This window comes from Dama dama, chromosome 12, assembly GCF_033118175.1.
Source record: "Dama dama isolate Ldn47 chromosome 12, ASM3311817v1, whole genome shotgun sequence".
Lineage (NCBI taxonomy): Eukaryota > Metazoa > Chordata > Mammalia > Artiodactyla > Cervidae > Dama > Dama dama.
In genome coordinates, this window is record NC_083692.1 from 2276463 (window position 1) to 2813882 (window position 537420).

Genomic DNA, 537420 nt, shown 5'->3' on the forward strand with positions numbered 1-537420 from the left:
CAGCTCAGCTGGGTGACTCACAGCAGAGCCCCTCCTTCGGGCGGGAGGATGGTGTCTGGGCTGCCATCGTCTGATCGTTAATAAGCTGGGCTGGCTGGTCTTTCCCAGGATGGCCCGCTCAGGCTCTCATCAGGGCCCCTCGAGTGTCCCCACACTGTGCCCACCGGCTCCCCTAAGCCCAGTGCCGATGAGAAAGCAGGGAGGGAGTCGTCACTGCTTTGGGGTCTTGGTGTCGGATGTCAGACATCACATTCCCTAGAAGCCTGCGGCCAAGTGCAGCCGCTCTTAAGGGGAGGAGGATTAGACTCCCCTTTTGAAAGGAAGTACTAAAGAATTGGTGGACATACTTTTAAATCTCCCCTCTTTCACTAAGTGATGTTGGATGAGTTACATCCTCAATCCTTAGTTTCTTCATCTTTAAAATGAGAACAAAACCATTTCCTCAAAGGGTCGTCATACAGATTCAAACCACAGCTGAGGCCCTGCAGGAGGTCCATGAGTGGCAGTCACTGTTACCCAGGCTTGGGGAGACCAGGGCCAGTCTCCGCTGAGGGTCCAGGTCGGATGGGCCCCCACTGGGGTGGTAAGCGAGTGCTCGGGAAAGGCTCTCCCCAGAAGTCCCACGGAGCAAGGGGCTGCCCCCGCTGGTCAGCGCAGCAGCCACGCTGGGCCCAGGATGCCAGAGCAGCTTCTGAGCGGGGCCCGCTTCGTCCTCCTCCCGCTGCTCACCCTGCTATAGGACCTGCCACGGCCGGTCTCAGAATGGGGCTTCCCTGGGGGCTCAGATGGTAAAGAATCTGCCTGCAACGCTGGAGACCTGAGTTTGATCCCTGATTTTGGAAGATTCCCCTGGAGAAGGGAACAGTTACCCACCCAGTAATCTTGCCTGGAGAATCCCATGGACAGAGGAGCCTGGCGGGCTACAGTCCCTGAGGTCACAGAGAGTCAGACACGACTGAGCGACTTTCACTTTCAGAATATGGTGCCTTATGTGGCAAAAGGAAGCTTCCAGGTCTCAAAATGGAGAGCAACCTGGATGATCCAGGTGGGCCTGATGTCATCACAAGGGTCCCCATGGGAGAGGCAGGAGGTCAGAGAGCAGAGAAGAGGCTATGCTGCTGGCTCTGAAGTTGGGGAAAGGGCCCATGGGCCTAAGGACATGGGTGGTCCCCAGAAGGACAAGGAAATGGTTTCTCCCCAGAGTCTCTAAGAAGAGCCAGCTCTGATGACACTGACTTAGACCAACGAGACTGACTTTGGACTTCAGGACTCCCACTCAGCAGGGTGGAGGCCCCCTCCAGAGCGCAGCCGCCCGGAGCACAGGGCTCCTCTCTCCCAGCTCTGGAGGCTGTCTTCCCAGGAAAAGCAGGGAGGCAGCCTTTCTCCACCCGCGCCAGCTCCCCGTTGCCGAGGCGGCGTTCTGGGCCCGTACGGGGCCTGTTCCTCCTTCCGCCCCCTCCTTGGGGGTGGGTGCTCCGCCATGGTCCTGGGGCACTGAGAGCTTCAGGCCTGGTCTTGCCTGGTCTTGCCGGCCGCCTGGGCCGAGTTCCCTGCTGCAGAGGCTCGGAGGCCAGCGCCCCCGCCCACTGCACCCCACTGAGCCCCATAGTGGGGCCTCGCTCTGAAGGAGGCACGCCGTGTCCTCCACCCCAGACAGAAGCTAGGTTCGCGCTCGCCTTGGGCGAGCGGGTTTAGGGATGTAAGGGGCTGAGAGAAAAGGGCACAGGGCTTCTTTTTGAGGTGATGAAAATGTTCTGTAATTAGCTGTGGTGATGGTTGTCCATACCTGTGAATATACTGAAAGCCTGAGTTGTATGCCTTCAGTGGGTGAATTGTATGATCTGTGAACTGTATCTCAATAAATCTGTCTTTAAAAAGAACCAGCGAAAATTAAACGTGTGTTACCTTGAGCCACTGTGTCCGTGCGGCCGTCCCAGCAGCAGGAACGGCCCCTCCAGCTGCACGTGGCGCTCCTGCTCTCGGCCTGACCTCGCTGCTCCGTCTCCCCGCTGAGCGCGCGCTCTCCCAACATCTGCCTTCTGTCTCCTGGGTGATGCCCAGCATCTTGGAGGGGTGTCTTTGTCCTTAGCTTGGGTGAGACATGCTTTCCTTTACACCGAATGAACACGGCACACAGGAAGCTCCTTTAAAAGCCGTGGGCAAAGCAGGCAGCACGCTCTCCCTTCCCGCCAGCCTCCTGGGAGGGCTCGGCTCGGGACAAGGCCCTGGAGGCTTTTCTCAGGACCTTCCGCTCTGGAGCTCAACCAGCTAAAACCAAAATTTACAGGTGAAACAAAGGTGCCCTAGGCTTAGACGCTTGGTTCTTATTAGGCCCAAGAGTAAAGCTTCATTTGTTTACAGTTGACTTTTGGATTCCCTGAAGCTGGGCTGTGTCCAGTACAGTGTTTGTTTATAATTTGCATCAAGCTGAAAACTGCAGAAACCTTTTCCTAAGGTTTTGTTTTAAACTGGACACAGAAAAAATAATAAAGAGCCGTAGAGAAGGAAGGTTCTCATCAGTGTTCCCGACTTGGGGGCACGGCTCTTTCCGTAACTTAATCCTTTTCTATTTCTTGGAAATAAATCGCAGCCCGCCCTCCTGCTCTGAGCCCTGTTCTCCTTCCTATCTCCTTCTGCTCCCTTTATCTGGGCACTGAAACCCCCTTCACCAAATGGAAGCAGTTTCCTTTCATCACAAAGAATTCCTAGAGAGCAGAGAGTGGTGAAGGCTTCCACTGCGGGAGGGGTAATAAAAATAGCTTTATATGATATGGGATAATACAAACAGGATTCCGTGTGTCAGGAAGGCCTCCTGGACAAGGAAATGGCAACCCACTCCAGTAATCGTGCCGGGAAAATTTCATGGACAGAGGAGCCTGGCGGACTACAGTCCACGGGGTCGCAAAGAGCCAGACACAACTGAGCACACGCACACACGTGTGAACAGGATCACATGGTGAGGGTCAGTCTTAGCACACTTCCCGCTTTGATCTGTTCTCAAATCCAGCCACACTCTCACAACTAGACTGCGCTTCACATTCTGTGTGTGTGTGTCTGTGTGTGTCTGTCTGTGTCTGTCTGTTTCTGTGTGTGTGTGTCTGTGTCTGTGTGTATCTGTGTGTGTGTGTGTGTGTCTGTGTGTCTGTGTGTGTCTGTGTGTGTGTCTCTGTGTATCTGTGTGTGTCTGTGTGTTTCTGTGTGTGTGTCTATGTGTGTGTGTGTGTCTGTGTGTGTGTGTGTGTCTGTGTGTGTGTCTCTGTGTATCTGTGTGTGTCTGTGTGTTTCTGTGTGTGTCTGTGTGTGTCTGTGTGTGTGTATGCGCGCGTGTGTGTGTGAGGTCAGCTCTGCTTTATGTGCTCAATCTGAGGGAGACAAAGTTCTGAAATCTCAGAGCCAGTCCCGGGGTTAATAACTAATCTAGGCACGTGATTGGCTGTGTATAAGACAAGAAGTAATCCCCAGGTGGCTGATGCCAAATGCTGGGGACTAAGCCTCCAGGACTTGCTGTGGGGTGAAGGGGAGCCCTGAGGCCACCCGATGACCCAGACAGCGGCTCAGGCTGGCTGCGTCATCGTCTGTGCGATTACTTCCCAGGGGGTTTGACTGCAAATGATCCTGAGCCAAAGCAGGGACCGAGTCAAGTTTATTATTATCTCATGTTTATAAGATAATGATGTGTGTAAAGCATCCATGGGCTTCCCAGGTGGCTCAGTGGTAACGAATTTGCCTGCTGTTGCAGGAGATGCAAGAGACATGGGTTTGCTCCCTGGGGCGGGAAGATCTCTTGGAGGAGGGCATGGCAACCCACTCCAGTACTCTTGCCTGGAGAATCCCATGGACAGACGAGCCTGGTGGGCTACAGTCCATGGGGCCGCACAGAGTCGGACACAACTTAGCGACGGCGTGCACAGCACAAAAGCATTCACGGACGTCTCTAGCGAACGTGTTTACTCCATCACTTTCCTCTCACGGGCGACACAGCAGAGGCAGCAGCCGCCTCTCCCAGGCTGTACCTTGTGGTGCTTGGAGGCTGCAGCTCGCGCTCAACTCCCACACAATAGCACTCATCTCACACGCTAGTGAAGTGACGCTCAAAATTCTCCACGCCAGGCTTCAGCAAAACGTGAACCGTGAGCTTCCAGGTGTTCAAGCTGGTTTTAGAAAAGGCAGAGGAACCAGAGATCAAATTGCCAATATCCGCTGGATCATCGAAAAAGCAAGAGAGTTCCAGAAAAACATCTATTTCTGCTTTATTGACTAAGCCAAAGCCTTCGACTGTGTGGATCACAATAAACTGTGGAAAATTCTGAAGGAGACGGGCATACCAGACCAGCTGACCTGCCTCTTGAGAAACCTATATGCAGGTCAGGAAGCAACAGCTAGAACTGGACATGGAACAACAGACTGGTTCCAAATAGGAAAAGAAGTGTGTCAAGGCTGTATATTGTCACCCTGCTTATTTAACTTATCTGCAGAGTACATCATGAGAAACGCTGGGCTGGAGGAAGCACAAGCTGGAATCAAGATTGCCGGGAGAAATATCAATAACCTCAGATATGCAGATGACACCACCCTTATGGCAGAAAGTGAAGAGGAACTAAAGATCCTCTCGATGAAAGTGAAAGAGGAGAGTGAAAAAGTTAGCTTAAAGCTCAACATTCAGAAAACTAAGATCATGGCATCTGGTCCCATCACCTCATGGGAAATAAATGGGGAGACAGTGGAAACTGTGTCAGACTTCATTTTTTCGGGCTCCAAAATCACTTCAGATGGTGACTGCAGCCATGAAATTAAAAGACGCTTACTCCTTGGAAGGAAAGTCATGACCAACCTAGACAACATATTAAAAACCAGAGACATTACTTTGCCAACAAAGGTCCATCTAGTCAAGGCTATGGTTTTTCCAGTGGTCATGCATGGATGTGAGAGGTGGACTATGAAGAAAGCTGAGCGCCAAAAAATTGATGCTTTTGAACTGTGGTGTTGGAGAAGACTCTTGAGAGTCCCTTGGACTGCAAGGAGATCCAACCAGTCCATCCTAAAGGAGATCAGCCCTGGGTGTTCATTGGAAGGACTGATGCTGAAGCTGAAACTCCAGTACTTTGGCCACCTCATGTGAAGAGTTGACTCATTGGAAAGGACCCTGATGCTGGGAGGGATTGGGAGGCAGGAGGAGAAGGGGGTGACAGAGGATGAGATGGCTGAGTGGCATCACTGACTCGATGGGCATGAGTTTGAGTAAACTCCAGGAGTTTGTGATGGACAGGGAGGCCTGGCGTGCTGCGATTCATGGAGTTGCAAAGAGTCGGACTCGAGTGAGCGACTGAACTGAACTGTAGGTATATAGCAGTATATATAGGTATATGGTGGTATGCGTAGGTATATGGTGGTATATATAGGTATATGGTGGTATGCGTAGGTATATGGTGGTATATATAGGTATATGGTGGTATGCGTAGGTATATGGTGGTATGTATAGGTATATGGCGGTATATATAGGTATATGGCGGTATATATAGGTATATGGTGGTATGTATAGGTATATGGTGGTATGCGTAGGTATATAGCAGTATGCATATGTCAGTCCCAGTCTCCAAATTTATCCCTCCATGAGTCCAATCCGGATGTCATAACCAGGCATAGAGGGACAGAGCTGCTGTGAGAGGAGTGCCAGGACAGCAGACTGTCACGCCCGTACTTCCTTAGAACTAGATTCAAAACATTCCCTGAACAACCGGTAAGGCAGACAGTCTGCCCTGAGCATGACGAAGGTGAGCAGAGGCCCCCCAGGGATGATGCTGTTACCCCAGATCCCAAAGGGATGTGAGCAGCGGGCACCAAGTTCATTGAGGAGCTGTGTGTGCCCACTCATGTGGGCCAGCAGGCCTCTGGGGGTTGGGGGCCTGCAGCCCTGACCTGCGGCCTGACTCCATCCCCAGGCCCCTCTGAGCAGTAAGTCCCACCGTGGGGGTGGCCCTGCTAATGTGCGGGGAGTGGGGGAGAGCAGATCTTTGAGAAGCGCCTTCTTTGTACTGAAGGGAATGCGGCAAGGAGTAAGGCTATCAAGCTGGCTTTGTGCTTCTGAAGCTCCTTTTTACTCCCCCCACCTTCACCCCACCCCACCCCGGGTTGGGTGCCTGTCTATGGTGGTGCAGAAAGACCGTCAAGACGTTGCATCAAACAATGAGGGTTTTATTCTGAGAAGAGATAGAAAAAGGCTCCATAGACACCAGATATTAATTTCCATCCATGAGAAAGAAAGGAATGCAAACTACAGCAAAGTTCTGTTGATTCATCAGTCTATTGATGCTCAAACCCACGGCTCTTTGCCTTCCCAACTTGAAAGAACATGACTCATTGCCTCAAAGGTCTCATCCCTTCTCCCAACCATTCATGCACCTTACTTCTGGAGCACTGATTATGTAGCTGCTGTGATTAGGGGCACATACAGGCTGCCCGAGGAGTCCTCTTCCAGGTGGCCCAGCTTCACAGGAGCAAGCTGATCTGCTCAACGTAGGCCATGTATGAGCTAACAAGTTTTCCTAATTTTTCTGTGAAATCAAGGCCACTGCTTGAACTTATAAACACGATCTGCCTCTTATGTGCGAAATAGCTAAAGATCAAACTCAGACCACTGTCAGGAACATGAAAGAATAATTGGCAAACTCCTGAGTCATCGTGTAGTTTTATAGCTTTCTTTTCAAAGGCACTTAAAAAAAAACAAAACACTTCAAACAAATGAACAATACCCTATTCCCTGATGACTGTCCTTTGATAAATGAATGTTTCCTGAGGTTTTAGGCTGGGGTCTGAGCTTTTCCGTGATGTCATGGAGGCAGACAGCCCCTGCACGTGAAACCTACCAGTGAAACCCGCCAGATGACAGGGGCGGCTCTGAGTCTCAATGCAGCTCAGTTTCTGGACACTGCGCAGCTGGCTGCTGAGCAGAAAGGGGTGTCTGGACCCTCCTACTCTGAGGTACTTTGGGGTCAGGAAATACTTACAAGGAAACTGAGGCTCAGAAAGACTAACTGACTTACCATAGTCTGGTAGAAAGACGCTCAGAGACAGTGCTACCCTGGACATCATGTTGGTTTGTTGTTGATGTTCGTTCGTTTTTTTTTTTTTTTTTAGAAATTTTCCTAAGAGAGAGAAAAAGACAGACCTCGTTCCCAGCCTGTATACAGACATCCCCAATGCATATGCCACAGAAGGAGCGTGGGTGACTTAGAGCTCAGCTTCTGGACGAGGGGTGGCCCGGCGCTGATTCCGTCTGCTCACAGCTCCCCGTGGCCCATTCTTTTGCCCCATGCAGCCAGACCACGCTGACCGGAGCGCCCACCCTTGTCAGGAGGGGCTCTGCAGCTTTCCTGCTTTTGGACAGGTGGACAGAAGCCTGGACGAAAGTGGTACTTCTGCCTCCCGGCCGGCCCAGAAACAGCCCTGTGTGCCCTGGGGCCCTGGTTCTCCCGGCACAGAAGACCAGACAAGGGCGCGTCCAGGAGCCGAGGAAGCTCAGGCCTCACTCTTCCCTGCCCGGAAGGGAACGAGGGAGCCTGAGCTGCGTCTCTACGCAAGGAGCACCGATATGTCTGCGGAGAGGCAGCTGAGCCCACAGGTTCTCCGGGTGGTGTCGGCTCCTGGGTGAGGGCCTGGGCCCCAGCTGGGTTCACGGTCAGCTGCCTGTAATCAGTGAAATGAGAACATTCCCTCACACTGCATACGAAAATGAACACAGTGTGGTTTAAAGGCCTAAATTGAGACGACACCAAATAACTCCTAGAAGAGAGCATAGGTGAAAAAACATGATGTGACATAAATTCTGGCAATATTTTCTTAGATCAGTCTCCCAAAGCAAAAATAAAGCAAATGGGACTTAATCAAACTTATAAACTTTTGCACAGCAAAGGAAACCATTGGGAAAAAAAAGAAAACTGAAAAAAGGTAACCAACAGAATGTGAGAAAACAGCTCATACAATGCTACAAAAAAATAAAAATTAGAAAAAAATGGGTAGATTTTAATAGCCATTTCTTGAAAGAGGATATACAGATGACCAGTAAGCACAGGAGAAGATGCTCAACATGACTAATTACTAGAGAAATGCAAATCAAAAATACAATGAGGTACCACTTCACGCCAGTCAGAATGGCCATCATTAAAAGTCTACGAATAACAAGTGCTGGAGAAGGTGTGGAGAAAAGGGAGCCTCCTGCACTGCTGGTGGGAATGCAAGGTGGTGCAGCCACTACGTGAAACAGTGTGGAGGGTCCTCAGAAAACTAGAAACAGAATCACCGTATGATCTGGCTACCCCACTCCTGGGCATATATCTGGACAAAATTATAATTCAAAAAGATCCCTGCACCCCTTTGTTCTTCAGAGCACTATTCACAGTAGCTTAGACTACTGGAATAGTCTAATAGAAATAACCTAAATGTTTATTGACAGATGAATGGATAAAAAAGACATGGTACATATATAAAATGGAATACTGCTCAGCCATAAAAAGGAATAAAATAACGCCATTTGCAGCAGTATGGACGGAACTAGAGATGATCATCCTAAGACGTAAGTCAGAGAGACAACTGCTCTATGACATCACTTATATGTGGAATCTAAAATATGACACAGATGAACCTGTTTGTGAAACAGAAACAGAACCAGGGGCATCGTGAATAGACTGGTGGTTGCCGAGGGTAAGGGAGGTGGCAGAGGGTTGGACTGGCTGTTTGGGATGAGCAGATGCAAACTGGTGTATGTAGGATGGATGAACAACACGGTCCTCTGTACAGCACAGCAAACTATATTCAATATCCTGTGATAAACCATAATGGAAAAGAATATGAAAAAGAACATATTTATGTATAAGTGAATCACTTTTCTATACAGCAGTAATTAACACAACATTGTAATTCAACTGTATCAATCAAAAATAAACTTAGAAAGAATAATCACAATAAAAAAGATGTCCATCACAATAAAAAAGATGGCGTATATACATACAGTGGAATATTACTCAGCATGAAAAAAAAATAAAATGTCATTTACAACAACATGGATGACCCTATAGAATATTATGATGAACGAAATAAATCGGACAAAGAAAGAGAAATACTATATGATATCGCTTATATGTGGAATCTAAAAAATAATACAAACGAATCTATATACAAAACAGAAAAAGACTCGCAAAGACAGAAAACAAAATTATGGTTGCCGAATGGAAAGGGAGTGGGGAGAGACAAACTAGGAGCATGGGGTTAACAGACACAAGCCACCATGCCTGAAATAGATAAGCAGCCAGGATTCACCCTATACCACAGGGAAGTATATCTAGTGTCCTGTAATAACCCATAACGGAATACCATCTGCGAAAAAGAAAAAAAAACTTGAATCATTATGCTGTACCCCTGAAACGAATGTGATACAAAGAAAAGAAATGAAGGAAACCCATCCACAATTAAATGACACATCAGGTGAAGGGCTCCTGGGGCTGGAATCAGGGGCGCCCTGAGGCTCCTGAGAAGCTGCACATGCAGAGCTCTGAAAGCCTCACCTCCCCGCCTGACCCGCCCTCCGCTTCCACAAAGGAAAAGCCCAGCATTCTTGAGCGAAAAGCTCAGAAAGCGGCACAGGAAAGAAGCCAGACTCGCAGGAAACCCTCGAAGCCATTGCGGTGATCCTGGTAACCCTGTGCCGGGCTCTGACCTGCACATGACCCTCTCCTCCTGAAGCCCCCGTGCGCGGCCCCCGTCCTGCTCCAGGGCTTTCTTCCCCCGGGCCTAGCGCCGCCAGGACCGGCCCTCCTCTGGGAAGCTTCCTCCCTCAGCCCTGATCGTTGTTAGAAGCCACAGAGCCCAACCCTGGCTTATTTAGGCGGAAATGGAATTAACCTCAGGTGGCTCTTAATCTCTGGGGGGCGGTGGGGTGGGGGAGGGGATGCAGACTAGGCTGGGAAGTGGGGCTGCTAGCAGCAGAGGCTAGCAGTCCTCCCCAGGACCCGTTTGGGAAGGAGACGGTGTGGCCACGCTGCTGGGTGTGGGCGCCAGGTGCCCCGGGATCCCCCGCCCCCCGCCGCTGCCGGAGCAACCTCGCCGAGTCAGGACACCCCTGAGCTCCGCGGGGCGTCGGCGGGCAGCGCTGAGTTACCCCTTTCACTGCAGTCACAGGGGAGTCAGGACACCCCCGAGCTCCGCTGGGAGTCTTCCGGCAAAACTGATTTACCCTCTTCACTGCAGTCACAGGAGAGTCAGGACGCCCCCGGAGCTCCGCAGGGCATCTGCCGGCAGCGCTGAGTTCCCCCCTTCACTGCAGTCACTGGGGAGTCTGGCACCATGAGCGCCTGGCCCTCAGCCTCGCCAGTGGGGGAAGGTTCCACATCATGGGGGGGCGGGGGGGCGTTCCCCCAATACAGGGAAGCACAGAGACGTCCAGGTGGGTACTGCCTCCCAGGAGCAAGGGCAGCTAGTAATTCTATTTTTTTGCTCCCTGCCTTCTCTGACCAGCACCGTCTCTGACTTCGATAACAGTCACTCAGGCAAAGTACTGATGAGAACTTTCTTATGATGAGAACTTTTAAGGTTTACTCTGGGAGCCACTTGCAAATACACAAACAATATTAACCATACTCACCGCATCATATATTACATCCCATGACTTACTTATACCTGGAAATTATCTCAAACCCCTGTCCCATGTCACCCAACCCCCAGCCCTGCAACCACCCACCTGTTTATATCTGTGAGCTTTGTTTAGAGTCCATCATATGGTATTTATCTTTCTATGTCTGACATTTCATTTAGCATAACGCCCTCAAGGTACATATCCATGTTGTTGCAAATGGCAAAATTTCATTATTTTTTTTTTACAGCTGAGTAATATATATATTATAACACACACATATATCTTGCATTTTAAAATTTTATTTATCCATTTATCTGTGTGTGGACACTTAGGCTGTTTCCGTGTCTTGGTTATTATTGAAAATAAAGCTGCAGTGAACATAGGGTGCATATATCCTTTTTAACTAGTGTTTTCATTTTCTTCAGATAAATACCCAGGAGTGGAATTACTGGATCATATCATGGTGAAATGATATCATCTTTCTTACAAAAAAAATATCTGGGTGGGGTGAGGACCAGGATAACATCTGTCACACTCCTTCAGTGACAGAACCATTCAAACCATCCCTTCCCACTACAGTTCATCAGAAATAAAATAACTTCCTAGAATAGACAGTGCTGTCAGCATCTTTTTACTGATCACAGACTATTCTGGGCAGTAGTTTGAAAATGAAACTGATTTGTTAAATGCTTACAAGAGGAGGAAGTAAGGCCTGAGGTTGACTGCCTTGCTGCAGGGATAGCCCTGGGCTGTGACCCAAGGTCATGAGAGTGAGTCCCCTGCAGCAGTGACCCGCAAGCTCAGGGCTCACATAACCCTGGGCAGGTCACTGGGGCTGTTTCCCTGCCTGTGAAACAAAGTTGAACCCCTCAAAAGTCCTTGGTGGCAAATCTGAGGAATCCACATGGGTTAGCCAGGAGGATTTTATAGCAAAACAGAGCCAGTCTCTGTTTGCTATTAGAGAATTCAGGCTGGGGCCTCTCCTGCTCCCTGAGGGCTGGAAGGCAGCAGGGCATCAGGTGGGTTGTGCAAGAGATCCTCCCTTTAGCTAACGGAGCCCCGTGAGCCAGCACCAGAGGCCGAGTTAAGTCTGAGAGGGAGGCAGGGCGGGAAGGGCCTTGGGGATGGTTCCCTTCCCGCCTCCCATCCCGGGACCTGTGTCTGCCCCTCTCCTCCTCCTGCAGACCGGCTTCCTCTGCTCCCCAGGCCGTGGGGCAGGAAAGGCTGCCCTGGGTACCAAGTTCATCCTCAGTATGTGGTCACGCACAGAAACCATCTCAGCCAGTTCTAGGAAAGGACGGCCACCGGTGCAGCTCTGGTCCAGTTACCCAGAGCCAAAACCATTGGAGCTGCAAGGAGCCCTGGTGAGGAGCCCAGGAGTTTCAGGGTGAGAGCAGGGGAGGCGTTCCAGAATTACCTCCCCTAGAAGGACCGGACCATGGGCCCCACCTAGCCCTAATGTTCTGAGACCATGGGAGTGAATGGATTGTAGAGCAGGTCTCCAGATTGTTCTGAGACTGTATCCAGGGTCATGATGAACTGATTAAAGTCAGTTCTCAGGGAGGAGACATGTACACCTAATTCATGTTGATGCATGGCAGAAATCAAACCAATATTGTAAAGCAATTATACTTCAATTAAAAGTGTATAAATTTTAAAAAAATGTATAAATTTTTAAAAATTAGGCAAAGAGTTAAAAAAAGAAATCATAGTAGTAAATCAGTTCTCAAACTTGAGGGTGCATCATAACCATCGGGAGGACTTGTTAAAACACGTATGTTGTTAAGTCCCTCAGTTGTGTCTGACCTGTGCGACCCCATGGACTGTAGCCCACCAGGCTCCTCTGTCCATGGGATTCTCCAGGCAAGAACACTGGAGTGGGTTGCCATTTCCTTCTCCAATGTGTGAAAGTGAAAAGTAAAAGTGAAGTCACTCAGTCGCTGCACTCTTAACGACCCCATGGACTGCAGCTACAGCCTACCGGGCTCCTCCGTCCATGGGATTTTCTAGGCAAGAGTACTGGAGTGGGGTGCCATTGCCTTCTCTGGAAAACATGGATTACTGGATCCCAAGTCATAGATTCTGATTCAGTAGGTCTGGAGGGGCACAGTCTAAGAATCTGCACTTGTAACAAGCTCTGAAGATACTTTAAATGCCTGGTTCCCAAAATGGGGTCCACATTGCTGGCCCTGCCAGTTTCTTCAATCTGCAGGTTCCAGAGTCAGGACTGGAGACCAAGGGTGGAGCCCGTGTGTGCAACCAGCATTGAGTCCCTCTGTGCACCGCCGTTTGAGAATTGACAGTTTTAAAATGTTTTAAAACCTCAGAAATGTCTTTGGTCCCGGCCTTGAGTGTCACCACGGGGAAATAAAATGTGACCAGCCAAAAGATGTATGGAAATTGGATGAAACTGTTAGTCACTCAGTCGTGTCTGACTCTTTGTGACACCATAGACTGTAGCCCTCCAGGCTCCTCTGTCCATGGGATTCTCCAGGCAAGAATACTGGAGTGGGTTGGTCTTTCCTTCTCCCCGGGATCTTCCCCATCCGGGAATTGAACCCAGGTCTCCTGCATTGCAGGCAGATTTTTTTTTTAACTAACTGAGCCACAAGGGAAGTCCCAAGAATAATACTGGAGTGGGTTGTCATCCCCAGGGAAGCCCAAGGATGTATGTTGTGTCATTAAACGGTTAAAGTGGTTAATTAGTGTGTTTGGATTAAAGCAAAACAAACTTTGCACCTTCACTAAAGAAAAGGCAGTTAACCTCAGGATGGTAAATCCAGCCTTTGGGGTGGGTGAGAGCCCTTTTTTTCTGGGCATTTTCATTTCTCCCTTCTGGATGAGAGGGACTGAGCGCGAGGTTCGCTGGTAACTAAAGGCGGGACCAGGCTCGCGAGCCGGGGGTTAGACTGCCTCCGGCCGCCCCGCCCCGAGGTCGGCACAGCCTGGGGGCCGCCAATGAGCAGCCGAGGGGCTCCGTGACGTCATCGGGAGGCCCGCTCATTGGCTGCCACCGCGCGGCGCGGGCCCGCCCCTCATTAGCGCTCGGGAGCTGAGAGCGGCTTGACCCTTTATCCGTGCCCGCGGGCTCCTCTGCGATCAGCAGGTCTCTCCGAAGGAAAGCCCTGCTTTCTGACGAAGTGCTGCTTTTCTGCGCTGCCCTTTGACCGCTGTGCTGCTGCGGTTCAGCTGGTGTCTTCAGCCTTTCCTAGGCACCTGGCAGATCGCACTCATTTCCCGTTTACTTTAATCACGTCTTTAAACGAGTTTTGTCTTGCTTCGCGGTGGATGAATTTCTCAAGCCCGGATTTACTGTAGCATGCTCGTGACCATCTGTCCCACACTTAACCTGGGAATTAACAAGCTGGTGCCCAGAGAGGGGCTATGAGACGTTCACACAGCTGCTTAGCTGCAGAGATGCAAATCAGATTCAGGGCTCCTAACTCCAGCTGCAGGGTGGAGGGCCTGCACCACCCGGCCCCCACGCCCACAGAGCAGCATCGCAGTCCAGGAGCGTCACCTACAGGGGCTCCACATACCAATAAGGGACGATCCGGTTTCCTCGCCTTGCAGCAACTGCTTAACTCTCCCTTTGATAGGGCGGACTCGTGGAGGGCAGGGTAGTGCGCTCATGCTGCAAGTGAAGAAATTGATGGGATTTGATCACAAGCCAGTTGGTGGTGCGTAGAGGCAGGACCTGATGCAGGTCTTCTGCTGTCCTCCCAGGATGAACCCCAAAGGCTGCAAAGAATGACAAGCCTATGAGCCCCCAGGGAAAGTTCGGTGTAGTGAGCGTGCATTCAGTACTGTAAGCATCTGATGTGGGAGTAAGGAGACAATGCAAAGTGTGTGTCTGCTTCTCTGCTGGCCAGTGGTTCAGAGAGAGAGAGAGAGCTAGGTCATGCCTGAGTCTTTGTGACCCTATGGACTGTGGCCCACCAGGCTCCTCTGTCCATGGGATTCTCAGGCAAGAACACTGGAGTGGGTTGCCATTTCCTCCTCTAGGGGATCTTCACAACCCAGGGATTGAACCCTCATCTCCTGCCGGCATCTCCTGCAGTGGTGGGTGGATTCTTAACCACTTGGGCCACCGGGGAAGCTGGGAACTGTTCCCACCTGGGAACTGCCCAGCCAGCCGTTCAGATAAGCCCTCATCCCCAGCCTCTCTGACCAACAGGTGCTTTGCTACAGGGAAAGGAGACCAAGCTGTGGATTTTTTTTCCTCCGACATTGAGGGTGTTCCAGAGCTTGATGTGTCTGAATGCCATGGCCCTCTTTTGAGTCAAGGATCTTTGAAAACTCAGGACCACTATTTTAGTTGGGGAGACTCGGCCAGTGGGCTGGACTTGAAATCCTCTTTCAAGACTTGGCTCCCTCCATGACTTCGTGAAACCTTACCCCCCAATTCCCCACTCCCCCAAGGTGGGTCAAAGGCTCTCCCAGCCCCCAATGCTCATCTGACTCCAACTGCGGTGCTATTGTTCACTTCTTTGTCCCTTTTCTCAACTAGATTATGAGTTCCTGAGGGATGGCACCATACTTCATATTACAATTTTATGTAGACCTCAGGGTCTAACACTGTCCAATACATTGTAGATGCTCAATAAATGTTGAACTGAACTGTGGAAACCTTGCATGCTAGTGGCCTTGTGCAGGAGACGATTACTTGCAATTCCCAACAGAAGCAGATTTTGTGTCTGTGAGACTCATTCACACAGAATGAGAATTCTCATTCTTTTTTATTAGTAAAGTGTCAAATGAAAACCTCACAACTGTTTGCTAATACAACTCCATAAAAACAACCAAGATCCCTTGTGCTTATCTAATTTCTGATTGCCCTTTAAAACTCCAGAAGTGTGAACCAACTGCATGATTCAAATCAAACCACTCCATATGTTTCCTTCTGTTCCCGGTCGGCTAGGAAGCTCAAAAATCGTCCTAGTCACACTCTTAACAGTCTCCTCCCTGGTGATGGTACAGTGTTCTCCCCTGTATCTGTGAAGTTTCTGATTTTGCTTTGCTGTTCATTTAGACATATAGGTGGGTATTTTAACATAAGCCCTTTGCCTTTCTGGAAGAAGTTCAGACAGGTGATGCATAGGGTAACAGGAGAGTGTCCCCAGAACTCTAAGTGTGGAAAAAACACTCACGAAGATAAGGGATTTCCATCATACAGTCTAAACCGGAAACCAACTTGATCTTATATGGTGTCCAAAGCCTAGGCAAGGTCATCATGAATGTAAATGAGCAGGTCTGGCCTCATCCAGGGCAGGTGTACATGGCTCTGTGACACGTGGATGGTCTCAGCCCTGGAGGTGGCTCAGGAATGGGACAAGAAGACGCAAAGCTTTTCCAGGGTTTGGATAGTGACCTTCTTGAGGCTCTCCTCTCTCTCTCCCAAGTCCATTCTCACCAAGCAACCACTTCCACTTTACAAGCATCATGGCAGTGGGACTGGGTCCCTGGGTAAGGGATGCTGGGGGATGGCTTCCATTCTAAATGGAAGTTGGCATGAAATATAAGCAAGGGCCTCTGTGGGCTTAATGAGTGGGAGTAGGTGGAAGGCAGCCTGGAGCACCTGCACGTCTCCGGACTTGCAAAGCTGAAGGGCGCGCGGGCATGTGGTTTGCACCCTTGCCCTGCGCTGTGCTGGGTCCCTCCTCCAGCAGCCGGCCAGCCTGCTTTCTCCGGCTGCTCCTCCCAGACGGCGACACGGTTCACAGGGAACACCGGCTTCCATGCCTGCCGCGGAGGTGCTCCGCGAGGAGCCTGCTGGCTTATTCCTGCAGTAGAACCACAGACTACGGCTCCAGGCGGCAGCAGGCGGCCCTTGGGAAGAAAATCAGAGGATCCCAGGGTACTTTAAGGTGGTTGGAGAGAGGCACGGAACCATCTTGAGTTATCCTCAGAAACCCTGCTCAAAACAGCGGCAATTATGCAGTTTTTCTAAACAGCAGCCTCATTCGTAAAAGCAAACCTGAGCCCTGGAAGTATGACAAACCTGGTGGATAATACTCCATGCCACGGAGTGTCACACATACAGGAAAGGAAGGAACCGCGGCTGTGCTCAACAGGACAGATCCAGGAGAATAACGAGCAGCAAAGCAAGCTGTAGGACAGGACGCCGCTGCAGCAAGTGTGAACCTGCGCACTCACCTCCCAGGGGGTGGCAGGAAATGGGTCTGGTGATAAAACTGCTTAAAAGATAAAATAAGGGTGTAATAAACACTAAAGTCTGGAGGAGGAAATGGCAACCCACGCCAGTATTCTTGCCTGGAGAATCCCATGGACAGAGGAGTCTGGCGGCCTACAGTCCATGGGGTTGCAAGAGTCGGACACGACCTAGCGACTAAACCACCAAACTCAAAAGTCAGCCAAATGAGGGTGTAATAAACACAAAAACAAAATAAGGGTGTAATAAGCACAAAAAGCAACCAAAATAAGGCTGTAATAAATGCAAAAATCAAACTCGTGGTTAACTCTGAGATGGTCAGGTGGTTCCCTGGTGTTCACTTTATTATTTTATTATACAGGCGCCTCTTGATTACGTGTGTCTTTGTAGGGGTGAAAAACCTCACAATTAAAGGCGTTCAGAGGCTGAGGTTTCCCGTTGGTCACAAACATTGCAGAGTTCCCGCCCACAGGATCAGTGGGGCGTGGTTCCTACCCCCTGGGTTCAGGCAGGTCAAAGGTCAGCAGGGATTGTTCTGGAGGCCCCCTGAGCCCCTCTGCCATTTCCGGGTTTCCACTGCCCCCTAACCCTGCCCCACGCGCTTCAGCGAGCTGCCTGCCTCCAGCCCCACCACCCTCCTTCTCCGCACGCACCCATCCAACACGTTTGCTGAGCACCTACTATGTGCCGGGCGCCATTCTCAGTGCTGGGGCTGCGGCAGTGAACAAGACCTCACAAAGGTCCCCGCCCTCCTGGAGCTGACATTCTGGTGAGGGGGACTGAGTGACTGTGACCCCAGTCGTGACCCGCGGAAGCCGACCGCTGAATAAGGGGGCCGGAGTGGGCCTGGACGGGCGACTGGGAGCCTCTCCAAGGGGTGGCCTCGGGCCAGGGACTGAAACTCTCGCTCTCACTGGAGTCTGTCCCCGGAGGCCCCCACGCCCCCAGCCTGCCCTCTGTCTGCAGCCCTCTGCTCTCCACTCACTTCTACCCGATTCTGGTCGTGGGGGTGTGTGTGTGTGTTTAAGTGAAATGTAGTTTATTTGCCCTATTCTCATTCTCAAAGCTATTGCCAGGCCTTGAGGCTGGATTCAGCCTACAGGCTGTGGTTTTTTCCACTTCCTTGTCTAACCTGTAATATCAATGCCTGGTTAAAAAGATGTTGGCTTAATTACTATTATGAACACAAACGACTTCCTACTCCTAAGGTTCCCTGAGTCCTGCCTGCAGGTAAACTCACCTGGAAAACTGTTTTTGGATATTCTCCTCCTCTGACCACCTGTGTGTTTCTAGGTTGCTGTGGCAGCTGCCAGGTGAGCCCAGACAATGAAGGTGAAAGACGCTCAGTCGTGTCCGACTCTTTGTAACCCATGGACTGTATAGTCCTGGGATTTTCCAGGCCAGAATACTGGAGTGGGTAGCCTTTCCCTTCTCCAGGGGATCTTCCCCACCCAGGGATCGAACCCAGGTCTCCCGCATTGCAGGGGACTCTTTACCAGCTGAGCCACCAGGGAAACCCCCATTCATTGTTTATTTCATTCAAGAGCTCCCCCACTGTGCCAGAGCCTATGCTGGGTGCAAAGGGTACAAAGACATGGAATGATAGGTCACATTTACTGCACTCTCGCTGACTCGGACGTGAGTCTGAACAAGTTCCGGAGATGGTGATGGACAGGGGGCCTGGCGTGCTGCAGTCCATGGGTCTCAAAGAGTCGGACACGGCTTAGCGACTAAACTGAACTTACGTTCGAACAACACCCTTCTAAGTTCTTTACGTGTGTTTCCTCCTTTAATTCTCCACTGACTCTATGAAGCCGGTAACATAGCTGGGGAACTGCCAGCACGGAAGGCATGGAGTGAGCAAATGCTCCCCAGGCAGCATACGCTGAGTCAGGGTCAAGCTCCACGCTGCCTTCGTGAAGACACAGGCCTTGTCTCGGAACTTATCAGCTGCCAGGGAGGGTACAGAGGGATGGACGCGGATAATCGACTGACAACCGGGGCTACCCGGGCGGATCAGCACCGGTCAGGACGTGAGAGCTTGGTTATCAGAAGCCCCATCACAGCACCTGTCGGGGGTTGAGCAACCCTGACCCTGGGCCTGGGTCTCAGAGAACGTGCAGGAATTCCCCTCCTGGACCAGAGGAGGTGGAACACCCTGTGCAGGCCTCCGGGGAAGCAGGTGGGGGCGGGGAAGAGCACCGTGGGGGTGCCTGTGGCTTCTTCGTGGTGGGACTAAAGCCTCAGAGCCCCAGAGGGACCCCTGCTGAAACCCGGACATTCCAGCTCCCCTTCCCTCCCTCAGAGGTCCTTGGAGGTACCTGAGTTTCAGCTGGTCACATCAGAAGGCATTTCCAGATCTTCCTTCCTCATATCTTTTTAAAAAATACTTGCTTGTTTTTGGCGGCGGCGGGTCTCAGTCGTGGAATCCAGGATCTGCTGCTGCACACAGCTCTGCTAACTGCAGCCTGTGGGCCTCTTGGCCGAGCTGATGTGGGATCTTAGTGCCCTGAGCGGGGATTGAACCCGCAGCCCCTGCACTGAAAGGTGGTGGTCTAGACCACCACCCCGGGAGACCCCCGTCCTCGCCTCTTCATGTCTGAGTTTCAGCTTCACCACTGGTTACCTGGGCTCTGTATCTTTTTTCCACCAAGAACAGCCCCGTGGCTGCTGAGGGGACGAGAGGAACCTGTAGGCAAGCTAGAGTGAGGCTCCCTGAGGAGAGGTGAGGTCCGCCGCTGCTCCCATAGCTGGCATTCCAGATGTCAGCTCCACCCTCAGACCCAGCACCCAGAATGTAACCCGCTCGCCGCCCCGCTCACTACCCTGGTCCACCCGGCACCGTCTCCCCCCCGGGCTATTGTGTCCCCAGTCCTGCGGCCACAGTGATGCTCCTAAAATGCAGGTCATGTCATGACTGCTGCTAAGTCACTTCAGTCGTGTTCGACTCTGTGCGACTCTACAGACGGCGGCCCACCAGGTTCCTCCGTCCCTGGCATTCTCCAGGCAAGAACACTGGAGTGGGTTGCCATTTCCTTCTCCAATGCATGCATGCATGCCAAGTCGCTTTAGTCATGTCTGACTCTGTGGGACCCCATGGACAGCAGCCCACCAGGCTCTTCTGTCCACGGGATTCTCCAGGCAAGAATACTGGAGTGGGTTGCCACTCTTTCATTAAAAGTCCTGCATGGAGGCCCCATTTCACCAGAGGAAAAGCCAAAGTCTGCACAGCAGTTCGGAGGCCCAACGTGAGCTGCGACTCCAACTCCCATCTCTAAATTCTCCACCCCCCACCCCCCAACCCATTAAACACGCCCCAGGCCTCTGCTCAGGACACTTCTCACCGATACTCTTTCTCACCTGCTTCAGACCTCAGCCCAGTGCCACTTCATCGAAGCCACCGTCCCGTTTAAAATCACGCCACCCACCACCTGCTTACGTCTTTATTCTCACCAGACTGCTCTGTGTCTCCATTACTTTGCTGACAAAGGTCCGTCTGGTCAAGGCTGTGGTTTTCCCAGTGGTCGTGGGTGGATGTGAGAGTTGGACGGTAAAGAAAACTGAACACCGAACTGATGCTTTTGAACTGTGTGTTGGAGGAGACTCTTGAGAGTCCTTTGGATTACAAGGAGATCCAACCAGTCCATCCTAAAGGAAATCAGTCCTGGGTGTTCATTGGAAGGACTGATGTTGAAGCTTTGGCCACCTGATGAGAACTGACTCACTGAAAAAGACCCAGATTCTGGGAAAGATTGAAGGTGGGAGGAGAAGGGGACGACAGAGGATGAGATGGTTGGATGGCATCACCGACTCAATGGACATGTGTTTGGGTGGACTCTGGGAGTTGGTGATGGACAGGGAGGCCTGGCGTGCTGCGTTCCATGGGATCACAAAGAGTTGGACACAACTGAGCAACTGAACAACTGCTTCTTCAGCTCACCACTTATCGTCTAGTTCACTACTTTGTTTTGCTTATTTAGTTCCTGCCTGGAATGTAACCAAGGAAGTTATTCTGTTCGCTTTTGGCTGTACTGCCAGCACTTAGAACAGGGCCCAACCATGGTTAAGAGATCACTACACAGTCATCGGATAGCTGAAAGAAGGCACATTTGGACACCTGCCCTCCGCTCAACTGCGGGAGACGGTGGAGGACAGCGTGCTGCAGTCCATGGGGTCGCAAGGAGTCGGCATGATTGAGCGACTAAACAACCTCAGCTCAGCCTGAAGGGTCAGGACAAGGAAACCCTACTGGTGACCCTGCATCCTCCTCCGAGGACCAGGGACCGGGCGTCTGGGCTGGCGGTCCTTGCCTGGTTCAGTCTAGCTGGACAACAGACATTTATGGGGCTCCGGGCAGCTGCGGGGCCTGGACGCGTCTCCACCCGCTTGGGACCAGGTGCCGGGAGGCCGCCGGGGGCTGAAGGGGCCTGCTCGGGGCAGGAGCCCAGCCAGGCCCGGAGGGACGGCCCCCCAGACCTGAGAGCCAGGGCACGCTCGGGCAGGCTCCCCTTCGCGCCCGCGCCCCAGTCCCGCCCTCTCCGTGACCTTCGCCAGGGTCACCGCGCCCGAGGGTCTGCAGGACAGCCGCCCTCGTCACTGCCTCCGCAGGCCCTGCGCCGCCCTCCCGGGTCTCGGTCCCCGCCCGGCCCCGCCCAGCCCCGCGCCCGCGGTCGCCCCGAGCCGGGCCGCAGCCCCCCGGCCCGGCCTCCCGCAGCCCGGCCCGGCGGCGGCTCCGGCCCTGGCCGGCAGGGGCGCTCCTCGCGCCGGCCGCCGCCTCCGCCCCCCGAGCGGCGCGCCCGCCGCGCCGGAGCCGAGCCGAGCGGAGCCGGGCGGGGAGGGAGGCGGCGACCGCCGGCGGCCAGGCCGCGATGGCGACCAGGAAGGCGGGCTCGCGGCTGGAGACGGAGATCGAGCGCTGCCGCTCCGAGAGCCAGTGGGAGCGGATCCCCGAGCTGGCGAGGCAGCTGTCGGCCAAGCTCATCGCCCACGGTAGGCGCCGCGGCCTCCGTCCGGCGCCGGCCGGTCCCCCGCCGATCGCGGGGCGCGGCGCCCGGGGGCGCGCGCGGGGCCGGGGCCTCCGGGGCCGGGGTGGGGGCGCAAGACCGGCGGGGACCCGCGGCGGAAGGCTTGTGGGGGCGCCGGGGCCCCGGCGCAGGGCGGGCTCCCGGCCGAGTCGGGGTGAGGGTCTCACCGGGTCCCCGGGGTCGGGGGCCGGCCCGGGCTTCAGAGAAGTCGGGTGTGACGGGCAGGGGCGCGTCCCCAGGACTTGGCTGCGGATGTATGGGGGTCCAGGCTGCGCGGGTGGTGTGCCCAAAGTCACGACAGCTTTAGGGGAGTCCTGCGAGTGAGGGGGGCTGAACGGAGACCCCTGGGACTCACGCTTTGTAAACATATGGCATCGAAGGGACTCCAGGTGGAAGCGCAGAGTTGGGGTGTGTGTGGGGTGGCGGAAGGCAGGTTGAGACGTGTCCTGGGGTCCCCAGGGTGTAGAAGCTGAGGGTCTAGGGAGGTCAGGTTCATGAACTTGGGGAAAGAGAGTCAGAGGCGTCAAGAGGTAGAGTGTTGTGCAGAGAGGTGGGAATGTGGTCCAGGAATATTGGGAAACTGGGGTGGGTATGTGAGGGGCTCGGGGCCCAGAGGAAGAGGGGGTGGGAAGGAGCCCCGAAGTAGTAGCAGCCTGGGGCCGGGAGTTAGTCTAGGACCCCTGTTGACTCAACTGGTTCTTGTACCCAATGGAATGAAAATTGCACCCAGAATCCCACTTCCCAAGGCACAGCTCCACGTGGCCTTATTTGTTTTGGAAGCAAGTATCCTTAACATTTGCTTGTCTTTTCGTGCCCGTCAAGACCGCAGGCACCAATGGACTGGCAAGGGGGCAGAGGTTTTGTCCCATTTCGTCTCTGGCTTCCTGAGGCTGGGCAAGCACATGCTAGCCGGACAAATGAATGAGTGCCACTGCTCTCAGAAAGGGCATCCCCTGTTTTCAGCCGTCTCACCTCGAACTGCCCGAAAGTGGAGAGTGATGTCATGCGCCCTCCTCAAGGATGGTTTATATGTGGGCCTTTTATGGTATTGGTGCCTCAAAATAAGAACGGGGTTTTGCGCACTCTCAGCTATGGTACCGGCTTTGGGCAGGTGTTTCCTGGGCAGCTGCCGGTGCCGTGATCATGCCAGGGGCACGGTGGAAGCATGGAGCTACCTGGGCTCAGCGTGGAGGGAAACGTTGACTCTTCTCAATTAAATCAGCATTTGAAGAAAAGGTGTTCGGGGCCCCGGTGGCAGCCTGACCTTGCCGTCCCTTTAAGGGTCACCCCCCATGGACTGAGGCACGCCAGGCTTCCCTGTCCATCACCGTCTCCTGGAGTTTGCTCAAATTCATGTCCACTGAGTCAGTGATGCTATCTAACCGTCTCAGCCTCTGACCTCTGACCTTTAACCATCTCGCCCTCTTCTCCCTTTGCCTTCATCTTCCCAGCATCAGGGTCTGTTCCCTGCACCTGTAACATTTTCTTGTGTCTTCGGATTTAAACAGTCCTGGGTCTCCTTTGTCACTTCCCAGCTGGGTGGACACATAATACCATCAGGGCAGGTTGATCTTAGGATTAAACAGGTTCGTTTTGGAGGCCTCTGATATTTTCCTTCAGCATCCACCTGTTTCCTGCTTTATTTACTCATTCAGCCAATATTTGCATGCCCACCTGTGCCAAGCGTCGACAATGGCGAACAGCTCCTACCCTCATGTACGGCCTCCTCTGGGGAGACAGATGGTAAGCCAATACAGTAAACCAGGTAGCTTTAGACAGTGAGACGTGATTTGAGGAAAACAGTCATGTGAGAATGGTGGGTGGGGCCCGCGGGTGACTCCGACTAGGGTGGTCTTTGGAATGAGAGGGTGGATGGACTCTCCGGGGGCTTGGGACTCTCTCACGGCTCCTCCAGGCTTGGCTCCTTTTCCGAGGCCTGGTCCCCGTGGTCTCAGGCACAGTCAGTAGTGGGGCTTGGGGTCGGCGCTGGGGAGCCGGCTGGGTCTGTGTGCACGTTTGGTCTGGGGAAACTCAAGAGAGAGATTTCTGCCTCCAGAAACCGCACGGTAAACAGCAGTCGTTGATGGCAGAAGGTCTCACAGATGAGAAGAGGTCAAAGACATTGCTCAGGAAGATTAAAAAAAAAAAACCAAGATGAAAGATGAAACGAAACAGAGCTGTTGTGGCTCTCCTCCGGGCTCAGAGAAGCGTCCAAAGCAGGGTCTTCCCTGGCTGCAGGGGGGCCTCCTCCTGTCTTCGGGGGCCTCCTCCTGTCTTCGGGGGCCTCCTCCTGTCTTCGGGGACACCAGGCCCGCCGGGTACACTAGACCTCACATTTGGGACAGGTTTGGCAAAATCCCTAAACTAAAACATTTGTTATTTGGAATAAGGACAGTGAGTTAGTGTCACGTCTGTCGTACCAAGACAGCTACCTTGACGGCAACCACAGGCAGAAACGGGCACCGTCGTCAGGACCCGCCTGAGTCCCGGGCCTGCCACTTCCCAACTCTGTGACCTTGGCCAAACTACTAACCACTCTGAGCATCCATTTTTTCATCTTGGATTAAAGGACTTATTGTAGGCATTACTATGAGATTTGAAGGTGCCTAAAGGCTCCCAGGAGCCTTAGTAGGCAGGCCCTTCATTCATTTACTAAGTCATTCATTCCACACCGAGTGCTTGTTGTTTGAGGCACTGGGGACACACCAGTGACCAAATCAGGCAAAAATGGCAAACAGCCCTGCCCTTGTGTGACACCCACATGCTAAGGGGGGAGGGGTGCCATATATGATAAATAAATCACTAAGTGAAGTGTGCGGGCTGTCAGACAGCGTTAACTGGTATCAAAAGAAAGAGAGGGGAAGGGAACATGTGCTTTGCGATGTGGTGGGGGCCCGGGCCACTGGCTTCAGTGGGGCGGCTTGGGAAGGGCCCCGGGAGGCGGCCTGAGATAAGCGCTCGGCCGGCGGAGTGCGGTCCAGGGAGGGGACTTCAAGGGCCGAGGGTGGCGGGGCCGGATGGCGGGGCCTCAGAGGTCACGGCTCACGCTCCGGGCTTTCTCCGAGCGACGTGGGAACCACAGGAGGTTCTGAGCAGAAGCGTCGGGGTCCGCGGTGCCGCCCTGGCCGCAGGCCAGTCTGCTGCTCACGTCTGCGTGGGGCAGGGTTGCCCACCCGGGAGGACAGCCACGGCGGCCGCTCTCAGAGCCGCTTCGGCGTCTCCTTTGAGATAAACTGGTTTTGACAGTTTTGAGGAGAGGTGGACATGGAAGCAAAGGGCCAGGGCCAGGCTGGAGACAGAGCCCTGAAGTCCCTTTCCGCCTCACACCGCACCACCATCCTGATCACTCCATCGCAGGGAACCATCTCGGTGCCGGGCCGCGGGGTTCCTACAAGAGCGCGGGGACGGCTCACACGCCACCTAAGGGGGAGAGGCCACGCGAGCCGGGCTCCGGCTGCCGGCAGTGCGGTCCAGGCGCCAGCGCGGGGGCGCAGTCTGGGAGCGTGCTGGCACGCCGACCCCCGGGCCAGCGGGGCCTGGGGTATGGGTGGGCGGGCGCAGCGTGGGGGCCCGGAGCTGGGGTAGGGTCGGGCCGGGTGGACTCGAGGGGTGTGCATCGGCACTTCCCGGCCCACACGGCCGCAGCTGCCTGCTCCTGCCAGAGGGCCCCCCTAGCCTCCTGTGAGCCAGGGCCGATCCGGCCCCCCGCTTCATTCAGACTCTGCCTGTGGCTGGGTGACTGCGAGCCGCTTCCCTAACCTCTCTGAGCCTGCCTTTCCTCCTCAGTGAGACTGGGTTAATGATGCCCGCTCCCTCCGGTGGCTGTGAGGATGAAGTGGGTTGAGGTACATGCAGAACCGGGGTTCACCCTGCCCTGACCCTGGGCAAGGCTGGCCAGTCCTGGGTCTCCCCCGCTGGGGAAGAAGTGCGGAGACCCCGAGACACACGCCTGAGCCGTGCGGAGGCGGACCCCTGTGTGGCCACCAACACGGCAGTCACTCTGGAGCACCCCCACCCCACCCCAGACAGACGGCGTGGGCCCCCAGGACGCTCAGTCCCTCAGACAACTCGGTCACTGGGAACAGCTGGGCTGTAATGAGGGTGCCTTCTCCACCACCCGCCTGCTTAGGTGTGATCTTGAGACCCTTTAATTACGCCTTAGTGATGGACGGGTAAGGAACTGGTGCTGAAATAAACAGTATCTGGGCAGAGGGGGCAAGCCTGGTCCCCAAGTGCAGACCGTCGTGCGGCAGTGAGGATCTTGCCTGGGCTGGTGTTCTTGTGGCTCCCTGGGGCCCCGGGCGGCCCTGCGGCTTCCTATTCCCCAGGTGGGCTGCCTCGCTCAGGCCCCTGGAGTGTTCCCGGACAGGGGGAGGCATTTGTGGACCGGAACCGGGGCTCCCCGCCGGCCCAAGGGACTTTTTCGGAAACCAGGCCGAGGTGTAGCTGAGAGTCTGCGGCGGGGTGAGGAGGTAGCCTGGCCTTTAGGAAGCTCCCGGGGTGCACCCAACTCCCCGAAGTCAACCCCCAGACCCAGGGGCAGGGGACTGCGGAGTCCTTTCCTGGCCCTCCCCGGCTGGCGCGCATCTGTCCTGCGGTCCTCTGAAGCACACGCCTCTGTGGAGGCCCACCTGTCCTGATTCTGGGACCCGGAAGACGCAGCTGTTCGATGGTCGCGCGCTAGTGGCTCTCAGCCGGCCCAGGCTTGTGGTTGCTGTGGCCGGGCCAGGAGGCCTTGTGGCTCTGCCCCGGGGGCCGGGACTGCTGAGTTCCCCCCTCGACCCCTGCCCCCGACATGAGGGCGGGGGGCCTTGGACTGGGGCAGTCAGGAGGGCGGGCTCCCCCCATCGGCCGCCGTCCTGCCCGCTGGCCGTGGCGCCCCCTCCCTCGGCTGACTTGGCTCCTGGACCCCGTCCTCCCCGAGCTGAGCTGTTCCTCTCTCCCCGGAGTTCATGGCGTTCAGCTCCGTGGTCCCATCCGTCAAGATCCGCCTGCGTTTCGCCCAGCCGCCCTTCCCTCCCAGAAAGGGCTGTTTGCCTCTGAGAAGACAAGCGCAGAGTGAGACCCGCACGCCCAGTATTCACGCTGTGCTGTCGCGCAGGCACCCTCGGGCCTGCGGGCAGGCCACACTCGCTGGAGCAGTTACACTTTCCCTTAAAGTTTCCTTTGAAGGAAGGGCTAAGGTGCTTAAAACAAACAAAAAAACAAAACACACTTGAAACCCACTGATCTGGTCCGACCTCCCCATGTTGTAGATGGACGAACAGACCCAGGGAGAGAGGAGTCTTCCTTCAAGCCACCAGCCGGGCGTTGCAGGAGTGACAGGCTCAGAGGTCTGGACCCGGGTCAGAGTGCAACTCCAGCTCGGGAAAGCCCATGTAGACAGTGGGGACACACATCTAAGGTTCCTCTTCTGAAGCCCTTGGGGCCAGGTGCGTTTCAGGCTGCAGAAGTTTTCAGAATGTGTTATACATACTAGACCTTACATGACAGTCCTAATCGGGTCAGGGACAGTATTTCATGGGAAACAATCAGGATTTCTGCTTCAAAACGTATCAACAGTCATTGCCAAAGGGATAAAGTCACTCTAAAGAGCCTCGTGTGGGTTCAGTTTAACTGCCCAGTAAGTTAACAGTGAAAATCAGCTTTGGGTTTGTAGAGAGGTCTGGAGTTTGGAAATTATAGACAAGGGATTGTAACCTGTAATGATAGTGCTGGACTGGTAGGGTGGCTGGAAGGACCAAACGAGAACAAAACGACAACAAAACGAGAAAAAAACGAGAACAAAAGCCTGGCAGTGCTTCGCGGGGGCAGCCCGGGGCGGGCCCTCGGGGGACGTCGCGGCTCAGGGCCCTGGCCCTCCCCTCGCGTCTCCCCTCCCGGTGGCCCCTCCAGAGGGCAGCGCGCGGCCGCTGGGACGGCCGTCAGCCCGTGGCCCGCACTGCGCGTGCTCAGTTGAACAGACTTTCACTGGCGAGGCTCCTGCTTAATCGGAACTGGTCCTTCAGGACGAAGGCTGAGCGCTTCCAGAGGGCCCAAGGAACAAGTGGTGACCCTGTCTCCGGGAGAGCTGTCCCGTGCGGACTGGCCTCCGGGAGCGGGCCGGCCAGAGGGCCCCGGCTAACAGTCCAGTGTCTGCCACCTCCGCCGTTTTCCTCCTTCCTGATTGAGCCCTTCTTGGCGCCTCGTGTTTACCGGAGCTGGGCCTTGGCCCCTGGGGTGTCGGTCCGGCCGCTTGCTTGTCACTGTTCTTTGACAAGCAAGCTCCAGCCCGTGAGGTGTCAGAGGCCTTTGCCGTGGACGGGCCTCTGGGAGGGATGTCTTCACGCTCCAGGGTGACACACGTGCTCCAGCGGGAAGAAGAACTTTCCTGCGTCCCGTCCTGGACGTTGCTGCCCGAAAGCCGTGGCCGTCTTGCGCAGGGAGCAGCCCGCCCAGGAGGGAGGCCCGCGGGGGCGGGGGTGGGGTGTCCGCGGAGGCCGGGACGCAGAGGTGGGGACACGGGCCCGGGTTGCACTGCTGAGCCCCTGGCACTCACCCCGCGGCTGCCCTGCCCTGGACTTCCTGCCACGCAAGACGGCGAGCTTCCTGCCGAAGCCCTGTCGACGGGCATTTGGTCACCACTTGCTGCCCGAGTGCCGGCCGCCGGCTCTGCCCCGGGTGCAGCCCCCGGAAGGACCTTCGCTCGTGATTTGCGCCGTCGGGCAGGTGGGCTCCTGCCTCTGGGTGACATCTCGCTCCGCGGCTCCTGGAGGCTTCCAGATCTCTGACTTGTGTGAAAGCCGGTGCTTCCATCTGAGCATCCAGGAAAAGGGAAAGGCTCTTCTTTTTAATTTTGAATTTTTATACAATTTAAAAAGATTATTTTCCATTTATAGTTATAAGAAAATATTGGCTGCATTCTTTGTGTTGTAGAATGCACCCTTGAATCGATCTTTGAGCCCAGTCGTTTGCCCCCTTCCCCAACCTGGTGATCACTGGTTTGTTCTCTTCATCTGTAGTGTCTTAGCGGCTCAGCTGTGTCCAACTCTTTGCAATCCCATGGACTGTAGCTCATCAGCCTCCTCTGTCCATGGGATTTCCCAGGAAAGATACAGGAGTGGGTTGTCATTCCCTTATTTGTTTTTCTGTCTGACTTATTTCACCTGGAGGAGGAAATGGCAACCCACTGCAGTATCTTTCCTGGGAAATCCCATGGACAGGGGAGCCTAGTGGGCTGCAGCCCACGGGGTCGCAGAGTTGGACGTGGCTGAGTGACTGAACCTCACATGCCCTCCATCCGCGTTGCCACAGACAGGAAGGGGTCTCTTTCCAAACCACCCCCCGCAGCCACCAAGACGAGGATGAGCAGAGTCTGGCAGGCGGGTGAGCGTGTGTCCCGTAGGCTGCAGAGGGCAGCTGCGCCCCAGGAACCCTGACGGCGTGGCCGTCGCCCTAACCCCCACCAGGCCTGCCGCCATCCATTCGTGGGGCGCGGTGTGGGGTGGAGAGGCCAGAACCAGGCGGAACAGACACTGTGTGGCCCTTTCCCGGGCCTGCCTTGCGTGCAGTCGGAGTCCCCAGGCTTTTGCCCTCCGAGTGACCTTGTGCACATGACTGGAGCCACTGAAGCCTTAATTTTCCTGACTCCGTGAGTGTTGAAACAGTGCCGTAAGGAGGGAGAGTGAACAGGCATGTCTTGAGCTTCTGCTGTGTGCTGGATTCCGAGCGTGAACTTTTACACGGATCCCGGTATATCGTCTCAGCAGCCTTGAGGGGAGTGCAGCTGGGGTTGTGATTCCCATCCAGGGCACAAGTGGACCGAGGCGTGATGTTCACAGAAAGGATTCTCTCCTGCCTTTGACTTTCGTTCCATTATTCGACACTAGTGTTTTCCTAAACTTTTCAGATCAGAGGATCACCAAGCTGGTGTGTCAGAATGCAGATTGCAAGGCCCCTAGACACGCCTGGTGATTCTGATGCAGCCCGTCCGGGGGGAGGCGGGGACCAGGCTTCCCTCTTTACACACCTGTGGGTGATGTGCATTCTGCTGGTCTGTGGACACACTCGGGGGAGCCCTGAGTTAAGGGAGCCGGGACACTATGGATCCCAGACCCTCCTGTGGGGTGGGGATTCTCTTGGTCTGAGATGCGGACTGGAAACCTGCCTTTAACATGGAACCTCCGGTGATCTGCTTCATCAGGCCTGGGAGGCCCTGCCCTCAGCCACATTGTCAGCATTTACGAAGCGCTTCCCCTCGGGCGGGCTGCCCCAGAAGAGGCCGAACAAGCCGGTCACCGGCTCAGGGCGCTTCTAGCTTGGGGCAGCCACTCAGCCTCCGGGCGGCCAAGTCACTGGCTGATTCGCAGCTCAGCATCCCAGGCTGGGCCCCGGCTCCTGCTTTGGGCGGTCTTGGCAGGGCAGGGCTTGGGGAGCAAGGCTGTTAAGTAGCACCCAGGGGACTGTGGCTCTGGGCTTCCTGCGCCCACGGGATCGTCTGGGGTGGGGCCGGGTGTCACCTGGGCTGGGCGGAACCGGATGGCGTCACGGGGGCTCCTGGGAGCAGCTGGGGTTCCGAGGCTGAGCGGTGGCTGAGGCTGGCAGAGCGAGCCTGTTGGGCGAGACGCTCCCGGCTTTAGCAGCAGGGTTCCTGTGTTTGGGAGCCCTCAGTCCTGGGCAGTGGGCCGGTGGGTCCTCATGTGAGGCGGATGCAGGTATTTTAGCAAAGAGGAGAGGAACCTTGAGCAGGAGAAAGCACTGATTGGTTTTACCTTCTGAGACCCAGGTTCAATCCTGGGCTGACACTGCTCCTCTGGCCTCGGGTGAGTCACTGAGCTTCTCTCAGCCTCACTCTTTATCTCGACAGCCTCTTTCAGGAGCAGATAAGACAGTGAAGTTTCTCGCGTCAGCATCCTCTCGGGCCGCCTGACTGAATCACGAGGTTTGGGTTTGGGTTTGGGTGGAACGTTCCGGGTACTCAGGCCTTTTCAGGGTGTGGGGGGAGCGGGCAGGATAACAGTAACAGATGACAGCAAGGGGCTTGGCGGGCTGGGGGAGGGTTTTTGTTGCCCTGAATCGTGGCTGAGGCGCGAAGCTGACAGCCACGTGGACTTGCTGGGCCTCAGACTGGTGAGTGCCTCAGCCCAGCTCTGACGGGCGCCTCAGGCCTCCTCTTCCAGCCAAGCCTGGCTGCCCCCGGGGGCATGGCCTTTGGATCTTTGGTTCATTGCTGTGTCCCAAGCACCAGTCACATGGCTGACCCACAGCAGGTACTCCAGTAATTGTTTTTGGTTTTTAACTTTTTATTTTGTATTGGGACATAGCCACCAGGGCTTCCCTGGCGGCTCAGATGGTAAAGAATTTGCCTGCAATGCGGGAGACCTTGGTTCAGTCCCTGGGTTCTCTGGGTTGGGAGGGAAAGGCTACCCACTCCCTCTGGAGGAGGGAAAGGCTACCCACTCCAGTATTCTGGTCTGGAGAATCCCATGGACAGAGGGGCCTGGCGGGCTACAGTCCACGGGGTCGCAAAGACACAACTGAGCTACTGAGTGCACATGTATAATCAGTTCATTAACAATGTCGTGATAGTTTCAAGTCAACAGGGAAGGGACTCAGCCACACATGTACACGTATCCGTTTTCCCCCAAACTCCCCTCCCTCAACTGATTACTATGTGAACAACTTGGCCTCTGCTCTGGAGGAGTTAACTTGGATGTATTTACTCATCAAGCACCTACTGAGCAGCGCCTGGGTCCCAGACCCTGTCCTGAGGGCCCAGAACACAGTGATCGCGGAGTCCAGTACACAGAGGCTGGGCAGACGGGGCCAGGCCTGGGCAGGGAGCGTCCCCGCGCACGGCTGCCTCTCAGCCTCCCGGACCGCGCTGGAGCCAACGGGAGGCCACGGGGGCCGGGGCGGGGCCGGGGAGGGGGGCGCCCCTCCCTGTCTCTGGGGAAGCTGCAGGGCAGACGCGTGCTGGGAGGCCCGTCCCAGGGAGCATCTCCCGGTTCCCGCCTGCCCCTTGACCCCTCTCCTCATCACAGCCGGGCTGGCTCAGAGCCGGGCTGTGGGCTGGGCCCCCTCGAGGGGCTGCCATCCCTCATCCGTGAGGTCAGAGCGCTCTCTCCAGCTGGCAAGACAGCGCTACTGGGGGGAAGGGGTGCCAAGGGCAGGACCCGTGGGGAATGCCATACCCCCTTCCTGGCTGCCAGGTGTGGGCCCGGGGCTCGGCTCCCCGTGGAGCCCTGGGCTCTGGAGAAGCAGGCCTCCCGGCCCTTTGCAGATGGCCTGGCCACGCCGGCTGTGCCCCATCACCTTCTTCCAGGAATCTCACCCGGGGACTGCTCCTCCAGGCCCCTCAGGCCTTGCTCGCTTCTCATGCCTTCCTGGGAGTCCCCGGTGGTCTTTGCACACCCTGGACAGGCGCGTGGTGCCCCCTCCCTGTGCATGCTGCTCCTTGAAGGCGGGGACCGGATGGGGCCTTGGATCTGCAGGAGGAGCTTGTGGACTCCATGAGGGTGCATGGCCAATGCGTCATGTGGGGCTGGCTTCCTGCCAGCACGTCCAAGCCTCCTGGGCCGCTCTGATAACACCCGCTTCCTTGCTGGACTCACTTCCTGCCCGGCTGAGCTCTGGGGACAGGCCAGGCCAGGCCAGGTCCCGGCTCGTGGCTTTCCGCTGCCTTGTCTCTCCTTAGACGGGGTTTCTCTAGGGGAGGGTGTGCGTGTGTCTAGCACGCTTGTCTGTTCTGCCAGCGCCGTGGAGGGTGGTCTCTATGCCCAGCCTGATTCTCCCAGGGCCGTGGAGGGTGGTCTTTATGCCCAGCCTGTGCTCCGGCCTCGTGTTGTGCACGCAGGAGGCTCTGGCAAGAAGCCTGCACGTGGACGCCATTTCCGCCAACCTCCCCCGAGCCTCGTCTTTGCCTCATGCCATCTTGGACATCAGGAGGAGTTCCGCGGGCCGTGGTTTAAGCAGAGGTGCAGGAGCCAGGGCCTGGGGCGGCGGGTGGTCTGGTCTCCGCGAGCGTCACGGCCTGACTCACCAGGCACCCGGGGATGGAGGTCAGGGCGCAGGTGATGAGTTACGAGGATCTCGGTGTCTGTGGTTGATAAGTTATCAACACAAAGATCTTAGCCTTTGCTTTGGGTGAGGGGGGAGCCGGGGCAGGGCTTGAGGCGAGGGATGATCTGACTAAATATTAAAAAAACATCACAGCATCCGGCCCCATCACTGCAGGCAAATAGAAGGGGGAAAGGTGAAAGCAGTGACAGATTGCCTCTTGGGCTCCAACATCAGCGCAAACGGTGACTGCAGCCCTGAAATTAGAAGACGATTGCTTCTTGGCAGGAAAGTGATGACAAACCTAGACAGTGTGTTGAGAAGCAGAGACATTATTCTGCGAACAGAGGTCTGCATGGTCAAGGCTATGGTCTTCCCCGTGGTCACATATGATTGTGAGAGCTGGACCATAAAGAAGGAGAGCACCAAAGAATTGATGCCTTTGACCTGTGGTGCTGGAGAAGACTCCTGAAAGCCCCTTGGACAGCAAGGAGATCAAAGCAGTCAACCTTAAGGGAGATCAACCCTGAATATTCACTAGAAGGACTGATGCTGAAGCTGAAGCTCCAGTATTTTGGTCATCTGATGCGAACAGATGACTCACTGGAAAAGTCTCTGATGCTGGGAAAGATCGAGGGCAGAAGGAGAAGAGGGCGTCAGAGGATGAGATGGCTGGACGGCATCACCGATGCAATGAACATGAACTTGGGCAAACTCTGGGAGATGGTGATGGACAGGGAGGCCTGGCGTGCTGCAGTCCATGGAGTCGCAAAGAGTCGGACACGACTGGGCGACTGAACAGCAGCCACATGACATGATCCGACTTGGATCTGAAACAGGTCAGGGCATCCGATCCATGTTTTCTAGTTGAGGGGTGTGCCCTTCTCTTCCCCACCATGCTGGTTCGGCCCAGCCCCACCTTCCCGTGGGTCTGACCAAGAAACGCCCTGGCCTTGCTGACCACCTTGGTGGCCGGTGGCCTCAGAGACACTGCCCTCCTGCAGCAGCAGCTCTGCCTCCCCTCCGCACATGTCCCCCAGGCGCACTCTCCTCTGCTTGGACCCTGAGCGGCCTCGGAAGGCCACGCTCCCGCTCCTCGCTCCTGCTGTTCAGCTGCCGAGTCACGTCTGACTCCCGGCTACCCGGTGGCCTGCAGCCCGCCAGGCTGCTCTGTCCCTCGCTCCTGGCCTGGCCTCATCTTGTTGAGGAAACAGAAACGAGTGGGGGACCTGCTGGCCTCCTCCTGCAAGCTGACCCACTTCCCTCCTTCCTGGCGTCGCGGACCCTGTTCCTTCCAAGGCCTGCAGCCCCCTTGTCCCTGCCCCAAGCCCCTCCCACTCGTGCCCCCCAGACCGGCCTCTGCCCTGAGCCCCTGCCCCCAGGCCGGCCCCTACAGACCTCTCTCTGACCCTCCGGGCCTGTCTTCTCTCCGTCTGCTCCTCTGGACCGTGCCCTGTGGGATGCACCTGCCCCCGGACTCCCGGTCAGAGCCGCCCTCTCATCGCTGTCTGATCACGGCCCTTCCCCATCTGCTCTGCCCGCCCTGGCTCCCCGAGCCATCTCGTGTCAAGGTCGCCTCCCAGTGTTGCTTCCATATGGCTGAATATGGTGGTTATGTTGATGCTCTCGTCTTCCTGAATTCTGGCTGCGCTGACCCACCCAACCACGCCTCTTCCCAGTGACTTCTATCTTGGTCTCTTTCCTGGGTCTTCCTGCTCAGCCTCAGCCCCCTTCCTTCATCCGCTGACTTGATTTCTCTACTTGGATATCAAACGTCTTTGGCCTGGTTAACACAGAGCTTGTGGGAATGTTCTTCCTTACTCAGTAAACGCAAAGTGGTACCACGGTCCGCTTTACCATGCCATCTAAAATCTAGAAATGATCTCGAATCCTTTCCTTTCCTTCCCTCAACCCTCATGCATTAGTTTCCTGTTGCTCCTGTAACGAGCTGTCACAGATGTCCTGACATCAGTCCGTACACATCTGTTCTTTCGCGGTTCTGGAGGTCGGAAGCAGGGGATGAGTTCCCTCGGGCCAGAAGCCAGTGCCGCGTCCCTTCTGAGCCCCGGGAGGAGCCCTGTCCTGCCGTCCCCAGCCTCTGCAGCCTGCCACGCTCCTGGCTCGGGGCCCCACCTCCGCCTTGAAACCAGCGGTTCAGTGTCCTGCAGCCCCTCCGTCTCTGCACTGGTCAGCGCGTCTCCCTCTGACTCTGACCCGCCTGCCTCCCTCTCCCAAGGACGCCCCCCGGTGATACAGGATAGTCCTCCTATCTCAGGGTCCTTAACTTAATCACATCTGCAAAGTCCCCTCTGCCACGCACGCTGACATTTCACAGGCTCCAGAAGTTAGCACGCACTGGCTTCATTGCGGTGGGGGCTCCTGTCCTCTCTGCTGTACGTCCAGTCCTTTCCGTTAGTTAGTCTGGCTTACTTTACCTCCAAATCACACCTTGCGAGAGTATTTCTCCCTTTTCGTGGTGTTTCTCATCGCTTGTCCCTTGTCCCGGGGCGTGAACCCTCTCACCCGACGGCCACAGTTAACCGTCTAAGCCGTTCTGCCTTTGCCTCCACTGTGCTCCAACCCCACGCTCACCCTCCGCACAGCAGACAGAGGATCTTTTCAAACCTGCATCAGATCACTTTACCCGCCTGTTGACCACCCCCTGCCCCCGCCCCACACCCCAAAGCCTTCCAGCGACACCAGAGTGAAGGCCAGGCCCTCACCAGCCTCCGAGGACGTCCGTCTCTGCCTCTCACCACCCGATCCATGCCCTCTGCTGCAGCACACGGGCTTCTTGCTCTTTCTAGAACACACCAGCTGTGTCCTCACCCACGGCCCTTGCAGGCTCCGAGAGGATGCGGTCCCCTCAGCCATCTGCATGGTGGGCTTCCCGTCGTTCAGGCCAGGCGTCTGCTTCTCCGGGGCTCCTGCTCTGCCCTGGCTTCCAGTGGCCGTGTCTCTGCCCGCCTCTCACCGCCAGTCAGGCTTTCTCTGGTTTGTCTCGTCTCCTCTGTGCGGACACGGCCACTCGCCGGGGCGGAGGCGTCTCCTGTCTCGTGGCCTGCCCTATGCCCTGGCTGGTGTGAGCTCAGCGCACACCCGGGGTCCTGTGAGAAACGCCTTCAGCTCCGGGAGCTGGGGGGCTTCTCCCAGGGGACCCCGAACGGCGCTCAGACACTGCCTGGGGCTCTGGCGGAGAGGGAGGCAGGCCCAGCCGTCAGGCGCCCCCTGGGGAGTCAGGGCCCCGGAAGGATGCTGGAGTGAGTGTGTGAGGGGCTGGTGGCCCGGGAGAGCGGAGACCGCCTCTCACAGCTGCGGACTCGAGGCCTCTGCGCTGCTTCTCCGCTGGTGCACGAGGTCGGGGAGCCCCTCTGTGGGTGACCGGACCCGCCACTCTCGATTCAGAGCTCCGTGTAACACGGCCGTGAGTTTTTGTTTGAAATGACCGATGTGGATGACAAATGTGAGTGGTCCTTAAAGTCAAATAGTTCAGAGGGGACACAGTGCAAGCGGCTGCTTCCCCGCGTGTCTCCCCGTCCTCTCACTCGCTGCCCCCGACACGGCCGCGCCCAGGGGCCCTGGGGGTCCCCGTCAGAAGGGCCCCGTGGACCTGCGCGTTTATCGGAGCGTCTGCTGTCCGTCCCTGGCGCTCACACACAGTGGTTGTGTCTCTCTTTGAGCTGTTATCTGTTACCATGTGACAAACCAGTGGAACGCTTAGTGTCTTAAAACAACCCCTTTCGTTATTTTTCATGACCCTGGGCTTGCCAAAGCTTGCTCCTGCCTCAGCGGCCGGGGGCCAGTTCAGGGACGCTGTTGCCTGTGGCCTTGCAGCCTCCTGGGGCCAGACCAGCACATTCTGCCGGTGATTGTGTCGCCGCAAGAGGGAGGTGGAAGCGAGCAAGCCCCTTGCGAGCTTCTGTGCCTCGCGCTGGCTCCTGTCATTTCAGTTGGAGCCAGTCGCGTGGCCGTGCCCGGGTCCACGGGAAAGGCCAGGAAGCGTGTAGACTCAGGCATGAGGAAGGACCTGGGGCTGTTTGTGCAATCCTGCTACGGCAGAGTGGTGTTTGCATCTGTTCCCTTTGTTTACTGGACGGCTGTCCCACTGCCTGGGGCCAGCTCCATTCATTTAACAGGACCCCTGTCACTTCCGTCCTTTGCCATTAAGCCTGCCTGTAGTAAGCATTCTTTTACGGGCCTCTTTGTGCTCAAGTGCGTGCATCCAAGGGAGGGTTTCCAGAGCTGGAGTTTCTGGGCTGGGGGGTGCAGAGAGTTTCCAGAGCTGGAGTTTCTGGGCCGGGGGGTGCAGGGAGTTTCCAGAGCTGGAGTTTCTGGGCCGGGGGGTGCAGGAACACACGTTGTTTTCCAGGTGTTGTAGGTACTGCTGAATCGCTCTCTGTAGACACTCACATCAGTTTCTACTCCTCCCAGCACTGTCTGATGGCCTCTGTTTTCCCGTTAACAGATTTGGGAAGCAGGAGGGTCACAGATGCAGCGAGCACTAAGGTCCCTGTAGTTTACAGGAGGCCACTGAGAGGGGCTGGAGTTCATCAAGGTCACACGGAGGCTGAGAGGTGGGGAGCGTGGCCGTCTCTGCTGAGCAACAAAGGGGACAAACCAGTTCCTCCTTCAATAGGGGTTTGCTTTTCCTCTTGGATCTGAGTCACAGCAGGAGTTGTTTGAATAGATCTAATGCCTTTCTATTGACGTAGAAACCGAACGGCTGAGATTTTTTGCATTGATATAAAGTGCTCCCTGGAGCAGAGTGGAAAGCTGATGTCTTCTTCCCCGTCGGATCAAATCTCTGGGTGCAGCTGTTCACCCTGCAGGGGGACGCGGTGAGGGAGGAGCAGGGCTTCCCCGGCTCCCGGGGTTGGGGGCTGAGGCCGCCCAGGTCGTGGACTATTCAGAATCAGAACCCCCCAGGGCCAAGTCCCCAGGCTTTTTCCTGTGAGGGCCCTGGGGAATGGCCTCTGTTTGGCTTCAGGCTTCTGTTTATGTCACTGGGGAGCCGGCTTCCACCCCTAGGGAGCTGGTTTCCGCCTCCTCAAACCCCTCAAGCCGCCCGCGGGAAAGGTGACCCGGACTCCTGGCCCCTGAGCCCCCTCCCCTTGGTCATCTGAGACTCCCTGGGGAGCAGGAGAGGACCTGGAAACTCCTGTCCCCGCTCGGCCAGGGCTGGGGAGGAAGCCGGGCCCCTGTGCCCGCAGCAGACGTCCACTCGGTTTGTGCCGGGAGACCCGGCAGGCCCGGCCGGCTTCACACCCCGGCTCCAGGACAGATGGGCGGGCTCCGAGTCCGGCGGCGTCTGCAGGACCCGGGGCAACGCGGACGCCAGGGCACCACCCGGCGTTTGGCGCGCGCGCTGGGCGGCTGAGCCGGTGACGGACGCTGCTCAGCGCCCGCCACGCCGGCTGGACCGTGGGCCTCCGGAACGCAGAGACTGTGTCTCAGAGAGCTCTGCGGCCCCGGTGGATCCAACGTGACCGTTCTGGGAAATAGTAAGTCCTAAATAAATGGAAAAAAAATAGAGCTAGTAACAGACACTTGGTCAGCACCTGCTCGGCACTGTATGCATCACACACATTATCTCTAGTCCTCACAGTCGCCAAAGGTGAGGAAACTAGGGCTCAGAGAGGCTAGTAACCGGCCCAGTGCCGCAAAGCTGGGAGGAGAGGAGCAGGGCTTCAAGCCCGGGGCGCCCGAGGCGAGGCTGTTTCTCACGTTGCGCTCCTGGGCTCCCCGCCCGGGAGCACACCCTGGGGAGCACGCCCTGGGAGCACGCCCCGGGAGCACGCCCCAGCCCACTCTGCAGTCCCACTGCCCCGCCCCGCGCTTGCGGTGTGAGTGGCAGGTGGAGGAGGAGATGGAAGTCTTTCGGGATCAGGAATCTGAGCCGCTTCTGGGAGTTCTCCAGGCAGCCATGAGGAGCACCTTGCTTGCTGTCCAGTCCTCGGGGATCACTTTCCTCTTGTTGCCTGATGTCCAATGTCTCGAAAACTTTTTTTTTTTTTTTAATGTAAACTATCTTGATTTTGTGGTTTTTTCAGATGAAGGGTAAATTTTGTCCATCTTGTCTGGAAGGGAAAGTCTGTTTTTGACATTTTGATCCTCCTATATTCTGTATTTAGTTCTTCAATCCAGTGGGAATTAATTTTCTTGTGTGCCCGAGGTATCTTTCTCCCTTGTGCATCATCGCCCTGGCATGTAGCAGGACACACCGTTGGGCCATGACCATTGGGTCAGGGCTGTCTGTTTCCTTTGTCCATAGTGGATTCTGATCGGGAAGCCCTGGGTCTTTGGCCAGCAGGCGGGAGCCTCCTCCATCACTAGGACTGAGCCTTGCAGCCTCTGGCCTCGTAATTTCTGCATAATTTCTCCAGCACGAGCTGGTTGATACTTGTAAGATTTCTGCCTTCCTCATGGGGAGAGTGAGTGGCAGGGAACTCACCTTTTTGGAAGGGAAGCCAAGAAAGCTTAAATATTCTCAGGAGGTTAATTATAACCTGAAAATTTTAAAAATTTCAAAATGATTTTGTAGCCACCGTGCTACCTTTCAAATTGGGTTTTCCTCTTTCCCCAGAATGTGCAGCTCCTTCTAGAACTGAGGCACTGATCCTTGCCTACCTGACAGGAGACCCTCTCCCCTCCACCCGCCTCCCTCTCCCCTCCCTTCATGGTTCAGCTCTTGGAGTTTCCCCTAGCAGCTCATCCATGTTGCGCCTTTGCATATTCTGTTCCTTCTGCCCAGAATGCCTTTCCACACAGTTTCCTCCTGGCAAATAAATGCCCGTAATACGCTTGGTGAAGGCTTTGTCTCCTCCTCCACCCAGCCAGGGCTGCACACATCTTTGTTGGAACCCACTCCTTCAATGGTCTTGAAGGATCAGGACCTCCATGAGAAAAGGGACATGCATGCACGTTCAGTTACTTCATTGGTGTCTGACTCTCTGGGACCCCATGAACTGTAGCCCACCAGACTCCTCTGTCCATGGGATTCTCCAGGCAAGAACACTGGAGTGGGTTACCGGGACCTCCTCCAGGGGATCTTCCCAACCCAGGGATCGAACCCTCATCTCTTTTGTCTCCTGCATTGGCAGGCGGGTTCTTTACCACTAGCACAACCTGGGAAGCCTGAGATAAGGGACGCTGCCTTGGAATTCTAAGGAAAGAGACCACTTGCCAGGGATTGGCAGGTGGCTTCTGGGTGATGAAGTTCTTAATGCTCCAATACAAGAAACTGAAATTCTTCCAACAATCACTGAGCTTGGAAGAGAGTCCCACACCTCCAAGGAGAGACCCCCCCCAGCCCTGGTTGCTGACCCCCCAGCCTCTCCCCTCAGCTAAACCCCTGCCAGGGCCCCTCCTTGCTGCTCTGGAGCGTGGGGCTCTCTTCACATCTTGCATCGAGACTGCTGACTTGCCCTAGGGTCAGGAGATCAGTGAACGCGAATGACGCAGACCCCAGCCAGCAATGGGGACTAGTTTTACCCCCTCCTCAGCTGTGCAGCTCTTTGTTTACAGAAACATTTTTGCAAGCCTTGGAAGTAAAAGGGACTTCTCCAGTGGTTCAGTGGGTAAAGAATCTGCCTGCAACGGGATTCCATCCCTGGGTTGGGAAGATCCCCTGGAGGAGGAGAAGGCAACCCACTCCAGTATTCTTGCCTGAAAAATCCCATGGACAGATTACAGCCTGGTGGGCTAGAGTCCAGAGAGTTGCAGAGTCGGACGTGACTGAGCAACTAAGCAAGCACAAGCACAGGGAAGTCTAGACCCACGAAACAGGAGAGGTGAAGAGTCAAGGGTCCTCCCAGAGCCCTCGCTGGGTTCTGTGGAGTGCTGTTTAGAAAGCAGTCAACTTGGGGGTGGGTGTGGCCAAGTTTTCTCAGATGGTTCTCAACGGAAAGCCTGTTCTGTGTTTGGGAGATCTAGCTGGGATCTAAGTCTGGCCACTGTAACAAAGGTCAGAGTAACAGAGACGGAAGCAGAACAAGGCGAAAATTAATGTCTCTCTCTCTTGTGTCCCGGCTGGTCGTGGGCAGCGTCCAGGCCTCGGTGGCCGCCCGTGGGCGTCGGGGACCAAGGCTCCCTGTGCCTTGCCGACGCCACCCGCAGAAGCGGCTCTGCCTGCCTCTCTGGGCCAGGTGCCTGTCTCCCTTCGGCGCCGCTGGTGGGGGCGCCGCGGGCCTGGATGCAAGCTCATGCCCTCTCGGGCCCGGCCGTGATGCTTGAGCATCCTGGCAGCCGTCACTGCCCACGCGGCAGCTCCCTGCAGCCCAGGAAGCTGTGTGCACCGGTGAGCCCCGGGCACTCTGATCCTACAGGAAGGGGGGGAGGCCGAGTATTCGGGGGTGCCTGGCAGATGCTGCCAAAGGCAGGGACAGGCCGACTCCGAGGGGGCGGTCCACATGCCTCTGCCCTTACTGAGTTACTTCACCACTTACTGCGGGTTCTTCCTGCAAGCCTCTCCCAGTGGTCCAGGGGAGACCGGGCTGCCGGGGAGGCTTGGGCGGGGCCTCGGAGGAGGTCGGCAGGGATGAGCCAAGGTCAGCAGGGACGAGGCGCCACCAGCGCGTTCTCAGCACCCAGAGCCCCCGACAGCTTGAGGACCGAGCCCAGCTGGTTGTGGGGAGAACGTGCCAGGCCGTGTTTCAGGCTGAAGGGTTTGGACGTCGCCCGCGGTGGCGGGGTTGGGGAGTGGGCACCAGGAGGCTCTGAGTTCTGAGCCCAGCTGGTCTTCTCACTCACCACCCTGTTCCCTGGGCACTTTGCTCAAGGCAAAGTCAGCTGGCCTGCGCACCTTTCTTGGCCAGGCTGTCCCCTCGCCTGGCCTGTCCTCCCCCTCTTGTCCACCAGCCCGGGTCGCTCCTCCTCCAAGGCCCAGCTGAGCGTGGTGGTCCTGCAGGCCGCCGCCACCCTTCCTAAGCGCCCATCGACTCCGTCCTGCAGCCCTGCTGGGGTCGCAGTGTGGCCCCCGTTTCATCCGTGGGGGAAGCAGATGCTTCGAGAAGTGAGCTAACGTGCTCTGGCCCCACACCTGGAAAGAGGCGCAGGCAGCCAGGTTGCGATCTCTTGTCTGGTCTGCTCTCTGGCCCGGGGATTCCGTTCTGGGTACTGTTTCCAGAGGCCCGGCCAGAGGGCAGCAGCAGGGGGTGAGCCTGGTGACCGGAGCAGGGTGGGGCGGTGCAGAGAGGGTCCTCGACTTACGTGTCAGAGCCTTTCTTAGAATTACCTTCCCCCCACTGCTGAGATTAAATCCCAGGGCCAAAGTCACAGGGTGACACACAGATTTAAATCTAGGACTCTGAATCCCATTTTACTTTTTTATTTCTTAGAAACTTAAAGTATGCAGTAAAGAAATTCAATGTATACTGATAGTTTTACCTCTCAGAAATAACTACTATTAATATCATGACATATATTTTTCTATATTTTATAGAATTTTTTCTAAAAGTAATAGAAAATGATTCTGCTCAATAGAAAGATTTCAAACTGTAAAGATGAGAGCTTAAAAATTATCCCAAATGTTACCATTCAGAGATTCCTACCATTTACTCCAGTGATAATCATTCTAGACATCTCTCTAGGAGCATAGACCGATTTAAAGAGGAGCAGACATCCTTTTATAAATCGTGCTCATTACTCCTGTTCAGTACAGTAGCCACTAGCCACATGTAGCTCCTTGACTTCTTGAGTCATAGTAGGTGTGAATCAAGATGTTCTGTAAGTACAAAGAACAGACTGGATTTAGAAAAATTAATATGAAAAAGGATGTAAAAATATCTCAACTTTAAAATACTGATTACTTGTTTAATTGATAATATTTTAGATATACTGAGTTAAACAAAATATATTATTAAAATTAACTTCACTTGTTTCTTTTTTCTCTTAATATAGCTACTAAAAATTTTAAAGTAACATGCAGCTTGCATATGTTTCTGTTGGATAGCAGTGCTCTGTTTAGAAAATAAACTAGTAATAAACACTCATGGAAAGAACAAACTGAAGGAATTGTAGCGCTCCAAATAAATGCTTCACCTCGTGACATCAGTTCCTAAAAACCCAATAAAGCTTTAAAAAGTTTGATGTTGGGACTTCCCTGGCAGTCCAGCGGTTGAGACTACATGCTTCCACTGCAGGAGCTGCCAGTTCGAACTCTGGTCAGGGAATTAAGATCCTGCAAGCTGCGTGGTCTGGCCAAAAAAAGAAAAAAAAAGATTAAATAAAAGAGATCCTTGACACCTTATAAAAATATCGGAGTCATGTTTTTTTCTTTAACATGTATTAGAATTTTGAAAAATGAGGGCATGGCCCCCTGAAGTTCCTCCCAGTTTTTGACATGCAGTTTTTGTATTGTATTAGCTTATAATAGCCGCGTTCTGTCCTGTGATTCTCTCACGCCTTCAGTATTTCCGTAGGTGGAAGCTCTGATGCTCACCCTCAGGCCTCTGCCTGCCCGTCCTTCACCCCTGAGTCCGGGTTCTTTCTCAGGAGGCTCACACTTCTGGAGGAAGCGCTGCTGCTCCCTGTCTGGCGGCTGTTGGGCCGCTCTGCGCCCTGGGCCCGCTCTCTGCCCCCGGGCCCCGCTCTCAGCCCCGGGCCCCGCTCTCTGCGCCCCGGCCCTGCTCTCTGCGCCCTGGCCCCGCTCTCTGCCCCGGCCCTGCTCTCTGCCCCGGGCCCCGCTCTGCGCCCTGGCCCCGCTCTCTGCCCCGGGCTCCGCTCTCAGCCCCGGCCCTGCTCTCTGCGCCCCGGCCCCGCTCTGCGCCCTGGCCCCGCTCTCAGCCCCGGGCCCCGCTCTCTGCGCCCCGGCCCCGCTCTCTGCGCCCCGGCCCCGCTCTGCGCCCTGGCCCCGCTCTCTGCCCCGGGCCCCGCTCTCTGCGCCCCGGCCCTGCTCTCTGCGCCCCCGCCCCGCTCTGCACCCTGGCCCCGCTCTCTGCCCCGGGCCCCGCTCTGCGCCCTGGCCCCGCTCTCAGCCCTGGCCCCGCTCTCTGCCCCGGCCCTGCTCTCTGCGCCCCGGCCCCGCTCTGCGCCCTGGCCCCGCTCTCAGCCCCGGGCCCCGCTCTCTGCGCCCCGGCCCCGCTCTGCGCCCTGGCCCCGCTCTCTGCCCCGGGCCCCGCTCTCTGCGCCCCGGCCCTGCTCTCTGCGCCCCCGCCCCGCTCTGCACCCTGGCCCCGCTCTCTGCCCCGGGCCCCGCTCTGCGCCCTGGCCCCGCTCTCAGCCCTGGCCCCGCTCTCTGCCCCGGCCCTGCTCTCTGCGCCCCGGCCCCGCTCTGCGCCCTGGCCCCGCTCTCAGCCCCGGGCCCCGCTCTGCGCCCTGGCCCCGCTCTCTGCCCCGGGCCCCGCTCTGCGCCCTGGCCCCGCTCTGCGCCCCGGCCCCGCTCTGCGCCCTGGCCCCGCTCTCTGCCCCGGGCCCCGCTCTGCGCCCTGGCCCCGCTCTGCGCCCCGGCCCCGCTCTGCGCCCTGGCCCCGCTCTCTGCCCCGGGCCCCGCTCTGCGCCCTGGCCCCGCTCTCTGCGCCCTGGCCCCGCTCTCTGCCCCGGGCTCCGCTCTCAGCCCCGGCCCCGCTCTCTGCCCCGGACCCCGCTCTCTGCCCCGGACCCCGCTCTCTGCGCCCCGGCCCCGCTCTCTGCGCCCCGGCCCCGCTCTCTGCGCCCCGGCCCCGCTCTCTGCCCCGGACCCCGCTCTCTGCCCCGGACCCCGCTCTCTGCCCCGGCCCTGCTCTCTGCCCCGGCCCCGCTCTCTGCCCCGGGCCCCGCTCTCAGCCCCGGCCCCGCTCTCTGCGCCCCGGCCCCGCTCTCTGCCCCGGCCCTGCTCTGCACCCAGGCCCCGTGCTCACACGGCCTCACGGTCCTGGCGTTGTCGCAACCCCGGGGCCTGCCTGGTGTCAGGCAATCGCTTTCTCTTCTCAGACGCCTGGATAATATTGTGTTACTCAGCCCTGTTTGGTGTTGCTTGGCTCCTCCCAGGCCCTCAGTCTCCTCTCTAGAATCAGCTCCCCAGTGCAAGACAGAGGCTTTGCTGAGAACTAGCAATTCAGCAGCTTTGGGTCACTGACCAGAGGACTTGGAAAGGCTCTCATTACAGCTCGTAGACCTAATTCTCCAAATCTCAGTGGGTCCTCTGTGATATATATGTATCTATATTTTGGTTAATTTTTGTTGTTGTTCAGTTGCTGACTGGTGACAATCCTTTGCCACCCCATGGACTGTACCTACCAGGCTCCCTGGTCCTCCGCTGTCCCAGGGTGTGCTTAGATTCATGTCCATTGAGTCGGTGATGCCATCCAACCATCTCATCCTTTCCTGCCCTCTTCTTCTTTTACCTTCAGTCTTTCCCAGCATCAGGGTCTTTTCCAATGAGTCAACTCTTCGCATCAAGGGGCCAAAGTACTGGAGCTTCAGCTTCGGCATCAGTCTTTCCAATGAATATTCAGGACCGATTTCCTTTAGGATGGACTGGTTGGATCTCCTTGCAGTCCAAGGGACTCTCAAGAGTCTTCTCCAAAACCACAGTTCAAAAGCATCAATTCTTTGGTGCTCAGCTTTCTTTATAGTCCAACTCTCACATCCATACATGACTACTGGAAAAACCATGGCCTTGACTAGATGGACCTTTGTTGGCAAAGTAATGTCTCTGCTTTTTAATATACTGTCTAGATTTGTCATAGCTTTCCTTCTAAGGAGCAAGTATCTTTTAATTTCATGGCTGCAGTCACCATCTGCAGTGATTTTGGAGCCCAAAAAAGTAAAGTCTCTCACTGCTTCCACCTTTTCCCCATCTATTTGCCTTGAAGTGATGGGACTGGATGCCATGATCTTAGTTTTCTGAATGTTGAGCTTTAAGCCAACTTTTTCACTCTCCTCTTTCACTTTCATCAAGAGGCTCTTTAGTTCCTCCTTGCTTTCTGCGTAAGGGTGGTGTCATCTGCATAACTGAGGTTATTGATATTTCTCCCGGCAGTCTTGATTCCAGCCTGTGCTTCCTCCAGCCCAGCGTTCTCATGATGTACTCTGCATATAAGTTAAATAAGCAGGGTGACAATATACAGCCTTGACGGACTCCTTTCCAATGTGGAACTTGTTCCATGTCTGGTTCTAACTGATGTTTCTTGACCCACAATACAAGTTTCTCAGGAGACAGGTCATGTGGTCTGGTATTCCCATTTCTTTCAGAATTTTCCACAGTTTGTTCTGATCCACACAGTCAAAGGTTTTAGCATAGTCAATGAAGCAGAAATAAATGTTTTTCTGGAATTCCTTTGCTTTCTCTGTGATCCAGCAAATGTTGGCAATTTGATCTCTGATTCCTATGCCTTTTCTAAATCTAGCTTGTACGTTTGGAAGTTCTTGGTTCACATATTGCTAAAGCCTGATTTGAAGGATTTTGAGCATGACCTCGCTAGCGTGTGAGATGAGCAAAATTGTATAATAGTTTGAGAATTCTTTGGCATTACCTTTCTTTGGGATTGGAATGAAAACTGACCTTTTCCAGTTCTGTGGCCATTGCTGAGTTTTCCAAATTTGTTGACATATTGAGTTGCAGCACTTTAATAGCACCATCTTTTAGGACTTTAGATAACTAAACTGAAATTTCATCGCCTCCACTAACTTTATTAGTTGTAATGCTTCCTGAGGCCCACTTGACTTCACACTCCAGCATGTCTGGTTCTAGGTGAGGTACCACACCATTGTGGTTATCGGGGTCATTAAGACTGTTTTTGTATAGTTCTGTGTATTCTTGCCCTTTATTCTCTTCTTAATTTCTCCTGCTTGTATTGGGTCCTTACCATTTCTGTGCTTTATCGAGCCCATCCTTGAATGAAATGTTCCCTTGGTATTTCTAATTTTCTTGAAGAGGTCTCTAGTCTCTCACATTCTGCTGTTTTCCTCTATTTCATTGCATTGTTCACCTAAGAAGGCTTTCTTACCGTTCTTTGTTATTCTCTGCATTCGGTGGGTGTATCTTTCCTTTTTTCCTTTGCCTTTTGCTCTTCTTTTCTTAGCTATTTATAAGGCCTCCTCAGACAACCACTTTGCCTTCTTGCATTTCTTTTTCTTGAATGGTTTTGGTCTCTGCCTCTTGTACAAGGTTATGAACCTCTGTCCATAGTTCTTCAGGCTCTCTGTCTATCAGATCTAATTCCTTAAATCTATTCATCACCTCCACAAATCATAAGGGATTGGGTTTAGGTCATACCTGAATGACCTAATGGTTTTCCTACGTTCTTCAATTTAAGCCTGAATTTTGCAGTAAGGAGCTCATGATCTGAGCCACAGTCAGTTCCAGGTCTTGTTTTTGCTGACTGTACAGAGCTTCTCTATCTTCAGCTGCAAAGAATATAATCAATCTGATTTCAGTATTGACCATTTGGTGATGTCCATGTGTAGAGTCATCTTTTGTGTTGTTGGAAAAAGGTGTTTGCTATGACCAGTGCGTTCTCTTGACAAAACTCTGTTAGCCTTTGCCCTGCTTCATTCTGAAGGCCAAACTTGCCTGTTGCTCCAGGTATCTCTTGACTTCCTACTTTTGCAATCCGGTTCCCTATGATGTAAAGAACATTTTTTTTTGGTGTTAGTTCTAGAAGGTCTTGTAGGTCTTCATAGAACTGATCAACTTCAGCTTCTTTGGCATTAGTGGTTGGGCCTTAGACTTGAATTACTGTGATGTTGAATGATGTGCCTTGGAAACAAACCAAGATCATCCTATCGTTTTTGAGATTGCATCCAAGTACTGCATTTCAGAGTCTGTTGTTGACTAAAAGGGCTACTGCATTTCTTCCAAGGGACTCTTGCCCAAGGTAGTAGATATAATGGTGATCTGAATTAAATTCGCCCATTCCTGTCCATTTTAGTTCACTTATTCCTAAGATATCTACGTTCACTCTTGTCATCTCCTGCTTGACCACGTCCGATTTACCTTGATTCCTGGACCTAACATTCCAAGTTCCTACGCAATATTGCTCTTTACAACATTGGACTTTAGTTTCACCACCAGACACATCCAAAACTGTGCATCATTTCTGCTGTGGCCAAGCCATTTCATTCTTTCTGAGACTTCTTCTCCACTCTTCCCCAGGAGCATATTGGACACCTTCTGACCTGGGGGGCTCATCTTCCGGGTGTCATATCTTTTTGCTTTTTCATACTGTTCATGAGGTTCTCGAGGCAGGAATGCTGGAGTGGTTTGCCATTCCTTCCTCCATGGACCACATTTTGTCAGAACTCTCCACTATGACCTGTCCATGTTGGGTAGCCCTGTATGGCATGGTTCATAGTTTCATGAGTTACATAAGCCTTTTTGCCACAACTAGGCTGTGATCCGTGAAAGAGAACTCCTGTCATGGGTTTGAGCTTGAGGCATATTTTCCTAGGCCTTTAAAAACTGCATTTATATTTTAATACAATTATGTTCTGTTCCATCACAGAAAAAAATAGACCATGTTCAGGCTGGGGTATGAATTGTTCTGGGTGTTCTCAGAACAATCTGGATGTGTGGATTCCAAAGAGCTGCTCTCACAGTGAGGTTCTTATTCCAATTAACAAGCCAACAGCGACATTAACAAAGTTAGAAGTGTAAGTAATACACTCTTGGAGGAGAACCTTCATACAAACATTCCCAGATAGCATGTCCGTAGAGCTTTGACTTTTAGGCAGAAACAGACTGCATGTGTTCAGGTCATTTTCATAAAAACTTCTTTTAAGAATCTTGAGTACACAAGACATTCTGCAAACTCCTGTCCACGTATAAGGCCATAGACCACAAAAGAGCTACATTTCACTGCATTGTCTTTGGAAAATACAGAGCACTGGGTCTGTGTGTCTTGGAAGATCATACTGAATAAATCGTAAGAGAACTTTATGTTTCCTACTGATCTTGAGGTCTGTCCATGTTAACGTGTATCTGTCTTTTGGTTGGATGGCATCACCAACTCGATGGACATGAGTCTGAGCAACCTCCGGGAGGTGGTGAAGGACAGGGAAGCCTGGGGCGCTGCAGTCCATGGGGTCACAAAGAGTCAGACACGCCTGAGCGACTGAACAACAGCCAATCTTTCTAGCGCAGTAAATATGGGACGAAGAATGAGTGCTTGAGCTGCCATCTTCTGGCACCTTCTCTACTAATTAAGAGGACTCACTGTGAGATGGTCCCTGAGGCTCCCCCGCACGCAGACCACCCTCGTCCCATTCACCCTCTCCCTGTGTTCCTCGTAGATGACATGGCAGAGCTCCTCCTCGGGGAGGCCAAGCTGGAGCAGTACCTGAAGGAACACCCCCTGCGGCAGGGCGCCAGCCCCCGAGGCCCCCGGCCCCAGCTGACGGAGGTCCGCAAGCATCTGACCGCCGCCCTGGACCGAGGGAACCTCAAGGTACGGGGGCCTGGGGGTCGAGGAGTGGGGGAGACGCCAGCTCCACTGAGTCCGGGGGGCCTGTGGCCAGGGAGGGCGCCAGACACACGGCGTGGGAGCCGCCCCGCCCCGCTTCCCTTCTCAGGAGGGGACTCGGCGCGGGGCTTCTCTCCCAGGACAGCCTCTGAGGCCACGTTCTCCTGGAAGTGGCTCTGCTCTCCCCAGGGGTCTGGGATAAAGCTGTCAGGTATGGCCCGGAGCTCAGCCTGGCTTCGTCCCACTGAAAGCAGAGGAGCTAGTGCCGGGGTCCCTTAGCGCACAATCCCCGCCCGAAGTCTGCAGCCGAGCTGTGGGGGCCCTAGTGCTTGAGGGCTGCCCTGGGTTCATGGGCCCTGTTTCTGGGTCTCGTCTGCGTCCCCTCTCCCCGCCCTCTCATGAGGCTCTCCTGTTGGAAGCCTTTCATCTCGCCTCAGCCCAGCCCCCTTCCCCAGCCCAGCCTGCGGTGCGGTGAGCATTTACACCTCTGACTTCTTTCCTTCTTCCTCCTCTCTTCTTGCACTTTCCTTCAGACTTAGGGACACGTGTCTCCACGTCGGTGGTTCTTCCCGAAGGTGGTTCCAGTGGCTCTGGTGGGTCTAGTTAGAGGGAACCGGTGCGGGCACGCAGGGGTCCTTCCAGCAGTGGGGGTGCGCCTGCTGCTGCCGGAGGGGTGGGGGCCACTGCTCCAGGCCGGGCCCCTGACTAGGTTCTGTCCCACTTCGAATTCCCCTCATTTCGTCTGGAAAAATTAACTTTTTGTTTCACCGGGTCCTCTTCATCCCTCACAAGCCAGTGTGGTAGCAAGAATATTGAATTTCAACTTAGGTTTCTGAGTTTGCTTTCCAGTGTGAAGTCATAAGCTATGTGATTTTGGGAAGCTGTTTAACCTCTCTGAGCTTCACATTTCTCTCCTGTAAGCCCACTTAGCTCAAGGTGTTTTGAGTTTCAGGTGTACAAATTCTTTCACAATTGAATAGCTCTAGATACATGTCAGTTTTTGCTGTTTTCCTGATTCTGCCTATAGAATTCTTCTCCCATTGCCAAAAGCGGGGTTTCCCCAATGACTCAGCAGGTAAAGAATCTGCCTGCCGTGCCGGAGACACGAAAACGCAGGTTCCATCTCTGGGTCGGGAAGATTGCCCTGGAGCAGGAAACGGCAGCCCACTGCAGTCTGTTCGATGGGAAAATCCCAGCGACAGCGGAAACCATGCCGGGAAAATCCCACGGGCTATAGTCCAAGGGTCGCAAAGAGCCCGATGCGGCTGAGCGTGAGCAGGAAAGCCTTGTGCAGATGCTTGAGTTGTCTTGCTTCTGCGTGGGCAGACCGCCCCACTCCCGCTGGCCCATGTGAAACTTCCCCTCCGCTTGACCTCAAGGTCGGGGTCTCCTGCCTGGGAGCTGGGCAAAGCCGGGTGCAGACACGCTGCTCAGTTGCTCAGTCGTGTCCAACTCTGCGACCCCATGGACTGCAACACGCCAGGCCTCCCTGTCCTGCCCTAGCTTCCGGAGTTTGCCCACGTTCACATCCACTGAATCAGTGATGCCATCCAGCGACCTCATAGGTGCCCACGAAACACAAGTGCACCAAGAATGGAGAGACCACAGCAGGGGGCACTGTGGGGGCAAAGAGTCTGAACGGGCAGCCGGGGGCTGGCCTCTGGCTCAAGCTGAGGAAGTTGTGCTCGTCCTGGGCTGGGCGGTGGCCCCGAGGCCGGGGCCTGCGCTGAGCCGTCTCCTCCTCCGCACTCACCCAGCAAGCCTCTCCAGGCCGCACCTCCATACTGCGCTCGATCACTGGGAATTTTCTTCAAGCTCCTGCATATTTGCCATCTGGCCTTCAAGTTTGTTATTATTAATGGAAAATTTTTTTCAGGTTTAATTTTTTAAACTTTTTTTTCTTGCAGTAGAATATAAATAACATGAAATTTACCATTATAACCGTTTCTTAGCATATAGTTTGCTGGCTTCATTTTTCATTTTGCTAAAAGAATTTTTTTTTTTTTTTTGAGGTGGACCACTTTGAAAGTCTTTATTGAATTTGTTACAATACTGTTTCCGTTTCATGTTTTGGTTTTTGGCCCCCAGGCATGTGGGTTCTTAGCTCCCCAACCAGGGATCGAACCTGCGCCCCCTGCACTGGGGAGCAAAGTCTTAACCACTGGACCGCCAGGGATGTCCCAGTTCAGTGGTTTTAAGTGCGTTCATATTCTCATCACCACCACCCATCCTCGGAAGCTTTTCATCACCCGAAGCTGAAGCTCTGGACCCGGGAGACAGTAACTCCCCTTCCCTCCCCCTTCAGTTTGCTTTCCAGACTGCAGAGTTTGCTTTCCAGACTGCGATTCTCAGTTCCAGGAAGAGAGAGCGGGCACGGCAGAACCGCTGGGAAGCCTTTCCACCACACCCAGGGCTGCCCTGTCCCTCTCTCCTGCTGGAGAACCCCGCGGTGGATGAATTTTTTCATAGCTCTTTTTCTGTTTTCTCAAGTCTGCTTTGATTTCTTTCTGTTTCCAAATATAACTCTGACGCCGCGCGTTGGTGTCACTCGCTTGGGCCACTCTTAAAACCCCTTTGCTGCCTTCAGTCTCCCTGTCTGCCCTGTGTCCTTTCAAGGGCTGCCTGGAGGTCGACCACCTTGGCTTCGCCACGCTCTGGCCAGTGACCTGTGTGTCGCCCACCCCATCCCAGCCATAGATTACGGGATAGTGCCGCTTCGTGGTGTGCGTCCCTCAGCTGAAAACCTCAGCCTTGTGTGGCTGGGGTTCCAAGGAGGATGCTTAAGAGAGGGCGATAGATCTGTTTCCTTACATAGACGTCTGGGTCGCCTCTCCTCTCCCCAGGGATAAGTGAGGGTGGGGAAGGGCCCAGGATGAGGCTGGCACACGTGTGGGCGGGGAAGCCAGCCTCTCTGATGGGGAGGAGGATGAGACCATCAGAGGACAGCCTGAACGTGCACCCTCCGGGAGGGACCCACTCAGTCCCCATAACCAGCTGGAATGGCTCAGTGAGAAAAGCTTGTCCCTGGAAAGAAAGAAAGTCTGTTTCTTACACCAGTTTAGAAAGCCTCTCTCCTCGGGTTATTTGAGCTACAGTCGGTGGCACAGCCCCAGTGCTGTGGGCTCAACCCTCCAGGACGTCCACGGAACCGCCTTTGTTGAGACCGGTGCTTGCCTGTTTTGTTCATAACGCACGCCTTCCATCCTTGGCCCAGGCCTGAGGCCTGAGGGGAGCCTGTTTTATAGCAGCTTTTTTGAAACATAATTCACATGCCATAGAATCCTTGTTCAGATTTGACGGAGAAATCAGAAGCTTTAGAGACAAGTAAAAGTTAAGAGAATTGAGCACCACCAAACCAGCTTTACAACAAATGCTAAAGAAACCTCTAAGCAGGAGACACCAGAAAAGGAAAAGACCCACATAAACCTCTCCCCAAAATTAGGAAAATGGTAATAAGATCATACATATCAATAATTACCTTAAATGTAAATAGATTAAAGGCACGAACCAAAAGACAGAGACTGGCTGGGTAGATGAAAACATGTGCATGTAGGCACTTCCACTTAACCACATCACTCTACTTAACACTTCAAACTGTATGTAATTATTTTACATTGTTAGGTTAATCATGTTTGCATTATGGCTTGCAATTTTAATGATCCTTTTATTTTTTGGTCTGGGTATTGATTGTGAAAACTGATAAGCATCTTCTACTATTGCAAAAAAAAAAATAAGGTGTGCAATTTAATGGTTTTTAATAGAGTCACTAAAAAAAAAAAAAATCCACCTGCAATGCAGGAGACCCTGGTTTGCTTCCTGGTTGGGAAGATCCCCTGGAGAAGGGACAGGCTACCCACTCCAGTATTCTTGGGCTTCCCTTGTGGCTCAGTTGGTAAAAAATCTGCCCGCAATGCGGGAGACCTGGGTTTCATCCCTGGGTTGGGAAGATCCCCTGGAGAAGGGAAAGGCTACCCACTCCAGTATTCTGGCCTGGAGAATTCCATGGACTGTATAGTCCATGGGGTCACAAAGAGTGGGACACGACTGAGTGACTTTCACTTCACTTTTACAGTAGAGTCACAGAGCTGTGCAAATATTACCTCAATTCTAGAACATTTTCATCACCCCAGAAATGAGCCTGTAACCATCAGCAGTCACCGCCTATGCCCCCGCCCTCCCAGCCCTAGGCGGCACGTGTCTGCTTTCATCCTCGGGAGACCTGACCATCCTGGCCAGTATCTGCAGCCTGTGTGACTGGCGTTTTCACGTGGCGCCGCTTTTAAGGATTGGCTGTGCAGGGGCAGGGGTCATTACTCTGTCCCTGACGATGGCAGAGTGATATTCCCGGGGGTGGGGAGACCACCTGTTGCTGCCCCCATCAGTCGCTGGGCCAGGCGCGCCGTTACCGCCCGGGGCCCTGTGGACGGCGCGGCCCGGAAGGCTCGCCCGACGGTCCGGGCGTGGAGAGCCGCAGGCCCGACGGGAGTGTCAGGCGTGCATCTGAGGACAGTTTCTTTTCTCTCCTCTCCCCTCCAGTCAGAATTCCTTCAGGAGTCCAGTCTGGTCCTGGCCAAGCTGCACTACGTGGAAGGCGACTACGAAGGCGCGCTCAGCCTCTACGCCCGGGTGGGCCTGGAGGACTGGCCGCTGACGGGCGTGCCCCCCTACCGGCTGCGCATGGCCGCCGACGCCTACGCCACCCAAGGTGAGGCCGCGCCGCGCTCCGCGGGCGGAGCCCCGGCGCTCGCTGCCCGGGCCTCGGGGCCTTCCAGGCGCGCACGGCTGACCCGTGCCCTCGGCGGGCGTCATCCCCGCCCGCTCCTGGCGAGGCAGCCGGGGCTGCCACACCGCAGGCTCTGGGTCATTCTAAGCCCGGCGACGTGGTGTTTCCGCAGAACTGCAGCTCCTCAGCTGTCCTTGCAGGAGAAATAGTTCAGTCAAGTTTCCTGATAATTCATCTGCAACTTAAGCAGGGACCATTCTTGGTGGCTCAGCTGGTAAGGAATCCGCCTGCGATGCGGGAGACCTGGGTTCGATCCCTGGGTTGGGAAGATCCCTGGAGGAGGGAAAGGCTACCCTCTCCAGTGTTCTGGCCTGGAGAATTCCATGGACTAAATAGTCCATGGGGTCACAAAGAGTCGCAAAGAGCGACTTTACTTCACAGCGTATAAGCAGGGTTTCCCCACTAGCTCAACAGTAAAGAATCCACCTGCCAAGAGGGAGACCTAGATTCAGTCCCTCGTTGGAAAGATTCCCTGGAAGAGGGCACGGCAACCCACTCCAGTATTCTTGCCTGGAGAATCCCCATGGACAGAGGAGCCTGGTGGGCTACAGTCCATGGGGTCGCAAAGAGTCGGACAGGACTGAAGCGACAGCATGCACACACACGCACACACAGTGTATATACAGACATCCTTGTCGGATGGCCAGTTGACACATGGCTGATTTTGTTGGTTGACCACATTTTTATTTATGAAGACCACCTCGGCATCCCAGTGATGATAGTGGTAAAGAACCCACCTGCCAATGCAGGAGACGTAAAAGATGCAGGTTTGATCCCTGGGCCAGGAAGATCCCCTGGAGGAGGGCATGGCAACCTACTCCAGTGTGTTTGCCTGGAGAATCCCATGGACAGAGGAACCTGGGGGCTCCATAGGGTTGCAGAGTCGGACACGACTGAGTGACGCAGCATGCTGGGTTAATTAGGGCTCAGTGGTTGGTGTTTACCTGGGGGCTTAGAGGCTCAGGGCACAGAAGAGGGAAGTGCTGCCGTGTTTGCCACAGAGGACTCTATAATCTAGTCTGGGGGAGCTCAGTCCCATGGGGAAGAGAATGACAAGAAGGCAGGACATCACACTATGACCTTTACAAGTTGTCACTTACCCATCTGTGAAATGGGTGCAATCACAACCATTTCATAGAGTTCTGAGGACAAAGTCACATAATACATGTAAAGCACTTACTAAATGATATTCTGAAATGTTAGCCCCAAACAAAACAGCAAATGGGAAAAGCCAGGCCTGGGTAATAGCTTTTCAAAGGAGAGATGACTGTGGGCCAGTGGGGCCAGGAAGGCTTCCTGGAGGAAGAGGGGCACTTAGTGGACCTCTTAGGGCCTTGGTAAGGAGACCTTCTGGAGCTCTCCTCCCCTTCCTGCCACACCGTGGCCACACAGAGGCCCGGGTCACAGGCGGCCTCCCCCTCTGGAACAGCAGTGAGCTGGCCACTCATGTGCAGCTGCGGTCCGCCTCGGGTGCCCTATGCTGAACAAGACCCATGCCTGCTTGAGAGCTCTGTGCCCGGGCGGCACATTCACCTGGTTCCCCGGGAACCTTGCTCCAGGACGTCCAGGATGTTCAGGTCCTTCTGATTAATCTCCGAGTCCCCGTGGGCCGTCACTGCGACAGGGCGCTGGGGCTGACGGTCCTGCGAGGCCGTCTCAGCGGTTCCGAGGGTCTGCGCCACACGGCCACCCTCCTTTGCCTGGAGCTTACCCGGCACCTCACACGCCCTGGGCCATGGGATGGGGGGGTGTGTGTGTGTGAGATCTGGGGCCCGGCACCTCACATGCCCCGGGCTCTGGGATCTGTGTGTGTGTGATCTGGGGCCCGGCACCTCACATGCCCCGGGCTCTGGGATCTGTGTGTGTGTGTGTGTGTGTGTGTGTGTGTGTGTGTGTGTGTGTGAGATCTGGGCAGGGTCAGGACTCTGCAGCAAGAGCAAGGCGTCACCTGGCGGTTCCCAGTCACCTGGCGGTTCCCAGTCACCTGGCTGGGGCCTGGGGGCTTGCACCCAGGGGCTGGTTTGCCCGCTGGGGACGGCGGGGCTCTGAGGGGTGCTTTAGCACCCAAAGCTCGGGTCCGGAATTGGGCTCTGCCTCAGCCTGGTGGGGCAGACTGTGCTGCCAGCTTAGTCTCACGGCTGCCACCCAAGCGGGCAAGGAGGGCCCCAGCTCGAGACTGGCCCTGGGTGGTGTGTGATGGCGATGGCCCCAGGACAACTCCAGGGACATGCCCTGGGGCGCTGTCCCTCCTTCACCAGAGTAGGCCTGGGCGGGAGTCCCGGGCAGGGGCCCCTCGGGCGGGTGGGCACCGGCCCACAGCCCTCCCTCTGCTGCCTGCAGGCTGCCGTCCGCGTGGACTGAGCCGCAGGCTTTCACAGGTCACCTCCACTCTTCCAGGGGCCCCTGAGGTCTGACCCGACCCGGGGTCTCAGCCAGAGCTGGGAACATCCCTGAATGTCCACATCTGCTGGGGCAGCTTTGGCCGGGACAGTTTCCCTTGGCTGGGTAACGTTAGCCTCGGCTCGTGGGGAATCGGGAAACCAACACTGTGCAGTTACAAGCACCTCCTCTGGGAGGTGAGTTAATCCTCCAAACCCCTAATTTACAGACGAAGGAGACGCGGTGGGGTGAGGTCACTAGGGATGATGTTGGTGCCGGCTGTGTGCCAGGCGCCGTGGGCATTATTTGGGCGTCTCAGCCAAGCCTCACCACCACCCTGTGGGATGGACGCGACTCTTCTTTCATTTCACAGATGAGCACGCTGAGGCCCAGGGAGGTTGGATACGCTGCCTGGGGCCCTACAGCCGGACTCAGCCTCGGGCCCCTGCTCCCCTGCTGAGAGTCGGGAGGGGGTCAGACTGCAGGGTGCTCAGCTCCAGAGTCCGTGTTCTCAACCACCCTGTTCTGCTGGCGTGTGGGTGGGAGTGTGCCCGGGCCAGTGAGGTTTCCGTAGGCAGAAAGCGTGCAGGTCTCTGGAGAACCCCCTGATTTGCACCCACAGCCCTCCTCCTGGGCCCCCTTCTTGTGATCCCCCAGCAGCTGCTCATCCTGTCCCAGGCTTCTGCCTACAGGCCCCAGCCCGCCGGCTCACCCTTCCCGTCTTCTCTGAGGCCTCCCCCGGCACTCACCCATTCAGAGTCCACCACATTTGACAGTATCACAGCGCAGGAGGTTAGAATCACCTGAACGTCATATTGGAACCAGCTGTACTGTTACCAGACCCTCCCGCCAGTCTGTGACTTCCACTCGAGGAAGAAATGTTTTGCTTGAGTGCCGTCCTCAGAACCTAGGTGTCTGGCGCGTAGTGCTGTTGAGCGTGGAAGTGTTATTTGCGTTATTTGCTCAGTCATGTCCAGCTCTTTGTAACCCATGGACCACCCTGGTGGCACAGACCACCCGTCAGACTCCTCTGTCCATGGGATTCTCCAGGCAAGAGTGCTGGAGTGAATAGTCATTCCCTTCTCCAGGGAATCTTCCCCACTGGGGATTGAACCCACGTCTCCTGCACTGCAGGCAGATTCTTTACCATCTGAGCCACCAGGGAATACCCTGGTGCATAGCTGATGCTCAATTATTGATCGGAACTGATGGAAGTTCCCTTGCTTAGATTTCTACTGGGCAGGGTGCCCATCATGTAATTTAGGTGATTCTGGGCGCCTCTGCTTCTAGCTGTGATGGTCAGATGCGTTTTCTTTGCCCAGTGCTAACAGTGAGCACATCTCGCGCATTCAGACTCAGTCGCTGCCCGTCATGAGGAATGCCTGTAAGGGCATGCCGGCATCGCGTGTGACAGAGCCTGGCGTGGGTCCTTCCCCAAAGGTTATACGGTTCACTTCATTTCCATTATCAGGGAGCCTCCACGTGGATCTCAGCTCCCCTCCAGCCCCCCAGCTCCTTCCCCCTTTCTCTTAAACCTCAGAAGACGAACAGAGAATGAGAATAAGAGACATGCAGGAATGCTTCAGCTTCTGGGAGAAGTGGGTTAATCAAGTGAGTAGAGGTCCTTGCTCTGAGTACAGATTGAGGTACCACGTGAATTCTCCAGGACACCGAGTGGCCACAGACGCTCTTTTTCCAGGCGGGGAGGTTTGGGAACAGTGAACACGTGGCCACCATCTATTTTGGGACTTAGATCTGCTGGACACCGGCTAACTTTATGCAGCTAGGACAGCGGGGGCTGTAAGTGGCTTGTCCCCCGAGAGATGGCCTCTATCAATAGCCGAGGCCGGTGCCCTGCCGCAGTAGGGAGCACCGGTGCACGGCCCCGGGAGGGAAGGCCCGCAGCCCTGCGGGGAGCGCCTGCGCGAGGCTGGCGGCTGCTGTTCCGCCCCGCTCCGCTGGGGCGCATCCTCGTCTGTCCGACTGACACCCAGCGGGGCGGCGGCCCGTGGCAGCCCTGGAACGCGGAAAGGAGAGCCGTCTGGGTGAGCAGGTGACACACGTCAGCCCGCTGGCGAGAAATTTCCTGAGAGCCGCAGCCGCCAGGCGCCTGGGGGAAAGGAGAGACCGGGGACACGCAGGCCTCTCGTTGGGCGTGTCTGTCGGAGCTTGGTTTCTGACCCAGGCAGGACCTGCAGGGGGGTGCAGACAGGAGACTGTGCCGAGTGAACAAACGGGGCGCACAGGCCCGAGGCTGGGCACCGGCGCCGCGCGGAGGGAGACCGGAGCCTGGAAACTGCTGCGTGGGGTCAACTTCTTTTCAGATAGCCTGGTACCAAAGCAGAGGACTGACCCCCAGATACAAACGGGCCTTCACAGCCGTCTCATACACACGTCTCGCTTTCCACTGGGGGAGACCGTGCCAGAGAAGGCAAGGGACGCCGTCGCCTGATGGCTCACAGGCAGGGCCAAGAAGGGGAGATATTTCTTGGTAGGAAACTTGTCGGGCTGTGTGATGTCTGTGGCCAGGTGGTGGTGGTTTAGTCACTCAGTCATGTCCGACTCTTCGTGGGATTCTCCAGGCCGGAACGCTGGAGTGGCTTGCCATTTCCTTCTCCAGGGGATCTTCCCACTGGGATCGAACCTGGGTCTCCTGCGTTGGCAGGCGGATCCTTTACCCCTGAGCCACCGGTGCCAAGGTGGAGAATGCGGTTACAGTGCTGGGAGCCGTGTGGGGCCTCCGCTGCCTGCTTATGCCTCCTTTGTTCCTGGGTTTGGAATTGCTCCTCTGACACCGCGGGCTCAGAGTTTGGGGTTTTGGAGGCAGACTTTCCAGGTTTGGTCTCTAGCTTTGTCACGTACTAGCTTTAGGTTCTTGTGCAAATTCCTTTCACCTCACTGGGGCTCTTTTGTTTTTTTCATCATAAAATAGAGGTGATAACGGTTTCTACACTACAGGGTTGTTGTCGGGAATGAGTGAACACATGTAAAGCACTTAGCACCATGCCTGGCAGATCAACAAAGGTTAGCTATTTTTGTTCTTATGTAACCCCTTAGTTTAAACCCAAATGGACACATCTCCTCAGCAGCCTCTGGGAACATCCAGCTGTGGGAAGAGGGGAGAGGCGCTGTAGGGTATCTGCTTTGTGTGGCCGAGGGTTTGGCTGAGGATGTGGGAGAGCAAGCGAGGCTGGAGGCCTGGAGCGGTGCTCAGGGAGGCAAAGCTGCTGGTGGCGTCTGGGGGCGGCGGGTGCAAGGGGCCTGGGACGGGGGGAGCGGGCACCTAACAGGACTGCTTGCTGGTGGGGCCAAGACAGAGTTCATCCCGCCTGTCCCCAGTCTTACCCAGGGCTGACCCAGAAGGTTGGAGGTCTTTAGAGCTGCACCCACATTCGTGGTTTTATCACAAGAGGCCATTCACGTGGGGATGGAGTGTTTGATCCAAGCAGCCTTCCTTTAAGACCCAGGAACAATTCACTGCATTCCCAGATAGCGGTCTTCAGAAGGGACGTGCTGAACATGCTGGCTGAAAAGAGACAGCAGAGGAGGAGAAACTGTCTCCGCTGGGCCCCAGGGAGGAGGGCGTGTCCCTTACCGCCAGACCTCCCTTCTTGGGCAGAGGCCTCTGCAGACCTCGTGGGCCTCTCGCTTCGCGGAAGTGCAGGTGTAATGAGCACAGCTTTGTGGAGGTGGTAACAGAATTATAGACCAGCCTCCCCTTGGAAAAACCCTGATGCTGGGGAAGACTGAAGGCAAAAGGAGCAGGAGGCGGCAGAGGATGAGATGGTTCAATGGCACCACCGACTCAGCGGACGTGAATCTGAGCAAACCTCGGGAGATAATGAAGGACAGGGAAGCCTGGCATTCCCTAGTCCATGGGGTCACAAAGAGTCGGACACAACTTAGTGACTGAACAACAACACCCACCCCCCTTGGGAATGTTGCCCCTTCCTCACGTGAGACTGGCCCGCTGTGTGCTGAGCATGCCGTCCTGGGGCGCAGTGTCAAGACGGAAGAAGATGCTTGCCTGTTGGGGGCAGCGCCCAGGGCCGTCAACACAAACCTTTAAACGTGGAAAGTCACTCAGTCATGTCTGACTCCTTGTGACCCCCAGGGACTGTAGCCCACCAGGCTTTCCTGTCCACGTGGTTCTCCAGGCAGGAATACTGGAGGGGGCTGTCATTTCCTCCTCCAGGGGATCTTCCCCACCCAGGGACTGAATCCAGGTCTCCTGCATTGCAGGCGGATTGTTTACTGTCGGAGCCACCCGGAAAGAGAGATGGGACAGCTGCTGGGACAGGCGGTGCGGAGGGGCTGGCCACTCACTCTGTCCGCCCAGCCCGCCGCTCAGCAGGTGCAGTGAGCGAGCGCGCTGTGCTCACAGAGAGGATGGGGGCAGAAGTGCCGACCCGAGTCAGCAGCCACAACATCCCAGAAGGCCAGAGCCGCACCGCGGACGCGTGCAGGCGGTGAACCCAGGCCTCAGACTCCTGTGAAGTTCTGCCGGGAGCCGCAGGGCAGGGCCTTCCAGCTGCGGGTGAAAGGAGACCACCTCAGTCTGACTGTGGCGGCAGCTGGCCTCGGGGCTCGAAGCCAGGGCTGCCTTCTCTGCACTTCCCAGCACGTCTTCCCCCTGCGCTGTTTCCCTTCTCAGGCTCCAGGCTCTGCTTCTCTTGGGCGGAAGTCTCAGAAATCTCAGCCAGGTTCTCACCGGGTCCTGTAGGCCCTGCCTGGGTCGCCCTTGCACCCTCGATGCCATTCCGGTGGCCAGTGGGTGCCCTGCAGCCAGCTCAGGACCCTCAGGAAGGCCGTGATGAGGCGGGTGGGCCCTGCAGGGCACTCGGGGGGGAGGTGTCCCCCAGGCGGCACAGCAGTGGCCCCTCTGAGGATGAGCCTTTTTCTCATCAAAGAGCCCGGCTCCGTATGCTGTTCTCTCCTGGAGGCGACCCCTACAGGGGAAGAGGGGAAGCGACATCTGGGGAGGAGCCAGGTGTCACGGGCTCCCTGGGGGTTCGATGGCAGATAATCCGCCTACAATGTGGGAGACCTGGGTTGCGTCCCTGGGTCGGGAAGATCCCCTGGAGGAGGGCGTGGCAACCCCCTCCAGTACTGTTGCCTGGAGAATCCCACGGACAGAGGAGCCTGGCGGGCTACAGTCCACAGGGTCACAAAGAGACGCGATTCAGTGACTTAATACTTTGCAGGCGACTGCTCTGTGACAGTCATCGTGACTAGAGGTGGCCTTGGGACCAGACCACACAGGCAGCCTCCGGGGATGATGGGGGGCTCAGAGGGGAAGAAGGACGTGACTGTCCTGGGTTCAGGGTGAGAGCCAGAGCCCGGCAGCGGGAGCTGCACGAAGCCCTGTTACTCCCGTATCTCGAGACCTTTCTCACAGCCGCAGCCATCTCAGACTTCTGCCACCTTGAGAGGTGGGGGTTCCTGTTGGTTAGCGTTTACTGAGCCCTCCCAGAGCCTGCGGTGGTCTCACCTGAGAATCCCATGGACAGAGGAGCCTGGTGGGCTACAGTCCATGGGGTCGTGAAGAGTCGGACTCGACTGAGTGACTCACACCTTCACTTTCGCGAGAGCCAGGCGAGCCGTCGGCAGCTTCCCCGCTCGAGGGCGCTGCATCCTGAGACCAGCCCTGTGCTGCAGGGGTGGTGGTCTCTGCGGAGAGGGCTGAAAGCGCGCGTTTCAGAGGTGAGGTGGGATTCAAGCCCAGGCCCGGGACTCCGGAATCCAGACTGTTTCTGCTCGCTCGAGCCGCCCTGCAGTTGGATTAGGGATGTCACTGGGGGAACTGTGGTGTCAGACACCTGCTCACCCGTGATGCTGCTCTGCACTTCTTCAGCAATTTAATCAAAGTCCCACTTTTCTTATCTACACAATGGAAATAGCGGTACTCTGACACGAATCCTGAGAAGAACGAATGAGACACAGCAAGGAAAGGCTCTGACATATACAGACCTGAGTCAGCAGAAGGTCTGACCCCAGGTATCCTGGCGATGGGTTCGGCCCTCCCCTCGGCCCTGCCTGTCACAGCGGTGATGCTTCTGTCTTGAGGCTGACCTTCTGCCTCTTCCCCAGTATTTCACTTTATTATTCCTCTTAGTACAGACAAGACACATGTGCATTATATAAAAATAAATACAGACCAGTCAAAAGAACGTTAAAGTACCCATCACCCCGTCCCCCCAGAGCCAACCTTTGCAGACGTTTGAGTGTTTCCTTCCAGATCGTCTCCACAGACATCATGTGTGTAGCATTTTTTTTTTCTTTTATAAAATGAGATTTTATCACATATACCGCTCCGTGACCTGCTTTCGCTGTGACAACAGATGCATTTCTGCAGTGTCTTAGCGGCTGTACCGCAATGCGTTCTATGGATAAGCTATAATATGTTTAGCTGAGAAGGCCTCTATTTTTGGCCGTGTGGGCTGTTTTCAGCTTTTCTCGGCTACATGCAGGGCTGTGATGAAATGAACGCCCTTCCAGCTTGGTCGCCGTGCTGGCTCTTAACTGTGTCCCCGGGAGAGGTTTCTAGAAGTGGGGTTTCTGGGTCAGGAGAGGAGTGTTTCCAGACTGTCCTGCAGAACAGCTGTACCCGTGTGCTCTCTACCCGCGCTGTGTGGGGCCAGCTGCCTTTCATTCCAGCCTCTGGTCTGAAAACGAACATTTATTTTTCGGTTGTGTCGCGTATAGGCTATTTGGAAAATTAAGGGAAAATGTAAAGCAGGAAATAAAACCAGTCATCCTACTGCTGCTTGAGCTAGTTAATAACGATGTATTTTTAAGAGATATATAGACAGACATTTATATCCATCTTCAAATAAATACGATTTATGTGCTGCGTGGCGCTAAGTCGATTCAGTCGTGTCTGACTCTGCGACGCCATGGACTGACGCCAGGCTCCTCTGTCCACGGGATTCTGCAGGCAAGAACACTGGAGCGGGGCGCTATGTATGCCCTCTTCCAGGAAATCTTCCCAACCCAGGGATTGAAGCCACATCTCTTAGGTCTCCTGCATTGAGAGGCAGGCTCTTTACCACTAGTGCAACCTAGGAAGCCCATAAAATTTATAAATATATTTTGTGCACAATTAGGATTGTGCTATATACACTATTTTATATTCTACTTTTTTCACTGTATGTATATATGTGTGTACATGACAGTTATTTTTCCATGCCATTAAATATTTTTGAAAGTGGTTTTTAAAGGCTGCACAGTGGTATGTATGCCTTATGCATATTTTTGAACCAACTGCCTGTGGAACATCTGTGTTGTTTCAGTTTTTCATATTATAAATATGCTCCACAGCTTTCTAGAAAAATAACTTTATTGAGATAGAATTTACATCCCATGAGGTACAACCTTTTATAGTGTACAGTTCAGTGGTTCAGAGTTGTGTAACCATCACCACAGTCAATTTGAGAACATTTTCATCACTGCAGAAGAAATCAGCGCTCAGAAACAGTCACCTCCATCACCTGATTAATCACCGCCCCCCGGGCATGTGCTGTCCTTAGTCACTCAGTCGTGTCCGACTCTCTGTGACCCCATGGACTGCAGCCCGCCAGGCTCCTCTGTCCATGGGATTCTCCAGGCAAGAATACTGGAGTGGGTTGCCATGCCCTCCTCCGGGGGATCTTCCCAACCCATGGATCGAACTGTGGTCTCCCGCATTGCAGGCAGATTCTTAACTGCCTAGCCAGCAGGGAAGCTCAAGAATAGTGGAATAGGTAGCCTATCCCTTCTCCATGGGATCTTTCTGAGCTAGAAATCAAACCGGGGTCTCCAGCATTGCAGGTGGATTCTTTACCAGCTGAGCTACCAGGGAACGCCCCCACCCCCCAGGCGTAGTCAGTCACTAAGCTGCTTTTTCTCTGTTGATTTGCCTATTCTAGACATTTTAGATAAATGGAACGTCGTTACATGTGATGTTTTATGTCTGGCTTCTTTCACTTGGTGTGTTTCCAGGGTTCTCACATGTTACAGCATGTGTCATTCCTTTTTATGGCTGAATAACACTCCATTGTATAAATATGCCACATTTACATTTGTTAATCCATGCAGAGTTGATGGACGTGAGGTGGTTCCTACTTTCTAGCTGTTATCAGTAATGCTGCTGTGAACATTTGTGCACCAAATCTGGGGTAGATGCATGTGTTCCTTGCTCTTGGGTGTACACTTAGAGTGAAATCACTGGCTCGTATGATAACTCTGTGTTTAACTTTTCTGAGGAACTGCAAACTATTTTTCCAAAGAGAGCTGTATTACTCTGAGAGGTGCTAGTTTCTCCACGTCCTTGTCAACACTTTATCTGCTCTTTTGATTACAGTGGTCCTAGTGGGTAGGTGAAGTGGTATCTCATTGTAGTTTTTGTTTCCCTAACGAATAATGATGTTGAATAATTTTCTTGTTCCTTTCGGCCATTTCTGTATCTTTTTTGGAAAAATATCTTTTTAGATCCTGTGTCCATCTTAAAAGTGGGTAACTTTTTTAAAAATTATAATTATTGAGTTATAATAGGTCTTTATAAAGTCTAGATACAAGTCCCTGTATATCTATATGGTTTTAAGATGTTTTCTCCCATTCTATAGGTTATCTGTTTACCTTCTTGATGGGGTCCTTTGAAATGTAAAAGTTTAAGTTTTGATTCATTTTAGTTTCTCTATTTTTTTCTCTTTTGTGCTTTTGGTATTGTATCTGAGAAACTGTTGACTAATCAGTGTCACAACATTTTTTTAAAAAATTTAAAAAGAGTTTTATAGTTTTAACTCTTACATCTACGTCTGTGCTCTACTTTGAGTTAATTTTTGTATATAGTGTGAGGTAGGGGCCCTACTTCATTCTTTTCTCTGTGGTTATTCTAGCATCATATTGAGACTGTTTTTTCCCCATTTCATTGTTTTGATGTCTTTGTTGAATTCAATTGAATATAAATGTCAAGGTTTATTTCTGGATTCTCAATCCATTGCACTGGTCTGTATGTCTACATTTATGCCAGCACCGCCCTGTCTTTATGTGTAGCTCTGTAGTAAGTTTTAAGATTGGGAAGTATGAGTCCTCCAACTTTGTTATTCTTCCCGAGGTTGTTTTCGCTTTTCTGGGTCCCTTATATTTCCATATAAATTTTAGACTCAAATTGTCAGTTACTGTGGGGAAAAAAAGCTTGCTGGGAATTTGATAAAGATTATGTTGAATCTGTAGGTCTGGTCTACAGCCCGCCAGACTCCTCTGTCCATGGGATTTTTCAGGCAAGAATACTGGAGTGGGTTGCCATTTTCCTCCTCCAGGGAATCTTCCAGACCCAGAGATCGAATGTGTGTCTCCTGCATTGCAGGCGGATCTTTATTTGATGAACCATCAGGGAATCCCCACTCTTCTATTAGGCTGGATTATATTGATTGATTTTTGTATGTTAAAGCCAACCTTGCATTCCTGGAATAAGTCCCACTTGGTCATAGTATATAATCCTTTTTATATGTTGCTGGATTTGGTGCACTAACATTTTGTTGAGGATTTTTAATCTATATTCATAATGGTGTAGTTTTCTTGGGATGTCTTTGTCTGGTTTTGGTATGAAGATAATACTGGTACCATAGAGTGAGTTGTGAACTGTTACCTTCTCTTCTATTTTTTGGAAGAGTTTATAAAGGATTGGTGTTGATTCTACTTTAAACATTTGGTAGAATTCCCCAGTAAGCCATCTGAGCCCAGGCTTTTATTCGGAGGATGTTTTTTGATTATTGATTCAATCTCTTGATACTCTATTGTTTTAATACACTTAAATAGTCTTTCCTTGTTCTTCGCTTGCTTTTTCATGGCATCTTTTCATTGGAGCCCTGAGCTTCTGATCATGGCAAACAATCCTGGTCAGAAAGGAATGCTCTTCAGCCAGTTATCATTTTCAGGGTGGATGCCTGTGGAATAGTCTCTATTTTCTCCTCCACTAATATCTTGAGTAACCTGGATGGACTTAGATGTCATCATACTGAGTGAAGTAAGTCAGACAGAGAAGGAGAAATATTGTATGGCATCCCTTATATGCATAATATAAAAAGATATTATACAAGTGAACTTATTTACAAAAGAGAAACAGACTCACAGACTTAGAGAACAATCTTATGGCTGCAGGGGAAGACTGAGGGGATGGGCTAATTAGGGAGTTTGGGATGGACATGTACACACTGCTGTATTTAAATGGATAACCAACAAGGTCCTACTGTAGAGCCCAGGAACTCTGCTCAATGTTACATGGCGGCCTGGATGGGAGAGGAGTCTGGGGAGAATGGACATGTGGAGGTGTGGCCGAGTCCCTCTGCCCTCCACGTGAAACTACCACCCCAGTGTTAATCAGCTATACTCCGATATAAAATAAGTTATAAGAGAATAATCCTCACACCGTGAGTAGCAGCTCACCCCATGTTACAACGTAAACTCAGCACATGTGGTAGCCAAAGGAAGCAGGACTACCTGTGTTTGCAGTTGGTTAGCAAGTCGCCCTGGTGGATGGGTCCTAGTTTTTCCTGCTAGGAAAGTGTCAGCCACTGCCAGTTGTGAGCAGGAGGAGTGACTTAATAAGTTCATGAGCGAGAAAGATTTTTCTGGCACATAGTGGAAAACAGATTAGAAGGAATTAAAGATTATGAGGAAGGAGAATGGTTGGAGAGGTGAGCTGGCTTTGGGTTCTGCATTTCAGGGGGCTTGACTTCTGGAGGCTCTTTCCAGGTGTCTGGACTCCGCCAGCAGAAAACACTGGCAGGAACTTAGAAGGCAAGAGGAAGGAGGGGCTGCCTCAGGCAGCACCTTTGACAGCAACTGTATCTCTTCAGTTGTTCAGTTGTCTGTGCAGCCAGACAAACCTTTCCTCTGTGGTTTTGGCTCCCACCAGGGAGCTTCTGCTTCCTTCTGGGTCCCACCCAGCAGCCCCACTTCTCCACTCTTTAACTCCACCTCCTCCCTCGATTCTTTCCAGCCCTGGGATGTTCGTGCCTCTCTGTTGTTGCAGAGTTTTGGGATGCCATGCCATCGTGTTTGGCTTCTCATCCGTTTCATCCCTTAGGCAGGCAGTTCCACACATTAAATCTCCTTTATTTGAAAGAACTAGAGTTGACTCCTTTGTCCTAGCTGACAGACACTGCAAAAACCTGAATTGCAGTAGGCCATGGGCTGGAAGAAGCACAAGGTGGAATCAAGATTGCCAGGAGAAATGTCAATAACCTCAGATATGCAGATGACACCACCCTTATGGCAGAAAGTGAAGAGAAACTAAAAAGCCTCTTGATGAAAGTGAAAGAGGAGAGTGAAAAAGTTGGCTTAAAGCTCAACATTCACAAAACTAAGATCATGGCATCTGGTCCCATCACTTCATGGGAAATAGATGGGGAAACAGTGAAAACAGTGTCAGTGTTTATTTTTTGGGGCTCAAAAAAAATGCAGATGGTGACTGCAGATGGTGACTACAGCCATGAAATTAAAAGACGCTTACTCCTTGGAAGGACAGTTATGACCAACCTAGACAGCATATTAAAAAGCAGAGACATTACTTTGCCAACAAAGGTCCGTCTAGTCAAGGCTATGGTTTTTCCAGTGGTCATGTATGGATGTGAGAGTTGAACTGTGAAGAAAGCTGAGCGCTGAAGAATTGATGCTTTTGAACGGTGGTGTAGGAGAAGACTCTTGAGAGTCCCTTGGACTGCAAGGAGATCCAACCAGTCCATCCTGAAGGAGATCAGTCCTGGGTGTTCATTGGAAGGACTGATGCTGAAGCTGAAACTCCAATACTTTGGCCACCTAATGGGAAGAGCTGACTCATTTAAAAGACCCTGATGCTGGGAAAAATTGAGGGCAGGAGGAGAAGGGGACCACAGAGGATGAGATGGTTGGATGGCATCACCGACTCAATGAACATGAGTTTGGGTAAACTCCGGGAGTTGGTGATGGACAGGGAGGCCTGGTGTGCTGCGATTCATGGGGTCGCCGAGTCGGAAACGACTGAGCGACTGAACTGAACTGAACTGATGGAGACGGTATGTGTGCTGTGTGGTTGAGGAAGGAATGAAGGTGATGGTGAGATTTGTGGCTTAGCCCTCTGGGCAGGTAATGCTGCTGTTCAAGCAGGTGAGGATCACAGAGAAGCCGCCAGTCTTCCCAGGAGGGTGGGGTGAAGATGCTGGGGTGCAGGAGCGCCGTGTCCTCTGTGACCACAAGGGGGTGCTGTGCAGGGACCCATCCTCATTCTGCTGCTCTCAGCAGGAGCATCTCCAGGCTTTTGGTTTGTTGGTCAGGACTCGGGGATGGACAGTATGTACATTTGGTTACAACCCAGGAGTTCAGGGGACCACAGAGAGTGAGGCAGGCAGGCGGTCCAACATGTAACAGGGGGATGAACCTACAGGCAGATTGCCTGCCAGGGCTCGGCTCACAGAGGGAGAAGGGATGCAGGTGACAGACAGCTTTCCCCTGGGCTTGACCTAAAACACGTGAGCATTTGTACATCTGTGGCAGATTTAATCCTTAAGTAGGTTGAAGTTAAAATGTGATGAAGGCTGTTAGCAGTCCGAGGCTGAATGTACCACAGAAAAACCCACACTGCGGTCATCGGGAGTGGACAGCATTCCCTGCCCCACCCCCAGTTTTCCCTTTCTCCTTCCTGTTGAAGCTCGAGTTCTGGATGAGCTCTGCTGACCAGGATGAGTCTAGGCCGGGCGTGCATTTTCCCAGTCCTGGAGACTCTGGCCAGTCTGGCCCGACTGGGTCCAGGTCCCACCCACACTCTGCTCCCCTGCCTGCCGGCTGCATGCCTGCCTGCCTGCCTCACCTCTGCCAGCTCATTCCCACCTCCGCTTGGATTCCGCCTCCAGCCTGGAGTCTCCCTCGCTGACAGCCTCTCCAGCACCATCATCCACTCGAGCCCTCTCCTTCCTCCGATTCCACCTCTCTTTCTAGTGAACACCATCCAGCTTGGCATTCGTTTTTGTTTAATTATTTCACATCTGTCACGTGCCTCTCTCAGACTATGACTGCATGATTAATGAACTCACTCAGCCAGCAATTATGCGAGTGCCTGCTCTGGGGTGGGCCCTGGGCCGGGCCAGGTCTAGGCTGCTGGCTGCAGATGCCAGCATGTGCACCAGGGTCCCTGCTTGCCACACAGGCGTACGTGTGCTGGGCTGGTTCTCTATGCATTTTCCCCTGGCACCCAGGACCACACTATCTATCTTCTGTAGATAAAGGCCACCTAAGTAACAAAAATTTCTTAAGCAGAAGTGCAGTGTTTTTAGTGTGTTCTGAAATGCTCTCCATTTTAAAAGAAAACAGATTTTGGCCTGGGCCTGCTATAAGACAGATAATCTTGTCTCTAACTCCTCTTCTGGCCATGCTCACCTTCAGGTGGAATCATCTCAGTTTGTGACCTTTCAGTCTGTTGGGCTCTGAAGACCCCATCTCCCAGAGCTCGTTTTTGTGAAACCCAGGGACGCTTGGGCCTCCTCAATGCAGTCTTGTCCCCTGCAGTGCATGCCAGTTGCATATTTTTCATTCTTGGGATTTGGGTCCTTATTTCTAGGATCCCCTTGAGGCTAGCCAGGTTCTAAAAGATCACGTGGTCCCGGCTTCCATTTTATATTTTAAAACCAGGACTCCTGACTCCTAGCATAGTGCTCATGCCGCCACAGCCCATCCCTTGGCTTCCATCATTTCCAGACCGTGTCTGGTGTTCATTTTCTTCCCCCAAATGTTCCTGATGCTTTGGGAATGAAAAAAGCATCCATATTTGGAAAGCTCAGAGCTCTCTGGGGGCGGGAGCAGAGCACAGACTGTACTGCGGAGAGGAGGGTGTCAGAGCTGGCTTTGGTGGCTCCCTGCCCCGTCCCTGGGACCAGTGCAGCAGAAGAAGCTGTGCTGGACCCTGGCTGGGCCCCCCTGCCCAGTCCCTTGACCCATGAGCCAGAGACCTGTGTCTGCCCTGCAGGGCACGGTGCAACCTTGCAAGACAGGGAGAGGAGCTTGGGTTTGTTAAGCTCCTACTATGAGCCAGGTTCTGGAGTAACAGTAGTCCGTTATTAGTAATCACAGCATTTTTAGGGGCTTCCCAGGTGGCTTCGGTGGTAAAGAATACGCCTGCGAATGCAAGGGCGGTGGGTTCGATCCCTGGGTGGGGAAAATCCCTGGAGGAGGAAATGGCAACCCACTCCAGGGTTCTTGCCTGGAGACTCCCACGGACAGAGGAGCCTGGGGGTACAGTCCGTGGGGTCGCAGAGGGTCGGAGATGACTGAGCACGCAGGCACCTCCACGCACCTGCCCCCAAAGCCGGTACACCTTTTTACGCGGTGCCGCCCCAGTTAAGAGGAAGACTACGAGGTGGGTCTGCGCTTCCGCCCCGGTTCTTTCCCCGCTTGCCGTCAGGCGCTTGCCTTGTGGACCGGGCCGGTACATCGTTTGTGCGGGCCGCCCAGGAGCAGAGACGCCGCCCGAGCGAGGCCGCCTTCCCCGGGGCGCCGGGAGTGGCCCCCAGGCCTGGTCGGACGTTGCCGGGGCTCCTGGAGAACGGGACAGGGGCGACGCTCGGGCTGCTGACCGAACAGCAGCTTTCTCGGGTGCCGTGGCCACGCGAGGGCATCGGACGTCGACGTCAGGCTCGGGAGCGGGTGCCTGAGGCGCCGCCGCAGCGCGAGGCGGGCCCTCACCCCGGGGTGCCTGGCGGTCCCGCCGCCGCCGCCGCCGCCAGAGGGCGCGGAGCCGCGCGCCGGGACTTGCGCATGCGCGGGCCCCACACGCCCGGGCGCCGGGCTGTCCTCCCGCCGCCGCCAGGGGGCGCGGAGCCGCGCGCCGGGACTTGCGCATGCGCGGGCCCCACACGCCCGGGCGCCGGGCTGTCCTCCCGCCGCCGCCAGGGGGCGCGGAGCCGCCGCGGCGTTGCCGCTGAGCGAGGGGGTTCCGGGTTTTGCACGCGCTCGCCGGCCGCCTCTACTAACCTCGGGCCGGCGAGCCTTCCGCGGGCTCGGGGCCGCTCCTGCGGACCGTGCCTCGTGTGGGCGATCCCCCCAGGTCTCGGCCGTCCTCGCCGGGCCCGGGGCCCGTCCTCCGCCGCCCTCTGCGGTCCCGCGCCCGCAGCGAGCCCCGCAGGGGGCTCAGGACGTTAAACAGGGGGTGCAGGTACCCTTGGAAAAGAGCGCGGAGTTGCGGGGGTGCGTTCTGGGCGGGGAGGGTTAGCAGGAGTGGACAGACCTCAGCCCTTCAGGACTGGAAGCCCCTGGTGATAAGGACGCCCACGGAGGATTTTCTTAGTCTTTCCCCGTAGGTGAACCGCGTCTGGAGGTGGCAGAACCTGATCCCGATCTGTAGGGGTCGGGGGTGCACGGCTGACTGGGGCCTCCTAGGTGTCCTGCAGCCAGAGGCCGGCCCGTCACACTGGAGGGAGGCCCTTCCCGCCCGGCAGGAGGGTCCTGCACCTGTGGGGCCGGTCCCCGCGCCTCTGAACTCACCCTGGAGGCGAGCTCGCTCAGCCAGTGCTGTGACCTGGGGCGGATAATGCACCCTCTCTGAGCCCGGGCCTCCCAGGTGCCAGTGGTGAAAAGAAAAATCCACCTCCCAGTGCAGGAGACAGGAGACTCAGGTTAGATCCCTGGGTCAGGAAGATCCCCTGGAGGAGGGAATGGCTACCCACTCCAGTATTCTTGCCTGGAGAATCATGGACAGAGGAGCCTGGAGGGCTACAGTCCGTGGGGTCACAGAGTCAAGGTAACTGAATCACACACACTCTGAGCCTGAATGTCTTATCTGCAGAGTGAGGAGGGGAGAGAAGATAGGGATGCAGTTTTTCCCCTTCAGAAGCTGCTGCTTATTTTTTTTGAAATCTTTAGATCTCTTCAGGGGCAGTGAAATAACAGTTCAATAGAAAACTATCCATGAGTGGAGGGAAGGGGGCGGCAAAGTGGGGGTGGGGGGGTCCTTGCCAAATGCTTTTGTCCGTGTGCAAGCTCCAGAAAATGTGGGAGCACAGGTGTGAGAATGGGGGAGCCGTGAGGCCGTGTCCTGCTGCGGACCTGCAGTGTCAGCTGCCGGGAGCTGTTTATCCCGCCGAGGTGCTCCCTCAGGCCTCGTCCCACCTGGAGTGAATGATTCTGTGAGTCCTGGGAGGCGGGATGCCACACATCTCAGGTTGCAAGTCAAAGCTTCCTGTTTATATTTAGATGGTGTAAGAAGAGTAAGAGCTGTTTTATTGCTGCTGACCCATATTCATATTTCATGTTGGTTGTGTTGATTGACTCCTCATTGGTTCTTATTTGGGGAACAAACAGAGACTTAAGGAGCCCAAAGAAAGTTTGGGGCTTAGTTGAAGGTCCACTGGGGTGATTGGACTTGGTTCTTCTGATACCATGTCTGGCTCAGTCTCTGTACTTTTTGTCTTGTGTTGGAAACGTCTCCTCCATCCCAGTGGTGGGGCTTCTCAAGGGAGAGGACGGGGTCCGCTCTGTGAAGCCCAGCCGTGGCGCCTGGAGAGAACCGTGGGATGGAGAAAGGGAAGGCGCAGCAGCTCACTGACCACTCGGGTTCCTCGCTGTTGTCAGGGCTCCACTTTGTGCAATAGGGATCCCCTGAGGAGGACGAGTCCACTCTTCTTAGGAAAGAAACTGGAACCAAGACCAAAGTTTACATGGCATCATGTGTTAACAATGGAGGAGGAAATGGCAACCCACTCCAGTATTCTTGCCTGGAAAATTCCATGGGCAGAGGAGCCTGGCGGGCAAGAGTCCATGGGGTTGCAGAGGGTCGGACACGTCTGAGCAGCTGAGCACATACACACGTGTATTTGCAAGACCGAGGGTCTGTGCTAGCGTGTTAACCATGCTTGATTCCAAGTGGTGGGGATGCAGTTCATTGCTTTGTCTTCTCGTTGCCCTTCTATATTTTTCAGACACTCCTTAGAAAGTTGAGGAGTATTGCTGTTCTCCCCAGGAAAGGTGTTTAGTTGATAATAATAATTATTGTTTATCAATAGTAGCCCGGGCTGGACTAACCTCATAATAATCAATTAGAGCAAATGCTTTTATTTTCATCTGCTTGATGAGGAAACAGAGGCCCTAAGATACTGAGAAAGTTGCTCAAAGTCACAGAGTTAGAAAATGGAGATGCAAGGGTTTGAATCCAAGTCTGTCTAATTATGTATTTTCATGTGTTTATCATGTTTGTGTGTTTTCACTTATTATTTTACCCAGCATATTGGTTGTAGATCACAGTTTGTGATTTTTGGCACAAAGATTAGAAATGTTACAAGGAGACATAGGATTATCCCTTGACCTACCAATTCTATTTAAGGTATATTTTCAAGAGATGTGAAAACATATGTCCATACAACAGCCAATACGTGAATATCCATAGCAGCATAATTCATAATATCCAAAAAGTGTAAAGAACCCAAGTGTCGGTCAGCTGATGAATGGGTAAATAAAATGTGTTACCTCCATACAATGGAATATTAGTCAGCCATAAAGCCTGAAGCATTTGGAGCTAGATAGAAGTGGAAGTTGTACAGTATCATGAGTGTAATGAAACATGAAAGCGAAGTCGCTCAGTCATGTCCGACTCTTGTGACCCCATGGACTGTAGCCTACAAGGTTCCTCCATCCATGGGATTTTCCAGGCAAGATTACAGGAGTGGGTTGCCATTTCCTTCTCCAGGAGATCTTCCCGACCCAGGGATTGAACCTGTGTCTCCCGTGTTGTAGGCAGACGCTTTACTGTCTAAGCCACCAGGGAAATGTTGTTCATGAATGTAATAAATATCGCTAAATTGTTCACTTTAAAATGGTTCATTTCATGTCATGTGAATTTCCCCTCTGTTTGAAAGAAAGGAATGGAGTATTGATATATGCTACAGTGGTGGCCCTAGTGATAAGGAACCCATCTGCCTATGCAGGAGCCATCAGAGACGTGAGTTTTGTCCCTGGGTCGGGAAGATCCCGTGGAGGAGGGCACGGCAGTCCACTCCAGTGCTCTTGCCTGGGAAATCCCGTGGGCAGAGGAGCCTGGCGGCCACAGTCCACGGGGTGCAAAGAGCCGGACACGAGTGAAGGGACTGGGCGTGCGTGTGCTCGGTCGCTAACTCGTATCTGGCTCATTGTGACCCCGCGGACTGTATTATTGTGCAAACTGTGCAGAAACCCCCTACGCCTGGAGCTTGTCTCGAGTTGTGCTGAGCTGAACAACCTGTGGGAACCCAGTTGTTCTACAGGTGAGAATACACGACCAGCAACCTGGGGCCAGGACTTGCTTTGAGAACCTGGAATCTCTTTTCCTGAGTTACTTCTCGACCTTGGAAATTGAGATCCCTTCAAATTGTCCTGCTGCCTTTGAAGTCCTTGCCACAGAGATGAGGTATTGTAGTGAGGTTTTTCTGGTCCTTCCAGTTTTAAACTCCTCTGTGGATCATATTACAGCAAAGCCCCGGGGCGGGATGTACCTGGCCTCTGCCTGGCTTCAGAGATGTGATTAAGATAAATGAGGAAACAATGCCTAATGCTGTAGTAGTATGTAGTGCCCATAATTATATTTTATAGCCTTTTATTGTGTTGCTTCACTTCATAAGAAATTAATTCCCTGTCCGTGTTAATAGATTAAAAAAAAATGCTTGTTTTGGCTGTTAGTCCTGCAGAGTCATCGGCTCAAGATGGTGTTCTAGTAACTCCACCCTTGTGGCACAGATGAGGCCTGGGAGGCCCAGCCATCCAGGGACTCGCCTCGTTGTTGTTAAATTGCCAAGTCATGTCCGACTCTTTCTGACCCCATGGACTGCATCGCGCCAGGCTTCCCTGGCCCTCACTGTCTCTCGGAGTTTGCCCAAGTTCATTTCTGTGGCATTGGTGATGCTGCCCAGCCATCTCATCCTCTGCCGCCCTCTTCTCCTAGGTGAGAGGGACTCGTGTAGGGAGATGCAGCTCCCTGTGGGAGAGGAAGCCCTGCCCTGTGGTCCAGTTACTATGCCTGTACAATTTGAAACTCATTTTTACTGTCCCCGCTCTTGTCGGACATTGAATATGCTGTCAGCAGCGCAGTCAGGCAGGATGTGGTGAGCAGAGGTTTGCAGTCCGATGGGCCAGGGGCTGAGACTCGGCTTCATCGGTCACTCGGTGTGGCACTCTAAGTTCAGTCTTATCTATAAAATGTTATTAACACCTTCCTTGCAAGGGTGGCCTGGAGGATTTTAAGTGGTGTGTGTCAAACCCCAGGCATAGTGCTGGATGCTAAGTAAGGCCTTGATAAATGAACCTGTATTATTGTGGAAACTGTGCAGTCTTGCATGCCCAGATCAGGCTCGTAGCTAAGGGATCTCAAATTTAGAGAGTCCTGAAAGAACTGGGGAGGGTTAACCCCTCAGTGATCAGTGGGGTTTTTTTTGCCATGAGATGTGTAGCTGTCCGTTTCCTCAGCCAAACTTTGAGGGATGCACAGCACTCTAGGAGAAAAGTTGGAGCTCCTTTTCAGAGGCGATGAAACCTTGGTGTGGAAGGAAACAAAGGGCAGAGTCCGGTTTGCCAAATGATGCTGTTTAAGTGCTGCACTCAGTATGCCAGCAAATTTGGCAAACTCAGTAGTGGTCACAGGCCTGGAAAAGGTCAATTTTCATTCAAATCCCAAAGGAGTGCAATGCTAGAGAATGTTCAAACTACTGCACAATTGCACTCATTTCACATTGCTAGCAAGGTAACGCTCAAAATCATTCAAAGTAGTGTTCAAAAATACATGAACTGAAAACTTCCAGATATACTAGCTGGATTTAGGCAAGGTAGAGGAACCAGAGATCAAATTGCCAACATCCATTGGATCATAGAGAAAGCAAGAGAATTCCTGAAAAATATCTACTTCTACTCCATTGATTACGCTAAAGCCTTTGACTGTGTGGATCACAACAAAATGGAAAATTCTTAAAGAGGTGGGAATGCCAGACCATCTTACCTGCCTCCTGAGAAACCTGTGTGCAGGTGAAGAAGCAACAGTTAGAACTAGACATGGAACAACAGACTGGTTCTAAATTGGGAAAGGAGTACGTCAAGGCTGTATATTGTCACCCTGCTTATTTAATTTATATGCTGAGTACATCATGTGAAATGCCAGGTTGGATGAAGCTCGAGCTGGAATCACTATTGCTGGGAAAAATATCAATAAGCTCAGATATGCAGATGACACCACCCTTATGGCAGAAAGTGAAGTGGAACTAAAGAGCCTCTTGAAGAAGGTAGAAGAGAGTGAAAAAGCTGGCTGAAAGCTGAACATTCAGAAAACTAAGATCATGGCATCTAGTTCCATCACTTCATGGCAAATAGATGGGGAAACAATGGAAACAGTGACAGACTTTATTTTCTTGTGCTCTGGAAATCACTGCAGATGGCGACTGCAGGCATGAAATTAAAAGATGCTTTCTCCTTGGAAGAAAAGCCATGAGACACCTAGACAGTGTATTAAAAAGCAGAGACATCACTCTGCTGACAAAGGTCTATATAGTCAAAGCTCTGGGTTTTCCAGTAGTCATGTACAGATGTGAGAGTTGGACCACAGAGAAGGTTGAGTCCTCAGGAAGTGATGATTTTGAACTGTGGTGCTGTAGAAGACTCCTGAGAGTCCCTTGGACAGTCAATCCTAAAGGAAATCAGTCCTGAATATTCATTGGAAGGACCGATGCTGAAGCTCCAATACTTTGGCCACCGGATGTGAAGAGCTGACTCATTGGAAAAGACCCTGGTGCTGGGAAGGATGAAGGCAGGAGGAGAAGGGGACGACAGAGGATGAGATGGTTGGATGGCATCACCGACTCAATGGACATGAGTTTGAGTAAACTCTGGGAGTTGGTGATGGGCGGGGAAGCCTGGCCTGCTGCAGTCTATGGGTTGCAAAGAGTCGGACACAACTGAGTGAACAACAACAACAAAGATGCACGTAAATAGAGCAATTTGGAGGCTGAACACACTTGAGCTTTGAAGCGTCCAGGGTTTTCGGCTGCCCCTCACTACCTGGCACCCCCTCCCAACCGTGATGGCCCACTGTCCCTAACGTGCGCACAGCACCATTGCTTCCCGCAGCCCACCCTGCCTCAGATGCTTCGAAGGCCGCCTGGGGCAGGGCACACTTGCCCCAGGTCAGGGGCTGTGTGGTGATCTCAGTTCCGACCCCGTGCAGACTTTAGAAGGGCCAGGGCGCTCCTGTTCCTTTTCCCACAAGATTGGGAGGAGGGTGGTACCCACTGCACAGGCTAATGCATGTTCAAGAGCTTCAGAACAGTCAGGTGTGACCTCGATGAGTTTATTGTCACTGGTCTAATCAAAATGTATTACCCTTTAGGGAAAGGAGCTTTCAGAAGTGAGCCCCTCTGTGGAAGTTTCCCACGGGGAAGGGAGATAAATCTTGGGTCCAGTGGCTACTCAGTATTGTTTTCTTCCAAGCCTAAGGACTTATTTATTTATTTTTGTCTTTTAATTAGTTAATTAATCATTCGGCTGTGCGGAGTCTTCTTTGCTGCTCACAGGCTTTCTCTAGTTGCGGTGCAGGGGCTTCTCTTGCGGAGCACGGGCTCTGGGGTGCGTGGGTTTCAGGAGGTGCAGCTCTCAGGTTCTGGAGTGTAGGTTAATAGTCATGGCACACGGGCTTAGTTGCCCCGTGGCATGTAGGATCTCCCTGGACTAGCGATTGAACCCATGTGCCCCGCATTGGCAGTTGGATTCTTAACCACTGGACCACCAGGGAAATCCTACTTAGCACTCTTTAAATCACAGCACAGAGTCAGCCACTATTTTCACCCACTATTTTCACTGATGCTTGGTCATGGAGCACTTAACTTCTACCCTCTGGTACCCAGCTTTGATTTTGGAGATGCAGATCTTATTGAGCTGTTCATTAAGCACGGCTATCACACCAGCTGTTTTTCAAGTCTGTTTTTCACTTTTTTTGCCATGTGTTTCTCTGGAAAAAAGAAAGTAACTAAAAACATTATTGATGATAGCTTTCCAAACTGACAAGGCATCATCTGACATGTTAATGAGGGCCAATTTGGACCGTGACCTCAGAACTCTGCTTCTCAGACAGTGTTGATCTGATCCTAGACACTTGAAAAGTTACAGTCTAGTCCAGAGGTCCTGTAAGCAGCTTTCGACAGAAAACTGCTTATTCTGGAACTGAGCTGCATAGCCATGAATTCACTGTGGTAGATCAAGACTCCGCTGTTGCTCTGAGATGTGTGTGGTGGCATATGGAATGAATATCACAGCATTTGGGGGAAGGAACAGAGCAGTATTTACCATTAATGGCCTCCTACCTGAGAATGAACTTGCCAAAGACCCATGTGCCAGCCAAGGCCTTGGATGTTCATGGTGGTGGTGGTGGTGTGGTTTAGTCACTCAGTCGTGTCTGACTCTTGCGACCCCACGGACTGTAGCTAGCCAGGCTCCTCTGCCCATGGGATTCTCCAGGCAGGACCACTGGAGTGGGTTGCCAGGTGTTCATGTTGTTCCCTAGGAGGATGAAGGTGTCTGTCTGGTTGAATAGTCTTGCCGACTGTGCATGGCTGTGGGCCTGCAGCCCTGGGAGAGTGGACTTCGCATATCCCAGAGTGCCCAGTGCAGGTGAGAGTCACACTGTGTTCACCTGCATCTGTCTTTTCCTTGACTCACTGGGTTTGGCAGGTCCCCTAGGGCCTTGGTCATCTTCATGAACCGTAGTGGTCAGGGTCCCACCTGCAGTAGCGTAAAGTGCCAAAGACTAGACCCATTTTTTCCCCTGGTCCTTTGACATACTATAGGACTTCCCTGGTGGCCTCAGACAGTAAAGCGTCTACCTACAATGTGGGAGACCCAGGTTCGATCCCTGGGTCGGGAAGATCCCCTGAAGAAGAAAATGGCAACCTGCTCCAGTATTCTTGCCTGGAGAATCCCGTGGACAGAGGAGCCTGGTGGGCTACAGTCTTTGCTACAGTCGCAAAGAGTCAGACACAACTGAGCGACTTCACTCACTCACTTTGACATACTGTGGAGTTTGTTTCCTTGATAGTAAATCCCGGGTACCAACTTGCGTGATATTTGGTTGCTCCTCACAGAAGCAGAAGGCAGATTATGAAACAGCTTATCTCTTTGTGTTGTTTTCTGGAGGTTTTAATTTGGCACAGATGAGCACTTAGAGCACAGTTAGGAAGCTCTGATCAAGTGCTTGCTTTTGAGTAGTTTTGGAGCTGTTCTACCAGATAGTGAATTTGCTCAGCTTATCTTGTATTCTCCTTCAGAGAACACTTTAAGAGGTTGAAACAGTTCACAGTGGAGAGAGGATGCTTAGTGAATTTCTCTTATTTTGCAGTCACATAAACAGCTTTGGCTCTAAATGAAGAGAGAGTGAATATTGAGCACTTAGGACTGGAGAGACATTAAAACAGGTGTTATGTATATTCTTCATGTTCAAAAAGTTTAGTAGAGACATGCGCATTAAAAATAGAACTAAATCTCATTTCTAAAGATGAAACCTACAATGTCTAAGATGAAAAATACACTGGATGTGGTTAATGGCAGATTAGACATTGATAAAAAGATCAGTGAACTTGAAGACATTGCAGTAGACACCATCTAAAAAAGTGGAAACTTTTTTTAAAGTGGGAAGAACATCAGTGAGTTGTAGGATAATTTCGAGTGACCTGAATGTGTGTAATTGGAGACCCCTCAGAAAGGGGAGGTTTCCCTGGTGGCTCAGTGGTAAAGAGCCTGTCTGTGCAGGAGCCGCAGGAGACTCGGGCTTGACCCCTGGGTCGGGAAGATCCCCTAGAGGAGGGCGTGGCAACCCACTCCAGGATTCTCGCCTGGAGAATCCCCATGGACAGAGGTGTCTTGTGGGCTGCAGCCTGTGGGATTGCAAAGAGTCAGACACAGGTGACTTAGTATAGCAAGCAAGAAAGGGGAGGGGTCACAAAAAACTTTGAAGAAATAATGGCTGAATGTTTTTCACATTTGATGAGAACTATAAATCCTCATATCCAGAAAGTTCAGTGAGGCCCAAACACAATAAACATGGCCGGATTGCTCATGATCAGTGATAAAGGGAAAATCTTAAAAAATAGCCAGAAAAAAGACACATTACATGTAGGTGAATAAACGTAAGGGTGACAGCAGATTTATTCAAAATCCATGTGAGTGAGAATACTTAGAGAGCATCTTTAGTACTGGGGTTGGGCTGGGGGCAAACTCTCAAGTGAATGAAAATGAAAATATTCTCAAGCATGAAGGCTGAATAAAGCCTCTTCCAGACATACATGACTGAAAGCCTCATCATCAACGGAACTTCACTGTAAGAAATGGTAAAGGAATCGGTTTAGGGGAAGGAAAATCTGAATCTGCACAAAGGAACAAAGAGCAGTGGAAATCATAGCTTTATCAGTGACTATGTCAGTTTTTTCTACCTTATTAAAATGTCTTGAAAAGATAATTGACCTTTTCAATAAGAATAATAATCATGTGGAGTGGGATTTATAATCTGTGTAAAAACATAATGTATATAATAAGAAAATCAGGACAAAAAAGAGAGAAATGAAAGTATGCAGTAGTAAAGGTGTTGTCCTACGTGTGGAAGAGATATATATATAATATCATTTGGAATGGACTGGGACAAATTAAACCTTAAAGCAGCCACTGACAGTTATGCTTGGAGACTTTCATACCCTGTTCCAATAAGTGATAGAATAAGTTGACAGGTGATCAGCAAGGATACAGAAACCTTGTTGTTCAGCTGCTAAGTCACGTCGACTCTGTGACCCCGTGGACTGCAGCATGCCAGGCTTCCCTGTCCTTCACTTTCTCCCAGAGGTTTTTCAAACTCATGTCTTGGGACAACACAGTATACCAATTTTACCTAGTTTATGTTTATATGTCACCCCAGCCAACAGCAGGATACACATTCTTTCCAAGGTTCTTATCAAGATTGATCATATTCTGGGCAAGAAACAAGTTTCAACATAATTAGAAGAGTTCGAATATGTTCTCTGACCTCTGTCAGGGATCCCCAAGACCACCTTCAGGTCAGTGCTTCACTAGAGTCACAGAACTCAGAATAGCTGTCATACCATAAACATGTTGTTTATTACAACAAAAAGCTACAGATTAAAATTACTAAAGGCAAAAGGCACGTAGGGTAGAGTCCAGAAGAGACCAGGCTCGGGATTTAAGTCGTCTAATCACAGTGGGATGATATGGTTGGGTCTTAGTTTTCCCGGCAGTGACACGGGGCCGCACTGATGGTGTATTGCCAGTTGGGGAAGATTGCTCAGGCTACCATATCCAGGTTTCGTATTGGAGGTCAGTCGTGTAGGCCGAGAGTGCCCATGGAACTTAATTATTTGGTCTCTAATCTCTTCAGAGGTCAGAGTGGTATGGTGTGGCCTAAGATCCATGCTGTAAATCACATTATCTCCCAGTCAGTCAAAGGCCAGTCCCTTCTGTGGAATCTGCAGAACATCTCAAGCTTGTTTAGCTCTTCATTTCACAGACCATTTGTTGTTCAGTCACCAAGTCGTGTCTGACTCTTTGCAACCCATGGACTGCAGCATGCCAGGCTTCCCTGTCCTTCACCATCTCCCAAAGTTTGCTCAAACTCATGTCCATTGAGTCAGTGATGCCATCCAACCATCTCATCCTCTGTCACTCCCTTCTCCTCCTGCCCTCAGTCTTTCCCAGCATCAGGGTCTTTTCCAATGAGTCAACTCTTTGCACCAGGTGGCCAAAGTACTAGAGCTTCAGCTTCAGCATCAGTCCTTCCAGTGAATATTCAGGGTTGATTTCCTTTAGGATGGACTGGTTTGATGTCCTTGCTGTCCAAGGGACACAGACCATAATGGAATTAATTTAAAAATAAATAGCAGAAAGATCTTTGGACAATCCCTGAGTGTTTAGAAACTAAATAACACATTTTTAAAGAAGAAGTCAAAAGTTAAATTAGAAAGTATGGTGAACTGAAAGAAAATAAAACCACAATGTATCAAAGTGTGTAGGAAACTGCTAAAGTAGTACTTAGTTAGAAATTTATTACACAAAATGCCTATACTAGGAAAGGAAAAGGGTCTCCAATTTATACCTTTTTTTACACTTTAAAAAGCTGGAAGAGGAAGAGGGAAATTAAGTTCAAGGTAATGCAGAAGGAAGAAAATGATAAAGATCAGAGCAGAAGTCAATGAAGTAGAAGACAGAAAAACAATAGAGAAAAATGAGTGAAACCAAAATCAATGGAATTAAAAGATCTTTATTGAGAATTTCAACAAAACCATTCGAGGACTGTTCATGATAGAAATAGAGGACACAAATAGCCAATATCAGGAATGAGACAGAGATGTCACCACTGGAGATGCTACAGACACTGAAAGGATCAGGGAGCATCATAAACAACACGGATCCAATACATTCAACAACTCAGGAGAAGTGGACAGCCTGCTTAAAAGATAACTACAGAAGCTCACTTAAGAACAAGGAGATTATCTGAACAATCCTGTATCAAAGAAATGGAATTTATTGTTAAAAAGCTTCCTCCAAAGAAAACTCCAGGTTCAGATGGCTTTATTGGTAAGTTCTACCAAACATCTAAGAACAAAATAATTCCAAATGAACTCTTTCAGGAAATTGAAGAGCAGAGAATACGTCTCAAGTCATTTTATTAGGTAAGGACTTACCCTAATACCAAAAACAGGATAGACGTTACATGGAAACTATAGACAGATATTCCTCATGAACCTAGATGAAAAAATTTCCAAGCAAGAAATTTAGCAAATCAACTCTAACAATATAAAGAAAGAATAATATATCATCATCAGTGGGATTTATCTCAGGAATGGAAGTTTGGTTTCACATTTGAAAATCAGTAGATGTAATTCACCAGATTGAAAAACTAAAAGAGAAAAGGCTATATGATTGTCTCAGTAGACACAGAAGAAGGATTCAAGAAATTCCAACATCCATTTTGGATGTAAACTCTTAGCAAAATTGGCGTAGAAGGGATCTTCCTCAACTTGGTAAAGGGCATCTGTGAAAAACTTCAACATCAAACTTAGTGTGAAAAGACTAAATGCTTTCTCCTTAAGATCAGGAATAAGATGAGGATGTCTGCTCTCACCACTTCTTTTCAACATTGTAATGGAGGTCCTTGACAGTGCAATAAGGGGGTAAATAGAAATAGAAGGCATACAGATTGGAAAGAAGGAAGTAAAGCTGTATTTTCGAATCCCATGATTGATTGTGTAGAACTAATAAATGAATTTAGCAAGGTTATAGGACACAAGATCAATATTCAGAAGTCTATTATATTTCTAAATGTTAGCCATGAACAAAAGGAATTAAAACACTACCACTTATAACAGCATGATAAATATGAAATACTTAAGGGTGGATCTGAGAAAAGATTGGCAAGGCATGCACAGTGAAAGCGGCAAAGCCTTTCTGAGAGGTGTAAAGAAGACCTACATAGATGAAGAGACATGCTGCGTTCGCAGGTTGGAAAACTCAATACTGCTTAGATCTCTGCTGCTGCTGCTGCTAAGTCGCTTCAGTCGTGTCCGACTCTGTGTGATCCCATAGACGGCAGCCCACCGGGCTCCTCTGTCCCTGGGATTCTCCAGGCGAGAACACTGGAGAGGGTTGCCGTGTCCTTCTCAAATGCATGCCTGCTACATCACTTCAGTCGTGTCCGACTCTGTGTGACCCCATGGACAGCAGCCCACCAGGCTCCTCTCTCGGTTCTCCCCAAATACACCTACAAATTCAACATTAATCAACCAAGATCCCAGCCAAATTTTTTTGTTTTTGTTTTCAAAGAAATTGACCAGCAAATTTTATGTGGAAATGCAAAGGAATAAGAATAGCTAAAAAAGTAGAACAAAATTGGAACATTAACACTACTTCCAAAATTTATACAGATACGGTAATTTCAAGACAGGGTGATATTAGCATAAGCATAAACAAACAGATCATTGGAACAGAATAGAGGGTCCAGAAATAGACTCACATGTTTATGCCCATCTGATTTTTTTTTTAACAAAAGTGTAAAGGCAATTCAGTTGGAGAAAGGAGAAGCTTCAATAAATTGTACCACAACATCCAGATACCTATTGTCAGAAAAGTAAACTTTGATCCATACTTTGCAACATGTACAAAAAATATGTTAAAATGTAAATGTAAAACCTAGATGTAAAACCTAAAAATATAAAAATTCTAGAAGAACTTTTAGAAGAAAACTTTGTAACCTTTTAAAGATATGAAACCAAAAGTACAATCTATGAAAGAAAATACTGATAAATTTGACTCCATCAAAATTTAAAATTTCTAATCTTCAAAAGACGTGTTAATGGAGATTGGTACTGACACATATACACCACCATGTATGAAGCGGAGAGCTAGTGGGAACCTGCAGTATCACGCAGAGAGCTCAGCTCGGTGTTCTGTGGTGCCCTAAATGGGTGGGGTGGAGGGTGGGGGGCAGATGGAGACCCACGAGGGGAGGAGTGTGTGGATACGTACGGACTATCCGTACGGAATACAGCTGATTCATCGTGTGCAGCAGAAACTAACACAGCACTGTACAGAAACTACACCTGATTTTTTTTTTTTTAAAAGTAGCAGCACAAATGACAGACTGAGAGAAAATATTTGCAAATTGCATATCTGGTGGAGGATTTGTATTTGGAATACATAGAGAACTCTCAAAACTCAATAGGAAAACCAACAACCCAAGAAAAACAAGTAAAAGATTTTAACAGACATTTCACTAAAGAAGATGCACATGAAGAGTCAGTATCACTAGTCATTTTGGAAATGCAAATCAAAACCACACTGAGACACCACTTCACACCTACTGAGAGGGCCGTAATAAAACAGACAATAACAAGTGTTGACAAGAATGTGGAGAAACTGGAATCTTCATGAATTGCTGATGGGAATGTAAAATGGTATAGCTTTTTAACACTTTAGAAGATATGTTTCTTAAACAGTAAAATGTAAATTTTGTATCTGACCTAACACTTCTGCTTCTAGGTATCTATCCAAGAGAATTAAAAATACATGAGATTTCATGACAGCATTATTCATTATGGACAAAAAAGGAAACAAGCCAAATGCCCACTACTGGAAAGTGGACAGATGAAATGCAGTATGTCTATACAGCTGTGAAGAGATATGGATATTGTTGTAACTGGGATGAACGTTGAAAACACTACTAACTGAAAGAAGCTAAACACAAAGGATGACACATGATTTCATTTTTATGCTTTACTTAAAATGAGTGAATTTTATGCCATGTAATTTATCTCTCTGTAGAGCTATTCTTTAAAAATGATACACTGTATACTGGTAATCCAGACAGCATAAGATTGGTGAAATGATAGACAAAAAATCAATAGGGGACTTCCCTGGTGGTTCAGTGGTTAAGAATCTGCCTTGCAAGGTAAGGGATTCAGGTTCAATCCCTGGTTTTGGGGAATCAGGATCCCACAGGCTCATCCAGAGAGTCTGTGAGCCACAACCGGGGAGCCTGTGAGCCACAACAGGAGAGCCTGTGAGCCACAGTCAGAGAGTCTGTGAGCTACAACAGGAGAGCCTGTGAGCTACAACAGGAGAGCCTGTGAGTCACAACCGGAGAGGCTGTGAGCCACAGCAGGAGAGCCTGTGAGCCACAGCTGGGGAGCCTGTGAGCTGCAACGAAAGATCCCACACGATGCAACAAAGATCTCATATGCCTCACCTAAGATCAGATGCAGCTAAATAAATAAATAACCTAAAAACATTCGTGAAACAGCATAGAGAGCCCAGAAAAAGACCCACTCGACTATAATCAACTGATTTTTGGCAAAGGAACAAAGGCATTTCAATGAGGGAAAGGTAGTCTCTTCAGCAAATGGTACTGGAAAAAAATGGACATCCACATGCTAAATATATGTGCATATATGGACACAAACCTCGTAACTTTCATAAATATCAACTCACAGTGGATTGTAAACCTATATTTGAAATCCAAACTAAATAAAACTTCTGGAAGATAACACAGGAGAAAATCTAGGTGACCTTGGATTTAGTAGTGGCATTTTAGAGACCACACCAAGAGCACAATCCATTAAAGAAAAAATTGACAGGTTGGACTTTAAGGAAATTAACAACTTTTGTTCTATGAAAGACACTGTTAACAGAATGAAGTCACAGACTGAGAAAATATTTGCAAAATAGATATCTGATAAAGGACTTGTATCCAAAATATATAAAGAACTCAAAATTCAACAATAAGAAAACAAATGACTCAATCTTTTTGACAAAATGACAATAGATCTGACCAGACATTTTACCAAAGAAGGTATAGAGATGGCAAATAAGTGTTAAAAAATCGATATCACATGTTAGTAGGAAACTAAATTAAAACAGCAGTGAGACACCACTATACATATTAACTGACTAAAATTAAAAAAATTGATAACACCAAATGCTGGCACGGATGCTGAGCAATAGGAGCTCTCATTCATTGCTGGTAGGAATGCAAAATAGTACAGCCACTTTGGAAGACAACTAGTTTAGTAGTTTCTTACAAAGCTAAAAGTAATATTTATTCTTACAAAGCTACTTGTAAATAAAATATATTTACTTAGATATTTCTTAACAAACATACTCTTACCATACAATCCACCAGTTCCTCTTCCTGGTATTTACCCAACGGAGTTGCAAACTATGTGCACATGAAAACCTGCGTGTGAATGTTTATAGTAGCTTTATCCGTAATTCCCAAAACTTGTAAGCAACCATTATGCCTTTAAATAGATTAATGAATAAATGGAATATTACTTAGCAACAAAAGGAAATTAGCTATCTGCCTACAAAAAGACATGGGGGGATCTTAATAGCATATTTCCAAGTGAACAAAGCCAGTCTGAAAAGTCTACATACTGTATGATTGCAATTGTATGATATTCTGGACAAAGTCCAACTGTAGAGACAGTGAAAAGATGAGTGGTTGCCAGGGTTCAGGAAGAGGGCTAGCGGACTAGATCTCATTTTTGGGCCATGAGTCGGTTTGATGGTATCAGTACGATACTGTGACTGTGGAAACATGATGCTGCATTTGCTAAAACTCATAGACCTGCACAATGCAGAGAGTGAACCCTAATGTAAACGATGGACTTTAATAAAAAATAAAGTAAATAAAAACAAAAGAAATCATGGTGAAACATGGTGTAGTTCTTCATATCCCAATTTCACCTCAAGAAATCTTTGTTAACCTGTAGCAAAATCTTTCAGAGAAGGCAATGGCACCCCACTCCAGTACTCTTGCCTGGAAAATCCCATGGACGGAGGAGCCTGGTAGGCTGCAGTCCATGGGGTAGCTACGAGTCGGGCACGACTGAGCAACTTCACTTTCACTTTTCACTTTCCTGCATTGGAGAAGGAAATGGCAACCCACTCCAGTGTTCTTGCCTGGAGAATCCTAGGGACGGGGGAGCCTGGTGGGCTGCCGTCTGTGGGGTCGCACAGAGTCGGACGCGACTGAAGCGACTTAGCAGCAGCAGCAGCAGCAGCAAAATCTTTGGCTGGTCCGTGCCTTCTGTGACAAAGTTGTCACCTCTAGGCTCCCAGGCAGGCTGTCCTCAGTGTTGGCTCCCTGCGGATGGAAGTGGTTTTTCTCCTTCCCGTGGAGCACGTCTTCTGTCACCTACAGCTGGAGGGACTGCCGTCGTTTGTTACGAGCAGTTGGGAGGGGGCCGTTCTCACAGTGATGCACGGGGCTCTGGGTCACTTGCTGCCCTTGAGCTTGCCTGCTCCCCTCTCTGCAGTGGTACCTACTCTGAAAGTCAGCAGCTCCCTTAATAGGTAGGTGTTGCTTTGGGGGCTGAAGACACGGGTTCTGATCTCTGTTGTGCTATGAACTGCCTGTCAGGTTTGGGGCATATCTCTTACTTTCTCTCGATGGTTCTCAGCTTCTTCATCTATTAAAATGAGTGCGTTTGCCAGGAAACCTCTCAGGCCCTTTCCAGTTGCAGATCCTGACTCTCAGTGTGGACGCTTCTCTCACACTCTTCCATGGAGGGGCATGTGTGCACCTGTGTGTCTCCCCATATCTCAGGGCACTTGCAGCAGCGCAGACCCTCCCCACGGGGCTCCCTCTCTGCCTCCGGTTTTCGATGGAGACCCAGAGCCCGATGGGCCCCAGGCTGGTTGCCCAGGACAGGGGCTGAGTCTGGTGCTGGGTTCAGGCAACAGTTGCTCCTCTCGGCATTGGCATTTTTCAGCCTTTCATGCTTTCCTAACCCATCGTGGGCCTGAACTCTCTCTTGGCAAGGGATATCTCCTCTATCTCCAAAGAAGGGCCCAGACTGCAAGGTTCTGGGTGTTTTCTTGGCCTGGAACTGAGAGGTGGTCTGGAGTGTTGTTACTGCAGAAATCTAGGCCGAGTTGCAAGATTTTCCTGGTAACTGATGCTCCTGAGTGCATTTAGAAATGTTTTATATTCAATCAGTTAAGCGTACATTTTAGAAGATACTCGATATTCTTTACCTTGTTTTGTGCTGTGCTGGAGTGGGTTGCCGTGCTCCCCTCTAGGGGATCTTCCCAACCCAGGGATCGAACTCAGGTCTCCAGCTTGGCAGGTGGATTCTTTACTGCTGGGCCACCTCGGAAGCCCTAGCCTCACTGTACTTACTTATAAAATTCCTGAAGGATCTTGGGGCATGGTTGAATGACAAGCTCTGTTAGGTCTGAATGGGATCCTGGTGAAGTACCTGATCAAATTCTCAACCTGGATGTCAGAGTCAAATGGTGCTTTCTGTATATTGAGGGGCCTCTGTCATCCATAACCTCTGGATTTTCTTTCTGATGCTCTGTTTTGATGTTCCATTTTGTCCTTAGAGAGGGCAGAGAATCTGCTTCGCTCATAGTATCTGGCTCTCTAGAGTAATACTAAAAAATTAAGTCACATAAAAAACAACTCACCCAGTTTTTGTATGTTGGTTTTTTTTTTAGGACTTTGTTTAGAGAAGTTGCCTATTTCTTCTTCTACCAGCAGTCTCCGCGTGGACCGGGAGCAGGACATCATCACCTGCTATGAGAAGGCGGGGGATATTGCCCTCCTGTACCTTCAGGAGATAGAAAGGGTGAGTGAGGATCATGTGTGTGTTCAGTTGGTAATATTTTAAAATTTCAAACCACATCATACAGAACTGTGATAAACCTCTGGAAGCCTTCAACTTGTCTGTCTCTGGGTGCAAAGCTTTGCTTATATTCTTAAACACTAAGGAGAATACTCTGGTGAATGTGGCTCCTTGTGAAAATAGACAGGTCAGTGTTGGGGAAGCATTTTAACATCCTCTGAACAGAAATGACAATATGCATCCATTTATGCCTTCAGCGCCCTGAAGCTGACTAATCATTCCTGTTCTCATAGGCAAAACAAGTTGAGCTGTATTTGTACAGCTATTCATACATGGACTATGTACACGGACTGTGTACCAACACAGAGTACATCTGGGGTGTGGGAGGCTCAGTGGTCATGCCAGAGGTCTGTGGGGACTCTCCACCAACCTGCTGGGGGCAGGTGGTGGATCCCCAGGTCATCTGGGATGGTTTACTCCCAGCAGTCAGTGGTTCACTGATGAGGTGGAGATGAAACCAACAGCTGATCAGAGGGCCACGTGAGCAGAGAACGCATGAGCCAGGGACCCTGAGCAGAGAATGCGTGAGCAAGGGGCCATGTGAGCAGAGAACGCGTGAGCCAGGGGCCACGTGAGCAGAGAACACGTGAGCAAGGGGCCCTGAGCAGAAAATGTGTGAGCAAGGGGCCACATGAGCAGAGAAAGCGTGAGCAAGGGGCCCTGAGCAGAGAATGCGTGAGCAAGGGGCCACATGAGCAGAGAACGCGTGAGCAAGGGGCCCTGAGCTCGCACCCTCAGGCAGAGGAAGCTGAAGGCTGGCTGAGGCTGGGGAGGTGTGGGCAACTTCTATTTAGAAGGATCCCTGTCTTTTAGCTCTGCTCTTTGTAGTTACTTCCTTCACTTCTCAGTCTTGATTTTCCCATCTGTAAAAGGAGCAAAATAATGGGTGTCTACTTCATGGAGTTCCTGTGGGGATTGTAAAAGGTTGTGTCAATAAAGACACTCAACCCAGATGCAGGAACATATCGGATTCTTGGTGAATGACACATTTCACCAAGAGCAGCAGCTCCTGGCCATGTCTGGCCCTCCCAGTTTGCTGGTGGTCTCACCACGGCTCGATCCTGGTATTTCCCCCTTCAGCCTCAGAAGTGTTTCCTGCGAGATTGCTTGAAGTGGTTAGAAATTCTCTGAGACTTTGGGTTTGGTCAGAATCTTGTTTCCTATCAATTTATGGGTTCTCTCTCTGCTTAAGGATTAGAATGTTAGTCGCTCAGTCGTGTCCGACTCTGACCCCATGGACTGCAGCCCACCAGGCTCCTCTGTCCATGGGATTCTCCGGGCAAGAGTATTGGAGTGAGTTGCCATTTCCTCCTCCAGGGGATCTTCCCGACCCAGGGATCAAACCCAGGTCTCCTACACTGCAGGCAGATTCTTTACCGTCTGAGCCACCAGGGGTTGGAATAGAGAAGGGCTACCAAAGTCCTGGTAGTTTTCTTCTTTTGTAAATGTGCAGACTGGAAGTAATTTCCTTTCTGTAATGTCTTGATGGTGTGGCGAGGATCAGAATTACCTTTCAGGATCAGGGAGGGCAAGGTGAGAGCCTCAGAGAATCGGGGGAGAGGGCCAATGGAGAGGTGTCTGGCCTGGCTCACGCCAGGATGGATTATAAACTGTAGTTCATGATGTCCAGGAATTCAGGAAGATATGTGGCTGTCTTGCCAAGATGTTGTTCTGTCAGAAGTCTGCTGTGAGAAAGGAATTATTTCTTATTCAGAATTTATGATACAATCTTTAGAGAAATGCTCATGCAGTTTGCTTTCAATATCTACATGATTTTCACCGTCTGCTTCCCTGATAGCCAGTGCTTGGCAGCAGAGAAGTCTGCTTACCCCAGCCAAGCGGTTCTAGTGGACCCACACAGTCCTTGACACTCAGGGGACCTTATTTTGTATTTTACTCTCTGTTGTCAAGGGAGGGCCTCCTCCTCCAGGCTTGGAGAAAGGAGGTTCATCTGTGTGTCTTTAGTGACGTGGGGATTGGCAGATCTGGGTGTGCTACCTCCTGTATTCATTTAGAACCACCTATTCACCACTGGGTTCTTTAGCCAGACCATCAAGGAGATTTATATAATCATTGCTGTTGTTGTTTGGTCATTAAGTCGTGTCCAACTCTTCACAACCAATGACTGCAGCACGCCAGGCCTCCCTGTCCATCACCAACTCCTGGAGTTTGCTCAAACTCATGTCCATTGAGTCGGTGATGCCATCCAACCATCTTATCCTCTGTCGTCCCCTTCTCCTCCTGCCTTCAGTCTTGCTCAGAGTCAGGATCTTTTCTAGTAAGTCACTTCTTCGCATCAGGATACCAAAGTATTGGAGCTTCAGCTTCAGCAATAGTCCTTCCAAGGAATGTCCAGGACTGATTTCCTTTAAGATGGACTGGTTGGATCTCCTTGCAGTCCAAGAGACTCTCAAGAGTCTTCTCCAACACTACAGTTCAAAAGCATCAATTCTTCAGCACTCAGCTTTCTTCATGGTCCAACTCTCACATCTATACATGACTACTGGAAAAACCATAGCTTTGACTGGACAGACCTTTGTTGACAAAGTAATGTCTCTGCTTTTTAATATGCTGTGTAGGTTGGTCGTAGCTTTTCTTCCAAGGAGCAAGCGTCTTTTCATTGCATGGCTGCAGTCACCATCTGCAGTGATTTTGAAGTCCAAAAAATAAAGTCTGTTACTGTTTCCACTGTTTCCCCATCTATTTGCTATGAAGTGATGGGACCGGATGCCACAATCTTCATTTTTTGAATTTTGAGTTTTAAGCCAACTTTAAAACTCTCCTCTTTCACTTTCATCAAGAGGCTCTTTAGTTCCTCTTCCATATAACTGTAGGATTTAAAATAAATATTTTTCACGATTTTGAGAAAAGAGCGATCACAGGATGTTAGACTGTGAGAAGATGGAGGCCCAGAAACGGAGAGCCCATGGACACACAGGAAGTTGGGGCCAAAGCTTAGATTAGAACTCAGCCCTTCTGACGCCTAGTTCATCATCACTTACTTCATTATCCCAGCCTGCTGCCCATAAACTCGGATCCTATAGTTCTTACACCCTTATACATAGAAAGTGCTCAGTAAGTATTTGACCAAGCAAGCCATTGCTCTCAGGAGCGTGGGGGAGACAGCATCACTTGGCTCAGGCTTCAGTTTCAGGGTATGCAGGTGACATTGCCATTTCTGACTCTGATTTTCCAGGATGAGTTTTCTTTCATCAGGTACCACTTTGGGCCACCCCAGACCCAGGAAGCTGCAGTATTAGCAATGAGAGAGACTGAATGAATCAAACATCTGTTTTGACTGTAGTAGATGCTCAAAAAGTATCTGTGATTAATGAGAAATCTGGAGGAAAGATGACCTTCCTTAAGTGGCCACTGGGGCTTGGTGAATGTTCAAGAGCTTTTATGAGGCAAGACAATGGGTGCTCTGCAGAAGAAGCTACCCGTTTGACCTTTTTTTTTTTTTAAAAAACTTAAATAACTTTTAAGAATTAGGCTAAATTGAAAATAAATGTTAGGAAAATAAAATCTGGAAGAAGTAAAAGACTGGGGCCAGCTTAGGTAAATAGTGCTTTCCTTTTCTGGGTAGGTGACCGTCTCAAGTAGAAAACCCCACACATCCTGTTCCTGTGTTAGTTCTGCTGGGCAAAGGCAGTCTTGCAGTGGTTTCCCCCTCATTTCCCAGAACCTGTGTGCCAGAACCTTTGGGCATTTTATTTATTAGCATTGGCTCTTAATATCATTCACTAGCAAGGATAAGATTAGAGGAGAACGTTTGAGGAGAAATTGGAATGTTGTGGAAAATGGTTTTTCATAATCTAGAGCCACTGATTTGCGTTTTTGACACAGCCTCATTCCCTGAGTTTTTCTGAAAGCAGGTGTGTTCAGTGATGTTAAGAGTCGTGTGTTTCCTGAAGGGCAGAGGCTCTTGGCGAAGGGCTGGCTCCCCCTCCAGGTGGCTAACTTGTGCTGTGAGAAGCAGCAGGCCGCAGGGCACTGAGCGACCGGCTTGAATCCTGGCCTGGCCGCCCCGGAGCTGTGGGGCCCCGGGAATCCTCAGCTGTTAGGGTAGCAGTAGGAATCACTAAGGCTGTTGCGAGCGTCAGATGGGCTAGCTCCTGTGTTTCCCAGTGGTGTTTGCTGTTCTTCTTTAGTCACTAAGTCATGTCTTTGCGACCCTGTGGACTGTAGCCCACCATGCTCCTCTGACCATGGGATTTCCCAGACAAGAATACCGGAGGGGCTGCCATTTCGTCCTCTAGGGGATCTTCCTGACTCAGGGATAGAACCTGTGTCTCCTGCATTGGCAGGTGGATTCTTTACCACTGAGCCACCAGGGAAGCCCAGTAAATGTTTGTTTTGTTGGCATTATCTGTTCCTGTGTCCCCCTGGCAGTGGAATCTTTCCTAACCCTCGAAGATTTCCGATATAGAAATATAGAGTATTTTAAAAGTGCTGTTTTATTTAAAATGTTCAATAGTTTTAAAGAGCTACTTATCAAGTAATTTTTTTCAGGAGAAGTTGGTTTTGTGTTTTTTTGTCTGGAAGCTGATGGGCAGCATCTTGCCTGGAGTCCCCATCCTAGCTGGGTTCTGAGTCTGTTCACCCGGCCCTTTGACCTTAGCCCAGTCGTTTATATCTGTGAGCTTCAGCTTTACGTCCTGGCGGCAGGGTTAGTACCGCCTGCCTTGTCTCAGGGAGCGAGCCAGCGGGCCTCCAGCGCTTTCCACCCAGCATGACGGGAGCTCGCCGGGAGGAGTCTCGCTGCTTGTCCGGAACGTGGAGGCGGGGCGCAGGGGCCCGGCCTGGGGGAGCCGCGCCGCGGAATGTTCGTTCCACGCCGTCCTCGTCGCGTGACGGTCACAGAGACCCCTGCCAATAGTTTGCTCTGACAGTTTGTTCTCCAAAGGGGAATAAAAGGTACCTGCAGAATTATGCCTATGGAATAATTTAATCAAACGAATCAAATTAGCATAGCTGGAAATGACATGGAGTGGCCTTGATCAGTTTACCTTCAGATGGTGGCGTTAGGCCAACAGTAAATAAAGTTATCTGCTTCTCGAGGTGCCATGATACGAATAAAGATGACTTCACCCTCGCCTATCACAACACAGCCCCGCTTTTGGCCGGCGCAGTCACGCGTCTGTCCTCGGCGTGCATCGGCCGCCGGGGGTGGCCCTCTTGAGCAGGAGCTGTGCCCGGGTGGGACTTTAGCTTCTGCTGACAGTTCATTGCTTTACCCGCTGTTTTAGAAAAGAAGCTCAGGCCGAATTACGGACCCCGTAGATGCCCTCACGGGCTGTTCCGGCCCTGGCGTTCGGAGAGGCAGCAGCTGGGGCGCGGAGGTCGCGGGCCGGCCCGGGGCTCAGGCCTCCCCCAGGGGGCACAGGGACAGGGCCGGGGTGTCGGATTCACAGCGGGATTAGACGAAGGTCACTGTGTGTCTGGACCTGAGAGCAGAGGTCCTGGGAGACGCCCTCGGTGCAGCTGACGGGACGGCGGGCTGCGCCTCGGCCTTAAAACCCGAGACGGTGGAGACCGGGCGGCTTCTCCCTCTCCTGCCTTTTCGCTCCAGCCCAAGCAGACTTCATGGAGTACGTCCAAATAAATCACCTCCTTACGGAAATGTCAAGTCACCGGCCGGGATGCTGTTCTGACTCTGAGCCTGCCCTCTCACTGGCTGGAAAAGGAGGCTGAGGCACGCTTGAGGCGGGGTTAGAAAAGCCTGGAAACCAGGAGAGAGCGGGAGCTGGTTTTTTTTTTTTTTTATTTTTTTTTTTATTTTTTTTTTTAATTTTTTTTTATTATTATTATTATTTTTTTTTTCCAGTGGGTTTTGTCATACATTGATATGAATCAGCCATGGATTTACATGTATTCCCAATCCCGATCCCCCCTCCCACCTCCCTCTCCACCCGATTCCTCTGGGTCTTCCCAGTGCACCAGGCCGGAGCACTTGTCTCGTGCATCCCTCCTGGGCTGGTGATCTGTTTCACCATAGATAGTATACATGCTGTTCTTTTGAAATATCCCACCCTCACATTCCCCCACAAAGTTCAAAAGTCTGTTCTGTATTTCTGTGTCTCTTTTTCTGTTCTGCATATAGGGTTATCGTTATCACCTTTCTAAATTCCATATACATGTGTCAGTATGCTGTAATGTTCTTTATCTTTCTGGCTTACTTCACTCTGTATAATGGGCTCCAGCTTCATCCATCTCATTAGGACTGGTTCAAATGAATTCTTTTTAATGGCTGAGTAATATTCCATGGTGTATATGTACCACAGCTTCCTTATCCATTCATCTGCTGATGGGCATCTAGGTTGCTTCCATGTCCTGGCTATTATAAACAGTGCTGCGATGAACATTGGGGTGCACGTGTCTCTTTCAGATCTGGTTTCCTCAGTGTGTATGCCCAGAAGTGGGATTGCTGGGTCATATGGCAGTTCTATGTCCAGTTTTTTAAGAAATCTCCACACTGTTTTCCATAGCGGCTGTACTAGTTTGCATTCCCACCAACAGTGTAAGAGGGTTCCCTTTTCTCCACACCCTCTCCAGCATTTATTGCTTGTAGACTTTTGGATAGCAGAGAGCGGGAGCTGGTTTTAACTTTATGTGCCGTCATCATTTTACAGCGTTGAAGGGTTCTGTGTCTGTCTTTTTTCAGTCAACCTTACGTCCAGACTTCAAAGAGGGGTCTCCCTAGCCATCCAGTGGTGAAGACCCCGCCTCCCAAGGGTCGGGGAGCGAGAGTCCCCCCTGCCTGGGGCCCAAAAACCAACACAGGACACGGGTGCGACTTTGCAGCAAATCCCGTGAAGACTTTAAAACGGTCCGCATCAAAAAAATCTTTTCCAAAACCAAAAACAGAAAACTTTACTTTCATGACTATGTAATATGTTATTAAGTGGATGGCCTCTGTGACGTGATTCACTTACAGCTGGGGATAGCCTGTTTTATAAACTGTTTTTGTAATTATAACCTGTGATGTCACCTTCCTTGAGGCAGCGTTTCCTTTGCTTGGCATTGTTCCCTAAGGGCTGGTTCCCGGAAGCGGGGACAGTTCTACATTCTCGTTACTAGGTATGGTGCACAATTGTCTTCTGCAAGTCACACTGACCTCGTCTACCTGCGGCAGTGCAGAAGGGTAGTGGTTGCTTTGCAGTCTTGACAGGGTTGCGTTTGTTTCAGAGTTACTCTGCTGATGTGCTGGGTAAAAACTGTACCTTGCAGTTTTGGTCTGCATTTCCTGTTAGTCAGGTTGAAATTCTTTCCATCTATTTGCTTATAGCCCTAATTCTTTTCTTTTTTAATTTAAATCACAGCATTATTGAGATACGATTCACATACCTTAGAATGTATCCATTCAAAGTGTTCCATTCAGTACCTTTCAGTAGTTGCCAAGTTGTGTAATCATCGCCAATATTTAATTCCAGAACATTTCATCACCCCCAAACCCTGTACCCATTAGCTGTCAGTCCTCATCTGCTTCCCGTTTCCCCAGTTCTATAGACTTGCATATCCTGGACATTTCCTATAAATCAAATCTTATAGCACATGGTCTTTTATGACTGGCGTTTTTGGCTTAGCCTAGTATTTCCAGATTCATGCGTGTTGCGGCACGTATTGCTACTTCATTTCTTTTTAAGCCAAACACTATGCCACTGTAAGGATATGCTACATTGTGTTTATCCATTCATCATTTTATCTTTTATCATTTGGATGGTTTCTACTTTGGGCTGTTACAATAATGCTGTTATAACAATGTTATTTGCATATAACATTTTGTGTGGACAAATGTTTTCATATTTCTTGAGTATATTCCTGGGAGTAGAATTGCTAGGTCATGTGATAACTTTATGTTATATTTCTTTTTTGTCTCTTTATACTTTCTCTCTGATTTTTGGATGTAGTATTATTCTATAATTTGAATAAAGCTTTTACATCATAAGTATGTTAACCCTTTATCATGTTTGCTGTGAATAATTTCCCAATCAGTAATTTTCCATTTTTAAATTGTTCATAAATTTTAAATCTGTATATAATAGTTGAATCTGATTATCTTTTTATTACATTTATTTCATAGTTTTAAAGCTAAAATATTGGGATAAGCCTTCTCTAGGATTTAAAGAGTTTTCAGCCATTTTCCATATTTTTTAAAAAGAACTTTCAGTTTCCAAAATCTTCTTGGAGAGATTTATTTTTGTGTGTAATGTTAGATATGGCTCCAAATTAATATTTTCCTCAAATTTCAGTGCCACTTTAAGAAGATGTTATTTTTCCATTTTCATATTTTCTGTTATGTATTTTAAGTCATTAGTAAAATTTTAGACACAGTAGTCATTTCTGGCTTTCCTGTTTTGTTCTGCTAATTTTATACTGAGCCAGCATGACACTATTCAATAAGTACTTCTTTATGATATGTTTTAACATCTGAAAGGATTAGTAACTACTTATTTTTTAGGATATCCTTTGTCCTTTTCTGTTGATACTTCTAAATGTATTTCACAATAATTTGCTTCTAGAAAAATTCTCTTGGGACTTGGTTGAATTTTTATTAACTTTATACATTGGTTTGGAGAATTACTTTAAGTCTTCACTCATCTGTGACCATGGTACCGTCTTCCATTTTGCAAGACCTTTTGTTTTACAGATTTCAGTAGATTTATTATACTCCCAGGTTTTTCTATTTGTATTGCTTTGTGTATAGGATCTTTTTTTTCTTTTTATTTTCACATATAACAAGACTTTGATTTTTTTCAGTTCAATTACAAAAATATTTAATAAGTGCCTTCTTTGTTCTGCACACTGTTCTTGACCCAAGGGGCATGAGAATGAATTAGCCATAGAGCGTGTTCTTAGGAAACTTAGTGTTTTCTGAGGACACTGGTCCATAAGCAGTGTGCGGGCTGCTTTGGTGGGGAACACTTGGAGAATTCTGCAGGCCCAGAGCAGGGTCTTAGACCAGTGTGGAAGTTCAGAGGTGGCTCCTGGAAGAGATGACCCCTGAGCCGAACCTTGAAGACTGGCAAACATAGCAATACAGGATTATTAGCCACAATACTAAACTCTATAAAAACAGAGTTGATTCTTTTCATTTTTCTAAGAATATGAACATATGGCCGAGGAAAGATTTTTGTTCTTAGTCTTTCTTCCATTCTGGATTTTCCATCTTATCTCTTTCATGCGCTATCTCCAGACTTTCCTAAACCTGTGGTAACATGAAGGTGGTGGAAAGTATCCTTATTTTGTTCCTATTTGAAGGTGATACTTTATTAGATCTCCAGTAAGGATTTTAATGTTTATGTGCTCATTAAGTTTTCCATTTGCAGTTCACAACAATGTAAGTATGTATTATTATCCCCAATTATTCAGATGAAAACAGTGAACATCTGAGAGATCAAGGGATTTGTCCTAAGTCCACACGTGGTGAGGACTGTCAGAACCAGGCCTTGAAGCTGGGCCTTTTGACCTAAAATCGCTGGCCCCGGCCGCTTGCTCTCACGCTTCCTCGGGCGTGGGGTGTGTGCTTCCGCCAAAGCAGGCTGCGCTTGTTGGCAGTCCTCTCGCACGCAAGTCTTTATCCACAGGACCGGTGGTGGCTTCGATGCTGCCAGACAGCGCTGCTGCCCAGACCCCTGTGTCAGAGGCTCTTTGTGAGGAAGGGATTAGGTCCGAGATGCTTAGACGTCAGGGCAAACTCGGAGCTGAGTTATTCCCTCTGACTTCTCCCTGGCGTTCTTCTCGTCCTGCCTCATCCTGGCAGTTCTGACCTCCTGTCTTCTGGACTGTGCTCTGCAAACAAACACAGATTAATAGAACAGATGGGGAGGAGCTGGACAGCAGAGTCAGGAGGACCTGAGTTTCAGCACCAGCCCTAACACTTGTCAACGATGTGATTTGGGCAACTTGCTCAGTGGGGCAAAGTCTCAGTTTCCTCTTCAATAAAAAAGTAATAGTGTGCATTTCGGTGGGTCTTTGTGGGGGGAAATAATGACATAGCCTGTGTGCCTACAGAGTGCCTAATATCTAAGAGGTTATTTTCTTATGACATTTTCCCCTGCGTTTCTTATTGTCCCTGCAAATTTACTCATTCATTTATTTACTAAGTATTTTATTCATTTACTACATTTACTATGTGTAGTGTATGCTTACCCTGCATCAGACACTGAGGTACACTCTGAATGTGTTAGTAAATGGGGTAGACGTGGCCCCTGACTTTACAGAAGTTGCAGCACTGAGGAGGGAGAAGCCAATAATCGAGTAAAAAATACATTGATAAATGCAACAGAGGAATAGAACAGGATGCTGTGAGAGGGAGTAATAGAGATAGATCTACCTTATGGCAGCGGTCTGGGCAGGCCCTTTTGAGACGTGGCCATCGAGCTGAGGTGAGATGAGAAAGCACCCAAGAGTCACATGGTCCAGGTTGTTATAAAAATTATCCAGGTTGTCATAAAAATTATCCAACTGCTTGTGGAGGGTGGAGAGGACGTTAAGGAGCTAGAGAGGATGTGGAGACTCTGTTTTAGGAGGCTATTAGAAATCTAATGGGAAGTGATGAAGGTTGTAGTTGTAGAAACGGATGATACAATACTTGAGAAATAATTAGGAGGGAAATAGTAATATATCAGGTGTGAGGGTGTGCCAGGGTGTCAGGGCTCAGCCCCCGGTGTCTGCTTTGGACGGCCGACCGGGAGAGCACAGTCAGCCCCTCGGCATCTGCGGGCATTGCTCCCAGGGCCCCCTGTGGACTCCAGCAGCTGCTGATGGCCAAGCCCCTTATGTAAGATGGCGCAGTGCAGTCATCCGTCAGTGTCTGTAGCCGTGGAACCCGTGGGGAGAGCGGGGCAACTGTATTTATACGATCGGGGTGATGATAGAGGCCTCCGTTTGTGCAGAACCTGGGCTCTAGGAACATAATCACGCTGAGAGGGTGTCTGCTGGTGGAAGTTAGGTGGCTGCTTTCCCAGGGGGGCATGCTAGGGGCTAGGAGAGTGATGCTGGAAAGGGGACCTTGCGGAGAGCCCCATTCCTGAGGCTCAGGTATACAGACCCTTCCTAACCGGACCAGGAGAACCGAGCTCGCCCCCGCCCACCGCAGCCACACAGCAAGCCCAGCACCAAGCCGTGTGCGAGAGCGCAACACTGCCAGGGCAGGGGCGCGAATGTGGGAGACACGCCTCCGAGCACGGGCAGACAGACCGCTGAGCTCTGAGGAAGCCCCCGGCATCCCGGCCCACGGTGACACAGCTCAGCATCCCTGTGCTCGGGGGGTCCGAGGCCTGCGGTGCACTGGCAGTGACCCTAGAGACAACGAGACCCAGCGCCAGCTCACGTACTGGCGAGGTTGACTCCCCACACTTAGGGCCTGATAAGGGAAGTGCCCATTTTCAAGTGTAAATGTTATTTACCTCACCTTACTTCTCTGTACACAGTTATCAACATTAAATGAAAATTATAAAATACATATACGCATATATACCACCAGGAATAAAACAAACCACTGTGAAGACTAATAAATAGAACCCAAACCAGAGACGACCCCGGAACCATCAGACAGGAACTTTAAAGTGTCCTTGAGTTATAAGCTAAAGAGTGTTGTGGAAAAGATGTGTAACGTGCAGGAACAGATGGAAATTTCAGGAAGGAGAAGGAAACTATAAAAAAGTATAACTGAAATGCTAGAAATAACAAAACGTGACGTAAGAGACAGAGAACTTCTTGGTAGCTTATTAGAAGACTGAATACAGCCAGGAAAAAAACTTTCATTTGAAGATGGGTTAGTAGCGATTACTCAAGTGAAACACAGAAAGGAGGAAAGAGTGGGGAAAAACAGCACAGAGCGTCCAGGAGCTGTGCGAAAATATCACATACGTGTCTGCTGCCCCAAGAGGAGAAGAGAGAGAAACTGGGACAGAAAAAATATTTGGAGAGAAAATGGTTAAGAAGTTTTCAGAATTACTGAAGCATAGCAAAGAATCTCAGATCCAAGCGTCTCAGAGAACCCCAAGCAGCATAAATACAAACACATACTTAGACACATCATAGTCAAACTGTTGTAAATCAAAGACAAAAGCCTTGAAGGCAACCAGAGAAAGAGAAACTTTAAATTCAGAAGAATAAAGATAAGCGATATAAGATATACTCAGAAGATAGTATGCAAATTAGAAGCCACCGGAAAGGCAAGATATGTTTTTAGAACCAACAAAAATTGACAGGACGCTTTGCCAGCACACCTGTATGACAAGAAATGTTAAAGAAATCCTTCAAGCAAGAAAAAATACAGATCCGCACAGTGAAATGAAGAGCATCATAAATGGTTACACTGAGAGTAGATATAATTCCTTTAAAAGATAATTGCCTAAACTAAAAATCTTAATGACGGATTGTGGGATTTATAACATAGAAGTAAAATTTGTGGCCATAATAGCAAAAAGGATAGGGGAGGAAGTAGAAGCATATCCAGGCCAGAATACTGGAGTGGGTAGCCTTTCCCTTCTCCAGAAGATCTTCCCAACCCAGGAATCGAACCCAGGTCTCCCGCATTGCAGGTGGATTCTTTACCAGCTGAGCCACAAGGGAAGCCCAAAGTGTTTATACTATATATGAATTGGTGTAATATAATTTAGATAAAGGCTGTGAAAAGCCATATTGTAAAACCTAGGGCAGCCACTAAAAAATAAGGAAAAAAAGACATAATTAACCAGCTGATAGTGAAAATGAAATGGAATCACCAATCCAGAAAAAAAGAAAACAAAGAGAGAGAAAAAAGATAAAAAGAACATATGAGACAATAAAAAACAATTAGCAAGATGGTTCCAATCACATCAATGATTATATTAAATGTAAATTGTCTAAGCACCCCAATTAAAAGGCAGAGATTTTCAGACTGGACAAAAAAGTAAGAGCTACTATATGCTATCTGCAAGAAACTATTTAAATGTTAATACATAGGTAGACAAAAAGTAAAATTATACACTAGGCAAACAATAAAGCAAAACTAGAGTGGCTGTGTTATATCATAAGGTAGAATTAGGAACAAGGACTGTTACAGGAGATAAAGGAAGTATATAATAAAAGGAGTCAATTCATCAGCAACACATTATAATCCTAAAAGTATGTAAACCTAATAATAGAACTTCACGATATATATAAAACAAAATGTATAGAAGAATTTATAACATTAAATTCTTACAGTAGAAAGGAAAAAAAATTTCAAATCAATGATCTAGATTTCCAGCTCAAGAAACTAGAAAAATAAGAACAATTAAAACCAAAATAAGCAAAAGGAAGGGAATAGTAAAGATTAAAACAGAAATTAGTGAACTGGAAGGCAGATAAACAGTGGAGAAAACCAGTAAAACCACAAGTGGATTCTTAGTGAAGATCAATAAAATTTATGTAAACCATTAATAATATGAACAAAAAAGAGAGAATATATAAATTATCAATACCCAGATTAAAAAAGAGGTGCTATAGGTCTATAGATATTAAAAGGATGTAAGGGAAAATTATGACCAACTTTAACACCAATAAACTTGATCATTTATAGAAAATAGACAAATTCTCTGAGAGATACAAAGTACCAAAACTCACTCAAGAAGGAATAGATGGCCCACTCCCCTTAGGTTAGCTGGGTCCAGGCTGCAGAACTATGGAAAGTTCTAAGAGCCCTAGTGGACAAGAGCCAGCCTCCCCCTTGCTCTGCAAAACTGACCAGGGGCTTTGAGGGTGGAGCAGGGAGGCTGAATTATGAATGAAGGAAATGGAATTTATCATTAAAAACCTTCCCATAAAGAAAGCTACAGGTCAGGTTGGCTTCCATGGTGATTTCAATGAAGAGAGGTTCAATTTAAGGGAGACATGATGCTAGTATTATGAAAGCTTTCAGAAAATCAGGTAGGGGTAAAACACTCCCTGACTAAGTTTATGAGAGCACTCGTTGATTCCCAGGTGGCCCGGCGGTAAAGAATCCCCTGCAGTGTAGGACACGCAGGCTCGATCCCCGGGTGGGGAGGATCCCCTGGAGGAGGAAATAGCAACCCTCCAGTATTCTTGCCTGGGAGATCCCATGGACGGAGGAGCCTGGTGGGCCACAGTCTGTGTGGTCACAAAGAGTCAGACAAGACCGAGTGACTAAACAACAAGTCTCATGAATAGATGCAAATGTCCTCAGCAAAATACTAGCAAACTGAATCTAGCAGCATTGAGAAAAAATGACATACCACGAGAAAGATCCATTTCAGAAATGCAGGGTTGATTTAACATATGGAAATCAATTACGTAATACAACATATCGATAGAATAAAGGAAAAAGGTGCATGATAATGATAACCTCAGTGCAGTAGATTCAGGGAAAGCATTTTGCAAAATCCAACACATTGCGTGATCAAAAACTCAACAGACTAGGAATAGAAGTTATTATCTTCAACCTGATAGAAGGCATCCGTGAAACATCTAACCATGTATATAAAGGTGAAAGAGCGGATGCTTTCCTCCCAAGATCAGGAAGAACACAAGGATATCTACTCTTACTACTTCTGTTGACTAGAGGTTCTAGCCTCGAGTCAATTAGACAGGAAAAGGAAATAAAAGGCATCCAGATTGGAAAGGGAGAAGTAAAACTATCTTTATTTGCAGATAACATGTTCTTGTATATAGAAAATCCTAAAGAATTTACACACACAAAACTATAACTAACAAATGATTTCAACAAGTTTATAGGATACAAAGTCAGTATACAAAAATCACGTTTATTTGTATCCACTAACAATGAGCAATCTGAAAGTGAAATTAAAATTACAATTCCAGTTATAATAGCATCAAAAAAGATTAAAGTAATAAAAAGAAGTTCAAACATTATATTCTGAAAACTATAAATTACTGTTGAAAGAAATTTAAAAAAAATACCTAAATGGAAAGGCAGCCTATGTTCATGGAACAAAAGACTTAATTTGTCACAATAACAGTACTCCAAATTTATCTACAAATTTAATGGAATCCCCATCAAAATCTCAGTTGCCTTTTTTTTTTTTTGCAGGAATTGATAAGCTGATTCATAAATTAATATGGAAATGGAAAGGACCAGAAAAGCCAAAACACTCTTGAAAAAGAACAAAGTTGAGGGACTTATACTTCCTAGTCTCTAAACTTTCTACAAAGCCACAGTAGTTGAGACAGTGCATACAATTAGTATTCCTGAAAAATAAAATGGAAAAAAATTAGAAAAAAATACAATTATATGATCAAAGAGAAATTCTTGAATTCAAAAAAGTAAGACTTTATTGAGCACTTGCTATATACTGTGCCAAGTAGTCTATCCATTTAGTCCACAGGACCACACTGAGGGAGGAATTCTGTCGCCAGCTCCATTTTTCCAACGAGGAGACTGAAGTTTAGAGTCTGTGCCTCGTCCATGGTGGTGGAGCTGGGCTCTGAGCTCAGAATGGCAGCCCGACTCCAGTGCCCGGCTTGACACTGCAGATCTGAATTTGTAGATTGAGAGCTCATGCTGTGTTCCAAGAACAACGGTGGCTGGCAAGACAGCTTCTGGTAGACTTTCTAGGCTTCAGGGAGAAAAGGACTCTCTTTGCAGATTGTCTGCAGGGAGGACGGCAAGGCTGGCTTCCAAGTTGTCCACAGCAACTTTCCGCATTGGTGACTGGAGTATCGTCTAGCATGTTCTGAGGAAGAGAAAGTGTGAAATCCAAGAATGTTGTAGTCAGATTTAGAGAGACAGAGACAAGAGAGAGATATTCTTGAACATGGAAGAATTTAGGACTTGTAGCATCCACGAGCCCTTTTTGGCGGTATTCCACCAAGCAGGAATTGATTTAAAATAGAGGATTAAAGAAACGGTGAATGCATTTCATTGATTGACTGATTGAGGTATAGTTGATGTACAATACTATATAAATTTTAGGTGTACAGTATAGTGATTCACAATTCTTAAAGGTTATATCCCATTGTAGTTGTTATAATCTCATTTATAGTATTTATAATTATAGTATTATAAATATTATAAAACATTGGCTATATTCCCTGTGTTGTACTATATATCCTTGGAGCTTATTTACTTTATACATACTGTTTTGTACCTCTTAATCCATACCTGTATCTGACCCCTCAGATGCATTTTAATATAGAACTGATGAAAAACAATTATGGGGTTGGACATAGTTGTTAGGAATTTTGGCAATGTGAAATAGTACTATAACAAAGCAGGAGGCTGAGGAGAAGTCACTGGAGAAGGTAGTATGAATATGTCAGTTTCCTTATTGCTATCATGGGTCAACAGATCCTGCATGGAGCTGAAATATGTGATTAAAAGAATGAGCCATGCACCCGAGGCAGAGCTGACTTATTGGAAAAGACCCAAAGCCGGGAAAGATTGATGGCCACAGAAGGGGGCGGCGGAAGATGAGATGATTGGATACTTTCACTGACTCAGTGGACATGAACTTGAGCAAACTCCTGGAGACAGCGGAGGACAGCGGAGCCTGGCAGCTGCAGTCCATGGGTCACAAAGAGTGGGCCCTGACTTACTGACTGAACAGCAACAAAGCGGGACGTCCCCGGTGGGCCAGTGGCTGACTCTGTGCTCTGAATGCAGGGGGCCCGGGCGCGAACCCCAGGGGACCAGATTCCGCTCGTCACAACTGAATAGTCCACACGCCACAGTGAAGATCGAAGGTTCTCGGTGCCTCAACCAAGACCCAGCACAACCAAATAAATAAACATTTAAAAAAAGAAAGGACCCTAATCTCTGTCTCTCTTCTCTGTCTCTTTCTTGTCTCTCTCTCTTTCTGTCTGTATACACATGTAACACATGCATGCAGGTACATGTTACACGCATGCATACGTATGATAAATATCAGGTGTGTTTTTCATTTTAGAGAGACTGTGAACTTTGTGCTAAAAAACACATTTTTCTGAAATTGAGTGCTTACTTTGGTTACACTTTTGTTTCTCCTGTTAAATTTAATTAAAATTAAATGTAATGGTTTAAAATTAAAACCAGCACATATCACAGTCCCGGTGTTTGTAAAATGATTTTTAATCTTTCTCTCCTCTTGGTACATATGTAGGCAGAGGTATGGGTTATTGTTCAATCAGTGTTCACTGGTTATTTCTATGTGATAGAATTTGGTGATGCTTTTTCATATTTTTTTTTGTATGGTACTGCTTTGTTTTTGCTTTAAAATAATCTTGGAGCTTTTAAACATTGAAAGCTATTCTCAAAAACAAGTGAAAGATAATTTTTTCAACAGTTTCAGCACTGGACTTCCACGTGGAAATGTCAAGGAAGTAGTTAGACATGAGTCTGGGATATGTCTGGATTAGAGACGATCAAGTTGGGAGGTGGCAGCTTGGAGGTGATTTCTGAGGAACAGGTGAGGTCATCTTGGGAGACTTAAGAGGGAAGGACGGGGGCTCAGAGGGGCACTCTGCCTCTCCCACGCTTAGAGGGCGGCTGGGGGAGGAGCCGCAGGGGGCCAGAAATGACGGTGCCCAGAGCTAGGATGAGCACCTACCTCTTAGCACTTGCAGAGCCAAGCGCTAAGTCAGGAAGGAGCCAGGCACTTCTGATAAGATGCTGGGATGTGGTTCAAATGTGAGGGTTGCCCACTTGGATGTCATCCTACAACATGCTGGTCATTGTCTGTGTCCTCTGCCTCCCCCCGCCGCACCCCAGGGCTCACAGGTGGAGACCCAGCAGTTGCTTTAACTCCCCTGGAAGGACCATTTCAAGACCTCGAGAATATCGGGGGTTTGGCTAACAGCTGGGGTTTTGAAGAGCTGCTGACTTGCAGTGGATGTCGGCAGCATGTTTGGAGAGCATCTGTGTGGTTTCTAAATGGGCCACAAGTAGCTTCTGGTTGATAAATGCTTTATTTGACTCGTGAGTTTAAAGAGAGTAACCTCTAACAGTAGATATGTGTTTACACTTCATTATGTCCCACTCCACTTGCAAGTCTTTCCCCTGATTAGTTTGCAGTCTTTCTGGCAGGGCTAAAGACGCCAACCTTTAAAACCTCGTTATCTGTTGACAGGCGGTCAGGTTTGGGGAGAGAGGGAGCTGAGGTCGTTTTTCTTCAGCTCTCTGTCCTTGAAAGTAGCTGACTGCCGCCCAGACCACGGCCGCAGCCCTGGAGCCTGGCGGATTCGCTGTCCGGTTAGTTCTTGGGCCCTTCCGCTCTTTCTGAAGCGCCGCAGAGCCTGCAGGGCCGAAGCCGCGGGCTGCCGTGACCTCAGCCCTTGGTGGGGACGGCCGCTTCCGCCCGTTGCTGGGCCTGCCTCTTTGCCGTGGAGCCTCTCTGTCAGCATCTCGGCCTTGCAGAGCCGTCCGCGCCGAGGCTCCCGCTGGCACCGTGTGCCCGTCCACGCCCTCCAGTGCTCAGGCCTCGTGCCAGGCGGAGCACGCCTGCCAGGGAGCAAGCAGCTGCCCCCCGTCGCACGGAAGCTGCTCTGCGCCGTTCTCCTCCCCTCCCAGGGCCGCGCACTACCCGCGTGTTTCAGTGTTTCAAGCCCAGCTGTGCGTTTGCAGGTAGGGTGTGAAGGAAGTAGGCTTGCATGCGGATCTGATTAGTTTTCCAATTTTCTCCCCTTCCAGGTAATACTTTCTAATATTCAGAACAGAAGTCCCAAGCCTGGCCCTGCTCCCCACGATCAAGAACTAGGTTTTTTCCTAGAAACGGGACTGCAGAGAGCCCATGTCCTCTATTTCAAAAATGGGTAAGCTGTCTTCTCTTTTTAAATCAAGTTCCTAAAGAAGGAAAGCAGAAAGCCTTATCATGATGTGTTCAGTTTAGTTATTATCCTGAAGCAGTTTGAAATATACACCACAACTGGAATTTCTTGAAGACAGAGTGAGCTCTTTTGTCTCTTCTCCACCTGGCTCATCACTTGCCTGGGAGATTCGAAGGAGGGAGAAGGGCGTGTGAATATAAGTCTCAGTCCCGAGCCCCGGGGCCAGGGGACAGCTGGGGGCCCAGACCCGTGCCCTCCCGCCCCTGGGGGGACCGTGCTGCCCTCCTGCCCCCGTGGGGATCAGCCGCCCTCCCGCCCCTGTGGGGTGCTGCCCAGGCCTCCCTGCTTTGCTGCGGGACACGTTAGTGAATCGGCAACCCTGGCCCACAGGATCGTCTCCTTCTGAATGGCTGGTCCCTTTAGAGAACTGGATTGCCAGGTATCAGACAGTTTTTGTGAAAGTCCATGTGGCTGGAGTGCCATGCAAGTGGTTTCTCTGTGAGCTGCCTCTGAAAGGGGATTTTAGAAGGTTCAAGAGCCTGAATGTAATAACAGACGCTGGTGCATTTGCCGTTTGCCGTCCTTCCGTGTTGCTCTTATGAGGAATGCGACAGTGCTGTTCAGACCTCTCAGCTGTCCCTTGTTTTGGCCTTCTGCTTCAGGATGGGTGTCCGTGGAGACCACGCTAGGTGTCTGACTCCCCCGAGGCTCCTCTGAGGCCACGCAGGGGGCCCCTTCCTCTAGGAATGGTCCCGTGGAGCTCCGAGCTACCGACGGGGTATCGGAAATATGGAGCTGCCCACTCTTCATTTTCAAGAGCCTCAAACCTTGAGGCATAGCTCACGGAAGTGGGATTTCATTTCTGCTTGGGGGCCCAGAGCCACATGCTTCTGTTTCCCTTTCACTGGGGAGCTAAGTGCTTATTTTCCAAATCCTGTTAAACAGTTTGTGGAGCAGGCCTGCTTTGCTCCAAAGGTTCGGATTGGCAGGGCCCACAAAAGGCTGCAGTAAACGCCTCAAGGTTTGGAATGGCTTGGTGGCTTTGGCTTAGAGATGCTTTCGAGTTTGATCTCATCTGTCTCTGACAGATCGTCTGAGTGATGGTGCATGGCCCCCAGGCTGAGTTTTGAGTTCTAGTTTCCTTGCTGTTATAAATAGAGGGAGAAGGGACAGAACATGGGAATATTTTCCTGGTGATCTTTTTGCTCCCTTTTCACAAACAACCGTAGTCATCACAGAGGATGCTCCAGCCTGGCTTTCCCTCCCTCTAACTGTGAGTGTGTGTGATTGACGGACAAGCCCAGAGGCTGGAATGAACTTCCTTGGGGCTTTCAGAAACCCCCAATCAGCAGCTTCTGTTGGAAATGCTTTGTGTGAGATTGATGAGGGTGGGCCGGCCAGCTTAGTTTCCTATTTGAAGCCTGCGCATCGAGGAGGAAGAAGCAGGGCCGTTGGGCTCAGCTCTCTTTTCCTGGACCTCTGGATGCCCCCAGCACCGAACAGGAAAATAATGATGATAAGTTTGCCGAAGGTGACAGATTACGTGCTGTAACTGCTCACTGGCTCAAGCCTCATTTCATCTCACCCGAGTTCAAGGCGATTCCCATTGGCATAGTCAGAGTTGGGGCACTGCTCCATTTTGAAGCCCCCTTCCCTCTTTGCTTGTCCTTTTGCTCGTCTCCCTGGGCTTTAAGGAGCAGTAACGCCCTGAGCCAGCGGCTGGGAAAGCCTCACCAGATCCTCAAGGCAGGGGCTGGGAGCAGTGACGAGAGCTGACCGGGATGGGTGGAGGCGGAGGCCAGTTTTGAGACCACAAGATCCGGGGGAAGAAGAGACCAGTAGGAGGTTCTGGACATACCAAGTGCCATCGGCTGCATACCTGGTGGTCCCTCAGAGCCCGAGGGCCACACCTGGGGGGCATCTGACAGCGGCCGCCCACCCCCGGTTCCTGCAGGGCACGTGGGGACAGACGGACCGGCCGCCATCCCTGAGCTCTGGGGGCTTCCCGTCCTGAGATGTGTTTGCTGCTTCAAAGTCTCACTCCTTTTTGTGTTTCTACATTTGAAAAATATGTATCTGGGAGGATATAATGGAAAGAATTTGACTGATTTTCAAGCATAGGAAGATGCATCATAGATGAGTTTAGCAATAAGAGATACACAATTGATAAAGTGTATCTTTTTCTTTAGAAATATGCTTAAATATATTCAGCTTTTTCATTGCCAAGCGGGTGACCTCGGGGCTCTCTCAGAAAGACCCTGGCCCTGGGACCAGTTCCTGGGCCCCTCCTGATGCCGTGGGTCTCTTTCCTCTTTACCAAGTACCCCCACCTGGTCATGATCCTCATGGCGTCACCTCGGCCACGTCCACCCGCGCCCCGCAGTGTTGCCTGTGTTTCACACGCTTGGCTTCTGCGCTTCTGACCTCAGTCCTCTTGGCTCTGCCCCGCTGCAGGGGAGATGCTGTGTGCTGGGCTTCGGTCTGACCCTCAAACTGTGGCCTCATCCACTGTCCAGCCTGGCTTGTGAAGAAGCACTTGACCCCAGGATGAGGCATGGCTGGGGGTGGTTCCCAGCTTCCACTGTGGTGTTTTCTCATCCCACTTACATACATCATGTGAAATGCCGGGCTGGATGACAAGCTGAAATTAAGATTGCTTCGAGAAATATCAATAACCTCAGATACACAGATGATACCACCCTAAGGGCAGAAGGTGAAGAGGAACTAAAGAACCTCTTGATGAGGGTGAAAGGAGAGTGAAAAAGCTGGCTTAAAACTCAACATTCAAAAACTAAGATTCTGGTCCCATCACTTCATGGGAAATAGAAGGGGAAGAAGTGGAAACAGTGACAGGTTTTATTTTCTTGGGCTCCAAAATCACTGTGGACAGTGACTGCAGTCATGAAATTAAAAGACATTTGTTCATTAGAAGGAAAGCTATGACAAACCTAGACGGCATATTAAAAAACAGAGACATCACTTTGCCAAGAAAGGTCCCTATAGTCAAAGCTATGGTTTTTCCAGTGGTCATGTACGTATATGAGAGTTGGACCATGAAGAAGGCTGAGTGTCAAAGAATTGATGTTTTCGAACTGTGGTGTTGGAGATGACTCTTGAGAGTCCCTTGGACTGCGAGGAGATCAAACCAGTCCATCCTAAAGGAAATAAGTCCTGGGTGTTCATTGGAAGGACTGATGCTAAAGCTGAAACTCCAATACTCTGGCCACCTGATGCAAAGAACTGACTCATTAGAAGAGACCCTGATGCTGGGAGAGATTGAGGGCAGGAGGAGAAGGGGATGACAGAGGATGAGATGGTTGGATGGCATCATGAGCTCAATGGACATGAGTTTGAGCAGACTCTGGGAGAAGGTCAGGGCAGCCTGGTGAGCTGCAGAGAGGGGTTGCAAAGAGTCAGACTCGACTGAGCAACTGAACAACACCATCACACTTCTCGTCTGCCAGATCCTCTGCCCGCCCCCCCCTCCCCGCCCCTTCCTCTCCCCGCTCCTTCCCTTCTCTTTTCTTCCTCACCCCTCCCCTCCTCACTCCCCTTTCTCTCTGGCCCCCTTGGAGGGAGACAGCACCTGCTCTCACGCGGCCCATGTATCCTGGGCGTGGTCTGACTTGGCACACACCCATGTGGATCTCACCTCCGTTTTTCTCATCCCCCTGGGTGGCAGCTGCAGGCCTGTTAAGGCTGAAAAAACATCTTGCTGAGGCTTTGCTGCTGAAGTCAGGAGGAGAAGGGGACGACAGAGGATGAGATGGTTGGATGGCATCACCGACTCAATGGACATGAGTTTGAGTAAGCTCTGGGAGTTGGTGATGGACAGGGAGGCCTGGCGTGCTGCAGTCCATGGGGTCGCAAAGAGTTGGACACCACTGAGCGACTGAACTGAACTGGAACTGACGCTTTGCAGAGGTGAAGTCAGAGTGCGTTGGCCTCAGAGGGCCAGCGGCTGCTGCTCTGAACTCCTCAGATTGCCTTGCCCATGGCAGGCCCCCGGATGGGGGGCCGCGTGGGTGCTGGAGCCAGAGGACCTGATGAGGAGCCAGCGCTCTTCCCAGCTGGGTGTCGGTTTCTTTATCTGTGTGTGTGCTAAGTCTCTTCAGTCGTGTCTGACTCTTTGTGACCCCGTGCACTGTAGCCCACCAGGCTCCTCTGTTCGTGGGACTCTCCAGGCAAGAATACTGGAGTGGTTGCCATGCCCTTCTCCAGGGGATCTTCCCAACTCAGGGATCGAACCTGCGGCTCTTATGTCTCCTGCATTGGCAGGCGGGCTCTTTGCCGCTAGTGCCCCCGGGAAGCCCTTCTTTATCGGCCAAAACACCCGAGAGCTGCGGTGAGCTGCAACCGAGAGAACGCGCGTGGGAGCACTTGGTGCAGCGTCGGGCGGGCAGCCAGCGGTGAACTGTAATTTCCGCTGATGATGATGCCCGGCTGGCTGTCCAGCTGGAAGCGGGACCGCAGGCAGGTCAGACTCCAATTCCTGAAGCAGGCGTCGTTCACTTGATTGCAGAGCCTCACGCAGCAGCGTTCTCAAGGAAGGGCATTTGTTTATGACCGCTGGTGCGTGTGGTCTCCGCCTGAGAAGCATCGCGATTAGCCTGGATAACCCCCAATAACCGAGGGCCACGGCTATGTCTCAGAGAAAGGAGGAGGGGCTGACCATTCTGGGCAGCACAGCCAGCGGCAGAGGAGCGGCCTGGGGCTCCCCCAGCTTTCTAGGAGAGGAGTGTTACCCCTCCCCCACGGCTTGAGTCCCTGACGCCAGAATTGCCAGAGCAGCTTGAGCTGGGATGCTGTTTATTTGCTCCACGTTGATTTAGGAATATTCAACCATGTCCTGGCCTTCCCAGGTGGCTCAGCGGCAAGGAACTCACCTGCCAATGCAGGAGATGCAGGTTCGATCCCTGGGCCGGGAAGATCCCCTGGAGGAGGGCAGGGCAACCCACTCCAGTGTTCTTGCCTGGAGAGTCCCAGGATCAGAGGAGCCTGGCGGGCTAAAGTCCATGGGGTTGCAAAGAGTCAGACAGGACTTAGCAGCAACAACAAATTACGCCTTATAAACAGAGCAGCAAAGGAGAGTGCTAGCAGCTTTTCTTCCTGTCTGCCATGTCAGCTGTTCTGCGTAAGCCAAATGGATTGTATGTAGTGTGTGTTTTGCCTGGTTCTGAATTGGTTTTAATTCAGGGAAAGTGAAAGTGAAAGTTGCTCAGTCGTGTCTGCCTCTTTGTGACCCCGTGGACTGTAGCCCACCAGGCTCCTCTGTCCATGGGACTCTCCAGGCTAGAATACTGGAGTGGGTTGCCATGCCCTTCCCCAGGGGATCTTCCCAACCCGGGGATTGAACCCGGGCCTCCTGCATTGCAGGCAGATTCTTCACCATCTGAGCCACCGGGGCGGCACGGGGAGGGTGAGGGTGGGGATAAATTAACGCGAGAAGGCCCATGAGCATCCGAGCTGGGAGATGCGCCCGCTGGGCTGTACTCCTTCCTGGGTCGCATCGGGAGTTCTGCGTGGGAGGCCGTGACTTGGAGCACGTAGGAGGGCCGGCAGTGTGGTCAGACTCCTGGGGTCGGGCTTCCCTGAGGCTTGCAGCCGGGCCAGGCAATAGAGGGGGGAGTGCGCCATTGTAGTCAGTCACCAGGATGCTTTGTTGTTGTGTTCAGTTGCGAGGTCGTGTCCGGCGCTTTGCAACCCCATGGACCTCAGCACACCAGACTCCCCTCTCCTCCACTATCTCCCGGAGTTTGCTCAGATTCGTGTCCATTGAGTCAGTGATGGTATCTACTCATCTCGTCCTCTGTCGTCCCCTTCTCCTTTTGCCTTCAGTCTTTCCCACCGCGAGGTTCTTTTCCAGTGAGTCAGCTCCTCCCATCACGTGGCCAGAGTACTGGAGCTTCAGCTTCAGCATCAGTCCTTCCAGTGAATATTCAGGACTGATTTCCTCTAGGATTGACTGGTTCGATATCCTTGTAGTCCAAGGGATTCTGTGTGTTGGTTATGGCTCTGTGCATCACCACTTTGTGCCGGCTTTAATTAGACCACTAATTACCACTACACGTTGACTTGTAAAAGTTTTTAAACTTCCCCAGTCATCTTGTTGACCTTTGCAACCGTTCAGCCCTTCTCAGTGTAGCTTGGAGTCAGCAGGCAGGAAGAGGGCCGTGAGGCTGGCCATGTCCCCTGGGTGCTGAGCTTCCTGGGTTTGTGGCCTCAGGGAAGCAGGAGCTTCAGACGGGCTCCTGCAGCCGGGGAGGGGGCGTTTGCTGGATGCGCTGGTCTCTCCAGGCTCCGGAGCAGAGTGACTTGGTCCTGATCTTTGCCTTCTTGCCTTCAAAATGTCTTCCTTCTGGTGGGGATGGAAGTGGTGGCTTTTTCAACTGCGCACTCATTTTTGCATTAAGAAAAGAGAAAATTCAGACACTTTTCCATAAGCATTTATTTAGTATATATCAACTTTTTGTACATGACATTTCTCAGGAGATTCAGAGAGTAAAAGGAAATGAGCCTGCACCTGGGAGATGGTAGGAGAAAAGAAACAGGGGAAGACGCCCCATGTCACTTTAGAGGTGACGGCAGAGAGAATGGTAGGGGACTCCCCTGGGCTGGCAGCTAAGAAGCCTCCTTGTGAGGCGAGGGACGCAGGTTCCGTCCCCGGTCGGGGAACTAGGAGCCCACGTGCAGCAGAGCAGCTAAGCCCGTGCACCACCACGAGGGTCCACGCGCCGCAAGAAAAGGTCCTGTGTGCAGCCAAGACCCGACACATCTGAATAAATTTAATACTTTTTTTTAAAAAGGAGCCCACCGTGGAAGAACACCTAATCACTTTAACTGAGCTGAAGTTTGCAGGCCATTCATTCATTCAGTATTTATTCATTCGTTTCATGAGGATTGAGCGTAGCCCTACCGGGAACCAGGCCCGCTCTCAGCACTGGGGCTTTAACAGTGAAAAAGAGTGACAAAGTCCCTGGCCTCCCAGAACTCCGTTTCTGAGAATTAAATAAAACGAGCAGTTTCAGGAGAGTCGGTGCATGTTGAGACAGAGGAAGTCCAGCTTGTCACAGAGGCAAACAGGAAGCTGCATGTTGAGACAGCTGCAGGTTTGGGAAGGGGGAGACAGCTTTGGAGAAGTGGGCTTGAGGTGATGGAGGTGCAGACTGGGGGGAGTCGGGGTACATTCCGACTAGCTGATAGGAACATGGGGTTAGAACTGTGCTCAGTATTCTCCATGGGAAACCAGGGGGCTCTGTGGTAAAGAGCCTGCCTGTCAATGCAGGAGACACAGGATACTCAGGTCTGATCCCTGAGTCGGGAAGATCCCCCGGAGAAGGAAATGGCAACCCAGACCAGGATTCTTGTCTGGAGAATCCCATGGACAGAAGAGCCTGGTGGGCTATAGTCCATGGGGTCACAAAATGTCATATAGGACTGAAGTGACTTAGCACAGATACACACAGTATTGTATGCATTCTGCAGGGTACGAGGAAGCCACTCTGCTTGGAGCAGAGGCTTGTATAGAAACGTATAGGTTTTTCTGTAAACCTCCCAGCACAGGACCTGGCCTGCAGGAGGTGAAATCAGTCACCTAACAGCTCTGCTGTGTGCCGGGACTGTGCGTGGTCCTGAGTTGATTAACAGAAGATGCATAGTCCAGGTTCTCAGGGAGGATGCAGTCTAGTGAGGGAGATGATAAACAAGTAAAGCCGTGCTTAAAATCACAAATCATAGTAAGTGCTAGAAAACGCAAGAGTGCGGCAAATAACAGAGGGCACGTGTTTATGTAAGGTGGTCGGGAAGGCCTCCTGAGGAAGCGACAGGAGACCAAGCTGTGAAGGATGAAAAGGAGGCGGACATGCCAACAGCAGGAGAAGGAGTGTTGCGAGCAGAAGGCCCGCCACGTGCGAGGTCTTGCCCCAGGGAGGAGCTTGACGTGTTGAGGGGTCTGAAGAGTCCAGTGGGGCGGAAGCGGAGGTGGAAGGGGAGAGTCCCGGACTCCCCCGGTCTGGCTGACCCTGAAGAAGGCAGACCTACTACGGCGGCGTACGGTGGGAGAGGGGTGGTCGTCCAGGGGAGAATCCCCGAGTCACCGGAACGAAAGCGAGGGGACAATGGGGGGCAAGGCATAGAGGCTTCCCTCAGAGACGACAGCTGTAGCAGGGACAGAAGTGCACGCCTCGGAGGCGTACGGGGTGGTGGGTGTTCTGTCCGAGTGTGCGGGGCTCGCTTGGGTCACAAGTTGGGCGTTTCAGCGCATTGGTGATATTTAAAGCCCTGGACTGGATGGAGTCAGGGAGGGACAGAGTGTAAAGAGAGACGCCCAGACAGCCCAGGGCCCAGCAGGCAACCTCCAAGAGCCGGGCGCTGGGCTCGGGGGAGGGGCCCACCGGGGAGCCACGGTTGGGGGACCAGGAGGGGCGTCCCCGCGGAGACCTGGGGCGTCACCCGTGGCCAGTGATGCTGCGATGTTCGTGAGGGGAAGACGAGGCCCGGGGTGAGACGCCGTGCACGGCATTCCTGACCTCGACAGGACTTTCGCTGGACGGTCAGAGCCGCAGCTCGACTGGGGAGAGAGGGCAAACACAATGGTGGTGTCCGAGGCGGGTTGCTTTCAATAAATGTCATTTCCTTTCCTATTTCCTTTTCCAAGTTGGCTTCTTGCTGGAGGATGGATGGTGGAAAGATGGAGGAAGGCTAAAAGCTAGGCTAAGGGCAGGGAATTCATTCTCCAGGTGTGGAGGAGGTTGAGGTACCAGGAAGAGCCCAGACTAGGGTGGTTCATTTGGCCAGAATCTAGTGCCAGAACAGTCATGCCCCGATGCCAGTCAGACGTGGTTCATTTTACTTGGATTTTGGCCACAGGCTACATACACTGTGGTCTCAGCAAGAACCACGTGTGTGTGTGACTGAGAGGAAGATGGGGTTATGGAGGGAGTGGGGGTCCATGTAGGTGGCTGCTTCCTTTACTTACAGCAGCTTTGGGGGATGTTTTTGGACCAGTGTGAGTCCTGCAGCCTGGCCACCATGCCCACCCCGGTGATGCCTCTTGTCCTTCAGGCAGTCTTGAGTCTGGAAGATTTTGGGTCAACCCAGCCAGCTGTGCTAAGCACTTCACACAAGTCATTTCAGTAATAAGAAAACTTTTCATAACAGTTGAGCTGATGGTCACTTAGACAATCTGAAAATCCCAGAGTCCACGTGGGTGGCTGTTCTTCCTGCTGTTCAGTCTCCCAGTTGAGTCTTTGCGACTCCATGGACTGCAGCACGCCAGGCCTCCCTGTCCCTCACCATCTCCCGGAGTTTGCCCAAGTTCATGTTCATTGCATCAGTGATGCCATCCCCCATCTCGTCCTCTGACGCCCTCTTCTCCTACTGCCCTCGATCTTTTCCAGCATCAGGGACTTTTCCAATGAGTTGTCTGTTTGCATCAGGTGACCAAAATGCTGGAGCTTCAGCTTCAGCATCAGTCCTTCCAGTGAATATTCAGGGTTGATCTCCCTTAAGGTTGACTGGTTTGATCTCCTTGCTGTCCAAGGGGCTTTCAGGAGTCTTCTCAAGCACCACAATAAGAAGGCATCAATTCTTTGGTGCTCTGCCTTCGTTATGGTCCAGTTCTCACAATCACATGTGACCTCGGGGAAGACCATAGCCTTGACTATGCGGACCTCTGTTCGCAGAATAATGTCTCTGCTTTTCAACACACTCTCTAGGTTTGTCATCACTTTCCTGCCAAGAAGCAATCGTCTTCTAATTTCATGGCTGCAGTCACCATGTGCAGTCATTTTGGAGCCCAAGAAAAGAAAGTCTGTCACTGTTTCCATTGTTTCCCCACCTGCTTGCCACGAAGTGATGGGACCAGAATTAGTTTTCTGAATATTGAGTATAAGCCAACTTTTCCACTCTCCTCTTTCCCTTTCATCAAGAGGCTCTTTAGTTCTTTGCTTTCTGCCATAAGAGTGGTGTCATCTGCATACCTGAGATTGTTGATATTTCTCCCGGCAATCTTGATTCCAGCTTGTGCTTTATCCTGCCCGGCTTTTCAAATGATGTACTCTGCATATGCGTTAAACAAGCAGAGTGACAACATACAGCCTTGACGTACTCCTTTCTCAATTTGGAACCAGTCTGTTGGTCCATGTCCAGTTCTAACTGTTCCTTCCTGACCTGCATACAGATTTCTCAGAAGGCAGGTAAGGTGGTCTGGTGTTCCCATCTCTGGAAGAATTTTCCACAGTTTGCTGTGATCTACACAATCAAAGGCTTTGGCATAGTCAATAAAACAGAAGTATATGTTTTTCTGGAACTCTCTTGCTTTTTCAGTGATCCAGCGGATGTTGGCAATTTGATCTCTGGTTACTCTGCCTTTTCTAAATCCAGCTTGAACATCTGGACGTTCATGGTTCATGTACTGTTGAAGCCTGGCTTGGAGAATTTTGAGGATTACTTTGCTAGCATGTGAGATGAGTGCAGCTGTGCGGTAGTTTGAGCATTCTTTGGCATTGCCTTTCTTTGGGATTGGAATGAACACTGATCTTTTCCAGTTCTGTGGCCACTGCTGAGTTTTCCAAATTTGCTGGCATATTGAGTGCAGCACTTTCACAGCATCATCTTTTAGGATTTGAAATAGCTCAACTGGAATTCCATCACCTCCACCAGCTTTGTTCATAGTGATGCTTCCTAAGGCCCACTTGACTTCACATTCCAGGATGTCTGGCTCTAGGTGAGTGATCACACCATCGTGATTATCTGGGTCGTGAAGATCTTTTTTGTATAGTTCTTCTGTGTATTCTTGCCACCTCTTCTTAATATCTTCTGCTTCTGTTAGTCCATACCATTTCTGTCCTTTATTGAGCCCATCTTAGCACGAAATCTTCCCTTGCTATCTCCAATTTTCTTAAAGAGATCTCTAGTGTTTCCCATTCTATTGCTTTCCTCTATTTCTTTGCATTGATTGCTGAGGAAGGCTTTCTTATCTCTCCTTGCTATTCTTTGGAACTCTGCATTCAAATGGGTATATCTTTCCTTTTCTCCTTTGCTTTTTGCTTCCTTTCTTTTCTTTTTTTTCCAGAGAATAAACTGTTTATTAAACAAGGCAACGGCAACAAAGGTCTTCTCCCTTCAGAATCCCTTGTATTTAATACAGCTTTAATCAAGAAAAGAAAACATAATCAAGAAAAGAAATGCAAGAAATATGTACAGGTAGAAAAGGCGTACCAATAGAAATGCAACGTTAATTGAGGGGGAGACAAAAGTGATGCTTTGTAGTTGCCGGGATGTCTCTGGGGGACAGCAAGTCAACGCTTATCAGCCTTCCTCAGAAGAGACCGTTTTGATTAATATCAGACCCATCTGACTCAGTCTATTAAACCCTGAAGGAAGGATATTCTTCAGATATAAAAGATATGGCTTTGATTAATAATTCTACCCTATTGCCTTTCCAGGCATTAGCAACTGTGTGACCCCTCTAGAAAGGGAGCCTTTGAAATTGAGGAAGACAGGCTTCCTAAAACACTCAAGTTCCTCCACAAAACCACTTCTCGGCGCTCCCCCCTGGGAAGGGACCCGAGCTAAGAAGGTGTCACCACTGGAGAAGTGGGAACACGACTTACATAATTTATTTCACTGTCTACAGATTGAGGGTCAATTACTCGTGACATAATTCCTGGTTGAAGATAATGAGATCTTAGTAAAACTGACAAAAGCCTAGACAGGGAGTGAGTGGTACTACGGTCCGTGCTGCTGACCCCGAGGTCTGACACCGTTTACACCACAGCCCCGCGAGCGCATTTCCCTTTGCTGCCAGTGGGTTCCCAGGTGTGACGAGACCGATGGCTTAGTCTGTGGAAGAGGGGCGCTCTGCACTGCTGTTGGTCAGGGCGGGGATGGGGGTGCGGGTGGAAATGGGGGGTGGGGGGGTGGGGGATTCGCTTCAGCCCTCTATCCACAAGCTCCTGCCCCATCGGCAGGCCTCTCACATCGCTGCGTTCCTCCCGATGTTCATGACCAGCCTTCTGCCGTATTCTCTGTGGTCCACAGGCTTCACGTCCACCACTGTGGCCTTAATTTGAGACTCATCATTGTAGGTCTCTAGTTTGACCCTGATCCTGAACGTAAAAGATCGAAAGTTGGCATTCTGGAATACTTCCTCAAATGTTTGCTCGTTCTTCTAATTCCCTGAGATAAGCAGTGCTTTGTCCAAGGATGGCCTCTGCAGACTCCTGGAAACACGTGACCCACTGATTCTCTTGAAAATCGACAATATTGACTGACAGGATCATGCGGTACTTGAAATTGGGGAATTCACTGTCACACTTCTCATGGTGGTACAATCCATTCTGCTGGTCGATCACTTTCTTGTTGCAATCCTGAGTTGGGCAGGCCTGGTACATACAATTTCCTTTGCAAAGATACACCACGGTTGCCACAGAGCTAAAATAGTCAGGCTTGTCGCCTTGGCCCAGGTTCTCCGACTTCACCTCATATAAAGTTTTCCAGTTGGTGTTGCTCCCACCTGCTCCTCCACTCTTTAGATCGGAGATGGAAATGCCATCTAAGGCTTGTCCTTCTGAGTCAAACCATCCACGCAGCTTATAGGCCTCTGAGATGTCAGGGTTCACAATCATGGTGCTTGAAGACAGTACAGAGAGGCTCCGTCCACCAAAATCAGAAACTCTGGCTCCTTTGATGGCCATCACGGGTTGTCTAGAACCATCAAATTTATCAGCATCATCTCCCCACAGGGTAGCGTTCACCACTTGCCCTGACATATCCATCAGATAGATATTTCTCTTCAAGACTTCTCTGTTGTTAGACTTCACTATGATTTTTGTGACATCTTTGTAGTTCTTGCAGATCCCGATTATGTCTACAAGCGAGTCTTTAGATTTGCTCTCCCGGTCGCCAATCCCCGTGAAATCAAACTGAACTGTGGGTAAGTGATGACCGTCTTCACGGGGCATGACAGAAGTCTCACTGTTGAAGGTCATCTCGTAGTCGTTTTTGACGGCTGTGAATTGTTTGTTGGCGATCTTCAGGGTGCCTTTAGAGAAGTAATAGACCTTGTTCACATCAATAAGGGGGAAAAACTTGTCCGCTTGCTCACTGGAAGCAGTCGCTCTGACTTCACCACTCTCATCAACCAGCTCTATGGAGAAAAGCTTCCCTTCCCCTCGGGAGTTGCTCCAGGTACAGATCTGACTTTTGTTGGTGACACAAATCGTCACCTTGGACTCCACCAAGTGGAGCACAGATCGTCCACTTGGACTGGTATGGGGTGAGGCTGGCAATGGGTACCACTTTGGCCTGTGTTCCCCCAGAGCCGCTCACTTGGCTGGTACTGCCAGCTCTTCCAAACGTCTTTGAGGCACCAAAGCCTTAGATGAGTGGGAGCCACTCCTGGGCTCCCATTCTGTTGCTGGGGCCTGCTGGTTGGTGGACTGGCTGCTGAGACAGGAGGAGGAACTACTGGCTGCTGTCCGTGTCCTTCATTATAAGGCACTGGATTGCCAATCTTTGATCCAACTGCTTCAGCAGATTTCAAAACTTCTAACTCCATCAAAATAACCACTCTCCTTCCATCTTTCAGCGTGTTCACAATAAATCAGTTAATTTGGCAAATACAGTTGCTGGACAATCGTTCTTCCTCAACAAGAGGATTCAGCTGTGTTGCCAACATGAAAGAAAATAGAGTATTCAGTCCATCACTCATAAGCAGTCCATAACAGGGCGGACTATTCCCTGTAGTAATGGGACGGATGTTAATGACTTGGAGGATGGGTTTTATAGATGTATCTCCCTGTTGCATGATGGCCACAATGGCCCCTTCACTCAGGTGGCCCACCATGGTTCTGCCGCAACAACTCCTGCGCTCTGCTTCCCTTCTTTTCACAGCTATCTGTAAGGCCTCCTCAGACAGCCATTTTGCTTTTTTGCATTTCTTTTTCTTGGGCATGGTCTTGATCACTGCCTCCTGTACAATGTTACGATACTCCATCCATAGTTCTTCAGGCACTCTGCCTATCAGATCTAATCCCTTGAATCTATTTCTCACTTCTACTGTATAATCATAAGGGATTTGAATTAGGTCATACCTGAATGGTCTAGTGGTTTTCCCTACTTTCTTCAATTTAAGTATGAATTTGGCAATAAAGAGTTCATGATCTGAGCCACAGTCAGCTCCCGGTCTTGTTTTTGCTGGCTGTATAGAGCTTCTCCATCTTTGGCTGCAAGGAATATAATCAATCTGATTTCAGTGTTGACCATCTGGTGATGTCCATGTGTAGAGTTTTCTCTTGCGTTGTTGGAAGAGGGTGTTTGCTATGACCAGTGCATTCTCTTGGCAGAACTCTGTTAGCCATTTGCCTGCTTCATTTTGTACTCCCAAGACCAAATTTGCCTGTTACTCTGGGTGTTTCTTGACTTCCTACTTTTGCATTCCAGTCTCCTATAATGAAAAGGGTATCTTTTTTGGGTGTTAGTTCTAGAAGGTCTTGTAGGTCTTCAGAGAACCGTTCAACTTCAGTTTCTTCAGCATTACTTGTTGGAGCATAGGCTTGGATTACTGTGATATTGAATGGTTTGCCTTGGAAATGAACAGAGATCATTCTGTCGTTTTTGGGATTGCATCCAAGTACTGCATTTTGGATGAAAGAGTCTGAAATGTGTTCAGTTCAGTTCAGTCACCCAGTCGTGTCCGGCTCTTTGCAGACCCCTGAATTGCAGCACACCAGGCCTCCCTGTCCATCACCAACTCCCAGAGTTTACCCAAACCCATGTCCATTGAGTCGGTGGTGCCGTCCAACCATCTCATCCTCTGTCGTCCCATTCTCCTCCTGTCTTCAATCTTTCCCAGCATCAGGGTCTTTTCCAAGGAGTCAGCTCTTTGCATGAGGTGGCCAAAGTATTGGAGTTTCAGCTTCAACATCAGTCCTTCCAATGAACACTCAGGACTGATCTCCTTTAGGATGGACTGGTTGGATCTCCTTGCAGTCCAAGGGACTCTTTCAAGAGTCTTCTCCAACACCACAGTTCAAAAGCATCAATTCTTCAGTGCTCAGCTTTCTTCACAGTCCAACTCTCACATCCATACATGACCACTGGAAAAACCATAGCCTTGACTAGATGTACCTTTGTTGGCAAAGTAATGTCTCTGTTTTTTAATATGTTATCTAGGTTGGTCATAACTTTCATTCCAAGGAGTAAGCGTCTTTTAATTTCATGGCTGCAGTCACCATCTGAAGTGATTTTGGAGCCCGGAAAAATAAAGTCAGCCACTGTTTCCCCATATATTTGCCATGACGGGACCAGATGCCATGACATTGTACAGAAGACAGGAATCAAGACCATCCCCAAGAAAAAGAAATGCAAAAAAGCAAAATGGCTGTCTGAGGAGGCCTTACAAATAGCTGTGAAAAGAAGGAAAGTTAAAAGCAAAGGAGAAAAGGAAAGATATACCCATTTGAATGCAGAGTTCCGAAAATAGCAAGGAGAGATAAGAAAGCCTTCCTCAGCGATCAATGCAAAGAAATAGAGGAAAACAATAGAATGGGAAAGACTAGAGATCTCTTTAAGAAAATTGGAGATAGCAAGGGAACATTTCATGCTAAGATGGGCTCAATAAAGGACAGAAATGGTATGGACCTAACAGAAGCAGAAGATATTAAGAAAAGGTGGCAAGAAAACACAGAAGAACTATACAAAAAAGATCTTCACGACCCAGATAATCACGATGGTGTGATCACTTACCTAGAGCCAGACATCCTGGAATGTGAAGTCAAGTGGGCCTTAGGAAGCATCACCAAGAACAAAGCTATTGGAGGTGATGGAATTCCAGTTGAGCCATTTCAAATCCTAAAAGATGATGCTGTGAAAGTGCTGCACTCAATATGCCAGCAAATTTGGAAAACTCAGCAGTGGCCACAGGACAGGAAAAGGTCAGTGTTCATTCCAGTCCCAAAGAAAGGCAATGTCAAAGAATGCTCAACCTGAAATGGGTTAGAGCACATTAAAAATTCCTTTGTGGCTCAGCTGGTAAATGTGGGAGAGCTGGTAAATCTGCCTGCAATGTGGGAGACCTGGGTTTGATTCCTGGGTTGGGAAGATCCCCTGGAGAAGGGAAAGGCTACCCACTCCAGTATTCTGGCCTGGAGAATTTCATGGACTGTATAGTGCATGGGGTCGCAAAGAGTCAGACACAACTGAGCGACTTCCGCTTTCACGTTAAAAAAAAAAAAATCAGGGCCCTTTAGAGACGGGAACTCTGAGACCCACAGAAATCATGCTGAACGACCATTCAGTCAATATTTATCTAGAACCTCACTAGGTTGTTTACTAGCACCAAACACTGTTCTAAGTGAACAAGTCAGACCCAGTCACTGCCTTGATGGGGTTTACATTTTGGCTGGGAAACAGTCAGTAGACAAGGCAGTGTTGAGCTGTGCTCAGAGCGGTCGGCCTGCAGAAATGACTCATCTGTCTGCGACACACGCCGCAGGAATCTGGGTTCATCGAGACCTGTGGCCGCCCCTCGAACCCCTGCACGTGTCCCCTGTGCCTTGAGTGCCGCAGGGCGGGGCCGGGCTGCAGGGCTGCGTGTTGGAAGCAGAGCTGCAGTGTTTGGTGGGTAACTTGTCACCCAGAACTGTTCAGTCCCTGTGGGTGGGCCCTGAGTGGTTCTTACAGACGTAAAGGCTTTGAACCTCTCTTTTCAAAGGAAAAACAAGGATCCCAATTATATGCCATTCTTAAAGAGACCAAACTATGGAGAGAATAAAAAGATCAGCGGTTGCCAGGAGTCTGGGGGAGAGGGGCGATGGATGCACAGAATACGCGAGTTTTTTAGGGCAGTCAGAGGACTGTGTGTGCCACTGTGGTGAAGGATTGTTGTTGAGTCCCTAGGTCGTGTCTGACTCTTTTCAGCCATATGGACTGTGGCCTGGCAGGGGTTTCCCAGGCAGGAATACTGGAGTGGGTTGCCATTTCCTCTTCCTCCAGGGGATCTTCCCGACCCAGGGAGCAAACCCGCATCTCCTGCCGAGCCAGCAGGGAGCCCGCCGGTGAGGCTCGGTGTCGTTAGACTTTTGTCCAAACCCGCGGAGTGTGCAGCACTCTTCCCTTCCTGACCGAGAACCTTAAGGTGAACCGTGGACTTTGGTGATGAACATGCGTCCATGTAGGTTATCCTTGGTGTAAAAAAAAAGGCCACTCTGGTGAGCGATGTTGTTAGCGGCTGTGTATATGGGGTGAGGGGGTATATGGGAAATTTCTGTACTTGCCTGTCCATGTGGTTGTAAACCTAAAAGTGTTTTTTTAAAAAAAAAAAAGAGGGGGATCAGACAAGGCAGGGTGACTGACCCAGGGTCACAGAGCTAGTTGGTGGCTGTGCTGGGACCTGGCCTCCTCCCGGCCCCCAGCCCCGTTTCCTCGCCACTTGCACCAACTGCCCAGCTAGTGTTCTTGAAAATGGAGAGCTGAGCAGCAAAGAACACATTACACTCAGAAAATAAGGACTTTAACATCAGTCTAGGTGTCATTATTTATGTAATAAGCCTCAGCCAAGGCGTCTCTGTTTCGTTTCAGTGTAGACTGGGTCTGGCTCATCCCTTAGTGCCGTCAAAACTTTAATACGAAAACAAAGGAATCTTTGTGGGTTTTACTTCTGAAACTCCAGGGCTGCTTTCCGTGAATGAATATGGGGAGTGAATTATGGGGACGGGCCGTTGCTTGCTTTGCGGGCACTGCATGCGTGTTAGCGGGCACTGCGTGTGAGCGGCCTGTGTCATCGAAGCGTCGTCAGCGTCCAGCCAGGGGGGTGCATCGTGTTGGCCTGTCCTTGGCTTCAGGAGGAGAATAGGGTGGGCTGTCTTAGGCTCCCGAAGTCCCAGGTGGGGGAGGATGGGGAGGGGAGGGGAGAGGGGGCCGGTGAACTAACTGGCAGTTGATGGCAGCTCTCAAAGGCCCCTCCCCACATGGTTCTCCCAGCTGCAGGCTGCCCCCTCAGCCACCATTCAGAGTTAGAACTCCCTGCAGATGAGCGGGTGCAGGAAGTTACCCCAGTTCTTCACCTTGAACTTGTCTAAGATAGTGATTTTCTGTTTTACTGGGGGGAAGGGGGAGATTCTTTGTTTGTTTATTCATTCACTTATTTATTCATCCATCAAACATTTATGTGCCAGCAGCTAGGGTAGAGACAGCAAAAGATCCCAGTGGATTTTCTAGTCCAACAGGAAAATAAATAACCACTAAGTGGGCTTAAGCCTTAGCAAGAAGGCAATACTATCTTTTTAAATTTAGCCTTTCACTTTGCAAGTTCCCCCAAAAGAGATGGTTATATAACAGTGGTGTCTCAAAATCAAAATTAACTTTTTTAAAAAATATATTTCCCAATAACTCCTGATACGACCGGAGATTGACTCTGGAATCTTCTGATACAGATGACAGTGTTAGCTGGCCGACTCTCGGGTCATACCCTGGACGGGGTATCATCAATGAACAGACACAGCAGGAACATACAGTGGGGAGTGAGGAACGCGGCCCACTGCTGTTTAGTTTCAGATGGTTTGTTATTAAATTCACTTGTTCTGCCAGAGTTTATTCAGCTCCCACTCCTGCCAGACGTTCTCCAGGTGCTGGGGGTGACATGGTGAGCAGCCAGACATACTTCTTGCTCTCAGAAAGAAACTGGGTCCTTATATTCCTGGGAGTATGGCTGTACCCCAAGATGGTGCTAAGGAGGCAAGGTACCCCCTGCTGTGAGACTCCGTCTGTAAATGAAGCTGACCTGGGGAGGTTCCCCAGCTCGTGTCTGAGCAGAGCCTGAAGATGGATTGGTGCTCAGGAGCTAACTCGCAAAGGCAGAGTGGGGTGGGAAGTGTTGTTTAGACCTGAAAGGATCCTAAACTGTCATCAGTGGCATGTGGTTCAACCAGCCCACTCTTACGCTCTGCTTTATTATCCTCAGCATTGGGCTTCCCTGGTGGCTCAGATGGTGAAGAATCCACCTGCAGTGCAGGAGACCCAGGTTCAATCCCTGGGTCCAGAAGTCCCCTGGAGAAGGGAATGGCTTCCTACTCCAGTGCTCTTCCCTGGAGAACCCCATGGGCAGAGGAGCCTGGCAGGCTACAGTCCATGGGGTCGCAGAGAGTCGGATGCGACTGAGTGACTGAGCAAACAGCATTTAACCAGCATCAAGTATACTGTGAACAGAGCTTACGAGGATCTTCTTAGGTTGTTGAGCATTCCAACCCTCAAGACTCACCTGCCACAGTTGGCATCTGTCTGTTGAGATGGATCCAGAATAGAATCAAAGGTTGCCAGGAGGGCAGCATCGGGGGCTTCTCCCCTGTGTGAATGTTGGCTGGACTGTCCATCCGGCCACCTGCGAGCTTCGCCCCTCCCGTCATGGAGTGACAGCTCCTGAGCTAGAGAAGGAACCTCGCATGGGGTGGGGGTGGGCTCTGTCCTGACTTAATGTCTCCCTGGGGAGACACTCAGTCGTAAGTCATCACATTCAAGGAAGCCCAAAGCTGTGTTGTCCACATCAGATATTTATAGCTCCTTCCAGTCCAGATGCAAGTTATCAATCAGGGGTCATTTTTAACATAAACAATGTTGCCTCGTAACACAATTGACATTCTATGGGTAACTTTAATTAGGTTTCCAGAGAAGCAGAGCTAAAAAGTTAACCTCAGGTCAGATCCTCAAGCAGGAGAAGAAAGGGATTTGTTAACCCTTTCCTGCATTATATATTTTTTTCCTGATCTGTTTATTGTCTGTCTCCCTTCACTGGCATACAAGTTCCGGGAACTTTTGTCTGTTTGGTTTGGGGAGGGATCTGGGTCTGTCTACGGTTGTGTGTGGATGAGTGAGAGAGTGAGTGAGCTCCTCCTGTTCGGGGATGGCTGTGGCTCATAGACGCCTGACAGTTGTGTGACCTCTTTAGAATGAGTGGACGCAGCATGCGTGTACTGAGCGCTGAGTGCCGAGTGGGGTGCTAGTCCTGGGGAGTCGGGCGGCCGCGGCCGCCTGGACGGGGCTCGCGGGCTCCTGGTCCTGCCGCAGCTGCTTGGTGGGAGGGCCTTCCGCATCTTCCTGAGAGATGACGTCCTTCCGTTGAAAGAGGGTGGAGGGGGCCAGGTATCAAATCATTTCCTTGTCCTCAGTCAGAAACAATGTGTTTTCTGGGATGATCACCGGGGCTTCTGCCGTCTGCCTTATCTCTGCGACAAGGCTGTTTGCAGTGGTGGCGGCTGCGTTATAAGATGCTCCCCAAGCAGCGGGCTCCCCTGGTGACTCAGCGGTAAAGAATCCTCCTGCCAATGCAGGAGACACCAGTTCGATCCCCGGGTGGGGAAGATCCCCTGCAGAAGGGCATGGCTTCCTACTCCAGTATCCTTGCCTGGGAAGTCCCATGGTCAGAGGAGCCTGGCGGGCTACAGTCTGTGGGGTTGCCAAGAGTCGGACACGATTGAGTGCCTGAACAAAGACCCCCGGGCAGGTCTGACGGACTCTTTCATCTCTGGGTGGCAGCGTGGTGCTGGTCAGCCTCCTTCCTTAAGCCCAGACTCGTCTGGATTCAGGGTTCCCACCTCTTCCATGGCTTAGTGTTGAGAACCTTGCTCCCAGAGCCTCCCAGACCCGCATGTTTTTTTTTCTTTTTTTTAATCTGTAGCTCTTTGAGTTGACATCTCACGGAGTGAAGTTAGGCACAGAAGCCTACGAGCCTGTCTCAGTGCGGGCTTTGCAGGCAGCGCTCGAGGGCAGACCTCTGAAATGACACGTGTGTACTGGGAAAGAGGAATTCATGTCCCTTCTGGTCAAGGAGGAAGCCAGCTCTCACCCTCTGCGCCTGTCAGACTGCGGGGAGCTTTCTTGGTAATTCGGTGACGTCCGTGCCGTGGAGCGAGTCCAGATGTGCCTGCTGGGGAAGCGGCTGGGTGGCGGGGCCGTGGGCGAGCCGGCAGCTTTGCTGCTCTGGGTCCCAGCCGGGCCGCGCTCATCCTCCTGCCTCCCCGCTGCCCCGGCGTGGGTGCCAAACGCGGGAATGTGTTCTGTGAGGGCAGGGCGTGGGGTCGAGGCCCCAGCTCTTTTCAAGAGATATTTCCTACCTGTTTCTAAGTCATCATTTTTCTCTCTATTCTTTCTTTCTTTTTTTTCTTTTTTGCAGAGATATTTTTAGTAGCTCTTACAGAGAGTCAGAGAGAGATTGAGCTAACGCCCAGAAAATGACTGAGATATCTTTGGAGAAATTATGACTTTTCTTAGGAAATGCTAGAACCTTCTCTTGAAAAGGAGAGGGGCCATACATTTTCTTACAAAGACCTGCCTTTATGTTTGTGGAGCAATGTCTGCCACTGACCGCACATCGGTAAGGATATCTATGTTCTCACAGCACAGTCCTACATGAAACTGTAAGGCTCGTAATGGTTAACGAATTGTTTCTTTCAACTGACGTTGGTTTCTGCACCTTCCTCTGTTTTGGGGGTGCCTTTTTCTCTTCTCTCACAGATGGCTCTGGAGGTAACCCTCCCGGCCTGGTGCAGACACACCGTGCCTTCACTTCTGCCGGCTCTTCCCCGGTATCTTCTCTTTGCTGGCAGATGCGTAGTTGACGGGCGTGGGAGCTGCTTCTCCTTTGAATCTCCCTGGCAAATTAGCATCAGAAGCAGCAATCTCTGCATGTTGGAAACAAGCAGTTAAAATACCAGGAAGAATCTGATACTGTATTTCTTCTGAAGAAATGCCCAGAAAAACTCATTAGCCAGACTTGGTAAAACTTCTGAATTACAGATTTTTTTTTTAAAGATGCAATTATATTGCTTTCAAGTACATTTTGAGCTAGTTTTTTTTTTTTTTTTTTTGAGAAGCTATTGCCTGCTCAGTTCCATGTACATTTATTGAGAGCCTGCTGGATGCCAGTCTCTAGGATAAGCTCTGGGATTTGAGATGAATGAAAAATGCTCTGTGAGCTCATGGGGAAGACAGAGATGTCAACAAGGAGTTATAGGACCCGGTGACAGCGCTGCAGTGGGGAGACGGGCTGGGGGGTCCTGGAGCAGCCTGGAGTGTTCACCGCGTTGCTCAGAGCTGACCTCTGCACTCCGTCTTTGGGGGACAGCACCGTCTTCAGGAGGCCTGCCGGGGAGGCGGGCAGGGATGGTGGTCGTGACTGAATGCTAGAGCTCCCAGGCAGGACAACACGCTTGATGTGCTCTTGGCAGGCAGCACTGTCTAGGGGTTAGTGAGCACTGACTCTGGATGCAACAACCTGGGTGTGAATCCTCTCTCCTGAGAATGCCATGCCCTTGACCTCCCTGTGGTTCATTCCCCTCACTTGTAAACTGAGGGTGGCAACAGTGCCTGCTTCACGTGTCATGCCTTAGTAAGCAGAGTGTCTGGACAGTGCCTGGCACACGGTAAGCATGATAAATTAGGGTTTTTCAGCTCCCTGGCGGCTCAGACGGTAAAGAATCCGCCTGCGGTGTGGGAGATGAGGGTTCGATCCCTGGGTCGGGAGGATCCCCTGAAGAAGGGAAAGGCTACCCACTCCAGTATTCTTGCCTGGAGAACCCCAATGACAGGGGAGCCTGGGGGGCTACAGTCCATCGGTTCACAGAGTCAGGTAAGGCTCAGTGACCAAGCAACACGTTTTCACTTTAGAAGAGATGATCCGAATGAGCAGCTGAGAAATCTGGGAAGATAACAGCAGTGGGAGCAGAGTTTGGGGGTCTTCTCATATCTTGACATTAAAAAAACAGTAACCGGATAGCAAAACCAAAACCCCATGAACAACATTTAGAACAAAACTAGATGACAAAATGTACTCATGAACCTTAAAGTATATACAAGCTAACAGGGACAGACTTCCAGCAGCTTGAGACAAGCGTGTTATTTGCGTTTGTGTGGGAGAAAGCAGAAGGCAGCAATGGGGTATTCAGGGGCCTGCGAACAGGAGACCCAGAAATAGCCAGCAAGACTACTGGAAAGCTTGTCTGGCCAATTTGGGATTTGCAGCTGAAAATGAAAGAGTTTTGCCAAGTGAGAGCTGAGGGGCTGGAGTGGTCCGGCCCCTCCGGAGACTTGGAACCACCCCTCTAGGGCTCTTTGCTGGGACTGGGCCCCACGACGAGGACAATGCTGAGAGCAGAATGAAAACTGGCCAAGTGACACTAGACGAAAGGACAATACGTTTATGTTTAACTTTTAAGGAACTGCCAAGCTATTTTCCTAAGCGACTGCGCCATTTTAAGGTGCCTTTCCTAGCAGCAATATCAGAGTTCCAGCTTCTTTCCATTCTCTTCAACCCTTAGTGTTGTCAACTTTTAAATTAAAGCCAGTCCACTGGGTTTGGAGAAGGAAATGGTAACTCACTCCAATATTCTTGCCCAGAGAATCCCATGGACAGAAGAGCCTGGTAGGCTATAGTCCACTGGGTTGCAAGGAGCTGGGCACGACCGAACAACTAACACACACAGGCAGGGGGTTTGTAGTGGTGTCTCATCGTGATTTTAGTTTCCATTTCCCCAGCAGTTAATGACGTTGGGCAGTTTTGCATGTGGCTGTTAGCTATTCCTGTATCTTCTTTGGTGAAACATCTATTCAGATCTTTTGCCCTGTTTTCAGTTGGATTGTTGTCTTCTTATCATGTTGTAACAGTTCTTCATGTATTTCTAGATACAAAAACTTAGTCAGATACATATTTGCAAATATTTTCTGCCAGTCTCTGGCTGGTGTTCATTTTTTTCAGTTATGTCAGTTGAAGAGGAAATTTTGATGAAGTCCAACTTAACTAGTTTTTCTTTTTTGGATCATCCTTTGGTGTCATATCTAAGACATTTTGGCCCAATCCAAGACTATAGAGATTTTTCTCCTTGTGTTTTATTCCAGAAGTTTTATAGTTTTAGGTTTTACATGTAGGTCTCTAATCTATTTTGGGTTAATGTTTGAGTATGTTGTGAAGTAAGAATCTAAGTTAATTTCTTTTCTTTTTTTTGCATCTGGATATCCAGTTGTCTTAGCACCATTTGTTGAAAAATCAACTCTTTTCCCATTAAATTGTCTTGACACTTTAGTAAAGATTACTTTATTTCTGGAATCTGTATTTTGTGTCATTATGTATCTATTCTTTAAGTCAATAGCACATCATCTTGAGTATGCAGCTTTATTGCAAATTTTGAAATTAGATAGTATAAGTCCTCTAACTTTGTTCTTTTTCAAAATTATTTTGTCTATCTCAGTCTTTGATATTTCCAATATGAATTTTAGAATCATCTTGTCAATTTCTACCAAAAAAAAAAAAAAAAAAAGTGCCTCCCAGGATTTTGGTAAGGGTGGCAGTGAAGCTCTAGGTCAGTTTAAGGAGAATTATCACATTAACAGTGGGCTTCCGTGGTGGCTCAGCGTTAAAGGATCCACCAGCAATGCAGGAGTTTCATGTTTGATCCCTGCCTCGGGAAGATCCCCTGGAAGAGGAAATGGCAACCCACTCCAGTGTTCTTGCCTAGGAAAGCCATGGACAGAGGAGCCTGGTGGGCTACAGTCCGTGGGGCCGCAAAAGAGCAGGGCATGGCTTAGCAGCTAAACAAAAACACCACATTAACAATAGTGAATCTTCCAATCCACTGTCTCTTCTTTTAGTTAGATTCTCTTTAATTTCTCTCAAATATGTTTTGTAGTTTTTATTGCATAGGTTTTTAATCTCTTGTTAAATTTGTTCCTATTTTATTCATTTTATGCTATTGTGAATGAAATTGTTTTCTTAATTTCGTTTTCAGATTATTATTTGCTCTTCTATATATACTATTGATTTTTATAAGTAGATGCTCTATCTTGCAACCTCGCTAAACTTATTAACTAGTTCTTATAATTTTTAATAGATTAATTACTTAGGGTTTTTCCATATGGGATTGTGTTATCTATGAATAAAAACAGCTTTACTTCCTCCTTTTCAAGCTTATATACCTTTTATTTCTACAGTCGCCTACTGCACTGTCGAGAGTCTTCAGTACACGTCGGATGGCCGTGGTGCGATCAGACCTCTTTCTGCTGCTCCCGCCTGACCTTAGGGAGAGCCACAGAGCAAGGTGTTAGCGCAGGCTCTTTCACAGATGCCTCTGTGCCTCCAGTGACATTTCTTCACCACGCGTCTGTCTTATCTGATGTTCATATAGCCACTCCAGCCATCTGTGGTTACTCAACACGTAGTGTATCTTTTTCATCCTTTGCTTTCAATTCTGTGTCTTTGAGTTAAAACACATCTCTCGCATATCTCTTGTAGACAGCAGATAGTTGGAGTTTCCTTTTTTATCCAGTATTAGAAAATCTGCCTTTTGATTGGAATATTTAGCTCACTCACATGTAATAATTGAATTTACACCTGCCATTTTGCTCTTTTGTTTCTCTGTGTTTCATATAGTTTTGAATTCTTTATTCCTTCTTATTACCCTTTTTTGTATTAAACAGATACCTTTCAGTATTACATTTTAATTCTTCTGTTGATTTTTTAACCTATATTTTTTTGAAAGATTTTACGGTGATTTCTCCATGAATTATAAAACATATCTTAAATTATCAATTATTTCAGTAAAATATAAAGTTTGGCTCTACTATAGCTTCATCCTTTATTCTAATATAGCTTCTTTCTTTTGCTACCAGTGTGTGGATATATTATAAACACAACAGTGCAATATAATAATTCATTCCTCATACAATCCTATTTTTAATAGAAATTTAAAGAAGACGAGATTTGAAAGTATATTTGCACAGTATTTTATATTCACTCAAATATTCGCATTTCTAGGCTCTGACCAGGTTACTCCTGAGGTTTCACGTTGCCCTCCCTTGTCCTTCCCCGGGAGTCTGAAGGACTTCCTGTAAAATTTTGTGTTGTGCATGTCTGCTAGCTGTGAATTCTCCCGCTTTTTGTTTATCTGGGAATGTCTTTATTTTGCCATCATTTTTGAATGACAACTTTACACTCTATAGAATTCTTGGTGATAATTTTTTTTTCTTTCATCATTTTGGGTATAATGCAACATATACGCAAAGCTCAGTCACTCAGTCATGACTGGCTCTTTGCGGCCCCGTGGACTATAGCCCACCAGGCTCCTTTGCCCGTGGAATTTTCCAGGCGAGAACACTGGAGTGGGTTGCCGTTTCCAGCCCCAGGAGATCTTCCCAACCCAGGGGCTGAAGCCGGGTATCTTGCATTTCCTGCATTGCCAGGCAGATAGCTTCCACTATGTTTGATGAGAAGTCACTATTAATCTTAACTGTTGTTGCCCTCTATGTGATTAATTATTTTTCAGTTGTTACTTACAAGATTTTTGTCTTTGTTTTTCAGTAGCTTTATCATTATGTGTCTCTCTTTTTCTTCAGCCTTCTTTTCCCTCTTTCCTTTGGATTGGATGATTTTTATTAATTTATCTTAAGTTCAATGATTTCTCTGCTATCTCAAAGCTGCTGTTGAGTCCATTTGGGGAACTTTTCGTTTTAGTTATACTTTTTAACTCTAAAATCCCCCTTGGTTAATTTTTATAGTTTCCCTTTCTCTATTGAGATTCCCTATTCGCTGACTCATTACTTCCTTTTAATCTTTAAACATAGTTTCTATTCTTTGTTCATATTTATAACAGATACTTTGAAGTCTTTGTTGGCTAAATCCAACACAGAGGCTAATTCAGAGTGAGTTTATATTGACTTCAGTTCAGTTCAGTTCAGTCCCTCAGTCGTGTCCAACTCTTTGTGACCCCATGGACTGCAGCATGCCAGGCCTCCCTGTCCATCACCAACTCCTGGAGTTTACTCAAACTCATGTCCATTGAGTCAGTGATGCCATCCAACCATCTCATTCTCTGTCACCCACTTCTCCTGCCTTCAATCCCTCCCAGCATCAGGGTCTTTTCCAACCAGTCAGTTCTTCGCATCAGGTGGCCAAACTATTGGAGTTTCAGCTTCAGCATCAGTCCTTCCAATGAATATTCAGGACTGATTTTCTTCAGGATTGATGGGTTTGATCTCCTTGCAGTCCAGGGACTCTCAGGGGTCTTCTCCAACACCACAGTTCAAAAGCATCATTTCTTCGGCACTCAGCTTTCCTTATGGTCCAACTCTCACACCCATACATGACTACTGGAAAAACCATAGCTTTGACTAGATGGACCTTTGTTGGCAAAGTAATGTCTCTGCTTTTTAACATGCTGTCTAGGTTGGTCATAGCTCTTCTTCCAAGGAGCAAGCTTCTTTTAATTTCATGGCTGCAATCACCATCTGTAGTGATTTTGGAGCCCCCCAAAATAAAGTCTGTCACTGTTTCCATTGTTTCCCCATCTATTTGCCATGAAATGATGGGACCAGATGCCATGATCTTAGTTTTCTGAACGTTGAATTTTAAGCCAACTTTTTCACTCTCCTCTTTCACTTTCATCAAGAGGCTTTTTAGTTCTTTGCTTTCTGCCATAAGGGTGGTGTCATCTATGTATCTGAGGTTAGTGATATTTCTCCCAGCAATCTTGATTCCAGCTTGTGCTTCATCCAGCCTGTCATTTTGCATGATGTGCATATAAGTTAAATAAGCAGGGTGAAAATATACAGCCTTGACATACTCCTTTCCCAATTTGGAACCAGTCCATTGTTCCATGTCTGGTTCTAACTGTTGTTTCTTGACCTGCATACAGATTTCTCAGGAGGCTGGTAAGGTGGTCTGGTATTACCACCTCTGGAAGAATTTTCCACAGTTTGTTGTGATCCACATAGTCAAAGGCTTTAGCGTAGTCAATGAAGCAGAAGTAGATGTTTTTCTGGAATTCTCTTGCTTTTTTAATGACCCAGTGGATGTTGGTAATTTGATCTCTGGTTCCTCTGCCTTTTCTAAATCCAGTTTGAACATCTGGAAGTTCTCAGTTCACGTATTGCTGAAGCCTGGCTTGGAGAATTTTGAGCATTACTTTGCTAGCATGTGAGATGAGTGCAATTGTGCAATAGTTTGAACATTCTTTGGCATTGCCTTTCTTTGGGATTGGAATGAAAACGGACCTTTTCCAATCCTGTGGCCATTGCTGAGTTTTCCAAATCTGCTGGCATATTAAGTGCAGCACTTTGACAGCATCATCTTTCAGGATTTGAAATAGCTCAACTGGAATTCCATCACCTCCACTACCTTTGTTCATAGTGATACTTCCTAAGGCACATTTGACTTCACATTCCAGGATGTCTGGCTCTAGGTGAGTGATCACACCATCATGGTTATCTGGGTCATGAAGATATTTTTTGTATAGTTCTTCTGTGTATTCTTGCCACCTCTTTTTAATATTTTCTGCTTCTGTTAGGTCCATACAATTTCTGTCCTTTATTGTACCCATCTTTGCATGAAATGTTCCCTTGGTATCTCTAATTTTCTTGAAGAGCTCTTTAGTCTTTGCCAGTCTATTGTTTTCCTGCATTTCTTTGCAGTGATTGCTGAGGAAGGCTTTCTTTTCTCTCCTTGCTATTTTTTGGAACTCTGCATTCAGTATTTGACTCTTCTTTTTTTCTAGGCATATGTCCTGCTTCCCTATTTCTTTGTCTCATAATGGATATAGTATAACCATAAACTAGTAAGTGAAAGGAGAATACTAATAACATGTACAGAAAATAAGTTTTTTTAGCTTTTCTGTAATCATAATGATGGTGGTATTGATACCGTGAGACATTTTGTACAACATAAAATAGGGCAGATTAATATTTATGGAATATTCTATTTCTTTTTTCCCCTATGTCCTTTCGAATCAGGAGTCTTGGTATGAGAGAAAGACAGCATGCATTTAAGATAGAAGAAATCAAGGAAAAAACTCTAGTCCTGAATTTGCTGTAGAGCAAAGTGACTCACTGAACACATATAGACATTCTTTTTAAAACATCCTCTCCCATCGTGGTTTATCACGGGACATTGAGTATAGTTCCGTGCAGGACCCTGTGGTATATCCGTACGACACATAACGTGTCCCTGCAAATCCCCTACCTCCCGTCCTACCACCCTCCTCTCCCCTGGCAGCGGCACGTCTGTTCTGTCTGTGAGTGTTTTGTAGATGGGTTCATGTGTACCACATTTTAGATTCCACATATAAATGACATCATCCAGTATTTGTCTTTCTCTTTCTGACTTACTTCACCTAGTGCACTAACCTTTAGTTGCATCCATGTTGCCGCAATTGGCATTATTGCATTGTTTTTTATGGCTGAGTAGTATTCCGTTTTACATATGTACCACTTTTTTGGGGGGAGGATAATTGATTTACAATATTGTGTTGGATTCTGCCGTAAATCAGTGTGAATCAGCCACAGGTGCACCTGTGACCGTTCCCTCCTAAACCTCGCTCCCTTCTCTCTCCCATCCCACCGCTCGAGGCTGTCATGAGCATTGGGTTGAGCTCCCTGTGTTACCCGGCAATCCCCGCTGGCTCTGTGTTACACGTGGTGATGTATCTGTTTTTACACTGTTTTCTCAATGTGTCCCCCCTACCACGGTGTCCACAGGTTTGTTCTCTGCATCTCCACTGCTGCCCTGAAAACAGGCTCATCAGTACCATCTTTCTAGATTCCATATGCACGTGTTAATATACAGTATTTGTCTCTTTCTGACTGACTTCATTCTAACACTTCTTTCTTCATTCATGTCTAATAGGCTCTAGCTTCATCCACCTCATTAGGACTGACTTGGCTTAAATGCATTCTTTTTGATAGCTGAGTAATACTCCATTGTATATATGTACCACAATTTCTGTGTCCATCGTCTGCAGATGGACATCTGGGTCGCGTCCGTGTCCCGGCTGCTATAAACAGCGCTCCAGTGAACACTGGGGCACGTCCCTTCAGCTCTGGTTTTCTCGGGTGTCTGCCCAGCAGGCACCGCGGCATCTGTATCTGTCCATCTGGTAAGGGATCTTCGGGGTGTCTCGTGACTTGGCTGTTGTGAACGGCGCTGCTGTGAGCATAGGGATGCATGGATCTGTTTGAATTATGGTCTTGTCCGGGTATACGCCCAGGAACATGACTTCTGGATCGTATGATAATTCCAGTTTTAGTTTTCTGAGGAGCCTTCACAGTGGTCTCCATAGTGACCACACCACCTCACGTTCCCACCAACAGTGTAGGGGGGCTCCCTTCTCTCCACACCCTCTCCAGCGCGGGTTAACTGTAGTGTAATCCTGGGTTTCCCTGGTGGCTCAGCTGGTAAAGAATCTGTAGGATATACATGAAGTATATTAATATATAAATAAGGTATACATATAATAATAATGTATATAAAGTATATATAATATATAAAGTATAATCCTAAATGTGAATGACTGACTTGAATGACTGTGTGTGCATGTGTGTAAATACACACATATGCTTGTGTGTGAGACAGCGACCGGAAGAGGCTGAGAGAGAGAGGGACAGTCCTTAAAGTAAGTCCTTCAGAGGGAGAAAGAGAGGGGAGGAGGTCCAACTCAGTGCCTGGCCCAGTAGCAGTGACCATCCCTAGTGCCTTGAGTGTGAGCCTGAAGTATCATTTTCCAATGAAAGAAACCTCATTCATTTCTGGGTAGGAAATAAATAAGACAAGCTTGTAAAATCTCTGCATTTCAGTCAGCAAGAGAACGATGAAAGATTTCTCAGGCCATGTTTTCTAACATGGAGTTCCGGCTGTATATGGGGCAATTTGAATTTCAGAAAGGATAAGAATTGCAGCAGTCCCATCAGATGTGTTTAAATTTGTGAGTTCTAATTCAGTATCCAACAAAGTAGACAAAAAGAAAGAATCGGACATTTTTCCTACCTTTACTATGTGAAATGGAAAACCAAATGTTAGATGAAAGGAAATACCTCCCTATAAAATTACTCCAGCTAGTAAATGAAAATGTGGTGACAGAAGTACAATGTCACCATCTTGTAACTCCAGTGAATAAATATCTCTATCCATCAAATGTCAAGGGCTGCTAACATCAACAAAGAGCCACAGCCAGACCCCACATGCCTCCTGACAGAGAACACGCCACCAGCAAATTCTCGCAAAGGGATGGAACCTGAACGGGTTAAGGTTTGAAATCCAGCCCCGAGATGCAAGAAATACAGGGAAAGGAAGACTATGGTGATCTGCATGACTGTGGTTTTCCAGCCAATGGGAAACTCTCGAGTCAGACCGCTCAGATTCTTTTACCGGTAAATTGTAACGGAAGGAAAGAGATAGAAGGAGAACCTGTAGATTAAGAGAGATTTTAAAGACTCATCAGGAAAAACAAGCAGGCATGATTAAACTCTCGTGAAGGATATGTGCTTGCGTGATTAAGCTGTAACGAAGTGGAGTGAAGCGATGAGTGTGAGAGTCAAGGGCACATTTACCTTGGATGGAAAGTGAAAGTCGTCAGTCGTGTCCAGCTCTTTGCGACCCCATGGATTACACAGTCCCTAGAATTCTCCAGGCCAGAATACTGGAGTGGGTAGCCTTTCCCTTCTCCAGGGGCTCTTCCCAACCCAGGAACTGAACCCAGGTCTCCAGCATTGCGGTTGGATTCTTTACCAGCTGAGCCACAAGGGAAACCCAGTACCTCCCTTGGATGGAGGGAAGGGCTTGTTCATTGGGATGGATTGAATGCCAAGAGTCCTTTTTAAAAAAACTAAAAAATAAAACTTGGGTGATAGTTACAAGGATTTCTACCTTGTAATAATTCCGTAAGTGATATATTTGTTTTATCTGGCTTTCTGTATCTATATTTTATATGTGTGCATGCGTGCTAGTCAGGTCCAACTCTTTGTGACCCCCTCTGTCCGTGCCAGGCATGATTACTGGAGTGGGAGGCCCACTCCCCTGGAGTTTCCTATTCCAGGGGATCTTCCCCACCCAGTGATCGAACTCGCATCTCTTTTATCTCTTGCATTGGCAGGCGGATTCTTTACCACTGCACCCCCTGGGAGGCCCATATTTTATAGAACAGGAGTTAAATAGTTAGGGTGGGGGAGGGGGTCAATAAAAGATGGGAGAGAAGGAAGCCAACCGCGGTGGGGGAGCGGTCCCTGCGCCGGGGATCGGGTCCTGGCTCCGCTGCTGGCCCGGCGCTGTCGGGCGGGCCTCGCCCACTCCCTCTCTGGGACTCAGATTCTGCCTCTGTCAGTTGGGGATAAGAGGTCCTGGCTGCTCGCTAAGTTGGTGGGAGAACCATCCGGAGCAGTGGGCTGAGGGCCGCGTGGGACCTGCTCGCGTCACCTCGAAGAAGGCGGTGGCGGTGCATGCTGGCAGAAGCGCTCCGAGGCCCGCAGAAGCGCTCCGATGCCCGCAGGAGCGCTCCGAGGCCCGCAGAAGCGCTCCGAGGCCCGCAGAAGCGCCGCGATGCCCGCAGGAGCGCCCCGAGGCCCGCAGAAGCGCCCCGACGCCCGCAGAAGCGCTCCGAGGCCCGCAGAAGCGCTCCGATGCCCGCAGGAGCGCTCCGAGGCCCGCAGGAGCGCCCCGAGGCCCGCAGAAGCGCCCCGACGCCCGCAGAAGCGCCGCGACGCCCGCAGAAGCGCCCCGAGGCCCGCAGAAGCGCCCCGACGCCCGCAGAAGCGCTCCGAGGCCCGCAGAAGCGCTGCGATGCCCGCAGAAGCGCTCCGAGGCCCGCAGAAGCGCTCCGATGCCCGCAGAAGCGCTGCGATGCCCGCAGAAGCGCTCCGAGGCCCGCAGAAGCGCTCCGACGCCCGCAGAAGCGCTGCGATGCCCGCAGAAGCGCCCCGACGCCCGCAGAAGCGCCCCGACGCCCGCAGAAGCGTTCCGCGGGGCAGGCGGGCCGCGAGCCTTACCCCGGACCCGCTCTCTGTTCCGAGGCAGCGCAGAGTCTCAGGGCGGCTTTCCTGGTGAGCGGGAGGACTCGTCTGTAACGATCTTGTTGAGATCCACGAGTATATGTCTGCTCTTCTGAATGGCTTGGAGGGGCTTGTGGATAGCTTAGCCGACGGAGCGGATTCAGTGCTCTCCCCGCAGGCGCCGAGCGCCCCGCTGGCTGCTTTGCACAGCGCTTTCCCGTAGAGGCTGCAGGGTCCGCTGAGCGCCCGTCCGCCTGCTGGCTGGGCCGCTCCCCAGGAAGGGCCACATCCGCCAGGCCTGCGACGAGAGCAGAGCTGTGGAAGGGACGCTTGTGGGCGGACTGGGTTCTGTGTGACCGTCATTTAGAGAACCTTAGTCTCTGAGTCCACCCGGCCCGCCTCAGGGTTCTGAAGGCTGGCCCAGGCGGCAGAGACGCGCCCCGAGACGCCCGCACTCACGGCCGCCCTCCGAGCCGGGGTCCGGCCGCCGGCCTCCTCCCGTTTCTCTCCTGCCCCCGCGTGTCGCCTCTGTGACCCGGGAGTTAGGCCCAGTTTCCAGGCTGCGTGCAGGCTCCTGCCTGACAGGGCCCGTCAGCTTTTCTGGGCACCGGAGTCAGGCTGGGCCCGGGTTCAAATACCAGCTCTCCTGTATGTGGGCTGCATGATAACCGCGGGCACCTTACTTAACATCTCTGAGCCTTTGTTTCCTCCTGGGTAAAACTACAGAACATGCCAAATACTTGTCTGCTGAGAAAAAATGTTTGACCACAGTATGTCATGGGCTGGGTCCCAGGTGGCTCAGTGGTGAAGAACCTGCCTGCCAATGCAGGAGCCAAAGAGACTTGGGTTCGATCCCTGGGTGGGGAAGATCCCCGGAAGGAGGAATTGCAACCTACTCCAGTCTTCCTGCCTGGAGGACCCCATGGACAGAAGAGCCTGGCAGGCTGCAGCCCACGGGGTCACGGAGTTGGCCATCACTGAGCGACTTCACTTCATGTGCTGCCCCCGGCCCAGCTCCCCCTCCACTCCCAGGGGTTCTGCCGGGGTGTGAACGGGTCCCTCCCCTCCCAGGGGGTCTGCCAGATGTGAATGTGCCAACCCCCCCCCCCCACACAGGGCCGAGCGCCTCCCCCAGACCCGAGGCCCCCTCCCGGCTCAGCTCACCCCCTGCTGCTGCCTGCTTGGCTCCTAGAGGCATTTGGACCCGTGACTCCTGAAGATTTAAAGTCCTTCTCCTCACTTGTCATATCTTTTGCAGCTTTGTCCTGAGAGGCGGTTTTGGAAATGCGTTTCTCCTGTGTCCAGTGTTAGAACGGGAGTGGACGCTGCCCTCTGCCCCCCTCGCGGCCCAGGTGCGGTCCACCCGGGAGGACCCTCGCCTCGGTGTCCTGTCTGCCCCCTGTCCCCCAGCCCGGGGGACTGCATGGTCAGGATGGTCCAACTGGGTGACTGCGGCTTAGACGCCACGAATGTTTGAAGTCATTGTTAGCAGACCAGCCCTGCCTCCTGAACGGTCTTCCCTCTACTCTATTATTAACGTTTTTTAATGGATTTAGATGCTCCGGGTGTGTCTCAGGGTTTCGTAATGAAATGCGTCCCTTGGAGCCCGGCCTGCGTCTCTCCTCTTCTTGGGCTCCGTGTGCATGTCTTCCCGCCCGGGCTGGTCTGGAACAGACAGTGCCTCCACGGAAGCGAGTGAGGTTGGTGCCCAACTGTTCTCTTGTCAGCTTGGTATCAGCTTCTCCTAGCACGTTAGTGGCTCAACTGCCTAAACCACGAGTCTGCCACTGAACTGCCTCTAGTGGCTTAGCCACCCAGGCTCACAGCTCTGAGTTTCACCTGGCTCCTGTGATTCCGTTGTTGTTCTTGTTCTTTTAGTGGCTGAGTTGTGTCCGACTCCTTTGCAACCCCGTGGACTGTAGCCCGCCAGGTTCCTCTGTGCATGGGATTTCCCAGGCAAGAATACTGGAGTGGGTTGCTGTTTCCTTCCCCAAGAAATCTTCATGACCCAGGGATTGAGCTTGCCTCTCCTACACTGGCAGGCAAATTCCTTACCACTGAGAAAAGTCTCTCAGTGGAGACTGCTGCTCCCCCATGGACACCAGCACCCCTAGCCACCATTCTTTGCTGTTGGAGTGACCACAAGGCCCCAGGAGAGAGCTTTTTCCCACCTGACATCAGTTGTTGTCTCATCATTGTGAGCATCGTTCAGTTCAGTTCAGTTGCTCAGTTGCGTCCGACTCTTTGAGACCCCATGAACTGCAGCACGCCAGGCCTCCCTGTCCATCACTATCTCCCAGAGCTTGCTCAAACTCATGTCCATTGTGTCAGTGATGCCATCCAACCATCTCATCCTCTGTCGTCCCCTTCTCCTCCTGCCCCCAATCCCTCCCAGCATCAGGGTCTTTCCCAATGGTCAGTTCTTTGCATCAGGTGGCCAAAGAATTGGAGTTTCAGCTTCAGCATCAGTCCTTCCACCTAATATTCAGGACCGATTTCCTTTAGGATGGACTGGTTGGATCTCCTTGCAGTCCAAGGGACTCTCAAGAGTCTTCTCCAACATCACAGTTCAAAAGCATCAATTCTTTGGCGCTCAACTTTCTTTATAGTCCAACTCTCACACCCACACATGACTACTGGAAAAATCATAGCTTTGAATAGATGGACCTTTGTTGGCAAAATAATGTCTCTGCTTTTTAATATGCTATTTAGGTTGGTCACAGCTTTTCTTAGGCTTTCAGTAAATAGCACAGTGAATGAATCCATGAAATTGGGAATATCTTTTTTCTTCTTCAGTATTAAATGACTTCAAAGAAGTAAAACAGACTTGTGTGTCTATATATCAACTTGAAGGTAGATTCCAGAATTTCAAAACTGTTTTGAGCAATGGCACAGCTTTGAGGGTAATAGTAATAATAATTGTGAACACTTAAAAAGCTCTTACTCCATGTATTAACTCACTGAATTCCTACAGCCAGTCTATGAGGTGAGTGCATTTGTTCTCCCCATTTTACAGATGAGGAAACCAAGGCATAGCACTTGCCCACAGTCAATAACTAGTTAAGTGACTGAGCTCGTGTCTGAGCCCAGATGGTCTGGCTCCAGATTATGTGTTCTATGCTGTTTGAGAATGTAGATGAGACCTGATTTTCAGGTGAATACTTTGAAGAGCAAGCCTCAGATGTTAGGTGAGCTTTGGCTTGTTAAAAGTGCCATGAGATTGAGTCCAGCTCTGCATTAGGTACCAAGAGGCCTCTTAGGTCAAACTGAGCCTCATTAAGTTCCAAGTTCAGAGACTTCCCTGGTGGTCCAGTGGTTAAGAATCTGCCCACCAATGCAGAGACATGGGTTCGATCCCTGGTTTGAGAAGATCCCACCTGCCGCAGAGCAGCTAAGCCTGTGAGCCACAATACTGAGCCTGTGCCCTCGGGCCCGTGTTCTGCAAGAAGAGAAGCTACTGCAATTAGAAGGCTGCACGCCACAACTAGAGAGCAGCCAGCACTCGCCGCCACTAGAGAAGCCTGAGCAGGAATAGTGAAGACCGGTGCAGCCAAAAATAAGTAAATAAAAATTAAAAACAAAAAGGATCCGGGCTCAGAGGGAAGCACGCTCGTTGGCTGGCCCAGCGCCACATCCCCGCATCCTCCTCTGGTGCCCAGTGGATGCTCGCTGTTGTTTTCTGAATGAGGATGGACAGCCTTTGACTCATTTCCAAAGGTTAAAAGGAAGGAGGATGGGAGAAGGCAGGCCTTTCTATATCCCGTGTTTCCCCAGAGCCTGGGAGTCAGGATGAGGGGGGAGCCAGTAGGAGGGTATGTTGTCCTTCCATTCAAGCCCCTGTGGCAGTTTATCTGGCTGTCTAGACAGCATATTAAAAAGCAGAGACATCACTTTGCTGACAAAAGTCTGTCTAGTCAAGGCTATGGTTTTTCCAGTAGTCATGTATGGATGTGAGGCTGAGCACTGAGGAACTGATGCTTTTGAACTGTGGTGTTGCAGAAGACTCTTGAGAGTTCCTTGGACTGCAAGGAGATCCAACCAATCCATCCTGAAAGAGGTAAGTCCTGGGTGTTCATTGGAAGGACTGATGCTGAAGCTGAAACTCCAATACTTTGGCCACCTCATGCGAAGAGTTGACTCATTGGAAAAGACCCTGATGCTGGGAGGGATTGGGGGCAGGAGGAGAAGGGGACGACAGAGGATGAGATGGTTGGATGGCACCACCGACTCAATGGACATGAGTTTGAGTGAACTCTGGGAGCTGGTGATGGACAGGGAGGCCTGGCGTGCTGCGGTCCGTGGGGTTGCAGTCAGAGAAGCCTGGCGTCTGGATGACGGCACACACAGAGGCAGGGCGTCCAGTTATCACCCGCCGAGGGCGCGCGCGAGGCGGGCGGGCTCAGCAGGGCCCCCAGGCCTCGCGCGCCTGTCCTGCCTGACAGGCACCTGCTCCCCGCAGCGAGGCCGCCAGGCTGGCTGAGAGGGGCGCCTGGTTGGCTCCGCGTTTGTCACGAGGAAGCCCTCATTGCTAAGCCTCGTACAATCCTCGTTAGGTTTGCAGAGAGACTTTCGAGGCTTCACCCTGCCGCTGACGCCCGGCGCGCGGCTCTCACGCCCTCCGCCGTATCCAGGCGACAGCCGGCTCGCCCCAGGATCAGAGAGAGTCCTCTGCTAACGAGGCCAAGGTTGTGGGTTTGGTCCCTGGCCCCTGACTGCCGTGAGCCATCTGTCCTCACGGACGCCTGTTAGTGGATCTGAGGTGAAGGGCGTGCAGAGGGAGAAGCTGGAATCCGTTCTGGGAAAAACAGCTCCCTGACAGCAGGCCAGACATGGCCTTCTGGAGTGTGAAGGATGTCTTTTTCTTCTCCCACTTTCCAGGTCGGGAGATCTGGCTTCAATTCCAGACTTTTTCCATGTAGACAATACTAACGTCATATAAATGAAGGGGAAGCATTTCCAAACCTGAGAACAAAGAGAAACTGACCTGGAGACGCACTGTGTTTTGTGTTAGTCCCTCAGCCGTGTCTGACTCTCTGTGACCCCGTGGACTGTAGCCCTCCAGGCTCCTCTGTCCATGGGTGTATCCAAGCCAGAACACTGGAGTGGGTTGCCATTTCCTCCTCCAGGGCATCTTTCCTACCCAGGGATAGAGGCCAGGTCTCCCGCCTTGCAGGCAGACTCTTTACCATCTGAGCCGCCAGGGAAGCCCAGATGCATTTCTGTTTTTCTAGAGTTCTAAGTGATGACAGTGTCCAGACATGGTGAGGTGCGTCTCCTAGTGTGTAGTCACGAATGTGAAATCACGGTCGTCTGTTTCTTTCTCCGGGGGATGCACAGCTTACTAAGGGCCTCTGGGTAACTGGTCAGCTCTGTGAGGCCGTTGGGACAAGGAAAGGTGGGTACACAGTGGGCCTGTGCCCTTACGGTGGCCGCAGACACAGATACAAGTGAAAATCAGTGTGTTGAATGTTGTCCGTGCTCAAAACACGTGCGCCCTGCGGACAGCAGCGGGAGGCGGTGCTGTCTTCCCCGGAAGCGCAGGAAAGGGTCTCCAAGGCAGCCTCTGACCGGGTCTTGAAGGATGACTTAGGAGTCTTCGGTCAGAGAGCGGGGGTTCGTGGAAAGGCACCTGGGCAGCAAAGTTTCTCTGAAAGACTTTTTGTTTTAAAGCCTCAAACTCCTCTTTATGCACGCAGCCTTCTCGAGGCTGCCAGGCGGGGCACGCTGGGCGCGTTGCCCGCTGTGTCACTGCTCCTCCAACATCCACGCTGCAGACCCAGCAAGAGGCGGATTCCGTTTACTGTAACGCTTGCTGAGCTGCCTGCTGATCTGTGTGCAGTGAGAAAGGAGGGGGCAAGAAACGGAGAAAACGCGTGCCCTCGGGGCGTTGGTTCACTCAGCTCCTGGCAGCTCTGAATTTCACTCATTCAGTACATAGTTATTGAGCACTTTCTGGATGCTGGCTCTGTTGGAGGGACAAAGACCTGGGTCCTCAAGGCGCTTACGTTCTCGTCGGGGATGTGAAGACAGCCCTGGCTCCTGGTGCTTTCCCTAGCTCACCACGTACCCTCGGGGATGAGCCTGGAGCTGCCGTGTAAGGAGGTTTGGCTCTTCACAACCCCGTGGGCTGCAGCACGCCAGGCCTCCCTGTCCCTTACCATCTCCCAGAGTTTGCCCAAGTATGTTCTCTTCTTAGTCGCTCAATCGTGTCCGACTCTGCAACCCCATGTACTGTAGTCCATGGGATTCTCCAGACAAGAATACTGGAGTGGGTTGCCATGCCCTCCTCCAGGGTATCTTCCCGACCCAGGGGTCAAACCCAAGTCTTCTGTATTGCAGGCGGATTCTTTACCATCTGAGCCTCTGGGGAAGCCCTGCCCAAGTTTGGTGCTCAGTAATTATGAAATAACTTATCACTTAGGTTCAGAAACGCCAGTTGGTAAAAAAATAACGTGGAAAAAGTCAAACGATTTCTTAGCTTTAAGAGATCTACTGTGTTGACTTGTTCTAAAATTGATCTTTAAAGTTTTCAACCATAGACAAGGAGAAAAAATATTGAACCTACGCTAACAAGTAACTTTTCCCTTATGACCTAGAAATTTGACATCTTGTATGGAAAGTATTTTATTCACAGCAGAACTATGAGTTTGCATGACAATGACAGTTGATATTGAATTTAAGTGCACTGGTGACCTGGGCCAAACTCTGAGGCTAGAAGATAATTTGGAAGGACAAATTGGAAGAGGAGGGATTGTATTTTCCCACCTGGCTCCCAAGAAGTGTATGTGAAAATGTAAATGAATGTAATGTAAAATAATATATTGAGCTTGCTGTTGAGGTCGCTGTCCATCACGAGGTGAAATGATTCTCTAGTCTCCGAGCTGCTCTGAGACTTGGTTTTCCGTTTAGAGTTTGCTTCTGGAGCTCTGGCTTCCTTCCTGCATGTTTCCCCCTTCGTTTGATAGCATAGAGACAGGTGACGACAGTATTAAAGAACTGAATGTGCGGTTCGGAGTCACAGCAGAACGGGACATGAACAGACGCTGCTGTAAATTTGTACGTGAGAACGTAGATTTCAGAGACCAGCCGTCAGAAATGCTGATTTCAGGGCCCAGGAGGTCAAGAAGGGGCCGGTGCTGGCCAGTCAATGTCTAACCACCCTCACCCCCCTCCCCTGTCGTCCTCAGGGGGTCCTGCTCCTGCCCCAACCTCAGGGCACTGAGACCTGGGGCCGCGGGTGGGCCTTCCCCCGCCTGGGTTTGCCCCGGGCACGGCTGAGGACGGGGAGCTCTCCCCGCAGCTGGGGCCCCCGGCAAAGCAGGGCTGGGGCCCCGGCGACGTGGGCGGCTTTCGCCCTCCTGTCGGGCTGGTGCTCCAGGGACTCGCCGGCCCTTTCTCCTTGGTGACGGCTGAGCTGCTGGGAGCCGTCCCCTGCGGAGGCAAGCTCCCCCAGCGCAAGAAGCGAGATGCAGGAGGTGAGCCCTGAGTTCTGACTGCTCGCCAGTGCCCGCTGCTCGAATGCTGGCGAGAGTGTTTTTTTTGAGACTCGTTTTCCATAATGAATTCTGACATCATTGCACTCCCTCAGTCAGGGGTGTTGAAACGGAATAAATAACCTCATGTCAAGGGTCTATGGAAACCCTCAAACCTGGGAGAGTCCTTGGCTCTCTTTCTCTTCCTTCTGGAGTGGAGTTTCTAAGCAGTAGTTCATTCTAGCTGTTTCACGGGTGTCAACACTGTAAGAATAAACTAATAGTTTAGAGACATGAAAGCAACCCTGTAGTTTTTACTTATTTCCCTCAAATTGGGGGTATTTCATAGCCTCTAGAATGTAGTTCTTGCAAGTTAATCTTTTTCTGTTTCTTTCTATCATGATTATATTAAAAAAATTTTTTTTTCTGCTGTCATGGCAACCGTGGAAGTGACTGCTTGAATAAAATTATGTGACTATAGAAACCTGGGAGTGGTATAAGAGCTGCTGGTGGTTGGATGTCTCTGCATTTAGGACACTTTGTTCCTTTTCTGATGTTCAAGATATGTGATCTGCCCCCTCCAGCCCCTTCCTGCGGCTGCCAGCCCTGCGCTGGTCCCCGCGCTGCGGTCACTGCGGACCCTCTGTTGATGAGCACAGTTCTCTCCGGCTTCTGGAAGCGCTTGACTCTGCAGCCAAAGCTCTTCCCAGAAAAAAACGAGACAGTTTGAGAAGAGCGCGGATTTGCTCAGAGGCAGGGCGGTGCTCGGGGAGCCCCCGGCGGGGCGGCGGGGCTGCCGGTCTGCCGGTCTGGCCAGCCCGGGGGGCCGCTGTCCCCGGTGACGGGGACTTCCTGCCGCGGCCGCCGGGGGGCGCCGGCCCTGCGCGGGAGGACCGCCCGGTCTCCGCACGGCGGCTCTGCACCCCCGGCCCTCAGCCCGGGCGGCGAGCCTCGCCCCGGACACCAGGCTGCTTCTCCCGCGCCTGCGGGTTTTGCTTCGTTTTTAAACCAGTTTCTAGGAGTAGTTCATTCGCTGAGATCACTGGAACCATCAGATTTGTATTATGTACATTTGAATTTGCATATTAATCATGTAAAACAGACCTTCTTTTCTTTTTTTCCCCGAGTATTTTATTGTAAACTTTTTATTTTGTATTGGGGTGTAGCAGATTAACAACGTCGTGATGGTTTCAGGCGGACCGCGAAGGGACCCAGCCGCACGTATGCGGGTATCCATTCCCCCCAACGCCCCCTCCCGCCCAGGCTGCCGAGGAGCCTGGAGCACAGCTCCCCGTGCTCACAGCAGGCCTTGTTGGTGATCCATTTACATACAGCCGCGTGCACGTCCTTGCCCAGCTCCCCAGCCATCCCTTCCCCCGGCCTTCCTCCCGGCAACCAGAGGCTGGTTCTCTAAGAAAACAGGCCTTTCTAATGTCCCTGCTGATTTGCTTCTCCTGCAAGCGCCGTCCTGCGGTCTGAGCGCGCGTTTCCTTTGTCCGGAAGGTGAGAGCTTTGGCAGAAAGCGCCCAGCCGGCCCTCTGACTGCCTGTGACTCAGGGCGAGCCGCTTCTCTTTTGTGTCAAGGTGGACTAGGTCATGTCAGGGTCATTTCTAGCTAGAAAATTCTGTGTTTCTGTAACCTGACAAGTGTCTCCCTCTGCGAGCAGGGCCTGGGAGACGTTCCGAAGGGCCAGCTCCCACCTGGTGTCTTCCCCCTGAGTTAGAGCGTTTGGATTGAATACTGCCTACTCAACGCCTAGCTCCCCCCCTGCAAAAACAGCCGTGTAAACCTGGGTCTCCGGTGACATTGTCTCAGCGCCACCTTTACTCACAGTTTAAAACGCCATGGTTTGTTTCCGTGTGCATGTAAACACACGTGAGCTGTGTGCGCTCAGTCATGTCAGACTCTGGTAACCCCGTGGACTGTAGCCCGCCAGGCTCCTCTGTCCTGGGATTTCCCAGGCGAGAGTACTGAGGTGGGTTGATCTTTCCTTCTCCAGGGGCTCTTCCCCACCCAGGGATTGAACCTGCCTCTCCTGCACAGCAGGTGGACTCCTTCCTCCTGGGCCACTAGGGAAGCCTCTTTTTGTACACACTAGGAGTTTACTCTGGGATTCTGGACTAAAACGACACTGCTCTTCCCACCCATCCCTTTCTCAGCTGTAGCTGGTTCTTCTCCCCACCCCCCCGCCCGCCGTGTTACTTAAGAGAACGGAGCTTCAGTCCAAAGCGAATGTACTCTGTTGCCTGTGAACACAGATCCCATAAAAGCAAATGAAGGGGAAAGGAACATAGATTGCGTGTCCCAGGGCCTATTACCTAATTTTTATTCATGTCTCCTTTAGCGCTGCCTGGAGTCCTGAGCACAAGCTTTTCTTTTTATGCCACCGTAAAGCCTCTGATCTGATATCATCTGATATGTGTGGGTGAGAGGACTATGGGAGTGTTTATGTCCTGGCGCCAATAAACCATTATCTTCGAGTTCTGGGGCTGTTCTTGTGAATGAGAGCCCTGGGATGTCACGTTGATATAAGACGCGAATTAATGGCCCCGTGAGTTCTCAGAGCATACAGAACCCACGTGTAGTTTGCTTTCATCCCTTTGTGCGATTTAAAGTGTCATCTGAGGAGAGAGCCGAATACCTGGACTCTGCCGCGGCCGGCACCGGCTGACCTGCTTGGTGGCTTTTTGGAAAGACGAGATGTGTTCTAATGAGCAGGTTATAAATATCACCGGGTTATGTCATAGGAGGTGGCGGCGCTCAATGTGAAGGGACCTGCGGGGAAGTGATCCCAGCCGGCCGGGCGGGCACAGCCTCAGAGAGGGGACAGACACGTGGGGTCTGGGCGTGTGGATCAGGGGGAAGCCAGGCCTGATTTGCCCCTTCACGAAACATCCTACCCACACGGCGAGGTGCATGGCCGTATGTGAGATGCGCTGACCTTAGCCCAGGGGCTCCCACCCGCTCGGGAGGGGCTGTGACCCTCTGCCTGCCTGCTTAGGGTTGGGGTTAGGCTGGGGGCGGGCAGGGGGCTTTACTGGGCAGTGGTGTGTGTTCTCGAAGACACAGAGTGCTTGCCTGATGGAGCCCCTCATTTTCATACCTCTGTCCTTTGTCTTACCCACAAAGGAGGCAGGTCACAAGAAGCCTTTCCTGCATTACACACGTTCCTGTACCTTTATGCCACCCATTCTGGGATGAAAAGAGTTTAGCACCAGTTAACGAAGTAGGCTGAGCTACTGGGGGGTGGAAGATAGACTCGTGAAAGATATCTTGCCTTTTAAAATTTTTGCCTCAGATCTGGCTTTCTAGCATTTCTTTGCTTGAAAAACTTTGACTGTGGAAGCACCAAAGCCCATCAATCTTAAGTCAGATTTTTCAGACTTGAGCAAAGATGGACAGACACGTGCAGAGCGATGGTTCGCTTACCATCTCGCCGACAGCTTTTATGTAGACAAAATGCAGTGGAACGTGTGTATAAAATATTTAATATTAACAGACGCCAGATGGAAGCCCTGTCAAATTCTGTGTGCCCACAGGAATCTGACAAGAGGAGTCGGGAGGTTCAGAGAGCTCCTCAGAGCGGTTGAAACGAGAACAACCCAAAACCTGCGAATGGTAAGTGTGACTGCCGACTTGGTTCAGGCCTGAAGGCACTTCAAGGACCTTCTCTCTCTTTCATATTATAAATGATATATGATGTATCGTCACATATTAGGTAATATAGACGTTATACATTTTAAATTCTATCAGCGAAGCATGTCGATACACATTCATTCACCAGTTTAAAGTCATTGGAGATTAGTAGTCACAAAATTGTTCAGCCATCATTTATATTTCCATTCAGAACTTTTTCATCACCCCACAAAAACCTCCATGCCTGTTACTAGGCCGCCTCACTCTGCTCTTCCCCCAGTACGTGGTCTTTTTGTGACTGGCTCGCCCAGCGTGATGTTTTCACGGCCTACCCATCCTGTCCTCTCCGCGGTGGATGATGTTCCAGTACAGGATAGGGCACGTCTGTCTGTTCAGCCGCCAGTCCCTAGGACACTGGAGTGTGTCGGCTTGTCAGCTCTTATGAACAATGCTGCTGTGAACATCCTCATGCAGGTTCTTATGTGGATATTTGTGTTTGTTTTTCTGGGGTACATACCTAGGATTGATGTTGATAGATCCCATGGTAACTCTACGTTTGACCTCTGGAGGAATTGCCAAACTGTTTTCCAGATCGACTGCGCCATTTTACGTTCTCACCCCAAGTGACGAGTGTTCCAGTTTCTCCACGTCCTCGATAGCACTTGTTTATCATTTCTTTTCAGTGCTAGCCATCCTAAGTGGGCATGCGGTGCCATCTCACTGCGGTTCTGATTTACATTTCCCTGACGGCTGATGACGGACATCTTTTCACTCGCTTCTCGGTCACGCTCTGTTAAACCATAAGAGGTGCACCCCGTATGGCAGTTCGCACTAGGCCCTCCCGATGCCAGTGTGGTTGTGTGCTGAAGGTTCACACCGCACCCTAGACAGGGCAAAGCACATCAGATCCTAGGAGTACCTAGCTGTTCAACTATATTGACCACAAAACCCAGAAATAGAAAAGCTAGTTAAATACACTGGCTGATCAGCAGCTTGACTCACCTGTGGGCTTGAGTTCTCTCGCCTTCCTTTTAAACCTTTCACTTTCCTGTCTGGGAGGCTCATAATTACACCTCCACAGCATGCCCTTCAGAGCCAGAGTCACCGAGCGTTGGCGTTTTGTCGTCCGTGCTGCGGTCTGCCCGTTATCATGCATCCTTTACATGGCTTTTCATTTTTCTGTCCACACCACGTGGCATGTGGAATCTTAAATTCCCTGCCCAGAAACTGAACCCACGCCCTCTATAGTGTAAGCCTGGAGTCTTAACACCCTGGACCCGCAGGGAAGTCCCTCAGGAATCCTTTAAGTGCTGTGAGTGTTCAGTTGGGCGAGGCTAAGCCGCTCCCGTCATGGGAAGTGAGGCCCCGTCTTCATTTTGGCATCTCCAGAACATTAGGATGTGGACGCACGACTCACAGGTCCAGGGGGCTCAGCCATAGGCTTTCCTAGGATTACAGGGCCAAGTCTGCTCAGTCGTGTCTGACTCTTTGCGATCCCACGGACCGTGGCCCGGAGGATGGGTTGCCATTTCCTCTTCCAGGGGATCTTCCCGGCCCAGGGATTGAACCCGTGTCTCTTAAGTCTTCTGTGTCGGCAGGCAGGTTCTTTACCGCTAGTGACACCTGGGAGACCCGGAATTATTGGAGATAAGACAAGATGGGTGACTTCAGACACACACACACACACACATCACCAAAAACTCACTTGGTCTTTGATATTTATTTATGTGTTGTTATGATTTATCGGTGCCCTCAGAAGTTCAAAGAAAACATTTTTTGATCAACACAGCTCTTTAAGGGAAAAAAAATCCTGCAAAAATATGGATAAAAATTGTTGCCACATGTCTTTTCTTTCAAATTGACCTCCACCCCACATTCCATAAAACTTCCCAACTGGTCAGCATGAACAGCTTAAAAGATTTGAAAGCATAAAAGAGTACTGGCAAGTGTTCTTGTAATTGTTTTAAAAGCTCACTTAGCCAATCTTTCAAAATTCTTAAATATAGACTCTCAAAAAATACATATTTCATTAAGGAAATGAATGGCTCTTCCTCATTAAAAGATGTGTGTACATGGACTGCACTGTAGGAATCTGCCTGTTGCTTACACCAACATTATTTTTCAGAGTTAGAGAATATTTTCTATTATTGTGTAAGGTTTATGATTTTCAAATCAATGTGTTTTAACTTATAAAAATCCTTTGAGACTGGAAAAAAAAAATAAAAATAAAATTAAAAAAAAAAAAAATCCTTTGAGGTAGGATTCTGGCCAGAAATATGTTAGGAAGGAAGAGTGGTTTCTTCTTTTTTGTTCCTGAGAAACCCAGTGAAGAGACTTCTAAAGGAAGCCTGCGAGGACTGAAGCTGACCCTGGACACTTCCAGCTTTAACTCACTGGTCAGTGTTAACACGGGCTTCCCTGGGAGCTCACTCGGTGAAGTATCCATCTACAATGCAGGAGACCTGAGTTTGATCCCTAAATTGGAAAGACCCCCTGAAGAAGGAAATGGCACCCCGCTCCAGTGTCCTCGCCTGGAGAATCCCTTGGACAGAGGAGCCTGGCGGCTACAGTCCCTGGGGTCACACGGAGTTGGACACCACCGAGCGATGGACGCGTTCACATTCAACGTGAGGGGGCACTCCCCACTCAGTGTCACGCTTGAGCTGCAGGCACACCTTGGTCTTGGTTGATGGTCCGCGAGTGACCTAGATTAAACCGCTTCTAATTCCTTGAGTGCTCAACCAGAGGTGTGCATCTGATACATCGGAGGACTGAGCAAATACGCATCCCTGTGCCTGACCTCGGGAATGCCAGCCTGTGGCTGGACTCAAGAACCTGTATATTCTAGTTTCCATAAGTGACTCTTTGCCCAGCCCAACTGAAACACTTCCTGGGACATCTTCACTGGCGTCTTTTGGTTTCCACTGGACGTGAGAAAGCTTCTCTAGCTGTTGCCACTTATGAGACAAGGTTTCTTGTGTATGTGTGCGTGTGACTTTGTTTAACTTTTTATTTTATACTGGAGTATAGTCGATTAACAATGTTGTGATGGTTTCAGACAGTGAAGGACAGTGAAGGGACTCAGCCTTCCACAGACATGTATCCATTCTTCCCCAAACTCCCCTCCCATCCAGGCTGCCGCATGACACTGAGCTTATGGTAGGTCCTTGCTGGTGATCCATGTAAACACAGCAGGGTGTACATGTCCATCCCAAACTCCCTATCTCTTCCCCTCACTGGTACCCACTGGCAATCTTAAGTTCCTTCTTTAAGTTTGTGAGTTGGTTTCTGTCTTGTAAATAAGTTCATTTGTATGATTTCTTTTTAGGTTCTGCACATAAAGGATGTCATATGATTTTTCTTCTTCTCTAAGGCAGTGTTTCTTAATTGCTGTATGATTTCTTTTCGATTAGCTGATAGTTGCAAATTTATGATATCCTTATGAGATGGAAAAGTTGCTTTGTAAACTCTGGTGTGAAACTGTAGCAGAGAAGGATTTAAAAGTACATTTACAGCAACCCCATTCCTAGATATATACTCCAAATAATTGAAAGCAGGTTTTCAAACCAAAACTTGTATATGAATGTTCATAGCAGCACTCCTTACAGTAGCCAGAAGGTGGAAACAATTCAAGTGTCTACCGGCTGATGACTGAATAAACAGAATACAGTGGAATATCATTCAGCTGTAAAGAGGAATGAAGGACTGATTCATGCTGCTCCATGGATAAACCTTGAGAACATCATGCTGAGTGAGTGGAGTCAGACGCAGAAAGACCACATGTTGTACGGTTCCCTTTATATGAAATGCCCAAACTAGGCAAACTCACAGATACAGGAAGCAGACTCGTTGCTCCCAGGGTGTGGGAGGAGGGAGGATGGAGGGTGCCTTCTCAAAGGGTGTGGGCTTTCCTTGTAGGGTCAAGAGTGTTCTGGATCTAGACAGTCACCATGGTTGTACAACACTGTGAATGTGCTAAATGCCACTGGATTGTACACTTTAAAATGATGAATTTTATGTTATGTGAAGTTTATCACAGTTTAAAAACACATGCAAGGAAAAAATAGTGCATTTAATGACCAAATTTGTACAAAGAAGTTCAAATTCTTCTTCCAGACCAGCTTTCTTCCTTTCTTTCCTTTCATTTGAAATATATTTGATAGTTATCAACAATTTTAGGCATTTAAACTATAAACTATATATGTCCTGAGTATAAAACATAAAAGGTATCATAGACATTAGTGATCTTGCTGATAATTTCTCCTATTCAGTCTCCTCTGAACTTCATTTGTGCTTTCAGTGAATATAACCAACATCCTTCCTAATCGGAGGTGCATGATGAGCTGATGCCTTTAATATATGCAATCACATCAAAACCTCATTGAAAATCTCTCTCCGGAAGCTTAATATCTTGAGGGAAAATGAGGTCTGGTGTGAGCTGTCCAGCAGCGGACAAGCAGACTATCTTGAGGACAGAGACTTTTACCTTAGAATCCCTCTGTGGCAGATACATCCACAATGTGAAGTTCCTGTTCATTTTTCTCCTTTAACATTTTTTTCCCCTCAGCTAGAGCGAGTGGAGGTTATTCTTGCCAGTTGATGCTTCCAGCAAAAGTCATTAGTTTATATGACTGCAGTGAGATCAAAACGAGGCCATAATGGAAGGTTTAAGAAAATGGTCCAGGAACTGTTTAGGTGCTGAAAATCGTGTTCTTATGAGATCTTTACAGATGGCTCAGTCGGGGATGATCTGAATGCATCTAATTTCACATTTTTATAGACATTTAAAGCCAGTGGCTCTTACTTGGGAATAATGAAGAAAATTTGCCTTTACCCAGTGGCTATCAGGAACCACTAAGCTAGTGATTGGGTTGCATTTAGGTTTCCTTGTAGTGTTTTAAGAGATTTCTCACAGATGAAAGCCTCGCAAAGTTCTCTTCTGGAACATATTGATTTAAAAAGTCTTGTTCTCAGGGAAGATCGGTACCCTTTGCCTGCCTCTTCCAAAGAACACTAAAACCTTGCGGAAAACCTGCTGGCTGACGTGTTCTTTCCCTGCCTCTGGCTGAGTGTGAGGTTGCCTGGATCACCCTGCAATGCAGTCCTTCTATTTTCAGAGGGATTTTTTTTTTTTTTAATTTCTCCTCTTTGTCACTGGGAGATGATGAAGACATCAGTCAACACATTTTTCAGTAGCCGCCTTGTCTCCTGCCCCCGGTACATCGTCCACGGAGCTGCTCCGGCTTCCCGGGTGACTCTGGCAGTGAAGGGCCCACCAGTGCAGGAGACATGAGAGACGCGAGTTCGATCCCTGGGTGGGGAAGACTCCCTGGAGGAGGGCATGGCAACCCACTTCAGTCTTCTTGCCTGGAGAATCCCATGGACAGAGGAGCCTGGCGGGCCCAGTCCAGGGGGTCGCAAGGAGCCGGACAGGACGGAAGTGACGCAGGCCACACACACGCATGGTGCTGCCCTAGGCAGCAGAGAGACCGAGTTAGGGAAACACAGTGATCTGCGTCTAACCCGGGAGGACAAGACTCAGACACTTCTGAGTTTTCATAGTGGGAAAAGAGATATCTACCCAGCTCTGAGAAAATGTATTTCTGGGTCAGTACCCGTACTCCCACTGCACCCTCCTTGCCCTTGGGCCGGAAGACCCAGGATGCAGGAAGGACAGGGAGGGGCCTCAGGTGCTAAGGGCCAGGGCAGGGACACGGAGGACTTGTTCTGGCACGCCAAAGAAGGAAGACATTCTAAAAATCTGCACCGGACATCCTCTTATCATCAACAAAGAGATTTTTTTCAGGGATTACATCATCTAGGTTGAGTTCTGGCTTTCTGCCAACGTCGGGCTTTAGCAGGCACTGGTTGGACAGTGATGAAAATATTTGCAGTTCACCTATTATTTAGTTAATACAAGAGCTTTTGGAAAAGAGCTTAACTAAAAACTTCAGATCCAAAACATGTTTAGTGTTCCAGAATATAACAGAAGCAGGGCAGCATTTGAAGGGCATGAGGTTATCTGTTTTTTAAATGTTTCAAGTATCTTAGTGTATCATATTTTATTTTTTTTGTCATCAACTGGAGAATTTTCATCATAGGAGTAAAAATTTTTAACGAGTCTTCGAATAGTGATGACAAAGTGATGGCTGAAAAATATTTGCTCGATGAGCAAACGAATGAGTGAATGATCCGAAATAGATTCACGGCTGTCCCTTTGCTCCTTTGTGTCCCCAGACAATAGCCAGGCAGCTGGCGGAGATCTTGTTGCGGGGGATGTGTGAGCAGAGCTACTGGAACCCTCTGGAGGACCCGCCATGCCAGTCACCCCTGGACGATCCTCTCCGGAAAGGAGCAAACACGAAAACCTACACCCTCACCCGGAAAGCCCGCGTCTACTCAGGAGAGAAGTATGGGCACTGGCGTCCTCACGCGTAGGTTAGGGGGCGGGAGGGAGACTTCGGGCCCCCTGGGCGGCACCAGTGCAGGAGGCGCAGGACTCGCAGCGTCCACCCCTGGGTCGGGGAGACCCCCTGGAGGAGGGCCCGGCAACCCACTCCAGTGTTCTTGCTGGAGAATCCCGTGGACAGAGGAGCCTGGCCGGCTGCAGTCCACCGGGGTCACAAAGCGACGGATGTGACTGAGTGACTTAGCACACACACACACACAAGCATGCAGAGACGTTCATGGGTAGATTTTTTTCCTCCCCTGAAAGGGAACCAGACGAGCAAGTCTAATTTACGAGTTTAATAAAGATACCTCTTTACTTTTCATAACTTCAGTGAAATCCATGCACTAGTGGGGACCTTTTAAGTGGGAAAATGCTCTCATTCTTATCTAGAATAGCTTAGCTGCTATTCTCAGCCTTCACTGTTGGTCTTTGGGATTTTCATTCAGATTATTATAAGAACTTCAGCATCATACAAAGTTATTAGTAAGCCAGAGTTCACTTTTTTTTTTCCTTTTCCTCAGCAACTCCTCGATCTTTGTTTAAAATTTTGTTTTAAACCAAATTAGCTGTAAGAAGAAGGAGAATTAAGTCATTAACAAATGATTAATAATTTACAAGTGATTGAAAGGTGATGTCTCTGTAGAGTGTGTTCACTGTTTTCAGTGAAACAGTGGATCACCTCTGAGGATGATGGGGTAAGGGTGCTCCTGGCTCCATCTGGGCTTTCCCCATCGGGAAGGAGTAGGCGGGAGACAGAGTGAGACCCCGAGGCGACAGGAAGACAGGAACCTCCCCTCGGAGCCTTCCTTCCCGTCTTTGTTCCTACAAGACCGAGACACCGTGGCTTTTCAGAACCTCGCCATGAGGGAAAGAGGAACATGTACGAATAAATATGGAAACCTTCTTTAGTCACTGTGCAGTGGGAAATGGCTGACAGCCCGCAGGCTGCTGCCTCTGAGGCCCCGGGGAGCGCTAACAGAGAAGGGGACTGGAGGGTTATCGCGGGTGAGGCTTCTGAGCATCGCTCTGCAGCTTCGGGGGGCAGTGCTTCTCAGGGTAACTGCCTCTCAGTCAGTCAGTCAGTTCAGTTGCTCAGTCGTGTCTGACTCTTTGCGGCCTCATGGAGTGCAGCACGCCAGGCCTCCCTGTCCATCACCAACTCCCGGAGTTTACTCAAACTTCTGTCTGTCGAGTCGGTGATGCCATCCGACCATCTCATCCTCCATCGTCCCCTTCTCCTCCTGCCTTCAATCTTTCTCAGCATCACAGTCTTTTCCAAGGAGTCAGCTCTTCACATCAGGTGGCCAAAGTTTTGGAGTTTCAGCTTCAGCATCAGTCCTTCCAATGAACATTCAGGACTGATCTCCTTTAGGATGGACTGGTTACATCTCCTTGCAGTCCAAGGGACTCTCAGGAGTCTTCTCCAACACCACAGTTCAAAAGCATCAATTCTTTGGCACTCAGCTTTCTTCATAGTCCACCTCTCACATCCATGCATGACCACTGGAAAAACCATAGCCTTGACTAGATGGACCTTTGCTGGCAAAGTAATGTTTCTGCTTTTTAATATGCTGTCTAGGTTGGTCATAACTTTTCTTCCAAGGAGTAAGCGTCTTTTAATTTCATGACTGCAATCACCATCTGCAGTGATTCTGGAGCCCAAAAAATAAAGTCTGACACTGTTTCCACTGTTTCTCCATCTATTTGCCATGAAGTGATGGGATCAGATGCCATGATCTTAGTTTTCTGAATGTTGAGCTTTAAGCCAGCTTTTTCATTCTCCTCTTTCACTTTCATCAAGAGGCTCTTTAGTTCTTCTTCATTTTTTGCCATAAGGGTGGTATCATCTGCATATCTGAGGTTATTGATATTTCTCCCAGCAATCTTGATTCCAGCTTGTGCTTCCTCCAGCCCAGCATTTCTCATGATGTACTCTGCATAGAAGTTAAATAAGCAGGGTGACAATATACAGCCTTGATGTCCTCCTTTTCCTATCTGGAACCAGTCTGTTGTTCCATGTCCAGTTCTAACTGTTGCTTCCCGACCTGCATACAGATTTCTCAAGAGGCAGGTCAGGTGGTCTGGTATTCCCCTCTCTTTCAGAATTTTCCACAGTTTATTGTGATCCACACAGTCAAAGGCTTTGGCGTAGTCAATAAAGCAGAAATAGATGTTTTTCTGGAACTCTCTTGCTTTTTCGATGATCCAGCGGATATTGGCAATTTAATCTCTGGTTTCTCTGCCTTTTCTAAAACCAGCTTGAACATCTGGAAGTTCATGGTTCACATATTGTTGAAGCCTGGCTTGAAGAATTTTGAGCCTTACTTTGCTAGCATGTAAGATGAGTGCAATTGTGCAGTAGTTTGAGCATTCTTTGGCATTGCCTTTCTTAGGGACTGGAATGAAAACTGACCTTTTCCAGTCCAGTGGCCACTGGCCACTGCTTCTCAGTCTTCTTAAACTGACCCTGGCCTTTCTCTGTCTTGTCATCTTGTTCAATTTGCATTTTTTGTATGGATTCAGGCTAGTGAGCATTTTCTTAACTTTTTCCTGCATTCCTTACTCCTTATCTGGATTCATAGAACATCTGTTCTAGCAATTCTCAAACTCTCACTTTTAAAATGCTGACCCCTTATTATGAGCTATTTAGCAGCAGGACTGAGGTTCTTTTTTAGGTAATGTTTTTAAATCTTAAAAATAGACCCTAGATTTTTCCTCTGCTTTAGCTGCTTCATAAGTGCCCGTATATTGAGGACTCCAGCTCTTGCTTCCTCCCCCAGTCAAGTGTGACATGTGGATGAAGCTCTGTGTCTGGCTGGGTGCTATTCCAGCGTGGCCTCACCCCTTGAAGGTAGAAAAGCTCAGAGTGCCAGCCATGTCTCCCTCCTTTCTGGAACCACTCAGTCTTTGCTGTACATTAGCTTCCCCATCTGTACAAGAATTATGGAGGCAAAATATAGATCAAGTTAAATGTAGTTATTAGTTAAAGGGAAGATTCCCATACCGTGAATGGTTATTGAGACACAAGTTTCATTTCACACAAATACACACAGTCGTTTTTATTAATGTTTTGTTGAGATCTAATTCACATGCTATACAATTCACTCATTTAAAGTGTACAATGCACTTTAATATAGCTTTTAATATAGTCACATTGCTCATCACTATGGTCAAATTTAGAGTATTTTTATTACTCCCCCCCAAATAAACCTAGCACCCCTTAGCCTGCCTTCCCCCCAAACCCTTAATATGTTCACATGAATTTTAGGATCATTTTGTCTATTTCTGCAAAAAAAAAACAATAAAGGGCAACTAGGATTATGATAGGAAATGAATTTAATCTGTAGATTAATTTGAGGAGTGTTGCCATCTTGACAGGGCTTCCCAGGTGGTGGTAGTGGTAAAGAACCCGCCTGCCAATACAGGAGACCAAAAAGACATGGGTTCGATCCCTGGGTTGGGAAGATTCCCCCGGAAGAGGGCGTGGCAACCCACTCCAGTATTCTTGCCTGGAGAATCCCATGGATAGAAGAGCCTGGCAGGCTGCAGTCCATGGGGTCACAAAGAGTTGGACACGACTGAAGTGACTTAGCACACACACACACCATCCTAGCAATATTACGTCTTCATGACCATAAAATGTCTTTCCATTTATTTTTCTGTTTTTCGACAACAATTTGAAGTTTTCAAGGTATAATGTTTGCATTTCTTTTGTAAACTTATGCTAAGGGTGTTTTGGTGTGTGTCTGCTATTCTTTTCAATACTATCATAAATGGAATTGTTACTATTGCTTTCATTTTGGGGTTGTTTATTGCAAGTATATAGAAATAAAATCTATTGTCTATATTGATTGTGTATGCTGAAGTCTTGCTGAACTGATTTATTAGTTCTGATAGATTTTTAGATCCCTTGGGATTTTCTATACGCAAGATCACGTCAGCTGCACACATAGTTTTACTTCTTCCTGACATGGATGCCTTTTGTTTCATTTTCTTTCTTCCATTCTATTCTTCCTTGTAAGAAGCACTTGAGGTGGTTTGATAAGGAAATGCACATTAGATTAGATAATTAGCACAAAGTAAAGAAGGAGGCTAGAAACCACTGTTTTGTGCCAGGAAGTGGATGATGATTTTTTGAACACTAGGAGCGCCATGCATTGAGCTAAACTCCTCTGTAGGCCTCAGAGGAGAGAGTAATTATCCTGGCATCCTAAATACAGGCCTGAACCTCCTGGCAGCCAGTGCAGAGGTTTTTGGTAAGGACGAGGATGCTGTTTGAAAGATAGCGATGAGGGACATTGAAGGGTCCTGGTAACTACTTGGCAGAACCAAAGGTATGAATGAGCAGTTCTTCCATCACCTTCCTCCAGATCTAAGGCTGGAGTTTCCCAGCTTCACAGCCTGAGGCCTGGGGGCCCAGGACCTTCCCTTGACACTCTTGGGCCCTAAGAGGACAACATCACAAAAGGAGAGCCCAGCAGTTTCACTGTCCACCCTGAGCTCCACAGGGAAGAGGGACAGAACGGCCAGAAATAGGTCTAGAGAATTCATGATTGGAGGTGGGTGGCGGGGGGGGGGGGGGGGCGGGGCGGCGGGCGTTAAACTACAGTGTGCCGTTTTTCAGGTATGTCTCTTAAAACTATCCTTTCCCTCCCCTGGTCCCTGCTTCTTCCTGCTGGTCCTCAGAGCTTTGCAGCGCCCCCTGGGGACCCATCTTGCCTGCGTTGAAAAAGGTAGAGGGTAGAGGAAGTAGAATTAGGATCAGTTAATGTGCTACTTTTGGCAACCCACTCCAGTATTCTTGCCTGGAGAATCCTATGGACGGAGAAGCCTGGTGGGCTACATTCCACATGGGTCACAAAGAGTGAGTGAGTGACTTAAAAAAAAAAAAGTGCTACTTATTAGCAGCTCTGGTTAAAATAACACAACCTAGCATATAAGCAGCCTAGACGTCTCAGATGGAATTTGGGGGTTATTTTGGACTCGATTTGCTGGTGTTAAGTCACAATTAGCATGGGCTCTCTCTCTTTTCAATTAGTCTGGACAATGCAGAACTGGCTAGCTATGGGGGAAAAAAAAGCTTAATGTTACTGCTTTTTTGTGAGGTCCCAGTTGCATGTGAACATGAACTAGAATGTCAGGAACTGATGGCTGGGTGGACACACACACACACACACACACACACACACACACACACACACACACACATACACGAGCATTCTGAATTCAAAGCCTGTAGGCTCTATTTCTGAATTTAAGGGGAGAGAAGTGTTCTCTCTTTTAAAAACCCAAGTCACCTAAAGCTACCTCTTAAACGAGGTCACTGCAGATTCTAGAAGCTCGCTCCTTGCTCACAGGTGCCCCTCCCCTTTTCTAAATTTTTTAATTGAAGGATAATTGCTTTACAGAACTCTGTGGGGTTCTGCCAGACACCAACAAGAACCGGCCACAGGCACACCCGTGTCCCCTCCCTCCCGGACCCCCTCCCGCCTCCCTCCCACCCCGCCTGCAGCCCGTCACAGAGCCTGTCTGAGCTCCCTGAGTGGTACATCACGTTCACATTCTGTCTGTTTCACACGGTGCTGTACATTTCCATGTTACTCTCTCGTCACCTGCCCTTCTCCCATGTCCGAAAGTCTGTCCTGCATGTCTGTTTCTCCACTGCTGCCCTGAAGCTCACAGGCCCTTTTATAAACTCTTAATCCTGACAGAGCAATGGGAACCATCCCACAGGTGGTCTCCTTACCTCCAGGATGTTCGAGCTGTACTCTCAGTCACTGTACTTTTCGGTCTTATTCCTCATGGTCCTTTAACACAGTACAGAAGTTGCCGGCACTGCAAAAAGAAGTGCTTAGATCACAAGTATCACAAGAGCTTAGATCACAAGTGCCTAAATCACAAGAATTTAGAATCATTTGGAAAATGTTTTTTGACCATTTGGGGGCAGCAGGGGGCCTCATCCCTTCTCTTAAGTTAGATGTAATAGTATGCCTGGGAAGGTGTAAATTTAGTCTCTATTTAGTCCTCTCCAAAACATCCAGGGTTTTTTTTCTTTTCTAACTTTTTTTTAAAAGTTTTTCTTTTTTTTTTTTGGCCACGCTGTGCAGCATGCAGGGTCTTAGTTCCCCACCCGGGAACTGAACCTGTGCCCCTGCGGTAGGAGCGTGGCGTCTTAACCACCGAGCCAGCAGGGAAGTCCTTAACCCATGCATTCTTCCTGCACTCTTCTAGCATTCCACAGAAGGGCTGAGTTTGGCCCAACTTGTGCTGCAGCTCACAGTTCTACTCAAGGATTCTAGAGCTTTAGAATGGAGAAAAATGCGGAAGTCTTTTAGAATGCTCAAATCACAAAAAATAGGATATAGAGAATGGAGATCAGAGTTACATTTGGTTTATATTGTTCTCTAATCCTGAGCAACATTGAGCTTAAAAGCCTTTCCTTTTAATCCAAGATGTTGAGCCTAGCCAAATTCCATAAAATTGACTAATAAGACAGTTCTTGCATGCTACCCCAAAATTTGGCATGTGTGTTTCTGTAAGATAGCTCACTTAGCAGTATCCTAGTATCTTACAGTATCCTAGAAATTATTCAAACTCTAAAATTGCTTCCAATCTCCTATTTCATCGAAATGACAATATACAATATGCCAGCTAGCAAGTAAGACACGAGAAGAGTACCATGTAGTGAAATGTCTGCAGGTTATAGCTCATAATGGGTTTAGGAGAAAGTCTGTATTATTTAGACAATGTCAGTTTGTACTGATCAAAATTTCTGCCTCTATAATAGTCACAAATGTTATTTGGGCTTTTAACTTGGTTTCTACAGCTTTACCCTGCTACCTGCTATTAAAATGCCTAGTTAAAATGTATAAATTCCATAGATTACCATAGAAGTAAACAAATTAATTCAAGTGCCCAGATTATCCAGCATTTTTTATGGGTTCTATACTATGTAAAAATCTAGAAGCTATTAGCATTCAGTCCTGCTGTTAGTCATGTATTTTGTGTTACTTTGAAATTGCGATATATCAAAGTGAATTTTCTTTATACAGCATTTTTTGTCCTCAAGAAAATACTGAAGAAGCCCTGTTATTACTGCTGATTAGTGAATCAATGGTGAGTAGAATGTGTTTTTACATTTTTCTTTCCCCTATTCCTTTAGTCCCTGTTTTGATATGGTGACTCCATCAGGATAGTGACTCTTTTTCTTTGCAGAAACAAGAAGAGTACTTTCTGAAGGGGATACCTAGTGGGAAAAATAACTACAGTGGTTTAAAGAGAGATGTTTCTAATTCTTGGGCTGGCTAGAAATGCCCCTTGGGTTGGCCTGACGCGTGAAACTTCTCTTTCCCTTAGCAATTAGCAGGCATCTGAGTTCATTCATTTATCCACAAAGTATTGATTGAACAAGAACACAGCTGTATATGGGGAACTACAGCTAAAACGACCATCAGGGGAACCTTAAATGGGGGTGGGGGAGAAGTCCTCAAGGGTAAACCTTTATGAGCCTTCTTCATTTGCCTTGGTGGGAGGGAGAATTTGGGGGTGAAACACTGGCTGTACTGAACCTCTGGTTTCCATAGCAGCAGCCTGATGAACACGCCTTGTGTTCCACCCAGGTCCTCTCTTCAGCCCCTACCTGATCCCCAGGCATTGCACAGTCCCAGGCCAGGAGAGCCCACTCTGTTACCCAGCTCCACTGTTGGGAGGGAGTTTTTGCCAGACCATCACATTCCTTTGAAATGTTTTCTTAGTGTTTGGCCAGGAGATCGAATTTAGGTCTAGAATTTCATCGTTCATCATTTACTGGGTTTCTTCTCAGCACATCGCTAGGCGTGATGGCTCATCTTGAAGCATGCCAGAGTAATATGTGTCATAGTAGTTAATACCTTGGCACATAAATGATGTGTGCTGGGCACCTGAGCAGAACAGCAAGCCCCGGGGCTTGGAAGGTCCTTGTGTCCACCAACTCATTTAGACGAGGGACGGGAGGCCTCCTTCAGTGGTCTCCTGCTCCTTCTAGCAGATACCCTGTCTCCCTTCTGTAACTCCCAGCCTGCTGGGCAGGCAGTAGGAAAAACAAGGAGAAAAAGGAGGTGTAACTACAGCAAGAGAAGGTGGTCCCCTCCACTCTAAGCTTACAGTTTAAGTGGAGGCATGAGATATCCTCTGGGGAAGAAGACTTAGAAATGGGTGCTGAGTGAAGACGGGGCAGAAGAGGCTGGGGTTGGGCAGGGAGGGTAGCTTTCTTGCCTTAATTTAGAGCTTTGGGTTTTCTTTTTCTGTGAAATGGCCCTGAGATGTTTACAAGAGTGAGACTGCTTGAGTTACCGCATCTTTTTATTTGGAAGCCCTTTGACGTCATTGGCCCCACTTCCTCTGAAGGATACAGGTCGCCTCCATGGCTCATCTTTCCTTGACTGTCAGCTGGTGACTTCGGATGGTGTCATTTACATCCTCTCCTCTGCCTTGGCACAGTGGTGGAGGCACATATGTGCACAGGCCAGCACCCAGTGGCCTCCTGTAACTGGTATTCAGACGAGCAGATCTCACCGTGCCCCGTCGTCAGCTCTGTGGCAGGTGGGAGTGCTCACTGCCATTCCCTCCTCCTCTCTGGGCTCTTCACAACCTGGCATTTAGCTTCCTTTGGGCAAACTCAGTTAGTGACAATGTAACAGTTCTGAAAGCATGGTGACCATACACTTTCGATCTCTTGGACAATTCTGATTGAAAATATTGTGTTCTGTTGTCAGGCTGTGTGCATTCCAGTTTGGAATTTGGGAAAGCTGGCGACATCTCTAGAATGCATGCTCTCAGAGTAGATGTCTTGGGAGTGATGTCTAACCCTCCTGCTTCCTCACTGCAGTGACAGACCCTAATGATACTCAAATTTCGGATCCCTTTGAGGCAGTCAAATTCGACTCTGTCGTATTTAATTTCCAGAAAATCTCTTCAGAGGATGATGAAATCCAAATGATGACAGTAAATAAGAAGGATGAGGTTTGCCAACCAGGACGGTTATGTTCTCCCAGTAAATCATTCCATGGTTATGTAGGTAGAAATCTAAATTAAGTTGCCTTTGGAAGCCTTTTTTCATGTCCCTTGATTTTTTTTTTTTCAGTTTTTAGACAGAAAATAGATGTGCTCAATTTCAGAACCAAAATGAGAATTGCTGTGTTGTGTATGTGTGTGTGTGTGTGTGTGTCTGAGAAAATTGTATTCTCCTCTGGTCCTGGTTTTAACTTAGAAACATAAATTTGTCAATGGTCCCTCCGCCTACAAGAACTCATTTGGAGTTGAACTGTGTTCTTACCTCAAATCAAATTAGTTTTTCCAGGAGAAGGGAGTTATCAGAATTGTATTTTAGCATGATTACTACTGAGACAGCATTCTGGGCTATTTATTATTTGTAGACCTGCTTGAGATTCTGATTGTACCTTTTTAATCAAAAGGCACTGATAGGCTTTCTCTTTAAAAAGAAAAAAGGAATGTGTTTGGCATAACCTGAAATTCTTTCTTAAATGATGTTTTGTTGTGTTCCCTTCTCTCCCAGGTCGGTCACAATATGGAACATTTGGAGCAAATAAATCAAATGAGACCACTGATATCAGGCCCTGTTTCCCTCACAGCTTCTTTTGTTGGCTCCAAAGGCATTTCTAACCAGAAAAACTTACAATGAAATTTTCAAAAGCAGACTTGTTTCCATAAGCGATGACTCACTTTGTAGGAAGTGGCCTGTCTTATATATTTCTTATTTGTCTTTGACATTTAAGAGGAAGGAGTTTTAAAATGAGTAAGTACTGACAGGAGGCTACAAAAGAAAGCATCCATCTCATTAGTGAGTGAGAAGGTGTGTGCATGGCCTTTCCAAGTGTCAGGCTGGAAGGTAAATGTCGGGCTGCCTGGACCAGTGACTGGTCCCTCGAGAGCCAGTTTCGCAGGGAAAATGGAAGGGCCCTTTCTGTGTTCCTAGGGATGGATAGGTCTGGAGACTTCTGTTAATTAGAAGGGAAAAGAAGACAGGCAAAGTCTTACTTTATTGGTACTGAACTCCCTGTTAGGAAGAAAAGGAAAATGAGCTACATTTAGAGTCTCCAGTACATGTGATGTGTTTGGAGGAATTGGTGGAGTAATTGCAAAAGTAATGAAAACAAGTTGCCATGGAGAGCAGTTGATTTCTAGATAAACGAGATGAATAAGCTTGAATGCGCCTGTGGGGTTTCTGTGCTGAGCGGTGGGGGTGTGAAATAGACATGCCTCCTTGTTCTCCTGAGTCCTCTGTGCTGACATCTTTTAAAATAAAAGTTTGTTTCCTTCTTGCTTTCTCTTCTGCTTCTGTTCTGTGCTTCCCTGAACAAGGTTGAATGAGTCTTTGTCGTCTCTTCCAGTAACGCTGTCATACAGAGATTCGAACGTTGCTTGGGTGAGAGAGGAAAAGGACAACACATCTCTGTAGGACTGATGTGCCCTGATAACACCATTTGGCAATGGGAAGTGTGGGGCTGGGGATTTTCTCCTGCTCTTTCATGTAGAGGAGAAGCAGGATCCATAAGTGAGGCACAGCAGGGCTTCATCTGATGTATGATTCTGCTGCCCTCAAGCGCAGCTGTGTCCACTGCGTGACTGGCTATGAGCCTGAGCCCAGGAGAAACCACTGTGCTTTGCATCAGCTCCTAAAGCTTCCTCCAGACGCCTGCCAACATGGACAAGTGCCCTCTAGGCCTTCTGAGTCCTTCAGTGCTCTGAGGATTTTGAGTAAACGACCCCTTACTCACTCGTGCCCTTGTCCCCAGGCCCTCTGCAAGCTCTCGGGGCAGCAGGCCCTGAATGGCTTCCCTGTACAAAGTGATAACTGTGTGCACTGCCAGCTCACCATCTGCTTCTCCCTTCTGTGTTGTTTTTAGGCCAACCGGGACGCTGTGCTGAGCAGGATACCTGAGCACAAGAGCGACCGTCTCATCAGTTTACAGAGCGCATCTGTGGTCTATGATTTACTGACCATTGCTCTTGGAAGAAGAGGCCAGTATGAGATGCTGTCAGAGGTACAATCCTTGAGTCTGGGTGACTTCCAGGCAGTGGGTGGTGCTGGCGGTGTGAGTGCTGGGAGGAGCTGGGTGACCTGGTCTACACACACACACACACAGGCGGTGTGTGGGTGTGTGCACTGGGAGGAGCTGGTGGACCTGGTCTTGCCCCCACCCCCTCACTGGCAGCCATGTGCCCTCCGTCCCCTCATCTAACTTTGGTTTCCTTCTCTGCAAGATGGGAATCAGGCTGCACCATGCGGTGGTAGAATTCACTAGTGCTCACTTCCTACCGATGGTCCATAAACCCGCTGGGGGTGAGTTTGTGTGTAAGAGAAGGCAAGCGTTTCTCAGGCAGTTTCTTTTTCAGTGTGATTTCCACGCTGATCCCCATTCTCCCATCTGTGATATTAATTTCCTTGTAAAGCTGGTTTTAGTTTCTGTCAAGTATTGAGGCATAACTCCTGGCGCACTGGCGACTTCCGGCCCAGGGTGCGTCGAGTGAGCCGGGACTTCCGGCCCAGGGTGCGTCGAGTGAGCCGGGACTTCCGGCACCGGGTGCGTCGAGTGAGCCGGGACTTCCGGCACCGGGTGCGTCGAGTGAGCCGGGACTTCCGGCACAGCGTGCGTCGAGTGAGCCGGGACTTCCGGCACAGCGTGCGTCGAGTGAGCTGGTACAGGCTTCGTTCAGGGAGAGTAAACGCTGTCTTCACGTGGAGTCTTTCGCTCATTCTGAGGAGACCCCAGTTGCTTACAGATCTTGTTGCCGCCTTATTCCCTCAGCTGCTAAGAGACGTTCAGGCTGGAAGCTGGACTGTTTTACAGTTTTGGGAGAAGCTGGTTAGTCGGTGGCCATGCTTATGCGTTATTGAGGGTGCCCAGAACACCAAATCTGCCCCCCAAGAGGCTAACTCAGTCACAGGATCATTTTCTCTCTTCTTCAGTGGAGTGAAAAGAAAAGGAGGAAGGAAAAACAACTCATTTTGTTCAAATGAACCTTTCCACGGTATTTATCTTGCTTCTTCTAAATTTATACGCGTTGCAACAGCCTCTGGGCACGCGGACAGGGAATGAAATACTGTAACAGATTGGCTGACGTCGGACCGGCGCCTGGCTCACCCTGTAGCCTGCCGGTGCACCGCCACTTTAGGCAGGAGCCTCGGGGAACAGACGAGCCTGCGTGGCTCCCATCTTTTTTTAGCCTTTGGTTTGGTGACTATACAGGGCGACGGTTACTCAGGCTTCAAAAAAAAAAAAAAAAGCCCCTCGCAATCTGGCTCAGATGAAGCGATGAGTCCAGATGTTCCTGTCAAAAGGTGCACCCCCGGGGCACGTCCCAGGCTTGGGGTGGACCCAGGTTCTTCATCACCCCAGGGGCTTTGACTCCCAAGGACCCTCTCCTCCTGGCCGGCTGAGTTCTGTCCACCGCCTCCACCAAGGAGCCCATCTGCAGGGAGAGAGCCACGCAGCTCACAGCTGAGTTCTTTTAAGGTGAACTTCCCTCCTCTCCTAGACAACCAACCACTAAAAGTCTCTCGGCGTCCAAGGCTGCGTTGGGCTTGCACGACTGCTCCCCTCCTATCATGGGGCCACAGAACGGGTCCCCGGCTTGAAATTCGCTTGTGTCTGAAACAGGTGTGACGAGCCCGGGGTGGCCGGCGTGGCGGACGGGCTGGACGGCCCCTGCCCGCAGGCTTCTCCTCCTTCCACGAATGGCTCTGGGGGGACGGCTGTCACCTAGCGGCATTCCTCTGCCAGCCGACGGCTCCCTGGCATGTGCTTCCGCCTGTTGTGGAATCCTGGCACCGCGTTTTCACCCAGATAGCTTTCACCTTGACATCACGCCTTGCATCGTCTCGTGGTCATGCCCAGACACCCAAGTCACTGGGTAGTCTGGTTGGTTGGTGGAGCCTTGGCAATTCAGAATTTCACCGCACTGGTCACATGGACCCTGTGGAGACAGTGCGGGGTTGCCTTGAAGGGGGCTGGAGCAGAACAGTGGGAGCCTTTGGAGCCTTTTGAATTTTGTACTGTGTGTGTTTTACCCATTAAAACTGTAAGTCAGTGGATCAAATACTTAAAATGGAGGACATTCATTTTTTTAATCCCATATATATGCAGGCCCTGATTCTGTACCGGGGGCTATGATTAGGGCTGGATGTGCAGTATCGTGGTCTAGGCGGGGTCCCTGCCCGTGAGTGACCCCTAGTCCAGAAGAAGAGACAGCCAAAGCAGCAGGCACTCACCATCTGGGGTGTCTGATGTTGGGCGAGTCTCCATGCAGGTTCTGCATACAGTCATGAAGGATTTGAATCCTCGGCCTTAGTTTTTCTTGCTATTTCTACTCGGGCTTGCAGATGGAGCTTTCCCCAGCTAACATTTGGTATCCACGTCGTCTCAGATCTAAGTAGGGCTGTCGTGGGAGGAAGGCGAAAATGCAGAGCATCTCGCGGACCAGGCCTGTCTTTGGAGAGCTCTCCTCCTGGGGACAGGGGCTGGGCCCACCCTTGGTTGAGCACAGACAACCCCCCACTGCCCTTTGGTCTCAGGTCTTACTTAGACTGTCCTGCTTCCCTCATTTGCTGCTGCTTTCTTTCTTTCTTTCTTTTTTTCTTCTTCTCATTTGCCCTTCCATTTTCTGAGGACTTTAGGTTAAAAGGTAAGTGAATTTTTTTTTAATTGAGATAAATTTATAAAACATAAACTTAACCATTTTAGAAGGTTCAATACAGTAGCATTTAATACGTTCCTTCTGTTGGGCAGTTGTCACCTCTAATTTCAAAACACTTTGATCACCCTGAAAGGAAACCCCATCCCCATAAGTATTTGTTCATCATTTCTCCTTCCTGCCAGGCCCTGTTGGCTGCTAATCTGATTTTTGACTCTGTGAATTTAGCTATTTTGAATATAATAAGTCCCCAGCATACAAAGGAGTCCCATCCCGAGAGTGTGTTCGTAAGTCTAACACAGTCTAGATACCAACTAACACAGTTAGCTATATAGTACTGTACTGTAATAGGTTTATAATACCTTTCACACAAATAATACGTTAAAAAAAAACAAAGCAATTTAATTTTACAGTACAGTACCTTGAAAATACACTAGTATATACAACCACTGGTATACAGAGGCTGGCCATCGAGTGGACAGGCAAGAAGAGTTACTGACTGGAGGAGGGAGAGGAGGTGGGAGATGGTAGAGTTGAAGGGTCGTCAGCAATAGGAGGTGGAGGGCAGGCTGCAGTTTCACTCACACTTGGCATTGATGGAACACATACTTGCATCTTTGAAAGTTTGTAACTTGAAGGTTCATACAGAGGTGACTTAATGTATGTCATATAAATAGAGTCATCCAGTATATGATCTTTTGAGCTTATTATACTTCTTTCACTTACCTAATGTTTTAAGGTTCTTCTATCTTTCAACATGAATCCACCCTCTTGGCTGATAACATTCCATCGTATGGATAGACTGAGATTTGTTTCTCCATTTATCAGTTGACAGGCATTTGACTGTGACAAGTAGTCCTGCTCCGGGGTAGCTAGGCTTTAAACTTCCTACGTTGCTTCTTCAGGCCCTGTGAATGTCAGTGATCACCATTGTCTTCATTCATGCTGTGATAGTTTATATCCCATCTTTGTTTCATGCATCGTCACCACAGTGATCTTTCTCAAACACCCTCTGTTGAAAAACATTTCCTGGCTTTCCCCCTTGCCCCTTCTTTTTCTCCCTCTTTATATTTTGTTTTGCTTTCATTTTTCTTCTAGAATGAAATTGACTTCATGGTCTTCCTGCCGTAGGCAACAGCCCAGCAGACTCCTTGAAGAGTTGAACAATATATACAATATGGAAAAGAAAAAAGTCACAGAAAATCCCACTCTTTAGAGATAGTTGAGTACCCACTGACATTTTAGAGATCAATTTTTCATATTTCTCTTTTTTTCACACTTCATGAAACTTGTATTCAAAATAGATACAGGCCGTGACTGTACATAACTTCATCATTTTATATAGCTGTATAGTATTCCATTGTTTGAGTGTAAGTTTCAAGGAATGGAATAGTATTATAGATGTTTGTGAATATTCCCAATCATTCTTCTCCCCTCCATTGACACCCCCACCCGAGCCCAGCCACCCCAGCCTCCAAACCTAAGTCAGCAATCTCGTGTGCTCTGGACACAGGCTCTAAAATCGGAGACCTTGGGTTTGAGTTCCTGATTTGCCACTTACTAGTTGTATGATTCCAGCAAGTCATTAACCTCTCATGCCTCAGTCTTGCCTTCTGTAAAATAGGGATAATAATCACACCCATCTCATACCGTTCTGAGGTTTGTTTGCTAATCCATGCAAAGGGCTCAGAACCAAGCCCAGTGCGTAGAGCTTATTAAACAGCAGCCACATGCTGCTGCACTGTTCCTTCCAATCTGTGCACAGGACTTGCCCGGCACCAGGGAAGCAGCTGAGTACACGAGAGTGATCTGCTCTTTCCAGAAACTTCCAGTCATCAGAAACAAACACATGGAAAGGCAGCCAGTCAGAGAAGGCTGGATAGCGCCAGGCGTGTTGATTGCAGGTGAAGGCTCTGGACCAGGTGTGGCGGAGCTGGCCGGTTGGGTGACCAGGGAGGATCGTAGCAGCCAATGTGTGAATTAGCTCCTCGAGGCCTGAGAAGAGTTAAAAAGTCTAAGAGCAGAGGGACACCCTCACCATCAAGGTCAGGGAGGCAGGAGGGCGTGAGGCCTTGCTCTCGTGCAGGGCGGAGAGGAGGAGAGGACACCGGGTGGAAAGCGTGGAGCCAGGTTACCAGACGCCAATATGCAGGGGTCATCTTTGTGCCCGCTGGGACCTTCCGTGAGCAGAGGTCACCACCAGCAGGCTGCTCTGGGGGAGGTGGTCTTGCCTCCTGCTCACCCCCTCCTCTCGCCTTCCTCCCTTTTCTTGTCCCCAAGCACCAGCAACACTTCTGCGTCAGGACCCGGCTGCCCCAGGCACGCCTGCCAGCAGGAGGAGGCTGGGTGGCCCTGCCTCGGCGCCCAGCCCGTCTCCTCCTCGCCCCCCGTCACTGACAGCTGTGCGCGGGTTCTAAGTGCGGTGCAGACCCTGGCCTTTGAGAGCTGTGCTCGGGCGCTTCCCTGGAGGTCCAGTGGTTGAGACTCCGTGCTTCCAGTGCAGGGGGCGTGGGTTCAGTCCTTGGTTGGGCAAGTATAAGATCCCACATGCCTGCCGCACAGCACGGCCAAAGTAAATAGACAGCTAGAAAATTAAAAACAAAGAACTGTGCTTGCTTGGGGAGCAGAGCCACTTTCCCAAAAAACAACTCTCCTCTCTGTCTCTGTTATTTAAGACAGAAGTCTCTTCTCACATCTCAAGAAGGGCTGATTTTGTGTGTGCCCACACGATGCTGTTCTTTCTCTCGGGGTGCTATTCAGCCAGACCCTGGATGAGGAGCACCGTGTACAGAGGGAATTCAAACCAAAGGAGCATCCCACCTTCATCCTGACAGGATACAAAAGTGATGGTTGCTGTCCCTCCAGTGCTAGGAGTCTGTATGTTTTTAAAGACTCATGTGGGGACTTCCCTGGTGGTCCACAGTGGCTCCCAATGCAGGGGGCCCTGGTTCGATCCCTGGTCAGGGAACTAGATCCCACATGCTATAACTAAGACCCAGCGCAACCAAAAAAAAAAAAAAAAAAAAAAGACTCATGTGAGCCCTGCTGAAAGGCTTGTGTGGGAAGGAACACTTCTTTTCTCCCTGTTCAATTTAAACAGTAGCACTAGTTGGCATGACAACCTGCGCTATTAAAAGTAAAGCAACAAGCACCGCTTTCCTTGTTTTTGAGAATGAACCCAAGCTGCTAAGGAAGTTTGTTTCTTGACTATTAATGGCTCCATTTTAAAGGAATGTTATGGGGTCTTTTGTGAAGAGTATGTGTATCCCCTCTACATAGACATGGCAGCTTTAAAGACAGAAATGGTATTTTTATCTTTCCCATTGAACTCGTGTTCATTTGTTTATGGTAAATCTCAACAACTCTGTAGTTCTGTGGGTAGAAGTGTCTGTCTAGTGCTTGTACCAAAGGGACATTTACACATCCCTACCCCCCAAACACTTATTTAATCAGGGAGCCTCGTGAAAAACACTTGAAGGTCTAACTAAATCTGCTTAACCGGACTACCATTTGTTAGTTTACATTAGTGTTTAGTCTGTCATGCAGCCCCACTCTGCAGAAACCCAGCCTTGACCTACGTGCCAGGGTCTCTAGAAGGTATTAGGGTGGCCTGATGGTCTTGGAGACACAGACTTCTGAGACATGAAGGCAGATGGTTTGGTTTATGTGCTCAGTCACTTCAGTCGTCTCCGACTTTGTGACCCCATGGGCCGCAGCCTGCCAGGCTCCTCTGTCCGTGGGATTTTCCTGGCAAGAATACTGGAATGGGTTGCCATTTCCTTCTCTAGAGGATCTTCCCAACCCAGGGATCCAACCCTTGTCTCCTGTGTCTCCTGCATTACAGGCATGTTCTTTACTGCCGAGCCACTGGGGAAGCCTTGGTTTATTATAGGTACCCAATAACGACTTGCTAAATCACCCAGTCCTTCAAAACCAATGGACATTCTCATCCTGCTTTCCTTTGGTTTGGGGGTAAACTGTCCCTGGATGTGCAATGAGTGTAGCTTCCAGAGGTCGACCCAAAGGTTAAAGGTCATTTACTTGGGAACTGGGTCACAGAGGAAGAGGTGGGCCCCACTTGAGGCAGAGCACTGACTGGTACGGATCCCGACTCTGGTCCAGCTTTGGGGGTCAACCTCAAGAGGGATTGGCTACATCATTTTTATTGACAGTCCTGCCCCCAAAGAATCTCAGCCACTGCATGGCCACTGGTACCTACAACCCCACCAATATGAGTACATTTTCGAATTAAGTTTCATTGTTCTCTTCTAACGGCCCTCAAGGAAAAAATTTTTTGCCTTAATGCCATATTAACTTTTTAAAAATGTATAATTCAGCAGCATTAACTGGATTCACAGTGCTGTGTAACTATTATGTCTGTTTCCAAACTTGATCATCATCCCAAATAGAAACTCGTTATCTGCTAAGCAATACTCCCCATTCCCACAGCTTCCATAACCTCGTACTACCTCTAAGCTAATTTCTCTGTCTATGAATTTTGCCTATTTTGGGTACATTATATAAATGGAGTCATGCAATACTAATGTTTTGTTTCTGGCTGATTTCAGGTAGTCTAGTGTTTTCAAGGTCCAACTATGCCATAATGATACATCTGGTAGTGAATATCAAAGCTTCATTTCTTTTTATAGCTGGCCAGTATTCCGTTCTGTGTATATGCCACATTTTGTTCATTCTTCTACTGATGGTCACGTGGATTATTTTCACATTTTACCTATTGTGAATGATGCTGCTATGGACATTGGTAGACACGTATCTGAGTTCCTGTTTTCTTATATTCAAGAGTGAAATTGCAGGTCACGTGGTAATTCTTTTTTAACTTTCTGAAAAACTACTGAACTGTTTTTCACAGCAGCTGCACCATTTTGCATTCCAAACAGAAAGGCACAAGGATTCCAATTCCTCACCGACACTTGTTATTTTTTTTTGTTTTTTTTGTTCATTTTATTATAGCCATTCTAGAAACTGAAATGGTACCTCACTGTGTGTTTGCCTACTGACTGACGATGTCGAACATCTTTTCATGTGCATATTCGTCATTTGTGTATCTTGTCTGGACAAATGTCTATTCAGGACCTTTGCCTGTTTTTAAATTGGGTTGTTTGTCTTTTTGTTGTTGAGTTATAGGAGTTCTTTGTTTAGTATAGATAAAAGGCTTAGGAGACATATGATTTGCAAATATATTTTCCCATTTAGCAGGTTGTCTTTTTCTTTCTTGGTAATGTTCTTTGATGCATACAAGTTTTTAATTCCAATGAAGTCTAGTGCACTGATTTTTTTTTTTTTCTTTTGTTGCTCTTGCTTTGGTGTCATATCTAAGAATCCATTGCCAAATCCAAGATCATGAAGATTTTTACCTATATTTTCCTTTAAGAATTTTATGGGTTTTTAAAAAAATTTTGAGGAAATTGTATGGACTTTGCTCATATATTTAGGTTGTTGACCCATTTTGAGCTAATTTTTGTATATTGTGTCAGGTGGGGCTCCAACTTCATTCTTTTACATGTGGAAATTCAGTTTTCCTGGCAACATTGTCTTAGAGGCTGTTCTTTCCCCCGTTGATTGAATTTGGTACCCTTGTCAAAAGTTAATTAGCCAGTAGATATGTGGGTTTATTTCAAAGACTTCAGTTCTATCCTATCAGTCTGTATGTTTATTCTTATGACAATACCACACTGTTTTTATTGTAGCTTTATAGTAAGCTTTAAAACTGGGAAGTTATGTTTCCAACTTTGCTGTTTTTCAAGATTGTTTTACTCTTCATTGTTTCTGATATGGCATCAACTCTGGATTCTTTGTATTTCACTGCACTTCTCACAATGCCTCCTTATTTGTCTGTGCCAGCCCCCCACGCCAACCCCCCACACACCTCACAGGCCATCTGAAAGAATAGGTCCTGACACTGGATCTAAATTCAAGCCTTCATCGAGCACCTGTTTTGTGTAGGACACACCCCTGGGGAGAACCTGGGGCCCCCTTACTCCCCTCCCTAGGTCTTGCACGTGTTCAGGGGCACGCTGAAGTCCCCCGTGGCTGGAGCCAGGGGACAGGGAAAGACCAGAAGGTGACTGCAGTTGAGGAGGGAGGAGGCTGAGGAATGAAATGCCCATTTCTTGAACAAGTGATTCATTGATAAGAATAGCAAAGAGCTACAGTAGCGAAAGAATGGCTGGAGCAGTGTTTGCACAGAGCCCTGGGGACCCTCCACTCACTCTGCAAACTTTGATTTTTTTTTTCATTCAAGAAGTGTTTATTGAGAAGCTACCATCAGACATTACTCTGGATTTTTATGATATAGAGTAAACAAACAAACAAAAAAACCCCACAAAAATCACTGTTCTCATACAAATAACAAAAATAGAAAAAAAGCACTTGTGAGAGTATTTTTTAAGTTATGACAAGTTGACTGAGAACAAGTCAGCAGTTACAATGGAAAACAGAAAATATTGAGATGATACATTCCAACAATACATTCAGCAGTCAATCTAGAACTGTGTGTCCAACAAAGTCAGCATCCAATAACGAGGTCAAGCGTGTGAACTGTCAGATGAGACACAGGCGGCCTCTTCCTTTGCTGTTCTTCACTTGCTCAGTTGTGTCTGACTCTCCGCGACCCCAGGGACTGTGTCCTGCCAGGCTCCTCTGTCCAAGGAATTTTTCAGGCGTGAATACGGGAGTGGGTTGTCATTTCCTTCTCCAGGGGAGTCTTCCTAGATCAGGGATCGAACCCACGTCTCCTGCATTAGCAGGCAGCTTCCTTACCACAGAGCCACCTGGGAAGCCCTACTCTTCCATTAATAGATTCTAAATAAAAACACTTAAAATCCAGTGTTATCGCTGTGCAGACTTGATCCAGTTGCTTCACATAGTTGAAGGGAGAGTGTGCCGGAGGGTGGCGTCCAGTGTTCATGCTCTATAATAAAGCCTGTGACCTTTGAAAAACAACCCCCTCTCTACTCCTCCCACCGTGGCCAGTGGCAGCGGTGGCCTCCAGTTTAAGCATTTGCCAAAGCAACAGAGTGTAGAAACTCCTCTGCCGTTATCACTGTTATAGGGCAAAAAGAGAAACGGGAAGCGGGGGCATGGATGTGGGGTTTGCTCAATTTTATTTCCAATTTAAGGGGAGAAAACTTGAGCAAGTCTTGACGGATGTTGTCTATATTTTCTCAAAGCTGGGTGGGAGGACTTTTATTTGTAGCTGAGAGTCTCATCAGCCTGCCTTGTAGAAGCTTTTCCTGGCCCCAGACTCTTTGTAGAGTTGATCTCTCGAACTGCACTTTAATTTGTACTTTTATTAATATATTTAGTTAATTTAGAAATAAGGGCTCTGAGCTGAGCATCATGAGACTTGGATTCTAATTTCAGGCCTGCCACTGTGTGACCCTGGGCAGGTTCTGTCTCCTCTCTGAGTCTTAGTTTCCACATCCTTGGTAAAGTAAGAACAGGAAGAGATCATGTCAAAGGTCAGCACGTTCTCTGATTATATCAATCCATGGATTTAAGGTAATGGTCTAAAAAATCTAAATTGCTTAGTTTTTTATTGCTCATGTTAAAAAACATGAAATATCATAAACCATGTTCAGTTATTAAAAATTGTCACACAGCTGCCAGGAGTCGCGGTGATTACTTGACTCATTAAGTATCTATGATGAAGCAAAGAAAACCGTCCTATTTGGTTGGTTGAAGAATCTAGGTCACGAGAACTTCTAGGATCTGGCCGTCACGTCCACAAAGGTGAATAGGGAAGTTCGATGTGTTATTTGTTCTGTTTAATGGTGATGGGTTTCAGACCTCAGCTCCAGGCTAGATCTGAGGGGTGGCTGATTATTTCAGCCCTCCCGCCTCCCCCGTGGGTTGGTGGAGGCTGAAGCTCGCCCTCGAATTCCAGAAATAGATGCTGGCTTTTCCCTGCTCGTGGTGTCACACAGCTGTCACTGCCATGCACCCGGCTCGTGTCATGGGCTGGGAAGGTGATTGCTAAACCCTTTCCTTGTGCCAGAAGAGCTTCTCATTCCTGGAGCCCCCTCAGAGATGGCGGATTGAGGAAGAGCCAAAATAGGGCACAGGAAAGGACGAGCTCTTGCTACCGAAAGGAAATCACAATTTTGGAAGTGACATTTTGACTGCCACTCAAATGATTAGGATGCCAGCTAGAGTCTAATAGCTGTTCTCCCAAATATTCTTGGTATTAAATGAATGTTATCTGGGATTTAGAGGTGGCAGCGGTATGTTGACAGTGAATGGGCCTCTCTTTCCTGGTAGAAATAATACTGTCGCCAAATGCACCTTCTTTTCTCGTGAGGGAGACAGTTTGGAGGTGATGCTGCTGTTGCGTGTGGGTGACTCAGGGATATGTGGACCCTGGGCCTGCACCACCGTCTCTCCACTGGACACCGGAAGAGGAGAAAGGCCAGCGTCCAGCTCTCATCTCCCCTTTCCTGCTCGGGGGCTCCCTCCCACCCTCCTCTGCCCTCCAATGGCACCCCGTTCCCGGGGCTCCCCGCAACAGACCTCGTCCTGCAGCAGCATCTGCTTCTGTGATGAAAGCAACGCCAACAGTAACATGCTTATTGAATTTACTCTGTGCCAGCCACTCTTCTAAGCATTTTAAAAATTTCATTTATTTATTAATATTTATTTATGGGCAAGCTGTGTGGCATGTGGGGTCTTAGTTCCCTGACCAGGGTCAAACCTGAGCCCCCCGAATTGGAAGCACAGTCTTAACTGCTGGACCGACAGGGAAGTCCGTCTCCTAAGCGTTTTCGTGTGCTCCTTCCTTTAACCCCGCAGCGAGGCTCTGGCTGATGAGGGAGGAGTCGGGGTGGAGTCAGCACGTCCCGTGCCTCCTCTCCAGCTGCCAGCTCTGGCTGGGCCTCAGTGACCGAGGCTGCCTCTTACACGCACCCCACTCCCATCCGGCTCCACCCCCAAAAGCCTACATCTTCTTAAAAGTCTGTTTTCACCCGTACTTCTTTTAGACTGAGACCATTATTGAAATGTGAATTATTTTATTTTGTAGCACATATTCTGTTCCCAATCTCCCTAGTTTATTAAAACTGGAAATTTTAAATTTATGGACAAGATGTTATGCTATGATCTGCATCAAAATAATATGTTGGGGAGAAATGTGTTAGGGATATACATGAAACAAGGTTGAGAATTGAGGGACTTCCCTGGTGGTCTAGTGGCTAAGACTGCACTCCCAAGACAAGTGCAGTCAAATAAATAAATATTAAAAAAAAAAAAGGTTGAGAATTGACTTGATAGTTGAAATAAGGTGACGGGTACATGGGGATTTATTTTGCTATTTCCCCATCTTTGTCTTAGTTTGAAATTTTTAAGAAGAAAGAAACTGGAAATTTTTACTCTGTCACATACAGATATGATTAGGATGCTTAATAAAAGGTACAGTTACACAGACTTGCGGTGAGCAAACACCTGGTCAAAGGAGCAGAGGCTGTGGATGGCAAATGCCCTAGTGATACCCCAAGCCCCCCATTGCCCTAAGATGCGTTTTTCTGGAAGAGGGTTTCCTTTGTGATGCTGACCTGAGGGGCTTCCCTGGTGGCTCAGCGGTAAAGAATTCCACCTGCAATGCAGGAGACGCAGGTTCCATCCCTGGGTCAGGAAGATCCCCTGGAGAAGGGCATGGCAACCCACTCCAGGATTCTTGCCTGGAGAATCCCATGGACAGCGGAGCCTGGTGGGCTACAATCCATGGGGTCGGAAAGAGTTGGACATGACTGAAGTGACTGAGCACACTTGCACGCCTGTTGCCCTGAGCCGGTTAGAGATTTCTGTGATCTCAGCATTTACAGGCACGTCGGGGAGGACATGTTCCGTGGCTTAGCAGGATGCTTGGCATCAGGACCACAGGCACAGCTGGAGCTGTCTGGGCACTTTTTCCGAGCCAGCTCTCAGAAAGGCTGCCAGGAGCCCACAGGAGGACAGAGCCATCCGCTGTGAGGCCAGAGCTCGGATATTTCTGAGTCGGGGCAAAGGGTTAATTTGTAATTGTGGGCTTGCATTTCCCGTCTCTCTTTATAACACCCTACAGCTTATACTGGAATGTGTGCTGCTATAGTAATGAGGGAGAGGTCTGAGCTGGGAGGGGCCTGTGAAAGGTCTGCAGTGTGGAGGGAACCACAGCCTGTCTGTCCAGATGTGCTCCTTTGAGATGGCGCTGTGCTGCTAGCGGACGCCACGGGATCCGTCAAGTTTCTTGAAAATCCTGCAAGCTGGAAAGGCCCCAGTGCTCAGAGGATACAGAAACAAGGGCTCCATCAGCAGTAAAAAAAAAAAAAAAAAATATATATATATATATATATATATACATGTATGTATGTATGTATTGCTGAATCTCAGAAATAGTTCAGGGAACATGTGGCATTTTTAGGAGCCTTTTATTTAGCCAAACTTGGCTTTATGCGGGGAGAGGGGACCTAGCCGTTCGAGCGGCTTATCTGTAAGGAGCGTCTCAGGCGGAGGGGAGCTGTGGCCCCAGCTCTGCAGCAGACCGCTGGGCGTTGAGCCCGCTCCCCCTGCGCTCTGAGCCCCGGCGCAGTCCCTGTGGAGCTCCGCGCCGCCACCTCTGTAAGTGGAACAGTGCCTGTGTGGACGGCGTCACCGACTCGATGGACGTGAGTCCGAGCAAACTCCAGGAGACGGTGGAGGACAGGGAGGCCTGGCGTGCTGCGGTCTATGGGGTCGCAAGGAGTTGGACGTGACTGAGTGACTGAACAACCATCTGCTTGGACCAGTCGGGTCACCTGACCAGGATGAGGCCGTTCTCAGAAAGCAATCGGGACAGCTGCAGTGTTAGCCAAGACGGCCTCAGCCTTCTGGGCTGCTCTAACAGAATACCACAGGCTTGTACACAAAAAGCGTTTATTTCTCGTAGTTCTGGAGTCTGGGAAGTCCAAGATCATGACTGGCAGATTTGTTGTCTAGTAAAGGCTCACGTCCGGGTTGCAGACTGCCCGCCATGTCTGAAGGAGCAAGGGGTCTCTCCGTGGTTCCACCCTCCTGACCAGGGCCCCCTAACATCACATTGGGGGTTAGGTTCCAACATATGAATTTTAGGGGGGCATAAACATTCACTCCACACCACTTATTAAAAGTGTTAGTCACTCAGTTGTGTCTGACTCTTTGCAACCCCATGGACTATAGCCCACCAAGCTCCTCTGTCCTGGGAATTCTCCAGGCAAGAATACTGGAGTGGGTTGCCATTCCCTTCTCCAGGGGATCTTCCTGACCCAGCCAGGGATCAAACCCAGGTCTCCCACATCGCAGGCAGAGTCTTTACCCTCTGAGCCACTAGGGACGCCCCATATCACTTATTAAGGAAATAATAAAACATATATTCTAGCTTCCCAGGTGGAGTAGTGATAAAGAATTTGCCTGCCAATGCAGGAGATGTGGGCTCAATCCCTGGGTCAGGAAGATCCCCTGGAGAAGGGAATGGCAGCCCACTCCAGTATTCTTGCCTGGAGAATTCCATGGACAGAGGAGCCTGACGGTACAATCCATGGGGTCACAAAGAGTCAGACACGACTGACCGCGCACACGGCCCAAACATACATTCTAGTTTGGTTCTGTAAAGTTCTACATTATTTTCAAGGGTCTCAGTCTGAATTCTTTCCTCAAGGGAGGAAACATTTTATAAAGTAAATATTTCTGATACAATGTATTATAAGTTTGAATTTTCATATATTAAATTTGGATAAAGTGATAGGCCTCATGTTACATTTTCTTTCTTAATTTAAGAATATACATTTAAAAAAAAAGACAGTAGCTAATATACTAGCCTGGATCTGAAGTACTGTTGCTTATTATGTATTAACTAATCTGATCTTCCTGATACTTTTATATGTTGCTTACTGTGCATTTCCCATTTTATAATGAGGAATCCGGGTATAGGGGGGTTAACTGGCTTGCCCGAATTCACACACTTAATCTGTGGTGATGCCTGGATTCTTTGTTTCTGGCTGCTGTTCAGGTGAATCTCCTATTCTGGAAGGTTCTCAGGCAGAAGTGGTACAACTGCTTGTTGGGGGCTGGGAGGTAGGGCTTGTTATGAGGAGCCTGGGCCCACCTTCATGGCCTTCAGTTCAGTTCAGTCGCTCAGTCCTGTCCGACTCTTTTCAGCCCCATGGACTGCAGCACGCCAGGCCTCCCTGTCCATCACCAACTCTCGAAACTAGCTCAAACTCATGTCCATCAATGTGGTGATGCCATCCAGCCATCTCATCCTCTGTCATCCCCTTCTCCTACCTTCAATCTTTCCCAGCATCAGAGTCTTTTCCAATGAGTCAGCTCTTTGCATGAGGTGGCCAAAGTATTGGAGTTTCAGCTTCGGCATCAGTCCTTCCAATGAATATTCAGGACTGATCTCCTTTGGGATGGACTAATTGGGTCTCCTTGCAGTCCAAGGGACTCTCCAGAGTCTTCTCCAACACCACAGTTAAAAAGCATCAATTCTTTGGTGCTCAGCTTTCTTTATAGTCCAACTCTCACATCCATACATGACCAGTGGAAAAACCATAGCTTTGACTAGATGGACCTTTGTTGGCAAAGTAATGTCTCTGCTTTTTAATATGCTATCTAGGTTGGTCATAGCTTTCCTTCCAAGGAGCAAGCATCTTTTAATATCATGGCTACAGTCACCATTTCAGTGATCTTGGAGCCCACGACAAGGTTGTAGGTAATGGAGCCCAACTGGTTCTTTCAAGCAGAAAAGGCATCTGCTGGTGCAAACCATTTAGCACCCAGGATCCATAGAATGCTGAAGAACAGGAGTGAGAAGAAATTAAGGAGGCTCCTGCCCCAGTTTGGGAGGATACAGTTAACTCTGGAGGGCCTCCACCAATCCGGCTTCTACTGTGGCCCCAGGCCCAGCCACGGAAATCAGCTTCCAGCAGCCAGCTCCCCTGCTCTGACCCTTGAGTCAGCTCTCTGGCGGGAGCATCTGATTGGCCGTACTCAGGTCACATGATACACTCCTATCTCTTTCCTCCTTCATTCACCCTTAGGCTTGGCTGCCGGGAAGGGAGAGTCTGCTCCCCTTTTATCCAGGGTGTCCTTCCCCCACTCCCTGCCTGGAAACAAAAAGAAGAGTTTTGAGGTGATTGATTGGCAGCCAAAGTGAGAAACGTCCTCTCCTTTGAGGACCTCAGCCAGGTGCTTCCCGAGCTCCCTGGCGGCCCTGGGACTCTGCATCTAGGCTTTGTGAGGGCTGGTGTTTCCCTGGCACACCTGGAATGGAGCTCTGTACCAACTGAGCTTCCGTGAACATTTCTCGCTGAGGATAATGAGTGTGTTAGCCTTTGTTGCAGAAGAAAACAAGGATGCACACTTATTTATAGCATCTAGCTTTTTGGTTCAGAACAGACTGTTTCAGCTATGAGCTCCTTTTGTTTATCAGGGAAACAGTTGATATTTATCATTCCTCTTAGCAAAGGAGGAAGAAAAGCACTCAAACATTTGACTGTTTCTGTATATACATTTAAGTACTTGGTGGTTGTATTGCAGTGAACTAGTTGAGCGGAGCTGTTGGAACACACCCCCTCTCTGATCATCGGCCACCTCCTTCTCTGCACACACTGACTCCTTTGCCTCATTCCGTCAACGCGGTCATCATTCTCATCCCTCATCCCCCTTCCCTAAATCAGTTTCCAAATGCTGTCAACTTTTCACCCTTCTTCTCCGTAAGCCCTGTCCACCCCACGTTTCCCCGGCCGTACCACCCCACACCTGGGCTGAGTCTGCCCCCGGCACCCCATCCTGCCTGCTCGACCTTCTTAGCGAGCTGCCTTCCTCTTGTTTACTCCGCTGCACTTCCTAAAGGCACAGCGGTGCCTGCTTGTTGCTCGTCCATGTAGCGGAGCAGGTAAGAGGGCTCGGGGGCTCTGCCGCTCGGCGTCTGCATTACTGAGAGGTGTATCCAGAAGGCGCTAACAAGCTGGTAGCGCCTTAACCGAGTGCGGGTTTGTTTTCTCAGCATGGCAGGAGATCTGCAGCGTCCCACGGTGTCCAGGCCGGCCCGTCTCCCTGCTCAGGCATCCTGGACAGGCACGTCTGTCCTCACGGATCTCGCTTTCTGGCCACCCCACCTCCAGTGTGGAGTCTGCGTCCCAGGCAGAAGACAGGCCAGGGCCGAGGGCAAGTGTGTGCCAGCTGAGTGCTCCTCCCTTCAGCTCCTGCCGACACCCTGGTGCGGCGGGGCGGGGGGGGGGGGGGGGGGCGCGTGGCCAGCTCTGAGCTCTGGGTTAAGTGTATCTCCAGGGTGGTCGTGATGAGGGGGCAGTGTCCGTCTCACAGCCGCTGTCAGCATCCTCATTTGTCGCCGTGTTAGTTGCCCGGTCATGCCCGACTCGCTGCGGCCCCGTGGACTGTAGCCCGCCAGGCTCCTCTGTCCTCGGGATTCCCCAGACGAGAATACCAGGGTGGGTTGCCACTCCCTTCTCCAGGGGATTTTTCCGACCCAGGATCGAACCCAGGTCTCCGGCATTGCAGGTGGATTCTTTACTGACTGAGCCTCCGGGACGCCCTGAAGTACCAGTTCCAAATCACAGCTGTGTGTTTTCCCTTTTCATCCGTCAAAGCCCAGCTCCAGTACATTCCTCCAGGATGCCATTCCTGTTCCCCAAGACCTCCTTCCCATGCTCTCTGCTTCCCCTTCTCGGGACCCTTGTCAGTTGGGACCTTGCATTTGAGTAGTTCAGTTACCTGCCTCTTTGCCTGTACCGCATGAGAAGCTCCTTGGGGTCAAGGGTTGGGTTGTACAAATAGATGAATGTCGTATGCGTTATCCTAAATGGAAATAACCACAGTCAAAAAGCTACATACTGCGTGGTTTCATTTCTATGACATTTCTTGCAAAGGAAAAGTCATAAGGACAAATGTAGGTTCCAATCTTGAAGTGGGGGGTGGGGGGGAGGGTGGGCAGAGACAGTGCCAGGACAGTTTCTCTGCAAAAGAACACAGGAGAATTTGGGGGTGGGTGCAGATTGGACTGCACTTCATTTAGTCTGTCGTGGTGGTTACATTGTTATATACATGTGTGCAAACTCTCAGAACTATACGCTAAAATGTGTAAGATTGACTGTAAATAAAACATGAGGAAACTGAACCAGCAAAGGCTGTGTTAGCAGCTGCAGACCAACCGGCCTCCGGCGCAGGGTGTGGTGGCCGGGGCCCGAGGAGGGGCTCGCTGTGGGAGGGTGCGCTCAGCACTCCGGGAGGCAGATCTGGCAGAACCGGCCTCGTGTGCACAGACACACACTCACACCTGTCCAGCCGGGACACCGGCAGCTCTCACCCGTCTGTCTGCCTTCTTCTTTCTGAACCAGTGCTTGGAGAGAGCCATGAAGTTCGCCTTCGAGGAGTTCCACCTCTGGTACCAGTTCGCTCTGTCTCTCATGGCTGCCGGAAAAGTGAGTCTCCCCCCGCGCCGCGCAGCCCTCCGTGTCCGTGGTTAACTTGACTTGCATGGGATGCGGTGGTGCCTGGTAGACGTCTGCACCAGCTCTCTGAAACTCTCCTATGGTCATTCAGAAATGAATGGTCACGTTTCATTATGTGGGGGCCCACATGGAGACATCAGTGAGAAGGAAAATTTTGAAATTCTTGCATTTTTTTCTAGTCATTGTAACTTTATTAAGATGTGGCTTAAACTAAGGTTGGTTCTTCACACCGACCGCTTTCACTCATCTGAGTGTCAGCTGTTCCTGGAGGGCTACGTCTGTTATCTTTAGCAAGACATGGCACGAGGCTGCGTGTGGTTGAAAGCGAGGACTGTGGAGAGGGGCCTGGTGCTGCGCTCGCGGCCGTGTGACCCACAGCGGGTCCCCCGGCATCCTCCCCATAGACGCGTGGTGTCAGCCTCACAGAATTGTCGTCAGGCAGTGTGATGACACTCACAAGGCGCTGAGACTCTTCTCAGCGCGAACACACTCAATAAAGACAGTGGCCACTGCTTTTCTTCTTAATTTGGGCCCTTTAATAAACAGTCAAGTCTGAGACACAAGGTTTTTTTGGGGGGCAAGTGGAGGCAGAAATTTGTATGGTACGCTTTAAATTGGGCTTCCTTGGTGGCTCAGATGGCAAAGAATCTGCCTGCAGTGTGGGAGACCTGGGTTTGATCCCTGGGTCAGGAAGATCCCCTGGAGAAGGGCATGGCAACCCACTCCAGTATTCTTGCCTGGAGAATCCCCATGGACAGAGGAGCCTGGTGGGCTTCAGTCCATGGGGTCACAGAGAGTCAGACGTGACTGAGTGACTAACACACATACACACACACATTTTAAGTTGGGTAGTTTATTTTTTATAATACCATAAACCCCCGCTGTCTTTCCTCTCCGCCCCTTACTTTTACAAGTAGGGAATAAAGTGAGGGCAGCAATTCCAGGGAAGCATTTTCACTTGCTCTGACCACAGTTTATTCCCCAGTCCCCCAAAAGTTCCAAGCTCCAGTTACCACCATCCCCAGGCCTCTGCTCGGTTGGGCCCAGGCTGGAAAACCTTATTTAGAGGGTGTCCTCACCAGAAGCCCCTCTGGGAAGCCTTCAGTATTTGGTCCTGGGCAGAAACGCTGAGTCTCACATGGACGCTCTCCTCTCGCCAAGTCCGCGCGTGCCGTGAAGGTGCTGAAGGAGTGCATCCGCCTGAGGCCGGACGACGCCACCATCCCGCTGCTGGCCGCCAAGCTGTGCATGGGCTCCCTGCACTGGGTGAGTGCCCGCGAGCCCTTCTCCGTCATTCCTGGGCGGAGAGGAGGCTGCTTGAGCCCCGGGCTCCTGGCCTGGGCCCCTGGCCTTCTCAGGCCTCAGCTCCCACCCCAGGGACTTCAGGGAATCAGCAAAACTCCAGGCGCTTCTTTTTCATGGGAATGTGCTTCAAAGGTAGAAATGGTGAGAGAGAACTGGAACGCGTACTCGGATGCGTCCTGTACGCAAATCATACAGGACCGGAAAGCGCTGGTCCCTCAGCAGTTCCCTCTTGGCCGAGCTCTTCTGTGAGGCCAAGAGTCACTCTCCGCTTTAGCGCGTGTGTAAACCCAGCCTCCTTCATCCTTCTCCTTGCACAGAGGCTTTCCTCTCAAAGGTTCTTGTTCAGGTTAGGGTCTGGGAGGAGCCTGATCTGCAACAATTGTTGTTCTGTGCCTGAATCGTGTCCGGCTCTTTGTGACCCCACAAACTGCAGCACACCAGGCTTCCCTGTCCTTCACTGGCTCCTGGAGTTTGCTCATGGCCATTGAGTCGGTGTAGTTCCTCAAAAGTATACCATTGGCGCAGACGCTAGAAAACTCAGACTGTTGCTGAGACTATTGCTGGTACATAGATGACTGTCACATACAGTGGAGTCTTAATGTCTGTCTTTAACTTCATGTTGAGGTTAGTGATGGGAAGTTGCCCCAGAGACTGAGGCTCTCGGCTAAGGTTTTCTAGCATGGTCCTTGTTGCTTGTTCACGTTTATTCTCACCCAGCGGAGGGGGAATTGGAGGTGGGGGGAGGCAGGAAATGGGGAAGAAGACAGGCATTTTGAAAGAGCAGGGTCTCACCTGAAACACAGTTGTGAGGGTGCCGTGTGGTCCCTGCAGGTTTCGGCAGCTTGGCGTGGCAAGTGAGGGGGCAAGCAGGCAGAGTCTGAGGGGGGCCAGGGCCGGGGGCCAACCTCTGCACTTTGAACATGCCGGCTTCCAGCTGTGACTCTGCCACACACCTTCCAGCGATGGCATTGTTCATCTCCATGGCGCCTTAAATAAACCTCTTTTTTTCGAGATGAGAATAGCAAATCATTTCTGTATTTTTTTGTATTTTTATTATTAAAATTCCCAAATACCACAGAAGTAAAGAGTGTAATCAGCTATCACCCATGTACTGTCAGCCACCTTCAATAATATCAATACTTACCATACTCCAAAGGAACAAGTCTTGTTACTTTTGTCTCTAATGAGATGTATAAAAGGTTGCCTTATTGTGGGTGTAATTTGCAGGTGCACTTTTTCCCATTGGAATCTGCTGATATGAGATCCACGTGTTGTGTATTGTACTGGGTTGGCCAAAAAGTTCATTTGGGTTTCTGGCATGTGCGTGCAAAAGCCTGAACAAACTTTTTGGCCAATTCAATAAAATAAATAGGTGGAGTTTTGAAATTTTTAACAGCTTATAGGAAAGAAAATCCAAGCCTAAAGGATTCTTTATGTCATGCTAAAAAGGAAAGACTCAAGCACAAAACATTTCAAGAACTTTTTTCTTTACAAATAATACATACAGATGTGTGTACCTTCTGAGTGCCTAGCACAGCCTCGTCACAGAGCCAGCTGGTGCAGGGCAGAGACGGAAAAGAGCCCCCCAGAGTGTGAAAGGGGCCTTGGGAAAGAGGGCAGAAAAGCAATACGGGGAAGTTTAAAGGAAAAGGGCCAGGCGGGGGTCCTGAGGCCTGTTTGAGAGGCTCAGGTTAAGAGAACGCAGTCTCCAGGGTGGCGCTGAAGGCTGGGGACTTATTTGAACAGTGACTCATCAGAAATCGTCTTTGGCAGCAGATGCTTTTAGGAACTCGCATTAGAAACTCTGCAAGTTGTTGTTGTTTTTGACTGATCTGGTTTTTCAGTTGGAAGATGCTGAGAAGTTTGCCAAAACGGTGGTTGATGCAGGAGAGAAAACGTCAGAGTTCAAAGCCAAAGGCTACCTGGCCCTGGGGCTGACGTACAGTCTGCAGGCCACTGACGGTGAGTGGGGTCCCGCCTACGGGGCCGCGGGAGCGCAGGGCCCCCGAGTCTCCAGAGGGCGCGGGGCGGGTCCCTCTGTCCCTTGGGGCCCTGCCCCCAGCGTCCTCTTTGCTCAGACAGGCAGAGACTGGGACGGGGTGACAGTGGCCCTGGCCGCCCAGGCCCCTCTTCACGAGGGCGTGTGCTGGTGGAGCCCCGCTGGCAGATGCGGGGTCTGCCCAGAGCTGTGAGAGGCAACTCAACCCACCTGGCCTGCACGCAGCCGTGCCCCAGCCCCGGCCCGTGCCCGCCCTGTGTGAAGGGGTGTTGGTCTCAGGCACCAGAACGTAGGCGTGTTCAGGGCTCACCTTGGTTCTCAGTACCTGCCCCTCTCCATCTGCGCGTCCCAGTTCACGGGCATGTGCGTGTGTGGTCTAGGGGCGCACAGTACATGCAGTGACACAGTCCATTCTGGACGTACTCACTGTTTCGGTACGTGGTTTTGGCTAAAAAATCTTAAGTATATTTTCTGTGCTGAATGAGGTTTTCAATTCAATGTTTGCAGAAAGGGTCAACTGATAAATTGTTTTTATGAACTCTTTCTATTATTTCTTTAACGTTTTGCTGTGAAATGTAACACAGATACCAAAAAAAAAAAAAAAATCTCAAAAATGATTATCTACTCCATAAATTAGTATAAAGGAAAATATTCTTACAGTCCCCACCCTGCTCAGGAGATAGATCTTTGCCAGCCTCTTGGGAGCCCTTCATGTGTTCCAGCAATCACGAGCCGCCTTAAGAGAAAACACTACCCTAGCACTCATTTCCTTTTTCTTCCTTCATAATTTTGCTAGATTTTATTTTACACATTACCCCAAATCTTTCTTTCCTCTGCTCTAAAATATCAAAGATTCTGGAGAAATTTTGCATATCCATTGATTTTCAGTAATGGATTTTTGGCTAATTTTTCATATACACTTGATATACTGGCAACACCCAAAACATCTTTTAACTATAGCAGGCTTTCAGTGAAGTGAAATGTAATACCTTGTATTTATCCATGTAAGTTCTTGGTTTGGACTCTACCCCTGATTAACCCTGTAACTGGGTGAGTTGCATGGCCCTGTTGGGTTCATCTGTATTCGTGGTTCCCCTGGCTCACCCCTCTGCTTCCTTCTAGTTCACTTACTGTTGTTCTGAGTTAGCCATGGGTTTCAGCTACATCCAGTTCTGGCAGCCTTCTGTCATCCTCAGAGCAATGTCAGGATGGGCTCTGCCTTGTTGGATTCATTAGATAAGGGCCATCTCCAGAGAAAACCATAAGAGGCTCCTCTAGGAGTTTTTCTGCTGTTGAAGTAAAGAGTATCTTTTTAGTTTCTACCAGATTCTGAGGTGCCATTTCTCATGTATACGGGGGAAGGGTTGAGCTGATTTACAGTCTCACTGGTAAAGAGTTTGCCTGGTCTGTCTCTGGGGTTCACACCAAGATATCAGAGGTCCTGGCCATTGCCCATGCGAATTTAACTGGTCTTTCATGGTGTCCTTGGTTCTTGGTGCTGGAAGGATCTCTGAAGACTGTCTAATCCACCCACTGGTGCTTGAATCTCTTCTAGTCCATTTTGGCAGAGTCGTGCTTCACCTGGGGATGACACGCCTGCCTTTGAGAATGTTTTCCTCTCTGGAATTCCCAGCTGGTCTTTTGAAGATGGGCCCCTTTTCCTGGGGGTGCCAAGATTGACCAGCCACCTCCCATTCTCTCCTTGGCATGGTTGCAGAGTTATGCCCAAGCATGAGGACCTCAGGTTGACCTGGCCTTTGTCTGCCATCCTCCTCAGCACCTGGGATAGACTGGGCACGTAGGTACCCAGAATCTGTGGCTCTTAATCCAGTCAAATGTGTGGTTTTTGTGATGTTTTATATTTGTCAAAAACTCCCTGATCTCCACGCCACCGACTAACTGTACCCTTTCCTTAGCTTCTCTGCGAGGGATGCAGGAGGTCCTTCAGAGAAAGGCGCTTCTTGCGTTTCAGAGGTGAGTGGGAGTTCCTCTCTTCACTCGGCTGTACACAATGACACCAGAGTGCGGTGAGTATAAAAAGAAGAGATATTTATAAGGATTATGTAAACAGTGTTCCACCCCTGGGAGTCTTTCCTCTTGAGCACCGAACATACAGCATAGAACTTACTGCATCACTTGTTGCGATGTAGATCCGCAGGCTTCATCGGCTTATTCATCTGGGCACATCTTCATTCCTAATCAAGTTATTTCAGCTCCAAGAGAGATACTTTTTATGTCCACGGAGATGATTCCTTTTATTAAAGACATTTTTCATCATCTAGAAAAAGGATCATTCTTTGCTCGCTTTTTTTTTTTTTTAACATGTCAAGCTGCAGATTTTTATATTAGGAAATGAAAAAAGCCAGATATCAGGACAGTCTCTGAAAGACTATATAAGACAGTCAGGCCAGCAGGCCCCAGGCTGCTCTATCCCTGCCATGTTCCATAACACCTTACAGTCACCTCCATCACTGTGCCTTTCATGAAGTTGGAGAAGGCCTTCTATTAGAAGATGCTTGTGTGTCCCAGGGCCCTTTCACACCCTTTATCTGACCCTTGGCCCACATCAGTAAGTAGATAAGACAAGGTGTGTGTTCACTGCAGCTGAGGGTCTGAGACGCAGGGATGAAGAGCCAGAGGCCCGTGGCTGTGGGAGTCGGGAAGGTCAAGGTCTCTGATGCTGGCCAGCTTCTCTGGTACCCACTACACCACTGCTGCTGCTAAGTCGTGTCTGACTCTTTGCAACCCCTTGGACTGTAGCCAGCCAGGTTCCTCTGTGCATGGGATTCTCCAGGCAAGAATCCTGGAGTGGGTTGCCACGCCCTCCTCCAGGGGAGCTTCGTAACCCAGGAATTGAGGCCAGGTCTCTTACGTCTCCTGCGTCATATTGGTTCTTTACCACCAGTGCCACCTGGGAAGCCCCCCACACCACCATGCCCTGATCTGATTCTTGCTGGAGGGATAATGAATCACTGAAAGTGTAGCACCGTGGCGTCCAGTGTAGAATTGGTATTGATCCTGTCGCCTTAAATATCTGCGCTACCCTGACTTCTTGGGGTTACATTAGAAGCTCAGTTACCTACCCTGACGTTGGGGGAGGCTCCCTCAGTCCCTGATCATTGTTGTTAGATCTCTGTTCTTAGAACCAGGGCTGCCTGCAGATCCGTCACCGTGGACATGCTCCTTTTTTCATGAAATCATTACCGCTGGGTTTCAGTTAGTCTGAGATGCTTTCATCTCTTTCCTTCCCCTTTCCCAGCAGGCTCGCCATAGCCCCTTGACACTGCCAGTCCCAGGCTGGTTAATGACAGAGTACCAACTGCCAGCTGCAGGCAGACCTCCTGTCTCTGTGCGAAGTTTCTGTTGATGTTCTTCAGCACCGAGTGTGGAAAGCATTTCCATTTCAAATGATTTGGAGTTTTAAATTCTCCAGTCCTAGTTTGTAAAACCCACACATGGATGCCTAAGAAAGTGGTCATTACATCTGTTTCACTTTTCTTAAACCAGCTCATCTTACTGGCTCTCTAAAAACAGCCATGGTGGTGGTCTGCCTTGAGCCGCAGAATTCATAACTTCATGTTATGTAACAGCTGTTCCCTTGGCCTGAATTTCTTTTTGTTCCTCTTCTGCTTAGTTTATAATTCAGTGGGATTTTTAAAATATTAGTTCATATGGGAATAAAGAGGAATAAAATCCTACTAACCCATGTGATTATATTGGGGAAGGCTAACCTAAATTTGTATTTATGTGTATTTAAGTATATTTTTCAAAGGAATCAAAATATTTTGTTTCAAGTACACATTAACTAGGACTCTCCAAGTGTTACAGTACATGTCACAAAAATCTATAAGGAAAAGATTTTAAGTACTTAAGAAGGATTTGTATTACTTCTTATATGTAAATGGATATTTAAAAATCATTTGGGTGAGAATTTTTTTTACCATATATTCCCACAATTCTGTTAATACAACTGTTTGGTAATTTTTGGTTAAAAAGAAAATGATGTAACTCAAAAATTGGTGAGGTTGCAGAGCTAACAGGTGAAAATTAACTCAGTTATGACTGGAGTCAGAATTCAAAAAGGTCTGCTCCCTCTTGGATTCAGAAAGATGATTTTTGAAGACATCCCAGTTACGTGATTGCACCATAATATTGAGACCTTCAGCTGTTCATATGCTTACAAGTTCAGCCTAAGAGGTTGAATCAACTCATTTGTCCTGTACAAAAGTGTAGTGAAGAAAACCAGTGTTGTCTGCAGAGCTTTCTAAGAAGATGAGTTGATCTGAGTGGGGGCTTTCACTGGGGCTAGGGCCTGGCATCCCAGTAGGTCCTGCACATGGGGATAGATGGAGGCACGGCTGGGTGAACGGCTGGCTGGCTGGGTGGCTGGATGAGTGGATGAGTGAATGGATGGATGGATGGATGGAGGCACGGCTGGGTGAACGGCTGGCTGGCTGAGTGGCTGGATGAATGGATGAGTGGATAGATGGATGGATGGATGGATGGAGGCATGGCTGGGTGAACAGCTGGCTGGCTGAGTGGCTGGATGAATGGATGAGTGGATGGATGGATGGATGGATGGAGGCATGGCTGAGTGAACGGCTGACTGGCTGAGTGGCTGGATGAATGGATGAGTGAATGGATGGATGGGTGGATGGAGGCATGGCTGGGTGAACGGCTGGCTGGCTGAGTGGCTGGATGAATGGATGAGTGAATGGATGGATGGATGGATAGATGGATGGATGGATGGCTGAGTGAATTGCTGGCTGGCTAAATGACTGGCTGGCTGAGTAGATGGATGGATAGATGAATGAGTGGATGGATGGATGGATGGATGGATGGATGGATGGATGACTAGATGGTGGCCTCAGTGGGCCAGTAGTTTAACAATTGTTTCTTTTCCTGTGGAAGAAACATGGAATTAATGAATATGGAGGTGCTTTGACAAGGGAAGCACTTTGTGAGCTTCCCTGTGATGACACTTTTAGGAATTCGAATTTCTCTTAGCAGACTCACCAGGTACTCACCACGTGGGAATGGGGTTTAGAGGGCTGCTCTAAATTCATGTACAGAGTCCAGCAGGCTTGCAGTTTTCAAAATCACTAATATCCTTCCTTCACCTGCATTGCTTGATGATTTCTGTCGAGCAGGGTTTCTGTGGGCGCACAGATACAGTGTCGTCACAGGAAGCCTCGCGGCCGAAGTCACCCTGCACAACTGGAGAGAGGTCTTCAGAGTCTCCCTGAGATGAACACCATGAACTTTCCTAGTTTTCTTGGGCAGCTTCATGTCTCCTCTTTTCTTTCATAGGCTGAAGTGATCAGATCAACTCTTTAACCAAGTTATGGAAATGAGATCTTTTAAAATGTATATGTTTAAGTTTTAGCTCATTAGAAATCTGGCCACTGAATATTCATTATTAGCCGCATTGACAATTCTTCAGATGTTGTCCTAATGCATCCCAGTGATGCCAAGATTTCTAGCACATCTCTTTCTCGGTGCTGTGGATTCATAGTTGATAATCACTTGAAGATGCTAAGTAGGGCCCGTGGTCAGAACCGTTCTTATCCACACCTTGAGTTATCCAGACCACTGCCAGCTGTCTACTTGGTTGGTGTTGGGTATAGGCAACCATGATTTAATTTAACTTCATTTGTAAAAAATCTAAACCGTGCTGAGAAAATTACAGCTCTGTGGAATTCTTCTTGAGGGTTGTAGGAAGCTGGTTTTATTAATTGTGAAAGAAGATGAGATAAAATTAATAGTGCTAACTAATTCAAAGTCTCTTCATAATTCATTTTGTATTCATTTTCCCTGAATAATTGGGAGAGACAGAAACCATGACATTCCAATCTTACTTTTTATGAACACCAAAGAAAAAAATTCTTTGATGTACAAATTCATGGAAAACCAATGCCTGTCAAGTAATAAAAACTGGGGCATTCTGAGTAGGCCTCCACTAGAAATAAGACATCTCCAAGGGCAACACAGGCAAGTCTTCAGCCTCAGCTTCTTAGACTGAAGTGAGAGAAGTCCTCTGGCCGTGTCTTGAGGCAAGCGTATTTCCTAAGGATGGGAGTTTTGCTCTTAAGATTGTAAAAGGGACAGAAGTTCCCCCAAGTCCCACACACGAGCTACAGTTGTGTTCGACTCCCTGCAACCCCATGAACCGCAGCACGCCAGGCCTCCCTGTCCACCACCAACTCCCAGAGCTTGCTCAAACTCATGTCCATTGAGTCAGTGATGCCTCCAACCATCTCATCCTCTGTTGTCCCCTTCTCCTCCTGCCTTCAGTCTTTCCTAGCATCAGGGTCATTGCCCAAATAATGCCCTGGCTTGTTGAACTTCACATATTTTCTGGGTTGCAAACACTCAGAAGACTTCTTGCCTTTCTCCCCACAGCAGACAGACAGCCCCATTAAAAAGGCCTTATTACCGTAGAAATCCATCCTTGGTGTGTTTGCCACAGTTGACTCCATAGTGATTTGGTGTTCTTTTTCATCTTGAATTTGCTGGTAGAAGATCCTCCCTTAATCACAGAATGTTGACAGAAGAGCCCGAAGTTTTGCTCACTGTCTGGGCCTCCCCTTTTGTAATTAGTCTGCGCCACAGTGCCTTTTAAAGAAAGTAAAAGTTTGTTTTTCTCTTCTCACTGGACTGTTGAACACAGAATTATGTCTCATCTATAGCCACATTTTGCGTTGCTTATAAAATACAACTGACTTCCACGTAAAAGCAAGAATGACATGTTTGCCATCAAGCAAGAGGCCAGTATAGCCTCTTCCTATTGGCGCCAAAAGCCAGTTGATAGACTAAGTCTAGTGTCTAGCCACAGAGTCTTACATGTTGCCTGTCATTAGAAAACTATTTCGAACTTAGTAGAACCTTTAAAAGACTGAATGAGTATCCTCCATTTCTCCCTACGGTTCATCAAAAAACCAAAACCTCATTTTGCAAGCAAAGCCAGGCCTTTGATTTTCACATGGTTTCTCTGAAATCCAGAAATTTGGATGAAGTAGCATCAAGGCCAAGCCAAAACTTAACCACAGCAGCCGTCGCCCTGCCGGGAGTGCTCACAACTCCCAGGGTGACATGTGGCCTCTCCTGCCCAGTCTGAGGGAGGAGCCTGCCGGGGGGTCATACCGCGAGCCTGCAGATTCTCCACCCAAGGCTCCTTCTCAAAGCCAGGCTTATCGACTACCATTGCTGATGCGAGATGAAACCCAGAAATGTGTCACCTCACGTGCAGGTCCAAGAGGAAACTTGCATTCCATTAGCTAGTGGACAGAGAAGAGTTTAAATGAAACAAAAACTTTTAAGTTGTAGTTAGACTTTATTGTACTAAGGGTATTCATATTTAAAAATACTGTAAAACTTTTAGCAACATGTAGGACTGGTTTATAAGTTAAAGCTGATTGAAAAGTAATAATTCCAAAATAAGGAAAGAAAGCAGAAAGAAACGGGGATCAGGGAGGAAAAATAGAAAGCACCCAAAAAAGGAAATACTTAAAACCAAATATATGAATCAGTATAATAATTATAAGTGACTGTGTTATAGAGCTAGACAAAGACAGTAACACTGGATTTATAAGAAATTTAATCTGTTTGCAAGAGAGGTCACTGAATTATAAGAATATAGAAAATGTGAAAGTAAAGAGGTGACAAAAGATATGCCATGCAAATATGAACCAAAATGAATCTGCAATAGTTATGTCAACATCATACAAAATAGGATTTTAGTCAAAAGAACTTACTGGAGACAGACTAAGATGATACCATATAAAAAGAAGACGTTGAGTCCATAAGGGCTATCAAATACTTTCATTTGTATGCACCTAGCGATACAGACCGTTGTTAAATATGGGGCCTCGGTATAAGTAACAGCAGCAGTGGGAGCCCTTGTTGGGACGGGGCACCCGGGGGCCTCGCGCGCTAACCGCTGCCAACGCTCTTGCAGGGCCCACAGCCTGTCGCCCACAGACCACCAGGCCGCCTTCTACCTGGCCCTGCAGCTCGCCATCTCCAGACAGGTCAGTCCCGCCGGCCCCACGCCGGCGCCCGCTCCGCCTCAGCGCGGTCTGGGGCGGGACCTCTGCGTTCGGCGCCCCGAGGCTGCCCTGGAGCCGCTCCCCGGGGATGCTGGGTCCTCGGCAAAGGCCCCGGGGTTTGGGCCGCTGGAGCAGCAGATGCGCAGACACACGGCAGGCTGGGCCCTGCTTTTGGAGGTCACACCCGCGATCCGGAGGGCCCCCGGCTCGGGTGGGGACGGGGCAGCGCTTGGTGACCCCAGGGGTCGCCAGGGAGCCGCCGTCGCTCGCTCCCAGAGCCCGGGGCTGAGCTCCGCGGCGGGGACTCCGTCACCGGAGGGGCCCGGGCGTCCTACGGGGGTCTCTCGGCCATCGGCCGGAGGACGCCGGCGGTGCACGCAGAAGAGATCCGTCCCTTTCAAACATGGAGGGGGGGGGGCGTGAACAGCGACGCGCAGCGGCTCCCCGACCCCGGAGCCCCCGCGGTGCCCGCCTGGCCGCAGGACGCGCTCCGCCGGTCTCTGCCTTCCTGGCGGCAGCTTCCTGCCGCTGCCTTGGCCGCGCTCCCCCGCTGCGGCCCCCTCCCCGCGGTCCTGGGGCCTCTGGCCCTGTGCCCGCCGGCCGCCAGGTGCGAGACGCTGGTGGTGACCCCAGCACATTCCCGAGCGCCGGCCGGAGGGTGACTCAAGGGCCAGCTCCCCGGACACGCCCTTCCCCCCGGCAGGACGGGCCGTGGCCACGCATCTGACCTCCTGGAGCCTGGCGAAGGGCGCTAGGCGGCTCCCGCTGGGGACCGGGGACCACGGGGACCAAGAGACCCCGTCCGTGTCCAAGTCCTGCCGCCGGCCTCGCGCGGCTCACCTCTGGCCTGACCACGCGCTGCTGCAGCGAGAGCTGTGGGCTGGTGACCCACCGCCGCCTCCCTCGGCCGCCAGGACCTCCTCTCGCCGCCTCCGTGAAGCCCCTTCTCAGGGCTCCCTACTCCGCTCCTCCCTCCTGCTCCCTGCTCCTGTCTGCTGTCTTTCTCTCTAGACTTCAGGTTGCCCGAGGGCAGGAACCCCCTTCTGTCATCATCACCACTTTGCCCTGGCAGCTTGCACACTGCCTGGCACGTGGTAGGCGCTCACTAATACTGGGTGAATGAAGGAACCAACCTGCAATTCCTTCAGGTCAGCCCAGCCTCAGAGAGCACCACTTTGAACCCTGTATCCGTCTTTTCTTGGTTGGGTTGGACCTCCCTGAAAACGGACATCTTGAATGTACCTGCCTGCTTGACTCTCTCGGGATGCCAGGCTGAGTGCTGTCCCGCAGTAGGCTGTTCCCCGGGGAGGGGAGAAGTGGCTGGAGGCTGTGGGTGCTGCAGGGGCCTCCGGAGGGCCCCCCCCCCCCACCCCCGCAGGACACTGAGCTGTGTGCCTGCCCCCCAGGCAAGGTGGGCAACGGGGGAGGGGCCCTCATCCTTAGTGAAAGCAAAAGGCGCTCAGGCGTGTCTGACTCTTTGTGACCCCAGGGACTACACAGTCCATGGAATTCTCCAGGCCAGAATACTGGAGTGGATAGCCGTTCCCTTCTCCAGGGGATCTTCCCAACCCAAGGACCAAACCCAGGTCTCCTGCATTGCAGGCGGATTCTTTACCAGCTGAGCCACCAGGGAAACCCCAGAATACTGGAGTGGGTAGCCTGTCCCTTCTCCAGTGGATATTCCTGACCCAGGAATCGAACCGGGGTCTCCTGCATTGCAGGCAGATTCTGCCTTGTGGCTGAGCCACAAGGAAGCCCCCCTATCCACAGAGCTGTTGCCGTCTGGCCCGAAGGAGGGGTCAGGGAGGAACTGGATGTCGAGCAGCTCTGGTCTCAGCACGGGGCTGAAGGACCTGCCCAAGGCACGTCTCCTCTCTGGATTGCAGACCCTCCCCTCACTGCCCGTGATATGATAGGTCCCCACTGTGATAGCTGGGATTCTAGGGCTCAAAAGCAGAGAGCCACTCTAAACCAGCATTTTTAACTTATATTTATCAAAAATGGAACTTCAGAGAGGAAAATGGATAGACGTGGGGACAGATGGAAGTCATGGCTCCTTGTTAAGGAGTGAGATCCCGGGGGTTGGGAGGAAGCAGGAGAGCAGAGGGGTCCCGCCCAGGCCCGAGGTCGGAGGGGGCGGGCAGGCGGCGTCCTGGGCCGCGCTGTAAGGAGGCCTCTCTAGAGCCTGCTCTGAAATCCGGCTCCAGGCCCCGCGCTCCACTGCTGCTTCTGCCGTGCCCAGTCGTGTCCGACTCTGTGACCCCGTGGACTGTAGCCCACCAGGCTCCTCTGTCCATGGGATTCTCCAGGCAAGGACACTGGAGGGGCTTGCCATTTCCTCTTCCAGGGGATCTTCCCAACCCAGGGATTGAATCCAGGTCTCCTGCTTGGTGGGTGAATACTATTGAACCTATATGGAAACTCTGGTGTTCAAATATCCGTTATGTATGCATTTTATCAACCCTTGTGTTGGGTGATTTTGAAGAAAGTCTTGAACAGCTATCGGATCTTAAAGGTTAAAGTTGTATCTGGTCCTACTTACATTTGGATACACCTGCTTTGTGTGTGGCATCGCAATTTGTTTCTTGGATGGTGTTATTTTGGATTGTACTCTGGAAAGGTGTGGGGGTTTTTTGTTTGTTTGTTTGAGTATCTCCTTGATGTCTGATAGAGACAAAGGAACTTGAAAATAATCACAGGTGTCTGATCATTTGGAAAGCTCCGTTTAAAGTTTTGAAACTTACTAAGTACTTTCATTTCAGCGCTATCTGAAAAAAAAATGGAAACTGTTCAGCTAAGGCAGTTTAAAAACTTTTGGCAATTTGTTATGTCTGCATTTAGAGTGAAATTATCTTAGGCATAATCAAAAGTAACCCAGTTGTGTGGGGAAAGGGAGAAATTGTTTATGTAGGGAGATAGAAAAGATTTGGGATTGGCAGTTATACTGAGAAACAGTCTCTTGTATCACCTCATTAGTCATTCTGTCACTTGAAGGGGGCCTCTGTTTTCATATTTGTGGTTAATATCCTGGGGCAGCCGTAAATAAGGCTTAAAATCTGAATGTGACACGTGCTGAAACAACTGACATTTACAGAGAATCAGAGGCTTCCCTGGAAGCTCAGACGGTATAGAATCCGCCTACAGTGTGTGAGACCTGGGTTCGACCCCTGGGTGGGGAAGATCCCCTGGAGGAGGGCATGGCTGCCAGTTCCAGTCTTCCTGCCTGGAGAATCTCACGGACAGAGGAGCCTGGCGGGCTACAGTCCACGGGGTCGCAAAGAGTCGGACACAACTAAGCGACTGAAACTTTGACTTTCAAATACTGAAATGGTGGTTGGGTGTGTGCATGTGTCTGAGAATTCTTCTGGGTTTTATTTTAAACCAGATCCCAGAGGCCCTGGGGTACGTCCGCCAAGCTCTTCAACTTCAAGGCGATGATGCCAACTCCCTGCACCTCCTCGCCCTCCTGCTGTCCGCGCAGAAGCATTACCATGATGCTCTGAATATCATCGACATGGCCCTGAGTGAATATCCAGAAAATTTTATGTAAGTGATCCTGGACTTACTTGTTTTTTCCTTACACAGAAGGTGTGAAATTTATCTCTTCAATTTATCCAAGACCTTCATGGACGTCCTGGTGGTAAATAGTACAAAATCCTCTTTACTCTTGTTTTTTCATGATATTTAGAAACAGTTTCTCAAATCAACCTGAGTTGAAACACTTTATCCCTTTTTTTTTCCAGTGTGTACCCTTGAGGTATACAAGATGATTTGAAATGCATTATGGATGAACTGTTTCATTTTAACAGTTATGCATTTTTAAATGAACATTAGAAAAAATACAGCTGCATATCAAAGTGTGATTTCATAGAAACGATTGCTCAGAGGGAGACTAAAAAATTTTAAATGAGTTGCTTTAAAGTGAATTTAAAGGAAAATATTAATATAATATATGTGGATATGGCAAAAGCTACGTTGAAGAAACGCCAATGACTAAAATTTGGGAACTATTGCTTTATAGCTTGTTTGTCCTACGTCACCAAGGACTCACACGAATCCCAGGTGATCACTGTATTTTAGGGCTTTGATCAGGATACCCAACCCCTTTGTGCTTAGTTTTATTCTCCTGGAAACGGAATTCCTTAAATCAATCAACAATATTTGTATGTAAGCTAAGAAATGTCATTACAGAATGCCGTGTGCTGGAATTGTCTGCGTATCTTCACCTCTTCCCTCTGAATCCCTGGTGGTGATTAGGCTTTGTTGGGAAGGACATTGTCTTTGGGGTTGCTGGCTTCCCATCTTATCCTCGGTGGAGTAGCTTAGTAACCAGTACACAGTGGGCAGAAACAGTGAGCGGCCTTGCAGGCTGGCAGGTTCTAATTCTCTAATGCAGGGTCAGCAGCGGCGGGGGCGGCAGGGGCAGGGGAAGAAAGGTGGGCTGTCCCTCTCTGCTTTCAGAAATGTTGCAAATTTTAAGTGGCTCAGCCTTGGCTTTATTTCTCTGCCTCCTCCCCTCACTGTGGTTTTAATTAGTGCGTTTCAGCAACTCCCCTTGGAAAATTGGTTCACACATTTCCATTACAAACATTTCTTTGTCTTCAAATGAAAAGGGCATTTCTCTTCTCCCCATCGAGAAAATTCTCTCGTTATAATCCAAGAAACCTCTGACTGGAGATTTCTTCTGTAGGTTCAGCTATTTATGCGGAGTGAATTAAAGAGTTTTGCCTCCGTGTTTGACTTCTTGCAGGTCTCAAGTTTGCTCTTTTGCTCTCTGAGGACACATCTGGATTTTATCCAAGGCTGGTTAGCCCATGGAACCATAAAGTGGTTGAAGCACTTTAAAAAGCGCGCGGCCCATCAGTAAAGTTTAGCCTGATGCGATTGAATTCCGTTACTCTCATCAATATTTATAAAGTGGCCGCTCCTGCCTCCCACCCTCGGCACCTTTGTTAGAAATCGAGTCTCTAGACAAGTCTCGCGTAGACAGCCTGGGGTGTCATCTGAGAGAAGAGCAGGCTTATTAAACTAATAGCCGCGCCGCAGTGCGAGCAGTAAAGAGTGGTGGCTAATATGGTAATGCCTCCCAGTGACTGCAGCTGACAGCCTTTTCAAGTAGTGGAAGTAAGGAACAGCAGTAGAGATATTTGAGGAATGCGAGCCTGTTATTTTAATGTTAAGCTGTGAGCTCAAAAAAGCAGAGCATATGGCAGCAGGACTGAGAGCCCTGATGACTTGTTTGCTTTTTAAATATTTGTATTTCTTTCTCTGTGATGGGAAACTTCTTCCCAAGAATACTTTATTAAAAGTCGGGGGGCCAGATGTAGTCGGTGGGTCCCATGGTTTCTTCCCATCCTGGGTAAAACATTTCAACACCAGCCTCAACAGGGCTCCCTAGGCACCTGTCCCGACTGCCCTGGAGCGTCCTCTGTCTGTCTGGGACCAGCTCGTCTCCCGCAGAGCTGCAGGCTCTGGGAAGCCTGGGATGGCCTCGTGAGTCTCGTGTCCCCACAGTTGTGACCTACCCCAGCCTGGGGGTGGAGTGGATGTTTCCTCAGCCCCTGCTAGGGGGAGATGAGAGCGCTTCCTGCTGTTAGGGTCAGGCCTCTCCGGCAGTTGAACCAAGAATTGACTGACTAGTGTCAGCCTGATGCAGAGAATTACAGAGCTTTTTGGTTCCCACTGGGGAACCCCTGGTGGCTCAGATGGTGAAGGATCTGCCTGTGATGCAGGAGACCTGGGTTCGATCCCTGAGTTGGGGAGATCCCCTGGAGAAGGGAATGACTACCCACTGCAGTGTTCTTGCCTGGAGACTCCCACGGACAGAGGAACCTGGACAGTCGGATACGGCTGTGCAACTAACACTTTGACTTTCACACTTGGTCCCCGTTAAGCCAGGGAACTTGAGCTGCTTCTTCAAGACACGTAACCATACGTTCGTAACAGAATCGGTTTATTCTGTGCTATCGCTGCCTCTGCTAGGTCTTCCGCTGCTCACGGCTGTCCCCGGCTGCGCTATGCTGCGGAACGTGGGCCTCTCATCGCGGAGCACGGGCTCCAGGGCGCGGGGGCTTCAGTGCTGGCGGCGCGCCGGCTTGGCAGTCGCGGGCTCACAGCTCTGCAGCCCGGGCTTAGTTGCTCTGCGGCAAGTGGGATCTTCCCGGACCAGGGGTTGAACCCATGTCTCCTGCATTGGCAGGCGGATTGTTTACCTCCAAGCCACCAGGGAAGCCTGACCACCAACTTTTCTCATCTCGGTGCTGACAGTTAGGGTGGTTAGGCAACCCTGGAGAGACCAGCTGTTCCTCCAGGGGCAGTCAGCTGTCCCGGCCAGGGCGGCGAAGGCATTCGTACATGGTGATGTTTCAATAATTGAAAGGCATTCCTATAAATATTATTACAACTAACAGAGCATCTTCACATGTGATATTTTGGAATCCTTTAACATGATTAAATATTGAGTAGAAGCAAAGACTATTTATTAAATCTATTTAAAATAAAAATACAAGTAACCTATGTATAAATGCTTCCTTGTGTAACAAAAACCCTAAACATTGCCTGTGAATTTCCCATGCACTCTGCTTTCCTACCCCGGCCTCTGCCTGCCCAGGTTAACTGCTGCCCTGAATTCTATGTTGAGCAGCCTTTTGTGTTTCTATACCACAGATGTTGGTATTCCTAAATAATAAAAATTTCTGGTTTTGTGTATTTTAAAAAATTTTAATGGAACTGTACTCAATAATAATGCATTCATATTCTTTTTTGCATTGCTTCACTTTATGTTTCTGAGGTTATCCCTCTTGCATAGAGCAGCAGTGTGTTCATTTATCCAAATGGTACTGTATTGTGTAAATATTCCCAGATTTCTGTTTCTAGTCTACATAAGTGGGTACCTGGGCTGTTTTCAGTTTCTGACTGTTATGAAGCATGCTGCTACAGATATCCTTACTTGGTTCTCCTGATGCCTGTGTGCAAGCATTTTGTCAGGTAGACTCCTAGGAGTGGAATTGTTGGGCCATAGGAGGCGGGTATCTTCTGTTTTACCAAATAATTCCAAGCCATTTTCCAAAGTGGTTGTGTCCATTCTCTTCTCCACCAGCAGGGCCCAAGAGCCCGCGTGGCTCCCAACCCAACCCTCAGGCTTGGTGGGCGCTGGTTCGTGGTACCATATTGTGAGTTTAAGTGGCGTGTTGTTCATTCTTAATGAGGCTGAACACCTTTTTGTTCATTGGTCATTCAGCTTTTCTCTTTTATGAAGCACACGTAGAAGTCTTTTCTACTTGGGTTGTCTCTTTCATACTAACTTGTCAGATTTCTTCATGCATTATAGTTCAGAAGGCTTTTGTTGGCTACATGTGTGGTGAAAATCCCCCAATTTGTGTTCTGTCTTTGCTTTCTCTTAGTGGGATCCTTTGAGGAACAGAAGTTCTTAAGCTATAGTTGAATCAGTCCTATCCGAGGACAGTAGTTCTGTGTCTGGTTTAAGAAGCCTTTCTTGTTATCTTCTGAAGCTCTCTGGGGTTGTCTTTCACCCCTGAAGCTAGAGTCCATCTGGAACTGACCGCTTTGTGTATGGGCATATAAAGGACCCAGGGTCATTTTCCCATGTGGATACCCAGGTGTCCGGCATCACATATTGAAAAGGCTCCTTCCCCTGTTTCTCCCCAGGGCTGATCTGGTCTTAAAACAAACGTCTGGCCGTGGGAGGAGCTGACCGTGAGCTTCCCACCTGGTCCCACGGTTCTGTGTGACTGCTGCTCTAGCATCCTTCTCACCACGTTATTATCCATGAGGTCGGTCCACCCGTAACTCGCTGTTAGGGTGTCCTGGCTGTCCTCAGGCCTTTGAGCCTTCAGATAAATGTTCAAATTTGCTTTTCAAGTTCCACCAAAAAAAACCTGCTGAGATTTTGACTGGAATTATTGGATTGGCCAAAAAGTTTGTTCAGGTTTTTTTGTACCAGCTACGGAAAAACCCAAACAATTTTCTGGTCAACCCAATACATTTACTCTTATTAGAGTAATGCTTGGTTGGGGGAAAATTAGGTATCTCTAACTATTTAGACCTTTAAAAATACTTTTTAAATGAAGCATTATAATTTTCTTTATAAACATTTTGCCAGTGTTTACTAGATTTATTCCTAGTTGCCTGAAAAAAATTCCATGCTTTTCTCCTTGTACCTCTATTTAAGAGGATAAGAAAATTTCTTTCTTCCAAGAAGGCTTGGTAAGAGTTTGTTTCTTTAATCATAAATTGATATTAAATTTTATCAAATGCTTTTTCTGTATTTATTAATATGATTATTATATAATTTTACTCTTTTAATCTGTGAATGTTATATTAATTGATATTTTTAAATGTTAAATTAACCTTGCATTCTTGGAGTAAGCCCAACTTGATCGTAATCTATTAGCTTTTTAATGGATTCTGTTTATTCATTTTCTAAAGAACATTTATGTTCATGTATGAAATAGATTATGGTTTTTCTTTCTCATTATATCCTTGTCAGGTTTTGGCATCAAAATTAGGCCAGCCTCATAAAATGAGTTGCAGTAGTTCTTTTTTGTGTGTTTTGGAATCTTTGTGTAAGATTAAAATTATTTGTTCCTAGAATAATAAGTTTTGGTAAAATTTGCCTGTAAAACCATCTGGGACTGGTCTTTTGTCCATGGAAGAACTTCTGATATTTTTTTTAAATGATTAAAGGATATTGAGGTTTTCTACTTCTTATTTTATTAATCTATGTTTAATATACTATATGTATTTTAAGAATTTGTCCATTTACTCTAAATTCTAAATTTTATTGGCATAGAGTTATTTATTTGTTGTTGCTCAGTTTCTCTATCATGTCCAACTCTTTGCAACCCCACGGCCTGCAGCAGGCCAGGCTTCCCTGTTCTTCACCGTCTCCTGGAGCTTGCTCAAACTCATGTCCTACTGATGTCATCCAACCATCTCATCCTCTGTCGTCCCCTTCTCTTCCTGCCTTCAATTTTTCCCAGCATCAGGGTCTTTTCTAATGAGTCGGTTCTTCACATTAGATGACCAAAGTTTTGGCGCTTCAGCTTCAGTATCAGTCCTTCCAATGAATATTCAGGACTGATTTCCTTTAGGATTGACTGGTTGGATCTCCTTGCAGTCCAGGGACTCTCAAGAGTCTCCTCCAGCACCACAGTTCAAGGTCCAGCTCTCACATCCATACATGAATACTGGAAAAACCATAGCTTTGAGTATGCAGACCTTTCCCGACAAATTAATGTTTCTGCTTTTTAATATGGTGTCTAAGTTTGTCACAGCTTTTCTTCTGAGGAGTAAGTGTCTTTTAATTTCATGGCTGCAGTCATCACCCACAGTGATTTTGGAGCCCAAGAAAAGAAAGTCTGTCACTGTTTTCATTATTTCCCCATCTATCTGCCATGAAGTGATGGGACCGGATGCCATGACCTTAGTTTTTTGAATGTTCAATTTTAAGCCAGCTTTTTCACTCTTCTCTTTCACCTTCATATAGAGGCTGTTTAGTTCCTCTTCACTTTCTGCCATAAAGATGGTGTCATCTGCATATCTGAGGTTATTGATATTTCTCCCAGCTTGTGCTTCCTCCAACCCGGCATTTCGCTTGATGTAGTCTGCATATAAGGGTGACAGTATACAGCCTTGATGTACTTCTTGACCAGATTGGAACCAGTCCGTTGCTCTATGTCTGGTTCTAACTGTTGCTTCCTGACCTGCATACAGATTTCTCAGGAGACAGGTCAGGTGGTCTGGTATTCCCATCTCTTGAAGAATTTTCCACAGTTTGTTGTGATCCACACAGTCAAAGACTTTAGCATAGTCAATGAAGCAGCAGTAGATGTTTTTCTGAAATTCTCTTGCTTTTTCTATGATCCAGCGTATGCTGGCAATTTGATCTCTGGTTCCTCTGCCTTTTCTAAATCCGGCTTGAACATCTGGAAGTTAACAGTTTGTGTACTGTTGAAGCCTGGCTTGGAGAATTTTGAGCATTACTTTGCTAGCATGTGAGATGAGTGCAATTGTGCAGTAGTTTGAACATTCTTACATGACTGAAAGAATTATTTATAATGTTTTAAAACTATTTACTGTCATACAGCATTTGTGGTTAAGTCTTTTTAATACTGTTTGATATGCTTTTTTTTTTCTTGAACAATCTTGCCAGGAACCTGTTTGGAACATTGATCTTTTCAAAGAACCAGTGGTTTTTTGTTTTTGTTTTAATCATCTCAACTATATATTTGCTTTCTCTTTTATGACTTTCTATCCTTATTTCTGTTATTTCTTTTCTCCTGTTTTCTTACAATCTGTTCTGTTCTGTTTTAGCTGGTCTTCTTTCTTAACTCTTCAGTTGGATGTCTAGCTCACATAAGAAAGGTCTTTCCCTTTCGTATTTTCTGTTGACCTTTCTGGCCATGCTGCTGCAGGATCCCAGTTCCCTGGCCAGGGATTGAACCCAAGCCCTTGACAGTGAGAGTGCAGAATTCTACCCTCTGCAAGGAAATCCCCCTTTCTTATTTTCTGACATAAGCATTTAAGATAAAATATTTCACTAAGTACTAATTTAGCTACAAACTACAAGTTTTGATATGTGAAAGTTTTGTTACTGTTTAGTTCTAAATATTTTTAAATTTCCATTATTCTTTTTTGACATTATTTTAGAACTATGTTTTATGATTATCAAATACATGGGTTTTTTAACTTATCTTTTGTCAATGGTCTTTTAACTTCATTGAATTGTGTTCAGAGACTAATCTATATACATTTGAAATTTGTTAAGACTTATATTATGGCCCAGCATGTGGTCACTTCTGATAAATATTTCACGTGTGCTTGAAAAGACTGTTTCTTGCCTTTGGGGATAAATTTTACTTTTATATATAAGGTTGAGCTGTCAACTATGTTTTTCAGATCTTACTTATTCTTATTAATATTATTTTGTCTACTTCATCTATCAGTTATTGAGCAGAGGTATGTTAAAACTAACTCTGATGGTAGATTGTACTATTTCACCACATAGTTATAGCAATTTTTGTTTTATATATTTTAAAGCTGTTTTCTGAGGTACGCTTAAATTTTAAATTGCTACGTGTGTTAGTGGTTCAGTTCTGTCCAGCTCTTTGTGACCCCCTGGACTGTAGCCCACCAGCCTCCTCTGTCTGTGGAATTCTCCAGGCAAGAATACTGGAGGGGGTAGCCATTCTCTTCTCCTGGGGATCTTCCCGACCCAAGGATTGAACCCAGGTCCCCTGCATTGCAGGCAGATTCTTTACCACCTGAACCACCGGGGAAGCCACAGAAATTGCTATGTGTTCCTTGTAAATTCTACCTTCTATCAATATGTAAGAAATTGCATAATTATTTTCACCATACATCCACTTAGAAATATCCATATATATATATATATACACACACACGCACATATGCACACACATACAATTTGTGTGTGTGTACTTGGAATATCTTTTTCCATTCTAACTTTGAACTTCTTATATTCTTATATTGTAGAGGCACTCAGAACTCATTACATATAGCTATTTCTTTTAAACTCAGGCTGACAGTGTATCTGGACCATCTAGTTCAATTCCATTTACTGTAAATAGTGACATATTTGTATTAATTGTGTTTTCTATTTGTCCTGATCTTTTTTCATATCTAATCCTCTCCCACCCTCTTGTAGATCGGTTATGTTTTTATTACATATTTTTCCTTACTAATTTGGAAACGAAATATTCTGTTTTGATTGTTGTGGTTCAGTGATGACCCTGGAGGTTTTACTGAGGGTCTGTGGCTGGCAAGCTCTCAGCCTGTGTGCAAAACTGTGTCTGGCCTTTCTCTCAAAGGAGATTTTCAAACCAGACCTATGATTCCAGGCTCGTGTTTCCTCACAACTGAGTGATCCTGCTGCTTTTGTCAGCGTTGAGAAGTTCAGCCTTGGTGCGTTCTAATGTAGACCTCAGCGCACCCGAGATGTTTCAGTCTGCTGTCATGACCGTCGTTGCTGACGCACGGCGCTTTCACCGTGATGCAGCTAGGAGGGAGTCCTGCTCGGGACTTCTCAGCTGTGAACTGGTCTCCTCTGTGTCGTTTATTGTTCGTAGAAAATTCTCAGGCATCATTTCTTCCAGTATTTCTTCTTCTATAGCTGGGGTTTTGTTTAGTTTTCTTAGGTTTTTTTAGTTTAGGATTTTGCTTTTCTATTTAGTCAGGTAAGTTCTGCCTTTTGTCTTAAGTATTTGTCCCTTTCACATTTAATATAATCAAAGATGGTTGGATGTATGTCTGCCGTTTCTGTATGTGTCTTGTCTTCTTTGTTTGTTTCTCTAATACTGCCTTTTTCTTCTGTTGAAAACTTGTTTTCTCAAAGCCTTTAACTATTAAATGCCTAAAGAAAAGGATGGAAAATTAGCATTTGCTGATTATATATTAAAAGTCTCTAACACACTGTACGTTTTTCCTGAAAAAAAAATTTAACCAAATACACATTTTTATATTGTGTTCATTGATTCTGATAGATTCACTGTCTTTTGTACTTGGTACAAGAGCCCCTGTTGTTCTTTTAAAATACAGCTTGGCAAAGATTTCCTAACTGATTAATATATTTTGCTTAGTAATTTTCCTTATTGGTCCAAGAATGTAGAAGTCGATGCCAGCTGATGTTGGAAACACTTCTCTCTTCTGAAGACAGCCTGACCAGGGTGTGGTCAGGCCCTCGCAGACTTTGTGCTTCTGCCTGGGATTATTCATTTTTAGATAAAATGTCGCAGTGAGAGCTGACAGTCTGTTACTTTTGTCTTTGGAAAATATACCAGAGAGTATTGTGCCAATGGCGGATTTGAGAACTTTAATGTAACTGAGTTTTATTCTAATTCAGCCCAGCCTTCTGATGGCTTCTAACTGTACCCAGCCACTCCCAGGTATAGTTTCTTGTCCTGACACAAGTTGTGATTATACAGCTTTCCTAATTACAGATTTTCAGTCAATCTGAACTTACAGAGCACACGAAGGCCCTTATTCCCAGGCTCTCAGAGCCGTCATCAAATCAGCAGCACACATAAGAAGCCATCACATGTTACCCAAAGCACAGAAAGCAGCCCTTGAAACCAGTCAAAGGTAAAAGTACAGTAGGGGCCCTTATGGTGTTTTCTGATCCATGGCTTTGATACGTCAGATGTTAAGATAATCCTCAAGTGCCCAGCTTGAAAGACAAGCTCTTCTTCTGCACGTGGTCTACTCTCATACATATGGAAGCGGATTTTGTCAGATAATCATGTTTCTTTTTACACCAGTAGGAACTAGCTGTATGGAAACGTATATAACTTCCACTCACTCACCCCTTTGTGCACTGATTCAGCAGTGATGATCTCCGGCCATCACTGCTCTGTACACGGGCGTGCGTGCTCAGTTGCTCAGTTGTATGTCTCCACCAGGCTCCTCTGTCCGTGGGATCCTCCAGGCAGGAATACTGGAGTGGGTTGCCTTTTCCCCCTCCAGGGGATCTTCCCAGGCATCAAACCTGTGTCACTTATGTCTCCTACATTGGCCAGCAGGTTCTAGCACCACCTGGGAAGCCCATTTGGTATACAGGCAACGCCTATGAGTACTTCACACACTTGAAACTACTTCAATCATCACAAGAATACCAGAGGTTGGTAGTATTATCATCCTCATTTTGCAGATAAGGCACAGAGGGGTTAAGTGGTTTGTCCGAGATAATGCATCTTCTCGGTGTCAGAGTCGAGCTTTGAGCGCAGGCAGCCTGGCCTCAGCCTCTGTGCTTGTGCCTGGGAGACTCTGCACTCCCCGCACATTCCAGTTGCCGTGGGAGGTGCAGGAGAGGCTGCCACGGACAACAAAGACGGCTCATGTTCCCTCCAAGCCAGCAATCCCTGTGAGCAGGACTTCACCCTCTCTCTTCTGTTAATCTCTTCAACAAACCAAAAAACATGATGAAGACCATCCTTTTCTTGAGTGGAGTATATATCTGGTTTAAAACAAGTCATTACTTGGCAAGTAAGACTACGCCTTCTCACTCTGTCTCACTTCACACACACTCTCAGAGAAACTCAGTTTTAAGTTGAAATATCATATTGAGTAATGTTTTGAGGTAGTGATTACTGAGAGGCCAGGTGTTATGGGCTATTTTTATGTCTGAGCTGAGTGATGGGGTAATGAACATGTCCATTAAATCTGTATTTGATGGAAAGTTGGAACACAAGGAAAGAGGCTGTTGATCCTGTTAAACTGGAGAAATGACCCATGGAAGGACGTCTGGGAGGGATGAGTGCACGGTAACTCACTGTTACCCTTCAGTAACTGATGATGCCCCTTCTTCAGATACAAGCTGGGGGACCTTTGCACAAAGGGTAGTGGGTGGCTGCCTAAAAGATACCACAGATCAAAGTGGAGCAGAATCAGTGCTGCAGTAGCCTGCTTAAAATCAGACTTCCATAACGACAACAAAAACTCAAAAAAAAAAAAAAAAAAAAAGAACAAAGGACTTGAATAGACCTTTCTCCAAAGCAGATATTCAAGTGGCCAATGAGCCCATGGAAATATTCTTAGCATCACTAATCATTAGGGAAAGCAAATCAAAACCACAATGAGATGCCATTAGGATGGCTATTATTTAAAAAAACAACAACAACAGCAGATAGAAACAAGTGTTGGAGAGGGTGTGGAGAAGCCAGAACTCTTGTGCTCTGCTGGTGGGAATGTAAAATGTGCAGCTGCTGTGGAAAATAGTATGGCAGTTCCTCAAAATAATAAAAATAGATTATTGTATGATCCAGCAATTCTACTTCTGGGTAAATACTCAAAAGAATTGAAAGAAGGAACAGAGGTTTTACACTCATGTTCATAATAGCACTATTCATAAGACCCAAAAGGTAGAAATCACCCAAGTGTCCATGGATGAATGGATAGATAAGCAAAATGTGCTCCATATACAATGGAATATGATTCAGTTTTCAAAAAGGAAGGAAATTCTAAAAAAAAAAAAAAAAAAAGGAGGAAATCTGAAATATGCTATGAAATATGCCACAACATGGATGAAACTTGAGGATGTTATGCTATTAAAATAAATCAGTCACAAAAGGACAAGTACTGTATGATTAGTGTTATATGTGAGACTTGGACTGTAAAGAAGGCTGAACGCCAAAGAACTGATGCCTTTGAACTGTGGTGCTGAAGAAGACTCTTGAGAGTCCCTTGGACTGCAAGGAGATCAAACCAGTCCATCTTAAAGGAGACCAACCCTGAATATTCACTGGAAAAAAAAAAGAAAAAAAAAATTCACTGGAAGGACTGATGCTGAAACTGAAGCTCCTGATACTTTGGCCACCTGATGCGAACAACTGACTCATTGGAAAAGACCTGATGCTGGGAAAGACGGAAGGCAGGAGGAGAAGGGGAGGACAGAGGATGAGATGGTTAGAGGGCATCACTGACTCAATGGACATTGCCGGGGTCCAGCACCAGCAGGATCCAGGGGAACCCTCAGGATGAACGGCGTCGGCGAATGAGAGAGAGAGTGAGACAAAGCTCGGGGCTAAGTCTGAAGTTTACATTTGCACGGCCCCTTTATACCCTTAACAACATCTTTGGGGGAAGTGCATATTGTTTACACACAGGTCATCTCAAAACGTTACAGCAACTTGACCTTCAACAGAAACTGGATGTCACCCACATACTTTTTTGTTCACAAGAGTCTTTCTTATCATTTGGCCTTCAAGCCTGCTAACATTTTATGGCTTGCACCTGGTATGACTTAAGCAACTTCAATAGCCGACCCTGTTTTTCTTATAATTAATCTATTTTCTTTCTAATAAGCATCATCTCTATGGGAACTAGATAGGATTACATTTTTTACAGAACAGAAATGCGAAGGACTGCAAAAACAGCAGATATGGCACAAAACAGGCTCTTAGTCTAAAAGTTAACCACCTGCAAGAAGTCGCCAGCTAATCTCTATCTAAAGTATTTTTTATTAGGCACATTTGTGGCTATCATATTTGTGGAGCTTTTCTCACCCTGTGAAGGGGCCTATGCTTAATAGTTTCTTTTGTTAGCGTACTGTGCTTAAGATGTTTAGAACAATCAAGAGCATTTTGTGCAATGAGATCACACATTTATCAAACAAGCCAGAATGCCAGCAAAATGTTTGAACTGAAGCATTTCCTTCATCTCTGGCCCCTTCATAGGGTACCAGCGTCCAGGAGATTAATTAGTTAGGGTTTTAAGTTGGTCCTCATTTAGTGAAAGAGGAGCAGGACAGCTCTCGGCAGGCAACACAAGAATCCGCAGCAGGGCAAACAAGAACAACAGCAGAAAAGGTGGGGAGGATACAGGGTGGGGTAGAGGCCGAGGCCAACCTGGAGGGTCCCTTATCCTAGACGGCCTTGCCTGTCAGGTTCTTTCCTCGTGACCTCGTCACGGATGGGGTCCCGGACGGCCTTGCCTGCCGGGTATTTTCTTCATGACCTTGTCACGGGCGGGACCCCCCCATAACGGCTCCCGGCAGGACATGAGCTTGGGTAAACTCTAAGAGTTGGTGATGGACAGGGAGGCCTGGCGTGCTGCAGTCCATGGGGTCGCAAAGAGTTGGACACGATTTGGCAACTGAACAGCAGCGGCAGTGAAGGATGGTGTTGGGGGGGCTGCTTTCTGCCGATCTGTGCCCGCAGAGCCAAGGCCGAGGGGGCCGTCCCCACACACAGCTCACAGCGTGAGGCCCGGGGGCCACTGTGGCGCGCTGAGCGCCTCGGAACACGGACCACCACCTGTACTGCTCGGGAGCCGCAGCCCCAGGCCTCCCTGGGCACCTGGGGGATGAGCAGAGCCGAACCATACCTCCCGATGTGCTGAGAGAGGGTGAGGGCAAAGCGCCCCGGAGTCACGGGAGCAGCGCTGTGCGAGGACCCTGCCCCGCGCGGCCTCTGAGCGCCGGCTCCACCGCTCCCGCAGCGCCAGCCCGCGTCGGGCACCGCGCGCCTCCCCCGCTTGGCTCCCGTCCTGACTCTGGGTGGAGCCGCTGCGCGTCCGGCACAGAGCTTCAGGGCTTCCTGTGAGTCCGTGTCTCGGCGGGCCGAGCCCCCTTCCCTCTGGGTCTGGGTGATCGCAGGGTCCCCGTCCTTTCAGTGTCTGCCTTTATCCCTGCAGGGGCCCCCATCCTCAGATGTGGGGCCACGGGGAGACCTCTGCCGTGGCAGCTGAGTCACAAGTAAAGATGAAGGGACCCCTCTGGTGGCCCCGGGGCTCCGACTCCGTGCTCCACCGCCGGCGATGGGCGGATCGGCTCTAGGTTCGCCCGCCCGGTGTTAGAGGCAATCAGTGGTGGTTGTGGTTCAGAGAGAATGAAGTCTTTAATTTTAGAGCTGGGGTAGTTACATGGGAAAGGGTGCTTTCCAGTTTTTCCTGTGCGCGTCTTTCCGTAGCAGACGGCTCTCCGGGCCCCAGACCGTTGCTCACCGACTCGCTCCCCAGCCCCAGGGCGGCTTCTGGGCCTCCTGCGTCTCTGCACCCCCTCCGCCGCGGTTCCACCCGGGCAGACGGTGCCCGGGAGGCCGTCCTGACCGCTGCTCTGAGGATGGCACTGAAGGACACCGCTCCCGTCGCGAGCACGTCACTCGCAGGAGCGGCTCTCCCAGTTCTGGGTGGCGTGATGCGCACGTGTTCTCGCTCAGCCTGCCCCCAGCATTTCCAGCTGAGGTTCCAGGACCCTCATCGGAGTTGAGATTAGTAGCTAAAATGGGAGCAAAAAATGAGCCAAACCGGGGTTTCTCAGGGTGATTTATTGCCGCTAAATATGTCAGTTGTTTGTTTGTTCTAAAAATATCTCTAGGAGGATGGGGGAGTATCCAGATTGTTGACACTTCGACTGAAAGGCACAGCAGAGTGTAACTGATACGGGGCCCAGCGGGAGGCCCTGCCCGTCCGGCGCGGGCCCTTAAAGCCAGGCGTCCGCGCGCGGGGCTTTGGCCAAACAGACGTGGCGGCCGTGCTCCCGGAGCCAGCAGGTGGGGGAGCCTGGGCGGGGGAGCCCCCACACCTGCCAGCACCCTGTGCGGGGTCTGCTTCCCCGGCCCGCCGCGGGCCTGAGCGTGGTCGCATTTCCAGAACTTCCTCAGCAGTAGAGGCTCCCAGCGAAGTTGGGCAATGAGCCCCCTGGGCCAGCCACTCTTCGTTCCTAGGAACACTGCTCTCGTGATTAGAGCCACGATCTTCAAACCTCCCTTTGTGGTTCTGTTAGCCAGCCGAGCTGGCGTCCACCAGGGGCTCAGCCTCTGAGGAGCTCGCAGACCAGGGGCGTCCGCCTGGTAGCCATGGGCAGACTTCTGTTAGCAGAGTTCCTGTAAGTCAATGCACATCTCAGAAATGTCTGGATTTGATTAGCTTTGGGGTGGGCAGGCATGACTCCAAAGAGGCCTTGAAGCCAGCTCCTGTTTACTTGCCTGGTTCAGGAAGACGTTTGAGTTTTCCAGCCCTGAGGCAGACGCCCTGGGCGGTGGCGACGACCCAGTGCTCGGCAGACTCCGGTGCCCTCTCTGTGGGTGACGGGGTGAGTGGTGCTCACTGGACATGCTCAGCAAGGACCTTGCTGTGGTTTAGCTGCTCAGTCGTGTCTGACTCTCTGTGACCCCATGGACTGTAGCCCACCAGGCTCCTCTGTCCATGGGATTTTCCAAGCAAGAATACTGGAATGAGTTGCCATTTCCTATAGCACAGCCACCAGAAAGTCACCCAGAGAATCTCTCTAAAAGGAAAGGAAGGCTCAAGACGACAGGTGGGGGTTGCCCTTCATTTATGAGCTTAATGTAAGTGGTTGATCAGAATGGCCACTGAAGTTAAGAATAAAATACCTTCAAAATTCTTACTGGAATGAAATAAACACAGAATTGCCTAAGTGTAGGGACTATGGGGAGTGTTTTCCTGGAGGTCTTTAAAAAAAAAAAATCAGACCATTGAAAGTAAAAATGGAGAGTTATGAAGTAGAGTGGTGCTTTTTGAACTTAAATTTGCACACACATCACCTAGGAATCTTGTTACATAAAGATTCTAATTCATCGGGTCTAGTGCCTGCTCTGTCACTTCAGTCATGTCTGAATTTTTGACCCCATGGACTGTAGCCCAACAGATTCTTCAGTCTGTGGGATTCTCCAGGCACAAACACTGGAGTGGATTGCCATTCCTTCTCCACAGGATCTTCCCAATCCAGGGATCGAACCCAGGTCTTCTGGATTGCAGGCAGATTCTTTACTGTCTGAGCCACCAGGGAAACCCCCATTGGGTCTACAGTGGGTGGATTTTCTGCATTTCTCACAGGTTCCCAGGGAATGCAGAAGGTGCCTGCCCTGACCACATTCTTGAGTAGCAAAGCATTCACTGCAGGACTGTCAAGGTCTTTCCCAGGTTTGGGTTAATTGGAAAAAGCTATATATATATATATATATATATATATATATATATATATATTTTTTTTTTTTTCCCTTTTTCTAATAGTCAATGAACAGATGTCAGACAGCAATTAGATGAGTCAGGTGATGAAGGAAACTGTGTGTTTCCTGTGATAGCTGAGCAGACAGATTATTCATTCAGATGATGTTTGTTGGACGATCTCCGTGAATGATTTGTTTCCCAAGCAGTGTCTGATGGCTCATGGAAGCCATCACGTGACTGGTGCCATACCCGCCTCCTTCCACCTGTCCTCAGAGGGTCCTCGGGGTCCGGGAGCGTCAGCCCTGGGCCTGCGCAGCTGTGCCCACCGTCCTGGTGCGCCTGGGGGTGGCTGAGCCCGTGGAGACGCGCCAGGCCAGGTGGCCCGGGGACCAGTCCCAGCCCCGCTCCCTCCGGCGGCGGTGAGTCAGCCTGGGTCAGAGGTCTTGCAGAGAACACCCCCTCCCGGGATCGGCCTGCTGCGGAAATCCAGCGGCAGAGCCAGGGCTCCGAGACCAGCAGGCCGTCAGAAATGCGGGCGAGGAGGAGTTGAGATGGATTTCCTTCACCAAAGCCAGCCTGGAACCTGAGGGCAGCCGCTGGCCCCGGTGTTGGAGGGCTGGTCGCTGGTGTCAGATGACGGCCCGTCCGTGACCAGCGAGGGGCCCGCTCAGCGCTCGGACTCCGTCCCGCTGATGACTCACCGGCGTCGGGTTTCCGCCCTCCTCCGCCTCACCGCGTGCTCCCGGCGCCTCGCTCGGCTTCTCTCCCGCCTGCTCCGTGGCTGTCCAACCCCATTCCCAACGTCAAACTGCGTCTCAGCGCACCTGCCTCCTCCCACCCCTGCCGGCTCTGCTTCTCTTCCGCCCGGTGGCGCTGCCAGCAGGTGTTTGGCAGCCGGTCCACGCCAGCCCTCAGCTCAGCCCCCGGGAGAGAGAGATGGGGGCGGCGTTCGAGGTCCCCTGGCCACTGCCCCGCTTGGGTGAACACCACAGGCATTTTCTGCACAGCTGTTTTGCATCCCGGCCGACATTCAGCAGATAAACAAAGACAGGTCCCTGGCAGGCCTAGCCGAGAGCAGCAAACAGATCAGCGTGAAATACCAGACGTTCGGGCTTCCAGGGATGCTCTTTCTGAATCAGCTGCGCTGAGCGCAGCGTTGACTGATCTGCTGATTAATGAGCGTTTTGTTTATTAATATGTGCGCTTTTTATGCTGTCAAATAAGATTGGAGGGAATTTATTACTGTAGTATTTCTCTAAACTTTCCTAATTTATTGTCATTGACAGTTCTTCATTAGAAAGCTTAGTGAGGCAGACTAGATTTCAGATTTATCGATATCTCCTCTTTTGTCTTTTGCTCAGGTCCCAGCCTTATATCCCAGACGCCAGACCCCATTCTTTGAGCACACGGGGACACTCCTGCCTTGGCTTGAGATGGCCCATCTGCCTGCCTGGAAGGCCTCTCCCCAGAGCCCATCTCACTCTAACTAGAAAAGTCCCTCTTGGTTGTCCTCCATGGCCCCCCAGGAAGACCCTGTCTCCTTCCTTTTGCGCTGCCAGATAACCTTGTCCATATGTCTATCTGTGTTTATCACATATTCTGTGTATAGAACACTAGACTGTGAGCTTTTGGTGAGGGGAGAAATACCACGTCTGACTCCTCTTTGTGGCCTCAAGGGCATATTAGGCACTTTTTAAAATGACTGACAAAAAGATGAACAAATTCGTTATCAGACACATTGACCACTGCATAGATCTGTTGTTCAGTTGCTCAGTTATGTCCAACTCTTTGTGACTCCATGGACTACAGCATGCCAGGCTTCCCTGTCTTTCACTGTCTTCTGGAGTTTACTCTAATTCATGTCCACTGAGTCGATGATGCCATCCAACCATCTCATACTCTGTCGCCCCCCTTTACTCTTGCCTTCAATGTTTCCCAGTATCAGAGTCTTTTCCAATGAGTCAGCTCTTCACATCAGGTGGCCAAAGTATTGGAGCTTCAGCTTCAGTATCAGTCTTTCCAGTGAACACCCAGGACTGATTTCCTTTAGGATGGACTGGTTGGATCTCCTTGCAGTCCAAGAGACTCTCAAGAGTGTTCTCCAACACCATAGTTCAAAAGCATCAATTCTTTGGCACTCAGCTTTCTTTATAGTCCAACTGTCACATCCATACATGACTACTGGAGAAGCCATAGCCTTGACTAGATGGACCTTTGTCAGCGAAGTGATGTCTTTTTAATATACTGTCTATGTTTATGAGTAAACAGATGAAAAGAAATATGCAAATGAGATGAGGAAGGAGCTAGCTGCTGCCTGGGGAGCAGATCAGGAATGTCAGACAGAGGGACCTGCATTGGCGTTGGGGAGGAGACCCGCAGGCAGGCAGAGGACACAGGCAGGGAGGTAGGAGGGCCTGGGAGAGGTCATGTCTGGGACTCATGAGCGTGGGGCCCCGGGTAAAGCTAAACCAGAAGGGCGTGCTAGAGGTACGGTGTCCAGGAGTGAGGAAATCTTCCTGGGGGTGAGATTAGAGATTAAACATGGCCCTGGTACATTGCCCAAGGTACCCGATGAGAAGTCACTCTGCCACAGACCCCAGAGCTCCTCCAGGGGCCCACATCTTCTCTCTGAGCTCTACACTAAGCCAGACAGTTATTTCAAGAGTTACTCTGGGATTCTCAAAAAATTCCAAAAATAGGGTAAAATATTATTTCTAGTAGTTTTAATGAAAAGTAAAAACCTTGATTAACTGTGTCCTTCAAATGTCTAGAGTTTTATATGCACCTAACTTTTGAGGGAAGAAGCAAGTCACAAAAAGCACAAGCAAATGTAATCATTTCTTTCCGAATCACATATGATGCATACTAGGAACAACACTTCAGCAGCCCCAACTCCTCTTTTCCTGCAGCCCTGCGCAAATCTCAGGGCTTCCTGGGTCGGGAAGATCCCCTGGAGAAGGAAATGGCAACCCACTCCAGTGTTCTTGTCTAGAGAGTTCCATGGACAGAGGAGCCTCGAGAGCTACAGTCCACGGGGTCACAGAGAGTTGGACACAACTGAGCAACTAACACATGCACATACAATCTGTGCCTAAGCCAGAGTCTCACCTAATGTTTGTGGCAAGCGTTTTTTACTGATTGGACTATGTATTCTCTGAGGGCAAGGAACTATATTTTATGCCTCTTTCTCTTCCACACAGTATCTAACAGAGATCTTTGCACATTTTGTCTCCAGATGCGTGCTCAGTTGTGTCCAATTCTTTGTGACTCCATGGACTGTAGCCCGCCAGGCTCCTCTGTCTAGGAGATTCTCCAGGCAAGAATACAGGAGTAAGGTGCCATTTCCTCCTCCAGGGGAGCTTCCTGACCCAGAGATCAAACCCATGCCTCCTGTGTCTCCTGCATTGTAGGTGGAGTTTTTACTACTTGCACATTTTAGGGTTTTAAATATTTAACAGGGGATTAGAAAATGCTACATATCTTCATTAGTGTCAGTAGTATGTTTAGAATATTTTAAGTCATTCTCTGTGTTTCTTGTTCTGTGCTTTGGAGTCAAGTGGGTTTGGGTTTACATTTCTGGTCTGCCAGGAACCAGCTGTGTGAACTCGGGCGGAAGACTTAGCTTTCGGCCTGACTTGCAGAGATGTTGTAAGAATTGCTGATTACATGTTTACAGTGTCTGGCAGCCACTGTGGTTATTGTTATTATTTCACTTGTCTTGAAAGCAGAAGCTTCCTGGCTTATAGCTCATTATTCCACAGTGGAGAGCTCTTATATTTTCTGGAATTGCATTTCCATTTGGGAGTCTAAGCCTCTGTTTACTTATGGCTGGCTTCAGTGGTTGGGGGGCAAGGAGGTCTGACCTGAACCTTGAAAGATAAGTAGAGGAGGCTTAAAAAGCAGAAACGGATGGAAAAGCAGTTGCAGACAGAAGGAGCAGCACGCGCACAGACTCAGTGGCGCGAGGAGGGTGACCTCGGAGAAGTCGCTCGTGACTGGGATGGGGGTGCCCCTGGTGGGGGGCGCACATGGGCAGGAGCCCGGCCCTCAGAGGCATGGCCCGAGATGCTAGATTTGGGCTCCAGGAACATCGTCAGATGGGTATTGTAGGGAAGTTCTAGTCTTCATTAATTTACTGTAAGGATTCGAGGAGTCTCTGAACAAAAAGTTTTAAAATTAGATTAATGGACTTTGAGCCAGGTGTAGGGGACAGGAAGAGACCATTTTCCCAGCATGTGATGTCTGACTCTACTTGGAGAAACAACCCACTGGGCCGTGGTTGGACTGGGGTGTGTGTAGCCCGTCCACCCCGTGCCTCCATTGCATCCACAGCTCAGCGCGCTGAGATAGCCGGGGCTGGTCGGTCCCGGGACTTCTGCCTCAGGGTCTCCTCCATAGGTGGGATCCACGGCCTCTTGGGACATCGACTGCGGCCCATGAATGCCATCCGCTGCGTGTCTCTCTTCCGTCTGTCCTAGTGGAACGTGCCCCCAGCCACGTGTTTTCAACAGCCCTAAGATGTGCGAGTGCTCAGCGAAAAGGGCGCCAGGAGTCCCAGGGTGTTCTGGCTTTGTTCTCCGCCGCACCAGCCAGGCCCAGGGCCCGGTCTCTGGGGCCTGGCCTCTGCCCCTGCCTCTGCCTGCCTTCAAGGGCAGGCCAGACTCAGGGTTCCCGGATGTCTGCCATCGTGCTGGACGCCCCTGACGGTGGCCGAGCGGCTCTGCCGCCCCCAGCCCCCCTGTCCCCCAGGCCCCCCGTCCCCCAGGCCCCCCTGTCCCCCAGCCCCCCTGTCCCCCAGGCCCCCCGTCCCCCAGGCCCCCCTGTCCCCAGGCCCCCCTGTCCCCAGGCCCCCGTGCCCCCAGGCCCCCCGTCCCCAGGCCCCCCGTCCCCAGGCCCCCCGTGTCCCGGCCCCCCTGTCCCCCAGGCCCCCCCGTCCCAGGCCCCCCCGTCCCAGGCCCCCCGGCGCCCCTGTCCCCCAGGCGCCCCTGTCCCCCAGGCCCCCCGTCCCCAGGCCCCTGTGTCCCCCAGGCCCCCGTGTCCCCAGGCCCCCCGTCCCAGGCCCCCGTGTCCCGGCCCCCGTGTCCCCCAGGCCCCCCTGTCCCCAGGACCCCCCGTCCCAGGCCCCCCTGTCCCCCAGGCCCCCCTGTCCCCAGGCCCCCCCGTCCCAGGGCCCCCCGTCCCCAGGCCCCCGTCCCCCAGGCCCCCCCGTCCCCAGGCCCCCCCGTCCCAGGCCCCCGTGTCCCGGCCCCCGTGTCCCCCAGGCCCCCCCGTCCCCAGGCCCCCCCGTCCCAGGCCCCCCTGTCCCCCAGGCCCCCCCGTCCCAGGGCCCCCCGTCCCCAGGCCCCCGTGTCCCGGCCCCCCTGTCCCCCAGGCCCCCCCGTCCCCAGGCCCCCCCGTCCCCAGGCCCCCCGTCCCCAGGCCCCCCCGTCCCAGGCCCCCGTGTCCCCCAGGCCCCCCTGTCCCCCAGGCCCCCCCGTCCCAGGCCCCCCCGTCCCAGGCCCCCCCGTCCCCAGGCCCCCCGTCCCAGGCCCCCGTGTCCCGGCCCCCCCTGTCCCCCAGGCCCCCCGTCCCCAGGCCCCCCCGTCCCAGGCCCCCGTGTCCCCCAGGCCCCCCCGTCCCCAGGCCCCCCCGTCCCAGGCCCCCGTGTCCCGGCCCCCCTGTCCCCCAGGCCCCCCTGTCCCCAGGCCCCCCGGTCCCCCGGCCCCGCTGTCGCCCCAGCTTCTCCTTCACGCTCCTCTCCTTTCCTCCACGTCCAGGTGCCTTTCCCATCACTTGGGCTCAGCAGTTGTACTGTTGTTCTTCCTGTTGGGTTCTCTGAAATCCAGCCCACACCTTTTCAACTCCACATCCTGAATCAAGTGTTTGAAAGCTGTTATTTCATGTTAATTAGAAGTTCTTTTTCCGCCAAGAAGCCTTGCACAGAACTGCTCTCCCAAGCTGTGGCCTGGAGTCAGCTCTGGCATCCTGTACAGATACAGGGGTGGTGATAACTGCTCTCAGAGCCCCGGCTGCTTTCTGGGTGGGGGAACCTTCCCCCCAATCCTGTCCCCCGTGGGCAGGCCCGCTTTGAGCCTGGCTCACTCAGAGGACCCGGGGGCCTCAGGGAACCCACTGTGGTCCTGGCGGGGTGGCCCACTGGCCCAAACGGCTTGGTGCCCAACCATCACCCATGAGGTCTGGCGTCCAAGCAGGTCTCCCCCACATGCTGACAGGTGACCACTCAGCAGCCCTGCTTCCTCTGTTACGCGTCTCCCAGGTGATCTGTGTTTGCTGGAAGACTCTGCTGGAAACACGGGCTTCCCAGGTGGCTCAGCGGTAAAGAATCCGCCTGCCATGCAGGAGACCAGGGTTCCATCCCTGGGTCCGGAAGATCCCCTGGAGGAGGGCACGGCAACCCCCTCCAGTACTCTCGCCTGGAGAATCCCGTGGGCAGAGGAGCCTGGCGGGCTACAGTCCATGGGGTTGCAAAGAGTCAGACACGACCGAGTGACTCACATTTTCACCTTCACTTTTAACACTTTCTGGTGAAAAAGTACTCCCACTACCTTCTAGACTCATGAAGACACGCGTGAAGTCAACTTCTGCCTCCTTAAAAACCCCTCAAGACAGCCTTGAGTGGCCACCGTTCCCTGCAGGCAGTCCTGGAAAGGCCTCCGGGAGCGTCGCTTCTTGAGGTGTTTTTGAGCCGAAGCCAAGCCCTGTTCCGCGTCTGGCCTCGCTCTCTCTGCCTGTCCGCTGGTGGGCCAGGCCCCGCCGCCAGCGTTCCTGGCCTGCTGTTCCTCCCCACCAGCTTCTGCAGCCCCAGGCTTGAGGCGCCGCAGCCCGGACCCCCGGGGGCCGCCAGCGGCTGCTCGGGCATCCAGGGTCCGTTCAGAGGGAGGAGATGGTGCCTCTCAGGACCAGCCTTATTCCGCCTCTCATAGGGAAAAGAGACTGTCCCCCTCAGAAGTGCCTGCCTTCAAATGCGTAGTCTGTAGTGAGGAATTCTCCTATAGGTCTAACTTTATAATCACTAGAAGCGTTTTTCTTTATCTTCTGTGATTTAGAGAGAAAATGCTGATTTGAAGTCTGTTGACCTCACGGTGCTACGCACTGTGGAAGGGAGGCCAGAGAGAGACACTAGGATTTTCTTGTTGAAGGGAGATAAAGCCCACCGACCAAGAAGGTCCTTACAACAGTGACACTGAGATGCTCCGTGAAGGGCCAAGCGAGGACACACAGAAGACTTTACAAGCGGGGGCTCCTCCCTGTCTCTGTCGTCTTTTCATTAACAACAAACACCATCTCACAAGGACTGGTGGTGCTAATGGTAAAGAACCCGCCTGCCAATGCAGGAGATGCAGGAGACGCAGGTGTGATCCCTGGATCGGGAAGATCCCCTGGAGGAGAAAATGGCAATGCACTCCAGGATTCTTGCCTAGAACACCCCATGGACCTAGGAGCCTGTGGGCTACAGTCCACGGGGTTGCAGTGAGTCGGACAGGACTGAAGTGACTCAGCACGCCTATGGTGCACACGGAGTAAAGATAAAGGTGTGATTAAGTGGTGTCCGTGGGAGACTTGTTTGATGAGATGGGGTTTTAGATGAATTTACGAGGAATCAACGAGAGACGTGGATTAGTAGAGACTAAGATTGAGAACGCGGCATGTACTCTTAGAGTTATGATAAAAACACAGACTTTGGTGAATTACCTGGGGCTTCCCAGGTGGCTCAGTGGTAAAAGAATCCGCCTACAACGCAGGAGACAGGAGTTCAATCCCTGGGTTGGAAAGATCTCTTGGAGAAGGAAATGGCAATCCATTCAAGTATTCATGCCTGAAAAATCCCATGGAGAGAGGAGCCTGGCAGGCTACAGTCCATTAGCAGACACGACTGAGCGCACACGTGTGCTCTCCACAGTGAATTGCGCTGGTAGGAGTAAAGAGCCCAGCGGAAAACTCAGCACCAAATGGGATGGTGACAGTGTGGCCAGTGGGCAGAGTCTTAAAGGACTCGATAAGGAATTTTGACTTGTCATTACAGTCGGTAAGGAATCATTGTAGTTTCTTGAGCTGGGAATGAGAATGATTTTTAGATATGATTTCTTTATATATGATTTCTCAGAGCCGGGAAAGTGAGAGGACAGACGACCATCAGGACAGAATCTGGGTTCAGGCTTCACAAGGGCAGTGGTGATGAGCCCAGGCACCCAGGGAACTGATGTCAGAGGAATCAGCAGACTGTGCACGCAGAGAAACTCTGAGAGGCCAGGAAAGGGAGAAGGGGCTACACTGAGGGCCCTGGACGGAGCCCTGGGCAGCGCCAAAAACGGGGAGAGAGAGGCAGCGATTGTGGCTGACTTGGTGAAGTCCTCGCCCCTTCAGAGCAGGGCTGGAGCGACCACAGAGGGGAAGGCCTTAGCCCAAGCCCCGCTTTCCATGAGACCTCGGTCCAAGCTGTCAGCTCCTTCATGTAATGACGATCACTGTGTAAGGTTACTGATATTTACATCAACTGAGTCACATCGCGTGTAGTTTTGTAAATAAATCAAAATTCACTTTGGATGGATTTTTGAGGTTTTGCAGATAAGTTGGTTGTGCTCTAAAAAGCGCTCTCTTAGTAAAATCTCGTGTCCTGAATGAAATTAGCCCCTCCGATGCTTTTCACCTGACCACCCGTGGCGGCGCTGTGCCGGCATCGCCGTGGTGGTGAGACTCCGGCAAGGCCGGATCCTGCCCCATGAGCTCCGGAGTCCTTGGCCGCCGCCGCTTCCCTCGGGTCCAGCCTTTGGACGCCCCCTTCTGTAGGGTGGCCAAAAAGCCTGCTCCGGTTTCTTACGGAAAAACCCGAACGGACATTTGGACATTGGACATTGTGGCCAGCCCAGCAGGGTTCCGCAGAGCTCCCGGCCACTGCCGTCCTGCCGGGGGCTCTGGTCTGAGCTGTGTCCTCCCCCTCTGTCTCCCCACGCAGACTGCTGTTTTCCAAAGTGAAGCTGGAGTCCCTCTCCCGGGGCCCGGACGAGGCGCTCCTCACGTGTAAGCACATGCTACAGATCTGGAAATCCTGCTACAACCTGACCAACCCCAGGTAAGAGGCCTCCGTTGTGCGGGCATCGCGTGGCGCCCGCCGCTCCGGCCGTCCCGCCCGGCATCTAGCGGGACGGACTCTCTGGCCCCGTGCACCCCCGGGCCCGCGGCGGAGCCTCACGCTCCATCTCTAAGGGGACTTTCTCCTAGTGTCTGATGAATCCGCCAAGTCATGGGCTTCTTATGCTTTTGCCGCCACGGTGGCCGGCTAGGCTCAATCCTGATCATCTCCTTCTGCTTTCACTCAACCAGTCATTTACATAATTCCTTTGGCGCGTCTTACGGTCTTGCTAGTGATTTGTGGATAGACTAGTCAATTATATATTCCAGATGGTGTTCTAACGGTATTATTTAAAAGACCTGAGTGGATAACAGGCCACATCCTACCAGCGAGAGTAGAAATTGCTATTGGGGTGATAAAGTGGAATTTTCAAGAAGCTAAAATCATGACTCAAGCAAATATACAGGAAGCGTGTATCAAAGGTTTTATTTATCTCATTAACTAATGAAGGAAGCAGTAAACTGTTAATACCCATTCAAAGAAGAATTTGAAAACTAGATATGCTGAAATGAATTTGCAAATAAATATTAAAACAGTAATATCATATAGAACAATGAAATGTATTGTTTGGGGTTGTCTTCTCTAAAGACACTGATTGTATCTCAACCAGACAAAATTGGTAGGTTTTCCGCCGGGCAACTCTGCCCCCCAGAGCTGTGAAATGGCCTGATCAGTCCCAGTCAGTCAAAGCTCCACACCGCATGGGCAGATTCTGTGGGGGATGTCCGCTAGGCAGTCCACTAGTCCTCTCCCAGTACGTCCCCGAAAAGCATCATCTTCAAGTCTTGGGTGGTTGTTCCCAGCAAATGTCCAGCTCACAAAGTGTGCCCAGACCTGTGAAGGAAGTGATTTAAGGAAAAGGGGGCCTGGTGATTCAGGTGAATTCAGACAACCACTCACATACTCGGAATATGTTCAGGTTCGCAGCAGGATGTATGGATAGCCTGCTTTCTACTCTTAAGAATCAGGAGTCTGAAATGTGTAAGTCGTGGATGTGTTCAGGGTCTGGCCCAGCCCTGGGGAGGCTGGTGGCAGGAGGGTGTGTGGGCTCAGGCGGGGCTTCCACAAGGACAGTGGTGATGGGACTGGGGGCCAAGAGACATCAGGAGAGTCTGGGGCGACTCCAGGGAGAGAGAAAGGGAGATGGGGCCAAGCTTCGTGCTTCGAAGGGCTGGTGGAGCACAGCCGCTGGTGTGAGAGAAACAGGGAAGAGGTGGTCAGAACTGGGCAGTTAGTGAAGCCTTAGACCCTCAGAGCAGGGCTGAGGAGGTGAAGGAGGAGTGGGCTTAGCGTATGGGCCCTGTCTCATGAGCTCCGGGTGCAGGCAGGGAGGCCCCCATGCCCATCTCCCCTCGGGGAAAAGACACCGATGAGACGGGCCTCCTCCCTTCTGTGGGTATGTTCTAGTGATAAAGATCACTCTAGTTTTTAGAGAATTCTACCTTCTCAGTCTGTAGGCAGCAATAGGAAACGTCCACACTTATGTCCCCAAAGCCCTGACTCCCGGTCTCCCAGCAGCAGCAGGATTCGGGGCGTGGGGAGGGTCTTTGCCATGAGCCGGGCCACAGGCGACACTGCGGAGCTGACTGCTTCCCACTGGAACTCATGCCTTTGTCTGTGCTCCCCTAGAAATGAGAAGAGAAATCCACCAGCTCTCGCGTTGCCAATTTTCCCCCTTTCTCCACACCTCTCCCACCTCCCCACATTTCCTCCCACGTAGCAACCAAGAATATTGAATGTGAGGAGAAAAAAAAAAGATAGCAGAATCGGAAAGCTCTTTAAAAATACTTCACCAAATGCCTGGGCTGTGGGCACGCTTTCTCCGTGTGCCGGAGGGTCTTCGGGGCCGGCGCAGGATGGAGCCTGGCTCCGGGCAGAGAGGACAGGGCGGGAGGGTGGGGGTGCCCAGGACCCTCGGCTTCTCCGGCGGCCTCGGGGAGGGGCGGCGGCCACCAGCGCCTGCCTAAGGCGCTTCCTGCCGGCTCTTGGAACTGCGTTTTCTCTGGGGTACAAATAAAGCGTTTCTCAGATGTAGACGCCCTCCCCGCGCCGTCGGGGGCCGCGGTCCTGGCCCAGAGCAGGGTGGGGGACGGGGGGACTCAGCTGGGACAGCGCCCCGCGGTCCCCAGATCAGGGCAGCTCTGGGCCCGACAGCCCCCGCCGGGTCACATGGGGTTCTAGAAAAGGCCAGAGGCACATGAGCAGGTTGCTGAGAAGTGGCCCTGCCTGGGAAGCAGAAAGCCCCCCGGCAGGAGGAGGCTGGCTTCCGGCTGCAGAAGGCCCTTGCCGACAGGGCTCAGGCGCCCCTGTGTCTCAGGTGTTGCGTGGCGGGGTGGGGGGGAGGTCTCCGCTCACCCTTGGGGTCTCCCCCCCTGCTCCCACCCCCACACCCCCCCCCCCCGGGGCTGGCACAGGCTCCAGAGCAGGGAACACGGGGGCGCAGAGGAGGACCCCGGGGCGTCGCAGGGCCAGCATGAGGCCGGACCTCACTGCGTGTTCTCTGCAACCCGCCCCTCCTTTTGACTCTGGCTTGAGGAAGAGCCATCCCGGGGCCAAGACCACATCCCTGCTGTGAGCGCAGGCTGGGGGCGTTCTCCTGGCCGTGTGTGTAGCTGACTGCCGCTCGCTGCAGAAACCTGGGGGGCCTCCCGAGGCCTGCAGTTGCGCTTGCCTCTGGGACAGAAATCCACCCCACGGTCCGCCCCCTCTCCCGGGCCGCGCACAGCTCCAGCTGTTCTTGCGCGGGTCACTGGCCACTCAAGACTGTGTGACTTCAGCCAGAGCCTCGCTAGAGGGTCCAGCAGCCTCCCCGCATGGAAGCACTTCCCCTTCTCTATGCCGCCAGGCCAGGCTGTTGATAGGTTCTTCTCCAACCCTGTCTCAGCCTTGCAGGAGAGCTACTGTTTGTTCCACTTTATAGAGAATAAAAGTGCAGCTACGTGAGGTTACAGATCTCGCCCTAGTTTTCTCAGCTAAACAACTATTCCATCTTTGATTCAATCCCAGGTCTGCTGAACATCAAGGCTCTCTCCACCGCCTGTGCGCCTCTCTGAGTTGACAGCCAGCGTCTTTGCCTTTAGTTTTTATTATTAACCACTCTTCTCCCTCTTGTCACCACCACTTGGACCATCCATCATGTAGGCACATGATTGGAAGAAAATTTTTTCTTCCTAAGTCCCATTTCAATCACATTAATGCATAGCATATAAATATTGAAAGGAAAAAAAGACAAGTTATTTGCCGTAACCTCAGCTGGGAATGGGAAATCCCATTTCATGCTAATCATTTCAGTTGCTCAGTTGCGTCTGACTCTTTGCGACCCCATGGACTGCAGCACACCAGGCCTCCCTGTCCATCACCAACCTGAAGTTTGCTCAAACTCATGTCCATCAAGTTGGTGATGCCATCCAAATGTCTCATCCTCTGTCGTCCCCTTCTCCTCCCACCTTCAATCTTTCCCAGCATCAGGGTCTTTTCAAATTTGTCAGTTCTTCACATCAGGTGGCCAAAGTATTGGAGTTTCAGCTTCAGCATCAGTCCTTCCAACGAACACCCAGGACTGATCTCCTTTAGGATGGACTGGTTGGATCTCCTTACAGTCCAAGGGACTCTCAAGAGTCTTCTCCAAAACCACAGTTCAAAAGCATCAATTTTTTAGTGCTCAGCTTTCTTTATAGTCCAATTCTCACATCCATACATGACCACTGGAAAAACTATTGCTTTGACTAGATGGACCTTTGTTAGAAAAATAATGTCTCTGCTTTTTAATATGCTGTCTAGGTTTCTCATAGCTTTTCTTCCAAGGAGCAAGCTTCTTTTAATTTCATAGCTGCAGTCACCATCTGCAGTGATTTTGGAGCCCCCAAAATAAAATCTCTCACTGTTTCCATTGTTTCACCATCTATTTGCCATGAAGTGACAGGACCAGATGATCTTAGTTTTCTGAATGCTGAGTTTTAAGCCAAATTTTTCACTCTCCTCCTTCACTTTCATCAAGAGGCTCTTTAGTTCTTCACTTTCTGCCATAAGGGTGGTGTCATCTGCATATCTGAGGTTATTGATATTTCTCCCGGTAATCTTGATTCTGCTTGTGCTTCCAGTCTGGCATTTCGCATGATGTACTCTATATATAAGTTAAATAAGCACGGTGACAATATACAGCCTTGACGTACTTCTTTCCTGATTTGGAACCAGTCTGTTGTTCCATGTCTGGTTGTAACTGATTTCTTAAGAGGCAGGTAAGATGGTCTGGTATTCCCATCTCTTTCAGAATTTTCCACTGTTTATTGTGATCCACACAGTCAAAGGCTTTGGCATAGTCAATAAAGCAGAAATAGATGTTTTTCTGGAACTCTTTTGCTTTTTCAATGATCCATTGGATGTTGGCAATTTGATCTCTGGTTCCTCTGCCTTTTCTAAATCCAGCTTGAACATCTGGAAGTTCACACTTCACTTATTGTTGAAGCCTGGCTTGGAGAATTTTGAGTATTACTTTGCTAGCATGTGAGATGAGTGCGCAACAACTACCGCAGTTATGCGGTAGTTAGAACATTCTTTGGCATTTCCTTTCTTTGGGATTGGAATGAAAACTGACCTTTTCCAGTCCTGTGGCCACTGCTGAGTTTTCCAAGCATATTGAGTGCAGCACTTTCACAGCACCATCTTTTAGGATTTGAAATAGCTCAGCTGGAATTCCATCACGTCCACTAGCTTTGTTCACAGTGGTGCTTCCTAAGGCACACTTGACTTCACATTCCAGGATGTCTGGCTCTAGGTGAGTGATCACACCAGCGTGGTTACCTGGGTCGTAAAGATCTTTTTTGTGTAGCTCTTCTGTGTATTCATGCCACCTCTTCTTCATGCTGACAGTCACCAGGATTTTGGAGGAACTCTTCTTTTAGCAAAGTGTGCTCTCACTCATCTTCAGAGCAGTCCCATGAAACGGGCAAATGTTGTGTTCTGTCAGACCCTTTTTACTGATGAGAAAGTTGAGTTCAGGAGTGAAGGGAGCTTCTCTTGTTCGTGTGATCCTGCCTTAAGACGCCTGGGAAATGCTACAGTTTCCTCTCCAGAGCACCCCCCCCCCCACCACCGTTACATCCAGTGTTTATCGTGTACCCGGCACTCTCTCAGAGCCAGGAAGGGACACAGCTGTGATGAACTCTAGGATTCCGGCTCCCAGTCCCCCACCAGCTTTCCTCTTGCTGTTGGAGAATTTCCAAGAGAAGTTCCTGGTTTCCAGAACAGCTTAACCATCAGTAGAGTGTACTCTGGATTTTCAGCCCTGATTTAGGGGAACAGGAATTACCCGGATGTGTACATCTCCATGTGTGGATTTCTGCAGCTTATGTGCAGTGGATTTGAGGCTCCTTCCAGTTTCCTTTCCCTAAACCTCTACTGACACCACTGCTGGGAATGGTTTTCCCTTCCTTTCTGCCAGCCTCCTTGGGAGGGGGTCTTGGCACCTAAGGGCAAGACAGAGAGGAAGGGAGGTGACAGGTCTATCGGGAAGGTGGTCCATAGAGGCTGCCAAGCAGATGTATCCCAGAGGGAGAGGGGGGCTCGCAGGGGGACAGGAAACTCAAGGGCTGCCCAGGCCTCCCCGGCCCCTTCTCCCTCCTCCTGTGGCTCATGGTGAAGGCAGGGTCTGCAGCACATAAGCGAAGAACTGAAGCCTGCTTGAAGCATCCAGCGGGATTCTCAGTCACTAAGTCAGGGTGGAAACAAAAGCGTCTCCATTCAGAGTAGTTATTGTTGCTTATATACCGCGGAGATAAAGGAAGGAATATAACCATACGGAGTTTCTCAGCTGGTGGCAGAGAAACAGGTCAACAGGTCCTGTGTCCTCACTGGGTGATCTGCATAAGCCGAGACTTTGTCTTAGCTGGAGTTTCTGACACCTGGAGTCGGGGGTCCTTGATTCGGCTTCCCCACGCCTGCCATCACGTGAGCCCAGAGGCATGCTTGCAGGCACAGTACTTGTGTGCCCAGAAGTTGGAACTCTTCTGAATGCTCCATCTGCATGACCTCAGTTCAGCCTGACTCGTGCGATTGTAGGAAGACAATCTTCATCCTCATCTCACAGGGAAGTCACTGAAGCATGCAGGAAGTGGCCTTGCTCAAAGTGACCTACCATCAGGGACAGATGTAGGAAAGAACCCGGCCTCCTGCCCGGCTGGGTTCCAGGACGCAGCAGCCAGCCCTGTGCTCTGAAACTTGGTGCAGTGGGAAGCCTGGAGCAGACAGTTCCCATCCTCTTACCAGGGTCCAGGTCACTGAAAACCTAGGCACGTCCTTCCCTCGCGGTTCCAGCACCTCACTGTGTGTCCTGGAATCAATCCCCAAGGTGATGAAAAATGTCACTATATTTTGAGATCACATCTTCCCAAAACTCCTAGGTGGGGACCTATTGCAACATTCAGATAATTAACTCTTTGTCAAATTTTTATAGTATTTTTGTAATTATATTAAAAATACATACCTGAACAGAACAATGCTAGAAACATTCAGTTGGTAATGTGATTAATGCAAATTTGCACAGACTTTTATGCTGTCTTCTGCTCAGAGACATTTATTGTTTCTCAGACATGGAAATAATTAATAGAATAGTTTCCAAAAAACATGTATCCAGTGATGTCATAAGTATAGGCTGACAAACAGTCTGTACTGAAGCAAGTTTCCTTCTGTTTCCTGTGGATTTCTCTAACTACATCACCGGACGTGGAAATTACAGCCTGCAAACCATATTAAGTTTCATAGCAAATCTTGTTTGTACCACTTTTAGCAGCAGCTGCAGAGAGGAAGGAAATCGTGTCCCTTTATTGTAGAAGTTGAATTTCTTGACAATAACAACTAAAAAAAAATCATCCGTAGAGCCCCCAGATTAAAAAAAAAAAAAGAATGGATTGGAAGAAAAGCGTTAGACTCAAACCTCAAGAGACAGATGTGCATCTTTGCTAGAGTATCGTGATGGAGGAAAAAAGCAGGCAGTTGTTTTCATTGTGTTTGCTCACAGGCTTCTGAGAATTAGAGGCGGGATAGTGTGAGCGAAGGTCCGTGAATGAACGGTGTTTCACTCCCGATAGGCCTGTGTGGTCTCCCTGTGACTCACCTGAGGAGTGGCCAGTGCCGTTTTGCAGGAACAGCCTGCGGGGGGTCGGTGCAGGACGCTGGCTGGGAGCGCCAGCCGGGAGGCTGCTGGCAGAACCCTCGGGGCCTCCCTGAGGCTGTCCTCTCCTGCTCAGGAGCGCTGGCCGGGGGCTCTCTGCCAGCCCCCCAGCCCGCGTGCAGCCTCACACCACCTCGCCCTCGTTCATTAGATAGAGGTCTCCACCGCATCATTGATCGTAAAGGCTTGTTCTCGGGACCCAAACGAGGCTGTGACTGTGATCAGCCTTTGAAAAGTAAGGCCCAGTGGTTCTTGAATTCGGGTCCACATTGGAACCAACGGGGGAGCTTTGAACACCAGCACTTCTGATCTATTGGGTTGGGCAGGACCCGGGCCTCAGCGGTTTATCGAGATGCCCCAGGTGGTCTTTCTGGGACGCCACCGCCTGGAAGCATGTGTGCCGAGCGCAGGTTCCAGGAGGCAACGGGAGGATGGCGCGCTCACGGGCCGGGCTGGCGAGCCTGGCGCCCAGCTGTGTGTCTCCGCGGCGGGGAGACGCTGGCTCCACGTTTCCATCTCCCGCACTAGCTCGGGCCTGCGGGTGCAGTTTAAGCCGCACTGGGGATACAGATGCTGAAAGGAAGCCGGCCCAGGGAAAGCTGGATGCGTGGTGACAGGTGACCAGGTGCCAAAGAACGTCAGAAACGCGTTTCAGGGGTGGCGATCGGGTGCTTCTGTTTCCTTCCCCCGCCCACCCTCCCAGTGACTGACCTTTGCAGCTGTGTTTTGCAGTGATTCTGGACGTGGGAGCAGCCTCTTAGATAGAACCATTGCTGACAGACGACAGCTTAATACAATTACTTTGCCAGACTTCAGCGATCCCGAGACAGGTGAGACTGAAAGGCCAGCGGGGCAGACGTGGTGTCAACCAGAATTGGGCGGGGTCCGGCCCCAGCCCCGCGGGGCCCAGGGTGGGAAGGCGTCCTCAGGGAAACGGGCTCACCTCCCCACCTGTCGGGCCTTTCCCCGTGTCTTTTTCAAGCCTGTGTTCGTGGTGGGGGCCGTCCTATTCCTTGCCAACACAACTCTTTGAAATCTTTCTATTTTTCCCGTTGCTCTTGGAGCCAAAATTCGAAACTAAAATTAGACTCTTCCCGTCCCCTCCGAGCGTCCCTCGGCTTCTGTGTTTCTTTGTCTCTCTTTAGATTTCAGACTTGCTGAAATCAAGGTTTCGGTGTCTCATCCGTGGCACCCATGAACACACATCCACCCCGCAAAGAACCCCTGCGAGGGGCAGCTGGGTTCTGAGCCTCCGAGTCTACTGACCCCAAGAGGAGGCCCGCTGCATTTCCTGCCTCTCTGCAGATATTAGCACGTCAGTTTGCATCTGTGTTTCTACAGTTGCCTAAGTACAGGGGGGTAGAGATACCTCTGTCATCTCCAGAAGTGCAGACAGGTAGTTTTGGATAGGAATACCGACATCTCAGGGCCGTTTGGAGGACTCAATGGACCCACGGAGTATTAAGACGTGCCCAGCTGTGAGCCTCAGAGGCAGTCCCAGAGTGTCGTTGGGAGCGGGTTCTGCAGCCTCCCCGCCACCCGCACGGGGCTCTGTGTCAGACTTCGTCCACCTCCGGGCACCCCCAGCCTCCTGGGGGTTGCCCTTACGAGAGGAGCCTCCCGGCCTCAGGTCCTGACCCGGCCCCTCCAAAGAGCCAGAGCTCAGCCGAGGCCTCCGCGGGGAGTCAGCCCAGAGAGTCTCTCCCCGGGGACGGGAGCCGGGCGCAGTCCTCACCCGAGCTGTTCTCGCAGCTGCCCGCCTTGCCCGACTAGGCCCCCTTCCCAGACCTCAAGTCGGCTCAGGAAGCCTGACCGCAGGGCCCTGGGGCTCCGCGGTCAGGAGAGCCCTGGGAGCAGCAGGAATTTAAGTCCGTGTCCTTTACCAGCCGCTGCTCCAAGTGCAGGCTAGGAAGGCCGCGGGGAGACTCATCCCTGGAGTGCCTGGGCCCCGGGCTTAGGGCCAGTCACTGGAGGGCTTAGGTGTGAACCATGCCGACCCTGAGCTGGGCTCTGCTCACGGTCCAATCCCACTGGAGGGATGTACGTGACCCCTCGCTGCAGAAAAGGGAAGGTCATGCTCTTAGGCTCCGCGAGGCGAGGCTCGGACCTCCAGGGAGAGAAGACAGGGAGGTGATTCTCGCCAGCTCCTAGCAGCTGCCGCCCGGGGCCTCCTCCCCAGCCAGGACCCTGCGAGGAGCCTGGTACTGAAGTCAGACCCCCTGTCCTTCCAGCTGCTCAGGGTCTTCATTTGCCCAGAGGTCCCCAAAATTTCATCTACATCACGATACAAACAGGCAGGAGAAAATGAGTGAGGCCCCTGGGGTTCGTTCTCCCCGTTGCCCCAGGAACATTCCCCGCTCAGGCCCTCAGGAGGCTCCTCCTCAGAGGAAACCTCAGGTGCCATAGCATCCAGGCGAGGTGTGGCTCGTGCCCAGCGGGCGTGGCTGGCCTTGTCCGCCGTGGGCACCGCTGTCCCTGAATCCCAAGCCAGGTGGGCTCCACACTGCCCGGGCACAGGCTCCCAGGTGCTGGCCAGCGGCCGTGTCATTGTGGTGTTGTGGTTTGCTACACGAGCCCCTCCAGGACCCTTCTCACCCGCCCTGCCCGGGAGCCCCACATCGCTGGTTTTACCACCACCAGCACTTACCCAGGAGGCTAGGGAGCCGGAAAAATGGAAGGCCACATTAGCAGACCTTGTCAGTGGCAGACTGGTCATAAATGATGGCAGAACATTCTGAGATGATCCTTTAAATCCAAGAGACTTAAAAAACCTTAAATTAGACAGACTCTACTATAAATGGAAAAGATGCCTCCGTCTTGATGAATAAAGGGCAGTTTGGTACAGCTGGGCCCGTGGGCAGTTCCAGGAGGGCAGCGGTGCCTACTGGTGCCTCTGTGTGGACCCCTGTCTCCAGAACGACCCACAGATTTAGCTTAAGCTCTGATTCCGAAGGTTCGGTAGAGATGCTCTGCTTCCTCCCTGCCCTCCTCCCTCGCTTTTCCTAAAGATAACCATTTTTATTAGCTTTTGGTTTTCCCTTCCATGCAAATAAGCTTAGATCTTATTTCCCCCGTCCCTTGACTTGAAAATAGCAGACTGTGTCTGGACTGCTCGGCCCCCATGGGGGTCCCTTCACGCGTCCCCCGCTCCCCCTGCCTCCGTCAACGGAGAGTGGGGCTTTTTTACAGCCCCACAGTCAGTGGCTTTTCTAAGTGCCCTGAAGGACCCAAGCCTCTACCAGGGGCACAGTGGGTGAAGACGCGTGCCCGGCTCAGAGGCTACCTCCCGCGGTCACGACACCGCCCACCCCGTGACAGCAGTGCAGGAGAGCCCTTCTCAAAGCCACAGGCCCCGTTTTGTTTTCCAGAGCTAAAGTTTATTTCCCTTTTATTTTTTTAAATTTTCTATTGTGGAAAAACTTCAAATATGCCCACATAGAGATACTAATGCCATGAGTTCGCATGTACCTACCACCAGCCTCCAACAATTCCTATTCTTTTTTCCTTTATCTCTGCTGTCCAACACTTAGTTTTTGTAAGGTATTTTGAGGCAGATCTCAGATATCATATTTTGCCTGTTAAAATTTCAATATATGTGTCAAACAGATAAGAGTTCTTTAAAAGTCTAGCCAAGGTTCCCTCATCATACATCTGGGTCATGAGGAGGTACAGGCTCAGTTCCCACCCCTGCAGTTGTCCAGATGCAGATCTGAACCGTAACAGGAGGGGAGCCCAAATCCAGAAGCCTCAGACTGGCCGGGTCCACTGTGGCCAGAGAGTGGACGTTGGTTTTCTTAAATGGGTGTGGCAGAGTGAAAGAGAACTGTGAAGAATCTGCTTTCCCTTCTAACATCCCCTCTCAGCCCCCTCCTCTCCCCACCCCCGCCTCTCTCGTCCAGTAGGTCCTAGCCATCAAAAGAGACTCAATGGAATGACAGTCTTTTAACTCTGAAGCTATGAGTCATTGTCTTTTCTTTGGAATAAGTTAGTTCCTTAAATAGAGGATGAAAAGAAAATTTTTTTTCTTCCTTTTGCCTTCAAAACAGGATGTGGAGTAAGGGGATTTATTTATTTAATCATTGGTGGATATTGCCAGACACCTATCCAAAGTAAAATGATTCTTTCACCTTGAAAGTTTGCCCCATTTTGTCCGGGAAAGTTTTTAATTGTCTTGGTGGTGGTTCTTCCTCCTGTGGTGTGTCTCTCCAGCTGAAGACTGGAGGCCACCGCACCCAACCGTGGCCCAGTCTAGCGAGCTTACACTCCATTGCCGAGATGCTGGGAGCTGGCCCATGGTTGCCCCTCAATAGCTGCACCTAGCAAAACCTTAGTTTTCAAGTAAATTTTATATAAGTGCTTCTCATAAAAAACAAATCAGGAAAAGTCAAGTTCTAATCCTTTCCAATTGAAAAGCAAATAGTTTCTTTCCCTCTAGAATGTTGCGGATATTATAGGTTAAAGACGTATTATTTTCAATGGATCATACTGCTGAATCTGTACCCAGGTAAATCTGAGTTATTTTTATTCCATGGTGTTGTTGCAGAACAAATAATAACCAGTGGAAAAACAGCAAATTTGTTTTCTTCGAAAAGCACTTGTATTCTATTGTCAAGTAGAGGAATGATTGTGTATTACATGACCTCATTTTCTTTGCAGCTTATGTGAGTATATTAAAAGCTAGTTTATTTTTTTTGTGTTTCTAAAGTTTTTTTGCCTTTATCCTTTTTTTTCTCTTTCACTTTTTTTAGTGTCAGATTCCTCCTCCTCCTCCTCTCTTTCAAGAACCGAGTCTCCTCTCCACCTGTTTGTGTCTTCTCATCTCCACTCTCACCCCAAACCCGATACCTTTGTGTGGCCCCCAGCTGCACGCTCAGTCAGTGACCCGGGCCCCTGCCAGGAAGCCTCTCTGTGTAAACGTGGTTTATGTTTCTTTTTGTTCCTTTCTTGTTAGACCTGCTTCATTTGCCTGATGTTTTATTTTCTGATAATCTTCCTAACTGATAAGCTGGCTAGCAAACTCCATCAAATTCAACTGACAGAAAATCTTGCTAGTTTGAAAACCCAAACGCTGCCTGGGGCAGAAGATGATGTTGCTGAGTTCTGCCCTCCCCTCCGAAAAGCAGAGGAAACCTGTTTTGAGCAGAATCAACAGAAGTTTTTCTAGAACACTGCTTCTGGCTCTTGGGCACTCCTGTGATTTCCTGGAGTTGATATCAATGCATAAAGATCCTATTTTCTTAAAAAAGACAAACTAGAACATTCCTAATTATTTCCAGTTTTCAATTTAGAAATGAATTCAACAAGTATGTCATAATCAAGGTCGTATTCTAGAGATGTCGGTCATCTGCCTTTTAAATATGTGGTTCTCAGAGCTTATGGTGTGCTACAGTCACCCAGAGAGCTTTGAAAACTGCAGATTCCATGGGTCCGACCCCCAGAGTTTACGATTTAGGAGGCCTGAGCTGGGGCTCAAGAATATGCATTTATGAAATACCTCCTCATGATTCCACTGCCAGGGGGTTGTGTCCTGCATTTTGGAAAACAAGGCTATAAATTGTTTTCCATTTGCAGGGAAAGAGAATGCAGGGCTTGTGTCATGAATCTAGGCAGGGAAATTGAACAGTGTTTTAATCTAATCTTGCTTTTAAATAATAGGGACATTTGAAAGTCTGTTTTGGGTCCTGTCAATTAAAAAAAAAAGATCCCTGTATTAAAACGAGACACTGGTTGATAAAGTCCTTAAATGGCACCTAAATGTGGGTCTCACCAGGAGATCCACCCTTGTTCTTCCACTCATTTATTTAATGCTCACTTTACCTGCAACACGACCAGAAAATTTAATCTCTATATCCATGATTTATAAGGGCTCATCTTTGGTCCAAACACTCAGTTATATACTGAACAAAAGCTCAGCATATAAAGAACTACTCTCACTAATGTGCTCATATTTCTGATGGTGACCTGCTGTGTTAGACTCACTCATGCGTGCACACACACACACACACACACACACACACACACACAGAAAGGAGACTATCATCTAAAATAAATCATTTAAACCAAGAAACACTCTGACCTTACTTATCTGCATAGTAATTGTTCTGAACTCAGCCTCAATGGCAATCCCATTTTTACGAAATGGAAGATGAAGATAATGTTTATAAACTGCTTACGTAGTTTTTAATCCGCTTCTTAAAATAGACATTTTCCCTTAATACAATGACTAGGAGCAGTTGCCAACTTTGGTTTTTTTTCTATTTTGGTTTTTTCAGAAAAGTTGTTTTTTACATTGACTTTTGCCCAGCTTGAGGGTGGGGTTCTTAAAATGGAATCTTACTGTTCCAGATATCCCCAGGTGGCTTAGTTGTAAAGAATTCACCTGCCAATGCAAGAGATGCAGGTTTGATCCCTGGGTGGTGAAGATCCCCTGGAGGAGGAAATAGCAACCCGTTCCAGTGTTCTTGCCAGGAAAATCCCATGGACAGAGGAGCCTAGCAGGCTACAGTCCATGGGGTCCCAAAGAGTCAGACACGACTTAGCGACTGAACGACAGCAAGAAAAACAGTTCTAGAATGACACTAGATATTCCCACTACCCCTTCCCTTCTTGTTTGCGCAACAAACCCACCTACCTCCACACCCGCCAGTATTTACCTCGTTGCATCCCAAGAAGTCCTGTGTCCCTTTAAACCTCTGAGGACTGGGGTCCAGCCTCTTCTGGTGGGACCCCTGATATCAGATGAATTAGCAGATGGGAAGGGCAGCGCGCACCCCTGGGCTTTCTGGTGAACATATCAGGAACCAAAAGCGCTCAGTGGTTTGTCTCCACAAAGCTCGGAGTCACCTTCCGTCCTCAGGGAGCCCCTCGATGGTCACCAGGTGTTCTAAGACGGAAGCACCAAGGATCTTGCCTCCCAGCCACAAACACAGCATTCAGCTAGAGAAGGGAAAACATGCCACATGTGCCTAGTAAAGGTAGAATTTCTTGATTAAAATTATAATAAATTTGAATGCCAGCTCTTTCCCCTAGAACAGATAGCCTAGACCTAAAGCTTCATGAATCCCACCCCGCGCCCCCCCCCCCAATCCTTTGGCTTCACAGGATCGAACACTAGCCCAACCCTACAACTGTTGGAATCATGAAGAGGCTTAATGTGTGGAAATATCTGAAAATTGCTGTTTGATTATTTTTCCCTTCCCCTTGGAATTTCCTGCCCTGGAAACAAAACAGTCCATGAATTGGTCAGCTTTCACGTGCTGAGTGAACATTTAAACACGGAGGGGAATGCCCAGTTGGCCTTCCTTTGCTTTAAAAAAAAAAAAATCATTGTTAGTGGAAAAACATATGTCACCCTTGAACTGAAATCTGATTCCAGAGAACCAGACTTACAGTTGGAAGGTTATGGGAACTCCATTTGCTTTTTTAGCCTTAATTTTGATTTTTCAAATGTTTGTTTCTTGGTTTTAATTTTTGGTTTGATTTGTTGTTCCAAGGCAACTCTCCAGAAGTGTACTTTCATGGTTTTCCCTCCCTTTTTTCAGTTAGTAAGTAGTTTACCAATCTATTAACTTTTCCGAGGGTCTCCAGAGTCACGCTACCCTCCACCGTGCAGTGTGTTGTGGCTGTTGATTCCTGGGAATGTTCAGATGGCCTGGACCCTAAGCTGCCACCCGCTTGCTCACTCCTCGTGGGGCCCAGCTCTCGCGAGATTCTAACGCTTCCTCCTGCAGCTTGGGTTTAAATACGGAGGAGGCAGCACTTGGAAGGACTACAGAAGGAGGCATTGCAGGAAAAATGCCTACGTGAAGGCATGCTCTGGGTTGGTCAGCAGCCCCGTAGTGACTGATCAAAAGTGTGAGACAACTAGGCTTCCCAGTGAGGGTCATCTGTAGATTTGGGGTGGAGGGAACTAGTTGAATCTCAAAATCCTTTCTGGTTCAACCCCTATTGCTACATAGAAAAAGCGATTCCCTTTCAATAGGGTAAAATGAGGCTTGACATATTTATACAGTGGTCTTAACCCTTTCGATAAAAACAGCCTGAAGTCTCAGGAAGGCCAGGGGAACCTGGGTTCAGCAGGCAGTTCTGCAGAGGAACCCATGCAACTCATTTAACCTTCCTGGCCTTTGGTTCCTCACCTGTGAGGATCTAAGTTTGCTTGTTATTATGTTCACACACCTGGCTTCCCAGGTGGCACTAGTGGTAAAGAACCCGCCTGCCAATGCAGGAGACGCATGAGACACCAATTCGATCGCTGGGTCAGGAAGATCCCCTGGAGAAGGAAATGGCAGACCACTCCAGTATTCCTGCCTGGACAGAGGAGCCTGGCGGGCTACGGTCCGTGAGGTCACACAGAGTCGGACACAACTGAAGCGACTTTAGCACGCTGTTCACACTCGCCTTTGTGGTTTACCAGGAGCTGATCCTGATTTTAAGCCTCTACCAGCCCCTGTGGCTCCCAGAGGGCAGTGACCGGCCAGGCGGGGAGAGCTGCCTGGAATGTAGCCGCTAGGCCACCCCCCTCACCCCTGAGCTGTGGGCGCCCACCCCGCGGTCATCATTCTGGAGGGAGACCTGGGTTGATGTTCTGTTCTCCTCTCCAAGAATGTGCCAGCTGATGTTCCTGGCTTCATTTTATATCACCAATTCTGGTGAAACTGCTGATCTCTTTAGGAACCCAAAGAAGAGAATAATATTAAGGAAAAACACACACCGCTCAAATGAAGCAAGGTGAGAGAGAAAGCCGAGGTGGTGAGCGTTTTTATTATTGACTTTGTGTCTTCTGACATTTAAAAACGTCGGTCAGGATCAGGAAGTGACCAGCCGGTGAGGTGGTGAACTTCACCTTCTGCCTCTGCCTAACAGGAAAAAGTCACTTTTTAATCTGTATATGAAAAGGTCACTCTAGTGATGGCCCCACTGCTTTTGAGGGGTGGCAGTTTTAAAAACAGCCTTCATGATGGAAGTGTGAATGTTTTCTTGCTCTTTTTATTAAAATTAATTCTCTTAAATAGTTCGGGCTTCCCTGGGGGCTCAGATGGTAAAGAATCTACTTGCAACGTGGGGGGTCTCAGGTTCCATCCCTGGGTGGGAAAGATCCCCTGGAGGAGGGCACGTCCACCCACCGCAGTGTTGCTGCCTGGAGCGTCCCACGGACAGAGGCTGCAGTCCGCGGGGTCACAGAGGGTCGGACACGACTGAGCGAGAAACACTGGCCACTTCGGCACGTCCACTTAGGTAGTTCTAGGGTGTCTTTCTCTAAGCGAGGTGAGTGGCAGTTCAGGAGGGGGACACGTCAGTACTGCGGCCCTCGGGCTGACGCTCGGGCTGCGTGTCCGGTAGTGAGCCTGCGGCCCAAAGCCGGGGGCCTTCTCCGCGGGCCGCGTGCAGAGGAGCAGCTCTGCCCAGGGGCGGGCACTTCGCTGCAGAGTGGCGGGCTCAGGACTGTGCAGCCGGGGAGGGGGTCGGGCAGGTGGGGAGCCTCCCCGTGTAGTCCTCCCGAAGGTACTGCCTCCCGCCCGCAGCCGGCTCTCGGGCTCCCTCCGACGGCCGGCCCCCCGCATGCCTGCTGAGCGCCCCGCCAACACCCCCGGAGCACGCTGGCCGCTGCGCATGCCCCCTGCCGCCGGGGTACTTCCCGACGCTTTCCCTGGAAAGGACCCCCCTCCCCTTTCAGGAGGAAAGCACGTCCCATCAGGTCTGAACTGTGCTTGATACTCTGTGAAAGTCACTGGGAGTCGTGACCTCGTCTTGGGACTGGGGGGTTGGCTTGTGCAGATGTACATGGCTATCTTAGTCTCCTTTTCACGCAGGGAAGAAGGAAGGTAGCTATGAGAATAGCCCCCAAAGGTACTGATCAGCATAGCCCACAAGCAGGGGGCCTCACGGAGGGCAGAAGGCAGATGGAACCCGCAATGGCCCCTAGGGCCGCACTGCCGGGGTGCACCCCAGCCCCCCACTTGAGGGGGGCAGCCCTCCAGGGGCCAGAATACGGAAGGGAGACCCTTGACAGCCCCATGTGAGGAGCCCACCCCCCAAAGCAGAGGCAGGACCACCTCCAGCGGAGATGGGGATTGTCCTAACCCAGAGTTGAGGGGTGGGCGAGGAGGGAAAACGGTCCGTGTTTTCAAAGGATTCCGAGAAGAGCGGGGGCCCGGTGCCTCCTGCCCTTCCTCGCTGGCTGCTCGGGCCCGGGCCGCTGAGGCTCCCGGAGCGCAGGGACCCGGCGTGAGGAGGTCGCTGGACCACCTCTCATCAGGTCCGAAGCCTCGACTTGAGAAACAGGCATCCTTCTCCTGTTAAAGAGGGAAGATTTGGAGCACAGCTGTCTGGCCGAGTGCTCACGCGTTCAGATCACCGTTCCGTGCGCGGGGCCTTTGAGAAGTGACGCGGCTTTTTTCCTCTATTTCATTGTTGGGGGGAGGGACACAGCTTCGAAGAACCGGAGGCCGAGTGAACTCTGCCGACAGGTAGCACCGAGTCATTTCAGGACCGAGGGAAAACAAATGCAGAGAGCTCTGGGCGGTGGGCAACTCGTGCACACCCGGGCTCTTCTCGGAGCAGCGCCGGGGGGCCGGGTGCCTGCAAGGCTGCCCCGGGCGGAGGGGACGTGGGCGACGAGCGGAGAGGCAGGACTCGGTGCAGCCCCGCGCCGCGTTCACGCGCAGAGGCTTCCGAGCTGACCCTCCAGGGGGGAGCAGAGGGCAGCCCGAACCCAGCGCGGACACTGAGACGTGGGTCCGCTCTAGCTCTTTGGTAGAGGGGTGGTTGTTCTTTTTCGCGCGTCAGTAGCGCAGCTGTCAGTTGTTCCTGGGCTGTGATGCTCACCAAGTCAGCAGGGCTGTATCTGAGACCTGTTCCTCTTCTACACTCTGTGAGGATGGGAGGGGAGAGGGAAGGTGGACCTCGTCCAAACCACAGCAGCTTACCTAAGGCCACCAGAAGAGTCGAGAGGGCCGCCGGAGTACAAAAACACGCCAGGCAGTCGGTGACCCTGCTTGTGAAAACGGAGGTGACCGAACGCAACCCGGCCGTGAAGTTTACTGTGCCTCTTGTGTAAGAGCTTACGGGCTCTGAGGTTCCTCTGCCTGATGAGCCTCAAGTACTGAAACTGGGTCCACGTCGGAGTCGGTGTGAAACTGACCGCAGGTGTGGTGAGCTGTGGAGAGGATTTGGGAAAGCTGTCAGCTGCAGAGGCAGTGTGAGCTGGCTGGACCCGGTGTCCTGCTTCTGGCAGGGTTTCTCTGCGGGCGTCAGATGATAGGAATGGGGGGTAGGAATCCTCCAGGGGTGCGGAGCTGGGATTCCACTTCCTGAGGTCAGGGGCCCGGCATCTGTATCAGCAGCCCCCCTTCCACACCCCACCCAGATGGTGGTCCTAAGCGAGGACTGATAAAGACCATGGAGCTGGGGATCAGAACAGTTCTTCAAGCGGCTCTTTGCCGATGTATCAAATGTCCAAAGCAGCATTTTCTCCTGGGCATCTAGGTGGGAGGAAATTCAGCTCTCCTCAGCTCCAGGACATCGTGTACCCCTTGGACACAGAACCTAGGCCAGGTTTCAGGGCCCATGCGCCCCTGCCCACGTCACTGTCGGTTCAGTTGGTTTCACGGTGGCTTTTCAGAGCCCCTGCACCCTGTGACTGAGGGACTTGGTGGCTGCTCGGCCCTGAGGGTTCTGACAGGGATAAGCACTTCTCAAATTAATGTGATAAATAGGAGATGCTCAGTGGCCAGACACGTCCCCTGGATCACCTGTCAAACCTGATTATCTGGAAGCTTATTCCTCCAGAGTCTTGGATTTCAAATTAGAAATATGCCTTCTGTTCCTCCCTCTAATTCCTTTCTCAAGCCTCAGTTTGTCCACTTCCCTTGGAGGGATAATCCTCTTCACCCCCATGCACGCTGTAAGAATACATTTGCTTTCATAAGAAAGAAAGGGTTGCTTTAAAACTAGGTTGGTCAGGACTAGTGTTTCTAGATGCTTGCCTACGTAAATCAAAATCTATCTTGGCACTTACCATTTCAGTCCTATGCAACGGGAAGATGCAGGTTGTTTTGATTATTTTTTGTAATCAGATTTATCCATTCTAATTCATAGTGATGCTTATCCCTTTCTTCCTCCAAATTCTAACCCAGTGGAAGAGTTTGATATATTGCACTATTGCCAGGAAGAATGAAAGTGAAATTTCAAGTCACTCTCGGTCGTGTCCAACTCTTTGCGACCCCATGGACTATAGAGTCCATGAACTTCTCCAGGCTAGAATACTGGAGTGGGTTGCCGTTCCCTTCTCCAGGGGATCCTCTCAACCCTGGGATTGAACCCAGGTCTCCCGCGTTGCCGGCGGATTCTTTACCCACTGAGCCACAAGGGAGGCCCTGTAGACATTAGCTATGAAGTATTTTTATCATTACTGTAAATCACCTGCTCCTGTTAATAAATGTTGGATGCTCAGATACCTACCCCTCGCTCAGAGCCTGAAGGGTGCCTGCCCCCTGAGGTGTGTGTGAAAAGGGATCATCCGGGAAGGAGACAGTTGTTTCTGACGGACCTCCGTCGCCCTCCCTGTGTAAGGGGTTGGTCACACTGGCGCTGGGAAGCCCCTGGTACAGTGTGGATTCAGGTGTGCATGTTGGCAGCCTTAGTGCCAGCGGCTGGGAGGAGCCCTTTGAGACGGGAAGGTCCTGGCACTGGGCCTTTAGGGAAGGAGGGTAGGGCACCCAGCCATGGTTCCTTGAAAAGGAGCCACTATCTTCCAGATTTCATACAGTGACAAGTCTGTTGGCAGTGCTCATTCACCCAGCATTCATTCGTTCGTCCCACGAGCATTTACCAAGCACATTTCAGGGGCCTGGCATTGTTAGCCCCTAAAATACCTAGTGGGCTTCCCTGGTGGTTCAGCTGGTGAAGAATCCTGCCATGCGGGAGACCTGGGTCCGATCCCCAGGTTGGGAAGATCTCCTGGAGAAGGGAATGGCTACCCACTCCAGTATTCTGGCCTGGAGAATTCCATGGACTGAACAGTCCATGGGGTCACAGAGTCAGACACGACTGAGCGACTTTCACTTTCAAAATACCTAAATGGAGGACATGACTCCTGTCTTCCAGAACCACTCAGTCTCACAAGAGAGACAGTTGCGTTAACTTTAACGTCAAACAGTGTGGTCTGTACAGGGATCACTGTGACCATAGGAGGATATGTGGCACTGAGGTCCCGAGGTCTAACATTTTACCCAAGAACGGTGGGGAGGAGGAACCAAAGGCTCGTGGCAGCCTTCCTGGAGGAGGTGGTATCCGAGCTGGATTTAGAGGCGAGATTTGCAGTTAGACTAGTGTCTGAGTCACCTGCTGGCTGTATGCATTTGGGTAACTTACTCACTAAATCTTAATTTTGTCATCTAAACAATGCAGATAACAGTGTTACCTGCCTCAGAGAATTGTTTAAAGAGTAAATGAAGCAATATACATAAAATGCAAACCAGAGTGCCTGGAACAGGCCATGTCCACTAAAACTGATTATCACCACTCCTGGCATCATCATTTGCCAGACCTTCTTCACAGTGAAAAATTATTATGTGAAGAATTAATGAATTTAGTTGTGTATGTGAGTGAATGAAGTCGCTCAGTTGTGTCCGACTGTTTGCAACCCCATGGACTGTAGCCTGCCAGGCTCCATCCATGGGATTCTCCAGGCAAGAATACTGGAGTCAGTTGCCATTTCCTTCTCCAGAGGATCTTCCTGACTCAGGGATCAAACCTGAGTCATGCAGGCAGACACTTCACCGTCTGAGCCACCAGGGAGGCCCCAGCTGGGTATAGATATCACAGAGAGAAGGAACTTTGACATTATTTCTGAGTAGTTCATTTGTGAATCAAACAGATCATCTGAAAAGCAAAATTAGCCCCTTGTCTAAAAGTCACAAATCCTTGTAGCCAAGGAGTCTGAGAATCTAGTAGAAAATGTGTAGAATTTTTCTAGAGTGGTGGTGTATTATTTTTCTTTTTTAAAAATGAAACACTTTAAGCATTTCTGTTTTGATTTCATTTTTTATTTCAGTATCAATAGATATAACCCATGTAAACAAGATCTCTTGAGGGGTCTTGCAATAACTTTGCAGAGGGACTTCCCTAGTGGTCCAGTGGCTAAGACTCCATGCTCCCAGTACAGAGGCCCAGGTTTGATCCCTGGTCAGGGAATTAGATCCCATATGCTGAAGCTAAGACCTGGTGCAGCCAAATTAATTAATTAATTTTTAAAAATGACTTTGCAGAGTCCAAAGGGATTCTGAGATAAGAGGACTCTGAGAACCCCCATCCTAAAAAACAAGAGCTTCCGGGTTCCCTTTCCCCAGATCGCTGGGCTGCAGGGAGGCAGGACCGCTCAAGCTGGCAACACCCACAGACGTTTCTTGACCTACCGTCGTCTAATAACACCCTCTTCCATCTCTCCAGGTCGGGGCCTCAGTCTTAGCTGTACGATGGCGTTATCTGAGCTATTAACAAATAGATGGCTGGCTCCACCCCTAGCATCAGTGATGCTGTAGCTATGGCATCATGATTGTTTTTTTAAACCTTAAGTGATTCTAATGTGAAGCCAAGGTTGAGAACCCCTGTTGGAGGTAGTCAGTGAGAAGGTAAGCCAGCTTGGGAACAGTGTCAGGATGTAGCAACAATAGTTTCATTGATTTAACTAATCATTGCTATTAAAAATCTCAGAGAAGCTACATCCATCCTTGTTATCAAAGTTAAAATACTGATTTTCCATAAAGAGATTGAAAACAGAACAAGACCCCCCAAATCAACAGCAGTTTCATCATCTTGTTGCTTAGGGTTTTTTTTAAGTATTCTGACACACTTTGTCTCCACACGGTCAGTTCTTAGCTGAACTCCATCAGCTCTCCTGCATCACCTTTGAACTTGGCCTCGTGGTCCTCCTCACATGGCAGCACTGACTCTGGAGGCCTCCCTGGTCCTTCTCCAGAACCACCCTCTTACGTGTGCCCGCGGGTGCTGTCTGTGTGGGGATTGTCCACAGAAGCTGGATTCTCAGGCTGGTGCCCAGCCCCCTCCTGCGTTTCACTTCCACCAACCCCCTCCCACCAAAGATTTGAGCGTATTGAGAAAAATCCACATTTCCTTCATGTTGGGACCGTCAAAACACAATATGGATGGCCAGTTTATCACTGCAAATACTCTTAAAAATGAATAGATTATAGTACATTTGAAAGCCCCAGCAGAAATTATTTTTATGCTCACAGAGTGGACCCAACTTAGTCAGCATGTATCTGTCTATATTATCACCATTTACAACCTCATGATAAGTTGATAGTTACCACTGACAGGGTTGGAATGTTTATCTCCGTATTACACTTGAGGATGAGTTATAAATTAAGAATGTTGCCAGTGAATATAAATATCACCAGTTTTCAATCTGAAGTAACTGAGACTCCTGTTCCTGGTTCTGAAATCATTTCTCCAAGAGGGGATGTGGGAAAGAGGTGGGGAGAGATCCCTGTTTTGGAAGGTGGCCTCTGTCTGGTAGGAGCTCCCCAGGTCAGCGTGGAGGAACGTGTTGTTTGACTCATTTGACGTCTGAGTAGCAGCCCTTTGGCCAAATCCCTCTGGCTAGTGAACCTGTCAGGAGGGCTGCCGGCCCCAGCCCCTCAGAAGAGCAGCTTTTACAGAAGAGTAAGGTGGGCGTAGCTTCTTTGCTGTGACCTGACCTCCAGTAGGCTGGTGTTAGCCTCTGCGATAGACATCTGCTTATAGAGCGGGCAAAGTGCGCTGTTTCTGTAGTTTTTAAGTTACGTCCTGGACTATGGCTACCAGATCCTTCAAAGACCAGGGAACGAAGTGGGCGGTTGCTGGGTTTGAGAACAAAATCCTCCCCAGCAGACTAGGGTGGTTCCTCCCCTGCCCCCCAGGGAGTCTCCAGGTCCAGGCCCCGGGAGGGGTGCTCTGTCGCCTGCCTTGGTCGCCCTCCAGGCGTGCCGGGTTTCAGCAGCGCGTCTCTGCTGCGTCCCCCTTCTCAGCCCACTCGAGGCTCCTGGAGAGTCGCTCTGCAGTGTAAGCTCTGCTGTGACTCAGAGGGCAGCTGACGCCAAGGACAGGAACTAAGACCAAGGACAGAAACTAGGATGCCAGGCCCCAGCGATCGCATGGGGTGGGACCCTCGAAACACAGACACCCCCGGGGGAGGGACGTGCGTGCGTCTTGGTCTCGTGTCTGTGTGGGGGCTGCGGGGCGTGCGGGGTTGGCTGGTTCGGTGTCCTTTCGCCTCTGACGCCATCTTCTCGAACCCCTACCCCAACCCCGCAGGCTCCATCCACGCCACGTCAGTCGCGGCCTCCAGAGTGGAGCAGGCGCTGTCGGAAGTGGCCTCGTCCCTGCAGAGCAGCGCCCCCAAGCAGGGCCCCCTGCACCCCTGGATGACGCTGGCGCAGATCTGGCTGCACGCAGGTACCGCTCTGCCCCCAGCCCCACCCCGCCTACCGCCACGCCCGAGCGGGGCATGTGCCCGGGGCGGCAGCGTTCACACAGGAGCAGGGCCACTGCCCCCCAGACCGCCTCTGCCCGGGACCGCGGAGCGCGCTGTCCCTGACCCAGAGCTCCGGCGGGCCTGCTTCAGCTCTGAGCCTCAGTTTCCTCCTCCGCGCCGGGGGGTTCACCGCACCCTCTCCTAGGGTGATGAGCCTCCATTTCCTCCTCCGCGCCGGGGGGTTCACCGCACCCTTTCCTAGGGTGATGAGCTCAGCACCCCACACACTCCAGCAGTGACAGTCCCAGAGACCCTGGGTCAGGGTCCGGGTGACAGACGTCTTCATCTAGGCCGGGGAAGGACAACACTTGTGTCCAAACTCCCCTCTCTGACGGCACTCCTGGCGATCCTCAGAGAGCAAGGCACGTACCCATGGCTGCCTGAGGGACGCTAGCCCAGAAAGCAGGTGTGACCCCCACCACAAGCCCAGTTTCACACGGCTGCTTCTGCATAGCTAGGAAGTCTCCCCAAGTAAATCCAGCACACAGGCATTTTAGCCGTGAGAATCCCCCCGTAGGGCGCAGTGATGGCGGCTGACTTGCTTGCTTGTGTGTAGTTCCGTGTGAAAGGTCACTTCCGCTTCTCAAGTTTCAGCCCTTGATCTGCAAGACCTCCCAGGCTTGGCTCCAGGGTGCCCGGTGAAAGCCCAGATCTGGCTGGGGAGAGTGCTTCTTACCCACCACCACCCATCTGTTTAGTCTGCTTGTGCCAAGGCTAATTGCACGATGCTCAACCTTGTTTGCAACCTTTGTGTAAGAAGACACATTTGGGTTTATTTACCTAGCTTGGGCATCTCCCAGAGCCAAGCTCAGCCAGCACCTTCTGTGTTGGCACCTTTAAATGAGCCGTAACAATGCCCATAAATTAATAAATTATATTCTTCTGAGCAGAAGCACAGGCAAGGGGTGACTCACGGCCGCTCATTGTTCTCCCTGCTCAGACGCTTGTCAGCGTTCGGCCTCTCGGGGGCTCTAGACGGGCTGATGCTGAGGACCCAGGAGCAGCAGCGAAGCCGCCCTTGCGGCTTGCTTGCAGAAGAGCCGGGTCCCCAGTCTAGGACATAATGACTGTCCTCTCCCGTCACCCTCATGAGCACTGATGGCAAAAACCAGAAAGAGAAGCGGTTCTTTTTAGTGTCTAGCTCAGGTGAGACTGCCTGAACTTGCAGGGGGAGTAGTGGGGCAGCGTTGTCCTTCAAAATGGGCGTGAAGTCGAGTCACTGTTGTTGTTTTTAATGGGCATTTACTTGGCTGCACCGGGCATCAGTTGCGGTAGGCAGGACCTTTAGTTGCTTTGTGCAGACTCTCAGCTGCGGTATGTGGCGTCTAGTTCCCTGACCGGGGATCCAACCTGAGCCCCCTGTGCTGGGAGCGTGGAGTCTTAACCACTGGACTGCCTGGGAAGTCCCTCAAGTTGAGTTTTTGAAAGGCCAAAGTCTGCAAAGCCAGAGGGCTGATGGTGACCCTTCCAGGCTGGACCCAGCTCCCCTGACCCCTCAGGCCCTGCTCTTCTTGCTTGTGTCTCAGAAATGCTCATGACCTGGATGAGGGGCAGTGAGTCCAGGACAGCTTCAGCGGTGGATGCTGGCCCTGTGCTCAGAAACCGACACTTTGCTCCTCTTGGCGGGGTCTACCATGACTCTTGGGAAGAAGCTATGTATCTGCTTCTGAGAGCATTGATGAACTTGGCAGCTAAGATTCTATTTGGAGTTGTCCTAGAAGTTTTATTAATCACGTGGCATCCATTTCTCGTTGCCACAGCCTGTAAGAGAGAATAAGGCTCTCATTGCTATTAATAGGTGTGGTTTTTAACATTCTAGGAGTTGGTGGAATTGAATTCTGGAAAGCAAATGTCGTACCTGCCGTATAAACTCCGAGCAGAATATAAATCACGCTTATGTAGCATGAATAGTGGCATAAATTAGAATCTTAGAGGATTAGTGCCATATTGACTCTTTCAAAGCACTGACTTTGTTTGAGTCAAGATTAGAAATGTGTCATATATTCAACCTAGTCTTTGAAGAGGTAAATTCAGAAAGAATTCATAAAACAAGCTTCCACTGAAATGTAAGGTTTTACCATATGTGGTTTGAGCTTGACTGCTCTGGGCGGCAAAATAAAAGTGACCCATATTTTTTGAGAACGTATGGAAACCAGGGAACATCTGTGCCCATCATCAGCTCCAGCAATACCGCCAGCTTCTGTAAATGTTGCAGGTTTCAGAGGAAGAAGCTAGATCAAGGCCTGATGCCCCGGGCCATGGGTTTCTGTGGCCTCCGTGGGTCTCTTGTCTCCTGGTCGTTTTTTGGTGGTCTGAGCACAGCAGGAGCTGGTGCAGCGGGGCCCGATGGAGGCGGCTCTGGGTTTGAGAGTGGCAGGTGAGGCCACTCCAAGGTGACCCAGACGTCCAGCCTGTTATATAAGCAGGTCCTGGGCCGCTGGGTGTGTGTCTGAAAGGCAGAGAGGTCGTGACTGGGACCCCCGACCCTCTGCTGCTCGAGGGAACAGCCACCAGCCCTGCAGGGAGCCCAGGAGAGCAGGGACGCTCGGCCCCTCAGGGCCCCCCGAGCAGGGAGACCGTGCTGGGGCGAACCCCCCGGGCACTTCTGACCCAGAGCCCCCGGCTCCTCCTGGGACACCTGGCGGGTGGGGACACCGTGCCCGGGGCGACCCCTCCTCTGGGCACTTCTGACTCAGAGCCCCCGGCTCCTCCTGGGATACCCAGTGGCCAAACCACGTGGGTTATATGTGTTCGGTCACTTGGTTTGTCTGAACCTATGTGAGAATTTCATTTAAATTATGTTTGAAAAAATCATCCAAGCTCACGGCACACCGTTTAAAGGACACAAAAGACACGGAATGCAGGTGTCCCCCATCCTGAGCACCGGTCACCTCCCCCCCCACGGCCGCCACGTGAGCGGCTGCACCCCCACCAGAGGGGTGATGCTCCCCGAGGCCGCTACCTGTCACATCAGAGGGTGAATCCACTGTGGGAATTCACCATCATTTAACCAATGATCCGCTGATTCACGTTTAGATTATTTCTAGTATTTTCCTGTTACAGACAGTGCATCAGTAAATAACCTTCTGTACATTGTTCTGTGTAAGTTCAGTTCAGTTCAGTTGCTCAGTCGTGCCCAACTCTTTGTGACCCCATGAACCGCAGCACGCCAGTCCTCCCTGTCCATCACCAGCTCTCGGAGTCTACCCAAACCCATGTCCATTGAGTTGGTGATGCCATCCAACCACCTCATCCTCTGTCGTCCCCTTCTCCTGCCCTCAATCTTTCCCAGCATCAGGGTCTTTTCCGGTGAGTCAGTTTTTCGCATCAGGTGGCTAAAGTATTGAAGTTTCAGCTTCAGCATCAGTCCTTCTGTGTAAGAGTAATTCCTAGAAGTGGAATTGATAGATCAAAAGTTACTCTTTATTTTTGGTAAATTTTGTCACATTGCCTTCCACAACTGTGCCAGTTTGCATTCCAGTCAATAAGGTATGAGGTCTTCCCTGGTGGCTCAGTGGTAAAGAACCCGCCTGCAGTGCAGGAGACCTGGGTTCAGTCCGTGGGTCAGAGAGATCCTCTGGAGAAGGAAATGGCAACCCACTCCGGTGGGCCTAGAAAATTCCATGGACAGAGGAGCCTGGCGGGCTACAGTCCCTGGGGTTGGATATGACTTAGTGACTAAACAACAAGATGCGCAAGACCATTTCCTCAGATCTTTATAGCACAACGAGCTGTCAGACTCCCAGATCTTTGCCAGTCTGACAGGTGGAAGTGGGGTTTCAGTTGTCTGCTCGTGGGTCCTGCCGTTCGTCTTAGAGCCTTTCTTTTCGATTTGTAAGCACTGGTTACGTTTCGTGCCAAAGAAATTTGCCTCGTGTCACATGTGCTGTCTTTTCTCTCATTTAGTTTGTGTTTCAGGGTTTTGTTGTTGTGATTTTTTGACAATTTTTTTTTTTACATTTATCAATCTTTTCTTTATAGCATCTGGGCGTCACATGATGTTTCAAAAGCAACCATCCATTTTTATGGTCTCTTTTCCTAAAAGTTCCAAGTATCTTCCAGTGCTATTTGTAATATATACACCATCTTATAAAGAAGGTCAGAAGGGTTATTTTCCTCTGTTGTACAGAAGGGAAACCCAGGCCATGTAGAGAAGCGAGCTCCTCTATGGTCTCACTGAGACAGGAGTCAGGAGGGCGGAATAAAAGCATGTGATGTTGGTTGCTCCTCATAGACATATCTCTCTGGGAGTCATAGACCTGTTTCTTTAGAAGCACACGCACGTGGTCACTGGTGTTGGAAATTTATAGATTCACAGTCCTGGGCTCAACCAGGGTCTTTCTCAAACCAAGCAGCTTCTTGATGCCCAGCCTTCAGTCTCCCCTTTGGGGATGGCAGCTAAAAATGACTTTGCGGTAGGTGGATAATTTCTGCTTGTTACTTACTAATAATTATAGCTTTGTCTTTGGCACCTCTCACCATCAAAACCAGCGGCTATTCTTAGACATGCAAGATCCAATTTTCGGATTTCTGCTGGGAATGTGAAGCTGTGACCCTCTCACAAACCCCTTGGCCCTGCTGGCCTGTCCCTTCCGCCCTGCCCCCTGCCTGCTTCCTCCTGGCCGCCCGGAGGTGCTTCGGCAGGGTCTCGGGGTGATCCTGCGGCCTGGGCACCAGGCCAAGATGGAGACAGCTCGCAGGCAGTGGCGTGAGGGTCCCTGCACAGGGCGTGCCTGCGGGAGGCAGCCGCAGTGCCCAGGGTCAGGCTGCCCCCCTGCCAGTCTCCGCGGGTCAGCCTCGCAGACCTGCCCCTCCCCTAACCGGGGTTGGATTCATGGCCTGCCCCCTGCAGGTGGCTGACGTTTGCTAAGCACCATGTGTGTGCCTGATCTTATCTCAGGACTTTATGTCTCAGCTTGTTTGGCGCTTGTAGTAGCCATATAAAATGTGTGTGTGTGAGTGCGTGTTGAGTTGCTCAGCCGTCTCCAGCTCTTTGCAACCCCATGGACTGTAGCCTGCCAGTCCCCTCTGTCCATGGGATTCTCCAGGCAAGAATACTGGAGCGGGTGGCCATTTCCTCCTCCAGGGGACCTTCCCAACCCAGGAACTGAACCCACATCTCCCGCGTCTCCTGCATTGCAGGCGGCTTCTTTACCGATCAGCCCCTGGGAAGCCCAGCCGTATGAGGTATACATACCTTCAGTCACTCCATTTTACACATGAAACACCAGCACGCAGGTCTCCTATTGCCCCGCTAGGGTTACATGGCCAACAAGGGGAGAAACCAGAATCCAGACCCACCAGTGTGGTCCCAGAGCCCCGGCCCCGCCCAGGGCGGCCCCCAGCCCGCACCCGCATCCGGAGGCCTCTGAGTTCCAGGCTCTGGAGGGGGCGGACGGGCGTGTCTCCCTTCGTGGAGTTCAGGCTTCAGCCGCGCTGGCTTCCCCGTGCTGAGAGCCCTGGCGCGGCGGGGCAGGCTCGGGGAGAACGAGAAGGGAGGTCTCCGGGCCAGGAGGAGCCCCGGGCACGCGGGGCTCGGAGGGCGCGCGTGGGCAGGCCGCGGGCGCGAGAGCGCGGAGGCGAGACGGCGAGACCGCGGGCGAGGCCAGGGTCTCCTCCCGAAGGGCCGCAGGCGGAGTGAGGGGACCAGAGGGGGCGTTATCAGACCCGGCCTGCGAGGGCGGGCGGGGGCCACGCGGGAGCGGGCCGTGAGCGCTGTTCCTGGGACCGCGGGGGCTCTGGGCGGAGGGAAGGGGACGCCGAGGCGTCTTCCGGGTGAAGCTGGTAAGTGTATCCGTGGAGGAGCTTCTGCTGACCGAGACGCGGGTGCAGGAGTCGGTGGTGGTGATGATTCTGCTCCCCACCACGGGCGGCCTGGGTCTGGGGAACAGGTTTGCTTTAGGTTTGGGCTGGAAACAGAAAGTCGTGCGTGGTGTATTAAAGGCAAGGAAGGTGAGGAGAAGGCCTGGGAGGGAACGCTGATGGAGAAAGGGACAGCAGGGCCCAGGCCTGAAGGGACGTCCCTGGGGGTCCAGTGGCTAAGACTCCACACTCCCGATGCAGGGGCTCTGGTTTGATCCCTGGTCAGGGAGCTGGACCCCACAGGCTGCACCTGAGAGCTTGTGGGCTGCCAGGAGAGCCCTCACCCCACAACTGGGATCCAGTGTAGCAACCCCAAAAAATGGAGGAGGAGAGGAAAGCCAAATCAGTGGCAAGCCAGTGGTCACCAAGGTGGGCGGAAGCTGGGGTCGGGGGAGGCAGTGCTGTCTGTGCAGCCAGGGGGCTGCAGAGGGGCCTGTGCGGAACCCAGGGGCTTGGGTCCCAGGCCAGACTCACCGAGACCCCGGCCCTGCCGCGGGCTGCCGGGACCTGCTTCCCCAGCCCTGCTGCTCTCCCTGCACAGTGACACCATCATGACAACCACACATGGTAACGCACGAGCCTGCAGCAGGCAGCGATCACTCAGGAGCTTCTAAGATAACGATTTCTAAATCAGCCTGTACTTTTTATGTGTTTTTAAAGGTTATACTCCATGTGTAAAATAAAGTATGATAAATAATGTATGCTGTATACTATACTGGGCTTCCCAGGTAGTGCTGGTAAAGGCCCGCCTGCAACGCAAGAGTGATAATGAGACGCGGGTTCGATCCCTGGGTCGGGAAGATCCCCTGGAGGAGGGCAGGGCAACCCACGCCGTATTCTTGCCTGGAGAATCCCGTGGACAGAGGAGCCTGGCGGGCTACAGTCCATGGGTCTCAAAGAGTCAGACACGACTGAGTGTGCACGCACTGTACATGTGTATATATTATGCATATAGTATATACATGCGCTCACTATACCTGTATATATTATAAGAGTATATGCTATATTTTATAGTATGTATATATATTAATTGTATGTCATATTATAATATGCTCAGTAATATCAAATGTTCCCCATAGCCCCGTGTTGTACAATATATCCTCGTAGGTTCTTTCATCCCTAATAGTCCGTACGTCTCAGTCGCCTGCCCCTTCCCCTGCCCTCTCCCCTCTGTGAAACAGTGAGTTTTCAGTGGACATAGGAGCTAGGAGGTGCTGAGAGGGTGGATAAGGAGGAGACAGGAGGCTGTGTTGGGTTTGGCATCTGGGCACTGGTGACAGGGATACATGTGTGAGCGGAGTGTTGGGGACAGAGCCGCCCTGGTGGGGGCGGGGGGCACAGTCCTCGAAGGGAGACCCCTGAGGGGCCGAGAGGAGGAGGTTAGGGGCTTCCCTGCCGGCCACCACCAGCTCCTCAGGTGGCAAGTCAGGGTCAGCCCGAGGGTCAGAGGTTCAGGAAGCAGCAGGGACTTAGGAAACCAACGGGGCCAGGGACGAGGTGTGTCACAAATGCAGTGAAACACGGCCCCTAGTCTCACCATCGCCGATGTGAAGGGGTCGCCCTTGACAGTGGACGCAGCCGTTTGCAAGCTCGGAAACAAATGTCAAATGCACAGCAGGACCCCGACGGGGCTTCCTCGAGGGCAGGACGTGGGCTGCACTCCTCAGGAGGATGGCAGGTCCAGTGGGGGTCCCAGAAGAGCTCAGGGCCGGGACCCACCCATGAAAGCAGAGCCCCTGCCTCCTTCCCCTTCCCGAGTCCCCCAGAGCAGAAGCAACAAAGGGCCTTCCGTGGGAGCTGATAAGGGTGGCGGGCTCCCCAGGTCTGGTGACTCTGCCAGGGGGCAGGAAGTGCGTCGGTTCGCAGGACCTCTGTCCTTCTGACCCTCATGCGATTTCCACATGAAAGAGCTGATTCACTAAGGCAGCAGAGCCCGAGCACTGCCCAGGAAGCCAGCACCAGCTTGCCCAGCTTGTTTCCCAGGCTCGAAGCGCCTCTCCCTGGGGAAGCAGGGTTTGGGGTGAAGAAGTGGTTTGGAGGGGTTGGGGAGCCCGCAGGACCCAGGGGAAGCTGGTGCCCACGTGCCTTTCCCTTCCCCCATCCCTGCCAGGGACGGCAGAAGGGGGTCTGACGGCATCCGCACCAGGAGTGGCCCTCCTGGGGTCTCAGAGAAGCGCCATGGGCAGCCAGAGCCCTGGGGAGCAGGCACCTCGGTGAGGGGAGCGTCTCCGTCTCCAGGGGACACGCAGCCCTGCGCCAGGCGCACGGCTGGCCGGCGGGGTCTGGGCTGGTCAGCGACCACCCCCTCGCCCGGCACCTTCACGCGGTCCCGAGCCCGAGGCAGAGCGTGGGGCCAGTTCTCAGCCTCGCAGCTGACACTGAACGGGAGCCTGACTAGTGTCCAAAGCTCGATGCAGGAACGGGGACACTGGGCACCCGGAGGCCTGCGGGTGCATCCCGGGCCAGGCCCGCCGGTCAGGAGACCCCCTCACCACTCAGGGGGCGAGACTCCCCAGGCTTGCATCTGCTAACAAGTTCAGAAGGCCATTGTTCCTCTCTTTCACCTGAATTTAGCCCGGTGAAGGGGTCAGGGAAGGCTGCAGGCTGAGGGGTGCCCAGAGCGGGAGACCCCGAGGAAGGGGTGACCCACCAGGGCTTTGCCGGGGAAGCTGGTCTGCAGCGACCGCGTGGGCTGCACGGAGGGGCTGAGGGGAGACAGGAGCGGGGAAGAGGCCTCGCCTCAGGGAGACGACGCCCAAGGTGCGGCAGGAAACGTAGACGTCTTCTAGTTCTTTTCCATTGCGTACTTCCATCATTCCTAGTCTTGTGTGCATCCGGTTCTACACAGCATATTAGTATGTGTGGAGCTTGGAGATATGGGCACAGAAACAGCTTTCTCTGCCAGGGCAGAGGGCAGTGGTCAGGGCAGGGGCGGGTGAGGAAGGGATGGGGCTGCCCTGAGCTGGGAGGAGGCGTCGGTGGGCTCAGGGCACAGCAGGCCCCCGAGCGGGGACAGACCGACGAGCGTCTGCATGGCTGAGACGGGCGGGGAGCCTGGCGTCCTTGACGACGCGGGCCTGCGGCTGGAGAGACGGGGGGCTGTGCCCATGGGGCCCTCGAGAGTTGACAGGCCTGGGTGGACTTGGGGGTCAAGGAAGGTCTTCTTCAGAGAGGCCGGGGCTGCGGAGGCTCGGGCCCACTGTGCAGACGAGGGAGCCCTGAGGCTGCTGGCGGAGCGCTCCTGACGCTGCTTTTTGGAAAGTGGCAGCCTGGGGTCTCAAAGCGTGGGGTCTCGGCTTATAGTCCCCACGTGCGGTGGCTTTCCCGTTCGGCCCAGGGCGGGCTTGGGTGGAGCAGCCGTCTGACTTTGTACCCACAGGCATGTCAGCCTCCACCCTTGTCACGCCTGCGGGCTTCAGAAGAACCCGCCGAGAGGCAGCGTCATTGCCCGCCGAGGGGCTGTGCACCTTGCTTGGCCCATCCTTGGGCTCAGCCAGCCCCGCTTCTGTAGACGTCAGACCTGAGGGCCGGTGTCCCGGGTGGGCCTGGGGGCCGGAGTCCTCTGGGGGAGGAGTCCTCTGGGGGAGGTGTCCTCTGGGGGCAGGTGGGCCTGGGGGAGGTGTCCTCCGGGGGGGAGTCCTCTGGGGGAGGAGTCCTCTGGGGGCGGGAGTCCTCTGGGGGCTGGAGTCTTTTGGGGGAGGAGTCTTCTGGGGGCGGGAGTCCTCTGGGGGGGAGTCCTCTGGGGGCGGGAGTCCTCTGCGGGGGGGAGTCCTCTGGGGGCGGGAGTCCTCTGGAGTGGGGAGTTCACCGGGGGCGGGAGTCCTCTGGGGGAGGAGTCCTCCGGGGGCGGGAGTCCTCTGGGGGGGGAGTCCTCTGGGGGCGGGAGTCCTCTGGGGGAGGAGTCCTCCAGGGGCAGGTGTCCTCCAGGGTCAGTGGGCCCGGCAAGCCTCAGGCCCCTCTTGGCGGTGACGGGCGTCTCCTTGAAGGCCCTGCAGGTGTGACTCGCGTGCCCACATCGGGGGCAGGAAGGACGGCCACCCGGCTGCACCCACTTGGGCTGGGGCTGGCTCAGGCCCTGGGCTTCCCGGACGGGCCCTGTCCTGCCCCCGGGGGAGGCCCGCGTCGTGGCCGGAGCCCCGGGCATCTGCAGGCCATCTGGGGGCGGCGACCCGGGTGCATCTGCCTGTGCTCTCGTTCTCACAGCGGAAGTCTACATTGGCATCGGGAAGCCCGCGGAGGCCACGGCCTGCACGCAGGAGGCTGCCAACCTCTTCCCCATGTCCCACAACGTCCTCTACATGCGCGGCCAGGTGGCGGAGCTCCGCGGGAACGTGGACGAGGCCCGGCGGTGGTACGAGGAGGCCTTGTCCATCAGCCCCACCCACGTGAAGAGCATGCAGCGTCTGGTGAGTCTGCGGGCGCCCCTCAGAGGCAGCGGCAGCTCTGGACCCTCAGCCCGTGTGCTGGTTCCAGATGCACTTGGCCGGCCGGGGGGTCCAGGTGGGCTGTCCCCGCGGTGGTCTGCACAGGTGGAGCTCCTAGGAGTGGGCAGTGCACGGCCCGCCTGGGCGCCTGGGCCGTGTGAGGGTCTGGGTCAGAGGCCTCGGGCCAGCCGGCCAAGCCACCCTGTGGCCCTGGGCTTAATGAACGCGTTCTTGCAGCCCTGGGCACCATCATGGTCATCTTGATCTCCACGCTGTTGGTAGCAGTCCCCTTGGGGGTGCCCACAGCCCGGGGAGCCTTCAGGACAAAAGTCAGAGCACTTTACATTTTTGGGGGCCCCTTACCTAGAGGGAGCCAAGACCCCAGCCTGTCCCCGAGGCCACTGGGTGGCAGGGACATCCGGTCAGAGGAGGGGGCACAGCCTCCCTGCACTGCGAGGACCCAGGTAAGTCACCCCAGCCTCCTGTCAAATGAAAACATTCAGCTTGCACCCAGAGAGGCCGTGAGTTTCTGTCCAGGGCTGAGGGGAGATGGTTTTGCAACCAATAAGTAAAATGTTCTGCAGAGGGTCCCAAAGGCTCCATTCTCCCGCCATTGCTCGCAGTAACATTGCAAAATGTAGACAGAACTGAGCAGCATCTACTGGTTTTCAACGGAAGGCCGGGGCACCCGGTGTTAGGGACCATGGGACATGTACGCTTCTGAGTCAGCTCTGGGCTCCACTTCAGCCCCATCTGTGGTCCTGGGGCACGTGAGCTGGTCACATAACCTCCAGGAGCCTCGGCGATTCTGTGCCTTGAGCCGCTCCTTACCCAGCTCCCTCCTGAGAACTCCGTGAACTGATCCACATGATGAGCCCAGCAGAGCCCTGGCACCCAGGAGGTGCTCATTCAACAGAAAACCAAAGACAGTCATTTTCAGTTTTAAAAATAAATTGGACCTTACAATAATTACAGCTGTTCAGTTTTTTCAGCTTCCCTGTATGAACTTTTCATAGCTCAATACAGCTTTATAAATAATCTTATGTATTATCCAAACATTCGTTTGTTTGATTAAAAACATTACATGGCTTTTTATCTTTGTCTCACTATTTTAAAAGGAATTTGTAAAGAGCTTTTGAGATATCCCAACCTTTGCTGAAGTATCACAGAAGAGGTATAATCAAGGCCATGTTACCCAGCTTTTTTATTAAAAAGAGGCAGTGTGTTTCTACCCCAGGGCCTATAAATTATTCAGAGAAGTATTTCTTGTTCATCCCCAAGGGGAACACATGAGACAAAAGATCAAATAGGAAAATCGCACCAGGAAGGTTTTCAGTTTCACCTATGGAGCTTGTCAGGACACCTGAGCTCCCTGACAAATGCCGGGCGCGTTCCCTTTTGAAAGGGGCAGCCGCGGGCCCAGGCCGGGAGCGCGGCTGAGCAAGGGCCAGGTGATGGAGGAGGCTTGCCTGTTGGATCCAGAGCCGTGGCTGAGCCTTCTCTGGCCTGGAGGCATTAGCTGCCTGAGGGGTCTCACCAGTAGAAACTGTAATAATAATAATAAACCCTGCAGACGTCTCAGTGGCAGAGAATCCAGCTGACAATGCAGGGGACATGGGTTCCATCCCTGGGTCAGGAAGATGCCCTGGAGAAGGAAATGGCAACCCACTCCAGTGTTCTTGCCTGGAGAATCCCATGGACAGAGGAGCCTGGCGGCTACAGTCCATGGGATCACAAAGAGCTGGACATGACTGAGCAGCTTAACAACAAGAAGATTGCTCGGTGCATCCTGATATGTTAAAAAACCAGCCAGGCTGGAGGCAGGCTAGTCCCACACGCCTGCAGATTTTAGGAGTTTAGACTCTTGTGGTCCGAAATTGCCCTGTGACTGTGGTCTTTCTGGCTCTCAGAGGGTGGCTGGGCCAGCTCCTTCTTGGTGACCTAGTAGGTGATGCACGCTGGCCTGGGTCCGCTCAGACCAGCCCTAGCTAGTGGGAGCCCCGCCGCAGCTAAGGGCAGGCTCCTCTCCTGCTGCCGGGCCTCCTGGTGCCCGTGGAGGGGCAGCCCCTGGAACCCGGGCCCCCCAACCCTGAAACCTCACAACCCTGTCCTTCCCGCCTCCCTCCCCAGCTGCACAGGAAAGTGTTCCTCTGGCTTTGGGCGCAGGAAGGGAGGAAGCTGGCCTCTGCACACACTTCAGAGGCCTGGGCAGGAGCCCCGGGTCTGTCACGCACTAGCTCTGGGACCCTGGGCAAGTCCTTCACGCTGTCTGTGCCTCAGCTTCCTCTGCTGCAGAGAGAAGCATGGTCTTAGACCCAGACGCAAGTGAAAACACAGGCGCCGACATCACATGTCGAGTCGTAAGAGGTCCTGCTTCTGTCTTCATGGAAACTAGACTGGGGTACATCCCCTAAGTGAAGACAGGCTTCCCTGGTGGCTCAGATGTAAAGACTCCGCCTGCAATGCAGGAGACCCAGGTTCATTTCCTGGGTCGGGAAGATCCCCTGGAGGAGGGCATGGCGACCCACTCCAGTGCTCTTGCCTGGGAAATCCATAGACAGTGGAGCCTGGCGGCTGCGGTCCATGGGGTCGCAGAGTCAGACCTGCCCGGGCGACTAAGCACGGGCCGTCTGGGCCTGAGAAGATTAGGAAGAAGTAAGACGAAGGGGCAGCAGGGAGACGAGGCCGTCTTCACCAGGTCACACCCCAAGGGAGAGTCAGGGCTCTAGACTTGGGTGGCAGAGGAGGCAGAAACAGACCTGAGTGTTGGCAGCCCCTGACTCTCGGGGAGCAGGCCGTGCAGTGATGGGGGCCACGGAGGTCTGCCTGGCCGGCCAGGCCAGGGGTCAGCGGTCAGCACTAGAAGGAGTTTGAAGAACCTGAGTGGCAAAGGGGACCGCCCCCCCGAAGATCCAGCCAAGGGGTTCCAAAGGAAGCAATTGCCTGCAGGCAGACTGCAGTCTGCCCGTGGCAAAACCCGGAGGGCAGGAAGAGTGTCTGTGTCAGCCCTGATGCTCAGAGAAAGAGGAGAGGAGCAGGGGGACAGGCGGAGGGAGCCGTCCTGGGAGAAGGGAGCCGCGTTCTGTGTCACAGGTGGAGACCAGAGGCTGATGATGAACATGGAGAATGGTTCCCAGTCAGGGGCGTGAGCTTGTTCCCTGGGGAGGGTTATTTGTTCCCTGTGAGAGCAGGTTCGTGGTAATGTGTGCCAGCCCCCTCCACCAGCCCAGCTAATAGGAGAGGCATGACTGCAGAGAAATGCAAGCACAGTAATATTGTTAAAAAAGCATTAACGACTTGGAGGCAGATGGTTTTCATTGAAGTTAACATAAGGTCAGACTTGACAACAGAAATGTACATGAAACGCCAACAAAAATTGACAGTTTTCTAATAGTTTCAGCCTTCAGAGATGCGTTTAAATTCACATACAGTGAGAAGAAAGAAAAGAAATAATGTGTTTAATGTTAATAATGAGTTAGCACAAGATAAGAGAGTTGAGTGTGGGCAGATAGTAAGGGAGCAGTGAGCTGACGGGATGAGGAATCACAAAGTCATGCTGTTGACAAGGGAGGGATTCATAGAGTGATCAGACGTTTTATCCAGAAAATCTAAAGGCATATTTTCATGTAATTTTTGCATAAGTGTATAAATTTACATACATTTGCATGCTATGGTTAAAAAGACTTTCACTCTGAGACCCAAGATGAATTAATTAATCATGAAGCAACTGTTTCCACACCAGTAACACTGTGATCGCGAGTCGGGGGCAGAGAGGGGAACTCAGGGCAAAGGAATGGCCTCTGGGTGATGCCACCCAGGCCAAGGTCGGGCCGGACTCAGAACCAGGGCTGCGATGACCAGAGCAGGGACAGACTCTGGAAGCAGGGCCATCTGCTTGCCCTCTGACCATGTCGGCCTGGACTCTCAAGGGCAGAACGTGAGATGAGGGGGACAGAGAGGAACAGAGCCTTTAAGGGAGAGGTGAGTGTGGAAGGAGGCCAGGAGGGTGTGCAGGAGCTGATGCTGGTGAAACCAGAGGGGAAATGTTGCTGAGAAATAGACTTATCCTGAGCACCACCACTGTGCTCAGCTGGTCCAAAAAGGTGTGAAATCAGATGCAGATGGTGGGGCTCGCCCAGGGCGTGCTGAGGGGGCAGGGCGGCGTGTGGGCAGACGTGCCCGGGCAGCTTTATGGAGGACATGGGCTGGAGAGGGACTGGACCCAGGGGCCCCTGCCCACCCCCGCCGCAGGAAGGAAGGGGACGGATGTGTGCCCCGAGGACGGGGCCTCCAACTGAGGCGGACAAAGATCTCAGAGCCCAGGCTGAGCGGGAGAACATAGCATGAAAGTTCTCAGGGCCATGCCCTTGAGTGTCGAAGGTCTCACAACAAGGCTGGACGCCTGTCCAGGGGCAAAGGCCAGCTGTCCTTCACAGGAGAGTAGTTGGGAGACCAGGGAGCTGGTAAATTTCTCCCGCTCTGCCGTGGGAAGCAGTGAGAAAGGCCCCGTGGTGCAGCTCCCAGAGAAAGGCGAGGACAGTGGGGAAAAGAGGCCGTTGGGGGCCAGGGGTCGGGCGACCCACCGTGGGCAAGGGGTGCAGGCCCGCCTGCCTGCCTGGGCTGGACGCCCGCGGGCGGCAGGGCAGAAAGGACCCACCGGTGAGGCGGGAAGGGATTCCTGCTCAGGGAGAGACAGTTAGGGTATCACCACAATGAAGGGCCAGGCGAGTAACAGAACAAGCTTTTTGTTTGGGCACCAAGAGTCCAGAAGTGCTGGTCGACCTCTGTGGCTGGACTGTGGCGTGAGCTCCAGGCTAAGGTTCCAGGACGAGCTATCACTGAGGATTTTCTCCATGAGCTTACATTTTCTTTTTCTTTCTTCTTTTAAAAGTCTTTATTGAATTTGTTACAGTATTGCTTCTGCTTTATGTTCTTTGGGGGTTTTAACCCCGAGGCATGTGGGTGGGATCTTAGTCCCCCAAGCTGGAATCAAACCCACATCCCCCACACTGGAAGGCCAAGTCCAGCCACTGGACGTCCAGGGAAGTCCCCTGTCTTAGGCTTTCTGAAACATCGGAAATCTGCAGTGATATCGAGCATGAGAACTTTAGATGTGGGTCGAAGTTCCGTTTCAGGAGCACATGAGTCGCAGAGGCTGGCAGAGAACGGCCATGCCGTTGGAAAAGTGCATTTTATTACGAAATACCTGGGGCACGCCCCGCTGGTGGTGGGTCTGGAAGGAGGACCTGAAATGCGAGGTTCTGTATGGTTACTGCAGCTTCAGTTGTTTTCACGGCTCTAAAGTTTGAGCCGGAAGCATCAAAACAAGGCTCACAACATCGCTCTGAAGTTGGAGCTTTCTTTTAACTGTCTAGAAGCTTACAGGCTTGATTACTGAGAGAAAACATTTCATCCCATTATGCATGACGAGACAGAAGGATGGCAGGGAGGGTTTGAATCCAGGGAAGGAGGTGAGCTACTTGCTTGAGGCAGGCAGCCTGCGCCGCTAAATTACGAAACACTGGTGTTTTTCTTCCTCTCGCTCTTTTAAAGTGTCCATCTGTTTCATGAGATTTGGGGGAAATTGCTCGTGTCTCATATTTCATTATGTAGAAGCATGTTTTCCAATGGATACCCCTTTTGGAGGAGAGAGGCAGCAGGAAGCTGGTGAACTTTTCAGGGTGATTCCAGCGATGGCCCTGGTGGCTCAGATGGTAAAGAATCTGCCTGCAATGCCGGAGACCCAGGTTGGATCCCTGGGTTGGGAAGATCCCCTGGAGAAGGGAATGACAACCCACTCCAGTATTCTTGCCTGGAGAATCCCATGGACAGAGGAGGCTGGCGGGCTATAGTCCGAGGGGTCACAAAGAGTCGGACACGACTGAGCAATTAACACTTTCACTTTCACCAGAGATGGCAGCTGAGTCTGTGGATCTAATTTATCCATCAGTTTAGAAAGGGGGACCCAGGGCCCAGGACGCAGACAGGGCAGGGCCACGCACCTTTGCCTTGGAGAAACCAGTCTCAGAGAAGGGGACTCTGACCCTGTTACTCTAGACGAGACCCGGGGACGATCAAGGTAATGCAGCAGAGTGGAGATGTCCTTTCCCTTGCAAGCGCTCGTCCTTAGAAACCAATCGCTTTCATCCCAAGTATCAGTTTCTCTCCTCGCACGGGTGGCATGACTGGGAGGGAACAAAACTCTACCGCAGTCTAGTGAGAAGGCCGTCTCATCCCTTCATCGTATTTCATTTACTTTCAGGATTTTAAAACTGCTTTTAAACATAAGGAGGACCATTGTTTGCTTTAAAGAAAGACTAATCAAATATTTAGAGGGCCACCCTTTCTGCGCGCCTGCATGCTGTTGACAGCACTCTGAAAGGCGTACAGGCCTTCGTTTCTCTGCTGTCGTTCTTGGCTGTTTATCTGGGGCTCAGACTAACAGAGGAGGGAGCAGGGCTTCCTTCAGCTGCTGGTTCTCCAGCCCGTTCATGGCGCACACTTGCCTCTTAGCAACTCTGACAGCTTCAGGCCCTTCCGAGAACTGGGAATCCCTGGCATGAACATAACCTTCTTTTCACCTCTGAAAAGAAATTTAAAACCTCATCCTCCATGTCTGATGTTTATTCTTGCAAGATGCGGTGAAAGAGAAAATTTCATTTTTACTGATGGGAAAGACTGCGCTTGGTGACCTGCCCCAGGTCACATTTCAAGTTAGGAGCGGAGCCAGGACTGGAAGTCAAGTCTGTTATGCGTCTAGAGTTTAAACGATAGGACAGTGCAGAGGTCAAGAGCATGTCGCCGGGGCCGGCCGCCTGGGTCCCGGCCTTATCGCTTCCCGATTGTGTGGTCTAAGTCCCTCAGTCTTTCTGTGCCTCCATTTCCTCAGCTGTAGGATGGGGATAATCACAGTGACCGCCCGGTGGTGTGGTCTTGCAGGTTGAGTCCCGCAGGCTCTCTAAGCATTAGCTCAGGTCCACCTGCCCGTGGTGGAGGCCCCTATGCATCTACTTGAGGGGAGTTCTTTTCCAGAGGAGCTAACATTGGGAGTGGCTTTCCCCCTGAACCGAATTTCAGCAACTAGAGGAGCCGAAGTAAGAACATATGCACATGCTTGGCCAGAAGCGTGGTACTTTTTTCAAGTATTACTTTCTGACTGTGGCTTTCGAGCCTGCTGCCCTGGTCATCACAGCTAAAAGGGGTCCAGAAACAGTGGAGGCCTCCTGGCCTGACCTGTCTCAGGTATAGACAAGGCGTCACCTCTGCCCGGGCTCAGGGGCTGCCAGACTGGCTGCCGTGGACGTTGGCCCGTGGCCAGGCTGCGCTGGGCCCTCGGCCCGGGGCAGAGGCTGCGCAGGCACCAGACTTCTGCCGGCAGGCAGGAGGGACGGAGCCTCACGGAGCAGACTCGGGGATCACTGCCGCAGGGGGGCCTTTCTTGGCCCCTGGCTCCCCGCCCGCCCACCCACCCTGGCGGGAGGTATCGGCCCCTCGACCTCCCTTGCAGTCCCTGCAAGCACTGGTTGAAGCGACATGAGCTGTCTGTCTGCTCCCTGGGGGAGGCGTCTGGCCTGGCAGCGCAGTGGTCGCGTAGACTGGGGGGTGCCCACCGGCTCGGGGGTTGGGAAGGAGTTGGGGGGACAGGTGACCGTGCCCTTCACAGTTCCTGCTCCCCTCTCGTGAGGGAAGCCCTGGCCCAAAGCCTGGGGGCCCACCGCTAGACTCAGCAGAGCCCGTGGGAACAGGCTAGTTCTCGTCCGTAAGGTTCACTGGCTCTGTTGCCTCCGCCTTGGCACAAGGTACCATCGGCCACAAGGATGGGAAATGGCATGGAGGGGGACCATCGAGGGGGCCGTGGGGGCGCCGTGGAGGGGAGGCCGTGGGGGGGGGGGCGTGGAGGGGAGACTGTGGATGGGGGCCCATGGAGGGGAGGCCGTGGAGGGGGGCTGTGGGTGGGGGCCGTGGGGGGGCCGTGGTGGGGGGCCGTGGATGGGGGTGCTGTGGAGGCCTAGGCGGGGCTGAGTAATGGGACTTCCGGGCGGCGGGTCCCAGAACGGTCTCAGGAGGATGTGCCGGGCTCCCGGGCGGGGCTCCGGGTGTGCGGGCCTGGCGGGGACCCTCAGACCTGCTCTGGGGGCTGAATGCGAGAGAAGGCTGCAGGGCAGCCCTCCGCCCAAGGCTTGGGATGGGGCAGCGGCAGCCCCTCTCACGCTCAGACTCTGTCCTGTTGTCTCCAAACACTCCTCCGTGCCAGACCTCGAACCCGTCTGGGGGGCGTGGGGACTGGGACCACAGCCAGCCACAGTCAGGACTGGAGTCGCTGTGGCCTCGATCCCCAGGAGCAGCATCGCGGTGAGAGGCCCGGCCAAGGGCAAGCGTCTGCCGGGGCTTCGGGGTCTCTCGGCCCCATGGGAGACACGGACCCCCGACCAAGTCCACCTTCCCAACCCAAGATCGAAAGGGCAGCTCACAAAGAGTCCACCCATCCTTGTCGAAGCCCTTGCCAGGCCTTGCCTTGTCGAGGCCAAGCTCCGTGCCAGGCCCCAAGGCCGGCCCCGACACGGGTGTCGGGGCCTCAGGTGGTCCCCGGTGCAGCGAAGCGGGGCGGGGGGCGTGGTGTTGCCAAGGGGCTGTGCTGATTCAGGCGGCGCCCCTCCCACCACGGAGCTTCTTCAGGGGCCGCCGCTCACCCACCTTCTTCCCTCGAGACCAGGGCCTCCCGGGTAACGCCCCCTGGAGACAGCCCAGCCCAGCAAGGGACAGCCGCCCGTGCACCCCGCGAGTGTCACTAAGCCTCGTTTCCTGTCTGAAAACAGCGGACACCCAGACCCCTCCACCCCAGCCAGGTGAACTCTTGTGGGGTTTCTGTGGGCCACCCCCCCACGCACGTCCTCTCTCCCCAGGGATGCTCACTGGTCCCCTGATGGTGACTCAGCCCTTCCTTCTGGCTCCCCCCCCATAGACTGTGGGCTGGTGTCCCATTCAAGGCGAGACCACCTCTGCTCTTGGTCCCAGACTGACGGGGATTCTTCTTTGACCCCTGACCCGCACCCCAAACCCAGTTGGAAGCAGCTTCCTTATTTCCGCAGCACCACGGTATCTTCTTTGCTCTCACGCTAGCTTAGAGGGCGGCTCCTCTGGGGAGGGGAAGGGGAGACCACGTGGCCCTAACTGGGTTTGCAGAGTGCCTGCTTTGCGGCTTCCCAGGTGGTGCTAGAGGTAAAGAACCTGCCTGCCAATGCAGCTGTAAGACGTGGCTTTGATCCCTGGGTTGGGAAGATCCCCTGGAGGAGGAAATGGCCACCCACGCCAGTATTCTTGCCTGGAGAATCCCATGGACAGAGGCGCCTGGCGGGCTGCAGTCCATCGGGTCGCAGAGTTGGACCCGGCTGAAGCGCCCTAGCACGAACCTGTCTCTGGGTGGGAGGCGACAGCGTGGCAGAAACAGAGAGCGGGTATGCTGAAGTGGGTGGGGGTGGACCCAAGGGAGAGCACGCCTGAGTCGGGGGGGAGGGTACTGGAAACGACCTAGGGGAAGAAGCAGGTAACTTCTTCCCCTAGGTTTTTACGGTGCTAGCTACGTCTTCCCTTCCTTTTGGAGCTGTGTCCTCTAACTGAGGGCATTTTCAGCTTGCTGGGCATGTGTGTCCTCACTGGAGCGAAAGGCCTGTTGCCCGGGACTCTGGAACTTGGGCTGTGCATCGTAGGAGCCCTGTGTGGCTTGTGGTCTTGTTCTCGCCGCCCGCCCCCCCCCACCCCAGCCCTAGGCATCCTCTCAGCCCCAACAGCCTCATTCGTGCGGGCATCGTCTCTGCAGACATTTTCTGCTTCATTATTGGGTCTCCCCTCCCACTGCAGCATTTTCTGGGTGCTGGCCAGGCCTCCGTGGCTTCGGGCCACCCCTGACTTCACTGAGGGCTGAAGTCACAGACCCAGAAGCAACGCAGACGCGGCGCAGGCTCTGAAATGCAAGCCATGTCACCGGCTATTCCTTTGTAGCCACTTAAGGGAACAAAAAGAAAGAATTCTGTGTTTAGTTCTATTTTCCGTGCTGTACTCTTGTTCAGTCGCTCAGTCGTGTCCAACTCTCTGCGACCCCATGAATCGCAGCACGCCAGGCCTCCCTGTCCATCACCAACTCCCGGAGTTTACTCAAACTCATGTCCATCGAGTCGGTGATGCCATCCAGCCATCTCATCCTCTGTCGTCCCCTTCTCCTCCTGCCTTCACTGTTTTCCAGCATCAGGGTCTTTTGTTTATTTCTATTTTCTGTTTTGTACTCTTAGATGACTAATTACAGGCAGTGTGGTTCAGTGTCTCATTAGTAATGATGATCTAAAATTATTTAAAATCTGACATACCCTACCCAAACCTCTTATTCTTAGAAATTCTGCTCCATTCTTCCACGACGCTTTGACATTCCGCTTCCACCACCTTCCTGCCACAGTTCTTGCTCCGTAGCTTGGATCAGGGATTTGGTCCGGATTTGTTTCATTTACCAGGGTCGTCCTGTGCTCTAGATCTGGTTCCTAATTCCCTCCATATTTCAGGCCTCCCTGGACTTCCCCGCTGTTTTCTTGGCTTCCTGAGCATCTTCCCCCCACTGCCCGCCTTTGAACTCAGCCGGAGGGCGTGGCGAGTGGCCCTGTTTCCTCCCAGGCGTTTGGGGCCGCCTGAGCTGGCCGCCTCGGCCTGTCTGACGGTGCTGCTTTCAGAGATGCCGCCTCACTGGTGTTTCTGGACTTTCCCGCTGGGCCGTGTCTTCCCTCGTGTGGTCCGGACTTTCTGACAGTCTGAACTTAAACTCTTTAGCCCAAAGGCCTAGGGAGGGCCTCCCCTAGAAGTTCCCCCAGGGTCTGCTTCTGGTTTTTCCTCGCTGATACCAAAGATGAGGGGCCAGAGTGGACAGGTGGCAGACGAAAGCCTTTGGACTTGGAGCTCCCCAGAGAGTGGAGGGCACTCCGGGGTTTAGAGTGCCCGTGGGATTCCCTAATCTGAGCAACTCCTTTTACAGATAGGGATGCTGAGGCCATGGGGGAGGGAGAGACAGCCCTGAGTGGCAGCCGCCCCTGCCCCCCCCCCCCCCCCCCCCAGGAATCCTAACTCCATCACTTTTGAAGATTTCATGCCCATGGCACTACTGGTAACGGACCCACCTGCCAATGCAGGAGACACAAGAGATGCGGGTTCGCTCCCTGGGTCGGGAAGATCCCCTGGAGGAGGGCAGGGTAGCCCACTCCAGTATCCTTGCCTGGAGAATCCCATGGACAGAGGAGCCTGGCAGGCTTATAGTCCATGGGGTCACAGGGTCTGAGCACTTCTGTCATCTGTTAAACAGGTTACTAGCTCTTGCCGTCCTGGGCTGGGGTGAGGGTGAAATGGATCAGCTTCCTAACCTCCTGCACGGTGACCCTGGCCCCAGAGAACTCAGCCCCTTGTCCTGGAGGAGAGGATTTCTCACCATCTTTTAGGGGCTGAAGGGAGTGACCCTGTCTGCACGTCAAGCAGCATCTGCGGTACCTGTCTCCTTCCTCTTTGGCTCCCACCTGGGGTGAAGCCTCTGTCTCTTCTCCGGCCTCTCACCTCTCCGGGGATGTCTCCCTGCTCACAGCTGCCCGAGCCCTGGAAATGCCTAGATCCACGCACTTCAGTGCTGGTTTGGGAGTCTGGGTGTGTGCAGGAATGTCTCTAGGTCCATCTTTGGCATCCCTTCTGTTGCCAAGGGGGTCGGGTGGGGGTGAGGGAATTTTAATCCAGGCTTTCACTGCCACCCGTCCACTCTGGTGGACACTGATATCCTTGATATCGGTGAAGATAAACCAAAAGCAGAACCTGGGGGAAACTTGTAGCAGGATGTCCTCCCTAGGTCTTTGGGCCCATTGCTTAGAAGGAATGCCACATGCACCTGTGATGAAATGCCAAGGATCGCCAGGTTTCCAACCCTCGGGCTCTGGGAAGGTGGAGACTGGGAGCCTGCTCGGGGCTGGGCATCGCAGACCCCTGCCCTTAGAGACCGGCTGACCGGGAGTGGTGCAGGCCCACAGCGGCTCCAGGCTGAGTGCTGGGTGAGGAGGCTGCCCCGGGGCCTCCCGAGGCTCCAGCGGCCTCCTGGGGAGAGGCTGGAACCCGAGTCTGAAAGCGCCACCCCACCCAGCTAGCCGGCAGACGTAGGCCTCGGGCTTCAGAAAGCTCCGGGAGCTCGGGGACGCCCTCTGGGAGCTCTGCTAGCTCCATGGCCCCCTGCCATGGTTCCCAGGGCCCCAGCCCCGCCGCCTGCTCCCTGGGTCCTCTGCCCCAGTCACTGCTGCCGGCTGCTGGCAGTCACGAGGTCCCCTCTCCTCCCATCTGCACCCCCCTCCCCTTCCTCAGCTGCTTGGTGTTTACAGAACAGCTGTCTCTAAGGTACACCTCTGCGGGTCCTGTTTGCTTCCAAGCCTCTCGGAACATCCCCGAGTCATCCGAAAGGCCTGTGCGCAGGAGAGGACGGGGCCTGTGAGCCCCGCCCCGTGTCAGCGCTGCCTCTAACGCCACCTCAGCCCCTGCTGTCTGACAGTGAGCGTGGCCTTGGCTCTCGGGAGAAACGTGCGCCGTCCCTTCTCCATGTCTCCTGGAGACCTGAGTCTCTTGCCAGGTGTCCGCCTCCCCGGGGAGGGCGGGTGACCCAGGCTGATGATCAGAGGGTCTGTTTCTGCAAGGAAGCTTCGACGCACAGGCACCGAGCCTGGGGCCCGGCCTTGCCAGGACATCTGTCTTGAAGAGAACTGTGATTGCAATGCCAGCTGACATCCTTGCAGATGAAGCAGAAACTGCCTGCCCAGCCCCTCGGGGGAGCCCGTGGGTACCAGGCTGTGTCTTTCTCCATAAACAGAAGCACGAAGCAGGCCTGTGGCGGAAAGCAGCCCCCCTTACGGACCAGAGTCCCCGCAGGTTCCCTCTGATCCCCTGTGTTGGGGCCGCGGGCACCCGGACAGGTGCAGGAGGCTGGAACCAAAGTGCCAGCAAGCTGTCCCCGTGGGATCTCTCAGAACAAACCAGAAGCCACACCTGCTTCTTTCTGAGGACAGACGTGTTTTCCCAGGCCTGTCAAAGCCAGGCAGGTCAGTGGCGTTGTAACTGGCTCTCTAGTTAGAGCTCCCACACGCTGTTAGACCTCGCTGCCTGCCGCCAGTGTCTCATGCAGAGGGGACGGACCAGTCTCTGCCTCTGGGATGGTTGACGCTGCAACCCCATTCCTCCTGCCCCCCTGGCGCCCACCGCGGCTACAGCAGGAGGCCGCCCGGCTCGCAGGGACTCCGGCTTTAGGGGCCAGGCTCAGAAGGCCGCGTGCCCAGGGAGCCTTTGGTGGCTGAAGGGGAGGAGACAGAGGCACGGGGCGTTCCAAGGGCATTTCACCGACGCCCTCAGCTTGCCCAGGGCTTCCCTGGGGGCTCGGCAGTGAAGAACCTGCCTGCAGCAGGAGGCACAGGTTTGATCCCCAGGTCGGGAAGATGCCCTGGAGGAGTGCGTGGCAACCCTCTCCGGTGTTCTTGCCTGGAGAATCCCGTGGACAGAGGGGCCGGGCGGGTTGCAGTCCACGGGGTCACAGAGAATGACGCAGCTGAAGTGACTTAGCGCAAGTAGTGAGGTCAGATCGCCTGACGAGGGGAGAAGACGGCTGCTTCTTCCCTTCCGCCCTCAGCCCTGGAGACAGCAGCGTCCTGGGGCTGACCCGCCCCGGCCCGCAGGACAGCGAGCTCCGGCCGCTGTGGCGGGCGTGTCCCCGGCCCCAGCGCAGCTCTGTCCTGGGGCCTCGGGGCTCCTGCCGTCAGAGGATGTGGAGGTGGCCACGGGGCTGGGGACCACGCCGCTCCCCGCTTCACAGGCTCGCCTGCAGAGACGTCCCAGGAGCTCGGCCCCGGAGTGGGTGTTCACACCACGGAAGGTGGCGAACACTGTAAACAGGGCGTCTTCCTTCTGGAGGCCGGTCTGCTGCACACCACTGGCCTGGGGTCAGACGGCTGAGGAGGGAGGGAGGCAGAGGACAGGGGAGCAGGGGCCATCTGCGAGGCAGAGCCCCCGGGGACGGGCGGCCGTGCTCGGGGAGCAGCGCGGCGGGGTCACCTGGCCCCTCTGCGTGGAGACGGCCGGGAGGGGAGGCTCGGGAGACACGCAGTGCCGTCCGGGGTGGGCGGGAGCCGGGGTGGTTGGCAGCGCTCACCCTTTAGACCCAAGAAGACCCACGTTTGAGCTGTAGCTCTGCCATCCACTGGCCGCTCCTGCGATCCTGGACGTCCGTGTGGCCTCTGTCCTGCAGACATGAGACTCCCATTCTCACGAGGCAGTGGGGGGAGCTCCCGCCTGGCGGCTGTTAGGATTTGGCCTCTTCCTTTGGCTCCAGGAAGCGGCTACGAGAACCGCGTGACGTGCCCAGGCCCCCGGGGCCCGGCAGGTGGATGTTGGGTGTCCCGGGGCCCCTGCCCTCTGGGAGATGGGGAGGGCTCCCTTCTCAGCAAAGCCCCCCAGACAGAGAGGGGTCTCCGAGTGGGCTACGGGGGCTGAGAGCAGACCCCCGCTCCTTGGGCGGTGGAGCCGAGGGCAGGTCCCCCTGCCTGCGAGTGGCCGCCTTCGGGGACCAGTGAGTCTTGCCTTCCCTGAGTCCACGTGTGTGTCACGTGGCCTGACCACAGGCACGGTTTGCAGCGGCTGCCCCTGACCCCTCTGACCCCCTCCCTCCATCCAGGTGACCCATCCACTCTCGGGGTCCACCGGGGCTCGTGCCCTGCAGACTTCAAGTCGCTGGCATCAAACTCTGTGGAAGGGCAGGTGGCCAGCACCTCAACTCAGCCCTGAGGGCCTCTCTGCAGGGGATGGCCATGTCCCTGCCCTTCCCACAGGAAAGGGGAGTGCTGAGGAAATGACGCTGCTGGCTCTGTCTCTGGGGCGGTCAGCGTGAGCGCTCGGCCGTGTGGGGAGGAGGCCAGGCCGTCTGTCCCACGGGCTCTGCAGCCCAAGGGTCGCGGGGGCAGCTGCTCCACGTCCACTGCCGAGCCCCCCAAGGGCAGGCCGGGGCCCGGGAGGGCGGACGTAACAGGGGCCCCACGTCCCAGTAAACGGGTGGTGGGACTTTCCCCCGGACCCCCACCCGCCTTCCTGCCTGGACTCTGTGTGCTGAGTCCTCCTATTATTTGTGGTAAAAGAGTTTTCCAGGGTTTATCAATTCCTGTCCTCCCTTCGTCACAAAGTGTCTTATCATTCCTGTTTGTTCCTGTGTAAAAGTGGAAAAATAGTTCATGCCCAGCGCTCGGCGGGGATGGGCAGCCACTGGCCAGGATGACCGCATCCCCCGACAGGTAGGGGATCAGCGCCCTCTGGGGGGGCCGTGGCCGGCAGCCCCGCAGGACTGCCCGGAAATCCCTGGGCCTTGGGCATCGAGGCCGGTCACACTGCTGGTCCATCGTGAGACTCTGACTGAACCTGCAGGGCCGGGACCTGGAGGCCCCACACGCCCCGGCGCGTGCTCCCTGCCCCGCCGCTCCCAGACGTGCGTTGAGGGTGCTTGCCCTCCTCGGGGAGCGGGGGGCGGGGCCGGGGGGGGCGCCCAGGCCCAGCGCCCACCGAGCGCTGACGTGTCCTGGGCACCAGGGCCCGGGGCCGCCTTTTGGACGAGCAGTGTTTACCAAGCGCCTGCTGGGCTCCAGGGCACACAGGTCCCTGGGGACTGAGACGGGCGTCCCCAGGGTCTCCCAGACTCAGGGACCCCTTCTCTCTCCCACCCACGCTGGGCCTCGCGGTGGAAGGGACCACACCTCCAGGGCCGCTCTCCTGCTTGTGTCCATCTTACTGCCAGAGGGCCCCCCACCCAAGAGGGCCTCCCCCGCAGGATGGCTCCCCCAGGCAGCCCTCCACGGCCCCGCAGGCTGCTGCCCCCATCCCCTTCCTGGCCTGCGTGGGCACTGGCCCTGCCGACGGCGGAGAGAGGCCGCCCTGCCGTGTTTTCTTTTGTTCCCGCAGTTAAGGTTTAAGCCCTGAAAGAACAGATACGCACCAGGCATGCAGCTCAGCTCAGAGCAGTTCAGTCGCTCAGTCGTGTCTGACTCTTTGGGACCCCAGGGACTGCAGCACACCAGGCCTCGCTGCCCATCACCAACTCCCGGAGTTCACCAAAACTCATGTCCATCGAGTCAGTGATGCCATCCAACCATCTCATCCTCTGTCATCCCCTCTCCTCCCACCTTCAATCTTTCCCAGCATCAGGGTCTTTTCCAATGTGTCAGTTCTTCACATCAGGTGGCCAAAGTATTGCAGTTTCAGCTTCAGCATCAGTCCTTCCAATGAACACCCAGGACTGATCTCCTTTAGGATGGACTGGTTGGATCAACAGTCTTCTCCAACACCACAGTTCAAAAGCATCAATTCTTCAGCACTCAGCTTTCTTTATAGTCCAACTCTCACATCCATACATGACCACTGGAAAAACCATAGCCTTGACTAGACAGACCTTTGTTGGCAAAGTAATGTCTCTTCTTTTTTATACGCTGTCTAGGTTGGTCATAACTTTTCTTCCAAGGAGCAAGCATCTTTTAATTTCATGGCTGCAGTCACCATCTGCAATGATTTTGGAGCCCAAGAAAAGAAAGGTTGTCACTGTTTCCACTGTTTCCCCATCTATTTCCCATGAAGTGATGGGACCGGATACCATGATCTCTGTTTTCTGAATATTGAGTTTTAAGCCAACTTTTTCAGTCTCCTCTTTCACTTTCATCAAGAGGCTCATTAGTTCTTCTTCGCTGGTATGTAGCTGATGTTCCAGAAAATACTTGTTGTTTGGAAAATTTGACCAAACCCTCGAATTTTCATCTGGAGATCACCTCCTCCACCCCTTCGTTTTCGAGGTCAGGAAAGAGGCTAGAGAGAAGGTTCTGCCTAAGTTGGACATCTGGTGGTGGACGGCAGAGCTGGCCTGAGAGGACTTGCCCTGCACCACTGTGACGCTTCCTGGCCCAGGGAAGGCCAGGACTCCTTGCTGGAAATAACAGGACAGGGTTTTGTTTTCATTGTGTTGGTGATAAATGTTCAGACCCAAGTGTAGTGATGCTTCAAAGGTGTGATCCCCCACCCCGTCTGAGGACAGATTGAGACAGGGGCCTGACAGGGGTGTCAGGGTTGTTGGGAAGGGGTCCTGGCCTGGACTGCAGGATGGGGCTGGGTCTCTAGGGCCCCCCGCCCTTGGCTTCTCCCAGGAAGCCTGTCAGCTTAGCAGTGCAGTGTGTGTGTGTTAGTCACTGTGTCTGACTCTGCCACCCCGTGGACTGTAGCCCGCCGGGCTCCTCTGTCCATGGGATTCTCCAGGCCAGAACACTGGAGCAGCTTGCCATTTCCTCCTCCAGGGAATCATCCTGACGCAGGGATGGAACCCAGGCCTGCCGCATTGCAGGCAGACTCTTTACCGGCTGAGCCACCAGGGCAGCCCGAGCAATGCGGTGGTCCCGTGTGAGCTGTTCCTGACCACAGAGAACCTCCACTCCGCTGGCTGGGACTCGGGTCATGTCTCCCCCACCATCCCCACCCCACCCGCTGCTGGGTGGAGCCAGGTGGCTTCCTGGGCCGCTGTGCTCCCCGGGCGTCCTGGGGCCTCGGGGTGAGGGTCGGGGGAGGCCGGGCCTGGAGCAGCACTCTCTGGCCGTCTTCCCAAACACACGCAGGGTGGCACCTCCCTGGGGGTGGGGGGGGAGCGAGGCCGGGACTCAGCCTCCAGGGGGTGATTAGCGCCGAACTTTCCGCTGCGGGCACCTCGTGGGGAAGCGCTGACTTCCCTGCCGCCCCGTGCTGCTGCTCCTGTTTGCCTTGTTGTTGGGGAAGGTGGATACAAATAAAGAAATAAGTCAACCTGGGAGACGTTTAAATAAGTCAGTGGGAGTCTCTTGGCCATTAGAGTGGAAAAGTGCGAGCGTGGGGAGCTGGGTGAGCGCCTGGAAGGTGCTGCCTGGGGCGGCGGTCCCGCAGAGCCGGGGCTCTCCTGAGGGCTGGCGGAGACTCTGAGGTCATTCCGGGCGCCGTGGTGCCCTCCTGAGGGCTGGCGCAGGCGCTGAGGTCCTTCTCGGTGGCAACAGGGCACGCGATTGCAATGGCAAATCGAGGGAGGCGAGGCTGGAGATGGGCTGGAAGGTTACTGAGAGCTTTCTTGGGCCTCAGAGTGAGAAGAACATCCAGCAACCCCACGTCTTCTGGGGACCCCAGGACTCCCCCTGCCCGCCTTCGCCCCCGTCAGCCCCCCACCCCAGCCTGAGCTGCACAGGCTGCCCTGAGCTGCCTTCTTGTGGATGTCCCTTGAAGGCGCACGGGGCCGGCTTGATCTGACATTTCTTCAGTTAGGTCAGTGCGTCACGCTGAGCTTTGGCGATGTTGATGCTGGTGTTTCTGAGCGTGAGGTCCCTGAATTTGTGAGTCCTTGTCTCAGGCTGCAGCCAATGGTCAGATCACCTGCCTGGACCCAGGATTTCCCATCACCTGGCCAGCCCGGCCTCTGAGGGTCCCCCCACCCTCTGAGGGTCCCGCTACCCTCTGAGGGTCTTGCCTGGGCTCTGAGGGTCCCAACCAGCCTCTGGGGGTCCCCCCACCCTCTGAGGGTCCCACCATCCTCTGGGGGTCCCGCCACCCTCTGAGGATCCTGGCATCCTTGGAGTGTCCCGCCATCCTCTGGGGGTCCCAGCATCCTCTGAGGGTCTTGCCTGGGCTCTGAGGGTCCCGCCGGCTGCAGTGTGGGACACCCAGACCTCAGGACATAGATATCAAGTCCTGGGGCCGGGGGTGGGGGCAGCGCTGGGGGTAAAGAGACACAGCAGCCCCCTGCCGCCTTTACGCTGGTTTTCAGGGAGGAAGCCGACGCCTCCTGCATCTTTCTAGCGGGAAGTCAGAGAGGCGCTCAGACTCCTGATGGAGAGGGGACCTCTCGTTTCCATCACTGTGGAAACTCCACACCATGAAAGGCGAGTCACAGGGCTCGAGACAGCCAGGCTGCAGCGGGGGCTGGGGAGACTGGCGAGGGCTGGGGGCACCCCGTGTCTGATTCGCAGAGCGATCATCTCTTCCAGCAAAGCTTACGGGTGGGAGGGTTGTTGAGAGGTTGGCCTGGTGGTGCCAGGGTTACATTGCAGGGAAGGGAGCTGGCCCCCACCCCCTGCCCCTCCTCCGTCCTCCCCTCACACAGCATCCACGCCGTCCCCGATCCGTCTCTCCATCCATTCAGCAGACGCTCACTGAGGCCCTTGGGGTGCTGGGCCGCCCCGGGTGCCGCACAGGCAGAGGCGAATTGGAGGCTCCCTGATCTGACAGGGCGCCAGCCGAGAGGGCGGCAGGGGCGGCAGGGACGGGCCATCAGCTACGGGCCTCCGGGAGCCCCTGCCCCGCGGTCGTTAACGGGAGCGCCGATGCTCAGAATCGCAGCATTGACCGTGGGGACGGGTCAGCGAAGGCTTATGTCACTGAGCCTCCCACGCCTCACGCAGGCCTCGCTGCCCTCTCGTGTCTCAGTCCTTGTCCCCATGATGCAGGCAGAGCCCCTGGGGCCCGAGCAAGGTGCCCGAGTCCGTGGTGGAGCTGGACTCTCGGGAGTACCAGGGGGCCGGGGGCCCGTGCTGTGACCTGCCTCTGCCCTCTCGGGCTCCACATGCTCCACCGCCACCACTGGGTCCCCCCAGCTCAGGAGCCCCCAGCAGCAGTCCCGCAGGGCCAGTGTCCGGACACCCAGTGCACCCCCAAGCGAAGCGCTGGCTTGGCACTTGGGCAGAGCCCCGCGGTGACATCTAAAATCTCCAAGAGGCAGGACTTCTTCCCTGGGGGCCTGGCAGTTAAGACTCTGTGCTTCCAACGCAGGGGGCACCATTGCGATCCCTGGTCGGGTGACGAAGATCCCACAGGCCGCATGGGGCAGCCAAAAAAAGGAAAAATAAATACATTTTTTAAATTTAAAAAAGAAGACCTCCAAGGGGCTTTTGTCCTGGGCGTGGACTGAGGTGCCCCCCAGAGCCAGGGTCCCCGCATGGCACCCCCACAAGCAGCAAGGGGCTCTGTCCCTGGGCAGCAGTCTCAACATGCACATAAAAGCTGTGAGTGAGGAAGACGCTGATCGTCCTCAAACCCGCCAAGTCCGTTTTGTCTCCTTTGAAAGAACAGGTTTAATTTAATCCCTCACTTCCAGTGTGGTGCCTCACCAAAGTCTTCTTTGTACAAAACACCTGATTATAATAATTGCAAGTTTAGCAAGCTGTGTTCACTTGTGCCTGGAGAGAGAGACTGCGAGTCACCTCCTTGGGGGCGCCTATCTGCTCGGGAGGCCGGCCCCAGCAGGCCCCCATCTCCGGTGGCCCCGGAATCGGCAGGGCTGGCAGAGGCACAGGCCGTTTGCATGTCTTCCCTCAGAGGAGGAGTGGGGACCCAGCGTCGGGGGCACGGCCGCGGCAACCGTGTCTCAGCTCCGCCACTTACTCCAGCAGAGGCGTCTCAGGCAGGAGCCGGCCTGTCCGCCATGGCCCCGACGTGCAGACAGTGGGGTGAAGTGGGGTCTTCCGGCGGCTGAGGCAGAGCCCAGTGCCGGGCACACAGTTCGGTCACCCTGGGGCTGCCACCAGATCCCCAGCTTTGAGAGCAGGACGGCTTCTTGCCCACATCTGTGTCCCAGTGCACGGCTGGGGTTTGGGCAGTCACTCAGTGAGTCTTTGTGATTGTGATGGGGGTAAGGTTGCTTGTTAAGGTAATGAAATACGTCAGTCATCGAATTCTCTGTCTCCTGCTCGGCTGAGACAGAGCTAAATGCCACTGGGTCAGTCAGTCATTTCAGTTGCTCAGTCGTGTCCGACTCTTTGCGACCCCATGGACTGCAGCACGCTGGGCCTCCCTGTCCATCATTATCCCCCAGAGTTTGCACAAGTTCATGTCCATTGAGTTGGTGATGCCATCCAACCATCTCATCCTCTGTTGTCCCCTTCTCCTCCCGCCTTCAATATTTCCCAGCATCAGGGTCTTTTCAAATTTGTCAGTTCTTCTCATCAGGTGGTCAAAGTATTGGGAGCTTCAGCTTCAGCATCAGTCCTTCCAATGAACACCCAGGACTGATCTCCTTTAGGATGGACTGGTTGGATCTCCTTGCAGTCCAAGGGACTCTCAAGAGTCTTCTCCAACACCACAGCTCAAAAGCATCAATTCTTCGGTGCTCAGCTTTCTTTATGGTCCAGCTCTCACATCCGTACATGACTACTGGAGAAACCACAGCTTTGACTAGATGGACCTTTGTTGGTAAAGTAATGTCTCTGCTTTTCAATAGGCTGCTGGCTAGAGCTGCCTAACGGCTTCCCAGGCGGCACCACTGGTAAAGAACCCGCCTGCCAGTGCAGAAGACATGAGAGACGTGGGTTTGATCCCTCAAGTCAGAAAGATTCCCTGGAGGAGGGCCTGGCAATCCACTGTAGTATCCTTGCCTGGAGAATCCCATGGAGAGAGGAGCCTGGCGGGCTACAGTTCATAGGGTCGCAAAGAGTCAGACACGACTGAAGTGACTTAGCATATACACACACACGCACGCATGCACGCACACACAGTGCTGCCTAAGGGGTGGTGTGGCCTGGACTTTGTGGTTGTTAAGGCTTCAAGCAGATGGACTAGAGCTCCAGCAAGAGGGGCCAGATGGGACTGACCAAAGTTGGGGAGGTGGAAAGGGGGTGGACGCTGTGTCCTTCAGAAATACCTGGGCTGACGGATCAGCCTGGATGAGCCAAGAGGCTCATCCTGGAGAAAGCGGGGTGCGGCTGGGGCTGAGCACAGTGGAGTGCCAGCCTCAGGGTGAAGCCTTGATCTTTGGAGAAGAGAGGAAGCGGGACCTGAAGAATGAAGGGGGCGTCAGGGCACAGGGGCACATGGAAGCCCCTCACGGCGCAGAGAGGCTCCTGAGGCGCGTTGGTCCAGACGGCCAGGTGTGTCCAGGTGCCAGCCCACCTCTGGCCAACCTGCTGGCAACACTGGCCCCTAGCACTGACTCACCGCGGCCGGGGCGTGCTCTGGTTGCCCTCACCATGTGCCTGATCTCTGAGCCGCCCTTGGCTCACTGGGGGACCAGGGAGAGGCCGATTTTTCATTCCCTTGCCAAGCGTGAGCTGGCAGCCCCTGGCAAGTCTGTGATGCCTCCCCAAGCTGCCCCGGCTTTAGGAATTAATTCCACTAAACAGACTGCTCAGGAAGCTTCAAGGTCATCTGGAAATGGGAGCTCGTTCCTACGTTTGAAATATAAGTCCAGGAATGGGCTGGAAATTCCCAAGCCGTTAGGAACCCTAGAGAATCACAACATCCTTAGCTGGCAAGCCCTGAAGACAGTGGGTCGGATTAGCCCACGGCTGGCTCCTGCAGGCACTTTTGGAGGGGTGCCCTTGCCTCTGCCATGTGCCCCTGGAGCCCCCAGGGTCCAGCAGCCTCTGCTTTCGAAACAAGATTCCCGGCTAGTGGTCTGGTGTCCTTGTCCCCACTCCAGCAGGGTGGGGTCAGAGCGTCGCTGCTGGGAGCAGTCACCTCCAGACCCCGTGGACCAAGGTCCCGGTGCTCCTGAGTCTTATCTCACGGGTCTGCTTTCTGACTAACAGGACCCCCAGTCCTTCGGTGTCTGCAGCCACCCCGAGCCTCAAGGTCACTGCCGGCCTGTGGCCCCCAGAGAGACAAGGAGGCCCCCGGTCCTTGAGCGATACGCAGGGTGCTCCCGAACAGCAGAGAAACGGGAGAAAGGCTGTGCCCTGGAGGGGAGCCACCCCCTCACAGCTGCGGGAAGGAGGGGCTGGGAGGGACGCTCAGCACAGCGGGCGCCCCTCTGCTCAGATGGAGCTGGGCTGGTGCCCGGGGGCCGGTGTCTCAAAGAGCCAGCGGTGGCAGCGAGCGGGAGAAGCTGAGGGGGGAGGACTGCACTGGGGCCTCAGTCCACACTCCTGGGCCCTGGGGCCTTGGGCGAGACGCGGGCCTTTCTGAGCCTGTCTGCCTGCCGTGCTGTGCTTAGCCACTCCATCGTGTCCAACTCTCTGTGACCCCATGGACTGTAGCCCGCCAGGCTCCTCAGTCCATGGGCCAGTCCACTGGCCATTGTACTGGCCATTCTCCAGGCCAGAATACTGGAGTGGGCTGCCATTTCCTCCTCCAGGGGGTCTTCCCAACCCAGGGCTCAAACCCATTTCTCCTGCATTGCAGACGGACTCTTTACTGTCCGAGACCCCAGCGAGGCCCCTGTGACGTCATTAGATACGATGATGTTACTAAGAAAGGGAACACATGGTGTTTTCCCCGCAGTTTTCCCCTCTGATAGGGGGACCTAACCCTGGGCTTACTGTCCTCTGCCCCGGGGAGGACAGCCTCCCTCCTCCCGAGCCCTCCTCCTCCTCCTCACTCAGGAACCTGCCCACCCAGGACCAAGGCGCCACCCTCTGAGCACAGGCTCCTGGGTCAGCCTCACAGCCCTGCGTCGGGTACTCAGAGGTGCCGACGGCTCTGGGCGGTCAGGGTGCTTTCTGAGAACGACCCAGCCCACAGCCCTGGGGGCCTGGACACTGCCTGCCGAGGACACCCGTACCCGCTCCAGGAGCTCATCTAGGAGGCCGAAGCCCCTGCAGTGTTAGCTCAGGGCACTGGTGGCTGTGGCTCGGGCCGCAGCCAACCCCCTGGCAGCACAGCCCGGCTCTGCCCGTGGCCCCTGGTGAGGTGCAGCCTTGAGCAAACCGGGACGGCTGCAGCCCCGCTGCACAGCCAGAGGGACTCACAAAGTGACGCTGCAGTTCATCTCAAGCAGGGCAGTCCAAGATGGCCCGTAACACCCTGAAAACGGAGAGCGGAGAGGAGGGCTCCTCCCCGGAGGGTTCAGCCCGGAAGTGCAATGAGGCAACCCCCAGGGCCTGCTGCCCCTGTGAAGTGGGGCGGGGTTGTTCAGTCGCTTGACACTGGGAAGCCTGGGTGTCTTGCCGCGAGGGAGTCCTTGAGTAATGAGAGTGTCTGTTGGATGAAAGAGTGCGAACACGTCAGTTGTGGAGACCCACAACCTGGAAACATGATTAGGATGGAATATTTGGGGACCAACATGTGTGCTCTGATTAAAACTGAAGCGTCAGCTGTGCAGGGCGCCGAGGCTGGAGGGGACAGTAAGATCAGGGTGCGGCCAGGGTGGGGACTGTGAGCAACTGACATTTCTGTTCTGTTTGTTGTGACTTTTCTTGAGGTTAAAAAAAAAAGATGGCAAGCACCCCTCTGTGCGGGCGGGTGTCAGCCGTGACCCATGAGTCAGCACAGACAGACCATGGCCATTCCACATGGTGCATTCCTGGGTGAACCTTTTGAAATAACCATTTTTTGTTGTTGTTCACAAATGGCTGAATGTCTGTGACTTCGTACAGTTCATGATTTGAGTGATCCTTCTGACTCCCGCCCTGAGCCCAGGAAGAACTTGAACTTCCATTGTGCCCGGCCAGGTGGGGACACCTGCCTGCCTCTGAGAAGCGAGAAGTGTGCCGAAGCTCAGGGACAGCTCAGAGTCCAGAGCGTCGTCTCTCTGACTGTCTGTCTGTCTATCTGCCTCTGCAGGCCCTGATCCTCCACCAGCTGGGCCGCTACAGTCTGGCCGAGAAGATCCTGCGGGACGCGGTGCAGGTGAACTCCACAGCCCACGAGGTCTGGAACGGCCTGGGCGAGGTCCTGCAGGCTCAGGGCAACGACGCGGCGGCCACCGAGTGCTTCCTGACGGCCCTGGAGCTGGAGGCCAGCAGCCCCGCCGTGCCCTTCACGGTCATCCCCCGCGCGCTCTGAGCGGCCCAGCCGTGCCCTTCTCGTCATCCCGCGCGCGCCGCGCCCTCCCCGTCATCCCCCGCGCGCTCAGAGCGGCCCCGCCGCGCCCTTCCCCGTCATCCCCCGCGCCCTGCCCTTCCCCGTCATCCCCCGCGCCCTGCCCTTCCCCGTCATCCCCCGCGCCCTGCCCTTCCCCGTCATCCCCCGCGCCCTGCCCTTCCCCGTCATCCCCCGCGCGCTCAGAGCAGCCCCGGCCTCCCCGCCGCGCGAGGCCCCGGACGAGTGTGTGACCAGTCACCGCCCTCCATGTGCATTTCTGTTGCCGTTCCCGCCAGCCCGATGATAGTTCTCGAATCTACTGACGTGGTTCAAAATGGATTACGTGCCATATTTTGTTAGTTGACATCCGAGTTTTAAGTAACATGATTATGGAATTAATCTGCAAATGTAGAAGAATATATTCAAAGTTAAAATTCAGTGGCAGAGCAGATTATTTTTATCAGAGCTGTAAAGAAAACTATTCTCTCCCCCCCATCTCCACTCCCGCTCTATCCTTGGCCAAGAAACCAAATGTGAATTTTCTGTTTCCCACCTCAGTAACTAGTCCAAGCCAGGACACCAGCTGACAATTTCTTGGTTTTGTTGTCAATAATTGTACCATGTGATAAATTACTGTCCTCACTTAGAACAAAGCCTGAGTCCAAGAATATTTATATTTTGCCAATATATGCCTGTTACAAGAGAAGGAAATATGAGTTATTTAAGTTTAACTTTTTTATGTGAATTCAGAGTTTATTTATCGATGGAAATATGTACAAAGAAGCTTCAAATGGAATATTTACCGACATTCCTTATACATTACAGACACTTGGCTAAATGGAAAGATGATGTTAATAATAAAATGATTTTTAAATGGACCCACGGCTTGTGTTTTTCATGAAAACCCACAGACCAGAGAGAGCCTAAGACTCAGTTCATAGAACAGGGAGCTTTCGGTGCCTGGGGGCCGCCCTGGATGGGTCAGCCCTTCGAACGAGGAGGTCCTGCCCTGATGTTACTGGGGGAATTCTCCTTTCTGGTGTTGCCTGGAATTGGAACACGTGACTCAGGCCTGGCCAGTCAACATCTAGTTTTTCCCTCTAACAGAGGATCAAGACTGAGCATGTGACCTGAAGTGCTCCAGTTAGGATGGGAGCTGCAAGGTTCAAGTCTCCCACTGGACTTGAACCTGAGTTGTGAGGTTAGGACAGTGGCAGCCCTCTTGCCACCATGAGGAGAGGGCATATGAGGGGGTTGGAGCCAAATGTGAAGCTGAAGGCTCCACCCAACAGATTGGACAGTAAAGAGTAGAGACCAAGAACCAGACAGAAGTTGAGCAGGCCTCCCTAATCCCCCAGAGCTGGTTGGCTGAGCATCTGTGTGGTGGTCCCGCATTGCTGGGGACACCCTGAAGTCTTGAGACCCCCTGCCTAAGCTGGGCATGACCTCCCTGACTCAGTGAGCAGGCTGGCGAGGGTGCAGCTGATGTCTGGGGAGAGACTGCAGGCAAAAGCTCCCTGTAGGCAGGGCAGGTAGGCATCCCAACGTCAGCAGTGTCACTGCAGGCAGCCTCCCATGGGTGGTCATAGTCATGGAACTGGCAGTGGGAGGCACTGGCAAGAAAGGGCGGTGCCCAGTGGGGCAGTGGGTGGCCCTGGCTGGAGGGTGAGTGCCCAGCCTGAGATCCTGTGCCGGACTGTGGCGGGAGACCCACCCAGATCAGGACTGAGAAGGCAAGAAGCCAGGGCCCTCCTGAGGATAATGGTCCAGGTTCCATACCAGCCACTCTCTCCCAGGCCAGCTCCGTGCCAGGACTTTACCTTGGAAAGTCCTGTGAGCACCAGCCCATGCTGATGGCTCCTGTCTGTCTGTCCAGCATCTTACTCTCCAGAACATCCCACCTCTCAGGAGAGCTCAGTCTCCATCCACATGGCTCAGGATGAACTCAGAGGTCCGGTCTTTTCATCCAGAACCGTAGAGCCTCCTAATTTAGTGATGGTAAGATGGGCTCAATAAAGGACAGAAATGGTATGGACCTGAGAGAAGCAGAGGGTATTAAGAAGAGGTGGCAAGAATACACAGAAGAACTGTACAAAAAAGATCTTCACGACCCAGATAATCATGATGATGTGATCACTGACCTAGAGCCAGACATCCTGGAATGCCAAGTCAAGTGGGCCTTAGGAAGCATCACTACAAACAAAGCTAGTGGAGGTGATGGAATTCCAGTTGAGCTATTTCAAATCCTGAAAGATGATGCTGTCAAAGTGCTGCACTCAATATGTCAGCGAATTTGGAAAACTCAGCGGTGGCCACAGGACTGGAAAAGGTCCATTTTCATTTCAGTCCCAAAGAAAGGAAATGTCAAAGAATGCTCAAACTACCTCACAATTGCACTCATCTCACACACTAGTAAAGTAATGCTCAAAATTCTCCAAGCCAGGCTTCAGCAATATGTGAACTGTTCAAGCTGGTTTTAGAAAAGGCAGAGGAACCAGAGATCAAATTGCCAACATCCGGTGGATCATCAAAAAAGCAAGAGAGTTCCAGAAAAACATCTACTTCTGCTTTATTGACTAGGCCAAAGCCTTTGACTGCATGGATCACAACAAACTGTGAAAAATTCTTAAAGAGAGGGGAATACCAGACCACCTAACTCGCCTCCTGAGAAATCTATGCAGGTTAAGAAGCAACAGTTAGAAATGGACATGGAACAACAGATTAGTTCCAAATAGAAAAAGGAGTATGTCAAGGCTGTATATTGTCATCCTGCTTATTTAACTTACATGCAGAGTACATCATGAGAAACACTGGGCTGGAAGAAGCACAAGTTGGAATCAAGACTGCTGGGAGAAATATCAATAACTTCAGATATGCAGATGACACCACCCTTACAGCAGAAAGTGAAGAAGAACTAAAGAGCCTCTTGATGAAAGTGAAAGAGGAGAGTGAAAAAGTTGGCTTAAAGCTCAACATTCAGAAAACTAAGATCATGGCATCTGGTCCCATCACTTCAAGGCAAATAGATGGGGAAACAGTGGAAACAGTGAGAGACTTTATTTTTGGGGGCTCCAAAATCACTGCAGATGGTGACTGCAGCCATGAAATTAAAAGTTACGACCAACCTAGACAACATATTAAAAAGCAGAGACATTACGTTACCAACAAAGGTCCGTCTAGTCAAGGCTATGGTTTTTCCAGTAGTCATGTATGCATGTGAGAGTTGGACTATAAGGAAAGCTGAGCACTGAAGAATTGGTGCTTTTGAACTGTGGTGTTGGAGAAGACTCTTGAGAGTCCCTCGGACTGCAAGGAGATCCAACCAATCCATCCTAAAGGAAATCAGTCCTGAGTATTGGAAGGACTGATGTTGAAGCTGAAACTCCAAGACTTTGGCCACTTGATGCAAAGAGCTGACTCATTTGAAAAGACCCTGATGCTGGGAAAGATTGAGGGCAGGAGGAGAAGAGGACGACAGAGGATGAGATGGTTGGATGGCATCACCGACTCAATGGACATGAGTTTCGGTAGGCTCCGGGAGATGGTGATGGACAGGGAGGCCTGGCGTGCTGCGGTTCCTGGGGTCGAAAAGAGTCGGACACGACTGAGCAACTGAACTGAACTGAACTCAACTGGGTTTGGGATGGTTGGTCCAAGCTTTGCCAATGGAAGGCCCCTCTAGGACTTGTGTTACAGAAACGTTAGGAAAAAGCCTCTTTTTCTGTTGGGTTTGACATTCTGTACAGATGCCAGCTTGGGCCAGCTGGTGGCCGCTTGGCGGCATGGGAGTGGCCTGCCAGCTCAGAGCCAACAGTGGGGTGGTAGAGAGACTGGGTCCTGGGTCATCACTGAGAACTAAAGCCCCAGACCTTTCCATCCTGGGGACCAGTACGTTCTCTGTTTCGCTTAGAGCCAGCAGTGTCAATTTCCGCCACTTGTGCCTGAACGGGGCCTGAGAAGCACAGGGCATTATCACCAGACTCGTCACTCCCCACGCGGGAGCTCCTCCTAAACACCTCTCCTAGTCCTTAACCCCACCCGCGCACTCTGCCTCCTACTGTTCAGGAAATCCTGTCATTTCTACTCAAATCCCATCTCAGGTCTCTCCACCTCTCCCAGCGCCATGACCCCCATGCGCTGCGCATTTCCCTGCTTCTACCTCGAGCCCTGCAATCCACTCGCTCACAGCCCTGAAAGCAAAAGGCGCTCAGCCGTGCCGACTCTTTGTGACCCCATGGACTACACAGTCCATGGAATTCTCCAGACCAGAACACTGGAGTGGGCAGTCTTTCCCTTCTCCAGGGGATCCTCCCAGCCCAGGGATCGAACCAAGGTCTCCCACATTGCAGGCGTGTTGTTTACCAGCTGAGCCACCAAGGAAGCCCTCTGACAGCCTTACGTGTCCTCTACTCTCTTTTTTTTTTTATTTTGTTTGCAGCAGGTCTGAGTTGCAGCATGTGGGGTCTTTTTAGTTGCGGCATGCAGGCTTTTAATGCGGCATACGGGATCTAGTTCCCTGACCAAGTGAATGAAGGATGAGTCGAGCCAGGGCCAAGTCACACGCCCCAATCCCAAACAACATGGGGAGAGTTGGGAAAGGAGGACCCCACACTAAAGCCAGGGCGGGACCTCCTAGCGCCAGAGGAGACTGGAGACTCAGAGGCCAAGTGAAGACCCCGTTTTAAGGAGGAAAGGGTGGTTGGTTGGCTGTGCTCAATGCCCCATAGTTCCACTAGGGCACATCGAGGAATTGACCCTTGGGTTTGCCCCCACAGACATCAGCAATGATCTGGACAAGAGTTATGCTGTGGATTGATGTGTGTGTGTGTGTGTGTGTGTGTGTGTGTGTGTGTGTGTTTGCGCGCTCCCAGCTATGGATTGACTTGTGTGTGTGTGTGTTCCCAGCTGTACCTGACTCTTTGCGACCCCATGGACTGTAACCCACCAGGCTCCTCTGTCCACGGGATTCTCCAGGCAAGAACACTGGTGTGGGTTGCCATTTCCTCCTGCAGGGATTTCCCTGACCCAGGGATGGAACCCACATCTCTGGCATCTCCTGCATTGGCAGGCGGGTCCTTTGCCACTGACCCCCTGGGAAGCCCCGGATTGAATTGTGCCTCCTCCCAAATACGTTGAAGCCCTAACCCCCAGTGTGTGTATTTGGAGATGGCTCCTCCAAGGAAGTAATTAAGGTTAAATCAGGTCAGAAGGGAGGGCCCCTGACCCAGTAGGGTTAGTGGCTCCGTAAGAAGAGATGCAGAGAGCTCACATAGGCTGAGGCCGCCGTCAGGGGCCAGCAGGAGACCTCTCACCAGAGGCCGAAACTGCCCATCTCCCGATGGTTGACATCCAGCCTCCAGAGCTGTGAGAAGGAGCAATTCTGCTGTTGAAGCCAACCATGCTGTGGTTAGGTTTGTCGTGGCTACCCCGGCTGAGGTGAGCTGTTTGGGCAGAGAGGGGCGGAAGGCCAGGCTGGCGGGGGTTCAAGAGCGGAGGGAAGGCCTGCAGCTCGCTGCAGAGCGAGGGGGAGCGGGCTGCGGGATGTGGCTGCTTCTGAGAAGGTGCCCACTGTGCGTCGGCGGAGAGGCCCACTGGCCAGGCTGGAGCCAGGACTATCGGGGCCGCAGTTCCTAAATCCCAGCACTGGGCCCTGAGGCCAGGGACTCAGCATCCCCCTCGAGCTGGAGGGGACGGGGCAGGGGGTCGGGGAGTGGGGCGGGAGGCCGTCTTCAAAGGGGAGGACCTTGGGGCCGGCTCACTCTCCGGACGCGCAGGGTGTGGGCTCGGGGTGCCCAGTGGGAGGGGAGACCTCCACCCCAGCCCTTCCCTGCCTGCAGGGGAGACTCGGGGCCCGGGTGAGCCCCTGGCTGTGACTGCAGGGCAGCCCCGACTCCTCCAGACGGTCCCCGAGCTCCTCGGGGGTCACGTGGTCGTCCTGGGGTGGCCCTGCCCTGCTGTCTGGAGGTCAGCCCTCAAGCTGACGGGTCCGGGCACCTCGGGCAGACTCTCACCCCTCCGCAGCCTGGCCCTGCCCACGGACCCCCCAGCTCCCCCGGCCAAGCAGGTACCAGCTGATGGGGCGGGAGAAGGGGGTCGTGGCAGGACGGTCCCCCATCCCCGCCTCCCCCCCAACTCCATCACCGCCGGCCGTGGGGAGGGGACACACAGCTTGTGGGGTGCCGGGCACCTGTCTGCCGGCAGCAGGAGCCCCAGCCGGCCTCCCCTGCCTCCTCTGTCTCCGGCCGGTCGCCCTCTGGCCAACCCCTGGGCGGGGGCCTCAGAGGTCTGGCTGGAGTTCCAGCCCCACCCGTCACGGGCCCCCTGGGGAAGGGCCCGCAGGGCCTGTCTCGCATAGGGGTGACACCCTCCTCCAGGCCTGAGCTGTACTGGAACCTCCAGGAAGCATGCCGCCTGGGCGAGGTGGGCCAGGCTGAGGAACAGGGGCTCCGTCTCCGCCTCCCCACAAGACTGTCTGCAGCCAGAGGAAGCCTCACGGCCTCCCCTCCACGCCTGAGGAGGGTGGCAGCTCGGGCTGGGCCCCCTGCCCCCAGGGCTGCCCCCAGAGCTGCTGCTGACGCCCCGGCCTTTGCCTCCTCGGCCGAGCCGTGGAATCCATGCCTGCAGCTGCCTGAGGCAGGCCCGTGTCCACGGCCTCGGGCAGGGGCTGGAATCTGGGCCTGGACGCCCACTCTCTGAAGAACCTTGGGGGGAGGGGTCCCTACTTCTGAGCCTGTTTTCTCATCCGTCAAATGGGCAGGACAAGGTCACTGCAAAGATCTCAGGTGTGTGCCAAAGCAGCCCAGCCCTCGGCAGGCGCATGTGCCCCATCGGCGGTGCTGTTTAACACGCCTGTCGCCCCCAGTGGGTTTCTCATCCTCTCCAGCCAGAGCCAAGCTTGCCCCCCCAAGCCCCCACCCCAAGACCGCGGCCGGAAGGAGGGCATTCCAGACGGAGCTTCACCCCAGCTCTGCTGACCCAGCGGCCCCAGGAGGGTGCAGCTGCCGGGCAGGCAGGCCCCCACCCAGATTCCCCAGGTCCCTGGGTGCCCTGCCTGCTGTGGAGCTGAGTCCCCGGGGTGACTTCCTTTATTAGCACTTCCTGTGGACTTGGGATTTCACAGTCTAGGTGGGAATTAGGGACACAGACAGCAAACGGAGGGTAAATAAATGAAATAAAGACTGGGTAGATGGTGCTGCTGGGAGCAAGCTCTAAGCAATGGGTGGGTCATTATTTTATCGGGTGCAGGGGACCTCTCTGTGAAGCGGGACACCGAGTGACAAGAAGTGTCCCGTCAGCGGGAAGGCCAAAGCAGGCTCCCTGTAGGGCCGGGCCTGCCCCGTTCTCTGGCGTCTCCCGTGAGAGTCCACTAGAGCGGATGCAGCGGGATTCTGACAGCAGAATTCAGCTTCCCACCACCCCACCCCGCCCTGGTCTGACCAGGGAACAAAAACCTCAGTGGCGTCTGGACGCAGAACTAGATGGAGGTTTAGTCCTAGGTGTGCAGGACTAGGGGCTACTGGGCACATGAGAGGCACCTGTACCATTTTGCTAACCAATCCATCCTGATTGTGGACTGATCCAGACTTCAACACCACCCATTTCACCAAAAAAAGCATTTCTCAAATCCACCCTCATTTTATAAATCAGAAAACTAAGACTCAGGCTAGCAAAGGGACTCTTGAAAGAGCATAACCTGTATTCCATCCAGGATCCAACTCCACGATCCATCCATGGCCTCCCTGAAGGACCCAGAGCAAAACTGGTAACATGTGTGCTGCCCTTGATAAGTGTGAATAAACCGCCCCCCCGGTTTACACTCACACCGTAGGCTGTGACTGTGTCTGCTCCCTGTGCGGTTGGAGCCAGCCTCTCTGCTGTGTGGCCAGTCGGGGGCATGCAGAGCCCCCGCAGGGTGGATTGGAGGTTTGATGGGCAGGCACCTGGGCAGCATGCCTGTCCTGATGACTCTTCACTGCTCACAGACAAACCGCATCACAAGCAGTTCTGTATCCTTCAGTCCTCACACGCCCAACTCATCCACCAACAGATGCCTACTCTGGACCAGGGAGGGCACCTGTCTAGACCTCTGCCCTGGCCCAGGGCCCCGAGACCACCTCTGTGATAAGTGAGTCACCTCTCTCTACGGGCCTCACTTTCCTCACCTGTTAAAAGCGTGAGAAGGGGTTTGAATGAACCATCTTTTGTAACTAACCGTCGCTGAGTTTAGGGGTAACTGGAGCCTCTCCCGGAGGGACTGTGGTGGAGCTGAGGGCTAGAGGACTGTTGGCATGAAGGGCCTGGCACCAAAGATGCTCGAATCTCAGTGAGGCTCAAGGAGCTTATCGCTCACGTGCTGGCTGGACCCAGCAGCTCCTTTCCAAAGAGCAGAGTCTGGAAAGAGGAAAATAACAACAGTGGGGAGAAACCTGGGAGGCGGTGCCTTGACCTAGTGATCAGGTCATCACTCGTGGTTAGTTACGTGGACAGCATGCACCCCAACAGGAGGGGAAGAGGAGGCTCTTGGTCCCGAAACCCACCACCCCAGTCATGAGAAAACATCAGAGAAGCCCAAGCTGAAGCACTTTCTACAAAATACCTGGCAATACTCTTCAAACTGTCAAAAGCATGGAAAACAAGGAAAGTCACAGAACCTGACCCAAACCAGAGTAGCCTGTGGAAACAGGAGAATATAACACGGTGTCGGTCCCAAGACAGGAGCCTGGTACAGGAAAGGAGCGTCGGTGTAACGGATCGGTGACCTCTGAATAAAATTAGAGACTGATTAATGGCAATATGGCAACGCTGGTTCCTTAGTTGTGATAAATATCCCAGGTGATATAAGGGGTTACTATTAGGGGAAACTGGGTGAGGTGTATACAAGCATGTTATCTTTGCAACTTTTTAGTAAATCTAAAACTATCCCCAAATTAAATGCTTATTTAAGGAAGAAGTGAGATCTGGGCCAACAAGCACATGGAAAGATGTTCCACATGCTTAGTCATGAGGGAAATGCAAATCAAAGTCACCGCGAGATACCACTTCACACCCACTAGGGCGTCTATAATCCAGAAGACAGACAAGAGCAAGTGTTGGCTCCAAAGTGGGGAAATTGGAGCCCTTGGGTATTGCTGGTGGGAATGTAAAACAGTGCCGCCACCTTGGAAAACAGTTTGGCAGCTTCTCTAAAAGTTAAACATAGAAATTCCTCTCTTGTGTATTTACCATAAAGGAAATATCTGTCCACACGAAGACTTGTCCATGAACGTCCAGGGCTGCTTTATTCATAATAGCCCCAAACTGGAGACAGCTCAAGTATCCATCAACAGATGAACGGAGGAAAAAATCGCAGTCCATTCCTGTAATGAGATCGTCGGGTAATAAAAAGGAATGGGCTATTGATACACACAATAACATGGGTGTATTTCAACGGAATGAGGATGAAGCCAGTCATAAAAAGAGAGCAGACTATGGGATTCCATGTACAGAAAATGCTGCAAAATGCAAGCAAGTCAGTTATAGAAAGCGGAGGCAGGGTTTCGGGAGCAGGAGGGAACCGAGAATGGGGGGGTGGGGGGAGGTGGGCTTGCAGGGAGGGTCGGGGGTCTAAAGGCTGATGGCTGTGCTCACTGTCTGAACTGTGGTGCTGGCCTCGTTGGTTTAAATGTAGATCGTATCAAACTGAAGTATTTAATTATGTGCGGCTTACTGTGCATCAGTTATACTCCCAATAAAGCTGTGGTTTTTTAATGTATGTGGGAGTATAGCTGGTCAACAATGCTGTGATAGTTTCAGGTGAGTAGGGGAGGGACTCAGCCGCACACATACATGCATCCTTCCTCCCCCAAGCTCCCCGCCCATCCAGGCTGTCGCATAACCTCCAGCAGAATTCCGTATGGTATACACCAGGTCCTTGCTGGTCGTCCGTTTTAAATACAGCGGTGTGTCCATGTCCCTCCCAAACTTCCATCCTTCCCCTCTGGCCACATAAATTTATTCTCTAAGTCTGTGAGTCTGTTTTTGCTTTGTAAATAAGTTCATTTGTATCATTCTAAGAGTTTTTTTTAATTAAAAAAAAAATGACTCACAGATGTGAAAAACAAAATCGCAGCTACCAGTGGGGAAAGCGGGGTGGGGGCAGGGGAAGGGGTAAATCGGGAGTAGGGGCAGGAGGAGGGGTAAATCGGGAGACTGGAAATGACGTGAACACACTATTCTCTTTAGTCACTAGATCAGTCCAGCTCTATTGCGACCCCGTGGACTGTACCCGCCAGGCTCCTCTGTCCATGGGATTCTCCAGGCAAGGATGCTGGAGTGGGTTGCCATTTCTCCTCCAGGGGATCTTCCCAACCCAGGGATCACACCCACGTCTCCTGCATTGCAGGCGGGTTCTTTTACGGCTGAGCCACCAGGGAAGCCCCATATGCACATCGTGACACATAAAATAGGTAACTAATAAGGACCTACTGTGTAGCACAGGGAAGCCAGTCAATACTCTGTAACGGCCTCTATGGAGAAAAATCTGAAGAATAGAGACGCATGTGTGTGTATGACGGAGTCACTGTGCTGTACCTGGAACTAACATAGCATTGTAAATCACCTATATTCCGATAAACTATTGTTTTAAAGGAACAGAAAAAAATTCTAAGCTTTTTTTTTTTTAAAGTAAAGACTGAGGATGAGGACAAGGGCCAATGGCCTCAGGCTCCTCACCTGTAACTTGGGGTGATCGTGGCCCCCGGCCCCCTGAAAACCCAGGAGGAGGAGGGATGGAGGGGACCCCCGCCCTGCCCGGAGGCCCTGGGCTCCGCACTGCGGGGACCCTCCCAGTGGAGGGGGCCATCCACTTGCTCCCTCTCTGCTCTCTTCCTGAAGAAGAAAATGCATGATGCTGCATGTACTCCGGGAATTTTTCAACACAATTGTCTAAAAATAGCCTGGGCCTCCGCAGCCCGATTCCTTTTTAGGAATGGTTTCGGGAGCCCAGCCCGGCGGGCTGCGGGCTCAGGAGGCTGCAGCTCGGGGACGGGTCCGGGGGCGGGGCTGCAGGCGGGGCCCGGGGATCCTTCCCTTGCCCAGGCCGGGCCCATCTCCTCTCCCGCCCCGGGGCCGGGCGGCCAGGAGCTCGGGACACACAGGTGGGGCCCGCAGCCCCGGTGCACCCCAGCCCCTGCTGCAGTGACGGCTTCCCCGTGACTCAGTTTCCCCGTCCAGGAAGTGCAGGGCTTTGCTGCGTACCCCACTCGCGCTAAGGCCGGGCTGTGCCCGCTGGTCCAAGGGTGTGGAAACTGCCCTTGGAAACGGTGCACACCTGCCCTCTCCTGCAGTGGAGTGGACAGGGCGGGTTCGAGAAAGCTGCACCCCAGCCAAGGACCCACCCAGCCCACGCTCCAAGCCCTGGGACCACCCCCATTCCCCGGGGGCGGGGCCTGTGCTCCCCCGGGCTGTGAGGGTCACGGATACAACGTGTGAGGACCCCAGACCAGCCCACGCTCCGCGATGGTAAATCCTCACAGCAAACCTCTGAGGTTGCTGCTCGTATCACGCCTGTCAGGGACTGAGTCGTAGCCCCCCAAGGTGGGATGGCATCAGTGAGCGAATGGGCGTGAACTCGAGCAAACCCCGGAGAGAGTGGAGGACAGGGAGGACTGCTGGGCTGCGGTCCACGGAGCCGCAAGGAGTCCGACGCCTTAGCGACCGAACAATAACAACCCCCAAATTCCTGTGCTGAAGCCCGCCCCAGAACCTGAGGGTGTGATTGCGTTTAGAGACAGGGCCTTAAAGACCGGAACCGCCATATGTGGGCGGGTGGACACGCCCAACCCGACGGGAAGGTAAGAGAGGGGATGAGGACAGCAGCCAACAGGGGGAGGACCCTGGGGACCCGGGGAGGACCCTGGGGACCCGGGGAGGACCACTGGGGACCCGGGGAGGACCCTGGGGACCTGGGGAGGACCACTGGGGACCTGGGGAGGACCCTGGGGACCCGCGGAGGACCCCTGAGGGCCCCGGGAGGACCCATGAGGGCCCGGGGAGGACCCTGGGGACCCGCGGAGGACCCTGGGGACCCGGGGAGGACCACTGGGGACCCGGGGAGGACCCTGGGGACCCGGGGAGGACCACTGGGGACCCGGGGAGGACCCTGGGGACCCGCGGAGGACCCTGGGGACCCGGGGAGGACCCTGGGGACCCGGTGAGGACCACTGGGGACCTGGGGAGGACCCCTGGGGACCCGGGGAGGACCCTGGGGACCCGCGGAGGACCCTGGGGACCCGGGGAGGACCCTGGGGACCTGGGGAGGACCCCTGGGGACCCGGTGAGGACCACTGGGGACCTGGGGAGGACCCCTGGGGACCCGGGGAGGACCCTGGGGACCCGCGGAGGACCCTGGGGACCCGGGGAGGACCCTGGGGACCCGGGGAGGACCACTGAGGACCTGGGGAGGACCCCTGGGGACCCGGGGAGGACCCTGGGGACCTAGGGAGGACCCCTGGGGACCCGGTGAGGACCACTGGGGACCTGGGGAGGACCCCTGGGGACCCGGGGAGGACCCTGGGGACCCGCGGAGGACCCTGGGGACCCGGGGAGGACCCTGGGGACCCGGGGAGGACCACTGAGGACCTGGGGAGGACCCCTGGGGACCCGGTGAGGACCACTGGGGACCTGGGGAGGACCCCTGGGGACCCGGGGAGGACCCTGGGGACCCGGGGAGGACCACTGAGGACCTGGGGAGGACCCCTGGGGACCCGGTGAGGACCACTGGGGACCTGGGGAGGACCCCTGGGGACCCGGTGAGGACCACTGGGGACCCGGGGAGGACCCTGGTGACCTGGGGAGGACCCTGGGGACCCGGGGAGGACCCTGGGGACCCGGTGAGGACCACTGGGGACCCGGGGAGGACCCCTGGGGACCCGGTGAGGACCCTGGGGACCCGGGGAGGACCACTGGGGACCTGGGGAGGACCCTGGGGACCCGGTGAGGACCACTGGGGACCTGGGGAGGACCCTGGGGACCCGGGGAGGACCACTGGGGACCTGGGGAGGACCCCTGGGGACCCGGGGAGGACCCTGGGGACCCGGTGAGGACCCTGGGGACCCGGTGAGGACCACTGAGGACCTGGGGAGGACCCCTGGGGACCCGGTGAGGACCACTGAGGACCTGGGGAGGACCCCTGGGGACCCGGTGAGGACCACTGGGGACCTGGGGAGGACCCCTGGGGACCCGCGGAGGACCCCTGAGGGCCCGGGGAGGACCCCTGGGGACCCGCGGAGGACCACTGGGGACCTGGGGAGGACCCCTGGGGACCCGCGGAGGACCCCTGAGGGCCCGGGGAGGACCCCTGGGGACCCGCGGAGGACCACTGGGGACCTGGGGAGGACCCCTGGGGACCCGCGGAGGACCACTGGGGACCTGGGGAGGACCCCTGGGGACCCGGTGAGGACCACTGGGGACCTGGGGAGGACCCCTGGGGACCCGGTGAGGACCACTGAGGACCTGGGGAGGACCCCTGGGGACCCGCGGAGGACCCCTGGGGACCTGGGGAGGACCCCTGGGGACCCGGTGAGGACCACTGGGGACCTGGGGAGGACCCCTGGGGACCCGCGGAGGACCCCTGAGGGCCCGGGGAGGACCCATGAGGACGCGCAGAGGACCCCGAAGACCTGGGGAGGACCCCTGGGGACCCGCGGAGGACCCCTGGGGACCTGGGGAGGACCCCTGGGGACCCGGTGAGGACCACTGGGGACCTGGGGAGGACCCCTGGGGACCCGCGGAGGACCCCTGAGGGCCCGGGGAGGACCCATGAGGACGCGCAGAGGACCCCGAAGACCTGGGGAGGACCCCTGGGGACCCGCGGAGGACCCCTGAGGGCCCCGGGAGGACCCATGAGGACGCGCGGAGAACCCTGAGGACCCGCGGAGGAGGCAGCCATCTGCGAGTCCCGGGACCAGCCCTGCGACACCCTGCTCTTGGACGTCCAGCCTCTGGACCTTTGAGAAAATGGAGATCTGCTGTCTAAGTCCCCGTCTGGGGTAGTCTGGTGGGTGCCCTGTTACAGGTGAAAAGACCAAGGCTTCGGAGGCGATAAGAAATGCACCCAGGCTCACGAGGCTGGTGAGCGGCTGGGGCGGGGAGCCTGACCCACACTCTGTCCCCCGGCTCTTCCCACCGAGTTCTTGGGAAGAAGGGGCATTGCCCTCTCTCCCTGCCCCCGCGAGCCCCGTGAGAAGGGGCCTGGCCTCCCATGCAGCTGCAGTCTGCCCAGGCCCCGCCCCCGTGGTGGGCGAGCTGCAGGCGGAACGCAGGGGACTGGGAGCCGCCACCTGCCTCTGGTGCTCAGCTGACTAGTGGGGTCCAGCCCAGCACCCAGTCCCCTTTCCCCGACCACCTCCCCCGACCTTCAGCCCTGCGGGCCCAGGCTCTGCCTGCACAGGCGCTCCATCCACCTGGGGCCTCCACACAGCTGCCCCGAGCCCGCCCCAGGAGCAGGGACGGCCGGTGAGCCTGGAGCTCCGCTCAAGAGGGCCAGGCTCGCGGTCTATGGGGACAGAGAGAAATGTGTGATTCGGAGCAGAGGGCTCAGCGGGAGAGCCTGGGCTCCGAGCCGGGAGGCCAGGGGAAGCGCCTTCTCCCTGCGATGCTGCGGGCAGAGCTCGCTGTGAACGGAGCTTCCTCATCTACACAGTGAGCTGCATCCCCGGCAACTAGAAGGGCTAGCGAAGGCATCCTTCCTTCCCTCCCCTCCCCTTCCCTCCCTCCCCTTCCCCCACAGCATCGAGGCTCCGGGGCCCACAGAGACACACACCAAGGCACGCACACCCCATTACACACTCCTGCTTGCACACCCAGGCATGCCCCAGGCACACACATCAGCTAAGAGCACTTAAGCACGAAGGAGGCTGGGCTGTGAGTCCCCAGCACCCAGCTCCCCGCCTCCGCTCAGCCATCAGGCCTGCTCCCTGGGGGCTGCTGTTGCCCTGGCAACCCACCCAGGCTCAGGTCCCCCATCCCCGGTGGAGGGGTGGATCTCTCTCTGAGAGGCCTGGTCCCGTCTGGTGTCACACGGAGGTCGGGAGGGCAGGGGGCTGTGTGGGGCCCGGAGGTGGCTGCAAGAAGGGGCAGTGTCAGGCTGAGGGTCCAGCCTTGACTCCCCTCCAGGAGCGTGATGCTCCCTTGGGGCACAGGTGATGGGGGCAGACTCTCAGCAGAAGCTCCAGAGGCCAAGGAGGGACGTGGCTGGGGACAGTGGAAGCCACAAGAGCTGGGTGTCTCTCGGTCACTCCCAGCAGGGACACTGCACCTGGAGGAAGCTATCCACCTGCCTCCTTCAGCCCATGGGGTTTCCTGCCGCCACCTGGCTGGGTCTCCCTGACAGACCCCTGCACTCTGCTGTCTACTCCCCTAAGGGTCCTGACCTCATCCTCACGGACCCTGGCCTGTCCCTCCTCCTGAGCAGACAAACTCCAGGTTCTGGGATTGCTCCTCCCATAACCACAGCAGACCCTTAAACTGCACTTGGATTCATAGGATTAGCATTAGTCACTCAGTCTCTTGTGACCCCACGGACTGCAGCTCCCCAGGCTCCTCGGTCCATGGGATTCTCCAGGCAAGAATACTGGAGTGGGTAATTCCCTTCTCCAGGGGATCTTCTCGACCCAGGGGTTGGACCCAGGTCTCCTGCATTGCAGGCGGGTTCTGTACCGTCTGAGCCGCCAGGCACGCCCTGACCAGGGACGACCTGCTTTAGCCTCCGCCTCTTCTGTCTTCTCCGTGGCGTCTCCACCAGCACCCTGCTGCTATGCCTGCCCGGGTCTCAATTCCGTGCCATGGCCACTGGGCGCCCACGACACGCCAGGCGCCCTGCAGAGAGAGCTCGCACCTTCCCACTGGCCCGGGGCTGGGGGAGCAGCGAAGGGAGGACTGCGTCAGCTTGTCCAGCCCCCGTCAAAGGCCGCAGACACTGGGGTCAGACGCCCCAGGTCTGAGTCCCACCGTGTACCAGACCGTCCCTTGCCATCCCAACTCACTCATCTGTAACTGGGAGGGTAATAGAGGTGCCTAAGCGGTCAGTTTGTTATAAAAACCAACTGGGATCATGTACAGAAAACTCAGGGCCTGTCAGCTACGAGGGGGCACCTGCCAAGAGCATTGCCAGCAACCGGACAAGGCGTTTGCCACCTGCCTCTGTGGAGACTGCAAACTTCAACACCCACTGAGGGGTCCAGGCTGCAGGGAGGCGCTCTGCACCCGGGGAGTGTGGTGGAGCAGGTGTTTAGACAGCTGGATGTTTGCAGGAACAGATTTCGTGATCCTTATCCTCGCATCTCCTCGTTCCTAGAGAAGCACTAAATCCCTCCATGGTGACATCAGCTCCTCATGACTGGAGGAGGAGTCCATTTACAACAACTTCTGTAAAATGAGTACTTGATTGCACTGAGCTCCCCTTTCACCTGAACCTCACATCCTGACCTTCCCCCCCGCCTCTGTGGAGCAGTCTCCCAGAGCTCTCTCAGGTGCGGCCCCCCGGCTGCAGTCCTCATTTTACCCCAAATAAAACTCAACTCTCAACTCTAACGGTGCGCATCTCTTTCAGTCAACAGCCCCATGTGCAGCTGTTTAGTTTTGGGGACTTCCTCTGAAGGGAGGGCCAGTGATGAAGACTGTGCTTCCGCCCCCGAGGGCACTGGTTCGATCCCTGCACAAGGAACTAAGATGTCAAATGCAGCCAAAATGAAAAAAAAAAGGCACCAACTACTTAGTTTGGGCAGGATGCAAGGAGGAACAGGAGCCGAGTGTTTCAGCCCCTGGGCTGCCAGAGAGCCCGCTCCAGGCCTCAGCTTCTCCAGCAAGGGGCTGACCCGGCAAGATGGAAGCACCGCCTCTGAGAGCCGGTCTCTACTCTATGCTGTCTCCCGTAGACCAGGGACGGCCTCGGGGGCTGCAGGGGACGTGGGAACAGCCAAGGCTGCCCCAGCTACTCCGCGGCGTCAGGCGGGTCACCGCTCCCAGGCCTCAGGGGGTTGTCTGGGCCATGAGGGGCACAGGCCGGTGTCCCCCCAGACACACCCGTGAGCTGCGGGAGCCACAGGGCCCTCGGAGGCCTCCTCGCTGGAGCCTCTCCACGCCAGGGGCTGGCCCCCGCTCAGCTCAGCCAGGACTGGGCTCCCACCCTTCCCTGCCACCCCCGTCCACCCCCACCCACCCCCCAAGAAGCTCCCCCAAGCTCCTGGGGAGGCCAGAGCCTCAGTGTGTGGCGGTGTTTAGCTTTGTCTGGTCAGAAGAGCAATTTCCCCTCTCCTTGGCTGTGCCTTCTTTTAATGACTGTTTGGCTTGGGGCCCAAGTTGGATCAAAGACTCCCTGGGGAGAAGACAGCAAGACAGCGCTCTTGTTGTGAGAAAACTGTGCAAGCAAGGCCTGCAGCTGCGGGGGCCAAAGGGGCCGGGTGGGCCCAGAAAGCGGGACTGCCCTGAGCTCCAGGTGTGGGGATTCTCCCACCAGAGACGCAGAAATAGGTGAGGACCAGGAGTGCAGGGAGGAGGTGGTCCCGTCAGCTGAGAGTGGGAGGGCTTCCCAGCACGTTTGCAGTGACTGCGCGACCTCTGGGCCAGAGCCTGAGGTCCTAGTGGACCCCTGACTTCAGGACAGACTGAAAGACCTGCTCCGATAAGCGGAGAGGTGCGGGCGGGGTGAGGAGCCCGGACCGTCTCTCTGAGCTGCTGCCGCCCTTCACCTGGCTCGCTGTCACACGGGGTCCCCACTCAACCCCTGGGCCGGCCCGGCTGGAAGAGGCTGGGGAGCTCCCCTCGTCTGGGGGTTTGGGCATCAAAGGAGAGGGAAGCAGGTATACCAAAGCCAGCCCGCAAAGGTGCAGGAGAGGAGGGGGGGACCGGAAACCCGCCTGCTGGTGGCAGCCTGGACCAGCCCAGGCAGCGCGGCAGCAGGTGGTAAACAGGAGCGAGGTGGCTCGTCCCCTGGGCTGTGACCGCGGCTGCCGTGGATGCTGCTTTGGAGAAGAGAGAGGCAGGCCCTGGCGCCCTGGGAGCTGGGGGCAGTCAGCGCCCAGGAGTCTGGGGGAGCCTGTGCGACTGGCCTGCGTGCACACACTCCTCCACACACATCGCTGCACATGCGCCCCTGCACAGACACCCTGCACACACACACCCTGCACACACGCCCCTGCACACACACACTCTGTACACACACCCTGCACACACACACCCTGCACACACATGCCCTGCACACACACCCTGCACACACACACCCTGCACACACATCCCTGCACACACACACTCTGTACACACACCCCTGAACACACACCCCTGTACACACACCCTTGCACACACACTGCACATACATTCTGCACACACACCCCTACAACACACCCTGCACATGCGCCCCTGTACAGATGCCCCTGCACACACCCCCTGTACACACACGCTATACACACACTGTACACACACACCACATGTGTGTGTGCAGAGTATAGCCTTCCAATGGCCTCAGGGCTGTGTGAGACCATGTAGAAAAGCAGAAAATTTGGTTCAAGTCCCAGCCTCCCCACTTCTCAGCTTGTGACTTGGCCACATCGCTTGGTCTCTGGGAGCGTCGGTCTCCCCACCTGCCAGGCGGAGCCAGAACTCTGGCCCTACCGCCGGGTCATGTTGACACCTGACACGTGAACTTCCGGTTCAGTCGGCTGTCACCATCCTCTGAGTTTAGTTACGGAAGCCAAGTCTCTTGAGGTTAGGACTGTGCCCCAGGGCTGTGCCGAGCCACAAGACCTGGACTTGAACCACATTTCAACTCTGGAGGCCACGTGTGCACATACACTTCACACATCCATCACGCATCCACACATACCCGTGTGAGTACGCCGCAGGCACACACATGCAAGTGATGACGACCACCATGCTGGGCGGTTCACACCTGCTCCCACTGAGCCAGACACACCCCACCACCTCCCTGACGTGTTTGGCTGCAAGTATCAGAACCCAGCTAAGCCACAAGCACAGTCATTCCTTAATTAACAAGAATCCTGGGCGTAGGGACTTCAGGGTGACTTGGCAGTTTGCTGAGCTCATCAAGGACCCAGGTTCTTTCCATATCTTTGCCCATCGTCCTCGGTGTTCACCTGATGCCACGTGGCTGCAGGATGGCTGCTGCACCTCTGGACACCATGCCTACACTCCAGCATGAAAAAGGAGGAAAGAGGGCCCAGGAGAGCTCTCCTTTCATGTATGGCCCTTTTATGAAGAAGCAAACGGTCTCCCAAACGTCTCCCTAACTTCCTCCCCGAAGACTTCCCCTTGTATTTCATTGCCTGGGACTGAATCAAAGGCCACCCAGAGCTTGCAAGGGAGCTCAGGAAAGGCAGAATCTGGAGAAAGGGCACCTGACCACCAGGGAGGCGGGATTCATCCCGCAGGCCTGGGTATGCTGCTGATGCGAACAAAGCCAGGATTCGGACGCGTAGGAAGCGAGGGGGAGGGTCAGTGAAAGTGTCTGGCGCTTGTACCTGCACGGCCACACGCGCCATCCGCCAGGGCCATGTGAAGACAGAGGCACAGGGGTTTGCACTCCCTGCGGAGGAGAGGAAGGGACCCCAGATCCCGAGCAGCTGTGCCCCAAAGACAGGGAGCCCGGTGAGAAGCACTTCTGCTGCAGACAGCCAGCCTGCGAGGAGCAGGAGGGGCCTCTCCCCTGGCTGTGCCCATCCCAGACCCCAGAGTCTTGGTCACAATATTCTGTGTCCCCCGAACCCAGACACCCAGATCTGCCGTGCTCAGCCTTTGTCTCTTCCTGCCATGACGTTGTTGTCCAGTCGCTCAGTTGTGTCTGATTCTTCGCGACCCCATGGGCTGCAGCACGCCAGGCCTCCCTGTCCTTCACCAACTCCCAGAGTCTACTCAAACCCATGTCCTTCGAGTCGGTGATGCCATCCAACCATCTGTCGTCCCCTTTTCCTCCTGCCTTCAATCTTTCCCAGCATCAGGGTCTTTTCCAATGAAAAATGATGCTCTTTGCATCAGGTGGCCAAAGCATTGGAGCTTCAGCATCAGTCCTTCCACTGAACACGCAGGACTGATCTCCTTTAGGATGGACTGACCATGACATACCTGATGACATTCCCACGAGGCCCCACTCACCCCCAGCCCTCACCAGGGCATCTGCCTGCCTGTGGGTGGTGGTGTCACAGGGCTGCCTGGGACCCCTTCACTCTGAAAAGCTAGGAAGCCATTTAGAAGCTCAGATACTTTCGTGTGGTCTGCTCCATGGGCCCCAGGGACCAGGCAAGACCGGGAAGCCCTGAGGCGGCAGCAAATGAAGGTCCTTACTGTGGCTGGCTGGCTGGCAGGCACCTTCTGAAAGGGAAGTCCACGGTGTGCCCTGCAGCTAACAGCCCGAGGACACGGAATCCGGCCATAGGGCTTGGTCCTCGGGGTCCAGGCTCTCCTCTCTGGGGACTGGTGACCATCCTTCCCCTGGAGTCGTGCCTTTGCTCTGATTTTATCTGAAAGCCTCCCCCTCGGGGTTTTGCCGACACCTGTGAGCCCTGTGAGCTCTTGTCCAGGTCCTGGGGTCTGCGAAGGGGTCCCTCCTAAGGGACGATTTGTGTTGCCAAGTGCACACGATTTGGGGTCCCTGAACCTGCAAATGCTCCGGCAGCTCCAGCCAGGCAGCCGTCACGAGTTTCCTTCCTTTGATGCCCTGTGTGCCCTGCTGGCCACCCGCCTGCCTAGAACGGCTTCTCGCCTCGTGTTTGGCCCTGCTGCAGCAGCTGTGCTTGTCCTAAGCACGGGCAGAGGGAGGTGATCTTCCCTTCCAGATCGTAGTCTGAGAAGGTCGAACCTCTCACCTGTGCTTCTCGCTGCCCCAGGATGCTGGCCTCATGACCCCCACCCCCACCCCACCTGGGGTCCTGCACCCCGCGGTGCCCCACCCAGTCCCCTCCTGGCCATCCCCGCCTGCAGGTCTAGAGGCACAGCACCGACAGCACCCTTCCTGGCGAGCCGTCCTGAGAATTTAACTCGTCGTAAATACTTTGGATGTTAAGGATACGCATGGCATCCGGTGGTCCCGCCTTCTGAGAGAGCAGGTGCCGGGAAGATGCGAGTGAAGGATGCGAGCAGGATGCGGCTGGAGGATGGGCGCGAAGGACGAGGGTGAAGGATGAGGGAGAAGGATGCGAGTGGAGGATGTGAGTGGAGGATGGGCGCGAAGGATGCGTGTGCAGACCCAAGGAGAGGGAGTCACTCCCACGCGGGCTGTGTCCCCGGAGGTCAGCTTCCCGGTGTGCGGGTGGGGGGTGGGGGAGCAGTGTCTGAAATGGTTATTGAAGCTTGTTTCTCTCCAAGGATTTGTTTCTTTTCATCATGGTGACATGGAGACCAGAGCTGGGGGAGGTGGGAGGACGCAGTGGGCTTTCAGCATCCTGGGCTGGGCAGGCATGGGCACTGCCCGGGGGGCGGGGGTCCGGGGCGGGCGGGGTTCCAGGGGGGCGGGGCCTGCCTGCCCATCTCTCTGTTGCTCCTGCTCCCCCACCCGGCTCCCCGCCCCGCAGTGGGGAGGGGAGAGGTCTGCGGAGGCAGGGCTGGGGTCAAGCTCTGCTGAGTCCCTTCTGAGTACCCAGCCTGAGCTGGGGCTCTGAGACCCTGCCTGGGAGGAGCACTCAGTCCTGGAGAGGGCAGATGGACACAGAGGTCACTGTGGGTCCCAGTTCCCATTTAGGGGTGATTGTGCCACCCAGGGGCCATGGGGTGGTGTCTGGAGACATTTGGGGCTGTGGCTCAGATGGTGAAGAGTCTGCCTGCAATGCAGGAGACCCGGGTTCAGTGCCTGGGTTGGGAAGATCCCCTGGAGAAGGAAATGGCAGCACACTCCAGTATTCCTGCCTGGAGAATCCCATGGACAGAGGAGCCTAGAGGGCTACAGTCCATGAGATCGCAGAGTCAGACACGTCTGAGCAACAGACACTTCGCTTTGCATTGATAACCCGCAGGGGTGCATCTGGCATCTGGTGGGTAGAAGTCAGGGATGCTGCTAAACACCCTACAGGGGGCGGGACAGGTCTCCACCCAGAATTACTGAGTGCCCAGGAGGGCGAGCGCCTCTCTGCACAGCCAGGGGCGTGGCCGGAGCTCAGAGAAGAAGCGCGAGTCTCCTGTGAGTGTGCGCCTTCTGGCCTGAGCCCTGTGGTTACCAGTCAGGCTGTGTGGCGGCCTTCATCGACTCTGGGGTGGGAGAGCCATCTGACCACAGCGGACTCAGACCCTTCCGAGCTCTCAGCGCAGGTCACCAGCGGCCTGGGCCCTGCTGGGGCTGCAAGGGACTCGGTCAGGGCCGCAGCCCCGGCCCGGAGCAGGGACGACCTGCTCGCGTGTGAGCCCCAGCCTCTTCAGGCCGGTCCCCGCCTTTCCCAGATGACCCCTGCCCGGAGCGGTGAGGCCTGCTTGTGGGCGGCCTTCACTGGCTCTGGGTGGCCCACCCCAGCCTTCCAAGTGAGGGCCGCCTCCCGCACCGGGCCTGCTCCCGGCGATCCGACCTCAGCCTCCCATCCCGGCTGCCCCCTCCACATTGCACTTCGCAGCCCCAGACCCCTGCAGGCCCTGACCATGCAGGGTCCCTCCTGCCCCCACCCCGGGCCTCCCTGCGTTCCCGACACCCCACCACCCAGACAGACCGCGTCTCTCCCCGACTTGAGTCTCCATGCCCTGCTCCATTTACAAACGCTGAGAGCAATGCCTTCATGACTCCAGTCAACTCTTGTTGCATTTGAACTTTAAACAACAGAAAAGGTTTGAGTAAGCTTTAAGAAAAAACAACTTTATACATGGTTGTGTGTCTGCACATGCTCAGTCGTGTCCGGCTCTTGCAGCCCCCTGGACTGCAGCCCGCCAGGCGCCTATGCCCGCAGGATTCTCCAGGCAAGAAGACTGGAGTGGTTTGCCATTTCTTCTTCTAGGGGATCTTCCCAACCTAAGGATCAAACCCACGTCTCCTGCGTCTCCTGCGTGGACAGGTGGATTCTTTACCACTGCACCGCCTGGGAAGCTCATGTCTGCTTGCATTTTAGTTCAAATAATACAGAAAAAGATAAAGAAGAAAATGAAAGCTACCTGAAGAGAAAGCCACCGCTGGCATTCTAGTGAATATCCTCACACACAGTACAAAACCTATACATCTGTGTTTCCAATCTATTTCACATAAATGGGATCTCTTTAGATTTGCTGTCACATGACCTCCCTTTTCATCCTTTGGCGTGACAGGTATAACTTTCCATGTCAATACAAACATTTCTGTCCTTTGTGATCTAATGGCTGGGCTGTATTCCATTGCATAGATGGGTTACAGTCTAACTATTCTGTTTCCTATTAGGCCATTCAGGTTCTTTCCAGTTTTTTGTTCTTTCAAACAATGCTGTGATGCATATCCTTTTATATAGCTCTTTGCCCACTTACCTGATTGTTTCCTTAGATATGGAAAGTAAAGTGAAAGCGTTAGTCACTCAGTCTTGTCTGACTCTTTGCGACCCCATGAACTATATAGCCTGCCAGGCTCCTCTGTCCATGGAATTCTCCAGGCAAGTATACTGGAGTGGGTCACCATTCCTTTCTCCAGATCTTTCCCACCCAGGGATCGAATCTGGTCTCTTGCATTGCAGGCAGATTCTTTGCCATCTGAGCCACCAGGGAAGGTCAGGAACTGGTGGGCAATTTAAAACTGGGAGTTCATGTTTCCAAATTGGCCTTTACAAAGACTGTACCAATTTATTTTTTAAATAATAAGTAGCTGCCATGGGCATCTGGTTCCATCACTTCATGGCAAATACAGGGGGAAACAATGAAAACAGTGACAGATTTTATTTTCTTGGGCTCCAAAATCACTGCAGATGGTGACTGCAGCCATAAAATTCAAAGATGCTTGCTCCTTGGAAGAAAAGCTATGACCAACCTAGACAGCATATTAAAAAGCAGAGACATTACTTTGCCGACAAAAGGCTGTCTCATCAAAGCTTTGACTTTTCCAGTAGTCATGTATGGATGTGAGAGTTGGACAATAAAGAAGGCTGAGCACTGAAGAATTGATGGTTTTGAACTGTGGTGTTGGAGAAGACTCTTGAGAGTCCCTTGGACTGCAAGGAGATCCAACCAGTCCATCCTAAAGGAGATCAGTCCTGGGTGTTCGTTGGAAGGACTGATGCTGAAGCTGAAACTCCAATACTTTGGCCACCTCGTGTGAAGAACTGACTCATTGGAAAAGACCCTGATGCTGGGAAAGATTAAAGGTGGGAGGAGAAGGGGACGACAGAGGATGGGATGGTTGGATGGCATCACTGACTCAATGGACATGAGTTTGAGTAAACTCCGGGAGTTGGTGATGGACAGGGAGGCCTGGCATGCTGCAGTCCATGGGGTCGCAAAGAGTCAGAAACGACTGAGCGACTGAACAACACACCATGAATTAAGCACTTCTTCTTTGTCTGGCGCTGCTCTAAGCATTTCATACCTGATAATTCATTTACTCCTCCCCCCAAACCTGTGAGGTGGGTACTTTGGTGCCCACTTTACAGATGAGGAAAGTGAGGAACAGATGAGTTTGTGTTGGTGGCCAAGAGTTAGAAGGCGACAGAGTGTTACCTTGCAGGGCCTCCCATGTGCCCACTTTCTGGCAACACTAGGAGAAATATTTCTTATCTTTTGATAATCTACTGGGAGGAAAAGAAGAAAAGGTCGCTGTTGCTTTATTTTCATTTTTCTTACAGTGAGTGTGCCCCCCCCAAGTGCTGATCAGCCACCCTTTTATGAAGTGTTTTATGAATTACTTTCTCACGCCGTCTCCTCATTTTTCAGCCGAGGCATTCCTCTGTGTCCTGGTTGGCAGGAGCGCCTACGCCCTGCATGAACCCACCCCTTGTCATCATCTGCCTTGCTACCTATTTAGACAGTGCGGGCCAGCGAGGAGAGGGGCTTACCCAGAGCCTGTATAGAGCAGGTTTCTGGGCGAGGGGCTCCCCGTGTCAAAAAGGGGGCCTGGGAGCCCCCAGCACTCGACGGGAGCACGACTCCTTCACCGTCGCCTCTGAGCACCCAAGGCCCTCTGTGGCGGGGCGGGTGCGTATGGAAGGAGTGTCCTCAGACATTCGTCTCGTTTGAGGCCCGGTGGTCTCGAGGCCGATGGCGCGCAGCCCCTTTTCACACCAGGACCTGGAGGCCAGAGTCACTGCACCCCGCCCAGCCCGGCCCCCAGCCCACCCCGGTCCCAGCCCCAGCCCCCGGCCCCCACCCCCGGTCCCCTGGTCCCGGCTCGCTGTGCTCCACCTCTGACCGGCAAGCCTGCAGGAAGATTCAGGAAGAGTTTCCTGCCTAGGGAGGACGGGCCCGGGCGCAGCAGCAGGTCCCCTCCCGGCGGCCCTCCCTCTGCTCGCAGCGGGGGCTGAGCCGGGAGGCGCGGGGCCGCGGGCAGACAGAGGCCCTTTGTGCCCGCTGCCAGGCTGTGTTTGCTCAGCCTCGGTAAACAGGAGGTGCCCGGAGGCCCGTTCTGTTGTGACACCTCCAGGAGCGCGCTCTTTCCTTCCTGAGGCGGCTCGGGGGTTCCCCACCTCGAGGGGCTTCCCCGGGGCTGGCCTGGGGCCTTGCCACACGCAGGCGGGGCTGCAGGACGGCAGAGCGGGCGCCCGGCTGCTCCCTCGAGGGTCTGACGGGGACGCGGAGGCCGGGGCGTGGTGGGGGGGTCCCTGGCCCAGGGACACAAGGGAGGGGCAGGCAGGAGCGGCCGGCGCGGGTCCTATCCTCCGCAGGGTCCTGCCCCCGCAGGCGCGGGCGCGGGCCGTCCACCTGCCCCCACGCGCTGGTCGCCGACTTGCCGCAGCCGCAAAGCCGCGCCCCATCCCCCAGGGGCGGGCGCGGGGAGGGCTGACCCCGCCTCTGCCGTGTCTAAGGTTCCCCATGTCTGACCAAACCGAGACGCGTCAGGATGGGGCGGGAAGACTCACACCGTGAGTTTTCATGCTTGCAAAGTATGAACTGTCACGGTTAACACCCCACCCCACCTCACCCCCCGGGCGGTCCTTACAGGCCGGTCAGAGGACGGATTCTGCACAGGCCACACGGAGGGACCGCGGGAGCTGCGGCCAGGGAGGGCCCCATAAGAAGAGCTCTCTGTTGCTCCGCAGACGGCTCGGCGGTGCCCAAGGCCGTCTCCTCCTTTGGGGAGAAAGTCAGAGGGCGACCTGGGAGGCCTCCCGGGACAGGCCCCCGCGGTGGCCGGCGGCCAGCGCCCCGTGTGACCTTCAGCCCCGGCGACCTCCAGCTCCTTCCTGCAGGGGTGCGGGCGGAGTGCTGGGCTCCCCTCTCCCCGGCCGAGGCCCCTGGTGGTCCTCCCCTCACGGGGGGCCGGCACGGCTAGGGTGGGCACTCTGAGGCTGGAGGCTGGCTTGGAGGATGACCACGCCTTCTGGGTCGGGGCTTGACGGGGTTCTCCGGCTGGGCCTCCTCCCGCCCGGATCCCGGCCTCACACACGAGGGCTTGCGCACGAAGCCCTTCAGGAACAGAGTGGATTTCCTCACGGTGCGGGCGGGCCGTGCCGGGGAGGCCGTCTGCCCCCTGGCGAACCGCCCAGGCCCGGGCTGCAGGGCTCCTGCGTGCCTGGCCCCGTGCGGTTCAGAGCGCACCCCGGGCCCCCCGAGCAGCCAGCCCCGGGGTTGAGGCTCCTTCCCGCCCCGCTCTGACCTCCTGCTGCCCTAGTGGCTTATTCCAGCAGGGTCCTGTTGGCACGCGCTTCCAAGCCAACCTTGGCGGGTGGTGGACGGGAAGGAGAGAAGATGGTGACCAGGCCCCCAGCCCTGCACTCCCACAGAGCAGGCCTTTATTCCGCATTTACAGGTGGAAACTGAGGCCCACGCGGCACCTGGAGGAGCTGATGGGACAAGACCGTGTCTGGAGGCCGAGCCGGGCTGTGCCCTGCTCTCAGCTGCCGCCTCTCAGAGGAAGCAGAGAACCCCGGTCTGACATGCATCAGCCACATGACGTCCAGAAAGCTACTCAACCTCTCTGAGTTTCTGTTAATGAATGGTACCCATCTTCTTGGAAGAAAAGCTATGACCAACCTACACGGCATATTAAAACGCAGAGACATCGCTTTGCCAACAAAGGTCCGTCTAGTCAAAGCTGTGGATTTTCCAGTGGTCACATATGGATGTGACAGTTGGACCATGAAGAAGGCTGAGTGCAGAAGAATTGATGCTTTTGAACTGTGGTGTTGGAGAAGACTCTCGAGAATCCCTTGGACTGCAAGGAGATCCAACCAGTCCATCCTAAAGGAGATCAGTCCTGGGGGTTCATTGGAAGGACTGATGATGAAGCTGAAGCTCCAATACTTTGGCCACCTCATGCGAAGAGCTGACTCATTGGAAAAGACCCTGATGCTGGGAGGGATTGAGGGCAGGAGGAGAAGGGGACGACAGAGGATGGGATGGCTGGATGGCATCACCGACTTGATGGACATGAGTTTGAGTGGACTCCGGGAGTTGGTGATGGACAGGGAGGCCCAGCGTGCTGCAGTCCATGGGGTCGCAAAGAGTCAGACATGACTGAGCGACTGAGCGACAGCATCTTCTAGCGTTGATGTAGTTCAGTCAATTCATATTTTTTAAACACCAAGAATAGTACCTGGTACATCATAATTATTGCCTAAACTAAATGCAACATTCATCAAACACTAAGTTTATCAAATAAAACAATACATTGTAATGGGATCATGACAGTGAGAAAGATTACAGGATAAAACTGACTTGGGGAGAGCAGAGCAGCTCAGGCCTGTGGATTCTAGAGATTTCTTCAACTGAGGTGCCTCCAGGGCCCCCGGATTCTGGGAAAGGAGATCCATCACGCTCCAAGTCAGCACTGCCTACAGTGGGCTGGGTTGAGCTGGTCCTTGGCCCCTGTCTAGGAATTCTCCGAAGGTCAGGTGGGCGGAGACCATGCTCCTTGCCCTCACCTGTCTTTGCCTGCTGACTCACCCCAAGGTGTTCCTTGGGAGCTTCTTCCCTGGGTTCTCAGTCCCAGCTAGAAATCACGTATCTGTACGTTCATTCCTCTGACTCAGGGTGGTTCTCTGCGTGTGGCCCAGTGCTGGGCACGGGGTCCCTAACAGAGGACGCGGTGGAGAGGCCAGCTCTCCAGGCGCCCACGTGCAAACGGTGAGCCAGTCTGTGCACACGTCATCATCACGGACTGTAGGGCAGGGGCTGAAGACGCCAGTGAGCCCGGAAAGGAGGGGACCAGCTTCGTGGGGTCATGACCCACTCAGTGCGGGGTCTTGGCTCAGCCCAAGTGAGGCAGGCAAGCCCCGATGCCTCAAGACTGGAACTTCTGTGCCCATTTCAGAAATGACAAAATTGAGGCTCAAAGAGGGAAAGGAGCTTGCCCAAGCTCAGGCGGCTGGTGGGGACAGAGGTGTGTCCCCAGGCGCTCTGCAGGTCACATTTCCAGCAGCGTACACTTGAGCTGTTTGTCCCTGATGCCAAGGCCAGTTCCCAACCCCTTCCTTTCTGGGGCCTTTTCCTCTCTGTTTGGGGTGAAGAAGAGAGAGGGGTCTGCCAGGACAGGGAGAAGGGTCTGTTCTGACTCACGCGCCCGAGAAGGGAGTGGGCTTGTGGCTCCCTGGACCGTGAGGATTGTGGGGAGGGGATACACTCCGATAGTGTAAGCGATAGTGTCCAACAGTGAAGGGAAGTCGTCATTTCATGAGGAGGACGGGCTCGGGGCCAGGAGTGTGAGGTCTGATGGAAGCGGGGCAGTCAGATTCAGGAGACGCAGGAGCCAGGCCCGGGGCCGCCTGTGCCGTGCTGGGCTGCGTGCCCGCAGCGGGCCGCGTGGCGGGCACGACGGCTGCGACTGCTTACAGCGGGCCCTCCACACAGCAGGCATGGCTGAGCGCACATCACACGCGTCGTCTCCCCGAGCCGCCCCGCTGCCCCCGAAGGGCCGCTGTCTCCACGCCTCCAGAAACCAGAGACGGTCAGGGACCCGGCCAAGGTCACAGGGCCAGGGCAGGTCTGGTTTCCTCTGAGGCCGTGTTTCAGCCCCCGCCCCGCCCGGCTCTCGGAACCTTCGTCCCTCTCTTGCAGAAGCCACGTGCAGGGAGCTGCCCCGACCTGGGTCACGGGCGCCGCAGGGAAAAGAAGCGGAACCCCGTGCACTTGCGGGACCGCCCGGACTTTCAGGAGACCAGCGAGGGGCTCCTTGGGGGTCGCCATGGCGGGACCGTGGTGCTGACCGCATCTGGGGTGGGTGAGGTTCAGGGGACGTCTGCATGGGGTGGAGCCGTCAGTCATCTTGGGAAGAACAGCCATGAAAGGGGGGCCTGGGGGTGGTGTGGAGAGAGAAGAAGGGAAGTGTTTCTCATCTTCCTGGGCTCACATGTGGCCCCAGGGCCTGACAGGGTCCCGGTGGTGGGTGAACCTTCCGGGCTCAGGTGAAGGCCCCTGGGAGTTAAAGATGAGCCGGGCTTCACCCTCCTGCTGCCGCTGGTAGAGGCGCTCACCGGAGCCCAGGGCGGTGGATGGTCCTGGGACCACCCGCACTGAGGATGCAGCCCAGGGCCCCGTGGCCGGCAGGCAGGAGCGTCCGTTCCATTCCGTGTCCCCACGCCCCCAGGCCTGGAGCGAACCCCCTGGTAGGGGGAGGCCCTGTAGACTCCGCAGGAGGGGGCTGTCCCCACCCCAGGGGGACTCAGAGACCGAGGAGGGGCGCAGGAGCGGAGGGCCCGCTCCGGGGAGCTGCTCTCCAGGAAGGGGTCCATGTCAGCGGGTTTCCAGACGGTGAGGCAGGGAACACTGGGGTTACAGCAACACGCTGACTTGCTGCTGTTCATTTTTGAAAATATTTCTTTATTTCATTTTGTCTGTGCGGGGTCTTCGCTGCTGCACAGGCTTTTCCCTGGTTGCGCTGATCGAGGGCTGCTCTGGAGCTGGGGTGCGGGCTCCTCACCGCGGGGCCCTGTCTCGGGGAGCATGTGCTCCAAGGCAGGGCTGCAGTAGCTGAGACACCCGGGCCCAGTTGCCCCACGCACGGCATGTGAGACCTCCCCAGACCACTGCACGGCGGACCCTTAACCCCTGGGCCACCAGGGAAGCCCTTGTTCAATGTTTTTAAATAGCAAATTGCCCCCACCACTGAGTGGCTTAAAACCACAAACCACAACATTTTACACGGAAGCAACATAAATGTCCATCAGCAGATGAACAGATAAAGAGGTTGTATATAGATATCTATGTATCTATTTATAGGTAGGTATCTATTCCATTACATATATATCTATATATATAGTAAAATATTATTCAGCCATAAAAAATGAAATGCTGCCATTTGCAGCAACATGAATGGACCTAGAGACTATCATATTAAGTGTAGTATGCCAGACAAATACCATATGATATCACTTATATGCAGAATACAGTTCAAAAAAATGATACAGAGATTTCCTGGGCAGTCCATGGTTAAGACTCTGATTCCAATGCAGGAGACATAGGTTCGCTTCCTGGTCAGGGAACTAGGGTCCCACCTACCGCACAGCCTTCACAGTCTGGAAAAAAGAAAGAAGATACAAAATAAGGAAAAAAAATACAAATTAACTTACTTACAAAACAGACTCACAGGTATAGAAAACAAATTTATGATTACCTTGCGGGGGGGGGGGGGGGGGGGGAGGAGGGATACATTAGGAAATCAGGATTAGCAGACACGCTACTGTGTATAAAACAGACAAATAGGACCTACTGTACAGCACAGGGGACTATAGTCAATGTCTTATCATGACCTATAATGGAAAAGAGTCTGAAAAAGAGTATATCTATACACATACGTGCATATATACATACGTATTTATAACTGAATCATTTTAGTGTGCACCCAAAACCAGCACAGCATGGTAGGTAAATCGACTACAGTTCAGTGTTGTGAAAACCACATTTTGCTCCTGTGTCCTGCATTTCTGGGGGTCGGCTGGCTCTCGCTGAGCCTGCGAGGCGGCTCCAGTGTCTGGACTGGCGTCGTTCTGAAGACTCCCGCACACCCGTGTCTGGAGGCCGAGGCCGGCTCTCAGCCGGGGCCTCAGCGGGGCAGTCAGCCGAAGCAGCTGGAGGACTTTACGTGGCCGGGCTTCCTGAGAGCATGGCATCTGGGTTCCAGGGGCGAACATCCCAGCAGAAACGGACAGAGCTTGTCACCTGTTGTGACCCAGCCTCAGAAGTCACGTAGCATCATCCTCACATTGTCACAGGCCTGCCAGACTTCAAGGGGATTGAGCACAGACCCCGCTACTCAAAGAGACCAATGATGGGGAACTCACCCCTTCACTGTTTGTGGGCATCTTTGGTTACTTATGTCTTGAATGAAAATATACCTCCTGTGACTCCACCCCCCAGGGGGCGCTAGTGGTAAAGAACCCGCCTAACCAATGCAGGTAGACCTAACAGACAGGTGTTTCAATCCCTGGGATTGAAAAATCGGGAAGATCTCCTGGAGGAGGAAATGACAACCCACTCCAGTATTCTTGCCTGGAGAATCCCATGGACAGAGGAGTACGGCAGGCTACACTCCATGACATAGCAAAGAGTCAGACACGACTGAAGTGACTTAGCGTCAAGTTCAGTTCAGTCATTCAGTCGTGTCTGACTCTTTGTGACCCCATGGACCACAGCAAACCAGGCCTCCCTGTCCGTCACCAACTCCTGGAGTCCACCCAAACCCTCGTCCATTGAGTCGGGGATGCCATCCAGCCATCTCATCCTCTGTCGTCCCCTTCTCCTCCTGCCCTCAATCCTTCCCAGCATCAGGGTCTTTTCAAATGAGTCAGCTCTTCGCATCAGGTGGCCAAAGTATTGGAGTTTCAGCTTCAACATCAGTCCTTCCAATGAACACCCAGGACTGATTTCCTTTAGGACGGACTGGTTGGATCTCCTTGCTGTCCAATGGACTCTCAAGAGTCTTCTCCAACACCATAGTTCAAAAGCATCAATTCTTCAGCGCTCAGCTTTCTTTATAGTCCAACTCTCACATCCATACATGACCACTGGAAAAACCATAGCCTTGACCAGACGGGCCTTTAGCATACATGTAACTCCCCCCACCCAGTACAGCCTGCCTCTGGGACCACTGAGTCCTTCCCCCTTCTCGTGATGCTTTAAAGAGGTGAATGTCTAACGCTCCAAGTCTTCTCCACACAGAAATCCAACCAGTTCTTTCCCTTATCCTCCTGAATGTTTGCCATTCTGGCCATTTATATATCTGTTCTTTTTCTACAGGGAGACTGGCAAAATATAACCTAAGGGCCAAGTCAGGCCCTCAGCCTATATTTGTAAATAAAGTTTTATTGGAACACAGCCGTTACTATACTATTGTCTATGGCTGCTTTGTGCAGAGTTGCATGACTGACACGGAGACCATGAGACCTACAGAGTTGAAAATATTTGCTCCCTGGTCTTTTATAGAGAAAGTTTTCTGACCCCGATCCTGAATGTGTGTGCCTTAAGTTTCTCTCTGGACGAGATGCTGGAAATGACTACAAGGGGTGAGAGGGGAGGCAAGGAGACTGAACCCTTCAAGACGTGAAGTATTAAAGTCTCCAACGACAGCACTGTGACAATTTGGCTATGTATTTCTACAACTGAAGTATTACTTCACACAAGCATATTTTAACATGAGACCTTGTACAGCTAGTTCTCTGCAGACGTTCCTAGCACTCGTCTCTGGCTGAGTAAGCACAGAGCTCTGTGTGTTTTGGGGAGCGGTCGGAGTGACAACGTCTCCCACCTTACCTGGAGTCTCTCGCTCTGCCTCTAGGGAGTGCAGTGGTCGGGAACAGAGCAGGGCGGTATGTGTCCTGGGGTGCAATTAAAAACCACAGATTCTTAATTCTGAAAAATAACAACATTGAAAACCACAGCAGGCTCGAGGCCCGCGAAGAGGCAAGTCAGGGGCTGGCTGCAGGGGTGGGGTAACCACACCAGCCCCAGGGAGCATGGGCTGGCCCACCCCGAGGCCATCGGCCTCCCTAGGAAACTTGGACTCTCCCCCAGCTTTCCAGAGCAGACTTTTCTCAGTCACTATGGTCACAAAGCATGAAAAGAAGGCCCTGAATTGTTTTCCAGGAAGAAAAGGAGAAAAAGAAAATAAAATGCTGCCATTTCAAAAATGCATGCTTTGTCCTCAGGCCACCTAAAAGAAAGCTAACAGGCAGGGGGACTTAACTTCAGAGGCTGAGACAATGAAGGCTCTCCCCTCGCCTTAAGGGTGCCTTCCAGAACCCAGCCCCGGCGACTGCACTGTGTGACCGCTCTGGGTCCCCTTGCCGTGGGTCTGGGTTGAGCGTTATGTAGTTGAAGCCCCAAGGCTGCCCCTTTAGGGGCTGGTAGCAGTCTCCATGAGCAGGTAAAGAGGAGCTCCAGAGGCGGCCTCCAGGGCTCCCGAGGGGGCTGTGCGGGAGGAGACAGAGAGAGGGGCCAGCGGCCCCCCAAGCGTGGCTCTGCTGGGTCACTGCAGCCTCACTGGATGCCGGCGGGCAGGGCAGTGAGTGGGCACCACAGGAATCCGGGCGCCTTCGGGAGGCCTCATTAAAAAGTCCGCGATGAAGAGCTGAGAAGGAGAGGGACGGGCACCGTGGCGGGGAGGAGTCTGGGAGCACAGGTGGGGAGCACAGGTGGGGCCTTGGCCCTGCCCACCCGGCTGGGCCCTTCCACAGCAGGCCTGTCTAGGGGTCCCGGGGGCACCCTGCCCTCCCGCTCACCTCCCCCGAGGGCTCCCAGGCTCTGAGCCTGCTCTCCAGCACCGCCCAGACCTTCTCTGCGCTGCAGCCCCGGCAGGGCGCCTGGAAGCGGGCCCTGGATCGATCTCCTCTGCTCCGCTCAGGATCGCTCGGGGTGCAGAAAGGCAGCTGGCCCACCTCGGCCTCCCCAGCCTCAGCCCTGGGTGAGGTCATTTCCTTTTCACAACTGCTCCGTGAAAAGACCTCTCTCCAGGTTGGTGACCGGCGAGGACCTGCTCAGAGCAAGACTCCCGGGAGAGGAGGTGAGCAACTCGGGGAGCAGCGTGCCATCCACAGGGGGTCAGAGGGGCCAAGTTCAGGGCTGAGGTCTCAGGGTCCCGGGGGAGGAGGTGAGCAGCTCGGGGAGAAGCGTGCTCCCCGAGTCTCAGCTCCTCTGAGTCCACAGGGGCTCAGGCTGAGGTCTCAGGGTCCCGGCTGTGGCCCAGGCAGGCTGCTGCACCCTCAGAGTTCTGTTTGCTCTGACACGTCCTTAATCTATGGAACTAACTGATCTATAGAATTGTAGCTCTTCCTAATAAGCACAAATGGTTGATGCGTTTATTGTCTAAGGTCAAAGTGTGCAGTATAAATACACCAGATCAGGCAGCTGAGACCAGCTACAGGGACGACGCGGGAGCCCCAGCCTGTCTTGCAGGAAAGTCAACCAGCTTCAGTGGCATAAAACCTTACATCATCCATGAATCACATCTGATTATTCACGCACTCACTCAGCCTTTCCATTCGTCCCTCCATCTTCTCAGCCCTTCATTCATCCCACCATCCACTCACTCCTTCCATCCAACGATTCTCTGAGTCATTCTTCTTTCCTTTCTTCCAACTCTCCTTCTTTTCATCCAAACTTCAGTCTTTCTAGCCGCCTACTGTCCAGCCTTTATCCTCACCTCCTTTCAGTCAGTGCCCATCCTCCCTTCCATCCTCACTCCTCAACGCACCCATCCATCCATCTTTGCTCTCCCCTTCCTTCCATCCGTACATCCATCCAATCATTCTTTCTGTCATCCTTCCCTTTCTTTTCCCATCCTTGCTGTCAGCACAGTCATTATTTACATATTTATGAACGCCTACTTGAGAAACCTGTATGCAGGTCAGGAAGCAACAGAACTGGACATGGACCAACAGACTGGTTCCAAATAGGAAAAGGAGTACGTCAAGGCTGTATATTGTCACCCTGCTTATTTAACTTATATGCAGAGTCCATCATGAGAAACGCTGGGCTGGAGGAAGCACAAGCTGGAATCAAGATTATCAGGAAAAATACCAATAACCTCAGATATGCAGATGACACCACCCTTATAGCAGAAAGTGAAGAGGAACTAAAGAGCCTCTTGATGAAAGTGAAGGAGGAGGGTGAAAAAGTTGGCTTAAAGTTCAACATTCAGAAAACTAAGATCATGGCATCTGGCCCTATCACTTCATGGCAAATAGACGGGGAAATAGTGGAAACAGTGTCAGACTTTATTTTTTCGGCCTCCACAATCACTGCAGATGGTGACTGCAGCCATGAAATCAAAAGACGCTTACTCCTTGGAAGGAAAGTTATGACCAACCTAGAAAGCATATTAAAAAGCAGAGACATTACTTTGCCAACAAAGGTCCATCTAGTCAAGGCTATGGTTTTTCCAGTAGTCATGTATAGATGTGAGAGTTGGATTATAAAGAAAGCTGAGCACAGAAAAATTGATGCTTTTGAACTGTGGTGTTGGAGAAGACTCTTGAGAGTCCCTTGGACTGCAAGGAGATCCAACCAGTCCATCCTAAAGGAGATCAGTCCTGGGTGTTCATTGGAAGGACTGATGCTGAAGCTGAGACTCCAATACTTTGGCCACCTCATGCAAAGAGCTGACTCATTTGAAAAGACCCTGATGCTGGGAAGGATTGAGGGCAGGAGGAGAAGGGGATGACAGAGGATGAGATGGCTGGATGGCATCACCGACTCGATGGGCATGAGTCTGAGTAGACTCCAGGAGTTGGTGATGGACAGGGAGGCCTGGCGTGCTGAGGTTCATGGGGTCATGAGCAATTGAACTGAACTGGTTCACAGTAAGTTGTGCAAGTTTGAGGAGGAATTGTACAACTCTGGGTGGTCAGGACAGGTTTCCCTGTACACACTTGATGAATGTCAGGGATAGGTGTTTCTCCCGCAGACAAGGGAGCCCTAACACATCCCAGGCTGAAAGAACAGAATGTGCATAGGCACAGAGGAGCGTGGTGGTTCCTGAAACAAGCCGAGTGACCTCCAGGCAAAGCAGAGGGCCACGGACAGGCAGGAGGCTGCAGAGGGGAGCAGAAGTCCAGCTTCTGGGAGCTCCCTGGTGGTCCAGAGGCTCGGGCTCTGTCCGCCTCCCCTCCCCCCCCAGTGAAGGGGGCCCAGGTTCGATCCCTGGTCAGGAAGCTAGCTCCTACATGCTGCAGCTGAGACCTGGCACAGAAAAATAGATAAACATTTACAAAGAAGAAGAGGTCCAGCTTCCCAGGGCCGTGCAGGGCCTGTGGTGGGATTTGGACTCTGTACTGAGGACATCGACGAGCCCTGGAGGAGAAGGACCCACTTGGCTTCGGCAGGAAGGATGGAATTGTGTGTGTGATGAGGAGGGGAGGGGCCGCTGGGGGGTCACTGTGGGGTCAGGAGGGGACAGGAAGTGGTCCAGCCAAGTGATGGCGTCCAGACGGAGAGAGCAGCTGGAGCTGGGCGTGATTAAGGGCATGGAGGGAGCAGGTGAGGACGGGAGAGGAGGGAGGGGGTCCTGGAGGGGCTCTCCCTGGTGGGCAGGGACGAGGATGCTGGGCAGACGCAGAGGGGTGGGCAGGCAGTGAACCGGCTCAGGGACATGGAGCCTGAGGCCTGGAAGTGGCCTGACTGCACGGTGGGCCCCAGGACGCACAGCCAACAGTGCATCAGGGCCCCCGGCTCCGGGGCCGCGTCCCGGGGTCTGAGGGCCCCCGGCTCCAGGGCCGTGTTCTGGGGTCTGAGAGCTGAGGGAGCCTGCCCAGGCGGACAGCCTGCTGGGCGCCGGGGGAGCAGAGCCCAGGCTCCGGTGCAGGCAGAAGGGCGGGACGGAGCTGAGACAGGGGGCTCGTGGGGCCGGGGAGCAGGGTCCCCGAAGCCCATGATTTGGCACACAGCTCTTCTGTGGGAGCTTGGGACTCAGGGCCGAGGCAGGCAAGGTTTGTGGGCCTAACGGGGCAGCCAGATGTCCATGGCAGACTTTCCTCTGCCCCTTAGGGGGCTCCAGGTTTCCATTCCCTCTTCCTGCTGGAAACGCACCCCTGCCCCGCAACGCTGCGTATCTCCTCTGCTTCTCGCTCCAGCCTCAAGTTCCCACTGCACCTTCACTTAGGTCAGTAACTGCCTCTCTCCTGAGCTGGACCAGGGCTGAGTTTTCCCTGACCAGCTGTAGTGTTGCTATGGTTTTTCCAGTGGTCATGTATGGATGTGAGAGTTAGACCGTAAAGAAGGCTGAGCACCAAAGAATTAATGCTTTTGAACTGTGGTGTTGGAGAAGACTCTTGAGAGTCCCTTGGACTGCAAGGAGTTCCAACCAGTCCATCCTAAAGGAGATCAGTCCTGGGTGTTCATTGGAAGGACTGATGTTGAAGCTGAAACTCCAATACTTTGGCCACCTGATGTGAAGAGCTGACTCCTTGGAAAAGACCCTGATGCTGGGCAAGACTGAGGGCAGGAGGAGAAGGGGACGACAGAGGAAGAGGTGGTTGGATGGCATCATCGACCCAATGGACATGAACTTGTGCAGACTCTGGGGGATGGTGAAGGACAGGGAGGCCTGGCGCGCTGCAGCCCATGGGGTCGCAAAGAGTCGGACACGACTGGGCGACTGACCAGCAACAGCAAGCTGTAGGGCCTGAGAAATGTCAGCCTCTCAGAGTTACCCTCCTTCCCGCGTCTGTGAAATGGGCGTCTGAGCACGTGGGCTGGAGCAGGCCGTGTGAACCGGGGCAGCCCAGGGCTGGCTGGGCAGAGCACAGGCTGAGGTCGGTTCAGAGTCAAGCTCCACCCAGGACGATGGGTGCGCGCGTTTCCTGCGCGCTCACCATGTCTAGACTCTCCAGGCGTTATCCCCCTTCATCGTCAGAGTCTGCAGAGTCTGCAGAGTAAGGCCTGTTAGTACCCGCTTGTCTTCAGAAGACCTTGAAGCACAGAGGGCTTGAGGAGGCGGTTTCGGGTCCCACGGTAAGAATGGGGCCTGGCTGGAATTTCTGGCCGTGCCCTGGGGGCATTCTCCTACACTCTGCTGTGTTCTCTCCGGAGGCTCTGTGCCGGGCACGCCCCCCAAGGGGCAGGACCACTCACCAGGGGGAGGGCGTGTGGCGGAGCTGGGCGTGCTCAGGGTGGAGAAGAGCCGGCCGAGGACGGGGACCCGCTCCCGCTCTTCATCCCGCTGACTCCCGCCCGCCTCCCTGACCCCTCCCTTTCTGGGCGCCAATGGAGCAAGGTGACTCTCCTGTCTCCGCTGATCGTCTCATCACATCCAGCACCTTCTCTGCCCCAGGCGCAGGGGCGAGAAGGGACACGTCCTCTCGCTGAGTCCTGACAGCCCCTCTTCCGTCCTGGGCTGGCCTGGGCAGGGGTCCAGGGCAGGGCAGAGCCCCCTGGAGCCAGCTGAAGAGAAGGGGGCGCTGTGGGGAGCTCCAGGTATCCCGGGGAGACCCGGCCTCATGAGGGTCAAGCCAGGCCCGGGGGCGGCGTCAGGACCCCACGGGCCGCCTCCACTCTCAGAGTCTCTTACCCTGAGCTCACCCCGTGTCTCTCATCCGCTTCTCCCTCGGCAGTCCCGAGACACGGGGACAGAAGTCTGCTCAGGGCGGCAAGAACTGTCTCGCTCAGGGCTGTCCTGACACACGGGGCGGTCTCAGCAGACAGTGAACCCACCCCGGGGGCCTGCAAGCCGCGGTGGGAGCTGCGTGAGGAGACGGGCCGGCTCCGAGGAGACCTGGGCCCAGGCAGCCCCTGCGGCCACGCGGGCTGTGGAGTCCGGCTCAAGTTTCAAACGCCTCCTCCACGTCTCCACTGCGATGCCCGATGATCGTCTCAAAAAACACGGCTGGGGGGCTCCCCGGTGGCCCGGCGGGCGGTTCAGGATCTGTCTTCTCGTGCAGGGGATGCGCGTTCAGTGGCCGGCTGGGGGACTAAGACCCCACCTTGCCTTACGACAAGGAAGCCCGCACGCAGCAAGGACCCGGGCAGACAAACTCTAACAAACACCAGTCAGTCATTTTAAACGGCACACACAGCTGGACGTGAGACCTTCCGTCCCCCAACCGCGCCTCCCGCAGCGTCTTCCTCATCTCGGCGGAGGGGCGCTCCACCCTCCCGGGGGCTCAGCTCAAAGAGTCATTCTTGAGTCGTCTCTCTTCATCCCGTATTTGATCCTTCAGCAAATCCTGCTGGTCCTACCTTCAGAATCTGTTCAGAACCTGACCTGTTTTCTCGTTGCCCTGGCTACCGGCCTGGCGGAGGTGCCGCGTTGCCCCCTCACTTCCCTCCGCCTGGCCCTTGCCCTCCCCGCCAGGCGCCAGGCACAGCCCCCTTCTCACTCTGTCTGCGCTGGCTGCTTCCTGGGTTTGCAGCTCGTCCCTCACCCTCTTCCCGTCTTCGCTCAGAGGTCACTTTCTCGGTGAGGGTCCCTCTTTCCTGTTTAAAATTGCAACTGACCCTCACCCACCCAGCCCATCCTGAGTGTTCCCAATCTCTCTTTCTTTTTTTAATCTCCAATTCTTTATTGCAAAAAAATTAAGAAAACATAAAAAGTATAATGGTCAACCACGTTATTCCCACCTAGACCAAAAGTTCTTTTTTAAATGTTTATTGGAGCAGAGTTGGTTTGCAATGTTGTGTTCGCTTCAGGTGCACAACAAGGTGATTCAGTGATATGTATACACGTATCCACCTTTTTAGATTCTTTTCCCATCTAGCTCATTATAGAGTAGTGAGTGGATTCCCTGTGCTATACAGTAGGTCTTTGTTGGTTATCTACTTTTTAAGTTTTTTACTGGCGTATTGACAGGGAGGTGCTAGTAGTAAAGAATCCACCTGCCAATGCAGGAGATGTGAGAGACACAGTTTCAGTCCCTGGGTCGGGAAGATCCCCTGGAGGAGGAAATGGCAACCCACCATTCTTGCCTGGAGAATCCCATGGACAGAGGAGCCTGGCGGGCTGCAGTCCATGGGGTCACACAGAGTCGGACGCGACTGAAGTGACTTAGCACGCACACACTGGAGTATAGTTGCTTTACAACATTGTGCTAATTTCTACCGTACAACAAGTGAATCGGTCGTACATGTACATGCGTCCCCTCTTTTTTGGCTTTCCTTCCTGTTTAGGTCACCAGTCCCTCTTAAGCTGCCAGGCCTCTTCCTTTTTTTCCCAGCATGTACTGCTTTGAATGAACTGTGTAATTTTGTTATTCAATTATTCACTCTCTGTATCCATCCACTAGCATATAGGCTCCGGGAGTCAGGGAGGGCATTGGCTTTACTTTTTCTGCTCACTGGTGCCTCCTTAATGTCTAGAACAGGGACTGAGCCAGCATAGACGCTCAGTCAATATGATGCCGGAGAGATGGGGCTGCAGGTAAGTCAGGAGCCGGGGGCCCGGGGTGCCCCTAGCAGCTGGTCAGGGAGCATGGGCCCCCCAATACCTGTCTTGGGGTCCCAGCAGACGTGGCCAGCTGCTCTCTCCACCTTTGTCCCTCCCCCCCCACACCCCCACTCTCATGCGGGGTGGGTTATACTCTGGAGGGGGACTGGTTCTTAAACGTGTCCACGGAGGGTTCAGGCATGCTAAGAATCACAGACACAGAGAATAAACTGGTGGTTACTGGTGGAGAGGGAAAAGGAGGAAGGGGTAAGATGGGGTAGAGGATTGAGAGTTGCAAACTACAATGCATAAAAGAAATAAGCTACAAGGATATATTGAACAGCACAGGGAATACAACCAATGCTTTATGATAAGTTTAAATGGAATATAACCTACAGAAATATTGAATCACTTGTATTGTTTACCTGAAACTAATATAAGATTGTAAATCAGCTAAACTTCAATTAAAAATAATAAATAAACAAATAATGGAGAGATGATCTTAGAATGCCAGAAGGAAAAAAAAAAGAGCTGCCTAAATTATACCAAAAAATTCGGTTCACTTGGGTGTGCTTTTTTTTCCCCACTGAGGAGGGAGGGTCCTTTTCCCCGTAACATTTATGACCTTCTGACATACTATTTAATCTACTTCTTTACTGTGTTGTGTTTCTAAGTTTATTCTTCATTATTTGGGAGGTTCTCAAAGGGATTTCTGATTCTGTAACAGTTTGAGACTCACTTGTCTCAATCACCCTGCCATTTTCCTTGTGGCCGGCAGGGTCCCCGGACTCTCAGGCCTGGGAATTGCCCACCAGGCTTGGGTCTGGTGACCGCGGCCGTCATGCAGTAGGAGAGGTGACAGCTGGACTTTGGTCAGCCCCCAGATCCCCCTTCCTCTGCTTCTAACCTGGTGGTCCCCAGGCCCCACCGGCCTGCCTGTCTCAGGCCTTGGCCTGAGCTGTGCCCCTGCAAACCAGCAAGTTCAAAACGGCGCCAAGTCCCCGAGGTGCTGCTCTCCATGGTCCTGAACCACCGGACTGGTCTCTGCTCAGAATGAGGTCGTTTCTCTGGGAAGGGGAATCGTGTGGCCCCCGGAGAACCCCTCCCCCTCCAGGTTACACTTATCTTTCCTAGAGCTCCAACGCTACTTGCCTTGCTTATGTTAAGCCTTCTTATCTTTGAGATCTTGGCTGAGTTGTCACCTCCTCTGGGAAGTCTTCCTGGGTTCTGCAGAACTGAAGGTGCCTCCTCTGTATCCTGTACCTCCCACGTTCCACTGTGTGAGGACCACCTTTGACCTCATGAGTTAGGAATAAGCTTCTCGTCTGTCTCCCACACCACCCGACGTGTATGTGATAACAATAAATTTTGGTTGAACAAATGAGCAAATTGGTTAATGAAACGAATGAGTGGTGGATGGTCTGGGGAAGGAATGTCCTTGTGGTTGGCTCCTATCCTCTGATTTCTTCAGGACTGCTTAATGCCAGGCTCTCTGTAGTAGGAATGTGGAAGAGAAGCAAGAGGTTAATATGGTCCTTCTCCTGTGGAACACGTGACCTGGTGAAGGAATGAACAGGGGCCACATTTTATAGATGGAAAGACTGAGGCTTAGAGAAGTGATGTCATTCTTCTGTAATCGCTCAGCTCAGGAATGAGAGGTGGGACTTGAGCCTTTATCCCGTGGTCTGGACCTTGTACCCACCCCCTGCCTGTGCCATCACTTCCTCCCCTAGATTGCAGTTCACAGCCCTGGGCAATGAGGACATTGTGCAAAATCTACCTCTGAGGGAATTTTGCAACTCCGAGTTTCCACTGAAAATTAGAACTCATGGGTTTCATCTCTAGTTTGGGGGTAATAGCTTCCAGGGCCACTAAGATGGCTCAAGGAAAGCCCTTTGCTTTCAGTAAGTGGTTTTGTCATCCACGTCATAATATCAGAAACAGGATAGGAGACCCCTTCTTTCCAAGGGCTAGATTCTCAGCAGACCACAAGAGTCTTTTACTTTCCGCAAATGCTTGGACCCTGAAGGCTCCCAGGAGGTGGGGTGGGCCTGACATGGTGCATCCTGGCCTCAGTCTGGACAGTAGCCACAGTTTCCAAGAGAGTTCATGTCCTTCTCACTGGTGGATTTGTGGGACTTGGGAGAAATCCCATAGTCATCAACCTGGGGACCTTCACCTGCACGAGCCCTGAGCTAGTGTCAACTTTCATTTCTTGAAATGTACCCACCATTCAACCACACAAGTGCCACGCCTCTGCCTCTGGGGCAGGCAAACCTGGGATACCCAGGGCTGGGAAGATTTGCTTTTTAATAGGCTATGTGAACAAGTTGCTCAATAAAGGCTTTTTGCTCAAGGGACAAGATTTTTATATTCTTGACCGTGCTGGGTCTTCATTGCTGTGCACAGCTTCAGTTGCGGGGAGCGGGGCTACTCTCCAGCCGGGGTGCACTGGTTCCACACGTTTCGTTTGTGGCTCCTCTTGTGGAGTCCGCCGAGGGCTCGCAGGCTGCAGCAGACACATGCATGGGGCTCCGGAGGCAGGCTCCGTGGTTGCAGGGGCGGGGCTTCGCTGCCCCGAGACACGCGGAATCTCCGCGGACCAGGGGTCTAACCCACATCCTCTGCACTGGCAGGCGGATTCTTCATCACTGGACCACCAGAGAAGTCCAGAGACCACGTTTTGAAAACATGGATCCACAGAAGAAAATCACACAGGAGGAACGAAATAGATGAGAAGTGAGAGAAGCCAGGACCTCGTGACCCCTGAAGGAGACAGTGACTCTGTCTGGGAACCAAGGCTCGGTCTGGGGGAGGCAAGGGCTGAAGGCCGGGCTGAGCTGGGGCGTGGGCCCTGCCAGGGAAGGCCGGGGTGGGGTGGGGGTGGGGGTGGGGCGCTTGCTGAAGGCCCGTGTTGCAAGCTTCTCACTTTGGCTGAAAGCTGGGGCTGTTGGGAGGAGAACAAAAATTGCCCCCAGCAAACCCCACTGAGAGCTGTGCTGGGGCGGGGATCAGTCGCGCCCTCCCCAGGGTCCCCGTGATTTCCGGTGTCCCCCCACCCCCGATCTCAGCAGCCACGCAGTTCCCCAGAGCTGCCCACCCTGCCATGGATGCCATCCTGCCCGTGACGTCCCCAGTACCCCGCCAGCAGGACTCACAGCTGAACCCAAGGGAGAGGGTCCAGGGGGGTCAGGAGGCCTGCGACCTGCACATCGCCGCTCTGGCTCAGCGTCCCACCGGCAAAGGGACAGACCGGACGCTCCCTGAGGGCCGCCGGTGCCGGTCGTGCAGGGGCTCCCGGCCTGGATTCCCGGGGGGCGGTGTCCCCGTGGGGACAGGAGCCCTGCGGCAGCCGGAGCCGGCCGCCCACGCAGAGGCAGGCAGCAGGCTGGGCGCTGCCGTCTGGTTGCCAAGCGCAGAGAACTTTCCACTGGGTCCAGGGTTCTGTCACCATGGCAACTGCTGGGGGTGGAAGCAGAACTCCTCAGAATTCTGAAGAACATATGGGGGAGGGAAGAACAAGAGAGGGAGCCCCAAGCAGGCCCGGGGGGTGGCACCCAGTGGCTCCCCCTTCCTCGGCCCCCTTCTTTCCTGTTTTCTTCTTCTGAGGTTTCTCTCCGTGTCTTTTCTCCTTTCTCTAGGTCCTCCACGCCCTTCCCTGAACCCTGGCTCTTAGGAGCAGTAGGTGATGTTTACTGAGCACCTACTGTGGACCGGCGCCGTCCCAAGTGCTTTATACACCTGAACTCATTTCACACTCTCACCGCTGTGTGATAGGTACTGTCATCATCCCCATTTCACAGATGGTCAAGTAGAGGCCCAGGGAGGTTGGGTGACTTGCCCGGTAACCTAGGTCTGCCCGGCAGACCCAGGAGTTTGGTTGGATCCCGTGACTGCACCCTCAGCCTCTGCGGTATCTGGACGGTCTCCATTGTCTGGGAAACTCCAGGAGCTGCTAACAAAATGAGGGTGCGTGGAGGTGTGGAGACCCAGTCCCCACTTCCCCTCCCCACTGCCTGGACCCCACGCTGGCTTTCCGGGGTGAGGCCAGAGTGGAGGGCAATGCCAGCTGCCCGTGTGTGCGAGGCACCTCTGTCGGCTGAGTTTCCCGGCCTTGGCTGCCCAGTGTTCACCCCCTCGGGCCTCGGGCTGGAGTCAGGACGTCCAGGAGGTCAGAGAGCTGGGTGCCCCTCCCAGCGCCCTCTGCCATCTCCTGCGGGCCCTGAGAACCTGACCCAGGGAGTCTGCTATCCCATCCTGATCCTGCAAGAGACCGACTCAGAATTCCAGGGGGTCCACCGCTCTCCTTTCACCCTGTCCGGCGATACTGGGGGGCTGGTGGGAGGTCACGTACAAAGACACCGTGAGAGCAGCAAAGACGGCAACTTCGGCAGGCCCGTCAGTGGGCATGACATCCCTGGCAAACTCCCTGGAGCGACGCATAACGGCCAGCACCGACCGGAGGCCAGCGAACACCTGCTTCAGCTCTGGCTCTCAAGACGGGCGGCTCCTCTCCAGGTCGGCTCCTTGCTTTCTCCTGGCTTCTGTGTCCGTGTGCTCAGCCTCCTCCACGCACTACCTTGCTCGGAACTCTTGTCTCCAGATCCCTCTAAGGGTCTCAGGTCTTACTCCAACTCTCAGGACCAAGTTTCCAAGAAGGAGCTCCAACCAGGACATCTTTATTGCCGGTGCCTTGACTGGACGGACTCCCCCTCTACACATCCCACCACTGGCTGTCGGCCGGGCCTCTGATTGGCTGCTCTGAGTCCAGAGCTTTCCCCTGATCCAATCAGCTGTAGCCAGGGAGGCGGGGTCCCATGTTGCCAGAGGATCGCTGCTAAAATAATGGATGCATTTCTTCACTGTTGGAGCCATTTGGAATTGGGGAGAATCTTACCTGAGCAGGCATCTTACTAACTTGGATTTGGGTCTCATGCCTTTGGTGATGAGTCACTTGCTTCTCTGCTTCCGGGCGGTCGGGTGAGTTGGAGTTTCTCTTACTAGTAACCAGAACCTTGTGGCTGGCACCTCTGGTTTATCACAAGATTGAATGAGTAAGACCTGGTCAAGCTCAGTCGCGACCTTACAGAAATGAGGTGACGGGATCCAGAATGCTGCCTCAAGAAACCCAGAGGCCCTACTTCTGATAGCAAGCCTGCTTCTGGCGTCAGTCAAAACCGACAAAGGAGGCTTGTATTTCCATCTGCGGGCGCCAAGGTGCCTATACTGTGAAAGACCAGCGGAATGAGCGCATCCATTCTGGTTATGGTGGGAGCTCTGGATGCTCAGTCCTGGGCCAGTTTTCCCATTTGAGGAATCAGCTTTCTCTCACCCAGAGGGGGCAGGGGAGTGCGTCTGCAGCCAGAGGCGCCCCCTGCGCCCACCGGGCTCACCACAAGTCTCCCATCAAGCCAGTCCTGCAAACATCCCCGGTCTCCCAAACTCCTGATGCCGATGATCAAAGGGACCGTGATGCCTCTCCAGTGTTTCGTTCGTGCCTCACTCTGTGGGCAGGGTGTACCAGCTCCACGCTGAGTGCTGGGAAGGAAGGGAACACAGGGACGTCGTGGGAGGCAGAAAACCTTTTTACTCCAGAGTAAGACTGGGCGTTAAGGAGCACCCAGCCCAGCTCCCCATCCCCCAGCTTCTGCGTGCACACCTCTGATGATACAGAATCATCTCTTTGCTGATATAAATCAGCAAAGGGGTCTTCCTTGACATGAAGGCAAATAAGCCTCTTTCTGACTTCCCCCCATTGTGGTTTTCTTTCAAGGACCCCTGGGTGGGCACGCCTAACTCTCCACGCCGAATCCCAAACCTGTTTCTTTCACCACTTCACCTATGCCCCAGCCTCCAGGACCCTGACAACTCCAGGCATTTATGTCGCCCCTTTCTAAGCAGGGATTGCAAACAACAGCCCAAAGACCAAATCTGGCCCACTCCTTGTTTTGTAAATAAAGTTTTATTAAGACATAGCCACACTTAATTATTGTCTGTGGCTGCTTTTGATTTACAAAGGCCAAGTTGAATAGTTAACACCGACACTGTATGACCTACCAAGCTTAAAACGTTTACTCTCTGACCCTTTACAGAAAGACTGTTCTGATTCCTATTCTAAAGCATCAGTGGTCCCTTAAATGGAACAAGAAATCCCGGTATGGCCTGACCTTCAGGTCGGACACTTCCCATGGTGTCTCCTCCTGGGACCCTGTGCATGCTTGCTGCAGTCTCAGCATCTGCGTGTCTCAGCAGCCATGACCTGACTCTGGTCAGCAGGAAGGTCCAGGGCACTCTCGCACAGCCTGTTGCTAAGGCCTGTTGCCAAAACAAGGGCCCTGACCTTTGAGTTTTGTAGGACCTGCGTTCGTCTGGGTTCATTTTTCTTTGTTGCCTTTGTCCAAACTTCCTGCCTAACAGAGACTATTTTGAAGCGTAAGCCCCTCCTCCATCTATGAACCAGCCCTCCCAGCCTGTGCTTTCCTTATATTCACCGTCCCTGACTTACAACAATGTTTTGACTTCATGATGCTGCAAAAGCTGTACGCATTCAATGGGAATCATGCTTTGGATTTTGAATTTTGACCTTTTCCTGTCTGTGAGATGTGGTACAGCCCTCTCTCGTGATGCTGGGCAATGAGCTGCGGCTCCTAGTCAGTCAGCAATCTAGAGAGTACACAACCCACACACTTACAACCGTTCTGCACCCAGACCACCGTTCTGCTTTTGACTTTCAGTATGGTCTTCAATATATGACATGAGCTATTCAACACTTTATTATAAAACAGCCTTTGTTCAGATGATTTTGCCCAGCTGTAGGCTGTAGGTCTCTAGATAAACCCATGAATATAGCAGGATGTAGCCCCATTGTAAGTTGAGGAAGATCTGTATTTATTCAGCTTCCTTTCTGTGCCTCCATCCAAACCGCTGATTTTAAACGGGCCCTGGAGCATGGTGCTAGAGACCTCCTTTCCCAGTTGTTACTGACCTACTTATCAGTGGTCCTTAGACATCATTAATCAACCCATCTCCACCCACACACTGCAAGGTTCCACTTTACCGTATTGTTAGTAAGGATGTTTGGGTCATTTTGTCAAATATTTGACTGGGTTTCTATTCTCAAATACTACCACCCACCTTTTAGGAAACAGACTTGTGGCATTGTAGAAAAGACTTCGGAAATCAGTTAACTGACCCTCTTTCCCTGCAGATGGTGAGACCAAGGCCCAGGGCAGTGAGTAGTCCCAGATGACAGGGAGAGTTGGTGGTAGAACCAGGAGTAGGGTGCTCTCTGCATGACACCCTGGTGATCCAGACTGTGTGAGTGAATAGCTAACTGCTGTAACAAACGGGCCCAAAGATGTGACAGACCCCCGCATCAGAAGTCACCTCTGTCCACACTCACCCTGGTGAGCATGCAGGGTGGCGGGTTGGCTGTCGTCCTGACCGTCCACCAGAGGCCAGGGCGCCTTCCATCTGTGGCTCAGCCACCCCGTGGGCCCTGCCGTAGTTCCCCGCCGGCCGACGGGAGACGGCTCCAGCCTGGTCAGGAGAACCCTGCTTTGCTGAATCCCAGTGACCTTCTTCTCTGACTTTCACTGCTCCCCTCAGCCCACCCTGAAGCCGTCCCTCCTGACACAGGCTTGAATCACACGCTCAGCCCCTCATCCCATCCAGAAAGGGCTGGTCCCGGGGTCAGGGCTGGCCGGGTGGGCTGGGCTGCCGTCCATTTCAGCGAGCAGAGAGGCTGGACTATTGAGCAGCTGGGATGAGTCCAACAATCACCCACTAGTGGGGGGCAGGGGCTTTCCCCCCGTCCTGCGGCAGGAGAGAACAGAAAGCGGCAGCTGGCAGCTCACAGTTGGAGTCAGCTCACAGAATCACACCTCTTCTCCCCGCGGGCATGTGCCTGGCGGACCCCACCCTGAGGAGGCGCCATCAGGCTGAGAGGTCGGCCAGCCTGGTGCTCTGGGAGGTCACCTTCTTTGTCATCAGTGCTGTGGCAGCTGGGTAATTGGGAGCTTGGAATCCGCTGGCCCAAATCCTTCCTATTTCATGTCCACCAAGCCCTTTTCCTTGAAGTAGTTTTCTGGGTATCTGCGTTTGTGAAGCCTGGGATCCTACTCCTAGTAAGAATGGGGGATCTTACTCCCACCTGCAGAAAGGGGGACCCCTTCCAGGGCCCGAGAGTGGGCTCTAGTCTCACACTCAGAAGTGACCTGTCCAGGGGGAGACGCGTGCAGACTTATTGGGAGGGGCACCCGGGCGGAGGGCAGTAGGTGAGGGGCCCAGGAGGACCGCTCTGCCACGGGGCTCCCCGTCTCGGCTTTGATGCTGTTGAGATGAGTTTCCAGGTGGTCTCTGGCCCGTCGTCCTGACTCAGGACCCTTCCTGGCAGTGCGCGCATTGCTCAGTCAAGACGGACCCCTGGGGAAGGACTCTGGGAAGTGGACAGGACGTGTGGCCGGCCTCTCCTCCCTCCTTTGACCTTTCCCGATTTCCTCTTGCTGGTGGTGGCTTGTGAACTCTGTGTTCCTTCCCAGGACCTCCCGCTGCATGGTAACTCATGTGAGTGGTTACCACCATCCCCAGTCAGGGCCGCGGTCAGTGCTCCCCTGACGCTGGCATTCAAGGCGGGCCCCTTCAGGCCCACCCCCTCATCTCTCCCCGCCGTCTCTTTGAGCCGTGCCCTTTCCTGAGGCATGTGGCATCGAAGGTCTTTACAGCCACGCAGTTCTTACTTCTGCCCCCACCAGCAGTGCAGGCAATCTCTCCATGACCCAGTTTCCTTATCTGCAAAGTAGAACTAACAGTGAGTAGTTAGCAGGGATGTATTGTATGGGTTAAGTGAGATGAAGGATGTAAAAGAGCCTGGTACAGAGCTTCATAAATATCCGTCTTCTCTGCTTTTCCACTTTGTTACCTTGCTGTCACTGTTCAGTCGCTCAGTCGTGTTCAACTCTGTGCAACCCCGTGGATCGCAGCACGCCAGGCTTCCCTGTCCATCACCAACTCCCGGAGTTTGCTCAAACTCATGTCCATTGAGCTGGTGATGCCATCCAACCATCTCATCCTCTGTCGTCCCCTTCTCCTCCCGTCTTCAATCTTTCCAGCATCAGGATCTTTTTCAAAGAATCAGCTCCTCGAATCAGATGGCCAAAGTTTTGGAGCTTCAGCATCAATCCTTCTAATGAATATTCAGGATTCATTTCCTTTAGGATTTACTGGTTTGACCTCCTTGCAATCCAAGGGCCTCTCAAGAGTATTACAGCTTGAAAGCATCAATTCTTCAGCACTCAGCCTTCTTTATGGTCCAACTCTCACATCCATACATGACTACTGGAAAAACCATAGCTTTGACTAGACAGACCTTTGTTGGCAAAGTAATGTCTCTGCTTTTTAATATACTGTCTAGGTTTGTCATAACTTTTCTTCCAAGGAGCAAGCATCTTTTAATTTTATGGCTTTAGCCACCATCCACAGTGATTTTGGAGCCCAAGAAAATAAAGTTTCCATTGTTTCCCCATCTATTTGCCATGAAGTAACGTGAGCAGATGCCATTTTCTGAATGTCGAGTTTTAAGCCAGCTTTTTCACTCTCCTCTTTCACTTTCATCAAGAGGCTATTTAGTTCTTCTTCACTTTCTTCCATAAGGGTAGTGTCATCTGCATATCTGAGGTTATTGATATTTCTCCCAGCAATCATGATTCCGGCTTGCGCTTCATCCAGCGCTGCATTTCTCATGATGTACTCTGCTTATAAGTTAAATAAGCAGGTGACACTCTGTCACCTGGATTCCCATGATTTCCTCTTCCTCTCTGCCTAACCTGCGCTCATTTACATCTCAAGCCTGTATGTATCCTCTCTGACCAGCCTATTTCCCGGTCACTCTTGCTGCAGTCCTTGCTGATGAGGACCAGTCATACATCTGTAACCGGGATAAGACACAGGGCTCCATGTGAGTCAGTCTTTGCAAAAAGTTGCACTCAAAGACAGTCAAGCAACCAACAGTACTTTTTAAAGACATTTCAGTCCTTCTTGATTCTTGAAAAAGAATCAAATTCATAATCCACGGCAGATTTTCAGAAGCTCCTTTGCAGCTCCCGAGTTCTCATCCACCCTGAAGCTGCGGCTCTCACAAGCCCATGCTAGACCCATCTCCTACCATTTTTCTTTCATTCTCTGCCCTCTCGCTCTTTATTACAGACACTGCGGAGTGGGGAAGGGAACATGAACACTCACAGATTAATACACAGTTTGTCTTCCTCCTATTTGTGTTTCCAGTGAGTATCTCCTTCATCTAAATTATAAGCTCCATGACAACAGAACTATTGATTTGGGAGAATGATGTTTAATTTCATATCATTTCAAACAAACAAAAAATTTGCAACAATAGTAAAGTCTCCCCCATATATTCTTTTTCCTTTTCTTGGGGTTTCCTTACTTTAGGATTTTACTGTGGCTGGAAGGCTCCCCCATTTAATCTTGACCCAAATCCATCAATTGCTTACTTTTTGCCCCATTTGCTTCCTCTCTCTTCCTCCTTGTATATATTACCATATATAGCATATTTATATATTACACATTATTATATATTTACATATATGATAAAAATAATATTTTTTCTGAAATTATTTCAAGTAAGTCAGAGATTTCAAGTCCCTTTATCCCTAAATACTTCAGTGTGAATTTCCTAAGAAAAAGGACATTCTCTTACACAACCATAGTACAGTTACAAAAATCAGGAAATTAAACATATCAACAATATACTATTGTCTATTCTACAATCCATATTAGGACTTCATCAATTGTCTTAATTACGTTCTTTATACTTCTTTTATTTTCCCAGCCTAAGACCCAACCCAAGGTCTAAAATTGCTTTCAGTTGTCATATTTCTTTAGGAGGAAATATTTAGTTTTGGGGCTTTTTTCCTGAATCCCTACCCCTACCTAGCAGTGCTTAGCACAATGCTGTGAACTTGGTAGAAGTTCGGTAATCACGGAATTGACTTTGGAACAGAGGTTAATAGTAACAACTGTAGCTTCTCACACCCTGTGGCAGACACTGCTGGTCATGTACCCGAGTCGTTGCCCTCTTCCTCCAGGCTGATGGGTGTCACGGTGGTTGGATGGAAAGACGGGTAGACAGGTGGGTAGATGGACGGATGGTGGCTAGGGTGGGGGTAGAGGGTGGATACAGACTAGTTGGATAGGCTGACAAGTGGAAGGATGGGTGACAGATGAGTCGCAGATGGAATGAGGCATCAGGGCGGTTAAATGGAGCAATGTGTGCGTCTGTGGATGGATGGTCGGAGGGATGCGTGTTAAATGGGGGGAACTGGTGGCCGAACGCTGTTTGCACCGTCTTCACAACGCTGTGCTGGGTAAAGTACTTGGGTGGAGTCAGAAGTCAAGGCTCAGGCTCCTGCTTGCCTTCTACCAACCCATTCTTGAAGAGCACCTTGTCCGCACAAGGCCTCAGCAGCCTCCTCTGTAAATCGAGGTTGCTGACTAGTTGGCCTTTATGATCCCTTCCCGTTTGGACCAAGTCTTGTCTCAGAAAACAGGAAGTGATGTTCCCAAGGCCATGATGGGGCCCAGGTTTGGGTCTGGTCAACCTGGCTCTGAAGGGGGTGCGTTTCGCTCGTCGCTCTCCTCTGCTGCCGCAGGAGTCCCAGAGGAACCGCTGGAAGGCCTGGGGGCCCTGGTCCCCGCCGCAGCCCCCGCCCCCTGCCCCCCGCCCGGCCTCAGAGGCAGGTAGCCCCCGCCCCTCGCTGCCTGCAGCCCCGCAGGGCGGGCGAGCTGCGGCCTCTCCGGGCCCCTGCCTGCTCGCCTGCTCCCGGCTCAGCTCCCACTGCCCTGCACCTGCGGGCCTTCCCGCCCCTTCCGAGCCCGCAGGAGCTGGGTGCCTGGCTCCTCTCCCGCACTGGTGAGGGCGGCGTTAGCACTGCCCGCGGGCACAGGGCGGGCTCCGCACACGGGCACAGGGCCCCACGGTCCCCAGGCGCTTTCAGACGAGCCCCGCCTGCCTCCTGGGTCCCAAGGCGGGAGGCCCAGCTGGAGTGAAGAGGGCAGCAAACAGAGGCAGCAGCAAGAAAGGAGGAAGAAAAAGCATTTTAGAAACATGTCCATGTGGAATGTTGTAAAAGCCCTGTCAGAACAATAAACATGAACAAAAAATCAGAACTCATTTGGACTGCCGTATTTCTAGTACTATTTTAATTTTGTATGACTTCTGGGGTGGCGGGCTTCCCTGGTGGATCAGCTGGTGAAGAATCCGCCTGCAATGCGGGAGACCTGGGTGTGATCCCTGGGTGGGGAAGCTCCCCTGGAGAAGGGAAAGGCTCCTCACTCCAGTATCCAGCCCTGGAGAACCCCAGGGACTGTATAGTCCCTGGGGTCATGAAGAGCCGGACACGACTGAGCGACCTTCTCCTTCACTTTGGGGTGGCGGCAGCTCCCAGAATTTTTTCGTAAGGTGATGGCCTCCCTATGGGGAGTGTGGAGCCCTGAGACGCTGGAGCTGAGCTGCCCGAGGCGGGGGAACCGAGGCTGGGACCCGTGATTCTGGACTTGCTGACGTGGACACCGCATGGGATCCAAAGAAGCTGTAGGTCTGCCCCCAGCCTCAGGCCCTGTCGCTTCCCAGGCCCACCTTCCTCAGACCGTCTCCCGCCTCCCAGACACACTGTCCGAGCCAGAGGGGCGAGGGGCTGAGTCTGGGGCCGGGGCAGGCAGGGCATGTCCACAGCCAGCTCCACACAGAGCCGGGCTTGGCGCTCACCTGGTGGGGGACGCGGGCCCTGCCGTCCACACCGTCGGCACCAGCGCAAAAACGAGAGCTTCGCTGAGAGCCGTCCAGTCCCAGCAGCGACCCAGGGCTGTGACCGGGCCATCAGACTGCTTTGAGACTCAAAGCCGGACGAGACGCTGAGTGTGCTACTTCCACAGCCTTTTGCAGACATCAGCCAGCCTTCCGATGTCTTCAGAACATGGATCTGTGCATCTTCACACTGCACACGCACTCCTTGCTCAGCCCACTGACCTTGCTGAGCCCCAGCTGTGGGCCCGGTGACCGGAGAAGGCGTGGGAACAAAGAGCTCACCGTCGGGGGTGTGACTGGGGCAGGGACCCGGCAGCACGGAGCCCAAGGACGCACCCACGGCCTGAGGGGGGTGAGGACGGCTCCGCGGGGTCCCAGGGTGGGGAGAGGGGAAGGGAGAGGAGTGAGGCCTGCCCCCCCGAGTGCGGCGAGGGGTGGAGACGCCGGCCGCTGAGGCCAGCGAAGCCTGGGAACGGCAGTGGACCAGACGAGGCAGAAGCTCCCTGTGCGTTCACTGGAGTCTGATCCACGTCCCTGATTAGCGAGTGACTCTATTCCAGAGTCTGACCCACGTCCCTGATTAACGAGTGACTCTATTCCAGGGCTCCCCTGGTTGCTCAGAGGGTAACGAATCGGCCTGCAGTGCAGGAGGCCCGGGTTCCATCCCTGGGTCGGAAAGATCCGGGAGAAGGGAATGGCAGCCCACTGCAGTGTTCTGGCCTGGATAGCTCCATGGAGAAGAGCCTGGCTGGCTACAGTCCGTGGGGTCTTGAAGAGTCAGAAATGACTGAGCGACCCAGCAAGCAAGCAAGCTCTTCCATGAGGCAATGGAGGGGCCCAGCCTCCTTCTGCACGGCGGCCTCACTATCTTTGCCTTGCGTGTCTACAGCAAACTAGCAGGAGAGGAAAAGCATGGATAGGGACCTGTGGGAAGTTTTTACCAGGCCTCACCTGGACGTGTCACACATAATTTTGATGACATTCCATTGGCTAGCACAGGCGCATGGCCACCTCTAACTACAAGGAAGAATGGAAATGTTTTTAAAGATATGCTCAGGAAGAAAGAGTGGGTTTGGTAAACAGCTATAGCAGACACATGCTAATTGTACTGTCTCACACGAGCAATACTGTGAAGTAAGGCATTAACACTACTTGCACTTTACAGATGAGAAAGTTGAGGCTTCAAAAGATTCCACAGTTGGCCCAAAGTCACAGGACTGGCAAGTGGCTGAGCTGTGACTCAATCAATACCAGGTTGGTCTGTGTGAATCTGAGGTCTATTCACTTAGCCAATACAATCAGGCTTCACAGATCCCCAGGACTAACCCAGTACCATCAGGCCTCTTAGATCCCTAGGACTAACCCAGCACCATCAGTTCAGTTCAGTTCAGTCGCTCAGTCGTGTCCAACTCTTTGCAACCCCATGAACCGCAGCACGCCAGGCCTTCCTGTCCATCACAAACTCCCGGAGTTTATTCAAACTCATGTGCATCAAGTCGGTGATGCCATCCAGCCATCTCATCCTCTGTCATCCCCTTCTCCTCCTGCCCCCAATCCATCCCAGCATCAGGGTCTTTTCCAATGAGTCAACTCTTTGCATCAGGTGGCCAAAGTATTGGAGCTTCAGCTTCAGCATCAGTCCTTCCAATGAACACCCAGGCCTGATCTCCTTTAGGATGAACTGGTTGGATCTCCTTGCCAGTCCAAGCAGAACCATCAGGCCTCATCAATTCCCAGGACTTACCCAGCATCATCAGGCCTCATTGAGTTCCAGGAAACAGAAAGCAAACATGAGGGTGACTCAAGAAAAATGTAAAAACCAGAGGAAAATGACAAAAAGGAAGCAAAGAGGAGGGATATTTTGAAGGTGATGACACGAGCCCGTGTGGAGGAAGCTGAGTGAAGTTCATGAGAATCTTAGTAGTTCATTCTATTACTCATGCTTAGGCCGTGGTTACCATAGAAGTCTTTAAAAACAGGCCCCATAAATCTCATCTAGGAATGCAGATAGAGAAGTCTTAAATAAAATATTAGCAAACAAACAAAAATAATAACAAACAAAAACTAATAGCACATTTAAAAATAGCACATTGTAACTAACATGCACCGGAGGTTCTCCCCAACAAAGTTAGATCAGAGAAAGGAAGGAGAGGCGTTGGGATAAGAAAGGAGAAGTAAAAACTCTCTCAGTTTGCAGATGATGCAACCATATGTATTTGGAAAAGCCTAAAGAATATGGAAAAACTGCTCTGAATATTGAGAATTTAGTAAAAGAGTAAGACAAAATTAACATGCAGAAACCAAAAGTCTTCATAAATATAAAAAATAAGTTAAAAGAAAATAACAGCATAGCAGACCACATTTATAATACCAAAACTTAAAAAAATATTTAGACATAAATTTAACAAAGAATGTGCAAAACCTATGGGAAGAGAAAAAAAGTTCCTGAAATGCAAATATGTGTACTTGTGCAAACTGATGTGTGTATATATATATATATATATATATACACCATGTTCTTGAGTAGAAAAATGTAAGGTTGTAAAAATGTCAATTCTGTATAAGTTAATTTGTAAATTTAATGAGACCTTCCACTCCCAAAACACCATCATTTTCCCCCCTGGAGCATTAGAGGTTGATTATAAAATTTATAAGAAAAAAAGCTAGTAAGAGTAGCCAGGAAAAAAGCTTAAAAAATAAGAGCAGTAAGGGATCCTAGCATTATAAGATGTCAAACACATTTTAAAGCTTCTGTAATTACAACAGTATAGTACTGGTGCACAAATTGGTGAAAATCCAAAAATAGATCCAAGTGCATATGGAAATTTGATATACAATAAAGGTAGTATTTCAAGTCAGTGGAGGCAAAGAACATTTTAATAAGTTGTGTTGAGACAGCTGGATAGAAACATAGAAAAAGGTAAAATCAGATTTGATCTTCACATTGCATGCCAGGATAAATTCCATATGAACTAGGAATCTGATTGCAAAAGCTAAAACAATAAAATACTGTAAAGAAAGCATATGTGAATTCCTTCATAACCTGGGGTTGGAAAAACATTTTCTTAACTATGACTAAAAATGCAGAAGCAGTGAGGGGGAAAAATAGTAAAATTACTATATAAAAAAGTTAAAATTTTTCCATATAGAAAAATAAACACAGTGAAAAAATGTTAAACTGGAAAAATATTTTTAAACTTAACCTCACAAAGAGTACCCCTAACAACTCAGTAGAAAATGGATAAAAGATTTGAATGGACAGTTTCCAGAAGGGAAAAAAACATATAGCCCCTAAATTTATGAAAATAGAAAATGAAAATTAACACTAAGTCAAGATACCACTACTTCTTACCTATCATATCGGCAAACTCCAAAAACTTAACAACATATACTGTTGGAGACGCCATAGGGAAATAGTCACTCTCAGACAATACTGGTAGGAAGACAAAGAATATGCAATCCTGTCAAGAATTTGGCAATATGTAGCAAAATTATACAGGCATTTACCTTACCTTCTGTATATAGGCATTTACCTTTTGACCTGGTAATCTCATTTCTAGAAATCTACCCCAAAGCACACCAAAAGAAAAGCAAAATGATATCAGCAAATGGTCATTTATTGAAGCATAGAAACACAAATATTTATCAATAAAGAATTGGTTGAATAGCCTATGTACAATGTAATCCATACAATGAATTACTATCAGTTCAGTTCAGTTCAGTCGCTCAGTCCTCTCCGACTCTTTGTGATCCCATGGACTGCAGCACGCAAGGCCTCCCTGTCCGTCACCAACTCCTGAAGCTTGCTCAGATTCATGTCCACTGAGTCGGTGATGCCATCCAACCATATCATCCTCTGTCATCTCCTCCTCCCTCCTTCAATCTTTCCCAGCATCAGGGTCTTTTCCAATGACTCATTTCTTTGCATCAGGTGACCAAAGTATTGGAGTTTCACCTTCGGCATCAGTCCTTCCAATGAACACCCAGGACTGATCTCCTTTAGGATGGACTGGTTGGATCTCCCTGCAGTCCGAGGGACTCTCAAGAGTCTTCTCCAACACCACAGTTCAAAAGCATCAATTCTTCAGCGCTCAGCTTTCTTTATGGTCCACCTCTCACATCCATACATGACCACTGGAAAAACCATTACTTTGACTAGACGGACTTTTGTTGGCAAAGTAACGTCTCTGCTTTTTAATATGCTATCTAGGTTGGTCATAACTTTCCTTCAAAGGAGTAAGTGTCTTTTAATTTCATGGCTGTAGTCACCATCTGCAGTGATTTTGGAGCCCCCAAAAATAAAGTCTGACACTGTTTCCACTCTTTCCCCATCTATTTCCCATGAAGTGATGGGACCAGATACCATGATCTTAGTTTTCTGAATGTTGAGCTTTAAGCTAACTTTTTCACTCTCCTCTTTTACTTTCATCAAGAGGCTTTTTAGTTCCTCTTCATTTTCTGCCATAAGGGTGGTATCATCTGCATATCTGAGGTTATTGATATTTCTCCCAGCTATCTTGAGTCCAGCTTGTGACAGATGGCTTTAAAAGACTCCCAAGAAACCACAGGCTGGAGCTCCTTGGTGGTCCAGGGGTTAAGAATCCATCTGCCAATCCAAGGGACACAGAGTTTGATCCCTGGCTGGGAAGATTCCACAAACCTCAAGGCAAGTAAGCCCGGGTGCCTCAGCTTCCGAGCCTGCTGTCAGCCACTACTGATGCCCGTGTGCCCTGGAGCCCACGCTCTGCAACAGGAGAACGTGAAAGTGAAAAAGTGAAAGTGAAAGTCGCTCAGTCGTGTCCAACTCTTTGTGACCCCATGAACCGCAGCACACCGGGCCTCCCTGTCCATCACCAACTCCTGGAGTTTACTCAAACTCATGTCCATCGAGTCGGTGATGCCATCCAACCATCTCATCCTCCATCGTCCCCTTCTCCTTCTGCCCTCAATCTTTCCCAGCATCAGGGTCTTTTCCGATGAGTCAGCTCTTTGCATCAGGTGGCCAAAGTACTGGAGCTTCAGCATCAGCACTTCTCAGAGGAATGATAATCCTTGGGCTGACTCCCCCATGGGATACACATGATGTCATCCACGCAGGCTCCAGGGGTGACAGAGATGAAAAACACCAGATGCTCCGAGCCTGATGGTGGAGGCAATGATAGCAACACGAGGCCCAGCGAGACAGACGCTTGGACCAAGGAAAGTCTGGCTGGGGTCAGCTTTCCCTTCTGCCTGATGCTCTGGTTTGGATTGTCCTCCTCCTGACCCCGCGCCCCCACCTGGAGCTCAGGGTCTTATCTCCCACAGCAATCAGGTTCCGGGAAGGAGACCTGTGACCTCGGCCACTGAGCTCACCCATCTGAGGGGAGGTGGGGGCTGTCAGTGCCCAGGAGCCAGGGACCCAGGGGGCAGGGGCACCCAGCCCACCCAGCCGGCCTCCCCGCCTTGCGGCCTGAGGCTCTGCTGTTACAGAGCAGAGCAGGTAGGCTGGAAGACAGCGTGTTTTCCAGGCACCCCGAGGGCTGGGTGCCCTATTCCATCCGTCAAGATAATAACTAAGCAATTAGTAAATAATAGAATGGAACTGATTTTGTAAAGCGTGAGCAGTTGGGTGGCTCGGGGGCTGGGGCGAGGACACTCAGGGCTGGCGGGGGCAGAGGTCTGGGGCGGGCAGGGAGGGCGGGTATGCAGGAAAGGCAGGGCCCGGGCCCCTCAGCCTGCGTCCGCCCAGAGCCCTGCGCACCGTCCAGGACCCTCCTCCCAGCCCGGCGAGGGCTCCAGCTGGGACCAGGTGTCTGGGCTGCTCACAAGCGCAGATCTGCCCACAGGGTGTGGGCTCTGTGGGGGCAGCTGGGGCAGTGGCATCCCCGCGTTCCCAGCACCCGCGCCCGACCGCGATCAGAGCCAGGGCCCATTGAAGACTTGGCGAGATGAACAAAAATGCATTGGCTCAGAAACCAGAGAGGTGATACACGAAGGGGTGAGTCACTCAGACCGGAGCCGGAGAGCCGGTCCTCTGTCATTCCCTACTGCAGGACCTTGGGTGTGTCATTGAATCTTTCCTGCCTCTGTTGCCTCATTTGTAAAAAGGTCGAGGGGATCACATGAATTACCAGCCTAGGGCAGTGCCGGGCACCTGGTAAGCACTAGCTGTTGTGATTCGCAGGACACAGACCCTGGGGACGTGGCGTGCAGGCCAGCACTTTCACCACCACGCATGTGCCAAGGGACCCCACGTCCCCCGTGCATCCTCCCTGACAGCTCCCAGGGACCTCGTCTCCCCAGCCTCATCGTCTTCCCTCCTCCTCACCTCTCTGCTCTGACCTGCAGGCCTCCAGGCCTCTTCCCCCTTCTCAAGGGCAACTGATGCCACATCAGTGATGGGAGAGTCATCTAAGTCCTTTCCTCCTCAAACTGTGGTCTGTGGACCTGCAGCATCAGCATCACTGGGGAGTTTGTGAGAAATGCAAACCCTCCAACCCCACCCTGACCCACTGGATCCGAACTGGCACTTCAGCGTGATCCCAGGGGATCTGTGTGCTCGTGAGAGGCCTGGAGTGGTCCTAACCCCGGGAATCACCGGGGACCATCGACTGAGAGTTGCTGGGGATGATGCTTGTGTGTGTGTGTGCTCAGTTGTGTCCCCCTTTCTGCAGCCCCGTGGACTATAGCCCATCAGGCTCCTCTGTCCATGGGATTCTCCAGGCAAGAATACTGGAGTGAGTTGCCACTTCCTACTCCAGGGCATCTTCCTAACCCAGGGACTGAACCCAAGTCTCTTGCCTCTCCTGCGCTGGCAGACTGATTCTTTACCACTAAGGCCACCTGGAAAGCCGGGGGTGGTGCTTGGCCGTTAGTAATTTTCACAAGGCTCCCAGAGCCAGGAACCGGTGATCAGACAAGTGCCCTCCCTCCCTCCAACCAGGGTCCGACCTGGCCGGGGAAGAGTGGGTCATGGAGCACAGGCTCCCTTCCTCCTACAACACGACAGAGGAAGAGCTCGGCCCTGTTCTGGGCCCCGTGGAAAGGGTCATGGATGAGACGCTGTCCTGACCCTGAGTTGCTCCTGGTCTGGGGAGGGAGACACTCAAGGAAAGAACAGACAGCAAGGCAAGGTGGGAAGGGCTGGGGCCTTGATGCAAACTCGGGAAGCACAGAGAGAGAATGAAGGACCCAGTTCGGGGAGCCTGGAGGGGAGGTATGGGGTGGGTGGTCTCTGAGCCTTGTCCTGAAGATCTGGGAATTTGGCAAATGCAAGAAGGAAGAATATTCCAGAAAGAAGGAACAGCATTGGAAGGCATGAATTCACAGTCGGGCTTCGTGGTGAATGGGGCGGGTGAGAAGCTCAGGGGTTGGTGCCTAGGGTTTGAAGCACATCACCTCGGGGGAGGCGAGGATGGAGGTGCTGTCAAACCAGGTGGGCGCAGACTGCGGCGAGGGGGGTCTGGACTTCATCCCGAGCGCGACAGGCCAGCGCTGGAGGGAGGGACAGAGACAGAACCACGCCTGGCTTTCAGGATCACTGGCAGCAGAGTGGAGAGCGGACTGGGGGGACACGCTGGCGGAAGGGGACACATGAGACCTGGAGAGAGCGGCCGGGGTCGGGAGGAGGGGCCGGAGGCAGGCGATGGAGCAGAGGGGGAGTCAGGAGGGCCGCGTGGGGTCGGCCATGCTCGGGGGTCTAGAGCAGGGAGCTCAGTGTGTGTCCGGATCCCTACCCCGCTTCGTACCTGAGATTTTGTTGTTGTTGTTGTTGAGTTGCTAAGTCATGTTCAACTCTTTGCGACCCCATGGACTATAGCCCTCCAGGCTCTTCTGCCCATGGGACTTCTCAGGCAAGGATGTTGAGGTGGGTTGCCATTCCCTTCTCCAAGGGATCATCCCGACCCAGGGATCAGATCCAGGTCTCCTGAGTTGCAGGCAGACTCTTTGTGGCTGAGCCACAGGGGAAGCCCTGGGCCTTAGGCTCCTTATCATAGATGGGACCGGCAGCAGCACCTCCCCTGGTTCTGATGTGAGGATTGAATGCTCAGTACAGACAGAGGTCACAGAAAGCTGCCTGGTGGGCTGGAAGCGCTCAGCCAGTGTTGGCTTGTGTCACTGATGGTCCACGGAACACCGAACAGTCACGCTCCTCTTTCTTGGTCTAAGCGGTGCTAGGAAGCACTGGGATACTTGGGACTGTATTTCCCTGCTCCCTGGATCTTGAGATGAGCCCAGCTGACTGAGTTCTGGCCAGCAGACTGTGGGGCACATGGTGTTTGCCGCATCCCAACCTAGCTCAGAAAGCCTCCCAGGATGCCGCCCTCCCTCCCCCTCCTGTGGTGGGATGTCCAGGCTCAGAGTGGCCTGGTGTGGGGCTGCTGCTGCTGCTAAGTCGCTTCAGTTGTGTCCGACTCTGTGTGACCCCATAGACGGCAGCCCACCAGGCTCCCCCGTCCCTGGGATTCTCCAGGCAAGAACACTGGAGTGGGTTGGCATTTCCTTCTCCAATGCATGAAAGTGAAAAGTGAAAGTGAAGTCGCTCAGTCGTGTCCAACTCTTAGCGACCCCATGGACTGCAGCCTACCAGGCTCCTCCATCCATGGGATTTTCCAGGCAAGAGTACTGGAGTGGGGTGCCATTGCCTTCTCCACGGTGTGGGGCGGGGTGGTCTAAATGATAAAGACCAAAGACCATTGCTGCCTTCCTCCCTGATGCTAACTTGGATCCATTCCTCTGTCACCTGGCTGGCATCATGGAAGAATCAGTCATCCCACAGAAATTCATCACCCAATCCAAAAAGTAAAGCACATCAGAAGAACTAGGTTGGAGGCCCCTCTCTGATTGTAACTGAGTGGCCTTGAGCGAGCCCCTTGACCCTTCGGAGCTGTGACCAAGAAAATGGGGATAAACTCATGTACAGGGCTGCCAAGAAAAGTAGACCAAAGGGTATGTGTAAACGTTCTGTGTAAATTTATTTAAGAATGACTGATTTTCTTTAAGATGTGATCATCTGGTATGCCTCATTTAAACAGTGCATCTAAGAAAGAAGAAAAAGCTTGGATGGCTAGGATGATGATTCTGGACGTTGGTCATTCCCCTCAATAGGCACGGACAGTTCCCTCTGGGCTTGTAGAGATGGGGGTGGGGAAGCTGCCCGCTTCTTCCTTGGGCAGCCCCGTACCGCTGTCTAGGACTTGCTATTGCTCATGTTAAGGCTACAGTGAAGGATGAAAATCATACATTAATATATATGAATATAGAAAAACATATATATATATGTATACTTTTTTTAAACTTTGGGTCTGTGAGAGCAGCACTCAGCCACGGCTGAGAAGACCCTAACTTAGAAGCTTGCAGGGTCACCCGGGAATCCCCAGCCCTGCTCTGCCCCTGGGATCCTGGTACTCATGTGTGTGTGTGTGTGTGTGTGTGTGTGTGCGTGCGCGCGTGTGTGTGCGTGCGTGCGCGTGTGTTGTGTGTGTGCACGTGTGTGTGCGCGCGCGCGTGTGCACGCGTGTGTGTGTGTGCGCGCGCGTGTGCACGCGCGTGTGTATGTGCGTGTGTGTGCGCGCGTGTTGTGTGTGCGTGTGTGTGTGTGTGTGTATGTGTGCATGTCTGTGTGAGTTACTCAGTCGTGTCTGACTCTTTGTGACCCCATGGACTGTAGTCCACCAGGCTCCTCTGTCCATGGAACCCTCCAGGTAAGAATACTGGAGTGGGTAACTCCTCCCTTCTCCAGGGCATCTTCCCAACCCTGGAATGGAACCCGAGTCTCCCGCACTGCAGGCAGACTCTTTACCGTCTGCACCACCAGGGAAGCCCTCCTGGTGCTCTTACCCCCCTTCGAATCCCAGCGCCAGGTGGACCCTTGAGCCCCACCGCCCGCGTGCCCCAGGGTTCCTTCCGCATTCTCCCAGCAGGCGCTCAGCACATCATAGAGCACATTGCTTCATCTCCAAGTGCTTGCAGGGAGGAGCTGGATCACCGGCCGGCTTCACCCTGGACCTCGCACAGTGCTGGGAACCTAGTAGGCACTCAGGAAATTTTGCTAAGTGAATGACTCATAAATCCAGTCATTTTGAATAATGATGAGAACTATATCACCTCCCACTGAAAAATCATTTCTCTTTATTTTTGAGTCATACTTAGAGTCTGAACTATTCCCTTTGTTTCAATTACATTAGCTAATTAGTGCCATGCTTAAGCTTTTTCTTGGTTATTTTCCACTAAAGATATCATCAGTTTCCATAAATAATCCAGGTGCACACTGTATCCCGTTTAGCAGACAGCAAGCACCTCCAGATACTGCTGAAGAGGTTGGAGCTGGAAAGAGAAAGCAACCACCCTGAGGCCTTCTTAACAAGACGGGTGCCGGACAGCAAGGACGGCTCAGCGCCAGGCTGCCCTTTCCAAAGACAGACGCGATGGAACCAACATCTCGTGTGTGTTTCTGCAACGTGACCCTGACTCTCCCCCCAGCAAGAGGGGCACACGTCTGCTCCCCGCCGAATCCGGAGGGACTCTGACTTCTCTGACTGATAGGGAAAGCAGCACTGCAGAGCCAAGATGCCTCACTTCCTGGGCTCATCTGCTCCGTCACTCACCCCCAAGCCCACAAATGCTCCTCTGGCCTCAAATTCAAGAATATTTCCAAATCTGCCTCTCGAAGGCTTCTGTAATCTGACTCATCTGGCCTCTTTGATGTGATTTCAAATGGCATCTTCCAGTCCCTCTTATAACCTACACTCACACATTAAGAAGAACATTCTTTCTTAAAGGAGGCATATAGATGGCCAATAAACATATAAAAAGATGCTCAACACCACTGATTAGGGAAATGCAAATCAAAACTGTGATGGGATGGCACTTCACACACACAGAATACTACTCAGCCATAAGAAAGAATGAAATCTTGCCATTTGAGACACATGCATGGATCAAGAGGGTATCATGCTAAGTGAAATAAGTCAGAGAAAGACAAACACTGGATTATTTGATTATATGTGGACTCTAGAAAGCAAAACAAACAGACAAACATAGAACAGAAATAGTCACAGACACAGACACACAGAATAAACAGGGGAGGAGGCCGGGATAATGAGAGAAACAGGTAGAGGAGATCAGAGGCGCAACCTTCCAGTTACAAAATAAATGAGTCACAGGCAGGAAATGTACAGTGTGAGGGGTATAAGCAACAGCTATATAATAGCTTCATATGGTGACAAATAGTAACTAGGCTTATGATTGTGACTATTTTGAAATGTACAGAAATATGAAATCACCACATGGTACACTAGGAGCTAACATAGTATTGTAGGTCAACTACACGTCAACAAAAATGAACAAACTCATAGGAAAAGCAATCAGACTTGACTTTACCAGAGGTGGCAGGGGGCAGGGTGGGTTGGGAAAGGGGAAATTGGATGAAGGTAGTCAAAGGTACAAACTTCCAGTTGTAAGATAAATAAGTACTAGGGATGTAATGTATATGATAGACTTAACACTGCTGTGTGTTATAAATGAAAGCAGTTAAGAAAGTAAATCTTCAGAGCTTGCATCACGAGGAATTAATTTTTCCAATTATTTCTGCTGTGAGATGATGAATATTCACTAAACATGACAATAATTTCACGATGTATGTCAGTGAGATCAATATGCTGTACACATTAAACATATACAGTACTGAGTGTCTGTAACACGTCAACATACAGTACTGTCTGTAATACCTCAACACACAGTACTGAGTGTCTGTTACACCTCAACACACAGCACCGACTGTCTGTTACTCCTCAACACACAGCACCGACTGTCTGTTACTCCTCAACATACAGCACCGACTGTCTGTTACACCTCAACATACAGTTCTGAGTGTCTGTTACACCTCAACACACAGTGCCAAGTGTTTGTTACACCTCAACATACAGCGCCGACTGTTACACCTCAACATACAGCACCGAGTGTCTGTTACACCTCAACATACAGTGCCGAGTGTCTGTTACACCTCAACACACAGTGCCGACTGTCTGTTACACCTCAACATACAGCGCCGAGTGTCTGTTACACCTCAACACACAGCGCCGAGTGTCTGTTACACCTAAACATACAGCGCCGACTGTCTGTTACACCTCAACACACAGCGCCGACTGTCTGTTACACCTCAACACACAGCGCCGACTGTCTGTTACACCTCAACACACAGCGCCGACTGTCTGTTACACCTCAACACACAGCGCCGACTGTCTGTTACACCTCAACACACAGCGCCGACTGTCTGTTACACCTCAACACACCGCGCCGACTGTCTGTTACACCTCAACACACAGCGCCGACTGTCTGTTACACCTCAACACACAGCACCGACTGTCTGTTACACCTTAATATACAGTACTGACTGTCTGTTACACCTCAACATACAGCGCCGACTGTCTGTTACACCTCAACACACAGCGCCGAGTGTCTGTTACACCTCAACACACAGCGCCGAGTGTCTGTTACACCTCAACTTACACAGCGCCGACTGTCTGTTACACCTCAACACACAGCGCCGACTGTCTGTTACACCTCAACACACAGCGCCGACTGTCTGTTACACCTCAACATACAGCGCCGACTGTCTGTTACACCTCAACACACAGCACCGACTGTCTGTTACACCTCAACATACAGCACTGAGTGTCTGTAATACCTCAACATACAGCACTGAGTGTCTGTAATACCTCAACATACAGTTCTGAGAGTCTGTTATACCTCAATAAATCTGGGGGAAAAAAACAGAAAAATAGTTTTGGGAGGATGTGGAGAGACTGGACCATTGTGCACTGTTGCTGGGGAGGATAACAGTATGGAGGTTCCTCAAGAAATGAAAAATAGAATTACCACATAACATAAGAATTCCACTTCAGGATATATACTCCCAAAATTTAAAAACAGAATCTTAAAGAGACATTTGTACATCCATGTTCATGACAACATTACTCACAATGGCTGAAATGTGGGAGAAACCTAAGTGTCCATTGATTGATGAATAGATAAATAAAATGTGGCGTATACTTACAATGGAATATTATTCAGCCATACAAAGGAAAGAAACTCTGATATATGGTAAACATAGATGAAACTAGAGGACATTATGCTAAGTGAAATAAGCTTGTCAAAAAAAGGCAAATATTATATGGTTCCACTTATATGAAGCACTTAGGGTAGTCAACATCACCAAGACAGAAGGTAAGAATATGCTTGCCAGGGACTGGGGGAGGGGAACCAGGAGTTACTGCTTCCTGGGAACAGAGTTTCAGTTTTACAAGATGAAAAGAGTTATGGAGATGGATGGCAATGCTTGCATAACTTTATAAATAAATTCAATACAACCGAACTGTACACTGAAAAATGGCTAAGATGGTACATGTTATGTTACATGTATGTTACCACAATTTTTTTAAATGAAAAACAAAACAAAAAAAGAAAGAGCATTCTCATTAAGTCACACTGTTCTGCAGTTCTCACTGTCCACAGGTGTCACCCTCTTCTCAAGCAGTGCCCAGGGCCTGAAGGCCTTCTCCATCGTTTCTGCTGTTCGCAAGCATTATTCATTCTCTCTGTTAGGTTGAGGCAGGGCTTCTACTCATCTGATTTTCAGCTGTGGATCTATTGATGTGAGCTTCCCTGGTGGCTCAGGGTAAAGAATACGCCTGCCAATGCAGGAGACACAAGAGACGTGGGTTCGACCCCTAGGTGGGGAAGATTCCCTGGAGGAGGGTACGGCCACCTACTCCAGTATTCTTGCCTGGAGAATCCCCTGGACAGAGGAGCCTGGGGGCTACAGTCCACGGGGTCACAGAGGGTGAGACTGCTGAAGTGACTGAGCAGCATCCATTGATAGGGGGTCAAAGTATTAAACCATTTCCATGCTGCTTGGTAAATATCTGCTGCCCCAGGCTCCACCACCCCAAATTCCCCAATCCTCCCCTCTGCTGCTCTATCCCGAGGGCCACGGTCTGCTCTGTTCTAACTGGTCACTGCCTGCACCATTCTGGTTGTTATATATCTTGAATATCACCTTTGGAATTAGGTTCAGCTGCATACAACAGAAAAAAAGGTAGGGGACGGGGGAGACTTAAACAAGATAGTTTACTTCTCTACACAGAAAACTAAAGAGATAGGCAGTCCAGGGACTTTCTGGTGACTCCACAGTCATCAGATATCCAGACTCCTGTCATGTTCTATTATCCTCAGTACACATTATCTATCTGCAAGACTGGTTCACACTCCAAAGAGGATGCTAGAGATCCAACCATCACATCAACACTCCATACCAACAGAAGCAAAAAAAAAAAAATCTCATCCCAGATAAGAGATAAGATGGCCATGTCTGGCAGCAAGGAAGGCTGGGAAATGTAGTCTTAGCTTTTTTATTAACGTAAAAGAGGAGACTAAATGGTGAGGGGCACTCAGTAATTTCTTAGAACAAGACTTCCTTGCGAAACCAGTCCCCTAGGATATATCACACATCACCAAAACCACCCAGTTTATCTTCACTGTTAAACATTCAAGGTTTTATGTAAAAATAATAATAGCGGTAGTTATCATTTACTGAGCCTTACAATGTGCCAGACACTAGGTCACCGACCTGCCTTATTTTATTTAATCCTCATAAGATCCCTATATGCAGGTATTAACTATCATTACCCCCAATTTGCAGGTAAGGAAACGGAGGCTCAAATGGAGGTTAAATATTACTTGCCTAGGGCCACAAAGCTAGTAACGGTGGACTTAGGATTTGATCCATTAGCTTGCTGTGACAAGAAACCATGTCACCTTAAAGCACCCAGCACAGTGGTCCATAAAAAGAAGACATTATTAAAAAAAAAATAAATAAAACCTTGTTGATTGCTTGAGTGATTAATTCAGCATAAAGATAAAAACAGGAACTAGACAAAGGACTTAGAGGAGTGACCTGGGCCTTCTCCAGATACAGGAAACCACAAGTCTGAGAAACAGGCAGAGACGAAGGCTGTGGCTTCAAAAGCCGGGAGATTTGCAGAGACCACGGGACGAAGCAGGGGTTGATGCTGCCCCCTCTTTAGGGTCTTCAGGCCAACGTTCCTCAGGGACAGGTTATGCTCCAGGAACGACCCAGCGTGGCTTCTTTCAAAAGCAGGAAGAACTTTCATTTTATCCTCCATCTACAGCTTGTTTGGATTCCTTTAATTTTTTATTGTTACTTACTAAGCAGTTAAAACATCCATGATGTCATCTTCTGCAGCGCCAACATACCCAGTGAAGTCACTAAGCATCTGCCGTCAGTTGTCTGTAAGTTATAATGTTGTTACCATTATTATTAGTTCAACAGAAGTAATTCATGCAGGCAACAGAGGCCGCTGAGAGTTGTTTCAGCTTTTTTTCATAACAGTCCCACAGATTTTAGCACAAGCCTGGGATACCTCTTTCCTCTTGGAAAAGCAGGACTGGACTTTTCTTTTGGCTCTAAAAAAGTGTTTATTATGAAAAATTTCAAATATATACCAAAGGATTAGTTTTCATCATATGAAATTGCCATTGTGAAGGTCCAAAATGGTTAAATAAATAGCAACAATATCATATGACTTAAATTAACATTGTTTCCCAGGTGGCTCAGTAGTAAAGAATCCACCTGCCAGTGCAGGAGATGCAAGAGTCTCAGGTTCGATCCCTGGGTCAGGAAGATCCCTTGGAGGAGGAAATGGCAACCCACTCCAGTATTGTTACCTAGCAAACCCCATGGACAGAGGAACCTGGTGGGCTCCAGTCCATGGGACTACAAAAAGTGGGACATGACTGAGCGTGCATGAATAAATTAATATTATAATATAATGATCCCCTAGACTCATCACCAATCAATCAGCTTGAGGCAAATCTTGTTTTATCTAAGCCTCCACACAACCCCCCCCCACCATGGATTATTTTAAAGCACATTCCAGACCTATCATTATTTTACCCACAAATATTTCAGTATGTAGTTCTGAACAATCAAGACTCTTTTTAAGTATAATCCCTAAACCATTTTAACATTCCCTAAAATTAAAATCATTCACTGACATCAGTAGACATCCAGTTCAGATTTCCTCAGTTGTCTCATGAGTGTCTTTTTGTTGGGTGGGAGGTTGTTTACTTTGTTTGTTGTTGTTGTTGTTTTGGGCCACACCACCCAGCATGTGGGATGCTAGCTTTCCCAGCTAGGGATGGAACCCACACCCCCGGTGTTGGGAGCGCAGAGAATTAATCACTGGACCACGAGTGTCTTGGCTTTTACTGTCATTGTTGTTTCTTAGTTTATTAGTAAGAATCAGAATCCAAATAAAGCTCATATGTTATCATGGGTTGATATTTCTCTTGAGCTTCTGTTAAGTTCAGCTATAAGTTCCCCTTCTGTTTCACTTGAGGTTATTTTTATTTTCCTTTGTTCTTTTTCTTTACAATCTCTTGTTGATGAAATCTACAGTGTTCTTCCTTTAGACAGGATCTGGCTGCAGTCCCTGTAACTCGGAGTTACCTCTAGAGGCTTGATCAGATTCAGGCTTGATTTTTTTTTTAAGTTTTTTGGCAGGAGTATTTCATAGATGGTGCTGTGGTCTTCCATCAGAAGGAAAATAAAAATAATTTCCAGTTGTCATCATTTTATGATGTTAGCTGTCATTGACAATCACTGCCTAGATTCATTGTGTTCTAAATGGCTGTAAATTGACCTTGGTGACAGACAGATGGCAATATTCAGCTAAAGCACTTCTCTTGTTCTCCTCCCTGCCCCCACCCCACCCCCCATCCTGGCCATGTTGCTTGAGAAGCCTCATCCAGGCTAGGATGGGGCTGGACGCTACACTTCCCGTCCACCTCTCTCCTCTTCCCCCCAACCTGCCCCTCAAGCCCATGGGGGACACACATTAGTGGAAGGCTGGAGGAAGAGAACAACCTTGAGTTGGGCCTCGCCCTGAGGATGCCAGCCTCGGAGGTTGCTAGGATACGAGGCTTCCAGAGCCTCCTCGCAGTGGCGTCCTTCTGGAGCGGCTCACAGACACTGATGGGCTGGCCGTGTGGTGGCGGGGGGCGGGGGCGGGTGCTGTGAAGGGCAGCACCCAACGGGCAGGCCTGCCAAGGAAGAGAAGGCCGAGCTCCCTCCTGGCCCTCCATGATGCTGGGACCGGTTCCCCCAGAAGCGTCTCTACGTGGAGATGAATTCTGACACCTATGGTGAAGACAACTCTGAACTTCAAAAGTCCCCAGTCCTCCCTTCTCCTGACACTGGCATTCCTTCTGCAACATGCCCTTCTATATATAATCCAGAAGATATAACCTGAATAAACGAATGAATGTAAGAATGATTGTCAGCCCTCTCCCCAGCTCCCGTCTGGCTGGCAAGCTTCTGATCTACTTTAAGATCCAGCCAAGGGCTGCATCCTTATCCTCAAAGCACCCTTCCCTTCAGGCTCCCAGGCGGATTCAGACACCCCCTCCCTGTGCTCACACTTACCTACAGCATCAAAATTATCTGTTGAACCGCATGTGCCCCCCCTGGGCCTCATTCTCCTCTGAACCCCCAGTACTTGGTCAGAGTTGAATCGCTCTTCGTTGCTCTCGGCAGCACCTACCAAGGAGCAGCGGGAAAACGGGTCAGACGTTCACGTCCGAAGTCACCAGGCTTGACTCCACAGAAGCTTCCCTAAGGTCAGAGCTGTTGGCCCCACTAAGCATCCAGACACTCGTACCCTCTCCCTGGTCTTGCACCCCAAAACTGCATCTTGACTCAAAACCACCGGGCACAGGCCCAGATGCCAGAGAGCGCAGACAGAGGGCACCGGGGGGCCCTGCAGGCTTCCTGGGTGTGAGGGCACCCATCCCGGCCCTCTCCTGGTACAGGTGAGCAGATGTCAGGCCCAGATAGTAGACACAGTGTTCTCAGGATCACACAAGAGAAACTGGAGGGTTCAAACAAGAGCCAAGACAGGTGGGGAGAAAGCAGAGGGAGGCAGGCAGAGAGGGGGCAGCGACACGCCGCCATCGAACGCCACAGCTGATCTGCCATGAGCCAGCCTGCTGGGGTTTATGCACCCCCATCCCTGGGGTGGCAGAAGAGCTGAAATGCTTCCTGACATCTCAGGACCGAACTCCTCAAATCCCAGCAACAGCTTTTCCGGGTCTACCCCGGGGCTCACTGACAGTTCAGAGAATAGCCCTGCTCTGACACGCCAGCAGGGGAAGGCTCCTGCTGAAGACTGCCAGGGAGCTTAACCCAGGCACAGCGGGGAGAGCTGGCCCTTCATTCCCACGGCTTTGAGATTAAGGGCTCTGGAGCCAGGGCTTCCCAGATGGTGCAGGGGTAAAGAATGCGTCTGCCAGTGCAGGAGACACAAGAGAGGTCCATCCCTGGGCCGGTAGGACCCCCCAGAGGAGGAAATGGCAGTGCACTCCAGTATTCCTGCCCGGAGAATCCCACGGGCAGAGGAGCCTGGAGGGTACACACAGTCCACGGGGTTGCAAGAGCCGGGCACCGCCGAGCCAGGCGCGCAGGCACGCTTTGGAGCCAGCCTGCCTGGGTGAGAAGCCTGGCTTTCCCCCTCACCAGTCTCATGACCTTGGGCGATCATTGTCCTCACCCAGCCTCCATGTCCGTGGGGAGTTAACGTTTATAAAATGAATAAAGTGATACATAAGGCTCAGGACAACGTCTGCCAGTTAGAAAAACGGTCAGTTAGCGCTGACCATTATTAAACATGTCCACGTCCTGCCAGGCTCTGGGGATGAAAGGGGGACCGGCCTGGACAAGACCCTTGTCTCCGCAGGGCTCCTGGCCGGGCGGGGGCACGGTCAGGAGGGTGTTGGTGAGGAACCCGGGCAGACCCCGGTCCTGGGGGTCCTCTAGGAGGCGGGCAGTTGGGAGGACGGGAGAAACTCGTCCCTCTTCCGCAGGAGGAAGCTGACGCCTGGCGACAGCCTGGACCCCCGGCGGCCCCGTCCGCAAGCCCAGCGCCAGCGCTCTGCGCGCCTGGGGCGCAACGAGGCCAGCCGTCCAGGCCGCGAGGGAGGGCCCAGACGGTCGCGCTTCCGACCAATGGGGGCCCACGGCGATGATGTAATGCATGGTGGCCCGCGTGCTCATTGGCTGCCCTCCCTGCCACTCCAGAACCGGGCTGGGGCTTGCTTTCCGCCGCAGGGGAAGGGGTCCAGGGTCCGGGGTCCGCGGAGGGCTGGGCGCGCGCTGGGGGAGCCGAGGCCCGAGCCCCGAGCCCCGAGCCCCGAGCCCTCCCTGGACGGACCCAGGGGCGCGCGGCTGCCGGCTGCGGACGGACTCTACCAGGCTCAGGGCTCCTGGGGGTCCGGGGGGCGGGCTCCCAGCACCTGAGGGGTTAGAGGGACCGGCACCCTGCCGCCGCCTGCGGGACAGCCTGACCCGGGGAGGGGGCTGAGCTGAGAGCGCGGGGCGGAATTCTGCAGGAGGCTCTGACACCTGCTCCAGATGCGCGATGAATTGCGGGTCTGAGTCAGAAAAGTGAGGCCGGCCGCCAGGAGCTTCCCAGGATCTGGCTTTGCCTGAGACATAATCACTGTGCTTCTTAAAAAGTCGCTCAAGTGACCTGAGGGAGAGGGACCGGAGAGGCTGGGGATGGAAACCCGAGCAGAGGAGAGGGTGAGACGCTCGTGCCAGGAGAACCCGGGGCCCCTGCTTGCTGCCCTCTGCGCGGGGAAGCCAAGCAGGTACCCTGCTCCCCGGGGCCTCGTCCTGCCCCAGCCCTGTGAGGGCATCCCTGTCGAGCTGCCCCTTTTACAGGTGGGGAAGGCCAGGGCCTGACTCAGGACAGCCTGGAGCCAGTGCCCCTGCTCCCTGGTCCCCACCAGAGCCCCCCGTGGGTCCCGCGAGCCCCGGGAGAGCGGGCAGCCTGGCTGAGGGGGAGGCTGGGGAGGGAGAGGCCGTGTTGCAAAAAGCCACTTCCAGCTGAAGCCACAGTCAGGACACAGGGTGGTTGCCTCGCCCTCCTCACAAACAGGGACCTCAGACTACCCATCCCCCCCCCCCCCAGCTGCACTTTCTGGGGCACAGGCAGTTGTTTTACAGTTGTTCAGTCCTGTCCCACTCTTTGCAACCCCCTGACAGCAGGGGGTCCCTGTCCATCACCAACTCCCGGAGTTCACCCAAACTCATGCCCATTGAGTCGGTGATGCCATCCAACCTTCTCATCCTCTGCCGCCCCCTTCTCCTCCTGCCTCCAGTCTTTCCCAGCATGAGGGTCTTTTCCAGTGAGTCAGCTCTTCGCATCAGGGGGTCAGGGTATTGGAGCTCCAGCTTCAGCGTCAGTCCTTCCAGTGAATGTGCGTGCTGTCCCTCGAGTCGTATCCCACTGTGTGCGACCCCAGGGCTGCAGCCCGCCAGGCTCCTCTGTCCGTGGGGCTCTGCAGGCAGGCACACTGGAGTGGGTTGCCGCGCCGTCCTCCAAGGGGCCTTCCCGACCCGGGGATCGAACACGCAGGTCCTGCCCCTCCTGCGCTGCCGTGGATTCTTCTCCGCCAGCCATCTGGGAGCTCCTCCCAATGAGTATTCAGGGTGATCTCCTTTAGGAATCCCCTTCTAGTCCCTCCCAGAACGCTGGCCTTGGCCCTCTGGCCTAGGTGTTTTCCCACCTACTTCCTACCAGCACTTTTGCCAGAGGTTCACTGTTGTGCGGGTGGCCCCGGGCTGTGTCTCTTGCAGAGAGCGCGTCAGAGGGCCCGAGACAGGGACTCCAGGCCCGGTCTGGCCTCGGCCTCTTCTCAGCTGTGGACTCAGCCATGGTCTTGGATCCTCTCTGGGCCTCACTCAGGGTCCTGGGGGGTCTTATCCACTCGGCAGGGGCAGAGAACTGGCGTGCAGTATCACTGCCCCTGCCACAGGGGGCCTCCTTCCCTTCTCAGACGCAGATCTTCAGGGGGCGACACCCAGAAACTTCAGGCCAGGGGTCTGGACCAGATCTCAGAGCCCCCCTGGACGCTTCAGCCCCACCTCCTCTGGGTAAGTGGAGACACTGAGCCCTCTTGAGGCCGAGCCAGGACTGGGGCTGGGTGACTCCACACTCGGGGTCTTTCCAGGCCCCAGGGCTCCTTCCCCACTCCCCAGCCTCCCCCAGACCCCTGCATCACTGTACCCCGGTGGTGAACTTAGCTGACTCCTCAGTAAAAAGTCAGGCCAGGGGCAGGACAGGCTGGCAGAGGAGAAGGATGGAGTGCAGGGTGGGGAAGGGGAAGGAGGGGCCTCTCCCTCCAGAATGGCCTTGTCCTCTGCGAAGCAGGCTGGGCTCCCACCCCAGACCTCCTGGGTGGCCCTGAGACAGAAGCGCGGGTGGTGGGAGACCAGGCCCAGAAGGAGGAGGAGGAGGGTGACTGATGACAAAGTCTCAGGGAGGGTGTGCAGGGCCTGGAGGGGACACAGGTGCTCGACGGCCGTCCGCCCGGCCAGGAAGCCAAGGTGCCCTGCGTGGCTCCCCTCCTCCCTGCATTCGGGTTAGACCAGATGACTTCAGGGATGCATTTCAGCTCCAGCTCCAGCAAAGGAGAGGGCCATGGAAGACCCCTGACCATGCTTGTCCTGGTGCTGCCCCACCATCCCTCAGGCTCCCGTGATCCCCCCTCCCATGTAGCAGCTACAGCAGCAGGCATGACCAGCCCCATGTGGCCTTCAGAGCACTGGACACCAGAAGGCATCTTCGTCCACTCAGTGGTAAGAGAATACCACAGACTGGGTGACTGAGCAGACAGACAACGTTTATTTTTCATAGCTCTAGAGGCTGGGATTCTGAGATCAGGGGCCACCGTGGTTGGGTTCTAGCAAGGGCCCTCCTCTGGGTTGCAGACAGCCGTTTTCTCATGTATTTCTGTGTGGCAGGGAGGCAGAGAAAGCTCTGAGGGCCTCTTTATAAGGGCACTAATCCTATTCACGAGGACTCCACCTTCGTGACCTAATCACCTCCCAGAGGCTCCCACCTCCTAACACCATCACTTTGGAGGTTAGGATTCCAATGCATGAATTTGAGGGAGACACAACCTTTCAATCCATAACAGAGGACACGAGTGAGGTGCTGAAGTCACCAGTGGGCAGGATCCACCCAGAAGGTGGAAGCAGCCTTTTGATAGGTGTTTCAAAGGCCTGGCCACGGGCAAATTGGACAAAAATGGGCTGACATCAAATAGGCTGGCCTGTTTGTCTGCAAACCTGGCAGGCATTCAACTGGTCAGCTCATGAGATAGTGGTCCAGCTGGTGGCCAGTGAGCCGGATGATCAGATACTCACTTGCTCCATCAGTCAGCAGTTGGCCAGGTCAGCTGCTCTGGAGGTTCCAAGGCCCCTGGCTGGAGGATACTTTGGGGATGCTTTTGGTCTTCCCTTTGAACCAGAGAGTCTGAGCTGCTCACCATACCCAGATGCCCCGAACGCTCCACCTCCAAGCCGTGTCTTCCCGGTCCCCATCCTGAATGTGTGTAGATTTCTCTTTGGCAGTCATGCCGTGTAACAAACCACACCACTCCTGCTTAGGCGTGTGTGTTTCCTCAGCCTCTGAGTCTGGGAGCCAGGTGCGGGTGAGGCAGCTCTTTTCTTTGGCTCACTCGAGACTCAGCTGCCAGGGCTTCAGCTGGGGCAGTTGGGTGACCAGCCTCTGCTCCAGGTGGCGTCCCCTCCTCCAGGAGGCTAGCCCAGGCCACTCGCGCAGAGGAGGCTGGCGTCCACTGGGGCGGGAGGCCGCGTGCAAGTCCTCTTGTGGTTTGGACTAGGGGCTGGCACCCTGCTGCTGCGGCCCTCAGTCAAAGCAAGTGTCAAGGGCGTCTGGCATCGGAGGCTGGGAGGAGCTGCAAGTCTCCTGGCAAGGCGAGTGGGTGCAGGGAGGCCAGGCCCTGGGCCATCAGAGCATCCGCAGCGAGCGCCGTCCCTCCCGCTCCCCTCTGCCTGTTAGCCTGCTGCCTGTCCCTCAAGACCCTTCTCAGCCTCGTTCGTTGAAGCTTTCCCCGAATGTTCCCCTGCACAGCCGCTGTGGACGACGCGAAGCACTGGCTCCTTTTTGCCCTCCTGCTGTATCTTGGGTTCCTATCCTAAAGCCCCCAAGGCCATCCCCAAGGCTGCAGGCTGATTTCCCCACTGCCAGGCGTGAGCCCCCAAGGCCCTGAGCCACATCAGGGCCCCTCCCACCCTCAGAGCGGAGGGTGACAGCCAGTGGGGCCACGGGCAGGAGGCTGGCCTGGGGAAGCCCCCCGTTCCCCAGCCCTGAGCAGCCCCCCAGCCCTGAGCAGTACACTGTTGGCACACCCCGCCCTTCCGATTGGCAGCTGTCTGTGCTTGGGCAAAGCAGCTCACTTCTGAGCCGCTGTAACCGCCGCCCTGGGGCAGCTGGCAGAGAGGGGGGTGGGCAGAGGAGGGTGCCCCAGGGCCCTCGGCCGACGTGACAAACGGCAGCTCCCAGTCTTCTTGCCTCGGTCGCCACAGACCCAGGCTCCAGGTTTTTCCCAGCACGATGCAGACCCACGCGATGATTTCCAGGCAGGCCGCCTCCTCTCCACGCTGTTCTCCTGCGGGCTCCCCCCGGCTCGATGCCCGCTGGCAAGCGTTTGTCCACATGTGCGCACACAGCCTAGCCCGCAGGAACCACATGCGCCTGCGTCTGCTGTCCGTCTGCCCTGCTGCCTGCTGCCCTGGCCATGCGTTCTGTGTCCTCTCTGCTCTGCTCCCCACCCCCTTGCTCGTCCCCCGCTGATGCTTCTGCAGAAAGGCCCAGCCAGGCCATCAGGGCCACCCCTGGAGGATGCTTCCAGACCTCGGAGGCGGCGGGGGCTCCCAAAGGCGACCTCGGGTGGCACCCCCTGTGTGCCCGCCTCGGAGTCCGTCCCTGGAGCCTCGCCAGCACCAGGCGCCTGGCCGGGGCTGCCAGGTGGCATCGTGACTGGGAAAGGAGGGTCCCAGGCTGACCCAAATGATGCGCTGCGGCCTGCCCTCCCCATGGGCTCCTATTTTTACTCCTGTTTCTCCTATTTCTGAGGCAGCACTGTGTCCATCCTTCCCCCCAGTATATGTGAGTTGAGTTTATGCGCTCAGTCATGTCTGACTCTTTGCAACCCCATGGACTGTAGCCCGCCAGGCTTCTCTGTCCATGGGATTCTCCAGGCAAGATTACTGGAATGGGTTGTCATTTCCTCCTCCAGGGGATCTTCCTGATCCAGGGATCAAACCCATGTCTCCTGTGTCTCCTGCATCACAGGTGGATTCTTTACCCTCTGAGCCATTCTCAGGCTGAGCTGTGAAATTCCTACAAAATTCACCATCGTGAGGCAGGGGGCTCAGGCTGAAGAGTGCAAATGTTGGATATGGATGGTCTGGGTTCAAAACCTGCCTCAGTCACTTTCCAGCTGGGCACCTCAAGCAATTAAAGCAAAAAGCGTTTATTAACTAATTGAGGTTTGTGACATGCTTCGAGCCAGGCCTGGGGACCTGGAGTTGCAGCTGTTATGGCAGGACTGATACTCAGAGATGCAGCTGCAGTGAGAAGAGGAACTAATGGTTCGGGTTTCAGATGCGCACAGGCCTGTATCCTGGCTTCCTTACTTCCTAGTTGTGTGACTTTTGGCCAGTTACTCAAACGCTCTGAGCCTCAGTTTCCTTATCTGTAAAATGGGGATGAAAACAATCACCCTGTTAGTTGTTGGGAGGATTCAGAGATGATACATGCATGTGTCTAGCCCAGAGCCAGGAACAGCCAGCAGGCCTTTGATGGGGACTTGTTAGATGACAGCAGGATAAGTGCAATCCCTCACCCAACCCATTCAAGTCACTATTCGAGCCCAGGCCTGCCTGATTCAAAGTCAGTCCCCAGCCATCATCCCATCCCCTGGGTGGCTCACAGGGGCAGGGAGGCGCCCTTTGGGCCTCAGTGATGGTATCTAGGGTTGGCTGTCACCCACCTAACTGCCGGGGGTTACAAAGGAACCTGAGTCCTAGATGAGTGGTGAGGCTCTGTCTGGTGCTCCCAACTCTGCTCCCAGAAGGCATGGAAAGGTGTCACCGATCTCAAGTGTCACAGCCGTGACCCCTGCGTATCAGCAGTTCCCCAGGCCGGGCACCATCTGAGCGCTGTACGTTAGTGATCCATCGCTTAACCCTCCCAGGAGGACGAGGGGAGAGGGGCCACCGTTACCAGCGCCCATTTCACAGATGAGGAAACTGAGATAAAGAGAGGGGGAGCGCGGGGTCCCTGGTGGTCCAGTTTAACTCCTGCTGTGGCCCTGCGCTCAATTCTGGTCAGGAAACTACGGACCCACGAGTCACACAATGCAGTAAAAATAGAGAAAGGAGTCTAAATGCTATGCGGTACCCTGGATTAGACAGCAAAACAGAAAAGGGACCTTGGTGGAAAAGCTGGAGATGCCTGAATTAAATCAGGAGTTCCGCTGACAGTAACTACCGGCAGTGTCTCCTTCCTTGGGGTGTATCACGGTAATGAAAGATGTTACCAGCAGGGCAGCTGCGTGAAGGGTATATGGGAACTCTCTTTGCAAGTCTTTTGTAAATCTAAAATTCTCTTGAAATAAAAACCTTGAAAATAACCTATTGGCAGGGCAGCAGTAGAGACGCAGACATGAAGAACAGCTCTGTGGACAGGGGGGTGGGGAGCGGCAGGGGAGGGTGAGCAGACGGAGCGAGGAGCGGAGCGAGGAGCGGGGAATCGTGCGCACTGGCGCGCGTGGAGCAGACGGCCGGTGGGGTTTGCTGTGTGATCCGGGGCTCTGTGACACCTTGAGGGGCTGGGATGGGGCGGGAGGTGGGAGGGAGGGTCAAGAGAGAGGGGCCGTGTGTATACCTGTGGCTGACTTCTGTTGATGCGCGGCAGTAACCAACATGGCATTGTAAAGCAATTATTCTTCCATTAAAAATAAATAAAAAAACTTTTCAGTTCAGTTCAGTTGCTCAGTCGTATCCGACTCTTTGCGACCCCATGAACTGCAGCACACCAGGCCTCCCTGTCCGTCACCAACTTCCGGAGTTTACCCAAACCCATGTCCATTGAGTTGGTGATGCCATCCAACCATCTCATCCTCTGTCATCCCCTTCTCCTCCTGCCCTCAATCTTTCCCAGCATCAGGGTCTTTTCAAATGAGTCAGCTCTTCACATCAGGTGGCCAAAATATTGGAGTTTCAGCTTCAACATCAGTCCTTCCAATGAACACCCAGGACTGATTTCCTGTAGGATGGACTGGTCAACTCTACTTCAACAGGAAAAAAAAAAAGTGGAACAGGAAAAATTTTAAGGGATTGACCTATATTCAGGAAAAAATGAAAGAGAAGACACATGTTGTTGCTGGCTGTCCAGCATTGGCCCTTCCTAGGGGCACCCCACTTCCCTAGGAGCACCCCCATTTCCCTAGGAGCACCCCACTTCCCTAGGAGTACCCCATTTCCCTGGAAGCACCCCCACTTCCCTGGGAGCACCCCATTTCCCTAGGAGCATCCCCATTTCCTTAGGAGCACCCCCACTTCCCTAGGAGCACCCCACTTCCCTGGGAGCACCCCACTTCCTTTGGAGGAACCCCCCTCTCCCTCCCTGTTTATGCTCCCAATAGGAGAATGGCCCCAGTGTGGGATCCCACCGCAGGAGCTCGGGGGACAGACGGCTCCTCCTCTAGCCTTGGCTCAGCAGCAGGGCTGCGTCTCCTATCCCAGGTCACTCCTCTGCCTGTTGTTAGAAAGGGGCGTTAGCAACCGCAGCAGACTGATCTGCTGGCAGTAACCAGGCAGTGTGGACTCATGCCCAGCTTTGCCAGGACTAGTTATGTGACCTTTAATGTGTCCTTTCACTTCTCTGAGGCTCCATTTTTTCATCTGGAAGAATGGGTAAATGTTACAATCATGACTTTCAGTAAAAGAAGCTGACACAACTAACATGCACTGTATGAGTTCATTGTACAGGATTCAGAAACAAGCAAGGCTAAGCTTGATTATTGAAAGATGCATACACAGTGGCAAAACTAAGATAAAAAGAAATGATCTTCATAAATGTAAAGCTGTGCGTGCCCATAGGCCACGGAAAGGGACGTGAGTGGGAGAGATCACCCAGGGTTGCTGGCATCACTGTGTCTTGATATCAACTGGATTGTTCATTGCATGGATATTTGCTTTAGAATTTACTATGATTAGAATTTCCCATGGGCTTCCCTGGTGGCCCAACGGTAAAGAATCTGCCTGCCAATGCAGGAGACGGGGGTTTGATCCCCGGTCTGGGACGATCCCACTGCCAGGGAGCGACTAAGTCTGAGTGCTCTGGAGCCCGGGAGCCGCAACTCCTGAGCCCCTGTGCCCGAGAGCCCGCGCTCCCCAGCAAGAGGAGCCCCCGCAGTGAGGAGCTGCCCCAGTGAGAGCCCCCCAGTGAGAGGCCCTTCAGTGAGAGCCCTGCAGTGAGGAGCCCCTGCAAAGCAACTAGTGAGCAGCCCCTGCTCACCGCAGCTCGAGAAGAGCTCACGAGGAATGCTCGCCCAGCAACAAAGACCCAGCACAGCCAAAACAAATAAACAAAATTACACACACATATATAAGAATTGCTCATGGCACTTTCCAGTTGCTTATGTCCTCTTTGGTATGTCTGCTGGATGACCATGAAAAAGAAGCTGACTCTGTCTTTAAAGAGGCTCGTTAGCTGCACTCTGCACACGTTAGGCCGGGGAATGGTCCTCCTCCTCCTGCCCCCTCTCTGGTCCATAACCCACAGTGCCCAAGCTCCATCCTGCCCTGCCTCCTGGGTCCCGTTTCACAGCGGGATCTCCTCCCCCCTCCCCGGCCCCGCCTTTTCCCTCAAGGGCCTCCAGCCTGAGACCTACTCTCCTCTACAACCTGAGGCTCCCTTTCTGCCTTGAGCTGCTGGAGTGTCGTGTGTGAATCCAGCCGCCTCAGAATTAAGAGTGAGCAGAGCATTTCCTCTCCTTCAGAGTCTGTTCCAACACCCTCCCTCTCAGGCTGGAAAAAACAAAAAACAAAAACAGTTGCAATTTCCTTCCTCCCACGACTCCCCCATCACATGCACTCAGCCTTGGGAGTAGTAGAGGACTTTATTATTTTTTAAAGAACCCGTGTGCACACCGTCCTGAGCTCACATAAGCCCTTCTGAGCATCCTTCTGCAAACCACTCCGGGAGAATAAAAGCTGGGCTGGGGAGAGCACCAGGCCTGCTGCAGGTGCACCTAGGATTCCAGCTCAGGCATCATGAGCTCGCAGGAGGCCCGACTCCCCATCACCTCAGCAGATGTGGCCCTCATTTCCGTTTGAATAAATCGCCTCCAGCTTGGAGCAGTGAGAACTTTACAAGCAGTCCTGCTCCCAAGGCCGGTAATTTGCCAGAAATTAGCAGTGACTAAGACACACCAGCCTCCCTTTGTTCTAGGCGGTGGGGACCAGCTTGTCCCACAGTTTTCATTTTCAGCGTTGGTTGGAGATCTGTGGACGCAGCCGTCCAGAGGCCCCAGGCCTGGGGTGGGGGGCTTTCCTTTTCCGTGTCCCCCTCCCCTCGAACAGGCTAAAAAGGGAGATGCTGCTGGCCCCTCCATGAGATTTGTTCATCTTCCTTGTTTCTCCCCCATTTCCTATTCACTCATCTTCCAGAACAAGAAACAGAGTGGGCGGACTGAAGGCCGTTTTTACTGCTTTGTCAAAAACTGGAAGTTTTTCCAAGGACTGGTGAGATCCTCCAACACCCTGACCTTTAAGAGCTGGAGGGAAAGGCCCCCCACTTTGTGGACTTGTGACCTGTCCTGGCCAGGCCCAGCACAGGCGTGAGCCCGCAGTAGCAGGGCCGCCCTCGCAGTGAAATGAACTGCACTTGAAGGAAGTCCACACCAAGGCCCTGCTCTGCGCTTTACAGGCTGGGAAACCATGCATGTCATTTCACCGCCCTATGCCTCAGCTTATGCATCTGTAGAATGGGTATGACAAGGCGGACTAGAATGTCCCACGGGGCTTACGGACAGGCAGTGTGAGCGACCTCATTTGCAGGACCCAGAGCAAAATCAAAGTGCAGGGTCCTGTTTCCTGTGTGGGGCCAGGGACCCTGCCTTGGTGGCCTGTCCTAGGACCTTGCCCAAGACCTGGGACATGAACGTTCTCTCGCTCCCCATTTTCCCACAGCCGCTTTGCAAAGAGTATTAATAAATCTACTCCCTACCTTTGGAAAAAAAAAAAAAAGCAGAGACTTCCGAGGTGGTCTGGTGGTTAAGAACCCACCTGCCAACGCAGGGGACAGGTTCAATCCCTGGTCTGGGAGGACCCCACCTGCCACGGAGCATCTAAGCCCATGTGCTGCAGTGACCCAAGCCCTCACGCCCTAGAGGCCGTGCTTCTAAGAGAAGCCGCCAAAACGAGAAGCCCGCACGCCCCAGCTAGACAGTGACCCCACTCATCGCAACTGGAGGAAGCCTGTGCAGAGCGACGAGGCTCAGCACAGCTATTCATTAAATTCATTTATTAAAATTATTTTTCCAAGAAAGCAGGTCTCTTCTTCAAAAATTATGAAACATTTCAAGATGGCAACAGCAGAGCGTTGAACAAAGCCTGGGGCCCAGGGGGCCTGCCCAAGAAGCTGGCCCTGTGCGGAGGTGTTCATTCATTCATTCAGCAGACAGTGGGGATTCTGGGCCAGGTACAAGTCACATGAGCTAACAAACGCCAAGGCTCAACAGATCTGGTACCCAGGGGGTACTCAAGAACAGCACCTTCAATTTCATGTACGCCTCATGATACAATGCAGCCGGTATCATCATCTCCATTCACACATAAGAAAACTGAGGCTGGCCCTTCCTAACCCGGCTGAGAGCCAGATGCCCAGGGACGCTTTGAGTACCTACCTGATGACTGTAGGTCTTAAGTGTGAAAAGAGACATCCACGGGGCCCCAGAAAATTCTTGGGTACCAACTCGAATGTCGCTATCTTTAAAGGATACAAAGGCAACCTACATTGCAAGCCAGACTTGACTACAAAGCTGACTTTTGCATTTGGAAAGTGAAACACCTGCATTGAAAATGTAAATGTGGTCATTTCATCAATAAAGCAACAACATTTCCCCCAACTCAAAATGTAGTAGAGAGACGTCCCTGGAGGTCCAGCGGCTAAGACTTGGCTGCTCTCAGTGCAGAGAGCCTGGGTTCAACCCCTGGTCAGGGAACCAGATCACACGTGCTGCAGCTAAGTGTTCTCACGCCGTAATTAAAGCTCCCATGTGCCGCCAGGAAGACTGAAGATCCTGCCTGCTGCAACTAAGACCCAGCGCAGCAAAATAAAGAAATGTTTGGAAAATGTAGTAGAGTGTACATTGGGAGACACAGAGGTCTGACTGAGAGAAGTCATCTATTATGAGCTGGCGCATAATAAGCACTCTGATGCTCAGATACTCAGTCGTGTCCAGCTCTTTGCGACCCCATGGACTACAGCACACAGGGCTTCCCTGTCCTTCACCATCTCCCAGTTTGTTCAAACTCATGTCCACTGAGTTGGCATGAGTTGGATGGCCTTGAGTTGGATGGTGATACCATCTCATCCTCTGTCGTCCCCTTCTCCTCCCGCCTTCAATCTTTCCCAGCATCAGGGTCTTTTCAAATGAGTCAGTTCTTCACATCAGATGGCCAAAGTATTGGAGCTTCAGCTTCAGCATCAGTCCTTCCAATGAATATTCAGGGTTGATCTCCTTTAGGATGGACTGGTTGGATCTCCTTGCAGTCCAGGGGACTCTCCAGACTCTTCTCCAGCACCAGTTTGAAAGCATCAGTTCTTCGGTGCTCAGCCTTTTTAGTGTCCAGCTCTCACATCCATACATGTCTACTGGAAAAACCACAGCTTTGACTAGACGGACCTTTGTAGGCAAAGTAATGTCTCTGTCCATGGGATTCTCCCGGCAAGAACACTGGAGTGTGTTGCCATTCCCATCTCCAGGGGATCGTCACCACCCCTGGGTCGAACCTGGGTCTCCTTCATTGCAGGCAGATTCTTTACCACTGAGCCTCCATGAAAGCCCAATGGGAGCTCAGTGTGTGTTAGTTCTGCCTGGAATTGAGCTGGTCGCTAAAGTGGAACAGGACCGGTCTCTTGGGTCTCAGAGCCAGGATCTGTCAGGTGTTGGGCTGTTTTCCCTTCAGTCAGGCACCTCTCCTTCCCAGACTGGGCTGCCATGTACGGGAGTGTAGGTCGTGCACTGCACAAAAGAACCAGTGCTCCCCAGAGCTGTGCAGCGCACATCCCGCATGGAGGCCAGATTAGGCGAACCTGCTTCCCTCAACCCAGGTGCCCAGGATGGATAGCAGTGGACTAGAGCCTCCGCCCTCCCCCATGACACCAGCTCCCACCCAGCAGCTTCAGCTCCCTCAGTAAATCTTCCCTTGGCCCTTCCAGCTGACAGCAGGGGGAGAGTCTCCTTGTGGGGAGAGCGCCCGCTCCCTGTCGTTCGGTGGTGGAGGGCCGCTACCGTGTAAACCCTGCTGGTGGTCTTTATTTCTTGTTTCGTGTAGTGCAGCTGACTGGCGTAGGCCTGATTGCCGAGGCGACCACTTCAGCGACGGCGCTCCCGGGTAAACACGGTGCCAGCCCCCAGACCTGACCAGGAGCCTCCCTCCTCCTCCCAGTGAGGCTCCTTTGTGTCAGAGATCTTGCCGATTCCCATTCCTGACCATCTGGGCCGCTTGTTTTTTCTCTCCCATGCTTGGAGTTCTCAGTCTTATGTTTTAAATTCACCAATAAAGAGTGAGCCCACGAAAGCCTCGACCTCAACAAAAGCAAAAGCCCGGGTTCTCTCTCTCTCTCCCCGCCACAAGGCCCCACTGTGTTGTGTGATTTCTAGGTCCTGCAAGTAATAAACCTTCATCTTTTCCAAGGTTTCCTGATGGGTACTGCTGAAGGCTGTCTTACAAACACAACAAGAAGCACAAGGCCCAAGCCAACCCCAGCATTGCTTACTGATAGGCTGAGCTGGGGACAAGCAGCCTCCTGGCCCTCCTAAGGGTGTTCTCACTAATATACTGCCGCCAGATGGGGCTTCCCTGGTGGCTCAGCAGTAAAGAATCTGCCTGCCAATGCACGAGATGGAGTCATGGGTTCCATCCCTGGGTCAGGAAGACCCCCTGGAGAAGGAAATGGCAACCCTCTCCAGTGTTCTTGCCTGGAGAACCCCATGGACAGAGGAGCCTGGTGGGCTACAGTCCACGGGGCTGCAAAGAGTCGGACACGACTTAGCGACGAAACGGCAGCAGCCACCCAGCAGCTCTGGGGTGGGGTGCTGCCCGGAACGGCCGCCCCTTATCGGTCCCCGTAACCACCTCTGCCCACCGAAGATCAGCTGGAAGCCCTGAATCGTGACTCCTGCAGAAGCGCTGGGAGGATGCGCAGGATGGGCAGCTTCCCGCATCCGGGCCGCCTGCCTGGCCTCTGGCCTCAGCGCTCCGCCTTGGGAGGGATCCGCCACCAACTGCTCCCGTCCACTGCCGCGGAGCCTTCTCACCCAGGAACGACGCGTCCAGCAGCAAGGCAAATCTTGCGCATGTCGGAGTTCCCTCACTTGGACCCTGGGACCCAGAGGAGGAACACAGTCCCAATTCTAAGCAGCTTGCACCCTGCGTCCTAACTCTATGACCCCACGGGCTGCAGCCCACCAGGCTCCTCTGTCCATGGGATTCTCCAGGCAAGGACACTGGAGTGGGCTGCCATGCCCTCCTCCAGGGGACCTTCCTGATCCAGGGATCAAACCCAGGTCTCTTACGTCTCCTGCACTGGCAGCGGGTTCTTTACCACGAGCGCCACCTGGGAAGCTCCAGGCAGCCTGCATCCTACCCCCTTACTCTCCCCGCCAGCATTTTCTGGAAGCTTCTGTCTCCACAGGCCTCACGCGCAGAGCACCGAGGTTTAGGGTGAAGAGACCTGGATTCAAGTCTTGGCTCTGCTCTGAACTACCTGTGTGACTTCTGGAAGTCACTTCACTCACATGTCTGGCCCTCAGTCTCCCCATCCATTCAACGGGGACAATATTGGCTTCCCGCCCAGAGATGCAGAAGGGGCCTGTGAATGCTGAGGGGAAATTGCTTTCTGTATTTCTAATAATACCTGTCCAGAGTGGGTATTTTACTTCTCTGTAGAACTGGATGGTGTCCCAGAACAGGCCGTCAAGGCTCGGAAGGCCACCGTTGATTGGCAACACCTTGTGAAAGCTTCCAGTGGAGAAAGCAGCCACGGATGGCTCCCCTGCTGCTCCTGCGGAGAAGGGAGATGCAAATCACGGGCCCTGCCCCAAGGGCTTCCTCCCACGCGGTCACTGGGCTGTGGGGCCCTGGGTGCGGTTAGCAAGGGTGCAGCCGTTGTGACTTCAGGACAGCCAGCTCTGCCCCTGGTAATGCAAAAGGAGGGGCGGGCTTCCCCACTGGTTCTGGGGTAAAGAACCCGCCTGCCAGTGCAGGAGACGCGGGTTCGATCCCTGAGCTGGGAGGATCCCGCACACTATGGAGCGGCTCAGCCCACGAGCTGAATTACTGTCTGTGCTCGAGAGCCCAGGAGCAGCGGTCACTGAAGCCCCCACGCCCCAGAGCCCGCGCCCTGTGATGAGACGCCCAAGCCCCTCGGCCAGAGCAGACCCTGCCTGCTGCAACTGGAGAAAAGGCCTCATAGCAAGGCAGACCCAGCGAAACCAAAAATAAATAAGTTAAGTTATTTTTAAAAAAGAAAAGGAGGGAAGAACAGCAGAGATGGAAAATGGAGAAAATGACCCAGAGAGGGAGACAGAGAACTGTCCGCGGAGAGCAACTGGGGCGTCCAGAGACAGAGACACAGACCCGGGAACACAGCAGCTGGGGATGCAGGGAGGACGGAGGAGCAGGAGGGCTGTGTCTAGGAAACGAACGCGACTAAGAAAAGCAGAAATCAGGGCTGGCCTGACTGCAGGCCTAGTGCCTCCCATCTCTGTCCCAGGCAAGGTCGCGTGGGAGGCATCTGACCAGTAGTTTGCAAGGGGCAGAGGTGCTCATTCACATCAACGCAGCTTCACGGTCTCGAGGTTGCCCCTCAGACGGGGCTGCCGTCGCACGCCCACCCTCCTTGTGGCTTCCAGAGTGGCGCCCAGGCCACCGAGTGCAGCAGGAAGTTCACTCCAGCTCCAGCCTGGGATCCAGCCCTTCTGACCAGCGGAAGCCGGCGAGGGCTGCGTCCCCCTGGAACCCCTCTTCCTCTGAGCTCATGGGGCCGGGCCCTTCCAGCCATCATAAAGCCTGGGGTCCCCTCCTCCCCCGTCTGACTCCTCCATCCATATCATAAAGCCCGGGGTCCCCTCCTCCTCCATCTGACCCCACTGTCCACATCATAAAGCCCGGAGTCCCCACCCCCCTGTCTGACCCCACTGTCCACATCATAAAGCCTGGGGTGCCCCCCTCCCCCGTCTGACCCCTCCATCCACATCATAAAGCCCGGGGTCCCCCCCTCCTCCATCTGACCCCACCATCCACATCATAAAGCCCGGGGTCCCCCCTCCTCCATCTGACCCCACCATCCACATCATAAAGCCTGGGGTCCCCCCTCCTCCGTCTGGCCCCTCCGTCCAGTCTGGGCTCCGGATGACCCTCTGTACCCAGGCAGCAGGGCTGCGGGCGACACGCAGGCTTGGAGGCCCCAGGCCGGGCTGAATCAAGCTCTGCCTTCTCGTGTACCCTCACTTCATGTTTACTTGCTGGTTTGTTTGCCAAGCAGCACAGGGGAGAGCTTAGTTCCCCAACCAGGGGTCAAACCTGCACCCGCGACGAAGCCTAACCACTGGGCTGCCAGGGAAGCCCCTGCAGCCTTCTTTCTTTCCCAATCTGAGCCTCAGTCTCCTGTCTCTCAGAGGACACGCCGTGAGTGCTCAGAAACCACTCCCCAGACCAGCGCCAGCAGCCAGGAGCCCCGGCCCTGTGTTCTGGGTCCACCCCTTCCTCGCAGGTCATGAAGTGAAAGGATTGGGGTGATTGACTTTGCCATGTTTTTGATGGCAAGTTGCAGTGAGAAGTAAATTTTTACATCTCAGTCCAACAAACACTAGATGCTTATGTAACTGAAACAAAACTGGCACGGACCAGACTGTGCGCCACGGGCTTGCAGGCTGACTTCACGGAGTTTGAAGAGCACTGGGCAAGGATCCTCAGCGGCGCCCAGACGTCCCGACTAGGGCAAGAGGGGTGCCCCGCTGGGCAGGACCTCATCCCTTGCATCACCCAGCCCCCACCTCCAGCAGGACAATTCAGCCCTTCTGGGTTTCACTCACTGGGCTTCTCTGTAAGGTTTAGTTAGGAAAAGGGGCTCTTTGCTTAGATTTGTGAAAAGATAAGTCTAAAACTGACTGAACTGGCAGAGATTGGGTGATTTTTGAGCTTTAATGGTCTATGATTCTGTGGTTTGAATTGAACTGAGCAAAGTAGAAAGACTGTGAAAACCAAAGAAAAGTTTCTGGGAAGAGATAGAATTAGTGCCTCTGAAGAGAAGGATTTGATTTTAATCCATGATTATTTGCACATTAAGTAAAATGATTACTTGTATCAAGCGCCTTCTATGTTCCAGTAGCATTTATGTTACTCAATGTGGTCCTCACCAGAAACTTGTGAGGAAGGCCTTCATATGCCCATTTTATAGATAAGGAAACTGAGGTTCAGAGACGTTCAGAGCTCGCCCGGGTTGACAGAGCCACGAAGAGCATCTCTCCTATGAGGAGAGACTCCCAAACAAGAGAAGGCGGCATGGGAGGCCTCGAAAGGCTCAGCCTCCTCCTTGTCGAATGGAGGGCTGGTAGAGAGAAGCACGTGTGTGGCTCATCGTAGTCGCTCAGTAAATGGGAGCTGTTGTCGGGCTCATGATCCTTCCATTTGAAAAGCTAAACCCCACCACACACACCTCACATGCTGGTGCTAAAATCCCACTCTAGAGCCAGTTTCCAGTAGAAAGAGCCGCAGTCTCTCATCAAACAAACGTGAAACTGCCTGGACTACTTTTAACACAATTTCCAAAAGGATATCGTCACTCCTCCTCTATACTCCCCTCCACCCTTGCAGATGACAAGGAAGACATGTTCCTTCCAAAGCAGGGATCCAAAGCTCCCTGCATCGCTGACGTGGAAACCACCACAGAGATCACACAACCACATGCACCAGCCCATTTTACAGGTGAGAACACTGAGGCCCGAAGTGGACAAAGGTTAGACTGAAGGCCAGCCCACACGCCTGTGGAAGAGCTGGACCCAGAGTCCCGGAAGCTCGCTTCTGAGCCTTTATGACTCCAAAAGCAGGGCTTTCCTGAGCGCCCGTGGGGTTCGCGTTCGCCTTCATGCCATTTGGCGCCAGGTTGTAACCTCACCATCCCCTAGCTTCCTAACAGCCTTCAGCTCAACTCTGCCAGCAGAAGGGAGGAAAGAAGGATTTCCTGCCAAAACTCCCAGTCTGCCGTTTGCTGCCTCACCACAGAATCCAAGCTCAGACAATAGCAGTGACCAGTCGCACGGGTAGGCATGCCTGAGTGTTTGCCGGCAGCATCCTTCTTTGCCAGACTCTGAGCTCCACAGCACAGGAGCTGGGTCTTTCTGGTCATGATTTGGGGCAGGTCCCTTACACTCTCAAGGGCTTAATCTCCGCATTTTCTCCATAGAAAGGTGGGAAATTTCAATAAGTTAATACACAGAGCTGAGCGTGGTACCTGGAACCACCTAGCAACTCTTTAATAAATGTTCATTATTGGACTTCCGTGGGGGTCCAGTGGTTAGGAACCCACCAACCAATGCCAGGGACATGGGTTCGATCCCCGGTCGGGGAAGACTCCACATACGGGGGCAGCTAAGCCCGTGGGCCGGAACCACCGAGCCTGACCTTGAGCGCGCGAGCCACCACCGCTGAGCTGGCACACCACGACCGCCGAAGCCGCGCGCCCGGGGCCGAGCTCCCCGAGAGAAGCCAGCACCGCCAGAGAGCGGCCCCCACACAGCAACCAAGACCATCGCAGCCAACAGTAAGCAAGGAAATCATTTTTTAACGTTAGTTATTGTTATGATGTTACTAATGCTTGTTTTCTGTACCCCCATCACCTAACACATCACAGTGCCTGGCAAAAGCATAGATGCTCAGTAAACTTGCAGGACATAAGCATTCCAGGAAGGGTATCATTTATTAATCACCTGCTATCTTCAGAATTTCTGCTAAATGCTCACATCAGTCAGCAGTGGCCATGAAGTTCTGTGTCTAAGAAAGCACCTCAAAACTCTGAGCATTTCAGCTGCCGTCATTTATTCTCTGAGGGTCCACAGGTCAACGGGGGCAGCTCTGATCCCCCTCCCAGGATTAAAGGGCGACCATGATCAGGAGACACTTCTCTTGTGACGATGGCAGACATGCACCAGGACGGGGGGAAATACGTGCAGCCTCGACTGCCCAGGCTGCGAACTGGCGCACGGCCACCTCCAGCCGCTTGCCGTCGGTCAAAGCCAGTCCCGTGCTCAGCCGTGGAGGTAGCAGACGAGGGTGTTAGGAGTCTGCGGCCAGGGTGGGGGGTGTGATGCCAGCAGAGAGGAGTGAAGAATTGCGACCAACAATGCCGCCTGCCATGGTGCTGACCTTCACATGGACCTTGAACTTGCAGCTGCCCGAGGGCAGGTCTCTCTACCGCTGTCTTCCTCCGCTCCATCCCCAGGAATCACTGGAAGGATGCACCCCCACCAGAATCTTGGGGAGAAGAAAAAACCCAAGACGAAAGTGAAATGGATGCTGTAGCATTTTGCAAATAGAAAATGTAAAGTGTAAATAAACAGACAGTAATTCCTTACAATTTGCCCTCTCCAGTTAGGGGTGTTCGTACAAACCCTTCCTAGCAGAGTGTTTAATTTCGAGAAGCTGAAAATCAAGATGACAATGCATTGTTTACGAGCAAATTCCAGGGTCTGGAAGTAAGAAGGAAGTATGGCTCAAGCCCACAGATTATTTTTCCCTTCAGGATGGAGCCTCTGTTTTAATGTAACAGCACCCCTCGTTTCAGGAGGGCCCCCCTTTTTCTCCTCCAGGCCACCGGGCCTGGTCTGATGAGAGTGGGGAGAGTTCAGAGGGCGGGGACCCAAGCGTGCTGACTGACACTCTTAAACAAGGCCCTGTCTCTCGAGCTCCGGGTGTTCCTATGACCTGTTTCTGGGGGACACCCTGCACCCTTGGAGCTGCGTCCTCAGGCCTCCCTGGGGACACTGGGTGGTGCCGGAAGGAGGGGCAGAGGAAGCAGAACAGTCTGAGCTGGGGATGGGCAGGGAAGTCTGTGTTTGCTCCCTCGCAGCGGCCAAGACTGTTTACCTTCAAGTCTGTGTTTTTCACGGAAGCGGAGACCAGCAGAGGAAAAACGCCCTTGTGAAAACATTTCCATGAATTTATTTTGTTCATCTGGAGGGACACGACCCCTCAGCAAGGCCTCTGGGATTTGACGTGGTCAGGATGAGGCTGGCCAGACTCTGACTGCTGAGACTCCACCGCCACCTGGTACCCGGTCTGCTGGGTCCATGAGAGGAGAGCAAGGGCCCCCCAGGCTTTGCAGGGCACTCATAGCCCACGGGCCCCTCAGCAAAATTCAGGTCGTCTTTCATCTCAGGAATGAACAAGGGAAGCAGAAGTCCTGGGTTTGTGGTGCCAAGTCTGTGAATGCAGGAACCTGTGACCTTGGACAAGTCACTGAACTGCTCCGGATCTCATGGCTCTGTTCTTAAAGGGGGTCAAAAGTTCCTGCCTCACAGGGCTACTGTGGGACCAAATGTGGAAATGAGTATGATATGATGCATCTTCTTGACTGCCTGAACAGGGCAGGGCTAGGGTCTGGGGACAGGTGTCCGTGTGTGGACACAGTCCCCTTGCTGGAACAGGAACGGGTTCCAGGAAGCTACTGAATCAAGCCAGGGGATGATGCTTGGAGCTCATGGACCACCTGGGAAGCCAGGTGTATTGCATCCAGGCCAGATGAGAGACCCGGGCAATCAGGGGAACACACAGAGGAGGCTTCCAAGGATGTCCTCCTGAAAGAGGGAGAAGAGCCTTGGGAGATAAGGAGTACTTAGCACTTAGTACTAACCTAATATACCCTACTTATCTAAGTACTACTGAGTGTACTAAGTACTGAGTACTTTGTGTGCTAAGTACTGAGTAGTACTAAGTACTACTAAGTGCTGAGTACTTAGCTCTTAGACAGAACGGGCTCTCCTGGTAGGGACAGTGCTGTAAGTGACACCCTGGAGGGTGGGTTGCCCACAGCGTGTTTGGAAAAGGCCAGCTGGGTGAGTGTGCCAAGTGAAGGAATTGTGCAGAGTGGTTAGTGGGGCTGCAGATAAAAGGGGAAAGGTGCAGATGGCAACGAGCCTTGAATGCCAGGCCCAGGGGCTGAGATCTATACCGAGCAAAAAACTTTCTCAGGAGCAAATGATGGGAAACCAAGCCAACTAGCTTGAGCACAGTAGAGAATGCCTCAGCTCAAACGACTGCAACTTTGGGGGCTGGGAGACGGGCTTCAGGCAGAACTTTATCCAGGACCATGCTCTCTCAGCACAGCCTCCTGAGCATCGATGCCCTTTTTCTAGGGGGATGTGCCCCCTCGTGGACTCGACGTAGCCCCCAGCATATTTACCCAGGTTCACGTCCAGAGAGGAAGGAGGGCATCTCCTCAGAACTACAAGCCAGCATCCAAGGATGTGTCACTTGCCTATAACATGTCCCTGTGGCTGGGCCAGCCTCCCCCTGGAACTGAGTCACTTGCATATGTGCTAAGTCACTTCACTCACGTCTGACTCTGTGCAACAGGACTGCAGCCTGTGAGGCTCCTCTGTCCACGGGACTCTCCAGGCAAGAATACTGGAATGGGTTGTCATGCCCTCCTCCAGGGATCTTCCCGACCCAGGGATCCAACCCGCGTCTCTTACATCTCCTACATTGGCAGGCGGGTTCTTTACCGCTAGCGCCATGTGGGAAGCCCGAACTCAGGGTGAGATTAGTCCTACTCAGACCACATGCCTGAGCCTCCAGGATGGGCTGGTCCTGTGAACAGCCAAGGAAGTGTTCCCAGGAGGAGGGGGCTCAGCCTGTCCTGAAGACTCATCCTGCCTGCAGGGAAGAGCTGCACCGAGGGGCCCACCAGGGCGTGGCCCTGGGACAAGGCTGACTCTCTGGGAGGCCTGTCCCCACAGGAGTCGACCTGGCATTTCAGCAGTGGCCTCCACATAACAAAAAACTGGTTCAGTCCCCACGCACCCACACCAGCCCCACGGAATGCTGGAGATGCGTTTCACTGGTTCCTCAGCTCTCTGGCCTGCAGAAAGCAGGGGAATGGGACAGGCTGAGGCTGGAGCGGTGGCTGAGTCCCAGAGACAGGCTCTGGACCAAGCAGCGGCCCCGGGCCTTCCCCGGGCACCAGCGCCCAGCTGGCTCATTGGCCCCCTCTCCCGCCTGCGTGTCTTCTCTCCCTTTTAATCCAGCAAAAAGCTTTTATCTTGTTTTCCTCTGCAGTAGAACCCGAGGATTTAGGTCTTTTGCATTTCAAATGTTTATTCGTGCTTTAATTTAAACCCCCAGAACTAATTCTGGGAGCCCCGTCTCCACATGGGCCCCTGGGGTTCTGAATCCTTTTTCTCACCCCCTCCCCACTTCTGCCCATCTCATCAGATTAATGTGGTCCAGTGGGGTTTGAGAGTGTGTGTTTTTAAGAGTGGGGGAAAAAGAGGGTTTTTGATATTGAACTGTGGTTTTAGTCTTTTAAATTTGGGGTGGTTTCCATGGTAACTGGTAAGTTAGCTTCTTTGTTTTCTCCAGTTTTTTAGAGAAGCTGAGACAGCTCTGGGTAGCTTCTCAAGCAGGTTTCGATTGAAGCCCCGAGTTCCTTGGGGGCGGCGGGGAGCGGGCTGCACCCCAGTGGTTGGGAGCAGCACCCACTGGGACCCCATCACCGCTTAGGAGGAAAGCTAGTCAGGACGAGCCCCACGTGGACCCACCTGCCCTTCCCACGTCTCCCCTAGGCGCCAGCTGTCCTATCAAGGCCCAGGGGATCCATGCACCTGCTGGCAGCCCAGGCCAGCTCCCCGTGGGCTGAGGGACCGGGGTGGCGTGGGGAAGGGAGAGGAGCCCTCCTGGCACCCGTCCGCAGGCTCAGCATCCGCACCGCCTGCACCCGGGACAAGCCACCTGGCCCATCCTCCTAGAGCTGCCAGCGTCACCCTGACTGTCTGTGGGCTCAGGACCTCCTCTCTCAGCCCCGTCCTCCGCAGAGCAGGCAGTGGCTTCGCCCAGAAATCCTGCTCTGCCCTGGAGTCTGCTCTGGGGTGAGCCCAGTGCCCCAGTGACTGTCAGACCCGTTTTAGCCTCCCCTCAGCGTCTAGCACCATACTCATTGACTGTTCCTGACCTACAGGATCCACATGCAGTTCCTGGCAGGAGGCAGAGGGAACCAGCCAACAGGGGACCTGCCAATAGGAGGCCGGGGCTGTTTACAGGGTGTAGATGGGGAGGAGGGGACCAGCGTAGGGGATGGGCGCATCCCAGGCTGGACACGGCCCCCTCAGAGGGACCCAGGACTGCAGGGGAGGGCTGCCCATCTGGGCTGGGACCCTCACACATTCACACACACACATGTGCACACAGTCACTCACACACACACTCACACACACAGTCACTCACACACATGTGCACACACTAAGTAACACACACACTCACACACACATGCACACTCACACACACACACACACACACTCAGTCACACACATGGGCACACAGTCACACATACCCATACATGTGCACACACACTCACACACACAGTCACGCACACACTCTCACACACACTTGCGCACACACTGTCACTCTCAGATACACACACTCACAAGTGCACACTCACACACACACACCCACTCACACAGCCGCTGGGGCACAGCCCTGCTGACTCATGGCCCAGCAATGACTGGGTCCCCTGCCCTTCAGCCTGCCTAAGTGCCTCCCCCAGGCCGATGCCAAGCAGAAGGCAGCGGGTGAGGGGCCCGCCGAGGCTGTGGAGACAGGCCAGCCCCTCTCGCGGGCACTGAGCAGCAGAGAAGGGTGGAGATGAGTCTGGGGGTACGCAGAGAGCGAGCAGCCCGACCGGCCCTGGCTCCCCGCGGCCCCCTGAGTCAGGCAGCCCCTCCCTGCCCCGTGTCCTGGGCTCCCAGCCAGTCCTCACACTGTGCCCCGCACCCCGTCTGCTCACAGTCAGGGCCCTCTCGAAGGGTCCTTGGGCCTTGCTGCCCACCTGGCCCATCCTTTTTTCCTACAGTTTGTGTGCTGGCTGGGTTTCAGGTGCGGCCTGTAGGATCCAGTTCCCGGACCAGGGGCTGAACTGGGCCCTCTGCACTGGGAGCCCTGAGCCTTCGCCTCCTGACTGCCCGGGGAGTCCCCACCCCGCTTGTCTCGAGCAAGTGCTCACGGGCACCCCTCAGCCCTGCAGCTAGACGTGAGACCGCATGCCCAGAGGGTGCAGGTGAGTGGGACTGGGTTAAGACCACACACTCCCCAGAGCGGCAGTCATCACTGCGCCGCAGGGCTGGTCAGCGGCCAGTCCGGCGGGGCCGCCCGCCCCTGCGCCGAGAGACCAGGACTCGGGAGGGCACGTCCTGATGGGAGCTGGGAGAAGCCCCATGGTCACGGGCGGGGCTCGAAGCAAAACCCTGGGCCAGCTGGCACCTTCCATCCGCGGGGTCCTAACGCAGGAGGGAGTCGGGACACCAATGGGGGGTGGTGACTTCCGGGGGCAGAAGGCGCCCTCTGGGCCTGGGGAGGGCTCACCACCCTGTGTGGAGGGCTTCCCAGGTGGCTCAGTTGGTAAATAATCTGCCTTCAATGCAGGAGACCTGGGTTCGGTTCCTGGGTCAGGAAGATCCCCTGGAGAAGGAAATGGCAACCTGCTCCAGCATTCTTGCCTGGAGAATCCCACGGACAGAGGAGGCTGGCGGGCTACAGTCCATGGGGTCACAGAGTCAGAGATGACGGAGTGACTACACCACCACCACCACCTCCAATACGGGGGACCTATTTCTTTACCTGGTGAGTGGAGCACTCGGCCCAGTTATCTCAGAGTGCCTTCCCAGCTCCTAAGGCCAGGAAAGCCAGCCTCGGTCCTTCCTATAGGCCTCTTTCCAAGGAGGACTCTGGAGAACCCCCACGTGGGATGGGATTTTCTCTCTCCGATCGTGTCTGGCAGGAGAGGAGGGCAGGCAGGAAGCGTGGCCGGCGGCCTGGACCCCTGGGCCAGAGGGCCGGCAGGCCTGCCCAGGGCAGGTCAGAGTTCAGGACGCGAGCGGTTCTCTCCCTGCAGCTTCTCGGGCCAGAGCCGAGGGCAAGGTCAGCAGGCTGGCCGTGAGCCACCTGAGTCAGCCCGGCCCTGGCCTCGTTCGAGGAAAACTGACCGCAGGAGGCCAGGAAGTCTGGGGGCGGGCAGGGTGCGTGTGCGTGGGGTGTGCCCTCGGACGTGCTGACGGGTGAGCAAGGGCCCCCAGGTGGGCGGCGTGGACATTCATCCGACGTGTGTCTGGTAAACACCACCGTGGCCTTCGGTCTCACAGTATTCTACAGCATCCTTGTCGTTGTCTGGTCGCTCAGTCATGTCCGACTCTGCAGCCCCGTGGACTGTAGCCCTCCAGGCTCCTCTGTCCATGGGATTCTCCAGGCAGGAAGACTGGAGTGGGCTGCCATTCCCTTCTCCAAGGGATCTTCCCAACCCAGAGATCAAACCCACCTCTCCTGCGTCTCCTGCATTGGCAGGCGGGCTCTTTACTGAGCCCCTTGGGCTTCCCTGGCGCCTCAGACAGTAAAGAACCCGCTTGCAATGCAGGAGGCCTGGGTTCGATCCCTGGGTTGGGAAGCTCCCCTGGAGAAGGGAATGACTACCCACGCCACTGTTCCACTGCCCCAAACACCCAAGCGTCCTCTTCTGCCCTGGCCTGGCCCTGGAGCCCTGGCACAGGTGAGCCTCCAATGGAAGGGTTACCCCCGGCCCGGCCCACTGAACGGAAGAGAGTGCCCTAGTTGGCAGAGGTAACGAGCGTCCTCTCCGTTGTTCTGGGTGTTGACGGCCGCCCTGCCCGTGTGTACACAGCTGTGCGCGGGTTGTATCTGGATGCTCACATGGGTCAGTTTCACAAAGAGCCTGTCCCTCACCTTTCCACAGCAATTTGACAGAAGGTGTATCCCCTCACATCATTTCAGAGGAAGGAATCTGAAGTTTGGAAGCAGGAGAATCGAGTTCCCAGCCCAGCTCGACCCAGGAGCCCAGGTGGGGAAAGTGGTTCAGAGCCGCTGGCAACCTGCCTCGACCAGCAGACTGGAAAGCAGGGAGGTGGGAGGCAGACCCGAGCAGGCTGGTCCTCAAGGCCCAGAGACTCACTCTCCACGTGAGTCTGGGAACCAGCCTCAGCAGCTGCCCACCTGCTGAGCTTCTCGCTTGCCGAGGGAGGCTCGCATCCACAGGAGCCACATCAGCGCACGCACAGCCGGCTCCACTTGGCAGGGGCCGTCCCGGGAGCCCAGGCGGCAGAGTCAGGACTCAGAGCCGGGTGTCCCGAGGCCAACATCTGGGCTCTTAGCACTGCCTCCCAAAACAGCGGGCAGGGCACAGGGCCCCCGGGGCACATCTGTGCATTCTTCTCACTTGTGATGTCAGCATCACACACTACGGTACCGTTTTCTTTGGTCACCCACTAAGATCCACGCATCACCGGTCAGATCAAGGGGAAGGCAAAAGATGGGAACCCATCAGTGGATGAATGAACGAACTGGGGCCTCTCCAAACAGTGGACTATTACTTAGCCATAAAAAGGAACAGATTTCCCCCATGACCTCTCTGTTGTTAATGGTTTCTGTCTCCACTGAAGTTGAAAAACGTGTTGCAAAGGTTACCTGAGTGACTCTGTGTCAAGGGCTTAAACCAATGCTTGGCACAGACTAAGTGCTATTTAAGTGTTGGTTAAAATAATATAGTTGATATTGCATGAGGGGCAAGGAAGGGATTACGAGAGCCTTCACGTTTCTAGTTCGGATGATACCTGGACAGCCATGCCACTGGAGGGGAAGCTTTCACCCCCCACGAGCAGTGTTCCCGTCCTTCTGAGCCCTCCCCTCACACCCGAGGCTTCTGTGGAGACTGCCCTGACTTTACAGCAGCCCAGCTTCCTAGTGGTGGTGAACTGGTCCAGAGGGGGAGAACCTGATCCAAGCCACACCAATCACGGTCGAGGGCAGATAGGATAATAGCCCACAATGAGGTCCACATCCAATTCCTGGAGCTTATGAATATGTTCCGCTACGTGGAAAGAGAGACTTTGCAAATGTGATCAAGGATCTTGAGGTGGAAAGAACATCCTGGATTGTCCAGATGGACCAAAACTAATCACAAAGGCCTTTGTAAGAGGAAGGTAGGGGAGTCACCATCAGAGGAGATGTGATCAACAGAAGCAGGGTCATAGAGAGAGATTTGAAGATGCTACTGTCGGAGAGGAAGGGGCCATGAGCCAAGGAATACAAGCAGCCTCTAGAAGCTGGGAGAGGCAAGGAAACGGACTCCCTCCGAAGGCTTCCAGGAGAAACCAGTCCTGCTGACACCTTGATTTTAGCCTCCTGCAAGCAACTTCAAACCAGGACATGGAAGCAACCTAAAGGTCCGTTAACAGAGGACTGGATAAAGAAGATGTGGTACATATACACAATGGAATATTACTCAGCCATAAAAAGGAACAAACTGGGTCATTTGTAGAGATGCAGACGAACCTAGAGGGTGTCATACAAAGTGAAGTAAGTCAGAAAGACAAGAGCAAATATCATGTATTAAAGCATATATGTGGCATCTGGGGAAATGGTGTAGATGATCTAATTTGCAAAGGAGAAACAGAGACCCAGACACAGAGAATGAATGTATGGATACCGAGGGGGAAGGATGGGGTGGGAGGAGCTGGGAGACTTGGATTGACACCTCCATACGATTGATGCTATGTGTAAAACAGACAACTAATGAGAATATTCTGTATAGCACAGGGATCTCTACTTAATGCTCTGTGGTGACCTAAATGGGGAGGAAATTAAAAAAAAAGAGGAGCTACATTTGTAGGTAGAAATCATTCATTTTGCCAAAGAGTAAAAACTAACATAATATTGTAAAGCAACTGTACCCCAATAAATATTACTTTTTAAAAAAAGTGAGTTCAGACTTCTGACCTCTAGGACTGTGGGAGAGTTAATGTGCTGTTTTAAGCCCCTGAGTCTATGATACTTGTTACGGTAGCAACAAGAAACTAATACATAGTCCTTTCCCCAGAGTCTCCCACCAGGCGCAGCTGAAGAGTCCAGGAGGAGGCAGAATTCTTCGCCCAAAACGTTGGAACGTGGGCTGACGCAGATTGTCTCTACCTGGCGGCAAGTGTAAGGTGTAGACTCAGGAGAGGCGCCAGCCACAATTCCTAAGGTAGAGAAAGCCAGTCTGTGAGGAAGATTGGGAGGAAGGGCCATGCGCAAGCTGAGAGAGCCAGACGCTTGACACAGAAGCGGGTCCCGGCTCTGGAAGAGCCTGAATCTCCGGGCACTTGCCTTCCTCCAGCTTGGCTGCTCAGCCTTTACTTCCCCTGGCACGGCTCTGTCTCCTTCCATGTGAAATAATCACTGGATTATTGGATTACAGCCAATATGTTCACGGATGCAGTTTATTTAATACATTGTAGGACTGAGTTGAATATTTCTATTTGTATATTTTTGTATCTAGGTGTATAGACCAGCCTGTCATTTTCCTTCCTTGTATTCTTATCTGGTGTGGATAATCCGTTTTAACATAATCTCTCTTTTTTTATTTTCTAAAAGAATTTCAAGGATGGGTAAAGAGTTGTGGTGTAATCTTTTTGTTCTGTTTTTTTATTCCTTGGAAGGATTTGTTTTATTTTTGGCAGTGGCTTTGTTATCTGTTACTTCAAAGCAAATGAAGCCAAATATTAGTGACTTAAAACAAACTACCATTTTATCTCCTGATTTTGTGGGTGAGGAATTCAGGCAGGGTTCAGATGGGTGACTCTTCTGCTACATCTGAGGTCAACTGAGGTTGCTAAGTTGCTTCAGCCGTGTCCGACTCTTTGCAAGCCTATGGACTGCAGCCTGCCAGGCTCCTCTGCCCACGGGATTCTCCGGGCAAGAAGACTGGAGTGAGTTGCCATGCCCTCCTCCAGGGAGTCTTCCCAACAGAGGTTACTCCGTATTCAGCTGGCAAATGGCCTGGCCTGGAGGATCCAGGCCTCAACCTATTGGACACTTTGTTGACGATAGCAGATGAGAAGGCTGGGCCCAGCAGACCATCTGCTGAATTGTCTACACGTGGCCTCTCCAGCATGGAGATCTCAGGGCTTCCAGAATGTTCCAAGGACGGAACTGGAAACAGTCATGGGCCCAGAAACGAGCATATCCGCCCCAGTGTATTCATTCCACTGCTCAAAGTGGTCAGTGTCACAGGGACTCTGCCGGTGCCCCAGTGGCTAAGACTCCATGCTCCCAACACAGGGGCCCGGGTTCCATCCCTGCTCAGGGAACTAAACCCCACGTGCCCTAACCACGACCCAACACAGCCAAACAAATATTAATTAAAAAGGAAAATAGTCACCGTGTTCTCCTAGATTCAAGGGGATGAGACCAAGGCCTCATTACTCATTGGAGGAGGGGGCACAGTTTAACAGTATCCAGCACCGGTAGATATGTTTTTAATTTCTGATTATATCCCTTTAATGGTCAGTCTGTTTTACATTTTTCTACTGCTTGAGGCAGTTTTCTAGGAAATTATCCCTTTTATCTATAAGTTTTCATATTTATTGGCATCCAAGTAATATGAAACCTCTAACTGCTGGATGCAATATTTTACATAAATACATAAAACCAAACTTGTTCCTTATGTGGTTCAAACACACTATCGTCTGCTTGATTTCTTAGTAACTGCGAGAACTATATCAAAACCTCTCTGATGATGGCTTTGTTCTCCTTGCTGTCTGCACTGGTTCTCATGCACTCGAGTTGGCGTATGTTGTTCATTAGCACATTGCACGGTGGTCGTATCTAATAATGTTTCTAGGGACAGCCTGCAGAAGAGTCTCGAAAGGTGGAGACTGAAAAGTGAAGTGAAAGTCGTCAGTTATGTCTGACTCTTTGTGACCCCCTTGGCCTATACAGTCCATGGAATTCTCCAGGCCAGAATACTGGAGTGGGTAGCCTTTCCCTTCTCCAGGGGATCTTCCCAACCCAGGGATCGAACCCAGGTCTCCTGCATTGCAGGCGGACTCTTTACCAGCTGAGCCACCAGGGAAACCCAAGAATACTGGGGTGGGTAGTAGCCTATCCCTTTTCCAGCGGATCGTCCCGAACCTTCCACTATTTCGAAGTTCTCTAACTCTGCGCTCTAGACACTGTGGACGCTGACCCTGAGAACAAACAACCAGATTACAGCACTCTCACTCTGGCCTCTGGTGAGCAGGCTCTCCCACTAGGAAACAGCAGAAGAAGTAGGTTCTGAATTCCTTCCTGGTCATAGGTGGCAGCCTGAATGGGAAGACCAGGCGGTAATTTGCAAGCCTGAGTTAAAGAATTTGCCCTGTTTGAACAGCTGCACCCACACCCTGAGTTCCCCCTCCAGGACACTTCAGAAAGGATGAGCTCACCAGCTTTGAGCCAACCATTGGATCATCTCCCACTTCTGGGGTCTGGGGAAGCATCTCTGACCCTGAGTTGGAATCAGGCCGTGGGAGCCCAGGGATGCTGCGTGACACCGCCAGCTGAAGATGAAGATGGGGGCGGAGAAGAGAGGAGGGGAGGCGTGACTGGGTGGCTTCACTGCCCGTGGTGCTGGACCAGTTTGGGCCGGGCCCAGCAGCACTAGGGAGGAGGGCTCCTGGCTGGCGGCAGTGAGCATTTCTCAAGGACTAGCCAGAGCTCAGGACGGCCCCAGGGGCCCCAGAAGAGAGGGAGCGGCACGAGAGGGTAGAGGGGATGGGAGGCTAACAGCAGAGAGTGCCCAACCACGGACCTCTCCTGTCATGGTCAAGGGCCTTTAACAAGAACGGGGTCTCAGGGAACCCAAACCGGGGCTCTGTAAGAACCTGGAGGGGAGGGAGGGGGGTTCAAGAGGGAAGGGACATGTGTGTACCTGCGGCTGATTCACGTTGGTATTTGGCAGAAACCAACACAATCCTATAAAGCAACTATCCTTCAATTAAAAAATAAATTTAGCATTTAAAAACTAACTCTCTGAAAAAAAAAGAATGGGATCTCCATCATTGTCCAGAGATGACCAAGCCAACCAGTCCTCAAGGATGCCACAGCTCTTCCCGTGGGGATGCCCTCGGGCCTGGCCTGGCTGAGGGGCCAGCGGAGCCACCCGAGTCGGGAAAAGGCACCCAGAGACGAGACGCTGGCGACGACCATCAGGGCATCCAAAGGGGTGAAGAGGAGAGGGTTAGGTCTGTGTGCTTTTGACAAAGGAAGGAAGTGACAGTTCCCAAGAACCAACATGAGCCGGATCAACCAGAGGAAGCAGAAAGACTGCCCTCATTTGCCTCTGTGGCATCAGAATTCACCCTGTGTAGAAGGAGAACAGTGCGTTTTTAAACACCTTCCATTGGAGAAGGAAATGGCAACCCTCTCCAGTGTTCCTGCCTGGAGAATCCCATGGACAGAGGAGCCTGGTGAGCCGCAGTTCACGGGGTCAAAAACAGTCGGACACGACTGAGCCATTGAGCGCACACACGTGCTGGCCTTGATGCTAGTGGATTTGCAGTGTCTCACTCACTTTGACAACCACCTTGAAGACACTGAGGCAGACTTGGCACTTCGCAAAATTCATGCCACATGGGGAGACAGGATGTGAATGCAGAGATCTGTTTAAATGTGGAGCCTGGGTGAATTACACAACATCCTGTTCGCTCCTCTCAGACTGGTTTAAAAAAAAAAAAAAGGCAACTATTAAGACTGAAGACTTCAGGAGGGTGTGTGAAAATGTGAACGACAGGGCCTGCCTTGTGGAGTAGGGTTACAGGTCCGGGGCCAGCTCCATCAGGCTTAAGTAGGTCAATGGGTAGAGGCTACAAGGATGCAAGTTTCAACCTTCCAACAATGTTCTCATACTTACAACTGCTCAAAACATAATGTGCCAAATGGCCTTTATTGAGAGATGAAGTAAATGATGCTATCTTGATAGAGCCAGCTCCTAAAAAATTATATCCAAGAATTTAAGTATATGGAGAAATGTTCAGGATAAAATGTGAAAGAGGATTTTAAAAATATGAATATATTATTCTATTTATATAATATCCAGAATAGGCAGATCCATCGACACAGAAAGTAGATTAGTGATTACCAGGATTGGGAAGAGGGGTGGGGAGGGACCGCTAACAGGCTCAGGGCTTCTTTCAGGCGATGAAAACGTTCTAAAATCAGCATTGACGGTTATACAATGCTGTGAGTATATTAAAAACTACTGAACTCTATGCTTTACAAGGATGAATGTTATGTGACATGAATTGTACCTCAAAAAAAAGTATAAGGAATGAAAAAGACTATAATACATATATTGTATATATGTAATATGTAATTACATGTAAGAAAGAATATCATCCTTAATTTAAAAAAATACACATATAAATCTTAGTTTTGTCAACTATGTCTCTGTATGCATAAGATAGAAAAAAATCTGGAAGGAAATACAAAGTGTTAACTATCTTTTACAGGGTAGTGGGGTCAGTTGATATCACAAATCTTATACAATAAACAGCATTTTTATTAGAATCAGAAAAACGGTGTTTTGGTGGCTTAGTCGCTCAGTGATGTCTGACTCTTGCGACCCCATGGATTATGGCCCACCAGGCTCTTCTGTCCATGGGATTTTCCAGGCAAGAATGCTGGAGTGGGTTGCCATGCCTTCCTCCAGAGTATCTTCCTGACCCAAGGATCAAACTAGCGTCTCCTGCATTATAGGCAGATTCTTTACCTGCTGAGCTACCAGTGAAATATCACAAACCTTATACAATAAACAGCATTTTTATTAGAATCAGAAAAATACTTTTGTGAAAATGGGCCTGCCTTTTGAGGTTAACAAGTTTCTTGTCATGGAAAAGTCTGAGAATCACCAGATATGGATACTTGCAATGGGAATGCAATGTATGTGCTGGTCCTTTTAAGATATTTTCATTTTATAATTTGTCTTCACTTATTTTCTATTTGTTTATAATGACTACACTACACGAACTAGTCCTTTAACTAAAATACTATCATTTCATAATTATTTTCTCATTTGTTTTCTGCTTTTAAAAAATAATCCATTATCTTAAATATTGACTCTGCTATCAGTCTGCGTGGGGAAAAAAATTATCTTTAACTACCAAACGCAATAACAAAAAAACAAAATCCCAACTTGAAGGGTATATTAAGACTCAGAAAGGGGAAGAAAAAGTTTAAAAGCAAACTATACATGCTTGTATGCAGCCAGGATAAAAAGAGTATTATGTTGTAACAAAATGTTTATGAAATTATCTTACTAGAGGAGGAGAGTCTGGGATTTTCACTTGTATCTTTGTAAAGGTGAAAACAGAACTTAAAAATGTGACCTTTGCTGGGACTCCCCTGGCGGTCCAGGGGTTAAGACTCTGCACTTCAAATGCAGCGACGAGGGCTCACCCCTGTGTTGGGGAACTAAGATCCCACAGGCCTCAGGCACAGTCCAAAAAAAAAAAAAAAAAGTCACATTTGAAATGCTATGGGAATGTGTAAATACACCCTCACTTCCGAGGCTGCTGACACACAGGCAGAACATCAGTGATTCTTATGCCGGAGACTGCCAGCGTTTTTTTAACGCAGACTCAGGGATGGTCAGCGGGGACGCAGCTCCGCCCCAGCCCTCCCGACGGCTCCGGCAAGCGGCTCCTCCCGCCCTGGCACAGGGCTGAGGGCGGTGGGAGAGAAGCGGCAGCAAGCTATAAAAAAACTTGCAGTTTGATTTCCTTCTAAGGCAGCCTGAGTCACTGGACGCAGCAGCCACAGGGCCCAGGGAAGTTCAGCTCAGATTGGAAGTGTGTGTGTGTGTGTGTGTGCTGTTCCTCCCGGACCAAAACTGCTGAAAATCCAGATGACGTCGTCACTTGGACTGAATCTCGCGCCGGCAGTGAACGGCAGCTTCCTACTTTTGTCCTGCCAGGAGGATGGAAGTCGCTTCGTGATCAGTTCCCTTGACCCACGTTCCAATATTACATCCCACAGTCTTAACAAAACTTACCCTCTGCTCCATGGGGTTGCAGAGTCGGACACGACTGACTGAACTGAACTGAACCCTCTGCTCCACCCCCACCATGAGACTTTTAAAATCCCACTTATCATCTCCAAGTATACAACACGCCTATACTCCTTTGCCTCCCACCCTTTAGAGCTGCTATTTCTATTTCAATACCAAGTGATGCCAAGCTGGGTTGGTCAGACTCCTAGAGCCACGGGCAGAAGGTACCTGGGCTTCCCTGGTGGCCCAGGGGTGAAGAACCCGCCTGCAGCGCAGAAGACGCGGGTTTGTGCACTGCGTCAGGAAGATCCCTGGAGGAGCAAACGGCAACCCGCTGTCTCCTAGCCTGGAGAATCCCATGGACAGAGGAGCCTGGTGGGCTACAGTCCTGGGGTCACAGTCAGACATGACTGAGCGACTGAACAATGTAGCTAGTCCAGTAATCTTTTTGAACGCAGGGCAGAGAGGGAAAGAACCTGTCCACGGCTACAGGCCAGGCCTGAGGTCTCAGCAGAGGGCTCGGTCCCTGCGGGGGTACCTCCACCCTGCAGACAGGGGCTGGCGGTGCAGAGGCGGAGGCACCCAGCGCGCCTCTAACCAGAGCAGGGCCTTAACCTGCGGCCGTTCCGCCTTCTCAGCTCTCGGGCTTTGTTAAGGGGGCGAGGCAGTCAGCGGTAGGCCCTTCTGCAAACACAGGGGGCAGCCGGCCGCCGCTCCTGCTTGAGGACGCGGTCTCCAGACCGGCGTGGGGGCCACAGTGGCGAGGGCCAGGCCTCCACCCCCAGGTTCCGATGGGGAGCACCACCGCCCCGCCCCTCTCCCGGCCGCCACCCGGACCCCGCCGCTCCTCAGCTGTCCTGCCCAGGACTTGGGCAGAAGCAGCTGCTTATGGAACTGTAAATTCCCAGCTAATATGTAAACCCCCATCTAATGTCTAAGTGTACTTCTTCACACAATTTCCAGAGAGACTTGAATTAACCTTGAGGTTAAAGAGCAATCAGTCTTTTCATGGTGTGAATTTTCCACACAACGCCAACAGGGATACATTGAAATGCCAGGATACTGTGTTAAAATATCAGCTATTAACACCTGAACTGTATTTTTTTAATATTTGGCCACTCCGGGCTTCATTTCATTGCAGCATATGGGGTCTAGTTCTCCGACCAGGGTTTGAACCCAGCTCCATGCCCTGAAGGGAGAGCCTTAGCCACTGCACCACCAGGCTAAGCCCCCAGACCTGAACTTTCCAAAACAGGGTAAGGCCAGAGTGGGACGTCTCTGTGGTGGCTCTGGGCCCTCCGCTACCGTACTAGGGCCCAGGCAGAATCACACCTGTGGGCAGGTACAGCCTGTTCACTGAGCAAACGGAATGGACAGCAGCGCGGGCTAAAAACCTCCAGAGTTCACAGTTAGAGATGAAAGGCTGCAGAAATGTTTATTGAATACAGTGCCAGGTTTATAAATAAAACTTATTTACAATTTCCATAGAGTTGGTCCCCCATCAGAGAGGTGGTTAAATCCCCAAACAGTTTATCTCGAAAGATTTACAGAAACATTCAAGTACATGTCCTTCGCAAATCGCCACAGTGAAGGGTGACTTCCGTAACGAGGGAACTACCACCATCTTGGCTACAGACGTGTTTAACAAACATTATAATAAATTTGGAGAAAGAACACACACTCCACCGCCACTACCTTCTTCCTCCGAGGGATACAGACAGCAGAGAACTTCTGTCTCCTGCAGAACAACTTCAGGGGATCAGTAAGAGCTAAGAGTAACCGCCAGCTGAAGGATAGAGTAAGACACATTCGTGGAAATCTAGTCACTGCCAAAAGGATAGGTGTATTCAGGATATACAGTAATTACTTCAAATGTTGAAAATGACTGAATGAACCAGGAGCAGACTTGACCAAATTTACATTCTTTGCTCAGGAGGAAGTTCCCGGGACTGCTGAGCGGCCACTAGTCACACTGCTTTCTCCAACGGCCCAAGGCGTGCCAGGCCGACTGGACAGCCCCGCGTGACGACGTGGTCACGAGTACAGTCAGACATGCGTTTATAAAGAGGATATAAAAATATGTACAGTAGCTAGTTTTCAGTGTGTTTGAAAGTTGCTGAAAGTCACCAATTTAAAGTGTGCAAAAAATTCGTTTGTCAAAAAACCAGAAAAAAAAAAAAAGCCTTCCTTGGCAACAGTGCATCAGAAGCCCATCTGAAACATCCAGACACGGCTGCTCGACACCTACCCCGAACAGATGGAGAACGCAACCATGAGTGTGCGCGCCAAGGGCTCAGCCGTTTTCTATGGCAAGTCTTAGGCTCAAGCGGATGCCAGTTAAACTAGTCACTCTATATGTATATAAATATATGTATATGTATTTATAGAGCAGTTAGAAGTGGGGCCAGAGTTTACAGGAAGTCTGGCCAAGTTTCAGAGTCGTGCCCCCCTCGCCCAGCTCATCTCCTCACAAACCCCCGTGGACTGCAGACACCTAACCCTTGGGGGCTGGTCGTCCCCTCCAAGGCCAGAAAGGCTCCAGTGGACTAAGCTTCCCCTCGAGGCCAAACTGGAACTCAGCACCCCCTGGGGTTACGTTTCTGGTTCCTAAACAGGATCCTGGCCACTTAAGAATCTGGCTACAAGGGTGGTCTTTTAGGAAAGGCTATGGGACCAACATGGAGTCCACTCAGCTTCTAGAAAAAAAGACACGGTGAAAGGGTTAAGATAGAAGGCAAAGTTCCTGAAAAACAAGCCACGTTGTCCTTAACCCTTTTTAAAGCTACCAAGAAGTCACTGGCCACAGGCCTGACAATGGGTGAACAGTCTGGCTACTTGACCTCCCAGCAAGAAATATCCAGGTTATCCACTTCCTCGAACCAGAAACCCCAGTCCTATCTCACCAGGAGAAAACCTCCACGGTACTGAGATGCTCCTTCCAGACTCAGGGGGTTCAGGAAGCCAAGCCTCGCCCATGATGCCAAACTCTTCTACCGACCACCCAGCCTAGAGACCAGCAGCCAGGCAGAGGGGCAGGCTCCTCCCCATGGCTCTGACCCACCCCTCTGGCGGAGAAAACGAAGGAGCTGCAAAATGCCAGAGAGACGGGGAGCAGGAGACGGAGAAGCGCAGGGTCTCCATAAACCAACCCTGAAGGCACCCGATGGGCTGCAGAGAGCATCTCACTGCCTCGCTAGCAGCCTGCTGCTGTTCCGGGACCAAGGAAGACCTCCCACACAGGAACACTCAAAACCCAATCTCCTAATAAGATGCAACCAGTTAACACCCTGAAAAATGCACATTCAGCCTTCAAAAAGTTCTGCACTAAATCCAATATGTTTTTTAGGGGACTTTTAGGCAGACCAATCCCACCGCCAAGATCAGTACCAGCATCTCTTTAGTTTTAGTTACAGTTTCGTAAAGAAATACAAAATTCCCTCTAGGCTGGAGTTTTACTTCCAAGCTGGGGGTTAGAATTGGTTCTACTGGGGGCAGGGAGGGGGTGGGGAAGAGCAAAGTCAAGTTAAAAAGTAGAAGTCTAAAGTTAAGTACAATCATAAATTAAAAATTGTGCCTCAAAAGGTGACCGGTAGTGTCCGTCAGGCATGAAGAAACTGGCTTAGAAAAGTGACCACTGCTTCCACTACACACAGCAAGGATTCAATACAGACGCACTAAGTCATCTCTTGCACAGACGGTCTCAAAGAGTCACATAAAACAGGAAATCAGCAGCACAATTTATAAGAACCCCTAAATACATGCTTGAGAGAAAGTGGTTTTTGTTTTTTCCTTCAAGAGCTCTACTGCCTGAATAATCATTGTTACCATGATTCACTCCCCCCTCCCCCCAGTGAAAAATACAAGTAGACCCACATGTCCGTAAACAAGATGAAGCCATCAGTATCTGCTTGGTTTTGGGCAAGGTCTTGGGCTCAGTGGTTGGTGCTGGGATGCATGTCTGTGTGGGTGGGGGGTACCCAATGCTGGGCTGTGGGCATTTTTAAAGGTACACTGGCCTCCCCTCCAACTGGCTCATCCCTGTTTAGGTCTGAGCTTTACAAAGCATTTAACACCACTTTAAGTTAATGGTCTTTTTATTGGAAAAAAAAAAAAAAAAAAACTAGCATTTACAACTTGGAATGGACGTAAATTGTAAATTTCTTGAACAGCAATGTTGATGGTTGTGCTGAAGTCCACAGCCACAGCCTACTCTGCCGGCTCCAAGTCATGGTTCAGAAGGTTTTAAAAACAGAGAGTCCAAAGATGCTCCCTTGGTAAAAGTTTCTTTTTAAAAATTTGTATGAATGGTGATAGCCTGACACCCATTCCGCTCTAGCACAAGACACACGCGGGCGTGCCGCCAGGGTGTGTCGCGGTCACCAGGGGACGACGAGGCCCATCCTGCAGCAGTGGGGCTACGCGCGGACAGCTCTCCTACACAGCATCCTGAGGCGAGCCAACCTTAAACGCCTCTTCTCAGTAAACCAGCTACGACAATTTACACTAACAATTTTAACTAGAACCCCTTGGAGTAGGTTTTGAATTTGTTTTTTTCACTTTTTCATTTTTAATACAAACGCCTGACTGTGTTCAATTGTCAAGCTGCATGCATGAAAAACTGGCCAGCCCAGACAGTGTTATTAATCATGAGCAGATGGACCTGCCAGGAGTCCACTAAGCGCGTCCTTATTGTTAAGGTAGGACAAGTATTTATATCGGAAAACTGATGTGGAGCTTGATCTTTAGGGGACAGGACCACCAACCAATACATGCAGATTTTTTGTGTGTGTGGACAGAAGGTACTTTTGACATTCAGTTTTGCTATATAGAAACAGAATGAGTAAATGAACTTTTTTTTTTTTTTTTTGCAAGAGGTAAGTAAAAGATTCAATTTGATTCTTCTAGAGGGGGGGAAAAAGGAGTTGAAAGTAGGTCTTCATTTTGCAGTCATCATCTGTACGAATTCTGAAAAGACAAATAATCATAACTTTCAGTTACCTTCAAAAGCAGCTTTAATGAACGTAACATCTCTAGTCTGCTAAGGGAAAAGCCCTCGCTGCAGCAGTTAACTTGCTCACAGACCCTAGAGGGAGGACCGTTACAGAGCAAGCTGAGGAGAGGCGGTGTCTTACCTTCGTAGTTGACTTGCCCGTCTCCATCGATGTCCGCTTCTCTGATCATCTCGTCTACTTCCTCGTCTGTCAGCTTCTCTCCCAGGTTTGTCATGACGTGGCGCAGTTCTGCGGCGCTGATGTATCCATTGCCATCCTGCGAACACGCCGCACTGTCAGGGGCAGGGACTCGGTGCCGCGTGGCAAGCAGGGCTCTGACCGAGGCGCTGCCCCTGTGTGCACGTGCCGGCTCTCGAGCTCCCCCTCCACCACTAAACACATGCGGGCAGGAGAAGCCGCAGGGGCTTTTACAAAGCAAAGGAGTGGCAAGTCACAGCCAAGAAATCTGGTTCAAAATTTCTCTGCTCTTTATTATGCTTACTCTCTTACGATAAGGTTACTGCAATAAGTCAAGATATTTGAAAGTGAGATTACAGACGGTGAGGCAGGTAGGTCAAGTGTTCTAACTAGAAAAGCACGTGAAAGCTTCTACAAATGATGGGAAAGTCGTATTTCACTACCGTCAGCAATGCAGACACAGGGTTACCTTGTCAAAGACTCGGAACGCCTCGCGGATTTCTTCTTCACTGTCGGTGTCTTTCATTTTTCTAGCCATCATAGTCAAAAATTCTGGGAAGTCAATGGTGCCATTACCTCAAATTAAAAAACAAAACCTTGTGTAAAATAAGTGCTCCAGTTAACGCCACTTGAGAGGTAATTTTAGAATCACTTTATAGAACAGTAAACATTTGTAAGACAAACTGATGAACTGCTTTATCAGGTTGAATTACCTTAGATCTAAACTATTCAAAAACTTCCCAGGGCAATTTCACATGATTCATGTAAATCAAACTAGTGATCAATGGCCAGGACAGCATTTAATGATGCAAAGGAAGCTGCACACACAGCTTCTCGGCCACTGAAAGGTTTGTACAGTTCAACGGCGGGGGGGGCGGGGGAAGGCCACAGCAGTGCTGGCTGAAATCTTTCCACTCCCAAGGAAGGGAGGCACCTGAGACCGCCTTCCCCCAAGTCAGGGAGATCCCTCGGATCCAAGTCTGCCTACACTAGTGATGCTGGTGAAGACCCATCACTGAGCCACCGAGGTTTTTAAGGAAACACGCAAGTGGGAAAGACATGAGTGGGGAAAAGGTGACTCTCATGCGAGGGGCCATGAATGCAGGAGTCTTCTCCAGGAGGCGCTTCTCAGACACTTTATGGGAAGTCACCTAACTGTTTTCTCCCAACTCGGTATCTTTATTTCCTAAGGGCATGGGCTCGGAAGCGTTTCCTCAGCTCAGATCATTAACAATCAGGGAACTGTCAGCAGAATCTGTTCTGTGGCCAGTATTCCAAACTCCTCCTTTAAAACCAACAGACGAATACGCCAGAGACGAGCCACCAGATCAACAGTGTGACTTGAACAGAAATAAAAATTAAGTTAAAAGGAAGAAAAGCCTTACGTGAAGTTCCTCTTTTTCACCAGTACCTTTAAAACAAAGTAATAATTCACAGATTCCTTCAAAGCGTTTTGGCCTCCAAATATTTAAAGCATTATTGACGTTCATGGTAAAAATCAGTTGTCTGAAATGATCTCTTATAGCCCTATAGCGATGTCCTTCAGCATTTCAACATATTCATTCACTGCGAATGTTAGATTCTATATAGCTTGAGAAAACTTCCCCTCCTTGTTCCATACAATCGGAGGACCTGATACATTTTGCCAGTCCCCCGACAGTTTCCTGGGCTAGACTATAATAAGAGAGCCACCCTATGTTCCCAGATGGCTGATCACCTTAGCAGTCAAATGAGACAGAACTATGAATAAACCTCTTTCTCCAAATTATTAATGATGAAAACAGTCTTTAGAAGTAGCTCAAATGGACTCAAACCACTAAAGAGCTGACTCCAGACCCCGCTTCTAAAACTATGTGACCTGCAGTGTTAACTGTCTCATCACATTATACCATGCTTTTTTATTATACCATGTTTTTAAATGGCTACTATCAAGCTGATCAAGAAAGTCTAGATCCAAACTGTTCATTCCTATTTCATCTTTTCAAAATTTACTAATGTTCTACAATGTTATGTTTATAGATTTAATTAATTTACTTAAATGTATTATATAAACCAAACCTACTAATTTAATACTATTTCCAAAGCACATGGTTCTTCTTTGGGGGGAGAGGGTAGTGATTAAAAACTACTTAGAAGCAAACAGTAAAAAGGTCTCCTGTCCACTGCTCTGGAATCCAGAGAACAAATGACCAAACAGCCATTTGCTTCTGGCTCCGCGTCCTCCTAGTAGCTTCTATAAATCTAGTTCCTTTGGTCATCATGCACCCCACCCCCAAGCCTCACGTGATCCCTGAAATTCTCTTCAATAAACACATTGACAGCTCACACTGTAGTCACTTTTATACATTAACATCTAAGAAGGTTCTTCCCCACTTCACTTGGGGTTTGTCTCCTGAGATGACCAAGCTTTTTTAAAAGGTCTATGGCTATTTATTTTTACTTTCCCCATAGTACTCAGTGCAGACTCATGGGCCAGTTGATAAAAGACTGAGCTACAGGTCATGGCAAGCAAAAAAGAACAATACTGTGATCTGATCCAGGAAATGTTCTGGACAGCAAGCAGGGCTAGAGGCAGGCCTGAAATCTTCTATTTTAATTGTCAACAGCTGTAAGGAAACCACAGAAAGGATCTTTCACACTTGCCTTGCTCTCGACACCTCAAAGACAACCTGGTAACGTGTCTGAACTTGAATTACACAACACTGCACTCCTTCACAGTTCCAAAGCCCTTACCATCAGCGTCCACCTCGTTGATCATGTCCTGCAATTCGGCTTCTGTTGGGTTCTGACCCAACGACCTCATGACGGTTCCAAGTTCCTTGGTTGTGATGGTGCCATCACCATCTTTGTCAAATAGGGAGAAAGCTTCCTTGAATTCTGAAAACACAAGTTTACCTTTTAGAATGAATGTCTTCACCCAACCCAGTCACAGCACGCCCATCCCCTGAACTTGCCAAAGCAAGCCAAGTTGTGCAAGTTAGCAGAAACCACCTGCTCTTTATCTGCTGAAACAAAGACCACAGCAGTCACGTTGGACGCGCCCTCACACAGAACACACGTCACTCCAGGCAACCAGTTCCATAAAACAAAATTCCCACATTTTTAAAGGCTAAGCTTCAACACAGTTTAGTGCCAGGTCCAATCCGACAAGGGAAGGTGGGTCCGCATGCTCCCTGAAGGTCCCTTCCTGTGACTTCTCCACAGCCGTAAGAACGCCTTGTTTCACAGCAACAGGAGAGGCAGGTACCAGAAATGGACAATCCCTGGCAACCAGTGTGTTCTCTCTGCACGGCATTCAGAGTATTTCAAAGGCAATCCTGGTTTCCTGAAGAGAAACCATCTCAAAAACCCCTCCAGGGACTTCCCTGGCAGTCCAGTGGTTAAGACTCTGTACTCCCAGTGCAGGGGGCACAAGTTCGATCCCTGGTTGGGGAACTAAGATCTGGCATGCCACATACCGAGGTCAAAAAAATCACAAAAAAGTCCTCCAAGGAACATTAAAAGCTAAAATCTACACTAACTTCATTCCCTTCCCGATGATTACGGTGGTCTTCACTATCCTCCTCACCCATTCCCATTTAGAATAGCAAGCACAAGCTTTCATGGTGCGTTACAAAGAGGCGTAAGAATTCTAAACTACATTTCTGAATAGCAGGCTCCATGCAATCTCATTCCATACAAAGCCTAGCACACCCTGAAGTACCCCAGAGTGTAACAATTGTGTATCCTTAGTTCCACTTACTTTTACATTATCTGAAAATCTTTACAAAGACTGACAAGGAGTAACATTTAACCTAAATATCTCTGCTTGTTGTGTGCGTTTAAATAAAGTCCTTAGAAAACTGCTCAGACTAAGGGGAGAGGGAAGAGTCACCAGAACTGAGTCTACCCAGTCCTGGTCTGCCGAGACCCCCTGTAGTCATCCACTTACCAGCAATCTGCTCTTCCGTCAGCTGATCAGCCTGCATAGAAAGAGAAAAGGTTATAATTCAACCTACGGGAGACTGGAGTCAGCACTGCTTTTCCAATTAAGTCTTTTAATAGTGATCTTTCTCAGCTGTGAAAATTTCAGCCATGTCATTTAAGAGAAACAATTAGAATGCAGGGAACCCTTTATCTGTTTTAAAAACAAAGGATGACAAGTTAGAGACAAAGTCTCACTTCAGGTTTTCTTCTCTGGGCCTACTGGCTCTCTGCTCTGCGGTGGGTCTAACGAGGAGAGTGAGTTCATCATTTGAGAAATGGCACCTCTAGTGGCAACAGGCCCACTGCAGCAGCCGCAGGGCCCGGCCCTGGGAAGAAGAGCGCCACCTACTGTACGGAGACGCCGCGATCCCCGCGGCCATCCACGGAGGGACCCAACCTGCCGCGGCTGTCCCTGCAGCCAGGACCCGGGCCAGGTCAGGCTTTCAGTGCACCTTGCGCACCGCTGCGGGCACTCCAAATCTCCAAACTGGCGTTACATAATGGCATTGGCTTGGATTAACAGGCTTTCATATCTATTTTATGAGATACAATTAAGTGGAAAAAATATATATACAGCAATGGGTTATCCTAGCAACTTCATTTCCATGCTTTCCAATCACTTAGGCAGTTATTTGTTAAAAGCCTACCATTTAGAACAACTAAATGTCCTTCGTTAAATTATCCTATGATTCAAAAGTCGGGGGGGAGGGAATAATGGAACGGTCCTACAATTGAGCTGTTACAAAACTGCAAAAATGAAGTACACAGAAACTACATAATAATTATGAGATTGTACCCTCTTTTTTTGAGAGGAACTATTAACTTTGTTAGAGGATATTTACTCTACCCATTTAAGAGTGATCTAAGAGCTGCTCCTAATACACACACTTTACTAGAGGAGGTAATGGCCACGAAGCTAATTCTCACTTGCATTATTTGGTCTCTGCAACGCTGATCTTGTGCCTCCAGCCATGGGAATTCGGGATCTTAAGGACAGGTAACATGTATTTTTATTTTAATGAAGGATGTCTTAACGAAGCCAGTTCCAAAACAAGTTATAGTAGAAAGCTGATAGTAGTTTATCCGAACTCTCAAATGAAAACTTTCACAATAAGAATGATGTTCCAACATACTCACTTGAGGAGGAAACGTTTTTTTTTTTCAAATTAGAACTGTCTCCTCTCCTCCCTACCCCAGAAATGGCACGCCGGTTTTCTTACACCGAAGAAAGGAGACACGAGGATTTATGTAATGCTAGGACTACGTCTCTGCCTCGTACAACAGGAAGCGCTGCCGGCCACACCTCGCAAGAAGCTGTCACCTCGCCGGGGCAAGTGTCCTCTGAGAGTGGAGATCGAGGTTGTCGGCCCGTCTCGACACAGAAGGACACGCTCACCGCCACAACGCGTCAGCCTCGGGGCAGAGGTGCGCGGGCCCCGCCGAGCCAGAAAGACGGGGGGTGATGTCAGCCCTGCCGGCTGGGGGATGGCACACCCGGAGAGGCGCACGGGCGCATCTGGCCGCCCGGGAGCCGGGAGCCGCAGAGGCGGCGGAAACGGGGAGGGCATCTCCTCTCGGACGGGAGGGACCGAGGGCCGGAGAAAAGTGCCGGGCGAGGTGGCCCCGGGAGCAGGGTGCGGGGCGCCTCTCCTTCCAGGCCAGGGAGACCCCCACACCCGCCGCGGGCGGGGCCCGAGCTCGCCCCGCGCCTCCCACCCGCTTCTGCCCTGCGCGCCGCCACCTCCCCCGGAGCACAAACTTCGCGTCTCCACTGGAGACCGCGGCGCGCGCCAGCGCTCCTCCCCGCCCCCCGCCCCAGTTAGCGCGGCCGAGTGCCTCCCGCGGGGGGGGCCCGCCTGGTGCCCCGCTCGCCTCCACCACCGCGCGGGGCGGGTCTGCAGGGGCGCCAGCCGCCGCGACGCGGGGCCCCGGACCGCCGCAGGGCCCCGCCCGGGCAGAGCTGCCGGCCCGCCGCTTCCGCCCCCGCCGCCCCCCGCCCCGCGCCTTCCTGCCCCCACCCCACCCTCCCCGGCTCCTTCCTTCCCGACCCACGCCCGCGCCGCGCCCCCCGGGAGGGAGGCGGGAGGAGCGCCCCGAGGGGACGGCGGCGGTCCCGCGCCCCGGCCGCGGCGACGTGCGCCACCGGCTCGCTCCGGCCCATTCATTCTCCGCCGCCCGCAAGCCGGAGTCGGGCCGCGACCCCGCCCGGCCCCCAACCCCTAGAGCAGCCCGGGGGCGGACGGCGGAGCGGGCGGGTGCGGGGGCCCCGGCGCGGCCAGAACCCCCGCCGGGGGCCGGGCGCGGCCAACCCCGGCCCCACGACGGGCCAAAACGTAAACGGTGCTGCCCGGTCGAGAAAACCGGGAGGCAAACCCAGAGCGCGTCCTGAGCCGCAGCGGCTGCGCAACACCCGGAAGCCAGGAAAAGCCACCCGCGAGGGAAATACGGGAAAAGAGACAGGATCGGGAGAGCCCGGGCAGGCGGCCGCGGCGCCGACACTCGCCGCGCCCCACCTACCATGGTGCGAGCGAGGCAGGGAGGCCGAGAGAGCGAGGGTGGCCGCGCTGGGGCCGGGACCGCAGGGCGCCTCCGCTACAGCTGCTGCCGGGGCGCCGTGTGCGCTGAGTGCTGTGCCGTCGCCGACCGCCGCCGCCAACTGCGCTAACGGCCCCGCGCCCGCCAGGCTACCGACACCGCCGCCGCGCCGCGAGCCTGCGCCCCGCGGTATATATAGGGCGCCGCGTATCCCTCCGCCGCCGCGCCGCTGCCTCGCCCTGCGCCGCACCGCGAGGGCTGGGCCTTGCTGCCTGGCCCCGCCTCCGGCCCCGCCCCCAGCCCTGGCCCCGCCCCCGCCGCGCCCGGCCTCCCGCCGACCCTGCGCGCGCGCGCGGCCGACGGCGGGGCTGGGACCCCCGGCGCGGAGACCCGGGGAGGGGTGCGGGGCGCGTGCCCCGAAGAGTGCCCGCAGGGCCAGGACGGAGACAGAGCGGCTGCGTAGCTGACGGGGGGCGGCTCCGGCTTCAGAAGCCCCTGCCCCTCGCCCCAGGCGCACCCCGCCGGCGAGACCCCCTCCTCCCCTTCCTAACCCCACCACCAGCCCCCCGCATCTCGCGCCCCGGGGCAGCGGGCTGGCCCTGGCCTCGCGGTCTCCCGCTGGCCCCCGCCGCTGGGGAGACGTGGGCAATTCTAGGGTGGGGGCGGCCGCACCTTCGGCAACCGAGGACAGGGGTCTGGAGGAAGCAAGCGTCCTCGCGCAAGAAACTGCTTAGACGTTTGCTTTTCAAGTAATGTCGAAGACAAATGAATATATATGCTCGGTTGCTAAATCCGTGTCATGCTCATATGTTTAGCCAGCTTTACCTTAATGTTTTTGCATTTCCACCGAATTTTTTTTTTTTTTTTTTGTATGTTTGAATAATCTCCCTCTCCTACTGTATTTTTTTTTCCCCTATGGAAAACACTACTCATCCTGACCCTAGTCTTACTGAAATCAGTGTACCTGTACATCTTCTGTAGACTTTCAAACCCCATGCTTTGATTTATGTGTGTGTGTGTTAGTTACCTGGTCCTAAGAGGTCAGATCTTTATTCGTAGATCTACAGAAACAAAGAAGGAAAAAAATAGATACATAGAATTCCCTAGATTAGAGTTGGAACACACAGTTTAATTGACTCTACTATGGAGCTCGACCATTTTTAAATGCACAATCTTAATTATATTTCTTTTCAAGTAGTATTTTCATCTAAAATTTACTCATATTTTCAATTTTCTGTATACCAGAAAAAGGACCATATCAGTTATAAATGCAAAGTCCAGAACTTTGTAAAAATCTTGACAAAATGCTGCAGTTTCTTTTCTTGCCAAGGCAGAGCACAGAATCTGATCTTTTGTTTACAGGGCCTGGGCAACAGTTGAAAGTTATTATTTGCATACTCTTTCAGAGAATGTGGCAAAGTGTGTGACTGACAACCTCTGCTAGAAAAGGCTTTGCTTGGTTATGCTTGTTTCTGGCTTTGACACAGCCTGCAGAAAAGATGTTTTAAGACAGTGGAAAATGTTTGGGTACATTGTAGGTGCCCAGGACTTGTGTGATGGCCTCAGACAAATATCTGTGGAACTGTTCTTACTAATATGCCTTCTAGAATGTGGTAGAAAGGGGGAACCAGCTGTGCAATTTAAAGGGAGGCTGCCACAGAGAGCCAGGGAATGGTGCTGCCTTCCCTCTGCAGATGAGAAAGACAGCATCTACTGAACGTGATTATCACCATCATCCTGTCTTCCTGGGGGGAAACTTGAGTGGGAATAAACTGTATGTTAATAGGAGAGTTGGAAATAGGGGGAAAGGGATGAATACAAAGTCAATTAAAAGAATATTCAGTAATACAGTGAGTTACAGTCTAAATGGCCAAATATGCTAAGGGAATTGGTATTCTTTTGCCATGCTTTTCATACAGCAGTTAGTTAAATACATTTTAAAACTTGGTATACACTGTATAAGAAGAAGGAAAAATGGCCTAGAGATGAAATGTGTTTAATTCTTAAAGGTTTATTGGGTTCTGATAGTCTTCTGCTCCTTATAATTAAGTTGCTAGAATCTATGGTTTTGAAAACCAGGCAATTTCTAAAATAATGTTTCTTCTTCCATCATTTAACCTATTTCACCCAAATAAAACACTTTGAAACTTTATCATGACTTTATTTGCTAAAGACTGTATTTCAAAGTCATCTTAACTTATTATAGTAAAATTCATTATTGTGATTCTTTACATTTTACCAGCTAGAGTTCTCTTTTGATAATTCTTTATTAAAGTACAGCTTTCAAGTCTATCGGATTTGTAATGAGGTCATGCTTTACTCAGTTTTATGGCAGTTTGACACATAAGAAGGTCAAGTGACTTGCCCAAGATCTTGCCATGAATCAGAGATGGAGCATAAAATAGAGTGTGAGCCCTTGTTCAGGGACTCTAAGATTAGATTATGTATTGATGAAACTAATATCTAAAAATTGAAAATGTACCATGTGAAGATTTATGTATTTCCTGAAGCAGGTTCTTCTGATCACCTGGATGATCACTGAGTTTTCATTAAAGATTTAAGTGAATAAACTTTCTAATTTATGAAAAGACCACGAATCAAGAAATCCCTTGGATTGCAAGGAGATCCAACCAGTCCATCCTAAAGGAAATCAGTCCTGAATATTTATTGAAAGGACTGATGTTGAAGCTGAAACTCCAATACTTTGGCCACCTGATTCTAAGAACTGACTTATCTGAAAAGACCCTGATGCTGGGAAAGATTGAAGGCAGGAGGAGAAGGGGACGACAGAGATGAGATGGTTGGATGGCATCACCAACTCGATGGACATGAGTTTGAGTAAACTCCGGGGGTTGGGGATGGATAGGGAAGCCTGGCGTGCTGCGGTCCACAGGGTCACAAAGAGTCGGACACGACTGAACGACTCAACTAAACTGAACTGAAGCCACATTGCTGTGAAGTCATTGGCAGGTGGATTCGTCACCATTAAGCCACCCTGGCGACAGTCCACGGGGTCTCAAAGAGTTGGCATGACTGAGCACAGCACTGCACTGTGAAGTCATAGTTTACTGAGAGTCAACAGACTATGGAATATTTCATGATATTGAGAGAGAATGACTATTTACATAAGTGAAAGTGTTACTTGCTCAGTCGTGTCCCTTCTTCGTGCCCCCACAGACTGCAGCCCACCAGGCTCCTCTATCCACAGGATTCTCCAGACAAGAATACTGGAGTGGATTGCCATTCCCTTCTCCAGGGCATCTTCCCGGCCCAGGGACTGAACCCAGGTCTCCTGCATTACAGGCAGATTCTTTACTGTCTGAGCCACTGGGGAATAAAGTAATGTTAAATTGAAGAAAAATAGAAAGAATGCAACCCCAAGTCAGGAATCTCAAATTTTAATATCATTTTTGTCACTAACCTGATCACCCATTTGAGTCCAACAGAAAAAATACAAATGTAATCAATGTACATATTCAGGGGTAAGACAGGTTTGGATTTAATCTAGAAATTCCTTCCAACTGTAAACCCTGTCCCTGAGATTATAATATATATGATTGTAATATACATGTATAATATGTGTTATCGTATATGTCATATGTATGTGTACACACAAACATACTGAAGGTGAAGAGGGCAAATGGAGAAATGGAAATAGCTTAAAGATTAACATTTGATGGGACTTCCCTGGCAGTCCAGCAGTTGAGACTCCAGGCTTTTAATGCAGGGGGCACAGGTTTGATCCCTGGTTGGGGAACTAAGATCTCATATGCCCTGTGGCATAGCCAAATATTAAAACAAAAACAAACAAAAAAAAAACATTTGCTGAGCATTTGGCTACCTGATGCAAGGAACTGACTCATTAGAAAAGACCCTGATGCTGGGAAAGATTGAAGGCAGGAGGAGAAGGGGACAACAGAGGATGAGATGGTAGGATGACATCACTGACTCAATGGACATGAGTTTGAGTAAGGTCCGGGAGTTGGTGATGGACAGGGAGGCCTGGCATGCTGCAGTCCATGGGGTTGCAAAGAGCTAAGCAACTGAACTGAACTGACCATTGGCTATGGCCAGGCCCTGTGCTAACTGTATCATTCCATCCTCCTGCCCATGCTGTGAGGCCAGCGTCATTATCCTTATGTAGAAACCGAGGCACTGAGAGACTCAGCGATTTGCCTAATTTAAGTGTTGAAACGAAAAAAATCTATTTCAGAGGACCAAGCATGTAAGCACTACACTATATCTCTTGTAATTTAATAGAATTAATTTTTAATTTTTTTGGAAGAAAATAAGATTAAAATTTGATTTTTTAAGAAATACTTCTTACCCAAGGATTTAAAATTAAAATAAGATCATAGGAATGTAGTAATAGCTGTACCTACCACACCAGGAGCAGAGTGTATAAGAAAAAGCAAAACATTCACTTTATGATGCTTCCTGGCCAGAGGACATTTTTGATTTTGCAAATGAGATCTAACAGGTGAGGAGATTTGCTCACCATCAAACATGTAGTTGGCGACTCTACGCTTTCATTGAAAGAGATAACCGAGAACTCTCTCATCCCAGTTCTATTCCATGATGCATCTCTCGGAGTTGGTATTTTATTTTTGTGAATGTTTTTATTTATTATTTATGGCGGTGCTGGGTCTTTGCTGCTGCTCCGGCTTCTCTCGAGCTGCAGCGGGCGGGGGCCTCTCTCCAGCTTGACGCACAGGCTTCTCACTGTGCTGGCTTCTCTGCTGGGGAGCGTGGGCTTTAGGGCGTTCGGACTTGAGCAGCTGGGACACGTGGGCTCAGCAGTTGTGGCTACCGGGCTCTAGAGCACAGGCTCAGCAGTCCTCCGCAGCACGTGGGATCGTCCCGGATCAGCGACTGAACCCCCGCCTCCTGCATTGGGAACCAGATGTTTTACCACTGAGCCACCAGGGAAGCTGAGGAGTTGGTATTTTAAACTAAATAGAGAGAAATGGATAAATGGATAGGCAGGTAGGTAGATAGACAGATCTTGTAGCCTTCATGGAGCTTACATTGTTCTGAGAAAATGACTCTGTATGCATGTGGGGGCAGTGGGGCCGGGGGAGAGAGGTGGATGCTTGGCTTGATGGTTTTTATGAAGTAACAAGTCTAAATTCATTCACTATAACCATCGGCTGTTGTGTCTTCATAGATGGATTATCTAGTTAGAGAATTTTCTTTAAGAAATTTGCAGTCCCAAACTGGAGCTATCTCACAGGAAAGAAATCTTGTCTTCGACCTCTCCGCCATCCACAGCCACCTCTTTCTCTGTCCCATGGTCCAATATAATTTGATGATGATCCACCATTTGGGATTTTTTTCCTCACTAATCATCTCCAATAGCCAGAACAAGCTCCTGCTGTTTGTGTGTGGATTTACATTTTATTAAATGTTGTACAGGATTATTATATAAGCTTTACTATCTCTATCAATAACAAAATACCTCATTATTTTTCCACTTAAAATTTTGCTATTACTATATCTTTTTTTTTGCTATTATCCTTTATGAATGGCTCAGGTAAAGAAGTCAGGGATAATTCTAACATTACATTTAAATTTGAAATGTGTTACCATCATAAGTAAATAAGTGAGTTTTAAGCCATGACTTATTACCATGAGAAAAACATTATCAATTTTAGCATGTCTATTTTGCATGCATGCATGCTTAGTCACTCAGTTGTGTCCAACTCTTTGCAACCCCATGGACTGTAGCCCACCAGGCTCCTCTGTCTATGGGACTTTTTTTCAGGCAAGAATACTGGAGTGGGCTGCCATTCCCTTCTCCAGGGGATCTTCCTGACCCAGGCATCTAACCTGTGTCTTGTGCATTACAGGCGGATTCTTTACCTACTGAGCCATCAGGGAAGCCCTATGTCTATTTAGAGTCCCAGAATTTTAAGTGAATCATAACCAGACCACTGCATACCCTACTATGTGTTTCAGCTTGCAGCAGTCCTCAGCATATTAATGATCTAAAGAGAAACAGCACCATTCCCCTTGAATGTGTGCCCCATTCTTGTTTGTTTTTAAATTCCTTTGTACAGTAGAGGACAAGTCTTGCCCAACATTCATAGCGCTTGTGCTTGTTTTGCTAGTAGCTGTGGTAATGGATCTGCAATATTCCCTCCACCTGGTCCAGCCTTGGGACCAAGGTCATGAATATGCAACACAGCCAGCTGAGGTCAGGGATAGAGAACAGAGCAAAATAACCGACAAGGAACGAGCCTGGACCCCTGACTCGGGCCTCATTAGCTCTATGCTTTGCATGCATGCTCAGTCGCTTCAGTCGTGTCCGACTCTTTGCGACCCCATGGACTGTGGCCCACCACCTGTAGCTCCCCCGTCCCTGGGATTCTCTAAGCAAGAACACTGAAGTGGGTTGCCATGTCCTCCTCCAGGAGACCTGTGTTTTAATGGACTGAGATCTCAAGTCACAGGCAGCCAATAGTTATACAGACTTAGGGACCAAGTATGTGTATTCAAATTCCAAAATGCCCAGTGGGAGAAGATCATAGTTTTTTTTGCCTTAGTTGTTTACACTAAACTCAGACTGTTTTTTTAAAAAAATTGCTCTGACCAATCGAGCAAAGTATTCTCTAAGCCATATTAATTTTGGAAATTTCCTGAGTCACCATTCTCCCCATTAATCCAAACATCAAGTGCCAAAGTTACTTCAATCAACATCTGAACAGTAAGCAACAATGTCTCATTTCTACCAGGTGTGCTAGAGTTGGGGACACTAGAGAGCATGTTTAAGAGGTTCAGGCAACAATAGGCATTTAGCAGTTTACAGATGATTTAACAACTAGGTCAGCGGAGGGCTCTGTGGCCACAGTGGTAAGCTGGAATGGTAGGTTTTGGGGTGACTCAGTTTGCCTGAAGGGCAGAGCCAGTGGTCAGCACAAATTGGTACTTTCATTGAGGTCCTGATATGCAGAAAACTGGACTACAACGATAAATCAGAGAAACTGATGCTGATGGTGGATTATACCAAAAGAATGGGCCTCACCAATGCCAACAGAACTAAGATCTACTCTGGTGACTGTGTGGTTTGGTTTTGACTCATAACGAGTAACTTTGTCCTGCCTCTGGAGCTGTGGTGTCCACTAGCCATGAGCGACATGCGGCTATCGAAATCAAAATGAATTACACTTTAAGTTTAGTTCCTTTGTTTCACTAGCCACTGTCAAGCACTCAGTAGGCTCACAGGGTTAGTAGGGTTACCTAGCGGTTACCTAGTTGAACAGTGTAGACCATTTCCATCATCAGGGAAGTCTTCTTGGGCTGCACTAAGCTATACTGAGAACCCCATTCTAGAACTTTAAGAAAGAAAAAAGGAAGGAACATTCATGTTTACCTGGATCAAGAATCCTGCTGCTGCTGCTGCTAAGTCGCTTCAGTCGTGTCCGACTCTGTGTGACCCCACAGACGGCAGCCCACCAGGCTCCCCCATCCCTGGGATTCTCTAGGCAAGAACACTGGTGTGGGTCGCCATTTCCTTCTCCATCAAGAATCCTGAGGGTCCCCCAAATTTTTAGTCTCACATGTGTTATTCTTTGTTCATCCCTGACGACTTTGTTCCCTTCTGATCCATCCAGCACACAGTCACCAACGTAGTTTCATACAGTCTCTTCTCTGCTCAGAACTTTTCAGAGGCTCCCCAGTGCCTGCAGGAGATAAAATGTAAAGTCCTTGTGTCTAGCATTCAAAGCCATTCAACACATTGTTAATTAACTTTTTCAGCATTACTTTCGTTATCCTACAAACATGGACTTTCTGCTTCAAATTGGTTTCCTCTCTGACCCCTGCATACGCATTGTGTCCTCCCAACGCACTGCCTTTTCCATGACGTTCCCAGTGTCCAGATACCTGTCCAGATCCATGAGTGTGTGTGCCCGCATGTGCGCATGCTCAGTCATGTCTGACTCCTTGCAATGCTATGAACTGCAGCCCAGCAGCCTCCTCAGTCCATGGGATTTTCCAGGCAAGAATACTGGAGTAGGTTGCCATTTCCTTCTCCATGGGATCCTCCCAACTCAGGCATCATACCCCTGTCTCCTGAGCCTCCTGCAGTGGCAGGCAGATTCTTTACCACTGAGCCACCTGGGAAGGTGAAAGTCGCTCAGTCGTGTCCGACTCTTTGCGACCCCAGCTGAGCCACAAGGGAAGTCACAAGGGAAGCCCCGTCCATTTCATTACACCTATCTAAATCCCACCAGTCCTTCATATCCTGTTTAAATCACATATCTTTCACATTTTCCAAGTGATCATAGCTCTAAGTAGTACTTCCCTGGTGATCCGGCGGTTAAGACTTCACCTTCCAGGGCAGGGAGTGCGGGTTCAATCCCTGGTGGCCGCTCAGACCGTAAAGAGTCTGCCTGCCATGTGGGAGACCTGGGTTCTATCCCTGGGTCAGGAAGATCCCCTGGAGGAGGGAATGGCAACCCACTCCAGTCTTCTGGCCTGGAAAACTCCATGGACAGAGGAGCCTGCCAGGCTGCAGTCCATGGGGTCACAGAGAGTCGGACACGACTGAGCGAGTAACACTGTAGTTCAAAATAGTTCTTCCTGTCTCCTTAATTCCTACACCTTTTACCCATTTAAAGTGAAGAGGAACTAAAAAGCCTCTTGATGAAAGTGAAAGAGGAGAGTGAAAAAGTTGGCTTAAAGCTCAACATTCAGAAAACTAAGATCATGGCATCTGGTCCCATCACATTCACGGCTAATAGATGGGGAAACAGTGTCAGACTTTATTTTGGGGGGCTCCAGAATCACTGCAGATGGTGATTGCAGCCATGAAATCAAAAGACGCTTACTCCTTGGAAGGAAAGTTATGACCAACCTAGATAGCATATTAAAAAAGCAGAGACATTACTTTGCCAACAAAGGTCCATCTAGTCAAGGCTATGGTTTTTCAACTGGTCATGTATGGATGTGAGAGTTGAACTAGAAAGAAAGCTGAGCACTGAAGAATTGATGCTTTTGAACTGTGGTGTTGAAGACTCTTGAGAGTCCCTTGGACTGCAAGGAGATCCAACCAGTCCATCCTGAAGGAGATCAGGCCTGGGTGTTCATTGGAAGGACTGATGCTGAAGCTGAAACTCCAATACTTTGGCCACTTCATGCGAAGATTTGACTCATTGGAAAAGACCCTGATGCTGGGAGGGATTGGGGGCAGGAGGAGAAGGGGACGACAGAGGATGAGATGTTTGGATGGCATCACCGACTCGATGGACATGAGCTTGAGTAAACTCCGGGAGTTGATGATGGACAGCGAGGCCTAGCGTGCTGCGGTTCCTGAGGTTGCAAAGAGTTGGACACGACTGAGAGACTGTACTGACTGACTGAACTGACTTGATATTATCTTTTCATATATTCCATCTCCTCATACTAGCAGAAGCTACCATCTTATACTCTGAACTCAGCTCAGTACCTGGTAATAAATATCAATAGATTATTTAATTGATTACTGCTGAGCTCAATTCACTATTGGGCTAGAGAGGATATGAGAAATGAACTTTCCAAAGCAGAGAGAAAAGGAAAAGGAAGTCCTCTGCTTTAATCCCGCCACCGGAACTACCACCGGAAACGAGACTCCCTAGAGTACAGTGGGTCATACTTCCTCAGGAACAGGCTGGACTGTTCCTGCCTTGATTCTGACCCGTACCCTTCTACAGCCCTGAACAAGCACCTACCTGGGCTGAGCCTTCCTTTCTCTGGCAGTTCTTTCCCCACTTTCATGTGACTGGATCCATTCCCAGCTTCCTGTGTGGAGAAAATACCACCAAAGGCAGGTTGTTGAACAGAAAAACTGGGCCTATCTCTGTCCAAGTCCAGTGAAGATGCTTTTGAGTTTTATTCATTCTAAGTAGAGACTCTGAGTCATTGGCTAATAGACCAACTCTAGGCACCACCAGAGGATGACTGGATCGTTTTGGCCACTGGGAAGATTTGCCTTCAGGAGAGTTTTCAAGCTATACCACGAGTACTGGTGGGCGCCTTTCTTCCCACATTCTCCCCTATAAACCAAAGCGAGGCACAGAAATTTTGTCTTCTTTCAGTGAAGAAAGAAGGTTTTGTTATTTTTATTGTTCTGACAAAGAAAACAGTTATTTCCCAAGAAAGGGACAATATTGTGCAATATTATCTGCCAGGTTAAATGACTATTTCCTTAGCCAGTTAACCACAGACTCAGCCATGGGCTTGTGTGAGGGTTACCTAGGAGAAAAGAATGTCAAATTAGTTTGTAAACAATAAAGACCTAAACAAACTGTGGTTGTTCATAATATTTTATAACATCAATCAGCTAAATATGGCAAAGGTCAGATAAAAGGCAATTCAGAATCAGTCAGGGAATCAAGCAGTTTCGGTTAATTGCACAATCCAGCAGTGGGAAGATCCAAGACTTCCCATTTTTCAGCGCCCCCCATGGGCTGGTACCCAGGGCAACAAGCCCTCGCAGCCTCATTTGCTCCACCACGCCACTGGAATGCTGCTGAGTCATCACCCTCTCCTAGAGCAGCCAAAGAAATTGGTGACTCAGAGAACTGATTTATAGTTTCACGTTTCACTGCTCTAGCTCTCCTCTGACACACACAGTTTCCTTGTTGCACCTGTTTCACACAAAGCTTGAAACCCAGGTGTTAAGTCACTCAGTCATGTCCTACTCTCTGTGAATCCATGGACTGTAAATTCTCCATCCATGGAATTCCCCTTTACCTGTGGAATTCTCCAGGCAAGAATACTGGAGAGGGTAGCCATTCCCTTCTCCAGGGGATCTTCTTGACCCAGGGATCGAACCCAGGTCTCCCGCATTGCGGGCAGATTCTTTACTGTCTGAGTCACCAGAAAATGACCTTAAAACTGAATAGCAGCAAAATATAGAAGCCATGCTTTAAATGGTCTATTGACATAGTGATTCTAATAGAGGCATTTCTGACTTTCAAATCCTAAAGAAAGGTCAAAAACTGATCAAAGCCATTCAGGACTCTGTACCTGTGGCAACTTTGTATTTTGAGGTACTTTGAGGTTTCAACCTCTGTTTTGTGTGGTGATACCACAGGCCCTCACAAAGCCATTTTTTACTTTCTAAACTCTGTTGCTTGTAACATTTGCAAGGTGGTCAGCTAGGTTAGAGGGTTAGGCATTGCTAAAGTCATGGAACAAGCTTTTCTTTCTGTGAAAAAGCACCATACTCTGAACAAGTTCAGTTATACCTGTTTTAATCAACTAAAGAAAAGAACCAAGTTTTTAGGAACCAGCTTATAAGTTGCATAGTGAAAAATGAAGATATAACCATGATTATTCTTTACTAGCATTTTGAATATCCTGAAAAACACTTCAGAAGGTTGTGAAAGAATTATAATTATATAACTACCTTTGCTTTTATTTGTTTATTACTCATCTCAAAAAAATGAGCTTTGCACAACACTGCAAATCAACTATACTTCAATTTAAAAATAATTAGCTTCTCTGAGCTCTTTTAGGAATAAAAAAGGGGACCTCTGCTAGCCTGAAGAAGCTATAAGTAAATATGATAAAGCTTAACAAGAGGAAAGTGTCAGCAATTTAAATTAAGGTCAAAGATTTTAAACAAGCTGTATAGATAAGGCCTAGCACAGAGAACAATTCAGGACAGCCAATCCCTAAATGGAATCACAAATTCCAAAGAAAAGTCATCCTGAGATTTTCCATCACTTGGAGGCCTTGCAGATGATAACATTCCTCCGCTCCCCTCAAAACGATTAATCTTTGATTAAAATGTTTTCAAAGGTCAAAGGAAAGTTCAGTCTAGTAAGATCCTAAAGGCTGCTCTGTCCTGAACTTGTACTTCTTGGAACGTAGTTTTCTTATCTGAAAATTGGAAAAGGGGACCCAGATGGACTTTGGTTCCTCCCAGATTTAGAATTTTATGATTCTAAATATTTTGCTTGTGAAACTTGTGAGGAACTTGTACTGAATTCCCTAGTAACTAGGAGACCCCTGGAGGTGTGGCTACAAATAGACGTCACAGGGGACTTGACTCAAGATTTACATCTTTTTATAAATGGTAAAAATTAAGACCATTATAGAGTTCTTACTCTGTTGAATTATAGTTAAAATACTTAGAACAGACTAGGCCATGTTTACTCCAACTGATCACTCCTGGACATTTATTTCCAAAAATTGCCAAAAATAATCAAAAGCTGGGTAGAGGACATTATCTCTTTGCAAAGAACAGAAAAGCAACAATAAAAGGGGAAAGTAAGCATTTTTGAATAAGTCAGATTTTTTACAAAATCATTTTCTTCTACATCTGTATTGTTCGAAGAACATAATAGACTATACAAAGGGAAGCTTGGAAATAAACCCTGCTATTTTAAAAAATAATGTCCCATAACGATGATATTTCCTTAATTTAAAAGTGGAGAAAATTCAAATGGGAAAAAAAAAAAAACTGGTGTTGAAAGAAGAAACTATACTTTCTATACGATAGATTTTCAGTAAGTACTGGTTGATTGATTTTTTGGAACTCAAAAGAACCTTTCATATCCAGGTTTTATTTCTACCTCTGTCTTAATTATTTGCTCATGTATTCCTTCAATAACCTTTATTGAGCTTATGGAAATGAAATTCACCAAACACTGAGAATATGAAAATAAATTTGATAGGTCCTGTCCTTAAGAAGCTCACAGTTCAGCGAGCTAGTTTTCTGACCACCAAAAAGTAGTGGGTTTAACATGTACCAGGCCTTAAGTAAGCTCAGAGGAGTATTTTGTGGCACAGTGATTCACATGAAGATAAGCCTGGGATGCACTTTACGGTAAACCAAACTTCTTGGTAAATGGGGACTCTCCCTCCAGTGTGAAAATAAATGTAAAAGGGACTTTCTGAGTCATCTCACAGTACAGCAAAAGCTCCAGAAGATGGGGTGTTACTATAGCACTAGCTTGGGAGACAGACAACCTGGCTTCTAGTCTGTGCTCTGCTCCTCAGGCGCCGGGCGACTGCAGGAAGGTGGATTGACCTTTCTGGATCTCAGACAGCTCACTGCAGAACGGGATGAGGGGTCCCCGGACAGACTCTGCACTAGGCAGACTGTGGGACCAGGTAGTTGGATGGCATCACCGACTGGATGGACATGAGTCTGAACAAGCTCCGATGATGGACAGGGAGGCCTGGCCTGCTGCAGTCCATGGGGTTGCAGAGTCGGACACGACAGAGCGACTGAACTGACTGAACTGATGGCTCATCTGACAGGTTATCTCGCCAAGCCTTCTCTAGCTAGGAGTCTTCCCTAAGGACTCAAGAAACTGCCCCTTGGTCTACCCAGGAGCTAACCGTCGGTTCTGTCCCCGGGCCCCCAGGCCGGCCCCTGGGGCGTCCCCCTCCGGCCCGGCTCCGGAAACCCGCGCCCGCGGGACGAGGTAAAAAAAAAACACGTGAGGGAAACGAAAACGGGTCTCTCTGAAACAAAGGTGCCCGCGAGTGCGCTCCCGGGAAGCTCGGCCTCCGCCTGTAAACAGGAAGGGTCGCCTTCGAAGGCCGAGTCAGGGTTTCGAGGTAAGGGGATGTTTTTCCTCATCTCTCCGGCGGCACCTGACTGAAGGTGTCGTACGAGCCATCAGGGGCGCGACCTCACCGAGCCAGGAGGCAGGGCGAGGATGGCTCGAGATTGCCCCTCGGAGGGCCAAGAGCAAGGCAAAGGAATCCACTCCTCTCTATAGAACTACTCGCCTCCCGTAGCTCCGGGAGCCAGAGGACCGCCGAGCCTCGCGCCGAAGCCTTTCAAGCGCGCGCGCTCGCGGGGCGGGGCGGGGCGGGGCGGGGCGGAGCGGGGCGGGGCGGGGGCACTATATCTCCCGGCGGAGGAGCACACGAAATCGTGACTCACAGCCTCCAAAACGCGCTGCCCTGGAGCCGGTTGCTTAGCTGGCGCTGCCGAGGCTGCTTTCCTCGCTCAATCAGAGAAGGGCGCTCTGATTGGCCAGCGCGACCCTGCAGTGGTTGGCCGGAAAGAGTCGAGGCGCCTGATTGGCCGCGCCGCACCTGCAATGCGTCAAGCCGCGGTGGGCGTGGAGGGCTTCCGCGTGAACGGCTGTGGGCCGAGGGGCCGCCGGCCGCCCAGAGAGGGAGCGGCTGCGCCTGTGGCCGCCATCTTTACTAGGGGCGGCGCGGGCGCCCCGCTATCGTCGGGGTTTCTCACGGCGCCCTTGGGCCGGTAGAGAAAGGCTCTGCGACAGAAGTTTTGTGTGTTGGGGGGTGGCGGGGGCGGGGGGAGGTTCTCTTCCCTTTTTACGTTGCGGTGGGCCGCCTCGTGTGTGCGTAGGTCCCGGGAGGCGGCGGGGGCAGAACTGGAGGGCTGGCGGCGCCCCTGGGTGAGGCGGGCCTGGTAGGAGACCGAGGCCGCTGCCCTCAGACCGCTGGGTGTGCACTCCGTCGCCGGGCGCCGGGAGGGTGCTTTGACTCCATTTCTAGGCGTGACAGGGAGATTCGCCCCCTGGGCATCTTGCTCGCGCTGGAAGGCAGTTCTGGAAACCTCTCCCGAATACGTCATGTTTCTTGCTCATGCCGAGCGCCGTCCCCGCCTGCAGGGAATGCGTTTTGTTTTTTTGTTAAGAGCTGTAACTCCTAACAGCCGTGTTAGAAACTATTTACCGGCTCCAGAGATCGTGGCCTGCGGGAGCGAAACGGAGTTTGCCTGACAGACACGCTGCGAGACGTTGGCTGAACATTATTTTGATCGTACCAGTTTGGTTGCCTTTTTAGGCAACTATTGTGTTTGTGTGTGCATCCGGCTTTCGTTCGTCTCTGATATCCACCCCTGCAAAAAAGAAGAAAAAGCCCGCTTTTTTTTTTTTTTTCCGTTTCTGTTTTACTGTAGCAAAAGTGGTCGTGGTTCAGGAACCCCTTCGGTGGATATGGGTGAAGAAAAAGAGCTATGTTCCCTGGGTGAATTAGTGCTAGAGAAATGGGAAAAGGCCACGGTCGTCTGCTTTAGTGGGAGCGATGTCTTGGTTGGGTTTTATTTGAGCCGCGTGTAAGTGCGGCGTGGCTATCCAAAGGTGAATTCTGGAGCTGCCTCGCGGTGTGGGCGTTGCCATGGCTGCAGGGTGAATTGCAGGGCCAATAAACCCAGCAACGCCAGGCCGCTCCCTTGTATGAAGTCCTAGTAGTGATTGACTACCCAGGTTTGTGTATCCAGGCTTTCACCTTTCCCATCCCTTTCCAAGACGCTGGACTGATCCTTACAGTCACGTGGGTCTGTGTTGATTCCAGTACTGACCAAGGTAGGCACAGCCTCTGCCTTACAAGATTTTCTAATTAGAGACTGCGGTTGGGAGCATGGGTTTGGTACCATTTGCCATCCAGTTTGATCTGTAAGTTATTGTTTCTCTTAGTTAATCATACCAATTTTGAACACTTAACCATTGGCTTTTACGCGTTTTCCCATAGGCCTCACTTTACCTTAGGGTGCCTTCTGCCTAAAGCTAACACTGCATTTTACTGTGTATTAGTATAATGCCAGTTCATGGACACTGCAAAAGAAAGACAACTGCAGTTTTGCATCATCTCCATGTAGCAAGAACTCCTCGTGCCGCTGTGGGACACGCAGTAATTCAGTGTTCTTTAGCAGCTGCGCTGCTGGGAGTCAGCCACTTGGCTTGCACTGTGAGAGAAAGCGAAGGACGAAGTCTTCAGAGCCTTGGTTTCATCTGTAGTGTGAAGAGAACCAAGTCTGTCTCACAGCCCCTGTGAGCGTTGCATAAGATAAAAATGTGCCAGGACTTGGGAAATGGTAGAACTATTGACAATACTATTCATCTGCTAAAGCATTGGAGTGCCCATAACTGTCTGACCTTGTGATAGGAAGATTTTCCTTCAATATTTTCTGCTTTGTGGGAAGAACAGATGGACAAACTCAGATCTAAAATAAACCTTAAATGGCCTGGTGTTTTTCTTAATTGAAGCATAGTATTAATATAGCCTTGTTAGCATGCAGTACCAGATTTGAGGGCCCTTAGGGTGACTAGCTAGCTCATCAGTTTGCCTTGGTCTTCCCTGGTTTTAGCATCAAAGGCACATGTCCTAGAAAGCCCCATGTCCTAGAAAGCCCCTCTGTCCCAGGCAAACCAGGACACTTGGTCACCCTTGGATTGTTTTCATTGTTACAAAATGGGAGGATGAACAGAATAGGAAATCAAGATTCCAACTATGTAGAGGCAATTAGATTTCCCTGCAGCTGGAGGCCACTGGGCTCAAGAAAAGGGATGTCCTTGTGTGAGACGAGTGTGGGGTGGGGCCTGAAACATAGCATGTCCCAGTCAAACATAATTTTTTCCATCTTTATTATTCTTCCTTCTCTCAGTCCCCACACAGAATTTTGCTTTCATATTTTTGAAGTTTCTTATTTAATACTAATCTTCATCTCTGGTAATGAATGAAAGTCGCTCAGTTGTGTCTAACTCTTTGCGACCCCATGGACTATACAGTTCATAGAATTCTCCAGGCCAGAATCCTGGAGTGGGTAGCCTTTCCCTTCTCCAGGGGATCTTCCCAACCCAGGAATTGAACCGGGGTCTCCTGCATTGCAGGCGGATTCCTTATCAACTGAACTATGAGGGAAGCCCAATCTCTGGTAAAGGCTTTCCCAAACGGTTCATCACTTGAGTGCAGAAGTACTTGTTTATGTCGTGGACCCGTTCGCTAGTCTGATGCAGCCTAATGCTGCTGCATTGCACTTAGAGGCTAGTGAAGGTAGATGTTCTGCTTTTCCACCCAAGTTGATGGACCTGAATTATCTCCATGTAGGCCAGGTTCAGAACCCTGCTCCCTCTCCCTCACCCCGCTGCAGTTCTCTTTCCAGTCTCTTCCTTTATTCTCTTTCACCTTTGCATTCTTGCCATTATATGTCACCAATATAGTTCAAGACTGTTTTCTAACTATTGCAAAAGTTGGTCTTTCTCCCCTAGTTCCGTCTTATGCCCAGCTTATGCCCTACTCCATCAGGAGTAGTGTTTCTAAAGCATACATATGACTATATGATTTTTGTCCTCAACCGCCCATGGCTTCCTTTGGCCTTTTGGATTAAGTCCAGTTTCCTTAGGAATTCCTACTGGGTCTTCCTATAATCTGACCTTTCAGTCCTAATAACCCACTACCCTTTACATCTGCTAAATTTCAGCCATACGGACTGTTCTTCAGTCTTTTCCCCCTCCATCTTTTATTCAGGTTGCTTTCTGGGCCTAGATTTCTGATTTCCATCATCTCTGCCTAACAGAGTTTTGATATTCTTAAAGACTTACTTCAGATGCAAAGTTGGCTGATATAACCTCTCCCCCCACTGGCCCCTCCGTGCTTAATCTTACCCTCTCTGTTCTCACTGTCTGGTGGGAGTACTTGATTACTCATTCCGTAAATGGTTTTCAAGTCTCTTGTGAGTGTGGCCCTATAGCGTGGCCTCTCGAGGCCCTGGGGATATAAAACTGATTTGAACCTTGGTTTTTAAAGGACTTACATTTTAGGTTGGGAGGTAATGTGACCCTAAGTAACACTTTTTTTCAAGGTGAAAGAAGACAGGTATCAGGCATCCAGAATGAGAACTCACTTTGCTAGAGCTCTGTGGAGGAGGCGGCATCCGCACTCACTTGGTGGGTCAGCAACTGCCATGGATGTACACTGGGAAGGCCTTCCATACAGAGGGACTGCGAGGAATGGAGCAACCGAGCTGAAAAGACCAGGGGCTGTTAAAGAAGGAGAAGTTGTCTGTTACTAAGGGGCCTCGTGGGAGACAGGCTGGAGGCAGGTTGGTTAAGGCTAGATAGAGAATGGCCACACACTGCAGGCCAGAAGATAAGACTCTCCTGTGTGCATGGAATCCATTGCAGAGTTTTGACAAGAGACTGACCGAGTCAGAGGTGGGTTAATAATTACGTGGCAGCAAAGTGGGAGGTGAATTTTACCGAGAGACACTGTGGACAGAGTGATGAAAACAACGAGAATAATGGCAAACACAAGGTGCCATGCAATATCCTTACTTGCAGTATCTCATTTATAGCTCATAAAAACCTTATTATTCATTCCTTTTCACAAATAAAGAAATTGAGGTTAGAGAGTATAAATAACTTGCCTGGCTTCACCCATGGTGACAGAGCTGGAAGTTGAACTCATGTACTGTATACAGTAGTTGGCCCATGAATTAGCCTTAAAGTGTTAGCAGTGAGATTAGAGAAGGTCCAGGAAATGGTACTTGTTCACTTACAGTACTTTATGTACCTTGAGGTGAAGAATAAAAAAGCAACAGATATTAGTATGGTTGGGCTGAATTCTGGACTGTCTTCTCCAGTGTTGGTTTCAGCATATACCTCCTACATGTTTTTCTATATGAAAAAGATAAGATCAGTAAGCAAAATGTGTTGTTCCAGTTTTACAAAAACTCATGATACCCAAATGAGGAAAGGGTATAGATGCTCGGTGGCTTGGCTTTCCTACCTGAACTCAGAAACGTCACAGAGGAAGAGTGCCGACAGCATGGCTTGGATATGCGCCAGGTTATGCTTCCAGAGACAACTCTTGATGGGGTGTGTTTCCTGAATGTGAACTAAAATTTTTCAAGGGATTTGCCTGCGGGAGAAAGACTTTGAGCTAGTACCCACTAAGATTTAACGGGTTCAGAGCACTGGAGGGGTAATTTTCCTACGCTCCGGTCACATCAGCATCCCTCACCTCCACCACTGTAGGTGCTCAGTCGTGTCTGACTCTCTGCAACCGCAGCCCGCCAGGCTCCTCTGTCCACGTGGGCTTTTTCAGTCAAGAAGACTGGAGTGGGTTGCCATTTCTTCCTCTCCACAATACCCCCTCCCCCCCCAAAAAAATTGGTAAAATTAACAAAGAAGAGCTTCAAGAACAATTGCCCTTAAAGAACTGCTGGGTTATTTTGTGTTCCCCTTGGTGCTCTCTTCCCTACCAACAAAGATGGTCAAAAGAGAAGCAGGGAGAAGGAATTTTCATTTATTCCAACCCCTTCTATTCCACCTCTTCCTACCCTTTGTGCTTCTGGTTTTGTCAAAAATCCTTCAAACCTAGGAAATGCTTTTCCTCTTCAGTAATTCTAGTATACATTTTAGGAGTTTCCCTGGTGACTCAGTGGTTAAAAAAAATCCTCCTGCTAATGCAGGAGGCGAGGGTTCGATCCCTGAGAGGATCCCACATGCCTCAGGGCAACTGAGCCCATGCAACACGACTACTGAGCCTGTGTTCTAGAGCCTCGGAGCCACGGTCGCTGAGCCCATGCACCTGAGACCCTGTGCTCTGCAACAAAGGAAGCCACCGTAATGAGAAGCCCGCACACTGTAGCCAGAGAGTAGCCCCTGCTTGCCGCAGCTAGAAAAAGCTAGGGAAGCTGTGAAGACCCAGCACGGCCAAAAATAATTAATAAAATTAAAAAAATAATTCTAGTATGCATTTTCTAATACCCTGGCTACCTTTTCCCCTTTGCTAATACTCTTGCCTAATTTGTGTGTTTTTATCATTCTGATTAGATTATAAGTTCATTAAAAACTGAAAATACCTTTTAAAAAACTCCCTCTACCTGCACCATTGTCCTGCATATAGTAATCACTCAACCTTGATTCGTCATCTTTCTTCTTGTTTTTTCTGGTTTTTCTAGTCAACACATCTCTGATGATAACGTTGAAAATTCAATGATATTCTAGAAAAAGGTTATTCATTCAAGATTCATTCCACACTGCTTATTAAGTTCATTCTATGTGTCAGATACCCTTGAGTGTGAGGGCTTATTATTCTCTCCTGCGGTCATGGTTATTAATGGTTTTTGGGTCATCAACACCTTTGAGAGTCTAATAAAAGCCATAGAAACCTCCCAGTAAAACATATAAAATAATTCTGCAACTCCTGTCAGAGTCTAGACTTTCAGACTCAAAGTCTGAAAAGCCTGCTCGGTGTGATATGTTTAGACTTTACCACTGTATGGTAACATGTGATGTATCTGTGTAGGCATTCATGTGTAGTATAGTTGACTAAATGTATAAGTCACACTATACTACTAGAAATAGTTCAATACTTGTTGGTTTTTAATCATAAGACTTTAAAGCAAAAGATAGGTATCTTTTGCTACTGAAATTTGGGAGGCAAAATATAGCATCACTTTTTTCATTACAGTAAAAGTTCTGATTTGTCACTGGTACAAGCATTTTTCAAATTATAATATGCCATGTTAGTAAACCTAGTCTTTGAAGTTTTTAAGTTCTGGTTTCTCTTGTTTTAAATTTTGTGTAACCCAAAATATATATAATTAAAGTCAGGTAAGCACTGGAGTACATAAACAAGATATTTCACAGAGCATTTTCACATGAGATTTAGTACAATTGATGTTTTGATCAATGTTTGTTTATTATCTTGAAAAAATATTTTCATTGAAGAGAATGAATAGTGATTGCATGAGTTATTTGCAGAACAGTTTACCAGTGGGTTTTTTATATTCCCTTCTGCTGTTCTTCCTAATTAGCATCAGGAACAGTTAGAACTGGACATGGAACAACACACTGGTTGCAAATAGGGAAAGGAGTTTGTCAAGGCTGTATATTGTCACCCTGCTTATTTAACTTATATGCAGAGTACATCATGAGAAAAACAGGGCTGGATGAAGCACAAGCTGGAATCAAGATTGCCGGGAGAAATATCAATAACCTCAGATATGCAGATAACACCACCCTTATGGCAGAAAGTGAAGAAGAACTAAAGAGCCTCTTGATGAAAGAGGAGAGTGAAAAGGTTGGCTTAAAGCTCAACATTCAGAAAACTAAGATCATGGCATCTGGTCCCATCACTTCATGGCAAATAGATGGGGAAACAGTGGCTGACTTTATTTTTTGGGGCTCCAAAGTCACTGCAGATGGTGATTGCAGTCATGAAATTAAAAGACACTTACTCCTTGGAAAGTTATGGCCAACCTACACAGCATATTAAAAAGCAGAGACATTACTTTGTCAACAAAGGTCCGTTTAGTCAAGGCTATGGTTTTTCCAGTGGCCTTTGTGGTTTTTCCAGTGGAGGTAAGAGTTGGACTACAAAGAAAGCTGAGCACAGAAGAACTGATGCTTTTGAACTGTGGTGCTGGAGAGGACTCTTGGGAGTCCCTTGGACTGCAAGGAGATCCAACCAGTCCATCCTAAAGGAGATCAGTTCTGGGTGTTCATTGGAAGGACTGCTGTTGAAGCTGAAACTCCAATACTTTGGCCACCTGATTAGAAGAACTGACTCATTGGAAAAGACCCTGATGCTGGGAAAGATTGAAGGCAGGAGGAGAAGGGGACGACAGAGGATGAGAAGGTTGGATGGCATCACTGACTCAACGGACATGAGTTTGAGTAAACTCTGGGAGTTGGTGATGGACAGGGAGGCCTGGCATGCTGCAGTTCATGGGGTCGCAAAGAGTCCGACACGACTGAGTGATTGAACTGAACTGAACTTGATAAATTTTGTTACAGAAAGACTGATAAAGCCTGTTATCTGGAACCTGAAATTTATGAATTTGTGTAAAACTCGTGTGTGTAAAAGGTGTAGTGAGGGAACACGAGCTGTCACGAGAAATTTTTCTCTGTGTGTATTATTAATGGTGGTATAACTGGATACCAAGCCAAGTTTACTAATGTCTACAACTCTACTTCTACCTGAAAACCTGTTGCAGTGATTATTATTTCAGCAAGACAAGGCTGTTGAGATTTCCCAAAAGGATGCAATTTCCAGTGGCCTTTAGTAATCCAGTATGACAGATTTCTTTACTGCTGGATGAGGTCTATTTTAAATGGTAACATGATCTAATTAAAACATAAAGAATCTTCTACCCATCAAAAGGGTCTATAGCTGGTGCAAACATCATCAATGTCATCAGTGAGTATTATTGAGGTTGTTACTTGGGCAAACTGAATTACGCATAGCTCTGCCCTTATTCTCACAACTACACTGTAACCTGCATGCAGGCAGGGACCATGGTTTGTTTTCTTTATTTAGTTACATTTATATTTGCTTACACCCTCAATATTTACAACAGTCAGGCATATAATAGTTGCTAAATAAATAAAGGTTGAACATCTGAATCAACAACTATTAAAATAGTTGAGAAATAGGAGAGAAAGAGAAATGAAAGAAAAATTCTATTTTGTAATGTAGCTTTTAAAAGGGAAAATGCTATATATGTTCTTTTAAAACATCTTTATTATCTGATATTTGATAAATGTAAAATAGTATATAGTAAGTGTAAACTTTTAAGCATATTAAAATAAGCCCCAGTGAATGCACTGCCTACTCAGATAACCAGAAAGTCACCAATAGCATCCTCCTGCCTTCCCCCTCAGCCCAAACTGCAGTCTCAATTCAGGGGCATTTTACCTGTGAGATGTGTAAATCATAAATAAGGATTTACAGAAGACAAAATCTATGTAATTCTTTACTAAGAACTACACATTTAATGATTAAAAAATACATTTATTAATAATCATATGAAAAATCATTTATTACCAGACTCTTTGAATTCCTTAACAAATAGTAAGCAGGGTTATTTATATGTGCTAAATCCTGTGGACATCAGAATAGGCTACCTGTGCACTCAGGGAAGGCACATATTAGAGTTCATTTTTTTGTTTGTTTTGCTTTTCCTCCCCTATTTTGGTGTTGAATTTCAAATTCAATTTTTTGAAATAAACAGTAGAAAATTCTGAAGGAGATGGGAATACCAGACCACCTGACCTGCCTCTTGAGAAACATATATACAGGTCAGGAAGCAACAGTTAGAACTGGACATGGAACAACAGACTGGTTCCAAATAGGAAAAGGAGTATGTCAAGGTTGTATATTGTCACCCTGCTTATTTAATTTGTATGCAGAGTACATCATGAGAAACGCTGGGCTGGAGGCAGCACAAGCTGGAATCAAGATTGCCAGGAGAAGTATTAATAACCTCAGATATGCAGATGACACCACCCTTATGGCAGAAAGTGAAGAAATAAAGAGCCCCTTGACGTAAATGAAAGAGGAGAGTGAAGGAGTTGGCTTAAAGCTCAAGATTCAGAAAACTAAGATCATGGCATCCAGTCCATCACTTCATGGCAAATAGATGGGGAAACAGTAGCTAACTTTACTTTTTGGGGCTCCAGAATCACTGCAGATGGTGATTGCAGCCATGAAATTAAAAGACCCTTACTCCTTGGAAGGAAAGTTATGACCAACCTAGACAGCATATTAAAAAGCAGAGACATTCCTTTGCCAACAAAGATCTGTCTAGTCAAGGCTGTGGTTTTTCCAGTAGTCAGGTATGGATGTGAGAGTTGGACTATAAAGAAAGCTGAGCACCGAAGAATTGATGCTTTTGAACTGTGGTGTTGGAGAAGACTCTTGAGAGTCCCTTGAACTGCAAGGAGATCCAGCCAGTCTGTCCTAAAGGAGATCAGTCCTGGTTGTTCATTGGAAGGACTGATGTTGATCCTGAAACTCCAATACTTTGGCCACCTGATGCAAGCTGACTCATTTGAAAAGTCCCTGATGCTGGGAAGGATTGAAGGCAGGAGGAGAAGGGGACGACGAGGATGAGATGGCTGGATGGCATCACCGACTCAGTGGACATGGGTTTGGGTGGACTCCAAGAGTTGGTGATGGACAGGGAGGCCTGGCGTGCTGCAGTTCCTGGGGTCACAAAGAGTCGGACACGACTGAGCAACTGAACTGAACTGAATTTTGGAAATGTCATTTTTTGGGGGAAATTTAATTGCTTTTCTATTTGTTGTGTATGTTTTCTATTTCATAGTCTCAAAATTGTCTAATTATTTGGGGTGTGCTTTTACATAGAATCTTAGTGAAACTTCATGTGAATTGTCTGTGAAGAGATTTTAAGTTATAACACTGGCTATTGGTAAAGATTTGCTAAAGCAGAATATAAAAATAAAGATGCGAGCCACAGCAGAATGACATTATAGCAACATTTATGCTATCAAATAAGAATTCCTCTACCAATGATTGCTAGGAGCATCCTTTTCTACAGTACATAGAATACTGTATTAAGTCTAGTATCATAAACTCAAATTCCAGAGAATATAGTATTGTCAGTGAATAGGCTTTCTTGCCAGGACAATTTTGCCCTTCCATTAATCTTTCTACTTCTGGTTTCCATTGTAGTTTTACATGTAGCCATCAAAAAAGTTGTCTTTCTGATTTCTTTCTTTTAATTTTTTATTTTGACATAATTTCAGACTGACAGAACAGTTCCATGGGCAGTGCAAAGACTCCTCATGTACCCTTTATTTCCCAAATGGTAACATTTGCCACAATGGCACATTCGTGTATGTTCTCTTGTGCTTGCTCTTTCTTGCGGCAGACATAATAACTTTGTCCCTAAACATTTCAGTGTATAGTTCCAAAACTAAGGTCATTCTATCACATAATTATAGTGCAATGATCAAAATCAGAAAGAGGACGTAATAACATAACGTCCAGTCTACAGTCTTCACTCAATGTTTGCAGGTTGTCCCAGTGCAGGTGGTTACAGCAAAGTGAGATCCCAGATCACGCATTGTGTCCAGCGGTCATGTCTCTATTCTCAGGTAACCTGAAGTCCCTCCTCAAGCTGTGTTTTTCATGACATTGATTAATTTACAGATTTCTAGCCAATCAATATGCTGAGAATTTTTAAGGAAGTAAGTATATTTCAAGTAGCAATCACTGTCAGGATATCTAGAAAAAAGTTTAGGCGCTAAATATTTTATGTTACATTCATTAAAAGGGCTTCCCTGGTGGCTCAGATGGTAAAGAATCTGCCTGCAATGCGGGAGGCCTGGGTTTAACCCCTGGCTTGGGAAAATCCCCTGGAGAAGGGAATGGCAATCCACTCCAGTATTCTGGCCTGGAGAATCCCATGGACAGAGGAGCCTACAGTCCATGGGGTCGCAAAGAGTGGGACACAACTGAGCGACTTTGACTTCACGTTCATTAAAAAATTATGAATTATGACTTCCCTGCTGGTCTAGTGGTTAAGGATCTGCCCTGCAATGCAGGTGACGTGGATTTGATCTCTGGTCGAGGAACTAAGACCCCACACACCTCAGAGCAACTGCGCTCACACCCTGCCACTGCTGTATCTGCGCCCCAACAAAAGAGGCCGCACAACACGAGGAAGATGCTGAGGGCTGTCACCGAGACCCCACACAGCCAAAGAAGCAATCAAACTTTAAGAGAACTATGCCAGAGATGGGAGAGCAAAAGATGAGAAAAAACAATTTAGAATTCTGTCTCTGCTGACCTTGGGCAAAGCACTGAAATCTAGACTCTGGTTGATTTCCTTATATGGAGAAAGGCAGGACTAAAATAGGTGATGGTAAGATTTCTTCTGGCTGTAGTATTTTATGATTCGTTATGAACTAATAGAATGCATTCGCTCGTTAACAGTTCCCTTGCTTCTTAATTTACAAATTTAATCTGATGGATACCCTTAATATTATTACTAGCCACACACTGCTGATAATATGCAATATATATTTCAAGGCAACCAGTATTCATACACTTCTAAGACTATCACTATGAAATCCAGGCCTGCCATCTTATGGATCCTAAATGGTACTACCAAAACACAGGGTAGTTAGTGTCAGGAGATGATTTTCAAACAAATCAAGAGAATACCTACTTATGTATATGTAGCTTACTTCCAAAGGAGTTTAAACAGTATTTTGAAATTTATTTTCTTTGATAATTCTTAATTTAGCTTTCTAGGAAAGAATCCAAGTAAATCTAAGAACATCCTGCCTCCAGTTTTTTGGGTTTTTTTTTTGACTTCTCAAATCTATTTCATTTTATTTTATTCATTTGTTTTTGGCTGTGCTGGGTCTTCACTGTTGCATGAGGGCTCTCTCTTGTTGCGGCAGGCAGAGACTGCTCTTCCTTGCCGTGTGCAGGCTTCTCATTGTGCTTGGGGGCTTCTCTCGTGGAGCACGGGCTCCAGGTGCTTGGACTCGGTAGTGGCGATGCACGGGTTTAGTTGCTCTGTGGCATGTGGAATCTTCCCAGACCAGGGATCGAACCCATCTCCCCCGCATTGGCAAGCAAATGCTTTGCCAATTTTAATTGTTTATGGATCCCAATAATTATTTTCTTGGCAGCATTTAATTTCATTTTCAAAGTTTAATTTTCCTAAATAGCTATAGGTAGTTGATTTTCTTTTGAAACTGTTTGAAACAAGAGAATGGCTCTTTGAAGTGATTGTGGGCAAGTGCTGGCATGCATATTTCATGAACGCTGTGATCAGCTACTCATCCATGGTTTTAAAGTGTAACAGCCTTCCTTTTTCCTTTTTATATAGCTATAAATTATGAGAGTTGATGGTTTCCCACTGCAACGAGGATGAGTGTTTGTGGAATTCACTCCTTCCGTCTCCTCCTAGTATTTATCTTCTGTCATGTAAAGGATCCACAACACAGAGCTTTTGTCCACAGTGAACACGGGAGAGTTAGTAGGAAACAATTTTCAACTTTCAAAGCTGTAACTTTAAAATATTGCAAATAAAACGACCAAGGAAAAGAGACTCTGGTTCCTAAGTAAATTATAGAATTTATCTCTAGTTGAATTTTGCTTTGTCCCAAACAAATCCAAATAAAATTGTTATGCCCCCCTCAACTTCCCACTAATATACAATTTGAGACACCGAAATGATCTAAGGATTAATTTTGAAGACCATTCTGAAATTTTACGTGGGGCAAGAACGGTAATTCTCTTGTTTAAGGTTGCTGATCTCATGAAGCTTTTTAAACCATGCTCTATTTCCCACTGGTTTTCAATTTATTTTCAATATCCTTCAGTATTTGTGGAGCTTCTAACCTCTTTCAAGTTGAAACATATCATGGTGTGGCAGAAGGCAGCATTTGGACACGGCTGATGGTGCAAGCCCTTGCTATAACTAATTGTCGTCGGAATGGAGCCTTAAAGCCCGAATCAAACAGCAGCAGCCACTGTCAATCACAGAACAGTGGGGAGGTCCAGCCAAACCTTTCTAGCTTCTCAGGGGGGCCCCCTTTTTGCTGAATAGAGGTGTTGGCTGAGATTGCCTTCTTCCTGCTGCCTCTTGGAAGGTAAATGCTTTTGCTAATCATCTCAAATTTAATTATCAGATCCCCTTTCTTTAGAATTTTCTGTCTTGTTTTGACTAAGTCCTATCAGTGAATTTCAGGAAATAGTGTGAAGTGTTATTTGCACATTGAACCCAATCAGAAGCCTGTGACCTCTATATTTTTCTGTTTATTTTGGTTATGTATTTTAAGATTTTTATGAATAGTTAAAATGTTTTAAAATTCTGATCAAAGTTAAAAGTTTTCTTTTTAGTTCACTTAACACATGTTTGAGAAAGCTTTTGGTTTTTACTTCCAGATGCTCAGCTCATGTTCCAGAATTTCAGAATCATCTATATTTGCTTTTACTCTTAAAATAAACTGTCATTATAAAACTAAATGACTATACCATGTGCCGACAATATATTTTATAGAAATGAGATTGTTCATAAAAATGAGTCACTGTAGGAAAGATACCTCACAAATAAGTGTCCTATGAAGTAAAAGTTTCACTAAAAAAGGTGAAGATTGAAATAACTCTGCTTAAACCTGGTTTTGGGGAAAGACTGTAACTGTGTAATTCACATGTTGAAATTTAAGTGCGTAGCTGTCTATTACATTTCAAAGTCTAGCTTAATTATACTCCTGCCATAGGAGTATTCCAGAGGCCATGAGTCCAAGATAAAATCATTGCCAATTTTGTGCCTTTTGCTTAAACATGCAATTAAGTAATTCTTTAGGGAATTACTTCTGGAAGAAAAAGTTACCAGTCTAAAATTTAAATGGAGCCAACTGGTTTTATACGGCTTCCCTGTGGCTCAGATGGTAAAGAATTCGCCTGCAATGTGGGAGACCCAAGTTGGATCCCTGGATTGGGAAGATCCCCTGGATAAGGGAATGGCTGCTCACTCTAGTATTCTGGCCCAGAGAATCCCATGGACAGAGGAGCCTAGTGGGCTACAGTCCATGGGGTCCCAAAGAGTCAGACACAACTGAGCGACTACACTTTCACCTGGTTTTATAGAGCTCCACGGGCTTCCCAAGCGGGGCAGTGGTAAAGAATCTGCCTGCCAATGGAGGAGATGACAGAGATATGGGTTGGATCCTTGGGTTGGGAAGATCTCCTGGAGGAGGAAATGGCAACACACTCCAGTATTCTCGCCTGGAAAATTTCAAGGACAGAGAGGTCTGGCGGTTACAGTCCATGGAGTCACAAACAGTCGGACACAACTGAACATACACACATAAGTAGTAAGATGTATATCAGTTTTTAAAATCTTGAGTATAATTGCTCAATAATGGAATAATTTGGCTATAAAAGAAGTAAACTAGACAGTTGCTCCAGTGAAAACTCAAGCATAAGTGGAGGTCACTGCTAGAAATTTTGTAGAATGTGTTTTTTCACTGGATATGCTCGGAGTTCACTTCTAACTCTAAAAGTCTAAGATTTTAGTAAACTGTAGACCGGTCCTTTAAGTAATAACCTTAACACTTTCAGAGAGTATGAATGGGAGGCATTTGGGGGATATTTAGCCATTATTCTGGAAACATATCCTGAGTTGGGGGAGCGAAGAAAAATCTTTACCCGTTTCTGTTGCCATTAAAGTCTTGTCAACAGTAGAGAAAAAGAAGTTGAACTCCTGTAGCTCTACAAATGCTTTATAAAAGAAATTACTCATTTCAACATTCTCTGCTATTTCTGCTCATCTTCAGCAAGTCCTTTTTAATAAAACATAAAGATCATTTCCTGTCATTGTTGGATGCTGAAGTTTGACCTCCCCTAAAAGATGACTGCTCTTTATTAACTGGCTGTGTGCGGTGGCCTGTACCTTGTGGGATCTGGATGTTGATCAGTGATGAAGATTTTTCCATTTTAATTTCAGAAGAAGTACCTTGTGCTCAGAACTGAAGGGCTTGATTCTTCCCTTCTGGGTGGGCGCCAGCTACATGTCCTCTCACCGTCCCCCAGCATCGTCTCAGTTCAGTTCAGTTCAACCGCTCAGTCGTGTCTGACTGTTTGTGACTCCATGAACTGCAGCACGCCAGGCCTCCCTGTCCATCACCAACACCCGGAGTTTACTCAAACTCATGTCCATTGAGTCGGTGATGCCATCCAACCATCTCATCCTCTGTCGTCCCCTTCTCCTCCTGCCCTCAATCTTTCCCAGCATCAGAGTCTTTTCAAATCAGTCAGTTCTTTGCATCAGGTGGCCAAAGTATTGAAGTTTCAGCTTCAGTGATGAATATTCAGGACTGATTTCTTTTAGGATGGACTGATTGGATCTCCTTGCAGTCCAAGGGACTCTCAAGAGTCTTCTCCAACACCACAGTTCAAAAGCATCAATTCTTCAGAGCCCAACTTTCTTTTTAGTCCAACTCTCACATCCATACATGACTACTGGAAAAACCACAGCTTTGACTAGATGGACCTTTAATGGCAAAGTAATGTCTCTGCTTTTTAATATGCGGTCTAGTTGGTCATAACTTTCCTTCCAAGGAGCAAACGTGACTGCAGATGCAGTCACCATCTGCAGTGATTTTGAAGCCCCCCAAAAATAAATCTGTCACTGTTTCCATTGCTTCCCCATCTGTTTGCCATGAAGTGAAGGGACCAGATGCCGTGATCTTAGTTTTCTGAATGTTGAGCTTTAAGCCAACTTTTTCACTCTCCTCTTTCACTTTTACCAAGAGGCTCTTTAGTTCTTCTTCACTTTCTGCCATAAGGGTGGTATTGTCTGCATATCTGAGGTTAATGATATTTCTCCCAGCAATCTTGATTCCAGCTTGTGCTTCTTCCAGCCCAGTGTTTCTCATGATGTACTCTGCATATAAGTTAAATAAGCAGGGTGACAATATACAGCCTTGACGTACTCCTTTCCCTATTTGGAACCAGTCTGTAGTTCCATGTCTAGTTCTAAGTGTTGCTTTCTGACCTGCATACAGATTTCTCAGGAGGCAGGTAAAGTGGTCTGGTATTCCCATCTCTTGAAGAATTTTCCACAGTTTGTTATGATCCACACAGTCAAAGGCTTTGGCATAGTCAATAAAACAGAAGTATATGTTTTTCTGGAACTCTCTTGCTTTTTTCAATGATCCAATAGATGTTGGCAATTTGATCTCTGGTTCCTCTGCCTTTTCTAAATCCAGCTTGAACATCTGTAAATTCACGGTTCACCTACTGTTGAAGCCTGGCTTGGAGAACTCTGAGCATTACTTTGCTAGAATGTGAGATGAGCAATTGTGCAGTAGTTAAAACATTCTTTGGCATTGCCTTTCTTTGGGACTGGAATGAAAACTGACCTTTTCCAGTCCTGTGGCCACTGCTGAGTTTTCCAGATTTGCTGGCATGTTGAGTGCAGCACTTTCACAGCATCATCTTTTAGGATTTGAAATAGCTCAGCTGGAATTCCATCACCTCCACTAACTTTGTTCATAGTGATGCTTCCTAAGGCCCACTTGACTTCACATTCCAGGATGTCTGGCTCTAGGTGAGTGATCACACCATCATGGTTATCTGGGTCATGATCTTTTTTGTACAATTCTTCTGTGTATTCTTGCCACTTCTTCTTAATATCTTCTGCTTCTGTTAGGTCCATACCATTTCTGTCCTTTATTGTGCCCATCTTGGCATGAAATGTTCCCTTGGTATCTCTCATTTTCTTGAAGAGACCTCTAGTATTTCCCATTTTGTTGTTTCCCTCTATTTCTTTGCATTGATCGCTGAGGAAGGCTTTCTTTTTTTTTTTTTAAATTTATTTATTTATTTATTTTTTCAGTGGGTTTTGTCATACACTGACATGAATCAGCCATAGATTTACACGTATTCCCCATCCCAATCCCCCCTCCCACCTCCCTCTCCACCCGATTCCTCTGGGTCTTCCCAGTGCACCAGGCCCGAGCACTTGTCTCATGCATCCCACCTGGGCTGGTGATCTGTTTCACCATAGATAATATACATGCTGTTCTTTCGAAACATCCCACCCTCACCTTCTCCCACAGAGTTCAAAAGTCTATTCTGTACTTCTGTGTCTCTTTTTCTATTTTGCACATAGGGTTATCATTACCATCTTTCTAAATTCCATATATATGTGTTAGTATGCTGTAATGTTTTTTATCTTTCTGGCTTACTTCACTCTGTATAATGGGCTCCAGTTTCATCCATCTCATTAGAACTGGTTCAAATGAATTCTTTTTAACGGCTGAGTAATATTCCATGGTGTATATGTACCACAGCTTCCTTATCCATTCATCTGCTGATGGGCATCTAGGTTGCTTCCATGCCCTGGCTATTATAAACAGTGCTGCGATGAACATTGGGGTGCACGTGTCTCTTTCAGATCTGGTTTCCTCAGTGTGTATGCCCAGGAGTGGGATTGCTGGGTCATATGGCAGTTCTATTTCCAGTTTTTTAAGGAATCTACACACTGTTCTCCATAGCGGCTGTACTAGTTTGCATTCCCACCAACAGTGTAAGAGGGTTCCCTTTTCTCCACACCCTCTTGAGGAAGGCTTTCTTATCTCTCCTTTCTATTCTTTGGAACTGCAGCTTCTTCAGCATTACTGGTTGGGGCATAGGCTTGGATTACTGTGATATTGAATGGTTTCCCTTGGAAATGAAGAGAGATCATTCTGTTGTTTTGAGATGGCATCCAAGTACTGCATTTTGGACTCTTTTGTTGATTATGATGGTTACTCCATTTCTTCTAAGGGATTCTTGCCCACAGTAGTAGATATAATGGTCATCTGAGTTAAATTCATCCATTCCAGTCCATTTTAGTTCACTGATTCCTAAAATGTCGATGTTCACTCTTGCCATCTCCTGTTTGACCACTTTCAATTTGCCTTGATTCATGAACCTAGCATTCCAGGTTCCTATGCAATGTTGCTCTTTACAGCATCAGACCTTGCTTCTATCACCAGTCACATCCACAGCTGGGTGTTGTTGCTTTGGCTCTGTCTCTTCATGCTTTCTGAAGTTATTTCTCCACTGTTCTCCAGTAGCATGTTGGGCACCTACAGACCTGGGGAGTTCATCTTTCAGTGTCCTGTCTTTTTGCCTTTTCATACTGTTCATGGGGTTCTCAAGGCAAGAGTACTGAAGTGGTTTGCTATTCCCTTCTCCAGTGGACCACATTTTGTCAGAACTCTCCACCATGACCCGTCTGTCTTGGGTGGCCCCACACGGCATGGCTCGTCATTTCATTGAGTTAGACAAGGCTGTGGTCCATGTGATCAGATTGATTAATTTTCTGTGATTGTGGTTTTCAGTCTGTCTGCCCTCTGATGGAGAAGGATAAGAGGCTTATGGAAGCTTCCTGATGGGAGAGACTGACTGAGGGGAAACTGGGCCTTATTCTGATGGGTGGGGTGCTCAGTAAATCCAATTTTCTGTTGATGGGCGGGGCTGCGTTCCCTCCCTGTTATTAGTGTTAACAGTGAAAGTGAAAGTCGCTCACTTGTGTCAGACTCTGCAGCCCCATGGACTATACAGTCCATGAAAATCTCCAGGCCAGAATACTGGAGTGGGTGTCTGTACCCTTGTCCAGGAGATCTTCCCAATCCAGGGGTTGAACCCAGGTCTCCTGCATTGCAAGCAGATTCTTTACCAGCTGAGCCATAAGGAAGCCCCAGCATCATCTAGTTGAATAGAAATGTTTCCCTGGCTGCCTGTGCATGCCAGGTGTCAGTGAGGCGTGTGTTAGAATTCTCTGGGAAGGGTGCTTCAGTCGTGTCCGACTCTTTGCGACCCTGTGGACCGTAGCCTGCCAGACTCCTCTGTCCGTGGGATTCTCCGGGCAAGAATACTGGAGGGGGTTGCCATGCCCTCCTCTAGGTGATCTTCTCAACCCCCGGATCAATCCCTAGTCTCTTAGGTCTCCTGCATTGGCAGGCAATTTTTTTACCACTAGTGCCACGTGGGAAGCCCCTTGTTGACACTTGGTAAGTGGTAATCTTGCAGTTTATTTCTGACCAATGGTAAGCTGACTCTTTACAAAACTGTGACATAAGAAAGGTTATTTTTCACACCAGTCACCCTGGCTCCCATCATCAGGTCACAGCTCCCATCTTCAGACATTCAGAGTCGTGGTTTAGTGTTTCTCCCCCTCTCCCCCAGCTTACTTTCTGGGGAGGGTGTTATTAACATGCTAGTGAAAATTTAGGTTAATGTCTTATCTCTCTCAGGGATGTGTGCATTTCAAACTTTTCTTCTTATGAATGGATAGCGTCAGCTGACAGCAGAGGTATTTGGGGGCCCTTCTGGAAATTACTTCTTGTTAAACTATCTCCCTGATTGTCTGCTAAGGTCTTAGTCTCCAGTCCCAACTCCAGCATGCCCCTCAGATTTCTTTCTCTGGTTCATTTATTCAGCAAATATTTGTATGTGTGATGTGCTAGGCTGGGCACAGGTGTACCACAAGAAGGTAAAGAAAGGCACAGTTCCTACTGCAGTGGACTTTATAGTCTAATGAGAGGTTCTGTCAAATAATTGTATAAATAAATGTCAAGTTAAAACTGTAGGAAGTGCTAGGAAGGGGAGAACAGAGTGCCCTGTACGTATAATAAGGGCTTCAGCCAGAAGATCCAGGACATATTCCCTGGGAAAGTCCTGGAATGAGACAAAAGAATTGATAAGATATGTTGTTTTCCTAGGATTGCCATGAGAAAGTGCTGTGGTGACCCAAGGACAAAAGAGCAGATAAAACCAAGGAGGGTCTTGAACCTCAGGAAAAACCAGACCCTTATCGCCCTTCCCTCCCCCATGTTGTTACTATTAACAGAACAGAGTCACCTGTCTCCCCTCCGTCCCCACAGGGAGGAGGTATTTGCCCTGCTCTCCCCCACCCAGTATACCTGCCTCATCCAACCAGCAAATGACCCGCAAGACCCTTGTACCCTGGGTATAAAAGTGGACTAAGGACCCCTGTTCGACGTCGGTTCTCCCTTGAGCTGGCCCACTGTTCTAACAATGTCTCCCACTCTAATAAACTTTATTTTCCTCTCATTCTGTCTCGTGTCTGGAAATTCTTTTCCAACCCGCGCCCGGACCATGACAAGTACCAAAAATTGGGTTGTTTAAAACTCCAGAAATGTATCATTTCGTGACTCTGGAGGTTGGAAGCCTGGAATTGAGGTGTCAGCAGGGCCGTGCGGTCTCTGATGGTTCTGGGGGAGAACTTTGTCTCTGCCAGCTTCTGGTGTGCGCTGGCAACCTCAGGTGTCTCTGGCTTGTGGATGCAGAGCTTGAGGCACGTGGCCGTCTTCTCTTCTGTCTTCATATTGACTTCCCTATGAAGTCAAGGCCCTATGGCCTTGTCTGTCTCTGCCCAGATGGCCCCTTTGGAATAAGAACGTCAGTCCTATGGGATTAGGACCCACCCTAATGACCTCGTTTTAAACTTGATCACCTCTATAATAGTTTCCCTGCTGGTTCAGAGGGTGAAGCATCTGCCTGCAGTGCGGGAGACCTGGGTTCAATCCCTGGGTCGGAAAGATCCCCTGGAGGAGGACATGGCAACCCACTCCAGTATTCTTGCCTGGGAAATCCCATGGATGGAGAAGCCTGGCTGGACTACAGTCCATGCGATCGCAAAGAGTCGGACATGACTGAGCGACATCACTTTCACCTCTATAAAGGCCCTGTATTCAAACCAGATCACATTCTGAGGACCTGGGGGTTGGAGCTTCATCATATCTCTTTAGGGGCCAGAATTCAACCCATAACAGGAGTCGGAGTAGAGGAACAGAAGAGTGTTCTAGGCATGGGACGCAGTACACGCCGAGAGGAAGCGTGGCCTCCGAGTTTTACAGAGCAAGGGGACGTGTGGTGCCAGAGGAAGCTGGAATGGAAGTAAAGAGTAGTGGTTAGGCCTGCATTAGGGACTTTGGTCAAAATGTGAAAGCAGTGCAGCTTCACTGGAGAATTTCAGCAGGAATTAGACATGATCCGATTGAGAAAATCCCCCTGGCTGCAGTGTGCAGAGCGGGTTGGTGACCCCAGAAAGGGTGCAAGTGCACCGCTTAGGAAGCTTCTGCAACAGAGCAGGTAAGAGAAGAAGGGGTATAGAGGGAACTGGTTGCAGAAAGTAAAATCCGTGAGCCTCAATGATCGACCAGATGGAGGATGGAGGAGGCAATGGTCAAGGATGATTCCGTCCTAGATTTCTGACTCATTTGCCTAAATGCACTAATGAAGCAGGTTAGGGGCAAAATTGGGAGATCAGTTTGGGTATGTTAGGCCCGGGGTGCCCCGCTTGGAATCGTCGGCATTTATAGATCTGGGGCTTAGAAGGAAGGTCCCAGCTGAAGATGAAAATCAGAATCACTGGCATGTATGTGATAACTGACGGTGTGCAAGAAAGCCCGCAGGGGGACGAGGAGAGGGCTGAGGGCAATGATGGGACAGCGCCCACAGAGGAAATTAAGGCTGAGCAGCCAGAGGGGGGAGGGGGAAACCAGAGAGCGTGTGGCTTCAGAGAAGCCGGGAAGAAAGAGGGAGGGGTCAAACAGAGCCGAGAGAGTCCAAGCCTCCCTGGGAGGCAGCAACGCGGAAGTGATCCATGAGCTTCAGCCAGGCTGAAGGGGTCTGAGGAGTGGGAGGAAGGGGATGAAGGCCTCTGCACAGACACCCGCACTTTGGGACTTGCCCGGTGGTCCGGTGGTTAAGAATCCAGCTTCCAATGCAGGGGACACAGGTTTGATCCTCGAGTGGGCAGCTAATCCCGCATGCCAGCGGGGCGGCTCAGCCCAGGGGCCACGACCAGAGAGGCCAGCATGCTGTCGCTGTGTAGAAGCAGAGCAGACGGCCAGCGTCTGCATGTTTTCCTACAAGTGTCCACGCAAATCATTTTTCCCTCCTCTCACCCCTGGGCAAGGGGAGGGTGGCAAGTGGGAAGTAAAGTGATATTTTCTAGAACAAGACCTATAAAAGGTGGCAGCCGCAGCGGTGTTCGTCCACTGCTTGCACGCCCCCCCACCCGTTTCCTGTGTGTTTCCCTCGTCGACAGGAGTCAGCCTCCGAGGAGCAGGGTCCCTCCTTGTGACCGCTGACGGAGGGGCGCCCACGGCCTCCCTCCCGGGGGCTCCCCATGCCTCTCTCTCAGAGGGCCCTGGGAACTGGGCTGATGCTGCAGGCCAGGGCAGGTGTTTCCTGCTCCGGTCTAAGAGACTCTAATCTGGCACCTGCTGTAAATATAAGACCCAAAGGCCAAGTCTTCAGTCAATCAGTTTGCTAAGATACACCCCCGTGGCAAAAGTGAAAGTTACTCAGTCGTGTCCAACTCTGCGACCCCATGGACTGTAGCCCGCCAGGCTCCTCTGTCCATGGGATTCTAGGCAAGAACACTGGAGTGGGTAGCCTCTCCCTTCTCCAGGGGATCTTCCCAACCCAGGGATAGAACCCAGGTCTCCCACATTGCAGGCGGATTCTTTACCATCTTAGCCACCAGGGAAGCTAATCATTTCCACTTTGAAAAATAAAACTGTGATTTTCAGTCACTTCAAGGCACATCTTTTGTATTTTTATTCTGAGGCAGTAAAAAAAGGAAGTTATATATATATATATATACATATTTTTTTTTTTTTTTTTTTCCCCATGCCATGGTCTAATTATGCCCAACCCAGCACAAAATCCACCTAGTTCTCTTCATGAGGGTGATGATTCTTTTTGTTGTATTCCCCATGTCTGGCTCCTTCTATCTTTTAAAATTCTGAGTTGACTTGGTCCTTGACATAAGTGGTCCTGGGGCTCCTCCTGTGCTCCATCCTGCATTTCACGGACTAGGCTTCACGTCATGGGCGTGAACCTGTGGACTGGCCTTCGGCCTCACCTGCTGGTAAAAACTGAACCCGAGCTGGAGGCAGGTCAGGAACATGCTGGTTCACACTGGTGTAAATGGGCTTAGGGTTTCTGCGAAAGCCTTTCTTATACTTTTATTTTTCTCTTGAAAATATTGCATAAGCATTTCCTGTATTTCTTTTTACTGTTTTAAAATATGAAGTGTTTAAAGCAAGATATAAGAAAAATGTATCTGCTATCTCTCTTCCCTGCACTCCCCTTATCAACTCCATTTGTGATTTCCTTAGTGGGATTTACACCTTTTCAAAATCGTTTCTGGGTACAAACACTTAAATGTTCTAAAGGTATACTATATATTACATATATAAGTCTGTATATGTTTATTTTACATATCTTTATATATGTATATAGACCCATGGGAAAATGACTCAGTGATGAAGAATCTGCCTGCCAATGCAGGAGACGCCAGAGACACGGGTTTGATCCCTGGGCCAGGAGGATGCCCTGGAGGAGGAAATAGTAACCGGTTCCGGTATTCTCACCTGAGAAATCCCATGAACAGTGGAGCCTGTTGGGCTCCAGTCTATGGGGTTGCAGAGAGTCGGACTTGACTTAAAGACTGAGCATGAATGCATATGTGTATATATGTACATATTTTATATATTTATCATATTTTATATATAATACATATATGAATGTGTATATGGGTATATTACATAGATATATATACACATTTATGATGGTTCTTTTTACATGAGCAAGATCAAATCATACATATCATTCTATGACTTGGTTTTAATTAATACGTTTTTGCAGACTTTCCCTCCCTCTCTGCAAAGTGTTCCATAATATATATGTATCATTCTGTAACCAGTTTCCTATTGATATTTTTGCTGTAATTGATAATACTGCAGTGGTCAGTGTTTCTCTTACTTTTTGTCCATGTGCAGAAGTATTTCTTTCAGTTAGATTCAAAGAAGTGGTATCCCGGGCACATGCATTCAGATTTTCAGAAGACGTCGGTAGCACCCTTTCTCCTCCACGTGTTCGTTCACGTGGTGCTGCCTGGAACTCGCCATCCTGGCTGGACTAACCCTCCCAGCTTCTCAGGGAAGGAGCCAGCGTGGGGGCTGGGGCATGGTGGGCGGCATGGCCCCCACTGCTGGAGTAGTTCCTTCAGACAGAGAGCAGAGAAAGCTTGGAACCGTGGCTAAAGCAAAAGACCAGGAAGAGCTGCCAACACAGGTACAATCTCGGTTTGCCTGCATGTAAATTAACTTCTTCTGAGGCTTTACCCAGTGATATAAGCTGAGATAACTGGCTAAACTGTATTTAGGAAAAAAATAAAGTTTGGTTTCTATTCTACACCATACCTTGTGTGCAATTTCAGATAAATTAAAAAATTTAGTAGTTATCTTTTTGGGGAGGAATTATCACTGATTTTCATTTTATTACTCTTGATTGTCTATAGCTTCTGAATATTTCACGTATTATTAAAGTTATGTTTTAGAATATCTTCCATGTACTATTTCTAATTCATCAATCTCTCTTTAACTCTAAAATTATTAGAACACTACCCTCTTTCATAGAATCTCCTATTTGAGGGTCATTTTTTGGGAAATCTTTGGTAAGTAGAGGTGATAAGTCTTGCCTTAAAAATGTGAAAGAATAGACCTAGACAAAAGAAAACCTTTGTAATAAAATTGTATTATGATTTATGACATGAGACACATTGTATAATGTTTAAATGGATCCTAGAAATACAGACATGCTCCTAGAAATACATTGTGAGTATATTTCTGGCTCATTATTTATTATGTGTAAGTAAATACTGTTGTCAATGTCCAGGAATGTAACAAATATTAACACTACTCTTTTAACTCCCCCAAATATTTACGGATTATATTGTGAATTAAGAAAAACCATATCAGGATGGGGAATATGTGTAAATCTATGGCTGATTCATATCAATGTATGACAAAACCCACTGAAATGTTGTGAAGTAATTAGCCTCCAACTAATAAAAAAAAATAAAAAAAAAGAAAAACCATATCACTTTCATTTGTTAGCCTTTCTTGAACTGAGAATTAGTTCACTCATGCAATTTACTTTTTTTTAAATTTACTTTTAATTTACTTGGTTTTACGCAAAATTATTTTTCTGCAAATTAAAACTGAGCTCTCCTTGCAGAAGGATATTCCTCAGACGCCCTGAACATGACTCATTCCCCCTCTTGTTCTCATCTTTGATCGTGGCTGCAGGATATGCTTTCCAGTGAAGATGGTTTTGCTTATCAAGTCCTCAAAGAAAAGTGTCATTTCCATGTGGATGAATAGTCAGTTTTAATTAGTTTATTATTTGGGGTTTGATGAAAGACTTTCATGGATATTTGAGATACCCAAGTGAAGGACAACTGTTAGACAGTCACGTACTCTTTATTCTATACACTTTATGTGGGGCCTACTGGGTGCCAGACTCTGTGCAGCGCCACCCCCTGCCTCAGTCCTCTGTCCCCTCACGCCGACTGGGTGCTGAGTGTGGTGTCAGACCCTGAGGACCTGTCCTGAGAGGACCAGTCCTGACAGGTCCAGTGCTGAGAGGGGACCAGTCCTGAGGGGACCAGTCCTGAGAGGGGACCTGTCCTGAGAGGGGACCAGTTCTGAGAGGACCAGTCCTGACAGGTCCAGTGCTGAGAGGGGACCAGTCCTGAGAGGGGACCACTCCTGAGGGGACCAGTCCTGAGAGGGGCCAGTCCTGAGAGAGGACCAGTCCTGAGGGGACCAGTTCTGAGAGGGGACCAGTCCTGAGAGGACCAGTTCTCAGAGGACCAGTCCTGAGAGGGGACCCTGTCCTGAGAGGGGACCAGTCCTGAGAGGGGAACTGTCCTGAGGAACTAGTCCTGAGAGGGGACTTATCCTGAAAGGGGACCTGTCCTGAGAGGACCAGTTCTGAGACGGGACCTGTCCTGAGAGGGGACCTGTCCTGAGAGGGGACCAGTCCTGAGAGAACCTGTCCTGATGGACCAGTCCTGAGAGGGGACCTGTCCTGAGAGGACCAGTCCTGAGAGGGGACCAGTCCTGAGAGGGGACCAGTCCTGAGAGGACCTGTCCTGATGGACCAGTCCTGAGAGGGGACCTGTCCTGAGAGGAGCAGTCCTGAGAGGGGACCTGTCCTGAGAGGGGACCAGTCCTGAGAGGGGACCTGTCCTGAGAGGACCAGTCCTGAGAGGGGACCTGTCCTGAGAGGGGACCAGTCCTGAGAGGACCTGTCCTGATGGGCCAGTCCTGAGAGGGGACCTGTCCTGAGAGGGGACCAGTCCTGAGAGGGGACCAGTCCTGAGAGGGGACCAGTCCTGAGAGGACCTGTCCTGATGGACCAGTCCTGAGAGGGGACCTGTCCTGAGAGGAGCAGTCCTGAGAGGGGACCTGTCCTGAGAGGGGACCAGTCCTGAGAGGGGACCTGTCCTGAGAGGACCAGTCCTGAGAGGGGACCTGTCCTGAGAGGGGACCAGTCCTGAGAGGACCTGTCCTGATGGGCCAGTCCTGAGAGGGGACCTGTCCTGAGAGGGGACCAGTCCTGAGAGGACCTGTCCTGAGAGGACCAGTCCTGAGAGGGGACCTGTCCTGAGAGGACCAGTCCTGAGAGGGGACCTGTCCTGAGAGGGGACCAGTCCTGAGAGGACCTGTCCTGATGGACCAGTCCTGAGAGGGGACCTGTCCTGAGAGGAGCAGTCCTGAGAGGGGACCTGTCCTGAGAGGGGACCAGTCCTGAGAGGGGACCTGTCCTGAGAGGAGCAGTCCTGAGAGGGGACCTATCCTGAGAGGGGACCTATCCTGAGAGGGGACCTGTCCTGAGAGGAGCAGTCCTGAGAGGGGACCTATCCTGAGAGGGGACCAGTCCTGAGAGGGGACCTGTCCTGAGAGGGGACCAGTCCTGAGAGGGGACCTGTCCTGAGAGGAGCAGTCCTGAGAGGGGACCTATCCTGAGAGGGGACCAGTCCTGAGAGGGGACCTGTCCTGAGAGGGGACCAGTCCTGAGAGGGGACCTGTCCTGAGAGGGGACCAGTCCTGAGAGGACCTGTCCTGATGGACCAGTCCTGAGAGGGGACCTGTCCTGAGAGGACCAGTCCTGAGAGGGGACCTGTCCTGAGAGGGGACCAGTCCTGAGAGGACCAGTCCTGAGAGGGGACCTGTCCTGAGAGGGGACCAGTCCTGAGAGGACCTGTCCTGATGGACCAGTCCTGAGAGGGGACTTATCCTGAGAGGGGACCAGTCCTGAGAGGGGACTTATCCTGAGAGGGGACCTGTCCTGAGAGGGGACCAGTCCTGAGAGGACCTGTCCTGATGGACCAGTCCTGAGAGGGGACCTGTCCTGAGAGGAGCAGTCTTGAGAGGGGACCTGTCCTGAGAGGAGCAGTCCTGAGAGGGGACCTGTCCTGAGAGGGGACCTGTCCTGAGAGGGGACCTGTCCTAAGAGGACCAGTTCTGAGAGGGGATCAGTCCTGAGGGGACCTGTCCTGAGGGGGCCATGTTGCTCTTCACCCTCGCTGGGTTCCCTGTGCCCCAGATGCAGAGGAGCGCCGACAGGGACCCTGAGCAAAGTTCGCGGGGGCAGCGGAGCGGGGAGTGGGCTCCGAAAGGCTGAAGGGTTGAGAGGAGTCTTCTGAGTCCCACACCGTGAGAACAGGCTTTGTCGTGAAGGCGAGGTTATCACCCTGAGGGCAATGCCAGAGAAGGAGATGCTGGAGCTGGGCAGGGGGCCCAGGGATGGAGGAGGGGAGGGGACAGCACAGTGTGTGCTGAAGGTCAGACACACGGTCCTGGTCCCTGCCTTTGGGAGGTCAGAAAAACGGGAAAAAACCCACATCCCCAGGAGTCCAGTGGCTTCACTCCGCACTCCTATTGTAGGGAGCCCAGGTTCAATCCCTGATCAGAAAACTAGATTCCACATGCTGCAATTAAAGATCATGCAGGCCTCGACTGAGACCCAGTGTGGCCAAATAAATAAATGAATGTTAAAAAAATAAATAGAGGGCTTCGCTGGTGGCTCAGTGGTGAAGAGTCCGCCTCCAACACAGAAGACACGGGCTTGATCCCTGGTCCAAGAAGATCCCTCGTGCTGCGGAGCACCGAGGCCTGTGTGCTGCAACAACTGAGCCCAGAGCTACAACGACCGAGCCCAGGACCGCAATGACCAAGCCCAAGACCGCAGCGACCAAGCCTTGTGCAGCAACTGCAGGAGCCTGTGCGCCCTGGCGCCTGTGCTTTGCAACAGGAGAGGCCCCCGCAAAGGGAAGCCTGCGAACCGCAGCTGGAGGGTGCCCCCCACCCTGCCCCCTGCCTGCTGCAACTAGAGAAAAGCCCAAGCAGTAATGAAGACCCGGCACAGCCAAAAATAAAAAATAAATAAAATTTTAAAGTAAACAAAAATTAAAAATATATTGAAAATAATATAATAAATAAATTCCAAGGCTTTGTGACTTGGGGGGTCTTCCTTAACTTTTCCTGTGTGTGTGTGTGTTTTAATAATTTTATTTACAGGAATAGTTAAGGAAGACTCCCAAGTCACAAAGCCATGGAATTTCCCTGGGAGGGTGGGTATTGGTAATGTCCCAGGACATGGGGACAGGCTTGGTAGAAATGAACACTTTGAGGTTTGTGAGAACCTGGCTGAGTATACAACAGTTCGAAGGTAGTGGAGAGGCTGGCCCAGAGAAGGTTTGAGAGGCGTCTGTGCCTAAGAGCTTCACTTACGTAAGAGTTAGAAAAGAGCCTAATGTCTTAGACTCTCAGACTCTCATTCTAATGATTAGACTGACAGAGCCACTCTCTCATTTCCATTGTTTCAAATGACTTATCCCATAAAGGAAGACTGCCAGCAGTGGATAATCACAGCCCTATAACTGAATTCTATCACCTGGGGAGTTCGGAAATGTAGTGTCCTAGATCCTAACCCTGGAGAAGATTCAGTGAGTGAGACAGACAGAGACATTTCATGTTCACCAAATATCCACCCTCTTCACCTTTCTTCTCAGCTCTTGGCAGTGGATGAGGTCATGCGACAGGTTCTGGCCGATAGACGATGAGTCGATGTGCCAGGAGTCACCCTGATGGGCTTCACCTGCTGCATCAACAGCAAGAGGCCTCATCTCCGTGGTGGAGCCACCAGAGAGAAACAACCTGTGTCCCTGAGCCCTGGTGAAAATGAGACGCCCAGAAGGACTCTCAGAGCTAGAAGGAAACCTTTCAAGGTGGACTCACTGACTGTCTAGTTTGTGTCTATTTCTGCAGCATGGTCTGGCCAGTTCTGGCCAGTACAGCCTGACTTCTGCCTGCCAGAAACCAGTTTTACAAATGTACACTATTGGTGATTCTGGGGCAGTGGCCCACGGACCACACTTTTTGACGAGTGACCACACTGGCCTATTGTGATAGCGTAAGTCACATGGGTACCTTAGACTCTTCCTCAACACCCAGAATGTTAGATCTTCCATAAAGGAGGTTTGGCTAGCAAAGGGTGCACTCTTTGAAATGTTAATGATGTATGTCATTGAAGGAAGCATGATTCATTGGAGTGATTAATATATTGGTCACAGTTTGTTGAGCATTTACTATGTGCCAGGCAAAGTAGATAGGATTGTACACAGGCAGAAAGTGGTACAGTAGGATTTGAGCCCAGTTCTGTCTGATTCCAAACTTTTGCTTTGACTCATATGCTCTTAATTTGCAAACTCTACTCCCCTAACCTTTTAGAGCTAGGGTCCTGTGATTGAGGGTGACTTTAGTGCCACTTTGTGGATTGTGGCTCCGATGATAAAGAATCTGCCTGCAGTGCGGGAGACATGAGTTCAATCCCTAGGTTGGGAAGATCCCCTAGAGAAGGAAATGGCAACTCACTCCAGTATTCTTGCCTGGAGAAGCCCATGGACAGAGGAGCCTGGCGGGCTACAGTCCATGGGGTCTGTACACGACTGAGGGACTTCACTTTCTTTAGTGCCGCCATCAGAATGACTTGCAAAGGCTGTGGTAATACTCAGTGTTGTGTAACATTAAATAATAAACATTTTCATAAACCTACTTTATGATTTTCAGCTAAGCGTTTTTCAGGGGTTGAAGACAGTTATCTAGCATCCTTTCAACTTCCCTAACAGTAAATGAAGGTTTTTGATTCCTGAGAGCTGCAAAGGAAGTTTGCTGTGGGGTTACAATTCCTTCTGTGGGGATCCCAGACTCTATTGAATTTGTGTATCAATAAACCAAACTGACAGCAAATAATTCCTGGATCCGTAACAGGTCTCTATGCATTGATCATATGTCAAAAAGTCCCAGAAATAGTCTCCACAGAGGAAGACAAATAAGAAATGATTTCACTTACACATGAAACCTGAACAAGCCAAGCCCAAGGAAACAGAGTATACCAGTGTCTGCCAGGAACTGGGGTGTTGTGGGGGGATGAGATGTCGATCAAAGGGCACAGCCTCCCGGTCATGAATGTGAATGAGTTCCAGGGACTGCTGTGCGGCGTGGAGGCTGCAGTATACTTCACAGTCCTGTATTGTCTATGCTTCCCCGGTGGCTCGGCTGGTGAAGAGTCTGCCTACGAGGCAGAAGACCTGGGTTCCATCCCTGGGTTGCGAAGGTCCCCTGAAGAAGGGAACGGCAACCCACTCCAGTATGCTTGCCCAGAGAATTCCATGGACAGACAATGAGGTCACAAAGAGTTGGACACGACTGAGTGGCTCACACGCACATTGTATATTTGAAAGTTACTAAGAGGGTAGGTCTTAAATGTCCTTACCATAAATACACACATACAAATGATAATTATGTGAGATGATTAACCTTACTGTGGTATTTTGCAATATAAATGTGTATCAGATTATCATATGATACCCCTTAAACTTATACATGTTATATGTCAATTATCTTTTTATTGATTTTATTTATTTTGGCTGGGTTGGGTCTTTTTTGCTGCGAGTGGGCTTTCTCTAGTTGTGGTGAGCGGGGGCTCCTCTCTAGCAGCGGCTTCTTGTTGCAGGGGCTTCTCGCTATGGAAGTGTGGGCTCTATGGCTCCCAGGCTCAGGAGTTGTGGCACTCGGGCTTAGTTGCCCCGTGGCCCGTGGGATCTTCCTAGTCCAGGGATCGAACCCATGTCCTCTGCATAGGCAGATACATTCTTAACCACTGGACCACCAGGGAAGTCCAATTATCTTTTAATAAAGCTGAAAAATGGTCTCCAGATGAACAGTCTATATAGTTCATCCTCTCTTGATTCTCAACAACGCAGTGTTCTCATCTACTTAAAAGTAGAACTGTGTCTCCTTGTGCTACTAGACCCAAGTCTTCTCCCAAGTCATATAGTTTTGCATTTTGCTCCTTCTCCTTGGAAGGTGCCAGGACAACCTGATTTATGGACGCACAGTGAACAGCCACAGCCACTCAGAACCGGAGCTCAACTAATCAGTGGATGGCAAAGCAGGAAGTGGAAATGTTTAAGTAATCATAACAACAACAGCAAAAAATACCTTTAATGTTTTCTCAGTAAAAGAAACTGTTGTCCCAATAGACCATGGATGTGCTTTTTAAACTCGGTTAAATGTCAGATCAGCTAACAGGGTCCAACACTGACAAGCATTCAAAGGGACTTTTTTCTTATGAACAGAGAATCTTGTTGCAAAATCATTGTCTACAGTTGTTGGTACTCTTGTTAGAAACCTTGACTAAAAGGCCCTCTGGGTCTATTTTTCCCTTGACTTCCCTTCAGGAATGGGTAGCATGGAGGGAAACATTACCGTGGGATACCATGCCAGGGAAAATTATTTACCCTGCTGTTGCTACAAAACTTGGCTAGTTGGTTGATATAATTTAATGCCAACTCCCAGAGTAATCAAAAATTAGAAGAATGATTTAGCGCCGGCTGATTTTATTTTCTAGGTCTCCAAAATCACTGCAGATGGTGACTGCAGCCACAAAATTAAAAGATGCTTGTTCCTCGGAAGGAAAGCTATGACAAGCCTAGACAGCATATTAAAATGCAGAGAGAACATTTTGCTGACAAAGGTCCATATAGTCAAACCTGTGGTTTTTCCAGTAGTCATGTATGAATGTGAAAATTTGACCATGAAGAGGGCTGAGTGCTGAAAAATTGATGCTTTCGAATTGTGCTGGAGAAGACCCTTGAGAGTCCCTTGGACTGCAAGAAGATCAAACCAGATAATCCTAAAGGAAATCAAGCCTGAATATTCATTGGAAGGCCTGATGTGAGGCTGACACTCCAATGCTTTGGTCACCTGATGCGAAGACCCTGATGCTGGGAAAGACTGAGGGCAGGAGGAGAAGGGGGCGACAGAGGATGAGACAGTTGGATGGCATTATCGACTCAATGGACACAAGTTTGAGCAAACTCCAGGAGATAGTGAAGGACAGGAAAGCCTGGTGTGCTGCTGTCCATGGGGTCGAAAAAAGCTGGATACAACTTAGCATCTGAACAACGACATGAAATATCAGGGCTTCTTAGGCAGCACTAAGGTTAAAGAATCTACCTGCCAATGCAGGAGACATAGGTTTGATCCCTGGGCTGGGAATATGCCCTGGAGAAGGAAATGGCAAACCACTCCAGTATTGTTGCCTGGAAAATCCCATGGACAGAGGAGCCTGGCAAGCTACAGTCCATGGAGTCACAAAGAGTCAGACACGACTTAGCGACTAAATAGAACAAACATAAAATATTTCCAAGTATGACTTGCTCAAGTTCCATTTTCAAACAAATGGTCCTGGAAGAAAATTACTCCTGCTGTTCCAAAGGGTCCCATCCAGGAACCCACATCTTGCCTGCCGTGAGAAGCCACAGAGACAGGAATTTATCCCAGGTGGAAAGTTCACTGAACATGCTGTGCTGACTATTTGAAAATTACTTGCTCCAAAAGCCCTTCAGAAACCAGTAATTCTATTAGCTTGGCTTCTGGAATGGTTTCCTACCTGCAGTAAAAAGTAATTATGACTGTCAGCCAGCAAATAATTGCTCCAATGTCTAAATGAATGGCGAGTTTTCTCTGGAAGAAATAACTGTTCCTCAGTGAGTCAGCTCAGCCCATGTCTCAGCTTCAGTTGCTGATGACCTGGGCCACCTGCCTGAACCAAAGAGGAGAGAGGAAAGGGCCGCGGGAGCTCTAATTGGTGGAAACAAGGCAGGATGGAGACTCTCCAAAGCCTGTGAGCTGCCAGGCTTTTGTGAGCCAGCCAAAGGAGCCCTCGGCCATCACGGCTCTTGAGGCTCATGAAGACACGGCACCTGAGGCAGCTTTCAGGTCAAAGACTTGGTCACTGACGGGGAAACCGAGTCCCATAAAACTGAGCTCCCTTACGGAGTTTATGATTAACCTCTCCATTCAAAACCTCAGTCCCTTTCCTGTCCCCTCTGACCTCAGTCCTTTGCCAACTGAACACTTCATCAGAGTCAGATGACGAAGATCGCTGTTGTCGCTAACACTAACATAGTAAAATTGCTGTTAGCCAGATCATTGCTAACAGAAAGTCTTAGGGCAAGATGAGCTCACAGATGCCTGAACCATGGATCATCTGGCCAGAGAATCGCAAACAGAGACATCCTGACTCCCGAAACAACGATTAGGAAATGTCACAGAAATGTCACAAGAAGATGATTAATTCCAGGTTTTTTGTTCTTCCCCTTGAACACAGTCCTGACTCAGAGACCAAGATGGAGTGGATCTGAGATTGATTTCCTACTCCCTTGCTTGGTGGTGGTTTAGTCGCTCAATCGTGTCTGACTCTGTGTGACCCCCTGGACTGTAGCCCACCAGACTGCTCTGTCAGTGGGATTTCCCGGACAAGAATACTGGAGTAGGTTGATATTTCCTTCTCCAGGGGATCTTCCTGACCCAGGGATCAAACCCGGATCTCCTACCTTGCAGGCGGATTCTTGATCGACAGCCACCAGAGAAGCCCTTGCTGCAAGTAAATGCTGCTGCTGTGAGCACCTGCTGTCGGAGTTTGGCTTTCTGTGCGGTGGGCCTCGCTCCAGAACAGCATCGAAAACTGCTGTTGCCCCGGCCTCCTCCTCCCATCCTCTGCCAGGCTCACTGCATTTTCAAGGGAGTCTAGTAGACAGGAGTCCTGCGCCCACAGCAGGGTGATGATGGCAAGGGGCATCCAAGACCGTTTCCAGAGGAAAGGAATGGAAACGTTTGGCAGGGGCAGGAGGTCACTTTGTGAAAGGGAAACTTCCAGTCGACTGGAGCCAGGCTTTCCCGATCATCCTCAAAGGCCCAGGTGCTCAGGAGTCCTGAGGCACCACCCCCTCACTTCCCCAGCGGCCAGCTCCCCCACGTCACTGTCAGCTGGCCGCACGGGGAGTCAGACTCGTCCTCTGGATCAGGGTGCCGTCCCAGCTTTTGGATCTTCCAGGCATCTGCCTCGTCACGTGTGCGACGAGAAGAGCCGTGATGGCCGAGGGCTCCTACTTGGAATTTCTCTAGATGAGGGGCAGAGCTGGGCTGTGTGGTCTGAACACTGATGGGCTGCTAGGAAGCCAGCTTTGGGGCTGAGGGTGTTTCAAGGACTCCCGGGATTTCCTGATGGTCCACTGGCTAAGGCTCCGTGCTCCCAGTGCTGGGGGAACCGGGTTCCATCTCTCCTCAAAGAACTAGATCTCGCCTGTCACAACTAAGAGTTCGCGTGCCCCAACTAAAAGGTCCTGCTTGCCCCAAGTAAGACCCGGCGCAGCCAAAGACATAAATATTTGTTTTAAAATAAATAAATAAAAATAAAGAGATCGGCCTTCCCTGGTGGTGTGGTGGATGAGACTCTGCCTGCCGACGCAGGGGACGTGAGTTTGACCTCGGGTCTGGGAAGGTCGCAGCCAGCCTGTGAGTGACAGCCACTGACCCTGCGCTCTGGAGCCTGGGAGCCCACCTCCCGACGCCCGAGCTCCGAGAGCCCGCGCGCCACAGCACGCGGGACGCCGCAGGGAGGAGCCCGTGCAAGCCTGCGCACAGCAGCCGAGACCCAGAGCCGCCAAGTCAATAAGCAAATACGCCTGAAAAACAAATGAATAAAAATCAGGGGCTCCTGTGCGTGGTGGTCCAAAGAGCACAGCGAAGCCCTGGGGGGACGGGCGGGGAGTCCCGAACCTGCCGTCAGGTTGGTGGCCGCTCGGTGATCAGGCAGAAGCAGCCTAGGGGTGGCTCTGTGCCTCGAGGCCGGGACCTCGGTCGGCTGCCGCTGACAGATGCGCCCAGCCCCGGCTCCACCGGTTGTCCTCCGCAGATGGAGACAAGCGCCGGTGGAACGCGGCATCGCCCGGGGCCTGGAGGAGGCACAGCCCCGCCTGCCCGGCCGCCCGCGTCCTGCTTGTTCTGCCGGCGCAGTGACACCTACTTGGGCAGCTCCCAGCTGCCTGCCTCAGTAGCAGCCTCTTCGGCTGTGCGCCGGCCTGTTTCTTGTTCTCTCTGCGGCCCTAGTTTAATATTAATATTGACTCATAATATTAAACACCTAGCTTAACTGCGGACACAGTTTCTCCTTAGAGACCAACAGTGATGGTTCAGAATGTGTTGCTAGGAAGACGTGAATTCTTTCCTAAATAATTATGCCTGGGGTGAGTTGCATGGGTAACAGTAATTAAGGAAACGCCTGTGATACTGAGTTACTAATCATTAACGCAACGTGTGCTTTTCCTCTCTCTACTGTAGATTGACTTTATCATCATATCCCTGAAAAAGGTTAATAGAAAGATGTATATTTAATAGACATCTGTTAAGGATGTCATTTGACTTTTTGTTCACCGCTTTAAACCACTTTCAACTCCAGTTGAAAGCTTTTCTAAATTATAATTTTTGAGGCAAAGACTAGGGAAATAATTCACATACTTTTTGCAAAGTACTTTGTTCACAATATTTTGCAGGCAAATTTTAACCGTATGAAGCTCCCATGCCCCCATCAGATGTCTTGTGTCAAATGTAACATTGCACATTTGTTCTGTAAGGGTTCAAGTGGGCTCTTTGCAGAGCCCAGCCCGGCCCCTGAGTGCTGCAGACACTGGGCTTAAACACTTGACTATTTTCGCTTGTGTTTACCTTGGAGAGCTCTTTCACTCGCAAGGTTGAAACCTTGGAGAGCTCTTCCTTTTTCAAGGTTTTCAACTCCATGGAGACGTTTCCAGTCCTGTAGACCCCAGGGCCCACATGTTGTTTGTTTGGCTGGTCCTTGAACTGTGGGGTGGGGATGGGTGTGGGGAGAGACAGAGGATGCGTTCTAGGCAGGGAAGCAGCTAATTAGGAATAAGAGGGGTGTGGTAGAAGCGCTGAGTGGCTCCTGTGGGCTGGGGGATGGGAGAGAATCAAGGATGGTGACCCTCCTGTTCCACTGATGGTCTGTGGAGTGGTATTAGTAAACAGAACGGATTGGAAGGACAGTGAGGTCAGGGGGTCAGCCCAGAGGCTGCCTGACTGTTGCAAGTATAACTTAAGGAGAGTATCGATTAAAATGACAGGCCATTTCCAGCCCTGTGGATCAGAGGGTCATGGACCCTTTGAGAATATAATGAAAACCATGGGTGATTCCCAGAAAAATATTCACACAGGTACCAAGTGTGATGTGTGACCTTGGAGGGCTGGTTCATGGATTACCGTAGGGGATTTGGGATCCCCAAAGAATACAGGAATGTTTGCAGTGAAATTGGTCGGAGTCAGTAGGGAGACTCTGGGAAAGAAGGAAACACATTTTCAGACAACGGGACAGGTGAGTGAGGTGTGCTCGGGACACCTGACACCTGTCTGGGGCTGTGGGGAAAGGCCAGGCAGCCTAGCTGGAGGTGAGGACCTGAGTCATTTGATTCCATTACAAAGAGTTTACATTTTGAGAATGAACGGGTTCCCTGAATTAACAATAAGCAGAAAGCAATCGAGTATTTCCCAATATAAATGCTAGAGGCAATATTTATGCAGATGATCCTCTTAGAGGAGTTTGCAATCCTTGTGATAAAAGTCACACAAAAGAAATAGACACTAAGTGAATACTTAAGTTAGTGCATTCATTCATATTCATAATGAAGCTTAAAAATTAAATGTAAGATGAAGGCTAAATAAAGATCAGGATAAAATCTGACCATCTAAAATCACAGTTACTAAGACAAGCTTAAGGTGAACAGGTACATCAAGAGGTCTCAGGCTGTCAACGCTGCTTTCACAGCGTCTGCAAGGGAAGGGGTGGCAGGTCAGCTCAGCAGGCCTCTGCCATCCGGGCTTCTCTGCCGATGTCACCCCCAGTTGGCAGCTGGGGCAGCAGCATCTTTTGACCCCGTCTCGTGCAGTCCAGGTGGGGCATTTTGGGGACTGACCTCTTGGGAGCAAACATGTAGCAGTAAGCTGCTCTCCCGGAAGAGATAAGGGGAAATGATGTGATTAGTTCCCCAAGTATCCAGGGCTGCTGTCCACTCTCTGCAAGAAATCACAACTCTGACATTTGTTTGGGGAATTCACCACTTCTAACTGGGGCCAAAGTGAGCCACCTGTCTTGGAGACTAAGGGTGGGACATATCCCTGAATCTTCCCTCGGTCACCCTCCCAGGTTGTTGCCACCTTCTTGCAGGGTCTGGAGGTCACCAGGCAGGCTGTGCAGGGCCCTGAGTAGGTCTAGGGTGGAGCTGACCACAGTATATCCACAAGTCACCCAAGCTGGAGACGAAAGAGTTGTGACTTTCTAGGTACCTTTACGGAGAAGGCAATGGCACCCAACTCCAGTACTCTTGCCTGGAAAAGCCCATGGATGGAGGAGCCTGGTAGGCTGCGGTCCATGGGGTCACTAAGAGTCAGACACGACTGAGCGACTTCACTTTCACGTTTCACTTTCATGCATTGGAGAAGGAAATGGCAACCCACTCCAGTGTTCTTGCCTGGAGGATTCCCGGGACGGGGGAGCCTGGTGGGCTGCCGTCTATGGGGTCGCACAGAGTCGGACACGACTGAAGAGACTTAGCAGCAGCAGTAGCAGCAGCAGGTACCTTTAACCTCCGTTCACTACAACCTATGCTGGGTCTTTTCATCCAGGCTCTTCAGATAACCCAAAAGCAGAGACTTTAAAACGAATTTCCTGGGTACTTCTGGGTAGTGATTTACTCGCCGAGATACTTGTGCCACTTTCCAGGGGCTGCGTCGCTTTTAGGACCCATTTGGTGGTTATGGCACAGAAAGTCTAATAGCTCTTCTGCTCCTCACAGCTTGCAACAACTGGATCCTGTGGCTTATTTGTTTTTACAGCACTTATCTCTGATCAGAGAACAGCGAATGACAAGAGAGGTGACTCAAGCCAGGGATTCCAGTGTCTGGTCATGTTAATGGATGAACCATCTTATCGGATGAACTGTACTGTACAACCTTCATATGAAAAGACCCTGATGCTGGGAAAGATTGAAGGCAGAAGGAGAAGGGGACAACAGAGGATGAGGTGGTTGGATGGCATCACTGACTTAGTGGACATGAGTTTGAGTAAAGTCCGAGAATCGGTGATGGACAGGGAGGCCTGGCGTGCTGCGGTCCATGGGGTCGCAGAGAGTTGGACATGACCGAGCGACTGAACTGAACTGAATTGAACTGAATGTTTGGAGTGACGACTCTGAGATACATACCATCCTGCTTTACTGAGGAAGGATCAGGTAAGAAATCCACCAGGTCTTATAAACGTTATTTACAAGAGTTGATGTAGGGCTTCCCTGGTGGTCCAGTGATAAGCGTCTGCCTTGCGATGTAGGGTACGCTGGTTCGCGCTCTCGGCCGGGAAGGTCCTGCATGTGGTGGGGCAACTAAGCCCGTGAGCCACGATACGTGAGCCTGCGCTCTGGAGCCTGCACGCCACAGCCGCTGACAGCCTTGTGCCCAAGAGCCTGCGCTTTGTGAAAAGAGAAGCCCCTGCCAGGAGAGGCCCGTCCATGGTAACCAGAGAGCTGCCCCTGTGCAGCACCCAAGACCCAGAGCAGCCAAAAGACACATTTATAATAGATATATATTTTAAAGAGAGTTTATATAAAATAAGATTTTCTTCTTGACTCAAAAGCAAAATTTCCTGAACTGCCTTGCTCTTCTCGGCTGGAGGAAGCAGGGCCGGCACGGTGCAGACCTGTCCTGGGTGAGGAGCTGCAGGAGGGGTTTATACAGGCCTCATCAAAGGGCTGGTTCAAATCAAGGAGGGGGCGGGAGACTGTGACCATCAGAGAGGCCACCCTGAGCGTAGGTGCAAGGGTCTATGCTCTGCTCAGTCGTGTCTGACTCTCTGTGACCTCATGGACTGTAGCCCGCCAGGCTCCCCTGTCCCTGGGATTCTCCAGGCAAGAATACTGGAGTGGGCTGCCCTGCCCTCCTCCAGGGGATCTTCCCCACCCAGGGATCGAACCTGGGTCAGGAAAGATTGTAAGCAGGGAACAGGATTGGGGAAAAGAAAGGAGGGGTCATGAGACTTCCCTGGCAGCCCAGTGGTTAAGACTCCATGCTCCTGATGCAGGGGGCGTGGGTTCAGTCCCTAGTTGGGAAACTGAGATCCTGAATGTAGCAGAGCACAGCCTGAAGAAAAGCGGCGGACGGCAGGGGCGGGAGGTGGTCAGGCCAGGTGGATGCTTGTACGACAGTGACTGGAGACCAGCCCTGTGCCCAAGGAGGTGATGGCTTTGCAGGGGCACCTGTTCTAATTGGAGGTGACCAAAGGACTGAGGGCAGATTCACCAGCTAAGAGAAGCCAGAACAGAATGAAGAAAATTCTAGAAAACAGAGGTTATGTTTTTGAGACAGGAATAAAATTCCTAACACTAGAGCTTGAAGTCTCTTGTGTGAGTTGAATTTTTGCATCAGAGTAGTGGAGCTTCAGCTTCAGCATCAGTCCTTCCAATGAACACCCAGGACTGATCTCCTTCAGGATGGACTGGTTGGATCTCCTTGCAGTCCAAGGGACTCTCAAGAGTCTTCTCCAACACCACAGTTCAAAAGCATCAGTTCTTCAGCGCTCAACTTTCTTCACAGTCCAACTCTCACATCCATACATGACTACTGGAAAAACCATAGCTTTGACTAGACGGACCTGTCTCTGCTTTTTAATATGCTGTCTAGTTGGTCATAACTTTCCTTCCAAGGAGTAAGTGTTTTTTTATTTCATGGCTGCAGTCACCATCTGCAGTGATTTTAGAAACCAAGAAAATGAAGTCTCTCACTGTTTCCATAGTTTTCCCATCTATTTGCCATGAGCTGATGGGACTAGATGCCATGATCTTTGTTTTTTGAATGTTGAGCTTTAAGCCAACTTTTTCACTCTCCTCTTTCACTTTCAAGAGGCTCTTTGGTTCCTCTTAGCTTTCTTCCATAAGGGTGGTGTCATCTACATATCTGAGGTTATTGATATTTCTCCCAGCAATCTTGATTTCAGCTTGTGCTTCATCCAGTCCAGCATTTCTCATGATGTACTCTGCATATAAGTTAAATAAGCAGGGTGACAATATACAGCCTTGATGTACTCCTTTCCTAATTTGGAATCAGTCTGTTATTCCATGTCCGGGTCTAATTTTGCTTCTTCACCTGCATACAGGTTTCTCAGGAGGCAGGTAAGATGGTCTCGTATTCCCATCTCTTGAAGAATTTTCCACAGTTTGTTATGATCCACACAGTCAAAGACTTTAGCATATTCAATGAAGCACTAGTAGATGCTTTTCTGGAACTCTCTTGCTTTCTATGATCCAACGGATGTTGGCAATTTAATCTCTGGTTCCTCTGCCTTTTCTAAATCCAGCTTGAAAATGTGGAAGCTCTCGGTTCACGTACTGTGGAAGCCTGGCTTGGAGAATTTTGAACATTATTTTGCTAGCGTGTAAGACGAGTGCAATTGTGTGGTAGTTTGAGCATTCTTTGGAATTGCCTTTTTTGGGGATTGGAATGAAAACAGACCTTTTCCAGTTCTGTGGCCACTGCTGAGTTTTCCAAATTTGCTGGCATATTGAGTGCAGCACTTTCACAGCATCATCTTTCAGGATTTGAAATAGCTCAACTGGAATTCCATCACATCCACTAGCTTTGTTCGTAGTGATGCTTTCTAAGGCCCACTTGACTTCACATTCCAGGATGTCTGGCTCTAGGTGAGTGATCACACCATCATGATTATCTGGGTCGTGAAGATCTTTTTTGTACAGTTCTTCTGTGTATTCTTGCCACCTCTTCTTAATATCTTCTGCTTCTGTTAGGTCCATACCATTTCTGTCCTTTATTGAGCCCTTCTTTGCATGAAATGTTCCCTTGGTGTCTCTGATTTTCTTGAAGAGATCTCTGTGTGCCGTGGTTAGTCACTCACTTGTGTCTGACTCTGTGACCCCATGGACTGTAGCCTGCCAGGCTCCTCTGTCCATGGGGATTCTCCCGGCCAGAATGGAATGGATTCCCATGCCCTCCTCCAGGGGATCTTCCCAACCCAGGGATCGAACCCAGGTCTCCCGCATCGCAAGGAAATTCTTCACCTTCTGAGCCATCAGGGAAGCCCCGAAGCGATCCTAGTGAAGGTTTATTAGCATGAGCTACACAGCTACCCCCTCATCTCATGCACAGGCTTCCTTCTGGTGTTTCATGTGGTTTGCTCTCAAATTGCCTGAGTAACCCAGGGGCAGCCCGGCCTTCTGGGGTATTAGTGGTGTAGCGCCTTGTCGTCAGGCCTGTTTTTTCTGAGGCACTAACAGGTCTGTCCTTCCTGCCTGTGTTCTCCCTTTTGAAGTGAACCCTTCACGCCAGGTAAAGAGCTTCCCTTTCTATTGGCACATGCCAAGTTCCTGTGGGTGTGGATGCCTGGGCGAGTGGGCCAAGCTGGCTGAGGAGGCTGGGCCCCCTGTGGGACGGCTTGTCGGGGCTCCGTCTGGACTCCCACTGAGCCCGTCCGCTGCTTCTGTCGCCTCGCCAACAGCTTCTCTGCGTTCCCCCCTGGGCAGCTCACTCTTCCTTGATTGTGGGAGCCGAGCCTCACCTCGCCTCTCCTCGCCTCACCTCCCTGTCAGTTTGCTCGCCGGGGCCATGTTCTACACGGATGCTCCTCCTGGCAACGACATAGGACTTTCAAAAGACTGAAAAAAACAAACAAAGCAGCTCTGGAGGACTGCCACCTCTGTGTTCTGTTCCCTCAGCTCTTGGAGCCCAGGGCAGGGCTAGGCATCCTGTCAGTGCTTATGAAAGAAACAGGGAAAGAAGTCAAATGCATGGTCATGGTTAGGTGTTGGTGCAAACCATGTCCACCACTTCTGGCAGTTCCAAACACTGATAAGAAGATATGACATGTCAGGACTTTCAAAATCTCGGCTGCCACTTGCTCATACACTGAATCCTAGAAATTCTTGCTCTTTAGTTTTGTGGACGACGATGGTTTGTCGTGAACGTTTGCAGTGACTCAAGGGCAGGAGATCAGGCTTTCCTGAACCTTCTGTTTCTCAAAGACTCAATTCTGCAAGGTCATTCACAAGCTGACCAACATGGAGTTCAGTGTTCCTGGCTGGCATATTAGAGATGTTAATTTAGTCTTCTGTCTTTATTACATGATCCCATTTAAAAGAAAAACTCCCTTAGTGCCTTTCATCTGATTGCTCAGGGTCTCATGCCGGGATGCATAAAGTTTTACAGTAATTGAAAAATCAGTGAACAACACCCCAGGCAGTAAATAAATCACGAAGTTCATTAATTCAAAACACTGAACGTCAACTTGTAGAACACTATAGCACAGTGTAAAATAACATTACCTAAAGTGTAAAAATGGGAAAGTGGGAATTAATTTTATTTTAATTTTTAATGTACTTTCGACTGCTCAAAAGATATTAAACATTAACATAATTCAGTATATATGCTGGCATTTATTAAACCACTGATTCATGGACAAGTTAAGCAACATATATTTTTTTAAGTATTAAAGATTCAATAGTGATAATTAACTTGAATGTCAAAGTGGAAAACATTATAAGCACATTCTGCAGGATTTCCCGAAGATTATGCAACCCATATGCTGAAGGATTGTGAAAGGTTGCGATCAGCTACTTGATAATCCCAAGAGAGGTTGAAAGACATTATGCTTTCGCTGTTCCAATAAATCAGTTAGTTAAATATTTGAGGATGGTGAAAAATCAGGACATGAGTTTCCATCCTTGATGCCACCTTTCAGCCTAACAGAGAAAGACCTGTTTCTTCTGTTTAGGCAAATCAAGCTGTATCGTGAAGGTTCTGGCTACAACATAACCATCAACCATGCAGAAGAGAGGCACACTAGAGTGTTGCTTAGTCTGAAGGCCATCACACTAGGTGACATTTCCTCATGAGGTCTTTAAACTTGAGGGACCTAGTCGTGTATGGATGTGAGAGTTGGACTATAAAGAAAGCTGAGCACCGAAGAACCGACGCTTTTGAACTGTGGTGTTGGAGAAGACTCTTGAGAGTCCCTTGGACTGCAAGGAGATCCAACCAGTCCATCCTAAAGGAGATCAGTCCTGGGTGTTCATTGCAAGGACTGATGTTGAAGCTGAAACTCCAGTACTTTGGCCACCTGATGCGAAGAGCTGACTCATTGGAAAAGTCCCTCATGCTGGGAAAGATTGAGGGCAGGAGGAGAAGGGGACGACAGAGGATGAGATGGTTGGATGGCATCACCGACTCAATGGGCATGAGTTTGGGTAGACTCTGGGAGTTGGTGAAGGACAGGGAGGCCTGGTGTGCTGCAATTCATGGGGTCGCAAAGAGTTGGGCATGACTGAGTGACTGAACTGAACTGAACCTTGTATTTTGGTTCTTTAAGTACAAAAACTACCTCAAAATTAGTAGAAAATTGCGATGATTTTTTCACTAAAAAGAAAGAACTGTCACTCTGGGGACTGAATTAGTGGATAAACCAAATAGGGATTAAACTAACATATGCTATTATGTTGGTTCTTTTTCCTGGTTGTGAGAGTGAATTTATTTGTGAAACTCCATTTAGTTGGTGTTGGAATTGTGCAGAGGAATCCACGTTACTAAAAAAAGAATCTATTGTCTTTGAAGTTTGTCAGCATATTTGTCTACTCTAACAGGGCTTTTTGGTTTAAATTATTTAGTTTGACAGGCTACAGTAATCAAATTAAGCACATGATTTCCAGTGTCAACTAAACACACCTATGAGTTCCATTGGTTAATTAACTTTTTAAAGATTTATTTATTTTTCACTGCACGAGGTCTTCATTGCTGCACAAAGGCTTCCTCTAGTTGCAGCAAATGGGGGCTACTCTAGAGTTGCGGTGTGTGGCTTCTCTTGTTGCAGAGCAGACTCTAGGCACGCAGGCTTCAGTAATTGTGGCCTGTGGGCTCAGTAGTTGTAGCCCACGGGCTCAGTTATTCTGAGGCATATGGGATCTGCCAGGATCAGGGATCAACCCTGAGTACCCTGCATTGACAGGCAGACTCCCCACCACTGGACCACCAGGCAAACCCTAATGAACTTATTTTAATGTTCATAATTTTTTTGCAAATGAATCACTTCCACTCAAGATTGTAATCTGCCTCACATCAGTGGCCTCTGTGTGCATGCACCCTGTAGAGTCACTTCGGTTCACAATTCGCAATTATTTATGCAAAAAATTAGCAATCAGAATTTGCCATTTCTTTAAATAATCCTGGGAGAAATAAATTTAGGACTGATCTGTTCTTTCAAAAATAACTTTTTTCTCCTTTATCATAAAGGTTAAGATATTCATTATATATAAAAAAGATATTCATTATATATTATTCATAAAAATATAAAATTGAATATGTATTTTTTCAGAACTCTACTCTCCAGATGTCACTTTATTTACCTTGGAGTGCATAAGCTTTATTTTTCAAATATACACAGATGTTTTTGCAAAAGTGTGATCATACTATGCCTATTGTTTTAAAACTTGTTAAGTAACAAGTCATAGGGAATACCCTGGCAGTTCAGTGGTTAAGACTTCCAGGTTTCACTGCCGAGGGCTTCGGTTCAATCCCTGGTTAGGGAACTAAGATCCTACAAGCTGCAGGGTGCGGCCAAAAAAATAACCAAAAAACAAAAAACAACCATGTGATATATCATGGCAGCTTTCCATGTCAATAAGTATAAACTGACTTCATGACGTGTGCAGCTGTATAATATTTTACTTTCTGTACCATTAGGTTCTTTCCGCTTTTTCACTATTTGGCTCAGATGGTAAAGAATCCGCCTACAATGCAGGAGACCCGAGTTTGATCCCTGGGTGGAGAAGATCCCCTGGAGAAGGGAATGGCAACCCACTTCAGTATTCTTGCCTGGAGAATCCCATGGACAAAGGAGCCTGATGAGCTACAGACCATGGGGTCACAAAGAGTCAGAGGCAACACTATCACACTTTTCAAATCCATATGTTGAAGTCTTAACCCTCAATATGACTGTATGTGGAAACAGGGCTTTAAGAGTAATTCAGGTTAAATAGGGGTGGAGCCTTAATCTAATGACTGGTGTCCTTGTAGGAAGAGGAGACAATGCCAGAGCAAAGCCACTTGAGGACACAGGGAGAAGGTGGCCGTCTGCAGGCCCAGGAGGTCTCTAGAGAAACCCGCCCTGCTGAAACCTTGACCTGAAGCATATATTAGATAAATTATAAGATAAATTTCTTGAAAACGGCTAGTTCAAAAATATTCCCTTCAGCATCTCCTCTTCCCATCAACCTGCCTCTATTTTCTTTGCTCCTTTTACTGTTTTACACGTATTATACCAAATTCTTATCTAGAGGATTTCTACCGAGGTATCTTACCACCATTGGCACATAGTAATGTCTGCTTTCTGCACAATCTGGTATTTTCAGGCTTAATATCTTCACCATCATTTATTGAGATGAAATTTGCATTTCTTTGACTATTAATAAGAACACTATCTTCCCACATGATTATTCACAAAGCTTCTTTTTGTGAATTGCATTTTCATGTTCCCATTTGATCAGGGAAGTCACATTTTTCTTATTCATTTATAAGAGCTCCTTCTATGTCTTAGGGATATTAGTCAGATGACCTAGGCTTTGCTTTGTTTTGTTGGCTACACCACAAGGCTTGTGGGATCTTAGTTCCCCAAACAGGGATCAAATCCGGCCCCCTGTAGTAGAAGCATGGAGTACAAACCCCTGGACTGCAGAAGAATTCCCTTAACGTAGGTTGCTTTTTGTTTTGTTGTTGATTTAATTTTTACCTTTTTTTTTTTTTTTGACAGTTTTGTATCATTCAGAAGTTTACAAATTTAACCTAATCAAAAATCTATGAGCATTTTCCTTTTAGAACTTCTAACTTTGGTGTCATGTTTAGAAAGATCTCATTTGACTCAAGATTTTTAAAATACTGTTTTCTTATAGTTTTTCATGTGCTTTAAAAATACTTAATCTTGAGGGTGATGGGGATGGGGCAGAGAAATGCATAAAAAAAAAATACTTAATCTTTGATCCAAGTAGAATTTGTCAATAAGAAAAACTAGGGATATGATATAATTTTTCCTCCAAATTAAAATTTATTTCTGATCATTTCTTGAATAACCCATACTCTCTTCACTGATTTGGAATACCATACTTATAACATCATATTCTGTTTCTGTACTCTCTATTCTATTCTATGTAATTTTAAACCAGTGTTATGCCATTTAATTTACAATGGATTATTGTAGACTTTTGTGATTATTGTGGACCATTTTAAATCTGGTAGGGCAAGCTGAGTGAAAATGAAAATACTCGAGTATTTTCATTTAAATGGCATTCTCAGGTCCTAGTACAGGGATAAAAACAATAGTTTGAATGGGATGAGGAAGGGCGTCGCTATTACCAACTGGGTCTTTAATTTCATCTCTGCTGCAGTTATACTGAAAAAATCTCTTTCATTGTCCCACCATGTCATCTTACAAGCATTGTCTATCTGCTAAGTTTTGTGTTCCCCTTCTGAATTATGAGATCCTTGAAGGCATCTTGAATGATATTTCCCTCACTTGGAATGAAAGTTTATCATCAGCATAGAGCATAGTACTTAGCATGCAGTTAAAAGATATTCTTGCTTTTTATTTTTTTTTAAATAAAAAACAATGAGCTATTTTTTGTTCTCCATTTTTTGGTAACTTTTTCATTTGGGTTTCACTTGGGTTGTTTTTTTTTTTTTGAAATATCATTTCAATATGAACTCTGAATTCTCATAAATTATTTGTAACACAAACATCTGTTTGTAAATTTTTTTGTAAAGCTATGACTTGAATTAGATCATCTTTGCTTAATAAGCCTACTTTGAGTGACCCTATTCCAGTGGATATTATTAAACTCATTACGTTCTGTAATCAACCCTGAATATTCATTGGAAGGACCGATGGTGAAGCTGAAGCTCCAATACTTTGGCCACCTGATGTGAAGAGCTGACTTAATGGAAAACACCCTGACGCTGGGAAAGATTGAAGGCGGGAGAAGGGACAACAGAGGATACGGTGGTTAGATAGCTGACTCAGTGGATATGAGTTTGAGCAAACTGCAGGAGATAGTGACGGACAGGAAATCCAGGCGCTGCAGTCCATGGAGTCACAAAGAGTCAGACATGACTTAGCAACTAAACAACACCAGGTGTGGCCAGGGGCCACCATGAGTAACAATCACTCAGGAAATTCCAAGGGTGTAGTGTTTACACCGGAGAAGGCAATGGCACCCCACCCCAGTACTCTTGCCTGGAAAATCCCATGGACGGAGGAGCCTGGTAGGCTGCAGTCATGGGGTTGCTAAGAGTTGGACACGACTGAGTGACTTCACTTTCTTTTCACTTTCATGCATTGGAGAAGGAAATGGCAACCCACTCCAGTGTTCTTGCCTGGAGAATCCCAGGGACGGGGGAGCCTGGTGAGCTGCCGTCTATGGGGTCACACAGAGTCGGACACGACTGAGGTGACTTAGCAGCAGCAGCAGCGTTTACCACTGAGATAGGATCAGAAACAAGGGCCAGGAAAATTCTTTTTTGTACAACACACAGCGTCAGGGCTCTCCAGAACCTGTCCCCAGCCTTACTTTACTGCAGCCACATGCCCTGGTTGAGGGCCCTGGAACATACCTTTTTTTTTTCCTTTCTCTAGTCGCAGCTCTCAGGCTTAGTTGCTCCACAGTAATGGGATCTAAGTTGCCCAATCAGGGATTGCACCATGTCCCCTAGTTGGAAGGTGGATTCTTAACCACCAGACCTCCAGGGAAGACACACCTTGGCTCTAAGACCAGGTTTTAGAACCTGGACTTCTGCACGTGCTGTTTCCTCCGCCTACATGTGTTTTCTCCTTTGTCTAGCCAATGAGCTCCTTATTTGTCAAGACCTAGGTGAGTAGCCCTCTGAGGCAGAGTTAATCCCCACCTCCCCGGTACTGCTAGCACTCCTTGTTTATTTATAGATTATCATTGTCCTTTGTTCCTTGAGATGTCAGTAGATACTGTGGGCATGTAATGTGGTCACTGCTGAGGGAATGTTTCATGGAGTTTTGCCTACGTCATTTGAAGTTCTATTTGTCTTTCTAGAAAGTGTCCTCTTGTCCTCCTTGGCTTCCATCTTGGCCACCTCACTCCTCATGCTGCAGCACCTTACCCAAAGCTCAACTTCTCTGCACACTGATGCTGAATTGAATCTTGGAGACAGTTTTGGGTGAGGGAGGAAAGGACAGCTTGATTACTTAACCAGTCAAAGGGGGACACAGCGGACTCCTGCCTCCAAAAACTATGCTTCCCTAGTGGTTCAGATGGTGAAGAAACCGCCTATGATGCAGAAGACTCGGGTTTTAATTCTGGGTTGGGAAGGTCCCCTGGAGAAGGAAATGGCCACTCACTCCAGTATGCTTGCCTAGAGAATTCCACGGACAGACCATGGGGTCATAAAGAACCCACAGGACTGAGTGACTCACACACACACACACCAACCCATGAGGATTTGATGAGAAGTTTTAAAACAATGGTTCCAGGGTTGGGTTGCTGACAAGATTAGAGGGTGAGCAGGTTTGTAATCCCTTAATCTCATCTCAGGGCTTCTCTGATGGCTAGGCCTGCAATAAAGAATCCGCCTGCAAAGTGGGAGACCTGGGTTCGATCCCTGGGTTGGGAAGATCCCCTGAAGAAGCAAATGGCTACCCACTCCAATATTCTGGCCTGGAGAATTCCATGTACTGTATAGTCCATGGGGTTGCAAACAGTCAGACGCAATGACTGAGCGATTTCCACTTTCTTGTCTCTCAATCTCATCTCAAATGATTGATCTCTTAATCTGATGAGCTCCTTGGGTCCCTTTTGGGGCTTCCTTTGTGGCTCAGAGGTTAAAGTGTCTGCCTGCCATGTGGGAGACCCGGGTTCACTCCCTGGGTCTGGAAGATCCCCTGGAGAAGGAAATGGCATCCCATTCCAGGATTCTTGCCTGGAAAATCCCATGGACAAAGAAGCCTGGTGGGCTACAGTCCATGGGGTTGCAAAGAGTTAGACACGACTGAGCGACTTCACTTTCACTTTTCACTTTCATGCAGGAAGTGGACCAGAGCAGGAAGTGGTTAAGTAGAATATTTCATTGGATGAAATATTATGCATCAAATGGATATTTATGAGGCTGTATATTGTCACCCTGCTTATTTAACTTACATGCAGAGTACATCATGAGAAACGCTGGGCTGGAAGAAGCACAAGCTGGAATCAAGATTGCCGGGAGAAATATCAATAACCTCAGATATGCAGATGATACCACCCTTATGGCAGAAAGTGAAGAGGAACTAAAAAGCCTGTTGATGAAAGTGAAAGAGGAGAGTAAAAAAGTTGGCTTAAAGCTCAACATTCAGAAAACTAAGATCATGGCATCTGGTCCCATCACTTCATGGCAAATAGATGGGGAAACAGTGGAAACAGTGTTGGACTTTATTTTTTTGGGCTCCAAATTCACTTCAGATGGTGATTGCCACCATGAAATTAAAAGACGCTTACTCCTTGGAAGGAAAGTTATGACCAACCTAGATAGCATATTAAAAAGCAGAGACATTACTTTGCCAACAAAGGTCCGTCTAGTCAAGGCTATGATTTTTCCAGTGATCATGTATGGATGTGAGAGTTGGACTGTGAAGAAAGCTGAGCGTCGAAGAACTGATGCTTTTGAACTGTGGTGTTGGAGAAGACTCTTGAGAGTCACTTGGACTGCAAGGAGATCCAACCGGTCCATCCTAAAGGAGATCAGTCCTGGATGTTCATTGGAAGGACTGATGCTGAAGCTGAAACTCCAATACTTCGGCCACCTGATGCGAAGAGCTGACTCATTGGAAAAGACCCTGATGCTGGGAGGGATTGAAGGCAGGCGGAGAAGGGGACAACAGAGGATGAGATGGTTGGATGGCATCACTGACTCAATGGACATGAGTTTGGGTAAACTCTGGGAGTTGGTGATGGACATGGAGGCCTGGTGTGCTGCAATTCATGGGGTCACAGAGTCAGACACGACTGAGCAACTGAACTGAACTGATGAGGTTTGTAGTAAACAGACATGCTTACGTAGAACATTAAGAGGAAAGGTAATCACAACTATGATGAAAAAATATAAACTAAGACCCCAGAAAAACAGAAAAGAAAAGAAAGAAAGAGCCTTTGTAGAAGAAATACTCTAAAATAGTATTTGTCATTGCGTAATGCAAAGAGTTGGACACAACTGAGCGACTGAACTGAACTGAACTGAAAGAAAATATGGGCAATTATTCCCCATATTCTTTGCAATTTCCTGTAAAACTTTTTTCTTGTACCAAGCATAGATAGCATGCTTCAAATGCTTGGTGTGGTAGTTCCTCTCTGCACTCCTGAAAAGGTGGATGTGATTTAATTTAGATACTTTCATTTGCAACTGGAAACTACTGGTGGAAAAAAACGCACATTTTTGTTATTTTGGAAATGAGAGGAGGCAGTGAAAAGAGAAGTGTAGAAGGGAATAAGAGGGGAACAGAAAAGCCAGTCACACTTGTCCCATACTTAAAAAACATGACACCACAAGCCTGGAGAATCACTAGCGCGAGAAAAGTCAACAGGATAAAGGAAGGTTTGAACGGAAACTACCAATTCTTAAAAATGACATTTTCCTAGTCAAAGAAATGTAGCCTGAATATTGGGGATATAGCTATTTGCTAATTAAAAATTATTTAAAAAGAATAAAAGACTTGTGCTGTTTCACTGATCCCTTTCATTACCAGTTTAACTTATAAAACACCACTTTGTGAAAGAGCTCTACTCATAACAGAGACTGAAAACTCTTTCAGGGGATCTTGGGGAGAAATCTGATGCAAAGAGCTGACTCATTTGAAAAGACCCTGATACTGGAAAAGACTGTGGGCAGGAGGAGAAGGGGATGGCAGAGGATGAGATGGTTGGATGGCATCACCGACTTGATGGACATGGGTTTGGGTAAACTCCTGGAGTTGCACAAGGAGGCCTGGCGCGCTGCAGTCCATGGGGTTGCAAAGGGTCGGACACGACTGAGCGACTGAACTGAACTGAACTGGGGAGAAATGTTAGTTTGAGTAAGCTACCCAAGAAAATTAATATTACCTTTTTAAATACCTAGTTAGAATCCCTTGTCTCCAAGGCTCTTAGGTAATGCCCTCAGCCTGACCACAGAGCCCCCCGTATAGGAGAGTAAACCTGAGTGTCCTCCTAAAGACTCTTCTAAACGCTGACATCAGGTGTTATTGCTAACGTGCCCGTGTGTGTGCTCAGCTGCTTCAGTCCTGTCTGACTCTTTGCGACCCCATGTCTCCCCCCTTCATCAAAACCTTCCTCTGAATTCCAGTATTACTGTATACCTTCACTAGTCAGGTGTCATCTGTTTTCCAACAATCTGTGTACACATTCTACCTTGTCGGCGATGGTGGTGGATTAGTCACTCAGTTGTGTCTGCCTCTTTGTGACCCCATGGACCGTAGCCCGCCAGGATCCTCTGTCCATGGGATTCTCCAGGCAAGAATACTGGAGTGGGTTGCCATGCGCTCCTCCAGGGGATCTTCCCCACCCAGGGATCAAACCCGAGTCTCCTGTGTCTCCTGCATTGGCAGACGGATTGTTTACACACAGGACACAGAAATCAGGGAAGAGGGTCAGCAATGATGGGCTTGCCTGGTGGCTCAGTGGTAAAGAGGCCACCTGCAATGGAGGAGACACAGGGGACTCGGGTTCGATCCCTGGGTTGGGAAGATCCTCTGGAGGAGGCAGTGGCAACCCACTCCAGTGTTCTTGCCTGGAGAACCCCACGGACAGAGGAGGCTGGTGGGCTACAGTCCACGGGGTCACAGAGAGTCAGACAGGACTGAACTGGACACACATGAGTGACTGAGCACCATAAGGCATCAATAGGCCAGTTGAGCTATGACAGAAGAACTATTGCTGGGGGGCTGCGTCCACATATTGAGGCACTCCAACCTAAGACATGTCACCCCTTCTTCCCCTAAAAAAAAAAAAAAAAAGCAGATCACAGGAACGAAGTGGCTTGGAGTCTTTTACTTCTGTTTTCCAAAGGCACACTGTCTTTCTTTTACTGCATAGGGACTGACAGAAAATTCCTTAAGATTGAAGTAGTTGATTGACTCGTTACTCCAGTTTGCCTGAGTTAGTTGGTGAAGATTCCATCCTTCTCAAGATGAAAGAGTTCGTTTTTACATGTTCAGCATAGACCAACGTTGACCTTAAAAATAAGAGTCAGTTAGGGAACTCAAACTAGGGCTCTGTGACAACCTAGAGGGGTGAGAAAGGGTGGGAGGTAGGAAGGAGTCTCAAGAGCGGAGGACATATGGCGAATTCATATTGATGTATGGCAGAAATCAAACCAATATTGTAAAACAATTATCCTTCAATTAAAAATAAATTAAAAGAAGTAAAAATAAAAGTTATTTAACGAGCAAAAATAGGTTTATTTGGGAATAAAGGAGGAATTGCAATTTGGGACAAGCAAGCTATAGCCAAAGCCATATGTAAGTCCAATAAACAAAGGAGAGGAAGGTTATTTATAGGGAAAAGGAGGACATTGGGAGGGGCTGATAAGACAGTGAAGGACAGGGAAGCCTGGCACACTGCAGTCCATGGGGTCACAAAGAGCTGGACACGACTTAGTGAGTGAACAACAATGAGAGAACAGCATGATTTTGGGGTAAGGACAATTTCTCATTGGCTGCATTGCTGGAGTATTGGATTTCTTGTCGCAGACACAATGTCCGTCTTTTTCCTATTGGGACGTGTAATTGCTGGCTCCTTCTCGATGATTCTTCTATTGGGGTCTGTCGCAGACAGTTCTCCCTATAATTGAGCTAAGTGGGATGTGCTTGAGGGGCCCTTCTGGCCTCCCAACTCCATTTTAGTGAGGTCTCCCTTCTGTGCTATTCACACCAGTTTAAAAGTCTCGTCATCACTGAAACTAATTGAACAACCTCTAGGCTCTGGGATTATGACCTTGAGTGTGGAAATGTTGTCAAGTATTCATTCTGTTGTCACTCATTCATTCTGTATCATTTAGGACTCCTGGTTGTAAGTGACAAAGTCACGTGGCATCTGCTTAACTGAAATGAGGGGTCCGTGATAGAGAGAGATACCGTGCTGTTTCCAGAATCCATGCATAGAACCGAGGCTCCAGGAACAACCAGGTTCAGAGTTCTAAAATCTCTCTGTCCTTCTTTCAACTCATATCTGCTTTCATCCTTCTCTCTCCACAGGTAGCTTTTCTCTGCTTGTCTGGACTATAATATCTTGTAGCCCAGACACACACAGAGGGACCAGCTTCTCTTTTTCAGTTCTAGCTCCAAAATTCCTAGAAAAGAACCTTGCTCGGCCTAGCTTGGGTCAGAGCTGGGTTGAGCACCGACCAACGGAAGATGTGGCTGATTTGGGTCACATCCTTACCCTGGTCAGTCAGATGGGGCCAGAACAGCAAGGCCACACTGTATTAACAGGACCACCCTGTGGGTTCAGAAAAGAGAAGGCAAATGAACCAGAACAAAACGTGTCCATTGCCTAGGGTTTTTTCTGTGATTTGTTGTTGTTGCTCAGTTGAAAAGTCATATCCATCTCTTGGAGACCCCATGGACTGCAGCACACCAGGTTCCTCTGTTCTCTGTTATCTCCTGGAATTCACTCAAATTCATGTTCATTGAGTCAGTGATGCTATCTAACAATCTCATCCTCTGTCGTCCCCTTCTCCTTTTGCCTTCAATCTTTCCCAGCCTCAGGGGCTTTTCCAACAAGTCGGCTCTTCGCATCAGGTGGCCAAAGTATTGAAGCTTCAGCTTTAGCATCAGTCCTTCCAGTGAATATTCAGGATTGATTTCCTTTAGGATTGACTGGTTTGATATCCTTGTTGTGAATTATGTAGGTGCTATTTTACCAGAAAACAAGTACTGCACACACACACCTACCTCCTTGGCGTCTAACTGCCTCTTGACAATCTTTCTGTTCATGTTGTGTCTCAAACAACATTTCTTAAAGATTCTTTTCTATAGCTTTCAGCCCCTGTCTCATGCCGATGTCTTTTTCATTCTTCAAGGCCAGTCTGTTCACTTTATTGAGGTCAAGATTTCTGGGGCAGTTTTTCCTGTGCAGAGTAGACATTCAAAAGTTTACTTTTATTTTTGTTTAACGGTAAAAAGTTTGCAAGGGTCCAATGAACTACCCATGTGGCATTAGTGGTTAAGAACTTGCTTGCCAGTGCAGGAGACTTAAGAGATGCAGGTTCCATCCCTGGGTTGGGAAGATCCCCTGGAGGAGGGCATGGTAATCCACTCCAGTATTCTTGCCTGGAGAAGTCCATGGGCAGAGGAGCCTGGCGGGCTGAAGTCCATGAAGTGACTTAGCACGGCATGGCAAACTATGAGTGTCAGACTGGCCCACACTGATGTGCATGACCGATTAGTTAAGAATGGTTTTTACATGTGCAAGTGTTGGAAAAAATAGAAAGGAGAATAATACTTTATGACATGTGAAAATTCAAATTTCAGTTGCCATAGAGACCGTATGTTCCGGAATGTCTAAAATAATTTCTATGTGACCCTTTTCAGAAAGTTTACTGAGTCGTAGTTTAAAAGATTAGTGTTCAGTTTATTGAAACAACAAATTCAAAACCTTAGTGTAAGGTTTAAAAAAAAAAAAAAGCTTTAAGCTTAACAAAAACATGGTTACATGTCCATGAAACCGCTACTACCACAATCAAGATACAGAACATTTTTATCACCCCCAAGAGATCCTCCACACCCCCTGCCACATAGAATATCCTTCCCTCTGCTCTCAGAGCCAGGAAACCACGAATTCTTTTTCTGTCACTATATATTAATTTCCATTTTCTAGAATTTTACGTCAACAGAATCATCCAGTAAGTACTCTTCTATGTCTGGCTTTTCTTACCCAGCATAGATTTTTAGATTCATTCATATTGCTGTATCTATCAGTAGGTTATTCCTTTTTACTGCTATGCTTTTTTAAAACTAAGTTTTTAAATTTCTAGTTTAAAAATTTTGTATTATGAAACATTTCAATATACCCAACAAAAAAGGCAAAATAGTCTTCCTGCCACACTCACATCACCCAGCTTTCAGTTCAGTTCAGTCGCTCAGTCGTGTCCGACTCTTTGCGACCCGACTCATGGACTGCAGCATGCCAAGCTTCCCTGTCCATCACCAACTTCCGGAGCTTGGTCAAACTGTCCACTGAATCAGTGATGCCATCCAACCATCTCATCCTCTGTCGTCCCCTTCTCCTCCTGCCCTCTGTCTTTCCTAGCATCAGTGTTTTTTCTAATGAGTCAGTTCTTATCCAGCTTCAACAACTATCAACTCAGGGCCAATGCTATTTCAACCATACTCTCACCCATTAGCTCCCTCTCATATTTGCCAATCCTAGGCCTCACACTAGGCCTTGAAGAAGGAACTGGCAACCCACTCCAGTACTCTTGCCTGGAAAATCCCATGGACAGAGGACCCTGGTAGGCTATAGTCCATGGGGTCGAAAAGAGTTGGACACGACTAAGCGACTTCACTTTCACTTTTCTTTCAGGCCTCACACTACTTTACCTGCAAACATTTAAGCTTGTATTTCTAAAAGATATGGAGTCTTTAAAAATATATAACCATAACACCTTTATCATGTCCATAAAGTCTGAACAATAATCCCTTAATTTTGTCAAATATCCAGTGTTCAAATTCTCAGCTGTTTCATAAATGTCCTCATTTTACTTACACAGTTTGTTTGAATCAGAATCCAAATAAGATCTGAGTATTACTATTGGTCAGTATGCCCCTCAAATTTCTTTTACTTACTTTAAAAATTTTATTTAGCTACTTACTATTTACTTTTGGCTGCGCAGGGTTTTCACTGCCGCGTGGGCCTTTCTCTAGTTGCAGGGCGCAGGCGTCTCATTGCGTGGCTTCTCCTGTGGGGAGCCGGGGCCTCAGGGCGTGCGGGCTCAGCAGTTTCGGCCCCCAGGGTCTAGAGCAAAGGCTCAGCGGTGCAGGGGCTCAGCTGGCCCGAGGCATGTGGGATCTTCCCAGACCAGAGACCAAATCAGCGTCCCCTCATTGGCAGGCGGACTTTTAACCGCTGGACCACTTGTGAAGTCCTTCAAGTCTCTTTTCCTGCATATCTCCTTTTGGCTCCTTGCTTTATTATTATTGTTTTTTTTCTTGTACTTTATTTGTTGATGAAACCAGGTAGTTTGCTCCACAGTTTCCCAGAGTCAGAGTTGTTCTGATTATACCCTCTACTTGTGTTTAAGATGTTCCTTTGTCCCTTCATTTCCTGAAAACTGGTTGTCGGGTATAAAGGAATAAATATTTAATTGTAGAACAATGCTTTAAAATGTTCAAGTTCAGATTACATAATTTATTTTTTTAGCAATAATTTTTAGGAAACTTGAATAATGTTTGCTCTCAGTTTATAAAGGTTGCTAATGAAACACTCCTCAACAAAATACAGGACCTCTTGGGGTAGGCAAATGATAGTCTGTGGGCTCGCCATCTGTTTTTGTAAATAAAGTTTTATTAGAACACAACCATGCCCATTCATTTATATATTTATTATCTCTGGCTGCTTTCCCAATATAGTGGCAGAAACCAGGAGTTGTGGCACAGACCCTCTGGCCCACAAAACCTAAAATATTTACTCTCTGGCCCTTTAAGAAAAAGTTTTGCTGACCTCTGCTCAGCATTTATACATTTGACATAAATTTATAAATTTAGTACATTTTACTTTCTCTTTGGGTATTTCAATTGCCCAAAAATACTCAGTCTTCTTCAAGTATTGATTTTTACAAAGATAATGAATTATATACCTAAACGTATGGCAAACTTTAAATTATTACATTGTCTGAAACTCTGCCTAAACTATACAAGATTTCGACTTAGAAGCAGAAGTCTAAAGCAATTCCTCATTTACACACTTTTAAATTGTTCTTATAAGGGGTCTCTTAGGTCTCAAATTTTCTCACACATCCATAGTAGAGAAAATATCAAATATGTCCAGGTATCTTCTTATTCTTTCTTGTATTTATTTATTTGGCTGCACCAGGCCTTAACTGCGGGCATGTGGGATCTTCAGTCTTCACTGTGGCATGTGGCATCCTCAGTTGAGGCATGTGGGGTCTGGTTCCCTGACCAGGGATTAAACCTGGGTCCCCTGCACTGGGAGCATGGAGTCTGAAACAGCAGACCATCAGGGAAGTCCCTACCCAGATCCCTCCTTATGATGGAAGTTTTACTAGAATGGTCCTGATTCTTCTAAACCTTCCACACATTGTTTTCCTGGAGTGGAAGGAAAGCAGTGGGGAAGACGGCGACCGGAGGGGACCTGCTAAGGGAGAGAGGAGCTGCCCCAATTAACTGAGGTGACTTAGAGCCGGAGATTTTGATAGGACCTGAAAGTGGCAGATTTGCTTCTCTAGTTCTTAATGCATTTCCTAACTAAAGATCTTTGAGCTCCCTGGAATTCTCACCCCCAATATATTTCAGTTCAGTTCAGTCACTCAGTCGTGTCTGACTCTTTGCGACCCCATGGACTGCAGCACTGCAGGCCTCCCTGTCCATCACCAATTCCTGGCCTTTACTTATGTCCATCGAGTCAGTGATGCCATCCAACCATCTCATCCTTGGTCGTCTTCTTCTCCTCCTGCTTCAATCTTTCCCAGCATCAGGGTCTTTTCCAATGAGTCAGCTCTTCACATCAGGTGGCTGAAGTATTGCAGCTTCAGCTTCAGCATCAGTCCTTCCAATGAACATTCAGGACTGATCTCCTTTAGGATGGACTGGTTGGATCTCCTTGCAGTCCAAGGGACTCTCAAGAGTCTTCTCCAACACCATGGTTCAAAAGCATCAATTCTTTGGCACTCAGCTTTCCTTATGGTCCAACTCTCACATCCATACATGCATTTACATATTTATACCTGCATATACTTCAGTATGTATCTCTAACATACAAGAACTTTAAAAAAGTAACCTCAGTGCCATAGTACGTTAGTATAGCTAACAGATTTAACAAGAATTACTTGATGTCATCTAATACCCTATCCATTTTTAATTTTACCATCTATCTCAAAAAAGGTCCTTTTACAATTTTCCCAACCAGAATCATAAAGGGGTCATATATCTCATTTGATTGATACAACCCTAAAATCTTCTAATCTACTGCAGTCTCTCGTACCCTTAAAGATGCTGATTCATTGAAGAATCTGGGCTGTTTTCTATAATTTCCCACTCTACAAATTTGGCTGATTGCTTCTAGATAGTAAAATGAAATGAAATGTTAGTGTTCAGTTGTGTCCCACTCTTTGCAACCCAATAGACTGTAGCCTGCCAGGCTCTTCTGACCATGGGATTCACCAGGCAAGAATACTGGAGTGGGTGGCCATTTCCTTCTCTAGGGCATCCTCCTGACCCAGGGTTTGAACCTGGGTCTCCTGCATTGCAGGCAGACTCTTTTACCATCTGAGCTACCTGGGAAGCTCCACGGTTAGGGATTCTAGATAGTATGAACTCTTTAAATTGTTCCTTCACCATTTATTTCTGGTACCAGTCTCCATTAGATTCATTTTTTTCCTAAGTCAAGAATAGTTCATAAGTGGGTGAATATATTTTCTAACCAGCAAAAATCTTTGAGCTTGAAATGACCTTAAATTCTTTTACATTCCTAACATATTTAAAATGATATATTGTTTGAAGTTTGGCTATTTCACACAGCTTTGAATCAGACTTGCAGTCACAACTCACGTAATAGCTAACTTGTATTAAGTGCGTTTGATGAGCCAGGTATAAGTCTAAGCACTTGACCTCTGTGCTCATTTAACCTTCTAAACATTTTGCAGAGGAAACTGTCCACACACACACAAATAAATAATCAATAGTCAATCCAGGAAAGAAATGGAAAATTTTGTTTGAGTCAACCTGAGGATTATAATCCAGGAGATGATCTCCCAGATAACTCTGAGAACTGTTCTGAAGGGGTATAGGAGGCAGCATGTATGTGATTTTGATGAATGGTTATGTGCAATTAGGCCTTCCCCAGTGATTCAGATGGTTAAGAATCTGCCTGCAATGCAGGAGTGAAAGTGAGTGAAGTCGCTCAGTCGTGTCCGACTCTTTGCGACCCCGTGGACTGTAGCCTACCAAGCTCCTCCGTTCATGGGATTCTCCAGGCAAGAACACCGGAGTGGGTTGTCATTTCCTTCTCCAGGGGATCTTCCCGACCTAAGGATCAAACCCAGGTCTCCCGCATTAGAGGAAGACGCTTTAACCTCTGAGCCACCAGGGAAGCAACGCAGGAGACCCAGGTTCAATTCCTGGGTTGGGAAGAACCCCTGGAGAAGGAAATGGCCACCCACCCCAGTGTTCTTGCCTGGAGAATCCCCATAGACAGAGGAGCCTGGTGGGCTACAGTCCATGGGGTCACAAAGAGCTGGACACAACTGAGTGACTAACACTTTCACTTTCTTACGTGCAATTGTCTCATCTTGGTAGAAGGTTATTGCTATTTGGGAGGAACAGATATCTTAGTTAATGGTTTAAGTGCTTTTCTAAGTATAGGAAGATGCAAGAAATTAGGTTCATAAAATTTTCTTCTGAAAATCTCTTAACTACCTTGGTCAGTTCCGTCAGCTCTCCCAGAGCACAGTCTCATCCTGATACTCACCGTGAATTCCTCTCACAGATTCCTTTCAGTGGCTTCAGTGACTTGTTGTAGAACTGGATGGTGGGCGACATTCTTTATTTTACAATCCCCACCCTTTTGGTCTGAATTGTGACCAATTTGGGAGGCATTTCATGACCAGTTTGTCATGAGCTAAGAATGCTCATTCCCAGGTCAGGCAAAGATTTTCTTGATAGGCCACTCAATGTACTGTTACTGGACTAGGCCCCTTTAATAGTAACCAAAAGCCTATGGATGCTCGTCTTTAAGATGATTTGTTTATTTTTAGCTGCGCTGGCTTTTCACTGCTGCACGTGGGCTTCCTCCAGTTGCGGCAGGCAGGAGTCACTCTTCACCGCGGTGCTGCGGCTCCTCCTTGCCTCGGAGCACAGGCTCTAGGCGCGTGGACTTCAGTAGTTGCGGCCCGTGGGCTCAGTGGTTGTGGCTCTTGGGCTCTAGTGCTTTAACTCAGTAGTTTTGGCATGCAGGCTTAGTTGCTCTGAGATGTGTGGGATCTTCCTGGACCAGGGATAGAACCTATGTCCCCTGCATCAGCATAAAGATTCTTAACCACTAGACCACCAGAGACACCGTGGACAGCCTGTCTTACTAGTCTGCTACAGTCCAGGAAACGGTCCTCTCTTGTTGCTTCTTCCCATTTCCAGAATTACACTATTACAATCTTTGATCTTATAGAACTATGCATTTGATCAATCACTTCAGGTCACCTAATCACATTAACTTTATCTGAGGCTCAGTCGCACACTGGGTAACACAAGAAATGATCTTATAGATTAGGCAGAATATAAATAATATGGCTAGTAACACTAATAAAGTCATAAGTACGCATTTAAGCCAAGAATTTCCATAATATGTGACCCAGTGTTCTCCCAAGTTCCTCTGGCCAGTCTGTTCTGCACCAGTCACCATCTTGAAGGGAAATGACATATTGGCATTGTATATAGAGCTCACCAAAGAAGTCTGCACTTACAAGCTGTGTGGTGGGTCATTGGTGACTCCCTTACAGGATTGTGAAAGGAATGTTATTTTCTAAGGAATTACCTAGCTGGCAACGGAAAAAAACAACAACCAAACACAATAAATAGATGTTCATGATTGAGCAGGCATCTCTGTCATTGGAAGAGAGAATGAGGCTGTGTGCTTGCACTCAAGTCTCTCAGTCATGTCCGACTCTTTGCAACCTAACAGACTTTAGGCCTCCAGGCTCTTTTGTCCGTGGTATTCTCCAGGCAAGAATACTTAAGTGGGTTGCCATTTCCTTCTCCAGGGGATCTTCCCCACCCAGGGATCAAACCCTGGGCTCCTGCATTGCAGGCAGATTCTTTACCCACTGAGCCTCTTGGGAAGTCCTTCTGTCACTGGCAAGGGCTCCTTAGTGCAGAATGCAGATATACAAGGGACACTAGCGGGGAGGGAGGACGTACAATTGGCAGAGAAAAATTTCGTTTCAATTTCTATCTTGCCTTAAAATACGAATTTTCATTTCATCAAGACAAAGCTTGGGGAATCTGATTAATTCGATTCACTCAGGAAGTCAGGGTGTGAACTCAGGAGCGGAATCAGAATTCCAAATTCCTAGGACTTTCTGCTCTGAAGAACTGGCACCTCCAATCGCAGTACTTCCTGGTTCCCAAAGCAGCAGGCAGGTACTGATTACTGGGAGGAGGTCCCTTCCGCCCCGCCCTGCCCCGCCCTACCCCGCCCTTTCCGTTCCGCCCCTTTTTTATTCCGCCCCGCCCCCATGGCTGAGGACTAGGCTCAGGGAGCGACAGAGAAAACCACAATTCCCAGAGTGCACCGCCACCGCGACGGCCGTACGGTCGGCCTCGGGCTCCCGGCGCCATCTTTGTGGGTGAGGCGGCGGTGCGGCCTGTGACCATGGCGCTCTTCCCCGCCTTTGCGGGCGTCGCCGAGGCTCCGGACAGCGGGAGGAAAGGTGAGTCCCCAGGAGGGATGAAGAAGGCGCTCGGCGGGCTTGGAGGGGAGTCCCTCGGGCTGGCTCTCGGCGCGTGCCTTGGGTTTGTTTATCCGCTTATATCCCAGAGTTCTCCGCGGCGCTGCAGGGCCTTCTGGGAGGCCGGCCTTTCGGCGGGCTTCTGGGCAGGAGTTCAGGCGTCCAGAGGGGAGAGAGGCGGGAGAGGCGGCGGGCCGGGGGCTTCCGCACAGCCGTGTCCTTCCGCCCCACTTTGTTCTTGAGGCACGGTTACTTCACCCATGAAACGGAAGCGGTGGTGTTTTCACTGATGCAAGTGCTGGGTGTGCTTCATCACAGCTTGCTTTCTTCCCCGTTTTACTTATTTCTGAATCGCTTACTTGGGTGCCTGTCTTTTGGCCGAACCAGAGCTAGAAAATTAGGGTCCGAAGCCAAATCAAACGTAGTGGGCACAGCTGCTGGGAATAAGCACTGGCATCTATTTACTGAAGGCTGATGGTAGGCCAGGTAATGGTGTTATATACTTTATGCAAGCCTTGATCATTACCAGGAACTCTGCATTGTTAAAAATTGTGGCACACAGTGAGCAAACTGGGTCCTTTGTCCGACAGACGCTTTCCACCAAATCCTTATGGTGTCATGTAACATACTTCTCTACCCTAGTGTTTAACTCTATGACCCCACGGACTGTAGCGCACCAGGCTTCTCTGTCCACGGGATTCTCCAGGCAAGAATACTGCAGTGAATTGCCTAGACCTCCTCCAGGGGATCTTCCCAACCAGGGATCAGACCCACATCTCCTGGTCTCTAGCTTTGGCAGGCGGATTCTTTTATCTCAGAGCCACCAGGGAGGCCCCTCTCTACCCTAGAATTTCCTGTCAGTTCAGTTCAATTCAGTCGCGTCCGACTCTCCATGGACTGCAGCACGCCAGGCCTCCCTGTCCATCACCAACTTCCGGAACGTGCTCAAACTCATGTCCATTGAGTTGGTGATGCCATCCAAACATCTCATCCTCTGTCCTCCCCTTCTCCCAATCAGGGTCTTTTCAAATGAGTCAGTTCTTCACATCAGGTGGCCAAAGTATTGGAGTTTCACCTTCAGCATCAGTCCTTCCAATGAATATTCAGGACTGATTTCCTTTAGGATGGACTGGTTGTATCTCCTTGCAGTCCAAGGGACTCTGAAGAGTATTTTCCAACACCACAGTTCAAAAGCATCAATTCTTTGGCACCCAGCTTTCTTTATGGACCAACTATCACATCCACACACAACTACTGGAAAAACCATAGCTTTGACTAGATGGAGCTTTGTTAGCAAAGTAATGTCTCTGCTTTTTAATATGCTGTCTAGGTTGGTCATAGCTTTTCTTCCAAGGAGCAAGCGTCTTTTAATTTCATGGCTGCAATCACCATCTGCAGTGATTTTAGAAACCAAGAAAATAAAGTCTGTCACTGTTTCCATTGTTTCCCCATCTCTTTGCCATGAAGTGATGGGGCCGGATGCCATGATCTTTGTTTTTTGAATATTGAGCTTTAAGCCAACTTTTCCACTCTCCTCTTTCACTTTCATCAAGAGGCTCTTTAGTTCCTCTTCACCTTCTGCCATAAGGGTGGTGTCATCTCATATCTGAGGTTATTGATATTTCTCCCGGCAATCTTGATTTCAGCTTGTGCTTCATCCAGTCCAGCATTTCTCATGATGTACTCTGCATATAAGTTAAGTAAGCAGGGTGACAATATACAGCCTTGATGTACTCCTTTCCCAATTTGGAACCAGTCTGTTATTCCATGTCCGGGTCTAATTTTGCTTCTTCACCTGCATACAGGTTTCTCAGGAGGCAGGTAAGATGGTCTCGTATTCCCATCTCTTGAAGAATTTTCCACAGTTTGTTATGATCCACACAGTCAAAGACTTTAGCATATGCAATGAAGCACTAGTAGATGCTTTTCTGGAACTCTCTTGCTTTCTATGATCCAAAGGATGTTGGCAATTTAATCTCTGGTTCCTCTGCCTTTTCTAAATCCAGCTTGAAAATGTGGAGGCTCTCGGTTCACGTACTGTGGAAGCCTGGCTTGGAGAATTTTGAGCATTACTTTACTGGCGTGTGAGATGAGTGCAATTGTGCAGTAGTTTGAGCATTCTTTGGAATTGCCTTTCTTTGGGATTGGAATGAAAACAAACCTTTTCCAGTTCTGTGGCCACTGCTGAGTTTTCCAAATTTGCTGGCATATTGAGTGCAGCACTTTCACAGCATCATCTTTTAGGGTTTGAAATGACTCAGATGGAATTCTATCACCTCCACTAGCTTTGTTCATGGTGATACTTCATTAGGCCCACTTGACTTCACATTCCAGGATGTCTGGCTCTAGGTGAGTGATCACACCATCGTGGTTATCTGGGTCATAAGGATCTTTTTTGTATAGTTCTTCTGTGTATTCTTGCCACCTCTTCTTAATGTCTTCTGCTTTTGTTAGGTCCATACCATTTCTGTCCTTTTCTGTGCCCATCTTTGCATGAAATGTTCCCTTGGTATCTCTAATTTTCTTGAAGAGATCTCTAGTCTTTCCCATTCTATTGTTTTCCTTTATTTCTTTGCACTGATCGCTGAGGAAGGCTTTCTTATCTCTCCTGGCTATTCTTTGGAACTCTGCATTCAAATGGGTATATCTTTCTTTTTCTCCTTTGCCTTTCAGATCTCTTCTTTTCACAGCTATTTGTAGGGCCTCCTCAGACAGCCATTTTGCCTTTTTGTATTTCTTTTTCTTGGGGATGGTCTTGATCCCTGCCTCCTGTACAATGTCACGAACCTCCGTTCATAGTTCTTCAGGCACTCTGTCTATCAGATCTAATCCCTTGAATCAATTTCTCACTTCCACTGTATAATCCTAAAGGATTTGGTTTAGGTCATACATGAATGGTCTAGTGGTTTTTCCCTACTTTCTTCAATTTAAGTCTGAATTTGGCAATAAGGAGTTCATGATCTGATCCACAGTCAGCTCCCCGTCTTGTTTTTGCTGACTAGAGAGCTTCTCCATCTTTGGCTGCAAAGAGTGTAATCAGTCTGATTTTGGTATTGATCATCTGGTGATGTCCATGTGTGAGTCTTCTCTTGTGTTGTTGGAAGAGGGTGTTTGCTATGACCAGTTTGGCAAAACTTTTAGCCTTTGCCCTGCTTGATTCTGTACTCCTTGACTTCCTACTTTTGTATTCCAGTCCCCTATAATGAAAAGAACATCTTTTTTGGGTGTTAGTTCTAGAAGGTCTTGTAGGTCTTCATAGAACCACTCAGCTTCAGCTTCTTCAGGATTACTTGTCGGGGCATAGACTTGGATTACTGTGCTATTGAATGGTTTGTCTTGGAAACAAACAGAGATCATTGTGTCCTTTTTGAGACTGCATCCAAGTACTGCATTTCGGACTCTTTTGTTGACCATGATGGCTACTCCATTTCTTCTAAGCGATTCTTGCCCACAGTAGTGGATACACTACTATCTACTGTTTAACCCATTGCAGTCCATTTTAGTTCACTGTTTCCTAAAATGTTGACATTCACTCTTGCCATCTCCTATTTGAGCACTTCCAATTTGCCTTGATTCATGGACATAACATTCAAGGTTCCTATGCAATATTCCTCTTTACAGCATCAGACTTAACTTCTATCACCAGTCACATCCACAACTGACTGTTATTGCTTTGGCTCTTCATTCTTTCTGGAGTTATTTCTCCACTCATCTCCAGTAGCATATTGGGCACCTACCAACCCGGGGAGTTCATTTTTCAGTGTCCTATCTGAAATAAGAGGGAGGGAATCCAGCCCCGGCCATCAACAGAAAATTGGATTAAAGATTTACTGAGCATGGCCCCAAGCATCAGAACAAGGCCCAGTTTCCCCCTCAGTTCCATCAGAACAAGGCCCAGTTTCCCCCCCAGTTGCATCAGAACAAGGCCCAGTTTCCCCCTCAGTCTCTCCCACCAGGAAGCTTCCATAAGTCTCTTATCCTTCTCCATCAGAGGGCAGACAGACTGAAAACCACAATCACAGAAAACTAACCAATCTGATCACATGGACCACAGCCTGGTCTAACTCAATGAAACGTGTAGGGTCACCCAAGACGGACGGGTCATGGTGCAGAGTTCTGACAAGACGTGGTCCACTGGAGAAGGGGACGGCAGACCACTTCAGTACTCTTGCCTCGAGAGCCCCGTGAACAGTATGGACAGTAGAACTTCTGTCAGCTGGTAGTTAGATCTAGAGAGTTAGGTCCAGTTTGAAAATCCCTCGTTGGGTTTGCTCTGCACTTGCTGTTGCTCCAATCAGGAGGCTGAGCTGTCTGGTTTTCTCTCCTTCAGCAGTTAAGATGGACCAGTGGATTCCTGGACAGTCTGTTACATCCATTATGAAGCTGCCCATGGGTCTGTCACCTAAAAAACTCCCATGCCTGTTCTCCAGCCTTCCCCTACCGGTTAGAACTTCCATTAGTCAGTGATAGCCTTCCATTTTTTTATCCTCAGTATGAACAACTACATTTCCCTTCCTTTTCTTCTTTAAAGTCTAGTTGATTCACCATGTTTCAGGAGTAGAGCAGAGTGACTCAGCTATATAGATATATTCTTTTTCAGACTTTTTCCACTACAGGTTTTCACAGAATACAGTTCTCTGTGCTGTACGGTAGGTTCTCTTTCTCTATTTTATATAGAGTGTGTATCTGTTAATGCCAAGTCCCAAGTTTATCCCCATCCCCCCACTTCTATTTCTTAACTGCAGAGTATTCTGCATTTTACCTTAAATCCCAGAGATCACTCTACACTGGAGTATATAAATCTTGCTCAGTTCTTTTGACTGGTATCTAGTGCTCCATCAAGTGAATGTCACTTACTTCATTCTGACAGTCCCTCTTAAGGACATTAGAACTGTTTCTGGTGTTTTGCTGTTAAAAACAGAAGTACTATATTTTTGGCCTGATGCTGTAAAATGTTATGAAAATGTAAGATGGTGTTAGTACTGATGTATGCAGTTTTAATTAAAAAAAAACAAAACACAACTCCTGGGCAGCAATACCAAAGCAAGTGAGAGAGGCTCTTTCCTCCACTCTCTCAGTTCTGTTAGGAGTTAAGCCAGGATTAAAGTAGGCATCATACTCAGTAAGCGTTTTGGGGAGGCTGAGTTCAGCAGAATTCATCCTCTCAACAAACAGGTGTCCAGTGCCTCCCTTGTGTTAGGAGCAGCAGAGAGCACCAGGGTGTGATCCCTCCAGTCCTTGAGCTTTTCTTTCTGCATCATCAGATTGATGAGGATTGTCTACTCTGATAAATCATTGTTGCTTGGGAGTCAGACATCTGGACAGAGCTGGGGGGAAAGAGATGAGGCTTATGGATGAATGACTGAGACTGTGCTCTTGTGCTCAATTGCTCAGTCGTGTCTGACTGCAACCCAGTGGACTTTGGCCTGGCAGGCTCCTCTGTCCGTGGGGTTCTCTAGGCAAGAATACTGGAGTGGGCTGCCGTGTCCTTCTCTAGAGGATCTTCCCAACCCAAGGGTCCAACCTGGCTCTCCTGCATTGCAGGTGGATTCTCTACCAGCTGAGGCACAAGGGAAACCCAAGAATCCTGGAGTGGGTAGCCTATCCCTTCTCCAGCAGATCTTCCAGACCCAGGAATTGAACCAGGGTTTCCACCTTTGCAGGCAGGCTCTTTACCAACTGAACTATCAGGGAAGCCATCTCTGACATAAATGCTATAGTGTTTTCTTAGGCAGTCTCCCAAGGTAATAGAAATAAAGAGAAAACAAGTGGGACCTAATTAAACTTACAAGCTTTTGCACAGCAAAGGAAATCACAGACAAAAGGAAAAGACAGCCCACAGAATGAAAGAAAATATGTGCAAATGATACAACTGACAATGGCTTAATTTCCAAAATATACAAATAGCTCATATATAATTCAGCAACAAAAACTAAAGGACCCATTTGAAAAATGGTCAGAAGACCTAAGTAGACATTTCTCCAAACAAGATATACTGATGGCCAATAGGCACAATGAAGAGATGCTCAGCATTGCTAATTATTAGAGAAAAGCAAATCAAAATCACAATTAGGTACCAAACTGGTCAGAATAGCCATCATCAAAAAGTCTACAAATAACAAATGCTGGAGAGGGTGTGGAGAAAAGGGAGCCCTCCTATTCTGCAGGTGGGAATGTAAGTATGTGCAGCCACTATGGAGAACACTGGAGGTTCCTTAAAAAACTAAAAACAGAGCTACCATATGACCCAGCAGTCCCACTCGCAGGCATATATCTGGAGAAAACAATACTTTGAAATGATAGATGTACCCCAGTGTTCATTTCAGCACTGTGTATGATAGCCAGCACATGGAAACAACCGAACTGTTCATGAGCAGGTGGAGGGATAAAGAAAAGCTGGTACAAATATACAGCGGGATGCCCCTCAGTCATGGAAGGAACGACAGGACGCCACTCGCCGCGGCGTGAGTGGACCTGGGGATCATCTAAATAAATAAGTAAAATGCTAAATAAAATGAGTCAGAAAGAGATAGACAAATACCGTATGATACCACGTGTGTGTGGAGTCTAAAGTATGGCACAGATGAGCCTGTCTGTGAGGTAGAAACAGGCTCAGTGGTGGAGAGCAGACGTGTGGGGCCAGAGGGGCAGGGGTAGGGGCGGGGTGGACTGCGGGTTTGCGGTTAGCAGACGCAAACCATTCTGTGTAGAATGGATAACAGCGAGGTCCACTGCACAGCACAGGGACTAGATTCAAAATCCTGAGGCGAACTATCATGGAAAAGAATATAAAGTAGAATGTGTATGATGTGGGCTTCCCAGATGGCGCTAGTGGTAAAGAACCTGCCCGCCAGTGCAGGAGACATAAGAGGTGTGGGTTCAGTCCCTGGGTCAGGAAGATCCCCTGGAGGAGGCCTTGGCAATTCAGTCCAGTCTTCTTGCCTGGAGAATTCCATGGACTGAGGAGCCTGGCGGGCTGCAGTCCATAGGGTCGCAAAGAGCAACTGAAGCGACTTCACACACACGTGTGTATAATGGAGTTACTTTGCTGTACAACGCAAATTAGCACAACATTTTAAATCGTCTACACTTTGATAAATAAACTATGTGTGATTCACTGGTGATGCTTTACAAACACGTATTAAGTCATTGAATCCTCATAACAACTCTATGAAGTCAGTACTGTCATCAGCATTTTTCAGAAGGAAGCAGAAACACAGAGCCGGGATTTGGGCTATGACTTGGGCTCTAGCAATCTAGCTTCAAAATCATGGACTCTTTTTTTTTTAATTTTGCATATTTTAATTTCAGAACTAAAAAACCACAACACACAACATTTAAACCCTCCTGCTGTCTCTGGCTTCTCACCTGAGGCGGCCCAGGCCCACTCCACCACACCTACCCCAGGACCAAGCTGGGCCTGGGCGTTGATGGAGATGAAGCAGCGTGTGTTCTCGTAAACATGCATCTTTGCTGCTGAGCTTTTGGACCGTAGGCCCGATTCTGTCCAGGGGATTCTCTAGACAAGGATATTGGAGTGGGTTGCCATTTCCTTCTCCAGGGAATCTTCCTGACCCAGGGATCAAACCCAGGTCTCCTATGTTGGAGGCAGATTCTTTACTGTCCGAGCCACCAGGGAAACCTCCTCTATCTATAATGGAATTGAATCAAAGTATTTTCCCTAGTGATGGAGAAATAAAATTGTATAAGAAGCTTATCACAAAAAGATTTGCACTTGAAGTATTCATGATGGTTCGTATTATTTTGTGTAAAGTCACAGATAATGTGGTTCTTACAGTTCCTGCCTGGTTTTGTTAGGCAGTGGGTCTAAAATTGTTTTTCTGCCTGGTACTTTCTCCCTTCTTCCCTTTTAGACATGTGTATAGATATAGCAGGGTGCTAATTTCCAGGTCAGTTTCAACCTGTGATTTACTTACCTGCAGGGACAAAAGGTTTATCAGCCAGTCAGCTTTTCTATCTTAACCCCTCGGCATGTGGTATCCTGCCAGTCTTCTCTGAAACATGTTACATCCTGCTTGGTATTAGCACAATTAGCTAGATACATAATTGGCATTTGTAAATTATTTGAGGATGTAAGTAAATATAGAAAAGGACTTTGCAACCTGATTTATAGTTATCTTTTGATCTCAGCTAGCTTTCCAGGATTCTGTGTAGTTAAAATTTAACAATGCAAATGTGTCATGTGAAGTGTTAGGATTAAACACAAGCACCAAGTGAGCAGGGACTTGTTCACCACTGTGCCTCCAAAGCCTGGACCTGTGCCTGTACATGCAGTAGATATTCCATTCTTTAGTTATTAAATCTGCATTTACAGTGAAGACCAGAGAAATTATAAAGTTGAGCTTTATACCTAGACAATCTCAGACTCTCTCAGTTCTGTAAATCAGGTGCGGAGGCACAAGGATGCAGATGTGATTCACATTCTCATTCATTTTATTGATTCAGCAACTCCTCACTGACTGCAGCCACTTTGCGCCTGGGTCAGGCACTGCACCGGGAGTAGAGAAGGCGGCTCCTGCCCTCCTGTGGCTCTTGCTTTGGGAAGAAGGAAGTGGGAGGCGCGGAGGCAAACGGGAACCTTGGCAGCAAGAGTTGCAGGGCAGTCAGCGTCGTCGTTTGGCTGCGGAGTAGTTTCATTTGTCGTTTTCCTTTTTTCTGTTGCCACTCTCGATAGTGTCACAGTAATCTCTGCTCGCCTGGTCCCTGTAAAGGTCTGGGTTGTTGGCCTTTGGCTTAGAATTCCATCCGAAGACTTGACATGCAGGTACTGAGATACAATAGGAAAACTGCCGTAATAGTCCCCTGTGCCACCTGCAAAGAAACTTAGGAAAAACAGCGCCTTTGTTGAGGAGGAGGAGTTAGCGCCCTGGTGGTTAGAAGGGGCTGGGTGGAGGGTTGAGACCTAGGGTGGGGTGTGTGTGACTTCCCTTCCCGGGGCCTCTGACTACTGATCCGTAGGGGAGGGAGGGGTATCAAGGCTCTGCTCCCCGTGAGCCCTCAGCAGCAGCAGCCTGCTGCTTCTCTCCTGCATCTTGGACTTTTTTGAAAGACTGCATTTCAACAGTGAGTTCCTTGGTAAAAAATTAGAAAATTTCTGGACTAGGTGATCTCCCCACAGGTGATATCAGGTGATCCCTGATATCCAGTGAATATTAAATATTCCACATGTGTTCACTGCTAATACGCTAGCTGCCCTGCTCCCCCCCCGCCCCCCCCAAAAAAAGCTGCAGCAACTTCTTATCAGGTCAAAATACCTTTTTTTTTTTTTTTTCCTACAAAAGGTCATTTGATTGAGATGAAGGTCACTCAGTGGGTCAACAATGATTTGAGTTCAAAACCCAAGAGTTTTAGTTCTTTATAAACTCCTTTTTTTCCCTCCACAGTGGCCCCATGTGGCGAAACCTTAAACACATCCTTGTGTTCAGTCGCTCAGTCGTGTCCAGCTCTTTGTGACCCCATGGGCTGTAGGAGCCCAGACTCCAGGGGCCCACCAGGCTCCTCTGTCCGTGGGATTTTCCGAGCAAGAATGCTGGAGTGGTGGCCATTTCCTTCTAAAAAGCTCTTTTTTAAAACCTCCTGAAGGACTCTGGAGAGCCACGCACTTTGTTGTTTTAACGTGGGTGTTTACTTTTCCTCTAGGCTGTTCTCACTATCTGAATATTTATGTAAGAATCTAACAGACTTCTTTGAGAGCATCTCTCCTTGCATATTGTTTGTTCCCTCTTTCCCCACTTTTCCTTTGTTCGTGATTGTTGTCTTTGCTCAGTCGTGTCTAACCCTTTGCTACTCCACGGACTGCAGCATGCCAGGCTTGCCTTGCCTTCACTGTGGTAGAATCCAATTATTGTGAAAATAACTGGCTCTCAGTGAGCGACAGGAACTATTTTCACATACCTCTTGCCAGAAATCAGGCCCAAGGGAAGGGAACCCCCACAGGAGGAGAAAGGAGACAGCAGAAGAGAGACTGCGCGAGCAGCCGTCTCCGCGCCCCCTCAGTCAGGCTGCACCTGTGACTCCATCCCTGAGTCTCCTCTTCTGTGCGGTGAGGATTGTGGTTCCTCCCGCAGAGGGTTGTTGTGAGGATTAAATGCGTCTGTTGCTTAGTCTCTTGCTTGGCCTGCAGTCAGGCCTCCATAACCTGGGTTCCCTCTCTTCTTTCCCTTTTCTCCTGTGCTTTTTCTCTTCTCTCTTCAGGAGCTTTCCTTCCTTCCTCCACCCCCTCTTTTCCGCAAATATTTATTAAACTCCTACTGATGCGTGCCAGGCATTGGTCTCAGTGCTGGGGATACAGCAGTGAGTGAAACGTCGGAATGTGCGTTCCAATATCCCCTCCTCACTACGATGCACTTAGCATCAGGGACTAGAATACAGAATGTGTAAAGAAGTCTTACAACTCAATAGTAAAAACAGAACCCAATTAAAAAATGGGCCAAGGATTTGAATAACTATTTCTCCTGAATTACGGAGGGCCAACAAACACATGAAAAGATTCTCAACACTGAGTCACCAGGGAAACGGAAATCAAAACCACAGTGAGAACACAGCACACCCAGGAGGATGCCTGGGATCCAGAAGACAGAGGGACGGGCTGGCAACGATGTAGAGAAATTGGAATCCTCATACATACCTTGTTCATGGGAGTATGAAACGGTGCAGCCAATTTGAAAAGCAATCTGGCAGTTCCTCAAAGTGCTGAACATAGGTTCCCATAGGACCCAGCAGTTCTGCTTCTAGATGGTTGCCCAAGATGACTGAAAACATGTGTCCACATAAAAAATGGTACCTGAATGCTCACAGCAGGATTTGTTACAGCCTCCAAAAAGTGGAAGCAACCCAAGTGTCCCTCAACTGACAGTGGATAAGATGTCCCTCAACTGAAAATGGATATCCATAAACTAAAATTATTGTTGTTCTTCAGACCCTAAGTCATGTCCAACTCTTTGCGACCCCATGAATTGCAGCACGCCAGGCTTCCCTGTCCTTCACCATCTCCCAGAGCTTGCTCAAACTCATGTCCACTGAACTGGTGATGCCATCCAGCCATCTCATCCTCTGCTGCCCCCTTCTCCTCTTGCCTTCAATCTTTCTAAGCATCAAGGTCCTTTCCAATGAGATTATTCTGCAATAAAAAGGAGTGAAGTACTGATACATGCTACAGCGTAGATGAACCTTGAAAACATTATGTCAAGTGAAAGAAGCCACTTACAAAAGAACATATATTGAATGATCTTGTTTATATTAAAATGTTCAGTTCAGTTCAGTCTCTCAGTCATGTCAGACTCTTTGCAACCCCATGAATTGCAGCACGCCAGGCCTCCCTGTCCATCACCAACTCCCGTAGTTTACCCAAACTCATGTCCATTGAGCCAGTGATGCCATCCAACCGTCTTATCCTCCGTCGTCCCCTTCTCCTCCTGCCCTCAATGTTTCCCAGCATCATGATCTTTTCAAATGAGTCAGCTCTCTGCATCAGGTGGCCAAAGTATTGGAGTTTCAGCTTCAGCATCAGTCCTTCCAATGAACACCCAGGACTGATCTCCTTTAGGATGGACTAGTTGGATCTCCTTGCAGTCCAAGGGACTCTCAAGAGTCTTCTCCAGCACCACAGTTCAAAAGCATCAGTTCTTTGGTGCTCAACTTTCTTTATAGTCCAACTCTCACATCCATCCATGACTACTGGAAAAACCATAGCCTTGACTAGACGGACCTTTGTTGGCAAAGTAATGTCTCTGCTTTTTAATATGCTATCTAGGTTGGTCATAATTTTCCTTCTAAGGAGTAAGCATCTTTTAATTTCATGGCTGCAGTCACCATCTGCAGTGATTTTGAAGCCCCCTAAAATAAAGTCAGCCACTGTTTCCCCATCTATTTGCCATGAAGTGATGGGACCAGATGCCATGATCTTAGTTTTCTGAATGTTGAGCTTTAAGCCAACTTTTTCACTCTCCTCTTTCATCAAGAGGCTCTTTAGTTCTTCTTCACTTTCTGCCATAAGGGTGGTGTCATCTGCATATCTGAGGTTATTGATATTTCTCCTGGCAATCTTGATTCCAGCTTGTGCTTCTTCCAGCCCAGCGTTTCTCATGATGCACTCTGCATATAAGTTAAATAAGCAGGGTGACAATATACAGCCTTGATATACTCCTTTTCCTATTTGGAACTAGTCTGTTGTTCCATGTCCATTTCTAACTGTTGCTGCCTGACCTGCATACAGGTTTCTCAAGAGGCAGGTCAGGTGGTCTGGTATTCCCATCTCTTTCAGAATTTTAAAATGTTCAAAAGAGGCAAATCTATAGACAGTAGATCAGTGCTTGCCTAGGGCTCATGGGAGGAGGGTGGGGAGGGCAGGAGGCGGGTGCTGGAGAATGACTGATGACAGGTGTGGGGCTTCTTTGGGGAGGGTGGAGATGTTCTAAAATTACGGGGATGGTGGCGGAATTCTAGAATCACTAGAGACCATTGACTGGTGCACTTTAAATGGGTGAGCCTCGTACCTTGTGTCCCAGTACAACTGTTACACAGTGTAATTCACCGTGCTCTCTTCCCACTTCAGCCCACTTCACTTCCCACGTTGTGCATTCTTTCTCCTGAGCATGGGATTATACCCTGGCTCCCAAACAGAGCAGGACGAGGTACCTGCCCTCCATGGGCCGCCTCGCTGCCACCCCATGTTTCTCCTTCCTTCCCAGCCAAGACTGCTAAATGTTAGAAGATAGGTAATTTAGAAATTGTAAATTGTAGAAGAGTCAGATATGAATGGATAAGCAGGAAGAAGAAATATTTTGGACATTTAACCTCACTGCCCAGAGATAATCATTATTCATGTCTTATATAATTTTAGCATTCATTTAAAAAGTTGACACCTTCCGTTTTTGTTTTCACAGAGCACTGTTATAAGGGAAAGCTTATGTTAAGTTCCTCTACTGAGATTATTGTTGTTTAGTTGCTGACTTGTGTCCAACTCTTTTGCAACCCCATGGACTGTGGCCTGCCAGGCTCCTCTGCCCGAGGGATTTCGCAGGGAAGAATACTGGAGTGGGTCGTCATTTCCTGCTCTAGGGAATATTCCTGACTCAGAGATTGAACCCACACCTCCCGCCTTGGCAGGTGGATTCTTTACCACTGAGCTACCTGGGAAGTCCAAAGTTAGTGTATAGCAGGTCAAAGTAACCTATACTAAGATAGAACATTGTAGTTTTTTTAAAAATAAAAATACCTGAATCTTCTGTATTACTAAGTATGATAGGTTTTTAATGCATGGTTTTTTTTTTTTTTTTTTTTTAACTATTTAGAATTGTCTAAATAAAATTTGGGGTCAGGAAAACCTAATGCTTTGGGAGGTTTATGCTCATTAGCTTGTGGATGGAATACATACAGTCTCGTTGCATTTTAGGCCACACTTCTTATGAGGCTTTTGCTTAAGCCGCAGCCCAATATCACAAGAGGATTTCAGTCTTAAATATTTTAGAGTGTGTTAAAGCCCCATGCCCTGTGAAATAAGAATTTCATGGGTTCCCTTCAGCCTCTGTGGACTGTTCAGAATGTCTGGCTGACGTTTTTCGTGAATTAGGATGTCAGCTGGTAAGATAGATTCCCAGCGTGAGAAAGCCCATTGAGCTAATTTCACTCATCTTTTCTCCCTTTTGCCCATGTGCAGAATTAGACTGGCTGAGCAACCCAAGCTTTTGTGTTGGAGCCATAACATCTCTGAGCCGACAAACTGAAGAGGCCAGCAAAGCCCCAGTTTCTGAAGGGTCACCACTGACAAGGTAGATTTTGTTTGTTTTAATGATTGTATTTATTCCTGTTTTACTTTTGGCTGTGCTGGGTCTTCATTACTGCGCAGGCCTTTCTGTAGTTGCGGAGGGCAGGATCCCCTCTCTCGGGACGGTGTCCCGCCGCTCACTGCAGCGGCTTCTCTGGCTGTGGAGCAGCGGCTGTCGGCCCATGGGCTCTGGAGCGTGGGCTCAGGAGTCGCGTCTCCAGGGCTCTGGAGCGTGGGCTCGGCATTTGCGTCTCCGGGGGTCTGGAGCGTGGATTCGGGAGTTGGGTCTCTGGGCTCGGGGGCATGGGCTTGGGAGTTGGTTCTCCAGGGTTCTGGAGCGTGGGCTCGGGAGTTGGGTCTCTGGGGCTCGGGGGCATGGGTTCGGGAGTTGGGTCTCCGGAGCTCTGGAGCGTGGGCTTGGGAGTTGGGGCTCTGGGGCTCTGGAGCGTGGGCTCGGGAGTTGTGGCGCACGGGCTTTAGTTGCTCTCTGGCAGTGAGATCTTTGCTGATGGACCAGCAATTGAACCCATGTCTCCTGCATCGGCGGGCAGATTCTTTACCACTAAGCCACCAGGGAAGCCCACGATAGTTTTTTGATAGGCGGATTTTTAGTCTTTATCAGCATACCACCTATAGCTTAGCTTGAATAGTGACCCTTAGAAAACCTTGTGATGAAAGAGTTAAGTAAAAACTCTTTGTTTTACGAAACGTAATGGGGTGATCTTTGACTGTTTTTCCCTTACCTCACTCTTTACAGATCATCCTTTTTTTTTCCCCCTTTGCATTGCAGTGGCAAGTACATGACACAGTTACTGCCAATAATTAGGCCATGAGGGAAATAGCATCATTGTGATTCTTAAGTAACTTTATTAACCTCATTAGTCACCTTTAGAATATTGTAATTCAGATATTTCTTTAGTTGCATAAAGATGGAAGTTGCATGCAAAAATAGGTTTTGTAATAACATAGGATAAAAATCTCATGAAAACTTTGGGGAAAACAAAGGCACACATCTCTACCCAGCTTTGGAAGGATTTTGTTACAGATCACTGGACTGAGAGATGAGCTCCCTCACAAATATAGACCAAATGGTCTCATTAATATGATGTAACCTAAAAGTGTGGGAAGCCTTTAGAAATTGAGACTAGTTCATGCATGAGAGGGAGTAATGAGAAAGAGCTCATTCTAACTTTGAAAAACAAGGACCAACTTTAAACCCATTTTCTTTTTCTTTTTGGCCTTAAGAACATCCTGGCATAATATATAGGACTGAAAATAAACCTTTTGTAGATTTTTCAAGATACTGTATTTGATAACTGGTAGATTAAGAATGTATAGCTATGAAAATATAGGTTTAGAAGCCATGAAGATTAGAATCTCTTCAACCAATGTTATTTTAGGTCCAACTCTTAAATCTTGAAGGTAAATTTATAAGCCAACTTTTAAATCTCCAAGATAAGTATAAGCCAGGAGGGTACTGTATAATGTATGAGCAAACAGTAAGCCTGAGTGGATGTTTATAGAGAATTGCCTTTTGCATGTTTGTTTACTTGCATATTATTTCCCTAATTCTCTTTTGAAAATAATTCTAATGTTGACCTTCCCAAACAGGAGTCCTCTAAAATCAGAGCCTTCAGATGAAAGCGACACTAACAGAAAGCCCAAAGAAGCAGGCAGGAAAAAGAAGAAAGAGAAAAAGAAGAGAAGGCAGCGTGAGCACCACAGGGAAGCCAAGAGCAGGCGTGGGCGCTCGGGCAGCCGTGGGTCTGAGCCAGGCGCCGGTTCTGAAAGGGACCGACCTTCCGGAGGCATCAGAGACAGTAAAGGGGCGTCAGAGAAACCGAAGTAGGTTTTCTATTCCCAGATGTTTATGGTTTTTCAAATCTTGGATTTTTCTCCCTTCCTTGTTGCCACAAGTGAGACATTTGAATGGTGATTTAGCCACTCAATCAAAATGGAGTGAATACATATCTCAGTAAAATTGGGGAAAAAAAAAAAAAAAACAGAAAGAGCTGTGTCACTAGGTCAGTGAAAGAAAGGAAAAGAAAAAAGAAAACTTTCATTAAAAAAATAGGGCCATGATTTTATTTGAGAAATGTTATCTGGGTGCAGCAATGATTGTGTCAAAATCTGATTCAGACAAAAAGCCTACAGGATTTTTGAAAGATGACAGATAGGCCTCACAGTGGGCATGTGGGCCAGTTGGCTACTTAGTTTTACACTTTTGTGAAGAGTAAGAAACTTGTCTTAGCTTTCTCTTTCTCGATACATCTTTCAGTCACTCACGTCAAAACGCCCGTCTGCAGACACAGGACAGACTCGTGGTTGCCACGTGGGCGGTGAAGGCAGGGACGGATGGGGAGGGGGTGAGCGATGGGAGCTGTCGTGTGGGGGGACACGCAGCGGGGCCCCGCTGCACCGCCCAGGGAGCCGTTCACATCCGAGAGAGACCGTCACGGAAAGGCGTGTAAGAACAGAACCCCGTGTGTATTCCAGACACACTCTCTCTGTCTGGCTATGGTCCACAGAGCCCTGAAAATAATCATTGCGCTTGTCCTTCTCTCACGTTTGTTTGCAGCCGCTGTGCTGAAGGTGCGGAGTGGCTCCTGACCGCAGCACTTCCTCCCCTTGGGGCCTTCCCCCCCACCTTTCTCCCCGCGTCTCCCCTGACCACAGTGGCCGAGGCGCTCTGCATATCAGCCCCCGTCATAGCTTTTCCTCTCCGCTTAGTCTAACGTCCCCCTGCATGAGGGGCACTTTGCTCACACATGGGACAGGTGGTATGTGGTGAAACTACTTGAATTATTCCTCGTTTACCTTGTTTTTTCTTTTTGTTCGTGTGGTCTAGATGAGAGAAAATTTTAAGTCCTAACCCAAGGCATACTTGAAAAAATTCAGTGCTCTTAAGGTTTTTGCAGCTCTTCAGGGATTATCTGTTCTTGCTGTGTGCTTAGGAGTCCCTGTGATGTCAGTGAGCTCCGGTTGGAGCGCGTCTGGAGTCGGGCCTGCGGTCTCCATCAGAGACACAGACACCGTGCCTCCCAGGGTCCTCTGTCATCAGAGCCGCGTTGAAGAATGCTGCGGGCCTCGGGGCTTAGAGGGTCCGCATTTCTTTAGCCCACTCTGTCTCTCAGGTGCTGCACCTGTGACCCTAGAGAGGAAGAGATAAAGGATTCCAGCAATGAGGTTCCAAATCGGGCTGGATTTCTGGGGACAGGAGGGCTTCCCTGGGGGCTCAGTGGTCGAGAATCTGCCCACAGTTCAGGAGAGGCAGGTTTGGTCCCTGGTCAGGAAGATCCCCTGGAGAAGGGAATGGCAACCCACTCCAGTATTCTTGCCTGGAGAATCCCATGGATGGAGGAGCCTGGCGGGCGGCTGTCCGTGGGTTTGCAGAGTCGGACACGACTGAGCGACTCAGCAACAACAGCATGTGGACAGAAACCACTCCCGCCTGGCTCGCCATCGAGTCCCCCCGGCAGTTGGCACAGGGCCTGATGCGTAGTAAACACGCAAGTACGTTTTTGCTAGTGTGACTGAGTGAATGAATATATCACTGATGTTCTTGCTTTTTAGTATGTCTTCAAAGCAAAGTACATTAGTTGCTGTGTGTTCCAAAGACTCATCTTTAACTATTTGTCTTTTCTTTTATTTATATGACTGAGGAAAATGAGTTTTAAAGGATTTCCTGAAACTGTACAGAAGCAACCGTAAGAAATTTGAAAGATAGTTATTTTCAGCCTGTGCCTAACCACATCAGAAGTGATCTTTACAGTCTCTTGGCAGCTGTATGACCCAGACAGCGTTTTTGGGTCTGCTGGTGTTTTGTAGAGCGGCCCCGTGAAGGTCGGAGCGGCCCCGTGAAGGTCGGAGCGGCTGTCCTTGTCTGTTTCATTCTTACTGCTCCCTTGTTCAGTCTCTTCCTGGGAAGGCGACCAGGAAGAGGTCTTGTTTCCATTTAGACAAGGGGCTAAGACATTAGTGAGTCGTGAGTGTCTCCCATGAGGTCAGGAAAGCAGCCTGGGGGCGGTTGGGGGGCGTGTGTCCTGTGTGGGACTCTGAGTCCAGGGTGGTCAGGGACAGCCCCCTGCAGCTGCTGATGGCCTCTGTGTCCTAGGGTGAGCTCCTCTTCACTTCCAGGTGGTGGCACTTCCTTCCAGCGCACAGCCCAGACCGCATCCTGCTTCCTGACTGTGGGACCCAGGAGGGGAGGCGCGAAGGGCTCGCTGCTCCCCAGGCGTGGTCTGCAGTCAGCCCTTCCCACCCCCAGCTGGCTTTCCATCTCTTTCCGGAATGCTTCGGTCTCTTTCTATCCCTTTTGCTGCTGATTTCGGCTTTTGTCATCAGAAAACCCTCCACAGTTGTTCTGGAGGGGCGTGAGTTAAACCTCACCATGTATTTTAACCCGAGATGCATCATCCTGCAAATATTTATTGAGTAGCTACTTTGCATCCCTGGAATACCATGCCCTCGCGTTCCCAGCCAGGAATGGTTTAGAAGCCTGGAGAATCTTGATTTCTATCTGGGTGAAGCCAGAAAGCAAAGAACAACACTTAATGGCTGTTGTGACTCCTTTGGCAGCCTCTTTTGTCAGGACCATTATGGATGATTTTCTTTAGAGGAAGAAAGATGTTAGATGCCAGAAAAACCTTTCCCCTCCTCTTAGTTGACTCCTAGGGAACTGGTTCTTTTTGTGTCCGAGCTGAAGGTCTGCCATATCGCAGATTGGTTCAAAGTGATAAATGAGTGTCCTGTTTTACAGTGGACTCTCTGCCCTTTCGGTCAAGGTCCGTGTGTAGGCAAAACGCCCTGCATAGAGCCCAGACTGTAAACAGGAGCCTGGGACCGCATCTTGGCAATGCTGGAGACTGAAGCAGTCAGAGCTGTGGCTTTGTTTCGTTGTTAAATTTTCAGTTGAAATCAATTATCTGAGCACTTTCAGATAAATGAGGCAAAATAAGGGGGCAAAATAAGGGCAGCCTTATTTTCCCTCCTTCATTTATTCCTTTCTTTTTCTTTCTTCCTTCCTTTCAAGAAGAAACCTTGTGTGTAAATATGTTTGAAAGTCAAGTTATGATCATTTAAATGAATTATTACTGTTCTTTTTTAAAGACACCTGTATCTTTCATGTTTATTTTTGGGATCAGTTGACTTCTCTTCTTGGTAAAGTGTCACTTAAGACAGTCTTCGCTTTGTACTTTAACGCACTTTCCAGAGCAGGAGCCCGGCCCCGTCTTTTTGGCGGGTACACATCGTCTGCAGGAGGTGTGCGCGAGGCCGTAAGGGCTCTGACATGTTTCACATTCACGCGTCTGAGACATGAAGTATGTAACTGGGGGGTTTCTAAATGCCGCTCCCTTTTCCTTCTTCACCCTCCTCTGTCCCACAGTCAAGAAAATAATGCCGCCGTGGATACCGGACGTCACTGTGTTTGGCTTGAGGACATCCAGGCTCTGACGGGAGAAACCTTCCGAACGGATAAGAAACCGGATCCTGCCAACTGGGAGTATAAGTCTCTTTACCGAGGAGATATTGCGAGGTGTGTGTCTCAACGTGTTTCTCTGGTCGTCACTGGTGGGAGGGGACTTCTGTCTGCTGTGAGCTCTCAGCACTGTCTGTGTCCCCCCGACTCCCCCCCATTGACTGTTGAGCTTTATCCACTGTTCACTTGTTTAGGCATACACAGTAGAAGGTGAGTCTACTCACCTGTAGACTGTACAGGCTGTAAAATAAAAGTTTAAACCTGGAGATCAGGATCCAGGTTGGATTAATCTTATTCAGCCATGGTACTTGGCGTAGTGTGTGACACAGTAGGTGTTCAAAGAATATTTGTAGATTGAATGGGTCTAAAAATACCTTGAACCGATTGTGACTATCCATAAATCATGTGGTTTAATCTATATGCCTTGCTTAAAAGTTACAAAAGCCTTTTATTTATCCAAACCACCCCCCACGCATGCCATTTTAAAAAATGACATTAAATGATAATGACTTTTTCAAAATGTTTCTGGCATATGTCACCAGATAATCATAAAAACAGGTGATGGTATCTGCTTCAGCAATGAGTTTAAGCTTTTTTCTCTATCCTATATTAACACATATATGTAGAATCAAGAAAAAATAGTATAGATGATCTTATTTGCAAAGCAGAAACAGAGAGAGCCGTAGAGGGCAGACATACGGACCCCACGGGGAAGGGGGTGTGTGGGGGAGGACGCGGGGCGGGACTGACGCGTGCACACTGCCGGTGCCGAGTCTGAAGCAGACCGCTGTCCCGCACAGACAGCCCTCCTCGGCGCGCTGCTGGCCCCAGCGGGAGCTGTCAGCGAAGGACGGCCTCTGTGCGGGTGCAGAGGCTCACCGTGTGTGACAGAAGCCAGCACCGCGCGGGAGAGGAGCTTTCCACCCGTGGAAGGGGCTCCTCAGAAGAGCAGCCTCTCTCCTCTCACCTGTCAGTCAGAAACAGCTGAATCCTCAGTACACTCTTCAGACGCTTGGTACCTTGTAGGACATAGTGAAGGATAACACACAGTTTCTTGCTCCCGAACAGCTAGGAGGCAGTGAAAACTGAAGGTAGAGAATCATGGGATTTACGGCCAAGAGGAGGCCTTGAAGTTGGTGATCATTCTTCATGGGCTGATTACCTTTTTTTTTTTTTTGATTACCTTTTAAAGTAAATTTTTGCTCCCATCCGTTCGGCGCCCCTCCGCCTTTTAATTAGGGTGTCACTCAGCGTGACATTGTAGCTCACCACATAAGCAACTCCAGCGATAATTCCCTTCATGATGAGCTGACATCAGTTATTTTTTGGTGCATGTTTGTGTCTGCATACGGTCTCCTGAAGCCTCGTGGCGGGGTTAATGACCCTCATGTTTATAGTGTGTGTATTTTGGAGTGATACCAGTGCTCCCTGAAGCCCTCCGTGGTCTGTCATGCCGCAGCGAGGGGCGACCCTGCGAACGCTGGCAGGGCACAGAGGGGGCAGCGCCAGCCTGTGCTTTTCTGCTGCTGGAGTCAGCCTGCTGGCTCCCAGCTGCTCCAGGAGGAGGCTCTCTGACCTTACCCAGCCAGGAGAGGAATCTCAGGGATGCAAATACCTTTGGAAGGTCATACACCAGGAAGTAAGAGGGTTGGGATTCACGCCTGTACTTCTCTGATGCTCTTCCACCATCCCCAAGGAAGAGATGGGTTCTGTGGTTGGACATTTTCTAGGTTGGGAAACAGAAAATGCTGGTTCTCCTGACTTTGCCAGTGACTAGTACCATATCCCAGGCAAGTCACTTAACCCAGGGGTCCCCAGCCCCCGGGGCGGCCCTGTGCCCTGCGGAGAACCCCGCCACACAGCCGGAGGTGGGGGGCGAGTGAGCACAGCGTCTGCTGCTCCTCAGTGCTGACCCATCCCTCCCGTCGATGGAAAAAAAGTCTTCCAGGAGACAGGTCCCTGGTGCCAAAAAGGGACCGCTGACTTAACCTTTCTGAGCCCCTGTGTCTTCATTTGTAAACTGGAAATTGTTAACTCCTACTGTGCCTCACACTCAAATATCAGAAATATTTGATAAGGAATTAGAAATTGGTGTGCAAAGATAAAGGCTTACTATCTACTACTAGATTAAAAAAAGGAAGCAATATTAATAGAGAGTGGCTCTTGAACCTCTGCTGGTGAGTGGCCCAGAGCTGAGGAAGAGAGTGATTAGAGACAACTTTATTTCTTCTAAACTGCAAAGAGACTACTCCAAAGGGTGTAGGACATTGGTGAGATTTCGTAGTAATTCGCTAAAGCTCAAGTTGGGTAAAGTCTTGCCCAGAGTAACAGCTATACAACTGTTAGTACCCCGATCTGTGAAGGTGGTCCCGTGGCATGCTGAGCTGGTCAGGACGCTGGGAATACGGTGTCAGGCCCTGAATTTTCACATTTGTTAAGAGAGATCCTGATAAACTATGAGCTTTGACAAGACAGTGAGCAGACACGTGGCTAAGACCATCATGCGAGGACTGGGTGAGGGCTGTGGGTACCAGCCTGTGTCAGGGACACGGTCTTCGTCTTATAGGCTTTGCTGCACTTGGGAAGGTGGGTTGGCAGAGTCCTGTGTAACTTGGGAAGCGGCACCAGGACCGGTGAGTGGAAGTTTGGCTCGGCATAAAAGCAGATCTAAGAGTGTGAGCATCCCAGCAATGGTGTGCAGTGTGTTGAAGCATTGTGGTAAACAGGGGTCAGGTTCTAAAGTTAGTGTGGAACGGGTCCAAGTTACCTTCGGAAAGTTCCCTAGGACTAATGCACTGTCAGTGAAGTTCAGCTATCTTTTTTTTTTTTTTTTTGCCATTTTTGGAAGAGTTTATTTTTTCTTTGGCTATCCACCAGCTGAAATAGTTGGCTCTTGTTTAGGAGCCAAGTTGTATGAAATAATACTGATAATTTAAACTCACCTAGTCCTTACTGTATGGCTTAGCCCGTTACATATATAAACTTTTTTGATCATCCTAGCAATTCTGCGACATAAATTACTGTTATGGTCACCGTTTTACAGGCGAGGAAACTGCGGCAAACAAACAAACTGTTTGTTTTTTAAAACTTGATTACGGTCACCCAGCTTAGTAAGTGAAGGAGCTGGAATTTGGACCAAGGCAGTCAAGACTCTGAGAAGGCCTGTGTGAATTGAATTCGCCAAAGGAAAGGCAGATTTGTGTTGCCCAGCCCAGTTCACTCCGGGACCCAGACCCGCTGAGTGGACTCAGGGCAGAACTGGGCACTTGATTTAAACACGTTCACTTCCCAAGCCCTTGTCCTCTCTTGTTTTCTCTTTTCATTTCTCTCTCTCTCTTTTTTCTCCTGGTGACTAAGTGCCTAATGTGTGTGCTCAGTTGCTAGTCGTGACCGACTCTTTTGCAACCCTATGGACTGTAACTTACCAGGCTCCTCTGTCCGTGGAATTTTCCAGGCAAGAGTACTGGAGTGGGTTGCCAGGCCCTCCTCCAGAGAACCTTCCCAACCTAGGGATCGAACCCACATCTCTTGCCTCTCCTGCATTGGCAGGTGGATTCTTTACCACTAGGGCCATCTGGGAAGCCCCTAAGTGCCTGTCTGGTTTTATAACAGATACATTTGATATCATTCACTAAACCTCCAAACAAAATGGGTGTTCCTACCTCTGGAATTATTCAACTGAAGACTAGCTGATTATTTGATAAGGATTTTATAGGAAAAGTGCCTTTATTGGGGGGAACTATTGCATTAAATTACATCCTAGGCCCGGTCCAGTAATTTAGATCTTATAATAAGTGATAAATTGGGTAGAACCTAAATGTACAACAACAGAGAAATGGTTAAATAAATTATGGGACACTTCTAGTGAGCCGGTTTGAAGTCAATAAAAATGGTTGTTTTCTGAAACTAGTGGTATGAAGAAATGCTTAAAAGTAGGGAGAAAAAGCTGAAGCTATTTATCAGCTGTTTAAAACCAGGGTATGTAAATGAATGTGCGTAACACATATGCACATTATCTGAGTGTTGATACTTAATAGCTGCATGCTTTTTTCTCCTGTATCATCTTCATCTAGTTTGCTACAGAAGGAAGCTATTAAAATCACCTTTACAAAATACAGTTTTACAGTCAGATAACTCAGCAACCATTTTTTAAGAGATCGCTTGAATATCTAAAACACTGTTGACTTTCAGTGAAAATAGTAATTAGGGAGAACAAAACTCGTTTTTAACTTAACACTTGTTTCTTAGGGCAGCGGTCCCCAAACTTTTTGGCACCAGAAACCAGTTTTCACGGACAGAGGTGTGGTGAGGGGAGTGGTTTCGGGCTGACGCCTGCACGGTGGGGCCCGCGCTCCCGCGAGGGTCTCACGTCCTGCTGCTGCTGGCTGACCCGAGGCGGGGCTCAGCAGGGCCGCGAGCGGTGGGCAGCGGCTGGAAACACAGGTCGCACGTCCCTCGTCCACCCGCCCCTCAGCCTCCTGCAGAGTTTCCCCAGGCCCCTTTCCACTCTGTCCACACCCCACCTCCCGGAGAGGATCACCATCCTGAGTGTTTTCCGTCAGCGGTTACGTCTGTTTCAGAACTGCACGTAAACGGAGTCGAGCAGCGCGCCTTCCTCCGTGTCCGACTCCTCCTTCCTGGGGGGCGTGCCCCGTCCGCGGCCACACCGCCGTCCTGTCCCTTCTGTCGGGCACCTGGACGTCCTCCCGCCGGCTGCGACGAGTGAAGCTGCCGAGGACACTTGTGCGCGGCTCTTTGTGTAGGATTGTGGTTTCCTTTCTCTTGGGTAAATACCTAGGAATAGAATTGCTAGGTCATGGGTGAGGTCTATGTTTAGGTGTTGTTTTTAAACTGCCAGACCTTTTCCCCAAGTGATTGTGCCGGTTGACGTCCCCGCAGCGGCGCGTGAGGCCCGGCCCCCTGCGGGCCCCTCGCCGGGGTGTCCATCGCCCTGTCCTGGTGGTCTGTGCCCCGGCGCGCCGTGGTTCCGCTTGCCTTTCCTCGGTGGCCGGCGAGGCTGGCCGCCTGTTACGCGCTTATCGGCCGCGCGTGTCTTTCGTGCCGCTGCTGCTCAGGTCGTTTGCAGATGTTTTAGCTGGGTTGTTTGCGGAGCGCGCACACACGGAAAAGGGCCCTGTCTTCCTTAGCTTTGTACAGATACTCAGTAGTCATGCGTTTGGAGCTCCGGGGACGCCTACACGATCCATAAAAGCGTTTTAGAACCCAGCCTCTCTTCCTGTAGAGTGTAGAAAATAGCCAAATGTAATTTTATTTGACACACTTTGTCTCAGGATTAAAAAAAGAACCTTAGACCTCTCTGTTATTTTCTGAAGTAGACAGCAGAGAGGAAAAGGGCCTGGTCCCGGAGCCAGAGGACCCGGTGTCACCTGAGGCCTCAGCGTCCTTACTAAAGAATGAGGCTGGGGGGAGACGATGGCGTCCCCTCACCCGTCACACACGGTGCGGCCTGAGGAGGCGTGATGACACACCGTACAGAGCTTGGGGTAGATGATGGCGTCCCCTCACCCGTCACACGCGGTGCGGCCTGAGGGGACGTGATGACACGCCGTACAGAGCTCGGGGGAGACGATGGCGTCCCCTCTCCTGTCACACGCGGTGCGGCCTGAGGGGACATGATGACACGCCGTACAGAGCTTGGGGGAGACGATGGCGTCCCCTCTCCCGCCACACGCGGTGCGGCCTGAGGGGACACGATGACACGCTGAGCAGAGCTCAGGGGAGAAGATGGCATCCCCTCGCCTGTCACACGCAGTGTGGCCTGAGGGGACGCGATGACACGCCGTGCAGAGCTCGGGGGAGACGATGGCTTCCCCTCTCCCGTCACACGTGGTGCGGCCTGAGGGGACATGATGACACGCCGTACAGAGCTCGGGGGAGACGATGGCGTCCCCTCTCCCGCCACACGCGGTGCGGCCTGAGGGGACACGATGACACGCTGAGCAGAGCTCAGGGGAGAAGATGGCATCCCCTCGCCTGTCACACGCGGTGCGGCCTGAGGGGACGCGATGACACGCTGTGCAGAGCTTGGGGGAGCATAGGTACTAAGGTCTGGGAGACAGGCGTGATCTGAAACTCCTGAGACATAGATGAATGGCACAGTAGAGGAAAAGTCCTGGAACTTCTCTGAGTAGAAACAGTTTGAAGGGAAGATGAGTTTGAATACGTGAACTTCACTGGCGGAACGAAAGTGTCTGCTGGGCCTTCGGTCTGTGGAGCCAGTGTGCGCGTTCTCTCGGTAACCTGTTTTCTTTTTCAAACATTAGATACAAGAGGAAAGGAGACTCCTGCCTCGGCCTCAACCCGAAGAAGCAGTGTGTGTCTTGGGAGGGGACTTCCACAGAAAAGAAGCGTTCCCACAAGCACACTGAACGCTACTTCACCAAGAAGAGCGTGGGGTTAATGAGCGAGGCCGGCCTCTCCGTCAGCAGGCAGCCTGTAGCTCCGTCATCCCAGCCGCTCTCCTTTATCCCGGTGGGGGGCATGGACGACGTGGCTCCCCCTCCTGCCAGCTGGCTGAACCCGCTGGGGATTTACGATCAGGTCACAACGCAGTGGTTACAGGGACAGGGTCCTTCGGAGCAGGAGTCCAGGCCACCAGACTCACAGCCCGACCGAGAGAGCGTGCTCCTCAAGGCCAGGGTGGAGGAGTTTAACAGGAAGGTTCGGGAGAACCCTCGGGACACGGAGCTGTGGATGGCTTTTGTTGCCTTCCAGGTAAGCATCACTGTCCCAGTTCTCCTGCCTGGGAATGATGGCCCTAATGTTGGGCACTGGTTTATCCTGCAGTGACTGTTGAGCTCCTGTGAGGAACCCTGGTGCTGGGCCTCTAAAGATGAGAATAGAGCCCTTGCCCTGAGTCTGCTCAAAGCCCAGTGATGAAGACTGATGTGTGAGGGGTAGCTGCAGTCTGGGGCAGGACATGCTGTGACGTAGAAGCTGGGGATGGAATGAGGGGGTGACTGGCCACTCGGGAGTAAGAAACAGCCTCCAAGAGATGATGAACTGTGAACAGAAAGGGGGTGGGTGTTCGCCACGCAGCGGGGAGGTGTTCCTGAAGTTCAAGAGAACATGCGGAGTGCACAGGGTGGTCGGCAGTGACGTGGCTAGAGCTACCAGCTCCCTTTCTGAAATACGTGGTTCTGTCTTTGTCCCACTTATTTTTGGAACCACTTATGTAATTACCACATTTGTCCCACATTCGGCTGTGTTATTGGTAAAATCGGCTTTTCAGAAAAGATTTTTAAGACACTGCATGCTAGTTATTGATACAGAAATCTAAGTTTAAAATGACGGGGACTCTCGAGGTAGTCCAGTGCCTAAGTCTCCGTGCTCCACGTGCAGAGGGCTCGGGTTCAATCCCTGGCCAGGGAACTAGATCCCACAAGCTGCAGCTGAGACCTGGCGCAGCCAGGTAAATAAGTAAGTAAATCAGTTCAGTTCAGTCGCTCATTTGTGTCCGACTCTTTGTGACCCCATGGACTGCAGCACGCCAGGCCTCCCTGTCCATGACCAACTCCCAGAGTTTACCCAAACTCATGTCCATTGAGTCGGTGATGCCATCCAACCATCTCATCCTCTGTCATCCCCTTCTCCTCCTGCCTTCAATCTTTCCCAGCATCAGAGTCTTTTCCAAATGAGTCAATTCTTTGCATCAGATGGCCAAAGTATTGGAGTTTCAGCTTCAGCATCAGTCCTTCCAATGAATATTCAGGACTGATTTCCTTTAGGATGGACTGGTTGGATCTCCTTGCTGTCCAAGGGACTCTGAAGAGATAAGAGAGTGGATAGGGCTTCCCAGGTGGTGCCATTGGTAAAGAACCCTCCTGCCAGTTCAGGAGACGTAAGAGATAGGGGTTCGATCCCTGGGTCAGGAATATCCCTGGAGGAGGAAATGGCAACCCACTTCAGTATTCTTGCCTGGAGAGTCCCATGGACAGGGGCGCCTGGCGGGCTACAGTCCATGGGGTCTCAGCGAGTTGGACATGTCTTACCGACTAAACTCCCAACCCCAAACACAATACCAGAGCTACCAACCCAAAGAGCAGTTGGTTGTATGGAGTGAGCAGCCCTGTGGGCCTTGTAAGTCACTCCTCGAGCAGCGTCGACACCCTGGGCCCCCGGTTCTGCTTGCCTGTGTGAGTGGGTGTTTTTGTTGTCAAGGACGAGGTCATGAGAAGTCCGGGCCTCTACGCCGTGGAGGAAGGAGAGCCGGAGACGCGGAAGCGGTCCTTGAGGCTGGTCCTGGAGAAGAAGCTGGCCATCCTGGAGCGGGCCATTGAGAGCAATCCGAGCAGTGTGGACCTGAAGCTCGCCAAGCTGAAGCTCTGCGCCGAGTTCTGGGAGCCCACCACTCTGCTCAAAGAGTGGCAGAAACTGATCTTCTTACATCCCAACAACACAGCCCTCTGGCAGAAATACCTGTTGTTTTGCCAGAGCCAGTTCAGCACCTTCTCTGTATCAAAAATTCAGAGTCTCTACGGGAAGTGCTTGAGCACCCTGTCCGCCGTGAGGGACGGCAGCATCGTCTCCCACCCCGAGCTGCCGGGCACTGAGGAGGCCATGTTTGGTAAGAAGACAGCGACCCAGTCCAGTGACGTGGGAGGGGTGGGTCTTTCTTTTGGCTTCATTGAAAATAGTTTATCTTTGATTTATTTTAGGAAAGTCTAAGTTGATAAAACTGATGCTTAAAAAAGGGTATTATGACTCCTTTTGATGACGGGTTACCCCCCCCCCCCCCCCCCCCCCTTCTGGGCAGCAGGAGGCATTAAGCCAGTACAGTTCGGAAAATATCGCCAGACTAGAAGTTCCAACTTTTCCACTTGTTATTCGGGTAAATGCAGTCTCTTAACTGCTTTGGCTGTTGGTGGCCTTATCTGTTGAGATGCCCACGTCTCACCCCATTGTGGGGGCTTAGGCGGTCACGCTTGCAGGGTGCCCTGGCTGGCCGGAAATCACTGATAGATACAGGTTACTGGTATCATTATACTGTTAACATTTTCAGTAGGTCCTAAAGGAGACTAGACTATGTTACACATTTTGTCCAGTAATGAGATCCCAGAGACGGCGTATTACACTGGAGTGTATCACTCCTGACCTGAATGCTGGGTTTGCCCTTCACAGGTTCCTGTGTGACCTTGGGTAGGTTCCTTAATGTGTGTGAGCTGTAGTTTCTCCCCCAGCAACAGCAGTCCAATACCTGCTTCACAGGAGGGCTGTACCTGTCAGCTGAGACGGTATATGGGGAGCCTAGCTCAGGGTCTGACTCAGTAGCAGGCGTTTCTTTGATCAAATCCCTGCTATTGAATATTGCTACTAACTTCTAAAGATAGAAGAAATATATTGCTCTAGAAATAATAAACATTTGCGTCACTGCCTTAAAGGGGCTCATGTCTGATATTATGTGTTGATATGCTCAAACAGCTTAATGGTATCTTGTAGAGAGAATTGAACCACAGTTTATTTTAAATGAACTGAAAATTTCAGACATGGAACCCAGATTTGTTTACAGCAGGACTGAGTCTATGATGGAAATTGCTGGTGAATAATGCCATCTAGTGATCAACTGAGTACAGAGCTTGGCTCTCTGATTAAAAAAAAAATCTACTGCGCCATCCTTTTCCCAGAGTTTTTCTCATAATAATGAGCTCAGAGTACTTGATAACCAATATTCAGACCATCCACCGGTCTTGTTTTATCGTTACTATTTGTACTCTGTGGCTGTTTCCTTTAAAAATGAGAATAAATGTACTATGACTGCAGTATGTTACTTGGGTCCTTTAAAGTCAGGACCTGCTTGTCGCACCAATTGGAAGCTACGACAGTCGCTGGTTTCGGGGAGAAGACGGCCGGGTGCCGAGCTGCATGCCGTGGGAGCTGGCCTCTCCCCGTCCAGGTGCTCACCAGGCTTGTCCCCTCTGCTCTCCCGCCCTCAGCCCTCTTCCTCCAGCAGTGCCACTTCCTGCGGCAGGCAGGCCACTCCGAGAAGGCCGTCTCTCTGTTCCAGGCCATGGTCGACTTCACATTCTTCAAGCCCGACAGTGTGGAGGGCCTGCCCACCAAAGGCCAGGTGCGTGTCCTGCCCGAGTCCCGGCTTCTGTCTCCGCCCCTCCGTCTTTTAGGGAGGGGTGTGGGTAATAGGAGTTGGTGGTAGTATTTTCAAAATATTTATATCCTCCTTACATCAGTTGAGGGTTGTCTCAGAAATATCCTGGCAATGCTAGGAAAATTCTGTCACAAAAGTAGTGAAGCATTGAGAGCTAAAAGACGCTCTGTCCACCTCCCCAGCTATAAAGACTCACTGATGTCCTTTTTTTTCCCCCTTACTATCAGCCCCTGTTTAAATGCTAGTTACCACCCACCTCCAGGGAAGCAGTTATCATGCCTTGTATTTTTTTTAAATTTTTTCATAATTTTATATTTTATTTGACTAGGTCTCCGTGCAGGCTGTTCCCTAGTTGTGGTGCTTGGGCTTCTCATTGCGGTGGTGTCTCTTGATGTGGAACAGGGGCTCTAGAGTGTTTCAGCTTCAGTACTTAGAAGCCCCGGGCTCTGGGGCACAGACTCAGGAGCTGTCGTGCACAGGCTCAGTTGTCTGTCTGAGGCATGTAGGATCTTCTTGGACCAGGGATCGAACTTGTGTCCCCTGCATTGGCGGGCAGATTCTTTACCAATGAGCCACCAGGGAAGTTGTATCATAGGGTCCTCTCTCCTGCCTCTGCATTCTAACCCGCATCTCATGTCTCTCCCGGGTTACCCTTTCCTCCACCTAAGACCTTGGCTGAAGTTGCAGTGAAATTACATGTTGGTGCTTTGTCAACACTGATCCTAATTTGGGTGGTAGGGGAGGGATATAAGAAAACCTTTTTCCACTTAAGAAAACTCAGTTTTCTACTTGATGAAGAAAGTCTGGTAGGAGATGGACAGGGTATCTCAGTTTATGGTGGACTTTCCAAGGTCTTTCGTGACAGGCTGAGGTCTCCATCTTGTGGAGCTTTCATGAACGGCCTGCAAAAACTGTTTTTCTCATCATTATTTTTAAACCTTTGTTTTCTGGACAAAATTGGGTTCAGGAATATTGGTTAGTATTGACATAACTGATTGTTAGTATAGTAAGCCAGGTAACACAGTTATTTTAAGACATGTTTTGCTATTTTAAGAACGGGCTGTACTACAGAAGTGACTCAGTCTCTCTGCAGAGCCCGGGGCGTGGTCAGGGGTTGGGGTCAGAGCTCCCCTCATCCCTACCCCTTGACTGACAGTCTCTGTGATGGGAGGGGTTGCTGACGAGGGTCGGGGCACCGCCCTGGGCTGAAGCCTGGCCCAGGACCAGTCCACGGCGCTTGAGGCTTCGATTACTCTGGAGCGCATGACCAAACCTCAATACAGCTTCCCAACAGACGGTAGGGACTCGGTGCTTGTTGGCACAGAGCTGAACGTGGCGGCTAACCTCCATGTTTTACACCTCGACAGGTGGAGTTCTTTGAGCCCTTCTGGGACAGCGGCGAGCCCCGGGCCGGGGAGAAGGGCGCCCGAGGCTGGAGAGCCTGGATGCACCAGCAGGAGTGGGGCGGCTGGGTGGCCGTCAGCCCAGGTGAGGTGCCTCCCCACGCAGAGGCCGCTGCCTCTTCCTCGCGGGGTGTTTACATCCTTCTGGTTTGTTTATGTGTGTAAGCGATTCACCAGTGACTCAAGAACGTGATACAGATCCCAAAACGTCAGAAATGCATGCGGTGAAAGACCAGGGAGCGTAGGCTGTTCTTCCCCTAGACACCTTAAAGCAGCCCCCCTACCCCCCGCCAAGAAGCTGGGGAGCAAGTACACCGGGAGGTTCTGTGCACCCTTCACCCGCTGCCCCGGGCGCGGGAGTCACTGCTGGTCCGTCCGTCCGCAGCGTCGCTCAGATTTCGCCCGCGTTGTAGGCGCTCATTTCGGCCTGTGTCTGCTCAGCACTCTGCATTTACCCCGCGTGGGCTTCAGGCAGCCCCCGCCTCCCTCGAGGCCCCCGTGCGCCCCCTTCTGGCCACCCCACCGCGAACCCCGTCTCCGTTTCCGTTCACTACTGTGTTCTCTCACCTGTTTATAAAGGGAATCATATGTGACCCTTTTCAACGTTTCTAGTTGTAAAACTCACACACAGTTTACCATTCTGGCCATCGTTAAGTATGCAGCTCGGTGACATTAGTCACATTCAGACGCCTGTCACCCATCATCACCATCCATCTCAGCTCGTCCGTCTCCCCCAGCGGCCCCACCCTGGTTCAGCGCGCTCCCCGCTTCCCCCTTTGGCCCCCTGCACCGACGGCCGCCCCCGGGCGCTGAAGAGCAGCGCATGCGCAGTCAGTGCTGCTTGTTGACCGCGTGTGTCCTCGTGTCCTCGAGGCTTACACGGCGCGGAGCACGTGTCAGTGTTTCTTCCCTTTTTAAGGCTAAATGATTTCCCACCGTATGCATATATCACACGCACGACGCATCGCTTCACCTTTCGGCAGTTGTGAATGTACCGCTCAGACCGCGGATGTGCAAATACCTGTCTGAGTCCTTCCTTTCAGCTCTTTGGGAAATACACCCAGAAGTGGAACTGCCAGCTCATGTGGTGATTCTAATTCTTTGAGGAACCTCACACAGTTTTTCCACATCAGCTGCACGATTTCGCATCCTCAGCACCAGCGCACCAGGGTTCCGATGTCCTCACATCCTCACTGACAGTTGTTTTCTGTATAACTTTTGAAGATTGCCTTTTTCTCATTTGGCAGAATCCCCACGAGATCTCTCCACATTGTGCGTTTATCAGCAGTTTTGCTCGTGGCATAGCTGTACCGTACTTTCTCTAGTGGCCTAGTGTAGGACACCTGGGTCATTGCCAGTTTTTGGCTTTTGTGAATAAAACTGCTGTGGGCATTAGTGTAAAGGTTTTTGTGTGAATGTAGGTTTTCATTTTTCTGGGATCAGCACCCAAGAATACAATTTCTAGGTCTTATGGTCAGTGCATTATAGTTTCATAAGAAACTGCCAGACTGTTTTCTGGGTGGCCGTACCATTTTACATACTCTGTTTATTTTTAAATATTGAACTTTAATGGAAGACTCTTTTATTCTGCATGTTCAGGGTTAGGAAACAAAGTAAAATAAAATACAGGATATCTTGAATTGCCTTTTTCTTTAAAAGAAAAAGTGAACATGCATGATAATCATAGGGCCACTGGCTAGATATTCTGGCAGCTTAAGAAAACCTAAAGCAGTGCTATCATTAAATGTCCTTTAGCATTCTGGAATGTGTTGTGCAATACAGTAGCTACTAGCAACACATGGCTGTTTTAATTAAAATTAGTTGAAATAAAATTTGAAATTCAGTTATTCTACCAGCTACGATTCAAGTGCCCAGCAAGTCACATGTGGCTACCATATCACACAGAATTAGAACATTCTCATCATCACAGAAAGTTCTCCTGGACAGTTCTCTTCTAAAATATGTCATTCCCATTTTTAATTGCTGTGATAGTATAAAAAATCATCTGATTCATCGGCTTACCTTCCTTTCCTGGGAACCTGACTGATTATGGGAGAGTCCGTAAATGCCACTGAGTGGCCCAGAAGGCCGGGCCTGGGTCATGTTTGTCTCAGCCTTCTGGGTGTGACCCCGTCCCTGGCCAACCAGGTGGGTTTAAGGGTTGAGGGCGGCGCTGTCCGCTGGTTTGGTTGCTGGAAGTTTCATTTTTGCCTAGATGACGAGGATGAGGAGCCGGAGGACGAGGAGCAGGATATCAGAGACAAGACTCTGCCCCGGTGGCGGATCTGGCTGGCTGCCGAGCGGTCCCGAGACCGCAGGCACTGGCGGCCGTGGCGCCCGGACAAGGCCAGGAAGCAGACAGAGGAGGACTGTGAGGATCCCGAGCGACAGGTGAGGCCCCCGCACCCCAGCGGCGCATCTCTGCTGCGCTGTGTGAGCCCCCGCCTGGCTCGGGAGTGGCTGACCCGCTCCCGCTCCCATCTCAGAAATGTCCTCTCCCGGGAAACGGGCGGGGCTGCGCTGGCTGCTGGTGATGGAGGAGCCTCGAGGCGCTCACCCTGACGGTCCCCGAGGAGGCGGTTGGGTCTGGTGGTCAGCCCTCTGGAGACTGGCTTCCAGGTTATTCAGTCAGTTTTCCACATTAAGCCTTGAGGGCTCAAGGTTGGAAATCATGGAGTTACTCTCCTAGATTCTTCCTCTGTGTCCACGTTCCCCGCTCTTGATCCTTGAAGATGCATGTGTGTGTGACTCGGGAGATGGGGGCAGGAGGTGCAGGCCGAGTGGGACAGTGGGGGACCAGGCCCGTCCTCCCGGGGAGGAAGTAGCATTTATTGAGCGCTGGTGCTTGCCAGGTACTCAGGCTCCCTCCTTCAGGGCCTGGTGCCCTTCTATACGGCTGGCAGCTCTGCAAGTTTCTGTTGTTGTTCAGTCGCTAAGTTGTGTCCGACTCTTTGCGACCCCATGGACTGCAGCATGCCAGGCCTCCCTGTCCATCACCAACTCCCGGAGTTTACCCAAACTCATATCCATCGAGTCAGTGATGCCATCCAACCATCTCATCCTCTGTCGTCCCTTTCTTCTCCTGCCTTCAAATCTTTCCCAGCATCAGGGTCTTTTCCAGTGAGCTGGCTCTTCACATCAGGTGGCCAGAGTATTGGAGCTTCAGCATCAGTTCTTCTAATGAATACTCAGGGTTGATGACCTTTAGGACTGACTGCTTTGATCTCCTTGCAGTCCAGGGGACTCTCAAGAGTCTTTTCTAGCTCCACAATTCGAAAGCATCAATTCTTTGGGGCTCAGCCTTCTTTATGGTCCAACTCTCACATCCATACATGACCACTAGAAAAACCATAGCTTTGATTATATGAACCTTTGTCAGCAAAGTGATGTCTCTTCTTTTTAATACACTGTCTAGGTTGGTCATAGCTTTTCTTCCAAGGAGCAAGCATCTTTTAATTTCATGGCTGCAGTCACCGTCCACAGTGATTTTCGAACCCAAGAAGTTTTACATTAAAATAAAGGAAGAAATTCTATTTTGATACCTGGAATTGAGCTACATTGACAAAATACCAACTACAGTCTACCCCAAACAATGAGGGGGTTAGGGTCATCAGCCCCTGGCAGTTGAAAATCTGAGTATAACTTTGCAGTCAGCCCTTTGCATCCAAGGTTCCATAGCCTCAGATTCAACCAGCCGTGGGTGATGTGGTCCTAGGGGACATGCTTAGTGAAAAAACCCATGTGCAAGTTAGGGTCTGGGTCCACAGTGTGCCTGGCCTGTGACAGTCACGGGTACAGACTGAGAGGTTTTACAGCAGCTAGGCTCCCAGGCTCTGACAAAGCACGAGCCTCGAGGTGGGGACTTTTCCTGTTTGCATCTGCATCCCCAATGTCTGGACAGAGGATGCCCCGTGACAAGGCCTCTGCCAGTCCTCGATGTCGAGTGAGCATCTGTCTGATCTGGGTGCTTGCACTCCAGCAGAGGGTTCGGGATGGCTGAAGGCCCCAGAGGACTGGGGTGTCCCAGGAGAGGTGAAGGGGGTGGCCAGACTGGGGTTAAGCACCTAGGATCGGGGAGAAGGAGAGGTGCTCTCTGGGCAGGAGGGAGCGGCCGGATTCCCAGGGAACTGAGTCTGCATGAGAGGTCCCCGCCCTGGCTGAGTCGAAGTTTTCAGAAAGTGGGTGGGGTTTGTCTTTGGTGTGTGAGGGTTTTACATGGCTGACCTCCAGAAGTTAGTTCTCGAGGCTCAGCAATTTGACGATTTCCCGGAAGCTCATTCCTGGAGCCACGTACTGCTGTGAGCAGTTTCTTAGATTTCTTTGCTTTGGTGAAAACCTGGAGCAGAAAAGCTTTTTGATTAATTGATGGTTCTGATGGGTCGAGTCCCAGGTGGTCCAGTCTTATCGTGGTCCTCTTTGCTGAGGGCGGCAGACACCAGGCGGACAGGGCCAGAGACGGAGTGTAGTCCCCGAGGCCTCACGGTTGAAAGCTGTGACGTGAAGCCAGCAGTGAGCACAGTCAGTATGAGGCCCTTATAATCGCTCCCAGCATGGCCCGTTGCTCCCGCAGTCTCCTTTTTCCTTTGCTGCTATTTATATATTTTGGAGTATATTTTTCATTTCCTGAAGCAATTTGGTACAAAGAAACCACAAAACAGTAACGTTCTTCTATCTTGAAATAAAAATTTTTCCCAACTGTAACTTTTGAAAGTAACTATAAAAGCGACGCCATGTGTTCTCAGAAGCGAATGCGATTCTGGAGTTCCTGTGAATCCATCAGGCGACCTCGGCAGTCCCTGCTGTGGTGTTCCCTCCCGCGGAGGGCGCCCAGGAGGGGTGAGACCCTGCCCCCGGTGCCCACCCGCCCCCCTCAGCTTGCCTCATCTTACAGAAAACCTAGCTCCCGTGTGTTTAAAACTGAGTAATGCTGGCGCACATCCATGTAAAAACAATTGCTGGGGGTGGTGAGGGGCCGCCCGGTGGCTCAGTGGTCGGAAATCCACCTGCCCAGCAGGAGACGGGCTCGGGCCCTGGTCCGGGAAGAGCCCACCCGCGTGGGGCAGTGGAGCCTGTGTGCCCCGGGGCACAGGCTCTGCAGGGAGACGCCCGGCTCCGCGGCTCGAGGGGAGCCCCGCTCACGGTGACAGGAGCGCAGCCCAGGCAGCAGCAAGGACCCGGCACGGCCACACACAGTTTACAAAGGCGGTGGGAAACGTCTGTCTGTTCGCCGCACTCGGTCACGCCGTCTTTGTCCTCGCAGGTGTTGTTTGATGATCTCGGGCAGTCTCTGATCCGACTTTCCAGCCCGGATCTCCAGTTTCAGCTGATTGTAGCCTTCCTGCAGTTCCTGGGGGTGCCTTCCGGCTTCAGCCCTCCCGCCTCCTGCCTTTATCTGGCCATGGATGAGAACAGCATCTTCGACAACGAACTTTATGACGAAAAGCCCTTGACTTTCCTCGACCTCTCCTGCTCCGGCGTCGGCTGTGTGGGCCGCATGGACCCTCTGGGTGGCCGGCACTGGCCCCGGGGTCCCAGTCGAGAGGGTGAGGAGTTTATCCGCAACGTCTTCCACCTGGCGCTGCCTCTGTTTGCAGGCAGGGAGCGGTCTCAGCTCTGCGTCTTCTGGCTACGGTACGAGATCACCAAGGTAACGCCCGGCCCCCCTCCCTGGGTGGGGACCTCAGCTCCTGTGGCTCTGTCGGCAGGGTGGCGGGCTCTCGGTGTCCTGCAGGGCGCCGGGCCACAGCACCTCCTCCTTCAGGGACCCGAGGGCACCGCGTGTGGGGCTGCCCCTTCTCGGGGCCGCAGGGAAGAGGGGGACTGAGTCCAGCTGTCAGTGACCGGAGCTGTTTGTTGTGCTGACTCCGTTACCAATGTCTGTGATTGTTGTGCTGACTCCGTTACCAATGTCTGTGATTGTCAGCAGTTAGTGTTAAGGACCACGCTTAAGCTTAAGCTGGGCTAGAGGATTTAAGGACTTATTAAAATAGATAAAATAAGCTACTTACTCTGCTTTTTAGTATCCATTACCCGCTGGAAATTTGTCTAGGATTGACTCTCCTGCCCTCTGCTGGCCACCAGCTAGAATTAAATTTTAACGCCCAAAGTTCTGATCCCTTAATTGCAGAGGGCACACGCCAGGCTGTGTTATTAAAATAGTGTCTGGTAAACTCTGATGGGGCTTCCCTGCTGGCTCAGCAGTAAAGAATCTACCTGCCAACGCAGGAGATGCGGGTTTGATCCTTGGCTCAGGAAGATCCCCTGGAGGAGGAGATGGCAACCCACTCCAGTGTTCTTGCCTGGGAAATCCCATGGACAGAGGAGCCTGGCCGGCTACAGTCCGTGGGGTCCCAAGGATTGGACACAACTTAGCGACTAGACAACAACATTTGTTGATCACCTGTCTTTGAAGAAGGCTGTTTGGGGTGTATAAGCCTTGTTACAGGAGTGTCAGATGGAAACCTGGGCGTGTTCATTTCAGGGCTCCTGTGGCCTTGGTAGAATCCTGACCTATTTCTCAGGGAGCCTATGTGTTTACCAGTTATGTGACGGAGGCAGGCAGTGTAGATGCCTTGTGTGGCTTCCTGCAGCTGACAGTACAAAGAAAAAACGAAAGTGTAGTCACTCAGTCTTGTCTGACTCTCTGTGACCCCATGGACTGCAGCCCACCAGGCTCCTCTGTCCATGGGATTCTCCAGGCAAGAAGACTGGAGTGCGTTGCCATTCCCTTCTCCAAGGGATCTTCCCCACCCAGGGATGGAACCCAGGTCTCCCACACTGCAGGCAGATTATTTACCATTTGAGCCACCAGAGGACTCGACAGTACAAAGGGATGTCTTTAACGTTTCGGAGCGTTTGAAGTCATTCTTTTCCTTTTTACCTTTAGGTCATTTGGTGTCTGCACACTAAAAACAAGAAGAGATTAAAGTCACTGGGAAAGAACTGCAAAAAACTAGCCAAGAATCTCCTCAAGGAGCCGGACAACCGCAACAGCTCTTGCCTCTGGCAGCAGTACGCACATCTGGAGTGGTTGCTGGGCAACACGGAGGATGCCCGGAAGGTCTTCGAGGCGGCCCTGGGCACCGCCGGTGGCGGCGGCCTGGCGGACGCGGACCTCTGTGAGCTCGGCCTGCTCTACGCGGCGCTGGAGGCGGAGCTCTCGCCGCCTGTGGGCGGGGCGGCGCCTGCGCGTGCGGTGCGCGTGCTGACGGGGCTGGCCGAGCGCGGCCCATCCGGGCCCTGCCCGGGACAGCCCTCGGCCGTGCACGTGTTGAAGGCTCGGAAGGCGTATGAACACGCGCTGCAGGACTGCCTGGCGGAGCGCTACGGCCCCGACCAGGGCCTGCCCGACCGCCTCAGCCGCCTGGTCACCCTGGCGAAGTGCTTCATGCTCTTCCAGTACCTGACCGTGGGCATTGGCGCCGCTGCGCGCGTCTATGAGCAGGTGTTTGCAGGGCTCAGGGGCTCCGTCTCCGCCGAGGGTGCCGGCCTGGAGGGCGCCCTGGAGGCCGTCACCCTGATGCACACCAGCCTGCTCAGGTTCCACGGCCGGGTTGCCGCCCACCCGCTGGCTCCCCTGCGAGAGGCGCTCTCAGAGGCTTTACGGTTGTACCCGGGCAACCAGCTTCTCTGGAGGTCGTACGTGCAGATTCAGAGCAAGTCCCACAGCGCCAGCAGGACCAGAAGATTCTTCCAAGCCGTCACCAGGTCCGCCAAACACCTGGAGCCGTGGCTGTTCGCGATTGAAGCGGAGAGAATGAGGAAGAGACTGGTGGACGCCGTGCAGAGGTAGTTACAGAGCACCTCGTCCGTGGTCCGCAGGCCCCCCATGTGGTCACGGTTCCCACAGCCCAACAGCCTCTGGAAGACACAAATGCTCGCGGCCCGGGGCCTGGAACGCCTGCGGGGGTGGCGGGAGCGGTGCGGTCTGTGTTACAGGAAAATGCCTTGAAAAAGGAAAGAGAGATGCAAGGAGCGGCAGGAAAGTGTGCTGAAAAAAGAGTGAGGGCAGAGAGCGGCCCCTTTGCCAGGGCTCCTGGGGGTGTCTCCCAGGCCTCGCTCCGGGGCGTCCTGGGCTTTGCTTCTGGTGCCTGAGTCTGACGGCCCCGCCTGCGGGGTCTGAGACCTTGTAGAGCAAGTGTCGGGCAGGCACTCGGGCCCGGAGTCAAATCCCAGCGCTTCCACTTGGCACCTGTGTGATCTTGGGCAGGGCAGCTTACAGCTCTGGTCTGTTCCCTTTCTGTAAAATGGGAATAATTAAAGAGCCTGCCTCAGAGGGTTTCTGGGAAGACGGAGTGCTGAGCACAGACTCCAAAATAATTACTAGCCTGTGTTATTATCACTGGTGATAACGGGGTCACGCTTTAAATGTCTCTTTTTAGATAACACTTTTATGTCTGAACATTAAGCAGTATAGGCTTGGGCACGTGTTAGCTGAGGCATCGTTTTTCCTTCTAGAACCTTTGTTGTTTTACTCTGACCTGAGAGAGGCGGTGTTCAGATTGCCTCTGAATAGTGTTTCAGTTTCCTTGTGTTTCACCCCTCCCATTCGAATTTTATTCACTCTGCTTTGAACTGAAAGGTCTCACGTAAGTCTGCACTCTGCGGATGAAGGGCAGGTTCTCCTGAGAAAAGGAGTCCGTGTGCCCTCAGGGTGGACTCTGCGGGGTGGAGGCACCACCGAGCCTGGGTGCTGCGCTCCGCCAGCCCTGGAGGAGCCACGCACCCCCGCGCCCCAGACCCAGGGCAGCACTGCCCGCCACACGCTCTGACCGCCCGTCGCTGACCCCGCTGCGGCCTCAGCCCGAGCCGTTGTCCCGGAGTCACGTGAGCCTCTGTCTTGCAGGGTGGACGGCAGAGAGGTCCACGCCACCCTTCCCGAGATCGGCCTGACGCACCGGATCAGAGCCCTGTTTGAGAGCGCCATGCGGAGCGCCCACGGCAGCCAGTGCCCCTTGCTGTGGAGGATGTACCTGAACTTCCTGGTAGGGACGGACGCCGGGGCTGTTCCCTGCAGAGCTGCTTCCTCTTCCAGAAGAGCGGGACAGGGCGCCGGGGACCCGGGAGGGGCCTGGTTCAGTGAGGGGGGCTCTCAGGACTCGGGAGGGGCCTGGTTCAGTGAGGGGAGCGCTCAGGGCTCGGGAGGGGCCTGGTTCAGTGAGGGGGGCTCTCAGGACCCAGGAGGGGCCTGGTTCAGTGAGGGGGGCGCTCGGGACCCGGGAGGGGCCTGGTTCAGTGAGGGGGGCGCTCGGGACCCGGGAGGGGCCTGGTTCAGTGAGGGGGGCGCTCGGGACCCGGGAGGGGCCTGGTTCAGTGAGGGGAGCGCTCAGGGCTCGGGAGGGGCCTGGTTCAGTGAGGGGAGCGCTCAGGGCTCGGGAGGGGCCTGGTTCAGTGAGGGGGTTCTCAGGACCCGGGAGGGGCCTGGTTCAGTGAGGGGAGCGCTCAGGGCTCGGGAGGGGCCTGGTTCAGTGAGGGGGGCTCTCAGGACTCGGGAGGGGCCTGGTTCAGTGAGGGGGGCTCTCAGGACTCGGGAGGGGCCTGGTTCAGTGAGGGGAGCGCTCAGGGCTCGGGAGGGGCCTGGTTCAGTGAGGGGGTTCTCAGGACCCGGGAGGGGCCTGGTTCAGTGAGGGGGGCTCTCAGGACTCGGGAGGGGCCTGGTTCAGTGAGGGGAGCGCTCAGGGCTCGGGAGGGGCCTGGTTCAGTGAGGGGGGCTCTCAGGACTCGGGAGGGGCCTGGTTCAGTGAGGGGAGCGCTCAGGGCTCGGGAGGGGCCTGGTTCAGTGAGGGGGCTCTCAGGACCCAGGAGGGGCCTGGTTCAGTGAGGGGGGCGCTCGGGACTCGGGAGGGGCCTGGTTCAGTGAGGGGAGCGCTCAGGGCTCGGGAGGGGCCTGGTTCAGTGAGGGGGTTCTCAGGACCCGGGAGGGGCCCTGGTTCAGTGAGGGGGGCTCTCAGGACCCAGGAGGGGCCTGGTTCAGTGAGGGGGGCTCTCAGGACTCGGGAGGGGCCTGGTTCAGTGAGGGGAGCGCTCAGGGCTCGGGAGGGGCCTGGTTCAGTGAGGGGGCTCTCAGGACCCAGGAGGGGCCTGGTTCAGTGAGGGGGGCTCTCAGGACTCGGGAGGGGCCTGGTTCAGTGAGGGGGGCGCTCGGGACTCGGGAGGGGCCTGGTTCAGTGAGGGGGGCGCTCGGGACTCGGGAAGGGCCTGGTTCAGTGAGGGGGGCGCTCAGGGCTCGGGAGGGGCCTGGTTCAGTGAGGGGGGCGCTCGGGACTCGGGAGGGGCCTGGTTCAGTGAGGGGGGCGCTGAGGACCCGGGAGGGGCCTGGTTCAGTGAGGGGGGCGCTCGGGACCCGGGAGGAGCCTGGTTCAGTGAGGGGGGCGCTGAGGACTCGGGAGGGGCCTGGTTCAGTGAGGGGGGCGCTGAGGACTTGGGAGGGGCCTGGTTCAGTGAGGGGGGCGCTGAGGACCCGGGAGGGGCCTGGTTCAGTGAGGGGGGCGCTGAGGACCCGGGAGGAGCCTGGTTCAGTGAGGGGGGCGCTGAGGACTCGGGAGGGGCCTGGTTCAGTGAGGGGGGCGCTGAGGACCCGGGAGGGGCCTGGTGGAGTGAGGGGGGCGCTGAGGACCCGGGAGGGGCCTGGTGGAGTGACTGAGGAGGACTGCCTGGGCAGTTGGCGGCCCCAGGATATCTGTGGGTTTCTGAGTTGACTTCATTGAGGAAACAACTTGGAAATTGGTCTGAGAGCTTTTCATTCAAAAGAGACCTAAATGTGTTGCTATTCTGCTTCTAAGAATTTCCAGGTTTTGATTCTATTTTGTTACTAAAAGGTAATATTCAGTCTGGACTGTGGTTTTTAAAATAGGCATTTCCAAAGCAACTTTGCTTTTACTTAGAAGCACCACAGCCATTTAATTTTGTCAATGTGTTCTGCAGGCCGAAAGGCAGTTCCTGGGCTTCACTGGGTCTGAGGTGGCTTTGTCTTTGGTTAAAGGCCTGACATTGGGCTGGACTTCTTTAATACATTTACTGCCGAGTTTTGTGGTTTTTTAGAAACAGCGTCTTCCAGGCCACTTGAGTGTCTAGACAGTGCTCAAGGCTGTTGTCATATCAAAGTGCCTTCCATTGACTACTGTACCTTTCAGAAGCCCTAAGTGACCTTCCCTATTCATAAATATGTATATTTTTGGTTATTTCCATAGGATAAGTTCTCTGAAGTTGATCAAAGTATTTGAACATTTCCCAATGACATTTAATAGAGAGGGGTGTAAAGAGACGCAGAGAGGAAGGTAGGGGCTAGGAGAAGTTCGGGGTTAGAAGTCTGGGCCTCCCCCAGCCTCTTAGAGTCTGTAACTTATCTGGGAGTGCCTCCCCTGAGCTCTGAACGGCCTGGGTAGCTTGTCTCAAGACAGCAGCTCGCAGGCACACACCCAGCACAAACGGGCAGCAGGCGGCTCCAGGATGAATTACCGCCAAAGTTTCTGTGGTTTTAACGTTTATTCTTATGCTCAAAAGCGTAGATTTCATGTCTTGCCTCCTGGTGTGGGATGGGAGCCTCCAGAAGTCCAGACTTCAGCTCCACGAGCTCAGCTTGTGCCCACTCATAGCTGTGGGCGCCCGCCCGCGGAGCTGCCTGGGGGCCTGTGACTCCTGGGGGAGGGGCTAGTCCCTTCCCGGGACCTGGGAGAGGGGAGCTGGCGGGGGAGGGGGTGTAGGGGAGCCGGCTTCCGCAGCAGGTGTGGGAAGAGCACCTGTGAGTTGAGACTAAGGCTTCATACCTCAGTGTTGTATGAACACTTCCCAGGCGGCACGGTGGTGAGCCCGCCTGCCAGTGCAGGAGACATGAGACATGGTCCCATCCCTGGGTCAGGAAGATCCCCTGGAGGAGGACATGGAAGCCCGCTCCAGTGTTCCTGCCTGGAGAATCCCATGGACAGAGGAGCCGGGAGGCTACAGTCCATGGGATCACACAGAGTCAGACACGACTGAAGTGACTTAGCGTACACACATTGGATAAAAACATGCTTAGAGTAGAAATGTGCCATTTGCACACTCTCAAGACTGAAATTCCTGATCAGAAATTTGCTCGTGACAAGGTTGTTGACTCAGTTAATCCTGGTTATCTCATTTCTGTAAGATAGTTTTCAGAAAATGGCTAGTGTTAAAGCAAGCCTTTTCTGTCATCACCCTCCTTCTCGGCATGTGGGAGAGGAGGAGAGGAAGACAGGTCAGCCGTGTTCAGGGCCCGGTTCAGGCCCGCGGACGCAGCGGAGGCCCCGAGGGCGTCCCACAGCGCGTGGCCCCTGCACCTCTGCCCCGTGTGGGCCAGCGGCTGACGGCCTGAGATTCTGCCTCAGGTCTGTATTTTTTTTCCCCCTTGCTTCAGGTTTCCTTAGGAAATAAAGAAAGAAGCAAAGGTGTGTTCTACAAAGCACTGCAGAACTGTCCTTGGGCAAAGGTGAGTTCTCCAGGCGTGGTCTCTGGATTCTCAGGGACCTTCCCGCCAGGCCTCATGCGGTCAGTGCCGTGGGCCCGGCCCCTCAGGGCTTCCCGCGCCCCCCTGCAGCCGAGGGGCCTGTTTCCTGTCTGGGGGCACAGCTGGTTCCCAGCAGTTGCCAAAGCCCAGCCCAGACCCCGGGCATGTTGGGACCCACGTTCAACTCTGCCTGCAGCAGCTGGGTCAGGGGACGCTCAGAGAGCAGACGGGTGGGGACCGCCGTGTCAGCAACTTCCAGCCCAACTTGGAGAGAGGCCGCGTGCCCCCCTGTGCCCCCTGGGGCTCACTAAGGTGCCCCCTGGGGCTCGCTAAGGTGCCCTGAGTTAGGGCAGGAGGGGGGCGGGGGCCGCCCGCTGACTGGTGTCACCCCCGCCCAGGCGCTGTACATGGACGCCGTGGAGTACTTCCCCGACGAGATGCAGGAGGTCGTGGACCTGATGACGGAGAAGGAGCTGCGGGTGCGCCTGCCGCTGGAGGAGCTGGAGCTGCTGCTGGAGGACTAGACGCCGGGTGGGGCCTGCCCTGGGGGCCGGGACCAGCCCCAAGACACGGGCACGCGTGTGCCCAGACCTCTGCCCTGCAGGGTCTTCCCTGCCAGTCTCACCTCTTGCACAGTTTTTGCACGTGCAGATAACACAAAGCTGTTGTTTTGCACATACATGTGAATATGTGCACAGACAAGAATCACGCCAAAGCCGTCATGCTCCGGGTGGGTCCTTTTGGCCCACTCTCCCCTGCCCAGCCCGGGTGAAGGTTCTTTCTGTTGGCATCCTTGGGGATCCTGCCACGTCTCCCGGCTCTTGCTGTCGAAAGAGAGGTCTGGTTACTCACCAGGCCCTCCTCCCTGCGGCTGGTGAGCCCGCTCGGCCCCTCTTCAGACCAGAGCAGCAGGGAATCGTGTCCAGCTTGGGGTCCTCAGCTGCACCACACGTGTCCTTCCTGTTCCCGAAGCTCCACTCGCGGACCTCTCGCCTGTGGACTTGGCGGCCAGCGTCGCCTGGAGTTCGTGCCGTGGAGACCCTGGGCCCGCGGCCCTGCCGAGTCAGATCGGGCTCCAAGAGGGAGGACCCCTGTCAGGGGACTGAACAAACAGGGACCCCGCTGCAGGGGAGCAGGCCCGGGTCCAGGTGCAGAGAGCGCGGCCTGCTCCTCCGTGGCGAATCCGTCTCTGCCTCAGAGACGCCGAACGTTCGCTTCTGGCCGCGTCAGCCGCGCTGCTCTCGTTCTGATTTCCAAGAGCGGTGATCGACAGCCGACGGAGCGGAAATGCTATGTCTTCTCTGAGGTCCCTTTTTAAACACAGTGGACTTCTCTGCGTTGCGCTTCTTCGTAAATCATGCTCTCTAGAACTGCTGAGAGCGAATTTCCTTGGCCGCTCGTCCAGAAAAGCAGGCGTTGTGGAACCTGGGCTAGAAACCAGCTGGGGGCACGGCGGTCTCGGGCTCCAACGCTGCACTGAGCAGAGCGCGGGGAGGAGGGAGCCAGGCGAGGGGCGGCGCCGGCGCTTCTGAACTCTGGTGAGAGGGAGGGGTGCTGACCACCGCGGGGCTGCCCCTCTGAGACTGCGTTGGGAACCCTGTCTCAGCAGCACCAGTCCTCCCTTCCTGCCCCAGACCCTCCAGGGGCAGCCCCGGCCGGGGGGTCGCAGCCTTGTTGCCTCCACAGCAGGGGTGGGCGGCCGTGTGCTCAGGAGCCAGCGGCTGCTGTTTAGAGCTGCCGCCGGCGGAGCTGTGCCGCGGGGGCGGCAGGGACGCGGCCTGCAGTGCCCCTGGTCCCCCAGAGGCTTCCCCACACCTGGGCCCACCCACTCCGGCCACGGAGCACCCAGCGTGTGGACAGGACTCCGTGTTAAGAGAAAGAACGCTTTATTGGGACGCCGGCAGCCCGCCAGGGCCCTACACGCGTGCTCCAGAGGGACGCTGGATGCTCCGCCAACCGTGGCCAGCGGCACATGGCGCCCAGGCGGCTCCCTCCCACCCTCTCCCCAGGGGCCGGGACCCTCCCAGCCTTTCCTGGAAGGCAACTCTGGTCCACTACAGATAGAGCCCCTCCGGGGTGCCTTCCTGTTTTTTATAAAGAACATTTTCCTTCGACTTTTTGAAGTCTTCATTTGTTACTTTCATTCTGCGCTCTCTCAAGGCCATCAGACCAGCTTCTGTGCAGATTGCCTGTATGAAAGAACAGTGTATTCAGAGAAGGAAATACTTTTTATACCAACAATTCAGAGAGCACTATTTGGAAATCTGGTGTTGGCATCCAGGCCAAACAGATTTTTTCAAACTTAAATGTTTCAAGCATTCTAATTATTTTCTCAAAGGACCTGAGGTGGCTTAACCTGAGAGTATCTCATTAAGGAAAAGGCCTGTCTTAGGCTCTAACTAGCTGTGTAGCCTGGCAGGTCAATAAATCCTCAAAGCTCTGCTTTCGTTAAAGGGAATAAACCTAAGAAATAGATAAAATGATATCCAGAGGCCACATACAGTGACATCCATTTCATTTACCTACAGTCTTAAGAGAAAATATATTCTGGTTAAATGTTTACAAGTTTCAGACAGTATATATTCGAATATATTCTCTTTCTCAGTAATTACTTGCCAAAAGTAAAACAAAAACCCAAGTAACACGATAAAAACACAATCCTGGCATTGCAGATTCTATCTGGTTATGGCCTTCAGCAGCACATTTACTTCAAGTGATCTGGAAAAGTGTATCTCTGCACACAAAAAACAAGTAGAAGGGTAACATTTGGTAAATGGAGGTGATGAGTATATGGGTGTTTACTATTGTTGCAGCTTTTCTGACGGCTTGAAAATTTTTTTCTAAATAAAAAATTAAGATTTTAAAATAATGTCACCTCACTCCCCCGCTGAGACCAGCCTAGTTCCATAGATGTCACTGAGACACAGTTCAGTGCAGGCAGCGGGACCAGGCCTGTGTGCGCCCCCACCTAACCGGAGCATCACCCAGGTGCCCCTGCAGGGAGCAGGCCGTGCCCAGTCACCGCTGCCACACCCCGCCCCTCAGCGTCTGGGAACACATGATAAAACAGGTACAAATCCAGCCCAGCGCCTCACCTTGATGTCAGCACCAGAGAGGTCGTCTTTAGCCATGATCAGGTCATCCAGGGTCACGTCGTCGGCCAGTGTCATCCTGCTCGTGTGGATCTGGAAGATGCGCTTCTTGGTCTTCTCATCGGGCAGGGGGAACTCGATCTTCCTGTCAATGCGGCCTGTGGACACACAAGGTTTTCAGTCACAGCCCTGGTGCCCCGGCCCTGGCTGAGAGAGGCCTCTGTCTCCTCACATGAGTCATCTCAGTCACAGTGTCCTGTACCAAATCTTAAAAAGCGTCTCAAGGCTAAAAAGGTCGGGCTATACAGAGTGCATCACAATCCCACTTAATATTATCTCAAGGGGACACAGTTTTGCTAAGTTGCTTCAAGGCAGTATTTGCCTTTGTACATATCACCTGTTAACCCATCCTCCCGAAAGTGCCCTTTAGAGATACAAAACCACGTCAGCGCATTCACGCTCCCTGATGGAGCCCGCGAAGCCTGACCTGGTCTGATGAGGGCCGGGTCCAGGGTCTCTATGCGGTTTGTGGCCATGATGACTTTCACGTCTCCCCTCGAGTCAAACCCATCCAGCTGGTTCAGCAGCTCCAGCATCGTGCGCTGAATCTCTCTCTCCCCGCCCGAGTTGGAGTCGTACCTGAGAGAAGCCGCCAGGGGGCATGAGGACCCTGCCCGGCTGGTGAAGGCACTCGAGACACGGCTGTCTCCACCCGTGTCTCTCCACCCAGAGCCCAAGCTGAACACCACAGTATCTTCTTTGTGGTCATTTTCATGCCTGAAATTGTATCATTTTTATTCAGTCTCCACGTGTGCGCTCCTCGGGGGCAGAGACTCATCTTCACCGCTGTCTCCAGAGTTTGAAGGGTGCCGGGCTCCGAGCCGGTGCTCACGGCATGGCTGTGGACAGACCGAATCCACTGACGGGGAGTTGCTGCCTGTGCACGGGACGGCGGAGCCCCTGGCATCCGTGGGGAGCGGCACAGGGGGACCTCGGCAAACCAGCACGCAGCCTCTCCTGGGCCTGCCCACAGTCATTCTCAGAGCAGAGCAGCACAATCTACCCCTTAATGACACAAAAGAGGGAAGAGAAAGTCTACCTTTTCGTCCCAATAGCATCAATTTCATCAATAAACACGATGGATGGTGCGTGTTCTTCGGCAACTCGAAACAGTTCCCGAACGAGTTTGGGGCCATCACCCAGGTACTTCTGAATAAGTTCAGAGCCAACCACTCGCAGGAAAGTGGCTGAGGTTTGGTTTGCTACTGCTTTGGCTAATAAGGTTTTACCTATTTTAGATTGAAAAAGAAAAAGGGAAAAAAAACCTTAAGTGCGGTTTTAACATTAAGAACTGGTGGATCCCTCTATGAAAAGCATGTTCTCAAAGCAGATAAGGAAATTAAAAAAAACCTAAAATACATATTTTGATTATTTTTAACTGTCTTCCTAAATTCATCATGATAACATCAGAAAATACTTTTATTGCAAGTTACTCAAAGTTGCATATGATATTCACCTGACCCCATTCAACCAGGGTTAGAGAACCAAACAACTCCTACAAAACTATCGGTGAGGAGAACAGACCCGGGAGCACCAGGTTTGACTGAAGGACAGAGGGTCCCTGAGCAGGCCCGCAGCCCCAAGGCTACCTGAGGGCGTGCCCGGGCTCCGGGCGCTGAGCCAGGACCCGCTCCTGAGGAAGCCCGAAGCTGAGCGCCGCTGGGAGCTCGAGACTTCCCTGTCTGTGCCGCGCCCTGGTGGGGCGCTCCTCACTGCTCTCAGGACAGCCCTGACACTTCTCTCTGAAGTGGAGAACCAGAGTCAGCAAGGGTACCCACCCTGAGAAGAGAGCGCAAGACCACCGCCCTGGGACGGCGAGACCTGGGAGAGGCCCACCCCGGGCCTGTGGGGGAGGGGGGCTGGCCGGGGACACAAAGGATCCTGGGCCAGTGGGAAGGGGGCAGAGATCTAAGCTCTGCGCCAGTGAGGCAGTGAGCTCCTCAGGCGGGCAGGCAGCGGCAGGTTCAAATGCTCATGAAAGGGCTGGACTACTCCCTGAGGGCGTAGTTAAGGGCGGCAGACAGAGACCAAAAGGGGGACCCCTGAGTGCCGCTGGCCTCTCCTGAAACCTCCCGTCCTGGGCGGTGAAACGAGAGGAGCTCCCTGCCTCGGCACAGTCTCCCCGTCCCTCCCCGCGGCGGGCCTCCACACAGACCCTCCTGGGGACACGGTTCAGTTCACACAAATGACCTCCCTTCCTCTGGAGCTTACAGAGCAGTGAATTTACTAAGCCCTGAACTCACTGAGGTCAACCCAGCGCCTAATGGACCAAATATGTACATGCATTTTCATCTTTATCCGTTCATTCACCCGACGTGACACTCCTTCAATCGCCAATGGCCCGGGAGAGTGCACGGGTCTGAGCCGCACAGGACCGCTCTTACAGCCCTGGGCCACACCGCACCTCTGCTCCCCACCTCTGCTCAGAGTCCTCAGGGGAGGGAGCAGGCATCGGCGCTTTCTAAGGCTCCCAAGGGGATGCCAATATGCTGCCAAGGTGGAGCACCCTGTTCCTATTTTTTCTTACAAACTATTTTCAATAGACTTACATTACTGTTAACCTTGAAAAGTACTATTTTACAACATACACATGTAGCACATCTGAGTAAACCACAGGAGTGCTGGGGAACTGGACATGCATTCACACCAAGCAGGCACTTTTGGGGGGGTGTCTCCTGGTGTTTACTTTCTACTGTGATTCCTACAACTGTTGTTAACATACTAACTCTGTGAGGTCTACAATCGTGAGCCTGAGACAGTTCAGTTTCTTAGCACACCTATTAGACAGCATGATGTACTTTCATGTGATAAGTGTGTTTCCAGAGGAGCTGCTTATTCACAACGTCTAATATGTCACTTAGAGCACATTTTTAAACTAAGGATTTGAGGCCCCCTGACTCAATGGCTAAGTGATTATAACCAGCTAATGCTGCAGCTCAAGAAACGAGCTCAGTGCCTGGAAAGCGACCAATGCAGAGTACACACCTGTGCCGGGCGGACCATAGAGAATGACCCCCTTGGGGGGCTTGATCCCCATCTCTTCATAATATTCAGGATGAGTGAGAGGAAGCTCCACAGATTCCTAAATAAAACAAACACTTGGTAAAAATGAAAGGCTTTCCTACTGAAATGTATCCTATTCATTAACTGGCATCATGGGTATGTCACTTGCAACAAAAAAAAGCTAAAATTTCTATTGTTCTTGTCAGAGACAATGTCTGACTCCCAGCGGCAGCAGGGACACACTGCAGAGGGTCTCGGTCCCGCGGGGGCTCCCAGCGCCCTCCCGTCTTCTAACCGCACCCGATTTCCCGGAAGAGTCAGCCTTGAGTATCATTTAACAGTAACATTTGCCCTTCCTGAGCAAAAGGAATTTGAAGTTTAAATTCACCCTTTTCAGTGAAACTGCAGGCAGCAGCTGGCAAGGTTTTCTGCTGCTGACCCACCTCAAGACATGATGGCTGTCTTCCAGCTGTCTGAGAGTCGCCATGGAGCTCTGTGATGGCTCCGAACGCCCTTCCTACAGATGAAAAGCCTGCAGAGGGCTGCCCCCGTGTGCCCCCACCCCAGGACCATGGCAGGAGCTGGGACTACGTTCTAGACCCAGCACTGTCTGCACGCCACCACCCTACCCCAGACATCACTTGGGGGTTTGTGTAGCCACAGCTGGAATCAACAAATTGGAAACAAATTCACACAGATAATCATTAAATGTTACACATAAAATGTATTAAGCGGCAGTAAGAACTATCATATAATTTATTCTTACTTCTGTCACTGAACTCAATATTAGCAACACAAAATCCTGCCACTGGCAAGCTCCGAGTCAGTTACTGGTCTGATAATAAAGAAAAAAACAGGATTTCCCAGGTGGCCCCGTGGTCAGGAATCTGCCTGCCAACGCAGGGGCACAGGTTCGATCCCTGCTCCAATAGAGTCCACGTGCTAACGCAGCCAAGCCCATGTGTCACAGCTGCTGAGGCCTGCCTGCTCCAGGGCCCTCTACGAGAGAAGCCACATAGAGATGCACGCGCCACCATGGAGGCGCCCCGTTTGCCACAACTAAAGAAAAAGCCCTGGCACGGCAGCAAAGGCCCAGCGCAGCCCAAAACAAAGTCAGAGGAGAAGCGTGCCGAACAACGCCCAGCACCCCACAGTGAGAAAGCACAGGGCTAGACCCAGAGCTGCTTCCCAGACGTACCTTGATTTCCTGGATTTGGTTGTCCAGCCCCCCAATATCAGCATAGGTCTCCTGGGGCGCCTTTTCCACCTTCATCACCGTGACCAAGGGATCCGTGTCGTCCATCAGCACCCCGATCACCGCGTGCACCTGACAGGAACCAGGGAGCTTTAACACCGGATCCTGAGATGCACCGCCTGTTTACGCGGAGGTGGCAACCACAGAATTCTCTCTGCCCTCAGGAGCGCTCCGGGGGTCGGCGTCCACGGGACAGGTGGACAGACTAAGAGGAAAGAGACAGCGCTCGAGGGGCTTTCTGAGACCGCCACCTGACCTTGTGGTTGAGCAGGACCGAGCAGCCGGGCTCCAGCAGATCCTTGTCTACAAACGAGAGGATGCTGACGTAGTGCTCCGAGCCCACCGACGTCGACACGATGGCATGGTTGTCGTCGATGATCTCCTCCAGGGTTCCTACCGACATCGGGGTCCCCCTCAGGTCATCCACCTTCGACCTTTCCTCCTACGTGAGAGCAGGCCAAGGAGAAAAAGCAGCTTAGACCGAAAAAGCAGATAAGCTGATGGCTCACTTGATTTAAACGCGGTTGGTGCTTTTAAAAAGCAGCTAAATAATAATTCATTAAAGCCTGAAAGGTTCAGCTATTTAGTTCTAAATAGAATTCAATTTGTAAAAGAAGTTATAATAATTTCTCAATTTACCTCTTGCTTTTCTTCTAAAGGCTTCATTTGCTCCTGATTTCTAATGAATTCTTCCTCCATGAGAAGATAGTCTTTAATTCTCTCTAGCTTCAGTAATTTTAACCGGCACTGAGTGTGAGGTGTCACTGTAATTAAAAAAATAGTCTTATTATACTTGGAGCCTGAAGTCTGCAATTAATTCAGTTCCCCTTGGAGGAGGAGAAGTTAACACTTAAAATAAGCCTGTTTTATTTTAGTTGGATAGTCTCGGAGAAATGCAGGTTAGTGACCCTAAGCAAGCAGGTGCCTAAAGGCAGAGGAGAGAGGGATGAACAGACAGAAATCCCACCGTTACCACATACTAATTATCCGTAACTTGACTCTGGTTTTGAACTTTATATGCTCTTCTGCTGGTCTCATGACCTTTTCTTTATCAATAACATCCTGACTCACTACAATAGGTTAATGGCACATTTTTAACTGCCTGACTCAATTATTAACTGAGCACTATTTTAAAAATCAGTTTACTGCACCTAAGTCGGAAGAGCCTGGTCTAGGTGGTAGATGAGGGTGGTGGAGGTTTCTGAACTGAAGTCTGCAGGGGCAAGATGCAGGCGGCTATGAAAGGACTGGAGAAGCACGTTTTAAGCAGGGGGAAGCAGAGTCCCTGATGCGCGAGGCAGAGCGTGAATGACACACGAGGGGTGAGAGACCCGGGGTGGAGAGGTGGGCTGAGTCTGCCACCTGTTCTGAGTCTTACTCCTTATTTAGCAGGAAGACTTGAAAAATTTTACATTCAGGCATAAACTCATGCTGTGAATTCCAATACAGTGGCATTCCATTTTTTCATGAAATGTATCTCTAAGGTAACCAAGCTCAACCTGTGTTTTCTACCCTAACCTTGTACTCTAATACCCTAGAGAAGCTGCTAATCTAAAGGAAATTAATGGACTTTCTTGAAGTGAGACAGTGTTATCCTCTGTATACTGTTAGAACTAAAATATAGCTTCTACTCCAACCTAGAGAATGCCACACACAGTCACAGGCCTGGAGCTTCAACCTCACGCTACCTCCTGTCTGTCCACACTCAGCCCTCTAAGCTGTACACAGAGACGGCGCCCCGGGACCTGGAGCCGCATCATTACCCAGGGGCAGTTTGCTGGCAGCATCTGGTCCCTTTGTCTTCTTCTTCTTTTTCCCAACTCGAGTTGGTACCGGAGGTTCATATTTCTTTTTCTTGTCCTTGGGTTTTCAGAACAGCATAGAAAAAACAAAATCACAGAGATCATATTAAAACACAAATGTATTTCTGCAGGACCGTCATCTATTTCCAGGTGATATAATTTTCCCTGTCTTTTAGGATGTTATTAAAAACACTCCTTAAAAAAAAAAAGAAAATCTGTTTTTCATTCTTTCCATTTTTACGTGTGAACGTAATTATCTTTTTTTAAAAATATATAATACACAGTAACAGATCATTCAGCAGAGACATTACTCTGCTGACAAAAGTCTGTCTAGTCAAAGTTATGGATTTTCCAGTAGTCATGCATGGATGTGAGAGTTGGACTATAAAGAAAGCTGAGCGCAAAAGAATTAATGCTTTTGAACTGTGGTGTTGGAGAAGACTCTTGAGAGTCCCTTGGAGTGCAAGGAGATCCAACCAGTCCATTGTAAAGGAGATCAGTCCTGGGTGTTCATTGGAAGGACTGATGCTGAAGCTGAAACTCCAATACTTTGGCCACCTGATTCGAAGAGCTGACTCACTGGAAAAGACTCTGATGCTGGGAAAGACTGAAGGCAGGAGGAGAAGGGGACAACAGAGGATGAGATGGTTGGATGGCATCACCGACTCGATGGACATGAGTTTGGACAATCTCTGGGAGCTGGTGATGGACAGGGAAGCCTGGCGTGCTGCAGTCCATGGGGTCACAAAGAGTCGGACACTACTGAGCGACTGAACTGAATAGATCATTCAATAAGGAACAGAGGTCAGAATTCAGAGTTACATGCCAGAAGTTGGAGTTAAATAATTTGACACAACTTTTCACACCTAAGGATATTAAACACTAAAATCACAGACAATTTAACACTTCTGGAATGTTTTTACTTTTATACCTCTAAAAATTATTAATTCCTTAATATCTACTTGATGGTCAATAATCTTTTGTAAAACATGAAAAGGGTATTTGAATTCCCAGAGAACTTCTCAGCTGAGATCTGACATTTCCCATAATTTACTCACATCACAGACATCTGGCTTCATGTTTATTTACCTTGTCATCCTTCTTGCCACCTCCAGGACCATGACCACCACTCTGACTTTGACCCTGAAAGAAAAAATTTAAGCAGAGGTATAAATTCAGGGGGGTTTCCCTGGTGGCTCAGTTGTAAAGAATCCACCTGTAATGCAGGAGACGCATGTTTGATTCCTAAGTCAGGAAGACCCCCTGGAGAAGGAAATAACAACCCCCTCCAGTATTCGTGCCTGGGAAATCCCAAGGATAGAAGATCCTGGTGGGCTACAGTCCATAGGGTCTCAAAGAGTCAGACACAACTTAGTGACTAAGCAACAACAACATAAATTTAGAATACCATCACTTCAAAAAACCCTTATTCTCCTGTGATTCTAAGACACCAACACTTCCCCCTCATTTTAACATTTCTGAACTCAAGATACACCTTGCAATCAATGTGTAAATTTAACATGGCAAAATTTCTTTTTACCGAAAAGCTATTAGTAGATCAGCGCTGCACCTTGCCAGACTGCATCTTAAATCAAGGACAACTTTATTAAGAAAAAGATGTAATATGTTATAAGGGCTTCCCAGATGGAGCTAGTGGCAAAGAGCCTGCCTGCCAATGCAGGAGACAGTTTCGATCCCTGGGTCAGGAAGATCCCCTGGAGGGCATGGCAACACACTCCATGGAGAATGCCTGGAAAATCCAGTGGACAGAGGACTCTGGCAGCCTATAGTCCATGGGGTCGCAAAGAGCTGGACACGAGTGAAGTGATTTAGCATGCATGCACGCACAATGTGTCATGAGACTGAGATCCTAACCATCCCTACTTGAGGGGAAGGTATAGGGCTGGACATTTTCTAATATAAAACTACCTAGCTGAGGCCACCAAGAGTATGAAATTGGGCCACGATGAGAGCTAAATCATTTAACCTATTCAACAATCACTTATCAATCACTCCTTACCAAGGACACACCAAGACCCAGGAGACTTTGCTCTCAACGGCCGGTCCATTGAGAGATCTCTCAGTGGCAGATCTAAAGTCTGGGCACTCAGGCAGGTCCCTCTTCCCAATTTAAAAAGCTGAATCACCTTAAGCTATCAAGAACTTAGTGTATTAGTAAGTTCAGGAGAATTTCTGATTTTAAAACAGACCCTTCAGGTACAGGACAATGTCTTACACAGAGTAAGGTCTCAGAAACAACAGCATTTTAAATAAGCAATAGTGAATTTACTTGATTAGAAAGCCCTCTCAGCCCCCTCACATCACTTCCACATAGGCACCTGTAAGTTAAATCACGAGCTTCACTATCAAGACAAAACAACTCCCTAAAGGAATTAAGGTTGAATCTATTTCCCTATTTGCAAGATTCTTAAAACTTTGTACTTTCTTCTGAAGAAGGTAATTAAGGGCTCTGAGAAATTTGGGGAAACACAATTAGTTTTACTGCTATAAGCCACCCAAGTTACAGGCCTTTAACAATTCCTTATACCCCTAAGGAAACGTGCTGGTGACTGGGGCAACTACTGTCTGTGGTATGTTGATTACGTGCCTAAGTCTGTACAAGACACTTTCCTTCACTATCATATTTACACCAGACAATTCTTAAAGGTAGGTTTCATTATTACTACTTTCTAGATGAGGAATTGCAATGCGCCTAAGAACATAGGCTATGGAAATAAATGCATCCAGGTTTGAATTCCGACTTCATTCCTAATAGTCTATGTGACCTCAGGGAAGTTAAGTCACCTCTCTGAGCCTTGGTGTCCTAACTGGAAAGCAGGGATAATATTAGCTCCTCTATGTTGCTGAAAGTGGGTAATGGATGTATAACCACTTTGAATCTGCATGACTCACAGAACCTACTCACCAACACAACGTTATGCTGAATAAGAAATGTTAGGGTCAGGACCTCAGGGTGGTTAAAAAGTTTGGGCTCCGAAACAAAATCCATCTTGGTTCAGGTCTCCCCTCTGTCCCCCACCCCCCCAATCTCTGTTTAAAATCCACCCTGGTTCAGGTCTCCCCTCTCCTGTCCCCCCATCTCTGGCTTTGTCCAGGCTGCCGTATCTTACTGGACCGCTTGTCTCCCAACTGAGGTTTCCAGGTCTAGTCTCTTCCCTCACCCATTCGGATAGTACCTTCTACAACAAAGATCTGACCCTTTCAATCGCCTCAAAAACCTTCAACTACTCCCTAGCATTTATGGCGTAATGTCCAAACTCTCCAGCTTGGCACGCCTGGCCCTTGCCAAACTGGCTTCAATTAACCTTTCCAGGTTTGTCTACCCGTCCCATGACCATTAGGTCTGGCCCCACTGAAGGACATTTCCCCAAGTCAGTCCCAAACTTCTCCATGTCTGGGGCATTTACATGATGTTTCTCAGCCTCAAGTTAACTATATGTGTTATACTAAACACTAAGCGGTGTACTAAACAAACAGATCCTCTGAAGTTGCCACTATCATTACCCCTAGTCTACAAATAAGGAAATCGAGGCTCAGAGAGGTTAAGTGACTTGACAGCTGTCACAAAGCTGGTCGGAGAGACAACACACTCCCGGCCACTGGACACCAGTATCTGTGCTCCTCTACTGCATGGGTCACTGGTACATCACAGCACACCCGCAGGCCCTGTCTCAGGTTCTTCCTTGGTAAACTGAGGATAATAATAATTACCTCCAGGGACTGTTGAGAAGAATAACGAGCAAATGTTGGAAAAGTACTTGCCATGTGCTTGTCAGGCCTAGAATACTGCTACCAAAAAGTCCTTCCAAGACCTGCTTGAATCTGTGGTGGGACTAGCTGCTGCTCACCATACAGACCAAATATATTCCCCGCTCAGGCCCCTTGCACTTCCAGTCCTACCAGGACCAGTCTTTCTCGGATGTTTGCACAGGCTCCTCTCTCACTGGATTCAGGTCTCCCCTCCTCACTGAGGTTCGGTGACACCCGGTGTAAAACAGCCACCTCTCCCGCCCTTACATAAAGCAGCCACAAGCAAAGGCGACTCGCCCGTCCCCCTCTCTTTTTTTAACCTGCCTTCTAGAGAATGCAAGCGTCAAGAGGCAAAGACTGGGTCAGTCTTGCCCGTCCTCTGTATGTGCAGCGCCCAGAGCAGAGCCTAGACGCCCCCGCCCCCCGCCCTCAAAGAGCGGCTTCAACCCGGGAGCTAAGAAACCAACGCGAGCTGAGCGAGGCCCCGAGGGGCCGTCCGCTCCGAGCGCCCCGTCAGAAGGGCGTCCTGAGGCGCCTGTCCACCGTCCCCGCGCCGCGCGCCCCCCCCCCCCCCCCCCGCTCCCACCGCCGCCTCCGCCGCGCGGCCCCGAGGCGCTCGGCCCGGTGACTCGAAGAGGCTTCGGCCGAAACTCCCCGCGCCGAGGGGCAGCGCCCGGCTGGAAAGGGACAAAGCCAGCCCACCTCAGCCGCCCCGCCGCCCCAGGGGCCCTCCCGGCGCCGAGACCCGGGCTCGGGGAAACGCCGGCCGGCCCCCCGTGGTCCTCAACACGCTCCCCAGGCGCCTTCGTGCCTCCCCGGAGACAGGGGCGGAGGGCGGACCCGGTGCCTCTGGCAGCGGCCGGCTTCTCTCGCCGTGGGCCGCCTGCACCCATCGCCACGGTCAGCCGAAGCCCTTAGTCACTCACCATCTTGCTCCGGCCGCTCGAGCCGCTGCCGCCGCCGGAAGTGCGCCGCCAGGGCGGTGCGTCAGGGGCGGAAGTTACCGGGGGCGCCACGGAAGCCGACAGGGGCCAAATCTCGCGGGGACCGGGTTGCGCCCTCTGGGCCTGTGCGAGCGGAAAGGCGGTGATGCTCTAACTGACAAGGGAGACGTGGGCCTTATTGAACTTTCACTTGAAAAAAATGTCTAAATCGCAGTTATTAGGTTACTGTCAACAAGTTAAGACAATGACCTCGACTGTCAAAGACAATGGTGAAGATATAGAAGTGAAATGAAGTGAAGTCGCTCAGTCGTCTCCGACTCTTTGCGACCCCATGAACTGTAGCCTAGGGGGCTCCTCCGTCCTT

At 50.8% G+C, this 537420-nt stretch overlaps 5 protein-coding genes, 1 long non-coding RNA gene and 2 pseudogenes across 13 annotated transcripts; 3 read left to right on the top strand and 5 right to left on the bottom strand.

Annotated features, from left to right (window-relative positions):
• Positions 1 to 21616: 21616 nt before the first annotated feature.
• TTC7B (tetratricopeptide repeat domain 7B) lies at positions 21617 to 287485 on the top strand. Of its 7 annotated transcripts, XM_061156428.1 has the most exons (22): positions 21617 to 21785; positions 49067 to 49221; positions 53773 to 53941; positions 89405 to 89535; positions 108206 to 108327; positions 152151 to 152229; positions 158485 to 158657; positions 165751 to 165814; positions 169603 to 169740; positions 187759 to 187842; positions 189034 to 189138; positions 191022 to 191139; positions 193093 to 193150; positions 199134 to 199206; positions 202610 to 202770; positions 227624 to 227740; positions 235701 to 235798; positions 239717 to 239878; positions 242462 to 242512; positions 251286 to 251426; positions 261571 to 261773; positions 286368 to 286695. In XM_061156428.1, exons 1-22 carry the CDS (start codon positions 21665 to 21667, stop codon positions 286587 to 286589), a joined length of 2745 nt encoding a protein of 914 aa, XP_061012411.1. In that variant the 5' UTR covers positions 21617 to 21664; the 3' UTR covers positions 286590 to 286695. The 7 variants fall into 7 exon arrangements, with proteins under 7 accessions (XP_061012411.1, XP_061012408.1, XP_061012406.1 ...); XM_061156425.1 differs by lacking the exon at positions 239717 to 239878; XM_061156423.1 differs by lacking the exons at positions 239717 to 239878; positions 261571 to 261773 and having other exon boundaries at positions 286368 to 287485.
• Positions 120320 to 122211, bottom strand: LOC133067149 (replication protein A 70 kDa DNA-binding subunit-like; annotated as a pseudogene).
• Positions 124780 to 124889, top strand: LOC133067572 (small nucleolar RNA SNORA11; annotated as a pseudogene).
• Positions 287486 to 297608: 10123 nt separating the features above from the next.
• On the bottom strand, positions 297609 to 307494 carry LOC133065892 (collagen alpha-1(I) chain-like). The gene is made up of 5 exons (XM_061156375.1): positions 307460 to 307494; positions 301592 to 301708; positions 298469 to 300890; positions 297983 to 298048; positions 297609 to 297872 (listed from the first exon to the last, which is right to left on the bottom strand). Exons 1-5 carry the CDS (start codon positions 307492 to 307494, stop codon positions 297609 to 297611), a joined length of 2904 nt encoding a protein of 967 aa, XP_061012358.1.
• An 86054-nt stretch (positions 307495 to 393548) lies between these two features.
• Positions 393549 to 403991, bottom strand: CALM1 (calmodulin 1). 2 transcript variants are annotated; one of them, XM_061156430.1, is made up of 6 exons: positions 403812 to 403991; positions 401260 to 401290; positions 400062 to 400205; positions 397798 to 397904; positions 397272 to 397407; positions 393549 to 397104 (listed from the first exon to the last, which is right to left on the bottom strand). In XM_061156430.1, the coding sequence occupies exons 1-6, from the start codon at positions 403812 to 403814 to the stop codon at positions 397076 to 397078; spliced, it is 450 nt and encodes a 149-aa protein (XP_061012413.1). In that variant the 5' UTR covers positions 403815 to 403991; the 3' UTR covers positions 393549 to 397075. The 2 variants fall into 2 exon arrangements, with proteins under 2 accessions (XP_061012413.1, XP_061012412.1); XM_061156429.1 differs by lacking the exon at positions 403812 to 403991 and having other exon boundaries at positions 401260 to 401296.
• Positions 403992 to 407247: 3256 nt separating this feature from the next.
• On the bottom strand, positions 407248 to 417789 carry LOC133065930 (uncharacterized). The gene is made up of 4 exons (XR_009695040.1): positions 417718 to 417789; positions 413540 to 413609; positions 411202 to 411511; positions 407248 to 408716 (listed from the first exon to the last, which is right to left on the bottom strand). It is a non-coding gene; the product is annotated as an uncharacterized LOC133065930 (long non-coding RNA).
• A 61924-nt stretch (positions 417790 to 479713) lies between these two features.
• NRDE2 (NRDE-2, necessary for RNA interference, domain containing) lies at positions 479714 to 525243 on the top strand. Its single transcript, XM_061156431.1, has 14 exons — positions 479714 to 479857; positions 493554 to 493665; positions 495273 to 495506; positions 499048 to 499197; positions 505425 to 505875; positions 507322 to 507727; positions 509094 to 509227; positions 510631 to 510751; positions 512882 to 513057; positions 515927 to 516313; positions 517553 to 518454; positions 519512 to 519650; positions 523040 to 523111; positions 523528 to 525243. The coding sequence occupies exons 1-14, from the start codon at positions 479800 to 479802 to the stop codon at positions 523651 to 523653; spliced, it is 3468 nt and encodes a 1155-aa protein (XP_061012414.1). The 5' UTR covers positions 479714 to 479799; the 3' UTR covers positions 523654 to 525243.
• PSMC1 (proteasome 26S subunit, ATPase 1) lies at positions 524999 to 537097 on the bottom strand. Its single transcript, XM_061156432.1, has 11 exons — positions 537039 to 537097; positions 533431 to 533484; positions 532303 to 532399; positions 531179 to 531303; positions 530796 to 530981; positions 530483 to 530611; positions 529267 to 529363; positions 527321 to 527510; positions 526709 to 526860; positions 526225 to 526379; positions 524999 to 525318 (listed from the first exon to the last, which is right to left on the bottom strand). Exons 1-11 carry the CDS (start codon positions 537039 to 537041, stop codon positions 525184 to 525186), a joined length of 1323 nt encoding a protein of 440 aa, XP_061012415.1. The 5' UTR covers positions 537042 to 537097; the 3' UTR covers positions 524999 to 525183.
• Between the last annotated feature and the right edge of the window lie 323 nt (positions 537098 to 537420).

Bases quoted from the DNA above. Each gene is read 5' to 3' on its own strand.
- LOC133065892 (XM_061156375.1), bottom strand. From the start codon at position 307,494: ATGAGGCCAGCATCCTGGGGCAGCGAGAAGCACAG. The intron at 298,049-298,468 runs GTTGGCTGCTGT...TGACCCTCACAG, and splicing joins GTCCCCAGGGTCCTCCCCCT to CCCGGGGGAGCACAGGCCCC. The intron at 297,873-297,982 runs GTGGGTCCTTGG...CCCTTGGACCAG, and splicing joins GGGCTTGGAGCGTGGGCTGG to CGGGCACAGCCCGGCCTTAG.
- TTC7B (XM_061156428.1), top strand. From the start codon at position 21,665: ATGGCGACCAGGAAGGCGGGCTCGCGGCTGGAGACGGAGATCGAGCGC. The intron at 53,942-89,404 runs GTGAGGCCGCGC...TTTTTTTTTTAG, and splicing joins CGACGCCTACGCCACCCAAG to GACTTTGTTTAGAGAAGTTG. The intron at 108,328-152,150 runs GTAAGCTGTCTT...GTGTGCCCACAG, and splicing joins GTCCTCTATTTCAAAAATGG to GAATCTGACAAGAGGAGTCG.
- NRDE2 (XM_061156431.1), top strand. From the start codon at position 479,800: ATGGCGCTCTTCCCCGCCTTTGCGGGCGTCGCCGAGGCTCCGGACAGC. The intron at 519,651-523,039 runs GTAGGGACGGAC...CCCTTGCTTCAG, and splicing joins GGATGTACCTGAACTTCCTG to GTTTCCTTAGGAAATAAAGA. The intron at 523,112-523,527 runs GTGAGTTCTCCA...ACCCCCGCCCAG, and splicing joins AGAACTGTCCTTGGGCAAAG to GCGCTGTACATGGACGCCGT.
- CALM1 (XM_061156429.1), bottom strand. From the start codon at position 401,296: ATGCAGGCTGATCAGCTGACGGAAGAGCAGATTGCTG. The intron at 397,905-400,061 runs GTAAGGGCTTTG...TTTTAATTTGAG, and splicing joins CAACGAGGTGGACGCTGATG to GTAATGGCACCATTGACTTC. The intron at 397,408-397,797 runs GTAACCCTGTGT...GCGTGTTCGCAG, and splicing joins CGTTCCGAGTCTTTGACAAG to GATGGCAATGGATACATCAG.
- PSMC1 (XM_061156432.1), bottom strand. The intron at 530,982-531,178 runs GTAAATTGAGAA...GCTCTCACGTAG, and splicing joins CTTTAGAAGAAAAGCAAGAG to GAGGAAAGGTCGAAGGTGGA. The intron at 526,380-526,708 runs GTCAGGCTTCGC...GTGTGTCCACAG, and splicing joins CCCGGCCCTCATCAGACCAG to GCCGCATTGACAGGAAGATC.